Source organism: Pithys albifrons, chromosome 7 (assembly GCF_047495875.1).
Source record: "Pithys albifrons albifrons isolate INPA30051 chromosome 7, PitAlb_v1, whole genome shotgun sequence".
NCBI lineage: Eukaryota > Metazoa > Chordata > Aves > Passeriformes > Thamnophilidae > Pithys > Pithys albifrons.
Window position 1 is genome coordinate 28,907,398 of NC_092464.1, and position 576,716 is coordinate 29,484,113.

The following is a 576,716-nucleotide window of genomic DNA, read 5'->3' on the forward strand; positions in this document are numbered from 1 at the left end:
GGTCCAGGCAGCAGAGATTCCAAATGATGAAAAGATTCTGAGCAGGGAATTCTTTGCAGGGAATTTCTGGAGAAAACAATGGTTTATGTCCTAGTTTCTCCTAGTTTTCCCCTTAGAGAATCCCACTGTACGTAAAGCAGGCAGATTTGGTCTGACAAGCATATGAAATTTGCACTTTCAGTAAATGAAATGTTAAGATTTGTACTGTAGCTGGTGCATGAGCGAGGTAGACCGCTGTAACCTCATAGAGAAAAGGCTTAGGCTCTTTGTCATGAAGTCATATTGCTAAAGCAAAACTTTTGCACTGTCCTAAACCTGTAATCTCAACTCTCTCAAATGGACGGAGAGGATCTGCCAAGTCCTTATCTAATTTCATCTCTGTTCAGTTTTCGATGCAAGTGAACTGTCAAGGCAGATGAAACCTGAGCCCTTTCAGCCATACCACTGTCTTGCAGTGATGCCTCCCGACTTTCCTTCACCACAGAATTACCGTGAGCTGCTCAGCTGCTCTAGCCAGCAAGAAGATACACAAGCAAACATGCATAAGCTCTCTCTGTAACAGCTCCTACTAAAGAGGTGAAGCCTGTGTTTTCCTTCCACTTGAGGCACAGCCTGAAAACAAGCTTTTTTTCTGTTTGCTTTTCGTTACACTTTGCAGGAAGGTAATCTAGGCACTGGGAACAGACCCTCCTCTTCCCTTCCAAAAGGATAACCTTACTGCAGGGGCCTCTCCAGTCTACATGTTTAGGAATCCAGTACACAACAATCTTGCCGAAATCAGCTGCCAGATTTATTATTCTACCTGAAAACCTCAAACAAACAAAATAAACAAAAAAAATCCCAACCCCAAACAAACAAAAAACTGGAATAAAAATAGACTTTAAATAAACCTCTTAGGCACATTTTAAAAATGGTTAATCAGTTCAGTGAAAAGACTTTTTTATCTCCTGATGAGAAATTATGTAATGTTGCTTTGACTGCATGTTTTGTTCAGTGAGTCACTACCATATACAGGTATATAAATATATTTCTTCTTAAATATTATATATTTGATGAATTTTTATCTTTTTTTCTCTATTTTTGTCCAACCCCTTTCCCAAATACCCACATCCTGTCACAAGCAAGAGGCGCTCCGTGCTGACATTAAAGAAGCAAAACCAAACCAAGTACTTTTCATCAAAGCATGTTTCATTTGAACCTTATTTCAATGGAAACCACATTTTTTGAACAATATTATCCAACCTTTTCCTCTTCTGTTTAGCTAGTTCTGCAATTTTAGATTTCTTCTTCTTATGGGTTGATCACCAAGTATTTAAGTGCCATTGAGACTTATGGTGACAGAATTACGTGATATATTAAGGCATATATACACTCTCATAAAATATGTTGTCTTATGGATCTGAGTAAATTAAATACCTGCCCAAATGTTTTTTAAGCACCTGTGGTTTATAGTGACCACTGCTTCTTTACTTTTGATTAACTGCATATTAAAATATTCAGAACTTAGGCAGTGTCTTAACTGATAAAGAAGATTAACCCACCACGAAGGATTGGTCTTTTAAATCCATCCATTTTGATGAAAATTATTCTTGTTGGTTTATGATTATGTATTCATTTTTCTCTCACATCTTGGCAATATAAGAAAATTAGGTACTTCATATAACACTTATTTAAATTTCACTGGGCAAAAAAAGAAATCCAGATCTTACCCCCTCTCCCTTCCTTCAAACTACACATTATTGTATTTCAGAAAAGGTGCTCATAAATATTTAAAACTTTTGGGGTTTTGTCAAGGCTTTTTTTGTTTGTTTTACACACAGAATAGCAGGTGTGGCTTTTGTCCAAGATCACCCCTTGCAAAAAATAAAACAATTTGAAAAAACAACAAAACAACAAAAAAACCCTCAAAATTTAAATTCTCTTCCAAGTATATCTGATCACATTTACATTTAGTGTCCAAAACAAATTGATTGGTAACACCAGTGCCAGCACTACAACGTCATACAGCAACTTCATGGTATTCTTTGACAGTTCATCTCCATTCCACCAAAATTACAAAAGGTTCTGCAGAGCTTTCCTTAGCAAGCGGAAGCTTACTAGTCATTTGTGGATGCGCATAAAAGCTGCTTATAGCACAGCTATGGCGTAAGCTATTTTCTAAGCAATAAATGGTTCAAGTCATCTATTTTGTCCTGAAATGCTACCTGTAGTTACAGCATTGCTTATAAATGGTCATAGTAAATTCAGCATCAAAGAGAATATTACAGAAAAAGACAGCAGCAGAAGCATTAGCATTATCTAGTATTTATATATGTTATCAACATAACACAGCAGTAAAAGGTTTAAATGCATATTAATGGGTACCGTGTCTAAAAATTACTAAAGTACCTATTTAGTGTATTGGATATTTTTCTCAAGGAGTGCTTGCTGTGTCTAAACAGCATAATTAGATATGTGACTTAGTACAGTTAATTCCTATTGATTAAATAACTTATTTATGTACCAAAGGAAATGGAAGGATACAAAATGTTTTCTCCCTCCTGCTCATGATCCTGTATTTAATGCTGACATGATCATCAGAAAGCCTACCACGTGTAATTACTACCCTCAAATGGATCTTGAAAAATCTGAGCCATAGCATGAACCATATACGTATAGCAATGTGGCACCAGTTACAGCATGCAGCCTGCAGTCTGAAGTCAGGGATTTTGCTGCTTGGTTACTGTTATGGACAGTCTGTCACTGCACAGGATTCTATTTTGAGGTCACACAAAAAACCAAACCAAACCAAACCAAACAAAAAAACCCCAAACAAACAGAAGAAAAACCCCTTTTGAGATATCTGGTTGTTCTCAGAGGCAAGGTACAAGATCTGCCACTGCAAGCTTCTAAATTAAATGCTGTAGTATATGCTTTGCTTTACTTTTATCACTGCAGAAAGACAATTAAGAATGGCAAGAACCAAATGCCCTGGGCATGCTGTGCTGATATCATCTTCAAGTGGTTATTTTGCACAATGAGAATTAACTGTACTACGGATACCCAGCGAAAATGTACAATATCTTATGCTGATATGAAACAAAACAGACATGATATAGCTTTTGTACTTAAAACCTGTATGTTCCCTTCCCAAACTTAAGTAAAAAGCAAACCCACCCTTTTCCTCCTTTTACACAGAATAACGTTTAAGTTCCAACCCACCCCTTTCCAATAAAGTGCGCTGTCCATGGCAGACCATAGGAGTAATGCAACAGGAAAAGCCCCCTTTAGTGTACTATTTAAAAAACAAACTGAAGTCGATTCAGCTTTCCTCTGGGTCTTGGGAAAGAGGATAAGCTTAAGGGAGAGGGGAAAATATCCCCTTCACTGTCACTGTTGTTAATAGACATAGCCTTCGTTGTAGGGGTGGGTATTGCAGCAGCCACCGTCCTGCATGTAGACCATGCTCTCATCAAAGTGGGACAGAGGCACAGTGTCCTCCTCATTGATGTGGCGCTCCATGTCAGTTTTCAGTAAGGGGCGCTGGTTGTCCGGAAAAGCCATGGAGAAAAGCGCTTCAGGGTCACAAACAAACTTGTAGACGTATCTTTCTCCAGCCACCTTAAGAAAAAAGAAGGGAAAAAAGAAGCAGCGTAAGCCTCATGCTTGCAACTCCAAGTTCAACAGTCTTGTGAAGAACTCATCTTTGTTACACAATTAATAATGTGACAGCAGAACTGGTAAGACAACGATCTAGCAAAAGCAAGAGGGACCTGCCAAAGCAGACTGTGCAGAACGACCTTGATTTTGCCACATGTGACATCCTGTTGGAAGATGGACCATGTATTCTACATCTAAACATTGGTTTGCCATCGCTTCCTGTGCTTAACCACAAATGGAACTGTTCTTACTGGAAAATGTAAACAAATCGTCACTACAGTGGCAAAATAAAATTACACACTTGGTGTTGTGAAGTGAAAAAAAGAATCACATTGTGTGATAGAGATCTGGATTTCACTTTACACAGATTGATTCATACTTACGTACAAAAGCACTCTAGTTATGGTGTATGCTGATTGTACAGGGACAGCGTAAGCAAATACGTAGGCTAATATGTACTTAGCAATTGCTCATGTAAAGCTGGGACATTTAGATTTGCTTATGGAGGGGCAATTTGTCCAGAGATCCTGAAGTTTTCCCTTAATCGGAAAACAGCACCACATGCCAGTGTTTCAACTTCCTAAAAGCTAAGGAATGATAAAAACAACACAGAATTGTTGTCTTATTAAAAAAACCCCAAACAACAAACAGAAGTCAATATAGTGTCCTCTCACACACCTTATTTAAAAAACTGCACTTAAAAACATGAACCATGTTGTATGCTCACAATTTATTAAAATTATTTTAAAATGAAGATCATATTGTCTTGCTTCTTGCAACTCCAGTTACCACGGCACTGAAGTGAGTGAATGAAGATGGCAAAAATGTTGCAAACTTAACAACTCCATTCTTATGGGTGCAAAATAGTTTGAAGTACCTCCTTAAAATTTCAGCTTATTTTTTCTAAAAATAGAATTTTATAGAGGCTACATCTGCAGTAGAATTTTTTATGTCAAATGAATACCAGCAAGTTCGACAGGCTGCATTCAGAAATCAAGCTTTTGCATAACTTGCTATCTTTGCTTAATTTAACACAAAGGAGGGAAAATGTATATACAAACTTTGCAGTAAAGAAACCTGCTACGAATCTACAACCTCCATTAGTTTTTAACATACATAAACTGGCCAGATCGTGATCCCAGGGACAAGCCTCAAACATTGCTACGTCAAAAAAATAAACACACAAGGTAGCTTTCAGTATGTGTGCTAAATATATTTTTGTAGGTAATAAAGTAGTAGCTTCAAATATAGCAAGCTACATGTCAGAAGTACTTGTAAACTTTCCATATCAAATGGATGTGTGTGTTGAGGCAGCATTATCAGCCTTCTGGTATTTCCAACCCCACCTTTTCAACTTGCTTTACTCTGCTCCTTTTTTACGCCTCTCTGCAGCCTTTGAATTGCACTGGCAGCACACTTGCCTATGCAGCTGAGCTGTAACCTGCCATAAGGAACTTCTCTGCTTGAAGCACCAACCTGCAAAACCAAGCATTTCTGCTTCTCCCCAAGACAACCCAGTTTCCAGTCCACTTTACAAAGACTCAAGCTACAGTTACGTGACACACAAAAATGAATGAGGTGCTGGACTACTGAAGAACTGTAAGCCATTACTAGCCAGGATTGTTGTTCAGGTTGAATCCTGGAGAGTGAAAAAGCTGTGCACTGCAACAATCCCATAATCTAAGCAAGAGATCTTGTAAGAGCTCACAAAACCTACTGGAAAAGCTGCCCATTAACCTGAGCTGGCAGGTCTGTTGCCATTCATTGAATTGGCAAATGGTAGGTTTAAACATGTTAATCATCACAGGTCACAAAACTAATGTGAAAAGACATGGAATAAGTATTACAGCACAAGGTGTTCGTTACAATCTTTGATCACACCTGCCAGTTTTGTAGATAAAGCAGACAGGTCTCTCCTATTGATTCCTCAGTCACTCTACAAAGTACAACATAGGAACATTTAAAAATATACATGTAAATCAGTAAGCCCCAATAGAAGAATGGATTGAATACTGTCAGCAAGACCAGCCTGTAATATAAAAATTATTGTTAAATATTTTTTCTAATTCAGTCTATTCAAAATACTAAATTTCAATTTAAAACAGTATTATTACAACACTATTGGTAAAATTATTAAAGTATTTGCTATGTTAATAGGTATAATTTTTCTCCCCTATCTTGCTCTTAACAAGTACCCAAGCACTGGGCAGCTAATTTAGATCTGCAAAAAATTAATCTAACTGTACTCTACTATATGCCTTTCCCAGCTTCCAGAAAGCTCTTTTAGATATCTTTGAATGTTACATCTTAATGCATATGCTGGACCTAATAGGTCAAAAAGTATTTGCTTAAATAGCTGAAAAAGCTACCTAACCCAAGCAGTTAAAAGTACTCCTTCTAAACTGACTTATGGATTAACACGCAAGACTCTGGGGAAATGTAATACATAACTAGTTACTCACCTTTTGCATGATTCCCTTTTCATAATAATAGCGAAGTGATCGGCTAAGTTTATCATAGTTCATAGCTGGCCTATTTTTCTGAATCCCCCAGCGACGTGCCACCTGCCACAAAAATGGAATAGCACTGATTTGTTAAATGCATTCAACAAGCAGATCTTATCATTAGATACTTTATTTGGGGATGCAGGAGGGGGAACCCTGAAGGTGCAACAAATAAAGAGAAAAGGTTGCCATGACCTGAATTTCCCATTGCTACAACAATTTTTAAGCAGACACACATCACCATTAAACTTGAAACAGGCTTATTTGCAAAAGTGATGGAGGGTTAGGGTTTTTTCTTTGCTTTTTAATAAGGAAAAAACAAGGAAAAAATAAAGCCATGCAAAGGTAGGAAAAAAAAAACCATTTAGCAAGTTTCACCAGAAAATTTTCACTAAAGATGAAAACTACCTTTAGTTTGATACTCTGGATAATTGTACTATTCCTGTCTTTTCCTTGCTTAGAAAACTAAGTTATATTAAATACACATGTATATACATGAACACTTAGTTCATGAACTAATACAGACTGTACTTGGAATGACAGTAAAGTTAGGAGATTAGGCAAAAAAAAAAGAATTATCTGAGCAGGCAGACCAATTGTTTTTAAGAACTACATGGTGGCATTAAGAACAGAACAGAAATTTCACAGTTGCAGTTGTATAATTTCCCTTAAAAATAACAATAAAAAGTGAATTGCAAACAACTCATGAAACCATCCCATAGAGAGCAACATGCCTTCTGCTCCAGCTTATGACTTCTACTTGCCTTTCTGCTTCCTGTTTTATTGCTAAAGATAGTTCTGGAGAAAGAGAGCCTTGTTTAAGGAGCTTAATTTCTTCTCTCCACCTGAAATTACAACTGGCTGTTGGTCATATTTAAATTACTGTCTGTAAAATGACTATCATGTCACCAGAAGGAAAAAACAGTCAGAACTGATGAAATCTTTAAAGGACATTTTATAAAAATGTTTGAAAGATGCATGTGCTCTGGAAAAATGAAAGAGTAGCCAAAAGGCTTCTTTGCAGGCTGCTCTATGAAACTTTCCCACAGGTGTCTGGAGCATTTTGAGGCAAGTCATAGGCAACATGCAGCACTGAGATTTGAAGGGGACTAAACAACAGCAAAATCCACGATTTCGATCTCCACCTGGACAGTAAGTTCAGAAATTTCATTGAAATCATTCACCATTCCAGTGGTGCAGCCTTTCAGGCTTATGTAAATTATCGGGGCTCTGCTAACTTCAGCTATGTTTTAGCTGTATCGAAACACACCTCCAATCATGTCAATTTATTCCAGCTGCAAACTTGACCTAAATGCATAACCTTGGTTCACCTATTCATCTTTGTAACACATGCCCACGTCACTCTGTCTATTCCTTCCAAGATTTTTTCTGCATGAATCAGAGTCCTGAATGTCTCCAAAATAACAGGCTTGTAAAATAAATAAACACACAGCAGAGATAACTACAACAAAGGGTTAAGAATATGCTATACTGTGTGGTATTTTGACACTCCTGAACAAGCAAGCTAGGTCCAGAAGTAGTCTTGGTAAGCAACTCTTCCTGTCCCTGAACTGCACAGTCTTTACTTAGTCTTGCTCTCTGGAAGGGATTCACGCTTCTACCCTTCCATCCCACCTTCCTGCTGAAGTTTGCCATCCCTGTGACAAGGTGGCATAAATGGACCTATGCCCAATTCTCAGCCTCCATAGCTCACTGTTACTTACTTTCTGAATGAACTATGGCACTGCAGGAGCTGATACATACTCATTTCTGTTGTCACCCTTTCTACAAGGGTATAAACCTCCAGCAAGGAATGGGACGAAAAGGTCATGTTATTGACATCCTAACCTGCCACAGCAGAACCAAAAAGCTCTTTGATTTCCCTTCAATTTACACTTGGCAAGCAATGGAATTGTGCAACTTCCTATAGGCTAGTCTTATTTTAATCAACAGATTCATGACATTCATATGAAAACAACTTAGGCTCCTTTGTACTCCCTAAGAAACCACATGAATGAGACAAGTTTCAAGTATCCTGCCTCCTCCAGATCTTGGATGCCACACTGTTCATAAACAGAGCAACTTCTACATAGCCCAACAAGCAGATGATCTGTTTAACATAAATTAGAATACCTTTGGGGAATTGCACAATAAGGAAACACTAGGGTTTGGTTTTGCTACTTGTCTTTTCTTAGCTAATAAAATCTATAAAGTTTTTGCACCATCTGCTGGAAACCATTTCTCAATAAAATTCTTCAAGCTTGAAAAAATTTGGACACATCTTAAAGACAAGAAAAAATACAGAGGGTAAATACAGAGACTGGGGATGGGAGGGAAATTAGAAACCTTATTCATACAAAGCAAAGTCTTTCCAAAGACTTTGTTCTGGGACAGGTCCCACAACTAAGAAATTCATGTAGCCTGCTAAGGCTGCTGACTTGCAAGTTTCAGAATCAAATCAACCAAGACTGTTGTGAGGTCAAATCCTCAGATGCACAATGCCAGGATCTGCCTTGGTGACTATCACTAGTGTGGGGATGCTCAGACACACTAGAGCCAGCATGGGGTCCTTGCAGCAACCTGCTCCTCAGCCAGACCAGGTCACGAAGGAAAGGGACATCAGTCTTGTGGGGGGACATCCATCCCCAAGTACTCTATCATCCCCACAGATCTGCTAGCAATGTAACCAAAATGCAAGAAAGCTTTCAGATTGCTTATACCAGCAGATGGATGGTAAACAGCAGAAACAGCTGGTGGAATGTAGAAGCAGCCATCCACCCTCGATCATTCCTACTCTGCTCTCATGTCAGAAAATTTGCTATGGTCTCTCCCCTATATACCAAACCCTATTCAAGAGGCAAAAAAGTAAAGCAGAATGATACTGTTTTTTGACAACCCTAATTAAATCCTTCACATCAATTTTGCAGTAAAATTCATATATACCTGCTCTTCCAAGTTTATGTGACTGTTTAGAATGCAGGATAGGTTACATAATGTTACGTAGTCCAAAACTTTTCATGTAATAAACACATTCAATTTATTCCTTTTTATCACACAAGTGAACTAACTCATGCTTCAGTAATTGTTCATGAATACAAGTAATTTTACCTATTCTATAAGTCCTTCATGGTTCAGGAAAGCTGTGCATGTGCATGAATGTTTACAAGCCCAGGATCGAAGTATGCACTAAACAATCTACTGACACAGATAAGCAGGAAGATTCTGGAGAAAACCATAAAGAGAAGGAAGTTTATATAATTTTGGTGGGATTTTATTGCCAAACAATCTTAACCTCCTCCTTTGGCACCTGTCAGGCTTGGGGTACTTCACACTACAGCCTAAAAGCTCCAAGTTCCCACATCTTCACACTGAAGAATATTTGGTGTTCAAAAACTATTAAGTGATAAGTTTTCAAAGGATTTTGGAACACAGCTGTACCCATAAAGTGGTTCTAAAAAATTTGGGACTCACAACTAATGTGAAGTATTTTTTAACTCTAGTGTTGCAATACTTTTATTAATTTGTGGGACTAGGAGTCAAGCCTATGCTTAACCACATCTGTCCGAGCTGAAGCACTTCCCTTGCCATTCCTTTCTGTCACCCTTCTAAAGTGCTACTGAAACAAAATACTGAAGGAAAATAAGGCCTAAGTCCATAGGAACAAAATTAAATTTGCAGGATGGTGCAGTGGATGAGAGGGCATGCTGTCTGTCTAACCCACCTCCTCTGGCTCAATCAGCTTGAATTCCATGCCTCGGCCAGTCCACGCTATGAAATGCGAGTTTGATGGGTCATCAAGAAGAGCTACCAAGAACTGCCACAGCTGAAGTGAGCCTCGCCGTTGGTATGTGGGTCCTTCACGGTACATGCCTGGCTCCTGTTTGACATCACCTGCACAGAACAACAGCGTTAGAGGAGCATTGCGCAAAAAGCATCATTGCTTGGTTTGCCAGATAAACTAGCAAAGCCGTCATTAGGGTTAATAAAACAGAGGGAAGAATCCACCACCCACAAATGCAGCATTTCCCTGTTTGTTGGCAGCTTACAGTAACATACTAATATACTCAAAAGCACCTATATTCATTCATGAATGTAGGAAGCACATACATTCATTTACTAAGCCTCTTCCCATGTACTTTTGCTACATGTAAATCTTGCTTACGAACCATTTTGTAGTATCCCCTGTCATAAAGAGCATAAACTACCTTTGAAGCAACTCTCATATGTGAAGAACAGTGTTTGTGTGCTATACTTTGCAGAGGCCCCAGTTTTAGTAATGTAAGGTATGCTTCATAACGCTGCAAAACCCTATTGTGTGAAACTTCTTTTGCATGCAAATGATTTCAAGGAAAATTTGACAAAGTACTTGACTTGGACTTAAACAGCATATGCTTTATGTAAAGGCATGTAAATCCTGCACAGTTCCTCTGTGGCATACTAAACTTGCATATAAGAACAAATTACTTTAACTGATATCTACATATTAAATTAGTACTCCCTCAAAAAGCAGTAAGCTATTTTTTCTAAATTCTAAGTCCAGAGGAAAATTTCAAAAACCAACAGTAACATTCTACTAGCTGTTCCAAAAACTGTCAATGAAAAAACCATCCTGCTACATCTATACTGTCTTGTTTTTAAATCATATTCACACTAACCAACTCATGCAAACAACAACAGTGGAAAAGTCTAATACTGAAGCAGACTATTTTTTTCTCCACACAATGACTGCAATCCTTGATATACTGGTAAAATTCCTTATTTCAACTACCAGAACAGTATTACTCTCCAATAAACAGTGTGACCCATTTACCACAGAAAGCCAGGAATTTACATTTGACCACAACATTAGGATGCTCTGATGGCCATTACAGAATGGCGCCGTGTAGCGAAAGGCAGAATAATAATATTCAAAATGGAGCACTTCCTTTTGTAATACGGGAAGAAAATTGAGTAAATAGTTGTGGAAAACAAATAAATCAACACAAGGCTTTTTGGTTTATGTGAGGTTCCAAGTTCCAGCCTTGAAAGTCCTTCTTTTTCAAGGACATGTTTTTTTTCTTTTAATGACAGCTGAGCAATGCATGAACAGCAAGTGCAGTATTACAGAGGATCAGATTCTTTGCCTGTGCCAATCTCTGATTTCAAACGAAGCAGCTGAGAATCTACTTCTCAAACATCAAGGCTAGTCCTGGACTTATCCAACTTTTGCTTTACTGGCCAGAATATGATGACACATCTGCTATTTTTTTCCTCAAAAGCCATCGCACTACAAGTATAAACACACATATTTGCATCATGACATCAATCTTGTAGAGTACAAGGTGTTCTCTCACTTGACAGTCATAGAAACTAGGAGCAAACTGCTTGCTTTGCAAGCGCACAAATATTTCCCAACATTCATTTCTTTTACTTTATTTGTATTTCTTTTTTATTCTCATTCCTCTCCCTGTACAAAAGCCAGACAAACAAAAAGAATATTCAAGGAAGACATAGATAAATGCTACTTCCACAGAGTTTTAACAAGTAATACAGGGTCTGATCCCCATTCCCATAAATGTAAATACAAGTTTGCCAGTGGTACTCGAAACAGATCAGACCCACAATTGCTTCTGGGGACAGAAAAGTCCCTCATACAATGTGCTTTTAAAGAAAACAAACAAACAACACCCGCAAAAAAAAAAAAGGGAAAAAAAACCCAAAACAACAACAAAAAAAGCCCAAGCTCACATTACAAACCCAGGATATAAAGTAGACTTTCAATAAATCATCCTTTCAGTGAATGTGTCGATGCAGTGACAACGCAATACTGGCTTGAGCAATTTTCAGTTAGGCCTAATATTGTTTAAAAGTATCTATTTCTTACTAACCCCACAATACATATGATACTATGTTTGAAGAATGTGTAATTTTTTGGGTTACTTTCATTTCAGAGTCTAAGTCTTCAGCAAACACAAATCCTGCTAGACATGCAACTGTTTTCGCAATCCATAAGTGATTCTCAGAGGAAAACAAACAAAATAAAGCAGAAGAAAAATGTCGATTCTCCAGCTCTACTTCTAGCTAAGGTCAGAGAGTTGTTCACAAGTTTATCAGGAAGTACCTAATGTTTTCCTGCTGAAATAAATAGTAAAATAAAAAAATAGTAAAATAAATAAATACACTAACACAAAAGCTATAACAACACTACAGTAACATACATACACTAACATAAAGCCACTTCAGCAAATTTATGTAACTGGCCTCCAAATTACTTCCCAAAGTTGCAGACTAAGAGTCATTGGCAAGAAATACTGTGTCCATCTACTTTGCTTATAATCAAATAAATCTGAAATCAACTGAGTTACATCAGGAAACTGATTTTACATCAGAGTAACTGAGGATAATTTGGACCAATTCATTGTAATTGACCTCAGAATTACTCTTAAAAAAAATCTGTTATAATTGGTAGTGTTGTAAAAGAGCATTGATTTGTTATCAATCCCACTGAGAAATAAACCACTAGCACATTTAACCTAATGCAAATACATTGACACAAACACAAAAATGCCCTATACATTCACTCCCCGCTATTCATCACTCCATAGACAGCAAGACAAGAGGCTTAATCCTCAGTAAAACCAAAGTTGCTCCTTTCTCCATCGTTTTGGTAATTATAAGAGCTTTCACCAAATCTCAAACAACAAGTGCAATATGATCATCAGTGCAATAAAAATCCTCCTCTTACTTTTTTAACAGTACAAGAACTGAGCTCCTCTACCACAACTCTGGATACAGCATCTTTTGCTGGCAAAAGTCAAATGACATCCTGTTGAAGAGGAGACTTTGGTTTCAAGAGACAAAGGTCAGCTTTGGTTTGGCACACAGTAAATGGTGTGTTAAGGAATCCTAAACTGGAACATTACTGGGCTTTTTTGATCAGCAACAGAGAAAAGTCCCTCACCTCTTTCTTTTTCATCTCCCTACACATGAAAAAGAGTTAAGTCATACATACCGTCAAACTTCTCTGGAACAACACAAGTGTCATCATAGAACTGCCTAGGTCCCTTTTCAAACATACAGCCTGTAAATTAAAAAGAGAGAGGTGTTTATATAAAAGATGCATGGAGAAAGAAGGGATCATAGGCTTAATGCCAGAGGGAACACTAAGTCATACAGGAATCAGATTATCCCACCTCCTTTACACACCGCCCAATCACAGTATTTTGTCCTCAGTACAGGGATGTTTAATTAATGTGTGCATTCCCAAAAGACTGTTAATGTCCACCTGCAAAAATGAAAACACACCCATTTTTCCTCTATGATTTGTTCTGAAATGTTTCTCTCATTTCCTGTTTGAAGTAGTATTGCTTTGACTTTTAACCATTAGTTCCTGCAGGTCTTCAACCTGTGACACTAAAGTACTACTTGATATTTCCTCCCTGCACTCACAGAAGTCACTACCACACACAGGCCTTGATGTTCCTTCCAATTAAGGTAATTTTGTAATTTTTTTTTTTCATTAAAAGGCACTTTACTTTCTGTGACCCAGCAGCTTTCTAGAACTCTTCTGTACACATTACTACTATTCCCTATTATGTTTATGTTTTGCTTAACCAGAACTGTATTGCATACCCGTACTGGCCTCAAGGGTGCTACTTAGTGAGTCAAAACATCTCCTCCTCTCCTGCCACCCTCTGACTCTCCCTTTGACTGTGTAGGTATTACAGAAGGATTTTTTGCCATAAGGTTGAACGAAGTGTTCGGTTGGGCTGGTTTACCACTGTGAAGTGGAGAAGGAGGAGGTCCATTTCAAAATCATTTTTTCTAATATACTGCTTCTCGGTTCCACAGGTCTGGTCTACATTCACATATTAAAAAAACATTTTGTTTAATGTGCCCAGATAACTAAACAATTCAAAATGCTTTGTGTGACTGCCCTGTCCTGCCAGTTTCTTACCACTCTTTGTGCTATAAAGTTATCTATTAACTTTGTTCCATGTCTTTACTGAAAATGTTGAATAGCAACACTTCTGATATCAATTCCTATAGAATTATAATAGAAACAATCCATTCAGAGATGATTGCTCAGTGACAGCCACTTTTAGATCTGTCAGTTGGCCAGGTCTTAATGTATTTAATGTGTACTTTATTGATATTGCTTTGCACTAACTTCTTAATCAGAATGTAATGCAGAGGCAAATTGAATGCCATAAAAAGTCTAACTATAAGATACAAGCATCTTTATCAATCAAACTTTTAATCTCAGCAAAGAATAGAATCAGATTTGACATGACCTTTATTCCATAAAATCATGTTGACTAATTTCCAAATGCAGAAAACAAATATTTAGCAGACATCACTGATTTTTCTATGTCATTCATTTTGCCACCTCCAACCTCTTAAAAGTGCATAACACAGCTAAGACTGGGTTTCCCCTATCTGTGCTGTGATTCAAACAGAAAATGGGTTGCCATTAGCCCTGTAGTGTGTGGATTTTTCCCTGATGTCTTTCACCTCCCTTATCAAGCTTCCATACGTCATATAATTTCAAATACCAAGACTTAGAAATTTCCATCTCCTGTTTCACCTTTCATGCTAAACACTATCTTCTGGGTTTTTTTCCTGTCTTTATCTGACCCCAGAAGCAGCAGGGCTTTTAGTCAGGTGAGTTATCTTTCCAGTTGTGTCTTTTCACTAGTGAATGAAGTCTTACTAGAAGACTTTGATTCACACATCTATCTGGATTCTCATCAATCTCAAAACCAATTTTCTCATGTTTGTGAAATTTGCCTCTTGGAAGAAAATCAAATCCTTAAAAAAACAAGCAAAAAATAATATATTGACAAGATAGACAGACCAAAACAAGACAGTGGAAGTTATAACTTCTCTTTCACTAGTCTTAGTTCTATTTGCCTTCTTACTTTTAATACATATAAAGTTCTTGAACTCAGAATTATTAATTTTTACAATTACCTAAGCTCTGCCCTACTGAAATTGCTGGGAGTTTTGGTACTGATCTCAACTTTAGGCTTAAGATGCAACAAAACATTGCAAAAATAGTAACAAAAGAAAAAAACCTTCACTGAATTTAAAGTATAAAATGGATTACTTAAGACGGTTAACTGAGCCTGTCATAATACCAGGAGTCTGGAAAATATCACTTCAGCAAAATGGCTGAAATGGAAATTTTTAAGAGTCTCTCTCTTTCAACTGCTAGAGACCTTAAAAAAAAAGCAGAATGAGCTAAGTTCATAATATGATTGCTTCTATTCTGATCAAGCCATGGCATTGAGAGAACCTACAAAAAATTCAGTGCATCAGAAACTCAATACTGGAAAGGGAAAGAAAGATGACTTGAGTCTTCCCAGCAGCAGAATTATAGCAGTGAACCCCAAATCCCTCCAGGCTTATTTTTTACATTTCTGTCATTAAAAAAAAATGATACATAATAGAAAACTTAACTTCTGTTCTGTTTGGGTGAGCCAGGAAGCCTTCTTGCCTCATGTAAATGGAATGGCAGCTAGGCACTTCTGAAAGGAGAAGACGACAATGCAAGTCAAAAGACTGTCTGGAACTAAAAGCGTGCAGGTTATCAGTGAGACAGGCTACAGGCAGAAGAGCAAAGAAAAGGATGCAAGTCACAGTGAGAAGGAACCTGTCAACAAACAGTCAGCACTTCAGAACAGCATGAACAAGGCATGGCGAAGGAGAAAATCATGATATGAGGATTCCAGATCTAACATAGGCACTTGAACTCAAACCCTTTTTCAATAAACTTGCTAAAAGCTGACTCCCACAGTAATTACACTTTAGACCATTCATGGACGAAAAAATCCACACCACAGACCGTATTTTAAACCCTGCGCTAATTCAACCCCACATTTTTAATCAATTACACTGAAAGGCCTGCCAATTACACTTGAGACTTATAAACTCAACCTTACACAAGGAATGTCAAAGTGAACTCACAATAGGATATTGCTTTTTAGACCCTACTAAAGGTTTTTAAGGGTTAATGAAATTTTCCCAGATCACTATTTTATCTACACATTTAGATGTATCTATGACACAGGGTCCACTTGCACATCCTTAAACAAAAATGACAACTTTCCCAAAAAAATTACTATGCATATTCTAAGTAGTACCGATATTTATTTGCTATTCGCCACCTCTACTCAAATCTGCAATAATGAGAACAAGCCAAGAGAACTAATGAAAATGGTGTTCTTTAAACGTCTTTCTTTTTCTTCCCCAAGCCTTGCACTGTCCCCAAGAAGCCGCATGGGCTTGCCAACAGAAATACACTATAAATGTTTGCCCTTCTAGACCATGTTTAACCCAATTCTTGCATATCAGAAGTCTTGCTTAACCAAGTCTATTTGATCTAGTGATAAACTCCTACCCTAAGCTATGCAATCTGTTACCAGTAACTTGTAATTCTTTTAGAGATGCAAACAAAAGGTCGAAAGAGCAGACATTATTTTTCCAACACCGCCTACAGACTCTTTCAGACTGTGATTCCAAATTTCACTGTTCACTGACTAGTGATGAGTATCAAAGATCTGGCAGGATAAGAAAATGAGGTTTTACACTGACTTCACAAAACAAGTAAAACACAGGGCAGCAATAATAAATTTCCTCTAACAGTCCACCGTCTCTCTTGCACATCTGTGCCGAACTCCTCATTACCTCCTCTGTCGATGAAACACTGAGTGCCTGCCTTCTCAGGCTTTGACAATCTCCAATGCCTCAGGCAGCTATACTGAGCAACCACAGGAATCGGTGACTCAGTGATCACCCAAGTCAAGTATAACTCTACAGACTAGAAGTCAAGGCTATAAGCAGTGGTTCACCTGCAAGGAATCATTCATGTTACCAAGTAGATTGAATTTTAAGGAGAATGGAAAAATCTACGCAAAATAGAGGAAGTTGTAGAACTGAAACAGATGCTATTTTCTATTTTAGGTAAAAAATTTCTAGTATTGGCAGCAAAGCCCTTTTTGACTCATGAACTCCACTCTTGCAAAGCGATACAGCAGAGTATATAGAATAAAAATTATGCACGCGTTCAAGAAGTTGTCATCTTAGCCAATTAGAGGTTTCATCTCTCATGCTTTAAGTCAAGTATAATTAACATCTGGAGTCTCTTTAAGGCAAGCATTGTTTGTACCAGCACTACTTAATCTTCTGGTTAGCTTGTGCTTAAACAGTCCACAGAGGACCGAAAAATACAGCAAGGAAGAGTTTATTTCTCGTAAAGTAACTAGAGTCTTGTTATCCTAAAGTGCTATCAGTTAATTTATGACTATCAGAGTGGGTCAGACTCTAATCAAATTGTAGAAACATTTCCAAAGTGATTATTCAATCAAATGACTAACATGGTTAATTAGGAGCCATAAACATTGCTCTGAAGTTCATCAAAGTAATGACTTGCCCAGAAAAATTACTGCTAATTAAATTGCCTGCTGCTTTCATTTCTACCTTATCTAATAAAAAGTCCAACCAATGAAATTTAGTATTACAGTTTAAAATTGTACTAAATGCTTGACTAAAACCCAGAAGTATTTTTACAAGCTAAGCGGAGCTACTTCAAAAGAAAACATTTTAGTGCAGAAATTACAGAGCAATTATATGTTTTCTTCTCCTTACGCCATTGTTTCAAGACAACAAATAAGACAAAATCAGGCATGAAATACTTCCAAGGCAAGATCCAAGTGTTTGAGGTGACTGATTTAGGACCTTTTACCAATTTTCAGTCCTTGAAGAAAAAAGTACCTGGATTTACGACACACAACAAGGTCATTTCAGACTGTTAATGAAGTAATTCACATTGTAAGGTTGCATCAGCTCAAGAATAGCAGAATCCCTTCAAAAAAAGCCAACCCAAAACTAACTAAAAATAGGGAAAGGTACAAAAATGATAGATCTATTATTATTAATTTGAGTACTTAGAGGTCCTTCATTGCTCCTCTTATTAACAGAAACTTAGCAGTCAACTTAAAACAATGAATATACCATGAAGCCATTTTTTCCCTATAGATGCTGTTTTAAAATTACATGTAATCTAAACACTGCAAAAATTCCTTCTCATCTGGGACTCTCACAGAGAAAAACACTGGAAATAAGCTCTGCTGTGCCTGCATCAAAATACATCTAAACAGAAAGAGTCTGAACAGACTTTGTCAGGACAAAAAAAAATCTGCTATTGAATTAAGCAGCCACAGGTTCTAAGTTTCATTATCAAGTAAGACACTTGAGTGGTCCCTTGATAAGGTAGTATTTCATATTAATTGTGTCAGAATTTAAAAGGCTTCGTTGTCTCAGCCCTGTATAACTCAAAGCAGGTAAGGAACCCTTAAATTCTCTTTTCTGATTGTTTTTCACAGATAAGGACCAGATTTCAGACCCACAGTCTCACCTAGTACAGAAAAAAACAGAATTTCAGCCTGTGTCTTAGCCAGGCTAGACACAGGGAAGATGGAGCTTCTGCAAGCAAAGGAATGAAGTAACTGACTGTCTTCTACAGGATGACGTGACTTCTGAATGAAGCAGAGCAAAGCAGGAACTGAAACCTGAACCAGGATTTATTCTTCAGCCATTCCTGTTTCTGACCTTACACAGCCTTCCTAACTGAAAGACAGGCTGTTATGTAACACTAACTATGAAATACTTTTTAGTTCTCTTTTATCAACATCACCTGAAGATTTAGAGGCCCAGGGCACCATGCACGTGCATGTGATAAAGCACAGTGTGATGCAGCAGTATTGCATTACATACATGTGCAGAAGGAGAAATACAGAGATGGAGGCTTGGAAAGCATGTGCCATCTGAAACAGGGTGGATGAAGTTATTACCTGCCTGGTCTCACTCTCCATGTGACAGCTCAGGTAAACACTATGGTGCACTGGTGAGCTGCTGCCTTAGGGAGCTTGTTGACAAGTCACTCCAGTTCACCAAACACCACAATTCATATGTGAAACATGCCTGCTTCCTTGCAGGATTAGAACAAAGTGATGACACTAAAACTGTAACCATCTTAGTGTTTTCCTGCCTATTTTTCCCATTTATACTTTATTACCAATTAAGTTATATTAAAAGCAATTCCCAGTAGAAACTTCCCAAAGGAGCTGTTCCCTAAAACTCAAGTGTTTCCACTGGCAGTCCTGCAATTTAACTTACACCTCGTCCCTCTTGTTTTGTTTTTTTAATCTGAAAAGTAATTATGTGAATTTTGCCTCCTATTTCAGCAATTTAGAGTTTGTATATCTATACAGATAGACTTAAATGTGTCACTTGTGTTCCCACAGACAAGAAATGCAACACATGCAGATTCTTTCTCTTTGTGCTGTTGGGTATAGAAGGGCAACCGCAAGCCCCTCAGGCAGCTGGGAGTAACCTGCCTCCCAGGTGTCACTCACACATGTCAACCTGACCCTGTGATACACATGCTGCGACACTCCAGACAACCCTTCGCTGTCTTACAGAGCTTCACAAAGTGCTTACTTGAGCAATACAAGCACTTCTCTGGTACGTAGAGAGGTAGTTTGTACAGTGGGAGAGATTTTTACCAAGTGCAGAGAGGAAAGTAGCCTTTTAAAAATAAAGTGTTCAAGCTAGAACACATCATACTTTTGGCATCAGACTTCAAACATCACAATCCCACTGCAAATAACTTTTCTGTTCGTGGATTTCCAAGAGCACTGACAAACTGTTTACAAAGGAGTGCTTCATCCACCACTGAAACACATTTAGCCTCCTGGTGGAAAGCAGCTGTTTCCCCCATCACTGAGAAGCTCTAACTAGCTCTAGGGTGAAAAGTAATACTGAAATCACCAGAAAACAGGACCTTTTTAGGTAAGAAAGGCAATTTCTCAAGTGCATCAATTGGTTAAGGCAGCACCAGGCATCACTAAGAAAAATACATGATATGGATCTTGCAGGGAGAAGTACCAAATCATTCTTTTGGATCATGAAAATTGTAATTTTTTAAACTGGCAGAACACATTTAGATTGAAACTCAAATGACTCCCCAAAAGGAGGCATGTAGGTAAAATTACTGGAACTAATTACAATCTCCTTATATAAGAATTGCTTGAATGTATTTTACCACTCAAATGCTGATAGATCAAGTTTTAATTCAAGCACTTTTAAAAGCACTATCCCCTCAGAAGCTACGTAATGACAGATTCCTACGAATTAGTAAATCGGTAAAATCCTGGCAATACACAAGTCAGTATTCTTTTTTCCGTAGCAGGTTCAGCATGCAAAATTAAGCAATCTTTTCCAAAATTATTATGTAATTTAAAAACATTCAGAATGGAAGGTTATTCACCATTTTCTCTGTCATAAGCCTTTGCACCAGCTATTGGGGGGAAAAAAACCCTACAAGTATGTGCACTCATAGACATACACTTCCTTCTAAAAAATAGCTACCTAAACTTTGTTAAGTGAATTTCTTATACCTCCCTTGACAAAAAATCTGTATCAGAGAATCAGATTTGGTTCCATCAGGTCATGTCTAAGTGTAATTAGTATAAACATACAGAAAAAAACCCTTATGCAAACAGCTTCCTTTCCACAACTTCGGGTTTTAGATCTAAAAACATCTAATGCATTTTGTGAGACCAGATGTCAACAGCCTGTCTAGGCGATGTGTAACTTTTTATACAGCAGAACAGGAAAACAAAGGCTCATACATTCAGCTCTCAATTGAAATTCCACATGGAGCTGATCTTTTGAGCATACTTTAAAATCATGTATTTGCTTTTATTAACCTCAGTAACTGAAAAATGTATCTTCAACATCACTCTCCTTTGAATTCAACAAAAGACAGCAGTACTTTCTCTCCCCCTCGCTCCTTTTGTTGGTAATCTTACTGCAAAAATGTCTGTGTTGCTTTTTCTCCCCCACCCCACCCCACCCCCTGCCTGTAAAATCGAAGTTGGACAAACACTGCACGGCTGAAGTGACATATTTGAATGGAATTCAGACCAACCAGTTCCTGTTTATGTTTCTGATTTGAGAAAGTAGCCTTCTCATTCACTATACATTAGAAACACACCAAGGCCATAAATGGTGTCAGGTTGCAGGCAGGCAGGGCCAAGCAGCATTAATCATTACTTTAAGGCAACTGGCAAAAGCAGCAGCTGAGGGAACACTACACCCTTCAGCTCCGCATAAATGGACATTCCAGGGTTTGGCGTGTGTGGGTTGGCTTTTCTTTTTTTTTTCCCTTCAGCATCCATTTTATGAATGAAACTTCAGGCTGCACAGAGTCCATTCATATAAAAGCTGTACTCACAGGGCTCAGTCTCTTGGGATCAATCGGTCTTGGACAAGGCTGATATGATTGGTTTAGGGCAGGCTTCAGCCTTCCATTACTGATTTAAAATGCAGCCTGTGTCCATTTGACCTGTGTTAATGCACAAAGAGTAAATCCAGACTGTGCTCTCAATCCTCAAATCAAATCATTAGCCAGTGCCACTTACTGTAACTGTAGATTTACAGGATATTTATCCATCTCTTTGAAAAACAGGCACTGCAGGACAATTTTTCAGATCGTATTGTCTGCTTTGAAAGTAAAAATATATGTATGGTCTCCTGAATATATATAGTCACATTAACTTGGTATTCAGGTTTTCCTTTTTTCATGAAGATAACAATACAAAATTAATTCCATTCTAACTACAGATTTATTTCAGACAGAATTAGTGAATAGAGGAAATCAGTTAAATTGGAAGCAAGTGAAAAGTTAAAATTCTGCCTTTCATAGCAATCTTCCAGGTTTCCCAAGTTTCTCCCTCAGATGCTCTTATTGTCTACTGTCCTACCGTTTAACAGTGGATGTGTGTTTGTGTTTTAAGAACAAGTGCGAAGTGCAGTGCAATTTAACTGCTGAACAAAATCCATACTCATTCACTGAAGTAACACAGCAAAGGCAAGCTCCCAAAACATTGTACTGTACTGTAAACCATGGGGAAAACTGCAAAACCAAAAATGAGGAGGAGAGACTTCTTAAACCTACTAACTCAAGAGCAAAGTCCGATCCCTTCTCCCCTCCTGCTTTTACACCATCCGAATTTTCATTCAGAACAATTCTACCTCGGTCTAAAAGAATTTTTAAGGCCATAAGGAGATGCAGTTTTCAGATATGTATAGTGAAGCACTATTTCCAAGAAAAGGATGGAGTCACTTCTGTTTCACAAAGCATTTTGTAAAACTGTGTTCAAAAATATTGCAAATAGTTGCAGCCTGACACAAAACAAAGGAAAAAAAAGGCAAAAGAAAGGAAACCTAGAGAGAATATGAGGAAAAGATTATGCAGTTGGATGATTTATGAAGCAAGATCCAAGATCTCCATGAGTCACACTGACAGCATCCACACAAACCATCTACAGAGATTTAGAGGTAGTACATTAATACCAAGAAATTGTTTACGACGAGGTGTAGGTACGAGAATGGAACTGATCAAAGAGAAAACTAAGGCTTATGATCAAGAAACATTTCTTCACTGTGAAGTCTATTTGTCTGTGAAATAATCTCCCAGGGGAAAAACTGGAGTAATAATAACCATTCTCACAGCACTTTACGTTTTCAGAGCACTATACAAAAATTAACCGGTATAATCAAAGTCAGTAGTAGAAGCACCATAAGTTGTATCACTTTAAATGCTGCACTGGTCAATGCACCAGAGAGTATCCTGAAGAAAGCAAACATGCACTTACTCTGACAGCTAAGATTTTCCTTTTCTCTACATACTAGCATCTCCAAATGTCTAAAATTTGCCTTCAGAAGAACAATATCCAATTGCTGTTTAAAAAAGAAATGGGGGGAAAAAAGTAATCAGCACATAAATATTCTTTGAAGAAATAATTTTTTTGCCTTGAAATTTTAATTCAACACTTTCCCTTGTGCTGTTCTGCAAACTCCTAAAATTAAGAACATGTAAGCTGATGCCTAGGAAAGAGTATGCTACTACGGACCTTTTTCCACATGATTATGCATTGACTTGCTGTTTAAAAAACACCACATCAGGTATGTGAAAGGACTCATGCATTTTATTCTGTTCCTGGTCATTAGGTAAATCCACATTTATAACATGGATGGCAGAATACTAACACCATTCCACATAAGAGCAAACCTAGGAGGTTAATAAGTGTCATAATTAACAACTTCCTGCACAAACTTGATACAATTCTTTTGATGCAAATGAATTATGATACAGACTCTTGCTTCGGCACTGTTGTCTCAAGTGTCCAAGTCAAAACTGCTTGCCGGAGGGAGAGCCATACTGTAAATGGCTTTGCAGGTGGAAGCCCTGCTTAATTTGTTACAGGGGCTGGAAGCTGTATACTTTAATAAGGCAGAAGTTTTCAAGAAAGGAAAAGATAATACAGCTGAATAGTCTGAACAAAGCCCAGTGAGGTTTTCCAAAGTAGCCATGTTGCTTCTGCCAGACTTTTTGGTATTATGCATTTCTTATTTTTACAGTGCCTACACTGAGACCCTAATCTGATGTTCCCATACTTCTTCATCTAGAAATACAAAAAAAGTCCCCAGCAGCTATGCTTTGAACATATGTGGTACGTAATGTTCTTTAAAAATTATCCATGTCTAACTGGGTACCTAAAATGAACAGGTATATATATGTATCTTATGTGTCTCTCTGCCTCTGCTCATCTCTCTTAACAGAGGGGCAGTTTTTCATCCATTCTTATATGTCAACACAAGGCATTTATTGCTTGTGAGGGCTCTAGGAATTAAAGGGATGAGCTATTCAGAAAGCAACACATGGAGGCTAATAATTTTGTCTGTAGAGTTCATTTTTAAGTGATGTGACTAATAAATAACTTGGAAGAAAATTTGGAAGTGACAAGGAGAGAATCCAAATTTTCTAAGATACATTCAACCATGAGGCTACCTTGAAATGAAACTGTGAGAATAGCTCTGCTAATGCCTCTAACCTGCTCAGAAAATATTGAATCTATGCAGATTTCAACTGAGAAATTCCTGGCAATCAGTAAGAAGTATGTGCAAGCAAAAATTCCTCCTCTACTTATCTCTAGCACCATTGTGTGATAAATTTCTGTTTCCAAAGGCATGGTCACAAAAACTTCTCAACCAAAAGAACTATTTCAATTGGGTAAAACAAAATAGAAGGTTTGAAATTAATAATTTAAGATGTCATTTTAAAACTTTATTTTTTAGTATTGATACACTCATTGATAGAGTCATACCTTTGTATATTTGCAAACATACTAAATTACGTAGGAAGGATCAAGCCTCTGAAGGTCCTGCTTGAAAATAAAGCCCAGAATTTATGAGGTGTATCAAATTTGGCCTTTTTGTTTGAGTACCTGAATAAATTACTGAATTCTAGAAGGGCTAACTATACAGCAATGCCCACTTTGAGGCCTTGTAAACAAAGGTCTTGGGAAACCTTTTGGAGTATGTTCATTAATGATGCCAAATCTCAAAGCTCTGTATGTCCTTGGCTGCATCTTTGTGCCTAAAGTTGCTAGACATACTATCAAGTACTAAATATATCCAATTGTCAGCCATGAAAAAAAAAAACCTGTGGCAGAAAATGTCTGATTAAACATATATGATGCACTGTGACTTGTACAATTGTGGATGAAAAGCCTCTACTCTGTTGACATTTTTCTTTTTCCATTATCTCACATTCTGCAGTAGAAATTGCATACCTGCAATTACAATTACAACTAATTGATCTGCCATTTTCCATGTCATAATTAATGTCATGTTTTAATAGAGTTATAATCATTCTATAATAATGTTTCCCATTCACCAGCTTCCCTCAAAGTGTAAGAGAGTAGTGCACAAAAAACAATGAACTTCCATGAGGTTCTTTTTAAAACATCCCAAAAGGAACATCTCAGTGCACTACAATGAGCTTTTTAAATATGTTTCTATATTTTTATCTGAGCTGCAATAAAATACCCTGCAAAAAAGACTTTTCACCCTGGCATTCCTCCTTCCCTGAACATCCATAGGTGAAAAATTATTCAGTGACAAATACATTATGTTTCCTAAGGGGTTACTTAATGTACTCTTAGAAAGGATGGAAAATGATGGTTTCTAGAGAACAGATGGTAACAACACAAAATACCAACAAACCACAGTTGTTGACTGCAATTTATAGAGCATACAGATGTGTCAACTTAAATGCAGTGATTCTTAGGCCAATAAAAATACTTCCTGATACCAACAGATTAATTTTTCATGACCACTGGTTACACACTATTACATTTTTAAAAACTAATCATTCATCTACAAAGGAAACAATAATTTTGCTTGAACATCATTACTATAAAGTGGAATGTTGTTCTTACCGGCACAAAAAAAATTGGCAAGACAGGACTGGACAAAATTTTGTACATCCTTTCAGAATAAAATTTCCTGCCTTTTTCCATAAAGAATCTTGTAAAGAAAGATGAATTCTAGCAGCTAACTTAGACTGAAAAGTAATAGCATGCCATAAAGAGATTCCACTTCTGAGCCAAATATGAAGCATGTTTACAAAAGGGCCTTTTTTTGGCCTTTAATTTAGCAGAACAAGTTACAGGGCTTGTGAAGGTTGCAACCAACTGGCAGTGCCTGAAACTCCAGTCTACCATTTTTTATCCACTGCCACATTAACTACACAGTCTCTCCCATTCCGCTCTGTAAGATTAGAGATACCCAACTGCCAAAGTCACGTATCTCAGGACCTTCATCAATGAATGAGCTGAGTTTTAGATCTGATCCTTGTAATGTGAACTCCTTTTCATCTTGTCTTATATTTAAACTTGAAGAAATATTTTACCCTTAGTCCCTTTCCTAGGGACTGGTTCTTCACTTGTGAAGAACAAGAAAGAAAAAATCATCTCTACTTTCCAAATTCCCCTATTCTAACATTGAGATCAACTCTGTAACAAGCACTTTAATGATATCACAAAATGCCCCACTAAACAGACAATGTTAAGTTAGCTACAGAAAGACAATAAAAACCAGTTCTACACTGTATCAAATTGCAAGACAGTTTGTCATGAGCTACAATTTCAAAGGACATTTCAACTCAGCTGCTGTGTAGACTTTGGGAAATAAACTGCAAAAGCACATAACCAGAGACTGAATCTGCAAGAGAGCCCTGGGGGCACAGCAGCAGCCAGAAGAAGAGGGAGTCAGACTGAAGTCAGAAAGGGCCACCCATTCCCCTTGCCCAACTCAGCAGACGTGTACAAAAGCAACCTATCCTTCTCCAGAAACATCATTGGGACCCACCGAAATTCTTCCCTTTCAACCGTGTGGCATACATGAAGCAGGACAGAGGCAGAAACCAAAGAGGAGCTGCAGAAATCACACTAAAAGTGAGAAACATGTTTTGATTGTATTTTCTTGGCTCCAAACCAATCAACTGTTTACTCCACCTAGCCCAGTCCATGTGTTTTAATCTCTTCATACTACTTTTCCAGCTTGCTTCTCCATGTTACTTGGTACTCACACTAAACTCCTTTTTTGTATCCTTAAATCTCTCTCTCTTTTGCCAAGTTTAATATAAATATTATGTTTAAGTCATGTCAAACATTTACAATGTTATTCCCTTGACTTATTTTTCTATCTTTCTATTGCTTATCTTCTCTATTTTGAACATTGAGAGCAGGCTCTGCTGCCACCTCCTCTATTTTGTACTGTCCGTACAGCAATAAGGCTCCATTCCAGTTGCCCAATAAGCACAATCATAATAAACATTATTAACAGCAACAGCGTATTCTCTACATCAGCAACCTGGCATCACAGATTATGTACCTCCACAAAACACAGCAGTATGTGCAAACAGAGAAGCTGACACCAATTTGGCTGATTCTTCTCCCTCATTGGTTTTATAGCTGTATAAACCGCACTTCAGTGCAGTTACTCCTGATTTAAAGTAACACAAGCAAGAGGAGAGAGAGTCCTCTGTTTCTGGCAGACAAATGAAAGAGCTCGCAAAATGAAACACACAAATTCAGAGGTCAGAGATGAGCTAGTACAGAACAAGTTCCATCTTAAAAAAGCTCAGTTTTGTACTCATGACTTTCTTCCCCAGCTTCTTAATCTGTGCACTTTCTGGACACAGAGTTCTAGAAAATTAAATCCTTTAAAGAGCAAGCAATGGTGGCACAAGTCACACTGTATTATGCAGCAACCTTACTACTTTGCAAGCTATCTCAGACATAATTTGTGAGATTTAAGTATCAAAAAGAGCAAGTTTCAATTCATACAAGCAGAACATGAATAGCACTGTCTGGAACTCATTTATCCCTTTACTATGTAGAACTCAAGGAGATTCTCACCTACCTGAATCATATGCAAAATCCCTAGGTTCCTGTTTAATCATCAGAGGAGGTGGGAAATTTTGACTGGCTGCACTGCCAACCATAGCGTTGTGTTCATAAACTGGATCGTGGTACTCCTGCTTAAAACCTTGAGGTGGGAAAGGGATGTTTGGTTCAGACATCTGGCGCTGATATACTGGACGTCCTTCCCTTGGCATTGCAGGCAAAGGTGGGAAAGAATTGCAAGGTTCAGAGAGCTGGCGGCGAAATCTAGGACACAAGTCAGAGATGTAACGTAAAGGACTCGAGCTACATTCTGTTTCCCAAATGGTCATTATTAGTGGTTGTATCACTTTCTCAGTAACAAAAACTTTGTTTATAGTTATGCCAAGTGCTCCCATCAGGATCACCTGTGTTGTAGAACAGCAACAAGAAAAGAAACAGAATTCCCACCTACTAATACCAGCTCTAAGACCTGTCCCCACCACATCCTCTTTGTTTTCATTATCTTCTCCCAACAGAAGAGGCAAACAGGAAATGCATGAGCTTCAAAACAGTAGACAGTACCATAGTAACACAAAGGGGTGTAGGTAGAGTTCTCTGCTCTTTCACAAGTGTTAGCAACATACTGCTTTCACTCTAATTTATTCTTACCCATTTTACTGTTACACGAAAACCATTCTGACCACAATAAAAACATTTTGAATAGAGTACTGTCTGCTCTAACATTTGGAAACATTCCAGGGTAAAAGTCCACTGTTTTGTCCTCTCAGGGATAGTGCCACGAGAGACCTATCTGTGTAAGGCTGGCACTCCACTCCAGCTGTAATGGGATGGGAATGTCAGCAGCCCACTAGAAGGAGAGGGTACATATTTTTGCTAAAAGAAACAATGCTTAAGAAAGAGTGTCGATCTGCTGGAAGGCAGGAGGGCTCTGTAGAGGGATCTGGATAGACTTGACAGATGAGCTGATTCCAATGGGATGAAGTTCAATAAGGCCAAACGCCGGGTCCTGCACTTTGGCCACAACAACCCCCTGCAGCGCTACAGGCTGGGCACAGAGTGGCTGGAGAGCAGCCAGGCAGAAAGGAACCTTGGAGTACTAATTGACAGGAAGCTCAACATGAGCCAACAGTGTGCCCAGGTGGCCAAGAAGGCCAATGGGATCCTGTCCTGTATCAAAAATAGCGTGGCCAGCAGGACCAGGGAAGTGATCCTTCCCCTGTACTCTGCATTGGTGAGGCCACACCTTGAGTGCTGTGTTCAGTTCTGGGCCCCTCAGTTCAGAAAGGATATTGAGGTGCTGGAGCAGGTCCAGAGAAGAGCTACAAGGCTGGTGAAGGGACTGGAGCATAGGTCCTATGGGGAGAGGCTGAGGGAGCTGGGGTTGTTTAGCCTGGAGAAGAGGAGGCTCAGAGGTGACCTCATCACTGTCTATAACTACCTGAAGGGAAGTTATAGCCAGGTGGGGGTTGGTCTCTTCTCCCAGGCACTCAGCAATAGGACAAGGGGGCACGGGCTTAAGCTCTGCCAGGGGAAATTTAAGTTGGATATCAGAAAAACATTCTTTACAGAGAGAGTAATCAGGCATTGGAATGGGCTGCCCAGAGAGGTGGTGGATTCACCATCCCTGGAGATTTTTAAACTGAGATTGGACATGGCACTGAGTGCCATGATCTGGTAAATGGAGTGGAGTTGGACCAAGGGTTGGACTTGATGATCTCGAAGGTCTTTTCCAACCCAATCGATTCTATGATTCTATGAAATAACCTCCTGCCTTAACTTTTTCCCTTAGTCATTTCTGCATGAAGTCAGGAATACATACAAGCCACACTGCCATTCGCTACTCCCAAATGCTCTTCAGGAGGCATAAAATCAGAGAATTCAGTTTTAAATGACATTGATTTACATGCAATGCTAATAAAGAACCTATGCTTGTTGTTTCTTCCCTAAAACCTACATAACCTGACCTAAAAGTCCTAAATGTAATTACTTGGACCTCTGCAGGTCCAGAAGCATACAGAAGAATGCAAGGACGCTATTTTCTCCACCATGCCCTGATCAACAGCACAAAGTCTTCCTTTATCTCCTTCAGATTTATCACAGTAGTTAACTACCATGGTAATAATATTGTGTCTGTGCTAATCAACAGCAGATGTAACATTCTTGCAATAAACTACTTACTAGTCCTGTTATCACTTATAAACAAGATACACTTTTTTTCATAAAAAGGGGAAAAAATGTAACCTGTGTCTTTCTCTGGAAGCTTCTCACTGACACACTCAAAAAAATGAAGACCTAATCTAGTAATTCATGAGTTTCCTGTACTTTGAACCTAAATCAACTTTTGCTCATGCAAGCAAAACCAGACTTCTAGAAAAACTATGTGAGTGACGAACAATGAATGCAGGGTCTTCATTGCAAAAGCAATACAGCTCTTGGCTATCAATTCATAGGTAGTACATATTTCTAAAACAATTTAAACTCTACTACAATCTGTCAGAATACTGCTCTAACTTGGCCTGATAAATATTTACTATCATAGTTTAATTACAAGTACTGTGGAAACTGGAGACAGAAACTACTACAATGTAGTAGTGGAGACAAAATTAATTTTCTTAATGCTGCTATAAATACTATCGCTTTTGCAGTAGAAAGAGTACTGCACTGTAACACTGGGTTTTGCAATTCCACCTACACCTGCAGAAAATAAACTTAGAAACTCAAATGTATTACGAAACAGTTAGGCTGACTGGCACTGCATTCATTTCCCTCTTTTCCTTTTTTCATTAGCCAAAAAAAGAAGCAGAAATTATCATTAAGAACTGTCAAGGAGTGAATCAGAAAATTGCAACTTGAAGATAAAATAAGAAACAGGCTCACTCACAAAGCCTCAAAGGAAGTTAATATTACTTGTTGTACTGGAAGCTTTGTATGGAATCAAGCCATTTGTTTATACAAGTGGATTTGTTTCCTGTTGGTACTTGTTAGGACCACTTATCGTTCATGCCCTGTGTGAAGATGTATGGGCTGTATGTACCAGATACCAATGCCATCTTATGCCACCAGTACTTGTTCCAAAGGAATGTACCCTGAGTTATAGATTCACATATGAACCCACAGAGATAAGTTATTTGTTGAAATGACATTTTCTAAATACACTCATTGTAGTAGCATATCACCTTGTAAATCAGGAAATTTGAACTTCACCAAAATATGAAGTACACATTTGCTTCAAACACAAGATTCAGAATAAATAAGAAAATGGGAGAAAATATCTTCTATTACAACTACACTTTTAAAAGGGAGAAAAATGAGATTCTTTTTTTGCTTGAGTCAGCAGTTTTGGACTTCACTAGACAACATGATGATCTATTACAGAAGGGAAGCATGAGTGCAAAATGCCCCAAAGAACATGAATATCAAAGACTGGGGGAGAGAAAGCAGAAATCATTTAAAGAGCCTACAAAGCTTGTGCAGGGTAAGTGTTACGGGCATAGACTAAACTAAGGTGCACACAAATCTCTCTAAGTACTCAAATGAGGACTGACATACAGGTTCAGTACTCTCTTTACAAACTACTTTAAAACAAAAGATTTTTGTCATCTGAAAAATCTTACTACTGCTCTCTGCACATAACCTATTCGGCTTCTGGAGATTTCAGTCTCCTGACAGCTTGACTGACTCTGGTGTGTATATACAGGAACACATTTTTCCACCATCCTGTAATCAAAACTGCTGCCTGGCTTCACTAGGGGCCTGCGTGGTTAGACCACAGTCCACAGCCAGAGAGAAGATGGTGAAGTGTTTCTTTGCTGCCAGAAGGACTTCTAGAGAACCTTGGGTGGTACTTAAAGCTAGCCCAGCAGAGCACAGAACAGCAATATTAACCTTAGCAACCTCCTTCAGAAGGGATCTTTTCAAATATCTGGAGATAACAACCCTTATTAGAGCAGACGTATGCAAATCACACTCCCAACATTTTCTCTTCATGTCTTTCTTAATTTGATAAAGTTTAAGGGGTAAATTGAGTTTATGAACACATATATATGTATCTTTACACACCATTGGAATTTTAAATGTTCAAGAGCAATCATACAACAGAGCAGACAAAAACAGGATCATGCAATATGGGTTAGGATAAATTGTATCCAAAAACAAGGGTTTGGACTCAAAAAACAGTCCTTTATCACTTGCTATAAACAAGATACACTTGAAAAAAAAAAGAAAAAGGAGAAAGTAACCTGTATCTTTCTCTGGAAGCTTCACACTTTCATGCAGAAAAACAAACACAATCATTCTTGAGCTTCCTGTACTTTGAATCTGAACCAACTTTGGTTCATACACGCAACAGCAGACTTTTCAGAAGCCACTAAGCATATATGTAGCAAAACTGAGCTAAGAAAGGTAACTGTTTGAGGATTTCTAACATATCAAAACAAAACGGGGTGACTTAAGGACAGTTTAAGCTTTAATTCTAGTCTCTAGATCTTGTGGCTTTTATTCAGATTAATGTTATTTAAGCACAGTTTATGTTGGCATTTTAGTTTGTTTGAAACGCTGCATTACAAAAGGGTTTGGAAAAATGGCCCACCCTTCCAAACAACATTCTGAAGCAGGAACCCTGTAACATGGCCACTTATCTTTCATATAGGTGAACTGCTTAGCAAGAGGCCAGATACTTATAGCCAGGAAAATGCTTGTGAGTGACTTCATCACCTGGTAGGGCTTTGTGAGTGACTTCATCACCTGGTAGGGCTTTCTGGCCTCAAGTGAATCAGAGAACCATAGAACAGGGCAGGTTGGAAGGGACATTGAAAGAACATCTGGTCCAACCTTTTGTGGGAAAGGGAGCCCAGATGAAATTAGCCAGCAACTATAATCATCCTCACAACACAGAAGCAGCAGGTCATTAAAATTCTGTCACTGCCAATATGAATTCCTACAGTAGTGCACCAAGCCAGGTGCCAGCCTTTCATAAAACCCACATATTTCCGACACTGTGAAGCTTGCTATTTTTCACCTTGGTCCCTCAACCTAAAAGGGAATAGTTGTGAGCAGGAAGCCAGTACTATCCTCTGTAAGAGATTTATATAAAGGATCCTTCTGCATGGGTCCCTCACATCTTTCATGTTTTACCTGTGGTCCATAGGAAAGCTGTTGTCTTGAATGGACTGGGATGGAGGGAGATGGGTAGGGAAAACTCGGTCAGGTTTAGGAGTCTGAGATGAGTTTGGAGAGGCATGGTGCAGTGGTGACACAGGAGTGCTGGATGGCGTCGGTGGGTTGGAGGGCCTCATTCCCACTTGTGGTTTCTGATCATAGGCACTATTAGTAAGGCAAGGGAAAAGCTAGTCAGGTTACTTCTTCTGAAGAAAGAAAAAAAAAAACAACATAGCATCTATATCCAGAAAATATCACCCCAAGTGTCACATTTATAAGCTTTTTATTATAGCTAACTTATTAACAAGTTTGGGGCAGAGGAGTTCTCTACACTGAGAAGAGCACAGAACAAATCATGCTAGAGGCAAGTGTTTCGACACAGCATTTTCTTCTCTGGGGCATAGAAATGTATTTTTAAAGGACACAGTCTTACAATGACATTCTAACAGGAGGTATACAAAATACATAAAAGTAGAAGCACCTGGACTAGAGCACAAAGAGCTGGCACTGTCTGTCAAGACTCCTTTTTTTTAAAGCTTGTACAAACTACAAAATGAGACAGTAAAACAATACAGCTAGAGGGAAGGGATTTGACCTAGAAAAACAATGGTATGTTGGCTTAGCTACCCACACTAGGATGTCAGCAGCCTCTACCAACAGGGTTTTTTTACTCCTCTCTCTCAACAACAAAGTGCTGGTCCTAAAAATACATAGATCCTGTTTTCAAAGGTGTCGCAAATCAGGAAAGGACTTGAGAATACTTTGATCATCCCTTTTTCCAAACAGGAAAAATGCAGACACTAAGCATATAGCAAGCACAAGCTTGCATCATTTCCTATGTCAGGTTCCCTAGCACCCATCAAATCCATCCATGGAATACTTTGAATTTGAAACCAAATTACAACTTTATGACTACTACTTTATGAAAGGTACCAGTCATCTTCTTTTTTTTCCCTCTTCATGTCCAAAATGTTAAACGCTTTAAGTGCTAACAGTTTTGGTAGCACATTTACGAGAATAAAAATTCACAAGATAGGTAAAAGTTTCTAAAATAGACTGAAATGTCACTAAGAAATCTTTCGCTGCTGACACTAAAGGAAGGAGTGACATGTAAATGCAACCAAAAGAAAGTCAATAAAGTCCACCACCCACAATTAAAAAAAGCTTTTATTATCATGCCTGTAAAAAGACAATTTGCTTTTGAATAAATACCAAATATGCATAGCCTAATGAAACACTGTTCCAAATTGTGTGTGTGGCTCAGCTTCGCGAACGAAGATTTGGGAAGGGCTCTCCCCACGTAGGTGTGCCCTTCCAGCCTGCGCAGTGCATTTTAGGTGAGGCTCAGCGTGCGCAGAACTGGCTCCACTGTTTAAGTCCTGAGGTTCATCTGCCACGGCCGAGCGAGCTTGGACGGTGACAGTGAAGTCCTCAGGACTAGAACCTACAGGATCCGGCATTTCCCAGGAGGTCTCCCATCCAAGTACAAGGCTGACCCTGCTTAGCTTCTGAGCTCTGACGGGATCGGATGTCAGGGAGGCATTTAACTGCCATTCCAAGTTGTAATCACTCACAAATATACATATACAACATCTGCAAAACTTAACTAATACCTAATGTGTTGCTCAGACCTGCCAATCTCTTGCTGGTTACACAGATCTCTCTTTCCTAAGGTGTGTAATGCATTTTGAAAGTACTTGCACAAAACAACACACTTCTTCCTTCTATTTCATGCTTGCACCCTGGGTTTTTAAGCTCTGGCCATCTCCTGTGGAGGACGAATGGAGAATATGCATTTTGATGAAAAACACTACTTTAAAATGATTATGTGTTTGATACAACTGTAAACAAATCCATCAGTGTTCATCAGCTAAATGCATTATCTCATTAGTCTGTTATCTGCTGAAGAGGTAACTTTTGTAAGATCTCTATTATGGTTTTATTACTCTTTAGTCATTCCTCATTTAAAACAGCAGTTCTCACTGCAAACATGCTCCTGATTGCTTTACCTGACATTGTACAGGCACTTTTCCCCATAACTGAACTTAAATGGCTGCTCTTGACTGCAAGCAGAGCCAAGTTCCGAACATGGGCTATGGGGTTCCTTCTTGATTTTCACAGAGAGACCATGAAAAGCCACTGGAAAGAGAAAAAAAGTGTAATTAAAACCCAAGTACAATATTAACAATTAGCTTTCTCAAGTAAGCTAGACACTCTTAATTAAACACATGATTAATTAAACCATTGTAATGCTAAAAACAGTATAGGAAATTAACATTTCAAATATTTCTTTGGGTGTCAGCTGAAAAATAGACACCAGAGATGCTCTGCATTGGCTATTTGTTTAATAGAATGATGGCCAGCATCCCATCTCATTAGCAGGAAAATAACAGCCCACTTATATTTGGCTTAACTACTGTAAATGTTGTCAGAGGCAAAATACTTCTCAGGCACCAAATGTTCCTAAGTAATACCAGTGAGGTAGCTTTTAGCTGTAAATGCAATAGTAGTTCACTTCAAAGAGTGCCACACAAATGACTACAAAATAAATTCTCATAATCAGCCTGAAGTATATGATCAGTTATTTTTTTTGTCCCACAGAATGTTTTAAAATTTGCAGTGAAACTCCTGAAAGTGGACAATTACATGTGCTTTTAATTATAAGTAACATCAGAGATTCAGAAGAAATGGCTTCAGTAATTTTTCTTGAAAATATACAATGTAAAATCCTGGCTTTACCAAAGTAAATAGTAAATGTGATATAGACACAAACTGGAAAAAAAATCATACTTTTAAAAGCTAAAAAACACTCAGAGGAGGTGTGACAAAAATGCCGCATTAACTAGAAGCACAAGTTGGTCTGTATCAAGAAAAAGGCCAAAGGTAAAGAGGAGGTTAACCAGCAAATTAGTTTAAGTCAGAAAACTTCCCTTATCTCATATCCAACCTTAACCAAAATTAAAGCGGAAGAAAATTCAAAGTTCATCTGACACTGACAAACCTAAGTGGTGAGGAGGACAAAGGACTAAAAGACAAGTATGTAACAGTTTGAAAACACACCTGTCAAGTTTTAAATGAAATGAGGCTGTAAATAGATTTTTGAACTCTCAGATGCCTAGAATTCAGAGATCAATTTTATCACTGATTTTTGATGTTGTCACCAAAACACCATAGTTTGAACATCACATTCTAACCTGACACAGACATTGTGTCTCCGTGAAAATCCACATCCACGCAGCATTTCCTGTTAGAGAATTTCAGCACAAAATCATGTCATTATTATATATCATCAAGTAGCATCTTGCCCCTTCTCTTGCAGCTGAAGTTAGGAAAGACAATTTGTTACAGACTATGTATTTCCTGATACCAATGCACCTGCACACACATGCCTGTGTCTGGCAGGGGGGATGAATGAAACACTGTATGAGAAGTGAGGATCAGAACCAATACTCTGGCACCTGTAAGATCTGGATTCCAGACTCGTGCCATGGGTTTTCTCATGGTTGGGCAACGTTCACAGAACTCTTTCACAAATAGATCTCCTGTACGGTATTACATGGCAGCTTCTACTACTGCCTTTGAGCTATCTGCAACATAACATTATGTTATTTTGACACGTATTTTCACAAAAACTCTCAAGAATTATCTCTAAAGCTGCTATTCAACTACTATATTCAGTGGATAGTAGTTATGTGGAAAGATTAGAAAGGAGAAGCAGACATTGAAACAGCTACACAAACGCATACACACAGCACAGTAACTTAAGAAACAGAGATGAGAAGTGGTGAACAACATGCAACACAAAAAGCATTCTCCTTGAATAACACTGTCTGAACTAGCACTAAAATAAAAACAGTACATGGAGTTCTTGAAAAAAGGCTTTCAAATTAAATAATATGGCAAAATTCAGTCCAATCGGCTTTCCGCTGTAATCACAAAGCAGGCTGACATCCAGTAGTATGTTTCAGGATGTTGCTAGTGAACTTTTACTGCGCACCTTCCTTTGCACATCTTGGTCAAATAACGCATGCCACACATTTAATGCATATGATGGGCCCCACAACTCTGGGACAGTGGCAATGACACAAAGGTAGGCAATCTCTTTCACTTGAATCAGAGAATTAAAACACAACTGCAGCAAGACTACTTTTTAAGGCCAGTATCGCGTATTTGCACAAAGGCCACATGCTGCTCTCTATTTTCTTTTTTTTAATTTTTATTTTGCTACTTCCTCAGAGTTAATCTGTTATGAAAAATTACTTCCCTTATTTATTTTTAAATAACGGGAGTATAGAGACTCCCACACCACAGCCCTGTGCGGAGAACTGGCTGGATATTTCATCACAGCGCTGAGAGCCTGAACGTCTGCTAACAGGCAGTTTTCCAGCTCACTGGCACAGGCACAAGTGAAAGCAGCACATTCATTTTGTGCAATTTGCTTTACCTTCCCACATGGAGTTGGTGCATGTAAAAGGCTGTTAAGTACTAAATTATTCCTTATCAAATCACTATCATCTGGAGTCATGATCAACACTAATTAAATTACTTTCACTGAACACGGCTCCAGCCTGCTGCCTCCACTGCGAGGTACATTTTATTTTGCTTACTGTACAGTCCTAGCAAGGTACAGGGCACAGTGCTAGAAGGCATCTGTGCTGTAGTTTTAATTAAAGTCAACCTCACCTTCCTCCCAGCTTTATAAGTGAGGGTAAAGTGTATCAAATCAAGTAGGTTAACACCTTCATTTCATTTAGTTAAAGCATTACAGTCCAAAGTCATTTTATATTAGATCTTTATCTTAACTATGGCCAGAAAGATAATGTAGCTGTAAAATTTAAAGCCTTCCTCAGGCAGTCCCCTGCCACAGTCACCATCCCAAGCTTTATCAGTAACTCCTTAAGTGCACACTCTTAGAGGCAAAAAGGAAAAAAGCCTGATAAAAATACTTACTCCATTTTCGGGGTCTTTCTTGAAGGCTGCTTACCCTTTCAAACAGTATCTTAAGTGTGGTTGAAGATGACAACTTATTCCAACAATAAAATTTCAAACTCTCAAAGCAGTTCACCTATCATCACTGAAACCCTCCACCTGTCACTGTTCATTCTAGTGTGACACTCATTTTATAGTACACCTATTAAAGCAGATTTTAAACATACACCGTTTTGCTAAACTGGATTTTGTATTATGTTTTCAATCTGCTTTCTTTAGAGAAGAACAGTGTTGCTTAGTTATACAATCTAATTTTAGTGCAGCCTACCAAGCTACCAACACATTCAAATTAACAAAATGACATTTTAAACAACCACTTCTTTATTCCTGATGGCGAATTCATTTTACTTGACCTCAGAATGCAACCTCAACCGTATTAAAGTATAGGGCACTCTGCCTTAATAATGATGTTATTAAGAAGTAACCAAGAGCCAAGATTTCTTCCTCAGTGATTAATTACAGATAACTATTTCCAAACTTGAAAGGCAAACAATCTTACAACTTGTATTTAGATGAATAGCTTCAACACCTCATCTCAGCTACTGGGGAAAGTTAGGCTTATCACTATCAGAAGGACTCAATCCACAGACCCTGTCCAGAGCTTCTCTGAAGCCAAAACACAAATATAAGGCAAGCAGAAGGACTGCCACCATCTGTAGCATCTTGATGAAGGTGTAACACATTACTGTACGCATGTTGTCTGTGCATAAATATATCTATCTATATCTGCAGAGTAAAAGGTCTTTCATATTATACATAATGTGCTGTTGTACAGATCTATATTTTATACAAAGCAATAATTACTTCATCATGATGTAAACTTACACAGAATGTGAAAAAACACAGGGTGCAACCTACTACTCACCCTTCCTTTAGCAGTGGTGTTCTCCTTTGCTATGTCAACAGCCTAATCCCCAAACGTTTTGTTCATAACAACACCCAGTCTAAGACTCAAATGAAGAATAATTTTACTAAGAACTCTGAAATTAAAGCAGGAATCTGTTTGTCTCAGAGGAGTCTGATATGTGTACTTTCTAGCCTGAGAAACAACAAATGTACCCCTTCTGTACAGATAGAAATGAGTATTTTACATGAAACTGCAAGCCATTTCTCCTTTCAAAAGTTGTAACTTTTGAACTTCAGATTCCTGCCCAGAACACAAAATAAAATCTGATTTTATTTTCTGAAGAAGAAGAATGAATTTAAACATATTTTAAAAAGCCATGAAGTATTACTGATAATTCAATGACATTGGCTAATGGTAGGCAGTGTTGACTTGACTGACCGAAGCGCCAAAAATGTCCTATTATCAATACTTACAGGTAAACAGCATTTACTATATGGTATAAAATCAATTGACAGCAGTTGATTTTATACCACACCTTGCTCATGCTACTGAACTCTGATATCTCCTAAGTAATATTACGTTCACATATATGAGGTTGAGGACTTTGGGTACCTGCAGAGAAAAGAAAGTAACTGGGAAGTCACAGTAAGTCATAGCCTAAACATGCTGTTTCTGAAATGCTTTTCACATTTATTCTCAAATCACCTTCTAAACCCAAGTTTGTAAATAAACTCACTCATTTTTATCATCGACTGGCATGTTACTATATAATTTAAGTTTTGAGACATTTTTTGAACACATTTGAATATAGGCGATTTGATTTTCTCAACAGCAAGATGAAAAGCCAGGAGATATAAAAATACTTAAGCAAATACCACTATAGCTCCAGGTGCTAGACTGATTGAGGTGACCCAACATAGTACTTAGTAAAATTTCAAAAGCAGGAAAATAAGGCCCCTGCACTGATAAAACCAACATTGTCACACTTTAAATCTCTCTCTCAATACACACAGAAATGCAGCAGGCACTTCAGATACATCAGTCTCTCCAAGATTCTTTTCCAGTACATTTACCTCTGCCAAGCCCTCCCCTTCCCCCAATGCACAAAAATCCATTACTAAAGGGTCTAATCTCAGCTATCAGCACAGAGTGCCTTTTATGGAGCCATTAAACCATTTCTCTTGTTTACAGTGCCTGAAGAAAGATGTGAATTATGTCTGTGACAAAACAGGCGATAACATTTCTAAACTGCTATCAAAATGCAAACTGAAACACACTTAAGGACAGGGACCGTAATTCGTGTTTTTGCCATTTTCCTCACTCCCTCTAACTTAACAGCACTCACCTGATGATTCAACCAAATTATTTACGCTGTAAGTACAACAGGTAGGCATTAATAAGAAAAAAATATACTTTCAAACGAACAGTTTATTGAGTGGTTCATCAAGGAGTGTAAAATGCTAGTTACCTCTTTGGTGATAGTAATGACCCAGGCGCTCTTGTCAGTAGACTCTCTCAAAAAACCGAAACACAACATTGTGGGTTCATATGAGGACTTAAATGCTCTATTTTTGCAACACTTACTTATATGCGTATTTGTGTATCTGATGCAATGAGCTATGAAACTAAATACCTTTTAGATAACCTTCTAGGTGGAAATGCCAGGCTTTACATCTATTTTTGAAGACATTTCAAAAATGTGCATCTGACGTATGAAACAATAGCCATCTGTATTTATTATTTATTTCTAGATGATTATTATTTGAGTTTTAGACCTTTGTAGGCAGCTGCACTATGAATTTCAACAACTATTTAATAGGTATCTGATTGAAGACATCAGAATGCCAAAGTAGGCTGCTCTTTCCATTTAATTCCACTGTACATTATAACGAAAAATTTTACTAGTAACTTTGACATGCTCAGAAAAAATTAGCAGAAGCAGGTACTTGACGCAGCTGACCATTTGTTCATATTCTGGAGGTTATTGCAGCTGAATTGGCATACAGCCTAGTATATTAACAAAACCTGAAATAAAAACATCAAGCTGGAGATGAAGAGAAGGTAACAGATGAAGAGAGATAATAGGATGGTAAGATAGTAAAGCTGATAACCAAGTTTCTTTAGCTAAACTGTTCCCAGTGACTTGGATTAAAAGCCTACACATACAGATGGACTATAACAGCTAAAGACAGAAGTAAGGATACTGCAGGCATAGTGCAAGCATGAATGGCTGAGGCAGGATCTGCAATTCTTTTCACTGTAGAGAATCTCTTGCCTGGACAACTGCAAAAAACCTTTTGTTTCTGACCACTGCCAACAGCTGCAAAAATGAGCAAGACTTGAAGACTGTGAAGTGATTTAGAAGTGGCTGAACAGATTACATCTACACAGACTTCACCAAGTTCGTCAACCATTTGATCTATCAAAGTCAGCTCTATCAGATCTTAGCTGATCACCAGTCAACTGGATTTCATTTAGGTCCTGCTCTCTGCCAGGTATCCGAAGAAGCTGGTGACAAATTGAACATCTGACACATAGATATGTATCATCACTGTGGTTTCACAGACTATTCTGGCAGTTTATATAAAAACTAACACAGACAAGAGACCTGAGCTTTCATTACCTAACAAATGAAAGCTGCTAGAAAGGGAAGGGGGACCAGGAAGGGGGGGCATCTTAGTATCCCTGTCAAGTACCTTTGTGAAGAAGTGCATGACCTTTATATCATTCTCCACTAGAACTCCTTCAAGATGCAGAATTCAACCCTAAGGACAACTGGTCGACATCTAGACTCACCAAGTGGTGACCATCCACCTGAAACAGTGTGTGTTTGGGTATCTGTGTGTGTGCAGACAGAGCCAAATGAAAGTAAGCATACTGAATGTCCAAGCATGCCTCTGCAACAATACATTATGTTGGTCAAAATATGTGTAATACTGTAATTAAGTGCAGAAAGCTTTTTCCTCTTCAAGTAGATATGTATAACTGGGGAGAAACTGGAGAAGCAGCATGCAAAAGAAAGGAAAGGAACAACACATAAATGTGTGAAAATGCATGCAATAAAAAGCTAGTTCTTTCTAGCAGCCTGACTCTAAATCCAGAGAAGGAAATCTCAAGATAGCCCTTATCACAGAGAATGCTCTGCCATCCCTTGCATCTCAGTGCTCTTTCCCAGAAAGCAGAACTTCATGACTGGGCAGTACTTGGCAAACCCATTATATATGATTCCATCAATTCAGTCTTTGCCTTGGCTTCAGATCAGATCCTTTCAGCCCCCACCAGCTCAATAGATAGAAACAGCATGGGACCTCATTTTTTGGAAGCTAGTTCTGAACGATGAGCCCAAGCACCAGCTTTCAAAGCCAACTGGCAAGAATAGAATACGTGGGCAAGATAGATCTATTTGAGAACTTTGTTTAACAAAAAGAAAATACCAGCATTGAAGTAATCTGTCACCTTTACTGGAAAATATGCAACTACAAATGCACTTTAATAACAGTTAGAGCTCATGCCGCAAAATGAAGCAAATTGCTTATTTTCTCTTCCAGACTAAAGCATACAATATTGTGCATGTCAATTAATGGTCTACTTGAATATTTCATCACGCAAATGCTACGTAATAGTACAGCCTTTACAATTCTTCAGGTGTAGGGAGGGATGGGGGGCGGGGGTGAAGAACAAGGCAGCCCGAAATTGTGGGATTTTGTCTTCAAAGTCTACACAAACTACTCTCAAGTGACGCATTATGAGAATAGGAAAAACAAGTATTGATTCTGAATATGAATTAGGAAAAAGAAGCAAGCAGGTGAAAATTAACTGCAGCAAAAGCAAAATTTATTATTTTTTACTGTCACAGAGTTTCAAGATAGAAAATAACAGCACATTTTCCTACAACCGATATTGGGAAATTTTGGACCTTAAGATGTACAGTAATGCATCCATCATAACGAGCACTGTTTGTCAAAACAACTGTCTCTTGCTTTGGAGCAAGACACATTCTTTTCTTTCCTATTTTTTTAAGCATTATAGACTAATAAGTATTAATGAAAATCAATTTTAAATTAATTGAATCACCTGTTCAATCTCTAGATTATGTCAATTCTATATATTCACCATCATTTTTCCCTATCTTTAATATGATCTGGCATTATCATAAAGACTTTGAGAATAGCAGCTGAGGTCAAAAACACAAGGTTGAAGTAAAAGAGAGAAGGGTTCATTGTACCTACAGCACATCAAAGCTGCATCACTATCCATAAAGCATGTTTATATGAGGGCATTTGTACATGGGGAAAAGGTGACCATTAAAATCCTCAATATACTGAAAGTTATGTAATTTCCTTAAAGGACAGCTTATTTGACTCTTAAACACGATGCTCCTGCACCTGTTCAGTAAAGAAATTCTTCTAGATGCTTCTTCATAAAGAAAATAAATGCTACTCTTTAATTGAAATGTGTTTTTCTAAAGCTTATGTGCTAAGACACGAAACAATTTTGCCAGTATAGCTATTTCAGGGCAGCTAAGCCAAGACTCCCCTGCCATGACAGATGCAGCCTCCCTGAGAGGTGGAGGGGTTCCCAGTCAGTGTGGGAGAGGAAGTACAGTATTAGAGGTTGCCCCCATACAGCTTAATAAACCAAATTGGTTCGTTGCTATATATTTCCATTTTTAGTGCAAGATATCATTGATTTGCTTTTCTGTGCAGTTGCAATTTCTGAAATGCTCATTAAAGTTACTGAGGGTACACCTGCAGCTTTCTGACACTGGAAGTGCTGAAGGCACCACTGAAATAATTCAGATATTTGTAGCCACTTGCTTTCTCATTTAAAAAAGACCATGCTGGTTGAAAATTGAAATCTGTGAGTACATTCAGTATAGAAAAATTAAGACGTCCACCCAAAAGGGTAAGCCACCTGACTGGGGGGGTTGGAAGGAGTAATTTTCAGTAAATATCAATAAAAGATAATCTAGTCACTAAACCCAAAGATTGAGCAATTCCAAGGCAAACTTGTCTAGAAGCTGCTGGTAAACACCTAGTAAGACACTATAGGTCCTTTGGCCTAAATTGACACTATTTGGGCAGCTAACTGGCTGAACGGTCGTATGGTATTGGCAGACTGTCTCTACTTTTATACCCCCAAGTAAAAACATTTGGGCACTATTTTGGTTTCATTAGCTGATTCCTCTTCACCTCCACTCTCAAAAGATTTCCACTTTCCAGTTGAGAACTGTCTAGAAGGTATTTTCATAGAGCAAGAGCTATAGTTACTGACAGTTTCTTAGCCTCCAAAAGCAGCAATATCACAGAAATGCCGTCACAGGCATTGTTTTATTCCAATTTATGTCCCCTTCCTGCAATGCTCTCCTTCCTTTCCAGTTACCTATCCAGCTGTAAGAGACTCACAGCTGAAGGCAGTCGAGTGGAAAGTGCTGCCAGAGGGTCTCTGTCTCCCAGCAAGTACCTTTAGGGCAAAAGTGAATCTGCTGACAAATACTAAGGACACTGGATAACTCTGGGAAGAATATAAGAAAATTCAGGAAATTCGCAGAATGCTGGTGGGAGACAGAAAAGAAGGATTAAGCTAGAAGGAGCGAACTGGCTCACTTTGATGCCTGAGGAAAGTAGGTGAGGCAGGATGAAGAACTCTCCCTCTCCCCCTACCCCCAAAATAAACAGAGGCCTTAGGGCTCTCTAGAGGAGGAAGCGGTAACCTAATAAAATTAAACCAGCTGAGTTCTGCAGCAACTGAACTAAAACACATGAATAGCTGAAGATAATTACACAGAGGGAAGGAAAAAAAGATCTCTAAAGTAAATTTTCTTCTATACTGGATTGGCAACCTCCAAGGACCTCATAGAGAAACAGGGCTACTCTTCACCTGCATTAGCTTTCCGTGCTAAAATCCTGAGAGCAGATCAGGGCATTTGTTTCTACAGTTACTGATAATGTATCTGGCTCCAAAGGCTCCTAGGCAGGGTGCAAGGAGAGGCAATCCACCTTTAGAGTTCCTGCTAAAGAGAAAGATCTTAATGCAAAAGCAAGCCTGGGAGAAAACTTAAATCGTATTCCTACTTGGAAATTATCAATAAAGTTAAATGCAAAGAGAAGAGCTGACCACTAAATCAGGGTCTGTGTGCTTTTCTGAGGACAGGATTTCCATTTGCAGCAATTTCCAAAATTTAATTTAAATTCTAAGAGGTAATGGCTAAGGACTACATAGCTTCCATTACTAAAATATCCAATAATATCCCAGCATTTTACACACACACACACACACACACACACACACACACACACACACACTCTTACACACTTACACACTTTCCACTTCAGGTAAATCTGCAAATCTGCAGTTTGAGTGGTTTGGGTCTGGATTTTATTAGAGTTTGTAGAAACAGAATTATGAAGAAAACTTTGGAAATTACAACAATTACTTTTGCCAGAAGTAATGAACTTTAAGATAAACCATTTTGTATTTTTTCTATTTATTCTTTTAAAGGTATTGTCAACCTAATATTTAGAGAACATTGCCCATGGCAGAAAACAAGCAGGAACTGATTCTGCCTCATTTACTCTCTTATGGAAAAGTTTCAAGTTACATCAATCTAATTATTATATTTTTGTTGCTCTTTTCTGATGTATTCACGCACACAGCTAGCAGCCAGCTATACAGTAGAAGGTTACTCATCTTATACTTGCAGATGGACAAAATGTGAAAGAAACTAGATTTAATCGCTAGTTCTGCCATGTTAGTTCTGGTGCCAGAAGGTGGATTCTAGTTTGAAGAAACTCAGAAGCTCAGTTTGCATCCCTATAAAAATAGGAATACAGTCAGTAATAAAAGAGCATAATAAAAGATTATTCTTAAGGATAATCATGCCTGTCTGTCAGCTACTCAAGAATATGCAAAAGTATGAGAAGTCAATAAATAATGAAATGTACTACACACTGAGCGCTCTAGCATGAATTACACAACTAATTTAAAAGATTATTTACAATTTGTTTTTATTTTAGCAACTCTCAATGATAGGCACAAAAAGGAACAAAAATGCATTTTGAGATGATTTTTTAATTTTATTTTGTCTTTAACAATAAAAATATGTATGCATTCATAAAACAAGTATACACTAACTCAGGACACCTAATGGGATGTTTTTTTACTTTTTGTGAAGAGAGACACTGTCATCACTTGAAATATATGTGTCCTTCATGCTTCAATGTTCAATTTTCACTAATGCTCACCAGTAAGGCAACCCTAACAGATCGAGTTTACAGATCATTAAAGCAAGGCTGAAATCTAAATCTTTAGTTCACTACCAAAAACCACTGCAAAAGCTGCAGTCTCCACTGGAAAAGGTGCGGGCCATTGAAATAAGTAAACAGTAAAATTCAGCTCACAACTTTTATCACTGATTCAACAGGGAAACAAAGAAGCCATTGTCAGAAGTGGTTACTCTGGGAACATAAAGTCAGGACATATTTAAGTAGGCCTATTTTCACAGACTTAGCAAAGTGCTCTTTCTGCAGCTGGTTGTCAGCATAGATATTTAAGGCTTCTGCTGCTACTTAAACCATTCTTGTCGTATATGAGACTTGCAACTGAATGTACATTACCCAAACACATTCTGCACATGTTTTCTGAAGTCAAGTGTTCCTGAAGTTTTACGATTATTTTACATGTGTATACAATCAGTAAGACTGGCAATTACATGGTGAGTGTATTTTCTATATACATGTATGCATATGTATACATACACATATATACAGAATATGTATATACACACATTGAGTATGCACTGCGTATATAAACTTGTACTAAATCAATGACCAAATTCTAATCCCAAATGCTTGAAACTCTTTGTCTTTACTGAATACTGACAGTTTAAAAAGTCCCTGTTGTGTCTATTTCCCTTAGTGCTTTGGTCATGTGAAATTTTAATAATAGATCATTAATAAGGAAGCATTGCATTCAGTTTCAGAATGAAGACAGAGTATTAAAAAGGAATTAAACTGTTTATCTTTTTTAGGTATACATTAGAAGCAGAAAGGAAACAACATTTGAGCAAAGAGGATCAAATTTGCAAGACTGGGAATTGGTTTTGCATATGTAATTTTTCAAATGTCCTTAATGACTTCTCATAATATATAAATTTAAAGACAAAAACTTGGCCAGTCAGTAACCTTCCTATTCAGTAACTGCAGGACTCGGCAGTAAATGTCACTACTAAAAAATATTTCACTACATTACCTTACTGGCAACCACATTTGCTGAATAAGTTCATAGACAGAAAAAGACAACCAGAAATAAAGCTGCTAATGATTCACTCTTTTCTAACATGCATAATCCTCAGTTTATAGAACAAATAGATACATAAGAATAAAGATACTCTTTACCAGAACAGTTCACTTCTCTGTTTACCTCATCAAGGTCAAACTATAATCCAGGAACAGGTAAGAGTATTACATCAAAGACAAGGAGAATGGAGAATAAGTGAAAGAAAAAAAAGAGAATCCTTCTTAGGGAAAAGACGAGTGCATGTCTTGAAAAAGCAATCAGTCTTCCATTTACCAGTTTAGACTAGGTTTAGATCATTCATAGAAAAAACACTGATGACTTCTAAAACTCCAAAAAGTTAAAATAACCATTTGTGCATATTTATCGGCTTATAAATGGCTTCACTGTAATTACTTCCTAGTACAGAAAAGCACATGACCAAATGAAAAGCATTTAGAACCTGAAACAAGGGCTATTTTTAACTCTATGCTTACAGAGGGCAACAATATTGGTCCTACAGGGCACAAAGATGTGACAGACTCCTCAATGCTTAAGTGACGTTTTGAGGACTGCCACTCTCTCCTGTTTTTTTTTACCGCTATACCCCTTGAAAACTTCATGGCACTCTGTGGGAGAGCCTGATTTCTATCTTCAGTTGCTGAGGCAGCAAGCAGAAGACAAAAAAATTATACAGACTGTAAAAACATTTCAATTGAAGAAACATGTAATAAATAGAAGTTGATAGACTCAGCTTGCAGACTGCCTTCTTATTTTACACCATTACAGAGCTTATGGATTTTCAAATCATTATTTAGACTACTCCTGAAATACAAAACTCATTTTGCAAAAAGGTTGCATGGGAAGGAGTTTTAGGAGAATAACAGTTTTGTATCAAAATAGAATCACAAAGACCCTTCAGTCTGCCGTTTGGTTTCTGTGTGAAAATACAGCTGAATGAAATTTCTGCATACTTTAATTAATACAACTGGAACTGAAAAGATGCTCTAATACATAAACATATTCCTGATGAAATTAACTCAAAAACTATCTGTTTAAAAACCAAAATAACTAGTGTTAAGAAAACACTGCAGTGATCGCAAGTTACAATGTGAGGATTGCCTGTATTTCCACAGATGGGATCACCACAGAAGGAAGGAGGGGTGCCTTCCTCAGAGAAGAAGGCGGCTTTTTCAAAACTGAAATTTCAACATTTTGAATAAAAAATATTTAATGTTTTTGTTTTTATGTAAACAGACCTTAGAAAGTGATCTGACAGACTTAGGAAATTACCATTTGAAAGAAAAAATGTCTACATCTTTGATCTAAGAGACAGATTTGTCACAGGACAGGATGACTGAAGTTTATTCATTAGCTGATAACCTCCACATGCAACCCAAACCTTTAATCGGCAATAAAGCAGCAAACAACGATGGGGCTCTGAGGAAAGGAAACTAAGTCAGCTTGCCTGAGCAGTGAAACGGTAGTGGAAGGCCAGGGGGGAGACAGGGGGACAAAATCCCACAAGAAGACCCTGTCCAGCCAGGTTCCTCCATGACCCAAATTGCTGGAGACTGTCCAGGTTCACAGTGGTCCCTGACGTCTGTGTAAGGTCTCTGCTGTCTTTGCAGATGCCCAGAGGTACCTTTCCATTAGCAGCAACATTCACATCATTGCAGTCTGGGCACTCTGAAAGAAAGCTTCCACTTGGTAAGTTATAAAAATCAAAAGCTATCTACTTGATGGGCTCTTCTAACTTGTTTCACAGTGCTATTGTCACCACCAGTATTTACATAATATGTGAGCCACTACCATTATTCCAATCCAGGAGAAAGGGGAACCTAAAGTCCTTACACCTTCAAAGCTAGAAAGAAAAGCAGAAAAGCCAATAAACAGAAACGGCTTACTAAAATCACAGCAAACCCACAAATTCTCTCTTATTAAGTTAGAGGCATCACGGTGGGCACTCTGCCTCTTGGTAAAAGTTTTTCAAGAATTAAATCTCGCAGTTATGGAAAAGGATGCAACTAAGGTAGATTTAAATATTTCCTCTAGAGGAAAAAGGAGGAAAAAAAATCCCTATTAACACAGGCTAATGCCCAGCGATAAACCAGAAAATGAGCCCACAAAGTTCTCTGAAGCACAACAATTCCTAATTTCTTTTGAATGTGAATTAAAAAAAAAAAGAAAGATAAAAGAAAGTTAACAGCTGATAACAGTTTCAGTCCTGTTTTAAACAAAGGAAACAAGTGCTAAGGGACACAATGAAAGGATCGAGGCTATCTAAGGCAACTAGGAAGGGAGATAAGGTGGTCAGCATCGACTCCTCAGTCTGACCTCTCCAGCTCTTACAACAGCAATTGCACCGGACTGTCTTTGTAAAATGCTTTTGAGATCTCTAGATAAGTGATCATTAAGAAAGCTGTGTATCTCACAGCACAGCGATACATGCATTTCTGTACCTACTTCAAACCAGAAACAAAGATGTTAAGCAACAAGCCCAAGGTCATGCAAAGCTAAAGGCAGGAACAAATCACAAGCTTGGGACTCTCACAGCCCTTAAGAAAGAATCCATCACAGTCAGGCAGGCACTAAAATAAATAAGTAAATGTATCTGTATTTGACAACATCTGACCTATGGAAGGAAGTAGTTTCAAGACAAGTGGCAAGAAACAAAACACAGCTGCAGCAGAAAGCCCTACCAGGGAACAGCTCAGCACTAAGAAGTAACACCACCTTGTAGGGTATTTATCAGATTGCCTGCTGCAGCACCACACTTGTAGAGCTACACTTGAAGGTGATTCCAGACACAGAGACTCGAAAAAAAGGGAAATTAGGAAAAAAAAAGAAAGAATAGAAAACAACCTGAAAACACACTGGTATGTGCAACTTGCCACACAGACAACCAAACTGCTACCAACTGCAATTTCTAGGACATTGTGCACTACCAAGACATAACTACCAGCTGCCTATGTAGTGAATCATCACATTTAAAAATGTCATTTTTTTTTGTCCACTAGAATTTTTTCTAGAAGCTGCAAAATTAAACTATTCTGCATCAAAACCAAAACCAAGTCCAGTAAATAGATCTCCTTTTGACTTCAGCAGGCCTGTCAGAACTTATACTATTATGGTGTTTTCTACTTAGTTTTAATTGTGTGGGCTTTTTCCTCTAAAATATGTAAAAATAAATGAAAATTAACCTCTATCAATTGCTCACCAGCTCTTGATATACTGAAGCAAACAGGAAAAGCTCTTCTAGATCTGAAATTCACTTTTGAAATTTAAATCACAGAAAGACAGTAAAACAAAGCATTTTTCACCTGATAGTGCAAAAAAAATCATTATATTTTTACGCTGCAAACATATAAGTAAATATTAAAGCATTTCCTCATTTAAACTGCATTTGGAATATCCTACACCATTAGTTAAAATGACAGAAGAATAGAGCTACCTGAAGCCTACGTAAAGAACCTCTCCTTAACAGGCTTTTAAAGATTGCAAGCCAGAGCATCTAAAAAGCAAATCCCTGAATAATTTAAGGCTCCTGGCATCTATACTGAAAGATCTCCTTTGCTAAACCTGAAGGAACAAAAAGAGAGGTAAGAGAAAGAATAAAGGTCATGAAAGATCAGTGACAAAATCACTACTAAAGAAGTATTTTTCCTATCTTAAAGTTTAATCAGACACGGATTTTACAGCCAGCCATTTACTGTCAACAGCTGTGGTCTAACACTAACATTTACCCCTTGGCAGTGTTAAGTTAAGGCTGTGACGATCTGGAAAACAACACAGGAACAAAATGAAAGAGAAGGAAACCGATCAAGAAGGTGAAGCACAAGACAAATCCTCATTAACAGAAATTCAGTAACAAACAAAAAGCCAAAAACTAGGGTTTATCGTTAATTTTAAATATGTAGCTGACATTTCAGGGCAAAAGAAGAAAAAGAATAGCAAAACAATAGATTAGTGCAAATACGTATTATTAAAATATGATTATGCTATGAAGACATCAAGCAATCTGTTTTGGTGCAGGGTAATCCCCATTTACAATCAATTGTACCAAGGTTGAATTACAATTCTGGCTATTGTTGACAATACCAAGTTTTCTTTGCCAACTACATCCTTTAAACATCAGCAAATCCTACCTACTTCCTCTTGTGTCTGTCACAGAAACCATCCAAACAATAGGAGCAAGCAATCTTCACCTCAACAGCTATTGACTTCAAGCAAACTGAACACTATTCATTTTTACTCTTGGATTGGAAAGTCCTTGCTGTTCTACAGTATCTGAAAGCCTCGCCACTGATTACAACCAGTTCAGGATCTGGCTCCTCCTCAGCATATGAAAACAGACTGGAAACAATAGGAAACTTTATCTGAGGAAGTTAACACAGGTCACCCTTCTCCACATGTGAATAGTGACTTTATACTGACAGAAAAACAGCTTAAAGTTTATGAATTAGATAAGAATTCAGACAAAAGTGTCAGATATAAAATGTTGATAAAAAACATCTTTCTAGAGAAAACAGATTTTGCATATTTGCTTTACACAACTTTTCAAATAATTGTTAAAAGGGAGTCATTAGGATGTCACCTGAATATTTAGCGAAGAGGTGAACTGAACTGTAAAAGCAGATTCACAATGAGAAAAAAAACAACCTGCTTAACACAAAATGTTTAAGTAAATGCCTTTAAAAGTGACTCCTCACTTTTTCTGTGGACTTTTTATTTCTTATGAGAATGGAAATGAAAAAGTAAGAAAAATACTATTTATTATGCAATTCATTACTTTTCCAGGACAAATTCAAACAAAAAAAAATCTTTTGCATATACATTTTTCTCCCTTAGAACTCTAGAAATTATCCCAGAAAGCAGGTTACAAGAAACTAAACTGTGTTCCATTTTTCAAATTTCATCCAAACAAGATAGTTGTTTTTTACTGCAGATTTCCCTAACACTAATCAAAACTACAACAACATTCATTGTGATAGGTATGCAAAGTTAAAAAAAAAATTTAATAAGAAAATAAGAGATGGGGCCTTGATGACTAAAAAGCAAGGTTTAAAAAAGTGCAGGCATTTCTAAGATTCTTATGGTAGAAAGGACCTCTTTCCAGAAGACATAAACGATTAACAAAATAAATTCTACTTTAAACAGGTAAACTGAAACTTAAAGCACTAAGGTGAAGTTTGACATGCTGGATCCTTAGCTAATAGAAATATGTGTAATTCCAATAACGTCAATAATACCCCATGAAGTTATGCTAGCTGTTGATCTCATAATATCTAAAGCCCACACCTAACTATAAATACACATATTATGTTTGCTTTTTGAAAACTGATTGAAGTTTAATAGCAACTCATAACTGAAATATTCATGGTCCCAAGCTAGCTTTGAAGTTAAATCCCTGAGTGGATAAAGTGGACTGTATATCTAATCTAAACTAAATGTTTCCCTTAGTTACTAATACCAGTGCAATTTCACTAGTTAAAACCATTATTACAGGAAAGAAATGTAAAACCCACTGCTACCTTCCACATCTTGCTCCAAGAGCTGACTTCTTCAAATAACCAAGCTCCTGTTTTCCAGCCAAGAAACTTTTAACCACAGCCTTCCAGTACTGCTACTGCTACCAAAGATTCTTAAGTCTTCTTTTAATGTCACAAGTTTCAATTTAGTTTGTATCTGGACTGCAGACTGCAACTGTGTCACTGAAGCACTTCAGTTTTCTTTACATACTCTGCACATCACACCCTTCCCTCCCACCCCTTAATTCAGCTCCGTAAGTAAAATTTCTGCAGCAAACCACAGTTGAGCTGCCTTTGAACTGAAGTAGCTGCGACCCCCTTCACCAGTTTACACTTCTTTCATAATTTTTTGGCTCAATTAAGCGTATGAAACAATCTATGAAAGCTTGTCCATCGTCTTCCATGTATAAAATAAAAATTAACATAAAAATAAATAATAAAAAAAAGCCAAGTGCTTCTGCCAGACTGCTGCCAGTAACAGGGTGAGTACTGTACAGGGTTATAGATTATAGCAAGTCATTATAATGGAGTTTGAAGACAGGTTTGGATACTAAAGAAAACAGTCACAATTGTGCTACTTCTGCAGCAGTAATTTCCCTATGGCTTTGGTTATGTTGCTCTCCATTCCTGTTTTGCAGAGCCCACAGCTACCTACATTATATCCAAGTATGTCTGAAACTCCATAACCTTTGCCAGAGTAACTCACCAGGAAACTCTCCTGACCTTTACTAAAGATAAAGAAACCAACTGAAACAAAGAAATAAATGTTCCTTTGATAATACTGTGTAAGCTGTGGCTAAGGAACTTTGAAATAGAACAGCATTAATAAAATACCCATATTAGGAGTATTTCTTTATCACCAACAGCAGTGACCAGCTTCAATGGGGCTTTTCATTCACAGTTCACAAATTATTTTCCAAGAATCATTGACTTGTTGTGTAACGATAATTGTGGGTTAATAGAAGCCCCAGCTGAACTTTGCACTCTTACAAAGGATATATGCATGAATGACTATATTTGGACTCAGCTCCCTATGTAAAATAACCTATCTGATTTTCAATTTATAGATTGTTTTGGCCTTCGTATTATAATTTTAAAAAAGCCTTGTAAGACAGACGTAGGAAAAAAACCCTTGTTATAAAGGGCAACTTTAAAAGTGACCATGATTGTTGGTTGGTTGGTATACATACAGGAACTTTGAAAGAAAAACAAAAACAAATTGTTGCTGTGTGAGGATACTATCCTGCACAGCAACAACTCCAGGGGATGAAAAAAAAAGTGTGGGATGTTTTTTTCCCTCACAAAATGCTTTATGAATACTCTCAATAAATTCTTCTTAGAATAGTTTCTAAATAACTGGAAAAATATTCAAAAAGATTTCTAGGAAAACTCAGGTCTGAATTTGGTTTTGGGCTAAAGACTATTTGAATGCAATTCTTCCTAATCTCTCTAATATTAATGTTTCAGTACGTGAATGCTGTATTTAACAGCTATCTGGTTTAGTACACTGCAGTAATTCACTCGGATAGGAAAAATTATTTAAGGTATCTAGCAAAGAAAAGCTACCATGAGATCTGCTGCAATCAGCAGACACTGCTCAGAAGTGACCTCTGATGATGAAGAGAAGCGTTGCCATGAGGAAGAAAAACGCATAAAAAAGCTCCAAGAAGCCTGTGACTTTGTCAGATGTTTCTCATGCTATGCCCTTGCAACCATCCAAAACCACAGAACAGCAGGTACAGCAAAGCGGAGCTAGCACTTAAAAGAATAGTAGCATTTTAGCTGGTAAAGGCAAGACTTGAGGGGTATAGGCTGATAAAAATAAGTTTAGGCTCTTGTTAAGTAAAGCAGCAAACAATGTAAAGCATCCAGCTTAATTTAATTACTGCTTCGTCCCATTAATTCAAAGGGAAATTTTGTTTAAGCAACAAAATACCACATTCTAAGACAATTTAAAATGCTTCAGCAGTGGCTGTATTTGATTGATTATGTGGAGAATTTTATTTCTTTATTGATATACAAAACATGCTGAGTCGGCTGATTTCTGCTTAGCAGAGATGCTTCCTATGTCCCACAGTATCAGATCTGTACCGGCTCAAAACGCTCCCCTGTTCACTCTACAGACAAAGAAACTCCTTCCACCTCCACCACGTGAGTTATTCCATGCTTGAGGGTGGGAATGATAGGAGAGGGCCCCAGCTAAAGGTTATACCTTCAGCCCAAACAACAACTTTTGGGCGCACATCAAAATGCCACTCCTTTTATCTACTCATCACACTGATGTCACTGACCAGCAAAAGGAGCCATCACATGGCTGCAGATGACACAATAAATAACACAAATGAAGACCCAAATATAAATATACAAATACATATTTTTAAGAAAGTGATGATTCATACTATACTTACAACTTTCAGCCTGATAGTCTGGCACAAACTGCTCGTCATTGTCAGGTACCTGAGCTGAAGAAAGGAAAACAAAAAACAAAAACAAACAAACAAAAAAAAACAAAAACAAGAATTAAAAGAAGCCATTATAACATAAATAGACACTTATGCTTAATTCAAAGCACTGCCAAGTTGAAATGTGAGATTTTTTTTATTGTAGAGTATGAAAATCAAGCAAGTGAATCACTTTAATAACAGATAAACCCTGGGGTGAAGCTGTGCAGAGCACTGGGAACAGCAGGATGTGATGGCTGACTTGCCCTCCTCACTCCCTGCACGAGCCTCTGGACCTACCATGACACTAGTAAAACTCATCAGTGCTCATTTCCAAAATATCTGAACATAAAGTCTACCCTAGTGATTAACACTTACGCTTCTTTAACTCCACCCTACCACATCTTCGGCTTTCTTAACAGAGATTCCAATTGTTCATGGCAGTCAGCCAACACAGTAGGAATTTTCTGTTATTGTTTTAAATATTCAAAACCACAGAATTCCTGGTTCAATGACAACATTTCCAATATAAAAAAAAATTACTTAAAGAAAAAATCATGATTAATATCTAGTCACCTTATGTAAGATCATCTTTGGTTTCAGGAAACTTTCGGCACAAACCTTAACTATAACATACAATCATTTCCTGGTCTGTTGATAGATAATTTTGCTCTTGTGGTACCACAGTTCCCGTTCATTGTATATATAAGACATTAGCCATGTCTCAAACTGTGTTGTAAACTCATAGAAATCATTTAAATTATTTAAGCTGAAATACCACTAAATGTATATTATAGATTAATGCCTTCAAATAACTGCAGAACAGTACACTGAGAAACGGCATCCTCGAAGCAAGACTGCTTCTGGGTACATCCTCAGAGGGATCCAGCTTATCTCCTTACTTTGTCATCTTTTCCTCAACACACACACTAACTGGAATCACCACAGCAAAGCTGCATAAAATTATCGGTTTAAAAATACTTTAATTTACACAGTTCTTGTGTAAAGACAAGCAAATAATTAATTTGATCTTAATTAAAAGTTAACATCTGCCATGATCTGGTTACCCAACAAGACATGAGGGGTAAATGCTGCTTTATATAATCATTTCTCGGAACTGTGACTATCAAACTATTAAATACATTAAATGATAAAATATAACTTTAATGCTCTTCACAGCACTTTCTAGTTTAGGAAGCGCATATTTCCCATCATGTATGTGCAATTGCTACCAGTTTCAATATAACTTGTTTGAATTAAAAATATGCATTTACTATAATTACTCACAATTATTTTGAATGTGCACCGCAGTACTCTTCATGGAACATATCTCCACTCCTTACTCAGGAAATATTTCCAACGACTTAACTGGTATTTTTTTCCCGGTTAAGTGTTCAGAATCACGCTCATTATACTGCAAAATTATTTGCTTTGGGTTTTAAAATAAATTTAAAATCCTACTGTCTTAATTGAAGCAAATACCCCTGAAGGACATATGACCCTGGGAAATGTGCAAACACAGATTTCAAAATAAGTGTGAGTAAGATAAATATACTAAGTGTAATTAGCCTTACTATGAAAAAAAGCATAGCTACTGTTGCCTTGTTGTTTTGGTTTTTAAAGAAAGAAAACAACATTACAGTAAACCACCCGTTCAGGATAAACTCATGCCTCTGTGGACATGTTGGCTCCTCAAAAGTTTGAAGCTGTCTAAAAAACACTTACTCTACCAACCCAAATATTCCAAGTATTCTTCATGCATTACATTTCCCTTTCTTCCAAAGAAGAGACAAAACTTTTACCAAAAATGAACTCAGAGACAGGATCGGCCCAAATACTAACAATGCAATTTCTAATATTTTATGTAATCGACTGCATGTAAATGCTTGGCATTTTCCTTACAAAAATGCCAACTATTTGTCTACAACAGAAAAATCCAATTATGAAATCAATGTCTTCTACCTAAAAATCAGTTCCTAAGGGATTTCTTTTATTTCCAATTGTTTTTCAAGGGTTTGTGAGTACATTCAGATTTAAAGTAATTGTATCAAGTAATTTCTTATTTACAGAAGACACATCCCATACAGTTTTCTTAAGCCAGCTATCATATTCAAGTGAAGCAAGGAGGCCAGCAGCACTCTTAATTTTTTTAACACACACCTGCAGTTTAAGATAGATAGATAGATAGACAGATACATACATACACATAAAAAATTGTGAATTTAGGTTATCTGAAAAAGCCTCAAAGAAAACAAAATCCCTCCTGTTTAAATAGAGAGGCTACATTTAGTGATTGCAGCACTGGGACAGCAAGCTCATGTAACTTCTCACAGGGTGTACTCTGCACAGCAGACACTTTCAGCAGTGCTTTAGGCTGGTTTTTGTAAGTTTAATATGACTTAGTGTAGCTCACATATTTTGCAGAGATTTATGTATATATGTGTATAGATATACATATATATATGTATGTGTGTGTGTGTGTGTGTGTATATATATATATCTCACTAAGTAAGGTCCTTTTCATTTTTTCCCAGCTATAGAGTAAGCAAAAAATATTTATCTGGTTGAATATTTATGGAAATCACTATATTACTGCCATTACCCCTGATTTGATCCTGTTTATGGAGTTAACAAGAAAAATGTACTTCATTCATGGATCCCCAAAATTTATGAAAGCATATCTAATAGAGATCAAAGCACATCAGTACTCCAGAAACAGGTGGAGACTGCACTGTCAAAATCTAAATACAATATTAACAGTTTTAAAAGCCTCTGCAGAGAAAGGAACACAGCAAGTTAAGAAGTATTTAAAACCCTGCCAAGTATAAACAACAACATCCAAAATGTTAACTCAGGAACATGCATTTCCTACTGGAATCTAATTTTAGCAGCAACAGAACCTTAGAAAAAGAGTTAAAAAACCTATAGAGAGGAATTCAAAGGACCTCAAACTGGTGGAAATGAGAACTTAAATTACTCCTTCATTTAATCTGACATTATTTTTAAAGCAGCAGAACTGAAACTTGCACATGATCATACTGCTGAAATGCAAGCAATCATCATCATCATATATAAAAACTCCTTCCACAAGCTTGCTGTGAGAGGGCAAATCATTTGGATACACCATCCCATTACTCAAGAAGAGGATTTTTGTACCTGGAGTTTGAATAATTACAGGCAGACTTTGTAGAAAATTAAATAGATTGGTAAAGACACTTCAACATGAATGCCCCAAAAGGAAAACCTAATTTGCAGTGTTGCAACTGTCTGCACATTTATTTATATATGCCATTCATTTCCCCTTATTCACAAATACTGCAAGGTTGTCATAAAATCTCTACTAGTCTTCTGTTAACGTACACAAGACACAATGCATAAATCACCAGAACTTTTTTTTTTTACTTTGGCATTCAGAGGAAAATTGGAAATGATATCTGAAAAGATCACCTAACTGAATGAGAATATTTCCTTTAGCTACTTAATTATGAGGGTCTGAGATGGCAAGTGTATTCCAAAAGACTAATAAAAGGTTTTGAAGGATATTAAGCACGTAGCTTTTATTGCTAATAGCAGAAGCAGCTACATTAGTTCATCCCACATTCAGAGCCATCAAGTCTCAGACTCCTAAAGCAGACAACATCTGCAGCATAAACTATCTAGCTCAGCCTAGAATATTACCAGAAGTTTTCTTTTTCTTCTGATTATGCTATAAAGGTCTCAAGAGGATTTGGAAAGTGTACTGAAATGTTAATGATAATCTTGAAGATGTTATCAGATTAGGTTTTACAGTTTCCCTACCTACTAAGTTAACATCAGTTTGCAAACAAAAACATTCACAGCACAAAAATACTTCATTCTTGTTTGTAGTTTTTAGTGCTTTAAACAGTCTTTGAAATGCTGAACTGACGGCTCATTTTGTAAACAGAAAGCAATTGGGGAATAAAAAATGTTTAGAACTAGGACCCGTTAGCTTGCTTTCATTGCAAGTAAAAAATCCCTATTAACAAGCATCCAGGACAAAAGGAGTTAATATTTAATTAAAACCAGCTCTATCCACTGTAACAATGACCTGAAGCCAAACAAGGCAGAAGATGTATGAGTCATTCTTTCTGCCAGTGAATGAGACAGCTGATCTCCGAAGCAATTCCTCAAGACAAGCAGTCAGAACTGGAGTTCTGCCTCCATTCACAAAAACACAGTCCAGCATGAACCATGTGGCCCCAACCACAAGCTTTTCATGTCACACCCTTCCAGAAAGCTACAGCAAAGTAAACTTGAACTTTAGGCATAAACACACTGATTTCACTGCTTTGTCTCAAGATGCAGCACAGACCTGCCGAGGAACATTATTTAATAAATGAAAAGTTAAGCAAACTATAAAGGGCTTAAATTTAACTCTTCCTTCTCCCGGTCACAAACTGCTTCCAAAAGCTCAGCTGCACTCCAGGGAAAGGTGTTCTGTTAGAAAAGAAAACGGAAACGTTCCAGAAAAACAAGAAGCTGCAAATGCTTCCCTTAAAACTTTATTTTGGGTAGCAGAACACTTCCTGCGGTACTGTGTGCTCTGACCTCATGCTTCACTTTTAGAGCTAACAGCAATTAGTTTTAAAATATCCATCAGTTATTCAAAGTGGTAAAAGAAATTGAATTGTCAGGAAATTCTATATGAACAGTAGTATTTTGGCTTCAGCTAAAATAAGACTTCAGGCCTCAACAGTAATGGGTCTATTGAGTTTTCTTTGATTCATTGTCACTTCTGAGTATCTGGAAGATTGGCTAAATTGTAAGTATTCCTGAAAGAACTGGAGGGTGGGGGGGTGTTGGTTGATGGTTGTGCTTTTTCCACAGGAACAAGTCTTTCTAACAAAGAAGCATTCAGAAGACAAAATAGTGACAAATATCAAGATGATAAAAAATGTTATTTCCCATAAGCACCGGATTTGCTGTCAAAATAACTGAAACCTCTTTTTACATAATGTGAGACGTTCTGACTAATAAACTTAAATGCAGTTCAAAACTAGCTCCAGAACTCAAAATTCTTCCTTATGTGAATAATCCCGAGGAATATGAAGATGGGTTTGCAGAATCTGCTCTTCATTTGCTGCTATACTAAAAATGAGAAAAAAAGCTAGCTTAAAAGGAGCACTCACATTTAACTTTTTGCTACACGCCTCATGGTTAGCTAACTCCACTACGCCTTTGAAAATTATTATTTTCAGCAAAAGTTATTTACTTTGCCAGCATACAAGAAAAACATGAAAAATTTTATTACTACTTTCAAACTATTACTTATAGACTTTCAGACTTGTAGATTTTTGGTGAACTTATTTCTTTGTGGGTTTTTTTAAATAGTATCCCCTCACGTTTTGCCTGATCTAATCTTCTCTCCTTTTTTTGTGCAGATATTTAAGATAATGAGAAATGAGTATTAGAAAAGCGCTAGAATCCACCAAAAGAAGAAAAGGAAGAGAGAAGACATTCTGTGTATTACAAACTGACAATCTTTCCAGCTGTTTGTCCCCATTTCAGCCATGGAGCCATTAACTTATCATTTCTTGGCTATCATTGCAACTATTAAAATGTGGATAGTTTTGAATATGGCTCCATAGCATTTGCCATACAGTCGATAAATTTTACATTTTTGTCAGAAAAGACTAGTTAGCTGGATTAAACAAAGCCACTCTAACTAGAGTACTATTAGAAGACCTAGTACTTTTAATAAAAATAATCCTTTGAGAACTAGAAGCTACTTATTTTCATCCCTTCTCATTTACGAAATAAACTAGAGGTCAACACTCAGACATCACTATGACACTGATGGGACCTTCAGGTTAGGAAAGTAGAGGGCAGAAACTTTTTTTTCTAAAGTTAATTCCTAAGTTGGGTATTAATTTTTTGAGAGAAATTACTTACTGAATACTAGAAGCCTGTAGAAGCCATCCACTTGATTTGGCTGAGCTGCAGTAGAGGCATGAACCCGTTACCTGCAGCTATTATTTCAAACCACTCAATATTCACTTCATATTTGCATGTTTTTTCAAATCTTCAAAAGAACATTCTATTTTATTTTTTCAGTATATTACCATCTGACAAGCTTATTACCTATTGCTCTAAGAGGCAGATCTAGTGCATTTATTATTCGTCTTGCTTGGGATGCCTTTTGTGTATCTTTAACAAGAAGGAGGAGAAATTAGTATATGAGTAATCTTAAGTAAAAATCTGGGTTTTGTTAATCTATTATTCCCCCAAACCATGTCTTCTCCCCACAGAAGGAGACACCCAATCACTTAAGTATTTGTTCTCTCTTTGTTTTATTTCATGAAAAGATAGAGCTAACATGATGCAATAATATCCGATTTATATTTGAACCATTTTTTTCAAGTCACCAAACAACTGTTAATCTGTCAGAACCAATCTGATTTCAAATATATAGAATGGAGTCATTTTATACAGTATCATGAAAAAATGTTGCTACTGAGTTATTTAAATAAACAAAAGATAATACCTGAACAAAAGATAATACCTGAATAATATTTGTCTTGGCTAACAATAGGCAATTTTAACTATTTCAAGGTTGAATATTGAAAAAATTATTAAAGGTTTCCCATTTTCAATTTCTGACATCAGAAAACAGTTATGCTCTACCTTCCTTCTCACCTAACTATTGACATGAGAGAACCTTATTCAGACTGTTTTACATCAAAATAATTTAGATTCTTTTTTACATATATACTACTACACAGAGTAAAAACTAAAAGTCATTTCCGTAAAAATCTAGTATGCAGCTAGTGGAATACATTTGTAAGCTTTCTGTAAGTAGTGTTCAGCTTCTTAATTATGTAATAATAAAATATTAAAGGGGTTACTGAATTGTTTACATTTGGATTAATTCTTTAATACATACGAACCACCCACCGTTTCCAACACAAAAAGAATACATTTCTTTTCTGTTTACTTTTTACCACCAACTTGTCACAGGTGACACTAACTGTAAAAATCTTCAGGCTAAAATGTGTGATGTAGTAAGGCCAGATTAAGGAAGAGCAAAACAAAAAAAATCCACAAGTATTATTTTTGTGTATCATAAAATGCAACTCACTGTCTTCTAACTAATAAGTAGATTTTTGACCTGGTTGCTCCCCAGTGGGGATCTGAACTCGTGGGAGAAACCTGGTCAGCTGCCACTGCTTTTCTTAAAAAGGGTCAAGATCTTTTAAAATTTCATGGTCATTTCCCTGGCTCCAGAGCTTTATGAAAAGAAATATGTAAACACTGCTGATGCCGCCAAATTGGCAGACTCCTAGCCTGTGGAGGTCCAGAAGAACATAAATGGACACATCTAGCAAAGGGTAAACAAGGCTGATTTCAAAATCTGTTTCCTGGCTAAGCCCTTACATGTAGACATTTGAGCACAGCTATAATATCCTCTAACACTAGTATATTATAAAGAGTACCAAAAGTGTTTAGGGTGGGGTTGCTTTAATAAAACTTTGGGATCAAGTTAATAGCTCAATATTTGATTTCTCAACTTTTCATTTCAGTTTTAGTTTAGACTTCAGAAAAGCTGTGCAGTTTGTGTTTTATGAAGCAGTTAAAACCATGCATTGGCCCGAAACAGAGACTTCTTAGGGTATTACTAAAACATTGAAAAATCTGTAATATTCAATTGTAACATAATGTAGACAAATAGTATTAATTAGCTTTATGATCCTCTGCTAAGTGAAAAATCAACCTTTTTTTTTCACTTTAAAATATTTACCGGATCATTTTATCTACCTTTAAAAAGGTTCCTCAACCCAGGTAACACAGGACTAGATACCTTTTTCTCTTAAAAACTACCTAAATTTATTCAATGAAATACACTCTGACAAAGAGATAAGAAGTCTCAAACAATTCTTTCTAGTCTAAAATAAGAAATGTCTCCATAATAAAAACTGCCATTACATTAATATATGTACCTACAGGTATGATTAAATTAGTTTTAATTTCTGTATTACTTTTCAAATTTCCCATATTATCTGCAGATGCATTATGAATATGCCTGTATTTTTCTGACCTATGAGAAAGAAATTTAATCTTTTTTTTCAATGAAAAAATCAAAGTTATGCTCTCCAGAGAAAAAACAGTATCTTTTGAGCAGTACTTTAACATACTTCTGGCTTGCTAGAATAAATGAGATCATACAACATAGAGAGTTCCTTAGGAAAATCACCACAGGGATACAGCTACAGCTGTATCTGACCATTATATTACAAAAATTGTCTTGTACAGGACATCCTGTTTTCAATTATTAGGAAAGCATCATATTAATTCATAAAAATAAATCCTCTGTTCCATTAACTTAAGGAGGGCTTTTTTATTATATACAAAATAACCATATACTAGAAATAATGCTAGGAGAATAAGAATGGCATCAAAATAAACAATATCCCACAACTAACTTATAGGTAAAGAACTTGACTAATTACATACAAAAGCTGATAAAATATAATCAGTATGCAGACAAGTAGTCATCAGCAAGATTTTCCTCTTTCTATGAAAACCAAGAGCAAGCATTTCACCCCAACTTCCCTCCTTTCAAAAAAAAAAGAAAAACCAACAAAACCAGATCATCTCTTCTATAAACAGCTGTGCACAGTCCTGTGCATGATAAAAATTAAAACATATGTGAATACTCACATTATTTAAATCAGGATAAATTTGGAGAGATTATTTTAACTTTCATCAAATTCATGTCTATTTCGGATGCAGAAGTATATATAAAAATGTCCAGCCAAAATATTAAGAACAGGGAATGCACAAAAATATTTATGCTTCAAATAAGCAGTATTCTAAATGTCAAAGGAAAAAAAAATCAGGAGATATTGCTCAAAAGAACAGACTTCAACAGAAAGCTACCTTGCAACTTGTTAAAGTTCTGCAGCAGCACATTTTTGTTACTGTTAAATGCATCTCTCAACAATTACTCTACATTCAGATTTGTACATTATTGTTCTTAAACCTTCTCTCTTCACTGAAATGTACTCTGCAAGCTTATTTGAATACTTAAAAGAACATGCATGTGTAAAATAGACCAATGATAGTTTTCTAATCACCCAGTACACAATCTCACAACTACAAACACGAAGACAAAAATAACATGCAAAATAGTTAAAGGTTTCTAGGAGAAAAAAAAAGGCAAAAAGTACTGCTTAAGTATTTTATACACACCTAATGCTCTGTGTTGTGAACAAGGTGGAAAGAAGACACTTGCACTTAAATCTTGAAGCATCCCGTCCCGATGAACCCAGAGACACTAATTTCTGCCATCAGAAAAGTACTCCACCAGAACACCAAATAATTATATGTGCTGCTGAAAAGGAAACAGCAAGCCCAGTTCTGGCTGTATGTAGTCTCTCGAGGTACAATAATATAAACCTGATCAATTGCAATTAAAATCTGAACAGAGGCTTAGAACTTGAAGTCTTGGTGCATTAGTTCTTGCCAAAAGCAGATGTGATTGTGAGCTGGAAGCAATTTCTCCTGGTAATTTGTGATGACACTGGGTAGAGCAGCCCCAGAGTCCCCAAAGACAAACTCATCAGAGGCTCTAATGTATGCATGACACATGAGGTGGCTCTTTTAGAGCTCAATTAATTGGGCTGAACATTAAGACAGCAAGTTCAGGACTTTTTTTTCCCCTCCAGAGTTGTTTTTCCTCTTTTTACAAGCAGCTTTTTCCCTTACCTTCAGCAAGCCATGTCTCCTGTAATTGGCTCAGATCTTGAAAGAGTTCTGCAAAAAGATAAAGACACACATAAAAGACTCACACCTTTAATCTTTTCATAACATAAAAACATATTTGAAAATATATTTTTCCCTAAGAACAATACACATGAATTCTATTTTGGCAGTCATATGTACAGACAAAGTATTTGGGGGCATCAGTTAATGATTTTTCTATACCTATTAATTAAAACACCAAGCACTCACTGTATTATCAACTCTTGAAATAATAACCAGAACCTTAACAAAGGTCTGTAGCATATAATACTCATTCAGCAATACACAGAAAAGTTTAAAATTTTAATCTTTGTTACAGGTGAGCTATTTCTCCTTATACAATTCAGGCCTCCTCCTGCAATATCTGCCCCAGACAAAGCCTGCTTGGATTTCAACAGTCCTGCCTGAGCAATATGTGAGTATTTTTAACAGGAGGGTTGTATCTACCATATAAAAATTCTGAAGCCAGGACCTGAGATGCTGCAAAAGTAAACAGAAATGGGAAATCTTTTGCACTTCCCCTTAGTTTTACTTTGAACAAGAAAATCACCACTATTTCCTCTGTCCTGTACCCATTGTACTTCTTTTGAGTTAAAACTCTTTCTTCATGGACTGAGTTTTGCAGCAGCTTATTTTCTCTTGAAATTCACTGAAATTAGTTGCTTATAATGGGTGTAAACCAGAGCAGCATTCAGCTTACTTGGAAACCTCGGAAACTCAACTACAAAAATTCTGTTTACTAAGTAGGATATTTGAACTAACAAATATTTTATTCTTAATTTATTGTATTTTGAGAGAGACTTCATCTCTCATGAATGCTGACTTATAGATAACTATTTACATACACTTAAATGACAGAGGCTATTCATTTTTCCTGTGCACTGATATCTCATGTTCACACTGAGAAATGATATCACTGAAAATCAGAAAGTTTCTTTCTTTTCAATCTACTTTTCCAGACAAGTAGGGATTTTGAAAAGAGTATCAATGTGTCCTCATCCTGATAAGATTTATACAAGGGTAAGTTATAGATCCCTACAGGCCTTCCTGTATGCCTTACATACTTACAAGGGTGTAGGAGTAGCATATATACAGACCTTGTAACCTAAAGAAGTCTAAACAGCTATTACTAGCCTACAGTTCTCAAGCTACAAACAGAAGTGGCTACTGGTGGGACTAAGTTGCACATCTTTGGCCCTCCAAAACCTTCTCCATTTTAAGCTTTGTTAACCAAAGTTCCCTGGATTTTTAACCCTAACAGTGTTACACAGCAGAAAACAGCCCAGTGGACACCAGAAGCATGACTACTAGCTTCTACAGTAAGAGGGAAAATCAAGTCTCCAAATCCATGTTCTCTCACTCCTGCTACCAACAGTGAACACATTGAAAGATGGGAGGAATGAAAATAGCCTTAAATCTCAAGAGGTTTGATGGTGAAAAATCCAGGTGCCATGACTTGTGTCAGATGCTGCAAAGGCTTGGCCTCAGTGCATGACATGCGTGTGCCATATGTGCACAAAACTCAACAGCGTAAGTCAAGGAAAGAGTATCAACTTTATTAATTTATTGCCTTTGCCAGTTTGTTTTGCAGTAGTAAAAACAGTTTTCTTGTCCAGTTTATTCAGACTGATTTAGATATATTTATCTCAAAAATAAATAAATAAATAGCTCTCAAAAAGCTTCTCTGCATTAGTAAGAAAGGGAAGGGGGGGGGAGGGGGGAAGCCGACAAGCCCTCACCTTCTGAATCATGAGCCAGGTCTCTGTTAATGAATTTTCTTTTCCTGACATTTGCTGGTCTCTCATTACAGTTTCTCCCACGCGGATTCTATAAACAGGAAAGATCAGTTACTTTAGAAAACTAAGGTTTGGGTTTTGGTTCATTTTCTGTTGTTTTTTTTTTTATTAATCAAGAATAGTCAAAGTTGACATAAATTCTTTACATTTTCAAACAGGGAAATGATTGTTTTGCAGCCTTCAATTTCTAACAAAAGATACTGCTGCTGAGCACCTAACATCCCCCAAAAGACTCCTTTGACTAAACGCAACACATTTTTATCTATCAATGTGGACATCTATTTGTACAGATACATATATAATGTGCTCAAGCTGCAACACTATACTAATCATGTATTTTTAGCATCTAAATTATACAAACCTACACAATAGTCCATAAATCCCCTCTGCATAAGCTATGCAGAACCTAGATATGAAATTATAATCGACTGCTTTGTTTCCCTGCATTACTTATAAAATTGTTTGCTAAGTCCTAAAAGAGAAGGAGAATAAAAGATTGTTCGCCTCAACTTCATTCTTCTGAACGTTGCAGTCAAATTCAGCCAGAAACTTTGAATGCAGCTGCTGCTGCTCTCGCCTCTCTCATCCACTAATCATGTGTGTGATTTTTTAATCATCCCAAAACTGTCTTTAAAAGAACATGATGCTTTATTGCAATAACTAAGAAGACAGGCTCATCTTGCAGGCAAAGCTCCCAGATGAAGAGTCCCTACAGCGGTAACAAAGCAGAGACTGTGTCTGTAAAACTCCCCCACAGAATTAAGTCGGAGTCAAGTTTGTAAACACCAACTTTGAACTGATCACTCACATTGGTGACCATGTAAGGCACTTGCTGGTCATAAAATCCATCCATTCTGTAGTTCTTCCACGAGTCTTAGCTCAGTGTTTTATTTACTGGGCATTTGATCTGGAGACTTCCTCGCGATCTGGATTCCAATTAGCCTAGAGGAGAACACAAGATGGCTTTTAGATTTAAAAAAAAAAGGCATATGAATGAACTGCTTGCATTTGCATAGCTAATTACCCACAAAGAGTCCCATTCATAAAAACAACACTCCCTTCTCTGGCTTCACCTGGGTTACGCGCTCCTGCCAGCAAAACGCGGAGCAAAAGCTCTCCGCGGCGGAGGCGGCGAGCGGGGCAGGGTCTGTGCGCACCCCCCGCCGCACCCGCGGGCGATCCGCGGCCCCGGCGCTCGCCCGTGTGCTCAGCGCGTAATGGCGAACGCGGGCTCACCTCGCGGCGGCGGCCGCGGCCACGCACACACACACAGACACACACCCCCCGCACACACCCCCGCCCCCGCACAGAGCCACCTTCTCCCCCAGGATCGCGCCCGCAGCCCACGGCCGCGCAGCCCTGCGGGGCGGCGAGCAAAGTTGTGGGGGAAGAACCCACCTGAAGGCCACGCGCGGCGATCGGGTGCAAAAAATTCCCTCCAAATTTAATAAAAACATTAATTATTCCCCGGCACTTCCCCCTCGGAAGCCGCGAGCGCCACTGACAGAGCTCAATCCCGTGGTTTTTCCTCTCCTCCTCCTCCAGGGGCCCCCGAGCCGCGCCGGCGGATCCCGCCGCCCATTGGCTCCCCGCGCCCCCCGCCGGATCGCCGCGCGCCCGCCCCGGCCCGGCCCGGCCCCGCCAGCGCGGGGGCCGCTCCGCACCCCTCGCGGACCCTCCGCCGGCGCCGGGGAGGGCTTGCCAAACCGCGCTCGGATGCCCTGCGGTGTCCCGGGATCCTGCCGCGGGCACGCCCCCTCCCCGACACCCCCCGGGTGGCGAGGCAACTCCTCCATTCACAAAAATTTAAAAAAGTTTCGCCTTTGTGACTCCATAAAACAAAACACACCCCCGCGCATACGCGCGCCCTGCTCTGATGGCAGCGCTGCCCCGCAAAGCGCCGCGGGCACCCGGAGCTGAGGAGGAGATGAGCGCGGCGAGAGGGACTTCGCACCGCTCAGCCTGGACCTGGTGGCATCCCAGGGCTCCTGGGTGCTCTGGGCTTGCTTTTTGTTGGGGGTTTTTGGTTAGCGGTTTTTATTTTGTTCTGGGTTTGGGTTTTTTGTTTGTTTTGGTTTTGTTGGGGGTTTTGTGTGTGTGTGTGGTTTTGGGATTTTTTTAGTTGAATCATAGAAAGCGATTTTTGTTTCCACAAGGATGACATAATTTCTAGGTTTTGTGGACAGAATTTGGCAGCACCCAGACATCAGATCTAGGAGACTTTTTGGTGCAATAGTGCCAGGACTATCAAGTTTAGGATTTATAAAGACTAGTCTAAGAAACTGGCCTTTCTGTTCTTCAGACAGAGTTGCTGTTGATGGGCTGTGTCCAAACCTTTCCCCTTCTGAACTGCCAAAATGCACCTAAACAGATTGTGTGGGTTTGTAAGAGCTATATTTGTCCTTTCTTTGAGGAGTGAATTCCAGGTATCACAGGAATCAGATGGTAAATTTATGTATTCATGACACTGTCTTGCCATGAGATACCAAGTTTCAGATTTCTATGATCTGATGTAAGTCCAACAATTAACAAGATGAGCCCCAAGTTGACAAGTCCTAATTCACCTTCAGCATTTTCTGAGGGCTCTTTTTAGAGCTAAGGGTATAAAGGCAACTAAAGAAACTGGCTTTTACATAATTTGCCTGTGGTGGTTTTGACAATATTCAGTTACTTCCTCTGCACTACTTTGTTTTGAAAATGAAGTTGTTCCATTACACTCTATTCTGGAGCATATTACTTTCTGCCACAAAGTTTTGATTCTCCTCCTTTCTGATCTCTCTATTCATACTCACTTGACACTTGTCCTGTCCAGCCAAGGAAGAGAGAAGCACCATGTTCTCACTGCTACTCTCCTTCCCATACTGCCTTCTCAGGGAAAATGTCCACCACCAGCAGCTTGGGTTTTTGTTTTATTGTTCCTTCTATTTTCAAACATCCATCCCAGCACACCTGGAATGACAAGAGAGTAATGATATTCTAAATGTTGTATAAACCTATAATAATCTTACTGTGTTCTTAGCCAAGTCTCTAAGTTGCTGTTCCTGTAAGCCATTTTTGTGATAAAATAGGAAGATTAAATTGTACCAAATAGTTCAGTATAAATGATGTTTCCTGGATAATCATAGAATGGTTTGGGCTGGAAGGGACCTTAAAGATCATCTAATTCCATCCCTCCAGCCATGGGCATCTCTCACTAGACCAGATTGCTCAAAGCCCCATCCAGCTTGGCCTTGAACACTGCCAGGGATGGGGCATCCACAGCTTCTCTAATGAGACCATGATTTTCTTACTTATACCCATGTGCAGACTAGAGCAGCTGCTGAGCCTGTGGCTACAAATGTGACCCCTCTTGTTGTTTATCCCATCCTGCTGGATGGATGTCTGAGCCACCCATCAAACAGCTCCCACAGCACTGAAGGTTACCACATATCAGTGAACCATCACTAAACCAAAATAAGTGATGAGTTTTCTTATCTTTAAACAGTGCATTAAAAATTGTTGTTGTGTCAGTCAGACAAGCTAATTTAACCAATATCAACTGGAGTCTTCAAAGTTACCTCAGGGTCATCACATATTAGGTATCACCTGTGAAATTTGCACTGCTGGATCCCATCTTGCACTTCTCTACACCACAACCTGCACCTCACAAAGTCTGGCACAGCACCGTGGCTACCTTCCAGCAACCCCCCCACCCCCTTCATGTGCACAGGTTTGGCATCCTGCTTTATGGGGCTGTAAGAGGGCAGCACTCTGCACAAGCCATGCTCTCTGTGGTCCCGGTTGGGCTGTAATTCCAAGAGGAGCTGTGCAATAAATGCATCCTGGCAAGAGAAGCACTGTATTGCTTGCTGTTCCTCTTTATGCCACACACCTCTTCCTTGCCTCCTCCCTCTCACTGGGCCTGTCACATGCTGAGGAGGAAAGAAAGGGTAAGCTGTTTTAAAGCCCTCTTTATCCTCATCTTTGTTCATCCACTGTGCTGAGTGTCGCTCAGGAAAACTTCCTTAACTATTAAGAGGAAGATGCTGTAGATGTCGTTCTGTGTGCTGAACTGCAGTCTTGTGCCATTTTACATGTAAACTGGTAGGGCCTTAATAATTATTTCATAATTTTGCATGTTTGTTCAAAATTCTTGCAGCTTTTTTAGTGAAATTTTCATATTTTAACTACTCTTTTTAGAAAACAGTAGTCTTAAATACCTTCTTTTTTAAAAAATAATCCTTCTAGGAAATTGAAAATTAACCTCAAAATTGCTGTAACTTTTACTTCAAAAGATGTTTTTTGGGTTTTTTAATTACCAAATTGAAGATATCCTGAAAAATTGTGCTGAATTGGTTTTACTATAAAAACTTGCTTTTAAAAATCAACTTTTCTATGATACTGCTTTATAAGCAAGATACTTTTCTCATTTTAAAAACAGAAATGTTCAAGTATGCTATAAAGCTTCACTATATATTGAAAATTATATATTATTTCCATTTCTTAATGACAGTATATACTTCACACACTTATCTGAAAGAAGACAATGAATATATATATTTCTTTCTCAATTTCACACACACTGGAGCTACTAATAATTGCTGTAACATAAAAAATAAAAGTAAATTCAGGCAAAACAAAGAGAAAATTTGATAAACACCAGATTACTTCTGGAAAATGTGAAAAGAATGTAACCACATTTTCAAATAAAGAAGTAAATGATCATAATCCAGTATGATAAAATCTATGTTCAATATGAAAAAAAAGAATAAAAACCAAGGAATATGAAATTATTTGATAACAAGAGAACGAAATACACTCAAAAATCCTTTATGCTGAAAAAATAAACCTTTTGGATACCTTCATAAAATTATGCTTATCCCAAAGAAAGTCCTTCAGAAAAAGGATAGTCACAATTGAAATATAATAGGCAAGTAAATTTCAAAACATTAAGTTAAAAAAATTGTAGTTGTTTTTCTGAAGTAGTTTAGGTTAGCCATTTTTCCGGGTGTTTCCCCAGAAAAATTTGATCTACTTGTGGGCCTGATAGACAACAAAAGGAATGCCCTCCATCCAAGCAACTTTTGAACAATAACTTTGAAAACACAGTCTATAGCAGACTCAATAAAATAACAACTAAATATATGGCTGACTACAGCAAAACCATGAAAACCTAATGAGATTTCTGTCTGGTAAATTAACCCTTGACCACATTTTAACCTTCTGATGCTGACTCTTTCAGCAGGTTAACAGTGCTTATTTTATCATGATGCTAGTGGCATAGAACAAAGTAGTAGGATATAAAAGCTTCTCCAGGGACACTCCCTTGTCACAGGGGAGAAGCTTGCATGCCCTCATGTGGTTGTGTGCTATGTTGTTGGTGGTTTGTGCCTCCAGAAGGGTCTCCCATGCCTGACAGGTCTCAGCTGAAGGGTCAGACAAAGTGTGTCCACAGGCAGGATGGGCTTGCTAGCCCCCTGGCAACCATCCTAGGAGAAGGACAACTATAACTCCAAAACCCCAGCAGATGGAGCTTGCTTAGCCCTGTAAGGCCCTCCATCCAGGAGAAGAATAATCTAACTAAACCTACATCCTGAGATATTCGCTCTCACTGTCCAAGCTCGCTCAGCCATGGCAAATGAACCTTAGGAGTAAAGGGTGGGACCAGTTCCACGCACACTGTTCCTTGCCTAAAACATCCATTGCACAGGCTCGAAGGGTTCACTCATATTGCAAAGCTCTGTAGCAACAGGCAAGGGTTGAAACAGCAGGTGATAGGAAGCAGCAGAAGCTGCAGACCCAACCCTGCCGGTTGGTTCAGAATATTGGTTGCTCGAGACTGACCCTAGAGATGACAGTCTCATGAGGCAGCATCCTGAATGATTAAGCAGCCTTTTTTTAAGACTGCTTGCTCCACACAGAGAGGGGCCTAGAAAAGGTAGCCTAACCAAAGCTCATCTCCACCCCTCACCCAGTTGGCTAACCCCAGACAACAGGCACCTTCTGATGTGGTCAAACAAAGACAAAGAGACAAAGGCATACGCCTGCCTCCAAAGGTGTGTTCAATTGACACTTGCATGTTGGAACATCAGAACCATGCTTGATACTATGGATAGTGGATATTCTGAGCATCATTCTTCTCTAATTGCCCACAAACTGTCACGACTCAACATCAGCATTGCTGCTCTCAGTGAAGTTCATCTTCATGAGGAAGGCAGCCTTAAAGAACATGGTGCCATCTACACACTCTACTGGTGATCAATCAAACCCAAAAGTGAAAGTCACCTTTCAGGAGCTGGCTTCATGATTAAAAACTTTATTGCCTCCAACCTTGAAAATTTGCCAACAGGTCTTTCCAATCACATTATGTCCTTACACCTCCTACTACACAACAAGCAACATGTTCTTTTTAGTGTATATGCCCCAACTCTCCAAGCTGACCCGGCGGAAAAAGACAAATTCTACACTGACCTGTGCCACCTCACCCAAAAGGTTCATACAGATGATAAGATCATAATCCTTGGTGACTTCAATGCCAGAGTAGGTAAGAACTCTGAAGCCTGGAAGGGAGTACTGGGCAAGCATGTTGTTGAAAACTGCAATGACAACGGATGCCTCCTGCTAGAGTTTTGTGCAGAACAGCAGCTCACCATCACCAACACTATCTTTCAGCAGAAAGACAGCCTGAAGACAACTTGGATGCATCCTCAATCCAAGCACTGGCACCTCATTGACTATGTCTTAGTGCAACAGGGAAATGTTCATGATGTCCGTCATACTCGAGTGATGCCGAGTGCAGAATGTCAAACAGACCACCACCTTGTGCATTGCAAACTTAACCTCCACTTTAAGCCCAGGCCTAAGAGGGGCGGCATTCCAAGGAGGAGGCTCCAAGTTAACAATCTTCAAACAGCTACAAATGAGAGACAGCTTCTAGGTAAACCTTCAAACTAGACTTAAAGATAATCCCATAAACCCCTCTCCTGAAGCACTTTGGTAACTTATTAAAAACAGCACCCTGCAGTCCTCTGAAGAGTCCCTAGGGTTCTCCTCCAAGAAAAACAAAGACTGGTTTGATGGAAACAAACAAGAGATCCAGAAACTGTTGAAGAAGAAGAGAACTGCTCACCAAGCACACCTCACTCAGCCATCTTGCTATGTAAGAAAAGCCGCCTTTTATCTTGCATGCAGTAAGCTCCAACAGAAACTTCGAGACATCGAGAACAAATGGTGGTTCAACCTAGCAGAAAAGACGCAACTATGCGCAGATTTGGGTGACCACAGAGGATTCTATAGGGCCCTGAAATGAGTGTACAGACCCACACACCCGGTTCAAAGCCCCCTACTCAGTGCAGATAGCCAAATGCTTCTCACAGATAAAGCTCCATCCTGAACCGATAGTCTGAACATTTTCAGACTTTCTTCAGTGCCAACCGTGTAGTCCAAAGCTCAGCAATTCTGCACATTACACAACAACCAGTGAAAAGCGAATTGGATACAGCCCCTACTATGGGAGAGACAGTTAAGGCCATACAGCAGGTGGAAACTGGCAAGGCAGCTGGGGTTGATGGAATTCCTCCCGAAATCTGGAGGCATGGAGGTCAAGCACTCCATGCTAAATTTCACAAGCTTGTTGTTCCTTGCTGGGAATAAGGCGAATTACCACCAGATCTCCGTGATGCAATCTTCACTATTGTTTGTGGAGATACTGGCTGCCTCTAGCTCCTTGGATTGTGAGTCTTATTTCCTTCTGAACGTTTGAAGGGCAAAAATCATGCTACAAATATGTATTAACCTCAATGACAGTTGGTACAAAGCAGGAGTGAATCAGCTAGAACTGTGAATCCATGATCAGGAAGAATGCTCAGCTCTGCATACCATCACAACCAAAGCTGTAAGGAGTCTCTACCACAAAGTACCAGAGAACAAGTTAAATGACTGTTTGATTGATTTGTATCAATAATCTTTATCCCATCACAACAGTTCTCATTTCCTGACCAACTGAGCAAATCAAAATAAAATAAAATTTATAGTAGTTTAGGACCTAATATAGCAACATATGAGTCACTGGAAGAACAAATCAAGTTAAAACATGTAAATGTAAATTGTAATAGGTTCTTACAGGTTCAATGAAGTTTCCAACTTGCACTCCTTGCAATTACATTCATGAAATGGCCAGCCATGATTAAGCGATAATGAAGTAGCCTGAAAGTCACCTGAATGTGAAAGAATTTTTTGCATAACCCCTAATCTCACAGATGGTTTTCATTTGCATGTCTTCCTGTATGGATACACTTCAGAATCCTTCACATACTTTATGTGAGATTTCTGCCTTACTGTACTTCATAGAGGTTGTAGAAAACTTCGAATCTTCTGATGCAGTTATAATCAAAGGCAAACAGGAAGGAAAAGGAAGAGAAATGCATAGTATTTACTAAGTTTGCTGGAAAATCTGTCCTTTAGAAGTTGTGCAGTACACATTAAATGGCTTTGGTCATAATTTAAGCCATCTTGAAACTCAGAAGACACAATGATGACACAACGTGCCCTTTCAGAATTACAGACTCTCACTCAAGATCACTAAGGGACATGCTCAGAGCTTGAGCACAGACATTAACATAACAGCAAGAGGTCTGTAGGAAGAAGCAATGCCATTTATTAAACAAGTGGCTATAATGACAAGAAACCAAACAAGACTCTGGAGTCAAAGGGCCTTGAGCTTTTCTGCTCTGTTTTTTAGCAGCTGCATCAACTGGGCTAGTAAAAAGTATGATCTCTTTCTCCAATTGTTCATTTATGAATTTTGGCAGTTACGGCAATAATCAAAACTACTACTATTAGCAGGCAATGACTATATTGATATTACATTATATATGCACATGTGATCATAAACATGTATAACCATTGGGACTTTCTACTTGTCTACCATCCTTAAATCCAAATGTCTGCATACATCACTCGAGTATTTCAAGACAAAAAAATGCTAGAGTCAAAGAAAGAGGACAAAATCTAAGCACAGCTCCATGCATATAAAATACCAAGATACTGAAAAGCACATAAAGATTACTTAGAGAAAGAAAAAAATAAAACAGTGAATAGTATTTCTTAGGGTGGTTGTTAACTAGTAAAGACCTAGTAAAAACAAATAAATATGCCTAGATAAACCAAGACATTCATTGAAGAGCACATTGTTGTAAATGCTGTTTCAGAGACAACTTCTTCCCCAGTCTCCAGTTAATTAGGAAGCAGCTTTGCTGTGAAGAGGGTGAGAGGTATGTGCTGCCATTTGTGTTCAGGTGAGGAATTAATTTTTTTTGTCTCCATTTGCAGTGAGGAGCATATATTTTGTTATAGAGTAGTTAATGTGGGAGAAACAGACTATGTTAACTGCTGTGAGGATAACGATATCACATGCATTTTGTTCTCAGTTTTGCCATATCTAATATATTCTTTATTTGCTGAAAATGCCAGCCTTACAGTAAGACTTTGTTGTGCATGAGAAGGTAGTGAATAAAGATGGTGGTCTCTGCCCTAGAGAGCATAGCTGTTTGTTCATCAAAACAGAAATTAAATTTTTTCTCCCTTCCACACCAAATCAGTGTCCTTGAGAGTAAGAGGTAACAAAATAGACAGTAGGCAGGTATGGCTTCTATCTGTGCCAAACCAGAGTAATTTTAAATTAGAGGTTTTAAGGCAGCATTTGAAAGAACACACTGTATGAGGTTTCTGAGCTTTCAGTGGGAACTTTTCACATACAAAGCAAAAAGTAAGTAGAAAATATGGGGCACTGCAGGCTGTTGTTACTGCTTTCATGGCTAGTACAACTATTAGACAGCTACCTAGAGCAGGCAGTATCCCAGTTAGGTTTAACTGTATTGCAAAGAGCCAAAGACAGGGTGCGTCTATGAAAGGTGATTGAGAAGAGCATAGAAATAAGAGAGGATTGCAGTACAGACAGGGAGAGATGCCTAAAGAAAATGTGAAGTTCAGATAGGAGAAAATTGTAGGTAAGCAGTGACTAGGAAATGCTAATGTTTGCAAGATTTAAATTGAGGACTAAACAACTATATTAAATCACACAGTAAGTAAATTCCTCATTGGGAGGAAGTTTCAGGTTGGAAGAAATCAACTAAAAATGGAGACTGAAATGATATGTACAGAAGAAATAGGATGAACAAGAACTACAGGCCAGAGTCCCCCAAACGAATGGTGCAAGTCTTCACAGAAATAATAAGTGCCACAAAGGATATACCAACACAGTAACATTTGAACCCTTAGAATTATAAAACACAGAAGATTTAGAAGCAGGAAAAGATATTTTCATTCAGTGAGTTTAATGGACTTAAAAACTTTCATTTGCACCTCCCAAAATCTGTTCTCAAGATCGGAAAGAATATTTATACCTGTTTCTCAAAAAAGGAAAATTGGACTCTTGCAAGTATACCAAGAATTAATAAGAAGGACGAATATTGCATGCTGGGAGGATTTCAGTAATATTCAAGGACTTCATTGCTTCTTTGACCTAGTTATATTGGGTCACCAAACTCAGCTCTGATGTTAGAGGCTTCTTCCACATAGAGTGCACAAGGTTACTATCATTCACAACTTTGCAATTCATTAGCTTTCAGTATTTGAAAAAGAGAGGAGAAGGGAAGAACACACAATCTTTGAATGTTAGGATTTTCATTTTTCAAAGTATCATGTTTAATAGGGCATTAATATGGTCTCATTCCACCTGCAACTGCTGCTGTTACAACTACAGGTTCACCACAGGGAAGCAAACATGACAGGATGACTGCAGGTTAAAGGAAGCTGCCCAGCTCTTGCACTGAAATATATTGCCGTGAATTCTCTTCAGGTCTGTACAATCATAGAATTTGTGACTTTCCATTATTATATATTAAAAAATTGGTTCTAAAACTAAAATATTGCATCTTCTGAGAACTGTCTGCTGCCTTAATTAAGCGAAGAGCTTGTGTACTGTCCAGAAAGAGCAAGAAGGACTCTTGTAGCATAGTGACATTTCGTAGTCTTATGTTTCATTATAACACATTTTTTAGTGTGTTTCTTAGCAGGCTGAAGAAATTACTCTACTGCAAATGTGAAAACATTTTTATGCAAGGAAACCCTCATAAGCCATTTGGCTCAGTCTTTTTCCTTGTGCCTATTATTCTACCTAGTAATTTTTATCACAAAAAGAGTGTAAAAGAGTAGTAGAACTGAGATTTTGAAGGCAAAGTCTGTACAATCTATTTTGTTTTAAAGGATGAGAAGGGCTAGAAATGTCAACAAATCTTCCTCTGAACTTGTTTACCCTTTCCTGTAGCTTTTTATTTAGTCTCTGTATTTCTTAGGTTGGCATAATATTAAATTAGGTGGCACCTACTCTACACAGAAGTTTGGAAATACAATAGGCCAAGAATTAAAAGGAACTGAAGGTTTATTTGTGAGAGGTTTTCATAGTGTCTGCAGTAAAAAATGTACTATTTTGAAAAAAATCCACAGTTGCTCTTAAAACGTCATGCATAGGCCCAGCAAGGGTTGCACAAAGTTTCCACTATTTTTGAAAAAATAAAACAACAATTACTGTTGTTAATAATAATACCAACAACAACAACAATAATCTTTTGGGTTTTTTTAAAGACCACTTCAACAAATGCCAGTCAGTCTGAATGGAAATTTTCAGTTTGGCAAAATTTCAAAAACGGAGTGGCAGAACAGAGGCAGAAGGATTTGACATTTATTTGCTTGTGTTTCGAAATCACATCTTGGTTGAGAAAGAGGGAAGCAGAAGAAATAAACATCTCTAAGAAATACAGCACTATAAAAGGTACAGTTTATGTTTGATAGGACTCAGATTATCTTATTTCATTATACCACTCTTAACCTAAGAATTAAAATATAGAAGTCATATTTGGCTCTTGAACATAACAGGCTTGACTGCCATTCATTTTTCCAATTTTGGTTTGGGTTCATCTTTATTTATTGTTATTTTAGTTTCAAGTGCTAATTTTAGCTCTCTTTCAGTGTTAATTGCTATGTTTATTTTTCTTTTTAATTTTAGCGGCCTGCAGTACAGTTTGAGCTGGAGATTAATTAAATCCCTAGTAAATAACATTTTAACAGGACATGTTGGAATCACATTCTGAACAAGGCCGGGATCTATTAAAAAAAAAGCAAAAAACAAAAAACAAAACAAACAAACAAAAAAACTAACAAAACCCCAACTCATTCAGTTAGAATCCAGTGGAGGTTAGAACAGAAGCTCAGAACAGTAGAAGTCTTCAGATTGTAGATTTGCCTCTGAAAAAACATAAGGACATAAGATTTCTTATATCTAAGCTTACAATCTCTGCAATCTAGTGCTTTATTTCTGATGTAACTGTTGCAAACTGTTGATTCTTTCCATTATCATCACTGTGGTTTTGATGATAGTGTAAGGCAGAAAGCTGTTTTCTATTCACATCTTAGAAAGAAAGCTCAAATTTCCTAAGCATAGTCCTCTGAGTCACTGCCATGTTTTTTTTTTCTCTCCACACAAGATAGATACAAAGGAAAACATATCTGAACTACGGAACTTTCTTGCTTGCTTTCTCCTAATGTTGCTTTGTTTTCTCAACTCCGATTACTAAATTTAATTTTGTAAATGCAATTGATGGTAAAAACATATCCCAAGTTTTTGGGGGCTAGCAGTAGACTACAAGTCGAAGCAAACCGTCCAAGAAGGACTTTCAGCCTTCTAAGCTGATGTAATAGTTTTGTTGCCATATTGTCTGGGCTGGATACAGTTCTTTACTGTCAAGTTCTCTTCACAGGTTGTCAAAATATTGATTTTAAAAACTAAAAGATACAGGATGAAAATTACCTTTGCCAGAGAAGTTCATGTCATGACCATAAAGATGCTGTCTTTGGCACACTTTTCTTGGATGACACAGATACAAAAGAACAGCAATATAAACAAAGAAGCATCTACCTATACACACAGACATACATAAAATTATTCAAGAGCTAAATATTCCATTCACAGTTCTACCCTTAGAATAGTAAAAAATTATGTACTTGACATATACTGGTTAACTTGTTAGGATATTCTTGGACAACACTCAAAAGCTTGAGCCAGCAACTAAATTGTTAGAGCCACGCATAAAGCAACTCAAACTTTTAACCACAAGGATGCCAGGGTTATATACATAAAGTCAAATTAGTTAAAAATGCCATCAACAAATTACAGTCATAAAATGACAAAATATTCAAGTATTTTGCCTGAATCATGCAGTAAAAATATGGATGTCCATAAAGTACATATCTGTATTGTAGAGTTAAATATTGAATCCACACCAGCACATGCAGAGATAGAATAAACTAAGCCTTGAAGCAGAGGGTTTGAAAAATTAAAGAAAGTGAAATTAGAAATTATTTTTTTCTGAAATAGAAAGTGTCACCTCTCAAAGACAATCAATGTCAGAAAAATGTTTTTTACAAAAGCAGGGTAGAATGCTCCCTTCCCTCCCTCATTTAACATCTTCCCACATTTATTCATACAAATGCATTAAGAGCTTTTTATTATTCAATGGAACTGAAAGTTTCTCATAAAGAACTAGAATAAATGTATCTGCAATTAAGATTTCCTGATTTGTACTTTATACATCTTCACAGAATAAAAGAGGGTAAAGAAGACCAACCTAAGAAAACAGGGAAGCAAATGTTTGGAATGTTTCTATGTACCATAGAAAATTAAAAAAACAAAAAAAACAAAACCAAAAACGAGAGACACACCAATCTGTTGTTTAGACTCAAGAGAACAAATTCCATAGATTCTATCATTTCAGACATGAAAACACTTTGTTGCCTTTGTTCCCTCAAAGACTGATCACTCAGCAACCTTGCAATACATGCCGTGAGATTTATTTGTTAGATTCTTTAAAAGCAATTTTTGAACTTTCCAAGGTCTGCTTCTAAAGCCCATAATTAAAAGGATTCTTTTCTCCTGTTTTTCCCCACAATCCCACAAAGCTATGGCAAGATATTTGTGAGAGTTATCATGATTCACTATGAGGTCATTCAAATCCTATATTTATAACTTACATAATTTATTCTGATCAAAGCATCTTCTCTTGCCTCAATCAAAACCAAGATGAATCCACACTGTGCCAAAAGTCCATTTTTGAATAAGTCAAAAATATCTTCATCATACACAGAGTAATTTTTACTCAGCTAGGTATTGCTAACTAAGCACCAGCTCAGAGTCCTCTTCAAAGAAACTTCCACTATAGAAACCTTTACACATCAAATCAAATGTTTTCTATTCACCTACTTGCTATCTCCTAGGCACCTGAGATTGTGCTTGTTTTCACTGACATGGCTATAATTTTGTCTAAAGTCCCTTGCACCTGCTGATTAAAACCACATTTCCTCTCAGAGTAGAAAATGGTTCATGTTGGTCTATTGGAATAATCATTCTATGCATATAGTCTTTTTTGTAGGGAAGTTTGACTAGATTGCTTTCAGAGTTATGATTCCTAACTCATCTTGAAGACTGAACAGAAACTTTACTTCTCCAAAGAAATGAGAGATTTAAAACTGAAGTTCAAAAAGACATTTATAAAAAAAGTTACTACTTTAAAAGGACTATATCAGGATCCTAGGAGAACATCTCGAGTTTAAAAGGGGGATTATAAATCCTTCCCTTCCTATTGTTTTGTACCAGTGCATAGAAGCCAGATTTGCCAAGGCATTCTCACTGCTCCTTTATTAGGATTATGCAAATAAAGTCTAATTTCTTCCTCTAGAGTAAATAAGAAAAATATTGTTGGGGGGGATGGGGGGGGGGGAAGATATGGCAAATTGAGAAATCAGTGACTGCTTTTTATTTTCTCCCTTTTCTAACATTAAAAAAAAAAAGGCATTTGGAACTTTTCACAGGTAACTTCCCAGATATGTAAGGATACTTTGTTAACAAACGTTGCAAATTTCCTAAAGCTTTAATGTTGTGGTGCTAGCTCATTTTTCTAGTTCTATTCTCATCTCTAGCCTTTTGCTTCTGATAGATCAAGGAAGAAGTGGTGTTTGGTTTCCTACTGTGGATACCTCCTCATCAGAGCACGTTAAAAGGTCTGGAGAATTGCCTGCAGACCATTTACTTGGCCCTGGATTTTACCAGTTACTGAAAAAAGTTGGATAGTTTATCTAAGTGTGATGTCAAACATTGAGAAATGTGCCTCTATCTCATTTGCTTTAATAGCTTCAATAGGACTGTTTGGCATCTCTAATCCTGCATTGTTTTATTTGTTGGATAAGGGGCAACTCCTTAGCATGAACTTGAAATGTGTTTGAGACTATGGCCCATACAGACCACTTCTATTACTGCTTTAGTCTGGTTTTTATTAGTGCAATTTTTTCTCTGTATCACTGCATATTTTATACTCTTGACAACTGGGGACCATTACAGCTACTCAGTCCATGGACTCTAAGTATGATCCTCTCTCTTTTCTAATAGTAATTAATCTGAAATTCTCATAGTTATAATCACACCTTTAAAAACCTTTAACTCATCTCTCACAAAATTGTATATTTCCTGTATGCTGTCACATATTTTATAATAAGTAAACCAATGGAAACTGTTGGATGGATGATTGAGATGGTAGATTGTGTATTTCACCTAGCAGACATTCTGGTGCTTTCCACATCAAGTTTTTCTAGTTGCACCAGAAGTATTTTGCTATAATGGTTCTTAGTTAAATTTATTAGCTGTTTGTTTAGGGTTTATTTTGTTTTTCAGACAAGAATTCCAGTTTCAGGTATAGCAAAATGTGTCTCTGTTGTTCAAATATTTGCAAATTTCTGCCCAGTAAAAAAAACCCTAAACAAACAAAGCCAATAAGGAGCAAAAGAAACACACCACCCTAATCTGAACAAATCAAACCAGTTTTTATTTGACACTTAAAAAAATACTAGGCTTCTTTAGATATGTCTTTGACACGTTTTAAATGTTTAAAAACAGTAGGTAGAAGTATTTCATGTTACCTTAAAGGAGGGAGTTAAAATTTATAGATATTTTTGATGGCTGAGTTTAACAAAAAAAAAAAAAAAGAAAAAAAAAAAAAGAAAAAAAAAAAGCTGTTCTGAAACAGATTTGTCTTTCAAATTTTTGTAATGGCCACAAGAAAAGTCCATTATTCACTTAGTTTTAACATGGAATGACCAGTGACTACAAAGTAAGAGTGATGCTGACCTAATTTCTAGTAGGATTACTGAACTAGTGCTTCTCTAATTGTTTTAGCTTTTCCCTTACTAGAAAAGAGCAGTTGTAGGCTGCACTGATTTTTTTAGAGCTCAGGTCATAAAAAATAATGAGCCAGTGTTTGTAAAATTCCTTTGACAGTTTTAGAAAAAGGATGTGATTTCACTATTTTTCAACTAATGGTTGTTTCCTAGAGGCTTTTGATTCTCCAAAAGGCACCTGACAATACAGAAGTATTTTCTGCATAAACTAGCTTAGATCCTTCAACGGTCTTTCCATGCCATTTTGCTACAACAGCATAGTGAGTCAAGACTATTAGGGATAATTTATTATAACTTCTAAAGGTTTCTAATTTATTCTGTGGCTCTTTCTAGCAATAGGCCTTTTATTGCATATGATGCAGTCAGCTAAATGTAGCTTACAGGGTTGTGCAGTTTATAAAATTTTGCAAGCTCACTCAGAAACCCTTATCAGAGCTTAAATTCAGAGTTTTCTCCTGAAAGCACAGGCACTCCCATGATCAGAGCTAAGAAAGACCAAACACTTCTGGCATTTACTTAAAAAAAATCTCCAAACCTCCAAACAAATGAAAACACATCATCTTGTAGGGAACTGAGCACTTTGGGAAAATGTTGGAATGGCAACTTGAAGAAGTATCCACACTGTGCATTTAAAAAGTAGCAGTTTATGTTAGGTTTAATATAGCAAAGAAATCTGTGCTGCCAGTACTGTCTGACAAACATCCCTCAGCTTTTCCAAGGGGAACACGTCTATGGCAAAGAGGGCAGTTGAGTCTTGATGAGCATTTAAGCTTAGGCTTCTGAGCAAACACTGTCAACTTGAAAAATATTCTCACCAACTGTAGTGGTGCTTTTGCAAGACCACTAAACACAATTTTTCAGTCTGAATATAGCATTTCTTATATTTTGCATGCTTTCCATATGGATATCATCTGCTGTTCTGAATGTTTAATGGTGCAATATAAGTATACAGAAACATGTTCAGAAGCTGTTTCTTATCTGTACAAATAACTCCAGAAGCAATTCTTGCAAAAATACTACACACTACTGTAGAGTGAAATGCTAAACATAACTCACCTCATTGTGAATACAAAATGATGTTCACCTATTTATCACTGTTAAGGTAAATTAAATATTAGTATTTATTAAAAAAGTTATTACTTAAAAAATAGCAAATTAAAAATTAGTAAATATTGGAATTACAAGAAGGAAAAAAAATGGAGCTTGCTTACTAAGACTGATGATGTCATATGCTGTTTATTAATATCAGGGGTTTTTTTGAAACAGTGGAATAGTAACTGTTACAGTAAAAGAGAAAGCTATCATAAGTGTTAAATTTCAAATAAGCTGCATCTAGCAGCCCTGAACATAAGATATGGGAAACTGCAAGAGCTGACCTAGTCATCAGCTGAGTGATTTTTGACATGACCTGGGAGGATGGCTTCAATTACATTTTTTCTTTTTTTTTTTTCCTTTTTTTTTAACATAAATTAATTTTAAGAGATTTTTAAGAAATTCAGAATTTAAGGGAAAAGAAAAGCCTAAAGAACCTTGATCAAATTTTGTGAGTTACTCTTGGAGCAGACCTCATTTCACTCTTTCTAAATCAAAATTTACCTTATCAATACAAATTTTAAACAGAAGTTCCTGTTTTCATTTTAGTTATTGATACTTGTCTGATTTTCTAGCCTAACTCATATTAATTTTCTTGTTCTGACTAAAATTTCCATAGAGATGGCAATTATGCAGAATGAGGTCAGGACTATTTTGTCTGGTTTGATAGCTAAAGAGCTGTCCTGGGTAATGGCCAGTGCAATTAATACTAGTAAAGTCTAGAGGTCTTAATATAGGACTAGGAAAGCATATACTGTTCATATGCAATTATTTCATTTTGTACCAAGAGATGGAAGGCAAAGCTTTACACTATCTACAGACTATGTTCACTAAAACTGGGAAAAACAAGGGAGATGTAGAATATCACCTGAGAAGTCTTATTTACAGGAATCACATAATTTTTCCCCCCCAAGGGAGATGGGGAAAAACAAAGAGCATATGCAGTAAAAAATAAAATCATCACATCAATACCAGGCAAACAGAAGGAGTGGGCATAGAGGAATAGCAGGCAACTGACATTTTTACAACCAGAAATTTTAAGACTTTTCATACAGACTCCATAATTTCAGTGAAAAGTTTCGTAAAATGTTGATGGAGATGTTAGGAAAACTTATTCTCATATTTTAAATCAAAATTAATTTTGTTGTCAGATCTCAATTCACACAGCACACACTACTGACAGGGTGGTAGCAATGACTATTTAGATTTGGGAGCAGTTTGGCCTGGTAAGCTGTGTTAATTCTAAGTTCCAGTTCACCTACTTTATCTGGTATTTCATGTAAATGAAGTCCTTACAGAGAATGTAATTCAAATATTTGTGAAGTTTTTATGTGATATTGTGTACTTTGCTTTTACTGTAGTTGAACAGAACAAGTGTATGTTAAGAAACAAAGAGACAAAAAGCAGCAGGTTGCATTGTATTCTTCTTTTGATCATATCAAACTAAATCTACTCCCAGAATTTCTCCATGCTTCTCAGAAACATCAACCCCCACAAGGAACATAGCCCAGCATGCTGAGGGACTGATGCTGGGATCTCATCCCTGCAAGTAAGAGTCTTCATAGATTCACAGTTTAAGTGCTTCTGAGAACATAGTTTAGCTCTTTGGTGTACCACAAGTATGCAGCCATTTTGTTAAAAAGTCCCAGCTGTATAGTAATCAGCACACATTTTTAATCCAACCATTCTCTGCTATGAAATGGCAATAGTGCATAATAATGACTTTTAACAACCATCCACTTTATTCAGCTATAATCTTCACTTGAACTAGTATTTCATTTTTGTAGATGATAAACCAGTACATCACACACATCCAAGTCTTGGATCTCTAATACAGACTAGAGAGAGATTTACTGGGACAGATGACATAGAAATAGGAGGGTGATAAGGATGTCACCTATGCCCAATAATACTATTCAGAATTGTACATTTTCCTTGTCACAAAATAAGACAACAGTTGGGATGCTACATAGCATACCTCCCTCTGCTTTCCAGCACTGAAGCCATGTTCATTCCTAAAAGCAGATATCAATCCTTGGTAGCATCATACAGATATTCAGTCTGTGTCCGTTGCAACTGAATGTGTGGAGGGATTGCTGGTGGGGGTTTTTTTGGTTTTGGTCTGTTGGCTTTATAGCTGTTTGGGTTTTTTTTTTTAATCAATAGGAAAACTTAGGAAAATCCTTCAGTAAGATATATATTTTTGAAGTCACGTAACAAGCACTTTTTCAGGATGGAGGATCACTGCCTCCCTAAGATTGTGCTCTATGCTGCGCACACCACCCGCTGCCATGAGAGGAGCCCCAAAGAAGAGATACAGGGACTCCCTGAAACAATACCTCAGCTTTGGCCATATTGACTCCTATCAATGGTCCACTCTGGCCTCCAATCAAGAGACATGGAGAGACACCATACACAACACTGCTGCTTTCTTTGAGAACCACCTGCAGACTCAGTCTCGAGGAGAGAAGACAGCACAGAAAGAACCATTCCTTGCCAGTATCGCCTAAGGAGACTTTCCACTGTGCCTTTTGTGACTGGACTTGCCTACCCCACATTGGCCTTTTTAACCACCAGCACGCTTGCAGCAAGCATGGGGAGTGCCCTACCGAAATCTTAGTTCACGAAGCCTTAGTTCACGGTGATGAATATCCTTAAGCAGTAGAACAACTTTTTAAAGTGCAGCCAGCTGTAAAATGGTATATGACAAAATAATCTGTTATTTATCTGCACAGTGACATCCCAACTTTGCTAATATCTTAAGGGGAACTTTCTGCAACTTCTCATTGAAGTGCTTTTCCTTTCTCATCTTTGAAAATGAAAAGCTTCACATTTCTAAAGATAGGGATTTTTGGAATAAGTAATACTTAAAGTGAGCACCTCAGATACTACTCCATGCTGCACCCCATAAAGTTTGGCCAAATAGACATGATCCCTTGCTTCTGGGAAAGGACTAATCTCCCCTTTCACATGGGAGATTTCCCCGCCCTGTATACATCAGTCATGCCAAAGCACAAGAGGATCCCTTTTCCAAACTACATGGCTTTTAGAAGGCTGCAACATGGAGACTGCAACATAGATACTACAGAGAAACAAGGCAGATAAAGAGCCTTCTAGGGAAATTTCCCAGTCATGAAATCACACATATGACCAATTTTTTCCTCCCTTGAAATCTCAGAAGAGATATTCAGTTTTATACATATAGGGGTAAATGGACTGTTGTGTCTGGACATGTAAAATCAGATTATTTATCTTTCAGCCATACTCTTTGTTCACCTGGATATACTAGGCAGCCAATTCTCTGCCTAAAAGAATGTAAAAATAATTATGTATTAAAATATTTTTAAAACTTTAGTGTAATTCATTGATGAAAACTGACAGTTGGGACTTTGAAAAATTTCTAACAGAAGTAGTATATTTTATACTAATAATAATTATCTTAAAGTTAGTCCATGAATTTTGTTTTATAGAAATCTGCAGAACTGTTTGCATACTTTTAAAATTTTCATTAATCATAAAAGTAAAATATTTCACTTCAGTCCTGTGATTCTAACATCAAAAACTGCACCTAGCTGTATTTAAAATTCATTTAGGGACTAGATTGTTGACAAATACAAAATTATTAAAATATTTTGGAAAGCATGTTACAAGCAGAAATTGGAAATAATATTAATAAGTACACCTTATGCATTGCCATATAAATGACAGATTTTTAAAATTTTGTCACAAAATAGAAATTATTGTAAGTTTATCTTCCTATAGTCTCTAAATTTCAGTCTAAAAATTAAGCTGAGTATAATTTATTTAGAGCTGTATTTACTTATGAAAAATAAATTTTTGGTTTAGAGCATTCATTCTTATAATTCATTAACAAAATTATTTAATCCTGATATTTTTGAAAGGAAAAAAATTTCTATTCAGAGAGTTAAAACTAAGATTTTGACAGATATAAAGGTGTCAAAAGATAGATAAGTAGCTCCTAACCCATACTGAAGTCAACAGGGACTACACATTACTAACATATTCAGAAGCCTAAAGACAAATATAAATCTAGTATTACATGTCAACAATTTGGAAGAAAACTTTATTATCAATATATGTGAATGAGATTGTGTTTGTTCCCTGTTTGGGAAATTTAATCCATGTTTCCTCAAGTATGTAAAAAGTGGGCTTCCTATAGATTTTCCAAGAGATCACCTATGAACCTCATTAAAACTGCTATGACCTACTTGAAAAAGTTCCTTAGTGCAAGGAAAAAAAAACAACTAAAAACACCCCCAACCTAATAAAACAATATCAACACTGAAAACACTTCACAGTATACTACATGCTAAACACCATTTGCTGTTTAGACATCTGTCTACATGGATGACTTAAAGGGAATTTTCTGCCAACATTTCTAAACATTTTGAGAAATATTTTAAGTAAGAAATTAAATGGAAAGAAAAGTACCATTTCTGCTTCATATTGTCATGGCTATTGGGTTTTAAAGACTGGAATTTCTAGATACTGTTAATTATTGCTACAGCTTTTCACTTTTTTCCTATTCTTTTGATTTAACTGCACTTCAGCTATAAGTGTACTTCCTTGGGAGGTCATGTGTGACATACAACCATAAATATCTGGCATCTTTTTCAAAGCATGAGCTGTGGTGCATCTTCTAAACTATACAAGCATATAAACTGCATCTTGAGAATCTTAAAAGTGCTTAAAAATCAATAATGGAGTGTTTTGCATGAGCACCATCAACTCCCTAGTGATGGCTTAAGAGGACTCTGAAAAAAGGTCATTGTGTAATACTTGAGAAAGTGTAGCTCCTCTCACCTTCAGCATTAAAACACTTCTTAAAAATAATTGCATAATAATGGCATATGAAGCAGATAGTCTACTTTCACATATACATAGTGCATACCAATAATGTTCATTGCAGGATAACTAAAACTGCATTGTAGCTACAAGGTACACAGACATGGAAAATGTTGGCATATGGCTTTTGTAAACATCTATATCAAGTCTAATTTTATAAAAGGCTAGAGTGCTCAGAGACTAGTGCAATTCAGTACTGTAGTTAACGACTTTCAAATACATGGAAGATGGTGCGCTTCAGCCCATTTTAATTTGTTTTAGTCTTAAGAAGGTTTACTAAACTGTTTGCATGGTGCTTCTTGGCAGAACAGCATAACTGACGGACGAAAGTTAAGCTTTGTTGCACAGTCCCTCTTCAGCTGCTCTGCCCTTTCAATTCAACACATTCACCTATACCTAAATTCAAGGTAACTTCAAAAGGAGAAAGAAAAAATATGCCTATTCTGCTGATTTCCTCCAGAGTAAAGAAGTAGGAACTGGTAATTTTCAACTTTGGCAACAAATCTACTTATACTTACTTTAAGTTACTAAGTTGTTTATTTGATCTGTCCCTTGGACTGTACGTAAATCTGTATTAAGTTTGCGAAAACATTTCTGTTAACTTCAGAAGAGTTTGACAACAATACATTGATTTTTTTTTCATCCTTCAACTACATCTTTTCTAAAGAATATTGTCACTCATAAAAAGATGTGAAATAATTAGAGTAAAACTTGCCTCCATAAGCAAATTTTAATTTTGTAGTATTGTGCCGGTAAAGGTGGGGAGCTGCTTGTTTTAAACTTAATTGAAACAGGAGCTTTATTCCCTGAGAATATTTGGCATTAACAGTATATTAGCAAAATAAGTTACACACTGTGTTACTTGTGTTTTGTCCCATCATGCCCAAAATCTAAAAAAAACCCATAAGTCAAAGAAAGGCACATAAGCATTAGCTTGGAATATTCAACTGCCTGGGCTTTTTCCATATAATACACATGCTTCCAGTAATTCATAATGCTTCATATAAACTAGTCACAATAAGAATCCAGTTTACTACTGTTGCCCTGGAGTACAGGTCTAAAACGAAGGTACATCAGGCAATTTTGAGAAGTTTTGAGCAAATCACAGGATCTGAGGCACCTGAAGGAGTTAAGCATCTCAAGATGCTCTACCTCAAAATGGCTTCAAAGCCTTATTGACCCTCTGTTTCACTGGACACGTTCATGATAAATTGCTGATAATATGCAGAGGAAAAGTGAATTGGCTTCTGCTGCAAAAAAAATGTGGTATCATGAAAACTGCCTAAATATTGTAGACACATGTTCTTATCCTGGGGGTGTATTCAGGATGTTGCAAACTAACAAACACTACACGTTATACTATGTCAATACACTTAATTGCAAATTTCAGTACCTCTGCTCTCAACGTTCCATTTTTCTGCTTTGCAACAGTTATTCCTCAGGAATGCCTTCAGAAAAATATAATGTAGTGGCACCCGAGTTGTCACGTGAAAGGGGGAGGGGCAGAAATACAAAGATTTCTAGTCCCACCTGTATTAATATAAAATTAGTAGCTATAAGCATCTTCAGAACAATCAAAACTTTATGAACCCAGCACTGCCTGTCGAACTATGGACAGAACACAGGCTGGAAAGATTTTTGACCTTCCTGTGAGGACCACACTTAAGCCAGGGAGAACTTAATAGCTATAAGCATCTCCAGAAATTCAGAGCACACAGGTTGGAAGGGTTTCTGACCTCTGCTATGAGGCCACACTTAATAGCAAGAAATGAACATTCCCTACAACAGCTCCCGAAATAACATTTATTAATACAAGTATGTGACAGTTATTATGGGTTTTGTCTTGCCAGTGATAACATTTAGCTGCAGGATTGTATTTAATTGATGAGAAAAGACCCCAAAATAAAGCACTACAAGACACATTCTACAGAGATAAGCATACCAAACTTAAGTTTCAATAGAGCAGTGTACCTCCCTCCAACAACAGAAAGAAACTAACAACAGAAAACTACCAACCAGAAACACAACAACCTAGACAACTAGAAACACAATAACAAATCTAGACACTCCCCCTGGGTAACAGAACAACAAAATAACTTGCACACCACCTTCTCTGTAACACAAAGTAAAATGAAAGAATAGAGCTGTTTCCCATTAAAACATATGTTGAAAAGGAACTGCACAATGTAAAGAAACACAACAAGTAATATAAAGTAAGGTATATAAGGTAAAAGTAGAAGCATAAGATATAAGATAGAATGTATAGAGTAATAAGCTTTGTAAGAGAGTAAAATATAAGATACAAAATATAATGTATAGAGAGCACATGGTTTCTCATGCCTACATTGTCAGAAGAGGTGGGAGGAGACAGGACAGCTTCTCTCAGCTAGCACCCCACAGAGACAATGACATTTCTCCTCAGGTTTTTGCTCATGCCTAATCTCTTTTTATACCCTTTTATCCTTTAGGTAGATTTAGTGACTATAGTCAATATTTTGGGGGTCATAGATGCCTGAGGGCTGGCTTCTTGGGTCTCTACAGGGTGCCGCAGGGTGCAGCGAAGAAAGGCCATGTCATTTCCATAATACTCCATTCTTTGGTAACCCTATCAATATGACTTAAGCACTTTCAGGGAGACACTGGAGTCTCTTTGTCCCCTGACAATGGTACCTGCAAGCATCCCTCCAGGGGGTTGAGGTGTTCCCCTCAACTCATATCAGGGTTATCACCCCACACAAGTAAATGAAATGGAGTGAATTGTTGTATAGCTATCATGCACAGTACTGAATGGCTTTATAGAAATGTGCCACAGTAATTTTTAAATCTAAACTGCTTTATTAGTTAACATATGAACCTTCAGTAATTCAATTCCAAAGAACAAGTTTTTGGGGAAGGTTGTACTGTATTAGAACAATCAAACACCGGTAAAATACCCGTTTAATGTAATCAGACTCATTAATAGTAAATAACAAATCCACAAGAATTTCTTTCATTCTTTACGGGATCTGTAATAGGATGCACTCAGTTCTCAAGTCCATTGCTGGCTGATGGTAATGTTGAGCTTCTAAAGTAAAATCTTAACCACTAAAATTTTGTTGCTAATGCAAATTACATACTGCTATTGTGAAGTGCAAGGAGTGCCTACTTTAGGGAAAAACTTAATATACATATGATTTTCTAATGGGACAAACACATAACTTAATGTTTCACAACTGAAAGTGCCAGAAGGGATACTCAAACTGTAAGAGACAAGAAGAACAAAGAATGCCAAAATAAAATAATGTTATAAAATTCTCATAAGTTTTTATTCAGTTGTCTTTCAAAATATGTTTTCTTTTTCAGAACAGAATTTTCTACCATCATTTTTAGTGTAAAATACTTATTACAGCCTCCAAGTAGAAAAAACCTGATGAAGGATCCTTAGGGAATGTTCTTCAAATCAATGATTTATAAAACCTAAAGCAGATTTCAGTTGAGATTTTTCTTCTATTTTCAAGTTTTTGTAGCTAGCTGAGACAAATTGTCCCTATCTTTCTCCCTTTACATTTTCATAGTATTACTCTATAATATTTCTGGTTTTAAGACATTTATATTAACATTACAGATAGCAAATGTTTGTGTGATGTGTCCCTGTAAAAAGGAGTAAAACTTGTGATATTGTAGGGGCTTCAAAGGCAGCTAAAAGAAAACACTTCCTCCCAGAGATGGTGCAGGTCACGTAGCTCCTGTCGAGGCTGTTTAACCCCAGCTGCTGGCACAAGGCCTCCATAGAGTGAGACCTGAGAGGCTGCTCAGGCCAGCAAAACAGAATGGACTACATCACTGAAAATGCTGAATGCATTCAACATAAAAACAACAATGGAACGGGACATGTTGCAGGTGTTGGTTACCTTCTCTTGTTGCTCTGTGAACAGAGGAAGATGACTAATTTCTTTTCTTAAACAGTCAGATTCACATAACAAAAGAATCAATATATAAACACTTAGGAGAGAACCAGACAGTGAATGATGAAAAGGATCAATATAATAAAATCTGTCAGGTCACAATAAACCTAAGCCAACTCTGAAAAAATTAAAAGAGATGGTTTGCTGGGTAAAGTGATTGTAATTGTTTTAATAGATTTTCAGTGAAGATTTTCATTTAGTCTGTCCTGGAAGCTTTATAGAAAAAATGACAAAGTAGTGCTGGAATACACTTCAGGAGGCCATCTCATTCATCCTCAGATCCAAGTCACAAGTGGTACAAACGCCACACCTGACACATTTGTCTAACCAGTTCCTAAAAACCTCCAGCAACAGAGACTCCACAGTCTCCCCTAGGCAAACTATCCCAGAGCTTAACTGTCCCTTGCAGCAAGATTGTTGTTCATGAGGGTCAGACTAATCCCATCATATCTTGCCCTATCCTGAGACAAAAGGCTTATTCTCTCTCTTTTAGGATCAACTTTTTTACATATAGAAGCCCTAACATTTACCTTGAACTTTCTGCTTTCTGTAATAAACTACCTCAATTCTTTCATCTTTGCTCAAAACTCACCCTCTACCTCAAAGATTAAAGGTAACTGGATAGAACATGAGGGGACATACTGCAGATAGAAAGATAAAATAGTACTAATTCCAATATTAATATGAGCATGCTACAGTCATGTATTGAGAATAATAATGAAAGGAGACCAAAGTTATCTAGTCAGAGGTTCTTCCATGAAGGGAAATGCAAACTAACAGTAGCCTTTTTTTCATATATAAGTGTTTATATCTATCTGCATTCAAATGAAGATCAGCTTTAATTGCATATGGGATTTAAAAAAGTAGCACATAGATAAAAGTATGTAATTAGACATCCCAGGGGATTTTTGTGTTGTCAGCATTACCTTCATCATCTTCTATAGAGATTTTTGGTTTTCTACATGGCAGTTACTTTAAATTCCAAGAATCCAAAATCTGACATGAAAATTGTTGACCAAAAATAGATTTTTCTTCTAATTACAATTGTTTTCTACTGATAATTTTCCAACTATGGAGATGTCAAATGCAGTATTAAACTTATTTTGAGCTATCTTAAAATATGTAATAAAATGTCACATTTTCTTTCCTCACTTCATTTATTGATCTTTTAGACATTCAGACTAACTGCTCATTACTGTCCTTGGGATTTGATCTTCGCAATGTCAGTAGATTTACTTTTGTGAATAGTCTAGTTACAGTCCACAGCATTTCTTAAGGTAAAGTTCTGTAACAGGTACAAAACACATATATTGTAAAAAGTGAGTATTTCAAAGAAAGACAATGTGTATGCACTGTAGACATTTTTGTGGCCTTTTATAAATTTTATGATCTAATTGTCAAAGGCATGCAAAAATTATTTTAAATGACACTGGTCCAAGTCTATCTATAGATTTATTCCATATGTGTCAATGAATGTGTATTGTACTTCTGAAAAGTGACTTTTGAACTTCCCCTGAATATGCCAATCGGAGAGTTTGTTCATCTCCACTGATATTATAAATATAGCTATGTCCTACAATTCCTTTGACTTCTTAACCATTATGATGCTAATGGAAAGTCTGTGCATCATTTGCCTATTGAAAAGAAAGGAAATGGGCAACATTTTTTACAACTTCCAAATTTAAAATGGAAATATCTGGCATATTTAGATAGGCTATTTTACTAGCATCGAGTTGTTGTACAAACTCTTTGCAAATGATGTAAATTTACTTTGTTCCAAGAAAAAGAAATTCTACTTAAGGCACAGACATATTCAAGACTTTTACTATACCCAAGACCAAGCTGGCCATAACGTATTTTGTGGAAGAGCAGCAGATTACCTTTGAAATAATGAAATACCATTTGGCAAATTAACTCTGAAACTCTTCACTTTTCCTTGGCTTAAGTGAGACCTTTAATTTAACTTTACTTCAGGGTGCTTTGCTAGTGAATTAAATGCAATGTGGGAATGCAGAGCCCAATGCAGAACTTTTGTAAATGCTATTCTTCAGACAGAGCACCTGCCTCTTAGATGTTAATAACTCTTCAGTATGCAGCAGTCTCCAGCATGTGAGGGTGGTGTGACAACATACATGGAGACAGAGGTATGACTGTAACCTTAACTTTGGTCTAGATCTGTCTGCTTCCTACCTTATCACTAGTTTTCATGTCTCCTCACTGCATGTTGTATCTCACTTGACTTTTACTTTCTTTATATTGATGGAGACTTTGAAAGCCATAAACCGCAGTCAGGGCAGGAAATGCAAAGTGTGGTCACTTTCTGCAACCTATTATAAAATAAAATTGTTCAGTATCCTTTGTGGAACATGAGGCTTCATGTATTGATTCAGAGTACCATCATTATACCAGAAAATTGTGTAATATATTGCTACCTTTCAGCAACACAAAGTGGGGGAGGGGAAGAGAGGAAAAGAAGAGAAAGAGAGAAATGCCAAACATCCTCGTTTTCTATAAAAGACTGTAAAAGTCTTATCTGCCCCACATAGGATACATCTGCACCTGCAAATAACCAGGAACTTCTCTTTATCAAGCAAGCATAATCATCCTGTGGAAAGGCTCCAAAATGATACTTCTAGCAAGTTCATAATTTTTTATAATAGAATCATAAAATGGTTTGGTTTGGACTAGACCTCAAAGATAATCTGGTTCCAAGAGATACCTTCCACTAGACCAGTTGCTCAAAGGTCCATGCAACCTGGCCTTGAATGCTTCCAGGGACAGGGTATCCACAATTCTTCTGAGCAAACTGTTCCAGTGTCTCACCAATCTCACAATAAAGAATTTCTTCCAAATATCTAGACCTACTCTCTTTCAGTTTGAAGCATATTGACCTATATACTACATATTCTTGTAAAAAAATCCTTCAGCAGCTCTTTTGTAGGCCATCTTCAGGTACTGAAAGGCTGCAATAAGGTCTCCCTTGGAACCTTCTCCAGGTTGCACAGTTTCAATTTTCTCAGCCTTTATCATAGAAGAGGTGCTCTATCCTGTGCTGAGAACCCCAAAGCTGGACACAGTACTCTAGATAGGTTGCCATGAGTGAAGTAGAGGGGCAGAATCACCTCTCTTGACCTGCTGGCCACGTTTCTTTTGATTCAGCCCACAATATGGTTGCCTCATGTCCAGCTAGCTCATGACCAGCCTCTCATCCCTCAAGACCTTCTTGGCAGGGCTGCTCTTAATCCATTCATGCCCCAGACTGTATTGTTAGTGGCGGTTGCCCCTTGCATTTTGCTTTGTTGAGCTTACCTTGGGCTCTCTTCTCAAACTTGTCCAGGTCCCTCTTTTTGTTACCCTAGTCCCCATCTTGCAGTCTATCCACTCAAGAGATGTGGAAAGAGAGGTTGCCACTGAAGACTGAGGCAAAAATGCTGTTGAGCATCTCAGCCGTCTCCTCATGCATTGTTGCCAGTTTGTCAGCCTTGCTCACTGAGGCGGTAAGCTTTCTTTGACCTCCCTTTTCTGGCTGACATACCTGTTAAGAAACCCCTCTTATTATTCTTTGCATCTCTTGCCATGTGCAGCTCCAACTTCACCTTTGCTCTGCCTTTAAGTGCTGGAATATGGCCATTTCTGTGTTTCCTACACAATTATTTGGGTAGATACCTCTGCCTGTATCTTCGCAAAATATAGTCACATTCAAGAAAATGAATATGAATATATTTCAGTGAATGGTCTCTAGGCCCAAGTAAAAATAAGGTACATAAAAACCCCATTGACAATGGCTGATAATGACATGCAAAACAGATAAAAGCTACCTCATCACATTCTTAAATGGCCCATTCCAAATAGTGGACATACTTGCTGTTTAACAGAACAGTTACCTTCTCTCTAAATTATCTTTCTCTCTAGGCTTTCTCCCTGCCAAAAGACCCTTTAAATCCCCTGAATATATGCAAGCAGAGAATGGCAACAAATAGGATTCCCTTTCTTTTTATATTTATGAAGACATGAGTAATTAATGACTAAATTATATTTGGATATTCTAATTATATAGGTTCAGGAAATGTTCTAGCACACTCCTGTCCTACTAAAAACAAACAAACAAACAAACAAACAACAAGACAAAAAATACAAAAAAGGGAGTATGTGTATGTTTCCCCCCACTATTCCCAGGAATGATAGAATATCTTATGGATCCCAGTGCCTGTCAGTCAAGAGTCAGTATAATTATTAATGAACAAGGCAATCATAAAGAACTTTACAATGCGGATTTGAGTTATATGTTTTACAGGACCTGAGTTAAAGTTTTATCTTAGTGCTGGTGTACAAGCAGCCTCCAAGACCTTTCTACACTTGAAAATACTATTTACACAAGTAATTCACACCTTTGTGATGGAACCATAAAGGGCACCAGTCAAGAAGGCTGCTCAGGCACAAACCAACACTAATTCATATTGTCCAGAATTTGCTGTGACGGAAGACAAAACAGGTGAACAATAAGAAGTTTCTGAAAACATTTCAGAGATGGACTGAAAGGCTGCTCTGCAGTAGATTTGTTATGTTGCTAACTTTCCAGGAGAAACTTAAATCAGCTCTAGACAGTGTTAGGGTTATTCTGCTATTATGCTACTTTCTTATTTACTAGGTTCACAATCTGTTAAAGCATAGCTTGGCATATATATATCTAGCTGTAAGGTACCATGTGTAACATTTGGAATTTTTAAAGAAACTTTCTCTGGAGCAAGGTGTAACTCATTATGAGTGTCTAAGAAACAGACATCTTTTTTGCTTTTAAATGAGACTAAGTAAAATTGTACATAGACCCAAGGAAGAATCCTTAGGACAAGATAATGCTGCTGACATAACTGTTCTTTGACATTGGTAATACTAAAATCCCACTTAAGTTTCCCAAAGGGGTAAGAAGATATTCTGTTTTCCAGTGAATTACTTGTCTCTAATCTCTACAGAATGTTTAAAACCCTTCTGTTTAGCCTTGTGAGTTTTCTGTTGCCTTTACCATCAACCTAAATTTATGCAGACATTCATTGTAGCCTTACCTAATAGTCAACCCTTATTGATTGTGTCTCTGAGGTTTTATTGATGAACAGTATTTATTCACTAAAAAGTATGGTGTTGAAGCAATAGTTATGAACCTCTGCAAGTTCTGTTCCTGCATCTAGAAGAGGGAAAAGGCATGTAGATGTTTCTATAAAAAACCTCAAGCTTTATTCATTGTCACATCAGTAATAGGAGAAAAAAACCAAAAAAGAATAACTTTGAAAGCAACTGCTCTTGTTTTCAAAGCTGAGTATACTGTCATCATTCACATAGTTCAAATAGCAATTCAAAGAGTATGACTCCTGAGCTTGTTAATTGAACTGCACACCTAATTTGCCCTACCTCCTTTCCCCAACGTGCAGAGAATGAGATTACTGTATTGTGCAGATCTGTCCTGATTTAAGCATAAATTGTGTATAGATATTAAATAAAAATTTCAACTTTGTTAATATAATACACCCTTTGAAAGGAGTAAAGTGAAAAAGGCAAAGCACCAGCAGAAAACAAGACAACAGGTTTAACTCTGTTATAAAAAAATAAAATTAAAAAAGACAATAAAAGTAACTGAGCAGCAAAGCCAAGAAGTTATTTCCACCTGGATGGTACTGAATGTTAGGTCAGTTGTCTTTTTCTAAGCAGAGGGCATTTGACTCTTTCAGTCAATAGAGTTCACTAAATTGCTTCCTGTTTCAGAATCTGTGAAACCACAGGGTGAACATCCTCAAGAAACCTGTGTATGTTGACTATGACCAAAGTGGATGCTTCAGGAGCTTCTTGTACTAGCGGAAACTTGATTTGCAACAGGGTAAAGGTTGAAAGCTCAAAGGTCATGAAATACAGACAAAATAACAGTACAATGACTCTTCTGCTTTTGCAAACTCCGTGTGAACAAGAAAGGTACCTGGATTCCTCTTCCGTATAACAGTGAAAAAAGAGGGTCAAGTCAAAAATGTTTACTTTTGAACTGAAAAAAACATTAAATAAAAAAGCAAAAAGTTGTCATGCTAGCTTGTTGCTAAGTTTCTAACTCAATAAAATAAATCTTACATAAGCAGTGAAATAAGCTGTATGTGCACAAGGGGTAAGGTTTGAAAGGTAAAGAAGAAAAAAAAAATCACAGGTGTTTTTGAACCAGAAGTTTCATATAGCACATAATTCTGGTATTTGAGCATTTTCTATCTCTGTTTTGAGGTATCAAATGTTGACCATTAGGTGATAATAATGGAAACATTTGCGGAGTTCGCAAAAATGGAGTTGAAGTTATATGTCACAGTCTGACGGTAAGCAAATAAAGTTTGCTTTTAAGGCATGCTTTCTCATTGCTACTAGAGGACACATCCTCCAGTCCTGTACTGCCATCCCACTGCTGAATAGTGCCCAACTTCACAAAAATATTGAAAACATATAAAAGCCTTGCAGACAGACACACAGAGTTGTCAGGTATTCTAATTTCATTTAAAGGTAAAATACTTAAATCCTTTTATCAGTGTTGTCATCAACTTATTATTCACCATTAACTCCAGGGTAAAGCTGCTGGCTGCCTTCTCTTAGAGTTTCTTACTGCTTCCTCGACTAACATAGTAGGTTGCACTGTTATCTATCTGGGTGCATATATTGGAGTGCAATAAACACATATCAACATTTCTCTCTATTTCTCTAGTAAAACACAGGAAAAATGTATAAAACCTAAACTCCCAAAAGCCCAATCTGCCACCACTACAATATTCATAGGAGAACTAGAAACAGTTTTTGGAATACAAAAAAAAAATGCTAAGGTGGAAATTATTAGAAGTAGCACAACAGGCAATTTTTATACAACTGATAATTAGCGATCTTTTCTGGAACTGCTGAGTGAATTTACACCAGATGAATTTGCATCAGTTGGTTGGCATGGAAAAAAAACCCCAACTCCAAACCAACCAAACAAAACCACAAAACATCACAAACCCCCCCCCCAAAAAACCCCACAAACAAACAAACAAACAAAAAAAAATCAAAAGTCCTCTTGACAGGTAAGATTTTATTATGAAGATTAGTCAAATACATTTGTTTGCCGCAGTAAAAGCAGCCATCATTTGTAAATCTGATGTCTGCAAGCAATATATCAAGAGAAAACCTTAGAAATGCCCCAACAATTACTTCTTAAATGGTATGCAATAGAATGATGAGGATTTCTGGTTTTGCTTATGGAGTATGCTTTATGGATTGCCAAAAACCTTCACTTTCACAGGATGATCTGGTTTATCACTTTTCACAAGCCCTAAATGCATACACAGAAGATGATAGAAAACAAATACTATTACAATATGAAGGCATGATGAAGTCATGAGAACAAAAAATACCACTTACGGACAGAGTAATAAAAACTAAAAACCCCTACAACAACAACAAATACCAACAAAAACCTCAATGCCAAACAAACAAAAACAGAACAGAAATAAAAAGAGAACAAAACATTCTCTTTTGTTTTTAACATTCTCATTTTCCTAAACCAAAAAAGGAACAAATCAAGATCAAAAGTACACTGTGTTCTAAATTAAGATAGAGATGAATAAAAAAGTTTTTTTCTTGTGTGCTAAATGTGTTGAAGGAAAATTTTGAGAAAGAATGGAGGTCAGATAAGGAAAGTGAAAATTCAATAATAGATGTTGGATTAGACTGAATAACAACATGTCTGAAGCATTGACGTATTAAAAACCCAACCAAGAGAAGTGTAATACAAATTTATTTGCTACTCACAATATAATGTAAGTTGAACAGATAAGCCTATTCTGCTGGAATGCCAGAAAACAGGTTAGTAAGCGCTACCTGGCTGAGCATATCTGTGTCTGTTATCACAGCCACACTGTGACTGTAGCAGTGACTGCTGCTCCTGCAGCACCTGTCCCTGTTCTCTTCCCAAGCCCAGGATGTGAACACTAGAGCTGCTAATTATTTACTGAGACGAAAGCTGTCTTTATAATTCTTCCCCTTAAAAAAACCTCCAACCTCCCCACACACACAGACATGCCACACAAACACAAACACACTTCAAAGTAAAAAGCATGAGTGTATGAGTATCTCGAATAACAAATAGTAAACAGAGTATATTTTTTATTGCGCTTCCTACTGAAGTACTCCCATTTATTCTCCTGAGCTGACAGAAGCTCAGGGCAAACCCCAAGTTCTTTGTTTTCACTGGGGCTTTTACTATCCTTCCCAAGACCACTGACTTTTTGTTACAGAGGGGAAGATTGTCACTGCTTTTGCAAGGTTATCCAGGGAAATAGTTGTCCCCTCTCTCAGCAGCATTCAGTTTATGACTCCAGTAACAAAAAGCTGGGAAAGAAACGAAGGAAAGGAAAGGAATGACTTTGGCTTCACTTCTCACTGCCTTGAGTAGTAAGCCAAGTAAATCAGAGAGAAACCTGCTTCTGCATCACAAGATGTGATGTAATGTTTTCTTTCCTCATGACTGGGGTAGTAGGAAGAAAAATGATGTGCTCCACCTTGTCTAATTTGTTATGACCTAAGATGCTCCTTATGCTGGTCAAATTGCAACTTGTATCTAGAAAAGTGATTTAAAAAAAAACACATACCAACCAAACAAAATACCCCACAAAAATCCTCACCCGACCTTATACTGAAGAGAATCAAATCCCAGAGAACCTCAATCTATTCTACACCAGAAGTCCATCAGTTACCTTAGATCCTTTTAGGATCTGTGTTCTGTTTGTGGAGCATGTAGCGTACAAAATGGCAAGACAGCAGCTGGACTGCACTACAAGGTCATCCAGTGACCAAAGAAAACTGCTAAAATTCAGAGCAGAAACAATACTGAGTCATATAATAAACATCCTAATCAACAGAGTTCTTAAAAATTTGCTTGAGAAAAAGAGTAATCTGCAGCTGATTCTGAAACAAAAGGGTTGAAAAAAGTAACAGATAATTCTAATGATGAATGTTCTTATTCGGTAGTGTAGTGTAAGGCTCAATTAAAAGTAGAGAATATACATGTCCCCATTTCCAAAATTGTAATACTTTTATTTTAAAGGATTGTTACATTTTTAAAGATACATATATTGGGTCAAACGCTTCCCAAAAATCTTTTTTTTTTCTTATTAGAAAACAGCTTAATCACTTTGTAATTTTTCCAGATTTATATTCTCAAATAATTTTAACTCCTTTGAAATGGTAAGGTTTCATATATTAATCAGTAAAAAATTAAATAATGCTCTAAAGAAACATAAAGTATGATTCATTTTTCTAGTTCCAAATAAACTCATACAGTTTTGTATGAAGAAGAGAGAGATTTTTGATGAAAAAAAATAGTTAAATGCTACCACCAGTCAATTGGGGGTGAGAGATGAAATGAACATTTTTACATAGGAACAAAATTAGTGAGGTGCACTCCTTCCAGACATATATTCTCAGCCTGAGCAGCGAAGATTAGAACACCTGGAATTCATTTGCAGGGATTAAATATCTGTATTGTTACACAAAAGTGAAATCCAATTCCATGAACTTTTCCAAAACAATTCAAAAAGCCCTAGATTTATTCTTTTTAAGACAAGGAAGCAGAGTGCTCAAAGACTTAGCAACTGAAAGTGATGAAAACATGAAAGGTAATCTCTAAGTTTTATTGCCAGATGTTTGTGAATTAAAGGGTTCCAGACAGTACACCAGACAAGCAGCTACCAAAATGAGACCAAGAATAGTCAAGTAGTTTGCTCCTATCCTTATGAAGTCTAAGCCTCAGTTTCCTCCATGATCTTTGCCTTATTGCTCTGGTAGATTGCTTGTTCAATTTTTTAATGATATGAGCTTCCAAATGGGCTTCTCTTCTGGTTTTCTCACTATTGAATTTTGCTTCAGTTTCAGAAATTTAGAAAAGGCCTCAGCAATACATAATCAAAAATTTGCTGGCTATTGCCTGCATTTCTGATTGAATTAACATGCATTCCAGTTAAAGTCAGAAATAGGCTGGAATGACTCATAACTTCCATAGAAGAGGTAGTAAATGGAAGACCTATGTCAAAGACATAGCATTGAGGAAAGAACATTAAATTCCTCTAACGATTAACTTACACAAACACACACTCTCCACAGTTGTTTATCAACATATAAACATCCTGGCTTCCAGCTTCATTTGACTGATGCTGGATGAATTGAACCCATCTTTCCTATTTGTGTCTATGAACCCATTTGATCTCCCTTAACGGAAGTTAACTCCTTTGCTCAGCTGGTTAATGTGTGTTCCTACTTATGCTGAGTACCAAATCCATGTTGATGAAAGTGAGAAGAACAGAAAAAAGGTGGTTGTTTTGTCTCGGTTAAATTTCAAGAAAAATTATTTCCAAACAAAGCTCTCAGAGAGCCTTTTAAATCTGTAAAATTTGAGACAAAATTAACCTGAGTGACAATTCACAATCTGTAAGTCCTAGACATTAAAAATTAGTTTGAGACATTCATAAAGAAGAACCATTAGATGATGATAATGAAGTTCACTAGACTCACTATCTTGAATGGATCTAACCTCTATATAGATGATAACTACTCTGTCATACATACAAGCAAGCAAATAAAAATAGCTAATTGAGCTATTTCCTCCACAGAAGAGGAAGAAAGAATTATTGCTATTTTTAACTGTAGTAGCTGAGTACCTACTGATTACTTACAAAAATTTGGGTCACAAAATTTATCTAAAAAGAAGAACCCCATTACAGAAAAATACCTGAAGAAATAATGAACTTTAAGAATGTTGAGAGATCTATTATCTTTAAAGAAATCGTTCTCGTACATAAATCATCTTTTTAAATCCCCTACCAAGCTACCATTTCCATAGCTAGCAACCAGATTGCACTAATTTTAGCAAGATCAGGAAGTATTTAACATTTTATTTGAAGTATTTAAGAGAAGAGAGAATCCCGAAAAGGCGAGTGACTCAAAAAGAACCAGAATTTTCCACTCAGTGCAGGGAAGTGGCAAGGACACTTGCAATGTCAGGACTGTTTCCTGAGTCCAAAGTTCTACTGGAAATACCATATATTATATACCATATATACAAAGTCCGTATATTTAGAGACTCACAAGCAAAACTTAGAGTCATTAAGATTTGCAGTCTCAGCTCTTGCCCTTAGATTGGTGCTGGTCTTTGAAATGTAATTGAGTAACTAATTTTTTCTAGACCAAGAGATCACTCAATTTTTTTCCAGATGTTCAGCATCTTCTGGGTGAAATCTTTCAGCAATCGAATAGGTAAGAGGAATATAAACACTGGATTTTTAAAACACCATTTGTTAGTTTCTTAAAAGTTTGTTTATTCTGCTGTGCATGGATGTATGAATCTCATTTTGTTCCTTCAAGGCAGAACCAACAATTTGGTCTCATTCTGTTTTGTGAATCTTAACCTCAAGTAAGTTTTTTTTCTTTCACCATGATGATAAAGAAAAAATTTCAGCAAATCAAAATAATGTCTTGACAACTTATGTTTTCATGACATAAGACAGGGTATGATCTTTAAAGACAGACTATAATCATACCTTATAAAACACAAAAGATTTACCTGCATAGCATGATTTGTTGACTGGAAACTCAGATAGTACTGGCTACGTTGCTGCAAGAGCCCAACTGCAATTTCATATCCTTGTTTCCATATTGTCATTGTCCCTGTGTTTCCTGGTGAATGTTGGGCATCTTGTGTCTCTCCAGGATAAGATGTATTCTTTCACAGTCTCATACTAATTGCATATAGGTCTTTTTGGTGAAAAACTAGAGATTCACTGAAGAATTATCAATGTTAAGAAAATTTAGACTGCATTCTGTGAGACATGAGAAAGTCAAATAACCAAGTCAAACTTATAGGTAGAATCACATGGATAACTGCCTTGAAGAACAAAGAGGCTTAGGAGAGCTGGTGGACCTTCAACAACAGTCTCTTCAAAGTACAAGACCGGACCATTCCAGTGTGCAAATAGCCAAGAACAGGAAGCCAACTTGGCTGAATGGGAAACTCCTAACTGAGATCAAATGCTAAAAGGAATTGCACAGGAACTGAAAGCAATATTTGGCTAACCAAAAACACTATAAAAACATTTCCTAGGCATTCAGTAGTAAAATAAGAAAAACTAAAGCTCAAATGGAAAGAGATAAAAAACCCAAAACAAACTCCAAACAAACAAAAAACCAGTAAGAACTTAATCTTATCTTGGAAGAAACAGAAAAACAAGTGTAGACTCATTGCTGAATGGGACAGAGAAGTTAATTACAGAAGATAAGGTGGAGAAGCACGATGTCTGCTTTGCTTTTCTATAACTTGCAAAGACTTCTTTCAGGTCTGCCTCTAAATCTTGGGGAACAATACTGGGACATATATTGCTTGTGTTAATATGAAGTGTGAAAGACTCAAAGCAAATTTGACGTGAAAATCCATTGGACTAGACTGAATGATCTTTAGAGGCTGCTGAGGGAGCTAGCAAGATTCATTGAGAACACCCTTCTGCATTCTGTGAACAGATGGGTGTGTGGGAGCTTTCACACCTGCTTTCAGGAGGGGCAGATCTAGGGAACTGCAGTGTGATCAGTTCAACCCATGTAGCAGAGAAGAGGCAACAGACATAATTTTGCAGGAAGGGAATTTCCAGTTAGAAACTAGGAAGAGATCTTCCCCAAGAAGGTGGGTAGATACTGCAGCAGAGACATAGTAGAATCTCTACCCTTGGAGATACTCAAAACTCAACTAGATAAGTCCTTTATATAACCTCAGAAATATTAGGCCTGCAGGATTGTTTTTAAGCAAGAGGCAAAGACTCAACAATCCTGAGAATTATTTTGTGTTATTTTGTGATTCTAATTTGTGATTTTGAACAAAACTATTTCAAAAAAATTGGCAAGAACTAATTCCTAATTAGTAATGCACTTACTAATAAAGATGAAAATGGAAGCTTCCCATGAAAACCTTTGCAATAAGCAATTTCTTTTGAAGAAGATCAGAAGTCCTAAAAATATAAAGTGGGAAACTTTTTCAATAAGATTAATAGATTTTAAGACAAGAAAACATCAAAGTATGGTGCTACCACCTTTTAAAAAAATTGTATGTCTTCCCGATGTTGCAGTACAATTCTCATGGTATTCCACATGTTGGTGAACCAAAAAACATGTCAGTAAACAAGAATAACCAAATCTCTCAGAAAGTAAGGACACTCCACTCTTTTCCTTTAAGAAGTCAGTAATTGGTGGCTTTCAGCAATTTGTATATCTAGGAAAAAACATATGTGGAGCTCTCAAGTAATATGAAATTTGGATGCCAGCTCTTTTGGGTGCCTTTGAAAATGTGGCTGATTTTTCAAATTCTTTTTCCTTTCTTTTTTCTTTTTTTTTCCTGTTGTTTGGTTAGCTTGGGAATTTTTTTTTGACAGTATCAAAGGGTATTTCACAATGGGGGGAAAAAAGTGTCCCTAATTCTGTAGCCAAACTGTTGTGAGTGAGTGCTTCATCTGTCATTTGCTCTCTCAGTTGGCATTCCTACAGATAAAAGAAGTTTTAGTGCCATGAAATGAGTAAGAAATTGGGTCCAATATAGTATGCTAGCAGACTGATTTTTCTCTCTCACACGCCTTCATATTGAGTGGGATGTAATTGCCAAATGAAATCCAGAAGAAACAGTGGATTTGAATGTTAGCAGAGATGGAGGGTTGGGGGGCAATTAGCCACATTGAAGATGCCTGAAGTTCTAACTACATTGCAGATTTTGAATATACAGTTCAAGGACTTCCGGCATTTTACATTGTCCCTCTCCTCTTTTGCGGAAAGTTTTTCTGCTTTTTTTCTGTCTTGTTGTTGTATTTGTGTGTGTGTGTGTGTGTGTGTGTGTGTGTGTGTGTGTGTGTGTGTGTGATTTGTCGCTCTTGTTGTCATGGTGGTGGTGGGGGAGTGTTGTTTTTGTTTTTATGACAAATTCTTTGCATCCTTAGCTCTGAAGACAATATCTACACAGTAAAGATTAATTTGAAGTGAGGAAAAATTGGATTTAAAGACCAAAACCATATCTCTATTCATTGAAACTGTACCTCTTAATGAGTTGTTACATTTAACTTGTAACTGCTACATCTGTAGCAGTTTTCGGTTTATATATATGCATATATAAGTGTAACTGTATATATTTATTTCATAAATCATTATTCTTAATGCTGTTAGCTGGAACAAGGACCAGATTCAATAATCTGCAAGTCTCTTGTGAAATGCTGATGAATGACTCATTTCATAAGCAATACTTGCCTACTTCACACACTGTGGTTTCTATTATTAAACTAAGGTATAATGAAGGACAATGACATCAAATACACTTGAGAAAAATTAAGATGTATCAATAGCTACATGTAATATACTACTTAAGAATCTCATTCTGTGCACTAGGGTACTTGAACTAAGGGTGAGCACTTGCAATCTAGGTCTCCAATGTGCCATAGCCAGTTTGCTCCTCTCCTGTGCCTCTTTGGCAATTCTGCCAGAAATGGAGGGCCCTGGGAGTTAAAGTTGGAGTTTTGGTACAAAATACCTTCTTAGCCTGTCACAAAATTTCCTCATCTCTTCAGTTGTCAAATACAACTTCACTGAAACCCCATCATTCAGAGAAAAAAACCAAGTCCTTGCCCTGAGGTATTTATTCCCCATGAAAGACAGTCTATTCCTTCCCAAAAAACCACCCCCTAGGATTGCTCCAAAGTACAATTAAAGTGCAATTTTGAGAGGAAAGGATACCTTCCACTTCAGTATGCTGGGCCTCATGATAGAGAGTTCTCTTAGAACCTGGAGGATTAGGGCACAAGTCTCTTAATGCAGACAGGGTTTGAGGCTGGCACTCCCCATGGAAGTGCCCTTAGCTCCATCTCACTTGTTAAAAAGGTTGCATAAGACACCCTGTCCTTATGGTTTCATGTATCAAAAATTCTGGCATTTGTTGGGATTTTTTGAGCTTTTTGTTTTATTTTGTTTTATTTTCCTTTCCCCCTCCCTTTCTCTGGTTGTATTCTACCTCCAAATTTGCAAATCGTTTCAGGCTTCAGAAAACAAACCACTTGCCAAATCACATAGACGTACAAAACATCCACTGAGGCCCATTCAAAAGGCCCAATCCATTGGTATTCACCAAGAATAGCACATGTCCTTTCTCAGGGACTGGGACATTGTCAGTCTAGTGCTGGTCTTCCAGCTGGTAATAAATCAACTCCACTGACTCTTATGAAACTACTCCTATTTACCTCAACTAAGAGCCTGTCCCCAGTCCTGAAATGTTGATCTGATGAATTAGTATCTATTTACGTAAAATTTCTTCCGGACATTGACTGTTTCCCGTTTCCCCCTTCCCCCTTTACTGTGTGAAGTTGTTAGGAAACATTAAACATTGGAGACTAATTTTAACTGTGAATTTAGAAATCGTTTTTATTAGCTTTGGTAGGCAAAATAACTGTTGGTCGTTCAGATGGAAAGCTGGTTTATAAATAATGATAGGTAATAAATACATCTGATGGACCAAGGTATTCATCAATCAGTGTGAGCAATACTAAGACTACTTTGTTAGATTAAGTTGAATACAGACAGAACCTTAACATCTTCCCTATCTTTATAAAAATTCTGCAGATATTTGATCTGTTTTGGTCAATACTTGAGACTATAGTATCAAAATTGTACCAGATTCCAAATATTGGATATAATTTTCAGATATAGCTTATCTCTTACTCCACCTGAACTATGATGTCCATTAGAGTGATTTGTTTGTTCTGCATATATGGGATAGAATTTATATTTATCTTTTTACCAGAAAACAAGGGGTGGGATTTGATCACCTTCAGCAAATCTTCCAATGAGGTCAGTTATCTTGAAATGGGATAATTACAATACAGACAAGTTCAATTTTTTAAAGAGTAAGTTTTTTTTAGTTCTGTTTAAGTTTCACTTTTTGCCCCAAGATTAATGGCTGGTTTGTTTTTGTTTGTCTGGGGTTTTTGGTGGGGGATTTTTGTTTGTTTTTTTTGTTTGTTTTTGTTTTTTTTTTGTTTGTTTTTTGTTTTTTTTTTTTTGTCTTCTGTCTTTGTTTTGCCAGTATCATTTTGCATCTTCACCTTCAAAAAGAACTAGGCATTATAAAATAAAGACTTGCATGTTTTAGGTAAAACAGTAGAATTGTTCAACTAGTCAGTGCTTATACAAGTTCCCTTAACTTGGCTTAGACTGTATGAAAATAACAAGAAAGAAAGAGTTGTTTAAAGTTGATGAGCATAACTGTGTATCAGTGACAAACATTTTGATTTCTCTGGCTCTTTTTTTCTTCAATATTTGCTATTATGATTTCATTTTGCAAGTCATGTGTGCTAATTCTACCTGTTACAAACAAGTCACAATATGTCCAAATAAAATTAAATCATTCTCTAGGGTTAGCTTTCAGAGTTACTTCCACTGTTCAGCTCCTCAAAGCAATAAAACAATACACATGTGAGATAAAAAGTTTTACATTCTAAAAGTTTAACCTTCATGTCCTTTGACAGGTAAAATTCCCTGTGCTTGGAGTTTGAATTTTACTATAGTACTGCAAGACTGAACAATAGATGCCTCCCCTTTACCTACTGTTGTAAGAGCCCTTTGGAGTCTCTGTGCTAATCTAGTAGCTCTTTTGTTAAAGGGTAGAATGGTGAGAGGAGGGGGTTTATGCTTTGTGTTATAATGTGAAAACATTAGCAAATGAAATAAATGTGAATTTGGCTTTTTAGCACTCAGAAGTATTCACTTTGAACTGTAAATTATTTATGGTTCTCAAAGAGATACTTTGTAAATAACAGGAAAGCATCAGAAATAAAATGCAGATTGTGGTAGTCTTGTCTTGCCATCATTAACCATTTCAATGCCACAACATGTTCAATAAATCAAGCACATCTTTTAGATATCTCTCCTAAAGGAATTAGAAATCAGCAGAAATAAATGAAGCTGTCTACAAGTGACAGCTAACAAAGGGAAACCCAGAGAAGGAGGGGCGGGGGGAAAGGTGCTTCTGTGAGCAGATGATAAAGCAGATGCTGTAAAACAACAGGGGGATTGTACAATTTCTTCTCCAGAACTGACGATCATTTGATAAACTGCTATAATGCTCCTGGAAAACCCTGTCCATCAGTGCATATCAGTACAAATTAATGATGACAAGTCCTGATTAAACTTGCTGTGCTGTGAAATGCAATGCATTATCTGCATGGCAGTAAGTGAACAAATGCTCACAGTGAGTAAAACAACATGCAAAGACACACATCTCAGGTTAGGTCCCAAATCGTAGCTGCCTGTGGTGAAGTAGGTGTTTAATTGACAAAATGAGGCTTGTCTTATGGGTTTTGCAGGCTATAGCTTTTTGTTCCATTCACGGAAAGGAGTTGTCTTGATAATGCTTTTTCTATAAAACTATAAGTCAATTTTCAAAATCTTGTCAAGTTTTTGAATCTCTTCTGCAAGCAAAACTTAAATAAGCCTCCAACCTCTGTACACTAACAAAAAGTCTCTCTTTGAAATAAACTGAATACTACAACCCTAGTAGTGGTGAAATCACATCATCATCCAACATGGACCGAGTAAGAGCTAAGCAAATTCTCAATGAGAATTGGAGAGATGTCCTAAAAGTTCATTTCCCATTGTAAAAGGCAATCAATTTCATAATATCAAGGTAAATAAAATTAAAAAAAAAGAGAAGAAACAAAAGGAAAAATGCTGCTTGAATTTATTTTAGAGACTAACTCTACAAGTTCAATTTGGATTTCTCTTCTCCAATACACAAGATGGAAACCTTTTTTTTGTAAGAGCTAGCTATTTATTTTACAAAATGCAAGCCATGCATTTAACACCATTTCACTTTACTAAAGCACTTCTGACATAACTGATAAATAATTCTCTATAGAGTTGAAAAAGTTTTGAGCCCTAAGGACAGGTTCACTGAACGAAAGATCTCTTCTAAAACAGGTAGGTTCCCTTGGGGATGGGAACCAGACTTTGCAATTCATTCTGCTGCTGAAAGGAAGGACCACTCAAGGCAGTAAGAACACCACAGCCAGTACAGCTAGCAGAACCTGGAATTTCTTTTCATCTCTGCAAAACACATTGATGGCTGTACACTCAATCCAGATGGCTAGATACAGTCTGAAATGCTTTTCAGAACAATCCCTTATCCTGATTTTACTTCAGCTAATCTTCCAAATCAGGTTCTAGTGTAATGTAAAATCTAAAAAAAAAAAAAAAAAAAAAAATTAGCTGATTGCTATGCTCTAAAACAGCAATAGAGAGATTTCCTCTATACTTTGATTCAGGGAACAGAATGCAACAACCCCCCCTACCCCCCTTAGGAATCTTGTGAGAAATAAAATTTTTAATCCTTTTAGTACTAAGCTTACTCTGCACATTCTACCTGGCCAGCAAATGAGGGGAAGGTGAAACATATCCATTTCCCTGCCAAAAATATATATCGTAAAGATATACTGTACGGTAAATTATTCTCTGAAATTTTATTTCTTATGTTAAGAAGGTAAGAGGGTCTAGAAGAAGAATTAGCTGTACAGGAAAACATAGAAGCAAGGACTGCATCTACATATAGTGATGCAAAACACACTGAAAGGATTTGTCCGAGAAGGCACAAAATACCAAGAGCAACCATTCAACTACTTTTAAATACTTTTCCTAAATTTTATTTAAAGGTGTCAGGCCAGTAAAGCACGTTGGAGAGAGTCACCACTACTATGTTGATTTCAGACAGTGCTTTCTTCATGAAGCAGACTGAGAAAGTTGCAGAAACCCAGGCTATTATTGGGGAAGCCAATTCAGGAGGCCATATACAGCCAGTGTTCCCTGCACCTGGCTGCAGAACCAGTGACAAACTGGGCACAGCCTGGCAAAGAGTGCCTTCAGCTTGCAGGCAGCCTCTAAAACATAAAAATGCAAGACAATGCAACTTTCCCCCCCTTTTTCTTTCATGTGGACTTCAACCTATTTCTTTTATTTCTGAAGTAGAAGTTTTAATTAAAGTTACCTCCTATACAATGCACTGCACTTCAGCTCTGTTGCAAATAACACATTAATTTCCCCTGACTCCTAGTAATCCTACTTTCTCTCTTTTATCCCTGAACTGGCAAACACCAAAGGGAAATAACAGGGGGAGGGCAACAAAACTGAAGTGGCTTACTGAAGTTACAACAAACTGCATTTTGTTATTTCTCTTCATTTTTAATATATATTTCTTTATTCTTGCAACTTCCCCCACTAAAGTTATGGAATGAGCTTTAGCGATGCAGTGTTTCACTGGAGGAATGGAAAGCATACGAACCACAGAACGTAGCAGATGAAGTAAATAAAGCATATCAGAAAAGAGGAGTATGTGATCTATTTCCTCTCTACTGTGCCACCCTGTAGGCTCTAGGGAGGCACTTTAAGCCAGGAATCTCTCTTTGTGATCTCAGGTAGTAATATTTAGCCTTCAAGCTCTAATCTTGCATGCCCATGTCACAGTTAGGGTATTTTACTGGAAATTTCAAATCAAAATCCAGACTGTAAGACTTTTTTGCATCTTTCTTTTCAATCATGGGTCAGGTCACCGGCAAATCAATTAAATGTTAAAAACTTCAAAAGGCCAGCTTCCCTGGGGTATGTAGGAGAGAAAGGAAGGATGTGAACTTGGTCTTTCCAGTCTCTTTCTAAAAAGCCTCCAAAGTTGCTGGATCTGGGATTGCACATCCCCCACCTCAACTTTTTTTTTTTTTTTTTTTTTTGGCAGGGGGCTGTTTGGGGTTTTAAAGAAGCACACCCACAGGGCCTTTGTGGGACAAAGATCTTACAATCTCTTCTAGTCGTTGTCACATTTGTTGTTTTGACAAACATAAGAAAGAATGAATGAGTTTCAGAAAAGTAGAAAAACCACAAACAAACAAAAAAACCAAACCAAACACCCAACCAACTAAAACCCAAAACCGTGACAGAGTCAATCATCTGGCTGGGTTCATGTTCCCTGAAGATCATATACAGATGGGATATGCAACATAATTGTCAGTGGGCTATAAATCCATCTGCCAACATAAAATTACATAGATATATCTCTGTTGGCCTAGCATTTAAATGATGCAGTTGTGGATCAGAACTCTATTGTGCTACATGCTCTAACACCATAGAACACAGATTTCCCTTTCCCTCATTCCTAAAAGAAAGCTTGTTATTTAAAAATGTTAAGTATGGACAGGGGGGAATATGAAAGCAAACAGGTTCCGATTTCTGTGGTAATAGCTACAACATGGTCTTTTTGTAGATAGTTCAAGGAAGGATTTGAAAGTAGGTTTTTAGATGTTTCCATAGGAATTTTAATCAGATATAAAATATGCTAAAACTCCCCAAATATTTGTTTTAAAATCTAAAACTACTGGCTACAGAATGTCATCATGGCTTGATTGGATGCTGATCATACAAATAAACATTTGCCTTTGTAGCAAACAGATTGTACATAATGAGAGCTCTCAACATGAAACTATTTTAGGCATAGACACAAAAATGTCTTTTGTTAAGGTAGACATAAGCCACTAAAGGCCTCAAGGTAAAGACAAATAACCTATGCCTAATGTAACCAGAAGGAAAGGGGGGTGGGGGCAGGGTGTCAGGTAAGGAAACATTCTCAGAATGGTTCCTTAGAGAAGATAAGACTGTGAACTGAAAGACCAGGAATCCTTTAGAGGCGAACTCTGAATGAATCTGAATAGCAAAGAAAATTTACAAGGGCTGTGACTGAGATCAAAATAACAAGTACCTTAATCAGAAGTGTATGAACAAAGCAAAGGAAGCAAACTAGGAGATGGAAAATAAAGTGATGGGAAAACAAATAAAAACTTCAAAGACTGAGGGGAATTAAGACAATCAGTTATTATTTTTTCACTGAAGGTAAAGATACAACAATGATGAGTCAGAGGTCAGAGAACTGCAAAGTAGCAGTCCAGCCTAATGGCATGCATGGGAATATCTGAATGAAACTAGGATATAATGAAAATCAAATAAATAAGGAAAAGAACCTTGTACCTTCTCTACATTCCATATTGTCATATGATAATTAAATGATTACTTCAAATAAGTAGTCTCAATCCTCCTTTACCACTGGATTAGAGCAATGAGTTAACTTAAAATATCTTTATAATTCTATGTGCAACATTTTTCTAATGAATACGACTAGTAATTGCTTTTTTATTTTTAATTATGAAGAAAAAGTGCCACAAAATATATTTAGTTTTTATGTTTTACTATGGTGCTTTATGCTAACTGTTGATTAGGAATCTAATAACACTGAAACTAATCAGCTATGAGATAGGCTTTATACATTAGAACTGTAAAAACTTGAAGGTGTGGAATAAGTGGCAGAAATGACAAAACAGCAGTGAGAGTAAACAGTCATTAGATGATACTGCCAACAAGAAGCTATACGTAAGTGCAGGAGATTGAAAATGTACACTTTGTACATCATTTGCATATCTCGGACCTATGACATCCTAATCAACGCTTACACACATGCAAGCTTTTAGAAAAAAGATTTAAATGTTTTAATATAGCACCTAGCACTGGATATTTAAGCACTGGCAAAGGCCTGACTCACTAGTGCGTCACTCCTGTTTTAAACATAAAAGACAAGAAATCCAACAGCAGCAGCTACTTTAGGCAGAAATAATTAGGAGTGGGTTGTGTTATGCTGTACACAGACATGGTTTTGCAGTACTGTGTCAGGGCCTCTTAAGGCAACAGCACACAATTTGTTACCAAGTCAATATTCTGTTGAAGTCCTAAAAGCTAGGTTCAAAGCGACTATTTATTTGTACTCAAGTTTGGTGTTACATTACCCCAGCAGGGTGATTGAAACACTAATGGTAGACTTTTGAGGCTCTGAATAGTTAAAGAAGAGGCACAGTTTCACACAGAATCCAGAAAATTTACATGTGAATTGGCAAAGGCAAAATAAAACAGTGTTGTGTGAACTCCACATAGTTGGAGTTTGAAAATTCTCATGCCTTTGAGATTCAGATGGTGGAGTTTAAGACAGGTCCTTAACTAAGCAGATCTCAATTGTAACACTGGTTATAGAACTTACGGGTTTTGCCAGGAGCCTTTGATTTACTCCTTAATGTGAGAAATTTCAGATTTACATTTCTCAGTCTAACTACCAACCACTAGAACTGTGAAGGTGAAAACATATTCTAATTGAAGATAATGTTTTTGAAGACAGAAATACAGGACTGTGAAGGACATAGAAGAGTGTGAAAGAAAAAAAACACATGACTACTCTGCTAAAGGGAAGAGACCTGGTGACCTGGTTTCCAGGCCAACAGTGTGGGGAAACTGCAGGTGCAACCATTCAGTAGGTTTTTACAGAGATGTAAATGCACAGAACTTCTCAATCTCTTACCTGAACTTCCTTGCAGTTATTTTAATTGGGGCAGAAAAGGTGTTCTGAGCCCTACCACAAGACAGCAGGAATAAACCCCAGGCTCTGTGGCTACAATGGCAAACCAATGATTTCAGTGGAGTTGGGATTTCACATCCACATCCTTCACTATAAATTGTCTTAAAATAGGAGATTATATTTTAATCATAATCTCCAAGGATATGGCTTTGCGTCATGTACTACATTAGGACTTAAAATGCTCTCAAGGGGATCCCCATTGGTGTAGAAGAAATAGCACGGCACACAAATTATCTATATTGCATACTGCCACCTCCTATACAAGTTACCTTCAGTATTGATTACTCTTGCCAAAAAATATTCACAATAGTCATTGCAGAACTGCAATTATCAAAAAGAGAAAAAATATTTTAACACCTTAGAAGTAATTATACAAATAGTTACCACTTCTGTAGCTCACAAGCAGGCCGCTTCTAATCAAGGAAAATTTACAGAAGAGGTCTTGTATGCAAGGGGAACTGTATCTGCCAAAATATTCTCAATCCTCCTTTATGTGGTTGTGGCTGTATATTCTGATGAGGTTCATATCATAGCAACTCTCCAAATTCATTTATGAACAAGTTAGGAAAAAAACTATAAATGACATTGTAATTTGGCCAGAAGTCCTTCTCTTGCAAACTTCTACTGAGAAGAGATGGAATTGTTATTATGTGATATTTTTTTCCTCATTTTCTGTCCTGTGATATTGTATCAGAGGGCATCTTGGGTTCCTTAAAACACGTTTTATTGCACATAGTAAAATCTGCTTTTATACATTATACTATCTCACTGTGGTTTGTGGAGGAAGCACATAGTAAAAATAGTTAAAAATTACCATTTTTTGCTACATCTGAGATAAGAAAATAGTGCAAATATTGCACAGACATGAGTGTTAGCAGTGGCAAGTTACAACCATATTTAATACCTACTTGTACTCCTATATTTTTAGACAGAAGTCACCCTAGAAACGAGTAAAAGAAGTTTAACTCTTTTTCTGAAACATTTCAGATTCTGCCTGTGTGAGTCTGACTCCAGCAATTCAGCTCTGCTCTAGGGTGTCAGGACAACTGCTCTGGTTGCATTTGAATGATTTTACTAGCTCTTGTGGTAGTACATACTTCTACACACATATCAAAATGGAACAATTGGCATAAGCCATAACATTTATTTTTTTGTCCAAGATTCAGCAGGCAAGCCAAGAAAAAACTATCAATCTTTTCACACAGACTAACATCTCAACTCTTTGGCAGAGAAAGCTGTTATATCTTATAAAGTGACAAGATTCCCATCAGAAGAAGGGAACCTTATCTTGCGCCAAAGAAACATAGCATTAACCCCATTAACCACAAGTGAGTCCACTCACCTCTTGTTCCAATATCATAAAAATAAGACTGATGATTGTCACAGCAAGGATTTTAACATAGTATCAAATGGGTTAAACATTCTAATAGTACTTATTGATAAATGTACAATGATCACAAAGAGGGTAACAAACCTTCAGAAAGCATATATGTTTTGGGTAACTGTGAGGTAAAAAGTGTTCACAGATTAGCTACCACACAGGATTAGCTGATAATTCATCCAAAAGATTGAGAGACACATTAAGGACTGCAGGATTTTGAGAATCACAGTGACTCACAAATGCCTTATAACGTGATTGTACATTTCTTTTAAATTGAGTTAGTGTATTCTGTACCTTAGGAGAAACACAAACCTTGTATCTGCCTTGTCAATAATTTATTTCACAATGTCTAGTCTAAGATATTCTTCTGTTATTTGCTTCTTTGTAATAATCAGGATAACTTAAAAAAGGAATTTCCCTTCTTTAGCTATCTGTCCATTCTATTTTTAGTGAAAATCAGAGTCCACTGATCTTTTCTGAGAGAACTATCAAGACATTTAATAAACCTTTAATCTATGTGAAATAATTTTTTGCTTAACATGATCCTGTTATTTCTGCTTTTATTTTGTGACAAGGTAGACTTGTACTGACAAATTAATCTGAAAAGGAAGGTACTATGAAAATCAACTCCTTGAAGATAACTCATGGGAGTTATGCATCTATTGGAATAATAAAAAAGAATTTGTTGTGCAAGCTTTTAGTCTTGTGTAAACTACAGCAGTGCAGAGGTTGAAAATACCATTTTAGGATCTTGAACACATCCAAGAATTTAGAAATTCTTCTAAAGGAAATAAGAATTATGTTCATACTGAATTAATAATATCATCATTTTTTCACTTTTTGCTTTTTAGACTGAAAAGTCAGGTATACTACAATGTTAATCACTACATTAAGGAAACAGAACTAATGAATGAAACAAATTAAAACTTTCCTTTTTCTTCTAACATTCAACCACAATGTATTTTGACATGTAAAGAAGTCTGATTTTGATCTGAAATGGGAATCCAGCTGAATCCTATTTGAAAAAAAACCCAACAATTAAGGAAGGTAGGTTCCTCCTCACAATTTTGTGTATTTTGATGGAACAAAGGCTAAGAAATTTTTGACTGGTATTACTGACAGAGTATGAAGGCCTGAATTCACATTTCAGTCCAAGCCTTGGCTTTGTAAATCAGGCAGTTGGATCAAGTCTTTCAAAACTTCTTGTGAACTAATTATATTGAACCATAAAAAGAGAGATTTAGCTGGTTAAAAAAAAAAAAAGAAAACAATTGTTCATATTTAGTCACAGAAAACAGTGATTGATGTAAATGAGGCAAAAGTTCCATCATCTGTATGTATATATTGTTGTAAAAAGGTGATATTCCAAGGAGAAAAAAAACCCCACCACACCCGTTTTCTCCCCAAAGTTTCCTGAGCTACCTAAATTAGCAAGTTTTTGATTTTTTACCCTGAGTAGTAGGGCTAAATTGAAACACATGGAAGCAAAGTTCAGCTTATATGGAATAGATCTTCCTGCATTTGCTTGCTTACTTATGGGTATACCATAACCTTTTGTATCTGCCTGAAACAAAGTTCTAGTTCTTATCAGTCTGGGATAAAAGAGATGTTTAGAACTCACTCATATTTACTAAAAAACCTCTACGAAACAACTCATCAGACTCAAAACCCTGCATCACACCCTTTGCAACAGCCAACCTCATGACTGGGCAGAAATCATAGTTTCAAGGTGTTGGGCAGTTTCACATAGTGGAAGTCAATTGTCATAGAGAAGTTTCTCTTCTTCAGTGGTATTTGTAAAATAAAGAGAACCTGATAATGGGAATGCTCGATCCCACACACACACACAACTCGGAACAGAAAGGTTCAACCTCCTTATTTTAAAATCAACTGCAAATCCATAGTCTGAGCAAAAATGAGGAATAAGAGCCAGCAGGCTTTCCAGGGCACAAGCCCAGATTGGGCAGACACCAGGAAACCTTGACAGACTGAGGACAGCTTTTAAACCAGACATTGCAGCACAGCACACCCTCAGAGCCTCACATGCCTCACTGATTTTAACCTAGAATCATAGAATCATAGAATCGATTGGGTTGGAAAAGACCTCCAAGATCATCGAGTCCAACCCTTGGTCCAACTCTAGTCCATTTACTAGATCATGGCACTCAGTGCCACGTCCAATCTGCGTTTAAAAATCTCTAGGGATGGTGAATCCACCATCTCTCTGGGCAGCCCATTCCAATGTCTGATTACTCTGTCTGTAAAGATTTTTTTTCTGATATCCAACTTAAATTTCCCTTGGCAGAGCTTGAGCCCGTGCCCCCTTGTCCTATTGCTGAGTGCCTGGGAGAAGAGACCAGCCCCCGCCTGGCTAGAACTTCCCTTCAGGTAGTTCTAGACAGTGATGAGGTCACCTCTGAGCCTCCTCTTCTCCAGGCTAAACAACCCAGCTCCCTCAGCCTCTCCTCATAGGGCTTGTGCTCCAGTCCCTTCACCAGCCTTGTTGCTCTTCTCTGGACTCGCTCCAGCACCTCAATATCCTTTCTTAACTGAGGGGCCCAGAACTGAACACAGTACTCAAGGTGTGGCCTCACCAACGCAGAGTAGAGGGGAAGGATCACTTCCCTGGTCCTGCTGGCCACGCTATTTTTGATACAGGCCAGGATCCCATTGGCCTTCTTGGCCATCTGGGCACACTGTTGGCTCATGTTGAGCTTCCTGTCAATTAGTACTCCAAGGTCCCTTTCTGCCTGGCTGCTCTCCAGCCACTCTGTGCCCAGCCTGTAGCACTGCAGGGGGTTGTTGTGGCCAAAGTGCAGGACCCGGCACTTGGCCTTATTGAACTTCATCCCATTGGAATCAGCCCATCTCTCAAGTCTATCCAGATCCCTCTACAGAGCCCTCCTGCCTTCCAGCAGGTCGACACTCCCTCCCAGCTTGGTGTCATCAGCAAATTTGCTGATGATGGACTCAATCCCCTCATTTAAATCATCAATAAAGATGTTAAACAGGACTGGACCCAATACAGACCCCTGGGGAACACCACTGGTGACTGGCCGCCAGCTGGATGCAGCTCCATTCACCAGCACTCTCTGGGCCCGACCCTCCAGCCAGCTCCTAATCCAGGAGAGGGTACACTTGTCCAGGCCATGGGCTACCAGCTTTTCCAGGAGTATATTATGGGAGACAGTGTCAAAGGCCTTGCTGAAGTCCAGATAGACCACATCCACAGCCTCCCCCTCATCCACCAGGTGGGTCACCTGATTGTAAAAAGAGATCAGGTTGGTCAGACAGGACCTGCCCCTCCTAAACTCATGCTGGCTGGGTCTAATCCCTTGTCCACCCTGAAGGTGCTGTGTGATTGCACTCAGGATGAACTGCTCCATAACCCTGCCAGGCACGGAGGTCAGGCTGACAGGCCTGGAATTGCCAGGGTCCTGCTTGCAGACCTTTTTGTGGATTGGGGTGACATTGGCCAACCTCCAATCATCTGGGACCTCCCCAGAGAGCCAGGACTGTTGGAAGATGATGGAGAGCGCTTTGGCAAGCTCTTCTGCCAGCTCCTTCATCACCCTGGGATGGATCCTGTCTGGTCCCATAGACTTGTTAGGATCCAGCTGGCTCAGTAAGTCAGTAACTATATCCTCCTGGAATACAGGAGGGCTATTCAGCTCCCTCTCCCTGTCTACCAGCTCCAGAGGCCAGTTGTCTTGAGGGCCACCTGTCTTACTGGTGAAAACTGAGGCAAAGTAGATGTTAAGTACCTCAGCCTTCTCCTCATCTTCCTTAACTATATTTCCCTCCAAGTCCAACAGAACCTATTACTTTATATCTCATTAACAGCTTTCAGATCTTACCCATGTTTTATTCATTTTCCAGCCAGGGATACAGTAAGGCTTTTACTCACCTCACCAGGACCACAGGAAGCTTCCTTCCTTATGGACAGAGAAAACAGGACCCGATGGAGCTGGAGACGAGCAGCAATTAGCTGTCAAGAGGCTGACATGTTCTTCACCACTCTTCATAAAACATTGAGCACTGCTTCTCTGGCCCATCTCAGTTTTCTATATTTATTTATTTATTTTCAGGTTAACTGCTTAGTAGCTCAGCAAACTGCTGTTTTGCAAGGACAAATTTTGTTTTCAGGGTATGAAAGTACTCAGAAATAAATAACGCTCTGACAAGTCCTTTACTGTTTGTTCTTTAATGACTGTCTGTCACTCTCCTTTTCTTGCAAGTCCTCCTCACTTCACATGAAGGGCTCACTTGTATTCGCTGCTTGAGTTCAACTTCTCTCAGTCTTTCTCCCCACAAAACAAGAAAAGACTGCTTTCAGCCTTAAAGGGAAGGGGTCTCAAGATAAATCTAATTTATCCCCTTCCCTACCTCATCACTGCTCATCAGCCCTGACTGTATTCACCTGGCTTTCCAGACTGCCTTGGAGCAACCCACACCATCACGTTTTACTTTGAGCATCTGTTTTGTCATTCCCTAGCAGAGTTTTCTGCTCTTCTTCTGCATACTTCTCTAGAGATAATCCTTCCTGATTTTTTCCCCCAGTTTTGCAGCCATTCTTTCTAGCTACTCCTCCAAAGAGGTGAAGCACATTTCTCTGAGTGTCTACTTCCAAGGAAGTCTTGAACTTGCTGTGGTCTTCCTCAGAAATACAAGCCCCAGAACCACTTGAAGGCAGTAACTTACAGAATATCAGTAGTACCCTAAGTCACTAGTAATCACTGAACAACTATAATCTCAGCAAACAAATATTAACCTTTACATTTAAAAAAAAAGATGAAAAAGGCCTTTTTCTCCCTTTCCTACCATAATTGACTATATTAGTTCTTACACTAATATTTTGAAAGATGTTGAAGTCTCTAACTTTATTTGCCTGAAATAATTTTGGATATTGTTATGATGTACATGCAACACTACAAAGTTGATAAGAGTGAGCAAATATTGTATACTTCTGTTTTCAGAAACCAAGTGCTTCCTAGTTTACCAAATCCCGAGCTTATCAGCATGTCACCTGTTCTAGCCTGCGCATACATGTATGCACACTAGTAAGCCTAAATCATGAGGTCTCACGCCCTAGCTTTAAATAATCCTGACAAGATACGTAGAAATATCTTACAAGTATTGAAGACAGAAATTCACTATTTGTCTCTGCAAGAAGTACAATTTCCACTTCTTTTTAAAAGGAACTCATGTGAAGTGAGACACTGACCAATTTCAGTTTTTTCCTGATACGTCATGTTTTTTCCTTAGCACGTGGGCCAGCTGACACGCTTTAGCAGGGAGATGAAAAATTTGCAAATCCAGTGTCACATTTAATTCCTACAAATTTGTAACTGCCATTTACATTGCAAATGTCATTAATGAAGCCTTACAGAATGCTTCATTTTAAAGAGTAGAAAGTTTACAGATACCCTTCTTCAGTCAATGTAGGAACAGTGCATCTATTTCAGCTGTAGGAATATAAATGCATATATTCTTTGCTTTGCTTCTTACACCAGTGAACCATTTCATGATGTTAAGTTCTGTGCATACTGAAGTGAAAAAGATACCCTTCTGAAGTTCTCTTTCATAAAATCAACCATTTTCTTTTCATACTATATTTTATGTACTCTAAGATTTTCTCTTCTCCATCAATACTTTCAACCTAAACATGGTTTTAAATGACTAGAGGCCATATTAAAAAATCCCCAAACAACCAAGAGTAATAGAAAGACAGTCACTGCTATGATAATTTTCAACATATCATAGCTGCTCTCTTGTACTTTGTTACAGGGAGAATTTGATACATACTGACCAACTGATCTCATCTGATTTACCTTTATATGTCTAACCAGAATTGTATGTAATTGGGATTACATGAATTCATCTGTCCTTCTTTACATGAAATAGTGTGTTGTGAACAACTTGCTATCACAGACTGGCACATTTAAAATTGCACACATTTTTAAATAATACCTTATGTATAATTTTATTTGTTTTCAGAGTTACAATGTTCATGAGATAATAATAGAGAACACATTATATATTAATGTTAAACACATTTTTGCCACAAAAAGTTGACAGCATTGGTAGAAAATCCTATGTCAAGTTATGTGAAAATATTTATCACCTGTAACCATAATTTCATAAAATCAATATAACTTTATGTAACATTATGTCAGCAAATTACTTCTTTTTACAAATAATTTTTGCACTATATTTATGTGTGTTCATCGTTAAGTGCATCAAATGCATCTGTGTGTGTGTGTGTGTGTGTGTGTGTGTGTGTGTTTGCAATGCACAGGAAAAATACTACTTTACTCCTATACTAATTGTAATTGTCAACACCATTGGACCCAAGAAGGCTGAATTACAAGATCTTAATTTTAGCTAATAATTACCTTCATATTTTTCTACCTAACGCTGAACATAACATTAGTTGGTATTTACCTCTTAATGTTTACAGAACACAGACTGTATATTTCAAAGACACAATCCTTACCAGCTATATAGTGACTTTTATCTCAGTGTCTATTATTTAAATTAGGACTCTGTTGAATTCTTATACTGAGGAACAAATGATAGCAACTTTATTAAATACATGCACAGTACCGTGCACTACAGCATGATGAAGTATTATTTTTAAAATGGATGAATGAATCAATAGAAAAATAGATTTAATAAACCATTAACATTTTTAAGTCTGGATAAAAGTGGAAAATCATGCATTTCAAGCACAGTTTTATTTTCTCCTTGTTTTTTTTATGAAATCTCTGAGAACTTAAGACATGCAGAGCCGATAAGCAGCTCACTATGAACATAAGACAATGTTAAGATTACACAAAAAGTTTTGATTGATATTCTTTATATGCAGGACTGAAAAAAGTTGCCATTCTTGGACTTCCCTTCAACATTAGACAGTGCTGTGCAAACCTCAGACAAGTCCCTGTACTATGATTTCTAAGCTGTTAGGAAGTCTCTCAGAGGGCTAAGAAAGTTAAAACCTGAGCAACTGCCTCACCAAAACCTATGACAAGAAACGTTTTGATTCCAGACAGCAGACGACAAAAGGGGAATATGTAACAGTTTATCCTTTCCTTAAGAGACCAACTTAGGGGATCAGTAAATTAGGGAGGGCATACATTTATAAATAATTATGGCAAAAATTAGATATTCATTTCCTAATGTTTATAGTTCATTTTGATGTCTCAATATTTAGAGTATGTGACTATGTCTATCAACTTATGAAACAAATGAAAAGTGAGTATTTACTTGCAATTACTTTAGTATTTTTTTTCCTACCCTAACATTTGTGTGGACATTGTCAATGTAATCAAAAGAACTGTGTATTTTCAGAAGTGAGTCTACTCCAGTGAGTTTGATTAATTATGCATTAACCCATTTCTCTGAAGCATCCTTAACTAAATCTTTGGTGGGAAATGCAGTTTAATTACTCATGAGCTTTGGTTATTTGTGTGCATATGCACTATGCTATTGGTCAATATGCAGAATGATATTTAACATTTGCCATGTTACAGAGATGTATTCCTCACGAAAATAATTCTAGTGCTTCAATAAACAGCACTGATGGCTACTTTTGCAAGTGCTAGTATCTTCACTCAGTATGATTGCCTTAGCCTTATAGTTTTTGCTAAAACTTGCATTGGCTTCCAATCTTAACAAAAAATTACACAAGAGTAATCATGATAATTTGAATACTGCACATATTGTTAGATCTTTTCAGCAGGTACTGTTACTCATATACATAGGAGTTATTGGAAAAAGATACAAGATTTTAATACTTAGTTTAAAAATATTCTCAGGGTAGAAAGAAATGGTAGACTAAAAGCACAGGTTAATGAGACCTGTAATAAACTTTACTCTGAAACAGGTCAAATTGGCTGTTGATGTGAAGATGTTTGATTCAAGAGATACTATTGAACCTATGGCATATGATTACTGTTGTAGAAACAGTTAAAAAAAATCAAATTACCCATGACATTCTTTTCGCATATTCCATGGCAGAATTAGCCCATAGATTAGTAAATGGCAATGCATGCAACAAAAAATATGCTGTATCACTTTATGTAAATATCTGCTTTCATCATGCAAAATGCCTACAAAACTGTGACAACATTTTTTCTAGTAGCATAGTTTTACATTAGCTTAGTTACAGAAACAGTTAAACCAAAATCCATTATTTTGCAAGTAGAAGATATTCTAAAATTTTTGAAAGACTTCCAGCATAAATATTCCAAAGCCTGACAAAGCTAATTGTTTTTCTGAAAACTAAACTACATAGGCTTATTCCTTGCTATGGTTCCTTGTTCTTTTGAGGATAGAGGAGAAAAGACTGGTTTTTGGAGGAGGTCCCATCAACATGGGGGCTTGGTTCTTGTGAGTAATTTTTATCTGGAAGGAGAAAGGAGAAAAACAGAATTATTCCTTCAACTAGTTCAATTGAAAGTATCTGAGATGCCTTAATTATCTTTATGTGACTTCCAAACCTTCTTCATTTAATCTAAGAGGAAAGGAAAATATCTTAGTTGTTTTAAGAATGTTATGTGTGCAGTAAACCAATCTATGTGTAATCATTCTTTCCACAAATAATTTAACTTATACACACAATAAATATTAAAAATCATGTGCAATAAAATACATGGCAATATGTAATCTAACTTTCTGAGTGTGGGATTTATTGCTTGCTGTTGAGGAAGAATTTAAAAGTTAGAAAGAATATACATGCTGGCAAATCAAGCTGTTGCCTATTATTAAGATATAAGTGATGTCTTCATATGGTTTATTTATACATCTAATCAGGCTATACTTCTCTTTTACCACAGGACAGTGCTTAATTTCAAAATAACCATTATGAACAAAAGTATAAAGTTAATACACAATAAAGGTCAAAAAATATGAACTTGCATTCTAAATTGTTAATTAATTGTTAATGGAATAGACTCAAATATTGAAAAGACTATTTAAAACACTTTGTAATACTGCTTTAAAGCCACCCGTTTTGATTTCTTTGATATAAAACTACGAATCACCTTAAATGAGACAACCTTAAAGTAGATTATGTCTGCAATTTTCTCTAATTCAAGTCTAAATTAGAGAAGACATTTTATGAATGTATGCTATGCTCAAAGCTAATTGAAAGCAATTATCAAAGTGGCATTTTGTCTGTGACTTTAAGATACATTGTAAGATAATAAATGGTTCTCATTATGTAATAAAAAGGTCACATCTTGCCTTTGGGCTAGTGACGTTAAGAGTTTTTCAAAAGCAATCCGAGACATTTTCTTTAGTGAACTACGACTAATACAAGAACCATCACTTATTAAATATCAGTTGTCACCTGCATAGTACCCACATCAGAGATGGGTATTTTTTTCAAAAAGAAACACCACCTCATTAAAAACTGGAAAAATATATCTCTTAAAGTACATACCTGACATTTTCAAGTTAAAATGAATATCCTTCACTTGTCATTCACTAATAGTAATGAAACAAAAAATGTATGCCATGTGGAGAGGCTCATTAAAATATAGACCAGGACATTTCTTGGGGTGGAGATTTACTTTACAATATAAGACAGAAACATAAAAGTCTCAACAGAGTGAGTGGCTTGCTTTAACTCTATCAGAGTCTTTACTTTACTCTCCAAATGCTCATTTCCATGACACCTCAGTTCATTAGTCTTAAATTTCACGCGTGACCTCTTTTTGTCAACACTGTTCATTAGTAAGAAATTTAGGAAACAGGGTTTTTTTGGCAACCTAGATTAATTTCACATGGATAATAACACTTGCTTTGAAAGACTGGCACCAACATATTTTCTCACAAGAATTTCTGCTTCAGGCACCACTTTAGAAACCAAATCTGTAGCTGGGGTAAACTGGCATTATTCCATTGATATCTCATAGTACCAGCTGATGATCTGGTCCTGGAAAATTGCCTCAAAGATTTTTCTAACTTTCACATGCTTTGTAAGACATATTTTGGGGCTCAGGAACAGTGATGACATCGTGAGGATCAATACATGAAATAATCTGCAGCTGGGGTTAGTGAATTTTTCAAGTCATAAGGGTTCAGCTTATTGCAAGATTTGTCCATGATGTGGCAGTAGGAATGCCTTCAGAGTTTCCTTTCAGAGGTAAATCATAGTATAAATAAAAGAATGAATAAAAGAGGAAATAAAAAAAAAAGAGGAAATATGAATAAAACAGGAAAGCTTAAAAGTGGCTTTAGTATTAAGATGTGAGATAATCCTGAGATCTCATAGAGATTGCATGTTGGGTTGGGGCTGCTCAATGCTGCTCAGGATGAATCCACTTACATATTCATGTTTATCATTCGTAATGTTCTTTTCTGGCTTGAGCCATCTGTTTAAGAGACCATGACCTCTTCAGTATGTTGCTTCCTATCAGCTGAGATCAGCTAAGATGCCTGAACATGATTAACCACTCACGTGCATGGGGATGAGTCCCATATGCATCTCTCCAAGATGTATTTTCAACTGTTAAATTGGCATAAAATATATTTTACATTCTGAAAACACAAAAATAAAGTGTAAATTTAAAGTACGTTGTTTTACTTTTACATGGTACTGTCTGTTAATATTGCATTGGTTAACAATGATTACCATCGATTCCTTACTTTCCTTCTGTAATTAAAAAAAAATGAAACTGACAAAAAGAGATCAGTATGTTTGCAAAACATTGCACTGTTTCGCTTGAGGTGGGCTAATTTTGTCTTTCTCAAGGTTCTCAGGCACTGCACTTCTGCCCTGGACTCTCACTTCTGCTTCTGTTCTCATACTGGCAGCACTACCACAGTTGGAGCTGTGAGTTTGGGTGCCAAGTGACAGTGCACATTTTGAGATGGGAAGAAGCACTGAGGAACTTGGACAGAGAAACAGTGTTGTAGGTCAAAGTGGAACTGAATATTTTAAGCACTTTATGGGATGACAAAAAAAAAAAAAGAGAGAAATCTTTACTTACAAGAAAATAAGAGTTAAGTTAAAAATTCCTACTTACAGCTGTATATAGATTTTCTCTGTGTGCATATGGACAGTCTAAAGACTAACTTTTACCATTCAGGTTCTCTATCATTCAGCAAGCAACTTCATGTCTTTTTAGTAGAAACACAATTACAAAAACTTTAAATAATATTATTTTGATTTTTATTTTTAATTTTTCCTAGATTTATCTGTGAATCACACAAACAAGCACACACACACAAATGAGAAAAAAAAGATACCTCAGAAAAAAATCCAGAAAGCTAGACTCTTAACCTAATACAGTTTTAGGAACTGACAAACATACTCATACAAATTACTATGGAATTCTGGAAAACAGTTTTTGAGACCACTTACTCAATTTTATTGACAATATATAACACTTTGAATAAAATACGGAAGACATTTTAAACATACATTAAGGGCAGTGCCTGATGTGCTTCTAAAAAAAAAGTTATTTGGTGTACGTTTATATTCAAAAATAGGCAAAATTAGGAAATAACAAAATTCCATTTGGTGGGTAAGCAAGTAGCCACATGACTTGCTACGATACCATAGATTTTTCTTGTAAACCCATTACACAATTTTCTAGGATAAACTCAAATTGTTAAAGCCAATGACAAACCTTTCATTCACTAACTGAAGCCAAGATTTCAGCCCATGAGGGTTGGTATATCTAGTAAATAGGTTTAGCAGAAAAATATTGCATTTGCAATTTTGAAATCACCTTTCCAATATTAGAAAGTGTGTTTAATGACATATTCATAGGAAGGAACATCAGATCTAATTAAAAGAGCATAGTTTTCAAAAGAAGAGAAGATAATTTCTCCTTATTTGTCCATAGAAAATTTTCTGATAAAGGAGAAGCCTGAATTTTTGATACTAAAGATATTTATAAATGCACAAACCAGGCATTTATTTTTTTCAGGACCAGGTCACAGTTTCAAAACATGCATTGAAGCCACATTAATACAATGCATCCACTAAATGAAATGCAATGAGCATCAGTAAGTTTAGTGTAATAATGATATCTTACATCAGTCAGTTTTGCTTTCATGTGCCTTTTTCTACAATATGTGCTGGTTACCTTCATGCTCCTGACTTCACAGAATGACTATTTACTGTTTCAGAGAACATGATGCTATAAATACAGGTAGTAAAGTGATGTGCTAACTGACAAGAGAAAACTGGAAACAGAGATAATCGTCTCTGCCTATAATGTTTCAGTTAAAGGACATATTACTACTCTATTTTAAGGACAGAGGGAAAAAAACTAAGACAAAAAACTTATCCAGTTGGATCTTTTAGTTTATGATCCCTTTTTTCCATGTTATCAGCAGGGTTCAGATGTTGGCTTTTATGAGGTTATGAGGGTTTCCTCACAGTCAAGATGCCTAAATGCTGCTCTCCTTACAGGAAATGGAGGGATGCAACACCTCAATATCATGGGAGTACAAAATACTTTCATCTACCTGTAGGTGATCAAGAGTTGCAAGCAGTATCATGGTATGAATAAGTCCTCTACAATGTAGGCAGTGCTGAACAAAATTAACCTGTGACTTGCACTATGTGGTACTTTGGACAAAATCTCTTAGATCTAGACTAGTTGTTTTAAATACAGCGTTATGCAACACATCATAAATAAATTTCTAAACAATATTATTGTGCAAAGTGCAATCAAATCTAATCAGTTTGGCATTAATTAAGCTCTAATAATATACTCTAGTCTCTCTCCTAAGTAGTGTGATCCGTTTCCCCTTCACACAGGTAGATTGGAAAACATTATGGTGTCATCATAATTTTTAAACATACTGAGAAAATGACAGAGCTGCAAAATTAAAATAAATGATTAATGGCATTTTTTTCGTGTTTTGTACTAATAGGTATCACTGAGGTTTGAAATTAATAGAGCTGTCAGCTCAGGGTTGTTACAGATCCAGTGCAGAACTAAAATGGAAATTATGTATTCCACAGATACCTAAAGATGACACTTTGGAATATTTTAAATTTTAATTAGTAGGTGCAATTGTTTTTTCCCCCCTCCTCCCTAAAGCCACTGCAAATTAATATGCAATTAGTCACTACTAATTCTTTTCTTAACACTCTGAACTGGAAAGAAAGGCGCATTACATGTTAGAGTCTTTGTCTGGGGTGCAGAAAGCACACATGCAGTAAATTGCTTTGTCAATTACAAAAAACTACTGTTGTGAAATTAAGAAAAAAATATGCACAGGTAAACAAAACCAATTAAAGTACAGTGTACCTGTGACCACAAAAAATAATGCCCAGCTGCAAAATAAAATGTAAGGAACTACATAAATCAGTCTGGCCTTGAAACAATGTGGTAGTTTTGGCTTTAGTTTTAACTAGGCCTCAAATTAGCAGGCTCAGAGAATCTACCTAGATGAGGAGAGACAGGTATCACCTGACTCAAGTAACCAAAGAAATATTTCATACCAGATGACGCAAACCTGAGATATGAACACAGGAGCAGGAGGTGTTCACTCAGTTCCATCATAGCCTAAGTAGAGGCAAGACATGCAGCTGCTGCCCTGCTGTCTGGGCCAAGCTGCTGCTGCTGCTGCCGCTATTTGCATTTTGTTTGAGTTCAGGGAAGTAGAAACATTTTGTTGTTATACTTTCTGTTTCTTGCTGCGTGTCTTTTGGGGTGCTTATAGATCTAGAGTGATGTAATCTGTTTTCGGTAGGAGGTAGAAAATTGTTATATCTAACTTGTATAAGTGTGTGCTATATTACAATTTTCTTTTAATTTTCTCTTTTCTATATAAATATATATAGGTAGTTTTAAGTTTAACCTGTTTTGAAGTTTTTTTTTCCTTTCTCCCTTTTCTTGGCAGAGGGAGGGAGGCTTTAACACTCTGTGTTGGGCAGTTGGCATTTTGCCAGCTCAACCCAAGACAAATAAAAAAATGCATACACACTGCTGCTTGAAAGGGAAAACCACACCATTTTACTGTAACACCAAAACCCTTTTCTAGGGACAGACTTCCATTTATAGGTTATTATGTAGTTATTGGCTAGTATTCTCTTGAAATCAGCCACCACAACTACGTCCCAGATCCTCTTTGTTCCAAAGCAGAAGACACAGAAGTTTAAATTCTCCCATTATAATCAACTGATAAGAAAATATTAATACAGCCAGAGTCATGGAAAAAAAAATACTTTACAGATGGAGTCTAGAATACAGCTGCAGCTTTTTCGTAGGATCTGTAGGGTGTTGGAGCCAATGGATCTACACAAAATAAAATCTGTGACTTTTAGTTTTCTCACCTATCTTTAGTACATAGCAATTATTAATAAAAGCTTGTTTGGTTTATTTTGGTCTAAGTTCTTGTTCCTCCCTATAGGATGGTAGGTTCTCTGTGCTCTGGCTCATCACATCTCTAGGGACTAAATGAAGAACTAGAAAGAAACCATTCATTCAAAATTTACTTTTAAGGTGCATTTAAATGATAATACTTTGAAATGCTAATTCTGAGTTTTATTATTAAATGACTTACTCCAAGAATTTCTATCAGTAAACAATTCTAAAGATATTACATGTTTCAGATGTCTATGAAACTATATTTCTGGCAATCCATTAGGTGAGTTCTGACTATGGATTTTCAATTTTGTTTCTTAATTTAGGCAATATTCTTGCATCTTCTATAGACATTTCTGTCTTCTATTTTTAATCTAGTGTTTCTAGCAGCTTGACACTCTTTCAGATAAAATGCCAAGCACGTCAGGAATAGATGAAAGAACTTAAAATTAAGATGGAACATTCTTATGGATTTTTTCAAAATAATGCTAATAATTTATGGAGCTAAATTGAAAGATTACTTTTCTTAAAAAAACCTGATGGCTAAAGCTAGAAGTTTATTGAATTAACCTGAGAGTCTTTGAAGTTTCATTACTATTAATGACATGTTTGGAGACCAGGTGAAAACACAGATATCTTTCATGTTGCTATATTTGTTTGGGAGAGCTCTGATACAATTTTTTCTTCAGCTAATCAGACAAAATGTTTAACATAACATTATCACCTTTCTTTCTCCCAAAGATTCCTCTATTAAAAAAACTCAGTGAAAATGATACAATTTGATGCTCAGATACTGTATCTTATTATACCAGAGCAGAGTGACTTTGGTAGACACTGCAGTCTGTTTCAACATACCGAGTAATTTTAGATGAAAAATAATTAACCCAAGACACTCACATTTTTAAGTATGCCCAGAACCTATGGGAATGCCTTCCCATGCTCATCTAGGGATGCTAGGTGCATGAGCAATAGAAGATCATAAAAAAGTCATTAAAAGAAGCAGACAACATTTTCTTTAGTACTAAAACTGATGACAGGAAGGAAAAAAAAATTCACAGATCACAGCTTCTGGGGAATCACTGTATTATCTATCACATCCCATGGGAGAGCACGGTCTCTATATGCATGAGAAGGGACAGCTGTCAGCAAGGCATGCTATGCGTATAAACTTTTTTTCCAGTCAGAATGGAGAACCAGCAAAGATAAACTTCTGGATTCCTTCAACACGAAGTACATTTCCAAGCCTGCATATGAGGCTGCATCCCATATATAACACAGATTTGATGCAGAACTTGTTTACTTTAATAGGCATTATGAGAAAGCAGGAGAATTTTGATCAGGTTCAACTTGATTTCTTGAAAAGTCATTTGCAAAATACTCTGAAGAAAACCAGAAAGGGCTTCTGAGCTTAAACACTTGCAGCCTGAGTGAGGGTTGATTCTATATATGCTGATTCTATGAATTTCTTTCTCTTAGTCTCTGTAATACAGGACAGACTACTACAACTGAACTTAGATGATTCTGAAGTTGCTAAGATGCTGAAAGAAAAACCTGAGTGAGGCTCAGCTGCTGTGTCTCACTGATGCACGTGATCTGTGCAACTGAACAAGGTGCAAGACTCTCTCCCCTGGAAATTTTGGGAGAACACTGCAATTTTTTCTCTAGAGAACACAAAACCCAATAATCTTATATTGGCTTCCCTATGTTGCTTTCTGAAATTTGAGCTCTAGGAGGTTCAAATTCCTGACTATGTAGTTTGCTACACGTAAAGATGTGGTTTGATTTTATGGTTTTTTTTCATACTCTGGTTTGGATATACATCACAGATTTCACCCTGATATTTATGTGATCAGGTACACTTTGGTTTCCAAACAAAGACCCCCATGAAGCACAAACTTAGAAATCAAATCTTAAGCTTCAGATGAGAGAAAGCTAATATTGACCTTTGTCATTGTCTCAAGCGTGATTCCCAGCTACTTTGCAGAGAACTTCAAGTAAAACCTCTACTGTAGTTAGAATTCATTGGAGGGGAAGAGGTTGAACCATACATGTTTTTTCCTTTTCAATATGTAGAAAACAGAGTGTGGTACATGGACGATAATGCAAGGAGCAATTGCCATAAATAATTAAGCTCCTCAGCAGAGAAAAAAACTTCTGAAAAATAAATATAACATAAAATAATATTTTTATATCTAAATTCACAGAGGTGCCTCAGTATAGCCAAATAGTTCATGTATTTTCTTCTCAGAAAAAAAAAGTACATTCAACAGCATTGTTTTCTTACACAATTGTATATTCTCTTAACAACGGTCTAGTAAAAAGAATGGGTTCCACAGAAAAGTATATGCCATTTCTATCCCCTTTAAAACAGTACTTCAACTGGACAGCAGTAATTACCAGTTATAATTTACTGTTTCCTGAGGGCAGTAATTGAAATGTGAGAACTGTCTCTTTTTCCAGGTTTGTCCTCAGTTGTGCAGGCAGCTTTTGCTAGGATTATCAATCAGATAGCAGGGATTTTGCACAGAGCAAGCAATCAAGACAAAAAAAGCTTGTTATTGCCAGCATCCCTCTGTAAATTCTCTTCTGTAATCTGGCAACTGAAAAATTACATGTCTTTTTCTTGAACAAGTAACTGCTGGATTCAGTACTGTTGCTCTGCACTGAACCATTGCTGTAGAAGAGGTAGAGATAATATCTCTTAACTCCAAAAGGTTTCCTGCAATAAAATCCCCACTGTTTTCCTTCCACATGGTATGTGTTCTTATGGTTCTCCTCACATTGCAAAATCTGACCACTTCTATAGAGAATGAGAGTTCAGGCATTCTTCACACTGTTCAGCTGTACACTATGGTGTATCTGGTAAACATAAACAATCATGACCCTCTTCTGTCATCCTAATCTGTTTATTTTGAGCTGCATGCCCATTAGCATCTTACTGAAGATCCTCCCTTTAATTCTACTACAGACATAAAGCTTATGAAAGTGATCCAGTATCCCTTTTGGAGAATTACTCCCAACTGTATTGGGATTTTTCCTCTTCACATTGCTGTTTTGTCATACTTACAACATGCAAAGCTACAGCAATTGATCTACTTAAAAACATGTCTTTTTTAGGGAAACAAAATTAGTAGGACTGTATATTAAAACATGTTATTACATTATACACAACAGTGAAGAGCTTGGATTTCTTCAACATCTCCAAATGCTTGGTTAGCCTCTATAATTTACTGGAGAGAGATGAAAATGGAGAGTTCTTTCAGATACAACTTTTTTTGTGTTGTCTGTAAACAGTTACTCACAGAACCTTTTCTGAGCAAGTTTCTACCCTATCCCATCATTTCCTAAGCTATCCAGATGGATATTTACCTGCCCTCACTTTCTATGTGTGGGCATTGCAACAAGAAATGAATTAAGTTCCTTTATTTTGCCTTTAAACTGCAAGGAATTAAAAAAAATTAGTTCTATTGTATAATTTAATCAGCATGGTTTGAATTCAGATTTAAATAAAATTTTCTTGATATGAGCTTTTAAAATCACCAGAAAATCTTCCTAAATTTTTAAGAAGATACTTTACACATTTTAGCATCAAAAAACCTATAGAATTTTCCTCAGCAATAGGGATTCTAAATCTGGTCCATCATCATAAATAAATGATTACATTAGGTAAAGGGATGCTGAGGCTGCACCCTTCAAGTATTTTCCAAACTCTAACCTGTGGTTAAAACCAGAACAATAAAGTGAAAATGCAAGGAGTATTGAAGTACATAAAAGCAGTGTGTGAAGATGTTAAGTAAATTGAGTTAATGCTGATGAAAATGGTTGTCTTTTAAACAAACAAACAAACAAAAAAGTAAATTCTGTCACTGAAAAAGAAGAGAAATTAAAAAACGTTGCCATTACCATGCAAGGGGTTTGCATCCAAGGTTCCCCATCTATCTGCATAGGGAGAGACTTGTTGGTCCTAAAGGGACAAATTACATAATATAAGACAAAGAAACAAGACAAAAGTGATAAATGAATTTATTAAAAAGGGATATTTGCAATAGTGTACAGATGTAATCCCAATGTACTCCTCAACTCTTATGTAATTTCCAGTATGATCCAACATGCTTACAAAAGTAACATAATTAACTTAGTAGGCTTACTCTGATTTTCAACACACAAAGCAAAATCATGGCAAACGTTCACACACGTTGCTAGTAATACACTATTCTTTCATGGGAGAAGAGTCTAATTTGTGAAAGAGTGAATTACACAAGAATTTCAGGAATAAACCTTATTAACTGAAAAGATAAAGGAATTTCTACTATTTTTATAATTTAGACTATACTATGAGTTAGAACACACACACACAGAGAATGAAGGCTGTACTATATTCAGAGTCTATACCATGCTATAAATTTAAATTCTTAGTAAAGTGACACTGGTTTTAACATAAAGATACAGATAGTATTCTTTCTCTAGTTCTGGATGCCACATTAAGAAAAATATAGACAAATGAGAACAAAAAAAAAAGTACTTGGTCTTTTTTAACCCTGTATTTCTGCATTATAAAAGGTTGCATACAAGACTATTAGAAGTAACATGGAGTGCATAAATATAATGATGGAAAAATGTGTCAACTGAGCACTCATGTTGGCCAATGGAAATTCTGGTTTGGACGCCACATGAAAACAACTAACAGTTCATGGATTTAGCCACTGTCATCCTTGGCCATAAATGAAGGGAGCAAAGAATGTTTAATGAGGTCTCACTTCATAGTTCTGGAAGGCTTTGAATCTTTTGCAGTTGTGGTCCTGATGATGTGGGATTATAAACATTACCTTTTGGTATCTAGAGAAGAATATGGAATGCCTCCGTGATCTTATTTCTCTTCCACATACATATGAGAGAGTACTTTTGAAGTCAATACTACTCAGTCCTTGAGGAGAGTCTCAAAAATATGCCAGGTACTTTGGCAAATCCTACTTATTTTCTTAAAGTTTTTACTGTTGCTCTTCTGTTTTATGCTCATTTTAGGCTTATAATTGTAGAGCCTATGGCTTTAATAAATTTTGGAAAATTTTCCCTGAATAATTTTCAGTGAGAAAGAATTGACTACCTGTCTCTTTTCCAGTCCTTATTTAATGCAAAAGTTAGAATAATTATTCTTTTGCTTTGTGCCCTAAGCCAAGTTTACTCTCTTTTGAATTTTCTGGCCACTTTTAGATCAGAAATAATAAAGCACAATGAAATGAGCGTACTCCACCATCAGTGGCTCACACATACCAATACATTTAATAATACCTGATGACAACAGATGAGCACTGGGCAAGCCGTCTTCCTGCACTTTTCAGACCTGTGTATATCTGTCCCATCTCCATGGCTCCTTCCAGACCAACCACTTCCATAAGTTGGTCACTCAGATCTGCAAAAGTTGAAAAATCCCACACATTTCATCTAGACAGCATTTTGACAGCAGTCATATTGACTAGCAAGAACTCTCAGAAGACAAGTTGATAATAAAAGGTATGGAGAACAGAACTGGCAAAAATGATTACTCCTAAGAAGTGATTGCAGCTTTAAGGTTGGACACAACTGGGCCTGTTGTCACACCATTCTAAAATATCCTGACCAGAAGGATTCTAATATACAATAATTATATCCATGGTTTATTTTAATGCATAAATACTGATCAAACAACCTCATTATATGAGAAAATAGGAGAGGTTTTGTAATTTTGTTTACCTGACATGACATGCTTGCAGTTCAGAAATCCATACTGTTCATTCTTTCAACAGATATTTAAAATCTCTAAGAAAACATCAGTGCTCCAGACTCTTTTGAATACTCTTATGTACAGTACATTCCAGATAATGTGTACAAGTCTAATTCAGCCTTTGTGTGTAGGCATTAATATTATGAGACCAACTATTATTTTTTATTGGATCATTGTTTTATTTAGTGCACAGATGCAATGCAAAAAAGGAGAAAAGCAGCTCATAGCAGTAACTATCCACCTAACCTTTCTGAACTTTGTAGTGCTTGTTTGCACTCAGTTATATTTTTTTGTTTCACACTGCTTTTTGTCTCTGTAGCATTTTGGCATTAAACTTCAAAAAACTATTAAAATAAATAGTTTATTGGGCAAAATAAATATTAGTTTGTTTGACTTCAAGGAGCAAGGACAAATACTGTCTAGAATTTCAGGTATAAACAGAAGCTTAAAAAGTAATATAACAGTCTGGTTTGAGACACAATCAAGTAAGGTAATGAAATATTATCCAGAATCAACGAGGGTGTTTTGTATGAAATGTTTTATATGCTCCTGTGTAAATACATGGTGCCAAGACCAAATGAACAAGAAAGAGAAACATTTCTTTTTTAGCAGTATAATATGTGCGTTTTATAAACTGGCCATTAATATTCATGTTTCTGAAAAGTACATCATTCGGTGAAGCACAGCAATGAGGTAAAATGTTAGTCTATCATCACATTGAAAAAAAAACAATAAAGGGGAGCACATTAGTCTGCATATTTTCAACCCTTCCACCTTCAATGAAGGTAGAATTTCATGCTAACAATCATATCTATGAGGCTATTGCAAAGTTTCAATGGGAGTCTTTTCTGTTCATTTTTGGGGCTTTCAGTGAAGGAAATAACTGAAAGAAGTACTGTGATGGGGGTAAATATTAAAAGCAAATAGGATTTATGGTCTGGATTATTCTGCTTCCAACCAGAAAATCTGATACTATCCAAAGCCTTCCTTTTTCTTCTTACACTTTCTTAATATTCTCTGCTATTTTCATTTTCCAATCACAGTAAAACCAGTTCCATATAAAATTGGTAAAGAAAAGAATAAACATTATTCTTTCCTATTAAGGGAAAACAATAAGATAGACAAAAGATTAAAACATACAATATGATTAATTCTAAATATAAGGCTTTATAGTTTGCATCCCTGTAACACATGTACCCTCAATTTTGTATATCTGGCTTTCTTTTTACTTGAAATGTTTTCTTGAATTTAATCACTTTTAAACTTAACTGAGATTAAAAAAAAAAAATCAGCTTTTCTTGGTAGCCACAGGGATTTAAATGGGAAGGTCCTATTCATTTTCAAAAGCTACTATACTATTAAAAGCACACAGAACTTTATAGATGTACTAAATAATTAAAATGTTTCCAGCCAAAGAAAACATCAAATTCATATTCACTGGGTTATTAGAAAATTAGTATTTTTTAAATAGGAGAATAATTAAGAACAGATTTTATTACTGACAGCTCAGGCAACATATGCAAGATTCCGAATAGTGACATTTGCAGTGATTTAAATTTGATGCATCATTTTTCAGTAGCTGTGAGATTAGCGCCAGTAACAGAAGGTAACTAAGGGCCAAATTCTGCTCTTTGATCTATGCCACACTTCTCAAAAAATACGGTATATTAAATGCTGAAAGATGGAACTGAACAATACTCTCATCTACCAAAAAAGTAAAGCCTTTTCAAAAACTTCACATTTGAAGTGGCACATTCCAAAAGTGGAGCTATTTCAGGCCAAATATGAATATTTTTAGAACTGAGCTTAAATTAGACATAACTTTCCTTCAGAAGCAGTAAAATCTAAAGCAAATGTAACATGCAGTTATAGACTGCATAAGTTCATACTCCTGCCCTTGCTAATCTATTTGACCTGATGCTTTTCGATAGCTATATCCATTTCAACAAATCTTTGAGATACATTGACTTTGATCAGAACCCAGAGCGAACAAAAGTGGAATAGAGAGGGTGTCTATTTTAGTCCCACTCTTCAATGATGTTATATGCCTATAGGTATAGGTACACTGGTTGAACATAAGGAGTCAAAGCATCAATGAACAAATGACATTTGTTCTTAAAAGGTCTCCACAAAGACTCTAAAAGAGACTAAGTTCTATTAACGGAGATCTGATCTTGTATGAAATTAAAAGATAGGAAAGGGGAAGTCATTCTTTATTCTGGTGGAAGTTTATCACCACTTTCTTGGAAATACCTGGGCTGGCCTCTGTACTGCTCAACATATACTCCTAAATAATCAGGAAATAGAAGTAGATAGTGAGTTACTGAGGGTTGAACAGAAGGATGACAAAACGCAATTATAAAAAAAAGCTTAAAAATTTTACAGTACTTGGTAATGGGGCTATACAAAGACAGAAAGTTCAATATATGTAACTTAATGCTCATGAGGGGAAACAGAGATAACTACAAATACGTAGAACATTACATACATATATATAACTTTTGGAAATACATATGGTATGCGTGTCCACGTGTATATATTTGTATATGTTTATTTGCTGAACTACAATTGATACCGTCATGCAGTAATTAACATTGTGGAGTTACTGTGGCTAGCTCTATGAAAACATCAGCACAATGCTTAACTTAAGATCATCAAATATTACAAGGGGTACACCCATAAGGTATAAGTTTGTAGTTTCAGTCCACTCAGTAGTGCAGAGGAGGATATAAAATAACTGGAAATGACAAATCAAAAAAACATTATAACAATTATGGAGCAACTTCTGTATGAAAATAAATTAGACTAGTAGCCTTCAGAAAGTAAAGAGATGAATGGAGGAAAGATGAGAAAATCATAAGTGCCATGGAGTAGGTGAAGATAGTTCTATAATTCAGTATTTTGCAAAATGCAAGAACCAAAGAGCTTCATAGCATTTCTAGACAAGCAGAAAATCCTTTTTTACATAATACTTTATTATGCCATCCTAGACTTTGAAATATCTTAAATAAAAAATGATACATATCTGGTAGGATATCTTAATAGAAAATTCACTGTAAATTTGTGCATAGAAATACCTTATTTCTATTACAGGTTGATATTAGAGGTCAGATACTGAGTTACACAAACTTGTGGGTTTATCTATTATCTCTATTCTTGTTGACTTCTTATACATCCTTTAAAATTTAGAGGAGAATAACAAATGCTGCTATTCACTAAACACCATTCATCACTTCAAACAGCTTATAGTGTGGACCTTCCATGATATGTAGCCCTACTGTGTTTGAGACCTAATTGAGAAAGTCACTTTTTTCAATCCTCAAATTATATCCTAAAGTTACACACTCATGTGTGTATCTGGGTCTCTTAACAAATATAAAGCCAAAAAGGTATTGCTTTTTAGAGATGTTGCATTCCTCTGCATCCTAAATTTTATTCTAAAGGGAAATAATTGGTGATTGTATTGATGAAACTCTCCAGTGCATGCTTCACCTCTTATAAGTAGTTTTAGAAAGTTTGGCTTTAGGAAACTGAGGGTTAGATTTTCAAGAATTTGGCACCTAACAGTGAACAAAAGCAACTATCAGCTACTGAGCAGTTTTTCATTCTAGCCAAGTCATTTAATTGCCTAAGTGAGAGCTGAAGGTTCATAGGTAAGCTATCACGGAGAGCACCTCAGTATTAGTACATCAGTAAAGTGCTTTTTTGACTAGTGGCTTGGGGTTCCCGAGTCCGTTTGTTCTACTTTGAGCTCTGTGTAAGAGCTGAATGCTCTCCCTTGTTTTCTGTGTGAACGAGCCATTAGAGTGTGTGGGAATGTTTTCACAGCACCATGCCTCTCCTGCTCTCTTCCACAAACCAAAGTACTTCACGTGTCTCCTCATATTAGCCCTGTCACTAAACAAAGCCAGCTCTCCCAGGAGAGCACTGCTGTTAGCAGACGGTGACTAGCATGCAGAGGGGCATCTGACCCCTTGCACTCATTCCTGATGAGGAGATAAAGGCACTAGGGAGCTGACTGCCCATTTCTTCCCAACAGGCATCAGGAGAAAGAGAAATTCAAAGAGAAACTTGCACAAGTGGCAGACAAAACACTGTATGTGAATATAAGCCTTTTATAGCCCTTCCCCTAGACATAAAGAGACACACTTGGAGTATTTAAAGTTTTGTAGTGAGAAGTTTACGTTATCCATTAGCTGAATGCTTCCATATTCAAAGTGAACACACAAGAGAAAAACATATTTGGAATTCATCTATGAAGATAAAGCAAGGAAAACAAAATGGGGTAGGGGGTGGGAAGAATCATGGTGTAATTAGAAATACTGATTTACATAGAGAACTTTCCCTCCGTAATGGAACTGGTTTTGATATCCAATTTATCTTTGCAATGTATAAATATTGCTGTCCTGGCAAGAGATTGAATGACTCTATTATAACTTGGGGTTACGGCACTCACTCAAGCACATTTGCATAAAAACACTGTTGGTCAGTGGTAAATCTGTCTCTGGCTGCAGTTTGTCTTCAAAGAGAAGGGGCTCCATAGCTTACTAGATGTAATCAAATCCTAGTAATCATCATGCTGGAAATTTTTTGGTTCCAGTTAAAATACTGGACAAGAATTTGAAAGCTGGTATGATGCCAGAATATCCTTGAAAAACTCCCAAGCTCAATGCTCTGCACAACATGAATGCTTCAATATCTTCCTAGGACACAGCATGTGTTAAATCTCCAGTTACCTCTTATGCAGGAATGTGAGGTTGCTTCCATAGGCAAGGACAGGGACTACTGTTGCAAAAAATGCTAAAAATGTGTTTAATGTCACACTATTTCCCTGTTTTTAAATGAACAGCTTCTTCTAAATTCCTGGCAAAACATCAGTCAATCATGTGGAATCTGTGCATCCTGGTTTTTGTTATGTTTTCCTTTAGAGAAGCTACCTGAAGTAACATATGTCTCAGCATCTATAATTGTTTATTTCAGAATTGTACAAGGTCCAGATGAAGTCAAGGCTCTGTTTTCTTACCGATTCACAGACATATACAAAAGACAGCTCCCCTATCCAAGAATTTATAGACAAATAAAACAGACAAAGCATTGGGGAAAAAATAATGTTTTATGTCCATTTTACAAAGTGAAAATTGTACACAGACATGTTTAGCTCATCCAAAATATTTGTTCTCATATTTAGCTGTATATATTTTGTGTAGATCCACAGAGTCATAATATTATTTCCACCACATAAAGTTAAGCACATGAGTTTGCAGAACTGACCTGGCCAAGAGCATATGTGAAATTTGTAGCAGAGACAGGAAATAAATCAGCAAATTCTGAATTTGAGGAAGTCTGTTTTCCCTCTTAATGTCGAGTTAAAGGATATACATCAAGTTCTATATCTAGAATATTTGACCCAGTTTTGAGTATTTTGCATTGCTGAGTTTGCTTGTAAACAGTAAAAATCTCAGGTGGATCCATACATCTATTTCATTCCAGTATCAATTCTCTAGCTTTATTCTTTTCTTTCTGTTTCCTGTTTTTAAAACAAAACAAAAGAGACTAAGCCTGCCTCTCAGCCTGAAGGAAAGTATATCACTGCTGTAATTCCCACCCTGGAGAGATACTCAGATATGGTGATAATAAATTAAGCAGATATTTTATATACCTAAACACACAGAAAAAGGTATAAACATGTTATACCTCTGTGGACATAGACACATATGAATATATACCCATATTATCTGAGAAATTCCACCATCAGAATTGACAATGGACTAAATAGCTCTAATGGGGTAAGAATGCAAAGGTGCTAGTTTTGACACTTAAAATGAATGCAATCAATAAAATCATATCTCTGCTAATTCAGTGGCATAACTCTTACTGATTTCAGTGGAACCCAAACTTCACCCAGTATCTTGTGTCTTGCATCAGTCCAGCACAGAGACTCTACCCTCAGATGGAATCATTTAACAGATACAATTCAGCCTACTACTGTGTAATGGATTTTTTCTGTGTACATAATCATCTCCTGACTTTCATTAATCATAGAATGACAGTTTTTCCCCCAAAAAACCAGGAGGACAAACAAGAAAGAATCAGTCCTTCTAATTAAATATTTTATGAACCTTTTTAATCTGCACAGAAGGCCTTTGTAAAACGTTTCCTTAAGTGAATTTCCCGCCCCCAGCTTAGCAGGGGGAAGGACAGAAGAGTTTTTCATAGAAAGTTTTTTGATTAATGGTAAAAGAAGCTAAAAAAACCCCGAACAAACCAACAACCAAAACCAAACCACCCCAGAGCATTCAAATTAAATAACTTCCACCTAAAAAACTACTCCCAAATACCAATGTTTAGATGTTCAAAATTTGAAACAAGAGAATTCATCTTCCAGTTTGGGAGAGTATTATGTATAAGCCTTTTATGGTAAAGCTTGGTGGATAGAATGTGTTCATTTTTAATGGATTTATTTTTTAATAGTTTAAGGTACAATTGCATTGAACATGCTGCTGCACCAAAAAGCCTCCTATTATTTTAATCTGTATTCTTTTAAAAATTATTTGTTCAAAAGGATTTCACTGTTACTCTTATACCCTCTTCATCCAACAGAACAAAAGCTGTTCTATGAAAGGAGTCTAAACTTGGACAAACCATTAAAAAAAAAAAGCAGCAAAGTTCCTCTCTGTTTTTATCAAATTTGATTGCTGCAGCTGTTCCCAGTTTCTGTATTTTAAAAATAGCCTTATTCAGTGCCTTGTTGGCTAAAGGCCAGAGTACCATTAGAACATGCTGTACGGAAAACCTCTATTCAGTTACAGATACAGAAATATATTTAAGATCAGTGGGGGTCATCTGCAGCAAACACTTGTATGGGGGAAAATGGAATTTTAATGTGCTTGGACTGCTCACCACTTTTAACAGATATTTAAGAACTTCAAACCGGATATCTTTCTATTTGTATCAGTATTATCATATTACTAAGCATCAGGTACAATACAATATGAGCAAGTCAAGATCATTTCAACTAACAAAAATAGCTCTAATTCTCAAATTACTCCTTAGTAGTTCTGGCATTCACTTTAAATGGCTCCTAGTAATATTGGGTATTTGATTAGCCTATAAAAATGCCACAGTCTAGAAAAGAAAAATACAGTAATATTGATGGAAATGTAGAAATCTGATCAATGAAAACCAGCTTTGATTTGTACATTTCTAGGAGGACTAGTACTAATAAAGGATAAATGTTCCCTTTCTGCAGGGTAGCAAACTCCAATAATGGTATTATCCCTATATTTATCCACCAAAGAGTTTTTTAGTTATGTGCCAGGAAGAAATGTTCATTCCATTTACACAAGTATTAAAACTCCTTCTGATTTAAGTAGTAGGGATTTTAGTCCAGGAGTTCAGAAACCCTCAAAGATGATCTTCATTTCTCTTCCTCTTTATGGGAACCATTTCTTTCCTCTACCATGGTAGTATTCCATGGTGTTTCGAGCTCACATTATGCAGAATGGATACTGGTTTGAACAACAGCAATATTTACATACTAATCAAGAACCTAACTCAGGAAAAGTATTCTGAACAACAATGAGATGTCTCATAGATTACTTCTAATAATTTATGATTGTGTAAAATGCCTGTGTGAAAGCATTAAAATTTATTTATTTCTACTGCAGCTGAGGAAGGAGTCTTCAGCATGATAAAGATGTCCAAGGTGGTTATTTGGATAGGTACTAACAGGAAAGAAAACATAGCAGCTCAATACAGTCTTCCTACACTTCCTTCAGGAAGTGAAATTAAAGAAGCTTTTATTTCATTTCCCATTTCGTGTTGTCTGAGGTGGCCTAGGACTTCCAGGACATTACCAACAGACTGACAAGCCTGACAACCAAGAACAGAAGAGGCAGATGAAAGGATGGTATCTTGAGAGGAGCTCTAATGGTGATAGGAACTTACACAAGGAGAATTAAAGAAAACTTTGAGTTTTCTCCTGGCAGTGATTCAGAGAAAGTGTTTGAGAGACCTGGTTTTCTGGAAAAGCATATTTTTGTGCTGTCACCAGAAAGAATCTTGGAAGTCCAGTTAGCATGCTTGGTCAGCCTAGGAGTTCTGCTAAATCTACCACTCAAAGTTAACATGTGTTAGCTTCTTTGTGGAGGCTAAGGCCTGCAGAAGTGACACAACTTTTACTCATTTATTGTTTGGTGGGTGACAAGTTTGTTTGTTACCTCCAGGACTGAGCTCCAAGTATGTCAGCAGATCTTCCCAGGTCTTATGACCCTTGCATTTCTTCTGTTCTCATCAGTTGTAATTGGGGGTTTTGGTCTCTGCTATCTAATCTTGCTATATACAGATAATTTCACATATTTTTCTTTCTATTTGAACTGCACACATTGCTAAATATTCCATATTTTTGTACTATTACTGGTTTATAGAAAGACAGATCCAGGATATGCTGAAATCTTTTTTACTGGAAACCAAAGGGGAAAGTTACCTTTAATAGCACTGCAAGAAAACATCTTTGATGTGCTTTACATGGAACAACATTTCAAAGGAATGCAAAGAAAGCAAAAATAAATTTCTTGTTATACCTTTCAATATTTTAAATATTAATGACTGACACCAAGATATTTTTCAATACCTTTTCTGAACAGTTATTTACAACACATATAGGAAGAAAAGGTACTTCCATAACTGTGGTCAAGTACAGAACAGTTCCAAATTTCTTCTCGAGGACAAAAAGACCAGAGTCAGCCACAAGTATCACAGTAGCAAGACAAGTTATATTTAGTGATCTAGTCCTGAGCAGTATCACATAGAAAAAACAAACTTTATTTCATTCCAAACAAGAAAAGACTGCTTCCAAACAAAACTGGATCTGATCACAATTTATTTTTACAATATATTGCCATGAAAGGAAAGCCACAATCTTTCACTAAAAATGACCTGAACACACATTACTCAGCCATAATACCACTCACAATGTTTCAGGTATGTGAGAAATACAGAAGCAAAGTCCTTGCCCACAGCTAACTGTTCCCATGATCCTGTGCGGAAAATCTATATTGAAATGTGAAGACTTACTGAATTTGCCTTTTGAGAGATTTGACATGGTAAGAAAAATATATTCCCAAGGATTTTAATGCAAAGTAGGACACCTACAAAACTAAGGAGATTATCTATCCTCATCTTATTTTCATTCTCATTTTTCACTCTTTTTTTTTGGAAGAATGGAGAGTAAGAGAATGTACAGAAAAAACAGATAATGAGATCAGAGTTATGTGAAAACATAGGCATTTTAGTTTTTTTCAGACTGGACTGGACTGTGCTACACATGAATATGGCAATCCAACTCCAAATAGCAATCCTTGTATCTGAGTTTCTGAAAGTGGTTCTGCTGTAATTCCCAACCTGATATGTTCAGACATATCCAGAAGGTGGACAAGCCTCACAGTTACTTACTGGCATTGTGATGTTCATTGACATCTTCAAGAAATTATCTTTGCTTTCTAACTTCCCTAATTCACGTTTATTATGTATTTTTGTTAAAATTTATTTTCTAGGCATCAAGGCCCAAATTTAAATGGTATGTATAGGATTACTCTTTCAGTTCAGACACATATGAACTTGAGAAGCTACATACTGGAAAGTAATGGTGGGAGGCTTGTTTTTCGATTGCATATGGAAATTCATATGGAAGGACAGATTTTTCATGAGTACTTTCACAATTTTCACGAGTATTTTCACAATTTTCACTTTCTAGGCTACTTTCAATAAAAGTCTGAGGCAAATTTTTAAAGGACCCTAATTTTCACCTCTTCCCAACAAATCGTTTAAGAATTAATACTGAGTGATATCAAAAGGATTCCATGCATGTTTCACGCACGACTGTTACGTGCTCTGTTTATACAGGCCTATCGCTATGGTAACTACTTCATGGTACATGCTTTCAGAATACTAATTATAAAGCAACCTAAATAAAGTTGTGTTCAACAAGCAAGCTCCAATTTACATATTAGAGACATCTGAAAAGTCAGCCTTACTTGTATAATACAATGTGTGATTGATTTTGAAAAATATTTTTCATCATTGTAATGCTAGCTGCATTTCTTTCCCATGACATTACTTTGCACTAGGACCAGCAGCACAAGAGGAATGCAATATACTAAGGGAATTAAAGAAAGCAGAAGATGCAGGTGCACTAATAAATGGGTGGCCTTTGGAGTACAGTATTTATGTGTGCTATGCCAAGCTAAACAGAAACCTAAATGTTACACACAAGAAGTGGTACAACAAGAACATCTGTCTGTGTTGGGGACTGAACTGGGGGACTGGCATAGCTAACACCTCCAGTGCCAGGTGCAAAGGACATTTCAGTACAGCTTGAGTGGTTTTGACTGCTAACATCTGTATACATCAGATTATCTCTTCTTTTACCTTTATTTTCCACTAGAGTATTTGTATTATACATCTGGCTTAAGATTTAAGTATACCAAAAGACAGGTTGCAATCTTTCAATTCCTGGATCTTAGCCAGAAGGGGTTTTTTCATTTGGGTCTTGCTTTTCATAGAAGCATAAAGCCAGAGTCACTAGTAATTTCTAAATGTATCGTTTAGAAAAATGAGCATTTTTGCCCAGGAAAAAAAGAACCATTAAAGCAAGAACAGTACCTTTGATCTATTTAAAGTTGACCAAATACCTGTAGAGAAAGTTTTCCTCTCTAAAAAGTTGGACTAAAACTTCACATTTCTCTAAGAATACCCATTCTTCTGGGAGATTCTAGATTTTTATGTAAAGTCACTTTTTAAAGTCAATCTTCAAAATAAAATGAAAATTTGTATTTCAAGTTCAATTGACATACCTGGTTCACAGAAATATTGATATTTGGTAGAAAACTTAAAATACGTGAATGAATGAGACAGCTGTTCTGAAATGATTGGTAGGGAATGCAAAGCCAATCACTTGTGATGTACTCAGTGAAGTCTAAACCTAATAATCTCTTAAAATATTTGAGATTCCCACAGAGTCCATTGAGACCATGATCTACTGTATTAAGTGGCTCAGGATTAATCTTTTATTTCCTAATTGGGCAAAAATTTCAGGAATCAATTGTTGTTTAAAGCTGAAAACTTATAAAATCCAGCAGTGGCAATGTCAGTTCAAGAAGTCAGTGGTCTGTTCACTGCTACCATGACACCAACAAAAGTTGAGACTGTTCCAAGAAAGGACTGTAAAGAGAGGGGAAAAAAAGAAAAAAAAAAGCCAAAAAAATAAGAATAGTTCTTGTATTCTGTGATAATGAAATCTACTTGTATTGATGCACTATTAATGAGTCTGAACCACAGCTCTCCAAGTTTTATTTGTTCAGCACTTTCTAACAAGATCTAAATTTCTGTTCAAGACAGGAACAAAACATTGCCAATAGTAAAACAGGACATAATGGGCTTTGAAGGAATTTCTTCAAAAAACTCCTTATTTTTCCTGGCAATTCCAAATCACCACCTTCCATCGCCAGCCACTGATAAAATCTCTTGAATACACCTATTAAATAATCTAAAAAAGGAAAGGACAAATTTTTTAAGTCTACACTTCTCTGGGAATTAGGCATTTGTTTCACCACATTGTAAATTATGTTTCCTAACTTTTAATAAGGCGTGATAAAAATGAAGTAAATACAATCAAATCCACAGGGAAGAGACTCCAAAAACATTACAAGAGCTCGATTTAAGGGGGGAGGGGGGGAACCCCTATAAAATTTTAAATCTCTAGTCACTCATCTTTTCTTGTTACTTCAGTTCTAACGCCAAATTCCTTCATTATTTTTTGACCTGCTATGAAACACCATCTGGCAAAAGTATGTTGCAATTCTAAATAAATGAAATAATTGGATGGTTGCTTTAAAATATCTTTCATAAATCAGTATTATTATTATACATTAGCAAAACTCACTTCATTCATTTTTGAGCTCTGATGCTGCGCTGTGATTTTTTTTTTCTGTGTGCAGGACCTGGGATTCCCAAACAGTCTCGCATCTAGTGTTAAGACTGCCATGAGCCTGATGAGCTTCCACAGTCACAGTGTATCAGATGCATTTGTCCATATGTTCCATTTGTATTTCTTCTATGCATTATTATTATTATTATTGCTACTGCTGTGAGACAAGGGTAACACTACAGACTCATCAGAATCAATGCCCTGAGAAGGAGATCACAGCCTGAGGGTCCTGACAGATCTGCAGCAACAGATTCCAAACCATATGGCTGATGGTTAAAATGGCAGATTCCAAACCAAATGGCTGTGGTTATTCAGGAGCAATTTCAAAAGTGGATCAGATGTCCCTGTTATGAGACATCTCAGTCCCAATTCAAAAAGTCTTCAGAATAACTTTGACCAGCCAATTACTTTCAATCTCCTACCACAAATGTGTCAAGGTCTGAGGAGATCATCCTGTTGCTGGAGTCCTACAAATGTATATTTTTTTTGTATGCACAGACTTATTTGCTAGTCTGGGGGATCTTCTGCAGGGTGCATACCTCCCTAGGCATACATCATGGGAGGAATCAGGTCAGAAGAGACAAAGAAGTCACTGATTAATGGGATGCATGTTAAAACATTGCTCCTCAACAAGATATGACAAGCGTGGAGTAATAATGAAAAATAAAATATTTGTTAGTGATGAAAAGTGGTGTACAAAACAGCAGTTGGTCATGAGCAAACATTTTGCAGCTATAAAGACCCAGCTGCTTTGGTTGACTAAAATGAAAAGGAACAATGCTTTAGGGGTTGTAAAAGAACACCTCTCAACTAATGGATTATATAGGAAAAATAAAAAGGCTTCTGTGTAAAGCATTAGTAGTTATAGCTCTCTTTCAGAAGATACCTTATTTCTTTGATTGGAGAATCCTAGCTGAGTATGCCATGCACTAAATGAAAAACCTGTTCACAGCTGTTGAAATTAGTTTATTCTGTATGCCTGTTTTGTCTTTCATTAAATATTCATTTATTGATATTAGACTTATGAAAAATTTAGCATAATTTTAATCCTCCCCTATATGAATAGGAGAAATTAAAGAAAAAGAATGTTCATCCAGGTTTATAGGTATGTGTGATATAAATTGTGATATTTCCAGAAAATTACAACAATATCAGGAATTCATGAGAAAAAATGTCTTGTGCATCACCTAAATATTTAACTACAATATCACTTATGTTAATCATATTTCTGGAGCTGGGTTAAATATCTTGCAATTTTTCCATCAAATCACATGAATCAAACCTTTATTTAATAACTGTAAAAGCTGCCATTTGCTACTTTTAAGATATCTAATTTCTCACGGCTGATAATGGTCACTAGAGTTACAAAATGCTAAAAATACCAATGTTCTTGAGTATATTGTTTGAAGCTGAAACATCTGTAGCAGCATGGCAGTTACCAGCTTTTTGTAATTTCTGGCAACGTTCAGTTAAAAAGGCTTTAAAAGTACAAGTAAAAACATTAATTGTTTTGACTACTTGTAAGAAACTGGTATGTATACAATTAATATAAAGGGAACTGCCAAGTCAATCTGAGCTTAAAATTTGAATATTTTATTTCTTTTTGATTTTGTAAAAAAAACTCCCAAGCTGTTGCAAAACCTAATACTAATTGAACATTCCAGGTATTTTACTTTAATTAGTAGAAACATACTGTTAAACTCAACAGATACAGAAAATAATAAACAAGCAAGAGCAGAAGCATCCTTATACAGTTAATATGTAAAGAAAACCCCAAGATTCCTCATCCTGTTTTATGTGAGAAAAAATCAAACAAAAGTAAACTCTAAGAACAAATATTTTCTCAATAGCAAGCACAGAGAAAGTTCAACAAAAGTTTGACTCAGCTTATATTCAGATATAATGAGACCTGGACTGAGTTCTAAACATATTGAATAAATGGAAAAGCATCCTCTCAGAATATAATAAAATTAATTAATGCTATTTTGATTATAGCATGAAAATCAAACAAAAACAAAGAGGAAGATAAAAGGAGAGCAGTGAGGGAAAACAGAGGTAATAGCTAAGTTTTGAGAATTTTTTTTTCAATCCTATGTTTTTTTTCCAAAATATCCTGGAATACAACATTGCCAATGCTAATTCCCAGTGCTAAACCATTCTTTATATCATCAAAGTACAGTTTACACACTGAAGATCATAGTACCATGGAAAATACAATGTACAACACTATATGAAGTCCAGAAAACTATGGTCTTTGTAAGATCACTGAATTAAAGTTTGACTGTCTGCATATTGGCACTTTCTATGTTTTGAGGTCTAACTCTGTAGCCTTCAGATTGTTCTTTTATCTTACTTTTTATGTTCAGCGTAAATAAAACATAAAACTAAAGTAAATTTATGGAATTTTCCATTTACAATAAATATGCATTTACACTAAGCATTTCATACAAATTTTCATATAAATTTTCTGTTTATCTAATTCCACTACTTTTAAATACTTTTCAATTAGATTTTTAATCTTTAATTGGCAAAAACTTTTGGTTAAAAATTTATCTAAAGCTTTATCAAACCGAAATTACATTTTGCTGAGCCCTCATCACACAGATTTTCTTGCTGCAATATTTCAGTTGTAAAGGCTAAGACAAATATTGCCTATTGCTTTTTTGTTTCACAAAGCAGCACCATATTTTGAGGTTGTATCATAGGAATTGTGACTACTGCTAATAATACAAAGTATAGATCTTTATTTGGGATATAGATTTGGTAGTCCTGTGGGAATAAAATAAGCACTATGTATTTTGTATCTTAACTTCCCTAAATTGATGCAATATCAGGTAAGTTGTGTAAAAATATTACTGCTTAAACACTTTCATTTTGTTTGTATCTATATATTAATACAGAGTGACAAAGACAGAGAGAGAGAAATCAAGGATTTTGAATTCCATTCAGCTTATCCATATAACTGGCATATAACTTAAGGAAAGCCATCATATCTCATTTACAACCCTGGTCCAATTGTATGTATTGAATTAAAAGAACTATATTTAGAGTTGCTATAGGTCTGGATTCTTCTGGATCTCACGGAAATGGAAAAAGCTTAATTTGCACACATTCTTACAAAATTTTTCATACTCTGTTTCACATGTGAAATCAATGATCAGTCATGATCATCAACAAAACACCAAAGCTCTACAGGGCATGGATCACTTTTTTTGTTTGTGCAGTACTCTGTCCCCTGTAACTCCACTGTCTGATTAGGCTCCTTAGGAGGTACTGGAATATACATAAATAATAAGCAAGAGGAGACAATTAAAAAAAATGCTACTATAAATCTATGAGGTTAAGATGTAAACTATGCACTTTGCATTGCATTGCTGACTCCCAAGGGAGGTTTGGCAAAGAGTGTATGCACTAGGCAGTGTCACTGAGCAGTGCTCCCTCCCCAGTTCAGCAGAAATTCCACCCCAGCACAGACTGATGATTAAGTTTTCATTTTCCTTGGCTGAGTTAAGAAGTGTTCCTCACTTCAGCTCAGTCACTCAGCCCTTTTGCAAATGCCAGCTTACTGTTCACAACTATTTTTCCATCCCCAGGGATTTTAATAGGCATGAATGAGGACAGTTATGAAAGAAATTCAGTCAAGTAAAACCTTGAAATTCAGTTATTATTTGGGCATTTGGACTTCGCATCTTTTTCAAGCTGACTAGCCCTTGATCATTTGAACAATGCCAATGATCTCTTTTTAGGCTGACCATCATAAAGCCACTTGTATACAGTAGCATGGCTTTTCCCTGAGCTTGTGAATGCGTCTGCAGCTCAATAGGAATATTCACATGAACAGATGTTACTCAATGTGAACACTGGTTGCAGAATTAAGCCTGTCCTTGCTCTTCCTCTTGATACAAACATCAGCTGCTCAGACATCCAGGCTCTTTTATGGCTTTATGTCATATGCAAAGAATGAAAAATGCCTTTCATAATTAAAAAAAAAAGAAAGTAAAACTCCCTCTGTATTCCACTGGCACTTATATAAGTTAATGTTTATATACTCTTTCATATAGTTTCCTGTATAGATGGTAAGAAATTCAAAGTCTGTTTAGCTGTTAGGTGTAGTATTTTGTGGCTTTCACAGATAAATAAAAACCTCTGTCTGGTCATTTTAAAGTATATACTTGGATAGATACAGAAGTATGTTGGACAAACACTGAATTTTGTTTTCATACTATGCAATAAGAACCGATAAGTTTACAGATTATGTTTGGATTGATACAATTTTTTTTTCATCCCAACAAAATTTTTTCCATACCAAATTAAATATAACTTTTAGAGGTATGTAAAACAGTCTTGACCACTGGAAAAAACGCTGAGAATTACTGGACAGACACTTAACTGTAATGTTTCTAAAATTTTTACATTAAATATTTCATAATATTTCTTTATCTAAATACCCTCCTCAGTTTTAACCAAATTATGACTGTTACAACCTCAATTCACATTTAGTGTAAGATACTCCAACTGAAATGATGAGTGCTAACACTTGTAGAAATAAATTACATATAGTATTTGAAAATGAACAGTAATATACCTCCCGTACATATTGCCTTCTTTTTTGAAAACTGAAGGCATTTTCTCCAGCTTTTTGCTTTTGGGTGATGGCCAACAGTGATCATTGGTATTACTGTCTTTTTGACCATTTATATTTTTAAATCTCTCCAAACTGATTCTGTGCTGAAAGCACAGCTGAGGCTCACAAATAAATTAGAAAAGGTATAAAAAGATCCTTTGAAAATGAAAAAGAAAAATACCTGAAGAGAGCAAGGTTCACAAGTAGCACCTATACAGTGAGGTTTAAAGACTCAGTCTTGTAGGGTTGTTTTTGTTTGTGCATTCTTTCCTTTCCTGTGTTATATAAAAATCTTCAGTTTTTTCTCTTTGTTGCAAACTATGAACCCAGTAGCCTAGGAATAAAGATCTGGGGTGGAAACTTTAAGGGAAATACATTTCAGATACAGTTGGACCAGGTGGTCCAATCTGCCAGTTTACAACTAATTGGCAAACCATTTGCTCTTCTTCAGACCCCTGGTATATCGCCTGTTCTAATGATTTGTCAGAATTAAAGCAAGTGGATACACAATCTATTCTGACAGTTATTTAAGAACCCTTGACTGAACATCATCTGCCCCCACTGATTTTTGTATATATTTTGTTTTTTTAGGTATTCTTTTACTTCCTTATTACTCATTTCAAATGATTTCCATTAAGCATTAACTCGTTGTACTTATACGTTTACATACTGAAAAAAACAAACCTGAAGACAAGGTGAGGAAACAAAACCTTCTAACCTTTCAAAACAAATCTTGATGAGTATTTCCAAAAAACTGCAGGTTCCCTGCTATTTGGTGAGTACCAACATATGCTAAATGGATGTACATCCATGGTTATGCCATCTAACAGAGAAAAGTGATCCTGTTTAGCTGGTACAGCCACATTTGCCAACAAATGAGGGAATTTGAAACACTTGCTATCCCATTCTCTTCTCTGTCCATGCCCATAAATTACTTTAAAAGAAAATAATATGAATAGTACCAATACTTTCCTAAGTATCAGACATGTAAACGTAGGCATAATTTACACAGGGAAAAAAACAGACTAAAAAGATTCAGAATGACCAAACAACTTTTCCCAGCTCAAATCCCTTAATACCAATGACCATTTTCTACACTAAAGCATACATTACCTTTTTATAGTCTTCTATTTGGTTCAGACTTCTTATATCAACATCTTTGCCTTCTTCTGGCAAGTCCAAGTATTTTCTGGCCTAGTATTTTCCATTAGCAAAATTCATAACATATACTAAGGAGTCTTTTCCTTGTTTTCTTATTTCTTGCTAATTCCTTCATTTTCTCAGCTTACAGAGAACCATGCCGGTACTCCTAGTACCGGAACAGCCATCTGTTGTGCCTTTATTATTTTATCATTCATTTTATGCCATCTTCCATGTCCTGCCACCTCTTACTAACACTGCTTACTGGATACTGGCACGCTGATTCTTTTAATGTCACAGTATCACCTTTTAAAACACAGTATATTTTACTTCTGTTTAAACATAACTGGTTTATTCATTATTATCACAGATTGCAATCCAATGCATCTAAATGCTAGCCCCCCCGCCTCCGTGCAGGGGATGCTGAAGGAGGAAGATATAGAGTCCATCCAACCCTTCTACAGACAGATACCCAAGTTTCCCCTCTGATCAACAGAGAGTTACCTCCATTGAGTCTCTCTTCATTGGCTGCATAGCGAAGAAGCAAGTGTCAAACACTCCTTTTCTCTTAGGATCTGATCCTTTAGCCACATTACAAGATAGGCACTGATTAATGAAGGTTTCCTTTAGTTAGAAAAGAGAATTACAGCTACAGCAGCAGTACTGACTGATTAGCTTGTGGTAGGTGTTTTAAGCCCTACAGAAGACTCCCTACCAGTTTTCACAGCATGTTGGGGAACCACCAATGTGTAAAAACAACTATAATTTTCATGGGATTAGGAGGAAAGCCAAAGAAAAGCATTTCTGAAGACAGGAACATGGATTCATGCAGAGAGAGAGTGTAGTATTCAGACACCTTTCTTGTTTGAAGCCACTAACTGGCAGTCCACAGCAAAAACGTAAAGGACTAGAAAGAGTTACCTGTGCTCCTGACTAGTATGGCATTCCACTGAGTCACAACAGAGCTTGATGTAGGAAGTACATTTCTCTCTCCCCAGATTAATGCTAGAAGTCACAACTGTTATCAGTATACAACCAAGCAGGCAGCTTCAGGCAACTAAGCAGTGCCTAAAGCATTTTAGTGCCTGGAAGGTTTAGACAGTGCTAGAAATTGAAAGTATTAGATCTTTGTCTGTGGTTCAGATGGATTTCAGGCACTTCAATCACAAGTTGTATATAGATTCATGGGATCTCATCTATTTATTAATACTAACATTTTGATATTAAAATTGATTTGATAGAACTGATAGGATCATTTTCTCCTGCTGATCTTATCAAATTCCACAATGCATAGTGAGGCAATATGCTACATACCAATTGATTACAATGCCCCAAGCCCAAGTACTATGCCTTTAACTTCTTGAGAGTTAAAGTTTATCTTGAAAATTAAACAGTTTCTAAATGAAATACTATTAAATTATCAAAATGTGATACGTGCTTATTACTTTTGCAAATTGAACAGTAGGATGAGATTAAAACATATTTTTTGTTCTTCAAACTCCTGAGTGTCATATTTTGTTCTAGCAAATTTCGGTAGCTAGATTATAACCTCATGATAGAGTAAGGAAAACATTGAATTGGGACACTATAATACCCTAATGATCTGAAAGAACACTGCATCTCATGGTGGAAAAAAACCCAGACCTTCATCAAATAGTGAATGAAAACAACAAAATATATTAATCCAAGGAACACAAAAGAATAATGCTCAAACCCACTATGTCCTGGTAGCAGGCAGCAAACCAGGTTTTATGCAAATTCAAAGTAGTAACATAAAACTGACAAGATTTATGCTGTGACTGTCTAATATGAACTGTTTACTAATACTGTCCGTTGGGGCCAGTGAGGACTAAAAAAGTTCTACCACAGTACATGCTATGCTAGTATTAAGTTTTTCTTTCCCCAAATTCATCTGCGTCATGAAATCAGTAGAAAAACCATGTGTAAATCCATATAAAAAATACCTAGAATAAATAATTAAATAAATAATAAAATCAATAACACACAATAATATATTCCAAACTACAGTGTACAGACCTCTGTTTTTAAAGAACGGGCATTTTATAGGGATGGAAACCAGGTCAAAGGAAGATTTTGTAGCAGAGTATATAGTTTAACAAGAGAAAGAATTAGAGAAATTGTCCCCTGAAGAAAAGTAATATAAAAGAGGGGCAGAGAAGAAGTAAAAGCACAAATAGTCATGCTACCCTTGCATAAAGAAAAACATTTGAGAAAAAGAAATAAACAAGCTCTGATCTCTTGACTAATCTAGGGAAACAATTCAATTAAAATAATCAACATGCCAGATCTCCCTTCCTGATTTGCTTAAGTAAGCTTGCTTTTGCAATTGTAGAATTAGATTGTGCATATATATGTGCATGCTCCTGTCCACCTCTTCTCCCCCAGGGAAAAATCAAACTTACTTTAGCAAACATCATGAGGGATTAAAGGGCCTCAATTCCCACAATTTTGGCTCCACTGAGATTTGTATACATTAAAAGAAGAATCAATCTCAGATTTAACTCAGATTTAACTATTGCTTTGCTAGCTTGGCTAACCAAACTTCAGTTGGGTCATGTGTGGCTTAGGTCAGAAACTCCACATTTGCTCAACAGTGGTTTTAATTTTTATTAGTTTCTACCCAAACAAAAAATTTGAAACAGGCATTTTTATTGTATCACCTTTTGAAATACGTTCACAATTCAGATTAATATAACTTAACCAACAAACAAAAAACCCACCGAACCCCAAACAAACTGGATAGAATAATAACATATGGCCTGTTGCCATCTTTACCACTTTGAAAAATAAATCTCCAACATAAGTCAAATATTTTTGAAAGAGTGATAAAGTGTTAAAGGTCTGTAACACAACCAAAGGTTATTCTTTGTAGTTCACACTTTTCTGAAAATATTGGGAAATCTGTTCCTCTTCACATCTATTGCAACTTAATATTTGAAATAATTCCTCTCAATTATCTAGATTTCATAATAGAGTATTATAATTTCTATAAAGTTTTCAATAGATTATTTATTATTGATTTGTAATGATATTTTCACTACTTTTGTGCCCTCAAAGAAAAAGATCTTTTCCTAAAACCTTCTTTATATTAAGGGAACATAATTCAAACTAAAAAAAAAAAAAAAAAAAAAAAAGAGAAAGAAAAAAGTTACTTTAACTATAGCTACTTAGATACTATTTTCTATCCCATTTTTCACACAATAATAGCATTCAGAAATATTTGGCCTTTATACTGAGGATTTCCAACTTCAATATTTGAATAAATATTAAGTGAATCATAGTAAATTATATCACAAACCTTCACATAATTTTTTTTTATTTTTAACAATTTCTGATTTTAGATTGCTTCTAACGTATGAAACCATGCTGCAGTAACAAGAAAAGATATTAGCAAAAAACAAACGATTAAAACTCAGTATGAAATATATCAGTCAAAAATAAATTCACAGTTTGTAAATGCATTGCAACAGTCACTGGCAGTAACTAGTTGCAAATACTGTTAGTTCTACATGGAAAAAAATGTCACTGGATTTTCACTTTCAGATCTCTGAAAATAATTTTTAAGAGGTGAATATTGCCATTTAATCTGCTATCTCTTTACTTAATAGAAGATCAGGTAACAGCAGAGTTCATGTGGTTTAACTTTGTACAGGCAGTGGTGGGATTCATAGCTCCCCTCCTGGTACAGATCTAAGATTCCTGAGTACTTTTACAGAGCATTGCTGGGAGATAGGAGTGCATTTAAAACAGCTTTTATGGCACAGATTTCTCTGTTCTCTCTTTCAGAGAAGCATATCATAAATGACCATGAAAGCTCTGGCAGAAGAAAAACAAGGCATGCAATTCAGATTTCTTGGATTTAGGTATGCTATTGATAATTTCTTTACAATACTATCCTAATGAAGGATCAAGTTTTTAATTTTAGAAGGCAGTCTATGTCAGACTGAATTGTTTGAAGAAACAAATTAAATGGAAGAGAGTTTATATTTAGCACAAGGGGAATGAGCATATTCTCTCTCATGAAACTACTTTAATGAAGATATATAGGCCATCAATTTACTTCTTCAGTCTGCCAAACTGAACTACACCTTAACGTCTAGGGAATCCTGGCTACCTCTTTGCCTCTATTGAAAGTCCTGGGAAGCTCCATAAAAACCTATTCCTCTACTACCCTTTAGTATTATAACCAGGAAGTAGTCCTTTTTATGATTAAGCTCTTAAGTATAGTGCTTCACCTTCTAGGTGAGCAGCACAACATTAGAAAGAAAAAAATCACCAAGTCTCAAAAATTAATTTGAATATATTAAAAGAATGTAAGTGGTTCCATGTTAGCATAATTAACAGTGAGGTTATAGAACTTGGAACTTAGAACTATTCATATCTGACCAGAAGAGGTGGATAACTACATCTGCATGCATATATGATTTAAGGCACAGTGACTTCATTCTAGAATGGTCCAGAATATGGATCCTGTCATGCAACTTTGCTTTGGAAGTCTTTATTTGGAACCCCAAAATCCAAATAATTCCCCTTTATACATCATCAATATCTGTAGATATTCATTTGAAGTTTGAAAAAATAAACCCACCAAACAAGGAACAACAAAAGAAAACAAAAAAGCCCATTCAAACAAACTTTCAAATGTTATGTACATTAGCTTGATAGAGCACAAACACGTAAATTATGGGTATGTGTATTCCTATGTGGGTATATGTGCATTTGCATGAAGGGAGAAAGAAGGTAGAGAGGTATAAAGACTTACCTAGCTCTCATTGCAGAATTTCTAGTTTAAAAAGCTTAGAGACTGTATTATGTCATAAGCCTCTGGGCTTCACTAATTCCATGACTGCAGGCTTCTTTGTGATCTTGATTTTGCGATTGAAACTGATTGGCTGGCAGACAAAAGGACAGAAACAGCTGCAGCTGGTATTATTGATTATTTCCTGAATTTAAAGGAAGTAAATGAGGAGGCTAACAACATTGAAGGACAAAGGCTAAGTTGTTGTTCTACAGCTCTGGCAAAGCCAGTCCCTGTCTACTGCCACATGATCTGAACTAATCCATAAAATGCAGCTATTATCATTTTAATACCATAGATTGCTGTGGAAGTCATAGGGACCTGCCTGTCATGACAGTGAATTTTAATCTCATTTTTTAGTAAAAATTGAAATCTCTAATATGAAAGACACTAAATCTAACATAAACATTCTGGAAACTGCTTTTGGGCTATGATTAGTAACACGAATAACTTTCTAGAAATACACTGAGCTTATAATAGTTTATGCCTACCCTGAGAGGTCCTGTCCTCTGAATGAGAATTGTGACTTCCTAAAGAAAACAGAAGAAAACTCCTGAAAACCAGAAGCTACATGAGCTATACACAATGGAAAAAATATAATCAAATTAGACCAGGAAATGTGTAAATGTAGGAAGCAAATGATACACATATTATTTGTGTTGCCCCTCTTTTTTGCCCCCTTCAGTGCATTGACTTGACATTAGTCATTCTTTTCTTATGCAGCGCTTCAGTTGGAGGGAAGCAAAACAGACTTGACTAGAGCCTATTGCCATTAAAGAAATGTATGTTTCTGTAGATGGATGGTATAAACAAGAGCATGCATATACCCTCTTGGTGTGAAATTAGGTTTGTCTCCACACAGCTTCCACTGGTGAGGTACTGGATGGGGTCTCCTTAGGTAGCAGGCACTGCACTGTTTTAAGATTCAGTTTTTGAGCAACAGCAGCAGGAGGAATCTGATGCTCCCTTGCAACAACACTTTTACAACAAATCTTAAAAATTATCAATACAGATGTCTGTAAAGACCTACAGACAAAAAAAAATCCCAAAAAACCACAAAAAAACCCCAGACAATTGCAGGAGCTTCTATGTCTCAGTCATTCTCACAGACTTGCTCTGACAAATCCTCCCCCATCTCCCCAGGAAGCCTATTCTACCTCCTCATTCCCATTACTACTACCAAGTTTTTCTAGTCTATCTGAATCTCTTGATAAAATTTAATCCCATTACTCGTTGTTCTGTTCTCCATGTACATAGAAAACAGATGATCCCCTTCTGCTGTAAGGAATTGGAAGCTGTCCTCATATTTGTTTTTAGGTTTTCCAAACTGTGCAAGGATCTGTTGAAATGCCCTCTAGGATCTGAGGCCCTGCTTAAGTGATCATAAAGACACTGGATCTGTGCATTACTGGATCATCCGAGAATAAATATTATCTGCACAAGTAGATCTCAACATTTCTGTTGAGAACACGCAGTATGATGCCTCCTCCTACACCCATGGATCAACTGCCTGTGTTCCGCTTACCCTCCTCTTGCCTTCCAGTCAAAGTATTCTGTCTGTAATGCTAAACTAAACAAGGTCAGGTTTTCTAGCCCTGAGGCTAACTGGCACAGAATGACTGCCTTCCATACAGTTGAATCTTTTGTCCCAGATAACAGTATAGCTTTGTCAGTACTGCCTAATGGGAACAGTCCCTGGCCAGAATCCAGAGATTATCTAGGAAAGTTAGTTTCCACCAGGCAGTAGTCTTCATAATACGCATGTGCTAGGGCTTGAAGCTTTTCTCTGTTTAATTTACAGCCATAAATTTAGCCAAGGATGTTACCCTATCATGTTAGAGGGCTTTATGGTCACTAACCCTTTGGTATATGGTGTTCACTTACTGAGATTAACTACTACCTTAGAAACAAACCTCCAGAAAAAGCCCTTATTTCACTTCCAGGCTGCTAGTTTTACTTTGTAAATATTACACCACCAGACTATTTACATCTCTCCACTTCCTAGGTATCATTTTTAGGGTAGCCTAAGTAGAAAGCTGTATATGGGTGTATTACTATGCAAAGTTCCCTTCTTATACACACTATGAGAAAATGTGAATCCTTTGCTCAGATGCTGAGAGGCCTTCATAAACCACAGCCAAGCAGCTGTAAAATTACCTCATGAAATTCATGAGGGTAAAGTACAGAGTCCTGCACTTGGGGAGGAACAACCACAGGCACCAGGACATGTGGGGGCCACCCAGCTGAAAGCAGCTTGGCAGAAAAGCACCTGGGGTTCATCACCAGGTTGAAGTTTAGCCAGCAATGTGCGCTTGCTGTGAAGGTGGCCAATGGTATTCTGGGCTTCATTGGACACAATAGTTCCAGAAGATGCAGAGAGGTGATCTGTAGGGAAAGGGTTAGTTCTTTACAGGATTATTGTCACTTGGGAGGATGGGAACTGAAGTCTGCATCATGTCTGTGAAGTGAGTGCTTGATTGCACATGGCCATTGGATGGGCTCGAGAGTGATCGGTGGGGAATGTCACGTGTTCTAGGCTAATGAAATTGCCCCCACTGAAGCGTATAAAAACCACATGCACAACCATTAATAAACTGATTTGCCGTTGTTCTCTGACTCATTGGGTTGGTGCAGTCATTGCCACAATAAACCTTATCCTGTATTCAGCACTGGCAAGGCTGTGCCTGGAGTCCTGGGTCCAGTCTAGGCCTCCTCAGTGTAAGAGACATGGACACGCTGGAGAGGCTCCAGTGCATGGCCATTGAGATGATTAAGTAACTGGAATATCTCTTCTATAAGGAAAGACTGAGAGAGCTGAAACTGTGTAGCTTGGGGAAGACAATGCGCCAGGCGCTCTTATTAATGGGCACAAATGCTTGAAGGGAGGGTGCAAAGAACATGGAGCCAGGCTCTTTCCAGACACTGAATGCATCTTTGTTCAAATTTCTTTTTCCAATGCACAAAACAAATCACACTGTCAAACTGTGAATCCAGAAAACACTAATTATTTAGGTACTATGAACTGACCCATTTGCCATCCTTTTTTTTCTCACTCTGGGGGAACAATTTTGGAAATATATGAAAAACTTGAGAATACAAACCTTTTTTTCCTTTCCAGTTGAAAAATTCTCAGCAAGTCAGATCACAAAACCAGATTCTGAATAGTGTCCTTTATCTGTCTGCATAATTCACTATGGCAGCACTTTGCTTTTCTCTTTCACTCCACAATATTTCAGAATTTTTATGCCACTGTAAAAGAGCTGTATAATCTCTACAATAAGAAAAATTGTATAATTACCAGAAAATATTAAGAGAGCAAAATATGCCTGGGGAATTTCTGATTCAGATTTTGTAATTTGTTTGTAATCCCAAGAGATAATTTTTGTGTTTAAGAAAAAATAATCAAAGAAACTGTCTGAAAGAGATCACAGAACTACTGAGCAGTTAGCAGGAAAGGGAAAGAAAGGCATTAAACTTACCTCTATAACAAAATACTGGCATGTTGGGCAGCTGAAGCTTCAGTGCTCCCTTCTAATGCCTCTGAATTGGCAGCATGCTCAAAGTAGACTGGGAAGTAGGATGTGTGTTCAAAAATTTGTAGTTAAAACTTCTCTACTGGCTCATTAAGAAAGTTGAAGAAAATTATTGAAATCGGAAATTTATTCACTTAGTATTCATGGGCAGACCCAAGACGGTAAAAATCAGAGTTTGCCTGAAAACAGATTTAATATTAGTCTGCTTAGTTTATCTAAGTTCTGTGAATCTCCACTGTTGAAATGTCGAACCTGCGGACAGCGCAAGGCTGCAACTTGCTGTGCTTTGTTAGTCTGGGGTTTTATATGATCATGCAGGAATTATGCAGCTAGGCTAAGACAGGTCAGCTAGTGAGCCATGTTCTACTAATTTTTTTGAGGAGAAAACAGTGATCCCAAAGACCATGTTATTCAGAATTCATGAGAAAATTTCTGAAGATTCATGAGGGCTGTGCCATACAAGTAGCTAGAGACAAGCTATGCTGACATAAGGTGAGAGATTGTTGCAAAGAGGAAACCAGATGGAGAACTGGTAAGAGGCATCAAGGCACCCAGTAGCAATTGACAGCCTGGTTACTGCAGCACCCACTCCCCAAATTCTTCCATGTAGGCAAGTTTCATATCCAAAGGGTAGGAAGACTTGCAGAAACCCTAATGTTGATTTAGGCAGCAGCAGTAATGCTGTCCTTGCACTTTAGTTTATGTAAGTACATACTGTGTTCATGAAAACTTGCATACTGGCATAATCACCCCTTTGAGACATGGGAAGCAAACTAGGTTTAATGAAAATAACTTTTGGTCACTTGCTAAATAGAAATGGTATGAGTAAATGTTTTCTGAAAACACTACAAAACTCTGTAGCTTGCACCACCCTGTATGAATCTCTTACTAGGAACAGTCTAAATTAAAAGGCACACGAGTCATGTTTATGCCGTAAGTTCTCAAAAGTGTGCACAGCCTCTTTGAAAGCACATGTAATGGTGCAATAGGACAGACCACAGAAGATGTTCTACCAGCTCATACAGAGACTAAAGGAGAGGCCAGAAGACTGATAGGTTTACTGTGACCAGCTGACTGCACATGTTCTCCTGCTGCTCTCTCTATGCCACCTGAAAGGAGTGGGAGAGCCCCGCTCAGCACTGACTCATCCTCAGGCTTCATGGACATCTTACCATTTTGTATTCTTCTTACAAGTAAGAAGCTCCATAACAAGATAAAACAGAATCACTGAAGTATTTATTTAGATTGTAGTTCTGATTCAGTACCTACTTCAGAAAACAGGAAAATCTCCACTGGAGATTCAACCGGAACAGAATGGGAAGGATACATGCACACATGCCTGCAGATTCCTTTGTCTAATGCTGCTTTCACCTCTTATGAGAAGACCTAATCTGTTCTTGCATACTTAAAGAGGTGTTTATTAATTTTAACTTCCTGTAGATAATTTGACTGCTCTATGCAGCCATAAAATTTTATGACAGCAAACATGAGGGATGTGCCTAAATTGCACAGAAATGTTTCTAGACTGCCTGTTTTATTTTTCTTTAATAGTGTCAATCCCATTAAATTTACATTGGTGCTAATTTTATAAAAACTTGGTGTCAAAATTATTAAGGTGACAAATATGCTGAGTCAATTAATTTTAGCTATGGCTCCTGAATCACCGTGCACTGTACTTCTCAGACTGAAATGTACATATGTGGAAACACTACAGCAAATGCTGCTATGCTTATCCAACTCCAATGATGACAGTGAGAGATCATTAAAATGCGATTTTAATTGTTTAAATCTCAACATGCCCATCAGAGCACAATTCTTTCAAAATAATAAGAGCTTATTTCTTAACATTGTGAAAAATCTACCGTGATAGTAAAAGAGAAATATACAGTTATTAAATAATATAATTTATTATAAAAAATAGCTGAATATTATACTGCTGAGGGCAGATTTGTCAATCAGCTGATAGATCTTCCAAGTATGAAAGCAGAGTATTCATGAGATTTACAGAAAGAGCTACAAACTATTCCAGAATAATACAGCAGAGATTTCTATAGACTGGAGAGAAGATTACGATTACGAAGAATAGATACACAACAGTATATCTTTTGATGAGGGACTATTTCTAAGGTCATGCTCTTTGCCTGCTTAAATCAACTTTCCCAGCCTGGAAGTCCTTAGCTGCAAGAAACAATTCAAGGCTTAAAAGTTTTAGCAGTTCAAACCACTTTTTCCTTACAATGAAATTACTTAAAACAACGTATTTCTTCGTGCTCCATGTTATCCTTGTGTTAGGGGTTAGTATGACTTTCAATCCTCCCTGCCTGAGATAGTCACAAAATGGCATTCAGGTCAACAGCTTAACATCTCCTGAGTCCTATGTAACTCAAACACTGCAAGTGAGCCCTATCAGTTTTCTTTATAGTTAACATGAACAAAGCTAGCATGATAGAAGTAACACAAACCTCAGTTCTTCAATGCCAGAATGTTATTTTTCTGCATATTTTCTCTGTAAGTACTTTTCCTTTGTCTGCCTTCTCTTTCTGTGTCTTCCCTCTGTTTTCTTTCAGGTTATATAATGGTACTAAATTTGAATTAAACAATGTTTTAGTTATGAAAACATAAGAATGGTTTTCACTTTCACTACAGACATGTTTCCTGTAAGATATTTTTATTTGTCAGAGTTCACAAAGCAGAACCTTGTTTGGTCTAGTAATAACCTAGAACTACATATCTGATCAATAGTTGATTTTGAATTCTCACCAAAAAAAAGTTTAGTAAGTGCATATGTAGACTTTACCCTTTTTTTTTTTAATAAAAAATATGCCCAAAGGAGAAAGATATTTCTGAAATTCTGTTTGACTGTACCACGGGGATCTCCCATGCCATTGGCATATTTTCCCAGAAAAATGGTAAATTATTCCCAATTCCTATTTTCCTTACTTTTCTTTTGGTTTGCTTCCCTTCATCCATTTTGCATTCATCTATTCATCTTTGGCTTGCATCTGTTCACATACTAGTCTATTATTCATCTACAGCATAACAGTGCAGCAGCCACTGCATCCTTTTCATATAATTTTTGCAGCTTCTGCTTCCAACTTACTGGGTTTTTTAAACTTATGTAAGCAATCAAGTCAAGAAAAAGGGTATGAGAACATAAAATAAAATGTAGCTTGAACCCCAAGCTTTTACAGCTTTGGTTATTGCTGATGCCAGAGAAAAGTGTTCAGAATTGTCAGCTAGAAAGTTTTAGGCTCAAAGGCATGATAAATGAGAAATGCCTGGGATCCAACATGCAGGAATCATAACAGATTCCTGATGTCAAGGAATATGAAATACTTTACAGGGTATCTGGCTTTTCTCTATAAAGGCAACAAAACAGAGCTCTTCCAAACAGGACAACAAACTCGCTGAGCATCACCTTACAAAGGCTGTCCGTTTTTACCTACAAGTTTCCATGTAAAAAAGTGGTTTAAAGGAAGTTTACGTAAATATCACTAAGCCCAAAAGAGATGTGTCAGCTTCTCCACTATCTTTTCATAAGTTGTTTCTTAAAGATTTATTTCACATTTTAATTCATCAGTGGGTCTGGAAATCTGGGGAAATTGGTATGAACATCAGCATAATTTCATCCTATTTTCTCTGTCATCATCAGTTCTCATCTTAGCTTTTCCTCCAAATACAGGAATTCACAGCTTTCTAACTAGGCCGATGCACTGCTTTATAACAAAAGAAAATGAAAGCACTCAAAGATAACTAAAACAAGATATAATTAAAAATAACTTTAAAAAAGCACAAGCTTCCTAGTGAAATAAACTGTTGAACCCACAGCAGAAAATGTTATGGGAGAAGTGAGTCAATGAGGATTCTGAAACATATTGAAATAAGTAAGATATCTAATATTAATTGAGCTATGAGTACAGTTTGAGGGGCAATACAGCCTTTGTGCCTCAAGACATATAAAGCAACCATAATTTGCTTGAGGTAAGGAACTTCCTTTCAGGTATTCGTCCTTATCTTGTGCAAATTCTTGTCATCTCTGTTAAGCTGTGTAGTAGTTTACACCTCAATTTTAGTAGAGTCTGATAGTGTTACGTAGATTAGGAGGAACAGGTGTCACCTGACTTAAGCAACCAAAGCAATATTTCATACCAGATGATGCAAACAGGGATATAAATACAGTGGAGGAGGAGGAGGTTGCTCCTTCCCCTGATGGCTGTGGTGTAGGGGGATGTGCTCTGTGCTGCTCTGCTGGTTTGGCCCAGCACCACCTCACCACTATGTTATCTACAGGAAAGGAAAACGTTTATTCTTAGTCTTCTCTCTGCTTGGGTCTGTCCCTCAGGGGATTGAGTTCTCTTGGGTGATTTGCAGCTAGAATGGTGGGATTTGTGTTCAGTGGGGAGTGGGGAGCTATTCTTTGTTATTTCCAGCTTTTGTGGGTGTGTGTTATATTGTAGTCTACTTTTAATTTTCCCTTTTTTGGTGTAAATATATATTTCAGTTTCTGTTTCAAGCTTAAATGTCCACATTTTCCCCTCCTTTTCTTGGCCAAGGGGAGAAAGGAGCCTTTGTCGCTCTGGTTTATACTTGGAATTTTGCCAAAGTATTCAAACCAAAACAAGCTGCCAGCATAGCTATTCAGAGAAAGAAGAATTGGATCAATAAGTGACATCTTTTGATTATATAGCAGTTATTCTTCTTGGATTCTTGTGCTTTCCATCTTAAAAAAAAATCACTACTTTGGTCTTAAAATATTCTTACAAAAATATTTTTGAGCTGAATATGCTTATATTTAATTATTGAATTGGAAATCCTATTGCAAAAGCCAATTCTCTGGTCTCAGAAAATGTTAAAGGAAAAATAAATTCACTAATTGTCTGAGAAAATGACCGCATGGCATCACACACATAAAAAGCTTACAAAGGATGAGAAGTCTAAAGCATATATTTAAGAAGGAGAGTGTCTAACACTCTTCTTCAAGAGCACTATAAAAAAGTAAGCAGAAAAAAGAAATAAAAATAAAATACTGCGTGGCAGGGTATTGTCCTAGTAGCAGCTGTAATACAACAAGACAGAAATATATAACAAATTGCAACAGATTATTGAACTTTTGTAATTTGTAACTTTCTGCACATATTTACATAAAAGCCCAAGTGCAAGGTAAATCTACATTCTCCAGTTCAGAATAGGCAAAAAACGAAATAGATTTCATTTAACTCAGTCAATGACCTGCCTGACATAATTTTCCCTCACTATTATTAGTCTCTGGTGGATACAAATTTTGACTCCATCTTCTACAAATGATATTTCTGTAAATTACCCAGCAATCCTGAGTTGGACATTAGACTAAATAAATCACACAAGCCAAAACAACTGTAAGAAATAGTTCTTATGCTGCCCTAGCAGTAATCTGCAGACCACGTTAGAGGAGAGAGAGAATTTGGGCTACATGCTCAATATGTTCATCCTTCCACAGTACAGATTATTGGCTGCAACATCTGGCTGCATTTGTTAAGTCGGATGCTATCCACTCAAGAACCAAGAGTGAAATCTACAATGCCCAGGATTTCTATTTAGGAGTGGGGTATTATTTCAAAAAAGGCAGAGACCTATCAAGCTTTCATGCCAGGCAATCTGGGTCAGGATTCCCCCAAAATTCCAGACCCACTGATGTCTTAAAATGAGACATAAATATTTAAGAAATAACTCAGATCACTAACAGAACAGAGGAAAACTATTCTCCATAAAGTGTAATCGGTGACCTTATAAGAGTGCTAATACCTAAAATATAACTACTTCTCTTATGACTTCCCAAATCAATAATAATAGTGTTTGAATCTGAAGTTAGATCTTCTAAATTCAATGGAAATGTCAGTGACAGTAAATTTTAAGGAGATCTCACACCCAAAGACATGAAAGCTCTTCAATAAACAGAAGAAAAAGAGAAAGTCTTCTGGCTCCATCCCAAGAACACCTAATGTATCTTCAGTGGAGAACACACATCCTCAGTTGTTCAAGAAATCATCCATCTGCCCCCTCAAAATGACACTTTCTTAAAACCACAAACATGCAGCTTGGAAGAAGGGCCCTTTAATTCTGATGAAGAAAATATTTCCAAGTATTTCTTTGTATTCACGGAGGCTAAAAATGTTCTTTCATGTTTCAGAGCCCTTTTTTTTGTTGTTTTTTTTTTTTTTTTAAATAAATGAAGGAAGTTCTTACTGTGTCACATGATTCCACGGTTTGGGGACTGAAGAAAAACACCAAATGTCTTGAGAGCTGGCAGATCCAAGAGTGCTACAAAACAAGCCCCTGAGCCAACTAGACTGAGAGATGTTGGCCTCGCACAGTTGCTATAGTGTAATGATAAATGTTTAAGTTATATGCCTATATAGCACTGGGAAGCTGCATCTGACTTTATGTTTATGTAGGTACTTGATTAGGATAATCCCAGATGCCACTGTACACAGAGCTGCCATGAGAAAACACACTCCATGGTTCCCCCAAAGCAGACATGGCCAAGGTCTGACTCTGCTGGCCCACAGCCCTCTGCATCAGCCAGCAGCATCTATGGGCAAGCATGGAAGTGAAGGCAGAAGGCATGTGTTATCCTGACAAATATGTAGTAACACAGGTGCACAAAGTTCTGCTGCTATCTAAGGAGACTAGGCTTGAATTCAGTTGGGGTGGAGCAGCTCTCTTCCCATCTAAATAATGTACTGAATCTCTGCAACCATGATGCATGTCATACTGAATTTTGTTTAAGTGGTTGCTACATCTATCACATGGAATCATTTCTTAAAATGCAAATTGCAAATCTCTTTCCTCACCAATTTTGTTTCTGCTCTAGAGGAATGGGCAGGATAATGAAATAACAAAGATCAAAATGGCTTAAATAAAAGCTATTTAATTGCTGTGCTTGCTGGCTTGTCTTTGTTACTCATTGAAGAGTTGTCCTGAAATAAGTAAAACTACTCACACCCATGAACAGAAAAGAATTTGGGTCATTCTCTCAATTACATGATCTAAAAGATTACTCTGCTGTGCAAAGATGGTCTCAAAGCATGTTAGCAAAGATAAAAAAACACATAACTGTCAGCTGAAATAAATATGAATTTTACCTGTCTAGTCCAAATCCAAAAGAAGAAGAGACTGAAAAGCCAGTAATCAGCTTATAATTCCATCATGTAGGTAAGAATGTTTCCAGTGCATTTGGAATAATACTTGAAAATGTTGAAATTTTCTTAAAATTTGTTAAAAAAATTATTCAAAACTAATTTTGCTTTAATAACATTGAAACATTTTATTTTGCTTCTGGCACATGTGTAAGTATCATATAAATAAAAACACTTAAAAAATTGTATTATAAATACCATAAATAAATTTCAAAATTATTGGAGTAAGAGAGTAAATATCATTGTATTGATTTTTCCCATTGAAAATATTATTTTAATAATTTTTATAATATGTATTTAAATTTTCATATTTTATGTTCATAATATATCTCTAACTACAAAGCTTATACAACATTTAAATTACATTAATGAATAGATGGAATCTCACAACCTGAAAAAATGACGAAAATATTTAAGAGAACATTTAGTACCTGTGCAAATCCAGTGAACATAAATTGAAAATAATGCAACAGTGGAATGTTCTTAAAGCTAAGGACAGACACGATTAACCAAAACAAGACCCACATAGGGCTGAATCTGGTTTGAAATTGAAATCACATCAAAAAGGCTTTTATTTTTAAAAATGTATTTGCTTGGAAAAAATAATTTTAAAAGTACTTCAAGAACTTAGAGAAAAACAGCTCTGAGTAATTATTTAAAACAACATATATACACTATTTGAGGAAATAAAACCTGTCAAAGTAGAGGGGATGGAGAGAGGGCAGGTGGGCAGAAGAAAGTTCACCTTCATTTCACTCAGTTTTAGGCACTGAATGGCTGAAGTCAGTTTGTCACTCCAGGTCCTCTCTATAACGAATGGAGAGAAATGGGAAGTCCCAGATGGTGACCCTGTATGAGTCTCAAAGTGCTTAAATACTTAGGAGGTCTCACTTCCCAAGCCTTCCCTTAATGATCCTGAAAACACAAGGTGTCTGCAAACACAGAAAACTCATCACACCACGTGACCAAATATGCAATTAGTATAAACAAAGTGCTCATCGCACCTCAGTTCAACTTTTGTACTGATACAGAAGAGGAAAGAAATAAGACAGCTCCTAGTATTAATTTAAACAGGATTTATGAAGAAACCACTGCTAAGGGGCACATAGATTCTGGAAGCTGGTGATGAGGAAACACGTATTGCCAGTCCAAAAGGAATTTTTACTGAACTGTGTTTCCAGCATAATCCCTGATCCCTCTGCATGCTGTAATTAGCAGCAGTGACAGAAACATCTATAGGATAGAATCATAGGATCATAGAATCGATTGGGTTGGAAAAGACCTCCAAGATCGAGTCCAATCCTTGGTCCAACTCTAGTCCATTTACTAGATCATGGCACTCAGCACCACGTCCAATCTGTGTTTAAAAATCTCTAGGGATGGTGAATCCACCATCTCTCTGGGCAGCCCATTCCAATGTCTGATTACTCTCTCTGGAAAGAATTTTTTTCTGATATCCAACTTAAATTTCCCCTGGCAGAGCTTGAGCCTGTGCCCCCTTGTCCTATTGCTGAGTGCCTGGGAGAAGAGACCAGCCCCCACCTGGCTAGAACTTCCCTTCAGGTAGTTCTAGACAGTGATGAGGTCACCTCTGAGCCTCCTCTTCTCCAGGCTAAACAACCCCAGCTCCCTCAGCCTCTCCTCATAGGGCTTGTGCTCCAGTCCCTTCACCAGCCTTGTTGCTCTTCTCTGGACCTGCTCCAGCACCTCAATATCCTTTCTGAACTGAGGGGCCCAGAACTGAACACAGTACTCAAGGTGTGGCCTCACCAATGCAGAGTACAGGGGAAGGATCACTTCCCTGGTCCTGCTGGCCACGCTATTTTTGATACAGGCCAGGATCCCATTGGCCTTCTTGGCCACCTGGGCACACTGTTGGCTCATGTTGAGCTTCCTGTCAATTAGTACTCCAAGGTCCCTTTCTGCCTGGCTGCTCTCCAGCCACTCTGTGCCCAGCCTGTAGCGCTGCAGGGGGTTGTTGTGGCCAAAGTGCAGGACCCGGCACTTGGCCTTATTGAACTTCATCCCATTGGAATCAGCCCATCTCTCAAGTCTATCCAGATCCCTCTACAGAGCCCTCCTGCCTTCCAGCAGGTCGACACTCCCTCCCAGCTTGGTGTCATCAGCAAATTTGCTGATGATGGACTCAATCCCCTCACCTAAATCATCAATAAAGATGTTAAACAGGACTGGACCCAACACAGACCCCTGGGGAACACCACTGGTGACTGGCCGCCAGCTGGATGCAGCTCCGTTCACCAGCACTCTCTGGGCCCGAAACACTTAGTAAACACTTAGTAAACACTTCTCATTAATCCAGTAAAAGAACAGCAAAATAATAGCAATTGAGAGACTAACTTTAGTAAGGACAGGAAATGGTTGGAGACAGAATGTGACAGGACACTGAATGATGGGTCCAAAGCTCTAATGGAAACAAGGTATGTAATAAGGATGATTTTTAAAAGTAGTTATAAATAAGTGTCAATTCCTAGCAAATAGGGGTTTTTTTGAAAAAGAAAATAAAGACAAGGCTAGCGTACTATTTGTTCACAAGGAGCAGTGGGCTATTGAATAGAAAAAAAAGCGTTTGTTGATTCATGATTCAAAGGCAAAATTGAAACTATGCAGATGGAGGTCACTGGGAATTGTTCTAATTAGCAAAGCGCAACAAGATATATCATCTGTTTCTGCTTCCTCTCCCGAGTGTCCAAATATATCTCATCAAGAACAGCTGCCAATAACTAAATAAATAAATAACTAAATAACTAACTAACTAAATAAATAAATAAACGTGAGCTAGAAGTGTCATGAAAACTATCAAGTGCCAGCCATTGTTTCTTTAGGATCTGGAGCTGCACTTTGCTATGAATTCCTACAAAAGAAGGAGTCATCAACATACTTCTGTTTCAATATAAATGCATATTGGAAGTGTATTCCTAGTTTTACTCTAGCTTGTGTTAAATTAATCATCCAACCTACTCAGATATATCCTCTCATTAAGCTTGTAGAGACTTATGTAAGCAACATACTTCTCCAAGGCATTGTGATAGACTTACAATAGCAGCGCCACCATTGCCTTACTGTTTACCTGAAATAAATTCTACTTGAAGCCAAAAATGCCCCTTAAAAGCAGTGTAATTTGACATCTTAAAAAATATGCTTCCACAGAAAAAAAACTACTCTCCACTACCTTTATGATGTAATCCTAAGTAAAACACCTCACGTTGTCTATGTCACCATTATGAAGGTATTGATTTTGAAAGTTCACATAACACAATACATGGTTTATTATGAAAGAGAAAAGGGAAAATGTAGAGTTTACTCAGAGAAAAACTTCTAAATAAATAATTCATAATTGGATGAACTGAATTCTAGTCTTTTAGAAGGTGCCAACAGATGGTTTACATTTATAGAAAGTGCACTTGCTGACTTTTAAAACAGATTAAAATTCATAAACTATATCATTAGTTCCCCTTTGAAGTACATTTTATTTATGAGCAAGATTTGAATTTTCCCAGGTGAAGAGCCTTTAATTATAATTTTGCTACAAAAAAAGTGCAACAAGTTACTTTTTAGCTCTGTTTTATATTTGTAGGTTGAAAGTTAATCTAATGATCAGTCAAAGGATAAACAGAAACGTGGAATCTGAACTAAGCTGATGTTTGCAGCTATTAAAAATTTCAAAGCAGTTGTAGAGTTTTTCCATTCCTTAAATGAAGGGCCTGTATAGTCAGTCCTCATGTGGTATGGGCTCATAAACTGATTTTGGTTTATAATTTTCCTGCTTACATTTAACACTGTATCCACCACAAAAAGCAGTGACCTTGCAGCTCATGTAAAAATGGGCATGGAGTTCTTTTCATCTAAGTTGATTAATTCCCCAGCGTAAAGACAACCAATATAATATCCTAGTATTATTGAAACACTTCATTTTTGTTAAAACTAAATGTTAGCACTTACCAGGGTTATGATTAAGGCTTACTTTACACCTATAAAATATACAGCGATTAGCTTCCATTAGGTATTTTCATGCAGCTTTTTCCTTGCTCCACAGCTGATTTACAGATCAATATCTATTTTGTGATGAAGCAGAATAATACTAAAAGGTGTGGAAGAATCTCAGTAGATGGGTGAGGAGTTTGTTTTCACAGGGTAATGATTAGGACAAAGGAATTCTCTTTTTCAGACTATTAAATTTAAAACAAAATTTTCAAAACAAAGTTGTCAAAATAAGAACTATTAAGGAAAGACTGTCTGCATATTTAGTCCACACTCAAATGCCTTTATGCTTTTGGTAGCATAATATATCAAATCATCATGATGCACCAGAACAGCCACCTGGGAGCTGTGGGCAGATATGAACAGGCTTCCCACAGTTAGGCATCTAAATGGAGTATCTAAATGAGGAGATATGTGTCCTTATGATCAACTTTTCAAAAAATTAGTTACATGCAGGAGGCAATAAGCTGTGCACAGCAGCCTACATCACTACCTAAGTTAGACAGTGTTCCTAGAAAACATCTCCAAAGAGTTCTGAAATCTAATGTTTTACATAACACTTAGTCACCTCTTAATTCTACACTCAGGTAAACAAAGTTTAATATTCTTTACACCAAATTTGAAAGAATATTAATTGTGGTTATTTCTCATCTAATACCATGGCCACAGAATGCTATTCAGAGCCTGGGCAGGGGGTAGGCTAGGCACTATACAAACAGGAGCAAATGCTTGTTCTTGCCACTTCCTCATGTGGTCAGACTGTGTTTTTGTGTTTCATGAATGTGTACCTTGTTTAGAGAGAAAATTCTAAAGGGCAGACAGTGTTTTTCATAGTCCTTCTCACTGGTAATCCTGGTCTAGTCAGCCTAATGAAAGCATTTCTCATCAGACAATATATAACCTGAAAATTCTTGGTACCCTTAAGTAAAACAAATGAATGTTTTAAGTATTTTCCATATAACAAAGCCCACCATATCACCTATAAAACTGGGTAGATTCTCTTTCAAATGCCCATAGTATGGATCAATCTCAAAAACCTTTCTTATTTTCTGCATAAGACAAAGGAGAAGCTAGTGCTGAAGGAGAAAAAAAAAACAAAACCAACCAATGAACCAAGAAAAACACCAAGAACTTGACGAAATCTGGGATTTTGAAGAATTTTAGCTTTCTCCAGAAGGCATAAAATCTACTAACAAAACTTACCTCCCTTTCACATGCAGTAGATCTTTATAGCTTTTTCTTCACACTGTATCACTGGCAAAGTGAGGTGATCAGCATATTGACTCAAACATACTAAAAATCTAAATATTTTATTTATTCACTACATTACTCATGTTTGGTGCAGAGGTATAGACAGTGGAAAAGCCAACTTGATTGCTACTTTAGTTTTTTCCTCATATCCAACAAACTTAGAAAATATTCTTAAAAATCTTGTTTACTAATATAGAAGACTACTAGGGATGCAAAAGCCAGGAAAATGTCTGTCTAAATTGTTGAAGAATGCATAAAAGAATAAAGTCTTACGAGTAACTTGCCTTTAAATTTCCTGACACTCATATTCTACACATTCTTCAATGCTCTCCTTCCCCCTAATATCTATCAGATATCCCATCATATCAAATCAGATGGAAAATGTTGTTTGGAGATGAAAAGGAAGAGAGATTCCTGAGCAGCATCCTAACAAAAACAGGGAATGGTCACCACCTCTAGTTCACTGCCTGTTATTTACGTGGGAGAAATCAAACAAGACTCAGGATTAGAATTCTGTCAATTATTCAGATTGTTTGGATATATGGAGAATCATTGCGGTTATTGCTGAACTTGATGCAGTTAAATCAGACTGGTATGGAGGCACAGTGTGTAATACAGACTAAAGAGGTAAATAGGTCATCAGTGCCTTATGAATTAATTTTAATGGGAAAAGTGTAAGTGCTTTGTGGCAGAACAGTTTTTCATCTGAGAGCATGAAACACGACTGATTCTGTCAAAGTGCAATTTTGCTAGTTCATATAATCATGCTATATTTACCTTCAGTAACAAGGCCCAGGAGACCACTAGGTATTACACTTAGATCTGAATCTAGTCTTTTACTCTCCATTCTCCCATGCACTATTCAAACAAACACATTTTCCCCAAAAGCTTTCTTCTTATTCTGGAGAAGGAATATAGCTTTTATAAACTGAGAATTAGGGGGTTTATGACTTGGACATCAACAGACAAAAATTATCATTGCTTTTAATGTAAATTGCTAAGATGTGAAAGAAAGCTACTTTATATGACCAGCTTAGAGATTGGTGAAAGTGAAGTATAGCCTGCAGGAAAACAGTTTTCTTAAGACTTCTTTAGGTACCCAAAGCTAAAGGTAATAAGTATTTTATAACTACTACTAAAGTCAAGCCTGATATCACACCCTTGGGGGTTTTATGCACTGGAGTATTTGTAAACTAATAAAAATGAGATGCTATTAAAAAAATGAGAATGGGCCGTGGCCCTTGATATGAAATAATGGAGAAACTTGCAATTCAAATAGTTTGATACAGAAGTTCATTCACAAGGCCTTCAGGAAAACATTTTTTTTGGTATTATTCTATAAATATCTTCCATGACTATTAAAACACACAACACTAATTGTATATACAATACTGTTTTGGTTACCTGTTCAGTTTAGATGGTTCTCAAGTAAATGTTTTGCACAGAAAGAGCCCTCTCCACTTGTCCTCCGTCTCAGACATACTGGTCTGAAAACACTTGGAAAGTTACCTGCCTTGCCTTAGTTACAGTCAGATGTGCAAAGAGTTTACTTTGGGGGATACCTCAAATATTAGGCTGCCATGTGCAGGCTGTCCTGTACATAATTGACTCAGCTGGACTGTTTGCCTGGTGACATAAGCTGTTTCTCTCCTATTTAGCTCAGAATGTGAATACTTTCAAAGCTCTGGAGTATTTCACTGGGTTAGATTCAGGTCCATTATTAATATCTAATTTCCTGACTGATATTAGAAGCCTCATTAATACTCTGAAATTTGACCATTAATATCACATATTGGTTGTTAAAGAGCTGGAAGTTTCTGATCCCATAAAATATTTTTTTTCCTTAAAGTTGAAGATGTATACTTATATGTTTGGCATCTAAGTTTCCTGGGACTAAAAAAAAAAAAAGTACACTAAACAAAACAGCCTATTCATTGTTTGCTCATACAGAGGCTTATTCAAAAGAAGAGATACTTTGATTAGGTTTCTTGAAGAACACCTGTAAATCACTGTGTTGGAAATCTGCCTGTTACTAAAAAGGTTATGAATAGCATAAATAATTTCATGTATGATCTGTAGCTGCTTATTATGCTTTATACTTTTGCACTTAATAATGGAACAAAATAATAAATGCTGTTGAACTACCAAAACCTCATAGACATTACCAAGGAGATATGCAGCATACTGATCCACTATACAGTGAAGGCATGAGCCGAATTTCTGCTCGGTCTGGCTACCCCAGCTACAGTTGCTTTGGTCCCCACCTGTTTCTTGTGGCCTGTCTTCAGTGTAGGGGTGCATATACACAGCTGTGAGGGCAGAAATTTCTGGGATAGCGGCTAGAAAAGTCTGCATTCGTCATGGACTGATTCAACTGTCTCTCACTTGGTTTGGGTCATATTGACTCCCACACAAAGAAGTAACTCAGGGATTTTAGCATCTGGAGGCTTTATTAGCATTCCCTTCAGAGCATGGTCACACAAATGTATACAAAATATTGGCAAATTAAGGAAACTGTTAGACAGTAGGAAGAAGGATTACCACAGCAAAACTCTCCAGTTTATCTTGTGCCTCTTTTAGACTATCCTATCACAGCTGCATTGGTGAGTGGGCTATTGGGACAGCTTTTTTTCATCAAAAACGGGATAGCAAATATTTCTGAAGGCAATATTCCTGTGAATACTTAATTCCAATTATCCATTACTATAACTGAGTTTGAATAACAGACACGACTATAATCTGATTGACCTGATCTACTTCAAACACCTACGTCAGGAGCACAAGAGGATCCATGTCCTGGTTAGGCAGACAGCTATGGTGCAGCTACTGTTGAAAGGTAAGTGTATGAACACGAGGGCTGATTTCTATGCCAAGGTTTGCAAGACCTAAAGTGTACAATAAAAATAGTCTATTTGTCTTCTTCAGTTCGCACTGTTGCCTTTTTACGGTATTTCTCTACCTAGGTCTTATTCAGAACATGAAGTGTAATTAGGAATAGATCTTTGCTTGCTCTTGAAGACAGGTGGCAGGAAAGAACTGTCAATCACATATAACAAAGTAGTTAAGTATTTTCTATGCGCTTTCTCAAAGAACTATATGGTATTCACTATAAAAATGAATGGAAATATATGGGGTTTGAATTTGTTTCTAAAAAGAAGGCATGCAGTCATAAAGGAGTACCATTAGTGCAAATTAAGAGCTGTTCCTTTTATGTACGTTCTTTAGAATCTATTTCATTTTTCTTTTCTCAATCATATAATAATTTGATTCATACACATTTAAGCATACACATACAGATCACGTTCTGTCTTCAAACATCAGTATCTATTTCTGTACAAAGAGGGGATGATTTCAGAAATTTCCAGTAATGAATTAAAGAATTTTTGTAATAGTTAACATTAACCTGACATCATATCTTAATTTTGGGTCAAACTATTAAAGAAATTTTAATAAGTCTTTCAAAGCTCATCAACAAACTAATTGTAAGTGGACTGTGCATTTGTTTAATCCCACAGGCAGTCAGTAATCCAACAGAAATTAAGAAGGCTACATAAAGCTGAACAACTCCTTAGACTTACTGAGGCTAAACTTAAAATAGAACTGAAAAATTATTAAAAACCTCAATCAAGTTTATCTTTACTTTTGTCAAAATGAGAAATAATGAGAAATAATACAGAATTTTGCCCATATGAACTAGTGTACTGTTGTAGACACTATCAGAAATGAAAGTTTGTTTCAAGACTGCTTCTAAAACATCTTAGAAACTTGAGGTTCTAAGATCTTTCTAAAAAAAGGTTTGTTTTTTTTAAGAATTGTCTGTAAGCAGTTTCAGCTCTTTCAGATATATATGCATAGTTTTCTGAGAAAACTGCCTGTGTTTCAAACAGTTGTTCAGAGACCTCTTTGCAGTTACCAGCAAGATTGGCTCTTACCACTGTCATTCCCTTAACTATGTCTACTGACATTCCACTTTTGTCTTCAAACCAGATGTCATCCATTACAAAGAACATTCTCTCCACAGGTGCATTAGTGTCTCTGCATGCCAAAACAAATTCAACAAGGAGCAGGAGATTTTAGAATGTATGGTATTTTTTTTAATTATTTACAATTTTCACCCATCTTTCAGTGAGCTTTCTGCACCCAAAACCCCTTGACTGAGGGAAGAGGAGAAACCTCCAGCTGAAGGCAGCCTTTTACTTCAGAATCCATAAAGGTTCCATTATTTAAAAGTAAAATAAAAATGAATTTACCCCTCCTGTGTTTTGGGGACTAAGTTCTGGATGCTAGTAAGATAGAGGATTTTGGTTTAGGAAGAAACTCAGATTTGAATACCAATGACCTAGTTGCAACAAACGTTGCAGAGATGTGTTTAGCACTGAAAGGGAACAATACACTTTTGAAAAACAGGCTTACATAAAACTAGGTTAGTCCAAACAACTTGTGATACTAGACTTGCAACATTCTTCAATGTAGAGGACTTAAGCCTCCATTAGAGTAACTGAGGCTGCACTGCCAATCAGAAATGAGTCCACTGAAGCACTCATACCAGTGCCTTGACACTGGGCTATCTCCTTAACAAAAATAACCTGTTCCTAACTGTATGAAAGGGAATGGGACTGGAACCAACATTTTCATGTCAAATGAGACTTGCTGCTGCATTATACTGTTCCTATGTCTTTCACCTTCAGTCTTCCACTAACTCTGGTCTTGTCTTCTTGGGGAGGTCATCACATAGTAATCTGGGATCTAGACTTAAACAGCAACTCCTTTTTAGACACTTGTAGTTTATACTAAAAATGCTATTGTGTGGGATAGTGTAGGAGCACTTCAAGTGCTGTGAAATCACACATTCAGCAATTCTTCCTGAGTAGAGGCCTATATATTCAGTGCTAATTGCTGCTGACACTGCATGGATGCAGTTGCTGATGGCTCTGATATTAGTGTAAACAGAGTCTGTAATTAAAAGACCATGACTTTTCCTATACAAACATTTCTTCCTGAGTAGCTCATGCAGTGGCACAGATTTCAAAATCTACTCAGCATGTCAGGGAAAAATTGAAGGAACAAGCTCAGGTAAAAGCATACGACTTTTAGATATTCTAAACTTTCAATTACCACAGTACTTCTAACTTCTGAGTTTACAAAATTTTAATTTAGTGCTTCTCTTACAAATACCTAAATTCTGGTTTTGCTATTTTTTCTTATAATGGCAAAAATTGACAGTGCCATTAGTTTCAGGCAGTTAGAACTTATGAGTAATATCCCCTAATCATGAGATTTTTTTTTTTTTAACTCAAAAGAAATATAATTCTTCATTTTTTTTCTTCTAGTTTTTTAGTCTTTAAGTTTCAATCAGGTAATCCAAGCTTTGCAAAAGACCTCAAGATCTTAGTGCAGACTACATGTGGGGCAAAATAAATTAGGTCTTCTGTGAAGTGGGGCGGAGGGACAGCAAGTACTTCACCTACTAATTCCAGGTGACTTCTGTCTCTGGACGAGGCAGAAATCATGTAAAAAGTTGCAGGAATGTACTTGTTTCTCAGTGAGGGGAAAAGGTGACAGTGCTCTGAGAGCCTTTCCTGCTCACTATCTATTAGGTTGGAGGGTTATTACTCTTTGAGCCAGGGGATGTGGACATCTGTCTGCTTCCTTCCCTAACATGTGCAACAACTGTGTGTGGTCCTCTAAATGAAACTATAAGGTATGCAGTTCTCTATTCATGTACCAACTCTGAGTGGGCTGAAATTGTGCCAAATAGAAAGTATGTAAATACCATAATAAAGTAAACAATTGCTTTAAAATAATACTTTTTCTTAACTATCTCTCCAAATTTTAAATTTATTAATTTAAAATGAAAGTCTACCCTAAATTAACTTGTCTATTTTGAAAGTGTAAGCTTTTATTACAGCAGCACACTCCACTAGATGATAATCACTCTACGAACAGCTGCCGTGGGAGGTCAGGGAAGTCAAAGAAGAGAAAAAGTAGCCACTGGCATATGAAGTCGGTGATCTCCAGCTGGAATTGGTTCAATACACAAAATCTACATTACTAAGAAGACTGCACTAATAGAGACTATTGGGAACCAATGTTTAAATTTAAAAGGTGTTACACACATAAGGATAGGCCACTATACTCATTACTAAGTATCCTGTGACTGCACAGGTGTTTACTAAATACTTGGGAAATTTTCAGTTGATGCACAACAAACACACATATGCTTTCTTAACACTGAATTAAGAGATTTACTTTGTTTACTGGTTTAATTAACATTTCAGATTAGGGGCAGCCTTCAAGATTACATTGGAAACAGAGCCACTGTAAACACACATACTTTAGCGCATAAATCCTGCAGGAGCACTATCAGAATGCACAGCCATCACAACAGCAATGTCTAAGCTGTATGTAATGCCTTTTTGGGGTCTTAACATACAGCAGGAAGCATTTTCTGTTAAGGAGCAGAAATACACACTTGTCTGACTTCATATTCCTGCCAAGATAACCCAGCTATGCAACTTCACATGCTCTGCAACCTTTTGTTGTTAGATATGTAACAGTGTCATCTACCATGCTGTAGGAGTAATATATGTTAGTTAAATGGATTTTTCTTTTCAATTATCTGGCAACATTTTGTCAATTATCTCGCAGCTCACATTGGCAAGACTTGTCATAAACTTCATAGGTCTGTCAGATTCCTATAATGATGGAACATATGTTAAGAAGACCCCCAAATCCCTTTTAAAAAAATCAAACATGTAGCCTAGACCAAAAGATATTTAATGCATGTACAATGAAAGGAATCTAGTGATTTTTTGAATTCACTGGTCACAATGTCACTCTTTCTTTCAAGTTCTTGCAAGTAGTTCCTCCACTTTTAAAGCTAAAAGGCCATCTTCTCTTCTATTAGCTTTTGTTTTAACACAGTCCTTTTATTTCCCCCGCAGAACAAATCTTTTTCCATGAGCCAACTGCCAAGAGAAATTTTCTTTAACTACCTCTCTCAAAGCCACCCAAAGCCTTGATATTGCCCTCAAGAAATGTCTGACAATTTAGGGAATTTTTTCAGATTTTTACAAGACATACTATTCAACACATTTTTCAAGTTATTCAAAATGGATTTTAAAAAAATATTCTAGCTAGCTTGAAAAGAAATAACATCTGAACTCTAAGATACTAAATAGATATATCACCAATTTCGTATAGGCAGTCTTGGTAGAGGTTGTTTCAAACAGACAATATGCCATTAAGGATACCTTTCCCCTTATTAGTTTTATAAAATATCTCGTTTTCTACTTTGTCAATAATAAAAATCAGAGTCATACTCAGAAATGTGATCTATAGAAAGAAAAAAAAGAATTTTTATAGTATTAGTTTTATAGAAGTGATACCTTTGACTTTGGCTGAGTCAAAGTAATGTAAAAGGGAACTTTTAAATTCAATCATTCAAATAAACAATTGCTACAAAACTTCTGCTACACAAAATTAAATGAAACCTTACCTAGATAACCATGGTCAAAGCCCTTCTGATCTGTGGCTCTTCTGGTACAGCCAACAAATTGCCATGAATTTTCTGACTAATGACTACCTCATAACTCAACATAGAATACAAGACACAACATGTGAAAATAATTTAGCAAAGCAGACAAGGCTTCATAAAGGTGGACTCCTGAGTAGGAATTATTACTGGATCAATGCAGTTATGTAGATGATGTCAAATGTTCATACTCAGAATACAGGTAGTAAGAACATGCCTGAAGAAAGACCGGCAATGTTCTGTTTGTTACACAGATCCTGGCAACCAGCCTTATTAGCTCAGAGAAGAGAGCCAATAAAAGCTTCTTTAGACTCCTTTCCCAAGGAGTTTTAGTGTCACCAAAGAGAGATGTCCAGTTGAGAAAGTCTGTCATTCATTCATCTGCATTCTCTATGAGGTGAACAAAATTAAAGAAATTTAAGAGCAGTTTTCTAGCTGAGATAAAATATTTGGGATTTTCACACAATGTACTGCAAACTTTTTTGCTTGTTTGTTTTTATTAAACTGATACAGGAATCATAACTCTGAGACAATGCTGTAGCAACACAATGAACTGCTGTAGTAGGGGTCACCACTCAACACAATAATCAGCAGATGATGTTAATTTCAATCACTGTAAATACATATGTTTTAAAATTATTATCACTGCAAACAATGTTAGATTTGATGTTCAGTGTTCTTTCCTTTAAAAGGAGAAATTATTTCATTGAGGTCTAATCAAAATGACCTCTTCATTTTTTATATTCAAACAATTCCTTTGATACAATATATGCCCAAAATTCATACACAGAAGAAATGAAAAATATATATTTGCAGGTACATACCATGATTTTCTCCCTCTAGTATTTATAACTCTGTAATGTAGAAATTTTTCCTGGTTTTTCTCCTTTTTTTTTTTTATGTTAGTATTAGCTTGACTCTTGAAAATATGACACTGCAAAGTTACTTAGTAGTATGCAGTGTTGCACCCAGATAGTATAAACAAACAGTGGCCTCATCACAGTGATATTTGAACTAAGTCTTTGTGTCTCGCTATAAAGAAAGACCTGTAAGCTGAAAATATTAAAACTAAATCTTATTTATCTCCATAGTAATTGATACCTAAATAACTATCTCTATGTACTTTGATAATTGAGTTGCAATTTTACATTGTCACTATATATGGGAATAACCATACAGATTTTTAGTTGTAGAAAATGATAGTTTAATAAATTGGCTCAGACAGAACTCGATTAATCAACTCCATTGCCCCAATTAATTATACAGCAATTATTCTCTGATGTTTTAAATGTCTTCTGATTACATCTTACTCAGGAATTCTCAAAGTGTCTTAATATTATTTCCGATGTTCTAACAAAAATTGCTGATTGTTTCTTACTAACACAACTTTTTCATGCTCTAAAGACTTAATAATCCATTTTATTGGTTCTTTGGTAATGGTTCTAAACATTCCCAAACTGGCAAAGCACAACTGAGATTAGCCCAGCTGGTTAGAACATGGTGCTAATAATGACAGGGTCATGGGTTTGATCCCCATAGAGGCCATTCACTTAAGAGTTGGACTCCGTGATCCTCATGGGTCCCTTAGAAATCAGAATACTCTGTGACTTGGATTTTTAACTGGATACATTTAATAACTTGGGTCATGAATAATTTTTTCCAGACAGAATAGATAAATGGCCACATAAGAGAAACTTTTTACTATCTGTAGAAGGTCATACAAATATGAAGCAATTTGCACTCCAGGAAGCTTTTTACCATTATTTTTACAGATCTATAAGTCTTTTGGGATCCAGAGGTCCTAAACTTTCAACTACTTTCTCACAAGAAAATAGAACTGGAATAAAAAGAAACACAATGTAGCAGGTCAACAAGGAGACATTAAATACTTTAGAAGGAAAATTATATTCTCAACCATATCTAGAGTCCCAGAAAATGGAGGTGAGGCTTTCTAGAAGATATTATGGGTTTAGGAACTCACCTAAGTTCAATTGGCTCCGAATGGTTTTAAATGCAAACTTAAACTTGTGCCTTCACACTGACCACAATGGGTTAACTAGGTTTGTAAGGAACTGATGGACATACTGGGACTCCACTTGAAGCAGGTAAAAAGGGTCATTTACAAACTTTATATGAAATGAAAAGGCAGGGAATACTGATCAGAAAAAAGAAATGAGAGGATCAATTCCAGTCCACTATTTTCCACTAGGGGTTACAATTCCTCTGTGGTATCACATGACAGTGCTGGCTTTGCTCACAACTGGGTATTTTGAGGCTCTTTTCAAAGGGCAAGTCTCCAGCAGAGAACTCTTATTTCTCATAAAGAAGTAGAAGCCCCCAGGATAGCACTGTTTGGTCAGCCAAGTCTATGATCAAGTGAGTAAGAAAGATGAAAATAAAATAAATCACATACTGCCACATACATGCAGTATGAAATCAGACTTCTTAACCTTGCATTCAACAACCAAACATTTAAAGTTTAGCAAATGAACTTTAGACCACAAATCCTTAGACTTTTTAGAGTGTAAGTTCTAGACAAGCCCTTGAGCAAACTGATTCAATTAGACCTGCGTTGAGCAGAGAGGGTTGGTCTAGATGACGTGTGGAGGTCCCTTCCAACCTAAATTATCCGTTGGGTCTCTGATTCTTCAAGCAGGAAATGTCAATTTGATCTGTGTTTATAAAACTTCTACTGTCCAAGACCTTTGGGTGTTATCACAGAAAAAAATAAATAATAATCACTAACTGCCAATTTGTTCATACGCTTGATATAAAGTACTACAAGGAATGGTTTGGTAAGGCTCAGATTGTTTACTGGACTCAGAAATTACTTTTTTTTTTTTTTTTGGTAAGGATATCACTTATTTTCCTGAATTCAAGAGTATATTAAACTCACAAGAAACTAAAACAAAAAGGTACACAATTATAATCTGTAATCTATTGCAAACCCATGGGTTAACAGTTGGCAGCTGAAGTCACTGAACAACATAAGGAATTATTTCTGACAAAATGAAGGTATTTAACTAGTAACCAGAGTATTCATTATGAAATAACACACATACAAGGTAATTACAAGTTCCATTGAGGCTGTGCAAACCAGTAAAAGAAAATATAGCTCAAGCCAATAATTTCACTATTTCTGCAGTGCTAACAACCATTGAAGATTATTATAAATGTAAAGACGTGTGTCTGAATACTGATATGGATTATGACGGGACAACCCCTGAGCCTTGCACAATGCACCTTTAAAATTGTTCAATTAGCCTCGTACAGATTTCTACAGCATGGAGCGCCATTCCAAGAGGGCAACAAAGCAAACACAGTGGCTTTAAGATTTGCCTTCTCAATATCAGGGAAAGAAGCACAGTCAGATAATGTATAGCCTGCAGGAACCACCTACTGGTACTATAGATAGGTAGCACGATTTAGTGCTATCAGAAATCACAAGATATACAATAAATGGCAAAATCTGTGCCTACTTGCTTTTACAATTAACTATATACCTCTGCTTTACTGCTCTTTTTCTTATGTCAAATTTCAAGGTCTTCTGATGATAATAAAAAACCCTCCCACTGACATATATGAAAGATAAGCAGTGTGTTTGTGACCCTGTTGCCTGGAAAGAGTAGGTCCAGAAATAGTTGGCACTAAACTTTAAATAAAATTATAGAACTCTTTTAACCTTTCTACTCTCACTGTGTACATGTGAAAGTATTGTAAATCTTGTTGACAGTTATTGCCATATCTATTGGCACACACTCAGCAGCAGTTTGAAAGTGTTGTGCGGCATAGGTAGTGCCCATTACCTGTCTCCCTATATTTTCTTACAATTTATTTTCACCCCAGCAGGCAGCACCTCACAATTCCATTAATTTGTTGGGCAGCCCATCCTTTCCAAGACAAACTACTTTACAATGTGCTCTTATAAACAACCTGGTGGTTTACTGGCAATGTTTAAGAGTGTCAGGAGGGAAGCTACAATTTAAAGGCAGCAGGTAAAAAGTGAAGCAGGTCACAGAGATTACATGGTTTGACCAAAGCTCCTCTCTTTTAGTTTTAGTATCATCAGCACAAGTGCTCCAAATCACCAGACTTACACTTGGTCTCTGTAAATATGTGACTTAAACAATGCTTTTATCAAACAGTGCTTTTTGTTGGTGTGGTAGGACACATGCTTTTGCTACACAATATTCTGCTAATAGCATATTTGCTAGCAGGCCATAGGTGCAAGAAGACAAATGGAGAAAGAGGGAAAAAAAAATCTTTAAATTGACTGTAACAGTAAGTAAGAAAAAAACCCCACTCAAAAACCTCTCTTCTTGCAGAGTAATTAGGCAACAGTAAAATACTTGCATGACTCTAGTATGTATTGATAGCTACACATACTTGACTGCTTTGGTTAATACCAGTCTTCACAGAGTATAGGAAAAAAGCCACCAACAGCAGAAAAAAAATTGTCTTTTTTAATAGAACAAACTGAATCTTTCTTTTTTTATTTTATGCTTTTTGTCCACATCTTCCTTTTTCATACAAAACCACTAAATTTCTCTTGTAGATTCTACGTCTATCTCTAGTAAGTAATGCAAACGTATATATACACAACCTGAGGTCTTAACAGGTTCTTCACATCATCAATATTTTTAGAATATTTTATATATTTTTTATCAGTAATACTAATGTGTGCACTAACTGAAACTGTCTATCCTGTTGTTACTAAAAATTAAATTGCTGTCAATCTGACACCTTTTGCAGACAGTCAAGGAACTTGAAATTTTCTATTAACAAGTAATAGAAAACTAGAATGGATCAGAGAATATGGTTATGTGTTACAGCAGCCAAAAATGATCTGCTAGGCTATTCTATTTTTATTTCTGTATCTGTAATCTAAAGATGCCAGCACCGAGGGCAGGGTTAAATGAGCAAACAATCTGAGTAATATGCTATCAGTATTCCTAGAGAATACTTGTTTGCCAGTACACGAATTGAATATTGTGAAATGGTGATTGCAGCTTTTTGTACAAAGGTCAAAATATAAAAACATATGTTTATCATCAATAAAAATGTTACTGTAAATGTAAGCCATATATGCAGACATCAACTCATTCACATGTAAAGAGAGCCTGAAGGGCTGTCTCAGCCTTAAATTCATCCAACCTTTCTACTTAAACTTACATATTTTCCATGTGCTTGCAATGTATTCTAATAGCAGGCCAATTCCTTAACTGCCATAAAAATCTAAATTACAATAATCACATGTATTCCTTTCCCCAAGAAAGTTGTTAGTTGGTTAATTATAGAGCTTTTTGTAAACTTTTTGAAGAAAAGTAACATCTACAAATAATTTATGTCTGAAAAACTTCAGAAGCAGAGAAACGTGAGTTTTAAAACTGGTGAAACTCAAAAACTCTGTTGTTATAGTAACAGGTGTCTGTACTTTGGTAACTAAAGAAAAACTGTATCAAATTTCCATAATAGGATATGGTTACTTTATAAACTGAGATAAGACTACTTTCTGTTCTGTTTCACTTCTGCAATAATTGTTACTCATGCCACTACACAGTAGTAGGAAATAAAAACTAAGCCACACAAAAACGTGAGAATGAATGTATTTGTACTTAAATCAATATACAGTGTAGGATATAGATCCAATGAGTCATTTTAAAAAAAATCATTTATTTGTTTCTATTGAATTCTTGGTGAAGTAGAGAAAAAAAGCATGCATTTATTTGATTACAAACCCCAAAATGTCAATTACACCTCTCTTTTAAAAAATACACAATTTTCATCATCATCATAATTTTAATCTGAGACTTATTAATTTTTTCCAGCCACATTTTAATATATAAAAAATGTGAAATTTTGCCCTAAGCTATGGTACTTTATTATTCACATTAATCTTGTCGTTTTAGCAGAACTGCCCTCAAAAGCAGTTTTATGCCCTGTGTTAATGCTCTTGTTCAAATACCTATATTGGATTCATAGCATGGTAAATTTTAAATAACAACTACTCATCTACTATATCTGCTGTCGTGCCACTAAGCTGGATATGGTAGTTGAAACATGGTAGCAAAGGTATAGTCAGAGCAAGACCAATTTAAAGACTCAAGGAAAGAGTTCAGGAAAGCCAAACTAATGTCTCGTCATGTATAAATGAGACGGTTATTATAGAGCTTCACATCCTGCAAGGTGTATTTTCAAACAAAAATCAAGTCTTTACACAGATAATAGAAGCAAAACTGCTGCCTTTCAGTACTAAAAATGCAAAAGAAAAAAATTAAGAACAGGGGGGAAAAATCCTGGGTAAGCTGATCAGTTTTGTTACAACAGAAAATAGTATTTACTACTAATTCAGTAGTGAGTAGGGGGGGAAAAATCAAAATATCTGGGTATTGCATTCACATTCCTTATATTTTAGATCTTAACTAATGGCTGTGATACAGATAAGTGTTCATTTACATGGGTTAATGAGGTGGAAGATATGTAGGGCTCCCAGCAAAGTCAAATTAAGCACTGAGAGTACTTTGAAATAGGTCATATGAGCCTTGTGAGACACCTGTGCTGAGGTATGTGCCATAGGCTCTGCACAAGGTGTACATTGGGGCATATCCCTTGTTCCAGGTCAGCCACACCTAGGCTAAATTTGCCTTGAATGCTGAGGAGGAGCCTAAGCTGTTCTGAGTAGCTGGTGGAATGCAAGGTGATGTTTCCACTACTTAGGAGTCAAAGTGAGCCTGAGCAGAATATTGCAGTAATGCTGTTGGCACAGAATTTGGTGTGATTATTTTGATGCTACATTGTAGGTGTACACTGAAACAATAAGTAACTTCCTACTTCTTGTTGCTACTTAACGTGCCATCCCTCCCACCCTCACCTCTCTGTACAAACCAATTTACTGAGACTTTTTTTTTATACAATAGCTAGAGTTAATTTCACCTACTTCATTTAATGTCATAGGAGTTATACATGTAAATCTCTGTACTTAGAGATAAGATAGTCCTTTATGCCATTTTAATCAATCTTTGTCATGAGTATGTTACTTAATAGCTCTGTCTTCCTATAGAAAATGAGGAACTTAAGGGAAATGAAACTTTTCAAAGATACATTTTCCTTCTGGCAGACTGTGAAATACACCATAATTATCCTCTTTCAATGAATAAGATTTGAAAGAAAATGAACATTCTGTGCACCAAAAGGTATAATACAATGACAATCTCAACTGCCTTGTAAATAAAAGGAAATTGTTTTTCTACTATGATCTATATTGCACAGAAACATATATACATGCTTTATAAATATAAAACCAAATCAGACTATGAAGTCATTTTTCAAGGTCCTACTACTTTCTTATAAAAATAAACTCAGTATATCACAGATGAAAGGAATTGTATTTGTATTTTTAAAAGATTCAAACTGTGTCATGAATTAGGGACTCCATCTTGCATGCTGATGGAACTACCTGTATGAGTAAGGCTTGGGCTAAACACAGCATCTCTAAAAGATAAGAGAGAAAAAGATAAAGGCACCCCAAAACTTTACTGCTGGGGATGGGGGGGATGAAGGGTGGTGGGAGTAAAAGAGAAGGCAGGAAAAGACCTTTTTAATAGCATAATCAAATCATGACATTCCAGCTCACATGCTCCTATTATGAAATCTGCAATATCTTTACCATCTTGGTAAAGTAAATGTTTGAACACAGATTTTAAAACTAATGATGCAGTGCATAATTTAAATAAATGGTTAGAACAAAGTGCCATTTAGCCCCTTTTGATATCTGAATGTGTCATTCCAGCAAATACGAGCATGCAGCAAAAGGGGCCAAGGCTATACAATCTTCCAGAAGAAACAACAAAAACCTGGAAACTAATAAATATCAGTAGAAGGAACTTCTTGGTTGCATCCTGCCTTACACAAGTTTGGAATTGCAAGAACAGGTGCTTCTACTAGGAGAAATCAGCAAGGCTTCCTTGCCCTTGTTGAATCTGCAACCTCAGCAAAGCCAGAGATCAACACCTCCCACACTGATGAGTTACACCATGCAGCTGCCCCCCGTGAGGCTGCAGCTCCCACTGCCTCATGAGTTCTTTCTTGAGACAGTGGCCAGTCACTACTGTCCAGCAGATAGAAGAGGCCAGTGTACAACAGCTGGGTGCTGCAATACAAATGCACACAGGGGAAATGGGATACTCAGCATGTTATCCAGATGTTTAAAAGGTGACAAAATAATGCAGTCCAAACTAAAGACAAGGCAGAATATGTATGTATGGCTGGGCTTCATGAACAAAGATGGGAAGGGCTCTCCCCACATGGGTGTGTCCTTCGAGGCTGTGCAGTGAATTTTTTAGCTGAGGCATAGCATGCACAGAACTGGCCCCACCCTTTAACTCCTGAGGTTCATCTGCCAGGGCCAAGTGAGCTTGGATGGTGACAGTGAAGTCCTCAGGACTAGAACCTACGGCACCCGGTACTGCCAGGAGGTCTCCCATCCAAGTACTAACCAGGTCTGATGCTGCTGAGCTTCCAAGATCTGATGGGATCAGGTGTCAGGGTGGCATTTAACTGGCACAATATAACACCACTGAATATTACCCTATTTCCCAACACTGCCTATACTATAATAGCCCAAAGAGGGGTTCCCCTACTCTAGTCCCCAGCACTTGGAAACTACACTCCAAGCAGGGTTTGCACACACTGGAAAGAGAGATCCTCTGTCGAGGTCCTTTCTGCTCAGTAGGTTGGTAACTACAGAGCTCATAAAAGACATGGGACACATGAGCACCACATCTACAGAAGAGAGCAAAGTTCAGCCTAAGAAGTCATAGATGGCAGAGTGATGCCCAATTCCATTCCTGCTCCAAGGACTGCTCCACTATTTGATGAGCTGTCACCACATCCAGAACATACAAAAATTCATCTTGCCATCTAGCTAGCAGGAAGTGAGGTGTCTTACCTAAATTATTCCTTATGTTCCACTTAAAATAACTGGAGACAGAGTCAGCTCCAGTGAGCATTTTATACTTCTGCCTTAGATGCTTATTTGAATTTAGGATAAACACTTTTGCTGAGATGACTATCTACTGGCTATAGGGTTCATTTTTAGACAGTGAAGTTAATGTCACCCTAACTTTAACTGCCTTCAACAGGATTTCATTTACTCTAAACAACACACACTCACATAATTGCCAAAAAACCCCCCATTCCCCCCCAAAAAAAAATCTATACAGAAATATGTGACCTGTAGATTAAAGCTTCATTTTATGCTGCTAGATGTTCAGAATAGCTATGACACATACTTTGACAAGAAAAAAAATGTTTGAATAAAGTTAGAAAATTACTAGTTAAAAGTTAAATGCCTTAACATAAACTATCTCAGAAATAGGTCTGATTGGCTATTTTTCTCTGTGGTAATGTGTTAATGTCTACGTTGTTGAAAGCCATCTAAACAAGATACAAAATAAGGGCTATTACCTTATCTAGCCATGGCATTATCATTTATAAAAATACTATTATAGAGAGTTTACTACACATGCCTGGAAGGATGTCAAAAATAACCTCAAGTCTACCAGTAGTGAATATACACTGTGTTTATTTAGTGTATATAATACATACACTGTGCATACAGAATAGACTTTCTAACTTTTTAAACAAGGAAAGGTCACCTGGCCAGAGTGCAGTGAAAATTGAATTAGCCTGCTAGCCCAAAATAACTTGTAGGTTGTTTAGAGAACATGTCAGGAATCCCCTTGCTATAGGGAAACTTCTCCTTCCTGTAGAATGGAATTTGATACCTAATAAGAAAGGTATATTCTCTTAACATATTTCAAAATGTTTTAAGACCTTCACAGTCTCTGCATGTTTTTAACTGCTATTAACTGCAGTGAACTGCCTGTGTACACATTATTCTACTTCCAAAACTTCTGCATTTCCATTCAGACAGTCATAATGCAGTTATTAACAGAGATTTCCACACAGACTTACTGAACCGCATTAGTAAGCTTGGTTTATGCCTAGGTGCTGTGACATGAATGCACACTGTCTTGAACTAGTCTAGTAGTCTCTCATATCAAGGAGTGACAGCTCACTGCAGCTCTTAAAAAGATGCACAAGATCAACGTGGTTAATACTTGGTTAAGTATCAGTGTGCCTGGTGACGTACAAAATAAATATGATGAAAGTATTGCACTGAAATATTCTAGTTTAAAGGTTTCACCCATTAATAGTTCATAGATATTGTCTTCAGGAATGAATCCACTGAAGTGAGTGGAACTACTTGTGCAAAAATGAATTATGTATAAATTTGCAATAAAGTTTTAAGAGACTATAAAAGAGATACCATTTCAGGACAAGGGTCTAACTGAACTTCAGCAATGAAAGCGAATCAAAGTAACAACCTCCACCCCAAAGGAATCCTACTTCATTTAGCAAAACGTTTACCAGAGAGACTTTGAGAAAAATTATTTCCTTTTTGTCAAAAAGTTTTTGAAAATTTTATCTAGTATCTCTGTGAGGAAGAAAAACTGTTGAACACTTTATGTAAGTGGTATATATATTTCAAGTAAGATATGTTATCATGATTCAACTTATGTTTTGGATGCAATTTCCAAACAAGTAGCTCAGTTATTTGCACTTGTTTCTCAACTCATAATTTGGTTTCTACACAGTATGTTCATCTTTTTGAAGCACTGATTTTTGGCATTTACCAATATCTGTGTATATGCAAACGAAAGTCCTATCTAAATAATGTTCAAGGATAGTTCACAGCAACATCTAAACCTGAAAATGGGTTGTGGGTAGATATATCATAGCTGCATACATACTAGAAGTTTTTTAAACAAAACAGCAAATGGAAACATTGCAAGTATCAGATTCATGAACTCAAAATACTAATTAAGTCATCTGCTTCCACAAATTGTCACATATATCTATAGTTAAATCTTTTCCAAATGTATTGACATTATGCAATAGAAACTGTACTAATAAATTAGAAATTAAAATTAAATTAAATAATTAAAAAACCCACTCAATTTTTACCCTAATTACATTTGATGAAAGACCTTCTCTACTTCTGCACAGGAGCCAAAATGAAACCTGTAGTATTTTTTTCCATTAACACTACAAGTAAACATGTTTTGGTTTTGGGTTTTGTTTGGTTGGTTTTTTTTTTCAATTAGCTCTAAGCTATTCAGAGAAATATATTTTCATACATGTTTTATATGAAAATATCAAAGCCAGTTACTAGTTAAGTAGAAATACAGTACACAGACACACACACTTTTATGCTATAAGTGCCTCATGTTGTCCTTTAGCATATATGCACAAATTTCTAATGAGATAAGCAGGCAATGTATTTAAATAGTTCACATTGTAAATTGCTACATTTTAATATATTGTTTTTCAGACTACCTGCACATAATCAGATTGTTTTCCAAGCAGATGTCCATTTGATTACTTAAAGTGCAAATTGTGGTTTGGCTATTGAGTGTGTAGAGGTGGGTAATGGAAAGGGCAAAGAAAATAGAAGCCTTTTTGCATCAAGTAAATAGGAAAAGTATAAAAAGAAAGAGCGTAGTAGGCTCAGAGGAATATATCTTCCCTGCAGTATATAGATATACAAGAAAGCAAAAAGATGTGGCAATTAACATGCTGTCATGTGCATGGTTTCTTAGGTGACATGCACAAGAGGGGAAGGACAGCAGCAGGACCTCACTTCTCCGAGGCTTTTTTGGAAGTTTGTCAAGTCCTTTTGGGGCTGTTCTGAGATGAGCAATGCAATATTCTCAGGGGCAACAAACTATCCAGCCTGAGGTGACAGCTTCCATGTAAGTCCCCCATTCAAGGACTCAGAGTACTAAGCTTCAATTTATTAAAAAAAGTTTAAAACTAAATGTGCATGCCACTCAGAAGTCCCATAAAAATTGATTAAAAAAAAAACAAAAAACTCCCCACAAAATCCAGCATCAAAACCTGATGTACCTATATAAATATTTATCCATAGGAAAACATGATATTTGAATTACTGTCTCCTAGAAAGTGCAGTGTTTCATCCCCAAGTGACTAAATGTTTTATTTGAACACAAAATGAACTGCAAGGATATTTGTTCCAAAAAAGTTAATAAACAAACAGAAGTTAACAGGCAGGTATGTATTTATCATAGTTCTCAATACAGCAATACTTTTTCCTGCACCATGCACTAATAGTTTGTAAAATGGTTTTTTCCAACTAAAAAGTACAATGTGCCAAAAGTGCAATATGGCTAAGAAAAACAATCAGTCAGTAAAGAAATCATAACACTTTAGAAGTGACAGTCAGTTATTTCCACAGTGAGTAGATTCAGATTTATCAAAACTATTTGAGAAGTCTAGATATTAAATTGGTTGAATTCCATTATTTAGCAATAATCTTGAAGTCTGAGATTAAGAAGCACATTCAGCCTGAGAACCTACCACAGCTACCTGAATTAAGTGACTGGTCTTTGCAGCGCAAAATGGCAGTAGGATCCATAGAGCAAAATAGTTCATTCTCAAATGTTCACACCACATTAATTTTGGAGCTTTACTTCCAGTCAGAACATGCATACCCCAAGTCCATGCCTCATTTAAAAGGAATCCAGTTTGCATGCTCAAGATTGCTCAATGTTGCAAACTGGGACACAATAAATGTGAACGACTCAGAAATCCAAGAAGCATACTCCTTTCAGCACTAAAATGCTACTGTAGGTGCAACCAATAATGGTATCCATGTACTTAGTGATGAGAAAGGTACTCTAGTTCATGATATTGAGAAGTCAATCTCTTCCTTAAGATTGCTTTTTGGATGAAGCTACTTCCATATCCACAGTGGATACAGTGACTGGAAACAAAGTCATGAGAGTAGTTTTTCTAAACTAAGGTGCTTAGTATCTGCATAATGAACATTTCGACAGATAACATAGGAACTCCTGTTCACTCTTTAATATTTTTATTATAATTTTATTTTATCCCATCCAGGAAAATGGAAATTGAATATAGCAATGCCCTTGTAATACATCAAATATTGTCAGTACATGGAAATCACTGTTATGTACGTATCAAAGGCTTACATAACTTCAATACTTGAAGTGATAGCATCTGTTTCACTACTATCAAAAAGATAAATGTCCTGTCTCCCTATGCTTCGAAGTAAAACCAAAATGAAAAATCTTGGTGAGCCCTTTACCCAACAGCCTGTGTCCATCTCTTGAACATCAGGACATAATACAGACATTGCAGTGTACGCAGAAGCTTAGCACCTGATAAGACTTCCGCCGACAGACTGTATTGGTAAGTCACATTGATATAATGAGAACATATACCAAATTGCTAAAACACACAGAAATTGAGTCCTAGTATTTATTACAGCCTCTAAGCCATAAAAACCCCTACCTTATTCCTCAACTTCTGTCATCCAGATAATTTAGCTGAACTAAAACTACAACACATATCAATGAACTAAGATATAAATAGTGACTTAAAAATTATTCCTGACAAAAAGTAAAAATAGGATATTCAAAATTAGTAAAAGTATCACAATAGTATAAGACAGTTAAAATCCTGATCTTTATTCTGTCTAAATAAGGAGAAGCAGGAAGATACTCTGAAGCAAAAGATAATATTTTCTGTAGAATAAAAATAGGAAAAGCAAACAAACAAACTCCTCAAACATTTTCAAACTCTGGTCTGTTCATCTCTTTGCTGTGAAGAAAGTGATGGTTTATAATTACTAGAACTTGTGATATGCAGGAATGTGTTGCAATGCACAGCATTCAGATTCTCAAAGTAGAATAGAAATTACTATTTATTATAGGCTTTGTGAAGAGTAATCACCAGGAAAGTGTATAAGCCCTGAAAGAACAGATCAAGCCTGTGCAAGCCAACTACAGCTTATGTATTCAAGGATTGCATACAGCATCATGGTGTAGAAACATAAAACGTATAGACAGCTTGCTCTTGTTACAATGAAGTAGTTTCCCATTGCCTGTAGCCAAACCTTGCCAGAAATAGGCCATGATTATCCCCAAGCTTCACATACACTGATATTAAGAAGCATTATAAATGCTCAGGAAGCATTTTCTGACTGAAATCTCCAGGCACTTCTAGACTCAATGTCACAGTAGCAAACAGTGCCACATGGTGTGTATAGTCTGTTTAACAGGTAACATCTGAGGCAAGTTTGCAGCTATATAGACTGTAATGATTAGCACATCTTTGTTTATGCCTTTTTGCCAGTGCTTCCCATCAGAAAAGTTAAATGCACAAGAAAATAAATATCTAAGACCTTCTATTCTTTTTCCTGACAAGAGGCAATACAAGGTCAATTATACAACTGAATTGACTGATGGAGCCAGATAGCCTATATCAATCTGTAAGCTTACCTTGGCACACAAACTTCAATTCCTTGGCATCTATAACAGTGGTCCTTTTATCGGACCTCTTCTTTTCTGTCCGACGATGGCTACGTCTTCTTTTTGTCTCTCCCCAAAGATTCGATCCACCATGCATGCTTGGGATGTTCAGAATGGCAATTCCTTCCAGAGATATATTGATTAAGTCTAGTTGAATTCCATCACACTGATTAGAGAGAAAAAAAGGGCAAAAAAAAAAAAAAAGAGAGAGAAAGCAGTGAGAGAAAGAAAAGTCTTAATGTTCTACCTATTAGATATTTTTCAATGTTTATATCTAAGATACATACTTATATCTGAAAAGGAGGTATGAAATAAGATGAAATCCTCATTCAGAAGGTTTTGGTTGCTTAAATGTGGGGCTATTTGAAGACTTGTTTTCTGACACCTATTCACTCACCCAAGTGAAATATATTTCTAACTTCAATACAGCTAGTAACAGAAAACCATTTTTACTACCAAAATTTGTATATCAATAACTGGAGGGGTTTTGTTGCCTGTTCCAGCTAAATTGCCTGTCTGATGACTTTGCAATGATACTTGTCACTGTAACAACTGAGTCCCTTCCACATGAAACTGAATACAGAATTCCTGGCATGAAGAGAATACAACGCCTCATGGAAAAGGGTCTAAGCAACAGAACACCACACAGGTATTAACTTCAATCTGAAGGCAAAACAAGCATATCAGCATAGGACCGTGCCTGACTTATAACTCCTACTAGGAGATAGGATAAGTAGAGCTGGGTACAGCAAATGCTGATGCAGCTGCAGCATGTCTTATCCCAGAACCTCCATCAGCCAGTTCTCTGAAACGTGCACCATTGCCAAAGGGAAACATAAGTTATTGAGCTAAAGAAGAGGTATCAGTGACCTAAAATCCTTCCAAGACACACAGAAGTACTGTTTTGGAGATAGTTCCTTCAGTGATGGAATCATAACTGTAGGGCATCCTGTATCACTAGTGCGTATTTCTCCTGCTTCCTATAGCAAAGGTGGACTTTGAGGCACTTGATTGAGGTACATTACTTTGCTAAATCTGGCTTTCCATATATCTTGTCGAGGAACCGTATTTTTCACTTCTGGAGAATGGTTCAGGGATCTTAAGTTATCAGCTTTTTCTCTGGTGTCTGAAGCCTATGCCATTTGCAAATACAGTTCACCTGAGATATATTGGATAAGATGCACCCTAGCTTGATAGGATACACCTACCCTTCACTGGCTATAATGCATTCAAGCTGTGTCCTCCTCTCCACTAACATTGGTTTAGGATGACAGGAAACTCCTAACTCATAAAAAAAATTGTAGCAAAATACTGAAGAATCTCCACAGAAGAAAAAAGGACACAAATTCGTATTACTACAGTGGAACCTGCACGTGGAAGGCAAAGCATTCAGTCCTACTCATTAATTCACTGAACCAGCCAAAGTTCCCTTTGATTCATATACATGTACCTTGGTTACAGTTAGAGTAGCTACATTCCTCATAACATATGTAGAGTATATAGATATCCTGGCAAGTTATGCACACCACAGTGTATGGCGGCATATTTTTTAAAACATTATATCCTACTCCTGCAATGTTCTGCAAGCTAGTAGGGGATCCAGTCATCCACTGAAAACTGATTAAGAGTATTATTTTGTAATTCCAATATACAATAATCAGGAAGAAAACTGGAAAAATAATTAACCATGCTTCAGTAATAGTCCACTAACATCTTGCAGCTTGCTGCTCCATGGGTCACTGGCACTTCTTCCCCTCTGCCTAAACCTTTATCTCAGCTTTGAAATAGCAAAGTACAACTCAAAAATAACTGTGAATAATTATTTGTTTACTCTGAAACTTTCTGAGATCACAAAACAGAACTGTATTATAATGCACACACACCTTCTTAATTCTTCTCAGAAGGGCATAAATCTGGAGAGAGAACAATTTTAACACTAAGATTTCCATTTCATATCTGCTCTTCAAGAATTAAATTTTAAACCTGTGGATTATATTCATACAGAGAAACCTTTGAAGTCAAAAGACATATCTGAAAGTGAGTTAGCGGTTGTGGCAACTACTGTCATTGAAATTTGCTTCTTACAAGCAAAAAGATATAGGACTTCACTGTGATTTCTGGAAGCAAATTTGTGGTTATCCCTTATATTTTATATGTATTAAATAGTAAGATGATTTATTTTGCTAAAAATTCTGCTCATGTGTATGCTCACTTAGTGCTATACGTTCCAGATAAACAGATATTAATTTCATAATTAAAAGTAATCTTGTGTAAATACCCTGCAGGCCTCAATGAATCAAACACATACTGTGTGTCAGGCCTCCCACTGTCTTCAAGTGGAATGTACTGGCTGGATAATTAGATAGTACATATTTTTTAACCTTATTTGCATGCATATTATATCTTTTGCACACTGACAAGCAGCAGTAACAACAAAAGTCGGATTACCACAGGGAATTCCCACAAAGAAGTCTTCATTTCTTATAATTTGCAGCCTAAATTAAAATAATTTGATCTTTGACAAGGATGAAATGTCAAGCAGAAGGGGGTCCTCTACAAGCCACGGCCTGTGGCTTCTGAAATCTGCCTAATTTATGTCAGTCACTTCTTAATACATATTTAAGTATTACACGAGAAAGATGATAAATATGCAATCTGACACCTTTGGTATTTCCCTGCTGTTAATTTATAAAGGTCTGGCATCCCCCAAACTGACTGGAATTATTTAAATAAAAGAAAAATTGTGAAATAGGATGGCGAGGGGTCTAGCTTCCATTTTCACTCAATATTGAGCACAGCAGGTAGTACACTAAGACAATTATGTGATGAGGCCTCAGAGTCCCACAGTGATGAGCAACTTTCTGAATTAGGAAAGGAGCCTTTCTTTTGTTCATACACAGGTGAGAAGTTTGCACTACAGGTAGCTCTGTGTTGTCCTAACACATTCATATACTAAAACAACAAAACACATATGTGTTCTGCTCCTTTTCTTTCTTTCTTTTCTTTCTTCCTTTCCTTTTCTTTCTTTCTTTCTTTCTTCCTTTTCTTTCTTTCTTTCTTTCTTTCTTTCTTTCTTTCTTTCTTTCTTTCTTTCTTTCTTTCTTTCTTTCTTTCTTTCTTTCTTTCTTTCCTTCTTTCTTTCCTTCTTTCTTTCCTTCTTTCTTTCCTTCTTTCTTTCCTTCTTTCCTTTTCATTTCAAATCATGCAATGATGACATTAAAAATAAAAGCATGCTTTTAAAATATAGAGCATTCTTACCTAGATCAGAAAGAAAATCTCTTTTAGTTCTTTTTTTGTCTTCTTTCCTGGCCTCAGTCACTTTTTGAGTATTCATACTTTATGTATTATATTGTATATTTTCAAATCATCTCTAAGTTGAAAACAAAAGTATCTATGCCCAAAAAGGGCTGACATTAGGGCTTTGCTGTGTAACCAAGGGCAATAAAACACAAGAGTATGTGAATGTTTTAAACTCCATTCCCTCACCCATCAATCCTAGGTGGTATAGAAGGTGTACACTGACCTGACAATGCTTTTACGGTGTTGCAAGTATGGTCCATGCCATCTCCACTTACACTTCATCTCTACCTACTCTTATTAAATACTCTTCACATACCTTTCTTTCTTACTGAATTGGAAATAAAGTCCAAGTTTTTTAAACTGTAAAATCTTCAGCCTTGTTTAATGACATATTATTATTAAAATAAATATTTTATTTTGTCCTAGTTTTGTTTGGGTTTTTGTTTGTTTCTTTTTTTCATTTAGGTTTCTTTCTTTCCCTTTAGAACATATTTTTCTCTCTTCAACTTCTTGGATCCCAATTTGGAAACAAAAACACACCTTATTCTGGATAACATAAGAACTGTGTCCAACTTTGTTCTGCATTTAACACTCACACAGAAGAAAACATACAGAACATGAGTCAAGAATGTATAACAGGAAAACCAAGCTTAATTAGGTTAGAAATCAAATATAAGGTTGAACAAATATTTGCCCACAGAATGTTTGCTTACTGTCTCAAAAGTCAGAGGTGCAGATCCTTAATCTTTCCAGGCCCTGTTAATTCAAAATTTGGCTGTAGAGCGAACATGTTCTTTGGGTATTTTACGAGGAGTGAAATATGGTCTCATACATCAAGCTCTCATTTACAGTGACATCCTCAAGTAAAGGGCAGCCGGTTAAAAATTAGATTAAAACAGTGCTACTCCCAAATGTTTAGAATGCTCAAACAAGTATAGTGGCAAACATTGTAATTTACTTATTGTAAATAAATCTGCAAAAAACTACCTTCTAACACTCTCTGTAAACTTTTGGAAACTATGATTTTTTTTCCTTATTCTATGACTAATGACAATGACCAAGATAGATGAAGTGACTGTTAACAAACATGTCTCATATACTGGCAGTGTAATACTATATTGGTAATAATAGTTATTGCAAACTTGTACACCCACTTGTTTGCTTTGGGATGTCACCATTTAATCACCCTTTCAATGGTTACAATTATATGATTTAAGTTCACATCTTAGTATGTATCAGGATATATATGATTTTCACCAGATATTAGTATTTTGTTGTGAAAGTCTGCTCTTCAATTTCTATTTAATCAAAAGGTTAAATTACAGTATATTCAAATCTAATCAGGTAAGGATTTCTTCCAATAACTAATAAAATATTTTTCACACTACATTGCCATAAACCATGTGTGTGAAGCACTGTCTTGGCAAGCATGGGGGATTTTTTGTTAATATTCTTTTTTCTGTTTTTTTTTTTTTTTCTTTTGTTAGTATTTTGGTTTGGTTTTATCATGTTTTAATCCAACATGTGAGGAGCATGTTTCCACTTTAAAAGGAAACATAACAGCATAACAGGCAAGTCTGGCACTGCAGGTCTTACAATTTCAGTCGCAGTACTCTTTGCTACTGTTCCGCTACCAGCTGCATGGTCCCTTCAGATCATTTCAGACTTTCAGGAGGCTTTGATCAGACTCCATTTGACCAGCTCTCACCATACCTCTCCAAATGCCTCATGCTACTATTCAAATACTCCATTAACTGTTCCTCATTACTATTGGAATGGAAAAGCACCATAATCCTCTTGAGAAATTATTTCATTGTTTTACTTAAATTCTCAAGTTTGTACCTTTATGCATTTCACATTCTTCATATACTTATTTATAAACATCAGCCCCCCCCCCCCCCAAACTGTTTATGTAATGCAGCCACTTACTCTATCAGCCATCAAAGTGGCAGTGGCACATTATTTTAAATTCCTATTTTGTCTGTAACTATCTTGTGTCTTTTCAGCTGATGTTCAGTGTATAAGGGAAAGATGACCCCTTGTACAGAGAGGAAAGCTATTTAATGAAGGGGAATGATTAAAAAACATACATATATTCTTTAACCTTTTTTCAGGAAAGTAAGTACAATTTTAGGGAATTGAGGTTTAAAGGTTATAAAATCTTGGGACCTGGAAATAATAAGATTTTTTTTATTTTATTTTAATCCTGCAGCAGCTCTCACTCCCTCCAACAGTCTTTCATTTTTCCACCTGACCTAGCCACACTCCCTATTGATTTCTAATGCTATACTTCACCTCATGACCTTGTCTACTGTATTAAGACTTCACTAATCATCAAACTGAACTTTGTTCCAGTGTTCAGGGCTACACTACAAATAGACATGATAAAAATAATATTTTGGAATATAGGGTCGAAGGGATGTGCACTGCTTTGCCTTGTTGGATTCAGGCACTCTGCACTCTTGTTCCCTGCATTTCAGCCAAACTAGTGACATTTCAAGGATAAAGGCAACAATTAGTTTCTTACTTCTATTTCTACAGATTCATGAAGCTTCTTACAGGTGGCTGAGAAAGTTTCCGAAGTGCCAAATTCAAAATACCAAAATTTGTTCTTCATTCTGAAACAAGAAAAAAAAAGTAAAGAGAAGAAAAAGAAAGATTTTATTCACTATCAATATGTGACAAAAGTGATCATCCTGTCTTCCATTATAAGTAATGGCAAAGGCTTGTGAACATGTGACATCCCATTTGAAATAGATGAGCTCATAATTTTCAAAGCTTAAATGTTGGTGTCAAGTTGTATGATATTCCCTAAAGGGATAACAGGAATGTGTTGAACTGACAGGTTCAAATGTACCTTTGACTTTTCTTTTTCAGTGACTATCAGAATATTTTTTGTCACTTAACCAGTGACATGCCTCAGAAAAATGTATCGATTTTATTTTATGTCTTACACCTACTATACAATTTCTGATTCGCATTTAACATCTCTATCTCACAGGGTAGTGGAATGTACAAACAGCAAACCCATCATGAAGAAATGCTAAGACAAAAATATAGCTTGCCTTAAGTTAGATAAGAGTAAAGGCAAATACTGGTTGTGTGTGATGACGCATGAGTTATTAGAAGAAAATAAAAATTCCAGATCTAACAATCTTTAGATATTTTGCAGTAGCAGAGCTGTGCTACCAGGTAATTTGCTCATAGAGACATTTTAAATGGGCAATGAGACCTGCATCTTGAAGTTCATTAACGGGTTCTACAGCAAAATAAAACTGGATTTAATGCTAGTAAATATCTTAGTTTATCATGACAGGAGGCAGAATTTTCTTCCTAAATACATAAAGTCTGCACTTCTGTTTTACTGGATTTATTGCATACTGTTAAATACAATCAGGATGCCAAAAGCACCATTTCAAATACATATGCGTACTTTTTTTGAACTCTCATGAGTAACAATTATTCTGTAACAAGAAAAAAAAAGAAGCTAAACAACAACAACAAAAGACACTGAATTAGAATTCATTATTCACAGTTAGGAATCTGATATGAAAACAGTTCCTCCAATTGTATAAACTGTTCTCTGGCACAGACACAGCACAGTGTGCTTGTAACTAGAAAACGATTAAGTCTCCATGACCTAAAGTGGAGAAAAGTGAAACATAGATGTAGATGACTGTAAAATAAGTCATCAAAAGTATAAATTCTACCTAGTACTTATTTCAAATTATACATAAAAGTCTACTTAGTGGTTCTTAGTGGTGACTTTTAGAATTACACAGTGAGAGGAGGCATTACTGTACTGACCAGTTCCATAAACCTGCTGGCACAAGAGCCAGCAATTCCTGATGCAGTATGAGAGGGGTGTAAGGATGTCCAACCTGGCAGCCTACACAAAGTGGCAAAGAATAATAAGGATGTGACACATTTATGATGAAAAAGTTACAGGAATTTCCAAAGGTTTTTATGCAGAAAATCCAAAAATATTTGGAAACAATTTTTGAGAACCTGCTCTGGGATAAATGGCATATTCTCAAAGGAGCTCCAACAACCAGAAATGTTCAGGCCAGATTCAGCATTCAGATTTCACGAGTGTGTGAATGGAAATGATCTGGTGTATGTTCCTTCTATACCTGCAGTTCAGTTAGCACTCTGACATACAGACCTGGGATCAAGTGCTCTATTTATGCCAATGTATATGAAAAAATTTAGAATCCTTTATTTTTCCAAACAAATGTGAACAAAGTCCTGATTTTCCATTGGGTCCCTTTGGAAAATCTAGATGCAGCTATTTTTCTCCTACTTTCTACACAGGGACAATGAATAATGAAAAATTATCCATGGAACAAATGTATTTCTTGTGATTGTAATGTAGCCTACGCCACCCTGATGCCCGATCCTGTCAGATCTCGGAAGCTAAGCAGGGCCAGCCCTGGTTAGTACTTGGACAGAAGACCTCCTGGGAATACCAAGGGCTGTAGGTTCTAGTCCTGAGGACTTCACTGGCACTGTCCAAGCTCGCTCGGCCATGGCAGATGAACCTTGGGAGTTAAAGGGTGGGGCCAGTTCTGCGCATGCTGTGCCTCAACTAAAAAATCCACTGCGCAGGCTCAAAGAGCACGCCCACGTGGGGAGAGCCCTTCCCAAACCTTCATTCACGAAGCCAAGCCATGACTGACCATATAGGCTACAACATTCTATTAGGCCAAAAAATGTAGTCTTGTGTTCCTGTGAGGGCAGGGACATTCTTCAGTTGACTACATCTCTGGTTTTACGCATAGAAAGACAACTTATTTGACAGTTTTTCAAGTAAAAAGATAGATGAAGATACAAATAATTTTACTCTTCATTTTCAAAAGTATTTATCAACTTCCTTTAAAAGCCATGAAATAGATTAGATTCCATGTTTTTATTCAAATGCCCTGTTTCTTCTATTGAACAGAACGTTGTAACAGAACTTTTCTTATAGACAGAAAACAGAGTTGAATAAAGAAATTATACCAAAGTTTTCCCTAAGACAAATCTTATTATTCTAGTAAATACTGTATTTTTTTCTAATAATGAAAACCCCTCTCTAAATCCGTGTCTTCCACTTGCATTCCTCTTTCAAACAGGTGAAGCTCATCTGCTTATCAAGACAGCAGCAAAGAGCAGAAGAACCCATTTAGAAGATTAATGAACTACTCTCATGGCCATAATAATTTATTTCACAACAGTATAAGTAAATTTTAGATTGGTAAACAAATACATATTTAATGACAATTTTGCCACATTAAAACTGTAAGAAATTGAATCACAGGCTGCTGTCATGTATATTTTCTCTCTCTCCTAGAGGAGCTTATGATTACTTCTTCCAGCTTTTAATAAGACATGACCAAAAAAAATTACAGTCTCTTTCAGTTAAAAAAATAAAAAAGTGTTACACAGTAGCACTTTTCTTTACAACATTGGTTTTGTTGGAAAAGGAAACAGATTATTTTACAGGAAAGGAGGGTTTTTTCCCATATGCTTCAAAGTGCATAGCTCAATTCTTAACTTTGTGTTTATTAATCACGATTAAAGGCTGTTATCTACTCTTGCTATTGTATTAAAGTATGTCAAAATATAAAGCCTATGGATGTAGAAATGACAAAATAAAACTGTACTTCGAGAACCTAAACACCTTTTATGCTTGCAGTGTTCCACACCTTCAAATATTGGTCAATTTTCTGATAAGTGGAATGATCTTCTTTAACAGGAACGAACCAAATTTGCAAGACAGTATAGAAAGGCTAACATTACAATTTTTTACAACATTTCTATACTGTGAATAAATATCAGACTTAGAAACTTGGATAAGTTTCTTGAAAAAGTTCAGACTAATATTTGGTAATCAAGGCAAAATAATCAAAATAGTCTGTGATATGGCTTTGCTCCATTATCAGTTAATCAGAAACCCCCCTACTGCTAAAACTATTTTATATAACCTTTCTGATTAAGCAATTACAAGGCATATAATTGAAAAATTGTCCTGTATCTAAATATGGAAATAGTAAATACTTTATTCAACACCTGAAAAGCATCTATACTTCACTGCAGTATACACACTGTCAAAACATGCATAACAATAGACCAGTTATAAGCTGCTAAGAAAAGGTCATGACAATAAAAAGAGGAGCACCTTTAATTCATCTTCTAACATTAAGGGTCTACATTTTGTGCACAAGCTTACTGCTACAATTGTAAGCTTGACACACTTTCTCCTACAGCTTATTTACACTTCTTATATTTACTATATTTTTCCACTTCAACTGTGAAGTGTCAAGCTTCAACAACTTCAGCTAAAAAATTCTACATCAGAAAACTTCTGACTGTAATTTTTGTAAAATTTCAGCTGAAATACTTTGATCATTTTTGAAAATGTCTGGGGCAAAACAACTAAATTTGGTGATATTAAGTGTGCTTGATAACATACACTTTGAACAGTTTTAATACAGCTGCACTTTCTGAGCAGAGAATTTAAATTTAGCACAAGAATGGTGTTGCATCAAGAATATGTCTCTATAGCCATCTGATTGAAAATACATACAGATTTTAACTATATTATGACCCCTTGAAAATAGACTTTGGGAAGGCTTTATTTTCAATACTCTCATATGGCAGTGAAACAACAAGGTTTTTTTTTTCTAGTTCTGTCAAGTTTTATCCCTTAACCTATACTAAATATAGAGAGTTTTTATCATGAAAGTACTAGAATTCTTTATTCTCCCAAGGTAAATTCCTTGAAATGTCCACTGCCAGGAAGCTATTTCTACCACAAATCTGTGCAAGAATGTCTGCTCATGGACAAGCAGAATTTGAATTCCTCCAGAAAGTATACTATTTCCCAAAATATAATCTCTAAGCACTGCCTTCTGAAAATATTTTTTACAGCTATTCCAATTTTGTTGCAGAAGTATGGTTTCTCTATGAGTGTCAAGAGTTGATCTCAATCTGTATTATAAACTCATAGCTCCCATTCTATGAGCAGCAAAATGAATTTAAAAAAAAGAAAATAATTCTATGTCAGGAAAAAAAAAGACTAGGTAAGAAGCCATATAGAGTGGGTGCATATAATTTCATACACCACATATCTGGAAGGTGCTCAGAGCCACAGATTCAGGCTATGCACTTAAAAGGAAGAGATCTCTACCTCTCTTTTCACTCTTGTTCACTATTTTGTCTTCTGTTCCAAGCAAATGCGGTATAATAACATGTAGAACCATCTCTGCAGGGAACCAAAAATATCACAAAATTGTGCTGCAATGAAGGTGCATTTCCACAGAGGAGAAACTGTGAGCAGTACAAGAGGAAAAAGGGGCTGACAAGTAAATGTGAAAAAAGAGGAGATCATCATCAGGGAAAATAGAGGAATCAAGAAAGAGAAAAATGAAGTAAGATAGGAACCTAATTTCAAAATGCATTGCAGTCTTGCAACACTGAAAAAAGTAGGATGATAAAATAGAGAAGGGAAGAAAAATAAAATAATACTAAAGGCAGACCCAAGTAAAAACACGTATTTCTTAAGTCTGAAAATACAGATAATAAGGTATAAAATGAAACTAGGAATACAGGAAATGCCACGCTGGGCAAAAAAGCTGAACATCTGTTCCAGTGTTCTGTCACTGATAGTAGTTAGTACCAGAGACTTTGGAGATTGGTGTAAAACTCCATATAATATACCACTGGGAATAATCTAGATCTATGGAAGGCTTATCATTATTTATGATTCTATCAAATTTAAAGAGGTTACATTTAGAGGACTCATAAAGAAGAAATCTTTTACAATGAGGGTGGTGAGACACTAGAACAGGATGCATAAAGAGGCTGTGGATGCCCCATTCCTGGAAGTGTTCAAGGCCAGGTTGGATGAAGCTTTCAGCAACCTGGTCTAATGAAAGATGTCCCTGATCATGCCAGCTGGATTGAAACTAGATGATATTTAAAGGTCCCTTTCAAACCAAACCATTCTATGATATTAATTTAGTCACTTTGTGGCCACTTACGTCATAAAGCAATATGAAAATGGTATGTATAGGGAAAATTGTCTGATTAAAAAAATTTTACTAAAGTGTGCCTGAAGTTTCTGCTTGTGGTTTAATGAGTCCCAGCCTGTAAGACATATATTCAAGGGCAAGTGATGGGTGCATTCTTTGCTGGATTAAGAACTCTCTGGATGGCCACGTCCAGAGAGTGGTGCTGAATGGTGCCGCATCCACAAATGACACCACCGGTCATTAGAGGTGTTCTCAGGGATCAGTGTTGGGCCCTGTCCTGTTTCATATCTTTACTGATGATCTGCATGAGGGGACTGAGTTCACCATTAGCAAATCTGAAGATGACATCAAACTGGCTCGCAGTGTTAGTCTGCTGGAGGGCTCTGCAGAGGAGCCTGAACAGGCTGGAAAGATGGGCCAAATCCAATGGTATGAGGTTAAACAAGACCAAGTGCCGGGTCCTGCCCTTTGGCCGGAACAACCCCATGCAATGCTATAGGCTGGGGACAGAGTGGCTGGAAAGCAGCCCAGTGGAAAAAGGCCTGGAGGCACTGGTCAACAGCCAGCTGTCCATGAGCCAGCAGTGTGGCCAGGTGGCCAAGAAGACCAATGGCATCCAGGCCTGTATCAGCAATAGCGTGGCCAGCAGGACCAGGGAAGTGATTCTTCCCCTGTACTTGGCACTGGTGAGACCATACCTTGAATGCTGTGTCCAGTTCTGGTCCCCTCAGTTCAGGAAGGATGTTGAGGTGCTGAAGCATGTCCAGAGAAGGGCAGTGAAGGTGATGAAGGGTCTGAAGTGTGTGTCCTATGGGGAGAGGCTGAGGGTGCTGGGGTTGTTTGGCCTGGAGAGGAGGAGGCTCATAGGCGACCTTATCACACTCTACAACTACCTGAAAGGAATTTGCAGCCAGGTGGGGCTTCGAGGCAACCAGAGACAGGACATGGGGATAAAGTCTTAAACTGCACCAGGGAGGTTTAGGTTGGACATTAGGAAGAATTTCTTCATAGAAAGGGTGATTAGATATTGTAGTGGGCTGCCCAGAAAGGTGGTGGAGTCACCATCTCTGAAGGTGTTTAAGGAATGACTGGACGTGACATAGTGCCATGGTCTAGTTGACAAGGTGCTGTTCAGTTATAGCCTGGACTCGATAATTTCAGAGGTCTTTTCCAACCTAATCTATTCTGTGATTCTGTGAAGTACAAATTTCCAGCATATTATATGTCAGAGAGATTGTATTTCTGGTAACAAAAAAATGGGTGGATACATTGCATATTATCTAATTAAATAAATACTCATTAACTGACAAAAAATAAAACTTCATAAATATTTTAATGCTTTGTACATTCAATATAAAGAATATTTTTAGCAAGTCTCTCACAGAAGTTTTCAACAGACAACATATTTTTCATCTTTTCTTACAGTTCATAAATCTATTATCTAGGTAATTTTATACTTAGGTAAAATGATTTCATTGCAGCACATAATATATATTAATAAGAATGTATGACTTTTTCTAATGTTCTTCTTTTCTTTCTACTTCTGTCTTAACAATCATATAATTCCTGTTCTGCTTTATAATGAATCATACGCAAAAGTAAGGAAATAGCCAGTGGAGATGCACATCCATAAGAGATTTATGTTTGACTGGCATGATTGTAATAGAGACACCTTTGCAAATTTTTTTCTTTTTTTTTTTTCTGGCAAATCTAGGTGTTAATCTCCTATGTAACAAAGCTTGTGGGTTTGATCTCCATAGGGGCAATTCAGTTATGAGTTGGACTTGATGATCTTTGTGGGTCCCTTCAAACTCAGACCGTTCTGTGATTCTGTGATTGCAAAGCATAAGCAGAGATCATATAGTGAAGAAGTTAAAATACTGATAGAACAGTTCCAGCTTTACACAATAAATAAAATTTTCACATTATAAAATGATATTGCCCATAGTTGAAAAGCTACCCAATAAATGCTTATACCACTAAGTATCATTCTCTCTGACATTTATTAGTTCTACTGCTGCAACACTGCATTTGACTCCATTTTCTCTGAAGCTTTATAGCACTGATTTGCACTGTTGCTCAGTAAAAGTGTATGCAGCTGGGCTGCAAACCCCACTGCCTGTCTGCCTGCCTGGCCCTCCTCTCCAGATGTCTGCCCAATTTTCCCAAAACTGCCTGCAGTTCATTCCATCTGTATCTCCCCTCTTTCCCTCTTGCCCATTCAGTTCTAGTCCTGCCTTCAGCTGTGCTCCCACATCTGGCCAAGAATCCACTCCTGGATACCTGGCTCACTCTGACCACTTTCAGTAATAAACACAATTCATGAAGAGTTGCAAAAGGGGCTCAAAGTACTTATTGACTGGGGTATAAAAATGTAGATGACATTTAATGTGGAGAAATTTAAAGTGATGCATAGAGGAAAATAAAAATAATTCTAATTTTACGAACAGCAATTAGTTCTCAAGAACAAAGTTGTGGGCTTGCAGATAGCTGAATGAAGCTTTCCTCTCCTGGAAGAGAATAATGTGGAGGGGGAGAGAGGAAACCACTTCTTATCTTAGACTCAAACTATCCATTTGGATTAAAATATTTGCAGAGACAGTCCAGCTATCAATACCAGTCAGTTCAGACACGTACTGATGCTCCCAAACATCATCTGTTGTTTGTATATTTGCAGACAAAAGGTGCAAAAAGGTGCAATGAATTCCACTGGAAGTGCTCCCTTTGCAAGGGCTGCCAGGAAAAAATCTCAAGAACAACACCAGGTTAATAATCATATTCATAGGTCACAATCATCATTTATTAGCTATAAAACCTGTTCTTATTAGATTAACCATGATGCGTCTTTTGCCCTCTCCTTACTTTACAGATTCCAACAGAAAGAAGCCTACTACTACTATTTTACTCTAAAATAAAAGTAAAAATGCTCATATTGAAATATAAAGAACATACCCCCAAAATTTTAAGATCTTTGGAGTACATGCTAGGTGCTGTAATGCAGTAAGAACTCATGACTTTTGAGATGTACCTCAAGTTGCTTCTGTTTTGTGCCAAATGAAACAGGATGTTCAAGAGACAAAATTAAAAAAAAAGGTATTACTCTAGAGTTACAGAATAGTGGTATAATCAACTGAGACAAATTAGAGGTTAACCTAGCACCTGATATAAAACCTAGCTATTATATGATACCTGACTGACATAGTTTACAAGATATTCCTCCATATAAGAGGGTACTGTTTCTAATCTTTGATAGTAATTTGTTTAAAATAAGGAATTCTGATGACTGCTTTTGAATACATTCTGTTTTAAGAAAGTTATTTGTAAGACCAAAAAAACCAGTTTAATTTCTCAAAATATTTACTTAAAAAGTGTCTTCATTATATATGATTTAATCTTTCATTTTGCTCCACTAAATGAACATCTATGTTGCAGTTCTTAAATCCTCTGTGTCCATTCATCATAATGAAGATTTCTGCTCTTAACATTTTACTTATTTTTATCCTCACATTTCTCCTTGGTTTCTTTCTCAAATTCCCCAGTCTTGGGAGCAGATGCTGAGGCACCAATGACTCATTAATCTCAAGAGGTTTTTTTATCATGAACAAAAATAAAGTCTATAAACAGTTTCACATTTACCAGCCTCAGTCATACTAGAGAACCAACGAAGGTCTTTAAAAAAAAAAAAGAAAAAAAGCTCTCTCCATATATGTTATGATAGACCTCCTATCTCAGAGCAAGGACACAGAACAGCTTTTCATCTTTAAATTATGTCAGACAAATAAAAATAATTTCCTTCCCATTACCCTCTAATATGGATATGTAATAGGAGACATGACACTCAGTAGTACTTATATTATTGAGATCTCTATTAAGATAGTTCAGAGGTTCAGGGACAGGTTCGAAGGAGCAACTTATTGGCTGCTTCGCATGCACAACTGTAGCCTTGTTTTAGAAAACAAACAAAGAAACAAACAAATAAACCAGTATTGTTCATCTGTAAAGTAGGTGATGATATGTAATTAAATAACCTTTTTCTCTATCTGGTATTTTAACTCTCACTGAAAAACTAAAGTATCTCAATACTGCTATTCAATTCTTGCTAAATAAATACTCTCATTCCCTTGCAATGCTTGAAACACTATGGTTTATAACATTCCCATGATGGAAACAATGAGAAGATTAAGTGAAAATAAAAAGAAGAAGAAAAAAGAAAGAAGTAAGCAATCAAATGCTGTCAGGCAAACAATGAGAAACTCTTCCATGAACACATAGCAGAAACATCAGACTCTGTGTAGGAGAAAATCTTTGACTAAATCTTTTTTCCTTAGTATCCCTACAGAAATACTGAAACCTGACAGAACTGGGAACAGACTCTTCCCGTCTGACTGCGATTCAGACAACTTTAAATTTTCTTTTTCTACTGAACGAGCTGGTTTATGAGTTTAGGAAGCCTCACACTTTTGAAGTTTCATTGTCTCCTGATTTTACCCCTACGAGAAGACCACTTTTAAGAACGAGGTGTCTTGCCTGGGATTTAGTTTAACAGCACACTTCACCCTGTCCATTCACTTGTCCACCTGTGACATATACAGGTGTATTCCTATTAAAGACAAAAGACATCTACTTAATGGGACTGAAGGTATGATTTACCAGGCCTGAGTAAGCAGAATTGCTCTCCAGGTTCCTTGAGAGAAATAAATGGCTCTCCACTGACTACACAGAAAATACTAACATCTAGTTCATATGTATGCAGACAATTTTGAGTCCTACATTAGCTGCCTAATCTGAAACTGAAAACATGTCTTGTTTCAAAACACTTCACCAAGACAGAAGGCTGTCCTTCCCCTAACTCTTTCAAGATAAATTAAGTGTCATTATTTCTCATTTTACTTACTAAAAAAGAATATACAAAACATATCCTTGAAATTATTTTGGTAGTACAAGGCATCTAAGCATCCTTATACCTAAGGCTTTTAGTAACTTACCACAGAAGAATCCAAGACCTGAACTCAGTCCACCTGTGTTCCTTGTTGCACCTTAAATGCAAAAGGCAACACAAGCTGTTCTGCCTCTCTCATCTCATCTTCTAGGAATTTTAAATAGGCATTTAACCTATCATCCTCTTGAGGAAATGCATGGACACTCTGCTACCTGCTTTCCCACAGGAGGGTTATGGAACAGCTTCCAGCTCTCAGGTGCAGATCATTCAGGAGAGAACAGGCAGGTGAAACATGGGCCAAGCTTCATTCTCTTTGTGAAATGAAATTTCATAGTTATTAAACAGAAGTACATTCCTTTCTATTTTGTAGAGTAGGATGAGAAGAGTGTTGCTTTTAAAAGGCCACTGATTTTTTAAACACCTGAAAATATGACAATTAATGCTCTATTTGTGAGTCTATATTTTTAGGCAACTTTTTCCCCCTGAAGATTGAACGCAGTCATCAGCTGTGGTTAAAAAGGCTGTTCTGTAAATGTGCAGAGACTTCAGAATGCATTTTTAGTGTGACAGAAGGCCTTTACTTAGTAGAAATCAGTACTTACCATTGAAAATGCACATGGTAGCTGTATAAATAATAAATTCTACTACTATAATTACTTTCCATCTTACCCTTCAAAATAAAAATTTAGAAGAGTAAAGTTAGGAAAAGTATCATGGTTTTGCTCCTATGTACAAAGCTATGTGGACAAGGATCATCCCTCCAAAAATCTTGTTGGATTATCAGCAAATAACAGTTACCTACCCAGCGTGTCATTATTTCACTTATAAGAGTGCTGTAGTGAGAGCACTTTCTCTTTAATCCCTGTCCTCCATTAAAATTCAAATACAATCAAACAAGAAGAAGTCGATCAATTTTTCAGAAACATACTTAAAATAAACCTATAAAATGGTTCCCTATATACCTTTTATGGAATATGCTTGTGATTATTATATACATTTCACTTTGGAGAGGCCCTATTTGACAGGAATATATGTAAAGATCACTTTAAGAAATCTGCCTTTTTAATTTTTGATAAATATATGCTACAGGAATTGTAAATGTAGTGCCAATGTCTGGTAAGATTCTTTTCTGCAGCCAGAGAATTGGTGAGGAATCAACCTTTATGGGTGATAATTCTAAGCCATCAAGCCTAGTAATTAGACCTGTGCTTCTGCCTAAATTATATTTGTCTAGTTCAGTGCCTTCAGTTTTACTTCTTACACTGCAGCTACATATTGCATTTCTAATCATTACTTCACCCCAGCTTTTTAAAAGCTTTCACAGCTCCATGCTACCAGCTGTTGTTTTCTTTCTTAATGCATTTCACTAGCAAGGAAAAAAAAAACAACAAACCAACAAACAATCCCAACAAAAAGCACTGAACACCACCACTCCGCCTTCCCCCCCAGATTTAGATTTCTTTGAACCTCATCCATATTCACTGCAGTTCAGCTCCTGAAATTAATGGAAACAATTATTCTTTGCTTTAAAGTCAGCAATACTTTAGGACTTAAATTTCATAAGGAAATCAAACATGGTGAATCAGGATACTGTAATTTGGAAGCATTGATCTGATTTCTTGAAGTTTGCAGAATTTGGACTCTCAGTATAAAAACTTCATACTTGTAGGTGATGTAATGCTTTTCTAAATGATTTAAACTAAGCCGAATTAACCAACTCTTCAATTATAGTTAAAATACATCTAATTCATAATTTGTTCCAATGCAATTATTCTATAAATTTAAAAAGTAACAACAACAGAAAAAACTGTCAAAACAAACAGACAAAGCCGGCAATTTTCTTTTTTTTTTTTTTTTTTTTAATTTGTGTGTGTGTGTGTGTCTTCATGTTATTTGACATGCAGAAAATAACAGCTGCACAGCTTTCATTTAACATACATGCACAGATGAACTGTGAATACTTGGTACAGAAATACAAATTCTCAGCACATAAAATGCTGCATCACAGCATTTGCCATAGTTGCATGAGAACTGCAGGCAACACTTCTAGTGACACTTGCATAAAGCTCACAGAGGTTACCTTGCAGGCTTGACTTTCTTTTAAAAAAACCAAATCTTAAGAGCGTATTAAAGTGTATAAGGCTAGCATCTAAAACAGGTCTGTAAAATGTATTTGGCCATAAACTTTCTAAGGCTGTAGAAAAGTAATAAGAACCATAAAATATAGGTCTACAATATACATCTGAGAAAGGGCAAATAACCTTTTTCAAACCTAAACAAACAACCAACGACAAAAAAAACTGCTTAGAGAAACCACGTATGAAACAATCTGTAAAATTTTCTGCTGGGACTTCACAAAAGCAAGTACTACATTCTTAAGTTAAAGCTTATTGTTCTGACTACAAAAGACATACTTTAAAAAAACCAAACCAAACCAAAAAAAACCCAAAACCAAAAAACACCATGGTGTACGAATTATTTTACAGTTTTTCAATGGAGTACATATATTAATTCACCATTTTTCATTTTAATGTAAATTGCAGAACTAGAATGAAGTATACACTAAAATTTTAGCTTCTCTGTAGTTCCTGTGCATCAGTCCACAAGCTCAAAGGGGCAGTAAAAATTATTATCATTGTACAATTTATAACAAAGTTCTAATGAGTGTTACCTCACAGTAATGCAAGTTTTTGTTGTTTAAGGTCTTTCCCAGAGAATGGGAAGGTACTTGAAAATTTCTTCTTCCCATCAGTTTTCACTTATGTAGCATGGTGCTGAGGCTGAACGAAATGTCTCAGTGGGGGATTTAAGGATTTAGCTGGTAGGAGAAGTGACATAAGACACATGTACGATTTGAAATATAATTTTCAGATTTAAAAGATGCATATTTGCACATTCTTGTGAGATCCCTAGAGCTGAGTGTAATTCTAGTTTTAAGGTAATAAATACAGGTTTCTCTGTTAAGATATAAGCAACATATTAACCAAGTCTAAATGCCTTCAGAGAAGGGGTTCGGGAGGAGGGAAAAAGTCAAGCCTGTTTAGAGAAAACAGTGATGTTTTCTATTTTGTTAAGGCAGAACTGTGCAACACTTTCTGAGAAGGGGGTCTTATCTTTGCCAGTGGACTTCAAAAAGATATTCTTGCAGAATTTTCCTAAGTAGTAATTATAGACTATGTGTTGGTAATTGTGTAAAATTGTGGCTTCATCTCTGAGTAGGAATATTATTAACATACCAGCTCTACTCTTCTAAGTCCCATGAGAACATGCCAAACAATGATTTTGTCAACACATTTTTTTCTAGACAGGCTATCTCTAGGAAAGAACAGTCATAGCTTTATTTTTCTTAGCTGTATCTCAATATGTGGCAGTATGCTGAGGAACATTTCTTAAAGCTTGCCTAATTTTGAAAATACTATGTTCCAGCATCTTAGATTGCTTTTTCTCTGAGTTGTTCCTTAGAGCTAGATATTGCTATGAGCATGAAGTATCATGGGCAATTGTCACATGATAAATTACTGTTTTCATCCATCAAATATTAAAGCTGCTCACTACTGACCTTGAGCACCACTTACACTCCCAGAGCCACAGCCCTTTTCTAAGTCAGCAAGGTACAGCTGGCACAAATTCAGCCGAGCAATCAGATTCATACCCATGCACAAAAGTTAAGTCTCTTAAAAGCGCTGTGTCTCACAGAGTACAACCAGAGCCTTGACCACTCTTAAGAAAGGTGTCCAACACCTGACTATTCCTACCAAGGAGTATTACCTGCTCATATTGATTTGCAGCAAAGTATTTCTCAGTAAGCATTTCCACTTAACATCTACTCTCATGGAACCTGTGTAGTGGGAGATATTTACGAGTTGCTTTCAGCTTAAAAATAAATCACCTCTAATTCCTCTAAGCGAAATCAATCAAAAGTCTGTAAAAAATGGACTGGTTGTTTGGTCGATTCTGGCAGAAAAGTAAACAGCACTTCAGCTTTCTCCACCATTAAGGTCTAAATGGCCTAGAAAGTAAATCAATACCTCCAGTCAGCCTTCTGGCTATTGTTTAGCCAGTAGATATGGATTTTCTCTAGCTTACTGCACTCCTTTGGGACTAACCTGTAATCCTCAGAGAGTAATAATAAGTTCATTATCTAGTTCAGCTCTCTGTTGTACATTTAAATGGACCACATCCATCAGCAGCACTTGTTAAAGTTAAAGGACAATGACATCCCATTCAACCTATTTCACAATGAAATACTTGCAATACCTGATGGAGAAAATTATTGTAAAAAACCTATTTGCTGTCAGGTTATTAAAAATGAAATATCACAAATGAGGTAAACAGTAAATAAGGATTTTTCCTTATGTAACATTGTTTCTTTGTTAATGAGTTAAATTGTGGTGAAGTTTATTTCTGTCATACATCATGAAATCCTTCATTATTCATATCAATCTGTTTCAAATATTTCTGGTTAAATACCACTACAAAGCAGGCAGCTGTCAGAACCAATCAGTACTTTGTTTTCATTCCTGAGCTACCAGATGTTTGCTGGACTAAAATGATTTCTCTTCCTCCTGCCTAGAAGTGCTCAAGAAAGCTCTGTTTTTAAACACTGAAGTTTTAAAAGGCTCTACTCTCAGATCACAGAACCTCCGCTCTGCTATCAGCCAGGAAGAGTTACAGTCTCTGATCTGAGCACTCTGTTTTACTGGGTACACACATTTTCTCTGATAAAGGTATAGTCTATCACAGCATGACAAATAAAACATTAATTTTACAGCTTTTATAATGAAAATTAAAAAAATACAAACTAGCAACTATTCTCTAGATGATCTGAGTATTAAGAAAAACCACTTACTACTTACTAGTGGCTGTGACTAGATCCATACTGTAAATTATGCACATGAGGACTGCTGCCTGCTGGGGAATGTGCTGCATTTTAGCTACAGCCTCATACTCAGCCCTCAGATGGTTATACAAACATACATAAGAGCCACAGACACAACTGCCACACCCCCACAGCTTCTTTTCCCTAATTCAAGAAGTATTAGGAAGAACGGAACAGGAAAAGGATGGGGGCTATGGCTCTAGTTCCTATAATAAGTAACTTTTTTTTTTCTATCAGAATTGCCTACCCAGATAACAATCACATTTAGTTGAGTGACAGTCTTCAATTCAAAAGGAGAGCTGACATAGTCCTAAATAAAGATTAAGGAACCGGTCCTTAAAATGGATCTTCTAAATTCAGAGGTAAAGTCCAAACAGCAATGTTGTACGAAAGGACAAATAGAAATTTATGACAGTGGCAATTCCCAAAAGGCAGCTTTAGTGAGCTGCTGTTGGTACTGAGATCACCACTAGGTGACAGCTGGAGAGCACCTGAATTCCCCCACTATGTTCTCTCTATCAACTCTGATCTGTTCTAAAGTAATTCACTTGGTAAAGGTTTTTTTGGATCACTTCACACAGCACTGTAATGAAAATCAATAGAACTTACGTTCCTAAGTACATCTCACTTTAAAAGTATCTATTAATATTGTGTGAAATAATGCTTATACACCCTAAAAAGGGAGTCTTAAGGTCTTCTGAATGTCACTAACCTTTGGAAGAGAGTAAGGTCTGGTGGAACAACAAGTCAATGAGATCAAAGCCATGGAATGAAGTGCCTAAAAAAAGCATTCCAAAAGGTGTCCTTACAAAATTCTTCACAAATGTTGGTTCTTCTCCTTACTCTTTTAGTATGCAAGATTTAAATTAAAAAAAAGTATCTCCTCTACTTTTTCAAAGGAGCTAGGGGTTCACATTATCCCCAAGTGGTGCAATTGATGTTCTAGGAGGGGATATTTGTTTGCTTTTGGTATTGTTCTTGAGGGATTCTGTTCCCTTCATTATGTTTGGACTCATGAAACTGTAGTGGCACCGACTTGTGAAACAATTCTTTCACCAGCTCATTATGGCTACTGATGAGTACTTGTATTCTTTATTCCTAGATCAAATCTACCTACTTGCAGCTTTTGTACCTTTTAATGTCATCTAGTATACTCAACAATCTTTTTCAGTTTTAAAAAATAAGTAACATCCCATGCTTGCTATGATCAATTAATAATTTAATCTTCTGCTTTTTATGATGAATTATTAAGATTCAACTGTTTGGTAGCTTTTTTCCAACTTTTTACAATTTTTGCAGCTATTTCAGGAACCTTTGCAAATTTCAATATTCTTTTTGAAGACTGGACACTAGAATTGAGTAAACATCACAGCAGTGTTCTCATGACCACCACATGAATTTTAAAGAATGACCCTTCTACATGTCTGATTCTCATGCTCATAAAGCCAATGACCTTATCTCCTCTTCAAGCCACAGAATCACTCTCAAAAAGTTCCTGTTCAGCTCATTATCAGGCATGACTATCCAGTCCTCTCCAGAATCAGTGTTGTCTAAAATAAAAGTTCGTCATTCTCCACACATGACTTATATTTGTATTTTCCAGATATTTGAACCTCTATTTTAAGAACAATTCATCCAGATAAATGTTATTGACATTTTTAAGTATTATTAAGCACTTTTCCAATTTTTATAAGACAAAAACTTTGCTCTCAATGTTTTCTTACAGCTCCCTGACAAAGAAATAATTGCTTATGTCTGTACAAATATATTGGACATAAAATATATATAATAGTAATTATATTTATGGATTAGCCTGTGTAGACTGTATACTTACTTTGCATAACATACTTATGAAAAAAGTACTAGAAACAAAATATACTTAAAATTAATTTTGGCTTTCATGTAGCATATTATAGATTCCTTCCAGGCAATATCCTTTTAATCTCCTGTTACATTAAAAAGTGCTGAAACCTAGGTGCTGTTAAAGAAACAAAATCTTTAAGATACTTCTTTGATATAGTATCTTCTGTGTTTAGTTTTGTATCCTTATCTCCTTCCTATATAGTACTAGTTTTGTACAGGAACTAAATCCTCTTCAATCTGTATAATCTGATAATTATTTTAAGCATTTGTAATACTTTTATATCCTAATAGTTAGTAAGGTAACTTACACTCTAACATCTTGTATCTAGAATGAAATCTAATCCTGCTAATTCAAAAATAAAATTCACATGTTTCAACAAAGTTAGGATTTCAGTCTTTCAAGGCATTAGCATAATGCTCTCTTGGAAGTCTGATTTTAGCATTGGTCTTTCCTTTGTATACTGCGCATTCGTAAAACAGTGATTATGTTAAGAAAAGGAGGTCTATATAAAAATTCTCTTATTTCTTCTCTTACCTGCTCCTGCTGTATCTCAGGTCTACAGCAGAGTGTTTTACCTAAATGCTAGGACTCAGGAAGGCAAGTTCTTTACAGAGCTTTGCTGATACCAAAAGTTGCCCATAGCTAAGGGTTTAAGAAAATGATTGAATGTTAACAGCTGATCACCATTCTCGGTTGATCCATATATGAGTGGAAGTTCTGTGAGACAGCTAAAAGTGAAATCCAGGAGTCTCACCAATGTACAAAGCAACATGGCATCAAAGGTACCAAAGCGTTAGAAGCACTAAAAGTTACCAGAAGCAGTCACAACTGATGAAAATTTTTTAGAAGTGGAGGAAAATAGACTTTCCCTAGTGCAAAGACCTCATAGATAGCCCAGCTTCAAGATGCACCTGCTTTTCTTTGCTGCCCTTAGAGAATGTGAGAATGGAATTTATTCTATGAGATAAGCAGTGTGCCCCTGGGTGCTGGCAGGACAGTTACCTCTCCAGCTAGACTTGCACAACACATCTTGACAGCCTTAAGGCACTGAGGGAGATGTAGTCAGGAGAAGTGAATTTAACGATGGGGGAAAATGGGACAAAAGCACCTAATCTGCAACTCCTTTGAGATATTCTTCACTTGGGAGCAGGCAGACAGCTGTTGAACTGAAGAGACTTAATTTATTAACATTGCTCTTTTGAGAAAACTTCTCAATTAGATGACATGACCTTGGAAATAAAGTGCTTGTGCAGGTCACATGGCAGGTTTTTGCATAGTTTACATAGCTTGGAATATGACTTAGCCTGGTTTCCTTTGGCATTAAGGCCTCTGCTGAATGCAATGCAGTATCCTGTCCTCATGCTCCCTCTGGGAGACTATGTGTCAAGTTCAATTAGCCATGGGCTTCTGGCACAAGGAGTTCTGCTTTATGTCACTTTTCTGAAGTCTAATCAAAGTACACATAAAGACCTGGTAAGGAGCAATGAGAGGCAGAGGATTCAAGTAACCTCATCAGTGAAGAACAGAGCACAGCAGACCTAACATCAATGGAGAAGAAGTCTGGGACATCCAGGAGAGGCCACCAAGGTGGCTGGGGCTGGTGCATTTGTCTTGTGTGAGGAGAGGCTGAGGGAACTGGACTTGGTTTACCTTGGAGAGGAGGCAGAGGAAGAAATAACAGACTGCTGGTGCCCATAGGACTGAGCCAGGCTCTTCACAATGGTGTATGACAGAAAGAAACAGAGGTCATAAATTGAAATAGATCTGATAGGACATAGGAATTTTCTTTCAAGAGACAGCTGAAGGAACAAGAATAGTTTGTCTAGAAAGGTTGTGCAGTCTCCATCCTGTCCTCTCAGACTTCCAAGGCCAAACTGCATAAAGACTTGAGCAACCTGGTTGCCTCATAGCTGACCCTAGGATCTGGGCATGGACATGGGAGAGAACTGAACTCCAGGATAATATTCAGTGGCTCTGTGACTATTAACAGAATTGTGAATCAAGAGGGTGTGTGTGGCTCAGCTTCGTGAACGAAGATTTGGGAAGGGCTGTCCCCACGTGGGTGTGCCCTTCCAGCCTGCGCAGTGGATTTTAGGTGAGGCTCAGCGTGCGCAGAACTGGCCCCCACCGTTTAAGTCCTGAGGTTCATCTGCCACGGCCGAGCGAGCTTGGACAGTGCCAGTGAAGTCCTCAGGACTACAACCTATAGCACCCGGCATTTCCCAGGAGGTCTCTCATCCAAGTACTAATCCGGGACTGACCCTGCTGAGCTTCCGAGATCTGACGGGATCGGATGTCAGGGAGGCATTTAACTGCCTTATCAAGAGGGTAAGGGCCTGTGTATATTCCACTAAAAATGTACACATACGCCTAAGAGAATCCATCAGTGTTAGACAAGAGTATAACCAACTATTTAGGGAAAACAAAATTACCAGGAGGTATCAATGACCTTCAACCTCTACAAGTCTTCCAACAGGGAAAGCAAACAACACAAGAAAAATCCAGTATTACAGAAAACAATCTGCTAATCAACATGTTATTGATCCCTTGTTTTTGTCAAGGTCATTTAGTGTTTTAAAAAATGATCTCACACTAAATCTTTAAAGAAAAAATGGGCTAATTTGATTTACAAAGTAAAGTGCTATTAATTATGGAAGACAGTCAATAAAAAAGCTGATTCCTCTAAACTCAAGGCAGATCTTATGGTCTATGATTTATGATGATGATTATGATGGCAAAATATTTGTAGTTCTCACTATCATGTAACTTTTATTAGCTGAAACAAAAGATTCAAAGAAGATATAATCAAGTATCAATACAAAGAGCATTAGGAGAAAAATAACCTTTAGAGCAGTAAGCTTCTAGATTAAGAACAATATACAAAAAGAAAAGCATGATCTCTTGCTTTTTTTTTCTGATGCAGAGCACATAAACCTCTCTTTTTTTAATATCAGAGCTAGACTTCTGTCTTGCTGCTGATGTTTCCTTTTGCATTACAGTCCCTAAATGTCTAAGTTACATAACCAGACATCTCAAGGGAGCACAGCACTCATCTAAAAGGATGCACTCATTGCAAATTTTCCCATTTGGGATTATTAGTATGTCAATAAAACTTGGCAGTTTCTCTTACAACTAAGGCAAGCCTTAGATTTTACTAAAAACACCTCATGGGACATAAAATCAGAAATAAAAATATACAAGATAGGCCTGGAAAAAAGAATAAGAACAAAAACGTTATTTAAAGAAGGAAATAAATTTTAAAGAGTAGAAAAATAAAGAAATTGGAAAATTCATATGAACGTTTCATAATACATGCAGTTTTCCTTTCACATTGTTTTTAGTTTGCAAAGTGTTAATTGAATAATTCACACTTCTTAGAATAATTGTTTCAAGTTGCCAACAAAGAGAGAACAGTATTGGTTATGCCAGGTCATATTTTCCAACTTTTTCTCGCAACCACAAGATTTGAAGTGTGTTTCCGTCACTGACGTAATCAAAGGGCTTCAAAAGTCAACATGCATAACTTATGCTTTAAGTGTATGTCTTAATTCAACCTGGATTTTACATAGTTATTTATCCTACAGAACTTAGAGAGAAGAAAAGCCAATTTTGCGCAAACATCAAAATTCAGCCTACCAAAATAATCTTCCCATATGTACAAGCAGTTGTTTGAAGAAAGTATCATAAATGTATAGTTGCAAGGCACTAGCAAAACAGTCTTAACTAAACGTATGCCTGTCACTAAAAGCTTTCATTGTGTTTGCTTTGTTTTCATGTGAACAATATGGCACTTAATTTTGACAATCTGTCATTTTTCTAGCATGTTCCGAGAGCGGTCAGACAGAGCAGTACTTTTATGTTTTCCATCAAAAGCCTTACGATGCAGAACTGCTTGTCTTCTATTAGAGTCCTTGTCAAGCTCAGTGAGCTGTTCAGGCTGAGGGAGGACTATGTCATATTGTTTCAAGCTCACATGTCAGCAAAGAGAGATATAGATCTAGTGATTTCTATCAGCATTACTGCTTGCTTGTGCATTCATATAGAGCAGATATCTTTGTTTGCAAGTTGCAGTTGGATAGTGTTGTAGTGCTAATATGAGCAATCCATAAAAGCCTAAGATAGGAAGGGGCTGCATGCCCTTCACCAGGCTGCTCTCCTGAAGTAGCTGTCTAATCCTGCAAAAACACAGGGGCAAACATGGGGTAAAATACTGACAACTCCAAGAACTGTAAGTTGATATAGATTTGGCAAATCACTTGCATGATGTTATTCATCAGCTCTCATTTTTAAGTCCAGTGGAAAATTGTATTTTTCTGCAGATTTAATTTTCTTTTCACTCTTGAGTATCAAATAATTTCTGAGAACTTTCTCAAAAATGTATAAGTTGATTCCAGTTTTATAAAGTTGTAATCCTAAAATAAAGTCTTTCCTTAGAGAAATCACTTTCTAAATCTCTCTTGAAGTAAAAAAAAAATCAAACAAGCAAAACAAAAAGAAAATTCCTGAACAAAGAGTACACTTCAATTTTTCATAAGAAAAAATGTATAAAAATTCACTCATTCTAAGCCTGAGAAAAAGAGGGAGCCATGACACCCACAAACATTATAATTACCAAGAAACCTAAAAGTATGTAATAATTTTGAATTACTTACATACATAAATACAAAAAAGTTATTTTCTGGCAAATATGTAACCTCTTTTGGCTCTCTACCAGAAATAACATTAATTTGAAATTTGTGCATCATTCTTTCTGTTGTTAAACCTCTGCACAGATGATACTTTAAGCTAACTTAAAAACAGAAAAATGATATAATATCTCAATTTAAATATCTGTCATCTGTCATTCTAAAGATACCTACCATTCTTTGATGTCTTCTTCAAGTGCAAAATAAACAATTTAATTATACAAAATTACAAAAGATATCATGTTTACAATGAATTGATGTTAATTACATCAATCAAACTGCCATATGTTCCTAAGATCTAAATAACTTCTAACTGCACAATAGTCTGAGGTTACATCAATAGCATCTCTTGTGTATGAGCTCAATCCCATTCTCAAGCCTAGATTTGCCTTGTTTCCAGACTGTTGTACACCGGTGAGAGAGTTCAAGGGAAAGCTGTGGCTGTTTCATGTTTCTGGACTCACAGATGAGTCACCCAGATGCCTTCTCAGAAGGCTTGAGATTTGACTGAATGTACAGGACTACAGAGCAGTAGTAGTATCCATACAGCACACAGTATAATCAAGCCTGTGGCAGGATCTGGGCTTTACAAAGTACAACATGTATTGCACACTATAGCCTGAGATGTGCCAGTACACATCAGTTCCTTAGGAGTGGATGGTAAAGCTGCACACACATTAAGGTTGTCTGACACATCATTTGGTCTGTTACTGTGTCCTCAAATCATAACAGAAGTTTGAAGTCCTATTCAGACTGGAGCTCTGCTCAGCTGTGCTGTGCATCCCACAGGCTGAAAACACTTTCCTAACTACATAAATATACACTTTCCAAAAAAATGCTTTGACTTTCAAGAGAGCAGTCTTACAGAGATCAGGTACTCCAAGTAGGCTTATTTAAGCTGTTTATGAGCATAATTTTAAGAACTTACTCTCCAAAATCAAGTGCAACTGACTAGATAGTCATAACAGCTAATTTTTTTTATTATAACATTTTTGTTGTTATTCTTATTATTCATACCACAATAAGAAAAGTCTGTCATGGAAGAGGACACAATTGTGTCACAAACACAAAACAAGAGGATGGTCTGTGAATCAGAAAACCATTACATTTAATGGAAAATGTAGGGTTTAGAGGGTTTTCCACATTATTGATCAGATAAGAGGCTTCTTTTCTCTGAAAGGATAGAAGATTTCCAAGAGAATGCCAATGTCATTATTTCTTATATAATGGTGTTTTCCTATTTGGAACAGCAATATTGTCAACTTTAATATTAAAATATCTTTGCATTGGGCCTTAAAAAGCATGGCATTGGAAAAAAACGTATTTGGGTATTTTATACTTGTCTTTTGCTACTTTGCCTAAAGGAGCATTCAAACCATAACATTAAAATGTTCTCTACAAAAATAAACACAAAAAAACCCCACATTTGCAACTGAAAGTAAGCTTTTCTGATAAGGAATTTAGGACTGAGACAAAAAAATATTCAAACACACCAACATTTTTAATTACAAAAATCAATACTATTTGCCAACAGTGGAAACAAAAAGCCTATATTCCATGAGTCACTTGTAACTCAAGAACAGTCTCATAAAGTCCTTGGGTAAGACTTCCTATTTGCAGAGGGAGCTCTTGCAGGGAGCAGGCCAAGATTCATACAAAAAAAAAAGGGAAGAACACCAAGGACTAAGAATGAGACCAATATTATTATGTGTTACTGAAGATAGTAGCACTCTCCTCCAATTTTCATTTATTTAATATTTATTCCTCAGTTTATTTTTAAATTGTTAGAGATTATTGTCTGACTGAACATGCTGTTTAGAAAGAAGATTTAGGAAGCTGTGGTGAAAGAGGCACTGGAAGATTAGAAAAAGTGAAGATGTGGCATCTGGACAGATTCAAACTACATCTGCAGGGATAAAACTCCAGTCGAGTACTACCGTGACAAAGAGGTGGTATTTTCTTTTTACTGTTAGAGATTAGGTAACAACATAGCAAGTCAAGACAAAGGCCAATATTAGTTTTCTGTGCCTCATGCCTAGGAAAACAGTGGAATGTGTTTCATTTGTCGAAATTACCCAAGAAAAATAACAACCTACAGTGCTTTAACATCAATGCCAAATGCCCCAGAGAGGGTACACACCCAGGATTGTCAACCAAACAACCCAGCATTTTAGCCAAAAAATGATCCGTGGTCACAAGCATCCAAGGTTGGAGAGAAGGAAGGAGGACAGGAAGAAAGGAGGGAAGGAAGGAAGGCTGGAGGGGGAGGGGAGGAGGGGAAAGGATGAAGGTGAGAATTTTGATTTGTTGAACCAGCTTCAAAAAACAGTCAGCTTTTGAAAACACAATACATGAGACTGAGCTCCATTAGATACTTCTGAATGTTTTGATTTGATGTACAGTTTCTTTGACGGAAAAAAATAACAGTATCAGACTACAGCGAGGATTTACAGCAAGAATCTGTGGCTGAAAATAAGAAGAGATCCAACAACTCCACTGAAAAGAGAAAAAGAAGCATGTTATGATGTTATGCCACATGCACTGCCTGGCATTCATTCAGCTCACTATAGCTGAAAAATAGCTGTAAGCATCTATGTTCCATTAACACTATGCTAATTATTATCATTGTCTCATCAGTAGTTTATTTACGACAGCTCTGGGTGACAAGGATACTGAGAAGCTCTGTCAAAGCCATCACCTGATGAGATTTTTATTGGCATAAGATCTCTTTCTCCCTTAGTCTGCTACATTACAAAAATCACTGTTTCATTAAATGCAAATACTATTGCCTGCCTTTGGCTTTCTATAATAACTCTGATCTGGCACTGCATTAACTGGTTTCTCTTGTAAGTGAGGATAAGATAATCTATATCTCTTCTGAAAAAATTCACATTTTAAGAGTAAAACATCAAATGGACACATCAAAGCTTTCTTAATAATCTTTTATTTCTGACTCTTCCACGTAAAAAAGAAATAAAAAGAAATGCTATTCTCTAACTAAAAGCAAATTCCATAGAAAGGTTAGCGCTAAAAGAGAGCAAATGTTTAATTACTCTTCATAAAGGACACTTACTTACAGTCGCATTACTGAACCTTAGGCATTCATTGCAGATTAAGCTTTGCTTATGAAAATATTCTAGAGCTTTTTCCTACTTTCCTTCCTTAACTGTCCATGGTAACAACCCTTCCAAAAAACCTGTGTTCTAGCAAGGTAAATAATCCATAGCTGAATGTATCCGGGGGACTAATTTTATGGTTTTGCTGGATGTAGTAAGTGTCATGGATATTACTGAGATTTCTGATATTTACCTAAAATCTACTTAAGCAGATCTTAGACATGCTAATTTAAGGATTCAGAGCACCTGCCATGAATTACTGGACACTGTATACTTAAACATTGAGACAAATGTACTGTAGTTAGCCTGATTCTACTATCTTTAGCTTCACTTTTCCTCTTTGGCAGATACACACTATGATAGATATAAAATAATTGCTCTTTCTTCCTTCTTCTCCCACAATTTTTTTGAAGTTAGAAATTTGGTATCTTTAGTAAAAATTAATTCAATTAGTATTTGAGGTTGTGAATAACAACATGAACAAATGCTGCTTCAGTATATTTTATTGTACTAACTACTGGGCTATTTCCATATTTATTATATTTTATATTTATTTGACAGTTTTTCTTCTAGCAATTTTAATTATCTTTGTCATTAAATAGTTACATTATGTAATGCTGAATGGGAAAAACATCATCTCACTAAGAAAACTCCTTCATCAAGGATAAAGTGTTGGCTGTCTTCATAGAATCACTTAAGTTGAAAAAGAACTTTAAGATCATTGAATCCAATCATTAACCCAGCACTGCCAAGCCCATCACATATTTTAAATACCTCCAGGAATGGTGACTCAGCCACTTCCCTGCACAGCCTGTTCCAACACTTGACAACTCTTTCAACAAAGAGACTTTTCTAATATCCCATCTAAGCCTTCTCTGATGCAACTTGAGGCCATTTCCTTTTGTCCTGTGACTAGTAGTTTGAAGGAAGAGACCAATGCGCACCTTGTTATAAAATCATTTCACGTAGATGTAAAGAGTAATAAAATCCCTCCTGGGCCTCCTTTACTCCAGACTAAATAATCCCAGATCCCTCAGCTGTTCCTCATAATACCTGTGTTCCAGATGCTTCACTAACTTTGCTGCCCTTCTCTGTACATGTTCAAGCACCTCCATGTCTTTCTTATAGTGAGGGGCTCAAAACCGAACACATGATCCAAGATGCGGCCTCACCAGTGCTGACCACAGAGGGACAATCAGTGCCCTAGTCCTGCTGGCCACAGTATTTCTGACACAAGCCAGGATGCTATTGGCTTTCTTGGCCACCTGGGCACACTGGGCTCGTGTTAAGCCAAGTACTTTTGTACTGGCGGGCTTTCCAGCCACTCTTCCCCAGTCCTGTACTGTTGCATAAGGTTGTTGTGATCCAAGTGCAGGATTTGGCACTTAACTTTGTTGAACCTCATAATGTTCACATCAGCTCATCTATCCAGCCTGTCCAGATCACTTCGCAGAACCTTTCTACCCTTCCAGCAGAGCAACAGTCCTGCCCACCTCCCTGTCTGTAAACTGACTGAGGTGCACTCACTCCTCTCCTCCAGACCATTATCATTCTTCTACTCTGTTACTAATTAGAGACATAGCTATAGGAAGGAAAAGCCACATTCTGATTCTGGTATGAACCTAATTTTAACAGTGCTTAGCTATTAAGTTAAATCATCATTTTTCATCATTGAGCCAAACATGTGATTCCTTTCATATCTCTTTGGCTGGCATTTCAAATGTGCATAATGTCAACCCAGTCTATCTGAAGCTATAACTGATAGTGTTGCTTATCATCACCATAAAGTTAGGCTCAACAAGTCTTTCCATAGTGGAACTGTTTGAGAAACCACTTAAGAGATTAAACAATAATCCCCTTTGTATCAAACAGTTGTCTCCCTTCTACCTACCTTTCTAATGATCATGCACGATTCACATCAAATAAAATTCCCATATTAATTACTGCAGAAAGCTTATTTTTGAAAATGCACTGGGAATATCAGGTCAGTCCTTACCACATCGTCATAAGCAGATCAGCCATCGTAAACAAAAGTATCGTAAAAAGAAGTTTGAGACTACCAGGTTCTGTTTCAAGCAACAGATTTTAATATGCCTTAATCACAGAATATCCTTTAAATGGTCATGGAAATAACTAAGAAAAAATAAGTAAAAAAAAATACAAAGAGTAATAATGTTTAAAATTTTATACTTTAAAATCATGAGTGAAGATAAGGAGTAATTACATATAAAGAAAAAGAAAAGAAAGGAGGCACAGCCCAATAAAGTGGAATTTATAATTGAACTACTTGCCTTCTCTACATGCATATTTCCAGACACTGGACTTTGAGACTAACAGAACTCATGTCAACCATTTAGATAGCAGGAGACAGGTAAGCACCATATTGTATATATTACTCTTTTTGCTCACATTAAGGATGTTTCAAATTTCATCATTATTTAGTTCTAAGTGATCTGTCTCCATATGATCTATGTAATTTGGCAACTGAATATGAAAAAAATATTTCAGACCATGGCCTCAAGGACTTTTGTCACAACTTATTTATGGCTAAACATAATCAAATTATTCAGTAGTTGATTCAGTGAATGCAATATCACACCTAAGGAAAACAATTCATGTAAAACTAGCTGGTGATTTCTTAAAGAATTCATGAAGGCTTGAAATTAGCCTTAATTTTTCACTTTTGCGTGCAGAAGAAAAAGAAGCAAAAAAATGACAAAGAAATTTTTTATCTAAACATTCCAGGGAGTGTGCTGCCTATGCTGCCATTTGGTACATAAAAAACCTTATCATCATAATTTTCCTCAGCTGGGTTATAAGGCTTTTCTGTTATGAGCATGTATTTTTGCTTGTTTACTTTTGCAAATAGTAATGCAGATACTAAGACTCTAGGTTTTAATGAAATCCATATAACTGTGACTTTTAATGAGCTAGAACTAGGAATGAAGAAAGAAAGTGACATGCAAGGTTTGAATATCCGTTGGGCTACGATTCTGCCCTAGAATTGATGGAGTTCTGGGAGAAGTCTTATGATATCCAGGTTTCCTCTGCTGATGGTGCCAGAATCTCATCGTTCACTCCCCTTGAGCTTTCCCTCTTTACCTTGGGATTGAATTGGAAAAGTATCTCCTGAATCCATAAGTACATTTCTAAAAGAAGAAATTTGGCTTAGCTTTGAACTATGATTAAAGGGTACAAGTCAAATGGACAATGGGGTGAGATTTTGTGTGTTTCAGTGTGCTTGTACTAAAAACACACCTTTCCATCATCCTTTAATCTATTTATTACTTACCCAAAGGACTTTCCTAGCCTTTTATGATGTCAAATTTCAGCAAGGAATGACTTTTTATGACCCTATTATAAACCCATAAAAATGAAGGGTTACAATGGAAAAACTAACAGATGTTTATTTCTAGCTTTAAAAGAAGGAACTTTGGACTCCAGAGAGAACATTGCTTTTATTTTAAAATAGTCTTCACAACTATTTAGCATTTGTCTTGGAACTCTATACGCTATTTCCTACAGTTTCTTCAGCTAGATCTATCACTCTTACAATAAATTATGTCCAGGTACACTACAATCTGCCTTTCCCTTATCAATAAAGTCTTATTCTTATCTCTTGAAAATATGTTCTACATTTAAATTTGTCATTAAAAGTTGAGTTAGGAATGAAGTTGTTTACAAAGTTTAATAATGCAAAATGCGTATCAATAAAATGCAGGAATGAATGACTTAAAGCTTAAAAATTGATTTTTTAATGGGTTTTTAGAGGAAAAAAAATTAATTGATTTTTTATTTTTGTAAAAAACCAAAACAGAACAAGTCCCATGTTAAAAATAGTTCAGTGTTTTCAATGACAATTACATAAAATAATCTGTAGGAATACTTAGTCCCTCCATTGCATTAATGAGTTAGTGCCTAGGGAAAAAACAGTTGAGAGATCATCTTACTGTGAAAGTGAGCAACATTATTCCTATCTAATATAGAAAAAAAATTAATTCTTAACTAAATCCTTAATTTGGTTGAATTTGCAGGAATTAACAAGATAAAGTAAACAACATACACAATCCTATAAAGTCAGTACTTTTCCCAACAAGTCAAGTTCAAAACACATGCCTTGAATTCTGGTTATATGATGCTGTGATGGCTGGTAATAACAGAACACCTTTAAGACTTGAAAAGATCACACATAAATGCACAGTGTAGCATGTCTGGTGTATACAACACCAGGAAAATTGATGGGGTACTGCAGCACAAGCCCAGCATTACTCATTTGCAGATGTATTTTAAACAGTCATTTCCTATAATCTTTCTGTATTTCCTCCTCTGCTTTTGCTGACTTTCCCTATAATGAGTAGATTAAAAGGAATGTCTTTTGTCAACAGCAAAGAAAATGGGCCTAATTCATTCTCTACAAATGCAAAATCTTCTTACAATTTTGTAAAAGCCTTTTTCTATAGATTTTTCTCGATACACTGTAAAATACCTCCACAACAAGAATCTGAAATTATTATGGCTGCTTAAAATAGAATGATTAGGCCTAATCACAATTATGAAACTTCACACAAAAAACAATCATAGTTTTTCTATTGTTCAACCCTGATGTAGAGTGTCTGATGTGTCTATTCTGTTAAATTAGTATTATTCAGAGTTTGGGTTCTCTAGTATAAGCTTTCTCAGAATGGAGTCTATACAATTTTGGTGCTACTCTCTTGAAAATCTGAAATCCTATCCATATCTCTCTACTGAAATGTACTGAAAGAAAACATTATATAAAGGAGTATACATATAATGAGGAAAACAAAATATTACAGATTAGATTACATGAAATACAACCCAAACAAAACTTTTTGATAGCCATTATCACTGTCATCAGAAATTTCCTAAGTTTAGTGAATATTTGAATTTTCAAAGTATGAAATAAAATTTTAAGTTCTCTTACTGCACCAGTGCATGTACTCATATTGTTATATATATATCTAATTCATATGCATTACTACAGATTAAATAAAGAGCACAAAATAATATCACTGAAACAGAAATTTTTTAGGGCAGCACAGAATTTATTCAGTTAGGTTTTATCAAACAAGTTGATAATATGAGGCACCCACTTTTGATCAAAGGATAAAAGGACACAAATTCCTTACAATGACAAATGTCAAAGGAAACAAGGAATAACTTAGGAAATCACTGGAATCTTTCAGTTAGGACATTAAATATACTTAGGAGGAAAAGAGGTATGTCATAAGATAGTGTCTTATAAAACGGTTAGTAAATTAAATTAGGACTAAATCCAATTAAATTGACAAAATTCTATTTTTATCGTAGGATGTTAGGATTATTTCTTCCTTCTCTTTCAGGCAATGCTATTTCCTATTTAATGTACCCATGAATCTGCTTATTTCATAAAAGTTTCAAGAGCCCCCATGTTCAGGAAAGTACTTCAGGTTAAATACACACTATATAGATGTTCTTATGTGCTCATGTGTGAGGTTCAATAGGTATGTTTGTATAAGGAAGCCCTGCAAGGAACACACAGTTCACAAATAGATGTACATCAATATAGACATGTAGGACTATTGGCAAAGAGAAAATGAGGGCTTAACAAGGTAATGAACAAAACCCCTAGAATGAGATGTTGCTTGCCCAATTTTTTTATTAATCAATCATGATCCACACTAGGTGAATGATTCATTGATGAAGTTTATTTCTTCAAATGATTTATTAAAAACTAAGAAATTCATAGATCAACTTAAATGGCATAACACCAAAAATTTCTTGTAGGGGGTTGGGAAATAACCTGCATTGTGCCCTCTCCATCCAAAGGTTACCCTAAGGGCATTTGTAGATGCCAGTCTCCTGGAAGGAACAAAAATGGTAAGATAAATGCTGAATCCCAAGCTGGACTGAGAGGAAAGGAGAGATGGCAGAACTTCAGTAGTTGAGATAAGGGGGAGTACGGACAATAAAATTATGAAACACTGGAAACAGTCACTCCCATGCAGCCACGCACATACAAGGTAGCTTAGTGAGAGGGATGGTGTTAGCAGTCAGAGACAAGACAACATTGGGATAAATGTCATGCATAGTGAAAGAAATAGATCTGAAACATAAACATCCTGATTTTTTTTTCTATACAATTATCAGTTGCAATTACACATCAAAAGAAACAAATCTACCCCCAGTTGCGATGGATGAACATCTGCACTTTCCAGACGTTCTTTTCCACAGGATTTCTTTGCAACAGCATAGAACAACCAATCAGTCACTTAATGACAGCATTATAACCCATTATGTTCAAGAGTCAATTACTCTAAGACCTTACAGTTTTAGCACATACAATATGTCTAAATTGGATGCAATACTGTGGATCAATCAAATTCAAAATTTTATTTGAATCTGATTGTATAAAGCTACAAATGATTCATACTTTGAGGGAGTGGAGAGGAGGAAGAAGAGTCAAAATTACAAAACATCAAATAGGCAATGAGCCCCTAAAGAATCAACTACTTCTTTTATTGATACATGGCCTGTACACAAACAAGATAATTGCAGTTTAACGAAAGTGTCTGGCACTTTTTTCATTTGTAACAAAGCCGAGAAATCAGCAAATACTGATTGGTTAATAAGAAACACATAGCACAGAGCAGCATGTGGAACTAAGACCATATGTGAAAATGGGATTGTCACAGCAAGGACACTAAGGGTCACATGACATACATCTGTAGGAAATCAGTCTTCATTAGTTCAGCTGCTTATGGATCAGTTTCTTAGTATTACGTTCATCTGTGGATGTGCAACCATTAATAAAATGGAGCTGTAAGTTACTTTTCAGAAATGAAATATAATATATATGTAGTCTGCCCAAAGAATGAAGGAATCACTAGAAACACACATCAGATGTATTATTTAAAAATGTTATATTTTGCAGCATCTTGACATTTGCCTGTTTGTAAAGGCTATGGCTGATATATCTCAGTGGACAATTCTTGTACCACTGGAAGAGTGGCTGTTTCAACTGATGGTCAAAATAGTTCCAAATTCATTACTGGAAAATAAGATCTTCACTGTCTGTAAGCAAGTATTACTCCATCAAAATCAATACTGTTGACTGACTGTAACAGGGCAAGTGTCAGAAATATGTATCAAAACCTCTATATAGTTTTCTTTTTTAGTTTTTTAATGATAACTGATACATCCAATCACTTTTCAAAATTAGCTCTGTGTGTCTTGAATAGGAAAATCTGGAATTTAATCAAATTATATCCAAGTAGGCATTAATTAAAACAGAGGCCAAAAGATGGATCAAAGTGCATACATTTAGTTTCTATTTGTGATAGAGAGGTGCTGTAAACAGCACCAGAGAATGGGAAAGGCTACTTGAATATTTAAACAGCATGAAAGAAGTTGACAGTGACTATCAGATGAGTTTATAAACATGTGATCAGATCTGAAAAGCCATTTGTGTTAGGGAAGTTAATGGTATGACACCAAATGCAGGGCAGTTCTAGCTACAGATAAATTATACAAATTCAAAAACCACAGGTGATATTCTTGGTCTATCATTAGGTAAGTTAGGGTTCTAGAAACTGGATGCTGACAAAATATATACAGAAATTAAATGGAATAGAATTCAGTTATGGTTCTATTTAATAGCAGCTAATGAGTGCATGCTGCCTTTCTCTTATCATGAAGAGTTGTCTACTGCCTTCAGTTTTGAATGTGTCATCACTTAACAAAATAAACTACTTCAATAAAAGACTCCTTCAAGTATCTTCAGGAAAACGCCACTTCTACCATTAGAGCGAAATGTCTACATTAGATCAAAGTAACAGGACAGATGGAACTTTGATTTGACTTAGAAATTAAAAAGTTAACTTTAAAATGCAGTTATCTGTGATATCTTTCAGGTATGTTTAACAAATTCCTAGGTTTCTTCTTTTCTGAAACTTTTTTTCTTTTTGATATATATGTAACCCTTCTCAGATGAAGAGTTTCTTCTTCCCTTTCTTTTTCTAACTAAAAATTATACAGTATATTATTATTTCTATCTATGGCTATAGATCAATAAAGATTTAGGTTAGATGTTTGCCAGCACTCTAGATACCACTAAGTCACTTGAAGTGCCAGTCTTGTTCACATTATCAAAAGTTAAATCATTTGCCCACCTGGGAGTTTTTACTCCAGGCCAGCTGTGGTTTTCTTGCTATTTTAGCAGCATAGATCGGGGTCTGCCTTCTGCGTTTACTTGGAAGGGTTTGGATTTCTTATACTTAGTTTTGATTGTGTTGTTTGTTTTTTAGGTTTGTTGGTTTTTTTGGTTTGGTTTTTTTTTTAATTCCTCATATTGCAGGTATAGGACTGCTGGCATCTGTGATCACATCTTCATTCTTTCCACAATATGATTTTGCATGTCTCATTATTAATGTTAATTTCTCATAGCAGGCAGAGAAGTATGTAACAGTATCGGAGATTTGATGATCCATGGACATTTTTGCGTAATTTTATTGCACTGTTGTCTGTGACAGCAATGAATTCAATTTGATGCCCCAGATGTTTAGTTCCCATCTTTACAGATAAGAAAAACAAAGAGCAACGGTCCCCTCTGCTTTCTGGGCATCAGTAATTCAGAGACTTTCTGTACTGGAAACTAGACTATAATGTTTAACAGCTCTTGATCTCCATCTTCCATCTGTTTGCTTAAATGCTATGTCATTCTATGGATTGGCAATTCTAAGTCAGGAGGGTTTGAAATATTCCCTCAGGTTATTCTTTCTGTCTATTTTATTAAAAAATATGTTTTCATTACTACAGTAAAAAGAAATTGAAAGCTAATAGATTTGACTCTTCTATCCACAATAAACCTCTGGATGGGTACTTAATGAGAATGTGTATACCTGGGATAATCAAACAAAGCAGATTCCTAACCAGCATAGGTTAGCGACACAGGAAATCCTACATTTCTTACTTAGACAAAGTTTCCATAAAAGTAAAAGAAGTTTTTGTTAATAATCTAGTCAACTCACATTATCTATCAAAAATTACAAGATGCACACTCTTTCTGACTCAGTATGATCAAATCTCTCCTCTCCACTTGCAGTATCAAAGATATTGAAAGACAGCATTCTTACTCTGTTTACAATGAATTAGGTTTCTGTGGCCAAATCAGTAAAAAATTTTGCTGACAATGTTATTAGGAAAGTAGGGTAACCCACTGCAGATCTGTCTGACATCAAAATAGTGCATATTCTAAATTGCCACTTAAAGTAAATGGGATGAGATGGTCAATGAGAGTATTTTAAAAATCACTCAACACTCAAGTCACAAATTACCATATTTAAAAAGGAAAAAAATCCCTTCAAAGCAGGTCCTACAACAGAATATTTAGTGTATGCACATGGCTTTTCTGGTACAGCTACAAATATTTGCTGGGAAATTCATGGCAAATTAGTTTTATTCATGACATTTTTAACTCCTTTATGACTCCCTGTAAGGCATAAAGGAACAGACTGACACCCATTTAGAAAGCACAGTCACAGCAGCACTGCCATACAGTATGCAGATATAAAGGAATGTTCCTGTCTCTGTGACTGACTGGGAGCTACTATGAAGATTCTTTGCCTGCTTTACCTTTATCTGAAAATAAACTGCTGTGGGGTTAATCACAATAATTATGTACTTTCTCACTGTCTAAGAAGCATTTGCTCTACATCTCAGAATGGGGACTGTGAAGAACAAAGTTGAGCTTGTACATCTGCTCTTTGCTGAGTGTTGACTTAATCCCCCATCCTGCTGTCCCACATAATTACTTTGTGGAGTGTGGGTGAAGAGAAAGACTTGGATATCATGCATTGCTGTTTCCTTCTCCAGACATGTTTTACACCATTTCTGGAACTGCTGTCTTTTTATCTCCTACTTTGCCACACAGCCCAAAGAAACATTCACCTTTACAATGGCATAAAAGTATGTACAGACCAAATTAAAAATTGCTAAGCAAACCTTGTCAGGTTTCTCATTAGAAAATATGTTTTATTTACTAAATGTGATTGCACATACAAGCTGTATTTAACTAGTTTATTATTTTGATTGCATACCTCCCAAATATGTTTTCCACTAACGTAATTGTGTTAATTTGCATCTTGAAAGGGCATCTTTTCAAAACTGAGCATTTTGTCAAGGTTATTCCTGCTGAATCAAAAGAAATTCACACACAGTGTTGTAAGATTACCTTCAATGTTTAGCACTGACTAGGGAAAAAGAAAACAAAAAACATTCAAATCTTCTAACCTTAATACCAGGCACTGAAGTGAGACTGACAGGCCTGTAGCTTCTGGGGTCCTCCTTGCCCTTCTTGAAAATCAGGACAACATTTGCCATCTTCCAGTCAGCTGGGACCTCTCTGTACTCTCAAGACCATTCAAAAATCATCAAGAGAAGTTTTGCAATGATATCAGCTAGCTCTTTGAGGATTCAGGGATAAATCCTATCATGCCTCATAGATTTGTAGGGATCCAGTTAGAGCAGCAGATCCTGCACAATTTCAGGGTTGCTGGGGAATTGATCATTCTCACAGTCATGGTCCTCCAGTTCAGGAGGTCCCTTGGTCCATCATTCATGTGGAAGACAGAGGCAAAGAAAGTGTTAAACACCTCTGCCTTGCCTCTGTCCCAGTTTGTGAGGTCACCATTCTCATCCTGAAATGGGCCAATGATATTTGTATACTGCCTATTGCTATTACTATATTTGAAAAAAACTCTTTTTATTGTCCCACATTTCTGGCCAGCTTCAACTCCAGTTGAGCTTTGGTCACATGGATTTTCTCCCTGCAATGGCAAGCAACATCTCTGTGTTCTTCCCATGTCATCTGACCTTGCTTTTACTGGGCATACACCTTCCTTTTCTGGCTTATTTTCAAGAAAAGATTCCTGATCAGCCAAGTCAGCCTTCTGCCTTGCCTGCTTGACTTCCAACACTTGAGAACTGCCTGCTCCTGTGCCTTTAGGAGGTGATGTTTGAAAAGTGACCAGCACTGATGGACTCCAGCCCCTACAAAAATACATTTTCCCAAGGGACCTTACTAATTTCCTGAGCAGTCTGAAGTCTGCTCTCCTAATGTCTGGAGTTGAGGGTTTGCTGACACTTTTCCTCCTGTCAACAAAGATTTTTAAACTCCATCACTTCGTGTTCGCTGTGGCCAAGAGGCCACCAATCTCCACTTCAGTCATGAGATCCACTCTGTTGACAAGCAGCAGATCAAGGAAAGCATTACATAGCTCTTGCCTTCATTTTATTCACAGGTGATTTTGCACCCTTTTATTTAAACCAGTGGCCAAGCCTGTATTTGTTAATTTTTTCCAAGAGGTTTATGTTTTTGTTTTTTGTTTTTTGTTTTTTTTTTTAAATCAGTACATAAAGGCGTCTTTTGTTTCAATGGAAATGCACTTAATGCAATTGTAATTTTTTTTTTCAATTAGGACATACTACATCAAGGTAAACAGAATTTTTCATCTGAAAAATGCAAATTTTAGATCATTGAAATTAGTAGAAAACAAACAGTTAAATTCAAGAGGCTTTTGAATCTACATAACTCTAAAAGACTTCTGATTAGTGCCTACTGCCAGCTAGACCACTATCCACAAACTTGTTCCCTCTGAACTTCATGCACTGATAAAAAGAGCAAATGTCACTTAGTATGCATGTGTGTACTACCCCTTCTGAGGTGGTATGCCTCTGTGCAAGAGAATCACAGTGCTTACTCTCTATTTTGGGCCTCTACATTCTGCAAAACTGAGGCAGGAGAAGAACGTGGTGTAAGCAATAATACTGGTTTCTCACCACATTGGCCACTACAGATGAGAGGTGGCTTCCTTAATCTAGAAATAATAGTGTATGCAATCCTGCAATAATACACACATTAAATAATTTGTTATACACAAAACTAGAATGAAATATCCAGATGAGCTACATAAAAAGATCCCTTTGGCTATACTCACAGGTGACTAGTTTAATTATGTCAAATCTCATAAATTAATTACATTATTCCAAACCTGATGAGTTGTGTCACAGTAACAGCTAAGATACAGCTAAGTTTATAAAAATGGAGATGTAACAGTCTACCTTGTTATCACTGCATATGTTGTCTCAGCTTCTCAGTGAACTGTGACTGAGATGTATTAGCAGGTCAAAAGGGCAAAGCTCTTCAATTTTTTAGAGTTCTAGAAAATGGATGACATTCGAAGAAAAGCTTACTCCTAGCAGGGGACCAAACAAAGTGGTATTTTTTTATATATATTCTTAAAGGGGGAAAAAGAAAACAAACAAATGCAGGCACTGCTATTAAAAGGCTCTACTTCATGCCAGGCTTCTTCTATATGTTTATTGTGTACAATTTACTGTTTAAACCCCCTATCAAGCTCACACAATGATTTGGATAAAGCCAGAAAAAAAAAGTGCTATGCATCTTGCTTCCTGCAGTGGCAGAGGTTGGGCCAGAGGTGAGATTTCAATGAATTACACTCATAAGTGCCTATTAATTATTGATAACAGTATAGTTAGACACATTATTTTACCTCAAATTAGGACCATGCAATTGGGTATTCACAGGAGCTCTCTCCAGCAGCTTTATGCAAGTGTTGGCAGCTGAATGTGGTTGGACCTGACTACATCTACTTTAAAGAAATAGATGATTAAGTATCTTCCAATCACCTGGCCTCTTCTTTTTTGCTTTTTTTCCCCCTCTCCTTTTCAAAAGGTTAACACTTAAATGCTTTAAAACCTGAGTAATAAGAAAAAGATGGGATGACTTGCTAAACTTTCTAACCTTTATTACTCTCGAAGATATTTTTAACATCTAAATTTCCACAATAATTTTGCTAATGCTTAATATTTTTCCATTTAGGAAAGCACATTCTGCTTTCCCTCTGTGGCATGATGAAGGCTCAGGTGAGCAATGTAATCAATAGAGGAAACACTGCAATAACTAGTAAGATTAGAAAGTTTGTTGCAAATGGGTTAAGGGAGAAAGCTCAATACATATTTCTATTTCATCAACTCATTTCTCAAATTACATCACTTTTTTTGCTAGTGAATGTCTTTGTAGCATACATAAAAAGGATGAAGTATCCTTGGATAATCAATGCCTTGGGTTGAATTTCAGAGGATATCAATTCAGTCCTAGACTCCCTGGAAAATCATTTACATCTTTACATACCTGTTTCACTACCCTTGAAGACTTCATCTTACACATTCATGGACTGTGAGAGAGAAATTATAAACACACATAGAGCTAATGATGTAAATATAACTGAAATTTACATTCTCTTTCTTAATTTTGTAGTTTTCTAGGGTGTTTAAGCACAAATTATTATTTGAAAGACAAAGCCAAGCCTCTAAAGGAAACATTAAAACTAGAGATGGGGCAGGACAACATGATTCAGTAAGCAGTTTTTCTTTCAATTTCCTACTGCCCAGAAATGCTTTTGATTGAAGGTGGATCTCTATAAACCATCTGCTTTCAACATGGCAACATAAGGAAAGCCAGTACGAGCAGTTTTACAAAGCGCCATAACAGGATTTCTGCACTTACTTGCACCTGTAAGTGTGTCTTCTAAAGTGTGAAGAGCTTAGTATATCTAGAAAGGTTTGCAGACTGCAAGTTGATGAGAGACCATCAAGCTTCTTCAGTAACATTTCAGTTATGGTATTTTACTTGTGTTAGGAATCCGTTAGACAGGATTTGACAGGAAAATCCTGCTGCCTTTACACTCCTCACTTACCTCTGAAAGTCAAAAGTTCTAAGAGAAAACTTTGGCATACACCTTATCAGGCTTGGGACACTGGAAGCAAAGGTTGAAAATGTATCCTCAGAATCTATATTACCTTTTCCTGCAACATAAAGAGAGGACTTGCACCTAATAACTGCTATCCCAAGGAGTTATGTAGTTCAGAGATACTTTCAGAAATGCCTTTTTTTCTGAATGCCTTATGAGTGTGTCTTGTTCAACCAAAAATATCTAGAATTATTACATGAAGTACCATTCAAAGTAGCTGTTTACCATGATGATTGTTGTGAGTGATCTATTTAGAAAGGGAAAAGTGTGATCAATTTTTTCTAAATTGCTGATCTACAGGCTTATAGAGCCATTATTGGTCAATTTCTGGGTAAGAGTGCAGGCTAATCTTTGTCATTTGATTTACCTTAAATGATAAGAAAATTTTGTTAATATCCAAGGATTATTTAAAAAAAACCTCCTTGAAAATATTAAAAGTATATTTTATAAATCCCTTCATAGCTCACTCTATAATATTAATTTACTGCTGTTAAATCAGTCAGTATTGCATCCCCTTCTGTAAATGACTGGATATTTGTCCTTTTCTGTGTGTATATTTAGCACACTAGAAGAAATATTCTTTCACTTCTTTCATAATGGTAATAAAAAGAAACTGATTATTTTTCACTTGTTCATAAAAAATGTCTGCACAGCAACATGAATTTGATTAGGCTGGTATATCAAATATATATATGGAACTGTGCACACAAAGTAACGTTACAGGAATGTGTATACAAATGAGATGATTGCAATATTTAATAACTCAGTGAACCTTTGCTAATATAACACTATTTTTCTGCATTTGTTTATTTGAAATTGAAGCAATTTCTAGCCAGAATATGCTGGGGTTTTTTAGTGTTTCAGTCAGCCCTCCTTAATCAACACAATGATCATAACTGCTGCAATGAAGTATCTCAGATCTTGAAAGTTTGGGTCTACTGATGAAAAACTAAGATATGTTTGTGAAAACAGTTTTTATTCTTTAGTGTAAGACTAATTTCAAGTCTGCTGCAAACAAAACCCAAAATACTAAACAATACCCCTTCCCTTTTCCCTAGAATAAGACTTCACTGAACTACAGAAAAAAAAATCTCAATCTTATTAAAAGTGATGGAATTGGAACACTTAAAAACACTTTAAATGATCTTAGGCTTCACACTTTCCACCTTGGGTTTAGTTCAGGAAGTTATTTTAAAGAAATATTTAATTCTGCATGAATCCTTAGCAAAGGAAATTGGCTTCAATGTCTTAAAATATAAGGTCAGTGGATATTGCCCTGATTCAGTGTGATAGACACAAGGCCTGATTGTTTAGATGTGAACTACTCATTTCGCATTCATTGCTATTTCTCTACTGCCTTTACTTGAGTCTAGAGTCACCAAAAAGCCAACTCTGTGTAGACAGTACCTCAAGAGAAACTGCACTTAGTTTTGTTTAAAATATAGAATTAATCATTGCCAGGGTATTTCTTTTTCTCTGACAGTGCTTCAAGTTTGCAGCAAAATTAGAAAATGATTGTTAATTTACACATACAAGATAATTCTATGTGACTTAAGAAAGATTAAATGGAACAATCAGGAGTGACAGTGGAAGAAATTAAATCAGGATATGAATGAGCGCTGTTTTATACTGTAGGTGTTCCTGCAAAACGTAAGGCTAATACTTAAACTCATCAGTTAATCACTTCCCATATTCTTTTTCAAATATTAACCTTTTAAAAAGTTGAATTAGCTGAAGAATAACTTGATATATTATTAGGATTCATTTAAAAAGTCCATGTTGAAAAAGAATGGTTCTCTTTTTAAACAGTTTTTAATAATTATGAGGCTTATATGAAGAGGAAAATATATTTTAACAAGCATCCACACAAGTGGTCTGATTATGTTATTCTAATCTGCAAACCTAATTATCACCTTCTTATGGAGTACAAGGAACAGCTTTAGAAGAAAATTAATGTATCCTATCAGTGGGACAGTTTGTCACTTTATTAAATAATCATCTTCGCAAATAAAATCCTTAGAAGCTTCATTGTATTAAGGAAAAAATAAAACCCCTCACACCATTACATATTAAAATTAACTTCCCACCGTTTCTTTAATGGTCTATTAAGCCTTCACTGTGGTGGATTATGAAGTACAAATGAGGAGATCAACTGTTTCTAAAATTGTAAGAAACAAATATAGTCTATGTGCATTTTTTATTACAGTGAGCTACAATTTAGCAAACATTAAACTATTTTCACTAGTTTCCAGTGTACAAAGTGTATATTAAATCCAAAGTAGATAATTTAATGTTTCTTCCCTCTTTTTGATCTAAAACATAAGCTGTGGGACAAAACTAACATCTCTCTATGTCTAGGTCTTCTGTAACACTGACAATTAGTATTCTATATTTCACCATGGAAGACAAAACCAATCCAAACAAAATCTAAAGTGCTTCTAGAGATGCCCCTGGAATAAATTTTTAGACTGATTCACTGCACAAAAAGTAGAAATCTTGACAGAAAAACTTAATACATAATTATTCAAAATATCATTCTGCCTAAGGCTAAAATTTGACTTCCATATCATCCATCATCGTAACTGACTTTTTGTAAAGTAACTGAGGAATGTCACAGCTTGTGAACGCATACAGGAATCTAGCTTGCAAATAAAGACAGGGTCATATTGTCTGCACTGTAATGAAGAATTCCAGTTGGGTTCACCAGTAACTAAAGATTTCCTTTCACTGGTCATTGGAGTGAAAGATTATGGTGCAAGTTGCTACCTTTGCTTTTCTCACTCTTGCAGGATACATATTATGACTTCTATGTAGAGCTAACCTGCATTAATTTTAGCTATCTGTGATTAGGCTATATTACACAGTGAAAACAAATAACCTACATATAATGAAGTCAATTTTAATGGACTTTTCATCTAGAAAGAGTTGTTAAGTAACAGATGGAATATCAGCTTAAAGCTACATATAAAATCATCCTTAGCTATGCGTTATTAACTATCTCTGGTGAGTCAACATATATCACCTGGGATTTAGGAAACACATTTTCTGTATACCATATTTGCACTAAAGATTTAAACTTAATAGCCAACATCTCAGGCAAGTGCTCTTACCTTTGCAATTCTAGACACGGTTTTCGTAGTTACCTGCTGGAGTTGTCACCCAGGCAGGAGGATTAATCGCATAATCATCATCCAAGTCTCTTTGATGAACCTATACCGTATCCATCAGTCCCAAGCTGTTCAGGTACTCTCCTTCATACAAATAAACATCCACTATTTAACAAACAAAGAAACAAAACCCTAGGCCTTTTCTCACAAAGCAACTTAAGAAGCAAAGAGGGAGAAGTTGAGTCTTAATCAGGGGTTGCAGCTGGGACTTTGATTTCAAGTAAGCACTGCAGCTCTCAGTGTAGCAGCAACTGGGAGAGGTGAAGTTCCCTTTCTGTCACTGAAGCAGGTTCTGAGTTTTTTTATCTGAATTAGCTTTCTCTTTAAATAGGAAAAATGTTCTCACATCAGGGAAACTATTTCCTTCCAAGCACTATCTCCAAGGAAGCTTTACTAACTACGTATTTTTTCCTCCTTCCAGGAAGCAGGTTACTTTGCCCTCACAGGCAATCTAGAATTTCATAAGGTAAAAAACTAAAAAGATACTGTTTATCCCTAAGTATTATCTGACACAGTTAAAAGTTCACCTCCTGTGTCTTGTGGGTAATATATATCCAGCCATAAAAATTGTTCAATATTCTGTGATACACAGGACATTACCAGTAGTCTGTAAAATAAAACTATAGGTCTGAAATATTGGAGGGTTACTTAACTTTAATGTACATGGCAGTAACTGAGTTAATGAAATAATGAAAAAAGTCATTGTTTTTTGTGATAAACTCTACCACTCTGCATTTTTTAACTTACAAATGTGAAGATCAAAAGCATGTCTTCTGACAAAAGCTGAAAAATAGAAAAGCTCAGATAGACCAGGATTTCAGTGATCCACTGTCTGACACTGTCAGACAACAGATCTGTACTTTTTTGCCAAATCTAAATTCTTGGAGAAGAGAGTAAGAAAATATTCACAATTAGGTATTACAGAACACTGTTACAAAAGCATAAAAGTAATTCTAGAAAAATAGGATAGCAGTATATAGTCTGCAGAGGTATTGATACTTTCCTTCACGTTTCTGAACTGGCTTCAGTGAGGAAATATCACTTCCCTAAATCTTAGCATCATTTTTCCATTTTTTCAGCATGCACTGGGCTTTCATTCCTATATGCTCTCAAAAGGGATTGCATCTCCAGAAACGCTCACACAACTTCTCACTGTGCATCAGAGTCTTGGCACGGAAACTGAATATAACCTTTTTCAAGCTACAGGTATTAGTGTGCTATTAGTTCAGAGCACTAAATGGCCACACTTATGGTTTTATTACTGAACTTTACATTGTCGAGGAATTTTGTTGTAGAAATGTACACCACATGCAGCTTTACACCACTTCATTTCACAAAGAAAAGTGTTATGAAAAAGATAGACATTATACAATAAAGGCTTCAGAAAAAAATAATAAATAGACCGAATAAAGCAACACTTAAGACTTCAAGTAAGAGACATAGTTGAAAAGCACTTTTCTCCTGCCCTGTCAGCTTCTCCTTTTCCTTTTTTATTAAAACACTAAACCATGAGCATTAAGTAGTTCTTAATTTAGCTTTATAATAAAAATTGAAATCCTTCTTAACCTATCATTTTTTTGAAATCTGTATCCTTGATTATTTTATAAGGTGAATGAACAAAGAAAGGCAAACAAAAAGGGAGTCAAATCAGAAAGAAAAACAAGTCTTAAGATGCCATAGGAAAGAAAACATATGCATGCCCTGTAGCAAGAAAAAAAAAATCAAATAAAATTTAGTCTCAAAGACTTCCTTAAGACAACTAAACCACATTTGGTAAAGACTAAGAAGTTGGTATAATGTCAGAGACTAGGGACCACTAGCTTGTAATCCAGTGTACTCAACCACACATTTTATCCAAGGCTTCAGCTGTACCTCAACCTTGTAATGGAGCACGCTTCCAGGATGGCAAAGCTCATGCCAACTGAGATGGCTCTAGAAAGATAGTCATAGCAGTATTAACTTGTCCTTTAGTCACTAAATCTACTCTAAAGCTCAGAAGAACACGCAGTCTTGTGCTTCATGCAGACCTTGCAGTGCCATTCAGCCTAGAAGTAGTTCATTACACAGCAGGTCAGCTGTGAGTGCCCATGAATCATTTTGAGAAACTGTCAAGAGTCAGTGAAGGTTCAGAGTAGCCTTGACAGGCATCTTTCTTCTGTAACTCTAAGTGGATTTCTCTTTGGCAGTGTTTGCTATGTCTAATAGGTCTCTCTGATAGGGACTGTTCTGCCCCATGCCTATATTCCCTTATTCTACAATTTTAGTGTCTTTAGGCATTGTATGTGTTAAGGAAACTATCCAATCTGACCATTCTCAAGACTCTCTGTCAGTCACACTCCCAGTGCCAGAGACTTTAACTAGTGGGACTGAGGCCCCTTCAGAGCAGGCAACTTCAGTGAGCCTGGCGCGTGCCCCACTCGACTCTCTACACATCCCACATATACACAGTCAGACCAGGTTTTCTTACTGGTTTGACTCTAGGTTTCACACAGCAGATTCTCAGATGTCTAGTTTCATAAAGCAATCTATCCATGGTGCAATAATAGAGAAACAGGTCAAGCTGGATATCTCTGAGAAGGGATCCCCTATTAAGGGACCCTTGGGCTTTTATACCCTCACAGTCCAAGCACATGCATGTCTCACTCTTCCTCCTGAGTCTTTGGCTCCTGCTGTGTCTCCCAGTGTCCACTCACCTGGCTGATGCCACCAGTCTTCATGCCCTTTGTTATAAAAAGAGTTGGCAGTTAATGGCCTCTTGTCTCAGTCTCCCACTCAGAATTCAATCCGCAACTCGCCCTGCAGACTGCAAACTGAGCTCCCTGCACTAGATGTATTCCTCAACAAGGTGATAGCAAAGGAGCTTTGACAGACAGAAGGAAAACAACTGTGTAAACTTATGAAATATGCCAGACTGCAAATACTTTGAATTAGTGTCTGTGTTTTCCTGTTCTAGATTTAACAAAAGCAGTTAGGAATCTCTCATTTGTATGCAGATACTACTATACTACACATAAACCATCCTTTGCGGCAGGTGTGTTGAGGTTCCATGATACTTATTTTGCTTATGTGACTAAAGTAGTGGATAAATATTGTTAGTAATTTAAATAACATAATTAAAAACTTAGTTTTCATTAGACTTTCAATAGTACAAAACTGCCTCTTCACCTGGCAACCTGGTGACAGAGTCGAATTCCCACCTGCTTACTTCTTTTCTGTGTTTCTGCTGTAGTTGTGAAATATGGCATTGGTATTTGAATTGTAGACCAGCTACTATTTTGTTGTTTAGTGGTTAAAATACTTTCCAAGTAAAGGAGCGTGTCTCGTTACTCCTTATCAGAAGGGGGACCTGAACTCCAAGCTCCGTCTTCCTGGCTGAGTGCCCTTACTATTATGCCAGTGTAAAAATACTCCCATGGCTGCAGCATCCTGGCTGCTGTGCAGCTTTCCTACCGCAAGCTTTTCTTGAATAAGCCCTACTTAGTTAGGTAAATTCACTCAGGTTTAATTTTTAAAAGGCCATAACAATTTGTCAATTAAATTTGACTTCCCAAATCACTTTCACTGAAGATTTACACTGCAGTTCTCTATGAAATCAAAGCGGCTAAGCAGTAGTCATTTGCCTCATACCAGCAAGAAGAACATATTTCTTTTATTCTTTTTTCTTTCTTTGAACATCAACAAAATCTTGATAAAACCCCTACAATGACAGCTTAACACAGCCTTCCAGGCTTTACTATCAAAATTCAAATCACTTAAGAAGATTCTGCTACTTCTGCTCCTACTATAGTTATTAATATATCATCATAGCTAAAAAAAATAAAATCCAAGAAGTATCTTAGTTTATTAAAAAAAAATTAATGTTGCTGTTTTATATATTTTGTGAGCACAAATACAGTAATCACAGGAAAGTTCTTCACTTGGCCATTATAATCCCAAATCACAAGTTATAGTTCCAAAGAGCATTCAGTGCCTTTAGACATCTTCATAATTGGCTCAGAAATAGCTTGCTGCAAGAAAGGTTAACAGACCTTGCTGTTCCTCATCTGGACAAATCTTTATTAAAAACAGCATAACCAAAAGTTTCTCAAGAATCAGGAAACCATATTACTTGCTGTTCCCTAAGTCTAATTTGAACCAAAAAAGGGTAAATATAACGGACAGCTTCTTCCTCTGATTAGTAAATCAAAATCCCGAGTAGCTTTTACCACATCTACCTATGTCATGTGGATTCAAATGGTATTCTGAATTTTAGCACAGCAGGAAAAAAAAAAAAGAATGTAAATTCAATATGACACCATATTAATCTATATTAATCTATTAAGGAACGATATTAAGTTTTGCCATTTCTAAGTTGACTTACAGGGATTGAAACGGGATAGAATCAACTGCATAGAATCTGAAAACTCTCCAAACTTAATAAATTCCAAGTAATTACTAGGTAACAGTTTTTTGTGCTTTTCTACTTTCTCTATTGTGATCCATTTCATGCCATGGCATGCAAACATAGCAGAAACATCAAGCTCATTCTCCCAATCCCGGACCCATAAATGAATTCAGAATTCTGTAACTATAGTTCATTAAAACTTTCAGGGGAAAAAAATGAAATTACATTGTTCGCCACATGTTTCTTTTCCTATTTTGTACCCTGTTGACAGTTTCCCTAGAGAGTAGTCCCGTGGTGTAAAGGAGAGCATGTGGACTCTGAATCCCAAGGACCTGAGTCAAATGCCTCCCTGCCATCCCATCCTGTCAGATCTTGGATGCTGAGCAGGGTTAGCCCCGGTTAGTACCGTCTGCTGTGACAGTCCCGAGGACTTCACTGTCACCATCCAAGCTTGCTCAGCCGTGGCAGATGGACCTCAGGAGTTAAAGGGTGGGGCCAGTTCTGCGCACGCTGTGCCTCACCTAAAAAATCCAATGCACAGGCTGGAAGGGCACACCCACGTGGGGAGAGTCCTTCCCAAATCTTCGTTTGTGAAGTCTGGCCATACATACATACACCAGGACATTTTGAGCTGGAGTGAGTCAGGGTTATACTGAAATCACTCCAGACAGGTAACATAAATACAATATGCATTTCCTGAAGTGCACAGTAGAGTCCTGAATAAACATAAACAATTTTTGTTTGAGCAAGTTAGCAGAATTTTTTTAATTCCCATAATTTCTCTGTCTGAAAAAGAGAAAAATATCCTAGGATCCTAGTGCCCTGGTGACTAGTGCCCTAGTGCACTGGTGAGACAGCAAATGAACATCTGATAATCTTCCACTTCAGACACGGATGTAGATTAATTGTCACCAATCGTTCAGCAATAGAATTATAAAAGACGGCAGAGAGGTATTCTTTCAGTGCCATGCCAGCACACAGGAATATGCTAAACTAAGAATAGCCTAAGCCTGTCATAGGAAGTACAGGAACGTAAGAAATTATATGACTTAGTCTCAAAGGCATAAATGACCAATACAGCATTCCCAAAACACATCAGAACTTCTGTTAGGCACACAAGGAAGTGCCATAAGGGAAAGATAAACGAGGTGATATTTTTTGGTTTGTAATTTTTTCTCATAATGTATTTAATAATGTGTTCTAAAAACACCCCACAGACACACAGAGATACTGAAAAAAAGAATATTTTGGATATCATTATTTAATTAAAAAATAGAAAAAGAAAACATAAAGAGAAAATAATAGAAAATAAATTTTGGTTATATCAACACTAAAGAGATACTTTAATTTTAAGAAAAATACTTCTCAACTTCAATTATATACTTATGTTCTTATTAGGTGAAATAAAAAGAAGCAGTAGTTACCATTTAACAAGTAAAACCAAAATGTAAAATTATTCTAAAGGCAATGTTAGCACCAATGCAGTTATAACAATAGATACCATCCTACAGCTGCATCTATCATTCAATTTTCATACAGATCCATTACATGCATTGCTATATATTATTAAAAACAAGCATTTTCAAAATATTTTCTTTGGAAAAATATATCCTATTTTTGTCAAATGAAGATATGCATGGGAAGTAAATAAGAATTTTACCTGAAGAATATCCACTAGATTGATCTTATTTTGTAAGATATACAAATTATACTTTAGTGTGTACTGTAAGTTTGGAAATCCTTCAAGCTATGCATATTTCTTAGAAAGGGTTATGTAACCTATTGCAATAAAAATAAGGGACTTGAAATCGGAACAGAAAGCAGTCAAATTACTTACATGAAAACACACAGACATGAGCCAGGCAAACCACATTCAAATGCGATAAAGAGGCAAAAGGAAAATGTTATCTGAAGTGATGGAGATGGAGACAGAAGCTCTTTATTTGATACATTAAGTACTTAAAATCACTTCAGTTATATTAGCAAAGATAAAAACTATAGGTTATTTAATCAGGGGCTGACATATTGGTTGAAAGCATTACTTTTCTGGCATTCTATTTAAAAATTAATTTTGAACGGTAGTACTAACACAGGTTTAGGAGGACTGAGTAAATTCTTTGAAATGTCCATTCCAATTATCTAAGTTTCTCTAATACGATACAAACCAATTTGCAATTTCAAAGTGTAGAGCTGGAAGCCTGGAGTATACAAGTTGCAAAAATCAGGACATGAAGCAAATCTAGGACACAATTTCTGGTGAGTTAAAGAATAAGGCAAGTAAAAGCACATGCTGCATCTTATGTCAGTCTGTGCTGTACTGAAGGAGTATTTGGGGTCTCATTATCTATAGGTACTGTAGTAGGGGCTTAATTACTGGAATTAAAGGATTAAAAAAAAAGCCCCATAAAGCACCCACAGTTCAGAGTAAAGGTTTTAATGCTGTGATTAAATTTTAATTTCTTTGTACTAAAGAGTAATGTGTTTATGTTTATTAAATAGGAAGTGTAAAATTTACCCCTTAACAATTCATTTAATTGCTTTTAATGGCATGGATATTGTCAATAACATTATATGTAAGTGCGCTGTGGCCACTTAACAACCTTGACTGGATTTTGAAAGAAGGTTTTGTTGGTTTTGCAATATATATTAGAAAGGGCTGCTGCTTAACTGTTTATCTAGCCTAGCATCTGTTGTAAACACGAAATATAGCCACATCACATTTATGTAAAGATTTGCCATTTATTTCTGAGAGCTGAAGATAAATTCATCCAAAATTAAGTTTGAAGCTTCAAATTTAGATGTTAGTATCAATTAGTTCTGATTATAATTCCTCTCCAAAACCCCCAATATTTGATGAAAACCAACTTTATGGCAATATGCTTTATTCAGTGTCTTCACAGAAAAACAAGGAAAATAACCTTATTCATCTGTACAGAAATACTTGACCATACTTTATCAACAAGTAACAAATACCAAGTTGTATTTTAGCAGTTTTGTTACAGTATTTCCCATATCTGCTATAGAGTCCTTTCACTTCTGAATTTACTACAAATGAAAGAATTCAGAAACCTTTTTCTATCATTGTGTTATTGCTCTTTCAAATGGTGTGACTATACAGTGGAAGAGACCAAGATTTAATTCCTATAGAGTTATGTTTGCCTTTAACGTATTGTAATAAAAAGCAGTAGTTTTAATTCACTAAAGAATCTGTAATACATCCACTAGGCACTTCAATCCATAGAAAAGGTTCAGTGACCTGCTCTGAGTAATGAAACATCATCTGCAATAAATTCCTTTACCAGCCTGGTACCAGTTGAAGAAAATTAGATTCTATTGACCTTGGCCTATAGCACATGGATAGACCTTTAGTGAATCAACAGTTTGTTACTTGTGCAGTGCATGCTGAGCCAATCCCTCTATACGATTGTGCACCATAAACAGTCCTTTCTCCCAGAAATTCACCTTTTAACATTAATCCTGATATATTTTACTTGACAATTTCTAAAGCAACTATTTCTTTTAAAACTGGGTATTACTTATCTTATAAACACTTAACTTGCCTTAAAGAAAAAGCCCAACATTTCTGTATCTTAACAATAGTAATAGTACATATTTCAGTCACTTGTTTGTTTTCAGAAGTTCAGAAAAGCAGGTGTTACACAACAACCCCCACTCTAACAGCACTAAACCTGACCCCAGTTTAGTCCTGAAATAGTGAATTTGACAGCTGAGGACTCTGAGAAACATAAATTCACTGCTCTCCTTATGGCCGGATGCAGCACACTGCTTTCAGAGATGTACTCTGAAATCACAGGGAATGCTCAGGTCTTTGGGATTCCTGTTTAATATACATTTTACACAGCACACTGCCTCTAGTCCTCATGAATCTGAACCTAAGGGTACCCCAACCACACCAGCCTCCCAGGCAGCCACTACAGATTAATGTTTAAGAAAAAAGTCTCTCAAGCATAGGGCCTTAGCCCATTAACAGATTCTAGAGAAATGATAAAAACATGAAATCTTGTAACAGAGAGAGGTGCAGATACTGCAGATGCAAACTGCTATGATTCTGCTCTGTAGACAACAGTCATAAGCAGGCTGTATCACCTTTACACTGCAGCTATCTTCCTTTATCCCAACTCAAGCACACAGTATGTGCTCTGACAAGACTACATGCTGGTTGGGGTTTTTTATTTCTTTCTCTCCATAAACATTATAATCAAGAACTAGGTAGAGTATATTGTTTAAGTACAAGCAATTTTTTGCTCATGGGAAAACACTTCACACTCTATCAGAAATATTTTTACCTTGCTTTACTTCTCATGACTACTGTCACAGTAATCCTGCCTGAGTTTAGAGGTAGTGTTCACTGGAGTCTTATCCTTTAATAAAAAGGAACCTGTGAGTTCAATGGGACAGGTAACAGATGTCTGTTGTCTCTATGGGGTGATTGTCTTCTTTTTAAGCATTTTCATATCAGTCACAACCAGGAAGGGAGAAGTTGAAGGAAAGAGACTGAAATGTCTGCAGTTCAAGTTAGGAATTTTATGTAGATGCTTAGTATATTCACTGCAAATATATATAGTTGTGATTCAACCCAAGAAACTCCATCCATCACTTCAACTGAAAAACTGGAAGAACAATGAAAATATCAAAATAGTTTTGTTCTATTAAAAATGAAACATTTTGACTGTTCAATTCAAAGTGAAAATAAGGTAACTTTAAAACAAAGACTGACCACATCCGAGAATGAAGCATTTGATGAATGAAGCATGGCAACTGATTTTGCTTTTAAACTGATCTTATTTACTCTTAGTCACAAAATTGGAATTTGCTTTCAACTCCAATAGTCAAGTGGAATAACTGTGTTCTGGTTTCTTTGCTGCCATGCAGGACTAGGTATCTTTTATTACACAGCTTTTGAATTCAGTAACAGTGTATTAATGACATAATTTTTTCCTTTTTTCTTTTTTTTGACGTGAGTCAAGATATGATGCTAGATAACAACATTGTATAGTTCACTCAGTTGCTAAAGCTTCATTTACCTGCCATTTCTCCAAACTGTTCTTATTGTGACCTTTCTTTATTCTCTTGGAGAAGACTTTCACAATCCTTTCTATTACTAAAAAACTTCCTTAGAGATTAAATGGCACAAAGAAAAAAAAAGGCACATAATTAAGCAAGTTGAAAGGGAATCTCAAAAGTACTTGGTCAGGAACATGATACAAATCAAGTTATTAGGAACTTTTTCTGCTGTAGGATTTGTCCATGAAATATGGCCATAGATTCATGTTTGAAAACCTAAAAGACAATGTACTTAAGACTGTAAGTGCAATTTATGAATTCTACTTTAGTTTACTGAGACTAAGAAATATCTTTTATGCTACAGGATGCTAGAGAATCAAACTACTATGTGTAATTGAACAGATTATTATTTCAGAGTTGTTAATATCAAATTGAATTCTTTTTTGTTGAAGTATTCTTTCTTTCCCTGTGTGTATTCCAGTCACATAACTCAGACGTCTGTTATTCCCAACATCAAGCCTACAATGTTTACACAGATTCCTGTAGGGCATTTTGGCCTAACTGAATCATTATTTCAACAGTATGTCCTAGTTTAATGACACTACTACTTCAAGTACTGTTTTTGAAAGTTTTCTCCCCCTTGGCGTAAACTCAGCCCTTCCACACTTAAATCTGAAAATGTGACCCTACACCTAAGCAGGAGATGCTAGGAAGGAAACTGTTTCCTCAAGCACAGGGTTGTCAGCACTTCAGACCCACAGAGTGGGCAATGTGACAGCTCAGATTTTGTGGTTTAGAACACATTTAAATCTCAACGCAATGCCAATCCTGATTTCTGAGGATGTATGCTAACGATCCAAAGATACAATTACTTAAAATTGTATATTAAGATTCACTCTTTTGACAGAGGTGGGGGTGTTAGTACTGTATTCTCACTTTCATTGAAAATTAGGCTTCTGAACACAGAAGACCCTTTTGATAAAGGGATTTGATTTCAATTTATTCAGAAGCTCAATTTATTAACAAGCTCAAATAAACAGGTGCTTCATTGCAAACTGATAATGTCGATTTTTAGTTCACGAGTATTTACACATACTTAAACTTAGATTTTCCACTGAATTAAATGTCTATTTCTAGCCAATTTAGAAACCTACACCTTAATTTATTTCTCTTTATTTTATTAAGTCACAAATACTTAGTCTTTAAGTCCACTGCAGAGTTTCAAAATGTGTCACAGTTCCCAGGAATTAGCCACATGGTTCCAAAGAATGACACGAAATTGGCTAGTAGTCATTAAAAAAGCTTTTCTAAGTCTTGCAATATTCTCTCACTTTCATTTTGTGAATGTAAACAAATACAGAAAGATTCTGCTTCCACTCAAGAACAAGGTGCCAGAAGTTTCCCTATTTGAATGCTCTAATTATACATGAACCTTGAGATGGGAGTGCAAGGAATGCCCTCAGGAATTTGAGGATCATTACCAGTGTTTAATTCAAAAGATTCTCCTACCTCCATTAGCCTAACTTACTTCACTGAAGTAAGTAACACCCATGGATTTCAAAAGATCTCTGTATATGTATGTATGTATGGCCAAACTTTGCGAATGAAGATTTGGGAAGGGCTCTCCCCAGGTGGGGGTGTGCTCTTCCAGCCTGCGCAGTGGATTTTTTAGGTGAGGCACAGCGTGCGCAGAACTGGCCCCACCATTTAAGTCCTGAGGTCCATCTGCCACGGCCGAGCGAGCTTGGACAGTGACAGTGAAGTCCTCGGGACTGTCACAGCACCCGGTACTAACCGGGGCTGACCCTGCTTGGCATCCGAGATCTGACAGGATGGGATGGCAGGGAGGCATTGAACTGCCCGGTACAGTCTCCACTGAGACTCAAACTCACGACCTTGTGATCAGAGTCCGGAGTGCTCACCATTACACCACAGGACCGCCCAAAAGATCTCTGTATACCATATAAATTTAACGTTTCTCTTCAGTCAGAAAAGTTTTTGCATGTCCACTTTTCAGAGTAGAACGCTAGAGCAAGGACCTGCTCTGAAAAACTGAATGATAGCTTTGAAAGCCAAATATGATGAAACTAACATAAAAGCAAAAGAACAGCTTTTTTTTTAATATTACAAGAGATATGTACATATGACAGTGTTAGATTTTCAAATGAGTAATGTATGATTTTCAAAGGAGCAGGTGCTGTTAACTCCGGAGCCCACTATGAATCAGACTTGAGCTGGACTTGCTGATGCTGAATCATTTAGATTACACAGAAAATTCCACATTGTGGTGAATTAAATCTTGTGGCTTAGCGGACATCTAAAAAGGGGTTTTATTTTCACATACTGCAGGAAAAAGCTGCTGCAAGATATTATGGAGTGTTGCCACATGCAAATAAGTGTTAGTGGAACAAAGTATTTGTGAACTAACATCATCTGGAAAATTCTGTTCAAGAAAAATAGAAATCTACATTTTTTTCTCACTACATTAAAAAACCACCCATTTTAAAGTATCACTTTCTAGTATAATACTTTGCTCAAGGCTTTATATTCTTTTTAGAAAGACATAAACTTTCTAAATAGTCTTTCAATACCTAGAGAATCATTGCTATTTTCAAGTTCTTTCAATATCACAGTACCAAAGTATGTAGGGACTGGGACTATATATTTTTGTAATTAATTTCCTTAAGATAATGTTAGAAACCTCAGGTTCCTTAAAATATAAATGAATTTCAAGGTGAGTCTGCTAGCAGATGTTATTAATGGCATATGATTTATTGTGGCATGAAATCTGATCTGAGATTCATGTTATTAGCTGAGCGTTTTATAAATTATAATTGCCAACTGCTGAAAATATGCAGAAAGACCACTGATAAAACTAGCTTCATCTTCAGGGCCTAGAATACCTGAATTTGCTATAAGTTTGGCATCTCTAGTCCTGCTGACAGGGTACAATACATCGGGATGCATAGATCAGGCTGGAGTCCAGACTTTCTCACAGTATAATTCTTTCAGAAGGAGAAGCCTCAGAGCTAGGGAAAGGAGATGGTAGGAAACAAATATGTACTGTGGGACTTAAAACCCCCCAAACACTTGAGTTCATAGTAAGACACCGCACAGATACTAAGCAGATTGAGTATTTGAGAAAAAGGACCCACCTCTAAATGTTAGATGTAAAATATATACTTTTAATGTGAAAAAAGTAACAAGTAAGAAAATATTAAAACATAGTCTAACATCATTCCATAGAGCACTAAGATATTTTATCATCCTAAAGTATATGAAGATTGGCAACTACCCAAGACTTTCCAGGTCACCCACTGAACTAAAAAAAAGCCTAAAGTCTATGGTTAGGCTTAGAGTGACAAAACATTTATGTTAATAATTATTTCTAGACATCCTCTGTTTATTCCAAATAACATTGTAGCTTACTTTCCTCTTCACTTGTGTCTTTAAATGCTAATTAAAGTTTCTGAAATGTTGCTTTTACCCATCACAACTTATGTGCTAAATTACCTAAATAAGAAGAGACAAACATAAACATTGCATTATGAATGTTATCTACTGAACAAACTAGATATTGAAAGAGGATGAATTTACAGTAAATGTCATACATTTTTAATCTCCATAAAAGCTCTGCGATAATAGTGAAAATTCAAAAAAGCAAGACAGGAAACAGATGCAAGGTCTCATTCCTGACTTTTTTTATAAATAGAGTTGTTTAAAGACAAAAGCATTTATGCGTAAAATGGCATTCACTTGCTTTTACTAAGAGTATATGTGGAAGAAATCCCTGTCAATGCACCAGTGTGTGTGTGGGGGACTGAAACATAAGGATCACCATCTGCAGCTCTCTAAGAAGTGTTCTTCAGTGCCTAATGGCAAAGTGTCAGTTAAGGGATCCTCACAACCACAATGCATCATCTTGCCCATGCTAGTCTGATAAGCATTTCACCTGTGAGAAGTTTATTTACAATGCCTTTCATTACAACTGAAATACCAGATAAGAAACAGTTACCCTGCAAGTGGTCTGGAAGCATATACTTAATATAAAATGAACCAATTTTATCTCTTTTATAAGAATCAATATTTTAAAAGATGTCCAAATCCTAACACCTTACAGAAAATACCTTAAAACATGGAAAAAATATTTTTATATGCATGCATATTTAGATTCTTACCTACTGTTGAACTTCTCTGGATGTTTTTCTCTCATGATGTGGAATCTGTGGGCAATTGAAGCATCCTAACAGGAAAAAAAATGCCACCATAAATCTCTTGTAACAGGAAAATAGAAAAACAGACGATGAAAACTGTAAACAAGGCATACTTTTTGTAAGGTGTTTTGTGAACTGTTATTTTCAACAACAGAAATACTCTTATCACTTAGAAAGCTTACAGGTACACTGCTCTCAGAATGGGATATATCTGAACTCAATAATTTCCTATTCTTGCAGTCTGCATCATTCCTTTTTACAAATTAGACACCACAGTTACATTGACTGAAAGTGTCTTCAAATTTCATACAGCAAATAACATCCAGATGTGGTGAAGGTTTACAATATTGATACAGTTCTGCCTAGTATAAATACTAAATAAAGTATTTGAACTCTGTTTCTTTAATAGAGGGGAGCGACAGATTCAGCAAAGTTACTTTATATGCATATAAGGTGATATTTGCATATGGCCATTCAATAGCTTTCTCTAAAATTTGGTACAAAACAGGAATAAATGTCAGGAGATTTCCCATTTGATATATGTCAGGGTGGGAAATCATGAGGGGGGGAAATGGTTTAATATAAAAAAGAGATTTGTTAATTAAATTAAATGTATTTTATAAAAATATTTTAACTATAAGTAAATTATGCTAGTAATATAATTATATAACCTGTACATGAAACTAAATAGCTGTATTAAATACTTATATATTTACAGGTTGTGAATGAGAATCAAATCACTGTGCTGGTGGTAGTTGTTGAAAATAGAGTATTTGGAATTGATGGGCTAGAATCAGTTTTCAAAGCATTTTTGTATCTTCTTTGCAGGTATGAAGTAAATGTTTTCCTCAGACCAGACCATGTAATATTTATTTCTCATACTAATTATTAAAACTTTATAAACTGAGAATTATTTTTTTCATCTTTTAATGTATGTATTAAATGAAGTGTGAGAGTATGAAAACTACCAACTCTTGAGTATTGCAGAGGATAGTAAACATAGAATAATCCATTTGGATCATGTCTTTATAACTACATCTTATAATTCTGGATATATAAGAACATAAGAAGAGTTAGTTCAGTTAGTAAGAAAATTAAATGAATATCAGTTTCCATGTACATAGCATTTGAGAAAAAGTACAAATAAAACTGTCATTATAACCAACCATGACATGTATGAACCTCCTCCTCCCTCCCCCAGCCTCCTTTTCTTACAAATTTAAAAGATTATGGAAATATAAAATTCAGTATTGAAAGAAATATTAAATTCAGTACAAGTCTATATCTAGCAACATTTTAAAGGATTTTCAAACAATGAAAATGAAAATTTAGAGGAAAAAATCGAAATGAAATCATACATTATTAATTATTCCATACATAACTAAGAATTGTGTTTAAAATGATTTTATTTTCATTTAAACTACTCAATGTTCATCTAAATCACAAGTGTTATTAACTCCATTGAAGTATTAAATTTTATTTTTGATCTTGTTATGTAGTTTCTAAAGATGCCCACAGCTTGTTGCTTTATGCACATCATGTGCTTATTTATGTATTTTTCTATTATATTTAAGAATTGAACTGTCATTCAACATTTTACTGTTCTACAAGGAAATTACAGCAAAATGCTCCAGTGAATGGACGGTGTTCATCAAAAAACATCTTATTGTTCTGTCCTGTCATCCAAATTGTCATCTGAAACTTTCAGTACTGTATTCTGAAACTGTACTCATTGTTACTTGAAATTTATTTTTATGTGCAATTCTATAAGGCAAATATCCACAAGTATCCAGGTGATCCCACAGTTCTGGAGATGGATGAAATAAAGCTGATAGTAAACCCTGAGACATCACACTTCTAAACAAAGCCTGCCATCTGAACTAAAATAATAACTCTGTTAACTTTAGAAAGACCCATCATTCATACTTTATCCACATTTGATGTACCAGCATTAGAAAAGTATATTTGTAAGCCAGTTTTATATGAAAAAAAGAAAGGACTACTGTTGTAGTTAACTGTTAATTTTCTACACACTGAAGCAAAAGACAGAACCAGGACAAAACGAACAAAGGAGTAGTAGCATTTCTGACAGAAACTAGGAAACACTAATCAAGAACTAACTGTCTAATGAATGAAATGAAAAGGCTAATGCGCTTACTCACGCATAACAAATGCAAGGCACAAACAAGCTAGGGATCAATGCCCACTGCAGATGGCAAACAGGCAGTTGTTTCCATGGAAGGTTGATTTCATCAAAATTTTCCCCTCCCTGAACATTTTCTGACTCCAAAACGAATCAACTAACTTAATGAGCTGAAGGTAAAGAAAGTAATACACAAAGCTAATTCTGACAGGCACGACACAATACGACAGGCATACATCAGACCATTTCTAAAAAAAAAAAAATGCTGAAGAGCTACTTTTATTAATGGAAACTGTAAACTAGAACAGTAACTACACACAGATAAGCTCAAAACTAGGAGAACTGCTAAGGCTTTGTTCAGTTTATACTGCCCAACTGTTCTTTCAAAATGTGAATCAAATCCAATGTAGAGAGGCTTTAGATTCCCTAGCACAGGGACTTCTTCCCAACCTTAACTCCATGCTACAGGAAAATCTGAAACTAGTCCATGCCGGCTGTGTATTAGCAAAACAACTCTTTTTGCTTTATGGGAAAAAAGGGGAAAAAAAAAGAACACCAAGAAACTGAATTTTCTGGTTTCCAAAGGTTTGTATTCTTTGATATGTTATGCCCATAGCATATAGAATGTCACAAATGAATGAAAAATAATGGGAAGAATGGAAAGTAAGAGGAACTTGAGAGTAGGTAGGAATGCAAGTACTGTCTCCTAAGAGCTCCTGGAATTACCAGATGCCACCTCTGAATCCTGAGGAACAAACATTAGAAGTTTGCTGGATGAGGAGAGCAGAGGGTCCTTTACTGTAAGGTGTTTTGGCTACATTTGAAACAGGACTAATTTTAGCATACTTTCTTCAGCCATTTCACATAGTGGCTTCTATTCCAACCTGTTTAGAGCATACAACTGTTGTTGGACCAATGGGGAATTAATTTATTTTTTTCTGTCACACGTCATAGTTTTTTTATATTAAAATCACCTAATATATACTGAGAAAGAGAGCAATGTTCATATATATGGAAAATCAAATGCTGTTTACATATTGTTGCCTTAACATGCTGACCTGTCCTGATACCCCATGGCCCATAAAATATGAGAAATTATTTTTGCATTTTATTATAAAACCAATACAAAAGACAAAAGGCAGTATTCAGTAAAGAAAACTCACATGCTTCGTGGTATTATCTAGCAAAGTAATAAGCGAAAAGGATTTTTTTAGAAAAGCTGTTTGACAGTCAGATACTGGTCTATAACTAATATCACCTGTGGGCATTATTTATATTTTTTAAAATAAACTGATAAGTATTGTGGCCTGAATCTAAATATTTTCCATTTTTAAAAGTAACACCACAAGTGCATGTAAACATGCCTAAAATTCACAAAAGCTTTATTATTATTAATAATTCCCTGAAGAGACACAATATTGATGTCAAGTCAAGGTGAAAAGAGGAGTCTTATAGTACCACTCTAACATGAAACTATTACCTTTCACTTCATCCATACTTCAGTCACAGAGCTCATTTTATACTTCAAGTATTGTAATATTTTTTCCAAAGCACCAGGACCAAAGCAACCAAAAATTGAGATCTTTTTCAGGAACACTTTTGCATCAAATCACAAAGTAATGCTGAATACAGAGTATTTATGGCAGAACTAAGCAACTAGACTATTTGTGTTTCTGAGACTATTATAGGAATATTTGAGTTGTATGCTACTATTTTAAAATACTGCATTTATTTTTTTGAGATATACAATATTTTTAGTTATTAACATGTCATATGACAATAGCCTAGATGATAATTTCACTTAAATTTCATAATATCTGTCTAATCTGAAAAACACTACCACACTGTGTGCTCTTTTGCATGCCTTTCTCATTTATATAGTGTCCACCCTCTCTCATTTATATGGTTCCCACCAGCTACTGTAGCATTTTAAAAGCAGAGATGAAAGAACAGGCACTTGAAGAACAGAAAAAGCAGTTTATCTGAATTTAAATTCTATGAAATTGTACACAAACCCTTAAAAATGAACCTCTACATTGCAAAAATATTCAACCTGTATGCACATGTGATGAACGTGCAGACAAATACACATATATGCACCCTTACATTTGAACCTGTTCAGTGTTTGACATAGCTGGACTATTGTTATATCTCACTCAGGTTTGTTTCAAATCCTGACAGTGAAGATAAGATAGAGAACAGACAGAGCATATCTGAATCCACTGCTAGGAAATGGAAAAAATATTTTAATTGAACTAGGACATTTCTCAAAGTGACCTGCCAAGAAGAAAAGAAGCTTAAGTTGCTACACCTCTTTAATACCTTATGATTGACTTACACATATATATATTCATCTTTTTAATGGGTATTAGTATTACCGGAAAGCAATCTGAAGCAGTCTTTTCAGAGGAGTAACCTTATACATTGTGAATAACCTTATAGAAAGATTAACACATTTAATATATATCTATCTATAAGCTTGCTGTGATTAAAATTTCCATTAAATAATAATTTTCAAGCTGGTGAACAAACAAATGACCAGTGTGCATCTTCTTTGGATATAAATGATCTGATTATTTTTTTTTCCTAAGATGCTTTTTTAATTAAGACTTAATGGATCCACAAGGCTAGGAAGCTTAAGGGATAATTCAGCAACCTGAAATCTTTGGATCAGAATGCAAATCTAACCCGAATAACCAGTTAGCTCACATCAGTTATGAGTGTGGAATAGTACAGATGTACAAAAAATATCACTGAAAATAGATTAAGAAAGTTCACTGTAGTTGCTTAAGACTAAAAGTTATTTTCAAGATAAATAAACATCCTTACGACTATGCATTCTACTTTCTGAACATATACACAAAGCACAAAAAATACAGGTACATCCTTTGTTTTAGTATTTAGTATTTTAGTATTTTAGTATTTAGTATTTCCCATCCCATAAACAAATTGCATTGAACCATTGAATGACCAAGCCTAAAAAAAAAGCAGTCAAGAAGCTTCAAGTCCTGCCTTGTTTGAATCCAGCTGCCACTTCACATTAAACTACAAGGTTTTTGATTATATTATATGAATTAACCTGAGAGAGGAAGAGATTAAAAAAAAAAACAAACAAAAACCAAAAAATCAATACATTACTTTTTGGTGAAAAGCTGGTTGCTATAGTTGTCTTCGTTCCTTATAATATTATGAGCCAGTATATCTGAGAAAGATACAGTTTGAGAACAACACAGAGACAAGAGATTTCAAGTGTTTTTTAAAACAGCTTTACTAAAAGATAATGACCATCTACTTTCTTAAGAAAAAATTTGGAGAACAAAACTTTGAGAAACTTGTGTTCCTGGCTTTCAAAGAAAAACACAGAAACTCAAAATAATGCTACGCATTTTGCCAGTGATATTCTTCTCAGTCCTCTGATGGTCATGTTTAAATACATTTCAAAGGCATATGTATTATTAAGTCAAGTGACAGTTCATATTTTAAATACATAATATCTCAAAACCCCAGGATGAAACATCAGTAGCCACAGTATTTCTAAATGATAGACAAAAGACCAGAGGATGGTATATCTGTAAATGGTAACAAAAAAAAAATTGGAACAGGACTTCAAATGTAAGCCTATTTCATCTCCCTTTTCATTTGAAGTCAAATCTTTGTTGAGTTTTTGACACTATTTACGCACAATTTGGTTCTGGAATTGTTTCACACAAACACAGAAGGGAATCCATCTTGCAGGAAAAGATGTTTATGTGGGAAAAAAAACCAACAACCCCTATGTTCTACTTATGTACAAATGCGGACACCAACAGAAAGTAACTATCTTTATTATCCATCAGTTCATACAGGGTGACCACATGTCTCACTCTGTATGTACCAATACAGGGACCAGTCCTGCAAGACAAGCCTTTGTACCAGTAACTCAAGGACTTTATTTGAGGTGCTATTGCAGGTTTTAGAAACTGACAGGCCATTTCTATGTATCTATATTTTTAAGTCATTAATCAAATTCAAGGATCATCAAAGAAGACTGGCAGGTAAGGCAGTCAGGCTATTATTAGACCAAATGTGTCATGTGCCCCATGACTCAATGCCCTGCAGAGGACATGTACCCTGTAAGATGATCCCTGCTGAGGATACACTGTGTTAGTGAGCACATCTTCCTTTCTTTATATTTGGTCCCCCTAAATTTATTGTAACTAGAGAAGGGTTCTTCTAGGTCCATGATGAGTGTTTATGTGGTCACTAAAAAGAGAAGAAGAAAAGTGATCACATGGCAATTAGCCAGCATAGCCATATAGACAGTGTATTAAATATCTTGTATATTAAAAAAAAACAAATCTGTGGTAAACCTGTAGTAGCATTTCTGATAACTGCTGATCGAGAACTATGTAGAAATGGTCCCAAATTATCCTGCACAGTGAGTTTCAGCATAACACAATCAAAGACACAGCTCAAACTGAAAGTCTTTACAAGCAATGCAATGCAATTTGTTGCTGTAGCTGTTGTTCAGAAACACATAAAAATGGCCCCCAGATATGTTCACGAAAAAGCACAGAAACAAAGTTTACATTACAAGCTGTCTGGCTTGAAACGAACACCTAGACTTTCCTGTCAGCATTTTTGCAGTTCTAAGGAGACAGAAGTGAGTAATTTGCTCAAGTACTAAGCTTGCCTTTTTTTTTTTTTAAATACTAATTAGTGCCATTGCATCAAAGCTTCAAGAAAAAGACAAACTTAGGATAGGGAATAATTGCTTCTATCCTGTCTTAAAAGATTTTTCTGAACTTGTATGTGGTTTTCAAATCATGTATAAGAAAAAACCATGTATAAGAAAAAAACAACTCCTCCCACAAAAAACCTTCAACAAAAACAAAAAAATCAAACCCCCAAAGCAACACAAATCCTTTTAAATATTTTCATTTTGAACCCTGTTTAAGTTTTCATTAGAGTAGTACTATCAGGGGCTGAATGTAGGCCCTAATTCAGGTGTTTAAACTGTCAGGATATTTTCTCTATCCTTCCAGTATGCTCAACAGGAAGAAGCTTTAAAAAGGCTCTTCCAAAAGGCACATTGACAAGTTTCTGCTGTGAATTGCCATTTCAAAACCTTTTGTTATTATTCATATATGAAACTGAGCCCAACTAGCTTCTTAAGTTTATGAGGTTATGCCTGAAATGCAAAAGTTTGTGCAGTCCTTTGAAATCTTCACTGGGGTCCAAGCCAAATCTTGTATCACCACCCATTGTATACGCTCATTTGCTTGATAGGGATCAAATAATAAATGTTCACCTGACTTCTCCTTAGCAACTTTCCATAACTTATTAGTCAAAACCTTGGCAACAGTCTTATAATTTTAATACATATTTATGTTATTCATTTGTTGCCATAGCAGGTATTTATTTTTATAAGAAATATGCAAACCACTGAAACATCTCTCATTGATTTACACTCTGAAAGAATATTTTTCTCTTAATTGAAAAAGGTCACTGTTTTCCTCATTCATTATGTTTTCTATTTGAAATTTAAATTTTTTGCATTACAATATTATTTATTATCTTCCCTATTGGATAAAGAAATATTAATTTATTAAAAGCCCCAACATACTCATAAATTAGGGCTAGATGCTGGATTATTTAGCTACAGATGCTCTCTCCCTCTCTCTTCACTGATTTATGACAAACTTTTTAAGATTCCCTCCCTTATATCTTTCATATAGCCTGTTTGTTCTTTCTCATAGGCCCTGAAGCAACTTTCTTGACTTTTGCTCAGTATCTGCATTCATCCATGTGTTGCTTCAATTAAAGTATTTTCTGAACCCTTCTACTTTATTTTCTTGGTAAGGTGTAAAAGGTTTCTGATTCCCACTTCTGTGGAGGTTCTATCAAGCTTACTCCCTCCTTTCTCCTCTACTGATGTTGGCCACCTCCTTGTACCAGTAAGAATTTGAGATCCAGTTCAGACCTTAAGGGCCTGTCAAAGCATGACACAGCTTTGGGAAGGCAACAATAGCAACTGGAGAGCATGCTTGTAGGCCCTAGGTACGTTGCCTTTGTGGGGGAAGAGTGAGAGGTATCTGACTCTTTTCAGGTAAATATTTGTACAGTCCATGAGGGCTCCCAGGTTCTGAAGAGGTAGAGGAAGACTCTAATGCAAGTACCTACACATAGCCTGGTCCTCCACAGTGCTTACAGCTAACTTAAAAGAGCCAGACTGCCTTACAGCAGGGTGAGGACATAGGGAAAATGGCAGAAGAGTTTTGAATTAAACTGAGAGAAACCTATTGAACAGCAAGTGTGAAAATGACTGAGCAAGTAAGAAGCCTCCAAGAGCAGGCTACATTCACATGAGCTACTCATGCCCAAGTGGTTTCTCTGAGTATCTGAAAGGGTACTGCAGAAATAAAATGAAATTAAACTGTTCATAACAGTATTAGATAGAAGAGATGACACCTTAGCAGATAATTTAGATAACACATTGGTTTTACTGCCAGTATTAATCAAATTTGTAACTTAAAAGGTGAATGAATACTTGTCTTCATACATAGTGTAAGTAAGTGGTCAGACTTCTTTCAGGAGTGCAAAACCCAACCACATACTACATGGCAATGACAAATATTTCCAAGAAAAATAAGGGGTTAATATTCTCTAAAACATGTTTACTAACCAAATAATGTAATTAGTTCATATAATGTGTTTGATATCCATTGATCTCAAGGTAAATAAAGCCTGGGCTCTGCTGTAAAAGCTATCTGAAACACAAAATAGACTAAAAAATGGAACTAGATGTCATATTACTGAGCACTTAGGTGCTGAAAAATATATTCTCTATGAATAATAGGATCCCGTACTAAAAAACCACCAACATAAAACATTCTATGGCTTAGAGAAAAAAAAAAAAGTCTTTTCTGTACTTTATATTTGGATACATGGAAAAGTGTTCAAATATGTCCTAATATGAACATGTGTAGTCAAATTCTACAAAATTAACTCACATAGATTTTCCTCCCAAAACAAATCAAGCTTTTTCTATAGCTGCTTTGAATAAATAATTTAGATATGCAAAATACTTTACAGTGCTGATCTACCCAGCATACGATATACAGAGCTTAGGCAGTACCTATTTTTGTAGACTCTGGACATTAAAAGGATTTGAGGTTAAACATATTTATTTACTCTGCAGAGAGATTTTATTATGTGATATAAAGGAAATAAGTCACAGGTTATTATCGGAGTGTTGATACTTCAGGACAACAAAAAAATTGAGGCCTTCTTGTACTGAAGTCTCTAATAACTATGAACTGTAAACTTTCTTTTAACAAAATCAGCATGGAGTTATAAATGGTTTCAGATTAAAAGGGAAAAACAGTAACTTCAGAAACTAGCAGTTCTGTATTTCACTACTGGTTTATGCAATACTGTTTCAGTATTAAACAATCTCACAGCAAAAGAAAAAAATACAGTTCTTGACATAGTCAGAAACCCTGGAAACTGCACTAAAGCCCTTTGTTATGATTTATCATGTACAAAAATTTGAACCCAAAAAACAGAAATGTCCAAATTGCTTTAGAAGTGCTGAATTAATCCTTCAGAAAGGGTCAAAGAAATGCTTCAGCTGTCTTTTCACATCTCAAGGATTCAAAGTTGCAGAAGACAGGTGAAAATGTCTAGGCAAGTGTTGTGGAATTGATAACTTCCTTAAATTTTCTAGGAAAAATGTTCTCCCTCCCAAGAGTGCACTTGCATAACACTTTTTGCCTAACCATCTGGACAGACTCAGTGCGTCATGGTTGTTTAGCAACTTACCACTTTCGTGGTAGCTTTGAATATATTATGCCAGTATCCTATTCTCAGCCTTCTGTATCTGCATAAAAAACTCATTTCATAAGTTACACTTACTCAGGATTTCCAACACACACAAGGTTTTCTAGAAGGCTAAGCTGTTTACACTAAATACTAGCATATAATTCTCCAAAGTTTACAAAGTCACTCTTCAAATGATCAAACTAAGGGTGAATCCAGTCAGAGTGCAGAGCCAGGAAACGCAGAGAGAGTTTAGGAGACAAGTAAAGCACATGGTCAAAGTTAGGTCCATAAATTTTCACTGCAAACAACATGAACAGGACAGTTTCACGGAACTCTAGGCCAGACGATGCTATACACGTAATTTTTTTAATAACAATAAATCAATTGGCTTCATGAGACAGAACATCTATTTATCTTAACAACAATACAGCAGGCTGAAAGCTGCTCCTAGATTTTTATAAATTTGCAAATCAAAGAGCACCTGCTTGTAAAGTGCTGCTTTGCTCAACTACTTAAATAATGTAATCAATACTAAATGACAAGCTAGAATTCCCAAATTTGCTGCACAGTAAGCAGATGCTTGTCTAGCTGATGTTTGTAATAAGTAATCATTATAATGACAGCCAAGAAAAATGTTGTTAGTATTAACTTTTACTCAAGCATAAATATCACAGCCATATGACTTTAGAAATTATCTCAGAATAAGATTATCTTAATGGTTGCAACTATTTTGTATAATACTAGCATTAATAAGGGCAACGTAAATCAGTTAAATTCTAATTTTACTAATGGAGGTTTTTTTGCTAATGAACAATCAAAACCTACAAAAACATATGCAATTGTGCAAACAAAATATTTCCAAACTTTTGGAAAAGCCAGAAACCATGATTTTTTTTTTGTTTCTATTATGTACATTGTATTCAAAACCATTTCCTAGCCAGAAGAAAAATACTATTGAGACACTGTTTTAAGGACAACAGACACAACAGACATTTCCTTCTGACAAAATGAAAGCTGCCGTTCAAGAAGCCATGACTTTCCAAATAAATTAATCTATTTCAACCTTCCCCAAAGGGGCATTTTATAATGGCCTTCATGTGTACATTATTTGTGACAAAAATACTGTTTCTAGAATAAGAAGCACTTGTGCCCTTAGTTTTCTTTCCATAAAAATACTTACACTGTTCAAAATTACTCAAGTATCATCTACAGCAATTTCAATGTTATTGCATAAATTGTAAATTATGCTTTCAGAATTATGGATGAAATTTCCAAAGGCTTCAATTTTTATAGTCTTTTGAAAGGACAATGAATTTATAAAAAAACCCAAGATTACAATTTCAGCATTTAAAATCTACACAAAGTAATTCAAACAAATGTTATGACAGTTAAGATAATGAAACCCTTCATTTATGCCAGTTTATCCTACTTCACATATAAAGAGTCAGAACAGATGTCCAAATATTGTAGTGCCAGAGTAAAGTTAGGGCATATCTTGATTAATACTCTTAGAGCAGTCCATGGTGTCTCTTTAAAACTGGCATGAGTTACTTCAAAATATCTATTCAAAATCCATTCTAGGAAACACAGCTAGACAAAGTGTTCCCAAGACAAAAGGAAAACAATAAAGCTTTGTATAACCCTTTTAGCAATGTAAGCTGCACATTATCGACAGACCATTCATTGCAATCAACAAGTGATTAATTGCAAATTTGTTGCTAAATTGACCACGAAAAAGACAAGCTTCAGGGTACTGTTAAAGAGGAAGAACTTATGTTAAAAATTATTGGAGACTTTTTTGTAGTGAATTAATTCTAATCAATACGCTTGTTGACTAAACAGTGGAATAATGACTTCCTTAAATAGCATATGTACACATTATTGTAGACATTCAAATTAATATTTAAACTAATGCTTTGCTTTTTTTTTTTCCTATTGAAACAGCATTTTTCTAATTCCATCTTTAAGAACAACAGACTTATCAACCAATTTTTTGCAATGTCTAATATCAATCATCTTGGGAGGCATAACATACACGTAACAAAAAGTATGAATACAAAAGTAATGATGCTTATTTAGACATGAAAATCTTCTTTTTAATTATCATTGGCATGGATGTCTTGAATCATATCTACCTTACAAACTTTGGAACACCTGTGCAATCTTTTAGCTTTGTGCAAAGGTGTGATTTCAGAGTTTCCTGGCTGTACTCTTTTCCTCCTATTGTAAGTGCAGTCATAAAACTAAAACTTAACTTTTTAATGATAAATTTGTTCCTATGCACTACTGAAAAATAGATAGCATTAGTGAGGGGTATTTTTGTCAAACCAATATTATCTTGAAAAGTGTTTTACTTCTTGCATTTGACCAAGAGTCTAGTTCTCAAATTTTCGTTCAAAAAATGGATTCCCACTAAGTTACAAACATTGTAATTGATAAAGAACTAATTTAATAATTAAAATCAACATGGCTAGGCTTCACAAATGAGGATTTGGGAAGGGCTCTACCCAGTGAGTGTGTCTTTTGAGCCTGCGCAGTGGATTTTTTAGGCAAGGCACAGCATGCACAGAAGTGGTCCTACCCTTTAAGTCCTAAGGTTCATCTGCCACCTCTGAGCGAGCTTGGACGGTGATAGTGAAGTCCTCAGGACTAGAACCTACAGCCCCCGGTACTGCCAGGAGGTCTCCCATCCAAATACTAACCAGGCCTGACCCTGCTTAGCTTGCCAGATCTGACAGGATCGGGAGTCAGGGTGGCATTTAACTGCCTCAATAATTAAAATACATTCATAACCAAGGCCAAACTTACAGTTTTGACAGTGAATGGACTGATACATGTGTTTAAATGTCTCTCATTAATGAAATTTTTTTAGGAAGCCGGTTTCTTATAAATAGGTTTAGGTATGCATAGTTACAATATATATACTCTTTTATATTTCTTTATCTTAATATTACAGAAACATTTTGTTGAAATAAGCTATTGTATAGGTTATACTATGGCTTGTGGATTGGGTTTTTTTGAGGTGTTTTGTGGGGCTTTTTGGGTGGAGGGGTAGAAGAGGGAGGAAGTGGGAAGGTATTATTTTCAGTAATTAGAAATTTTTCTACTATTTCACAATTATTCTTGTCTTGTGTATGTCCTAGTTCAGCAGGTGGGACCAGTTGATCACTATATGGGTGTGACCAAAGCTGTGTATTCTACAACCTGTATTCATTTCCCACAAACTGTTAACAATGGACCATTTGCAGAAGCTGCCCAGGGCACACCTGATCCCTCAGGGTGTGAGCTGGGTGTGAAAGACACCTGTGAGATAAGAGCTGTGATAACTCCATTCCAGGAAGTCATTAGCACCTCCACATCCAGCCTCAGGTGTCATGTCTGCTAATGGGCCATCAATGATTCCAAAATATCCCATGACTCACAGAGTGAGATTACTCATTGTGTAATTCCCCACCCTGGGGGAGGTACTGGGAGGTCCCATGTGGACCTGAGGGGATATAACCTTGGGGGTTTGGGAACTTGGGGACCCCACTTATAGGATCCAGAGCAGGACCAGAACCTCGACAGGAAGAGACCACCACTCTCGACAGGTGACTTTATTGCTGTCTACAGGTACCTGATGAAGAAAAGACTGATGGACTCCTGTCAGAGGTGCACAGTGACAGGATGAAAGGCAACAAGACACAAGTCAAACAGTGCCCAGATTGATTGTGGAATCTCCATTCTTGGATATTTTCAAGCGCCTAAGTGAAGTGACCTGATCAGACTTGCTACAAGTAGGATTTTCGTCTAGAGTATCAGCAGAGGATCCTTCTATACTGAAATATTCTCCAAGACCAAAGGTCTCTGTTGAATAGTTCTTACCAAATATCCCTTATGTGAATTCCACAATCTCTTGATCCAATGCACTACAAGCATCTTTGGAGTTCTGCAGTTTATTTACATGCTGTATAGAGAAATGCTTTCTTTCATTTACCTTGAAGCTTGAATCCAGTAGCTTTATTTGTTGCCTTTTGTTTCTATACTGGAAGAAATAGCAAACATAAATTCACCACCCATCATCTCCTTCTAACTCATGCTCATGCTTATATAGACCCTTTCATCTTTGCTGTGTTTTCTATAGCAATTTTAGCCTACATAACTGTTCTGATGGAAGCTATTTCACATCTTTGATAAATCCACTTGACTTTCATTGTCTTTTTCCATTTTGACATTTGTGGACTGAGAGGACCAAAACTGCACACACTAATTCAACAGATAGACACACCTCATGTGTATTTTAGTGCTTTTCCTCTATTTTGTCTTTTTTTTTTTCCTAATAAGACAACAGTGCTGCTCCTTTAACCTTTTATACAGTAAGCTAGAGTCTGAAACAGTCACCCAGGAAAGAGAAGGCCCAGTTTCAGTAACATGCTCTGATATTTATGGATAAAACACACATTTTCATTGTCAACAGCAGCATATCAACAGCCTAAATTGTTTCCTTTATTTTTACAGGGAAAGTCATGCTTTTCTGAAGGCTGGATAAAAGATTTACTGAGAAAGAATACAGAAGATGAGAAAAAGAAAGCAGATATGACTGCACATGTATATGATGCTGGTTCATGCAAGGAACAGAGCAGACTGATGTAGGGGATTAATGAAACAGTAATTCATTCAGAAAGTCCTTCCTGTGTTATGCTCCATTTTATATGGATTAATTTTATATTACATGGGAAAAAACCATCAAATATGAAGTAGCAATAATATTTCTTGGCTAACAAGATGGGTCTTTACACATTCTGTTTCCACAGGGATATTTTCCCCATGTTTCAAGCATATAATTATATCCTCTTCATTTGCTTGAATATAATAGATTTATTAATAAAATTTAGACACAAAAATTTAGACACAAGCTTAGAAAAATAGTTCCTGGGACTATGAAGAATAGAATAGAACACAACAGTTGGAAGTCACCTACAATGGCCACCTAGTCCAACTGCCTGACCCCTTAAGGACTGAGCAAAAGTTAAAGTGTATTATTATGGCATTTGTCCAAATGCCTCTTAAAACACTGACAAGCACAGGGATTCAACCATCTATCTCTCTAGGAAGCCTGCTCCAGGGTTTGATGGCTCTTTCCTTAAACAAATGTTTCTTAATATTCAGTTTAATGCTCCTGTAACTCAGCTTTGCATCATTTCCATGCATCCTATCATGGGATACCAGGGAGGTCAGCACCTCTCTTGCCACTTCTCTGTCAAAAAGCTATAGAGAAGAATGAGGTTGCTTCTTACTCTCTTTTTCTCAAACCAAGACAAACTCAGCGTCCTTAGCTGATCCTCACAGAACACACCTTCCAACCTTTCCACCAGTTTTGTTGCCCTTCTGGTGCATGCAAGTACCTAAACATCCTTCTTAATTTGTGGGGCCCAGAACTGTCCACAGTACTCGTGTGAGCCTGCACCAATCTAAAAGCAGTTCTGTAGTTTCATAGGTCTTCCTTCATGACATTTTTGTAAATTACAGTCTGCTCCCCTCGTGTTTTTTTAAAGAAGATTATTGTGTGCTGTGTTTACAAATCAGTGATAAGATCTCTATATTCACCATTCACACTCTGTACCATTCTATGCTTTAAAAATATCCACAGCCAGCAGCAGAATCATTCCTCAGTGATATTGCCTCTAGCAGTTAAATACTATTCACTACAACAGTTACTGGGTGTTTTTCGCAAACCTGTATTGTCAAAGAGCAGCAGGCTTTGTTCCCTGCTAACAGTAAGCAAAACTAAAAATGTGTTCTCAAAATATTAATACAAAAGACAATATTTTTTTTCTTAACTAACTAATGAGGAGTTACAGGATAGGGCTCTGTTTATAAACAGAAGTGAAAATGTTATGTCTAATTTTCATTAGATATAAACAGCTATAACATAGAACAAAAAATCCTCAACATCCATATGACAAAGTAGCCTCCTTTTGTTGTAATAATGCTTTTAAACTTTTTAAAATATATCCTCATAAAGAATCTTGTTTGTAGGTTATTTTTGTTTGTTTGTTTTTAATAGGAGTAATTTGTAATTCTGATATGTAAACCAAAAAACTGACATGCTATATGAATTCAGTTGTCTCTTTGGATTCCAGCTGGCTTGGCTGTATGCCTTTCTAATGGTAATGAAGTCACACAGCTGCTAGGACAATCAGCTGGAGTTCAGATCATCACTAGCTAAATGGATATCCACTGACTGGCTTCTTATCAGGACTCATTAAAGTTCAGTGTTAACAAACTGTAGGGTTACATAGGTTTACATGGTTACAGCAAAGTGCCTTTTAAAAATGAACTTGTTGGAGCTGAAAAAATCTCTCCTTTTACTGCCTATAAAAGTTACTTTGTGCTGGTCAACTCAGGAAATGTTCAACCCTACTCCTAGTGAAGTGAAAGGAAAATTTCCATTCATTTGCATAGAAGTAAAACAAATCAGTTCTCAATGTTTCAGGGATTTTTGAAGAATACTGCTATTCAAATTACTTCAGAATGCCTCAACTAAAGGGTCACTCAGCATTCAGCGATGTCCAATTTTCAGCTTAGAAGGCAGTACACACTGGACCTGTAAGAGTTTACCAGCTTTTACTTTGCCCAAACTGCTATCATGTTTATGCCACATAAAAGAGTGATGTTTCACCTTTCCCACAAGAAGAAAATTTTCTACTAAGAAAACACAAGCAGATGTAAAATATTGCTGTTTAGCCTAATGGTACTAATGCAGTGTACAGGTATGTGCTGCCAGTTCTGTGGTTTATTCCAAGATCACAGTGTAGACTGAGACAGAGGGGTGGGGGACAGTTGACTAGAGATTTCAGTATGGTTTTTGTAATCTGTTCTTATTGAATAAAATTTCAATTATTAACCCTTATTAGAACATGGAACATGCAATGCTACTTGCTTGACATACTAAGACGGGATAAAAGGATGTGTCAGTCTAGTGTGAATGCACAGGGACAGATCTAAAGCATCCTCTACATTCTTCAAAAGTGATATAGTCCTTAGGCAAAATTCCAGCTGTTATGAGTAACGGAAACAAATGGTTTAAATCATGGGAACAAGTATCAATTGTTCTATGAGTGAAAATTTCACTGAGAAATAACAATTTAGCCTTTTCTAAATTAATGAGAAATTTTCTAACAGATATTTAGTTGGTCAGGATTCTGGTCATCAGCTTTATGAATTACCTTACAAATCAGGAGCTGCACAATATAAAATCTGTAATGAATTTAAATGTACTTTATAAGGTCTTCTATATTAAGACCTTATCTTAGCTTTACCGTATCTATATAGCGATTTGTGAAAATAGGAAAATACCCACCCAAATTACAAGCAAACTACATCCTGTTCTCCAAACAATTCTTTTGATCTCATTGCTTTCCTTTTTAAGGTTTATCCAGCTCATTCCCATTGGGTTTCCTCTAGGAATTGAACCCTAGTCAGTATTACTTATGTGAAACTCAGATGAAGGGCTTTGGCAACATTTCCAGATTATAATCAGCAAAATATCACATCTCCCACTAACAAATATATGGAAACTCACCCACATAAATGATATCATCCTGATTCATCTAAGCATGCTCAAAGTGAGCAGTGACATTCATGCACAGGGAGAAGTCCACAGAAAGAAAATAACAATACTCCTACAATTAATTATACTCAAAGACCAAAAGGCAGATAATTTACACTTGCACATACTCTGAATTCCACATTGTAGCTCTTGCAAGTAATAAAAATATCATTTTAGTTTAGATTTTAAAATTATTTTAGTGGCCATGAAAACTGGCAAGATGACAGCATTTTCTACATCAAGTCCTATATTTATCCACTGAACTTAGGTTTCCTTGCCAATATCCTTTGGCTTTTACCTACAGGAGCTGCTTCTGCTGGCAAGCAGTAAGTTCACTTCCATGGTTCACAGTTGAGACTGTCAACAAATGTGCCAATTGTATGACATGGATATCTATTCAATAGAGAAGAGTCAGCAGAATTATTCTATAGGTTGTATAAATGTCACTTGGTGATAACTTTTGGTTACTGTATACCTCAGCTGAATTTAATTCTGTAATCTGTTACGCGCCTCAGAAACTTATTACAGAAAGTAATTAATCAACAAACCACAGGTAGCAATTGGCCGTTGACTTGACTTTGTTCACTAGCAAGCACACAATTTTATCTCTAAGTTACAACTCTACAATAATATCAGTGCAAATATTCCTATTAACTACAGTGAGCTTTTCATTAGCTTTTAACAGCTCGTAATGAATAAATACTTTTCAGATGGAAAATAAAGAGAAACACCTTTAACTCAAATGATATGCATTTTGTTTTCCCCTCTCAGGATTTAGAAAAGATAGCTTCACTAGTAAAAGAGAGTTAGATGAGCACATGATTTTTTATTATGTCCAATCACTGCAGTATACAGGTATGTCCACAGGATATAACAAAGTGTTAAAGTGGTGTCCAAAAGAGAGAGTCTTTGTACAAAATAGGAACCACTTGCAGTGTTTTGCAGTGTAACCATCTAGAGCAATTCCTCTTGGCACAGGTCTAACCAATTTACGAGCAGGCAAAATGCCATCTGAACAGATGGCATGAGGTACATAGCCAAATAGCCATGTATGTGCATCGGCTGTGGGTAGTAATGGCATGATTCCCAGCCATGAAGGTCTAAACAGTTGTCCATCCTGATCTTAAATGCCCATGTTCATAGAGAATTGTCATCAATAATCCAGCTCTGTACTAAATTATTTTTTAAATAAAAAAATATTCTTGGAGATGAAAATGGCAGATAGTTAAGTTTCAGGATAACTCCTCAAACTCCTGTGTTCATTTCCATTCTACTTGTTGCTTGCTGCTGTCTTGACACTGTGCAGCCGGAGATCTTGATCTGACCTGTGCTGCAAAACTGCACATGGATTGTATCTTGTATCAACATCTTCCTCTTTCTTCTTGTTTCCAGATTACACAATTGGCCCACGAGATAAAAAACTCAAAATGTTCTTCTACTATGGTGGTTCACGGGAATTACTCAAAGCTTTATGAACACATCCACGGATAGGTACAAACCTCATCTGTTCATAATCATGGAACTACAAAAGAGCTGTAGTTCAACTTTGCTGACAGCTTTACAAACAGTGTGCCTCAGCTATGTCTAAAGATCCAAAGCAATGATCTTGCCTAAGAAAATTTCACTTAAATTCTTCAGTACTCTAGTGCCGCTAATAATTATTAACTACCTATTTTTTCCAAAAAAATAATTTTCTGCTTAGAGGCTGCCCAAAACAGATTAAGATACCCTTGTACTCCGTACTTGAGTTGATTTTCCATGTGATTTCAGTGATTTATTCCTATCCTTAAATCTCCACAGATTTTCATTATGTATGTTTAGCAGCTAGAGCTCAGTTGGTTTGTTGATTGTACACAAAGGTTACAATGACAATGTTTTTGTACTCTGTTTGGATGAACAGAAATTCTACAATCAGGATTTTGATGCAAACATCTGTAATTTAAAGTTCCAAATGAAAACTTGAATATAAATACATTTTGTTTCTCTTAACATGCTCCCTTACTAGTAAATGTACATCCATGCAACACAAACATTACTTTGCTGGTTTACTTATCATTTTTATCTTTCTGAATGTTGGGATAAAAAACCACAAAAGACAGACACCATTCTGTAAACATAATTGACTATCTGAAAAAAAAACAAAAAACAAACATGTTCACTTATTTTTAAAAAATTTAATCTTATTGTACAGCCTAAACTTTATTTTCAAGCAACAGTATTGAACTCTGTATTAGCACCCATCCAATGCTCCAAGATCTTTTTATTCACCGCACGCAATAGTATCAATTTTTAGAGAAAATGTTGCTAGCTGCAATTTAACGAGTTTTACTAAATGATCCTTCCCTACAATTTCACCACTATAGATGAATTGTGGATAACTTGGGCTGATTCAATAGTGTACCTACCACTGTTCGATACAATGCACAAAAGACCATCAGCTATAGTCTTTTAAGATGGATGCCTTTAGTACATGCCAAATAATCTGCGAAGCAAGAAGACAAATTTGGTGCCCTTGAAACAACAACAAAAAAAAGTGTACTACAGATTTCAATAAGTTCAGGAAAAAGCCTTTAACATACTACAGATCCCAGATTATCAATATTTATATATAAGGACTCACAGAGAATTGTAGGAATATTTGTAGTGGAAAAGCTGTGTTACCTTTAGCAGTTGTCTGTTGTTTGACTTGTGCAAGGAACTGACCTAAAGAGAGCAGTTTGCTTGAAATAGAAAATGAAATTCGGGGGAGAAGAACCACGTAATCCCTAAACAAGGTGTAATTGTCAAGAACCTGCTAAATCAGCTCTTACTTTGCTTTTGCAGTATGTCTTGAACATATTGAATATTTCAACCTTACAGAGAGAACTTGTCAAATCTCAAAAGGATTTAGCAATACAACTAGATGTAAAATAAGCTAGCAGAGATGAAGTCTACATGAGCAAAATGTATTTTTGTCCACAGAACTGAAAGTTTCAAGTAGTTTTCAGAAAATGATAAATGTACAATTGGTTAGCACGATACTTTGAAGAACAAGTTTGGCTCAGTTAAGTGGCATCAGAAACATAAATATTGCCTGGATTGTTAAACTGATCAGGTACACAGAGGAGAATAAATTACATATACATGCAGATGACAGGTATGTTGCAAGTTGAGCAGAGGGATAAATATTTGGTGATGGCATCCATCTGTCCCCTACAATACCTATCATAGCTGGGGAAGTAAAAGCCTTTCACATTTCCTGTTTGTACAGGGCAGCTGTAACAAGAGCAGATAACATAAATGGTTCAGTAATTTAAAAGAATTTCTCCTAAATTTGCCCAATTTAGACATGAAACCCATGATGGATTTGACATTATGAGATGAAAATTCAATGTTTGTCCTATGTAGAAGGATAGTGAAAAAACCCTAAACAGATTAATGAATGACACCCATCTTTTCAGGCTCACCAAGGAAGACCTGCAAACAACAGCACTGATCAAAATGGGAAAGAAAAATTCAGAGTGAGGACTCACAAGAAACCTCCGAATGACAGCTACTTGTATCTGAAGACCAAAAATTTAGGACAAAAAGCTAGGACTATTCAAAAAGACACAGATAGTTTAGGATCAAGTGATCAAGAATGCAAACTATGAAGATATCAAGAAAGAACTTAAACAGCCAATGCTGCACTAAAGCTGGGAAGAACATACTAAAATAAAAAACAAAAGCACTGTTTATAGAAGCGTATTATGTCAACGTCAAAAAAAAAAGAAAAAATATGAATAAATAAACTTTGAGAAACTGCTTTTCAAGCAGCAGAACTAAAGAAAACTCATTTTTTACTGTTCTGTCTCTCTGTTATGTTGACATGCCAGTCTGTTATACTTACACATCTCTAACTTCCAAGACAACTGTGATGGCCAAGAAACTGTTCCATCTTATAGCTATTTCAAAAATAAATGTATAATAGTTAATGCACTATTGCTATGAATTAAGATTTACAGTTAAATTCTATCTGCTTTTCTTTCAAAAACTGCCTCTGACCTACACCAGCTACTGATTTTCACAAATTACGGATATCTCAACATCTCTTTCACGTCACTCAAGAATCAGCCTGAGGCTCACACAAATATACAATATGCTCATGTACGTTTTATTTCATTAGGGAACATGTTGAAAATCAATGAAGCTGCAAAGATGGCTGAGGACAGAAAAGAGGGAAGGAGTGAAGAAGTTGTTTTTCAGAGGAGTATCTCTTGAGCTTATGCAAGGTAGAGAATAATGTTGGGCACTATTGTTTTTCCAGTGGTGAATGTAAATGTGGATAAAACTATAAAGACTTAGAACTCATAATCCAGGAAAAAAAATTCAGTCTTCCTATAATTATAAGGAACCTATCTAACTTTCATATTTTAGTATGGCACTGGGCAAAATCCCATTCCTAATAAGACTCAAAACGAAAGCAGTAGCTTCTACAGGAAGTGGGTCATAAATTTCTATGCTGAAATCCAAGATGTGCCTACAGTAAAGGGCAGGGTGGATTTTGGTCAATTAGCACCTTCTGGTAGTTAGAAAGTACTAGTGTGTCTTTGTGACCTTGCTAAAGTCACTTACAGGGAAACTGTCAACGAAAAAAATCAATTCATACACCTCTGCCTCAAAATGACTTAGCTTCTGTTATTAGGATTCGCATAAATCTCTACCATTACGACATATATGAAAAATAATGTTCTCCATTTTCCATTTTGCTAATATAATGAACTTTAGAAGTATTTCTCTGTATTTTTGTATTTACACATGCAATTTCTGTTCTTAAGTATGAATGTGTGTACCTGTCCAGCAATGGAGGTTAGTAAAATTAAATAAATATCTAAAAAAATGGAAAATGTTTATCTTCCACAATGCTTAAAAACTCCTGTAGGAGATTTAGAGGTTGAGTCATAATGATTGAGACCACATTAACATCAGTATTTCAAATTGCCCAGATTTGGATTTAACTGCACACTTTTTCTATTCTGAATCTAACCAGGGGACAATTACATACTTACCTCAAAGAGGTATAATAAGACTTAATGTTAAATGATTTAACACCACAGAGAGAAAGGCAGAAAAAATACTCTACTGTTACAGTCCCTACATACAGACAAAAATGTTTATGTAGTCTAAAGAGCAGAACATCATTTCATCTCTGTTGCATAGTGACATATTTTACTTAAGCGAACCAGGCAATTTTACAGTAACTAGTGTTCAGTTCACACTCAGAAAGTAATGTGTCAACTCCAGTTCCTCCATGAAAAACGTGGCAGTACATTGCATCCTCAAGTGATTAGAAAAACAATTTAAATAAAAAAGGGATCTCTTGCAGGACTAAAAGCCATCACATTCCTACAGACCTTGGTCATTACTAGGCAAAATGGGTTTGTGAAATAGATCCAAATTGGAATCTAGTATTTGAATTAACAGAAAATATAATTAGAGAAGTCCTCGACACCACAGCCAAGGCATAACATGTTGGGTTTTTTTATAATACACCTCACTGACCCTGCTTATACTCCTTTTGGAAACACATGGGCAAAACATGGCAATATATGGGTTAATCAAGAACCTTAAGCATCTGCTTTTGTGATTAGTATTTGAAAGGAGATGAGTGCTTCACTTGCAAGGCACAAAATGACATGGATTATAACAGGTACTGTTAATGACAGTATATTAATGTTTAATAATGCAGAGTGATTAAGACTGGGTCTGTACTTTATTATTCTATCTGTTACATATGTCAGAGTGGCTTGAATACCTTTTGGCATGATATTTAATTAAAAGTAAAAGTTAATTTTTCTCATTCACATCAGATATAAGAATTATTACTTATGATTATGCTGGGTTTTCCACAATGACTTTCTTTCTTTAATTGATTGCTTACAGTTGGAATTAATACAATTTTATTTTAAGTTCTTTGTTTTGCCTACAAAAATGTACATCATACTAATTAACTGAATACTGTTTAGCATAAATAAATGAGTGGTGGGGATTTTTTTCCTAACAGGGTTGCTAGACAAAGAACTCAATTTGCAAAAATTCATAAGTGATTTAAGAACATATCACTCGTACATTTTTCAATGGATGTGGGCATCACAAAATGACTTTAAGACCTTTCATTCTGAAAACTCTCTGAAAAATTACAGAAGATATATTTTATCCCTTTAATAGAAAAACAAAACACAGAATACTCCACATAAAAAATCCCCTCATGAAATGAAATATTTTGTCCATAAATATCACACCCAACAAAACTGACAGTAGCAAAGCTGTAAAAGAAACTTAATATATGTCTTAACATATTTTAGATCAGTTCAGAGAATCTCCCACTAATCACATCCTGTCATGTTCATAAAACTATCTTGCTAAATGTACCAAATAGGAGCAGAGAGAAAACAACCAGTCTGATTTCAAGTCACTCTTTGAACTCAGAATGACTGACACAGATTGGTATTAGCCTTCTGTATTTGCAGAATTCCCTAGTAGCACAACACTCTCTAAAAAGAGTAAAATTAGATACATAACTTTAAATGTTTTTGCATAACACCAACAAAACTAAAAATAAAAAAGTTTTTTTCTAGATCATCTCTTAATGTAACTCATGCTTCTTCATGCAAATTCACTACAGAACATGATTTGCTGGAGATTTAGGTGCTTTTAAATTCTTCTTCTCAGGCTCTGGGTTCTGCAAAATGGGAAAACTGTTTTCTTATATCGAACCTCACTGTGAAATTACTTTAATTTGCAACCATTTCTACAGCAAAGAGAGCCATATAAAAGTCTATAAATAAACAACACTGTAAATCCAATTTATTCAGTGAATAATTGCCCACACTAGTTTGCAACTCTGCTTTAAAAAATATGTTTGGAAGCTCAAGGGATAAAAGCCCATATGTTTGTCTCCTGTATAAGAATGTGAAGAGAGGAATAAATTACTTTAAGACATTCAAAATGGTTCAAGGATTTAACTGATGTATAGATCTTATGTATAGTCCCCCTGATCTATGTAGATGAAGGTGATGCAGTATGGGTAGATCCAAGTAAAGAAAAAAAAAAAGCTACAAATCCTTGCCAGGTATCTGCAAAATTTTAATCTGCTGTGTGTGTGACTTATCTTCTGCTATCTTTGAGGCTTAAGTAGGATGTCTTTCCTAGGTATTGTGACATTCTATATCTGTGCTTTCCTTCATATGTGTATATGTACGTGTGTGTGTGTCTCTGTGTGTGTCTCTGTGCATGTTTATTTATTTATTTATTTTGTATTTGTGGGTTTGTTTTGTTCTAATAAACCTTCTTATGTTTCTCAGGTATTCTCTGCTCCCATCTACTCACTTGTTCCTGCTTTTTTCTCAAGCTCTCTCTATGCACCCAGATTCCTAAGACTATGACATGGACAAGGCAGTCAATTCTGCCTTTAGGAACACTATGAAGAAATACAGGAGTGAAAAATCATGAGAATGAACAACAAAACAAGAGAACTGATGGAATGTTCATTTGCTTTCCACCATTCATGACATTTTTTATTTTTGCAGGTCTCTTTCTAGCACCAAGCCCAATGTGGCTGAGCAGAGATTATAAAACTCTGTTGAAAGTCACCTTGCCTGAGTACTGCTACTGAATTTAAAAGAAATTGCTACTGACATATGTTAATCATTTGACTCTTCACTTGCTGTTCAAATAAACACAGCATCTTCACTAAGAAGTTGATTTTAGCACTTTTCCTTTTCTTGAAAAAATAATTTGCCATAATACCAATGGGTTTGCACATAGAGTTTCAGCAAGGCTATATTTTACAATTTTCAAGGAAAAGGAAAAGAACTGAAGAAGAGTTGAAGTTCTTACAGTACTTAGAAAATTTAGAAATATGGGTTATTATTTTACAGATTTGCTAGCAATTCATCTTCAGTTGAAGTTTTAATGTAGCATAACATAGGACTATAAAGAAATGCAATCTTACTACATTACTGTTTTCATAAAGAAACCAGTTGCTAGAGTTATCATTTTCATTACAGTTTAATGTTGTTTCTTCATTTGCCCACAACAGCCCAAACAGATTCTGATCCCTGACCTCATGCAAACCAATACTACTAAACCATATCATGCCAACACTTCTACTTCGTAACTGTAGAATATCATTACAATTTCTAATTGAAACTTTTATAAAATTCACAGTACTTAAGACAGAAACATAAACTTCAAAGAGGAGAAGAAAGATAGGTAGTTACATTTCTTAATAACTTATTAAGAGAAAAGTTTTGTTTTTACCATAATGTCTCCTTTCTACTTTAAAATCTGAAGCAGGTGAAAAACTCCAGATCAATATGGTTAAAATAATATTACTTAATAGCAAACAGTACTCAGACAGTCCCCAGGGACATAGATTACTTTTCTTTCAGCACTGCCTCTAGACACGGCTAAACTCTTCTAGTAGACCTGTGAAAAAGCAAATATTGATGTAGACTTTCACCAATCCTTCCCTCCACCACTTCCCCACTGCCCGCCCCCCTCAAAAAAAAAATAAAAGGCACTAAAGAACTGTCCCCCACCAATCTGAGCAGTATCTATAAGCAGATTTTTATAAAACTTCCATAGTAATCTTTTATTTTAAATGTCACTTTGTTTGCCCAGTGTAGGAAATGGGCATGAGTGAAACAAGGGAGTGGGTACAGCTGCATGTTTGCTATATAGTAATTGTTAATCTGTTCAGTAGCTAACTCATAAAAGTAAAGGTTTGATTCCTCTGGCCAGAAAGGAAGCATGAATTATAAAGAATTTAATTTTTTAAAAAACAAAGCACATTTCATAAGTGCTAAATACCTCACAGAATATTTAGAACAGATAAGTAAATACATATTAAACAGAAATTTCAGCTGAAAAATCAGGAAATCTAATGATCATAATTGTCAAAAAAACCCTGCAGAACTGCAGGCACTTGGACACTGCAGCACCATGAAGTTAATGCTACTGTAGGCATCCATCGGACTGCAACCACCGAGAATGCAAATATCCAATTTCACCTGCTTTGTTCCTACTGCCCACAACTTACACCTATGCTGCTTCTCAAGGCATCCTTATCTTGTGGAACCCAATAGAGACACCCAACAGATAATCACTACATTCAACTATTTCACCCAATTGGAACATTCTCATTTCCAAAAACATTTTATAATGAGTTTATACCATGCTGACATTTATATACAAATTATAGTGTTTCCATGTATCATAACCCTTATAATCATGAACAGCTTTAGTAGAATTCTCTGTGGAAGACAGCTTTGATAGAAAATCATTTCTGTACTCCCAGTTAATTACTGATTTTTTTCCACCAATTAGAAATTTGAACTCAATCCCACAGATTTATAATTTACAATCAGTAGCCAATGCATACAAATTACTCTTGCTACTCTTTTAAACATGACTAAAAGTTCAATTTATTAAATGCTAAATCTTATGAAATATCCACAGTAAAATGCTGTGTAGTTAAACCTTCTCTGGCTACTGGACATCACAGAATAGTTATTTATGTTAACTAATCAATCTTAAAAGCTACTAAAGGCTTTTCTACACTCAGCATATGTGTTTGCACTCTAACCTACTGGATTAGTATAGCCAATTTAGACTCTTAATCATTTTAAATATATATATTTAAAAGCACTAGGATAAATAATACAGGTAAAACAGAACATGTAGATTGAAACAGGATGATTAACCTGCTAAAAAACCCCTCAGCCAGCAAGGCAAAGAGAAAAACATTAATTTAGACTTCCTGCTCTAGTAATTCAGTGATTGAATCATAGTAGATAGAGGTTTCAAAATTTACCTCAGTTACAAGGAAACTGCACTTCAGTGCATTTATTTCATTCCTTCACTCCCCTTCCCACTTAACTCTCCAGCTGTATGAGAGGCTTCATACTGAATTATTTGAAAATAAGTAAATAGGGACAAACTATCTTTACTTGCCGCTCTGTTCACAGAGACAGACCAAACCCAGAAGCATGTTCCCAAAGTTCAACAATGCTAATGAGTATAGAATTCACATATCTTCCTGAAAACCTCTTCAGCAAAGGTTATGAAAACCTGTATCAACAGATGTTTCAAATGTTATTGATGGAGTCTCTTTTCTGATGAACACATCAGAGAGTGGAGCTAAAAAGACCAGGCAAAACTGACTTCTTAACAGCCAGCTTAGAACAATCACATGTAGAGCATGTCAGTAGCTTGCTTTTTTGCCAACTAGTAACACTATAAGATATAATGAATAAAGATGTTTTTAAAACTATTGATTAAATTATTAGAGTGCCTTCAAGCAATTGCCAAGTGAAGAAACATGAGACAACACATAGGGGAAGTATCTTACATTTCATTGAAAAAATACTGCAAGACATAACAAGAATAAAATGAACTTTAGCTCTTCATATTACAGATTCATCCTCTAAGCTGCCAAGAAATAGAGGGCTAACTTATCTAACAGTTAAAAAGAAACATCTAGTTATGTAACTTCAACCTATGTGACTTAGACTAACAGGGTTTTAGGGCTAACAATTAGAGGCAAAGTTCTTAGTTACAAATATAATTCTTTTTTGCCCGCATTCTTTTTACAATGAAGACCACCCTAGAATATCTGACTAACAAATTGAGAGCGGCAATATTTTCAATAATTAAGTTACTGCAATGCTTTCCTCACCTTGCCTGGAGAAAAGCTATTCACTTTTCTACTTCAGGCTATCACCAGTAATATGGAAGAAGGTGCTCTTAAGAATCAAATTAAGACTTACTAAAAATATTCATATCCAATTGATTACTAGAACACTTTTTCTTATCCTTACAAAGAAATTTCCTCTACTTAGTTTTCTGTTTTCAATTACACTAGATTGTGATTGTAACAAAAGCTTAGTTTATCTTCAGAACAATTTTAAGGAGAAAATTCTTTTCATTGTGAAGCAAAACAGCAGATTGTAAAAGCTTTCACAGTGATAAAAGTACTGTGAGCACAAACACCCATCTTTACTTCAATAAACATAATGCAATTTGGAAGCCATGGTTGTGAAAACCATCTTTATGTACATCAGGTGTGTTAGATGTCTATTTTCAGAAGAATTCTTTTACTCCAAAACATATGCATTCAGTCCTTAAAAACAAAAGCAGTAAAGTTTAAGAAATCTCTTTAAAGCATTTTCTAATGATCTTCCTGTATCTTTCTGACTACACAAATGTTTAAAGTGTAATTCATTTGAAGCCTAATCTGCTCTCTATATTTGTTTTTTTTTAAATATACAACATTTAATACTGGTGGAATTAATGATCAAAAATCCCTATGCATTAAGTAAATAGTAATTTTATCCCTTCAATAATAATAAGTCTTCATTCCACTGAAATTCTGTTTGTGACATGAATTAATCATAATATACATCTCTTATCATACATTCACACTTTTTCTTATTTTTTTCTTTAACATGTTTGAAAGAAGTATTTTTCACCCCATCATTAGAAAACAGACATTCAATTCTGAGGCTGCACTGAATAAAGGAACATATTATGATCTAGATAGCCTCATATTAACATGCTTAATGCAGCAAGAATTCAGAAGAATTATTTTGTACATAACAACTTCCATTTACAAATAATCAATACTGTTAAATGTCTATTACTGCTAAAAAGAGACACAGATTCTCTTGAACTATTGATAATATTTGTTGTTGCTGTTTCATTTTTAAATGACTTCTTTAAGGTTATATGCTATTTGCTTTTTTCCACCCCTTCATCAGGACTTTACTACCATAGGAAACCATCAGAAATATAAATGAGTCTGTAAATAGTCAAAATTCGAACTCAGATGTGTTTACTAAATGGTGTTTGTTGTTTCTGTTTGATTATTTTTTAATAAAACAGTAATAATGGTAACAGGAGCACTAATGGATTTCTGGACCAATCCTTTTACCTAAAAACTCAAAGGGTGTGTGTGGATTCTATTAAAGTCTACAGGAACACTCTCTTTGACTTTAATAGTGCTAAACTGCATTATAGCATTTCGTATTAGACTTCTGTTCTCACAGGGGGACTTGGTACACTGAGCAGTGTCTTAAAGTTGCCCAGTGTTTTTCTTCATAATTCTATTACCTTGAACTCAGCTTCAATGCTATTCACACAGTTTGACTGCATTTTGGCTTGCTCCTGGTCTCAGATGAAGGAAGTCAGCAGTGAATTTTGTGAGGCAGATGAAGGGCTGGCTTGAATTTGAAACCTTCTCCATAACCATTATACAAAACTGGCTTCAGCTGGTTAAGTCCCAGTCTGCCAAAAAAATCCCCAGTAACTAGACAGATGCCCCTACAGTTTTATTCTTTTATGCCTATGTTTACTCTCAGCTATCTGATGTCATCCCGCTGAAAAAAAAATGGAATCTGCATGGTACAGATGTGTCAAAGAGGGGGAATTACATACACAGCAAATTTGACAAGCTGTATAGATGAAGCTGAAGTGACCTACATGTGAAGGAAATAGCAGAGAGGGGAGCAAACTCCTCGGTCTCACTGGTAATACTACCAACACATGTACCTCCTATAAGTCAAAACCAGAACAAGCAAGAGTACCATGGACTCAACTCACAACCAAGGGCAGACTCTTCTGGGGGATTGAAAACACAGTTTCATAAATCCAGCTAAGGCACCCTTACTGGATAAATTAAACAAAGAAAACCAAACCAAACCAAAACCCAAACCTTCCTATGACATAGTGGCAGATAACACACCCACTTTTTCTCAGTGAAACAGAATTTCTTGAGCTATGGAAAACTATAACTGTAGAGAGAGCACAGCCAAACCAATCACAGGAGGAAGCATACAGAGTTGTTTCTCAATAATTCACAGTGCACAAGGAACTAAGAGGGAAATGCAAGTTTAAAGTCACTTTCATGTTGTTACTCTTCATTGCTATGCAGAGGAAGTCAGCACTAAAATTCATTGCTGATATTTGCAGGTCAATTTTACATTAAACCAGCCAATTCATTCTCCTATCATCACACTGACTTTTTAATATGTTTTTTTGTAACACTGGTGTAAAGTTTCTATTATACTCTTCCCCTTGAAACTAGTCAGAGCTCAGTTACCAAAACACAATTATACAAGTCAAATTCAATAGTTCAGAATCCCTGACCATAGATTAGAAGTACTTCTAAAGTGAGATTTCAATATTCAACACTTCTCTATAAAAGTACCGTCTTCGATTCATTAACCACTATTAGTGTCAGCCTGATACACAGTCATTTTCTGATGGACATAATCATTTATATTCACAATAATCATTGATAATGATAATTATTGATAATAATATCTTGCTGCCATGGTTTCCAAACAGTGAGGGTTTAACTGCTCAATGATAGAACCATAAAATTTGCAGATATATGTTATTCCAAGTGTAAAACCCTGAGGAAAGCAGGGACACTAGAGTCCCCAGGCTTCTGAATCTAATTGTGTAGAGATTAATTAAAAAAAAGATTCATTCTATTTGATTAGAAATTTTGGTGTGAACAGAGAAAGTAGTATTACTTGTCCTGTAAAAATACTGCCTTCTGTAGCCAAAAATATTGCCATTGACTCCCAAAAGTTCTTCTTCTTGCCCTGTGCCAGGCAACATTTATTATTTGTATTAACACAGCATTTAAGAACTGTTGTCATGATCCCCAGGGCAAAGAAGAACTACACAAACACAGAATAAAAGGTCAGTTCTTGTCATGAGTGTCTTGGAGGAAAGAAAAGCTTTATTTGAAACATCATTTCCTTGGATTTATTAGCCCTGATTAATTCTGGCATTTGACATTTATTTACGTCACAGTTCACACTAAATACTAAATAAGCTCAAACATGAAAAAAAAATCTAGCAAAAAAGAGCAAGTTCTTGATTTTAAAATTCAGAAGTCATTATGAGAGTTGAATATGACATAATAAAATAACAACAAAAGACTTCTAAAGACTAGTTTTAGTAATAAATATCTTTCCCAACTGCTATACTATCTTTTCTGACTAAGGAAACTATTCCACACCTAAACCTCGGGAATGAATAAGCCTTGAGGTTACATTTACCTCTGTTCCTTTTTTTTAAGGGTCACACATCCATTTTCATCTCAATCTGGCTTATATTACTATTCAGTGTAGATGTGTCAAGAAAGTTATATCCCACTTCCATCCTTCGAGTAAACCTAGTCACAGAGCACAGGTCTACCACAGATGTTTAAATCATGAACTGTAAAAAATTATCACTACTAATACATCTTCTCAAATTCACAATCTTTAGTTTATCTTCATTGAGACCAGAGACAGCTTATTAATTGCAGAGTTCCAAACTTGGCATTTTGAGTGCTCTCACCCTTCCTTCACAGCACTTGTCTGTTTTGGGCTCTTGCCATCACCACCATACTATAGAAAATCAGTAAGTCAGAATTCATTATGTGATTCAATCAGTTTTCCAAGTGCCTAATTTACCCAAGAAGAATTTTATGGCCTCTAAAATTATTTTCATAATCCTTTTTAGCCCATGTTTCCTGTTCTACATCTTCTGTAATAAAACACAGCCTTTTGAAACAAACCTAGAGATGTTCCTCAGATACATAAGGTATTTCCCAATCCTGCCAATGAAACAAAAAACTTTTGATTTTACACGAGACCTTTAGTAAAATTTATGGGCAGCGTATTATCTGAGATCAGCTGTGATTATTTGTCTTCTCCTTCAGCATGAAACACATCCAAAAATCTACTGAAAATACAGTTTTACTTCCATAAGATTTATGAAGATTTCTTCATATCTCATAACTTTGATTTTTATATTTTTCCATCTACATCAGCATGTACATCCCACAATCAGAGTTAATCACATGCAGATTCACTCAGTGCTGTTCAATGCACTTAACAAATAAACAAGCTCTTATTTAAAACAACAAGAGTTGCATTGTATTTGGTGGCTGCTGCTTTTTGCTGTTTCTCCTAATAGCTAATACCAGACAGTTCTACACTGATGTGAATCAGTGAGGCCCCAATTCTGCACTTTGACAATTATCCTTTTTCCACTTTAAAATTGCCATGCATGTCTTTACTGCAAGAGTTAATGTTGGTGTCAAACCATGGTACATGATACAGCCAAATCAGAAAAAGACTGAGATTTCTTGATCATTTGGGCTCTGTTGGTGCGTGCCAGCATCAGTAGCTACAGAGATCCCTTAAGGTTAGCATGAAATGCTAAACATACATACATATATCTGGCCTAGTCATAGGAGCTTTCATGCATATGGCTGAGTCTTTTTTCTTTTTTGCATTGTTTGAATCTCCTGAGGTTATGGGAACTAACCTGACAGTGTTTAAAAGCAGCTCATGTCAGTCAATCAGTTTATCCCAAGAGACAGCTGTGAAACTTGATTTGGATTCAACAAATATTGTATGCCATGTGGATAGATGCCTAAAAACCAGTTAGAATAGGCTACTTAATTAAAGCCATATGTTCCCTTCAGTTACACACTGCACACGGAAGCAGCTGGTCACAAGTTATACAACTTACATGCAAAGTGCTAGTAAACTCTTTATGTGGGAAATTCATGTCTAAATGACATACTGACAGTGCTGGGTAGTACATTTTGATACTTGGATGTACATCATCCAGGTTCAATAATGTACTGTACTTAGATGATTGCAAAAATATTATTTAAAACTTGATCTAGTGCAAGAACAAAACAGTCGGTCTCAGGTTTGGTTTTTTTCATTTTCTTTGGTTGGTTAGTTGGGGATTTTTATGTAATGCAGTATAATTTGCAAAATAATATTTCAATAGCACTAACAGCTACAATTACCTGCAGTGTTTAATCAATGGTTAGATTGATGACCGGAACAACTGTAATTTAAACACATGATTTCCTTAAGCTTTCTATGTGCCTGTGTGTTTTTATCAGGCTCTGAAATTAGTAAACCCTTGATCATGTCCCTCAAAACTTCACAATCAAATCCCTGTATCCAGAAAAAAAACACTGACTGAAGACTATGGTAGTGATTATGCCTTGGTGGTGACTGCTAATTAGTTAATGTTATAATTCCTATTGGTAGGTACTTGCCAATGGTAATGAAAAAAGATAGACCAGTTTTACTTGTAGTGGGGCTCTTTGTAATTCAGTATACAAGATGGCTTATGTCACTGAAAATTTAAAAGCACAGTTAAAAGAACTTTAGCCAGGTAATGGCACAAGCCTTTAGTTCACTAGAAAGCCTGGGTGGAAAATAAATTTCTCTGTTTTTATCAGGAAACATTGACTTCATCTGGCTGGCTTTACAAGAGCTAAATATAGGTACACCAAAGAAAACAGAACTGTATTAATATGTTTTTAGGTTTTGTTTTCCACAAAATATATACAATCTGGCTGAAAGAATTGTGAAAAACCCTTAAAAACCAAAGGAAGGTTTGTATGATCCTCAAAGAAATATATTTGCAAGGAGTAGCTTATAAAGAGCACAACAGTGCAAATCTACAGGCAAGTTTCATAGTGAAATTATAAGGTATCTTACCGTTTGTGGCCTAAAAATCTCAATTTCCAGAGGGGGTGAAGTTTAACTTGAGAGAACAAACACCAGTTCTCATTTCTACAAAGCTTTTGGGCCACTCATTTTCAAGAATGGTAATGACTGCACAAAGCAGAACATAAGGATTCAACAAACTGGCTAGAAAAGCAGTTTGGAGAGGAACATACTAACTCTCTCCAGTATCTGAAGGGGCCATTCCAGTCCTTTAGCCTACATATGGTATAAATAATATTGTGTAATTATGTTATCCTTGTCAAGTGTGATACTGCTGTTATGTATTCAAGAGAGGAAAAAACTCATTCCTGTTCTAAATCAGGACAAACTAAGGTACAACTTCATCATCAGTTTTTACATATATAAAGACTGTGCCTTCATAGTCCAATATTTCTGATATTAAATTTGTTGAATACCAGCAAGGTTAAGATATGTATAGCTCTGGGTACTACACTGGGAATAAAAGGGCTATCAACCATTAACCCTATTAACCACTTCACTAAATTTACACTGATATAAGACATCTTTATAAACTGGTTGAATTACAAAGAGCCTTATTGCAAGTAAACTATAACCTATTTTTTTCCATCATTGCCATTGCCATGCATTCTGCATCCATTTGAGACACTAGCTGTCAGTTTGATCTTGGAGTCTTGTAGCTGTTACAGTACTTCAACTAACAGTACCAATGTTTGTTTCTGTTACTGAGACCTAAATCAGGAATGGAAGTGCAATACAACTTTCCAAAAGATAAGGCTCCTAAATCCACTTAGCATTCATAACTGGTTAGCTGCTCAATATATATGCTTGTATATGTGTATCCAAGTTAGCAGAAAATGCAGATTTTTGCAGCCATCCAGGGGGTGGTTATATTCTTCTCACAAGGAATAAATATCTATACATTTTCAAAAGAATATAGGGCCCAGTATGAAATCTAGTTTGACCTGACTAGGAAGACTATGCAATACATCCTGGAGCTACAGATTCCTCAGAAGCACTTTCATAACACTTTGCAGTCTGCATATGAAACTTTATGCAAATTAACGGCAGGCAGGGGCTTCCAGAAAGTCACCTCCTGGTCTTCTTTTATCACCCAAATACAAGAATTCCGTGTTGTTTTACATACATTTTACATTTAGTAACCTTAATTTTTTTGGTGTAACATGAAAAAACATTTTAACTGCAAGACGTAGTTTTTCTTGGCAGTTGACCATAAATTATCAGAACAAGGCAATCAATAAATATACATGTTAAAACTCAATGACTGTAGCCACCAAACCAGACATTGGAATATTTATATTCTATGAAACAAGGGAATTATAGATGCTGTCACTGTTTTTGACTGAAAAAAAGACACCATACATGCTGTTTAACTTCAATCACAGTTAAAATTAAACGGTACACAAAACAACACAGATCCGCACAGTTTAAGCAATGAGCCAAGGGTGAGAAAGACCTTATAATTATTCAGTGCTACTTTTCCACTGCATTTTACATATGTACATGCTCTTTTTCTGCAGCATTTTAAATTATTTTTTCTGTGAACTACAAAATCGTTCTTGCCATAAACTCCACTTTAAAACTGTCATACAAATCAACTGGGTCCTTTAAATTCAGTAGCCTTTAAATAGCTTCAGTGAAGCCTCACACGACACATATCTACTGCAGTAACTTTTTTGAGATTTTAAACAGAAGAGGGAGTAAAGGCTGAAGAGATTGACTGAGAAGATGTGATGAAGGAGGACATTTAAAGAATGGAATATTTTTTAAGTAAAGTACTTGCTTTGGCAATACTTTGAGAACATTATGAACCATCCTATGAAGAAATATGTAATATGGTTCAAATCAAGTAGGCCAGCTGGTTAAACAACAAACTGCTACATATATTAGCTTTGCAAGAAATGAGAAACTTGCCCACCTTGGCTACACATTTTCCCTTACATAAAATATTCCTTCTAATGATAACCAGCAGATAAGAAATCCACAGTGTTACCTATCATAGAAAAGGTTCCTCAGAAAGTACTGTGGTCACTGCGATTCTATAATCATACTATTGTATCTATTTTATGTTATGATACCCCTAAATCTCATTACTTAATTTTTGCATTATTTTACAACTCTGTTGCTTTCAAAAGATTATGCCTCCTTTATTTGTATGTCTACTTTGACATTTAAAATTTCTTTTGCCACACATGTGCAGCAGTATAGCATTAAGTACGCTGGAGTGGCAAACAACCATAGACAGGCACAGAAGCTGAGCAGACACAGGAGTTGCAGGAAGCTGGAATGGGAAAGACTGTCTCCAGCAACCCCAGTAACAGCCCACCTACGTGTTGCTGCTTCCTCTCGTTCTTTCCTTTGAAGTGGGAATTCCTGGTATAAATGAAATATGTGGGAAACGTCCCACTGACCATGCATACACCACATACACAGAGTTCATTATGATTCCTGTCTAAATAGAAAATAACACTGCTATTTCTAAATAAACACCAGTTCTTCCTGAGCTATGTAATTTGTGTTCCAGAAATGGCAGTCTTGAACTGAAAGCTCAAGTGATGAAAGTAAGCGGATTATTATCTCCCCGATTAATTTGCTTAGTTTTTAAGTTTCAGTGACTCATGTCCAATCTTGATTTGTCTAGTTTCAGGTTATATGTTGAGGATCTTTCCTATCATAATAGACTGCTGTCTGCCACGTATTTTCTTCACAATTAGTTGCATTTATATTGACCAAGTTGTCTCTCACTGTCTTTTGCAATAAAGCTCGTAAACATTCTGAACCATCTTGTCACACTTTTCTAAATTTCCTCAAATCTTTCAGCATCCTTTTTGAAATATCAATGTCACAGCTGGATAAAGTTACCAGGACTGCATAAAGAACATGTTATGTTTACTCAGCATTACCCTCAGAAGAAATTCAAAGATCATATTTGCCTTTCTAGAAAGAACTTATATTCAAGTGATTACTGAACATGGACAATCAGTGCTTCAAAGGTGCTGCTTTGTTGTATGCAATCTTTTAACTGCAAGCCCTGTCCTTCATTTCATTTCTAGACAACTGGCTGTCTTAAAAGAGAAACCCCTTAATATGAACAGCTATTATCACCCAGAAATGAGAGAAGAGGAAAGACTGAGGTTGACCCAGACAACGTACTTGTTAAGTAATGTATTCTTTGAGATTTACCCTTGCTATTTCTAATATTTGGTATCTGAGAAATCTTTCTAATTCTTCTGACAGGCTGAAGTGTACACTAATCAATGAAAGTGAATTTAATCTCCAAGAATACATTCTGTGCCCTAGTACTGAGTTAATCACAGTGTTGTGCAATGAAACAGAGTTTGTCTAAACTGTTATTTCTATTCTGAAATTTTGTATTTTGCAGTCTGTTAACCTGAAACTATTTTCAGAGCTATTCCAGCCTGCTCTGGAAATTAGAATACTGGATTAAAAAGAATATGTCTGAGACTCTGTTATCCGGTGAGAAAGCATGTGAAAAAGGATTCGAAGGGATTACAGATTTGAAATGTGCTGATTTTAGACAAAATTGATGTACTTATTTGTGTGGTTGCTTTTAAAGTGGCTAAAGAGTGGTCAGAATTGATTTAGTTTAATTGGGTTAAGCTAAACTGTTTTAGCTTTAACTGTGAAACTGCTTCAATGTCCACACAAAGCAGTTGAACCTACTTAGCTAAATGGAATTAGAAACTGATTTTGATAAGCAGAAACAATTCCTATCACACAAAAGTGATAGATAAGTGACAGAGTTAAAAAGAGAATCATGAAGATGAGGCCTTAATGAATGGGCATTACAGGATGAATGAATGAACCATGAAGAGGGGAAAAAGAGTGAAGGGTTGAATACAAATGAGGATAGAATATAGATATATGGAGAAAGTAGAAAAGAAGATGGAAAATACAGTGGAGAAAGAAGAGCAATTTGACTTTGAAATTCCTAGAGAGCAAATAAGAACAGAGATATAGTTCAGACAAAATAAGGATTTTATAAATTATGCTTCTAAGAACAACCATCTATGTCTTGGTCTGGCAAAGCCGCTAATGATTTTTGCCTGAGTAGAGACTGAGCCTCTAATTTGGCTCCAAGAGTGGAAATTTGTTCATTCTTGCCATGTACCATCTCAATAAACTATTGTAAGAGAACATGGTTATTATCTTTTGCTAAGATGCCAGGTGGTAGCACTTAAAACCTCTTGCTACAGGAGTAGAAAGGGGATTTATTTTCATTATTCATGAGAGCCATTTTTAAGGGATAACTAGTAACATGAAGGTAGTTGAGAATCAAATGACATCAAGTGTACTTACTTCTGGGGTTACAAAATGAAATGAGGTGAGGTAGTTACTTAAATTCTTGACAATTACTTATGAAATGAAGGTATAATGTGGTGAAAAAAGTTACAAGAACCCAATTTCATTAGCCCTATGACTTTTTAATGTTTTGTTTGCATACACACATGTTGGTGCCATATAGGCAAAACTGATATCTAATATTATGCACACAAGATTAAGTGCTCCTTTACATTGTAAGCTTCATTTTGGTATCTGATCTGAGAATTCAGAAATATTAATCCTCATGACTATGTTCCTGTCAGTTTCTGGCATGGACATATTTTTCCCCCTGAAATTCTGCAAATAAAATTAAACAAACCCCAAACAAATCAACAAAACAAGTGTTTTAAAAATATAACCACAATGCATTTCCTACCTCTTCATTTTATCTCCAAAAGCTTTATAAGTTAGAAAATGAAAATCTCCAAATACAATATTCCTTCTTTCCTCATCAAGAGATAGTTTAAGAATTTTTTTTTTCTTCAGATTTTGAAGACATTTTGTGACTAGAAGGATTATATGGCTGTATATTATATAACCAAGTAAATTAAGTTTTAGGTCTAAGGTTGTAATTATGAGACATTTTCAAACACTGAGACTTTGCCTAATTTACCTAAACAAAGAACCATATTAAACCATATGTCAGTTAATCTATACACACAGAACAAAAAGATGCAATGAAGAAAAAGAAGACTGATGCTGTAACTCAGCATCCCTAAGCTATCTCTGACCTGATCTGGTATGTGCACACAGAACAGTATTACATGAGGGAGGCTGTTCTGATTCTGGGCTCATGCTCAGGCACCATGATGTATATCTTTACCCACATAATGGAAAATCCCACAGCACAGATTACTTGCAGATGAACAAAAGTACAAGAATAGCACCACTATTTTATCTGTGCTTAATAGTATAAATTCAAAACATGCCAAAAAATTTATGGGATTCCCCATGGATGCCCCATCTCTGAAAGTGTTCAAGGTCAGGTTGGATGGATTTTGGGCATCCTGATTTTTTTATAGGTTTTTTGCCCTCTGAAGCCACAACAAAATGTAAGAGCCTGTGATTTTGTCTAGTAAAACAAACTTTCCCAACAGAAATCATTAGCAATAACTAAAGTCTGAAACAGGAATTTTTGTGATCTATCTACTGATCTGCATATTTCTTTCATAGCTAACATACATTGTACATAAATTTTGCCTTGTTTTTAAACTGAGACACCTGATCTTTTTTTTCTTTAATTTTTAATGAGAAGAGAAATCACCATAAACTCAAACATTACGGAGATCACGTGTTGAACAAAGAAGGAAATTTCAGTATTCTTTTCTATGCATTTTATCTGAGCAATAGATTAAGTTAAATTGCAAGATTCAGCTTTAAACGTTAACTTACACAATTAGCCAGACACAATTAGAAAATCAAGTGAAAGAGTATTAGTTGTCATTCACTGAGTTTTTTCATCTTATGACCTGTACAGATTTTCATAAGGTGAAGGCCAAAATGGACCACAGAATTTTTATTTGACTAGCATTTATGAATTCATGTATCATTATATAAATATTACCTTTGATTGAGATCTCATTAAAGGTCTCTCTGTCTCATATCAAAATGTCAATAACACTCCTAAGAAGGGAAATGTCATTTAAATAAGGCTGTGCTTATTAATCTACTAACTTAAAAAATGATCATAGAAAATTACTTTTTTCTCATTAGACTCCCATTGTTAGTTTTCTTCTTCAATTTTTTTTCTATCTTCAGAGATATTTTGCAATGAAAGGAGAAAATAGTTAGTATTTTAACTTGTATTTATATTCCTGAACTGAAGAACTATCAAGGATCCCTCCTGCCACTACGCCTCTTTTTGGCTTAACAAGGCATTTTTTCTAAACACTGGCAGAGCTTTTCCTTCTCTCAATTTCATAACATACTCAGTATAAAAGCAATAGAACAAAATAAATAGGATCACCACAGGGAAACTCTCACTGAAATCAAGCAAAGCAAATAGAAACCCAGAGTGTAAAGACATTTTTAATATGACCCAACTTCTACTTAGGCATCAATCCTTATGACTGGCTATATTCACTTCCACTGCAGTTTGGAAACTAGGGGTTCTTTCTTCCTTGTAACCCTAGCAAAAGTGAATGTGGTTGGATATTTCAGGTAGATTATAAATCCGTTTCATGTGTCAGATCACAGACAAACAGGGAAACACATCAGTGAACATCTGACATCATCCCTTTGACATGGAGTTTGTCCAAGGTAGAAGAAGGGCAACAGAAGTTCTCTCTCAGTTACCAGATATGGGATTTTGAAGATGCAAGGCAGCAGATCTTTTCCCTGGTACTCTAGAAGAGAATCAAAATGCTGCAGTAATTTAGACAAGCCCTGTATGGATTAGAACTGGCTTCCCAACCCATGTATTTTACTGACTTTTTTTTTCTCTTTTGATGAAGATCACCAAGGTTGGATCTATATAATCTCTGCATCTTCCTGTTCCTAAGTACTAGTTGTATAAAAGTCCAGAGGATCCCAATTTGCATCTGTTTCTCCAGACAATACTAAGACTTCTATGTATTTCCTTTAGCATTCTGTGTTATCTGATTTGATTGAATTCAAGCATACACCAAAGAAATAAGTAATACAAAAAGATGCAATACTTACAGATTAATTACTTTTTAAATATGGGATAAACATGACAAATAATTTTTAGGATAACAGCTCTAGACCAGAACTGCACATGGCTAATACCATGATCCGTTCTGAAGTGACTGGTGCCAGTTTTGATGCTGTTCTTGTCTCATAGAATCCTCTAGGTTGAAAAAGACCTCTAAGACCATCAAGTCCAACCCTTGACCTAGAACTGCCATATTCACCCCTAATCTATGTCGCTAAAAGTGCCACATCCACACGTTTATTGAACACTTCCAGGGATGGTGATTCGACCACTTCCCTAGGCAGCCTGTTCCAATGCCTGACCACTCTTTCAGTGAAGAAATTTCTCCTAATATCTAGTCTAAAACTCTGGTACAACGCGAGATATAAGGTATAACAACATGAGTTATAGAGTACAGTGAAAAGGAAAACATGAAAAGCCAGAGCAGAAAAGTAAGGAAAGCATACGCGAACAGCGTAGACACTTGGCAGCTGAAGAGCTTCTTTTTGTCAGTGTAGGGACTTGAATGGTTGAGTGAACAGCTTCCATTACAGCAGCACTGTTTGTAATACCAAGGACAGTCCTCTAGGCAGATACCTCATTACCAGGATGGTACCACAGGCTGCCATGGAAAGAGTGCTCTGTCTACATTACACAGTTATTGAACAGTGTGTATGTGGCTTGGTGGTGCTAAACCAAGGTGCAGGTGCAAGTGGGTGCATACACACACAAACTGTGCTGTATGTGTCAATGTGCTTCCTGAGACCCTGCTGGGAGCATCCTCTGTGGTAAAGGTGCAGGATGCACTGGAAAGCAGTGACTAAAATGTGCGGCCCTATGAGTTTTACTCCAGTGTGCCACACCGGCCCATTCAGCCTTGGTGACATCATCAACAACATAAAATGACAGTACAAGAGCAACAACTTTGACCCATTCTTTGGCATTTTATAAGCTTAAGTAGTCTTGAGATTGTCTTAGAAATAAGGAATATGCTATTTTATATGCTCAGAGCTCTAGTTTAAATGAAGAAACTGTAAAATTACAAACAGTGAATAGAGAGTTCCTTGGCTATGTGTCTGTAGAGGCTCTTTAGTACAAATTGTTCCAGTAAAGACATGGAATAACTTATGTTCAGTAATTTGCTTCTAGCTGCACCTGGTTCAGATGGTAACATAAGACTAAGTGTTTCTTGGCTAAATCCACCCACTTTCAGTTTAGTTAAATCATGCTCCTTTTGGGACTTTGCCATCAAAATGTAGAAAACATGCAGATCTGGAGATATAAAGAATATTTTTGTACCATGGGAATATCAATTAAGCTATCAACTCTCTAGATGTGTAAATAATGCTAAATGGCAGACAACTCTAGGTCTCTGAGGTTTTTAGATATTTCCCCCCTTGTAACACACACACACTACTATAAATTCCATAGTGCCCATAATTTAAATGTCTGATATACTATTATCATTATTTTAATATATTTTGTGACATGAGCTCTTCTCAGATATATGCAAGTCTCTCAGAACTAAAAACTACTTCCTAAACAATGTTTGTTGAATATTTTAAAGAAGAATCTCTATATGGCCTCTAGGTTATCTGCAGATATGTACTGTATATGTGATTGCATGGTGGATGCCAAAATAACAATTCCCTGTGCCTATTTAACATCCAATTCACACATCAAATTTCTCCTTTAAATCTACAGAGGTGCCCACCTTAAATCTCAGAATTCTATATTTGATTATTTGTCCTCTTCATCCCCGTGTCTGTGTTCAGACTGCATTTCTTACTCTTTTTTGACTTATCTTTCGGCTTTTAAGAACATGACAGTTATGACTACATAAAACACACGAAAATAGCATCCTACCCTATTCATTATGCACCCAAAGGATCAATATCTCAAATCAATTTTCCAGTGCTAACAGCAACTTTGAATGTAGTCAACAGGTGGACTGTTCTTCTAAATTAAGACAAGCAGAATTAGAAGGCAGAGGAAAATAATTCCATTGGCTAATTTTCTAACCAATAAGTAAATCTAAGCAATTAATTATGAATTTCTTTCTTAAATGTATATAATTAAATATCTATAAATTTAATTTTATCTAAATTGCCTATAAAATGGATCTCCCTCTTTGTTACCTGTAATAGATTGGGTTTATACTGTGTTCTCAGAAATAACTGTACTTCATGTCCTCAAAGGGCACTTGAGTGAGCATGATTCTGATTTCTTTGGTCCCTCTCAGCTACAGGCAGTTTGAAAAGACTCAGTAAGGCTCTGGCAGACCTGTGAAAATAAAGTTCTGAGACAGGATCTTTAATGGCATGGGAAAAAGGTAAATGATGCTGTCAGGGAGAAGTTGGTAGAGTAACTAATTTACATAAACGCGTTTACACATATCAGGATTAACTCACATGAAAGCAGAAAGATTACAATTGAGCTATTTTTCATATTGTTTTACAAGTGTATACAGAGACATATGTCTTGCAGCTTAGCCAGGTGAAAGTATCAGTGTACAAACAGCTCCCCTTACGTACTGTACAGCTTGCACATTTCATAAACCTTTTCCAGATCCACCTTATCTCCACTGCTAGACTCACATGTCTTCAAAATCTCAACCTTTTTTCAAGAAATTTTCTCAGTCCTCTAAGCTTCTTCCTACCTTAAGCTCAGAATGAGTCTTATGACCAACCTTGAACCTTATTCATCTTACTCTTGACTTCAGTATAAAGTCTTGTTGCCTTCTATCTTTCCTTGATACCTTCCTGTCATCACTAAAAGGAGAATTAGAAAATCTAGACAAGGACTAAAGTTTCAATGTCATTTGAATACAGATGCTTCTCAGTCTGTAGGGAAAAAACCCCCACATCGTATTTCCTGACATCCTTGACATTTCTTTTAAGAACAACTAGGAATAACAGCATTAAAAAGATGAACATACATCACAATTATATTATTATAATATGAATAAAATCCTATAATGAACTCTTAATCATTATTTAGTATATTACAAATTTCATACGGAAAAAATAATAACTTACATATATAATGAATAATATTGTACTAGGTCTAATATAGTTGCAAGTTAATTACACACTGGGTAGCTGATTTAGTTGCATTTAGCTAAGGAGCTGTTCTGAGTGCACTGCAGATTAATTATGTCTTTAGGCATATACTCTCATTTATTACTGTCACTTGCAACAGTAGCTGTTGACTAGGCTACTTTGTAGATCCCCCTTTATAAAAAGAAATGCAACACACTCCCAAAACAACAACAACAACAACAACCAACAACAATGAAACAAAAAAACAAACAAACCCAGCAAAATCCTTGAACACACAAGACTCAAAATCTCTACTGGCTAGGGTATTCAATGACAAAACAGCAGAGGACTGCAAGTTTCATTTTACTGCACCTCTCGAAAAATACCCTTTTTAGTATCTGTTCAGTAGGTTTATAGTGCCTCTTTGCATTTCATTTAATATAACCAGCTTTCCCAAACAGGAAATTTAACATACATCTTCCCAACTGTAGAAATTACACAATTTTACTAATCCCTTAGAAAATAAAGAGAAGGATATAGGTAACTGCCTAAGATTCTCCTCAGGATTCTTCTTAAAGTTTTTACTGACTACAGGAAACAAGTCACTTTCCACAACAGAAGAATAATTTTACAACAGGAATGGGTAGTAAGTGACAGCAAGTGCATGAACTACTCATAAAACTTAAACAAGGGAGCTTTTCTTAGTTCAAGGAATTCATCATTGTTCTCAGCTCAACACAAGAAGTTAAATGAGATTTAAATATCTAAATTGACAAAAGTCTACATGGGAAAACACAAGGGGTATATGGTAGGGCAAAGTTGGATACACTGTACTCCTACATGAGGTCTCAGGTTTATTGTAAAAGTGTTGGAGCAGCAATTAAATTTTAAAGCAATTCTCTTAATCATTCCCATTTCCTGCGACTATTTTGAAGCTAAGCTGGATCTCAACTAGATATCTTTGGAAGACAACACATACAGTGTGGCCAGTGTGCTCCTCCCATTATATTGGGACACACAAGCCAAACCAATGATAGCCATTTAGGTCACTTTAGGACAAGCATGTTTAGGAGAGTTCATAGCAGGGGAACATGCTACATCCAGTTTGAATTAAGACTCCCAAACTGCATGCTTTGCAGACAGAAGAGTCTCAGCATCAATTGTTACATTCCTACTGAGTGCGACTTTAAATATAGCCCACAGAACTCTTTTCACCAGACCTGACAAAACCTATAGAAAATTCAGCACAAACCTCAGTATTCTTACTGCTCTGCAAGGGATATTACACACACAAATCTTAATAAATGTATTTTGCATACATACGTATTTCCAGAAAGTTCCAGGACAGACTGCCATACCTCCACACTTTGGCATTAAAATTAAAATAGATTATTCTTCCTGTTTGCTTGTTTATTTAAGTTCTTTGAATTTCTTTATGCTTATATAAAATACAACAAATGGTAACTCTGGAAATCATCTTTTTTGTAGTAGTAGTAAGACTAATTATGTAGTAGAGTAAGCTAGGAAACTTTAGTTCTCTCTATAAAAGTACCTTACATATTGCATGCACTACATTGCAACCACCTTGCCAGGGTACCCTGCTACACTTTATGAATGGCAGAAGGCTATGGTGGCAAGAGGGATTTAGAAGGTAAACTAAATCCATAGTGGTAGAAGGAAACTAGCTAACAGGAAACACCACCAGCAGTGTTGCAGTACAGATATTAGCAACTCTAAGGCTAGGTAGTCATGTTCTAGCTATTGAAGTCACATTCTCCATGTCCAGGGAAATATCGCAGCATTAGTGAGAAAAAAAAACGTTCAGAGAGGCTTCTACTGCTTCATATTTATAAATTATTCTGCAGATCCACCTTAATATATATGCATTATATGCTTGGGGATTTCTGCTATATGAAAAAAATAACCACCTGCAACAAAAACCCTACATCATCATATTTCCCATGTCCGAAATTTCTGCAGAAGGATTTCAATATCAGTAAAGCTGAAAACACGAAAAAATACTCAAACACACAAGTAGCAAAAACCTGTAAGAACAACTAATATATAGAAATTATCAATATAAAGAAATTAAACAAGATAATGACACATTGAATTATATTCTCAATATGACAGTATTTTAAATCTGGGATTGAAGTTGTTCTGAACACAATCCTTCTGAAAGAGAGGACAATTCTCTCCACAGATAGAAAAAACATTTTTACACGTTTGGCTACTAGACTGAGGCTATGACATACCCAGTATCAATGTGGATCTTTTAATATTACATCTGCATTCACACATGGATGAATTGTTCATTTTCTTAACCTTTTTTTTCAGGAAAAAAGAAGTGATTTGGATTACAAAGCAATAATACTGTTTATTACGAAGTGTTCTTTCCCTCTCTGGCACAGAAATAATGAAATATATCACAGCATTCCATTAGCACATTCAAAGCGATGATTAGGATTCACAAAATCACTTAGGCATGTGTTTATGTTCGTATTAGTTCAGCAAACCAATAAACATGACTTTTAGCTATGTATACCTACAAACTTAACTTCAATAATTAATTAGCTACGACCAAATGCCCAGAATTTAATTTGTGCATTTGTCCAGTCATATTAATGAAATTACAGAAGATGCTTAAAAAGGTAACCAAGTATTTAACTGCTTCATTAGATCAGGAAATTTAAAATACATACTTAAATGTCACATTGAATTACTGTTAGAATGTCTATGTGTTTAAATTCTGCACTGAATTAGCAAATACCTTTATGGTATTTTCCTACGAGGGGAAAAAAAATTCGTTTCAACCACCATGAACACCAAAGATCTATGAGGCTTTGAAATTTCAAAATATGGGGCAACCATAACACTAAAATTCATTCTCAGTTGTAAATATTACATACCATAATAAACTCTTTTTTCTTGTAGTAATAAATACACCCTAAAATAGCATAGGTAATAAAATAACATAGAAAATAAAAAATTAGGGGATCACATAGTCAGTTAAAGGGACAAACCTTCTCAAGACTCCTGCATGAGAGACTAAAAATTCTCATAGTCAAAGTTCCTATCAATACTAATGAAATGTTCTTTCTCAAGAAAAGCCAAAAAACGGTTTCTGTGTAAGGTTTTTCTTATTTTTTTTCCCCAGTTTTGAAAAAAAAGAAAACAAAAACCAAACAAAATTAAGGAGATGTAATGGAAGTGGAGGTTGATGACTTAAGAATATAGTTATGGGGACTCGTAACAAGTTCAAATTTAAAAATTAGCTAATTAAGAAATCATATTTTTCTCTACTAGCAGGATAAGATGCTCCTAGTGATTGTTTAAGACTGAGGGATATTAAGTCATGACTATGCAAGCATCTATTAGATAATGTATTTGGATAGTAACATATAGGTGTCACAAAAGTACAGTTGTCTTTGTCGTAGACCTTTACTACTTTGCGATAATAGTTCTTCAGAGAACACATCCTGATTGTAGTCCTACTTACTATTATTAAAGAAGTTTCCCCTCAACCCAAATAACTGTTGGGTTTTTTTTCTATTAAACCAGCATACAGTACCGACTTTTCTCAAAGAACTTACAGAATGTTTCCAGGCACTTTCAGATATCTTTACTGTCTTAACTAAAAAAACACTTGCAAAAAATATTTTTGTTGTAGATCATCCAAGTGAGAATATCACCATATTGCTATGAAATCAATTACCACATGTTGCAAAGACAGAATAAATGACTGAGGTGTTCTACTTCCATAAGTTCTGCTTTGGCATTAAAATGCTCTACCTATTGATGTTAGAAGTCATTCATAATAATGCAAGTTTCTGAATTGCCATGTACAAGTTAATAAAATGGACAAAAACAACAGATGGAACAGGAATCTGGATATCCCAGTTCTCTTCCAGGTTACTGTCTTAATTACTGTCCTAGAGCATTCCATTCCTTTTTTTCCCTCCAATATGTTCTTGTGTATGTGTTTGCACACGTATTCAAATTTTTTAGCTGAAGGGAGGCTGGGAGATTCTTATTTAAATCCTGCCTCAGTAGGTAGACAGATAAGATGTTTTCCACATCTTAAGTGCCTCATGAAAATGAAATAGTTTGAATGAGATCAGCTATAACTTTGAGCTTTCTATGGAGCTTGATTTTGCTCACAATGACTCTTTAGGGTATGTAGGTAAAAGAGCAGCAATAGCAAAGATCCCAAGTAGGCTTACCCTAACGCATGCATTCAGGTGATCAGTCTAAGACAAGGGCGAACCAATTCGGTATCTACAAAGAATGTAAGCCTCTAAGGGACTCTGCTGTTTTCCTAAGAGACAACAACCCTTGCAGTCCTCCTGAAGAGAACATTAGGCAGTCCACCTAAGTGTGAACACAGAGAATATGTATATTCTTTACATATATAACAGCTACATAATGTGGTCAAAAATGTTAGTTTAAAATTTTAATGGAATCTCTCCCAAAAGGAAGAAACTAGAGACAAAAACCAGTTACCTCATCAGTCATTTATACAGAACATTACTAGTTAACACAAGGATATACAACAATTGCTAGTATAATCTTTAGAGCTGCCCCCTGTAAATAGCAATCAGAAATATGGCACTTGGTTTCCTCTTATAGCTTGAATACTGCCTTGACACCAGTGAGACTTGCTTTTATTTTAGAATGATATCTGCTGTTTTAGCATAGGGAAGGTTATGCCATACCACATTTTATCTAGGATAAATCGCCTTAAAATCTACCTCAGTAATATTTCTTTCCATACAAATCTGTACTAAAAGGCAATGCAGTTGTTTGCAAGCTCAGTTTACGATGCTCTGACACTCTAATTACAGATCTGCAAGAGGCTCAGCAGCAGCGTATGCTCTGTAACACCCTATGCAGTTACAAAAATTAAAATCTGTTAAACAGTTTCCTATAAACATCAGATAAATTTATGATTTATTTAAAAGGTAAAACAATGACAGAAAACAGAAAGAAAATGTTTAGGGCTAAAGGTCTTCAGTACTGATTCATGTCAACATAATTTTGGCTCCATAAAGGCTAAACTCAAGCTAATTCAGTGGCAGAACAGTAAATTCAAAATTATGCTTGTATTAGGGAAAGCTACTTTAGGACTCTCATCTTAACATCTATTCATAGTTTCTTTCAGCATTATTATCCACAAAATAGAAAACGGTATCAAGTGCTATTAGTAACTATAAAGGAAGTCAATGGGAAATAGACCAATTGTCTGGTTTAAAAAAAAATTAGTCTTTTCTGAGATAAGCCATTATTTGTGTACAATAATTGTTTTTATATTACATTTTCAAGTTGCCTGCATAATAAGTGTAAAAAATCAGGGTCTAGGAAAATTGGCTGCTGCAGAATGATGCTTGGTTCTCAGTTGACTAACATTGTGCCTCTGGTTGGGCCTGTAGCTATTTGCTCCAGTCAAGCAGAAACCTCTGAAAAACTCACCTATCATTAGGAATAAGAATTATTAATTATGAGATATCAAATAGTAATGGGGTATTTTTTAAAGAACTTAATTGTAGTTTTTTGCCTGATTTCTCTAGGGGTTTTATTTGGTTTTGTTTGAGTTTTTTTAATCTTCCATAAATGTGGGACAATTACAATACTGCTAGTATGCCCACACTAAGAAAATAAGGACATTTTGAGCAATTTTCCAGGTACTTCTATTGATTAATCCAAGTAGAATTAAGTTACAAAAAAGGATTTTAAAAAAGAGCGAGTGAAGAGACTTTGCCTAGATCATGGTATATCATAACTTTCAATGAACTAATACAAATCTTCAACCTTCACTATGATTTTCCTACGCAACTCTGTCTCTATCAAGCATCCTACATGTCTGGGGCCTGTTCCTAGGACCCTGTGGTTCTCCTGTCCCTCTCAATTATTAGAAGGCAGCTCAGGTAGACAGAAACACTGAATTATTTCTCTTGAGTATCCACCTTGAAGAGAAAGCACAGAAAGCAGAGATATTTTGCTCTCTCACATATTTTTCCTGTCCCTAAGTATATAAGATGGCTTCTTCCACCTTCAACATGCTCTTTTCAACCAGGCATTTAGTGAAAGTCAAGGTTCCTAATGTTTAATCATAGTGGAACATTATTTAATGAGGCATTCTTGGTGTTTTCAAAACACTCATTTTTTTCTCACTTTGAGACAATCATTTGAGAAGCACTAAAAATAGGTATTATACCTTCCCTACATATTTGACATACTTTAGTAATTTCCCAATAAGAGATGAACACCTTTGAGAGTCATTCCATTTTAAGTGATTATTATCTAACTAAAACTGCTCGACAACTAAGCCTCTTATCCCCAGGCTTAAAAAGAACTGTTTCTTCACATCTTAGCAGTATATAAAATTTTTGACTCTGACATTATGGGGTTTGCTAACAGCATAGATGGAAGTCGTCCTCAATGTTACAATGTCTTCCTGGTTCTTAGTTTTATGTGAGTTTGCCTCACTGTCTGTTGGTTATTCATTTTCCATGGCTGCTGCTCAGGTCTCAATCATCAAATGATTATTTCACCATCTCCTTTGTTTATTGTGAATTTCATGGAATATATTGTTAATTTCATTGCATGTATTGTGAATTTCATAAGATACAGGCCCATTGATTTTATCACAGAATGAACTAGGTTGGAAAAGACCTCTGAGACCATCAAGTCCAATATATGACTGAACACCACCATGTCAGGTAGATTATGGCACTAAGTGCCACATCTAGTCTTTCCTTAAATGCCGCCAGGGACGATGACTCCACCACTCCCCTAGATTAGATTCCAATATCTAAATACCCTTTCTGTGAAGAAACTCTTTCTAATGTCCAATCTCAACCTGCCTTTGTTCAGCTTGATGCCACATCCTCTTGCCCTGTCACTAGTTGCCTGGGAGAAGAGGCTATTTCCCACTTGGCTACAATCTCCTTACAGGTAATTGTAGAGGGTGATAAGGTTACCCCTGAGCCTTTTTTTTTTCTCCAGGCTATGCAGCCATTCCTCATAGGTCATGCTCTACAAATATATCAGAGAATCACAGAATATGTTGAGTTGGAAGGGACCCACAAGGATCATCGAGTCCAACTCCTATCCCCACACAGATCATCGCCAAGAGTCACACCATGAGCCTGAGAGTATTGTCCAAACATCTCTTGAACTCTGTCAGGCTTGGTGCTGTGTCCACTTCCCTGAGGGTCCTGTTCCAATGCTCAACCACCCTCTGGGTGAAGAACCTTTTTCCTAATATCCAACCTAAACTTTCCCTGACACAATTTCAGGACATTCCCTCAAGTCCTCTCACTAGTCACCACAAAGAGATCAGTGCCTGCCCCTCCTCTTCCCCTCACCAGGAAGTTGAACTACAAAGGGGTCTCTTCTCAGTCTCCTCTTGACCAGGTTGAACAGATCGAGTGCCCTCAGCTGCTCCTCATGTGGCTTCCCCTCAAGGCCCGTCACCATTTTCATTGCCCTCCTTTGGACACTCTCTAATAGTTTAATATATTTTATATGTATAATTAACAATGCACATCTGTGCTTTGCTATGAGTGCATAGTGGAAGAAAATGGCTCAGTCCTGGCAAGATCAAAGGGTAGACTTGTGAGCAACTGTTTTCAAAAATAGCAGTTTTTTGTGGGTATATATATCTCCTTTTTTCCTCTTATTTTTTAAGTAATGATGGCATGCAGTCATGAGAATATGGAGATTTGGTTTGATGATTCTTTTGTTTTCTTGGGGGTTTTGTGCTTGTTTTTTGAGGGGTTCATTTGAAGTATTGAAATGAAGAGTTACTGCTTAATTTTTTGAAAATAATTTTTCTATTCATAGAATCATAGAATCATAGCGTGCCGTATAATTGAGTAGGGAAGTGTTTGCTTTTTGGTTGAGTTTTGTTTTTACAGACCTGAGACATAGATACTGAAAACAACTAGGATAAAATAAACCAGATGTACAGAGGTATTACAGCACACAGGCCTATTGGAAGCAACTGTCCACATATACATGTTGAGCCACCATTAATGTTAAGCACCTGAGTGCTTGAAGAAAGCAGCAAAAGTGATACTGTTTTATCCATAGGGAAAAGGCTAACCATGACAACTACTATGGGCAGTGACATACTCTATCTATACACACATACTCTCTCTGATAGTTTATAACAACAGCAAGTTGGCCAAATGAAGGAACATGACTGAAATTCCATTACTAAGGCGACTGTAGAAAACAATAGCCTAAGAATACAATCTGTGATAACACAACAACACTAACATTACTGAACTCTGCCTCTGATGATCACTGGATAGTATCAACTTAGTGCATGAATATTAAAGCTGGCCATGTAGATTATGGGGAAATTAACTTTTTAGTTTTATCCAAAATAAAGCAGTAATTGAACTTCCCCCTGTAGGACAGGTGGCCTAATGTTTCCTGTCTCTATCATGCCTGCTTATTTGTACTCTAATATTACCAGCTGTGTTTGGCCAGCTCACCAAATCTATGACTTTCCAAGACAAGTTTCCATTTCCAGATGACCCTAATATATTCTTGAAGAATTTTTTTTGTTTGGTTTAGTTTTCTTGGGGGTGCTGGTTTTGTTTTTTAAAGCAAATATGATTTGACTACTTTAATTCACATTTTTATTGGATATTTAGTTTGTTTCAGTTACTCCAGTATTACTAGGAAGCAGATGGAACTTCTCTCCTGGTATCTTGCCATCCTGACAGAATGATGGATGTGAGCACTTGAAAAATCTTTATCTTATTCTACATTGCTCTTAGATGTTTTCTAGCTTCTGCTTTGAAACTGACACACAGCTTGGCTTACACTTTTTATGGTCGTTCTGTGCCTTGTGTTTTCATCAGGTTGAACATTTACACATAGTCATTCACCTACTACATCTCAGTCTGTTTCTTACTTTTTTTCTCGGTACTTAGGGGAAAAGTAAGTACTTGTACAGTACTTATGAACATATCAGAGCTTTGAGGTTGCTATATTAAAAAAAAAGGCCTCGTTTGGCTTGAACACAGTAATCAAACTTTTCCCATACATATGCTACTGTCTCCAACATTCCTTTTCAACCTAGTGTATCATTTTCCTTCAAAGAGGTAAATTAAATTCTGATTGCTGCCTATGTTGAAAATATCTAGACTTGTAGAAGAGAAAGCAATGGATGTCATGCTCCACTTCAGCAAGGTTTTGAACACTGTCTACACCAGCGTTCTTGTATCCAAGTTGGTTCATTGTGGTCTTGATTACTGAAAAAAGATTAAAGATAATAGACTGGCTGGATAAGGTGGTGACAAGATGAAGCTTCAGGGAGATCTAGTAGCAGCCTGCAAGTACCTATAAGGTTATTAAGATGACAAACTCAGACTCTTCACAATGCCACATAATGGGAGGATGTGAGACAGACCATTTATGTTGAAACAAGAGATCCAGATAGGATATTGGAAAAAAGTCTTCATCATAAGGACAGTCAAGCACCACAACAGGTTGCCCAGAGACATTGTGCCATCTCCATCCTTAGAGGCTTTTAAGACTTAAATGGATAATGCCTGAGCAATGTGATCAGCTCTCATAGCTGACCCTGCATAGAACTAATGACTTCCTTCCCACCTCACTTATGGTCTTAAAGCACTAAGAGCTCCATGTGAAGCACAGTTTTATTCAGTTTTACTCTCCTGGCCTTTCTAAGCATACATTTAGATTGTTTGTTATTAAATACAATTTCTGCCCTACTATTACAAAATTCATACAGCAGGTTCTATTCATGTTGGATTAGAGACTGTGCTTATTATTTGGCAGGAATCTGTGAAGCAATGTGAGGTATGTTGTAGGTCACCATTAATTTTCACAATGCCTTGGAGAAACAGTAAAAATTAAAAGAGTGTGTAATTCAATTGAGTGGAAGTTTCTGCACGTAGGCAGGAAGAATCACCTACGAAAAACCCAAATGAGATATGAAGTAGTGGTTCTTCAGAGTAGTATTTGAAATTAACAACAAATCACAAGCCCAATATGGATAAAGAAATTCATGGTAATATTAAGAAATGTGGTTAGTACTTGTAGCAGCAAACCATAGAGAAGCATAAACCAGAGATGTACTTCCTCAGACATGAAGAGCTGCTTAAGCCCCTTGCCTTCCTAATTTATTCAAGCTGTGAATATCACCATAAATAAGAACTAAGAAGACACTTGTGGGGTGCATTTCTTTTATTTTCTTTCTTTTTTTTTAAATTATTATTTAATTGTATTATTTAAAACTGTCCCGAAGAAACAAAGAATGCAACTGGTCTTTTTAAAAGTTTGGACTATGTGAATACTAATGGAATAGGTTGCTTTGAGTTCTTATTAAGTGATTAGGTTTTCCTTTATATTTCTATAGGACCTTCAAAATGACAATATAAATTTATTGCTATGGCTGCTCATAAACTGTTAAGAGAACAATACAAATATCTTCCTTATAAATGGAAGGTAGACAGTCCTGAAAAATAGTTCTGGTTTGAATGCAAGGAAGTAAATTTATGCAAATTGCTGTCAGTCATCTATGTATTCATTTCACTAGCAAAACAACATTATAAATGATCTGTAGCCAACAGTTCTTCATTTTAAAAACAAGTGATGCAAATATTTATTCAAAACAGAAAAACTAAAACATGTAATGATAAGTGTAAGTCTTACCACACCAATAGAAAAGTAGTTATTGATGATGTTGTAAGGCACTGGGTCTCCTTTCTCATCTTTATCATTGGGCATTACTTCAAATTTCCACCTGTCCAGTAAAATCTCTGAGCTATTCTCAATGTCTTTTAAGATCGTCATCAAATTCTCACCTTCATAACCTAGCAAAACATAAAACCAGTTATTTAATCAAGCATAATAAAGTTGCATTGCATTGTCTTTCTCTTTCTAGATGACTGGTTGGACAGGGCTCTGACCAACCTGATTTGATTGAAGATGCCCCTGCTTGTTGCAGGGGAGTGGGGGCCGGAGTAGATAACAAACCTTTAAAAGTCCTTCCAACACAAATTTTCTGTGATTCTATGACTAGAAAAATGAAAACTATGCATATACTGAGAAGCAGAATTGTACTTGAAGGATCAACAATTTTCCAGCCCTTGCCATTAAAAGGAATAAAAAAACAGAGCTAATTTCTGCATGCAAACTTAGACTAATTCTACAGATTTCACTGGACATCCAATTTGTGATAGAGAAAATAATTAGATCTTCAAAATTTGCCAATCTCTTCAGTTTTCCAAAGGACCCAAAAAGCTAAGATTATACTTTGCAAAATGTTCTTGCTATTAAAATAGTCAATATTTAAATTCCTTTGCTTTCAAAATTTATGTAAAAGAGATATATAGTAGGCTTGTCTGATGAAAGCCTGACAAGACACTGTAAAGTTAAAAGCTATCTTCTATTTTTATGGACTGTTTTAATGTGGTCTAACATAATAAATCCAAAATTTCAAATCCATGACTGATGACTTATCAGCAAAAATAACATTTTTCCATATTTGAACAACTTCTTCATGAGCCTCATCCTGCTCTGTAAAGAGATCTTACCCTTACTTGCCAAGAATTACTCACATGTAATTCACTAGTAGCAGTAGTTTACTGCATTGTATACTAAACTGAGTAGAAAACTTGTTTGCACACTAATGAGTACACACAACATGCACATGTGTACATGCATAAAAGCTGTGAGAATGTTACTAAGTGACAAGCAACTCTGACAACTATTCAGAACAAATGACTTCATAATGGATAACTAAGATCTGTGGATTCACTCCTTCCTCAAATAAGAAAAAATTTCATATTCAATAAATATGTACTTCCTGGGTCATTAACAGCTTTATCAGGCAAAGCCATTGAAAGCCTCCTTGCTCAAAACCCATTGCTGATGCATTTCTTTATGGTCGCATAGTGCACTTTTGCTAGTTACTGCTAGCCACTGCATAACAGCAACATGCACAATTCCATCTGTCTGCATTCTTGAGATCACTCATCAGCAATTTAATTTTTCTGGAAGTCCTGTCTTCTCTCCTATCCATGGTACTTCCAGAACAACTGTATTCTGGTATTGTTTACCAGAACCAACTGGGTAGAATTATGAAAGCCAGAATATTTTCATACTGTCTTTTTCTACTTTAGTCCAAATGGAATCACTTAAAACAGAACATCCTGACTAATGTAATCAAATGCTCTCATAGCTGACCCTGCTTAGAACAGGAGATTGGACTAGGCAACCTGATTTTCTGTGACTAGACTATGAACCATTGAGAAAGTGAAGTGAGGCTGATTTGATGGGGGTTTGGCTTGTTTGTTTTCCTTTTTTTTCCCCTCTAAGATTCTGAGAATGTAAACAATCAAGAGTCATGACAAAGAAAATAAAGGAGGCCCTCAAATGATTTGCAGAACATTATGGTTAACAGAGAAGCTTTATAGCATGGAAACTACTGAGAATTTGCTAAAGACAATCTGGTAACAAGGCAGACATTTGGAAAGGAAACTTTGATGAGACAGAAGAAGAAAGATATCTGCAAGGCTGAGAAGTTCCAAATACAAAATATTTCGACTGAAACAAGCAAGACCTGAAATAGACCTGGCTATGAGCCCATAAAACAACATGCTTTCACCACAGATTCAGTCTTGTCTTTCTTCCTTGTGTCTCCTTCAAGTTATCCTGTAATGCAAATTCTGAATGGAAATAAGTTATTGGAGGAGCTCAGAGTAAAGCTCCATACATCCAGAAAAGGATGTAAAGGGTATTAATGGTTTGACTGTATATATATTCTTGTTTCAGCATTTTTTGCCTTCTCATTTCCTGATAAATAGCACCACAGCACTTACTGTCTGGAATCTTCTGTAGCAGAACAGAAAGAGAGTCGACCAAGGGAACTAGTCCTAGACTGAGGCACATTTTTCATTTAAAATTTTTAAATATTAAAAAAGATGAAACCACCCAAACCCCATTATTAGCTGTTTTCAGAAACCTTGTCAGAACAGTCCCAATAAAAATCCATTTAAGACTACTGCCTTTACAAGGTATTGATCAAAGCAGTAACTGCAATACAGATGGTAAAAAGCCAACAAAACAGCTATCCACTACTCTCTTGGAGCCTTTTTTTGGTTTCAGGAGAACCTACAAAGAAGGTATGAAGCGTGATTACAACATTTAATATGTTATATCTCTATACAATATTTACAAACAGCTAATTCCAAAAAGAGGAAAGGTGATAACGGTTCTATACATACATCAGAAAAAAAATTTAAATGTCGACTTGGATGCAAAAGTTATTTTTTTCCCTTTAATTCCATAATACATTGTATTTTAATTTGTATTTACCTCCTCCCCATCTTAGACACCTTGCTAAATCATTGCCAGTCCCAAGAGGCAGTATAGCAACTGGAGGATGCTTAATCAAGTTCGCCTTCTCTGTGAATAAAGATGGAAAAACATAACTAAGGAACAAAAAAGATCTAATTGTATGGTACTGACATAGTAACTGTGTTAGGTTTTGTTTCAGTGAAATACATGTTTTGTATATGAAATTATGCTGCCTACTCAGCAGTGAGCATTTCATCAAGCCAGTCCATTATGCAGCCCCTTCTCCAGTCAATATTCAATCCTTAATTCTAATTTGCCTGATTGTTACCATAAGGATTTTTGTAACCCATAGATATGATAAACACTCATAAGCAATGATACTCAAGGTCTTTCCAGGACTGAATATGGTGTGTTCTCTCTTGTTCTCAGCTCTGCCATTCACAGCTATAAATGCAAAAGCGTAATAGTTAAGGGCATGAATATTGAGGTGAACATTGTACTTTTTCATCCACATGACCAAATTTGTGCTTAACCATGCATTTACCAGGATTTGTGTCTACATGAGCACCATTACCAAGGAGTCCTTCAAACTAACACCAGGGCTTCACTGGGTTTGCCCATAGAGAATTAAACCTGCTATTTGAAATGACCACTGATCTATCTGATCAGGTCTATTTTATATTTAATAAGCTATATTTTGAAATGCATAAATTTACAGCACCTTTTCAGTTGTTACTAGTACTTTGTAGCATTTTAAGCCCAAGTATCTCTGTTCAAAATCCAATGGAAAAACGATTGATAAGAAATGGAAATTTCTTTTCTGAAAAGCTGGAATTAGGGGAGCTATTCCCCAGGTATAATATTTCAATTACAGATATTTTTTTAACAAATAGCATGTCTAGTGTAAAAGTTATATTTTATTAATCAAATTATCAGTTATTTTGTTCATAGACTTATGCAAAATTATCAGCAATAGTCAACAGGATTTTACCTATACAATGGATGTAGCAAGGACATTCATACTATCAATGTACTGAAAATCTGTAAGTAAAATAAATATTTAATAGAATAAAAGATGTTTTAAACCCTCAAATTGATCAGAATTATTTTTCCATTTGTTTATTTATTTATTTATTTATTTATTTGTTTTCCTTCTTTATTTCCTCTTTTTTACTCTCAGCTAAGACTCCTTGTATATCAGGAGATCTGGGAAGACCAGATTAGAAAGGATCTAGAAACAGATGTTTTCTTAAACTTCATTTGCCAAAGTGCTTTTTCTCCCTAAAAGGCAGCATGAAAATCTATTTTCTGCTCCTATGAAACAAATGAATCCTGGATCCCTCAAGTAATTTCTTAATTGTATAACACAAAAATTGCTGCAGAACATAGTAAGTTGCAATAAAAAAAGAGTCTTTTTTTTTCCAATAATGCACCTGGAAGTAACTGCATAACATTTTAGACCTCATGAAAAAGGTTATGACACAATTAAGAGCTGCAAAGCTTCACTCCTTTCAAATTTAGGCAGTACACCTGATGTTTATGTGATTTATAACTGTGAAAGCTATTTGAGAGTTATAATCGGTGGCTTTCATTTGCAAAAAGATTTTTTTTCAACCAAGATTAGAAATATGGCTTTGCTGTCATTCTTTCATGACATCAATTTTACTTTTCAGTGAACTTCTAAAAGGTGTTCTGGTCCCTCCCCTATACACACACTTTTAAACACTCTAGATAAACTTTCAATTCCGTCTTTCAACCTCTCTTCATTCCCTTCCTAATTTCCATTGTTACACATGCCAATTCTGTTCCTCTGTAGCATCTCTGTAGCCAAATAAATTATGTGAAAGACATTCTCCCTAATAAGTTTTCAGAAGTTTAAGTCTGTAATACCTTGACTTCTGGGCCTTCCTAATATTGGCCTACAACACTTCACAGGCAACTGACTGAAAGAACTCAAAAACTGAAGCATCTCTTACTACATTATCTCCATTCTGAGATAAGGGAATACAAAAAAATATTTGGTAAGTGGAAAAGCAAGTGAGCTGAGGTAAACTGACTTAAAGTAACAACTTAGATTTCATTCAGTTGTGGAATAGACCTTGAACAGAAATTAAAATAGAGTAAAATCTCTTGCCTTCAGAAAAATCTAGACCACTACGAACACTGAACTTCTGGAGATTTGAATGTCTTTTGAAATTTTAATATCCTTAAAAAAATCATGTTCCAAAATAATACATTTCAAACATTTAAATGAACAAGCTTTTATACACTGGTATATAAGGAAGAGCATTAAAATTAAAAATGTGATTCAAGCAGATCTATGTAAATGCTAGAGATTACCTATGCAATCCAAAATCCAGCCTACTGTTCCATCTCCTCCACATGCTAGGACTCTGAACTCAGCAACATCGCGGAAAAAATTTAACCTAAAAACAGTAAATGAAGATACCCAATTAAGATAAATATATTGTGCATTATGCAAACGTTTTATGGCTTAAGACATTTCATTTAATAGTAAATGGCAAGTGAACACTTGAAATAATAATGACTTCTACTCCTGTATTTTAAATTTTTAGACAAATACAATCCAACATTGCATTATCTGAAAAATTTCAAACAAAATTGTTAATTCGAGGGTTATTATAGGACACTAATACTAAAAACCATTTGGACCTGATGGTTAATCCAAATATTTGTCTCAGTTCTAATTCTGTTTGAAACTATTGACAGAAAATATTATCTGTTCACCTAGTTTTAAATTAAAGGTAGTCTCTCAAGACAGAAAATTTTAAGTTGTCTAACTGTATTAGTCATAACATGTCCTTGTGAAGTTCTATCTATAGAACTACATAAAATTCTAAAAAATTCTAAAAATTCTATTAGGCCTTGATCAAATCAAGAACACATGAAAAACCACAGAGTAAAAGAGCGTGCATGGGAGAAGGAAATGAAAAGTACAGTGACCAAAAAACTACATAATACGTAGAAGATGAGAGGACAACTTCTTGTTCTATTAGTTTTAGAACAGAATTTTAAGGTTAGCAAAACGACAAAGAATTAAGCCCATCACATGTCCCGTTCCTTCCAATTTTCTCCGCAAATTCAAGTGTCAAGTACAATGTCTGAAGGATGCTTGCTTTGCCCTGCTCACCTCTTATGTTCCACTTCACACATCTCTAGGAAAAGTGCTATAGGATCTCTTCTGATCCAAGATGTCGTGTGCCAAATCTGACTGGGTACATTTGGGGAACGTATCTTCTAAAAAGCACATGTGCTGAAAGACCCTCTGCTGGAAGTCACCTCCTACTGCTGTAGGAGTAGGCACTGAGATAAGCCCTGGCCCATAGGTGTGCATCTCCATCACTTCAAGAGACCTGGCACAGAGACAAATGTCTCCTGTCACCAGCATTACCTCTTCGACCCAATGTGCTGGGTCTGTACAAAGTTACCAGGTTTAATTACATTGCTTCCAGTACTTAGGGTATTTCAGCTTAATTTAAAATCAAATTATAGCCCAGAGGTGATGGCAGGCTACCAACGTCTACAAATATTTAAGCATTTCTACCTCATTTAAAGATTTCCAAAAGAAAGTCCAGGAAAAAACAAACAAACAAACAGAACGACACCAAAAGTCCAGGGTTGATCGAGCATTAGTCCAGATCAGCAGAACACTGACCTAAACCTCTGTCTCTTTTTACAAACAAGCTGCTTCATCATATGGCTGCCAAACTCTTTTTTATTTTGACTGCATTTTTCATCTACATCAAAAAGGTATGATTTCCCAAAAAAGTGGGGTCAGAAGAATCTGGCAAAACAACATTGTTAAAAACATTTTCAATAAGCTTCATTTTTTTTTCCCTGGGACCATTTTATATTCACAGGCAGTGAATTTTCCAAGCAAAGTACAGTATTAAGTTCACATATCTTTTTTTTTTTGTAAATTTAAATATAAAATGATGCATACATTATATAAAAATCTAACACACAAAATATATAAAAACTATGCATAATATTCCTTACATTGTATATTTGCATATATAAATACAGTGTATATAAATACACTATAGCAAATATAAATATTTATAAAATCAAATTACTTTATAAAATTAAATACAGTTATATAATTATATATGTAAATAAATCTCATTCATTGAATTAGAATGTGCAGCATACATTAATAGTTGGGAAGGGAACATGGTTTTCCATTTTATACAGTTTCATTCAAACTCTCTAAGTGTTACAGGTGTAAAGAAAGACCTTGAAAGCTTTCTTTATAGACCTTCAGGGAGAAAGTAAGTATTGCTTACAAAAAAAAGTTGTACTCAATGAGTATTTTAATAGAACCTTTTACTTTTTATCTGCAGAGCATTTTGGATGCGATTTGAAAAGAAAAAGAAATTGTTGAAGAAAAACTTGTTAAAAGTGGTTTAAAGTGAAACTGAAAAAAAATTGGAAGTAATTGTAAAGGGTTTATGCACTGTCAGATTAAATTAAAGGATCAGAACAGAAAACTTAGTCCTATTTTCCTGAAAAAAAAATTAAACACTGAAGGTGTCTGATACCAGCCTATTTTTATTTTATTTTACCAGAAACAAGGATCCACACAGAGGCAATTACTGAGTTTCTGTTGATAAATCAGTAATTTCCACCTGAAACGGGGCAACTGTTTAAAATACCTATATTAGTCTGATTCAGTTTTTCATAATCACCTCATAAAATACATAGAAATGCAGGAAAACTATGAATAAAATATCAGTACTAGAAGCTATAACTATTTGCTGTTGAATCATGCCATTTATTGATTTATGCACAGATAGCACACACACACATTCTTGTATGGTCAAACTTCGCGAACGAAGATTTGAGAAGGGCTCTCCCCCCGTGGCAGAGGCCTTCCAGCCTGCACAGTGGATTTTTTAGGTGAGGCACAGCATGCCCAGAACTGGCCCCACCCTTTAACTCCTAAGGTCCATCTGCCATGGCCGAGAGAGCTTGGACAGTGACAGTGAAGTCCTCGGGACTGTCACAGCACCCAGTACTAACTGGGGCTGACCCTGCTGAGCATCCAGGATGGGATGGCAGGGAGGCATTGAACTGCCAGGGGACGGTCTCCACCAAGACTCGAACTCACGACCTTGGGATTCAGCGTCCAGAGTGCTCTCCATTACACCACGGGACCACCCCCGCACACATTCTTATAGAACTGTTAAAGGAAATCCCGTCCCACTCACAAGTAAAACTATTTGAAAACCTAAATTGCAGTATTTTCCACTTGGATACCTGCACATGACCTCTTCTCCTATGCCCAGAAGCAGTGCACTGTGCAGAATTTCAGATGCTCAGCCACACAAGCTGGTATAAGAACAGGAATGTGTGAAATCATTCAGCTAGTCATCTTCACTCACAGTAGAAGAAAAACTTAGAACTGTCAATAGTCCAAGCAAAGAATAATCCTCTGAAAGTTGTATCTCAGGATAAGTATCAGATGTCAACACAACTGATGTCACAGAAGCAAAAATACTGTTAAACAGCTGTTCAAAATATATCTCTAAACTCAGGATTTAAGTTTCCTATGTGAAGACTTGGTGAGTTTTAAGCACTACTGATTTATGATGTACAACAGTAATTTTTATCATTAGAGTGCAAGGAAACCACCATTGCTGTCTTTCTCATTCTTTGGCAAAAATGTAATTCTTCAAAGGAAATATGGACCAGATTCAAGATTTTGTTCAGAAGAAAATAACTACGCAGTTATTATCCTCTAAAAATATTCCTGGTGTGTATATCTTCCAGAATACTCTGGGTATTCCAAATGTCCAACAGCAAAGAAATGCTCTAGCAATCAATTCAAATAATCAAGAAAAATAGTGTAATTTTCAAAACAGGCCTATTGCTTTGTGAAGTTACAAAGACCCAGGTGTTGTAGATTCCAAACTAAATTACAGCGTAAGTTGTAGGGATTCAGTTTTGCTGTCTTGAGCATCTTCTAAGTGGGCAGAATTTAAGATGTAAAAAGGCCTGTTGAGGTAAAATTGCAGACAGAATTTAAAAAATACATGCTCTCCAAATTAAATGCTTAAGGAAGTTACAAAGAAATACAACTTTTGTGGATATAATTTCTATTATTGAGCATAAAAATAACATAAATTAGACAATTTAAATAATAGACTTTAGGGAACAGGGGCCTTTTCAGAGGGACAAAGCCTTTATGAAAGGCTGACCTCTCTACAGAGTCCTGTGGCTCTGTGGCTCAACTGCTATTCATCCCACTATTATTTACCTCTCTATGAGGTGAACAATAACTGAATTTCAGATTCTTCAAGATCATTAAATCCACAGTAACAGTTGTTGTCAGAAGTAGAAGACTCCTATTGAGATATAACAACCAAACAGGGAAACTCTTTTCATGGCTAAAAACACAGGTGCAAGGCACAAATTACACAATGCATCAGCCCAGCAATTTTCACGTCACTGTGTTAACTGTGGCAGTCTGTAACTGTGTGTTAACTGTAACTGTGGAGTATTTTTTATGCTTGTGTTCAGCTGCAGAGCTTATATGGTTTCTCCAGCTCACTTGTATCTCTATACTTCAAATTAAACAAATGTGTAAGCCATTAATTATTATACACATGTTTAAAGTGTACTGTTGCCCTTTGGATTACAGTTCCTTGATTTTCAGGTCTTGAAGAAGGTCGGTTTCCATTGCCGAAATGGAATCAATGCCAGAGTCACTGTTGTTAGGTTTATTTGCATTATGTACATATTCTTATATAGACTATGTACATGAATCTTGACACAAAGTGCTCCAAAGACCTTAGCTTAGGTGTGCAAAGAACCTACAAGAAATGTCTTTGTTAGTGTTCCTGCATTTCTGCCACATCTATTACACTATTACAATAGCAGGCATCACACCAACTTCAGAAATTGCACATTCAGATAGTGATACTAAAATTAACTGTCAACTTGTTCAAAATATTTTTGTGTTGACCTATTACACGCCAGCATATTTATTAAAAAACACACAATAACTGGGCATGGTGGCCATGTTTTTTGCTTGGGTTTTGGGGGGACTTTCCTTTTTTGTTTCTTGTGTGGGATTTTGGAGCCCTTTATTCCACCACATTTCCATGAAAGAACATGGTTTTCCCAATGAAGAGGAAGAACAACAGACACAGCAATTGGGCTGCTGATTGTTCAGAAAAAAAAACCATAAACAAAAAAAAACATGAACAAAACATATAAACAACTCCTCCAAAAAAACACAAACAAAAACCCTCAGCAGTTTCACAGTCCCCCTAGGATTTACATTTTTATTAGACTCTTAGTTCTCTTGTCTTTCTCATTGCTTTTGAAAGAGGAGATACTTAGATTTTTGACAGAAATTAACTGTAAATATCAACTCTTGTTAGCCACAGATGTTTGGAACTCAAGTTAGAAAACTTGTAAATGTTATCTTATAGGTTGAAGTCAGCAGCCCATGAGAAAAATACCATCAAAAATTAAAAACACTAACTTCTGGGTTAAAGCAGACAGTCTGGCTCTACTAAAAGAATGTAAATTCTTCCCTAATATTATAAAAATTCTACAGGTTGAGTAAATATGTCTGAAAGTAATATTTAAATGGGAAAAAAAATCTCAAAATAGACTCAATTAAAATTATTAAAATAATCATAAATGCTTTAAAATAAACATACATTATGTTTATCCCTTTCTACTAAATAACTGAGATGAGAAATACACTTCTGTTTTTCTCTGTGCTATACAATATTCAAATCTGTTCCATTTTGATCTAAATTACATATATGACAACACTAAATAAATGTAATATTTTGAATGACAATCCACTGTAACTGGCATTATAGAGATGGATGAGTGACTGAACAGATGGATGGATGGGCAGGTTTTATTAGGCCATCCAGCCCTCACAGAAAATGAAACAAGTACTGGTATGTAAAATGCCAGAGTACACTCAACTTCTCACATAAGGGACAAATTATATGCCGCCTACATAGTATTGCCAGGGGCAAGAAGTGATGGCAGGAGACAAACTGCAAATTTAGGATTATTCATTTCTGTGGAATGAATAAAAAAAATACCAAAAGAAGCAATGTCTCTTTAAAATTAATTAGAAATTTCTTCAAAGTGACTCTGAAGTAAAACTATTTCGATTCCTAATAGGAAGATAAATTGAAAATATGTTCTAAAAAACACTTTCCTGGTTCAAAAAACCAATGCTTAAATTGCTTCAGTGCAGGGTTTCAGCCTGCACTTAACACTGCCCTCTTGTGCCTCTGCATTAAAATGTATTTTTCTTCACATGGGAAAATGCATGAAAATGAGTCAATAATGCAGCCAGATTTTTTTTTAAGTTCAATGAAACAAAATAAATTTGAACAAAAATATTTCAGTTTTAAAAATCATCATCTCAATCTTTAGCATGGCATTTCTATTATACTGTACGTAAAATAATATTGATTACTATTTTTGTCTTAACTAATTCTTCACGTCTACTTATTCTTTGGACTAAGACTACTTACATTTTTTATGTGTCAAGACAAGCATAAGAACAAATACGAGTTGATTAATAAAAACAGCCCTGGCATTCAGGTACAAGAAATCATGCATGTCATTATTTCCATTTTTTGAGCTGCTTTTGCACCATTCAGCAGGTTGCACTACATCACCAGGATTATGTAACTGATAAGGAGTGTTCAGTCACTGTAAAAACAACAATCCATATCTGACATATATAAGAATATAAATATATATATATATATACACACACACACACACACACACACACATCTATACACACACACACCCCATGTATATATATATTATAGACACATAGTATGTTCCCATATGTGTTTATGGAAAAGAAATAGGCATCCTGCAGGTCAGTCTTTGCGGTCACTTTGTATTTATAATATAGAAGTAACTCCCACAGGAACTCAGCTTGCTAAGGTAAGAGAAAAAGCTGCATATAGAATGAAATTTATGCCACAGTTCTTATAGACTTCTGCACAGTTTTCAGTAAAATGCATGAGATGTAGCTTTTTTGTACATGTAAACAGATAATACCTATATATTTATGCAACCATACAGAGATCTGCAGTGTTGATACATTCCAAACATGCTATATGTACTTCAGTCAGTTCATTTGATTATGTAGCATTTTATTAAATGAGTTCCTGGTAATAATATTAACTGTAGACTTACCCTGGCATTGGTCCACTTCCAGAAAGACTATAAACTTGACGAGGATTTAAAAGGTACTGAAATTTTCTATAAATTCTGAGGAGGTAAAAGAGACAAGGAGAAAATATTTACTTACATATTTGGATTATTTTTCTAAACCTATCAAAAGAAAGAAAGAAGTTAAGATATACTACAATTATTTGAACTGCAGGATCTGATTTATACAAAAATAATCAAATAGTTGAAAACAGCAATTGTAACTCATACACAGAGTGTATTTTGGGGCATAAAAGTGAGACACAAGTGTTACAAGCTATCTACAAATCAAATGCTGTGTATACACAGAAAAAATAGGATAAGGAGGTATAACGAAACAAGAAAAGGTGAATCAAATAAGCACTTCAAAAAGCATATTGATTCCTATTAAAGTAACTCCATGGAACAGGAGAAATTTCTTCCTGAAATTTATTGCTAACACAAAATTACAAGTGTAATTAACTGCAAAAACAAATAGGCTTTGCCACCCACCAGAAGTGTCCCCATAGGCTGAACAACATTCTGAGAAAGCAAGTCTATGGCCAACTACATTTCCACAGTATTACATTTAAACGGAAAGAAAAATAAAAAAGATCGGAAACCACTGTTTTATTTAAACTACACATTTTAAAATTATCTGCATAATAGGAAGCAATTTATTGATACAGCACGAAAAGCATCATCCTATGCCATAGAGCACCCTATTTCCTGTCCCACTCTCAGCAAATATTTCTTCAAAACTGTAATTTTAGAAATTTAAGGTTACTTGTCCTGAAAGTATGACAGACTTTTTTTTTCTTCATTATAAATATTAGACATGTCATTTCCTACATTGACTATAATGTGATAGCTGATTCATTTCTTATACAGAAAGAAGTAAGCACACAAGAGCTGGAGCTCAGAATGAATAAATAAATACCTGGGATATATAGCAATAGATTAAATTATAAATCTCTATGTCTTGCTTTTAATTTTAATGTTTCTGTTCTTAAGCTAATTAATATTTTAATGTTTTTAAGAAAGCATTTCTTTTCCCACTGAAATATTTCTTACTTTTCATTTAATGGCTTAGATAAAATAGAAGCATAATAAGAGCTGAATTCTAGGTTAAAATATCCACATTTTCAAACACAACATAATAAAACTGTCTAGACACAATCTATGTGCACATTGAGGGACTTTTTTAATATTGTTTTCTTAATAGCAATACATAATTTATCAGGATAGGTGGAAGACAAGTGTGTAAAAATACTGAATACAAACAAATTCATAATTATCTCTAAAATTGCCAAGTTGGAACATTTTCTTAACTTCTCAATTATTTAGTGCTATCAACTTCTTCAAAAATCATTTTATTCAAGTACATTCACACGATCTATTCCTGACAGAAAAAGTCATTATGAAATGACTACTTTCACTTTGCAAGTATGCACATCATTGTCAATGGCTGTGATGATGATTAAATCAGACTTCTGACAATGGATTTAGAAAACTAAACATATATATTTCTATTTGCAATACTTTACCAATGTAAAAGGAAAGTTTTCTAGTTAGTACATGTAATTTGCTTTTCAGAGACATATAGGATTTAACCTGGTCAAAGATGCTGCTAATTTAACTTGTGCAGCTGACCATAAGTTCATGAACAGTATTGGTATGAAGTCCTAAAGGTTGTTATTTTCCTCAAGTTTGGTGGTACAAAACATACTAGCTAGTACCTACACTCACAATACTGCTGTCAGGTAACAGTGAAATGCTGTGAAAGCTTCCTTATAAAGAGGGAGCTAGGTTTCTACACCCCAAACCCAGCAGTTCAACTGTAACAATGAAGAGATTATGCTGAATCATACTTGACTCAGCACATACCATTCATAGGTACTAGTTGAACATCAATACCAGCTAATCACTCTGTAATGACTCGCTGTAAATGACACATCAAGCTTTATTACAATGCATTTATGTATTCCAGTCTGTCTAAAATTAATAAATTTATGGTTCATTTCCATTCATACATTTTACCAGAAAAAGACAAAGAAACTGTCTATAAATGTTTGCCTTCACTCTAAACTGTAACTAGATCTAACAGGGTGACATGCAAGCCAAGGAAATGGACAGTAATTCAGCCAAGTTTTACATCTACAGTACCAAACAACCTACTGAAACGGACATACCTCTCAATGTCTTGTTCCACATGTAAGGAGGGAATTGGATGTGGTTTCCTTGTGACTGGAGATTTGTGCTGACAAAGCCATGAGGCAGTGTGATGGGAAATGTCCCAAAAAACATTTTTGTGATGGAGTGTAATTTCTTTAACAAAGCCAGTTCATGAAATTACCTCTTGTCAACAAACAGTTGTGCTTCTGTCACCATTTTTGGGGTTATTCTGTCATCTGGAAAACTAGACATTCAATCTAAAAAACAAATTCTCAGAAAAGTTTCTTCACTGACATTTTTCCCTTCACTAAAATCATGCCCATGATCTCATATAAACCTGAATATACTCCAGTAGCCTAAGTGAGGAGGCAGAAAATTACATCAGGAGTGGCTAAAGCGGTTGGGATCATCTTTTAACATCCCTGGTGCTGGAGAAAATACTCTTGAGCATACCTTGGGCCAAGTTAGACTCAGCTGTCTTCTGAAGTGATATGATCATTTCTTTAGAGAGAGAAAATAAATGGACAGAAACTTCAAAACTGATAGTAAAGTTGACTACACTGTGGAAAATGCTGGCCAGAGCAATAACTTGTGCCACAACTGGGGGCTTCATCTCCAGTCATTTAGTGGCTGACTACTTGAGATGTGGTCAATATAGGCTTAATTTAACCCTACTGTTAGAGAAGAAAGAAGCCAAGGAATCCTTCTCAGAATTAAAAGAACGCTAGTGATCTTCTCTCCCAGGCATACAATATTTGAAAAAGATAATTTGAAATTGCTTTTACATTTTGTCTCAATGCTAAATGAAAGCTCAGAAAGCCAGATGAGTCACAGGGTTGGAGGGAAAAGCTACTATGAACCAAAGTTAAAAACAGCAAAGGTTACAGTAATCATCAACCTGTACTGCACAGACAGTGAATGTGGAGTCAGCAGGAAACATCAGTGTACGGAAGCTGATCTACAGTGCATCCAACCACACATTTGTCAAGCAAACAATTGTTTAAAATCACCTGCTGGTCAGGCAAATAAACTGGAAAAGTGGTAAGTGGAAATCAAAGTAATGAGCATAGCAAAACAACAGCATGATTTAGTAGGATTCTTATGAGAGAAAAATTACCCTTAACAGCCTTTACATGCTCTTTGTAGATTTCTTCTGTTGAAAGAAACTATTTTGTTAGTGATGTACTAAATATATACATTCTATTCATAGATTATTCACTGTTGCCTTGATTAGTCAGATCACAAATGCAGACATCGCAGACTGATAGCCCTGGGATTAAATGCATGTCCTGCAACTTTCCTCATGCACAATCACTGAAAATATGTTACAGTCTGATGCAGCCTAAGGAACACACTTGACTGGGTTTGATGAACTCCTATCCAATCTCATGCTCAGCTAAAATCTATTTCTGCTAAATGAAAGGCTTAAACTCATCAATTTAAATTGTGTTTTTCTATTTTCTTCATAATAAACATTGACTTGTATTTTTTATATTATAAATACATGTATTGTCTATTGAACAAAATCATTGCAGTCCAAATAACTGTAAATAAATATGTGTTTCCCATGATGGGCAACATATATTAACCTCTTAATCATGAAGAAGTGGGTTATTGTGATAGTTCTCTATTTTGCAAATATATCTGAAAGTCATAGAATTGGTCTTTAAAATAGAAACCTATTCAGGAAAAACATGTCATTAATCACTCCACATTCTGCAAAAAAAGAGAATGTATTTTTGTGTTCTAAATGCACTTTTTACACAAATCCCTTTGTTTCCCACCAACCCTCTGTTTCAATTTTGAAAAACTAAAGATAAAGGACCTAACTTTTTTTAACTTAAAGTGATCCTCAGTTCTTTGAATTTGAGAGATTTGGAAAAAATTTAAAAATACAAGAGGAAATTATAGAGTATTACTGGGAGAATGCATTTACTCAACTGGTTATCAGATGGATGCATACACTCTTTCCAAGTCTAAGGGCAATAAAATGGGCTAGGTTACCATATGGCAAGGCATAAAATCTCATATGGGGAACTGTGGGAACACTGGAGTCTTGACAATCTGCAATAACCTTTCTGTCCTCAATGAAAGTCAATTAGAAATCATAACTTCATTCATCATGACCACTCAAATAGAGAGAATCCCAAGTAAAGACTGAAAAATATCTTTCAGTAAAAGATTGCCTTAATCTGAATGAGTCAAGATAATTAAATTCTCATCTACAAAAATCAGAAGGTTGTGGGTTGGTTTTGTTTTCTCTTTTCCCCCCACTCACTGCTGTGGAAATCTGATTTCTGTTATAGCCTATCCCCTACTCCCAGTCTCTTAATACCTGACTGGTTTACAAAATTGCTATAATCAAAAAGCCTGAATTTAATCATCATAACTCTGCATTTTGCAAAATAATGTATGTCTTCAAATGTCCTGTGATTTCACTTTCCACAGCATGTAACTGGCACAAAATTGAAGGGTAGGGAAAATATGGGATTCCTCTCTTTCTGGTTATTGACTGTAAACTAGACAGGTAAAACTCAAGAAAGGCAAAAGAAGTTAAATATTATTGTTCCCTGAGAAAGTTTTCACCCCTTAGATTAAATATTCAAACTAATATGCACTCCTGACATCCTTATTTTATAATTTTGTTACTGGTATGGATATAAAACATTAACACCTATAAGACAGAAGGGAAACCCCTTCTCACCAAATAGTCCATAAGTGGACTTTTTTAACCTTTTTGAATCTGGCTTAGATTTAACCATGAGATACTGTCTTCTGCTGCTGAATGACCTGAGAAATGTTTACATGACTATGCAGTTGACCTTTTCATGTGCTTCTCTTAACACAGAAATGTTGAATGTGACCTTGACACATTAGTATGCAACTTAACATTTTGTGTGTGTGTGTGATGAAAGCCACTTTAGGAGGTTGTTATATTTCACTATATTCAGCTGCTGGTGCCTGCCCTCATTCTATACACTTCATTGTGTAATGACACTTCTAGATAATGGTGTTAGTGAATGAAGTGTGTATAAGGCATTCATTTTTAAAATTCAAATCATTCCTGTGATCTGTTTGGCCTCAGTAAGAGTTTCATTGACATGAACCTAGAAGTGTCACTCTGTAATATGTGAATGGGAATCGGAGCTTGGGATGGAGATGAGGTTTTAAACTTCCTTTCGCCCTAGAGAATATCTAACATCCCTGGTGCACTAAGCCCATTCAGATAGTAACACTTGAGACCAATTATGAGCTAGGAACTGAAAGCTGTGAAACAGAATTTCATTAAATTGTTTCTAGGCTATACCTAAGTATCTAAGTGTAGCTCTCTAACCTGCCTCTCACCTACATAATTGCAGACTGGATTTCTGATCTACTCACTTCGTATCAGTGCTATAAGAGAGTCAAGCTGAGTACTAGTGCAGATTACCTTCTCTAACACCCCTGACTGCAAAGCAGATCAGGGCCACCTGACACTGCTATTTGTGTCTGGAACACAAATTCTAAAGACATCTCACTGTTTTGTTCTGATTACAAAGGCATGCTCTGGAAACTGTTTAGAATTAATCTTTTTCATCATTAACTGCCTTTGGCACATCTATCTAATATCTAGGTATACCAATTCAGGGATTACATAGTCAGCTACCAAATGATAACCTGTTCTCTCAGAAGCCTTCGAATACAGCTTTGGTTAAATGCTCTTCAGCTCTGAGAACTACCCGAACATCTATGCTGCAGGATTTTGTGCCTTTTGATAGTTTAATTTTAGGGCTTCTAATGGAGGGATAAGGGAGGGAAAGACAACTAACTGTAGTTTAGGATCCCACTGGATCTCTCCTTTTGTGCTTCTGGTTACCCATGTCTCCTGGTATCCACAGGTGTCACCTTTAGCTGTAATCTTTTCAAGACTTGAAAGTTACAGCACTGTCATTTTAGGCTAGGCTATAAAAAATTTTGAATTTCTGTGATGCTTAAAAATAGTCATATTGTTAGCATTTGTAATTCTGAAATACATTTAGGAAAATCTGTTTAGGGGTAACTAATTCAGTATTCCTGCATAAGTTTGATGGACTGAGTGAGTAGGAGAATGCTCCTTAACTCTGCCTTGTCATGCCTCTGATACATTAACACTTAAACTAATAAACGTAGACATTTTGAATTTAAATCAATGTAATTACTGATACATGTAAAATTAGTATGTCTCTTAAGTTCGTGTGATTGGACTTGAACTGGATTGTTAGAATGCTTTCCTGCTATCAAAATAAAAAAAAAATTCTTTGTAGAAAATCTTATGGAGAGGCTTGAGAGCCTCTATTACTAAGGGTTTAAAATACAAGTCATAGATTAGAAAATGGAATATGGTTTCTAATTTAAATGACTGGCCTGTCTGTATAAACATCAGATAGATTAAAAGAAAACTGTAAGCACTTCAAAGTTTTACTGCAAAATATAGCAACTCACACCTTCATGCAAACCACACAACACCATGCACTAAATATATCTACATTTTTGGATTTGAAACAAAACTGCTCTATAGACCTAATTCTAGTTTTTAACTGCAGAATTTATAACTGCAGGGATATAGGATGTTTAAATGTGAGGCACAACAGTGTAAAATGTTGGAATTTTTTTCTCAAATACAAACTTTTAAAATTCATTTTTAAACATCCCACAGAGATCTAATAAAGAGAGGGAAAAAAAAAAAAGAAGTAAAAACCCCCTTACCTTTCTCCTTGCTTCCCACCACTTTTAGGATTGACAAAAACTAAAAGTGGATGAGTACCTGGAACTGGAGTGATCTAAAAGAAGGGAATAACACAGCCACTCATTAATGCTGTGTGTTGCATTCATTTTTCCTATAGTAGACAGAAAACAAAAAGCTTAATAGAAACTCTATGTTACACTATGTAATCCAGATGGAAGCAATACCAACGTTTGCAATAACTCTCACTAAATTAATTTGCCAGAAATTGCAAGTGACTTCTTTTTTAATGCTGTCTGTTTTGCAGCTGTGGTACCATTTTAACCTATAATCGCATTGTAATTTATACATATACACACATGTACAGCTATGCCTGTATGTTACATCCATGAATAAAGAAGAAAACTTTTAATGCAAGACAAACATGACTTATTCTGACAGTAATTTCCTATTGAAAAAAAGCAATGGAGAAATTGTATTTTCTAGTGAGAAATGACACTATACTATGTCAAATACTATACTAGGTCAAATATAGCTATGTGGAATTTTAAACTTGACAGAATAATTTATTTTTTTTTAATTACAGACATCTGCAATATTTTATAAGATATGAAATCACATACTTATTAAAATGTGACAGTCATAACAATAAAGAGTTCCTCTAAATACCTGAGAAAGCTGGTAAACTTAGAGAAGTAGAGGAGAACACATGTGGAAGAAGGGCAAGCCTGAGGAAAAGAATGTTGAGGGGGATACACTGAAGGAAACAATGCCTTTACTAATTTTTTTAAATTCTTTTGTGCAGAGAAAGTTTTACATGTTCCCATTAACATTCAGCTATACATATTAACTCCTTCCTTCTTAGTGTTATTCTGTATTTTCAGATAATCTGATATGTGTTCACTGCCTTTGCTCCACAGAAGTGAACAGAAAAAAAATTAAGATGAAGATCTCTAATACCTGTTTTTAAACCATGCAACTAGACTATTCATATTTAAAACTATCACTTCGAGACATATATTAATTCCAGAACGTTTGAAAGTATATTAAAAGTTCAAAGTCAACATCTGCAAAGTCATGCACTAACAACTTCAGGGATGAAGCTTAGATCATTACTGTTTCAAAATGATACATTGAAAAGCCTTGCTCCAAATCCTTATTCATAATTCCTGAAATAACAAAATCTCTTCAGCTGAACATTTCATAAAATGTAATTTAAGACAGAACCTGAGAAATCTTATAGCTAAGGAGTCTTACAGGAATCCTACAGACATAGGCATATAATCCTATAGGCATGTAAAACCACTTTTCTTCTAGTAGGAATTGTTAAGCACTAATGTGTCAACTCCATTCATGATTTCACAAACAGTAGAATCAAATCTGTTCCAATACATTAAAAAAAATAAATTGAAAACTCCACAAACTGAGTGGAATTAAACTTAGCATAAAACGAACTCAGTATCGCCTTCTGGCACAGTAAAGTGCTGCATGTTGAAACATACATTAAATTGCAGAATACAGTGAAGTTTGTCATATATTTAATTTTTATCTATTCTTTTAATCAATTTTAGTTATTTAGCCAATTCCCATGATGTTTGTTCCTGTGAACTAAGTGTAAACCAATGGTGCTCATTGTGACAGAGATGGAAGACCTACTAAAATCCCCTAGGACGCAGGTTAATTAATGAGACTCATCCTAAGGTTATACATGATCTATTACTTCCTCTAATTAGAAATAATAATCCTGATCATTATGCTGGTTAGCTAGAAAGAAGCAAGATGAATGTGCTTAACTATGATTAATTGTTTTTTAGTTGTGCAGACCTCCACTGCCACTAAGTTATCTCCTCACTGCTGTCTGATGGAAGGAAGGTAAGTTTGGTCTTGATACTTTTTTCAATAAAAGCTAAATGATGGACTTCTTTCTGTTTTATTTATTTCAAGACTAAACCATATTATTACAACTAAAAGGTTTTGAATCATCAAAAAACCCCCAAAAATATCTAATAACTAATCTGTATTCCATTTCATTCCAAAATAAATTTAAAGACAATCTCCATGAAGTTATAGGACAAGTGACTTAAAGTGAAAATTAAAAAAAAAAAAGACTATTTATAAGTAATTTCTACCATATTGAAAACAGAGGTCTAACAGGAGCGGTATGAAGATCTTTGCTGTTACCTTGGGAACTTAAATCAAAACCAAATGCAATTAACACATTGATTAAGTTCTGTGAAAAACATCCTTGCTTACTAAAGATCATACTGAAATTAGACCATACCAGCAGAATCAGAGTATTAGACTAGCATGCAAGATATGGGAGACTTAGAGTAGTATACTTTGATCAGAGACAAAATTTGTTTCTCCAGACCACCTTTAGGCAAAATGCTAACATTAATTGCCAGTCAGACTTATGGCATCTTGTATCTTTGTGAAAATATTTGCAAAATTATACAATCTGAGAGTGAAAGAAACCCTAACATTCTCATTGATCCCATTCTTTCTCTATGGTATCCTTCAAGATGCTCTCAGCTCTCACATTTACTAGGTTATCATCATAAATACCAATCAAAAATTTAATATTTGATGCTAAGATGGATTCCTGTTACTCAAAACCAATTTAATCCAACAGAGAAAAACAAAGACCATGGTGTAAAGAGCAAAGCAGGGCCACCACTAATTATTTACATAATTATTCCTAATGTTATCACCATTATTACCAGTATTGTATTATGTCCTACATTACAAATGTCTCATTACAGAACAATACCAAGCACTTCAAAAAACACCTCAAATCCATTTGATGATAATTCTACCATCTTAGCCCCCACTCTTTTTCTCCATCTCAAGCAATAAATGAAAGCAATGATGAATCCTAGACATTAGATCTATCATGGAAAGAGAAGATAAAACATCCTTTTGTATCACCCTAACAAACTTATAGAAAACTTGTGCCCTAATCACCTAAAAGCAGACAATCTAATAATTTAAGGTTATGTGTGCAAGAGTCAGTCATGCTAGGAGTTTCTATTTTGAAAAGACCAAGTACTATATCCCAGTTACTGTATCACATGAGTGGAAAATAGACTTGACAAATAGCTGAAAATAAACTATAAATAAAGATGTTCTTCTATCCAGAACAGTTTGGCTTACTGGAAGTGAGTGGGTATCACCCAAAAGTCAGAAAACTCAAGGCACTTCCTTTAACACCAATTTATTTGTCAAACTGGCCTGATTGGACAGAACTTGAGCTTTCTGTCAATTAATACTCTGGTCTTTTTGCTCCATGTTTTGCCACAAACAATATGGATAGCGATGAAGTCTGTGAGAATGGTAAGTGCAGAAGAGAATCTTGAAAGCAATGGATAATGATTGCTTTAATGTCCTACTACAACATAAATGGAGCAGCCATGCGACTGCATAGGTTTCAGGATTTGGCTTTTTGGGTTTGGGTTTTTTTTCCTTTCTTTAGGTTGTCATAACAAGGTTTCACTAATCTAAAAAAAAAGGAATAATTTAATAACCTTTCCTATGCTGACACAATAAGGTACATAATGAAATAATTATGAGGCATAAAGTTATGGATATATGGAAATGGAAGCTTTTAATTAAAGCCCAACATATCAAAAGACAGAACAAACAGACATACATGTATATTAAATGATTATCACATTTTTATCAGGATGATAATTTAACTCCTGAGGAAATAAATAAGCAGCAGCATGCATGTGAACATTGATTTCACTCAAAACTACTCGTATCTCAAGGGAAAGAAGTCAACAGTTTAGGCAGAACTGCTGGCATGCCCCTAAGTCACTGCCCTAAAATAACATTATCTCATCGCACACACAAGTTTTTCCTTCAAGAAGAAAACCTTCCATTTTTACTATAGATATCAATAACAATGAAAACATGTTGCTTCTCTTCACTATAATTGTCAATATGTCAAGTACCCTACTTAGAAATACCTGGACAAATAACACCCTTGAAGTTTACTCCATTCATTAATTAACAGGTCCAAACGAGAATAGTGAACAGTTATCAAGACATAGACTCAGATCTATACAGTAGATTTGACAGATAACAAAATAAACTAGTTTAGCTTCATCCCACAATAAAAGTATTTTGGAACTAATCTTTCCTCCACCTTAATTTCTTAGGAGATTCTAACAATCACATGAGAAGCAGATTCCCAAACCAATGGAGGAAATTACCTACCGCATTTCTAAAATACGTATAAGTGAAATACTACAAGAGTAAATATATATTTCACTTTAGACTTCTCAGTCTATCACTGGCTTTATAGCTACAAGAATCTGCTTAAAATGAAAATAACAATAATCACACCTGAAGACCTTGTCCATCTACAGTGACAGAATTTGCTCTTTGCATTTTGTTCCGTTCTCCCAGTTTGTTCATTTGCTGCGGGCAAGTCTTTTCTTTTTTCACTGTTGCCTGTCTTTCCTTGAAAAAAAAAAGAAGAAAAAAGGAGAAAATTGAACAATTTAGCACATTATATAATACTATACAACTGTAACTGAGACTGTGCCTTCACACAGTTGTTTTCTGACTAGTGAGTAATGTCAGATTTTGCTTTAATGAAAGTGAGATTTCAGTCAAGTTAATACACAATGTCTGGCCACTTGACATAACATCTATCTATATGCCTGGACATTCCAGAATGACTAGGCAACAGATGGATGAAAAGTGTGCAGTCACAACACAAACTAATGCAGTGATGTGAAAAAATAATCTGACATTACCAGGATGGCATTCTGAAACTTGAAAGCAAACAAAAAAATATAATTGATAAGAAATCAGTAATTTATCAAAATTTCATCCTAACTGCTAGCAAAGGTTGGATGCTTCAGAGTACTCTACCACTTTGGCAAAATATACCTGGTTTAAATGTACCATAATCATTTGGCTGAGTGGCTTTTTACAAAACATGTATTTTGTATCAGAAGGAAAACAGAATCCTCATCAGATTCTAAACTGTTTGCAACTTTTGCTGCTGATGCACAGCACAATGAGATGGTTATTGAGGAAAGTTCAGAATTATGTTGCTGTAATCACATTTTCAGCTCTTTATAAGGCCATATCAGAAAACCCTGAATAGAAACAAACAAACAAACAACTGTGCTCTTTGTATTTCATTTATTCTATTTATAAACTGTACCTAGCATGTCTCCTTCTGGATTGTCCAAAAATGCAGCATAAATTAAGACAGCAAATGTTTATCAAATAGAATCAATGGCCCCAATCCAACTGCACTCCAGCCATTTTCCTCACTTCACAAGGGTGAAGAGGCTTTAAACTAGTCCAGGGAATGGGCTGGCACAAAGCTGCTGCATCAGAAAGGAGCATCAAGGACACTGTTGCACCCCTTGCAACTGCATTCAATAAGCAACTGCATTCATTAAATGTTACCACTTATATTCCATACCAGGCCAAACCCATCTCCATGGTACCTCCAATAAAGCCTTGAGGATTGCAGTACCAATTAATCAGTGAAACTCCTTCTGGTAAGAAACACTGACGCAGATTCTTGGACAGGAAAGGAGTAACAACCTAATACAGTGCCCTCTAACACAGATGTGAACCATGAACGTTTTAATATCCTCTTCAGTTTCTTTAAGTTTGTAGACTGAAACAGTCTCAGTCTAAGTCCTGATGCAAATAGGGGTGGCCCAGGTCATCCCAGACTGCTCTGGGAACTGTGGCAACCTGATCACATTTTGTATAAAAGGACGGACAAACCCATGTTACAGGAAAAAACAAACCAGGGGAGTTTACACAATTTCCTGTATGCAGTGAGATCTCTAGGAGGTTAGTTAACTGAACTCTTGAGTAACCTGACCATCAGTTCAAGAGGAGGTCCAAGAGTCTAGACTAGAACAGGATTCATTGCTTTGAAGAGAAAACACTAGAAGCTGTTAGAGCTATTCATGTCAGCCCAAACCTTCAAAACACAAACACTGTATATCACTGCCTAAGATATCATCAACTCTGCATTTGAGATTTGATGATTTTTTAGTAAGTAGAACTAGGATGAGACACCCAAACACAGAATCATTTTTAAACTAACACAAATTATTGCATTATTGCACAGTAGTACTGGTTAGTGCCAAGGACAGCAGGTAAGATACTTTAGCACGAAGGAACCTTTTCACTTCATTACATATTTAAGAAGCTGCTTTGGGGTTTTAAACAACTTTGTGAATAATTATCCTTAAAAGTCACTACCTGTAATAAATATTAATCTTACTGTGTTAAATAGGATTTTATATTGTGGACAAATCTGGCTCATGAATAATGCAACATCTTAAAAAATCAAATCAGATACTAGTAAAGAAGAGAAACAGCTACTAAAAAATTCTAATTTCTAACAAAGATCACAGATAGGGAGCAAATTTTAAAAAGTTTAGGAAAACCTCAAGATAAAGAATATATTTGTGTTAATTCAAAGGAAATGGTTACAGAAAGGCAACAGATCCAGCACATTGAATTTGTGCATTTAAACAGGCTAAAAGAAAACATTGTTTGAAAGAGGTCTACTTAAAAAATGTAGCACTAAAACTCTTCTTGCATATATCATGCTATTTATTTTGTTCCACCATGATGCAAATAGCAGCAAATATCCTCAGCTGGCTTGGTCCTATGACTGCTTCATTAGCAACATTCCTTCTCCAATTTATATTTCCTGTCCCATAAGCAAAACTATTATATGACTCACAGACAAAGACAACACAAGACTAGGTCACGAACCTTACACAACATAAAGGAAAAAGTATATTCATGATACAGAATAATCTAGATTATAGATGGATATAATAATAATTAAAAATGGATATCTGACTTGATTATAATTGACACTCTGCTTTCTTCTCTGATGACTTTTTGAAAAAAGTACTAATAATGTATTTTGTATTACTCATATGAATATACCATGATGAATGTCACCATCTCTACCAACAGTATTCTCTGAAACATTTCTGAAGAAGCTGAAAGGAGATACTAGATTTCCTACAGTTATATATCCTATAATTTTTTGATATGCATCATACTAACAAGGAGCTGACTTACAGCTTGTATGACATACTATAACAATATGTATCAGAATTCTAATGAATAAATCTATTAATTGAACATGAAAAGATTTACCACTTCATTAAAAAAATCTCTTTTAAATACTCTTGCACAGACCCTTTGTTTAATATATAAAATAGAAAACTGAGTATCTTTCTTTTGGGAACTATAACATTACTGTGACACTACTAAGCTATCAGAGAGTGTCAAGAACTAAACAATATAATTTCTAAAAGAGAAAAGAACAACTCTATAAAATCATCTGTGGATAACAGCCTGCAAATTCTATCAAGGTTAAGAACAAATTGACATGCATTGATAAAATGGTTTTATAAAATGCAAAAATTTGTCTTTTAAGGGAAGAAATGTTTCAAAACCAGTTGTGCTGTATTTAGTATCTTGCTAAATAAAGCATAAAAATGATCAATGTATCTGTGAATCATTTTGTTTAGTGGACATGAATGACAGAGATAACGAATATAGCATTTTAGATGTTATTGTGCATTTTAATGGCTCAAAGAATCAAGTTTTTCTGTTCTTTGGATATGTGCCAGAGCATATACCTTTCAGAACTGTACTTACCTCAACTAAAATTTTTTTCCACCTATTTGTGCACATCTCATTCCTTATTTTCTCCCCTTGAATTCCCACTCTGAAGTCAATGTCCATTACCTGGAGCTTCTACCATTCAGGATTGCTTCAGAGAGATTACTGCCAGATAAGAGCTACTCAATTGTGTCTATCCCATATTCATCCAAATAAGAAAATAATTCATAAATAAGACACAGTCTTTCAAATAACAACACAGAATATCACCTCTAGATTTTTAGTTCAGCCCCAAAATGCACATCATAGCAAAAAAAAAGTACAGTATCATGATGTGTTAGTACTAGTGTGTTCATGGATGCCTCCCCATTACGCACCTCAGGGAGCAAACCTCCTAAAGTGGGAAGCGTCTGTTGGAAAAAGAGAATGTTAGGCTGCAACACTGAACAGCTGGGATGGTAAAGAGAATGGATAGTGTGTTCACAAGAAATATTACCTTGCAGCAGTTGTACTTAGCAACAAACCAACATGGTGCTTTTTGCACATTTGAACAGGCATACTTCCCTGATGTTTTGGCTGCCATATTATATAATTTACATTCTGAAAAGTATTTGTGGGATCATTTTAGCACCAGTTAAAATATTAGAAAACCTGAGGACTTTATTTGCTTTTGAACAGCAAAAAGAGATACTTGATACCTGGGAAGTTATTTTTATTTTCCAAGTCTTTGAATTCTCATCCAAATCAAGGCAACTTGTTTAAAAAGTCTTCTGCTACAACTGACAAGCCATGCATCATTAATTCTCAAGAACTGTTTCTACTCTTTCTTTATATAGAAGTAGAGTCTTTTCCTTTACACAAAACACTATCATACTCTACCATAGCTGTTAGAATAAAACAGATGAATAGTAACTAAAGGCTTATTAAATATTTACCTCTTTACATTTTAACTGCTGACACAGAATCAAGGGCCAGTGCAGCAAAAATTGCTTTTTATCACCTTGTCTTTTAATCAATAACTGCAAATTATTTCTGGATTATTTCCTACACAGCTGGTATTATTCAAAAACATTTATTTCATAACATGAAAAAACAATTTACTTATACATTAAATAGGACTGCAAAGTCATTAGTGAGTGGTTAATACCATTACACAGTTTGTCAGGTAACTACTGAAAACTTGAGATTACTTCTAAATGATAATGACTTCTTTTATAATATATACCATCAGATGGAGCATATACTCTACTTGGGAATGGGAGTGCACAAGGAGAGAACCAAATTTGATGTTAATATGCATAAACTGAAACAGTTATTAAAAAAAATCTTATTTTAAAACTTCAATACTTGAACTTGAAAGATTTTTATTAGGAGACTTTGTTCATAGATCAGATGGAATGAACAGAACACCATGTAAAGATACCCTCAAATGTTTGCAGAATGAAAGTGATTAAAGATTAAATATGTGACTGGAATATCAAACTGAGACTTTGGGATTTTTTTAAGAAACTTGGAGGAAGGTTGCTCCATGATTCCTTGAAGCCTTTTTGTTTAATGACATGGAAATCTACAAGGATATAATAATAGATTAATAATAGAATAATGATAATATCATAAATACTCCTAGACTGTAATTTTGCAAACTTGTATGGCATTCAAGTCCTTCCTTAGAAAAATCTCATTACATGCAATAGTTACACAATAACCAAAAACTAAAAAAAAAAAACAACCATACTACCACTGCCCATAAACCACAGGGAGCAATCTATCTGTAATATCTATTAGAACCATATCCAAGTAACTGTGATTCAGATGTGCTAAATTATTTTGAAAATTCACTTCATAAATTCTCCAAATTTCAAGTTCTAACCCTGTGCACAGGCTAATTAAAAGGTCAATATTAGGATATCACACTATGCTGCCTTAAGAGCTCACAGAGCTGTAGCACAACACCCAACACTACATCCATAGGCAGAACCTAAAAGTTATCCTGTGGACAAGATTATCAACTAATTCTCTAGCAAGAATACTGTCCAGTGAGCTGCACATGACTGTTCTATAAGGGAAAATCAGGCTTCTAATTGAGAGCTGTTTTGATAGAAACATTTGCAGCTAAGAAAAAAAATCAAATTACCTCAATCAGAAGGAGGCATTTTGTCACACATAATACTAGTACCCATAATACATGCAAAAAGACAAGGCTAGAATGGAGTTTATTCTATTTTAGAACACTTTCTAAAACTGCTGAGTGCAAGACTTGTTCATTGTTCTGAACAAGAAATGTGATGACTTTATATATATACACACTGTGTTGCTTGTTTAGTTTGTGTAAATAGATGTAAAGAATTACACATCAAATCACAATCAAGTCTTTCATTTAGCATGTTGGCCTTACTTCATTCAATTGTCTAAAGACAACTTGCCTTATATCTGGTGCCTTTTCAATATATGCATCAGCATGTAACAGCAGGGTCCAAGACTTTCAACTTGATTTGCAACTCAAATATACTTGGGCAATAGCAGCTGATCATATACACTGATGAAGAAAGACAACAGTTTTGGAACAGAATTTTGAAAATAAAACTATGTTAAACTCCACTGGGAGAGGACGTAAGGAATAAACTTAGGGACAAACAGTAGTGATGAGCTGTGGGCAGGCAACTAGATATAACTTAAAATGATTGAATGCCTGCCATTTCAGTTTATCAGCATCTTATTATTTTAAGATTGAACTGTGTTTGCCGAACAGATAATTAGTTAGGAAGATACATTTTCCTCCAGGGCAATTATTAATTTCCTTCTGACTTCAAAGAAATGAAAAAGCTCTTAGTGTAGATAAGCACACCATTATATTTCAAGTCTGATTTAGATTCTCAGAGAACTGACATTGCAATATGGTACACAATTGAAAAGGAAAAAAGTGTTTTGTTTTGTTCTTTAAACTGTTTCAATTGTTGTGTCATTACTTAATATTCAACAAGCAGATTTAAATGCAACTATCCTCCACCGCAAGCATATATATCAAAAAAACTGTGGGGTTTTTATAGTATCTTTGTTCAGAAACCCAGAATAAGGTTAGTACTCAACTTCAAAGAATTGAGTTGCTCATAAAGATGCTTTCTGCACTCCATGTTGAGTTTGGATTCAACTGAACTAAAACTGATCTCTACTATTATAAAAACAGAAGACTCATTTTAGGATTAAAAACAGAGAAAGGGATTAAGAAAGCTCATTCTTCAACCAGATGCTGCTATTCCTTTTTTCTCTCTCTACAACTGCTTTCCTATGTGAGTAGCGCTTACATACCTCACAGGAAAACAGTAAAACATATTACCAGATCTGGCAAAAATATCTACTGAACAATGTGGCAATTATAACATAGCCATTAGCTGTTCTAGTCTCTCTAAATACCAATAGCCCAAAAAAATTCTTAAACAGTAATTTCAACTTTAATTCTGCATTACTTTTTGCCAGCATGTCCACACACTTGCTATATTTACACAAAAGTTTGAAGCTACAGATTATAACGTATATGATTTAGCTGCATAAGGCATATTTCCTAGGTAAAACATTTATAATCTGTTGTATATATTGGTTTACCTGCCTAAATAGAAATAGTTATAAACAAAAGATTTTTGAACATTTATGTTTTTGTACAATAAAATGCCAAACAAAACCAAATGGGAATCTGATAGACCTATTTTCTCCACCAAAATATATAGCTATTTATATTTTAAAATAAGAGGTCACATGACATATGACGGTATTTTATATTAGTGTATATGAACAGAGTGATGCACAAAAATTCTATATATTTTATGTATACCAATTTATCCTCTATAGATATTCTATATTTACATAAATTGAATTTATGCTTAAACGATTTTGTCCTAAAAAGTTCTAACATCTTCACTACACAAAAAAAATCAAATTCATTCACAAGAGAAAAGAAACAAGAGGAGTTGTTTCAAACTTATCATGATGACCCATTTTCCTCAGAATGCAAACAATAAGGCTGAAAAGTAAAACATAAGGAAGTGGATTTAATTTTAAATTTTATTTCATTTCTTTCCTTCAATATTATACCAGAGGCTCTACCTTTAAAATAAATTGGTTACTACAGACACAGGGATAATTGACACATAGTAATGCTCACATTGCAAGCAGAGTACTTTATGTTTTCCAATGTGTACTATAATTTTCTTTTTATTCTAAAATTAAAAATTTTAATCATAGTTTTCCAAACCAATGTTAGAAATTAAGTGAAAAACAGTTCATTGTCAAACTCACATAAGCAACAGAAGAATCAAAATCATCATACATCATGAAATAAAAACACACCTATTAAATAGTAATTTTTCATTGGTTGCTTTGTAACTATTCAAGGCTATATCTATTTTGGTGGGAAATTGAAAATCTAATTATGTTTCTACAAACATAAATATGAATTAGAACATCCTACAGGTTCATCAATATATGAAGCAAAGTAAAGGAAGGCATGAAATGAAAAAGCCAGAATGTATGCTAGCATTTTTCCCTTTCTGCCTCATAAGGGGGGTAGAGGAGAGAACCTGTATCATGAACAGAGACCAATCTTTTTTTCTTTACTACTTACTCATCTCAGTCCAGTACCCAGCTTTTAACCTGGTTATGATCTAATTCTGTACTCTTGGTAAACTAGGATTCAATTGAGTTAAAGATTTTTAAACTCACTGCCAGTCAACCTTATCATGAACTTTCATTATGTGCATGTAATTAATTGGGTCCAATGAACAATATCAGCACTGAGTTATAGACTTTCCCCCCCCACCATATAATTAGAATATAATTACCCACAGGATATCAGAATGATGCAAAACCTTTCCTCTAAATGTGCCCTCATTAGGAAACAAGTCTCAGTGTACATTTATTCAATCAGTATGAATTAATTAAAATGTTACTGAAATAAAAGAGAGTAACATTAAAGTGTATCTGACATCTATTAAAAGACTATCACTTGAGATCTGCACACACGGTTTATAACAAAACTCATTTAACTTGAACAAAAAAACTTCATTGTACAACAAGCCTTAGATATAGTAAAAACAAAAGCAAAACATTAGTTTTTCAGTTGACAGACTACATTTTACTAAAATATTTAAAATTACTGCAGTGAGATATTAAAAACCTTTGGAAGACATGGAATCTAGACAGAAATGTCATCCTTTCATGATGCACACAGTATCAACTGCGTGAGTTTACCTACCCCATTGTTTCTTTTTCAGGTGACGATGTAGCTTATCATACTTAGGAATAACGTTTGACAAGTTCTACTTTGTGCAGTTTTGAAGATAGGAGCCCTTGCCTTTACCATCAAACTTTCAGATGACCAAGCATTTCGATTCTCTCTCCAACCATTAGGAGTCACCCTAGAGAAATCTTTCCTATGTCTAAAGAGATTCTAAATTACTAGTTTAGAACAGACACCTGAACTCAGACGGCCGTGTAAGGGAAGTCTCACCCTTTGTGATATTACAATCTGGAATGGTAATTTTTTAATCTATTTTTCACAGTTGAAATAGAAATTTTGGACATCAATGGATAACTTGGGAATTGGAAAAACTGAGATAATATAGACCAGAACAACAAACTGCAGCTGAAAAATTAGTTTGGAGCACTGATATAATACATGGTGCTGTGAAATGCAATTTAAGAAAAAAGAGGTAACAGTATGAATGTCCTCAGTTCCACAAAAGAGAAAAGATGAGAAGGGATTTATGCTGTTCTCCTGAAGGAAAACATATGAGAGAAGGCATCTTCGTCTGGGATGAACTCTTCAGTTTTCTGGAAGAAATATGGACTTCCTAAGTTATAGGTGGTAGGGAGGGCCAACATTTTTAGGAGATCAAAGATACAAGATTTTTCATCTTACTGTTTTCCCACAACTCCTATAAATTGTTCTGTAGGAGAATAAACTACATTCTTCTCTGACACTTCAAAATATTCAAGGGTAAGTCTGGTACAGCAAGCACTATGGTTATCTGCTTTTATTTACCTTCCATTTATATACAGCATTGTAAGAATATTATTGCTCAGTTTATCATTGAAGCTTAATCTGTGTCCTAGGTGAAAGACCCTTACACTGCCAAGTATATCAGATTTGATGTGTCTGAACACATAACTGTTATTAATAAATTGTTATTATTGTATCTTTAGATTATTTTGACAAAGATACAATAACTGCTTTTGCTGTCATTATTGAGAGTGCTGGTTTCACATACATTGAGGTATTACCTTTCTCAAAAGGAATCCCCGTTAACAGGAAATGGGAGAAACTAATAAAAATTACTTGCACAAATAACTTCTACACAACAACCAATCACTTTCAGAAGGCCACTGAGGTATTATTTGTAACATACGTATACTCAAGATTTTAATGCATTTTTGGAAGAAACTACTGGATGAACAAATATACTACAAAATTATTAAGTCCCTGTTAAATCACAGTAAAATACATTTTCCATTCCTAACAACATACATTGTGCTGAAATACATGTCTTGTGTTACACTGTTAGTAACATGATTCTGATACAGGAAAACATATTTACTTCTGCTTATGTCTTCAAAATTTGGAGATAAAACAAACCTCTTCAAGGGTGCTTTGACTCTAGAGTGGTTTTACATATCCTCTAAACAACTTAACTAAACCACAATTGTGGAATAAAAATCTTAATTCCTCTATTCCTCTTCCTCTCCTGAAAAGAAAATGGAGTTACACCAACATAATTGAAGATGAAATTTCATGCTGAGGTTTTATTTCATTTAAAACAATGGCAAGTCATAAATAACATTAAAATAAAAACAGCCCAATAACAAAATTGTAATCTCCAGATGCTGACTTTTAAAGTATGACCTAAGTTCCTGAAAATGAAATAATGTAATGCAGAATGAAATAATCCAACAAACTTAATATTTTACAATTATTAATCAGAATTTGTCCAGATGTTATCAAAATATCATACAGACAAACTACAAGACTACTCTTACGACTTTTAAAAATTATTTTTAAGTACTTCATAAATACTAAAGCCAGGTTTTCACTGCTTTACCTTCATTGAGAGCAATTGAATAATCCTAGACTAGGCAAGTAGAGGGTCAAAGTCTAGCACCTATTCCTTTGTAGATTTATAAACAGCCAAAAAGATTAATCAGAAAATAAGTAATTTACAATAGGCATGAATATTATTGTTGCTAGTGATCAGAAACTGGTTTAAGAGTAGGAGGTATATTTTCTTGGTTTTGTTCCCAGCCATAAATTATCCTTTCTTAAGTTCAAGAATTTCTTACTCTTACTTAAAGAGGACCACTCATCTGTTCTCTTATGAACAGGATGATGCTATGACTTTCATCAACATAAAATATCCAATTTAATATATGAATACAAAAATTAATTCTCAAGCTTTTTTTAATGATAAAATGGTCAGCTCTTTTCTATACAATCTACACATAGCATGCATTTTTATTTTCATTGAATTGAGTTATTGTTTTTGTGGACAGAGAAATTTACCGTCCACGACTGCAGAATAAAATATACCATAATATTGATGCATAGCTTACTGCAAGACCAGTGTCATCATTCTAGGTAACCTCCGGCTTAGATCAGAGACCTCAGCATTGCAGATATACAATATGCATCCCAAGCAAAAACTGCTCATAAGAATAACTTCATTATTCTGGGAAGTTGGATCTATAAAAGATGTAAAATGCAGAAGTGTTCTGCCTACACAGTTTCTGGTAAGTACAGTCTGAATAAGTGATAAAACCTGAGTCAGCTTCAGTTATAATATGCCCTACAGAAAATTCATTCTCACATGAAGGAAAATGCAATAGGCAGAGGGTAAAGCATGCTTATGCCTATAAACTCATCAGCCAGGATTACAAATTTCATTTAAGGTTCACATCGTCCTGTGAATGTAACAAATACCTGGCAGTCAGTCTCAGCATTGTTTTAATGCTATGTATGAGAGGGGATTACATCTGAAATAAACATGACAACTCACCAATACTACTGGGCAGATTGATGTGGGTGGCAAAATATGGTCCTTCAATGGTCCACAGTCACATTCAGGTTTCAGATGAGACGCACACTTGTTATGCAACTGCAGTAAGACAGAAAATGAAGATTCAACTTAAATCTTTTATGGTGTAAGTAAATGGGCATCCTATAGTGGGGTGAATTTTACTAACCTAATTAGTACTAGAGTACTAGATGGAAAATGAAACACTGCAGTCTCCTAGGATTGATCAAACCACTGAATTTATATTGAAGCAAAGAACAGTGGATTAAAGTATTTTCCAGTTTTGAAATTGAATGTATGGATCAGCACACACAAAAAGACCTGTATGGCAATACAATAACAGCACAGTGTTATCAGCAATCACAACCTTCATTTCAGAAGACAGCTTCCTGCACTGAGCCAGGAAGGAACTTCTACTATTAGTGAGTAGTAATTCAAGGCAGCCTTTGGTGCAACTCAGTTTCCTACTTGAACCTGATAGTCACTAGTGATTCAAATATAAGAGAATAACATATGAAAATCTAAGAACTTTAATCGGCATTGAGTAAAGTTTGGACTGGATAGATTTAATCTTCAGGCTTCCACTGACTGCTGAGGAACCTGAATTACTCTACTTTTTCCTAATTTATTCTTAGCTTTCATCCACGTTTCCTTGAAAGCAATGACAAGAGTTCTACTCTGAAAACATGAAAAGAATATCCTCAGGTCTGCTGACTGAAAAGAGCCTTGGCTTACTTCTGTATTGCTACAGAAGCAGCAATACAGTAATGATAAAACAAGTAATGATAAATTTATTGAAACATTTTGCATTAGCAATCATGAGTTCTTGTTGATAATTTAAAATTTAACTCAATTCAAATATCTCTAATATCCAGCCACAAAGGCACAGTTGTGTGCTTGGATCATGCAAAACATTCAAATTTAATTGTTATATTTCTCAACATCATTAGAGATAGTCAGAATAAAATAAACTTCATATTGTGAAATTTTGTGAAAGTTTCTGTCTTGGACTTGATGATCTTTAAGGTCTTTTCCAACCTAAACTATTCTGTTTCTTCATTCAGCAAACTGTGATTCAGTAAACTGTGCATTAAGGTCTTCAGGTAACACCCATTTCCCATAGAGATGAATAGTTTTGAGAAGATATGTATATTTAGAATAAAGAAAAATAATCAGGCTAATAAATATCAGAAAATGTAAAGTAAAAATCTTATTAACAAGTGATTTAACTAGTATAATAGGTAGCATACAGCATTAGTTCAACAGGTTCAATTGCTGTTACAAAATCTGCAGTTCAGTGTCTGCATCTGTAAATCACATTTTTCCAATGACTGATTCATTTGCCCTTAGACAATTTAATTTGCATGAACTCTATTAAAGTTAAAATAACATTGCACCAATTGTTGATTTATATAAATACCTGTAATATGGTCTTCATAAAGTTATCTGGTGCAGTTAATGTTGGTATAACATTTTTGAATTTTGAACTGAATGGCGCCTAATATTAGCCTTGCCCATATTCATTTATAGTGCAGAGTTACCTTTTTAGGCAGTTACTTAGCAACAGAAAATAAAAGTCTAACAAGTTTTGATTTACTCTGAGCATTAAAGCCTTATTGTGAGGGTATTTTGGGAGCCCTGTAATATAAATCATTTGTCATGCTAATTCTCTGCCTCAGTGGTAAGGCTACTTGTACCATAATTAATGCACACCAGGCCACGTTACATCAAATGAAAGTATCTTCACACATTCAGTGGTAATTAGCAGCTTTGCTACTCAGTGGCATGCAAACTTATCTATGGAAAAATAGCTTAATCTTCTTATTAGTCTCTGCTGATCTCTGAACAGAATTGGCACATAAAAGACAACAGAAATGGTAGAAGATATGTAGTTTTAATAAAAGTAACATGATGAAGTAAAATAATATGCATCTCTTCTCAAAAAAAAAAAATGTTTTAGCAGGTTTTAAATACATTTCCCAAAAATCTCTTTACTCTAATTATGGATCCCGTAGAAATATCATATCCCTCAGAAGCCTGCAAATTAAGAAAAAATGTATTTGCCAGAAATAAAATAAGGGAAAAAATATTTACATGACCATGGTAGATAAGATAACTACAGAGTGTATGGAAGAAGGATCATGGGCTTAGCTGAGAAGTTAGTATAGCAAGCCTCCTTAGTGAAAAACACCTCTGGATTTCAGGACTCGACTCAGTTATTTGACATCAACAGTGACCCCACTAAGTTCTAAGGAGAGATATTTAAAATGCATGATAGAGGCTAAGAATTAGTAGTTGTGTAATAGCCAGCATCCTCTTAGATTACAAGCTGTAACTGTGTGGTACAAGGAGTTGAAAATCTATGAAGGATGTGATGATAATTATGTAACTTCAGAATATCCATTCAAAAATCATGCCTCCGATAGAAATTTAAATCACATTTTTTCTGTAATAAAGCTATTTCTATTACAAAAGGCTATTGCAATAGAATATATCAAATACAAAGCATTGAAAAGAAAGTGAATTGGAGCAATTTGCAGCATTTAAAAATACTCATTCTTCATTTATGTGCCTATAAAAATTAAATAAAAATATTAATAAAGTTATTTTTAAATAAACATTACTTTTTAAAAAAATAAATATCTTTAAATTACTGATAGAAATACAATTACAAAATTTTAAACCTCAGTGTCAAAATTGTCAGTTTTGGCTGCCAAAAAACATTGTTATTTGGAATTTTGATATTTAGATATTTAGGCATTTAAATATTCACAGAAGCACTTAAGATATTTTCAAAAGAATCTATCTTCTTCCTTTCCTTTACAGTGATTTCAATTATAAATAACGCCTCAGTACTTGTGAATAACAGTTCTTATGAAAATCCTCTGAATCTTGACATTCATCTTGAAAGAGTAAAAAACCTTTACAAATCTGGTCCAGATTCACATTACATAATGGGAAAATAATTTCTACTGAGGAGATACAGAATTTGAAACTTTCTTTGAATTTAAGAGGGAGCCTTGCACAATACATATTTTTTTAATTATATACACATGCTACACAGAAGTAAAAACTTCCATATAGGGAGCAGAACGCTTTTATTTGCCTCGTTAAACACATATAGCCATTGCCTAAATTTAATTATCTGCATGCAAAATTTTTTGGATTGGTGTTTTATTCACTACATAAATTATGCAAATTTTGACAGCAATCTGGACTACAGATTTGCTTTATTCTAAAACATTGGGTTTTAAATAATCATAACAGCTTATCACTGAAAGTATCCTGGATCTATTTTCTTTTATGATGTTTCATATTTTGTATTCTTATGTTAAGAAAATATGTCATAAAACATCCTAACTTGCATGTTGAAAACAAACATTCACTAATGCCTCTGTCTCATATTAGTATTTGAAGTACTGAACAAACAACTGCTGTTCTATAATAACAACAATAATAATAATATAACATCAGCAAAAACAACAAAAAAACCAAGAAGAAGGCTGAATCTCTCACCATTTAGATTTAAATCCTGCCCTGGCTAGAAACAGAAATACTGCCATTGCTTCTTCTAGCATGAAGATCCCACTTATAAGGGCAGTGTTCCCTGAATGTCTTTAGTTCCAGTTATTGGTTCATGCTGAATAAGGAGTGCACAAAAGTTGTATATATTGGCCTTGGTGCACAGATTGGTATATTATCAACATGCCTCTGTTATTGCTCCCCAACATTTGGAATCACCGTATCCTACCAGATGTCCTCAATTTTACTTGCCTGTCAGTGCACCACAAATTAGGATTTTGCCCTAGTGTCACAGTGACCTTGATTTTCCCTCATACTGAAAAATCTTCCGTAATCTTTCTGTAGCGTAGTTTTGGAATTCTGCTCTTTAGAGTGGCACATACTATTTTCACCTGGATATTGTCATGAAACAAAACATACCTTTAAGCATATTTGCTTGCCACAATTAAGGAGTCCTAAGACTATTCTGCATTAACCATTGCTAATGACAAAACTGAATGAGACCTTTCAAATTATGAGGATATAGAAAGATATTCTATGATTTTATCTCTCTCACTTGTGCTAAAGTTTTTACTATAGTATACTCACTGTGATCTGACACCAAACACAGTGAAGTCCAGTCAAACCTTGGTAACATTTTATAGTTTTGTGACACTTATCACATTTTGTTGGACAGTTCCCTTCGACCCAGAAATGGTGCATTACCTGAAAAAGAAGAATTTGGATATACACAGTTACTAAATTAATAGGTACATAGCCAAGTCAATGCTACCCTGAACTTACTTCAGTATTCTTTTTAGACTTCACATATGTTTTGATGCAAGACGCAGGAGCTCTTGAGACACAGCGTTCATGGACTGTATACTTGCAAACTGAAAAAAAGAAACACAGTGATAGATGTTGAGGCAATGGTGTTTCTGACTGCATTTCTGTGAAACAAGTAACATTACCAGCATGCCATCTCTGAATAATCAATCCAATCAGTCAATGAAAACTCAAACTAGACTGCTTTTTCCATGGAATACAAAAGGCCAATTAGAACAGGAAATATTATGCAAGTGAGAAATCCAAGAATGCACTATCATTGCATAACAGGAAATGCTTAATTAAATCATAGATTGCTAAAGTTTTTCACAATAATTTCCAAATGATAAAAAAATATTAAAGACAAACTGATGACTGCCAAATGGTGTCTTTTTGCCAGTAGGGAGAAATCTATATTTTACAAACTATAGGCATGAGAGCAGCTGGTAAGCACAAAAATAAAAGCCAACGAATTTATGCTGTTCCTTCTATTGATCTGTAAATCTTAAATGGCTGATTAGTCCATTTTCAAATAGCAATTGTTTTCATACATTCCACGTAACCACCTAACTTTAACTACTTTAACTCTTATTTTCTGAAACACCACCTCCTGATAAGTGGGTTTTTGTTTTTTTTATCTCTAAACCCTTCACACCAGCTTTAGGTAACTACTATAGTTGATGGGGTCTGTAAAGATCACACTGGCTGCATATGGAAAATATACAAATGTCAGGAAACACTGCAAAGCAATCTCGACTTCAACAATATAACTGTGCAAAATGAGGAAACAATGCTACAGCTCATGCCTGCATTCAATAGAGTCAACTATTAAAAAATGAGAATGAATTTCTCCTGGCACAGTACATGTCTCATGCTTTTGACCCCAAGAGCAATTAAGCACAAAGTACTTCTAAACACCTTGCTTGCACCTATTACACAAACTCAGTGGGAGGCGTAGCCATTAATCAGACAAGCAGCAGGGAGTAACATTGTTGATTGGACCATGGAGGGATGGTGAGGCCCCCTACGATTCCCTCCTGGTTTTTTTTCCTCCCACACAATCTAAAATGCAAATAATTAAATATATAGCAAGCTTTGAAAATATATCGAATAAAAAGCTTAGTGAGATAAGGAAATCATGAAATATTTTTTAGGTAGACTCATGCCTCTTGCTGCATGAAGTAACTGAAAGGAGCACGTGGATGTTCCTCAGGTACTTTAAGACCATTATTCTCACCAAATAAAGGCCAAGCATAATAATAAATACATTCTAAAAATTTACACTGCAGCAGAAAAAAAATTACAGCTCTTGCAAGGCTGGTCTTTTTGGGACAGTTTACATAACTTGTCTACATATTTCTGGTAACTACTGAAGAATGTGATCTACATTGTTTGCTCAGTAGAGCTTTCTTTTTCAAACATATATAGGTCTTATATTTCTTTACAAGAATTAATATCAGCCTGAAATAAAAGAATATAAAAAAACCATAACATTTCAAGATCTAATAGTCAAATCATTTTATATATATATATATATATTTTCTATTTACTCTCACCAGCGGTTAATAACCTGAAGTTATGCAATTTCTATTTGTTTGTTCTAATAAATGTATCTCTCTCATTTCAAAGTATTGTGAATGAAATTATATGATGTGAAAATACGAGGATTTACATCCAAATTATGTTTTAAAGAGATCTGTGTCCCACAGAGGAACCAGTCAATTTAAGACCCTCATTCATTCACACTAATCTCAAATTAAATCAATAGAACTGTACAAGCAGAAAGGTCCTGATCTGCTGTGAGGGGCTATCTTTCATACAAAAAAGGTAGAAAGTAAGTTTCACTATGAAACTGATTAATTTACCCAAAAGAACAATGAAAGGTGACTTGGTACCATCCTTAAAATACAGTGGGTACTAAAGATCTCATTAATCTAATGGAGCAGGGCATAACAGGAACCAATCATTGGAACCATCTACAAGACATAATCAAATCATGAAATAGGTCTTAAAAAAAGATGATTAATCATGGAAACACACCACAAAAGAAAGATACGATACGGATCATCCATCTCTTGAAACATTCAAATGGAGATAAGGTATGTTTCAGGAAGCCTTGGTTTTTCAAGATACAGGTTATGAGCTGGTCAAACACAAATTATTAGGAGATACATAGATAAAACTCAAGGAAGTAAACCTAGTAATTCCACCTAATAATCTAAAGAAGGTCAAATCAGAATGGAGTAGATTTTCTGTGTTCCTTTACCTAAAAATCTCTAATAAGTTAATATGTGAATTGAGATTTATGATTCCAAACCAAGTAACCATACAAAACTTTTTAAACTGTTACAGAAGGCTGATTTCGGGGAAATTGGGATTTTGACCTTCAAAATTAACAAAATAATAATTCTGTGTAAAATTTGAATCAACAGATGTGAGACTTAGATGTTTGTCAAACTGATACCTATTAAAGAATATGTATAATTATCAATAAGAACAAAAGAGGAATAACAAAACTTTAAGTCTGTAAGTTGATATTCGCTAATAAAAATTAAAAAAATAAAAAAAGAAAAAAAACAAGAACTAAGAAAAAAAAAGTGGCAGACTCCACAGAGAACAGTGATAACTCTCATAAAACAGAAAACTCCCACAAACAACAAATTTAAAAGCCAAATATCCTGAAAAATTTAAAAAGCAACCTTGAGTGCCCAAGCATAGAAGACAAGAAGGAGATACTACCGTGCTGGCCATGGCTTAGTACTGGGAATGTACTAGTTTTTTGCTATGTAGCAAGAAAAACATTTCTAGGAATAGACGTGTATGCAAATGGACACTGAAATGCTTATACTCACAAGAACAGCAGAGACCTTGCTTGCCTACTCCGATTAGCATATTCAAACAAAGATTACAGTAGGCAGGCTTGTTAAAGTGTTTCAATCTCCATACATGCTGCCCATCGTCTTTCACATTCTGCACAGGACATAAAAGAAACAGATTTCACTTAATAAACAATGAAATATATGTGCCAATAAAAACTGGAGATTGACTCAAGAACGTAAAAGACAAGCTGTTACTTCATTTAATACTCTGCACCAGATCACAGCATAATCATTCTAAATACACAGGCAATGATATAACAAAAAAATTCTTCAGAAGTTCATGGACGTCCATGTGTTTCAAAAATAACTCAGACAAAACCACCAGGCTGCTGTCACCACTGCAACACATTTCTATCAATATTATCTAGGCTGATATTAGATTACAGCTATTATTAAAAATAAAATTTGTTCTGGACTAATCTAACAATAAAGGTGCTGCAGATTAGAAGATAAAACTTCCCTAAACAAACCACAGAAAGGGTTTCTTAAAACTACAAAGATATTGTCAATGAGTCTTATAATTGGCAACATATATCAACCTACATGAAGCAGGAAAACTAACCACACCTCAAAAACTATTGCCAGTTTTAATTTATGTTACTTTCTACTGCCACTAATCCATCAAATCCCACATATTTAAGGGTGAGATTTACATCCCAAAAATGGAACTCCTTACTGTTAAGACCACATTTTTCAGTCACCTGTAGCACTACACTCAAATCTTCCATGAATAAAATTGATCAACTGACTGACACTGACAATTTAGGGGCCCACTGTAACTTACACAAATCACTAAAATATTAGCAAATCATTTATATTTATGCAAATATGCTTTCTGTTGAATGATACTCCTCTTCCTTCTTAATCGAATTATTCTGAGACCTCAATGTTATTTGAAGGTTTATAAAAAGACATGCACCTGGTACAGATGTTAAATTAATTCTCTAAATTCCTGTCTTTTTGGCAAGCCTGGCCATCAGGCTTTTTCCTTTTTTTAATCATCTGAGGTTTTGATTTTTTTTTTTTTTGAAAAACAGATTAAGCTAATGTAATATCACATGTCTTTTTAAAATATGTATTTATTTTTTACCAAATATAACATCCAGTGGAATAAAGGCAGTTTACGTCTATCACCTGGAAACAGGCTGCAGTAGTTTGATGCTTCATTGTGTATTGCTGAAACTCTATAGTCCTCTTGGTCATGTCATTCACAAAAAGAAATTGTCACATAGCTAAAGAAAGTCACACCAATCATTGTTTCTCAGAAACAATGACAACAGCCAGTTCTTAACCAGTTGATGATTTCTCACATCAAACCACTACTACTATTACTTGCCCTCATGTATATACAATATTCCTGACTAGATTTTCAATAATATGATGGTTTTTACTGATAAGGACAGTCAATGTAAGTCAGTGGGCATAAATTTTAATAAAAATTCAGTTTTGTCCTATATTAAAATATACTGTACAAGTTATGTCCTTAAAAATCAATATTGCTCTGTTCTAAGAGTTAGCTGTTACCAGTCAAATACAATGAAGACTTCTTCATCCTTGTGGGCAAAAAGAAAATAAATAGTGCAGGAAAACAAGAACTCTAAAAAATTTAGAATGTTTAGTTCAAACCTAGGCCTAAACCAGAACACAATTTTAATATTTCCTGTAAATTACTTAGAAACAAAAGGAACTGAAGTCAGTTGAAATATTTTTTTCTCTAGTGAGATATCAGGATCAGAGCCTAAGTGGAGCTCCCTCAATATTATCAGCAGGAGTTCAAATGCCATCTCTGACAGCTGGGCAATGTCAGGGTACCCTTTCTGCACAAAAAGCACAGCAGATGCCTAATGTTGGATTCTCAGGCTGGCAAAGAGTGTGGAAGATTTCCAATTTCCCCTGAAGAAGCAGAAATAGATTCTGCAGCTGTGAAGCACTAGAAGCCTGTCAAGCTCTTCATGACTGGCAGCTGAAGAGGATGTATTGCATTAAATGGAGTTCTGTAACTTTTTTTTTCCCCATCTTACTACCCTATTCACCACATATTTTTAAAGTACTGTTAAACTACAATATAATATGAAAGTTTCAAGTCTTCTTAAAGTAAAAAAAAAAAGACGATGTAAATTCTTCTGAGAAAAAACAGCAAATGTACACTTTAACATTACTCAGGTCATCAACAGATACAGGCAGAAACCACAAACACTTAAAATGTGAGCTGATCAGTCTTCCTTAGCAAAATACTTGCTGTTTATGAAAATTAATAGCAATTCATATTTATGCATAAACTTACCCCTCTTCATTATTTTTTGTTACTTTTTCATTTTAATTTTCTTTTTAAAGAATGACCATTACTTGTGAATATGCCACTTCTTATTTGAACAGAACATATGGTCTAACTTAGCTGGCATTTTCCTTATCAGAAAAACAAACAAGTCTTGATGTGGGTGTTCTGCTAATTAAAACACTTAACTGTGTTACAGACTGCAACTGATGCAAATCCATTACATAAACACAATGCACTTTTGGAAAAGAGCAAATTAAATTTTTGCTCTTGTGCGCTGCCAAAAATAAGCAATAAAGTGCTGCGTATGATTATGCATCCACATAACTTTTTAAAACACTGCCCAGGAAAAAAAAAAGATATAATACAAAATAAAGCCCCTTTAATGCAAGTCTTTAAGTATGAATAAAATCCACAATTCTGACACATCAGTGCATTTACTGACATTAAGTCATTTTGCTTCCATATCCTGAGAGTTTAAAACCAAATAGACGTGAAGAAGATTCCAAAGCAGAGCAGGTACAGTAAAAATCTCTTCCTCACTTCATTATACACATCACTGAAAATCAAACCTCCATATGTCCTACACAGACTTTAACACATAATGACAATAGTAACATTTATTTTGTTAACAACGGCTCTCTTAACGTATGATCCTGACCCGTCTACCATGGATTTGACTGCCAAAATGACCTGATCTTAAAAAGCAAGTCAACCATAAAAGAGCCAGTTTAGAATTAGTGGAAAATTTTATGATGCCACAGAATTCAGCTACACATTCCTAATCTGGTTTAACATTAACTTACTTCAGCTTTTTAGATATTTGCAGAGAAAAACAGCCAAAGTGATCTTCAGGTTTCGAGCACAAAATTCAAGATTTTGAGACTTGAAAAAGGTAATGAAATCAGTGACAAATTTTGATCCTAGCAAACATGCCCTCTTAAAACAGCTACAGTGTGTAATACCAGCTTGCTCAGTCTTTTCTGTGAGACGAGTCAGTAACAAGTATTTAAATAAGAAGGATGTTATTGAGTAGCTGTTATTCTTTCCCTGCCTGATATTTTGCTTCCATTTATTTTAAAATTATATTTAAATTTATTTACATGACTTCTTCAAGACAATTTTATGACTGATCTTTCGGTATTATTCAGTCAGTGGGAAAGTGAGAATACTGTCCATTAAACTGTGCAGCATCTCCTTGTAATGCAAATGCAGGTATGTTCTATATGCTTTTGGTTGGCTTAGCAAAGAATTCTTATCAGGTTTTGTTTCATTTAATTCATTTTGAGAAGAGAGAGTTTTAAGTTCTGGTTCAGTTGGGGAGGGAGTAATCTCATTCAAGAGATATCCCATTTGGGACGGCTCCTCACTTCTAATTTCTGAGATATTTTGTGTGTATGTTGGAAAAAGCAAAACAAAACAAAACAAAATACTTACACAGCCTTCATCCACACACTCATCCAGAAATAAAAAAGAGAGCACTAGATGGAAAATTGCTTTACAAAGCTTCATAAATAGCCAAAGTATGAAGTTTCCCTGTCCCAAAATTTTTAGCCATCTATCATCTGAAAATACTCCAGTGCTGCAGAAATTAATTTGTAAATAATAGTAAATTTGAATAGCTGCATAAAATACTATTTATTTTACACCTTATACACAGAACAGGTTAGTTACACATGACTTTTCCTGGGCTTCTATCGACCTGAAGACAAAAGGAAAAGCGGGAGTAAGTCATTTGCAAACTTCCTGCAAGGAAGTGGGAGCAAGTATAGGTAAGTCGGCAGCACTGACAAGAAAAGAGAGGAGCACGTTCTTTAGAAGCGCCTGCTGCCGAAGTCTCACAAAGCGTTAACACTGTGTCCTCTGCTGGCAATACTATGAAATGACACCGGTAAAACAGCTCCCCTTTTTCCTTAAGGGGAATCTGCGTCCAGCTGGGAAGGAGCTGGCACAAAGTAGGTGAGCTACAGCTTCTAGCAACGGCTTGAGTTTACCCTCTGTATGTATGGACATAGCATATGGTGCATCAATACTCCAGCCTTTTAGAAAAGTCACCTGCCATACTTCACACAGGACTTAGAGAGATGTCACTCGGGGCAATAAAAGGCCAGATCGCTCTCCTTCCTCACTGAACAAAACCCAAGTCCATAAAACTGCCCAGTAGTAATTTCAAACTTCAGTCTGAGAGGGATTACTCATAGTACTACAGATCCCATTCCAGACTTGAAAATGTTTCCAGTTTGGTTCCACTTTAATGTATTCAGAGGTCAAATAGTAAGGCAATAATAATGTAAAATACAATGCAAGAAGCAGTATTTCCCAAGTGTGAAGTCACATTCAAGTATTCTACCCCATATTTAATAAAAATGTTTTAAAATTATGCTTCATAAATTATTTGAGAGCAATCATGTAGTATTTGCTGCTTGAGCATCCAAAATAAAGTTGTAGGAGTATTTTCTTACGATTTAATTGAAGTATTGCCACAATTTAACACAAATGTTTGTCCCATTGAAACTTACCTTGATTTAAAAGGTGAATTGGGTTGAAAATTACAATCAGGGACTTAAAGAAAGGCATATTGGTCTGATTACACATCATTGATGACTTTATGAAGCACTTACTGTTCCTCTCTCACCTTAAGGAAGCTTTTCAGCAACTGTACAGTACCCGGCACGGTGCAACCATGACATCTAGTGGCCAGCGGAGAGGAAATAAAATACTTTCATAAAACGTGATTTTTTTGAAATCTAGCACTTACGAACTTGCATTTTATACCTACTTCTCGTACAATCACTGACAGAGGTGTTAGTAATGATCCATTACAGGAGAAATGAGACCAAAATATCTGGCATGGGATTACCTTACAAGAGAAATCAAGTGCTTTTACTATATCAGGGAGGAATAATATTGTGCAACTGAGAAACTCCTATCAAAGAGCAGAGTACAATGCATATGGCTCACAAAACCTGTCATTAAGAGGCTTTTTGTGCTCAGATTATAAAGGAGATTTCAATGCTAGGAGCATCAACAGAGTAAACTCTCCATCTTCACTTACAATGTTAATCTAAAATTAATGCAGAATGAGATAAAAAGGTCAGAAACTGAATGTTTCTAATGTGGAGAAGTAAAATAAATAGCCTACTGGTCATTAATGTGCAGTAGGCCATTTCCTAAAAGTGTAATTATGAACCAGGAGTGCTGCAGGGACATCTTTTTCTAACTTGTGTTTGGATGGGAGACAACCTAACTGTTGCCTTAAAATGCAAAAATAAATTCAGAAAGTTGATGAGGATTTTGAAAATTGCAGACTGAAGTCTGAAACTCAGAAAAACTCTCCCTCATACACCTATTATTAAAAATTACACCACACAGGTAACCATTTACAGTTAACATTTTCTTCAAGGAATTCCCATTTTACATGAGAGAATTTCTAGAAAAAAATCCATGAAACTGGAACAACTAAAACTCAGTGTAAGAATTATGGGTCCTAACAACAAAGATTTCAGTAGATTCTGCACAGAACAGATTCAGCCACTTCTATTGGAAAAAGGATAGTCATACAAGTACAAATGGTTTACACAAGCAAACAATCCCAAGGTCTTTTCTTCTAAAACAAATTGCCAAATAGTATGTGTATCACAGAAAACTTACAGAAAAATTATAGAACCAATTTCTTATTTAAATTCCTTATGTTTCACCCGAATTGTTTTGTTTAGCGCACCAATTGCCTTGTAAAGGACCAAAATTCAAGTACATTGTTTTTATTCTGGAACATTTTCAGAGATAAAACTCTCTATTTCTAAATTCTACCTTCACAGCACCTCCAAAATCAAATCCTAGGAGGAAATAGAGCATAAGACCCAGAAAGATGAAACCAACTGGATATTTAGGTTGATTTCATAGGGAAACGAGAATTTTCTATGGTCTTTGTCCCTTTATCTCCCTGACTGTAAACTGCGCCAGCAACTTCGAAATTAGTTTAGGAATCTCAAAGAAATTTGAAAGGACACTAGAGATGTCATGAACGTCTAAGAAAAAAAGGGGGAGGGGGGTGTGTGGGGTGGTAAGAAAGAAAGAAAGATTGAGAGAGAGACACAGAGACAGACAGAGTGAGAGAGAGAGAGAGAGAGAGAGAGAGAGAGAGAGAGAGAGAGAGAGAGAGAGAGAGAGAGAGAGAGAACATACAAAAGGGAAATCAGGCAGATTTCCTTATTACTTTTTTTTACTTGCTAACAGGTGGCTAGCTAATACTTGTAGTAACAGCCTAATATTATCCTTATATATATGGGGATTACTGCTGAGGTCAGAGGGCAAAGACCACAAAACTGTGAGATATTAGGCTATCTCAACACCACTGTTCATAAACACTACCTTGTTTATTTTTTTATTTTTTATATATTATAGTTCCATATTTCACTTTAATGGTCCTTTTTTCAGTTATTGCAACGAAATCATCTAATACAGTAGGTAATAAAAACTGATTGAAAGGCTTTAAATGCAATATAGAACTTTTATAATATCTGACCTTTCTAGATAGCTATTAAAGGAAATCAAGGACTAAGTAGAAGCAATGTAGCCGAATTCTGAAGGTACTATGATAAATCAGCAGCTGAAATAAATTATCATAGCTTCACTGGTATTAGCATAACAAATTATAGCAGCTGACAATCTTGTATTCTTTGTACAAGCCCTATACAAGAGATAAGTATATTTTACAGTGTTAATGGACCCCAATCCAAAACAAATTAAGGAATTCATTGGTATCATAATTTATTTAAATAAACTACAGTGGCAATTCTTTGTCATCATACTAGACAAACTCTGAAATTGTTCTTATGGATTTAAAAGTTTGTTCTTGCAGAGTTCCGCAGAGAACCAAAGAATACTTGGCCAAAGGTAAAAGAAGGTGGCAGAATTGTTTTGTTGGTTTTGGTTTCTTGATGGACTTTTTGTTTGGGTTTTTTTTTGTTGTTTTGTTTTGTCTTGTTTTTTTAGAGGGGGTTGTTTGCTTCGTTCAGTTGATTTTGTTGCTTTTCTTGTGTTTCTGGTTTTGTTTGTTTTGTTTTTGTGGGTTTTTTGGGGTTTTGTGTTTTTTTTTTGTTGTTGTTGTTTTTGGGGGTTTTGTTTGTTTGTTTGTTTGTTTTGTGTGGGTTTGCTTTGATTTGGTTTTGTCTCTTATTTTGAAAATATGAAGACTACCTGGGCATGTCTAAGCAGGATAAGCCAGTAGGTTATGCCCCTTATTTTCACGTATCAGCTTGAGGAAAACTTTAATAGTTGATTAATAAGTCCAAAGTCTTATCTTACTTTGTATTACCATACCTAAAAGGACAGAGAAAGACAGCAGAAAAAAAGCAGTGTCCTGGGAAGCTATGTTTGCAAAATCTAACATCATGTAAAATGAAACGACAGCATCCCACTAATGGAAATGATACATTGGAATGCTCATTCAGATGCTCTAAACCCATCAAAACCATACTATCAGTTTACACAAAATAATGACAGACAGATATCAGAATTTGAACTTTATCGATTTCACTTTTCAGTGTCCTAAAACACACTTTGATTTGATCATTTAGAACTGTGTACAAGCCGAAGTAGTAAATTTTTGCTGGTCTAATAAAAAATTTTAAAATTTTCCTTTTCTCTACATATTATGCAAATAGTTTAAAAAATTAAGTGTTTAAAAATCAAAAGAAAAATGGGAGCCCTTTTAAAGGGTGGCATCATATCCCAGTGAATCATTAGCAAATGACCAGCAAATTAGCTTGTACGTAGGTAATGGACTTCACTCACAGTAAAGCAGAACATTAAAAAAAGCATTAGAAAATAAACTATGCTTATTGATCAAAAATATATTTTGTATGCCATTATAATATTTTTCTACAACTGTGCATTTATGTCTGCTAAATGCATCAACTACTAGGAATAGTCTTGAATAACACTGACCCATTCTGATATCAGGCTATAGATTTTTGATTGCTGTTTATGTATCATTAGAATTTCCATAGTAAGGCTACACATGGCAAAATAAAGACCTATTAACTCGTAAAATACTCAAAAGGATAAACTGCCTGGTAACATAGCTTCCAACAGTGTTCAGTTTATTATGAAAATAAACCTCTACAGAAGGAGCTGCAACAATTTTAGGACTTTCAAATTTAAAAAGAATGAAATGTAAGCTCTGAAAAATACTCCCAGAACATCTATGTTACCTGTCACAAAAGAAAAAAGCTGTACTGAAAATGACTATCAGTTATCCACTATACTGATTCCTTGCCACCATTTCCTGCTCTTTATTTAGAGTAATTCCACAGAAAAAAATGGAATTCAGCCTGAAAAGTTACCTGTTTGATGACAGGGAAGTAGTTTAACAATTTTTTACTCAGTTTCACATATAGAATTAGGGAATTAGCACTTGCAGTAATCCAAACATACTGAAAATTATCTTCAATTCAGATACTTTGCTTGTCATTTGATTATTAAGATTTTGCAAGACTTACAGATTTTCGTTTAACAGTTTGTTACATATTTCCCTACACAAAGTCTCAGTCTGACAATTCTTAGTGCAAATACAATACCATAGAGCAACTACGGCAGTCCAGATTTAGTTCAAGCCATAGAGCTATATGGAGAAAATAAATATTATTAATTATTTCACCTCAATATCTGAAAATTATTTAAGAAAACATGAAAAAAATGTTTCCTTTCAAATAACAGAAAAGCATTTCAAACATATGCTTAGATACATGTATTCAAAATTAGCTCAGATACAGGGCAGCAGGTGGCACTGGCAACATGCCAGTCTTAAAACAGCTGCATTTAACTGGCACAAAATTGATCATATTACATCTGTATTACACTTAATGTGAAGTTGAACAGAAGTTCACGTTTCATACCACTCTATGCTTTGGTGTAAGTGTTCCCTTTGATATTGCTACTTAGTATAGTTTGTTGAAGTAGTTACAGAGACTGAGTTATCTTCTCAGGGAGGTATCATGACAGGACAAGAGCCAAGAAGCAATAATTACTGCAGAAGAAATTCCATCTGCACATAAGAACAAAAGCTGTCTCTCTTGAGAACAATTAACACACAAAGTTTGCCCACAGAACTGGTGGAATCCAACTCACTGGAATTATTCAGGCTTGACAGGGCCTTGGATAACTCAATCTGTGACCCTGCCTTTAATAAGAGACTGGACTAGAAGATATCCAGAAGTTCTTCTAACCTAGACTGTTCTGTAACTCAGTACAGTTTGGTCCCAGATACTACAGCTAGGAATTAACAACATGCTGTTAGTGGGGCAAATTATTCAGCTTTTTACAGCTTCCAGCTCCAGAGCTAGATCATTCCATCTGCCTTCAAACATGCTAGTGTAACTCTGCCTTTAAAGATGCACTTTTGTTCTTTGCATGTCATTCAGCCATACCAAAGAAAAGTAAAGTCTTTACTATACAAGCCAAAGAGAAACTGAGGGCCACAGCTTACATGCAAGCAGAGACTTGACACTGTTATTTAATACTTACATTCTCTAACCCAAGGAGGACCAAGAGTGGGATTGTTGTCATTCCTCCTTGTATCCACTCTTCTAGAGAGACAGTGCCATCATGATCATAGTCAATTTCTTCCATCATTTCATGAAGAATCTACATGGTTTAATGAAAAAAAACTCATAAATTCTAATTTATTATTATTTTTATATTCTAATATAGCAACTTCTTCTTAGAATATGTGTGCAGGTCTCCAATTCCCTCATCCACATGCAAAAAGTAAGGGAAATAATATTTGTATGGCAGCTGTAGTAAAAACAGTATGGACAGTTCAGAAAATGAAGTGACATATTCCTATTTACATTTTATTATCTCCTAAAGGTCCCAAAACAAGTTGAGTTCCTAGTGTAATTTCTTGCATTTACTTTCAAGAAATTTTCAGAAACAAAACAGTTGTATTATTAAAGTTAATTACTACATGCATTGAAAAACCCCTTAATTTGTAACAGGAATGTTTCACAAATTGGGTTCAATCAGCAAAATATTAATAAAAGTGCTAATTGTCGGTATCATAGTGGAACACAGACTATTCTTATTTCTATCTTACTAACATATAGAATCCCATGTTAACATGCAATATCACAAAATGCTGTCTCTAGCAACATTTAAAAATTGTGATAAAATGCATACTTACTGGACTGAGTTCAGTAACATCCCATTCAAGGTATTCTGCAACATGCATCATTTGAGCAATGATATTTTCTAGCTCCTACAGATGAATAAAAAGTATGATATTTAATGCAATATTATAAAGAAAAATTCTACTGCAAAGCAACTTATAATTCAACCATATTGTACTCAGTGACACTGTTTTATCAAGGTTGCTAACAAAATGTCCTTTACATAGAAAGCTGTCCACTACGGTGAATTTGCTTCATGAGCAAAACATCAGGCATGGACTGCAAAGCATTCAGGGACGTGAAATACAGCCCCACAAGCAAAGTAACTGGAAGTAATCATAGATTTTTTTCTTAGTAGTTCTCTTTCAAGCACTGTTTTTACTCTCTGATGTCCTCATTGTGATATAAGGGTCTTTAAATTCCAGCACTCTAACAAACTATTTTTCAGGCAGCCACTGAATAATTCAAAACTCTCTAACAGAAATAAGGCATAAATTGGATACTATAAATGAATACTGAGGCATTTTCTTATCATTACAGTGTTGCAATATTCCTTGATCATGTATCATTAGTGTATTTCTATACTCATATATACAATATTGGTTTGTAAACATTCTCCTATATTTATCAATGCTTAACTCTGAATTCTCATGTTGTCTTGGTTCCAAGCCAGGTCAAGGCTAATTTTTGCAGTAGCCAGGAGAGGCATGACCAGGACCTGGAGGTTATTCTATGCCACCTCATGTCATTGCTGAGGGCAAAGGAAAGGGAGTTTCTTCTGGGGAGAAAGGGTTCCTTCTGGTCGAGTAAACATGGCTGAAGGAGCAGTTAGGTAATGCCAGTTCCCGGATGGAGAGAGCAGTATGGCTGTGGTCAGGCTCTGCTGTGAGCACTTTTGCATGTAACTTAGTCTCTTCTCTTTTGTACACCTTTGTTACTAATACTGTCACTGGTACTGTTTGTTTTCTTATCTCATTGCTGTTTCCAGTAAATTTTTCTTATCTCAATCTATGATCTTTACCTTTTGTGCCTAACCCTAACCCTGTAACAGCAGTGTCAACATCTGAAAATTTATACAGTAGTAGAAGCAGCAGCTAACTGGAAAAGAAAACTCAAGATTTACTTTTCAAAGGAATGACTTTTTATCAACTATAGTTTATACTGCTTCTAATAATTCAGGATAAATATGAACTTGATTTGGATTAATGTAGTTTTGTACAGATATGCCATTATGACATACACTTACAATGCACTAAAATACACAAATAACATTACCGAACTATCCAAGTATCCATTCCCATCTGTATCATATAAGCGAAACATAACTGAAAAGAAAACAAAGAGAGGAGGCTTGGTTAGAAAACTTAGTAAGTACTTTTTTTTTTCATAAAAAAACAACTCCAAGAAACAAAACAACTAAATCTGAGTTTCAAAGAAAGGACAAATATTAACATTTTCTTTTAACGATCACACTAACTGTAGGCCCACCAAACAAGCTGTATTATGTGAGAGGTTCACTCAGCAACTACTCTGCCACAGTGCTTCCGATGAGACATATTAGCCAGACAATGTAATTGCACCTTTTCCATTTAATCACTCCAACAACTAATTTGGTCTGAGAATTTAATTTTATTTCCCTCAAAAGATGATCAGTATTCATGGTGAGTACCACCAAAAGGCCCTTCTCTGTCATCTCACCAAACACTGGATAACATACAATTGGTCAAGCAAATGTTGATAAATCTGCTAAGTTTTAACAATGTTGTCTATTCCTTTGGTTGCAGCCATCACTAGTCAACAGCGATTCTGCTTTAGAAATTATTTTCTGACCAACTAAATGAAACAGCAGATTAATATTTTAAGTATCTAATTATTCAAAGTCAACATTCCTCAGAAACTGCCAGCATTGCTCCTCCCAGGACCAAACTGGCTTCATCAACTTAAAAATGTATTCCCAACATTTTGGGGAGTCATCCAGACAAGAAGATGCATTTTGACAATATCCAGAAAATGTATACTTTCAAGATTGTACCATGACTTGATTCCAGCCCCAACAATGGCTAAGTTCACCATTACCAAAATATTTGAAAGCAGCTTCCTCAGCTGATCATATATTGCATCAGATTGCAAAGCAGAAAGAAGCCTCAAGCTTTGATAGAAATGCTGTTAAAAGACTAAACATGAAATCCAAAAGTCTGTATATACCTCACTTGTCTCTACTTTCTAAGACAGTTTTTCAGAGGTCTGAAATATAAACACCCCCCACCCCCTTCAAAAGTGCTAATTTTTTTTACTCTTAGACCTATTTTTTAGGGACAAAGTCAATCCAGGTAGAGGTGGTTCCAGGATACTGACATCAAAAATTTGCTTACAAACTGTCTTATCAGATGTCTTCAGAAACATATGACCTATTTAACAGTGAAGAATCCCAGCACATTGGATCCACAGCAAATGCTGTTACAGTCCAATAAATTCTGCAAGCAAAGTTTATCATAGTGTATTGGGTTTCTGTAGCCAGGTTTTGGTAGCAGGGAAGCTACAGCAGTGGCTTCTGTTAGAAGCTGCCAGAAGCTTCTCCTGTGCCTGATGGAGCCAGTGCCAGCCAGCTTCAGCATGGGCTTCCTGCCACTGGCCAAGGCTGAACTAATCAGGCATGATAGTGATGCCTCCATTGATAACATAGTTAAGAAGGGAAAGAAAGTTTTTGCACAGATGAAAATTGCATCCAGGGAAGAGCAGAGGGAGAACACATGAACAGCAATGTAGACACCAAGGTCAGTGCAGAAGGAGGGGCAGGAGATGCTCCAGGCAGCAGAGCTGAGGTTCCCCTGCAGCCTGTGGTGCAGACCATGGTGGAGCAGCTGTGCCTCTGCAGCCCATGGAGGACCATTAGGGTGCAGAGATCCACCTGCAGCCTGTGGTGGAGCACACGCCAGAGTGGGTAGATGCCCAAAGGAAGCTGTTACCCCATGGGAGGCCCATGTTGGAGCAGGGTTCTGGCAAGGACTTGCAGCCCATGGAGAGAGGAGCCCATGCTGGAGCAGGTTTCCCTGGTAGGACTTGTGACCCTGTGGGCGACCCACACTGGAGCATCTTGTTTGTGAAAGACTGCACCCCATGGAGAGGTGACCCACAGGACAGCAGTTTTGTGAAGAACTGTTACCCATGGGATGGACTAACACCAGAGAGGTTCATGAAGAACTGTCTCCTGTGGGAGGGACCCCATAGAACGCAGGGGAAGGACTCCATTCTCTGAGCGGCAGCAGAAACAAAAACTGACTATAACCCCAAATCCCTCTCTCCCTGCACCACTGGTGGAGGGGAGGCAGAACTTGGTAGGAAGGAGGGGTGGGTGAAGGTGTTTTTAAGATTATTTTACTTCTCATTATTTTGCTCTGAATCTGTCAGTAATAAATTTAATTAATATCCCCACTTTGAGAATGTTTTGTCTGTAAACTGTAAGTGACCTCTCCCAGCTCTTATCTCAACTCATGAATCCTTTGTTATATTTTCTCTCCTCTGTCCAGTTGCAGAGGGGAGGGAGAAAGTGGCTTTAGTAGGTACCTGGCATCCAGCCATGGCTAATGCACTACACATAGTTTTCAGGAAACACTATAATGAGAAGTGAGAGGAAATTCATAGCAATTAGAAAGTAAAGTATTGAAAGAATTTGATTATTTTTGGACTTACAGCAAAACATATTTAACTGTTATATGGATTGGCTTTCTTCCCTAATATCCTCCATTTTGGGAATAAGTTGTTCCATCTAACTTTGTGGAAAAAGGTAAGTACTATACTGCTCTACCACTTCAGCAATTTTTGCCACTACACTGCACTTAAGAGATGGGTAATATTTACTGTAGTACATTGTTTCAAGCCACAAAGGTCCATTATTCATTAGTTACAAGCTAAGAAACCTATAAAAGTCTCTTTCTTTGCCTAGAGTTATACAGCAGAAATGTTTCAGTGTAAAACAGTTAATGCCAAAAGTTGCCAGAGACTGGTGCTGTCCCTGCTAATAGGCCTTCTACCAAAGCTTATCAGAGCTTGACAGCTGATTCTATCTGACAATGCTGCCACTAAGCATTCACAGTTTCCATAGGGATGAATCACTGAAACACTGAGTGATAAAGGTCCTCCTCCTCCTCCTTCGTGATTCTAATACACTGGTTAAAAGAACGTTTTACAGTTATCACAAAAGCAAGTTTCAGCATTTTCATGATCTTTACCTACTCCAGATAAGTAGTGCTTATAGCATTTTTTTTCCCTTAATATGAATTGGTAGTTCTAATCAGTCACTTAGAACTAGACATTAGCATAATTATAACTGTTTCACCCTTGTAGCAAACAAAGTCTTTCCAATTACATATGTACTTGGTAGTGAAAAGGCTCAATCTGTGCTCTTGGCTAGACTCTGAAAAACTATTCTACTGGTCTGGCATGCAATCTCTTTTCTATTCAGACCCTGCTAAATATTCATGTTACTGATGATTTACAGACTCTAGGAGAAAAAAACAGCAACAAAATGATAAAAACAACTGAACAGAAGCCCAGATACGAAACAACAGAGTCCAAGTATATCTTTAATGTTTCTTCTCCCATCCCCTTACCTGATAGCACTGACTGGCCACTATTACTAGGCAGAACTATCATCTTAAAAAGATAATGTTTATTCTTCCAATGTATCTCAGTGAGGAATGTTTGGGATTTTCTTTATTTTCAGGCCATTCATAGATTATAAATATGGTGAGCATGTCAAACAGGTGAGGTTTGCACTACTTAAGACCTCTAGAAATACACTGTTAAAAGGTTAGAAAATCCATTTAACTGATTGATATTTGTAAATCTAAGAAAATCTGTGGATCATATAGACCCAAAACCTAGACATTATTTCCTCTTAGTGTATTTTATCATCCAGCTTATATCAGATTTTATTTGAAAGCACCAGTTTCATTTTATGCTTGTGCTAAGTTACGAAACACTCAGCTATGACTCATTTTTTCCAATTTTTGTCAACAATAAAAAAGTCTTAATTAGAGATTAGTATTCATATTAATGTTGGCAACTCCAGAATTAGCCTCTTTTCTTTATTTCACTTCATTGCTTCAAATTTGTAATTTACCTTACAGCCACAGGATCTATTTCAGAGTTAAATTATAACATTAATTTATAAGAAAATTCAACTAAAACCAATAGGATACTCTGCATACTAATGGTACAGTATAAGCCAAAATTTAGATACTAAAAACTGACAATACATAGTATATTTCAAGTATGTATGACAAAATAGAAAATAAACTTTTAAAATAACCATGCCCATAATTACATGTAGTAAATGCAAATGGTCTTGAATATACAGATATTTAAGTACTATACATCTATTAGATCATGCTCTCACTCCTAAATCATATAGAACACAGTCTTTTGCACATGCATTTCCTATTGTAGGAAGTTCATAGAAAATCTTCAACACTATAATTACCACCATCTCCTCTGTCTTTCCTCTCTCCTCCTTTTCATTGTACAAATTCTCGACACCAGGGGAGGCAACTGATCTCCATTTTATGTTATGGCTTGTGCATTGACCTGTTCAGAGCACTGATAAGGCTTGTGCAACTTGCTACCATAAAACACTGCTTACACTGTAAGCTAAATGCAATCTTAGGCACTTAGTTTTTCTGTGCTTCTGTTCTGAATGCACATTCACACATACATTCTCATATCCTAATCATGTGATACCAACCTGGTATTAAAAAAACGGGGGATAGCTTCTTATAATCTTTCTTGAGGCAAAGGTATCAATGATCTTACAGCACAAAGTTGCCATTGTAAGCTAACTACAGATAATAGAACATCAAGATACTTGAACAACATTAGTCATGCAACCATATAATGAATTTCTTACTGTAAGAGAAGCAACCTACTGTTTGCATGTCCTATCATACCAAATATTTACTTTCCATATTACAGCCTGATCCCACAGATCTTCTAAAGACAGACCAGTGTTGCATATATTGAAGTATATTTTATATATTTCATCTCAATAAGGAGTATATGATTGGACTTGCTGTTTGTCCATATTAAAAAATGGCTTCTAAAATTCCACAATAGGGAAATATATTTTCTTCTTTTTTTCTACAATTCACAGATCAAACTCCCTGGTAATTTTTTAATAGGTAGAGGTGTGTTTTAATGACTCAGCACCTAATTAAAAAAAAAACCAACAAAAAACCAAGTAATTTCTAAATTCCCATGTCAAATACTCCCCAACAGCCATGCAAACTTGGATCATTCTTGGCTTTTCAGTGTTCACTGAAATAGTCCACAGGCTATATTAACAACTATTCTTTGTTCGAATTAGCTTCTTTGGTAGAGATGATTCACCCCACCTATATATCTTTAAGTAGCCTCAGGATATTGCATTTTTCACAGGTCTGATACTAATCAAGGGATGACAGCATAGAAAAGATTACACTCCAGAATTTACAATAATTACTCACCATCTTAGTGAGCATTAGATAGAACAATTTTAGTGAACATCTCATCAAATTAATAATATCAGAAAAAATAAAAAATCATTTCTGCAATAACAGTAACCTAGAACCATATTTTTATAATGCAGCTGCTCAAAACTGGTTCTTAAAGTCAGAAACAGAGTATTTGATGACTTTTGGAAATAAATATATAAAGTTAACTTTAAAAAAGAACATACATTCTAGCTTGTCTTCTGGCCTTCCTCTTTCTAGCAGTGACAAATAGCAAACAATATCTTTCAGCTGGATCATGTCTGGTAAATGTAAATTGGCAGGAGTAGGAGGTCTGGATGTAGAGGTACCTTTGTTAAGTCTCAGACCTGGAAATAATGAATATTCTTTGTTAGTCTTAACATATGATAAAAGCAGAAAATGAAAACATTACTCTTGCATACATGCATCTTTGTTTTATGTGAGTGTCAGATTACTTCTTAATCCAAAGTTCTAAATAATCTGTGCTCATAGTTTATCCAGCAAAAGTAGAATTTAAATGATAGTTAGGTTTTAAAGCATTGTATGAATAATGCAAACTATCAAAAAACCACCCCACTTATGGGAATGGCATCATTTGGTGAATAATTTTATTCAACTACATTACATTTTAAGTACTAAAACAATCCCTGCCCAACTCTGCATCCCCTTCCTTGTGCTCGTAGAAGTTTCATCTAATTTACAGATTGACACCAACTACTAATTAAGGATGTTTTAGTGTCAAACTCTGTTAATACCCAAGTGTATCATTATCCCAAAAACATAGCCAGATGTGTGTCAGTGCACTACGTATTTAAAACATGGAAGCCTCAGTGACAGACTACTGAGAAAATAAACAGCATTTAAATAATTGCTCAGACATCATGATTAATAGCAGTTCCAGTGCACCACTTGAAATAGAACTTTCAAAATTACCAAACTTTTTTTTTGTTTCAGGATAACCTTAGTATTATCAGTCCAGGTGATACTACCCATAGGACCAAAATGGGAATGACCACAGAACAGAAGGCAGTAATGAAACTTTCTTTACAAGTATATTACATTTTTCACTGATTTTAGTGATGTCACAGATGAAACTTTGCAAAAGGGTATACAGTTCTTAAATATTTTCTGTAATTCAGAACAGATTCATCATAGCACCCATAACCTGCATACATAATTTCACTCATCCATTTGTCTTGAACAAGTTAATTACCATAGCAAATGGAAATACAATTTTGGTGTGCTTTTTCCCTGCCCCTATTTTTATCTTGAAATGTTTCATTGCAATCTGAAGAGATCTTTGCAAGTCACATGTTAAAAGGTAGGTCTACATGTTACAATGTATACAGATTAAAACCATAAAATTTGGTAAATAAGAGCAGACTGCCACACAGAAAATGTATCTTGGAATCAAGTTCATGTTCCTGCTTTCAGGCAAATAATAAACACTAAAAGTAAGTATTTCGATGAATAAAAATAATTACTAGGGCAGTGTTCTATTTAATGACCTTGCATGTCAGTTGTGTCATTAAGATATTATAAAATGTTATTCAATTAAGATGTTAGCTTTAATCACACAATTTACACAAACAGTTCACATTCTAGTCATCTGAATCTTATTCACAGAATAAAAAGTATTTTAAAATTTGGGATAACTCTTCTCAAATATATACAGTCCTCAAATCCAAATGAAAAGAAATACAATTTGGAAGGTATCTTTTAAATTATTATCAGCTGCAAGGTACAGGGTAAATTATTACTTCTTAATCAAGAGTTGGGAGGGGTTGGCTGCAATGTGCTGACTTACAGATGACTTGCAGTGCTGCTGCTTACCTGGCATCTGTTTCCATCTGTCTTCAGTCACCTTAACTGAAAACATAATTTATATATACAAACATGAATGGACCAAAAGACAGTAAACGAAAAACACATACGAGAGAGACTGATGAACCCTACTACTTTCCTTATCATCTTCTCTAGCTCTCATGTACCTTTCCATTATCCAGAATGTCAAATGTTTCTGACAAATTTATTTTGCAGTTCAGTCATGTCTTTTTTTCACTATTGGTAACACTTAAAAATTACTACATAGCATAAAACAAAGGTTCCCATAATTCCATTTGCATCTCAAAATGTACTAATACACAGGTTTTTTTCTTTAAATGCTACAAATTATGAAGATGTAACATTTAGTTTAAATCTCATACAATAGAATGTTTTCAAGCACAAATAACACTTTCATGAGGTGAACTGCATTGCCTCTCTGAACATGTTTAAGATATACCTATTTATGAAACAGGCCTTCTACTATTACACTAAATACATATGGATGAGTCCTAAGCCAGTATGTCATATTATTTCTAAAGTCCTTAGTAACAGAAAAAGATGAGAACTAACTACAAACTGGGAAAAGATAGTGCAGGAGGAAAAAATTTTAGGAGATAGCATTACAGTAAGAAAATTAGCACAGAGTTTAAACAGCAGCAATGAAAATAACTTTAAAAATGGTTTTATAAAAATTATTATTATTATAATTTTACCACACATAAGGATAAAATATGTCTGAGAGAATGATAATGAAGGTGGAGAAAGTTGAGTATGGCCTATACTGGGCATAATTTACCTGTAAAACTGGCAATAACCTAAAAACAGTTGCTTTCATTTCTTATATGAATTGTCAAAATCATAGAAATACAACACCAGAATGATAAAAGATGATTTTTTTTAAAACAGTAGTAGTTAGAAAACACATGTGAAAACACAGCATAATAAATAAATAAATATGCACTATTAAATGGCAGTTGCTATTGGAGATACCACTCAAAAACTCCAAATTTTGGTGGCTGGTACAGTACACGTTTATTGCTGAAGCTGCTCATTGATGAAATCATGATGAAAACATCAAGGAAAAGTCAAAAGTAATGAAAGTTGAAATGAAATTATGTTGCTAAGACTCCAGAGGTAACAGAATTCAGAGCTGAAAAAATGCAATGCTGAGATTTTAAGACATTTAAAATACATGTGGCTGTATACAATAAATAATACATCTAGACATGCTCTTAGGGATTCCATTGCAAAGCATCTTTTAGGGCAAGGGATTAAATTACTGGTCTAAATGACTTGCCTAAACCCATGAGTCATTATGAGGCAATAAAATCTTTGAACACTCCACACAACTGATGACACCATTGTCTATTAAGCCTGCTCTTCTGCACATGAAACTGGTCTAGATAACTAACAAGAAAAGCCCAAGAAGTGGGAAATCTACACAGCAGATATTTGTGAAAGGAGACGTGTCCATGGCAGTTCTGATTAGAAAGGATAAAAAAAAGGTACCTGAAGAATTCAATTCAAAATAAATATACATATATATATATGAAGAACCATACCGTTAAAGTGGTAAGCAAGTTTTGCTAGTATAAAAAAAAAGTTTTTTTCCAGTGAAGTCTAAATTCAGTTAATGATCATTATAATAGAAGATGATACTGTTTCTGGTTGGTTGGTGTTTTTTGTCAGGAAATATAAAGCCAAGAAGTGGAAGTAAAAGATACTGTAAATTTAAATAAATTAAAAAAAACACCAAAAAACTGAATCCCATCTATCTAACACAGTTGAGAATGGCAAACACTGAAAGAAAAAAAACAAGTCAGACTCAAAGATATCTGAAAGACTATAATTAGTTTTGTGCACCGAGACATCTAGGGAAAGCTGGCACTTGGTATCTGCAAGAAAAGGTAACAATTCAGCTAGTAGTACTTGTACCAAATTCACAATTTCTGGATGAGCTGCAATTTGAAGGCACCTCACCTTCATATAAAGAATTTAAGCAATTAATACCCATCAAACCATTGGGTACCTTGCTCTAAGAGACTGAGATTATTTTAGTAAATTACTCTAGCTTCTGCTTTTAGCTACTGGATTTTGATTGCGTTCTCAAGTTAATGAAGTGCTAAACCAAGTACTTCAAGTTAGGAAGGTAACATTAAATTTCATCAGCAAAGTTTTGTAAAATTTTTAGGTTGACAGTTTTTAACACTACTTTGCATGCTGTGTTCTCTGAACTCAAAATCACTTGCAGAGAAATATTGATAACACTTATATAAATACTTAAAATACTAGTATCTGCTAAGTATGTAGAATTACTAACAACAGCATCACATCTAGACAGCTAAGAGAAACAGCATTAACTGGACACAGAAAGAATAAATCAACAGCAGAAGCCTCATGCATGAAGCCCTGATGGTTTCTACACATTTATACAGTAGAGTAGGCAGCAAGATCATGTAACCATAGCATTCTGATTAACGTTAACATGACAAAGACTGTCCACTTGGTGTCTCAGCTGCATCATTACACTGAATTAAGAAGATAAAACCATTTAATTTCCACCTCTTTTCACAGTATTTCTTATCATGGTTGAGTTAGTTTATCTAATCTCAAAAATAACAAAACAACCCCACCCCTCTTCCAACATATAGCTTAGAATTCCATATATTTATAGCTATTAGAACAGCAGAGTGAGGGAACCTTTAGCTTTTATATTACTGTGATTTTATTACTTACCTCCAGAAAGGTGCTGTGGTTTGTTTTTTATTAATGGACTGCAGTGAGATATTTTGTTGCTAAATGATGTAAAAAGATGCTCAACAAAATCATCTGGTAACTCTGCCTCCAGAAAAGTCTTCATGAACAGCTTGAATCCCTCTAAATCAATTGTCTAGAGTGAGGGGGAGAAAAAAAAATGAATGTTTTCTAAAAGATTTCATACTAATGCATTAAATAAGAGTCTGTCAACAGACTTGGTGCCATGACCACTTCCCTGGGAAGCGTCTTCCACTGACTGATCACCCTCTATCAGTGAAGAACCTTTTCCTAGTATCTAATTTCTCCTGACACAACTTCATTCCACTTCTTTATGTCCTGTTGCTGCTTACCAGGGAGAGATCAGCACCTTCCCCTTGAGGAAGGTGTGGAATGCAAAGGGGGTCACAGCAACATAAAGCATTATGATCCCATTTTATCTTGCTAATAGAGAACTATTAAAAATAAAGGTATCAGTGATGGGTTTGCTCCATGACTTCCTCAGTAACTAGATGTAACTAAGGAAGTAGACGTTACAAAGTATTCCACACGTGTTTTCCACGTAAGGGTAGGAGGAGGAGAGATAGGAAGGGGTGGTAGCCTTCCTTCTTCCGGGAGCTGGGAGTAGGAGAAGACTGTACGGTCTGTTCTGTTTCTGTTGGTTTTCCTAGTCCGGGACATGGTGAGATTATTTCATGCTTGTTCTCCTTTCTTGAAGTCTTTAATTGTATTTGTCTGTTTCATCTGTTTTGGTTTGGTTTCTCCCTATTTCTGGTTAACGAGTCCTCTTTTTCCCTCTTCCCTTCTCCCCTGGGGGTGAGACCCCACTTAGTGTGTACAGATTGCATATGTGCTTGCAAATGTTAGAAAATATAATTTCTTTTTAATTCAGTTCAGTTTCTTTTAAGTTCTTTTCTTTTCAGCTTTTTTTTTCCTTGCCGGGAAGACTGGGGGGAGGGAGGAGGCAGTCCAGGGTTGGTAAAAAAACTAGGCCAACCTGAGACAGTATCCTGAAATATATTGACACTACTGCATGCTTATCAATGATACTACTCATTACCTATACGGTTTTAAAACAGCTTATCATTAATGTGTAAAATACATTGTTACTTTCCTTGTTTCGAGATAAAACAGAACAGTACCTTGTCATCATTAAATAATTAAGGGTTAAGTCATGTTATACCACAAAAATGACTCAGAAAGTTCCCCATGATTCACAAGACTCCATTTCTCCACAGAAAACTCTAGTGCAACTCCTTTATTTCAGCACAGTGAATGTGGAAGGAGGATAAATAATGATGCCAAAGAGGTTTTTGATTTTTCAATTTTCATATTTTGTAGATTTTAGGAACACAGTAGATGTAGCACTGTAGAATTTAGTGGGTTAATACTAACAGTTTAAGATTAAGGTCTTTCTATCTCTATCCCTGCTCCAGAACAGGCAGCCAAGATCTGCCAGCTATTTAGTCTCTTTCTCAAGGTACAAGATTGGAGGATATCAGAAGGAAAAATAAACACAGACCAGAGTGATCCGAAGCACTGGAAAGCGTCCAGGAGACCTTTGTGTGCTGAAGAAGAAGAGGTGGATGAAGACAGAGGGTCCTGATGACCCCAGCCTCAAATTTGGGGAGGTGGAGACTGGGAGGGGACAGAGGTGGAACTGGACATGTGTAAAGTAGTGATTGGATAGATTATACTATAAAAGCTATGGAAATCAAAGCTTACACTGGCGCGTGTCTATGTATTCCTGGATGAGCGGGATTGTTCATTAAAGTAACTACCCTTTATCTTATCTCCTACAAAAACTTGGCTTGGAGTCTTTTTACCGACTTTTATGGCAACAATAGTAACAAGAATCATCTTGAAACCATGCCAGAAAAAAAAAATCAAAACTGAATTTTTAAAACACTTTATAAACTTGACATTTGAATCACAGTATAAATAATTTTTACAATTATTTTAACATAATTTTAACATTTTGCAGCATGTATTTATCTTCCCCTGACTTGACTTTTTATTTTTTTATGTATTTATGAGAGGTGCAAATCTTATGCCTGCATGAAATAAGGTGTTTCCAATTAAGACCAAGGCCCAACTGCCCCAGGGTAATGTTTTAAACGTGTATCAATATCCTTTTGAGGGATCACCAAGACAGATTGCAAAATTTGACTGCTCTTGTGCAAGTCATTATCACAAGCTTGGCAAGAGAGGAACTATGCTGAGCTTCCCATACAGAACACTTCATTTGAGAAAGAACTTCAGTGAAACCAACAAAACTCTCACCTCTTGAAGATGAAAATAGTAGGGAGTAAAAAAATTGCATCCACAAAGCTCAAGCTGGGTGGTAAATGGAAATAATCAACTTGGACATGGACTCATTATCTTCATCTCATCATATGAGTTTCAGCCACTCCCTTCCTTCTGCAAATCATACACTGTTTCATTCACGCTACAAACTTTATTTTTTCTAATAGTTACTGACATTTAATTCACTGTTTATAAACTATCAAACCACAATGGTGAAAGGATTTGTATCAGCATCCAGGTAAATCGGTAATTAGTCTACACTATGTAAATGTATTTTTTAACATCAAGCATAACAAATGAATTAATCACTAAATCAACTGACATTAACAATGTGAAATGGCTTTGTTAGATTGCATTAATGAAATCTGTCTTAGCTATTTCACTAAATCATATACACAAAAAAGAATAGCTAAGTGAAAAAGAAAAACAAAACCAAATTATAATCCCATTTAAATTAAGATTTATTGATGGACATGTAAAATATCTCTGTATAATATTATATTTTTCCTTATTTACTTTGTCTATGGATTTTATGTATATTTTGCAAAAAACATGCTTTGAATTTTGAGCAATCTTAGATTTCTAAACTGGTGCCTGAGTGACACTGGTCCTCAAGCTGCCAGCTGTAACTTAATCCCTCATGCTACATTTTTTCCACTTTTGGGTTCAGAATTATGCCAGGGTAGATATTTGGATAAAAAAATAAGGTTAAAATTTTTCTTCTTCCTCAAGTCTCGCTTTCTCAAAGACGTTCAAACTTTTCAATATTTTGTAACAATGATCAAACTATAATTTATGCAAGTGTCCTCCAAAATGTGTTTTCCAAACTGCCTCATGTTTTCTGGCCAGAAAATATAAGAGATACCAAAGAAACACATGACTTGGCTGCCATGCCCATTTATTATATTTGATATCCTGACTGCCACCAATCAGGGTGCTTAGCAAAGGACAAAGGAAAGTGGTTGGTTGTTCTACAGACAGATTTTTCATTTGAAAGTGCTTTATCCTGTTATATCATGCACTGTGACCTGCAGTCCTCCAGGGAAGCAACAACATCCATACAACTAGAGTTCAGATACTGCACATCAAATAGCTGTCAATTTATGCTGGAAGTTAATTAGGGGCTGGTAAGTGATTTGAATACACATCAGAAATGTTTAGAATTTGCCAAAGTTCAAATGCAAGGCCACATGCTGTATGTAATGAATGGGAAAAACTTGTCCTGCCCTAGGAAGATCTATGTGTAGAGCCCTGTGATAAGGTTCTTGCCTAAAACCACAAAATCCATGATTCTAACACTCCACAGCTGAAAAACATTGTAGAGGACCTAACATAATCAGTGTAGATTATCCTATTAGCTCTCTAAAGCAGTACAGTCATTTCTGGATATAGGTTTTTGCAAATATATATACAGTCAATAATAGAACTAAGCTAGACTACAGCAGTGAAAAAGGGATGAGCTTTCAAAAAAAAAGGCTCACTTTTAAATTGCTTTCAGTGCTTTCTCTATCATCTCTCTCTCATTGTAATATACATAACCTATTACATGACTGTAGAAAAAAGGAATAATTTCTTAAAAGAAATCCTGTGAGGACCACTGTAGAAGACACTGAGAAGTGAGAGAGTATTCTCACCAAGCACAGGTTTTAGTATTGAGTATGGTTCATTTAGAAGAGAACACTTAAAGATACAAAATATTTGCTCAGCTTAATTTAAAATAACTTTCACAGGAGAGAGAATCACATCCAATAATATAAGTGTTTCTCTATTCTGCAATTATACACTATTTTTCTTTTTCCTCATGGAACTTTACCCTTCTGAAAAATAGAAATGCTGCAGCAAGTAGATGCCCTTCCTTTAATTGCAGTAGTTTCCCCCAACTGCAACCAGTTTTCAAAGGTACTGCACAATGTTCTGGTAAGCAAGACAACAAAAAAGGGAAAGCAGAGGACAGTAATTTTCAATCTGAACATCCATCATGCTCAATATGCTATGTAAAACACAGTATCTTCTTTTTAAATCTCACTGTTATTATGAGAATTTCTCAGATAAAAAGTTCATTAAATTTTGGTATAGTTTGAAAATAATTTATTTCTGTTAATGAATTCTAAAACATTAATTAAACAGTTCAGATCAATAATACCAGAATAATACATAAGCCATAATGGTGGATGTTGTTTTCTTAAGCATGCAAGCTAATTGCTTAATTTTCAACAGTTGCTTGCCTTCTAGAAGCTCCAGCTGAATTTAAATGAACCTGTGAAAGAAGGATTTAGCATTTCAGAAGGCATTTTCCATGATGTTTCCCAAGCGAGGGGATGAGAGCGTTAGAGGATGTACCAAACTGCCAACAATTAGCCTGGCACATGAATTAATTCATTTCATTTCACAAGAGACTATCAGGGCATAGGGAGATTATGATCACAAGTTTAGGGATCTCAGGAAAATTTTCAGAATTAACAGGGAGATAAAATAGGTGAATCAGTGAAATATGAAAGAACTTTCAAATAACTTGTCCTAAACCTTCTGAGGAGGGGAGTGAAAAGGAAGAAAAAAATCTCTGCAGTTTTAGCTTTGACTCTAATAAAAAGGCTACCAAAATCCTTGCTGGTAGGTCACAGAAAGCTATGCTTTTTTATACTAATCATATGTAACTGAATTCTTATTTTTATATATAAACATCTGATTGACCACATTTATTGGAGCTCCTTTTCTTATGTCTTACAAAAAGAAACTTTACAAAATAAGACTTCACAAATCTTTATAATCTTCTGTACTACCTGGTAAGAAAACTTCACTTGGTAATGAAACATTTTGATATAAGTCCAAAGAAGTACACACCCAAAACCACCAATGAGTTTCATCTAATTTAAACCATAACATCCATATAAAATTATTTGTTAATATTTTGGAAGTACTTATCAGTTCCTATTTATCGATTTTGTCAATGATTCCACTTACCTGAAATTAAAAAAAAAGTTACACATCCACCTTGGAGAAAAGGAATGGAGAAGGGACAGAAGGCATAAGCAACACTGCATAATTTTAAATTTAAAATTATTTTTAGCAAATAAAACGTGTAAACCAATAAACAATTTTCATGTTTTCTGAAAGCAACATGAAACTGGACTCATTATGACTTGATGCATAGGGAAATTTAAAATGTGCATCTTCTCCTACATGATAAATTGTCAGGAAAAATCCATAGCATTTAACCCTCCACAAAACCTCAAAATTAATCCAGGCCCTAAACTACCAACAAACATTTAATCCATAAGTACTGTTTTTTTCCCTGTAAGCTCCCTCCAAACTAATAGAGGAGAAACAGATCAAGGTTTATAATGAGGTCTAAGTCAATGACCGTCCACAGAAAAAAAGGGTTTCACTATACATTCACAAAAAGTAAAAGGCATCTACAAAAAGAAAAAAAAAATTTAAAAAGGTGCTGTGCGTCAAGTGCAACTGAGACTATCATTTTCTTCAGAAAGCATCGAAAAAGTGACAGATTTTCCCACTTGTTTGAAAAAAATCTCCTGCTGGACACCTCACTAGTGGAAGTTACCTTGGCCAATTTCCTCTGTTTGCCTGAGGAAATTCAAACTTATGTTTCTAAAGAACATCCAAATATCGGGAAAGAGCTGAAGATTCACTGAGGGACAAAAAGAGGTTTCTGTAATGTCTATGCCAACAAAATTATTAAATATTAATTTGTAAAAATGTAACCAAACTAATTACCAAAATAGTCCTTTGGACGAGGAGGTGGTCTGAATATGTTTAAGAGCTCAGACTACTACAAGAGAGGTATCAAAACAGATGAATCAACAGAGATGCCAAAAACACATGGAAAAATTTAAGATGCCTATGTAAATTTTACAGAAAATAACTGAGACAAGTTTTTTTTAATTTTGTTTCTTTTTTAAGTTGCCATACCAGAGTTGGGTGCTACCTCCATTCAGACTGGAAATAACCCATTTTCGGTTCTATGCCTATGCTAAAAATCCCAGAACAAATAAATGTATTGCACATAGACAAATAACTACTCATTTATACATACTATTATATACAGCATTAAGCAGCAAACAGCAATTGTAAATGGCTCAGAGAGGCAATTCAGTGCCCCTAGTACTGTAACATATCATCTCATAGCCTACATATATTTCACAATCAAATTTTGACAAATACGCATTAGTCCAAAACACCTAACATTTGTGGGTATTTTAATGTCATGAACAGATTACAGTCAAAAAGTTCCTTAAGTGAAAACAACTCACTGTTACTTCCATACGTTTAAAAACCGCAGAAGCAGTTTTCATAACAGCAAAACAAAGCATACTAAATCTGTCATATTTCCAGATACTATGAGAACATTCCTGCTGCAGTGTCTGACTAAGCAAATATAGACAGATTTGCCCGGACCTTCAGTTTCGACTGAATTCTACTTGTTGAAGAATGCATATCCAACCAATATGTTGTGGTGGAAATTTTTCTGAAGCTTATGGCTTATGGCATCCTTCACTTTACAAGAAAGCTTAAAACAATTAGGAGTTGCTCTGCCAACTCCCATTACTTTGAAGAAAATTCCTTCCCTCAAATAGTCCTTTAAGAACCAGGATAAAATAAAAATAATTAGGCCAAGAATTATCCTCATAATAATATTTTTAGAATAATATAATAAAAAACAGTTTCTCAAGAAACTCAGTTACAATACCTTATGCATTTTGCAAAATATAAGGCTATAAAACTAAAGAAACACTACTTATATGGATATAAAAAGTGGCAGCTGCAAAAGGTAATACCATATAGCACCTACTTTGTCTAAAATAAAAATCTGTAAAGAGAGAGAGAGAGAAAGACGATGCCATCTGTGGACAGCCTGGATTATGTGGGGAGGTAACATCTGGGCCAGTCAGGAATAGGGAGAAACAGGAGTACCTATCAATCCTTCTCCCAGATTTGTTAGCACCCCTGTCTCCACTGCACCTCTGCTGTTAAGGAGGCATCACTGTCTAGGTGTACATGCCCTGGGGAGGAAGGCTGGAACTGAGATACAGATCCCAGATTTGGCCTCTTGAGAGATTTCAACCACATCTAAAGATTAACCTACTTTGAGAAGCTGCCTGACGCTATTGAGGGAATTGGTGATGGAGCAGACAAAAGGAGGTTTTTTTCAAGTTATAAAGAACAATCTGCACTCAATGGAAAAACTGAGGTAAGATCTAAAAGTACTTCCACAGAACACTGTATTCCCTGAAATGTTTTACCTATTTTTCTATACTAATACATTTTAAAAGCCTGGGCTTTTATTGCCCCTCTCCATCTTAGGAAACCTCTCATGTGAACACAGGCTGCAGAAGAGAAGGCTTTGGGGAGGTCTTATAGCACCTTCTAATACCTAAAAGTGGCTTACAAGAAAGCCGGGTAGGGACTTGTTACAAGGGTAGGCAGACATAGGACAAGGTGTAATGGCTTTAAACTGAACAAGGATAGCTTCATATTAGGTATTAGAGAGAAGTTCTATATAGTGAGCATGGTGAGCCCCTGTAACAGGTTGCCCACAGAAGCTGTGGATCCATGCCTGAAGCGTTCAAGGCCAGGCTGAATGGGGCTCTGAGCAACATGGTCTAGTGGAAGCTTTCCTTGGCCATGGAAGATGATCTTTCCACTCAAACCATTAGATGATACTGTTTTCCTGAATCTGAACACTAGCTTATCTTTCTTAACATTCCAGAGAAAATCCTATGACAGAACAGCAAGCACACATAAAAAGACACATTTGAACAAATGACAATCATTGAACTAGGAAAAAAAGTTACTAGGAATCTTAACTGCAAAGCGTTGGAAGCCACAAAAAGATTAAAGATCTGGCAACTGATTAAATAAATTAGTTTTCAGGAAAAACTACATTTTTCAAGAGAGTTTTCAGGATGACACTGATTATTTTACCTAAAGGATTAACAGTTATGAAGAAGCCAAAACATTAAAATTAGTTTTGAATTTTTAGGGGCACTAAAAATCTCACTTTATTCATAGTTAACAGAGTAGTCTGGAATTTTATTCTTCTGTTACAGCACAGAATACTACAAAACTGACAATAAAGCAACTACTATTTTTCATAGCATTATCATGACCATGGGTGGATTTCTTTGCAATTACCCAGTGTATCACACAGATATCTGTGATTTAACACCACTAAAGAATGCATATATATTACTTCTCTTTCTACTGTACACCAATGGCATAAAGCAAAGCTCTTGCTTCCCACTCTACAGTTTCTTTTGAATCCCAGATTCTTAGAATATGAAGGGGAAAAAAAAAGGGACATCAGTCTGTGCTCCATATGCTTTTAAAAATCTCCAATGACTATGATAAGAGTTCTGTTTCTTCTCAAGCACTCATTGATAAGTGCATTACACTAATCTAGTGCTAGTTCATATAGGGTGAGTCTTTCAGTCTCAGTAAAAAAAATGAATTGAAGGGCTGGTTTCCGAGTAGCAGTTAGGACTATGCTTGGCAAAAAAGCAGGCAATTTCTGGTGTCTTCTAATTTTGTATCACACATATACAGACCAACACTAAACTAAAACCACAGGTCTTCCTCAGGTCTCTATCTTCTGATTATGGCTATGATGATGTCTGTGCCAACATACAGAACTCTACGTGGCATGGACATCACAAGTTGTTATATCCTGATACTGAGAATACACAAAACATGGCTCCTCAGTGAGAAACAGGATGTATACAAGTAAAGCAAAGTTTTGCATTCTTTATTTTATTATAAAGAAAACTAGATAGAAGTCTTAACTATGCTACATAGTATTTTAACTTCTACCATACTAAAACATTTGAAGAGAACCAATAATTTGGTAAGAAAATGGCAGCTTTTGACTCAAGATCCACCCTAACAAACTGCAACAGAAGAGTTGTTAACTGTCTCCTATATTTTCCTAGCTGGTATAAACACAACAACCAGTTCCACTGGATGAGATATAGAAAGGAGGAAAAGAAGCTGTATCACTCCACTTTCTTTCTCCTCACAAGACACCAAAAAAGCAACTTATTACTAATGTCCTGACAAAAGATTTGACATTGTGGATGGGGTAGGGCAAGGATGGGTAGAATAATAACTCATTTTATTCCTCCTCACCACACTGGTCACATAAATGCAAACAAGACATGATCTAGTCTTTGAAAAGAATCTCCACCCATAAATTCTTTTAAAATACCACATTCTCTTTGGTCTTTTCTTCTTTTAGATTTGAACAAAGTATTTCAACATAAGCCACTGTTTTCATTATCCTGAAAAACAGAATGGAAGGAAGAAGAAAGAAAATGAAAAAGAAAAAAGGATAAATCATTCACTTCAAGACACTTCCATGAAATATGGTTTTTACTTATTAAAGTGAAAAATTCAGAGATAATGGAAAGAGAATTATGTTGAAATGTAATTTTCAATTAATTGCTTTTTTAATTATTTTGCCTGATCTCAAAATGGTACCACAAATGTAGAGCTTGTATCTACTGACAGTAATAGCTCTGAGTTATTCTTTGGGTTTGGGTAAGTTCCCTTAACCCATTATTTCTTTTTAAACAACTTATATTGACCCAAAGTTTGAAAAAAGAGCTATTGAAAAAAGGAGTATATGTTACAAGGTCTCAGTTCACATATATTACTATGACAACAATTGCATACACTAATGTTAGTGCATTAATATTTAGCTCTGAAAAGCAATACTAAACCATCACCATAAAAGTCAAAGTCTTGAAGATTCATTTATTTTGATATTTCAAAACCTGGCTTTTGCCAAAATATGTGGGGAAAAAATTAGCAGAGACCAGATAGAGAGGGTTAATAAGCTAAAACCCATGAATTACATAAGAATGCATAAGTTTTTGGTCTTTAAAATTTATTTCTAACTTTCATAGGGTAGAAATTCAAATAAAATTTAGAATTCCTCATGAAGATTGGCTTTGTGCAACAGGGCAAATTTTGATTTAAATTAAAAGTCCTTAGCATTTTTTGATCTAAGCACTAGATTTAATACAATTTTTATATAATTAATTCTGAAAATTCTGGTAACCAAATAAAACTATTTCTTAGTTAAAGCCACCTCCAAATTCTCATCTACTGTTATGAATGTTTACAGACAAAAAAAGAAAAAAAATCACATGCTCTAACAGGTTGCTCCTACTAAATACTCCATACAGCCAAATAATATTTGGATATTACCAATACACAGACATATATTACTGCCAAAATTTTCCCTCAGTTCTTCAAAGAATCAAATTCAACAAAACATCAGAAATGGAGATGGGAAAATTTTTATGTAATAACTAGATTTTTAGGCATAACCTTGTACTACATCCTTATGTTATTAAAACAAATTGATTCTAATTACTGAAATAGATATGGAATGTATACACCAACCACTGCAGTCTTGCCCCAGTCTTACATACAGGTTAAAAAAACCAAACCCTTTTATTACCAGCAGTTTTTCTTTGTACATGACTCTATATGTGCGTAAGTTTGTATATCCATAAATACTACTACACACCTTTTACTAAATATGCTATGTTTACTATACAAAGGCATTGGGCTTTATTTTAAGAAGAGTGTTAAGGCACATACTTAGAAGGATCTTGTAGGAGATTACCATCCAGGGTCCATTTAAAAATTACAATTACTACAGAAGTCAGGAAAAATGGAGTAGGTGGCATGGCTAAGACTAAAACCAAATAATATAACAATGTGAATGGACCCCTGAAAAACGTCAGTTATGACAAAAAGTTGTGGTTGAAACACAATCTTCTGCTTGTGAAGATTGTGTAAAAACCTACTTACAAATATATCTGAATTGTCTTTTCATAATGTGGCTAAAATTAAGAAAAATAATTTTTCCATACAACTTCTATATCAGTAGTTTCCTTACATATTTTACCTGTAACAAACTTCTATGCCCATTGCAAACTTTTGTGGAGGTTATTTCGGCTACATTTATTAAAACTAATTGCTATGACACCTTTAATAAGAAACCAGACATTGTCCATCCCTGCCTCTTTAAACTTTTGAAGCATACAAATTGACAAACTTTCACTTCACAAATGAACAGTTAGCTGATATTTAACACAATCTGAGCCTAACCAAATGGAACCTGCACTTGGAATAATCACTTATACCAACAGAAAAAGGTTTAAAACGTCCCATTCCATTTGTCAGAGTTACATCCACTTTACACTGAGTAAATTTACAGATTTTAATAGAAGAGGAGCTATGCTAATTAAACTAAGCTTCAGTTTCTTCTCATCAGAATTTAAAAGTATCGCTTAAAAAGAGGTAAAGATATGAGCAGTGGCATCTGCTCAGTTATATAAGCATATATTCATATATATCAATACCTACACTGCACAAGAGGACTTCAAGACATTCCCATTTTTAATTCCTGCAATAAATTATGATTAAAACTATTCTGCATTTTGTTGCTCTATGTAGTTTCATAAATATTATCTAGATGCCACCATGCAGGTGAATCAATTGTAACTGAGCCATCAGCATAAAAACCAACCTGCAAGACAACATATTGCTCTTCAGAATTAAAACGATTTAAAAAATCCACCAAACCCCAAGGACGAATAACAAGAAAAGCCCAGTAACAACTAAATACTCTGTGCAAAATTCTTTAAACTCTCTTTCCTAACACAACATGTAAATGAAAGCAGTACGAGGCTCATAAAACTTAAACATAAGGTACTGTGCAATAAAAGATAAAAAGCAGAGGAAAAAAAAGAGAAAGCTAAGATAGATATCAAGGAGGGAGATTAGCACTGTTAGTATAGACTAAGAAAAGAAGACAGAGAGATCACTAAAGATCATAAATAATGTTCAAAACTGAATAGTTCTGCAGCAGGAATTGACTATCTGAAACATTTTACACCTTGATGCCCTCAACGCACTCTGCAGAAAACAGGCTCACAGCATCTTTGCCTGGCAGGCTTCTCAGCTGTCTAGGTATCCAGGAAGCTTTCTCTAGAAATTTTGTCCAGAGCACCAGAAAAACACTGAGTTCCCAGTGTCTGAAACACAGAGTTCTCCCTGTGATACTCACAAGATACTACATTTTTCTCTTTTGTACTTAGAAAGATATAACTCCAGCTCCTTAAATGTGAGAGACAGGCTTTTCCTTTTTAATACATATGCTATAATTCTGCACATCCTACTGACCCTTCTGTAAATTAGTTCCAGTTTGAGTTCACTTTGTCCCATAACTTGTACTAAAGCAGAAAGATGTGGGTTTTGAAGCACCTTTTTTATAGAAAATTAAATCTTCCTACCTGTAGTATAAAGACTTCACTTTGTATATTATAATAAGCAAGGTCTTTACAGTAATTTAGTATTTTCTGTCACATCAAAGAATATAGCTGAGGGAATGAGCATAAAAAGTCCTTTCAAATTATATTTCTCTGTGCTTGAAATTTTAACTAGTTCTCCACTTATGCCAATGGGCCTAAGACACTACCCTTTTTTACAAATTTTGTCCTGTTCTCAGCCCACCATGGCCACAGGAACACTATTATAACACCCCAGTAACATATTTCTCCTCTTCATAACCAAACCACAATGATGCATTCATCTCAGGATCAACTACATACACATCAATTTATCTAAAAGTGCCACTCATGTCAGAGTGCACCACACTGCACTCCGTGTGAGTGCATTTCATTCCATTTACTATAGCACATAACATCATCAAGCTTCCCAGGGTAGTATCCAGAATTTCTTAATTTTAGCAACAATTTCCAAATTTGGTTTAGTGTTTTAATCCTGTTAGTATTCATCTACTCAGCTGACAAAGTTATTAGCTAAATATTGATGAGCTTAGTCTCAAGACTGGTAATAGACACTCTGCTTTAACCTGAAAACCATCTCTTTCAAGATCCACTCAAGTCACTCTGTAAGCATACTAAAAAGAAATAACTTTGGTTATCTGAAGAAAACTGAGTTCTTTTGTGAATGGGGAGGGAGTACTGCTCTTAGTAATACACCTCCAAAAGATAAACTGGCCTCCTGACCCCAGAAAGTGAAGGTTTCCTACAAAAATAATCCTTTCATTCTCTTGACTTTTTTACTGATCTCAGGTTCTGGCTGCCTCTTTCCAGAACAGCAAAGCAGAGGGACTTTATACCACCTCCATACTACAAAGAAAGAATAACGAGGTCACAAAAAAACTTGCTAATTTGATTAGTCCTTTCTCCCTAGCCTTTATTTTTTTTTTTCATTTTACCTTTATACCTGGTTTTAGGCTACTGAAGCTTCTCAGGAGTAGACTCTTAGGTTGATGATCAGGTCTTTAACGATTTCTCTTGCAATTGCTGTGAAGTCACATTTACTGTAAAGTCACAGTCGCTTAAAGCACACTATAAGCCTTATTCAAATTATTATATCTGCAATTTTAAGCCTGCTACATTTAAATGGTATTATATGGTTATAGGATTTGTATTTAAATTTTTTCCCCTAAGATTCTTCTTGTTATTTCAGAATAATAAAAAATATTACAAGATCTCACAGTAAGCATAAATTTCTATGACAAGTATGGAACAAGTCAATTACTTGCTTCTAATTCTCATATTCGCCTTAATTATTGTTAGCAAAATTGTGTACTGTGAATGATAAAAATGAAATTCATCCAGTGAAAAAGTCTGCCACCAGGAGTGCACTCTGCTCTCAGCTTTAAATATTGATCTTACAGAATAGCCACATGCAGTATTTATTAACAAATCTATTTCAATGAAAGCCTGCAAAATAAAAGATACAGAACTATTCATTAAAAAAATCAAATTAGGATTACTTACTTGGTTAAGTATATCTTGTTTCTGTAAGGCATGCAAGGAAAGAAAGAACACACATACATTAGCGCAGTGTCGTAACACTGAAACTCTTTTTATAAAAGAAATATTTTTGGTGAAAGGTTAGTGATTTAGATGAACAGGTTTAAGACATTAGATAAAATATCCCTTTCTTTTGTATTAGCACATAAGTAAAGAAAATGGATTGAAGTCAGTACGCTAGTCTTAATTAGACAGTACAAGCAATTTATTTTTAAACATGCAGTGACAGATAACCAAAGGGGAGGGGGGGGGGGAAGTAAATATGTTTGTCTTTCATACCTATGTTCTTAAAACAAATAAACAAACAAACAAAAAAACTTAAAAAATTGTTACCAAGAAGAGCTGTTCGTGAAAAACCTTATCAAAAGTGAACACAAGGCTAAACTCCATAAATTTCATAACAAAAAAAGAAGACAATAGAGAAAGTGGTGACATCCAGGAGGTTCTGGAGAAGCTTAAGAATGGGTCCACAACAACATAATGAGGTTCAGCAAGTCCAAGTACAAGGAGCTACCCGTGGGTCAGGACAATCCCAAATATGAATGTAGACTGAGAGAGTTCACTGACAGCAGCTGCGTGGAGAAGGACCAGGGAGTTCTGGAGTAGGAAAAGCTGGACATGAGCCATCACTATGTGCTTGCAGCCCTGAAGGCCAGCTGCATCCTTGGCTGCATCCACAGAGGCATAGCCAGTAGGCTGAGGCAGGTGATTCTGTCCCTTTACTCTGTCCTTGCAAGATCCCACATGAAAGTGATGGATCCCACTCTGGAGTCAGCACAGGAAAGGCATGGATCTACTACAGTGGGTCCAGAGGAGGCCATGAAGATGATCAGAGGAATGGAACACCTCTTCTAAGATGACAGGCTGAGAGAGTTGGGGTTGTTCAGCCTGGAGAAGGCTCCAGGGAGATGTCATTATCGTCTTTCAGTACCTAAAGTGGACTTATAAAAAAGAGTGAGAGGGACTTTTTACATGGGCAAATAGTGATAGGACAAGGAGAAACAGATATAAATTAAAATAGGAGAGATTTAGATTAGCTGTTAGGAAGGAATTCTTTACTCAGAAGGTATTGAGGCACTGAAACAGGCTGCCCAGAGAAGTTGTGGATGTCTCATCCCTGGAAGTGTTCTAGGACAGGTTGGATGGGGTCTTGAGCAACCTGCTCTAGTAAGTGGCATCCCTGCTAATGGTGAGGGTGTTGGAACTAGACGATCTTCAAGGTCCCTTCCAATTCAACTTAGCCCATTCTGTGATTCTAAGACAAAAGCATTAGCAACAAAAAGAGGGCTAAGGAGACTCTCCAACCTTTACTGGATGCCAGGGGAATCATGTCAATAAAATATGAGAAAAAGGCAGAGGTACTTAATGACTTCTTGTCTTGGTCTTTTATAGTAAACCCAGTTGTTCTTGTGGTACCAAGAGCTAGAAGATAGGGATGGGGAGCAGAACAAATCCTCCATAATCCAAAGTGAAATTGTTCTCCATGTCACTTAAGACGTGTGAGTTTATAGTCAGTCAGACAGGATCCACCCAAGAGCACTGAGATCTGGTGCAAGGGCTTACTGAGCCACTTTCCATCATTTACTAGCAGTTCTTGTTAACTAGGGAGGAACCGTTTGACTGGAGGTTGGCAAATGTGACATCCATCTATAGAAGGGCTCGAAAGAGGATTCAGGTAATTCCAGACCCATCGTCCTGACCTCACTGCCATGGAAGGTCATGAAAGCAGTTCATCTTCAGTGCCATCACAAGGCACATACAGGAGAACCAGGGGAACAGGCTAGCATAGGTTTTGGAAAGGCAGGCCCTGCTTGACCAACCTAAACTCCTTCTGTAACAAAGTGACCTGCTTAGTAGATGAGGGAAAGGCTTTGGATGTTGTCTGCTTGGATTTCCATAGAATCTTTATCAATAAGGTTTAAAAGGCCTCTAAAGTCTTTAGTATGACCTTTGGCACTGTAGTCTTCTGGACAAACTGTCTGCTCGTGGCTTGGTCAGGTGCACTCTTTGCTGGGTAACAAACTGGTCAGATGGCTGCGCCCAGAGAGTGGTGGTCAATATAGTTATATCCAGTTGGTGGCCAGTTAAGAGGAATGTTTTCCATGACTTGGTGTAGATGCCTGTCCTGTTTAATACCTTTATCAATGATCTGGACATGGGTATGAAGTGCATCTCAGTCAGTCTGAAGATGATGTCCAACTGGGCAGGAGTTTTCATTTCCTACTTGTGGGTGGGAAGGCTCTGCAGAGGTATCTGGACAGGATGGATCAATGGGCCAAGAACAAAGGTATAAGGTTCAACAAAGCCAAGTGCCAGGTCCTCAACTGAGTCACAACAAACCCACGCATGCAGCACTACAGGCTTGGGGGAGGTGGCTAGAAAGCTTCCCAGTGGAAAAGGGCCTTGGGTTGCTGGACGACAGCAACTGAACATGAGCCAGCATGTGCCCAGGTGGCTAAGAATGCCAGCAGCATCTCTGGTAAACAAATTATGATGCACTCAAAGAGGATGACAACACTAGAACTACAAGCACACAATGTTCTGTACTTACTGACCATTTAGATACCATCTTTAGTTCTGTCTGCTTTCCTAATTCTTTTTAACCTATTCAATGCTTCCCTCAAAGTGAAATGGCTGAAATTAATTAATACAAATAAATCTCGAATGATGAAAAAAATATTTGTATGTCACAGCTTTCCAACACACTGGTCTTAACCTACCTATGCATCTTATATCAGGCATAAAATCCACTCTTAATTCCCTATTTGATATTGACTTAGGCAAGAAGGTGAAAGTGAATAGGTTCAGTAGCATTTGCAGAAATTTTAGTCATCTCTCTTACATTGAAAGCAGAGAGTAAAAGCCCCATAAATAAACTCCCTGTAACAGACATTTTCTGATATTCAGGTACATCATTTGCCCTAAGCCCAAAATCCACTCCCTTGACAAGACATAAAATGTAAAAAATCCCACAGATTACTTCAGGCAACAAGCTTCAAATACCAATAGCTTTTCTTTCACTATTTTCACCCCAGTAGATCAGTTTTGATAAAAATCTGCAGTATAGAAGCAATGGAGTGAAATAAATTCCTGAACCCTTTAAACAGAGAGGTGCTTGAATCAGGAAGTTCCTAAGGCTTTTTCTTAAGTACATAAATATATTGCTCTGCTGAATTTGCCATAGCTTTCTGTCCCATGTTTATTGGTAAAAAACTGGCATGATCCTTTGGTAGAACAAGACTTAACACACCCCCCACCCCCCCCACTTAAGAGTGCTTATAAAATAAAAGTCTAGGAGACTAATCTATGAGGCAAAATGGAAATATGATGCCATCCTCTACAAAACACAACAATAAAATAGAAGTGCTGTCTATAATATGTGGAAATAAATAGCTGCACTACAACTGATCTCATCTGGATCAGTCATTTTTTGTCATCTCATTTACAGATAGGAATTAATTATTTACTTCCAACCCATGGAGTCCACATCCAACCACATAAAATCAACTTGCAAATCATTCTGTAGAGAGTTTATCCACACAGCAGGTTGAATGCATGCCAAAAATACAGACTCACCTGTGTAGAGACAGTTCTCTTTTCTGAACAGAATATTCAGCCATTGGCAGAGGAAATTTGAGTCACTTTGCTTCCAATTCAGCAGCTTATGGCATGAAACTTGAGCTAACAAATCCTACTAGATCCAAAGTAGCTTTGTTGCTAGCTGTGTTTTCCTTATGTTGCACTCCCTGACGTCTAAGTGCTAAGCGGCAAAGTATAAAAGCTGTCAGGCTTAGCCTAGGTCCAACATTGACCCAGTAGTGGCGAATAGCTTGATCCCGGATGAAGACAATGAAGTCACCACATGGAGCCTGACTTGCATTCCTTCCTCCCCTTCCTTCTATCTTGCTTACTGCCGTGAGTGTTCTTCTGCTCTATAGTCCCTGGATGTTTCAATACACTGGTAGGATTCTGCAAATGATCAGCTGTGAAATGAAGACCTGGGAAACACCATGCAGAGCCACAGACTCATCTCAAGACCAACTGTGTTGATTAATTTCAGCTTTGCAAAAATTTTGCCAATTCACCTGGCTTCAAGTCATAGCAGTTGTCCTGGGTGCCCACACTGACCACATTTAGCCATGATTCGACAACCACACACCCTCAAACTGGAAGAATGACTTTTTTAAAAGAGACTAATTTTATCACTTTAAATAATTATGTTTATATGCAATGGATAATTTGAAAACATGTTACCTACATCCAACATACCATTTAAATATGCATAAAATGCACAGTTATTTTTCACTTTAAGAGAGAACACTTCACAAAACTGAAAACATTGTATGATGACTGAAAGTAAGTGAAGAATCAGAAGAAAAAACATGAATAATATATAAAGACCATTCTATCACATAGACTAAAAGCACAAAGAAAATTGCAGAAGCTAAAAGAAAAATAATAATAATAATAATTATTAAAAAGCAAGCATGGAGTTTGTAAATCAGCAGTTCACGTTTTCCTTGGAAAAAAAAGAAAAAGAACAAACCCAAATTGTGCCTACATTCTAATAAAAACAATTAGAGAGATCCTAAAGCCTTTTACATTGGAGAGTACAGTAGATAATCACAGCATTCCCACCCATTTATATTCTATGATTCTATTGAAATAAAACATGGAAATTTAAGGTAATTATTTACAGGATCAACTTATATTCTGCTACTGAATTCCATTTTTTTTTTCCTCAGAAATGGACTAAAGGGATGAACATTATGCTTTGTCAAGTTCAAAGTGTCAAATAATTTTTCAATACTTAATGAGTTTCAACTATCTTAGTTGACAATAATTCTTGTCTTTTATAACTTGAAATGTAGGATCAAATAATCTTCATAATGGTTGGCACATTTTTCTATCCTGAATTTCACATAATGAGAGCACAGTTTAGAAACATTACTTTAGAAACATAACTGAAACAGGTTTTTATTTAGTTACATTCTGAATCGTGCTATTAGGATGTGCCAAGCAAATATAAACTTCAAATGAGGATAAGAAAGGAAAACAGTCTGGCTTTTTCTACCAGCCAAACCAGGATACTTTGTCTAGTGGAGAATCTACATGCACACACACTTTTTCTCTTCAGCTCAGTTCTTTGTTTCATAATATCAGAAAATCCCACTACCAGAAACAACATGAGAGAAACAGAATTATAAAGAAATCTTAACAGATTTTACTTTTCTACCTTTTGAAATTATATCTAACATTTCAAGTCTTTAAAAAGATTTGAAAAGCATATTAATCTTATCATAAGGGGGGGGGGGTGTTTTGGGTTTGGTTGGTTTGTTTCAGGAGGGAGCAGGTCTGTGTGCTGATTTTGGCTGAGATGGTTAATTTCCTTCACAGTAGCTTGTATGGGGCTATGTTTTGGATTTGTACTGAAAAGAGTGTTGGTAATACAGAGATGTTTTAGTGTTCTGCTCCTTACCCCGCCCACCAATGAAGTGGCAGGGGGTACACCACAAGTTGGGATGGGGCACAACTGAGACAGCTGACCCCAACTGGCTAAAGGGATGTTCCATATCATATGGCATCCTGGTCACTACATAAAGCTGGGAGAAGGAGAAAGAAGGGGGAACCACTCAGGGTGATGTTGTTTGTCTTCCCAAGGTATCATTACTTGTGAAAGCCCTGCTTTACTTTACAAGGCTGAACACTTGCCTGCACATGGGAAATGGTGAATGAATTTCTTTCTTTGCCTGTGTGCACAGATTTTGCTTTGCCTATTAGACCATTTATTTTGATTTTCTACCCACTCCACTGGGGAGGAGGGAGTGAGCAAGTGGCTATGTGGAGCTTAGCTGGGTCAAACCACAGACAGTTTGTTTATTTGTTTAAATCTTAGGGAAAAAAAAAAGAAAGGTGGCTTTATGTAAATTATTAAGCTGGTCTGTCTAATGTGATATCCACACATTTGCAGTTCTTAAAAATACTCATATGTTTTTCAAACAGTTTCAAACAGCCCAAACAGCCAATTTATAAATCATTTTCTATTTCAAATGCTTAGATTGGCTGCATTTGCAAATTCTCCCCACCATTTATGATCATTAAGAAAGAAAAAGAATTACCCCTTCAGGATTATATTTTGCTAACACACCACTGCCATGGAATTCTTCTAAGACATCCTTAATTTTCTTGGTGGAATCTGGATGAAGAATAAAGAGAGAGAAAATGAAAATGCAGAAAACTGATTTACATAATATGAACTGTAATTAAAGAATCAGCAATCAAAACTGCTAATAGCTTTTCTCAATGCACATTAGTAATTTTCTTTAGCTGTATGAGCGAGTTGTGAGCACAAAGAAAATGAGAACACTCTTTGATCCAATCCTTAACTAGGATATTTCTAAATGAGTTGTTTGCAGGAGTATTTCAAGTCACTTTTCTTGTCCTTGAAACCTGAATCACCTACAAAACATGGTTATTCACATCAGTGCTACTAAATCTCCGTTGGCAGAGCTGCCAGTGAGTACAGAAACTGTCAGAGGAGCCAGACAACATCAAGAGAAAGAACGCTGCAGAAAAAAAAATCTTCACTGGTTATATCACAGAAAACAAATGTTGCTTTATAAGACTCAATTTTTGCAGACGTCTAAGATATTCTAACTGTTAGCCACATAAATGTTAGGACCTTACCTCCCTTTTGTTAATTATATAAATAAAATATAGCATTGTAATAGTTCTTAGACTTTAAAGAAATCCAGCACCTTAAAGTTGACTTTAAATATACATTTAGTAAATTGTGTGACTGGAAGGAGACAATGTAGTGCAAAGGATTTGAAAAGTAGACATGTAACAGTTCATAACATCTATAAAAAGGACATAACACTAAAATTCAGTTTTAAGAACTGCTGGAAGAGTTGTTTCCCTCCCACTCACATACATAGTTTAGGCAGTAATAAAAATGGCTTTTCCCAATGTTTGTCATTTATCAAATTTTCTCAAATAAAAACACCTGAGACTATGTGTGGCCTCAATTTTCACTAACTGGATGCATTTCAGTGTTACTGTCAACTGTAAGCAATGGAGTTTAGTGGGACTCATGGGCAGTCACAGTAAATATTTATTTGATAAAGCCATCTATAGTCTTACTGCTGTGTCATTTGAAATATGGCAAATAATTATAACTTTATGTGAAAAAGACTAAGGAACTACAGAAGAAATAAATGACTTAAGAAATAAAATTCATTATGAGCTGGTGCATTAGACACTGATTCAGACAAGCATACAAACTGATGACTGACAAAAATTTAAGTTTTATTTGGTTTCGAGTCCTTTAATGTGTTTTCCAGTATTCATACACCCAGTTATATGTAAAAATCACTGCCCCTTATGATAATGAAGTCAGTAACTGTGAAAACAGCAGTGTGAGATGAGCAGATGTATGACAGAAGTGACTGAACTTCGTCTTAAAAAAAGGATTTTTCTGAACTTTGGAGGAAAGAGGTTAAACACACATCAAGTAAAAAGCAAGGTCTCACATACTTCATTATACAAAGGAAAATAACAAAACAAAACATGAATAAAATAAAAATGGACCACTATTCCAGGGGTTTTAAAACAGTGGTTTGAGGTTTTCTTCCAGCAATGGCCATGCTTCTTTCATTTCATATTTTGGAAGATAGTCTATTCATATTTAAGTCAGTATTATGTCTATGCAACCATAATTAAAAGGAAAACCTGTGTGATCCTACTTATTGATAAGAAATTAAATTCATGCTTTCTATTTTTTCATACTTTCCTTAGTCAAGTACCAAGATAGCCAATATGCTTTATCACAGGACAAGACTACTAATAATCTTTGTCATGCATGAGCTTAGAACAGTCATATCCAAAAAGCACAGCTAGTTTCATGTTTGAAATAACTCTCAAGAAAAGAAAACTCTATGGATATAAATTCTGCTTTAGTTGTCCAGTAAAACTTTTCAAGAGACTTCCACATTCTGGTCAGAGGCTGTAATTATTTTGAGTATACAGCCAAGCAGAATCATTTTTTTTTCAATCTTTTGTTCACAGTCATTCAATCATTTTTTCAGTTCATGTGAAAACATCCAAGATAGAATAGAGATCTTTCAAAAGGCTCAAAATGACACATCGATATTTTAAGTCAAACGCCAACACACAATCTTCTGCATGTGTACTCTTCAACAGTGCTGACAATCCTCAGAAAAATTAAATCTCCTTCCTCACCCTCAACAGGCAAACTAGTACTAGGAATATGTTTTATCTTTTATAAGCTGATTTAGAAACATGAAGAATAGCATAATTTTCAAGTTTCACTCTTATTTGGAGTTTAAAAAAGAAAAAAACAAACAAACAAACAAACAAAAAAACAAGTGACAGTGTCTTAGAAAGCTCTATCCAGTAGAAATAAGAAACTCAAAAAAAAGTCATCGAGCCTAGTTTAAAAAGTCAAGTACATGCTTTCCATCAAAAAATAAACAAAAAATTCCAGAAAATATACACAGATGTAACTAGAAATTTTGCTAAGGATTTTTTTTTCTAAATAGGAAACAATAATAATGCTTTGGAGTCCATTATAGTTTTGTCTGATCCAAATCATCTACATAATCACTGGAAAAGGGTGATGTAAACACAACCATCACACCAGAACCTTTGTTAGCTAAAAGTACAAATGTTCTGCATAACTTAACCCTTCAGAGCAATCTCAGCAAATTCATAATCACCACTCATATTAGAACACTGTTAGGGTCCTAAATTCTGTTGGATTACTCTTACCTGTTTTTTAAATAGAGAACAAATTCTGTCTTTGTCTAAGTCTGTATTCCAAGGTCTCCTCAAGTGAGATAATTTCTAAATACCTACAGATATAGTATATAGCCTGTCATGGCAGTGCTTAAATTCCACATTATCTGCTGGCACAGTACAAATTCCATATAGCTTTAAATGTAAAGTTTGTTTCATGAAGAATTTGTCTTTTCTTTATTTTCAGTTTTGTTATTTTTTACAACCCATTAAGGCAGGGCTTTAGCCATTCAATCAAAATACAGAAGACCTTCAATTCTCTCCCCTGCCTGAAAGGATTTAAACTCTTACTGTTCAATCCATCTTCTGTTGCAATTTTCATTTAGTCAAGAAGGTGGAAGAAAAGAAAAAGGGAAACTGTGGCCCAGGAATCAGAGTTTGCCTTGGATAGGGAGAGGTGTCATTTTCTACCTGATGCTTCAGGGAGGCACAAAGTGGAAGACTGCTAACTGAAAAGCAATTACTAGTCCATGGGAGAAAAGTACCTGGATTCTACACAGTGCTGCAGGAATTCTATTTTAAAATAAAGGCTCCAAAGCAATAGAGATATAGATGAAACTTGGCAAATGCATTGTTTTAGAATAAAGGCAAAACAATTAAAGAAATTACACTAGAAATAGGAAACCTGCATATATAACAGTGAAAGTAGCAAAGTATCTTATTTTTCCTTAACTATCTTTCAGCCCTAAGATACTTTTTATAACTGAAGACAAATTTACATACTAAGTTAAAAACCGCTTGAGATTCAGCCCACATTAAAAATTATTATTCATTTATTAAAGTGACTCAACTTCAAATGAAGAGAATTGAGCACTCAGTTTACTGAAATTTGGTGCACCATTTCTCCCATAATCAGAAAACACAGAACAGAAGGAAAGCTTTCCCAGATCACACATTTTGTCTACATTTCCTCCGCATCATCCCATAAAAATCCTTAAAAAGGATTTTTTTCTTTAAAAAAGCTAAAAACTTGACAACTTACATAAAACTCAGTATAAATCACATGTACATGCACAGAACTGTTTTCCAATTTAAAGGGAAATAAGCACTAAAATCCAATTGTATTATGAATAATTCCCTTATTCTCAACAGCAGTGCATAACAACCTGTACATTTATTGGACCATATCTAATTTTTACACCTACAATAAAAAGTAAAGTAATAACCACTTTCTACCTTTATATTCCTTTTGAAAAACTGAATACAATATGAAAAATATCACAGGCATATACAATCCTACCATGGTCAAGTTCAGAATCTATATAGAAAAGCTCCACAGAAATTTTCTATGTATCTTATTAAGACTTAGGAAAACAAAAGGTCCAACCCTCTATACTGGATTTTCTGCACAGCGACAAAACCTAGCTAAAACTCAAAAGGTCTGCTTGACAAACAAGCCAGAGAAGCATTGGGAGAAGTCCAGCAATCAGTTGGCATTCCTATTTTTATACAGGTTCTTATTGTAAGGACTTTTCTTTTTTTTTTTGTGGATGAAACCTACAGTAATGTGTATATATAAATTTATACATGTTGCTTTTTTTATTTTCTTTTTTTCCCTCTTGCATAGTTCATTTTATTGAGAGAACTGGATAATGCTTTTACTCAAGTTATAGCTATGCTTAATCTAAAGCTTTGTTGGTCTAGAAGTGGCAGGATGTTGAAAAGTCTATGCCTGTCAACAAACCGGTATGCAGCAGCACAGAGAAAAACTGTTCACCTTTCAACAAAAAGGTTGTTTCAGTAGACATGGCTCATCTAGTATGACTGACCCTTGCAGTATATCTGTGTTTGTAAGAGAAGCCTGATGGTTGCTCATCATCACGTCTAGGCTTCACGAACAAAGGTTTGGGAAGGGCTCTACCCATATGGGTGTGCCCTTCCAGCCTGCACAGTGGATTTTTTAGGTGAGGCACAGCATGTGCAGAACTGGCCCCACCCTTTAACTCTTCAGGTTCATCTGCCACAGCCAAGCGAGCTTGGGCAGTGACAGTGAAGTCCCCAGGACTAGAACCTACAGCTCCCGGTATTCCCAAGAGGTCTCCCATCCAAGTACTAACTGGGCTTGCCCCTGCTTAGCTTCCGAAATCTGATGGGATTGGGCATCAGGGTGGCACTTAAGAAGGCAATAGCTTACATGTCCTGTGCTTCCCATATATATGGCTGCAGGGTCACTAGCAAAGCTCTTTTAATATAGGTCACTACTCGGGTTTGGTTTGTGAGTTTTAAGTGGTCTTTGTATGCAAATTTCACAAAAAGCCCAAACATTTCAAACCTTTAGTGGGATAAACACTCAATTTTGTGTTTCTTGTAAGTGAGAATTTAATGCCTATTGTGGCCTCAAAAAGAATGGTCAGGCAGAAGATACTACCAATGGTTTGGGTAACACTCCTTGATCAGAAGAACTTGATTCCACTGTCCAGCAAACTACATTCTCATTGAATTCTGTGACACTGCATACATACAAACAATGTTGCCAAGCCCTTGCATTCTGATTTATACATACATGCACATATCTGTAATATGCTTAATTTGGTGAATTCAGATCACTTTTTGCAAGCAGTAAGGTATTACCTGATCTAATCTACCAAATTGCCATAAAAATTAGCAGAAGGTAGCCAAATACAATATGAGGAAGCAAACCAGAACATGTCTCCTTTACATTCTATACATCTTTGGACATCATAAGCAGATTTGGCCTCTTGGAAGATTACACAATATTCCATATTGTTAAAACTGTGTTCCAGTTTATGCAATAAGAAAATGCTTGAAGGTTCATGATTCAATATTCCCAACTAAAAAAAAAATACAAACCCCACATCATTATTGCTTATATAAAGTCTTGCCAATTTGTATTTCCTTTGTAGAACATTTTTAAGTTTGCGTGTGTTGAAAGTGTTGACATTGCAAGAGCAGTTGTCATTTATCACTGTTTCTGATGAGAATCTTGCCATACTTCCATTTTGAGTACAATGTTTTAGTACTTACAGTATTACAGGCATTGAGCCTGTGGAAACATTAACATAGAAAGTTTAAAGTTAGTCATTGGAAAAATAACAGTTTTGTTGTCCATAGGAATGAGCTGCTAGCAGACATCTGCCTACAAAGCACAGCCTCCCAACCACTGCTTAATTACAAAGGCATGGTATGATGCAGAGATTGTTTCCACTGCAGTATTTACACATCCAGCTACCTTATAAGGCTACTGGAAAAGCTTACTGCTAAATAGCTAGAATTAAAAAATGAAAGTGAAGGAAAAAAGGCTACAGACCGAGCAGTAAAAATTGAAAGTCTCAGTTCCATTACAAGACCTAACATTTGGGAAACTATTCTTCTCCTCAATCCTGGGAACTTGAAGTTTAATGAAAAAAATAACAGGTGAGAGGCTACAAGCATTTCTCAAATGTTAAGAAGATTTTGAGTTTTCCTATTTTCATCACTACAGCAAAGCAGCTCAGTATTTATATTATACCTTCACATATTAACTAAGGCTAATATGCTCATTTATCTTAACAATTGCCATTGCAAAACTATCCTGGGAAGTCTGCTTTATGTCCATTGCTTTGAGAAACAAATGTTTCAAGTAATACTTTCAGACATCTTCTAACTATGGAGTTCCAAATTTTTAAAATTCTGTTTCCATTTAAGCCAACTGTGTCCAAGTTTGGTATTGTTACACACTTTTTTTACAGCATTGCTACATCAAATCTTTATTTTGTTAGCATTAAATATTTTCTCCTATTAATTAACTGCTTTATCTCATTAATTTCTTATGGGATTTTATGGACAATTTGGACTATAGAGACAATACTTGAGAAAGAGAGAGTACAGGAGAGAGGTATGCCTGTACATCAAGGAAAGGAAAGCTCATAAAATCAGTTTACACTCGCGGAGACCTGTGTGCTATTGATCCTTGCTTGATTATCTTCAGTTCTTTCCCTTTCTCTACAAATATGTTAGACCTGAACTTTGTATCTGCCTTACTTCAAAGGGATTTCATCTACTACCTTTCCAATTTAATATCAAAGCTGGAACTGGATAATTCTTGGCTCATTCCATGATTCTAAAGAGACAAGAAGCAAGAATACACTTTATAATTTAGTATATTGACAAAGATGGCATTAAATCCTACTACAATGACTACTTGTGACTTTATTGCATGATATATTCTGTCACACTGATGATGAACTGTTGGATAAATATACTTGAGTAGATATCTAGCTGACCCTGCCTTGCTGGGGTGGTTGGACTAGATGATCCCCACAGGTCCCTTCCAACCCTAACTATTTTGTGACTTATAAAAGATGTAATTTTAAAGGCATCATATGAAAAGGGTGGAAGTCAAGTGCCTCCTACTGAACTACAAAAGCTTAGTCACGGAGTGTATATGACAGATATACATTATGACATCATGAAATAAATCCATCACCCAACAAACTAAAACCTCCATCAAATAAACCAGAGAAAATGCAGTTTATACTACAAATGCATATAATTTAACAAATGGGTTAAACAAAGTTCTATGAATTCTGAATACATACACTGTAAGGATGCTTGTTACCCACAAGAATGCCAAGAATCATGACAAATAATATAATGATCTTGTTAAACAAGTACAAATCTTTCAAAGTTAAGTTGTATTAATTTGGGTTTAATTCCTAATATTTCCAAGACAGTAAATCATCTTAAATGCATTTTTAACATTCACAAGGGTTTTTTTAAAGAGGATGATGGGAAATAAATTCACTTAAAAAACTGGGGAACAGACTAGCTGTGAGGGATGTTCCAAGTAACAGAAGAGCAAAACAACTGTGAACATTCTGACTCAACTGCTTGTGGAGATGAAACTTAATCAGAGTAGCTTGCCTTGGTTCAGGAGAAACTGAGACAAGGAAGGTTGGTTTATTCAGTGCAAAGAAAAACAAAACTAGACTTCAGAGGTTTGCCAATGGATAGTAAAGGAAAGAATTTAGACTTTCCCCTTGCTTTTCAAGATGGCCTTTTCCTTTCCTCTTTTGTATCCTGTTTCAGAATTAGAAAAAGGAAAACATTTGAATAACTCTGTTGTAAAAACACTGTCCTAAAACATTTTAACCCAAGGAATCTGTTCCTGAAAAAAAGACAGTGAAAGTCCTGGAGCCTGCCAGGCATGCAGTAAGTCAATACACAGTAGACAAGATCTTATGAAAAGATCTAAGACATTTAATCTCAAGGGAAGATAAACTCTAATGTCTATGGGGAGTATGGCTTTCCTTAAATAATTGTACTATGGTACTATGCTTTATTGGAGCCTATCATAAAACTGTAAAACCAGAATTTACTGAATGCTACTTAGCAGGTAACAGGCTTCCCTAACAAGCACAACAATAAATACAGGATATGCCATTTTTTCTTGTTGCCTAGGATAATTCAAGGTCACCCTTTCCACTCCTCCTGCAGACCCATATGTTCTTGTTTATTCTCTTACAAGGTAAATTTTTAACCTTGGATGTGGCCTTTAATTAGGCATAGACAATTGTCACCATATTCATGCTCAAGTTTCTCACAGAGCAAAGACTTGGTTTTGTTCTAAAGCTAATCTCAGACTGTGCATTAAAAAAGATGTCAGAGAATAAATGACATACTAGCTCTCAATATGTATGGGATCATGGCTTCAAGATAATTCTTATAATAGTCAGTCTCCTGAAAGTAGTGACGCACAGTCCTCTGCACCACTATGAAATATGCCAGACCCCTGTCAGAATATTTCAAGCTTACAGTCACTCACAAATAGCAAACCAGAGGATATACTCACAGAAGTCTATGATTTACCTCATTTTTCTATGTTTCTTAACAAATTCTAAATCTGAATAAAACCAACACAAAAACATGAATATAAATAAAATAGCTAGACAGAAGGATAACTCAATTTAGGCAACAAAGTAAAGGTTGAAATTGTTGAGATTGCCTTCACAAACCTGACCACCCAAATCAAAATTCTAAAACAATACAGAAATCTCTCTTTAAATATTTCACTTTTATTTCAATGTTAAATTGAATTTAAAGCTGTGGAAATTATTTGCTTTTGTCCCATCAAAACAACTGGAAAAATTTCACTAGAAATTTCCTTTGCTGAAAAGAAAAACAAATGCTTCAGTAGATAACATGTTCCAATAAACCTGATATTAATATTCAAATAACCATAGAATGGCCTGGTATCTTAGGTTTATCTGGCAAAATGCCAACTGCCTGATACAGAGTCAGAACCCCAAGGGAAAAGCAGGGGAAAAAACCCTAGATGTAAAGCTTAAAATGGCAAGGGTTTTATATTTACACAGAAGAGACAAACTACAATATAGCACATATATACGATTGTAAACTCCACATGAGCCACTCACCCAGTGATACCGATTTAACCACCTCAGCCAAGAAACACTTGGCAGGAGAGGAGAAAAAACTAATGGCAAAAAAAAATGTTTACTTCTTGAACCAAACAGCTCTGAAGCAGTGGCAAGGCCCAACACTTCCAGTAGAGTGATAGAAGGTCTACTCAACATCCGGCCATGAAGGGGAAAGAAAGCTAGGCATTTCTTACACCTCCTTTTAAACATGCTGTGACATCAGGATATGGTATGGAATACCATTGGCCAGTAGAATTCAGCTGCCAGCTGGCCTGACTCAGCTGGAGTCAGCTGATACTCTGAAGCCTGCTCTACAAATCAAAGCCTAAATTTAGGCCTATCTAAACTCATAACACCTGGTTTGGAAGTGACTTTAAGGATCATCTAGTTCCAACACCCCTGCTGTGGGCAGGGACACCTTTCACTAGGCCAGGTTGCTCCATCCAACTTGGTCTTAAACACTTCCAGGGATGGATCCTCCACAACTTCTCCGGACAACCTCTTCCAGTGCCTATTCTTCCTAATATCTAATCTAAACCTACTCTAAGTTTTAAACCATTCTCCCTTGGCTAGGCCTTCTCTTTTCCAGGCTGAACAAATCCAGTTCTCTCAGCTTTTCCTCATAGGAGAGCTTCTCCATTCCTCTAGTAAGCTGGTGGTCCTCCTTTGGACTTGCTCAAATAGGTCAGTGTCCTTCCTGTGCTGGGACCCCAGAGCTGGGTTTCACAAGAGCATAGTAGAGGAGCAGAATCACCTCTCCCAACCTGCTGGCCACACTTCTGATGCAGCCCAGGACATGTTCCTTGACAATTAGATTTCACTTTATTTCACCCTCACCCCTGCCCAAGTAAAATAACTAAAATATTCAATTCTCTAAGCATCCAAATGTTTCAAAAGGAACACCTCAGTGCTTAGTTTGAAAAAAAATGTGTTATTCTATGTGCCTACAAATGGCACTATTATGTAAAGAGATGTGATTAGCTTAAATCAGGCACTAGAGGAATTCTAGAGCTCCTGAAATAAGCTGAAAATAGACTCCAGCTGTGCTGGTGCTCCACTCGATTGCTCATTTCTAGCTTTGTAATCTCACACTCCACTGCGAAGTACAGCACAAGCATGTTGCTTCTCTAGGAATTCCCAAGCATAATGGGCTTTTACTCTTGTCAGAAGGTCCAACTCGGCATCCACATCATAGGTACACACACAGAGCCCCTTTCAGTTCTGCGCAGGTTCTCGGTTCCACGCATGAGCATTCATTCCCTTGCTGAACACTGTTGTAAGGATGAGCTGCTTTTGTGGGGACTGGACATGGCACTGCTGCAAAAAGATGGTGGAGAGATGAAGGGAGGACATGAATCCCAAGCGGGAAGGGGTGGGAATGGGGACACACATCTGAAATGGGTAAGGGGGACAGTTGCTAACTGCTTCTGAGAGCACAGCTAAAGAGGAAGACAGCCTGAAGAGCACCAGAGCTTCCCAAAAGATCAACAAAGAGCCTGGCTACCGATGCTGGACTCACACTGCACACAGAAAGTACACCATTTTCCTGCTATTAGAATTCAAGTCACTCCCTGGGAACTCTAATCACTAATACAACAAGGTACATCATATGGAGTTAATTGTAACCACAAAAAAGTTGGAAAATTAGAATGAAGGCTTCTCATTCAGCCTGCTGTGTGTTCTGTGAAGGCATTGAGCATTTTATAAAGAACAAGAATTGACTTCTAATTTTTTTAAGAGAACAGCTATAATTCAAGTTGTTTAAAAGCTTGCATTAAATTCAGTAGATAAACTGAATACAGAAAAACAAATATATTTTTAGTATTTCATCATCCTAACCCTTCTGAAAACACAATGGAATTCCTCCACTCTATAACTCACTTTCCACTGCTGTAGTTTCTCTCTTTATTCTAACGCTCACATAAACGCTTGATCATTTCATGCTTACTACCGTGCTTCCCATTAAACTTTCTTTTATTTTCATTCCATTTTATCCAAAATTTCTCTGATCTTAATTGCTACTGCTTTTTTCACCTGTGCCTCAACTATTTATCTTTTTTTATCTGATGATTACGTACTAGCATTCCTTTAATCAAAGTAACTTATAAAAAAAGACCTTATTTTCCTCCTTCACTCTTTCCATGTTTATACTTGATCTGCATTTTTTTTTAAGACAAATGATTAATGTAATTTTGAAAATCTATTATCTTCTGACTATGGTTAAAAATAGAAAAAGCCTGATAAATTGAAATGGAATAGTCTTTTCAGAACAAATGCTGATAATGAATTACTTTCATAGAAAACACTGATGCATACCTTGTGCAAACTGCAAGTGCTAAAATAAAAAAAAAAAACATGGTCAGGAAGATTTAAAATTGATTTAAGTTTTTTCAAAGCTCCAAAAACAGACTGCTAAAGAACGCATGGAAGTTTTAACATGCCATTTGAACTTCCAGACCTGCAAGTGGAAACACAGCAGAATATTCTACATTCCTTTAAAATGACTATTAGAATTACTAGTTCAACAGCATTACTGCATAAAATGTCAAAATGCAGCTGGATGCCAACCAAAAAAGCAGTTTAAAAAATCTCAGATCTGACAGCAATCTCCTCGTGGTCATTTGGCAAGGGCTGGCCAATTTCTGGCAAATTTTACAGAGCTCCATTAGTCACTGAAGTTATGCATAAGCTGCTAGACTTTTATCTGAGACTAAATATATAAAATGGGAGAGAAAACACACAACTCTATAATATCTATGCAAAGAAAATATTTTTTCCAGAATTATACGGAAAACTATTACTTACACTAAATTAAAAGTCTGTATCAATAAAAGTCGGAATGTCTTTGTGTGAAGTGTTGTTTCACAAAAGATCAGGACAAGACTAATATTTTGTGTAACTATTACCACTGAAAACTAATTATGAAAAAATATATAGTGAAAATAATAAAAATCTGCTATTATAAAGGACTGTGTTCTCCTTCTTTGTGAAAGGGATGAAAATGTTTCCCATTTCTTCCATCTGTTTCATTTTTGCACAACAATTATTATTGGTTTGTAATAACTGAAGAGGTAGGAGCAATGGGAAGCATTTTCAATGCTTTCACAAAAGGAGAAAGAAAATGAGGTAGAATCCACTTAAAAAAAACAGAATAGGGCATTGAGACACTGCTTATGAAAAGACTGAACACAGGCACATAGTGAAACAAGGCAGAAACCAAATCCCCAGAGATGCTTCACAATGTTTAAAACAAAGCAGATGATAAACACTTCCAAGCTAAAACTATTTGACAGCTATGGTATGTGTTGAGGGTTTTTTTTTTCTTATTATCATTGTTTGTTTTTGAAAGATAGTGGCAAGAGTATGAGGTCTACAAGAAGCTTGGTATAAAAAAACCTAGAATGCTTCTAGAGACAAATTTGTAGGGATGTATCAGTGGTCTAAATAAGAGAAGAACTTATAGAAACTCACCTGATGCTAAATACAGGACCGATCACAATTGAAAACCCTAACAGTTGGCCTTAATCATCACCTCTGAACCATACACATACTATTCTTTGGCACTATATATGTAGCACTCAGTAGCAAGAGAACACAACTTTTCTGGCAGTATGAAGCGCAAATCTGTATGAAAAGAGCTCTTGCATACTTCTGAGTGTCAAACTCCTGAGGGGGAAAAATAGGACACGACAAATTACTTCTGCATGGGATAGAATAACTTTCTGTACATACAACCTATCAGGTGGCCATTCCTATTGAAGAAAGGTATGTAATTTCTTACCTTAAATAACATTTTTAAAGATAAAACCAGAAGTACACATCAACTGGCAAGTTTAATACAACAGGCTATACCAGTGTGCCGAAAGGCCAGCCAGAGGGGAAGATGGCCAGCTTGGTTAAATAGGAAGATTCTGAAAGAAATCAGGGATAAAAAGAAAGTTTACAGACTATGGAAAAAAGGGCTGGCTACTTACGAAGAATTTACAGATAGAGCTAGATCATGCAGGAAAAAAATTAGGGAAAGAAAAGTGGAATTGAAGTAAATTTGGCTATTTCAGTTAGGGATAACAAAAAGTCCTTTTATAAATACATTAATAACAAAAGGAGGGGCAGGGAAAACCTCCATTCTCTGTTGGACTTGGAGGGAAATATAGTTAAGGAAGATGAGGAGAAGGCTGAGGTACTTAACACCTACTTTACCTCAGTTTTCACCAGTAAGACAGGTGGCCCTCAAGACAACTGGCCTCTGGAGCTGGTAGACAGGGAGAGGGAGCTGAATAGCCCTCCTGTATTCCAGGAGGATATAGTTACTGACTTACTGAGCCAGCTGGATCCTAACAAGTCTATGGGACCAGACAAGATCCATCCCAGGGTGATGAAGGAGCTGGCAGAAGAGCTTGCCAAACCACTCTCCATCATCTTCCAACAGTCCTGGCTCTCTTGGGAGGTCCCAGATGATTGGAGGTTGGCCAATGTCACCCCAATCCACAAAAAGGGCTGCAAGCAGGACCCTGGCAATTCCAGGCCTGTCAGCCTGACCTCCGTGCCTGGCAGGGTTATGGAGCAGTTCATCCTGAGTGCAATCACACAGCACCTTCAGGGTGGACAAGGGATTAGACCCAGCCAGCATGGGTTTAGGAGGGGCAGGTCCTGTCTGACCAACCTGATCTCTTTTTACAATCAGGTGACCCGCCTGGTGGATGAGGGGAAGGCTGTGGATGTGGTCTATCTGGACTTCAGCAAGGCCTTTGACACTGTCTCCCATAATATACTCCTGGAAAAGCTGGTAGCCCATGGCCTGGACAAGTGTACCCTCTCCTGGATTAAGAGCTGGCTGGAGGGTCGGGCCCAGAGAGTGCTGGTGAACGGAGCTGCATCCAGCTGGCGGCCAGTCACCAGTGGTGTTCCCCAGGGGTCTGTGTTGGGTCCAGTCTTGTTTAACATCTTTATTGATGATTTAGATGAGTACTGTGTTCAGTTCTGGGCCCCTCAGTTCAGAAAGGATATTGATGTGCTGGAGCGAGTCCAGAGAAGAGCAACAAGGCTGGTGAAGGGACTGGAGCACAAGCCCTATGGGGAGAGGCTGAGGGAGCTGGGGTTGTTTAGCCTGGAGAAGAGGAGGCTCAGAGGTGACCTCATCACTGTCTAGAACTACCTGAAGGGAAGTTCTAGCCAGGTGGGGGCTGGTCTCTTCTCCCAGGCACTCAGCAATAGGACAAGGGGGCATGGGCTTAAGCTCTGCCAGGGGAAATTTAAGTTGGATATCAGAAAAACATTCTTTACAGAGAGAGTAATCAGGCATTGGAATGGGCTGCCCAGAGAGGTGGTGGATTCACCATCCCTAGAGATTTTTAAACACAGATTGGACATGGCGCTGAGTGCCATGATCTAGTAAATGAACTAGAGTTGGACCAAGGGTTGGACTTGATGATCTTGGAGGTCTTTTTCAACCCAATCGATTCTATGATTCTAAATATGTAGCAACATGATACATTCCTTATTGATTAAGCCAAGTTATTTAGAGCAGCTTATGAAGCTTTATTCACTAGATAGAACACAACACTTAATGAGATCTGACTCAGTTTCAAGCCAAAGACTTTCATTAGTACAGAGACCATATTGCTAGTTTCCATTAAAATAATTAAATGGAGATGTGATTGTAACCCATTGTGAATAATTATGCAAAATTTAGTATTGCTTTTTATGTCAGATAGACCCTGAATAAAGATAAACATATTTTTGCCTGGAACCCTTACCAAACTTTTGAGGTACATGCCTCCCAGGGACAGGATACTAAGCTGTAGAGATGACTGGATTTCTTTGGGAGCTTTTCCTTTGTTTTGTTTTGATAGGGATTTGGGAGAGGAAAAGGTATCAAAAGTCAATGATTCCACACAGATTTTGTGGATAGATAACAAAATGGGATTGAAAAAGTTAGAACAGGTGAAAAAAAAAAAGAAACTCGGGTTCTTCTAAAATATGTTAACGTTAGGAAACCATGAAATTCAAAGTAAACTTAGGTTTAATCAGGTTACTTTTAAAAATACGAGATTGGATAACTTTAAGATCCAATGTCTACGCAGAGCTGCAAAGTATTTACCTTAAGAATAGAGTCTGTTTTGAAGAGTTTGTAACCTGAAGAGCAGTTTAGTAGTCCTCACAGTCAGTCATTACATTTCTAGAACACTATTGGAAGGAAGCGCAACCTCTGAAACCTGACCCAGAAAAACTTCAGTGCATGTTCTAATTTAAACACATAGTTGCACCGGGAAATACTTCAGAATGTGCTTTTTTACCATTTGGGACAACTTAACCTTCTTTCTGTGGATCCCATAAACACCCAGCATTGTCTTAAAGTACAGATCATTTAAATCATATATGGATCATGATATCATATACTGTTCGGAGACAGCATGGCCTTCTTTGAAGGTATCACGTGTTAAACCATAGATAAAACAATGAGCTTGGACTTGACAAGCAATGTGACAAGGGTTATTGTATCTGAAAATATAAAAATATGGTTCTATGCTTAAAACGAATATGAAATCAATCAATACCCTTCTACGTATTAGCTAATTCCTAATTAACCAACTCCTTATCTACTAAAGTATTCTGAATGAATAACCTTTCTGATTTATTCTAGAATAAGAGCACCTTCAAAGGGACTGTAAGTGGCTTTTTACAAATTCCAGTTTGAGTATTTTCCTGGACTTACCTAAAACAAAATTAGTTAAATAAGTATCACAGAACTGCAGAATATGCTGAGTTGGAAGCAACTCTTTGGAATCAAAAATAGTAGAGCTTGTGTCTATCTTCACAGATTTTAATAATAAAGAATTTACAGAAAAACTTCTAGAGGACTCTCTACAGAAGACAAAATAGCATAAAATAATTTAAATCATTGTTACATGATAAAATTTGGCTAGACACTAAGGTCCTATGTGAATTCTTTTCTTTTTGCTACAGGCCATTTCTATCAATCTCACAATTGTTTTTTATTCATAACTAAACACCAAATGTCAAATCAGAATTTCCTAAACTTAACCTTTAGGTACTGAGTTCTATTGTGGTTCATGTCTGCTGTTCGTGCTCTCTAAAAGCCAAATTTGATTTTGTCCTAATAACATATTTCTAACATCTGTTCTGTGTTTCCTTAAATCACTCGTAGCACTACACATAGGTTGTAAAAATAGGATCGGTCTATGAATTTTGATCTAACAAAAGTTCATAGACTCCACCTACATTTGAAGCCATTTGTTTCGTTTTGTTTTCTCATGGCTTAATTTTCACTTATTTTAATATGTTTTCTCTTTCAGGATTTTCATATTTTTTACCCCAGGAACTCTGACTCTCCTATATTTTTGCTGCTAAAATGGTACAGTCATCATCTATTTGTAAACCTTAGTTCAAAACCAGAGTAATATACTTATGTTGTCAATCACTTTGAACTCTTCAATCTTCTTTCATCACGTCTAGTAAAATTTCAGTCATTTCTCCAACTCTTAAAACCTATCCAGTACTGAAGTGCCCCTGTTCAATAAAGAACTCAGACATGTACTTAGTATATAAATCCTCTTCCCATCATCCTCTCATAAACATCTAAAATTTTCAGTTTCCTTCTATTCATTTAAACTGCTACAATATACAGGCTCTTAAACAATACACAGCCTATGCTTTCGTCCAAAGCAGTTGTCTCTAATGATAGCCACGGTCTTTATTTTGATACAGGTATGGATGACAGAGTATGTCTCGTCTCTGCAGTAAATTTCAAACATAAATATCATATTAAAAGTAGAAATAGCCCTCTAATAAAAAAAAACAAACAACAAACAAAACCAAAAACAACAACAAAGAAGCAACAGTTAATAAAGCATCTTAGAGCTACTCCGTATGCCTTCATGAAAAAAAAATCTATTACTGGGCCAGCTAATTCTAGGAAATACATTCTCCAAAGCAAACTCATTAGCACCATAATTACTGCTACAATTCCTTTGAGAATCTCAATAACAGAGCGGAAGGGACCTCTGGAGATCATCTAGTCTAACCCTCTTGCCAAGGCAGGGTCACCTGCAAAAACTCAAATTATTTGTAACTTTTTATTTCTAAAATAAAATCAGAAATTTATATTTTCAGAATCTATACAAGAAAATGGTTATACTGGAATTTAATCACAAGTTCTTTTCTCCATATTCTATAGTAGTTTTAATAAAATTATGACCCATACAAAATCTGATAGTTCTAAAGATAAATTTAGCAAGAAGTAACGCCCTCAAGAAGGTATTAGATTTTGCAATGCAGCCAACAAAACTATGCAGTGACACTTCATAGCATCCACTAAAAATCTTCAAGAGCCACAAAAAAAGCCATGTATTTTTAGCACGTAAAACCAGAACGAAAACATATGTAACTATAATCACATTTTAGTTTTTTGCTTCTTTTAATTGGCAGAAAACAATGGAGAGGAATGCAAACCAGTGCCCTTCAACTCCAACTAATGACAGAAGGAAGGAGGCCTTCTGACACTATCAGGCAGCCCTAAGTCCACTCTTTTTCAAACAGAGACCTCTGATTCTTGATTTAAGCCATCAAGAGCAACCTATTTTCTGTTCTCATGAGGAACAAGGAAGGCAGCTTTGGCTCCTTCTTCAAAAGCCCAGGAGAGGCAGAACAGTGTAAGCAGTGATGTTAATAGCAAAGTATATTTTTTCAGTGGATGACCTGAAGAAGCACCTTTGCCCTTCTCTCTTCAGGGATATGAAGGGGCTGAGGGGACCTACCATAGGGTACTGGTTCACTGAGTTTGAATCCCATAAAAGAAAAGTAGGATCATCCTTTCTCTCAGAAGCATGTTTTTTGCAGTTTGCCTCATGAGTCATGGATTGTCACTATTTGAATTACACTTTCCAATTCTGTATAGAAACACAAGGACTAAAAATACATACTTTTAATGGCAGCTGAGATTCTGCTACAGTCACATGGCTTCCCAATTAAGTCATTCTGCCTTCATTTTGTTTCTTCAAGGCTTGGTAAACTGTAATTCTCTGTTTGTGACATCAGGCTCATTTCCACAGCAACTAACTGAATTATCCCCAAAATCTTTGTAATAAGAATAAGCAACAGGAACAGATGATCTCTTAAGAAACAAAAGCTTTTTACTGTTTACATGCAAATGTCCATAGAAACAGCCAAACAATAAAGGAAAAGAAATATGGAAGATACATAGAAACACAGGAAATATAACAAAAGGCATAATCAATGTTTATACATTTTACAGCATATAAATACACATTCAGTAATTTGATGACCATATGCCAGATTTGTAACAGCCACAATGTATGTTCAACCCCAGTTAACAGCTGATGCTGCAACACCAGGTGTTAATGATTGTCAGCATGTACCTGCACAGCTTTAACTCTAGAAAGAAATAATTATTTCTGACCAAGGAAAAAGAAAGTAAGGTGACATGATATCATTTGACTTTCAGAATTCGAAGATCACCTACCAGCTACCGCACACCAGGAACCCCTCAGCCACAGAAACTTGAGAACATCTCTCTTACTAGCAAAGACTGAGAGAACTGGGCCTGTTCAACCTCAAGAAGAGATGACTGACGGGGAACCTTATCAATGTCTCTAAGTATCTGAAGGAAAGGTATCAGGAGGATGAAGCCAGGCTCTTCTTAGTGATACCAAGCAATAGAACAAGAGGCAATGGCAAAAAGTGATACACCTAACTGAGGAGTTCCACCTAAATATGAGGAAGAGCTTCTTTACTATACAGATGACCACACACTGACACAGATTGCCCAGAGAGGCTGTGGAGTCTCTCCCACCGGAGATATTCGAAAGCCACCTGGAAACAATTCCATGCAATGTGCTCTTGATGATGAGACAGTGTCCTCCACCTCATACAGCAAGCATTTCCAGTGCCTCTCTATGGTCAAATGATGAGTTTGTACTAATGACAGTCTTATTTCCTCTCCGGATTCTGGGATCAATGCAACCCGGTACTATTGACCAGGCTGAATTATTTTTTTTCCCTTTTCCAATTCCTCTAACATTTCTTCCATATGAGATCTAAATAGGTACAAAATTTTGGCACTTCTACTAACTCTCCTAAAGTGGACAAATAAAGAATGTTAGCACAACAGAGACAATTTGCTTCATAATACTTTTGTTACTCCTAAATGAAAGTTATCATTTTCTGAGCCATAATATTTTTGACCCTGACAACAAATTATTCAGGAACCTGGGGCAGCTCTTCAAGATAGAATTGAAGCTGAAAAACAGCTGAATTGAACTGATCCAACACTGGACAAATTTGTCAACATCTTCAAAAATTTTGAATTACAAGTTTACTCTAAAGGGCTATTGCCTTCTGTGCTTTTAACAAATAGACTAAAACTCTTAATGTTATTAAATATGACCTCTTTTAGCAGCCTCCAGTCAACAGTACACAGCAGCAACAGTAGTCTTGCATTTTGCTGACTATAATTTCTTTATATCAGAACTCCTTAATAAGTCAGATATTTCAGAGCGAATCTTCTGTTCTGCAGAGGAATAGGGTCTTTTTCCAACCTTCACAATTCTGTGATTCTGTGGGATCTTATAAACAGCAGATTTGTCCCAATTCTGCTAGCTGATAGTAACAAACAAATATAAATTCACTATTTTCTGCTCTTAAAACCTGTCTCCTGGCAGCTGACCTATAAAGTTTCTTGCAGTCAGAACACAGGGGAGGATCCCTATAATTAGCTAAGACATGAACATAACACTGTAATAAAATACTCCAAAAGTCACCTTGTGACTTCACTTTTCACCATTACTACATACAATTCAAATAAGATTCTATGAAATACAATAGTTCCTAAAAGAATGCTTCATATTAGAATATCAACATATTTATCAGCTTTTTTCATCAGAAATGCTTGGCTCATCATTCCTATCTTACATTCTTTTCAAGATCTAGCACAGAAATCCTCATTAGATTGAGGAAAGAAATCCACTAATACTTCTGCAGCTGATATTGGTGCCCAGTTGTCAATCTCCCACAACAACTTCATCTATGATACAATCTTCAGAGGCCAAGACTCAACTATGGCTGGTTAAATGACAACTAAACCCACAACTTTGTATCTCTGTATCCTGGATTTCAGTCTAACACTAGTCAAAAAGTCAGATCTAATATCCTCATTAGTACAGACTGTATGTAACACCCTTCCTTTGAACATAGTTCAGGTTTTTTAAGAGTAAATCTGATTAGCCCCTTGTCTCGGTTTGAGGGGAAAAACCAAAATGTTTTACCCACAAGCAGGGGAGGGGCCTCCTCCTCAATAATCACACCACTCTTTATCAAATTTAAGAAAAGGAATTTTAATACAAGAAGGATAACTGCTATATATATATATATATATATATATGTAAACAGACTAGTGCAACCCACTTCCCCAACACCATAAGAGGAAAAAAAAAAAAAACAACAACAACAAAACCCAGCAGGTTTTCCTCCGGGAGAAAAGGTTATACTTAAGTGTCCTTGTCACAGCTCGGCTGGCTGCAGAGTGAGTTTCAGTCCCTCTCCAGCGAAACAGACGAGCAGTGGGCTTTCAGATGGACTCAGTCTCTTTCCCCTGTGTTCCCCGTCCAAGAAGCAGACAGGTACGAGCGACCAGCAGCAAATCCAAGGCAGGTAGCAGCACGGCAGGAAAAAGTAATCCGAAGTAGGCAGCGGCAAGACAGCCAGGGAAAACCCCAGCAGTAACCAGCAGGGCAGCCTGCCTCCTTGGAGCCCCCACTCCCCCGTTCCGCCGAGCCAAGACTGAGGAGAATATCCAAAAAAAACCAAAAGAGACAAACCTGCCCCCACCCCAGCGATCACAGTTAACTACTTCTTTTGTTAACCGCTGGCCTGGGCAGTTAAGTGGCAGGGGAGAGAATTTACATAATAATCCCAAACTACAACATTATCCACCCCTAAATTCTCTTCCATGCCGATACTCTACATTAAACTTAAATTTTCTTTCAAATAATTAAGTGTTTACAAATACAGTAATATGAGTCGTTTACCCAGAGATAAGTTCCCCTTGAGGTACACATCGTGTCTCTCCATCTTCCTGCATCACCCACCAGGTGGAACCAGATCCTTGAGCAAAGACAACCCCACGAATGGGTTTGCCTTTGCCTGAGGCAGGGTTGATCCAGACTGTTTTCCCTAGCATACCTCTCAGGTGTATTACAGGGACTTTGTCTCCATCTACAGTGTGAAGGGGTTCTGATTGGGCAGGGCCGGCTCGATTGACAGAGCCTCTAGTGTTGACTAGCCATGTAGCCTTTGCTAAGTGTTGATCCCAGTGTTTGAAAGTCCCTCCACCCAACGCCTTCAAAGTGGTTTTCAACAGTCCATTACACCGCTCAACTTTCCCGGCAGCTGGTGCATGGTAGGGGATATGATACACCCACTCAATGCCATGTTCTCTCGCCCAGGTAGCAACTAAGCTGTTTTTGAAATGAGTTCCATTATCTGACTCAATTCGTTCTGGGGTGCCATGTCGCCACAGCACTTGTTTTTCCAGGCCTAGGATGGTGTTCCGAGCAGTGGCGTGAGGCACTGGGTGTGTCTCCAGCCACCCTGTGGTTGCTTCCACCATGGTGAGCACATAGCGCTTGCCTTGGCGGGTCTGTGGCAGTGTGATGTAGTCAACCTGCCAGGCCTCCCCGTACTTATACTTATCCCAGCGTCCACCATACCACAGGGGCTTCACTCTCTTAGCCTGCTTAATGGCAGCACATGTCTCACAGTCGTGGATAACCTGAGAGATAATGTCCATGGTTAAATCCACCCCTCGGTCTCGTGCCCATTTATAAGTGGCATCTCTGCCCTGATGGCCCGAGGCATCATGGGCCCATCGAGCCAAGAACAGCTCTCCCTTGTGCTGCCAGTCCAGATCTGTCTGTGATACTTTCACTTGCGCAGCTCGGTCTGCCTGTTGGTTGTTGAGATGTTCCTCATTGGCCCGATTTTTGGGCACGTGTGCGTCTACGTGGCGGACTCTCACAATCAGCTTCTCTACTCGGGTGGCAATATCTTGCCATATATCGGCAGCCCAGATGGGTTTCCCTCTGCGTTTCCAATTGGTTTTCTTCCATCGGTCTAACCATCCCCAGAGAGCATTGGCCACCATCCATGAGTCGGTGTAGAGGTAAAGCTTTGGCCATTTCTCTCGTTCAGCAATGTCCAGGGCCAACTGCACGGCTTTAAGCTCTGCAAACTGACTCGACCCACCTTCTCCTTCAGTAGCTTCTGCAACTTGTCGTGTGGGACTCCATACAGCTGCTTTCCATTTGCGATTAGTCCCTACAATGCGACAGGAGCCATCGGTGAAGAGGGCGTAGCGTATTTCCTCTTTAGGCAATTGATTGTATGGTGGAGCTTCTTCCGCACGTGTCACCTGCTCTTCCTCTTCATCTGCTAGACCAAAATTTTCACCTTCAGGCCAGTTTGTGATGATTTCCAGGATCCCAGGGCGATTTGATTTTCCTATACGGGCGCGCTGCGTAATCAGGGCAATCCACTTGCTCCAGGTAGCATCAGTGGCGTGATGTGTAGAGGCAGCCTGTCCTGACAACATCCACTTCAGCACTGGTAGTCGAGGTGCCAGAAACAGCTGTGCTTCTGTGCCAATCACCTCTGAGGCGGCTTGGACTCCTTCATAGGCGGCTAGGATCTCTTTCTCTGTGGGGGTATAGTTGGCTTCAGATCCTCTGTAGCCTCGGCTCCAGAATCCAAGTGGTCGGCCTCGAGTCTCACCAGGCACCTTCTGCCAAAGGCTCCAAGACAGGCCATTATTCCCGGCGGCGGAGTAGAGCATGTTCTGTACGTCTGGTCCTGTCCTGACTGGTCCAAGGGCTACAGCCTGAGCAATCTCATGCTTAATCTGGTCAAAGGCTTGTTGCTGCTCAGGGCCCCAGTGGAAATCATTCTTCTTACGGGTTACCAAGTAGAGAGGGCTTACGATCTGACTGTATGCTGGGATATGCATCCTCCAGAACCCTATGGCACCCAGGAAGGCTTGTGTTTCCTTTTTGCTGGTAGGTGGAGACATTGCTGTGATCTTATTGATGACTTCTGTTGGAATCTGACGGCGTCCATCCTGCCACTTCACTCCCAGGAACTGGATCTCTTGGGCTGGTCCCTTAACCTTACTCCGTTTGATGGCAAAGCCAGCTCCCAAAAGGATCTGGATGATTTTCTCTCCTTTCTGAAAAACCTCTTCTGCTGTGTCCCCCCACACAATGATGTCATCAATGTATTGCAGGTGTTCTGGAGCCTCACCCTTCTCCAGTGCAGTCTGGATCAGTCCATGACAGATGGTGGGACTGTGTTTCCACCCCTGGGGTAGTCGGTTCCAGGTGTACTGCACGCCCCTCCAGGTGAAAGCAAACTGTGGCCTGCACTCTGGTGCCAGAGGAATGGAGAAGAACGCATTAGCAATGTCAATAGTGGCATACCACTTTGCTGCCCTGGACTCCAGTTCATACTGGAGCTCCAGCATGTCCGGCACAGCGGCACTCAGCGGTGGGGTAACTTCATTCAAGCCACGATAGTCCACAGTCAATCTCCATTCTCCATCAGACTTATGCACAGGCCAGATGGGGCTGTTGAAGGGTGAGTGGGTTTTGCTGACCACCCCTTGGCTCTCCAGTTCACGGATCATCTTATGGATGGGGATCACAGCATCACGGTTCGTTCGGTATTGCCGACGGTGCACTGTCGTGGTGGCAATTGGCACTTGCTGTTCCTCAACTTTCAACAGTCCAACAGCAGAAGGACTTTCTGAGAGACCTGGCAATGAGTTCAATTGTTCAATCCCTTCTGTCTGTACAGTGGCTATTCCAAAAGCCCATCTATGCCCCTTTGGGTCCTTAAAATATCCATTCCTGAGGTAGTCAATGCCCAGGATACATGGGGCGGCTGGACCAGTCACAATGGGGTGTTTCTGCCAATCTCTCCCTGTCAAGCTCACTTCAGCTTCTAGCACAGTCAACTCTTGAGATCCCCCTGTCACCCCAGAAATAGAAATAGTTTCTGAGCCCACATGTCCTGATGGCATTAATGTGCATTGAGCGCCAGTATCAACCAAAGCCTTATACTTTTGTGGGTCTGATGTACCAGGCCATCGAATCCACACAGTCCAATAGACACGGTTGTCCCGTGCCTCTACCTGGCTAGAGGCAGGGCCCCTCTAACACTGATCCTGGTCATAGCGGTCAGAACCTTTTCTCGATGAGTACACCTGGGAGGTGCCCTCCTGTGGGTCAGATTCTTGCCCGTGGGAAACTGGGACTGCACTTACTCTCACTGACCTTCTTCCATTCTCCTTCAGTTCTTGTACTCGGGCTGCAAGGGCACGGGTGGGTTTCCCATCCCACCGTCCCATGTCTTCTCCATGTTTGGCCAGGAAGTACCACATCTCAGTTCGTGAGGTCTGTCCACTTCCTCTGGCTGGGGGGCGTCTGGCTCTGACTTCAGAGGTTCTCATTCGCACTGGTGCCACTTGGAGACTTTCCCTAATTTCCTCTCTGATCGCTTTTACCTCTGCAGGCAGCGTCTTGAGACTCTCAACCAATGTCTCTACAGCAGAAATACGGGCCTGCATTGGGCTGTGGGTCATGCTTTCATATATCCGGAGCTTATTTGCTACTGGACCCACTGTTTCATGGTTCTCTTCCCTATACATGGATGCCAGGAAATCGGTGTATTCAGCTGGCCCCGAGCGTGAAAGGTCCCACCACATATGTGGTGTGCATCTGACCTTGTCAGGGTCATTATTGGCTTGCCCACCTCTTCCAAAAAGCACGTCCATCATTGCCATCTCCCTCAGACGTAAAATTCCTTCTTCCATCGTCTTCCAAGTCTTCCTAATATGATGTTCCTGCAGGATTTCTCTATAAACAAACTTCTCTCTTACACTCGTTAGAAGTCGTGCCCAGAGTGAAAGGGGCTTTGATTCCCTCACTAACACCTGTTCAATAGCCACGTCCTGGGCCAGAGCCCCCAAAAACCTGGCTTCAGCACCATCCAGTTGTAAGGTTTCACCCATAAGGTCCCAAACTCGGATCAACCAAGTCAGGATGGGCTCACCCGGGTGTCGAGCAATGTCTTTCCGCAAACTACGGAGATTATCAAATGACAATGACTCAGTGATAATCTCAGGCTCTGGGTCTGCTTGCTGTGGAGGTGCAGCAGCCCCCTCATCGTCTGCTGGATGGTCTAATTTGGTCTTATATTTCCTTTTCTGAATAGGGGCAACTTCCATAGGCTTGGCCTGTCCTCCTGGTTTAGCCTCATCCTTTTCTCCCTTCACTGTGGCATCAGGGGTTTTATTCTCTCGCTTTTCCCCCTTCACTGGGCTAGGTTTCTGAATGCATTCTGGAAAAACCCTGGCCCTACCTTCAAACATTCTGTAAGCTGCAGGGATACAACCCTGCAGAAAAACCATAAAGAGCAAGATATCTCTGGCATCCAGGGAGAATTTAAACATCTCAAAAGCTGTTGTAGCAGACTTGAATGGGGAATGGACAAAGGGTTGGGAGAAGAGATTCCCCTTTGTTCCTTCCCAAGGGTCCGTACTATTATCACTGAATCCCCAGAGGTAGCAGCTTAGGTTGCGGCAGGAAAACAGCCTGGAGAGCACCACCCACATGACATCCAAAGGCATCGAATTCATGGCACCATAAATCCAGAGTAAGAACTCAATAATAATTGCGGCTATTTGAGTTTTGCTCATTGATTTGTTGATAAGACTTAAACCTGCCGCTCCTTTTGGCATGAATTTGTACCAACAAAAAGCCAATATATTATACAGGATGGTCCTGATGAACTCTAAGCTCAAGACCCACATGGTGCCACAAAATAGCAGTTATCCTTCTTTGTTTACAAGCCCCACACGTTGGGCGCCAAGAAATGTCTCGGTTTGAGGGGAAAAACCAAAATGTTTTACCCACAAGCAGGGGAGGGGCCTCCTCCTCAATAATCACACCACTCTTTATCAAATTTAAGAAAAGGAATTTTAATACAAGAAGGATAACTGCTATATATATATATATATATATGTAAACAGACTAGTGCAACCCACTTCCCCAACACCATAAGAGGAAAAAAAAAAAAAACAACAACAACAAAACCCAGCAGGTTTTCCTCCGGGAGAAAAGGTTATACTTAAGTGTCCTTGTCACAGCTCGGCTGGCTGCAGAGTGAGTTTCAGTCCCTCTCCAGCGAAACAGACGAGCAGTGGGCTTTCAGATGGACTCAGTCTCTTTCCCCTGTGTTCCCCGTCCAAGAAGCAGACAGGTACGAGCAACCAGCAGCAAATCCAAGGCAGGTAGCAGCACGGCAGGAAAAAGTAATCCGAAGTAGGCAGCGGCAAGACAGCCAGGGAAAACCCCAGCAGTAACCAGCAGGGCAGCCTGCCTCCTTGGAGCCCCCACTCCCCCGTTCCGCCGAGCCAAGACTGAGGAGAATATCCAAAAAAAACCAAAAGAGACAAACCTGCCCCCACCCCAGCGATCACAGTTAACTACTTCTTTTGTTAACCGCTGGCCTGGGCAGTTAAGTGGCAGGGGAGAGAATTTACATAATAATCCCAAACTACAACACCCCTAAACATATATAACATTTCTATCACATTTTCTCTAACTTGGTACAACACAGGAATGTGCACAAGTGATTTAAATTCACAGATGTGAAGAAAAAATTACAGTGTTATAAGTATAGTTCATAGTTCACCTCTCAGGAGAACTAAAGCAAGTGGCCCACCAAAACCTTGTGTGAGACTCTATCTTAGTCAGGTTTTTAGTTCCCAGTCATAGACTCAAAATAAGGATTCAGACTTCACAACTTATCAACTGGTCCCTTTTTCTGGCCACTCCAACTCCAACAGACCTTCCACATGAAGAGTGGATCTCGCACTAGACCCAGTATTCCTCTCCATGAAGTCCTCCCAAGCACACAGGATATGGTACAGGCACTGCTGCCAGACTCCACCTTTCAGCCCATCTGACTGGTTCTGACAAAACTTTTTCAGAACCTCATTTTCTCCACTTTTACCAACAGCAGCAGAAACACCATAATCCTAAAATACAATATCGGGGTAAAATTATTCTCAGTAATCACCAATAATTTTCTCTCACCACTTTCCACACAGTAAAAAACAGCTGGTTTTGGCAATCTGTATTTGATGAGGTCCATTCCCTCATCAGAATTAGGACACTTCCATGTGGCACTAGAAGCCTGGGACACTCTGAGGGATTGTGTAATGACCCATAACTGCTGGTGACCAGCTGTCACATATATGAACTTCTCCCCAGGTTATCATTTATACCCATTGTAAAAGAAAATATTTTCCGTCTGTGAGTACCACAGGAAAAAAACCCTTCAGGAGTTTCTGGCAACTTAATTTTGAACCAAAATTCTGCTGACTTTTCTTCAGTGATCTTTTCACAAGTTCCTCCTTCCTGCTCCCCTATAAAATTGTTACAGTTTAGTTCTTGCAGTAGCTATTGATGTTACATCAAAAGACACTGCAGCTGCTGATGCTGTTTCTGTTCTCACAGTCATTTCAGTAGCACTCCAGCATCTATTTCTATCTTCAGGCTGTGACAGACTGCCCAAGTTCTCCTCCACCAGCCTGGGAAAAAATCACTGCCAAAAGTTTTGCAAAAAGGTTTTTTCAGGCTTTTTCCTCAGGGCACATTTTGTTGACAAACTCAAAAGGACAACACAAAACCAAGCTATTTCCCCAGAGAGCACATGCTGCCAGAGCTCAGAGGTCTTTTTCCCCGCCTTCTGAGGGAAAGGCAGAACTTCTTTTTTTTTCTTTTTTTTTCCGCTTTTTTTTTCCTGCCTAGCTGACTCATGAAATAGTCTTGCTTTAACTGTTTCCAATCACTTCAATATTTCTTCACTTGCTTTTGGAGCAGGATACTTTAAATTTCCCTTAACATATAATTTGGACTACAACAGCCATAAAAATTCGTCATATGTCTTACAAATATATACTTAGTACTATCGAATTTAGAAGAAACTGTTTCTGCCTGAAGAGTCCTGTAAATACCTTACCCTATGCAGGGCCATTTTTATGCAGAAAAATCCCTACATCTTTTCTTTCCCACAACTAGTATTGATCATGAAATCTAAGGGAGGTAAAAAAAAAAAGGAATTTTCTTCTCTTAAGTGCATATATTTTCCCAAAATTTTCAGGATTCGGTGTAGGCTACATTATTGTTGTTGTCATTATTATCACGATTCTACAATAAGTACACCAGTTATCTCGGTTGTTTTACTTTTCACAAATTCTAATGAGGCAATTTTAAACCAGGCAAAGATCTAATTCAAAATATTTTCTACTATTCCTTTTTTGGAACAAGACAAGAGAGGAGATTTTTAATTTGACTGGTAAGAAGGACACAGAGGAACTGTCTTTGGAAATAAATATTCTTCTAAAACCATATATATGCATCTCAACTGCAAAGAGCCAAGCATTAGGAATATGTTACTTGAACTTCAGAAATATTTTCTTTAGTAATATTTAAATTGTTCCAAAAAATTCACTGAAGCCCAAAAGTATTTAATTATGGAAGGCAGATGAAGAAAGGGCTTAAATTGAAAGTATAAGACTGCCTTGAATTGAGCTCAAAAATAATTCAGTAAGACAAAATTACAAGTACTTCTTAGATTAATTTACTGAAAGGTACTCACTTCCTATGAAGTTCTAAGTGTTGCTTAGAGGGAAAAGCTTTGTGATTAGGAACAACTGGTGGAAAACTCATTCTCCTTTGCTGTCCAGTTACATTTACAGAAATTGAGAAAAGCTAGTATGTATTCAAGAAAGAAATTTTACATTCAGGGTTAGTGTTCAGTAAACAATACAGCTGAATAGAGCAGCAAACCACACTATAAATACTTGAGGAAGAAAAAAGGCAAACAAGATGTGGTAAGAATTTCTCTAAAGTGATACCAAGGGCTAGGGAGCAGGCCTTGTTCAACCGTACTTGCCAGAACAGACAGGCTATCATCAAGCTCAGAGAAGATCAATCAAAAGCAGAACTATACTGAACTAGAGCAAAGTGTCTTTCAGTTAGAAAGTGGAAAGGATATGTCCCTCTCAGAGCACGTGAGTAGTTTAATGGGCTTTATACAGTGAAAGATCCATACACCTACTCTGGTGACTAAAAAAGGGATTTAAGCTAAATTCAGACCTTTACGCCCAAGACAGTTGGATCCATAAGATCCACACTCAATCAGCTGCAGTTGTGCACATATAATTCTCTGCTTTGGATGTACTTTAAGCTTATTATCTGTGCAGTCTGTATCTCAGTACAGTTTGCAAATTTCTTTACAAGACTGAAATCACTTGATGCTGAAGAGAAGCAGCTCATCAAGGTGCCTCCTGAGTTCTGTTTCAGCATAAAGCCAGGAAGAGGCACTAAATTTGTTTACTAAAACCTGGGTGAACCCATTCCTCTGTTCTCAGAGACTGTAACACTTGCAGATGGGACTGATTTCAGCAAAGTCTGGCAGCAAGTTTTCTTCATAAAATAGGCAGAAGTGAGAGAGACTTGTCTTCTGGATAGGGGAAAGATAAAGGATATGGTTTCAAACTGAGCTTCAACCTCAAACTCCCTCACTCCTACAAGTGTGCCCTGCCTCTGGAATAACACAAGCAAGATGGTGTGAGGCAGGGCAGTGGAGCTGTTGTGTAGCAGCAGGCAGAAAGGAATGAGAGAAGAAACCCTTCAGACCCCAAGGTCAGTGAAGGAGACGCTCAGCCAACAGAGCAGACATTCCCCCCAGTCTGTGATGCAGTCCATGGTGAGGTAGGGTGTTCCCTGTGGAGGTCCACAGTGGAGCATATACCCACTTCCAGCCCATGAAAGTCCTCACACCAGAGCAGGTAGATGCTTGAAGGAGACTCTGACCCTATGGGAAGTCTGCACTGGAGCAGGCTCTTGCCAAGACCTGTGGAACCATAGAGAGAGAGAAGCCCTTACTGGAGCAGGTTTGCTGGTGGGAATTGTTACCCCACAGAGGAAACACACAGGAGCAGCCTGCTCTTGAGGGACTGCAACCTGTGGAAGGGACAAAAGCTAGAACAGTTCATAAAGAACTACAGCCCATGGTAAGGGCCCACATTGGAGAAGTTTGTGGACTGTCTCCCATGGAAGGGACTCCATGCTGGAATATGGGAAGAGAGTAAGGAGTGATAGAGCAGATTGGTGGGCAACTGGCATCTAGGAAAAGTCAACCCACTACAGGTGTATGAAATAAATTCTGATTTCCAGTGATCTCATTAAGTAGATGTGACCCTGTGCCAAGAAGAGTATGGCACAAGCCACTGATATCCAGCCTTGATAGGTTTTTGGTAGACTATACTCCCTGTTCCAGTACTCACATCTGATTCTAACTAAAACAGGGTTTATAAATATTTTTGAATTTAAGAAAATGTATATGTTAAAAATTTCCATAGTTAAAATGTTGTAATTTAGGTAAGATTCACAAAGTAAAGCTTCTACACCAAACTCAATGAAAGGCAAAGCAAATGACAACCTCACATAACAGCAGGTGAGCAGAAAACAAATCACTGCTCTATTCCAAAGTCCTCCAGTGAAATCCAGTGTTCCGCACAGGGCAAGGCTGGGGCCTCATCCCCAGCTCTTGTTTGCAGGCAACTGCCACAAAGTCAAACCTCCCTACAGTGTTACCTTCTGCCACAGGGATCAGCCCTCCATCCTGATGGAGACCCATGGTACATCAAGTCCCATGTTGGCCAAAATGAGCAATGCCTTTTTTTTTTTGATTGTTTGAGGGCCTTTGTTGGATCATCAATATAAAATTTTGATGTACTCTTTCAAAGCTCCATGTAATTCAACCTTGTTTCCCTTATTTATTGTTTCTATGTGTCACATACAAATAAAAGAATGACTAAAAACTATGGATAATTTAATTTCTCAGACTCACAATTGATTTTTAAAGCCTTCTTTTAAATAGAAACTTCCAACCAATTAAATACTAGAAAATACAATGTTTTATATTTCACTATGAAATGAGAAACAAAATAGCTCTTTGCTCGGTAACATCATCGAAAATTTAAAGCAGTATATGATGCAAATTTCCTTCAATTCTATAGCTTATCCTTTGAGATGAGAATTTGACATGAGGAGGAAACACTTTAAGGAATAGAATATTTTGAACTGTACAGAAACTGCTATGCTAAACTGTGAAACTCAAATACACTTGTTTCAGAAAATGTAACTTAAATATTTCTACCTGATGGTTTTTGTTGTTGTTGTTATTCAGTGACATTGCATTTTATAAAGTATAATTCATGGTTTAACTTGATAACAAGAAAATATTATGAATCTCAATCACATTCCAGTGGAATGTACTATTCGATCCATTATTAATTCTAATTATCATTTTCTAATTATTCTGTTAGATTACTACACTTAAATACTATTAAGGATATGCTACGATGTCTTAGGCACAAAAACCTGAACACAATCACCCATCTTCCTTTTAGCTTATAAGCATATGTTTCCCTTAGTAATAAATCAATAACATTCATGAATCGTAAGATGTTCTCCATTTTTAAAAACAGAAATTTAGATTCCCTATTATACAGGAGAACTTCCTAAATATTCTTCAACCTTTTCACTTCTGTTCTTACCAGGCTTCATTAACCATCTCCTAAATCTGTCTTTCATGTCCAGCATCTGCTTTCCAAGCATATTATTCTGAGCCATTTAATCAGCTCAAGCAACTGAAAGGAAGTTTTGCCTGAGTAATAACCTAAAGAACTGTATGCTTCAGCTTAGAGAGATTTTTGTTTCTTGCTCTTTAACAGGACACTCCTTTGCATTGCTTACAGTATTAGAAATATATTCATGTTGGACACTTAGATGTGTTTCTCCTGGAATCTCTATGCTTTCTCCATGACTGAGCAAGCCTCCTTTTTAACTACAACCCCAGCCTAGTGGCCTACTCATTTTTTATGACAAATTGAGGCAAATTAAGCCAAAGCCTTAAAAATATGTTCTCCAAATACAGTGATATAACTTGTAGTCAGTCTACATGGTATCATACTGGAAATTAAATTTGCAGAAAAAATGTTCCTTGTAATCTTTCAGATTAAAAAATAAACACAAACCATAATTTAACTTCTTACTTGAGAGTGAATGACATCAATAACAGTTTTATATTCTGCATTCAAAATACTCCTAATTTTTAATTAGCCATAAACCAAAATATTTTAAAAATTACTTACATTCTGCATATTTTTGAAGCTGAGAGAATTCTCCAGGGCTAAGGTTAACCCACTTCTCCTGGCTCGTCATATTGGCAGTAAGGGTCCTTGTTATATATCAGAAGGATATTCCCTTTGACTCGGGTGATGTAAACTCCATAAAGATTTGTAGCTTCAGTTCACAGTGTTTGGCAAGTGTAGAAATGGCATCAATCTATGTGGATGAAGATTTTGGTGCTATAAACTGTTCCAAATGCGTCGGTTCAGTGGCACATTACAACACTGTTAAAAGATCAAACAGAAGAATAAATATGTCTTCCTATGAAAATAATTGTAACCAATAAATATTTTCTCATACACATTCTTGCTCAAAATCTTTCCATACAGTATTTGTCCAGAAATAGTTTCATATGTATTTCCAATTTTTTTTAATTGCAAATGCTTTTGTGTAGGTTTGCTAATCAAAAATTATCAATTGTTCATGATCAAATGCATCTGGACACATTGTGTAGGGATGTTTCTGATTTAGTAACAACCACTGCAATAGTAGATAATATCTATCCGTTAACTTTGTTCCTTATGATTTTAAAATTTTATTGACATTAACTGGGTTTGTACCCAATTATGCTGTACTACAACATTTTGTGGCCGTGTCAGAAATGCTCTGAAACTTATAACTCTCCACGACAAAAATGAAATGGATTCTGCAGTTTGGTGAGAGCACATTAGAGCTGTACAAATATTAATGCTTCCACCAAAATAATAGGGGTTTGAACGTCACAGCATTGATTATCACTAATAAAAAATCAAATATAACTGTTGGAACGATTACATATCGCTTCAGAGAAAAACAAACAAACAACAAAAAAAGAAACTGTGGGTGCCTTCTCATCCCAATTTAATGCACTTTCTGCCTCTGTAGGACAGAGCTTAGGAAAACTATGCTTTACCAATACCACTCTGGGAACAACAGGTAGGCTACTTTTCATGTAATTTTAGCCATCTGAATGTCATTCAAAATTGTCATCTCAAGCACTCCCTTTAATCATCAGAAAGAGACAGGTGGCCCAAACAGCAATTAATCCCTCCAGTTTCAACATAATCTTAAATGTGATGAATTGCCTTCTTGTGGTATTTATCTTTTATTGATTACAGAGGTTGCCTAGAAGACAAATTTAGATTGGAAAGCTAATTTTAGACTGCAAGTGGAACCTCTTCATATACCTAGCAAGGTAGCATTTATAAGGATCAAATTACAAAAAGAGCAAAGAAAAAATTCAGACCAGAAGAGATTAACACAGTAATGGAAAGAGTGCTAAGGAGGAAGACATGGGTAGCATAAAAAAACTTCACACTAATCTAAGTAGACAACACCTTTTTTTTTTTTTTTTTTTTTTAAGAAAGTCATGCAGGAAGACCCCTTAGTCACAGAGAATGTTTTCACTGCTCTCAGGCCCTTCCTGGTGAATGGTAAATGCATGGACTATACTATGAGCAAGTAAGGCTACCTAAATACAATAAAAACTGCTTTGTCTGTTAAAAATTTGTACCAGAAGAGATTCCTATGCTTTTCATCTCCTCAAGTTAGAATAAAATATAGTAATAAGTTGTTAAGAACTGAAAATATTGATTGACTAAATAACAAAAACTAATAGGAGCATGGAAATTGGGACTGCAAAAAGCAACATTAAAGTGGATAATGTTGGCCAAGTGCAAGGCACATTAGGCCTCAAATATCAGTGAATCAACATCAGACCCAGAAAAAGGGCAGCAACTACAAAGCTAAAAGTGATATTCAGTAAGAAAAACCAGCATTCTGTCTTGGGAACCTCAATCTCTTAGGGTCAACAGGGCCATTTTAATCAAATTAGAGATGTTTCATTTCTGGCAGTTGATTAGATTATATTGAAGACAGTTTTATTTCTTCAAATAGGTATATATTTCTTATATTCTTGACTACTAATTAGATTTTACTGATTTTTTTTTATATTTGCATAAGTGATTTAATATAATCAAAATTTTCTACCACAATTTCCTCCAGTTTTACTATTTGCTTCCTTAACTACATTTAGCTTCATTCTCTGCAAAATATCACTGCTGAAGGCTGTTCAGTTTGAGATTATCTTAATTATTTAATATGAGCATTTGATAAGCAGTTTGCCATTAGAATTACTATAACTAGCAAGGTGTCCTAGTTACAGGGGCTGGGACCAGTTTATGACTTTGTGGGTGTCACCAAAACTGTGTATTTGACACCCTCTATGTCATTTCTGATGGACTGTTAGCAATGGATCATTTGCAGCAGCTGCCCAGGGCACACCTGACACCTCAGGCTACAAGCTGGGCGTTAAAGAACTCTGTGAGACAAGGGAGTATTTCTGTCTTCACACCAATGACTCAGCTGTGATAATTCCCCTCCAGGGAGTCATTAGCACCTTCACACCCAGGCTGAGGGGTCATGTCTGCTAATGGGCCATCAAAGATTCCATAAATACCCCATGATTCACAATGTAAATCACCCATTGTGAAACTCCCTGCCCTGGGGGAGATACTGGGCATTCCCACCCAAACCTGAGCATGTATAATCTTGGGGTTTGGGGACTTCTGGTACCACTAGTTGGATCGAGAGGAGGACAGGAACCTCAACAGGATTGCGACTGCCCCTCTTGACCAGACTGTGACCATCATCCTCACCAACAGGCTTTCCTTTCCTTTTACTTTGCACTCAGGGGGGCAACATGGCGCTTGGCACAGGGGCTGACAGACACCTTACTGTCCATGCCCCAGAGTTTTGGATTATACATCTGTTTTGTGTGGGCTAAAACCAGTTTTTCTTGTATCATTGTATTTATTGTAATCTTTTTAGTAAACCGTAACTCTGACTTGTAATCTCTCTTGAGATGGGTTCATTTCTCCTACCGGTTTACCTTGAAACCAGCACACAAGGTAATAACTGTTGTGTGCTCTAATGGGTTTAATCTATTCATATGCAATACCTTTAGCTGACCACTGCCTATAAAGCTCATTGTACACATAGTATTTGGCCAGTGAAAACAGATGTTTCTCCATTGAATTTCTTTTCTCCAGCTTCAGATCTAAATTCTGATATTCTTTCCCTTTTACCAGACAATTAGCCTCTACTGTTTAGAAGCAGTGTTGCAAGAAAAGGTATGTGACCTGAATGAGATGACAGCAATGGAAAAAGTTAATATGGGTACAGTAGCTCATGGGAAAGATGTAGTTTGTGTGTAAGACAAGAGTTATCATGGAATATACGACAGAACTTAGGGCTACATTTTTATGTTGGAAAACTCTCTAAATGCAATTTCTGTCCTTTGAAAGAGAGGGCTGTGGGGGATGTAAGGCAGCTAATTTGACAAATGTATCTGGGAACAGGAACAGGGAGGTAGGCAGTTCCCTGAGGGTAGCTAGCAGGTCTTTGGACTGTAGCCAGGTCCTGTAGACCACCTGTGTGTGCAGTGCAGGAATATACAAAAACATAATTAGGAAGATCTCGACAAAAGGAACTTTATAGGGGCTTTCTTTTTTCAGTGTCCTGTTAAGTTCTGCTGCAACAGAGTCCTAAATAAGGAAAAATACCTGCATCCTTTAGTTTTTCACAATTAAACTATTTACAGTGGTATCTTCCCATTCTATATAGATAATATTGTAGCTATAAGAAATCAAGCACCGTATGCAGATGCTGAGGACACAAGCCATCAATGCATATTTGTTTTCTATGATGTGTACCATTTGTTAACGTAAACACTGGAAGACCACCTATACACTATACAAATATCCTAACTTCTGTAGAAGAAAATATTAATTTATATAATCTTTTCCAGTACAGTTTAATATAAATGCATTCCTTTATACTTTATTTTAGTGCTCTTTAAGTACTCTAGGAAGGTCATGCAGTGAGAAACCTAAGTACATGAAGAAAAAGTAGTAACAAGGATAATACTATCACATAGGAAAAACAGAATGTTTAACTATTACATTAATTAAATGTGCATGCTGGCAGGCAAAAAAAGATCAGCAGGTCTAAACAGACACACACAGTGTTTTGACATGTTCATGCAGAAATAATTTTGAAAAACACAATACAGCACACAGTTAAGACACATAGGATGTCAGGCAGTGAGCTTTCCAGCAATCCTCTGAGTTTGACCTATTCTGGAAAAGTCAGATCTCTGCATACATTTTCCTAGTATACACTCAAGCAAGATTCACTTAGGCAAGCCCTCTCACCCAGACACAAAGTAGGCCTTACAAATTAGAGAGTTTAGAAATACTACATTAGTAAACCATTCATTTTTTTACAAAAAGAATTATAAAAAAATCTTCGTCCTCTGACTATAGTAAGTCTTAGAATTCCAGTCTCCTTTTTATAACATTTTCCTTTCAGGATTTGAAAGTTTAAGTGTTCTGTTGGAATTCCTACCAGACCACATACCCAAACTAGGAAGCAAAGCTTTATTAAAAACTTTACAAATCTAATTACCTAGCATTCAGCCAACAATGCTAACAAAACAGATATCCTGGAATTACCATGCCACTGAAATCCTCAGCTGCTCTGCAGAAGCCAGGCTGAGGAGAGAAAAGGAAGAATATGCAGTGGAGGAAAAAAAAACAAACATAGAGGCATAGCCCCTAAATGCCAACCTCACGATTCAAATCATCTCATTCCACCTCACACAGTCCTCAATGCAAGGAAAGATGAGTTTTCAGAAACTATGGGGAAAAAAATATTACATCAGTCCTACAGAACCAATCAACAACACTGGTATCAGCTTTGAACTTCAGCCCACGGAAATACATCCAGCTTCTGAACCAAACCACCCAACTCTCTCTGTTTCCTCCTGAAAGGCAGGAGAGCTTCTTCTGAGGTCCATCCTTACTGCCAGGGCAGCTATAGCAAGTTTCCTTCAGGAACAATACAGTTTACCTCAACAGGACTGATAAGTGATCTTGCCTGAATAACAGGAATAAATAACACAATATTTTATTCCTTTATTGGTAAGAAGGCTGAATTAATTATGCCTTTCAAGTATTTTTTTATACAGATTGTACTTGGTAATTCTTTCAGTTGGGTCCTACACTTTGACCATGGTTAACTAGATCCTGTGGTTTCAGTGTGGGTGACATCACAGATTTCGTAAAGGAGAATTTTTATATATCAGACAACACAGGCTTCCACATGTGCTTGAAACATTTTCCTCTGTTCTCCCAACAAAAACAAGCTAGCAATCTCTAATTTCTTAGAAATGCAGGAATTATGTGCAGATATACAGGACATGTGTAGGTGTTCCTGCAACTCATTTTATACTTTGTAGAGAACAATGTCTCTAATGTCAGAAATACTCAAAATTTGCAGTTGAAAGTTTAGTATGAAGAGTTTGATGGGTAAGAAATCCAAAGTATCTGCTAATCACAATTCTGGAGTCTTTAATCTTAAATACAGAAGTAGTGTAATTAATTGCTGCTAGATTAATGGCATGGATAAAAAAATGAGGCCCCATAACAAAACAACACTGCTTTTTCCTACATAAATTCCCTATTTTACATAACAACATCCCTTGTCTTTTTAGTAATACAGTTGGGCTTTTTTTCAGTTTAGCAAAGGATGTTTATTGATGTAAAGTAACATAATCCTGAAATATAAACCATAAACATTGATATAATAAAATTGGTGACTATTTGCTTACCAAGCTGAAAGTCTCTCCCCTTAAAGTAGTGACCAGCACAACTCAAAATCACACTTGTTTTCCTGACTATTCCCAGGTGTCTCAGTCTGGGACACGTAAAACCATCTATTTAAATTTTAATACAAAGATATGGACTGTATTCCTCAGAGAAGCAATTATTCAAATTTACTTCCTCGAATTATTTATATGGAATATATCAGTGAACACTGGGAACACATGCAACACAAACCCCATTGTGGCATGATAAACAAAATACTTGAATCTTTGAGAAAACATTTCACCAATACTATAGTTTGTGACAGTGAAAAATATTAGCAACAAAATATGAGATCCACTAAAAACTGATCGGAATGCAAGACAGCAATATCGCTGAATGTAGTTACTTACATTTAAAATAGAGGGATACATTTTTGATTATAATTTTTACTTTACTCTGTTATAGTTTAGCCCCAGTTGGCAACTAAGTACTACGCAGCCACTCACTCACTTATACCATGCCCCCATGGGATGGGTTGGAGAATCAGGAATTAAAAAAAAGAAAAAAAAGAAAAAAAGGTAAATCTCATAGACTAAGATAAGAGCAGCTTAATAATTGAAGAAAGTTTTTAAGAATAAAAGTGTTAATGAAAAGGGAGATACAAAGAGAGAGGGGATAAAATGCAAGAAATACAATTGCTCACCTGAGCAGCAATCAGCCATCCCTGGCCAACTCATCTCTGAGCAGTAATTATCCAATACCTCCTAGTTTATAACAGAGCATGTATGACATTCCATGCTATGGAATATCCTTTCGGCCAGCTGCCCTGGCTAAGCTCCCTCCCTGCTTCTTGTGCAGCTCCTCACTGGCAGAGCATGGGAACTGAAAAGTCCTTGACTTAGGGTAAGCACTACTTAGCAACAGCTAAACAGTGTGTTATCAGCATAATTCACATACTAAATCCAAAACACAGCACTGTACCAGCGACTAAAAAGAAACCTAACTCTATCCTAGCCGAAACCAGGACACTCTTCCTGTACCTTAACTTCATCACATGATTTCTTTAAAAACAACTTCTGATAGATCTTAAATTTTCCAGCTCCAAGGCTTGCTATTTCCAAGTAGCTACACTAATTACCTTTCAATTCAGAAGAAATACATTCAAATTTCCCAATGTTTTCTTCACTAAAAGAAATATTGAAATAAAACCTAGCAAGAATCTGTGTCAAGGAAATACCACAATACATATATGCTGATGCATCATAAGTTTATAGAGGCTTTTTTCTTGCTTTAAATAGTATGACTGAGTATATTAAAAAAACCCTGACACCTTTTCTAACTGGAATTTAATTTATGCTTACAAGAGAAATAGTACATAAGTCAAAAATCTCCAAGTGAGAGTCATGGAGCTGTTCCTCATGTAAAAAACTTCTCAGTAACAGTTTTAGTAAAACAGATTTAAAAAGTGAAAATTTAAAAAAAAAAAAAAGAAATTTGAAAAGATAGTCATCCTTCTTATTATTCTACATCAATGAATAAACACAAAAATTTGTCCAGAGGGCCACTAAAATTTGGTACCCTTTTTCATGACTAAATGATCACATTGTACTGAAACCAGGAGAGAGAGGGAGAAAAAAAAAAAAGGGGGAGAGAGAAAAAAAATCCAACCCCACCAAAAAATAGAAAATAAACTGTTCAGATAGAAAGATTTCTAGACAGCTGTCAGTATTTTGAAATTTGTGAATTTAAAAAAAATATACACTATTTGAATATTAAAGGCTTTAAAGAAAGGTTGAATAACTAATGCTTAGGACTGATATTCTTTAATATATAGAGCAAAGAAATCTGGGACAGAAAGCACTGGATTTGATAGGTATGTAACGATGAAATGTCTAGTAAGTTCTCTGTAACACAGCACATTAGCCTGTCCACTGGATAAACCACTCTGATGAGAGGATTAATCAATCTCTCAAACAACTCTTTCAATGTTACCCACTACTGTTTTTATATATCTACCAATTTCCTCCAAAATCTAGAGCATCACAGAATAAACATCTTAGGGACAAACTGAATTCCAAAGTATGAATCTGCCACCTTCTCCAGGAAAGCCAGCTCCAGAAGTGCATCCCTAGGTGTGAGCTCTACATAGACCCCGTTCCCTGCTGCCTCCCCCTCTCCCCGCCCCACCCTGCAACTGGCACCACAAGTATCTGAACCATGTGTTCTTCCTGTTTCATTTCCCCCTCATGGGGCAACCTGTAAATGCTGCCTAACAATTAACCTTTGTTGGCAATAAGCTATAGGGATTTTTTTTGTTTAATTGTTGGGTTTAATTAATCTCTCCATATTTACGTGCTCTAAGGGTGATTATGTTAGAGGAAAGCAAAGCTGAAAAGTGTAATTTACAACTGGGGAAGAATTTCCTGGGGCAGAAATTCCTACTTCATGCTCTGAAATAAGCCTTTGAAGAGATGTGCTTTAGTCTTGTGACAAAAATGTTCCACAGCGCTTGAGGAAAAGATTTGTTAACTGCTGTCCTAATTCAAATGCTTTATGCACTTCTAAAATACACTGGGAACAGGGTGCTGAAGTTCCTTTTAAATAAATTATGAACCTGATTTAATCAACAGGAAATCTGTACGGATAATAGAGATCAGGTTAGCAGGTAGGTTAAAGGATTTCATAGCAGAAGTTTATGTTAGATGGTTTTCTACTAGGTGAGGGTATTTAGGCTTAGTTTGGTTTGGTTTATTTTTTCTTTTTTTTCCCCTATATAGGGAGATGCATGGAGAAGTTGATTAAATTATTGCAGTCCTAGGGTATGAATAGCTGACACTACGTCACTGCCCTCTGGGATAGTGTGGAGCCTTCTAGACAACTACAAATGGTTTTATATTTATTCATTGGCATTACTGTAAAAGAATTCAGTGATAGTGAGATACCAAACAGGATTTACTTCTGAATCATAAACATTGTCCCTTAATCATTTTCTGTGCATTTTTACCATAGCCTTAAAAAGCAAAATATAAGTAAGGTTTTATACACTTTGTTTGGGTTTTTTTTCCAAATAAATAAACAAATACATATAGAAAGGAAAGAAAAAACCTTAGTCTGTTTTGAATATATTCTTAAGCCTTACATCAAAAAAACCTTATATATCAGAATACGATAACTAATGAAAAGCCAGAATTCAAAGAGGGCGATAACGTGAGGAATGTAGAATACATAAACATAAAGATAAACTCAACAATTCATTGTTCCTTCTGTATTTAAACTGCTGGAAATTTCCTATTCAATGACAAAAAAAAAAGTAATAAAATGGATGGTCACTGGGTAACACTACATTTGTTCTTCTGTAAGTGGAATAATTATATGATTCAATCTTCTGGACTCCACTCCCACACAGAACCAAGGTATCAGATAAGAGCACTACCACTCCTGGTAATACTAATTAGAGATGTACTGGTTCCATGAATTTATATTCTTAACTAGAAAAGCAACAGCATTAATTACAAACAATTGCAAACCTCTATCTATTACACTATTTCACAGCTATAGAAGCTGAAGGCTATAGAAGCTTTCAGTCTGCAATCAGGTCTATTGGTTTTGTTAATTTCTTAGCTAATGCATGATGCACACACTGCTTTTGATGCACTGCAAGTCAGAAGCTCAGGTCCTTCTCAGTTGTTTCCTTTGCTTCGAACTTTATAATCCTACAACTAACATTTAGAACACGCCTGCATAACTATCTTAAGCCAACTGAAGGACTACTCACTGAAATAAAGGTGTCTCAAACAGAAATGTTTAAAATTTGTTTTACACTGATAACTAAACGAATGAAAATAGCCCTGTAGAACTTCCACATGATCTTGAAAATTCTTCCTATACCTGCAAGTGGCAAAATTACTGACAAATTTATGTCCAACATTCTATTACTAAGGAGAAAGTATGACGAAAAAACTTGTTAGTTATTAGCAGACACAAGCTTATTGTCACAATTTAACTTTCAACATTTTAATCCTATAATTTCTTTATATAGCTCAGTCTGCACTTAGCAACTACTGCACAAGTTCTTCTTCCATCTACTTGCACAAGTCATCACTAAAGGTCTAGATGTTTTATGAAAAGAATACTTATATTACAGAGCTAGAATTTAGTTGAAATCTTGTAAGACGGACTATAAAGGCCAGGGGGTGGGGGGGAGGGGGACACCCAAACAAACCAACCAACCAAAACAAACAAACAAAAAAAACCACAAAAGCCCCTACAAATCCAAAAGAAAACCCCACAGGCAGATTTTTTAGGGTTAAGAATTATTCTCTATTGTACCATTCTGAATTGATACACGAAAGCTTTCAAATGAAGAGATTTTTCAAAGTCCTTTGTGTGGTCTACTCTTACCAACAGGCACAGGATGTACATGCATAACACTCTTGCCAGGAGTGACTCGTGTAAAACTCACTTTCATCAATTGGAGACGATGTGAATTTTAAAAATGGTTATGTTAATAGAAATCACAGAATTATAGAATGGTCTGGATTTTAAGGGCTCTTAAATATCATCTAATCCCAAGCCTCCTCCCATAGGCAGGGACACCTTTTCCCTAGACCAGGTTGCTCAGAGCCCCATCCAAGCTCCCCTTGAACACTTCCAGGGATGGGGTATCCACAAGTTTTCTGGGCAACCTGTTCCAGTGCCTCACCACTCTCACAGTTAAGAATGTTAAAATTTTAATTAAAAGGACCAGAAAATAAGAAAAAGATATATCCCAATTTACAGAAAGGAAGAACTGAAATTCGTAAAAATCAGTAGAGACCTAGTCACATTAAAAAGTGACTAGATATCAGCTGGTCTTAATTATTACATTTCAAATTCACTAGACACACTGAAACATTTATTCTTAAACAATCTGCTCGCTATCACACAGGAAGCATGTGTGGAAAAGTTGAAAACAGAACTGAGATTTTTAATTGAATATATTTAAACACATCAACAGTGCTAATTTATGCAAATGATTAAAACAGTTCCACTTCTTAACAGCTTTATTTTTGTCTATTCTATCAAGTTGGAATTGGTAAAATTAAGTCTAAATATCTAAAAATGTATTTCATATCTTAAAATAAATCTATAAATGATAAAAATTATCTAATTACCCAAGCCACAGAATTTTATTAAAATTCCCTGTCTCTCATGTACAGTTAGCTTTAGTTAATAAACTATTAATTGAAACAAGAAGTAGTTCAGAGGAAGTAGATACTGCTGATGAAACCTTGTCACTTACGGATTTAACTACATACACACAGTAATACCACTATTCCAGAAATGTGAGGCTCTTTTTAAGATTACTTAAGATTTGTACTGTGGTTTGCCTCAGAGTACTGGTTTTCCAGTCACCCATGCTGGTTAGAAAATGGCATGGCCCCCATCCAGTTCCAGTAGCTCCTAGAGCCTGAGACCAGATGCCAAGGACCAGAAGCACTGCCACTGTATCCAATTCTTTGTCCCAGTAAAAGAAGCCTAAGTAAAACAAAGATGAAGATTCTGAGCAATGTGCCAAAACCAAACACAGACCAGCTTGTCTTGATTCTGAATTGCTGTGTCATCTTTCCCCTTAAGGGGAGAAAAGGTGTGTACCTGAAGAAGAGTAAAGAGAAATTATGAAGAAGATGCTGCAACTTGGAATATAAAATACTGAATGCCAAATTCTCTGCTTTCTAAAGAAAGTGAGAATTCAGTGTATTTAGCCTTTTTTAGACTCTGGCCTTCTCAGATACCCAAAACAAAAGATTATTCAAGAGATTATTATCAACATCTAATGTTTGCCAGCAGTTTCCAGTCCTCAAAGTTCTCAGGCACAAATTGCATCAATAGATTTAGCTTATGTTTCTTAAATTGGCACAACTAAAATAAGAAATTTATTTCTTTTGGCACCTTAGAAGAACTAAAAACACAGCTCTAATATACCTAAAAAATTCACTATAAAACAGCCTGTTGTAAATAATGCACAACATATTTTTATGTTTCCTATTTCCATTTTTCTTCAAGTATACCAAACATAACTGCTATCCTACCTTGTTAGTATTTTAGACACCTACCTATGATATCAGCGAAATTATGAGCGTACATATTTCTGTATATACTACCTCAGAATATTTGATTAAAATAAATAAAATCTCATATTCTTTTGCATATTTCTCCCCTATTTTATTATTCACAAAATTTGCTTAGCCCTTTAAATAACAGGTATCACTGATAATGGCAGTAGACCTCATACAGTAGTGTTGCTTAAATAATTACCAGGTCAAATATTCACAGATAATAGATGAGATAAATACTTCCACTGATTATTTGTGCACCAAAAATCTGAAGTATCTCTATTTTGCTATCTAAGCATTGTTTTTTATGGCCTTAAAATCTATACATATAAACTAAAAAGTTCCAGTAAGTATTATTAACAAAAAATGTATATTCTTTTTCTAGTAAAAGTTCAAGAGGAGAGAGATCTAACATGTCTTCTTGAAAATCATAATTCCAGATAATACCGTATTTATTGATGTTTAAAATTTTAGTTGTATAAACTTTTCCTAAATAGTCAAAACAGTTACTGTACTAGCAATTTCAAAACACTCCAACAGCCCCAAAATACTTTACTGAAAATAGCAGGCTTGTTTGCTTGGCAGAGTTGTGCATATTTTTCAGATCTATCAAATGTTGCAAAAACACATGTCTTCTCTTTTATGGGACATCACAATTGCTCCATTTGTGGTAAATTTGCCCTGGGACACAGCATTTTACAAAGAAAATTGCATTACAATGCCCCGCATCATCCCATCTGTTTTAAGAACTCTCCAGTGAGTTCTATGGAGAATAGTCTTAAAAAAATAAATGGAACAACATGTCCCAAAGTACTTTTTTACCTAGCTTACATACTCTTCATGAAAAGTATTTTGAAAAATTTAGAAAGCTGTACCATTACCACTAAGTCATCCCCTTGATCTTCATTTATTTCCAAATGAATGAGAAAGATTCACAGACTGACAGTAACACTTGTGAAACAGCTCCATAGCTGCAGAACAGATAACGATCCCTATGATGCAGGGCTTGCGTGGGGAGTCCCAGCTTATCCAGGAGACAAGTCCTGCTGGCTCCCCTCCCTTCCACTCACACCTCCATCAGTAACACCCTGTGCCACAGGTACCAGGAAATGCTGTGGCAACAGTAGAAGAGCCACAGCATCATCCACGTCAGAAAAGTATGCAGGCACGGGAGCAAGGACCTAGAGAGGCCAGAGGGCCACGAGCAAAAAGTTTGGGATCTGACAGTCTAACATGTCTCTCACATTTGACGGTCATCTCAATCGTTACACAGGATACACTGCAAGCAATGCAGATGCCACAGCCATACAAAGGACCACAGGCTGGGGGAGGGAGCTGGACCTTTCTTTTAGTCTGTCAGCACTGTGAGCAAATTTAGTCATGCCAAATACTTTAGATGCACTTCACCTGTTCTACAGAATATCAAGAATGGAAAAAAATATTGTCATGTCTTGTTATTGTCTACTTTCTTTTAATACCATTTCTCTGACACAAAGTGCAACTATAAATTTTAATGCTACAAAAACACCAAGACTTTCCTTGTTTACTTAGTTTTAAAAACAAGATCTCGATAAATTAGCAAAGTAAGCATAAAGTCCTGATTTAATTCCAAAACAAATACTTTATATTAAGCATAGTATCCTTATTTACACTGAACCGCAGCTGTTATTTTACAGCAGACACACAAAGGAACATTCCCAGAAATTCCCTGGTGAAGTCATCTGAAACTCCTTTCAAAAGAACAATAACCACCTGCATCAGTACAGCTTCATATTATCTCATGTCTGACTTAAAATTATGACCAAAGCTTCTATAAACTTCATTAAATTGCTATTACCTAAGAATTCCAGTGTGTTCATAGCATAAGCAATGCTCTTAGATTGTTAGTATTCGTTAGTCAAATTTTATAGATATAAATAGCAATTCTAAAAAAACCCTAAAGGCGTATTGAATCTAATCCCCACCCTCCACACAGCGCACACAGATGTCACTGGTTTTGCAGTATCACTTCACATAAGTGATCTGGCTTTGGGACTGATTGGTTTGGGTTTGTTTGAACATGAATGATGTAAGGAAGCATTTTTTTTCATATTCAGAATTACTTTAGTCATGCAGATAACGCACCTGTAAAAATAGGTCCAAAGTGGAAGAGCAGCAATTAAAAAAAAAAAAATGAAGACGTCTTTCTTTCTTTACCAAAGAACCTTTTATTCCCTTGACACCTCCCAGACATCAGAGCCTCCAACTTATCCTTGATCCCAGTGTGCTTCTTCTGAGCACCATTTCACATCTCTTAATCTGGACGTTGCGCTCACTCACATTTATTTGTTCCTCTTGGGATCTGGAATTCACCAAGGGCTTAGTTTATGTCATCAAATGTAAAATTTCTTACTCTATCCATTCCAAAGCCACAGCACGCTGCCCTGCTAAAAGCATGTGAGCTGTCCTGGCTCCTCTCAGCCTTCAGAGGGTATATGCTGTTATGGGTTTAGCCAGGTGGGCCTAAACTTAGGTTTTAAAGTTCAGCTAGGCCTAGGATTGTCAGCTGATTTGAGCTGGGCTGAGCTAGCTAACACCTGACTCCTTCTAGCCAATAATATTGTATTCCATACCATATTGCATCATCTCAAAAGGGGTAAGAGCTGGTGTGTGGGTTGGCTTAGTTGAGTTGCTTCACAGCTGTGGTGCCAGCAAGACACTCTGCTGTCCCAGGAGGGATGGGGAGGCCCAAGACCAGAGCACCGGCTTAACATCATGTTATCTGAGGGAAGTAAAATGTCTGTTCTTAGCTTTTCTCTCTGCTTAAGTCTGTCTCTGAAGAACCAACTTCTCTAAAATGATTTGTAGTTAAAATGGTAGAATTTGTGTTTACTGGGAAGTGGGAAGTTATTTCTTGTTATATATGTAACTTGTGTAAGTGTGTGTTATATTGTAGTATCCTCTTAATTTTCTCTTCTCTGTATAAATACAAGTAGTCAGTTTCAGCATAGACCTGGCTTTAGAAGTTTTTTTTCCTCTCTCCCTCTTCTTTTCCCCTTAGCTGGTTGGGGGGAGGAGGAACCCTTTTCACCCTGTCCTGGACAGTTGGCGTTTTGCCAGCTCAACCCAGGACAGATAATTGGTGCGTTGGCCGGGAAACGAAGGACACTAGTAAGTGTCCCAGAAGGTTGGCGGGGTTCCCAGGAGCTTTGTTATAGAAACATTCCTTGATATCTGCATTGCTTGAGTACATCTAATATAAACAATGGTCTCTTGCTACTGGATACTCGTCTCATCCCTTGTACTAACTGTTTTTGTGAGTTCAGACAGCTCAACTCGTAGCTGCTGTGAATGCAGCCACTGCAAGGAGAAGCCTTACAGCCAAGGCAAGCTGTCTGTCTCTCCTGCCTCACCTCAACAGAGAGCAAACCCCAAGCGTGAGTCACATGGTGACCTGTCATCCTTCCTGTGTGATCAAGGGAAAGGCATGAGGAGGTGGGACAGTGCATCTACTTCTGTGCTTGAAGTCCAAGTATGGAAATCAAAACGTAAGAAAGCTGGTAAAAAGCTGTCCACATGTTGAAGCAGAGATCCCAGAACAGAGCCAAAAACCGCAATTAAGCCACCCTGCCTCCAGCCGAGAGAAGGAGGAGAACGACCAAGTCTACTGGACATTGCTGAACCAGAAAACTAGCCAAGAGTGTACCTCTACACTGACTTGTAGATGACAGCCAGTGCCCCTCTGTGGGTGGCTGGACCAATTAAAAAAAGATTATTTGAAGCATAGAGAGGCCCATGTGGGCTGTTGGTGTGTGGCAGGACACTGCTGCTTGAGTAGAATCTGCAGAGATTCATCACGTGGATGCTCATGTGCCCAAAGGCTAAGCTAATGAAGGAACAACACACCTGGACTAGCATAAGGGAGAGTTGTTCCTGGCTCAATGGGCCCATGATGCCTCAGCCCACCTGCAGGTGGACAAGGCCGAGGGGTGGATTTAACCATGGACATTATTTCCCAGGTTATCCGCTATTGTGAAACCCCTGAGAAGGGGATAGAGACCCCAGTGTGGGGATAGAAACCCCTAAGAAGGGGATGGAGACCCCAGTGTGGGGATGGTGACCCTAATGAAGGTATAGTGACCCCTGAGAAGGGGATGGGATGATCCCAGTGTGTGCCTCAAGGACATTTAACCTTGAGGGAAAAAAAAAAAAGGTAACTTGCATTTCGAGTTCTGTGTTGCAGGACATGAACCATCAGATGAAGAAGACCTGAGCTGAACTGGTGTTGGTGTCCAATGATGAACTGTTTTTTCCTGCCTAAAGTACCTACCCCATCCTAATGGACTATTGCCTACAATATAGAGGGGTAGAAGATGGCCCTGGAAAGAGCAAAGACTGTTTAAGCGTGGGAATAGATAGATCTAAGATATGAGTGATGTAATATGGTATGGAATAAGGGGTAGAATATGTTATGGGTTTAGCCAGGTGGGCCTAAACTTAGGTTTTAAAGTTCAGCTAGGCCTAGGATTGTCAGCTGATTTGAGCTGGGCTGAGCTAGCTAACACCTGACTCCTTCTAGCCAATAATATTGTATTCCATACCATATTGCATCATCTCAAAAGGGGTAAGAGCTGGTGTGTGGGTTGGCTTAGTTGAGTTGCTTCACAGCTGTGGTGCCAGCAAGACACTCTGCTGTCCCAGGAGGGATGGGGAGGCCCAAGACCAGAGCACCGGCTTAACATCATGTTATCTGAGGGAAGTAAAATGTCTGTTCTTAGCTTTTCTCTCTGCTTAAGTCTGTCTCTGAAGAACCAACTTCTCTAAAATGATTTGTAGTTAAAATGGTAGAATTTGTGTTTACTGGGAAGTGGGAAGTTATTTCTTGTTATATATGTAACTTGTGTAAGTGTGTGTTATATTGTAGTATCCTCTTAATTTTCTCTTCTCTGTATAAATACAAGTAGTCAGTTTCAGCATAGACCTGGCTTTAGAAGTTTTTTTTCCTCTCTCCCTCTTCTTTTCCCCTTAGCTGGTTGGGGGGAGGAGGAACCCTTTTCACCCTGTCCTGGACAGTTGGCGTTTTGCCAGCTCAACCCAGGACATATGCCTATCTGGAATCTTCCACCTCCCATTCTCACACTCCCGTGCCTCAAGAGGACCTATTAAGCACAAGAGGACCTATCACCACCTGCACTTTTTCTGCTCTGTCTGAACAGGATATGGTCACCAGGTTTCCACTAAAGGTGATAGGTTGTCTTAAAAAACACAACAGCATTTCCAGAGAATCTCTCAGACACACACAACCATTTACCACTGTGTTTTTACCTACCAGGAAAATGATTCTAAATATTTTTTTCACACATACACACACAAAAGGGGGATGTGAGGGTGGGGAGGGGAAAGCAGACAGTGACAGGTTTTATTTGATTCTGTCTGGTTGTCCCTACCAACTTTTACTTTAGCTTTACTCTGGCAGTCAATCTGTTACCTGCTCTCACAAACCATCCTTAGCAGCTGCACTTTGGCTCCCTGAAGAAGAAATCCTCAGAGTGCAATTTATACAAATAAATTCCTTCATTTGAAAAGCAAAGACTCATTCAACTCTGAGCATCCTTGCCTACGACCTGCTCATTTTACACAATGTAAATTTTAGCCACAGCACTCAGTAAGTAGGAGAACAGACTGACTTTTCACATGATTACTGCTGTAATCATCACAAGCAGAAAAGTAAATATTTTGATACGAAAATACACCAAATCCACTCTGAAAGAAAATGCAAATCAAGTGTGACTGTGCATATGACGATCCGTCAGTGTCTGCCCACTGGTAACAGAATACCAGCAAACTGTCTACCCCCTATATCTTGTCTGTAGGAGCCAAACCAGAAGTCTATAGAAACTGAAAGAAAAAATACACAAGTCAAACACATGAAAGCATTCTCATTTTTACTGGAATTCCACTTCGGGAGGTGGAGGTGGTGGGGGTAGGGAGGGAGATCTCACCTTCTCTTCATGGCAGTATTTGAAGGAAAACTGGAAATATACTTTGTCTTTTTCCCTTTCATTTCCTGGACACACCAGTTCTCCCCAGCAGTCCCCAGTTTTTGGGACTTGAAAGTATGGACACACACACAACACAACACAAACAAATCAACCCCTCCCAAACCAAACAACAACAGTGAAAAAACTAAACAAATGAAAAAGCAAACCAACTCCAACCAAACCCCACAAAACTGCTGACTTGTGGAGTAGAAATTCAGTTCCTCCCTGCTGCAGTTGCCTCCCCTGTAGCCATCACTAACAGTGCCTTATTATCATTTGAGGTCAGCCCAAGCAGGTCCCACCTTTACAGTTCCTAATCCTTAGAGTGCATTATCGACATCCAGTGGAAAAGAAAAACAGGAACAGCTCAAGGACACAGGAAGTCAAGGAGCAGCAGCAGAGATGTGAAAAAACAGGGCTGAAGGGGCAGTCAGAGGATGTTAAGATGGAGTATAAGACTGACATGATTAAAACTTTCCTCAGCTGTTCTTCTGGTGGTCTGTTATAGGAAATGTAACAGGATTTTTTTTCCAAAATGCTGTAAAAAAGAGTGAGCAATAAGAGGAGTAACTAAGCTGAGTTCACTTGTGATGCATATTTCATTGACTCTATGATTCTATGGTGTAGGAAGAGGTTTGCACATACACATTAACATTTTTATTTTACAAGTACTATATATGACTTAAAACATATTTCTATATAGTAAAATAAGTATTTAATTGTTACTAAAGAATTCCCTGGATTATATTCATATGTTTACATATTTCTAAGACACTTACCAACATGGCATCTACACAACTGAACAAAAAACTACTGTACATAGCACAGCTGAATAGCAATATAGAGCAGAATAGAGAAACAAAAGTGACCTAGGAGAGAGGGCTGTATCTGCAGACTGATGACTGTAATTTTAATTGTATAAAAATTAGTGTATATATTTTACAAATTTCTAGAAAGCATGATTAAAACCAATGTTTCAATATAGCAAGGTCCAGACAAGCAGAAGTAATAAAAAATGTTCAGGTATATATTTCTTGTATTAAAGTAAAAAGAGTTTGTATTATATCTACATCTGCACATCCATTTTCTTCTATGTGTTAGTCCATTATGAGAAAAATCACTGATCTGAAGGTTACAAGACTAATCAAATACACGATCCACCCATATTCACTCATTTTTGAGAACCGAAACTAGATGTCATGACTGCAGTGGGGCAGTTCAAATACGTCTCACTACAAATGCCCAGGTTACTAATCATAAATTGCTCAACCAAAGCCTCTCTCCAGGACCAGATGCCTTGATCTGCACATGAGTGAAATTCCAACCTATGTCAGCAGGAGCTCCACACACAAAACAAAGGTCACTGACAGTTCCAGAAGCATGAATTCATCACAGGCTAATGTAACTCCCTCAGTGTATGAGGAGGTCAGAAGCTGTCTGCATATGTTTTCCATGCATCTGCTATGAGGACCATGACACAAATACAGCTTAGAGAAACATACAGAAAATAAACTCACAATACCAAAGGTCACACCTCAATAGTAACCATTATGATGCATTAATTTTAATCTATACATCACATTTTCATCAAAACTTCAAAGTTTAAGAAACATTGCTCAAACTTTAAAAGGAGTAGTGACAGCAGTCTGACAGCATCAGCCTTCCTCATGTACCATTTCCTTGCTTTACCATATTCACCTTTTAAAGTTCAAATCTACAGATTAACATAGTAATTTGATAGCATTCAGTATTCATTAATTTTGCTAGCACAGAATATTTCAGTGGTTATTACTAAATACATACCTTCCTAAGTTAAAATTGCGTGAATTTCTTTGCAATGTAAATTCTTTTACTGTACACCTAACAGAGGGCACCAGTCTGTCTTATTAGTTCAGATGAGCTGTGAAATAACAGACAATATTTCTCTTAGATTCAAATAACATCACAGAACTGTAACTCCTACTAAAAGGATTACAGAAACAATGCAATGTCACAGTATATACTTTATTAATTATAAGCATTATTATTTACAAGCATTATAAAAAAGTCATGAGTAGTTCATACAGAATAATTTGTGGGAAATACATTTCTTTCAATTAAGAGTGATCACCAAATTCATAGAAGTACAATTCTTGGAAGCAGACTACTAGTGTGAATAGTCACACAAATTAAGATGATGTAATATTGTTCAGAACTTCTTCCATATTTATATTTAAAATACCAGGCCTTCAGAAATTATGACAGTAACTGCTTTGCCTAAATATCTTCACAGATGAGTACAGAAGACACAGAAACATGACCAAAGTATTACATTTTATTCTAAACTAAAATTATTGCAGTATTATTTTCCTGTTTCTTCTTACAGCATTATTGTTTTAATGACTTAAATCTTGTATTATAAACCTTAAATTCTGTTTTAGACTGCATGGAGACATTCTATGGCTTCTGGTAGGGATGTGCAAAACTGATGTTCAGTAAATCCCAATCTGCATGAAGCATTTAATGACATGATTCCTCAGGCTGTGAATGACTAGACACAATGGTCTACATGACCCATTCCAGCTCCATGTTCCCATTCCTAAAAGATGTTGATGTTGATTTTTTTAAATAACAGCAATAATATTGTAATAAAATCAATTATTTAGTAATACATGCAAACACCAGTTACTTACTAAGTTTGCTTCTGTTGGACATATGACATTTCTGTCATGTTTGGGACTTCATTCAGATCTAATGTGATGCCAGCTAGGATCAGACACTTGGTTAGGAACTGTTCCTCTAACTACCACCAGTAACAGACCTTCTGACAACTACAAATTTGAATATGTTCATAACAGCAACTAATATTTGCTGGCATATTTGATATGTAGTCAATATAAATTTATGTATAAGGTATGCATCCTTAAATATACCCACATGTTGTAAATTAACAAAGTCCAGTATTTATGCTAAGCAGCAGAGTATTTTTATTAGGTTATTGTTAGAAGACTAGTAAACACAGAAAAACAAAAAGAATCTAAACATTTCAAAAATATTTTTAAACATTTGTGTTTCTAATAATTCTTCTAATGAGTAAATTTGTGCAAGAGGTGTGGTTCTTTAAACCGTTATGAAGTGTACCTTTTAAGTAATTTTAAGTTCACTATGTATTTTATTCACAAAGAAAAACAACCCTTTCACAATGGATCATCAAGTCATTATTCTATGTTAAATCCATACCAATTAAATATTTAACGCCGACACCATAATGTTTCTAAGGATAGATACAGGAAAGATAAAGACAGTTGAAACAGAATTTAGGTATAATATAGGTATTAAATCCCCTAATAGCCTGACTCCCCTTCTTTCTCTTGCACACTAATGCTATTCACCACTTCCCACTGGAATAGTTTCACAGACCTCAGCATTGATGAATTCAAAGTAATGCACACAGGGAAAAAAAAATCCTAGCAATATACTTAAAAGTGATGAGCAGTGAGCTCATCAGAGATGAATTATTACTCAGAAATAAAATAAAAATTTGGGATTATAATTCGAAAACATCATATTAGTGCTCCACATCATTTATAAACAAAAGTATTCAGAAAGAAACAGAGAATGAAACTATTTATTCCACTATACAGAGCTCTGATACACTTCCATTCCAAAAAACAGAGGAAGGGTTTTTTTTATTTTCAAATTGATTACAGTAGAATGAGAAAAAGAGGACAAAAAAACCAAACAAAAACAACAAACAAAACCAGTTAAGTGCTACAATGGTTACCATACACTGTAGTGTGAGTGTTTATTTGCCACATATATGACACATATTTCCTATGAACAAAAGGGACATGAAAACAAAGTATTTTACTGGCACTATATATTGTTTTCAAAAACAACTAGATAATAAGTAATGGAAACATCCCTTATAGAAGGGATGAGTGTTCAGTATATTTTTCTGTCTTGTATTGAACAGTATACCAGTGTGGTGATTTCTACGTATCTCAGTTGATGTTGAGAAAAATAGTCTTGATAGATGATCCAGTACTTATCTAGTGGCTTCTCCAATGAACTCTTCAAAACAATCCATCTCCTGTGCACAAGATTCCTCTCCATGATAAACTTCATGGCAATATTTAAGGTCTTCAACATGCTGTTTACATCAGTTTAAAGGTATTTAAGAGTATTACAGGGTATTTAAAGTATTGAGACAGAAAGGTTATGCTGTCATGAACTATCTTTCTTTCCCATTCCTGCTTGAATTCCATTAGCCTAACTTAAACAAAGAAATATTCAGTCAAATTTGTGTTAAACCTGCAGAAACAATCACATCATTGAAGACAAGATAAGACTAAGTATTATCTTCTCTTCTACAACACCCACAGGTTGAAAATTATCACCACATCTGTTCTGCCTTTAGCTGCTTGATGTTTGAACAGTCTAAAATCTCACCAAAGTCTGTGCTTTGCAGTAGGAACTTTTCTTTAAACAACCTCACTGTTTCTTGCATATCCCTAAAACACTTAAAAGGATGTAGTAGATACCAGAATTAAGTGTTTGAGACTTAGGTTCTATAAAAAAGTAGACATGCAGGTTCAATACACCTATAGAGGTGTCAACCTGTCACTCAAAAATAGAATTGAATGAAAATCAATTTTGATATCACCATATAATACTGATACACACATGTGATTCATATTCATATGTTAATATGAAACACAGTTATCAACACACATTTGGATATATGAAAGCACAGGGTTCAGCCCCAAGATCTTTATATTGGCATACATGCATCAAGTTGCCTGGGGAAAAACATCATTTTTTTCCTTCATGGGTTAATAATCTGTTCATAATTTAAAAGAGATAGCACCTGCTCTGTCAAAGACATATTTGCATTTCCAAAGAATGAGAGCAGTAAACAAGACAAGGGGAGGAGTAATGAAACTTTTCCTGAATAAATTAAAGAACTCTACACAAGGAAGGGATGAAACATTTGAATCTGAATGAAAACTGCAGAACATGCCAAGAAATTTATTCAAGATTTGGCAAACTTTTCCTACTTGTGATGCTCTCCAGTGCAAGCTAGCCAACAATGGAAATAATGCAAGACAAATCAGAGCTTGACCTTACAGCAAACATAAGGAGTTGCACCTTGCCAGAATACATACAAGATTTTGATCTGATTTTCATACAAATAAACAAAGCAAGAACATCTTTAAGTTCTACAACTGCTGTCATTATAAGCCCATGTTCCACAATAGTTTATTTTGGATTTTGAAAACAATGCTTTTATTTAATTTTACTTTAAGATGGCAGATGAATTAAGGATGAATTACAGAAGTGTTCAAGGTTTCCTGATGGTCAAAGCATTACTCCACCCCCATAGCAGTGGTTATGCTTTCATTAGTCCTGGACTAATCATGCAGAATTCACTGTCTCAATACATCAGCATATTAGGATACTGAAAGGGTAAGAGGTCATTTTTTCCCTTTACCTAGACAACATTTTAACACTTGCTAATGTAGGATCTGAAATGAAAAAGCTTCACTGAGTGACCAGAGTTGATCAGGCACATGCCCTGAACTGAAATAAGGTCAGAGGGAGTACGGTCCAAACGCTGAAGGAGTGCTCTTAAAAGTATCAGATCTTTTCTATCTCATATTTTCTTACTAGTTTCCTCTACAGCTATCTGTTCCTTTAACTACACTGGAATACAATTGAATATGTTCCTATTAGTTGGAAAAGTGTATTTTTGAGATTCTACAGATTCTTCTGTCCAAGAGGTGACCTGCTCTGACCTCATCAGCTCATCAGACCTGAATAAGAACACACAAAAATCCTTAATATAGACTTGAACTTCCTCTTGTTCATTGGAGAAGCCACTAGATAAGTACTGGATCACCTATCAAGACTATTTTTCTCAACATCAACTGAGATATGTAAAAATCACCACACTGGTATACTGTTCAATACAAAACAGAAAAATATACTGAACACTCATATAAGATGGCATTGTAGTTCCTAGGTGCCTATTTAGAGGAAACAGTCTGTGACAGAATACAAAGTTTTTCTACAAGTCACTATTTTGAATTCACATAGGCAAAAGATTTCATAACTGAGTATGATATTTTACTATGTGAAGGACACAAAGTAACCACTTGGTATTTTAAATTTAAAGAGGAAGTAAAAGAATATTCTCATCAGAATGATGCTTTTAATAATCTTCAAAGCTGGGAGTTTCCCCAGGATTCCTACAGCAATTCTACTTTTATGAAGTAACAGTTGTGTTAACACCACTAAGCCTAACAAAGAGCAACACAGTTTTATATCTCTGTTATATAAAACGTTATACCATTTAGGTGGTTTGAATTCTTTGACATAGAAATTTGTCAGCTTGTTTCAACACAAATATTTTCCTTAGTGCTTTTAAAGTGAAAATAGGTAGAATGACCCACTGCCCTCCTGAGCAGAAGTCACTGCTGTGCTATACAATTTTAAAAATTATAACATCATATGAAGACAAACTTGGTCACAGATATAATTGTTTCTCAATGTATGTGTCATATAGAACAAAGCAAACCTAAATGTCTGAGTAAGGATTCATAGTTTCAAAGCAAACACACATTTTTTACAAAATTCTGTAATTTTCTATTAAAAAGTGTTACAGGAATATTTTACATCCATAAAGAATTAGGACTGAGACTTTTTGATAAAAACATACCAGAGTCCTGTTTTGGGGACATGAAGAAAAATAGAAATGCTCCAGAGTACTTGTTTATTTAGATACATTTAAAATTAGGTCCTTTGATATTTCACTTCTGGTATGTGGCCCATTCTAATGCACTACTGTTTTAAGGCTATTTTGCATTATGTTTGTATTCAGTAATGCATGGAGAAGATTTGATACATTCTTAGGAGTTCAATTCTTCCTTACACTTCTAGTGGAGAAAATACCCAAGGGTATAATTTATCTCACATAAAACAGGATGCCTTAAAATTGGACTTTAAACTGTGAAAGAGTCATCCCAGCCAGGTGCCCTTTGTAATGAACTGAGAGAGCTGGATACATCCAGAATGTACTTCAACTGACCTATAAAGGATGCTCATCTTCAAATGAAAGTTTCCCCCAGCAGGTGCTTTTGACTTTCCATTAGCAATAACAGAAGAGACAGAAGGTAACCAGATGGTATTTAGATATTGAATAGGACAGAGATTATACCCATTAATGTATATTTTTAACATTTTCAAAACTTTTAACTAAATGATGACTAAATTAACAAAATACAAAGAAACAAAGCAAAGGTATCAAGTAAAGAATTCCAGGAGTGTAAAGCAGCATCATGCTTACATAAAAGAGATTAGTCTGAGTTTTACATTTCTAATCCTAAAACCTTTTTCACAGAATTCACTAGCTCACGTTCTTTTAAATTTTAGAAAAAAGGCTTTCATTTAAGACTAACCTTGGAAAATAACAATACATAAATAAATAACAAAACCAACCCCAAAATATAATGGTAAGCATTCAGTTTCCTTTTGCTTGCTTAATTCATTCCTCTCTGTAATCACATATTTTTCAGTTTTCATCTACTTCAGTATGATTTTTTGCTATTAAATGTTCGGGGGTTTTTTCTCCTTTTCCTCTTTTTTTCTTTCCTCCCTTCTCAAAACCTATTTCTGACATAACATTACTTTCCATTCAGTTGATTAATTCATAAGTTCACGTAGGAAAAATGAGAAAATCCACAATTAAAGAGACAAAAGATGCCACAGGAAAAAAACTCTTTGAGTTTTGGGATGCAATTGTTCATGCTGCTTATGTCTAGGCCATAATCTCTATACTCTAGATTTACAAGAAAACAATACTTTTCCTTCCGGAAGACAAGACAAGAAATCTTACTGACTTCACACCATCTGTGATTCTTTCCAAGGCTGATACAGATGCTTTACTATTTGCCATTCCTCTCTTTGACTTAAATTTACCTTGTCAATTCTCTAAGACCACAAACATAAAAATCTGTAACAGATGAAAAAGCCATGTATACTTCAAAAGTGTTCAACAGTGATTTCAGGTAATTTCGAAACTCAAACCAGTGTAAACATCAGAAGTGTCCACCAGGTAACAAACTTACTCCAAAGAGAATCCATAATTTTACTTTACACAATGTGCTTTAAAAGACAAAGGAAAAGAGAATCAAGTTTCTATTAACTGTGTGAGTTCTCCACATTTCCTCACTAAATCACCACTACATTTGAATGCTTCATAATATTTCACAAGGCAACCTAAAACAGAGGTAAAGCACCATGTCATAGCAGAAGGCTCACAGAGTTTGATGCACATAGTGCAACATAAACTTCTGTGAAAAGTCTCATTAAAAAATAAATCACAATTTGAAACCAAGTAATCAAAGTGTAGCTGAAAATCAAACTAAAAATGGTATTAAATAATTCATGGCATTTGTACTAAGAAAATATTTCTGCCAGCATAAAAAAGGTCCATTCCTAACATCCTTAGCAGACAAGCAAAAAGTGTCTAGATGTCGTTTTGGTTATGGTTTACTGTGGCAAACAACAAACATTATCTAAAACTAAACAGCTAATCAGTCCCCACAACTGGAAGTCTAATTAATAACACTGAACTGACAAACATGTCTACAACTTTGCTGGTCTTTGTTTTATTTACTTTTTAAAAAATTGTTTAAAGCAAAACAACAGCATCAGAGTTGTACATTTACATTCCAAACTCATATTAAGGGGTTGGACAAGAAATAATTACGCAGCCTCCAAACACATTTGTTAAATTTTTAAACTTGTAGCAAACTAACCATATTCCCTCAGGGCTAGACTGCTGCAAACATTATTCAGAGAAATTGACTATTTTCTTCTGAAACAATTAAAAAAAAAAGTGTTCTACATTGCATAATGCTGTTTTACAGGGTGTTTGGGTGCAGTTATTCATCTCACTTCCAACTAACTAAATAAATATTTATTTCTCAACTTCCTAAATTAGCCTAAATACCTTACCTTTATCAGATAATTTCTCTCCATAGTAAGTCCATTATTAGTGTCATGAAAACTAGGTCAGGTTGAAAAACTGAAGATATCAGTTTCAAATTTATAACTTTTTTCATTCTTTTTGACAAGTGTTAAAAATAACTACAAACATCAAACTCTTTTCAGTGAGGCCCAAAATGTCACTTCTTCAGCTTTCCTGCAGTACTGTGAATTTGCCAGTTTAGCTATAAAAGTAGTTGCCAAAGAAAAAATTATTAATAAAATACTGTAATGAAAAACTAAAATTCTAGACAAGCAAGTCCCCCAAGTATAGTATTACTGTTACTAATTATTTTCTAAGTGCCACAGGAAACAATGGACTGACTGAAGAAACTCAACTGAAAGTCAAGAAATCCTTTATGTGGAATTTTTGTCATAGAAAGACTTTTTTAACCTTTTATACCATATCGTATTGACTAAACCAGCCATGAAATGCTAAAGTTCCTTCAGAAAAAGACCTAGAACTCACTCTGCACAAGTTTAAAAAAATTGAGAATGACATCCAGAGCAAGGCCCAGCACATTTTATTGATTTATTTTGTACTTTAGACAGTAGTGCAAATCTCAGTTGGGAACTCCTGAAGTAGATTGCAAACTCTACTTGATAGTAACAAGAAGTAGGGAGATGGAATAATGCTTTCAGGAGGCCAGCATTCTGTTCTTCATCTGCACTCTGCAGATGTCTCCCAGATTTCACTGGAAGAACTCTATTATCTATAAAATAAACATAAATATCTTTCACAAGTACCTTCTCCTTTCCACGGGTAAAAGTCTGGCTGAAATTCTTTTGCTCCAGCTCACCAAATCAAAAGACCTGTTGTTTCTGTAACCCACATATTTCTGATTGTTGCCACTCTTTAATAATTCCAGACAATGGTTCATCATATACTTTTTACATGGATCCACAACTCCCACCATAACACAAGATGAGAAGATACACTGTGAATATAGATATAATCTAAAGTGCTCTTTGCAACAAAGTTAACATTAATCAAGGAAATATCAGAAATATTCAAGGTTTAAAAAGACTTGTTAAACTTGTATGCAGAAGGCTTAATTTAGCCATGATCTAATAAAGGTTATAACAATTCAAAGAGAATGAAACATATCACCTATATTCGAGGAGCATCTGGATCATGTTCTTAGTCACAGAGTTTAGTTTTAGGTAGTCATGTGAGGAGCAGAGAGTTGGACTCTATGATCTTTATGGATTGTTGGGGAGGTTTGGCCTGATCCCACCTGCACAACACACTGGCCAGAGAGCTGACAGGCCAGGCAAGGTCAGTGTAACCTTGAGGCAGCCTGAAGAAGAGGTAAACAACTTCAGACCCAGGTAAACACAGCCTCGCTGGTGCCAGGGGGTCCTGGCTGCCTCGTGAACACCAGTCTTTCCACCAATCAGAGCAGACCACTGTGGTGTGGACAGCAACCCTCACCCTATCAAAACTTGTTGTCCTCGTGTTCTGCCCAAAAACCTATATAACCGGTTTACCCCCCAATAAAGTTTGAACGTTCCTGCTTTTAACCTCAGCACATAGCTCTATCTCTATGAGAATACGCACATGCGACTAGAAGCCCAAACCCAGGGTACCGTGCGGGGTGGGCCGGCAAGGGCAAGAAGAACCCGCTCGCAACGCACCTTCCCCAACAATGGATCACTTAAAACTTGAGATATTCCATGATTCTATACTATATGCTGTTAATTTTTATTACATTTAATATAAAGCATGACTTCAAAACACTATCTTTTATTCTATATGTACCGTTCACAAGAACTGAGTGCTGCTGTCATACACACGCAAAGCAAAAGAAGTCCAGGCCAGTTATCCAGTCAAATGACTGAAGTTTTCCAGTATTAACCTATTAGTTTTAGTCCCAAGTGTGCTATTTACACTTAGCTTTATCAAAATGCTGCTCTAACAGGTTTCCTGCAACTCTCTTATCTTTCTCTTCATTTCTGTTTCAGTGATCTCATTCCATTGGTAAAAGGTAGCAAGACCCGTACCGCAAAGTGACACCTGAATGACACTTAGTTCCAGCGCAGAAATGATTCAGAACCCCCTTGTAAGGAAAAGAAAAGAAAAGAAAAGAAAAGAAAAGAAAAGAAAAGAAAAGAAAAGAAAAGAAAAGAAAAGAAAAGAAAAGAAAAGAAAAGAAAAGAAAAGAAAAGAAAAGAAAAGAAAAGAAAAGAAAAGAAAAAGTGATGTCTAGTGCTCTTCAAAACCATTATTAACATTATTATTTTGAAACTGCAACGACTCTTCAAAAATATTTGTCCAGTCACGCATTGCTACTGAACACTATTCCTTGAATGTTCAAGATACCTCTAGGTGTTTGGAAAACATTATTTCAGCTTGTAACAATTCATACATTACTTCTTCTTAAAGAAAGCATATTTTTTTCTAAACCTGCTAAACAGCAGCAACTTCTATTGTTTGCAGGCACCTAAACTAGATTAACACAACTGGACCCAAATATTATAAATTCATGGCATAAAACATGTAATTCCAAAAACATTTCAGACTGGCAAATAATTGTTCCAGGCCTTCCCTGCCATGATAAACAACAGAGTCCTTCTAGCTTGACAAATGGAGAGACAACATAAGCCCCTGGAGGAAAGTGCTGCTTCGTGATGCCCCATGTTTCTTGATGCTTATTTTCTTCCTGTACCAGATAAGCATTTCAGGCTCTGAGCAATACCAGATTACCACTTTGGGGAGAAACAAGGGACTTATTTCCTGTCATTTTGTCCATAATGCATAGCACAAGTCCAGTCATTCAGGAATGCCTATTAGATTCTTGGTATGGATTTTTTTTGGGTGTATAATGACTTTCTAAATATGTGCATCATACCATTCAAGTGCAAAGAACAACTATTATCTTGCTACTTTAGGACATTTGACCTAACTGGGAGTACAAAATGTTGAGTGGCTTTCATAAAAACTTTTTTAAAAATACTTCTTTTCTGCTACAATTGCTGGTTTTTCCCATCCTGTTGCACTGCCTTTTTTTTTATAGGATTTTATAAGCTTTTCATCTTCTTTCTAAAATTACATCAACCAGATAAAACTGCTTTTGAAAATTAATAAACTTCTCACTAAATTTGTAAAAAAACAGAAAAAAATGAAGACCCTACAATCTGCTTGTTCGGCTAGAGAGAAAAAAAACCCTATGATACAGGAATCTGCTGAAAAACCCTTTTCCATTTCCAAAACAGTATAGTCACAATGCACTTACATGTACTCCTGATAAATAAAATTGTTTTCAAAAAAATTAATCAGAACGCAGCCACAAAAACAAAACAAAAAAAACCCAAACAAACAAACAAACAAAAAACCAAAAAACAAACCCACGCTTGTCACATCAACACATAAAGTTTAAGAAGACCAGCCCTTAAAGCATAAGTTTGCAGTTGCATCTTTTGTTTCCTGCATTCGCTGAGTTCACGTTCACACTGGATGCCTTCACCGTTTTGAACCCGGCTATCAGGGGCAGCATCAGGACATTGGCTGGGGTTGAGCAAAGTGATGTAGGTCGACGAGCCAAATTGGCAGCAACTAGAAACCTCAGCGACACGTCGTGACAAATTCAATACAGCACGGTTAGCTACAACTTTCAGCCTAGCCCCTTCACTGTTCCCAGACACACACCCGTGCATCATGACCCCCCAGTTCCGCGCCTGCGACCACTTCGGCCGCCCAACGACTCGCGAACTTACTGCAGTGCGATGCGGGCGGAGGGAACGCGCGGCCCTGGGATGCGAGGGAGCCCAGTGTCCTGGGCAGCCCCGGGACCGGCCATCCAGCCGGGCCACCGCCAGCGACGGCGGCGACACCGCCGCCAGCCCGCCCGCCCCGCCCCGCTGCCGGCTGCCGCAGCCCAGCGTTCCCAGCCCGGCCCCGCGGGGTCACCGCCGCCCTCTGCCCCGCTTCTCGCCGCCCTCCGCGGCACAGCGCGGACCCGACAGCCACCCTCCGCCCAGGAGCGGGCAGCCGCCTGTGGGCCGCGCGGTTTTAAGCACCGGTGCGCCAGCACATCTCCCACCCCCTTCCCGGCACGGGGGAGGGGAGAAGCGACACACACACTTACACACAGAGACAATCCTCCTGCCCCCCACGCAGCTGCGGTACCTGTTGTCCAGAGCCTGCACCCCCCGGGCGCCGACCGCCGACCCAGCGCCCGCTCCGCGCCGGGGCGGCGATGCGGCAAGAGCAGCGCACGGCTCCGCAAAGCTCCGCTCCCCTTCTCCACCCTCTGCACGCCGCCGAGAGGAGCTACGCCCGCGCAACACTTACCCAAAGTTTATCGGGTGTCGCTGCCGGTCGCCCTCCTGCCCGCTGCCAAGCAGCGGGGCTGTGGCCGCGGGCGCACCCGCGCAGCCGCGGGGGCACGGAGGGGCCGGGCGCGGCCGGCCCTGCGCACCTGCACGGCGGCCCCGCGAGTACCTGCGCCCGGCGGGCGCTGCCGCGGGGCGGCGGGAGGGGCGGCGGCCTCGGAGCGGCTCCCACGCAGGTGTGCGGGAGCTGCGCCGCCGGAGCCAGCGGCTCGACCGGCCCCGGGAGAGGCTGCGCCTTCGCTGCCGCGGCTCCCGCAGGTCCCCAGCAGCCTCCGTCCCCCGCCAAGGCCAGCCCAGTGCCCGGCTCTGCGCTCAACAGCCACTTCAGCAGTTGCCCGCTGTTCCCGGCTCGCCAGCCTCTCTCCTGCCGTCCCCGCCGAGGGACCCTCGTGAATCTCCAGCTGGGAATGCTGCCCTGTGCTCCCGCTTTTCTCCAGCACCTGTTTAGGAACCTCTTTATGGGCAGCAAGCAATACAGTAGATTTACTCGGAAAAGCAAAAGAGGAACCGGAGTAGCAATGGCATGGAAATTGATGGGTTTGTGCCAGTGCCTCCCACTTAGCAAGACACAGAACAAGGAAGCTGATCAAACTTTCACTGGCAGGTTCCCACTATGTTTAACGGCAATTTGTCTTGACCAAAAGAAATTCCTCTGAAACACTGGCAGATTTCTAAGCAGTACTAACACTGTCAAACTTCCATCTTCAGAGTCTTGAGTGGCCGGATTAGCCTCAGAACATCAGATGGGAATCTGATGGTTTGGTTAATGATAATGACCATTAATTCCGATTTAAATTCACTTCGATGATATATGGCACTAAAATACTTCAGCTTTGAAAGGTGTTTCAGGCAATCTAGATGAGACTTGGCAAACTGCTAATAATTTTATGTAATAAATCCATAGACGTTTGAAAATACAAAACATTTGCCAGTGGGTTTTTTTTTCTTTTTTACCTGTATCCCGTTTTCCTTGCAATTTTATATTATGTAATGCAATAAATACGTATTTATAACATATAAAGGCACGCAGAACTAAAATTTCAGTTTGTTATTGTTTTGATGGTCTCTAATAAGCCCTCTAATAATCTGTTTTAAAAAAAATCCATTAAATTCTCTTCATATGCACACAAAACCAAGAGAACCAATAAATTCTCTGTAACTTTGGAATAATGTGTTCTCAGAGGTGTAGTGTCACACACATTAGTCTTTAAATTTACATCCAGTACTTGGCCTTATAAATATCTTTCCAAACAGCAGCTCCATCGTAGCACATGTTGAGTACTTGGCTTTAGTCCCCTGTGTTTAATATATTACTTTCCCTATAAACATTGATTTCAAGAGGTTCTTTTCTTTCAGGAAAGTAGTCAGTCCCAGTATATTTGAGCCTCAAGTTACTAAATATGGATCATAACACTAAAATACAGCGAGTAGATACTTAATTGTGATAAATCATTCCAGTAAAACACAGAGTTTTTACAGGCCTTGCAATAAAGTATTTGATCTAGTGGTTTGGCAAAGAGCGTGCTGGTTTTGAATGACCCTATTGCCTTAAAAATTGCATTCAAGCACTCTCAGTTACACAAGGTCATATAAAAATGAAATTCCTACAAAAATTGTGTTTATATTTAAAAATACATTTTTTATGTTGTGCATAACTTCCGTATACTCACTTCAACTGGGCCTTTACTGTTCTGTTCTGCTGCATAGTAGAACATGTCCAACTTCAGTTTCTATTGAAATGGAAAAGGTCCTTCAAGTTCATGTACAGTATGGAATGACAACTTCAATGACATTTTTAGCTTTAAAACTCCAAAGTTAGGTTTGAAGGTCTTGTGACTCAAGAAGGAAAATTAACCCCTTCATTAAGCATTTTGTTTGGCTTAGAAAAGCAGAAACCTTCACACAGGCCAAAGCAAACTCAGTACAGCTGAGCTGTGAAAGATCAATGAAAAAGATGTCAAACTGAAGGACTCTACCATTGAGCGGTTTTTTCCACTGGAAAATACTTAGGAGATTGCTCCACATGCCTAGCTTTAGAAATGTTGTATTATGTGCAGTTTTGAGAATAGGTCGAGGATGGGGATAGATGGATTATGGCTAATGTCTAAGAGCTTCCTCAGCACAGAGCTCAATGGCAGTGTTTGTGAGTAGCAGATTCGTGTAAGCAGCTTTGTTCTGGTTTCAATACAGACATTCATCATCCTGTTCCAGAAACAGGATGCTGCCCAAACTGTATGTGCTCCTGTCCTCTCCTCCTTTAATCAAGCTCCTACCATAAGCAGATTAAAATATGCAAAAAGTTTGTCTCGTAACAGCTCACTCCTTCACAGCAAAGAAAATAACAGATGTCTAGAAACCACAGCCAGAATTTTAAATATTAAATTTATTATACTATATACTTAGATCTGTGTTTAGATATTTAAATGAATTTTGTTGCTAAGCATGACTTTAGGTTGCTTATTTAATAAAACTATGATGAACTTGGGGTCCTAAATTTTTATACGATTCATGAAACAAAAAAGCACTTAACTCAAGAACCTTAACAGCAAAAATAATTTTCAGTCTCCAATATTTTTTTTTTTTGCTTTTAAGACATTGCAACAATATCAGTCATCTGCAGTTACTGTATGTTAGTGGTTTTGAAAGAAACAAGGTTTGGGCTTACAAATCTGACTTTGCTTGTGGCATGACTGCACAAAGTCACAGGTACAAACTGCTGAAGAGTAGTCTGACTTCATGTGAAATAAGCTGAGGTAACAGCAAGCTCTATATAAAGAAAACATGTTTCAGAATATATGGTTATCAGAAATAAATGTAGTTCACCGTTTTTTTAAAGAAAAAAATAGTCTCAAAACTTGATTCATCTAACTTAGAATATTTTTATACTACATGAAGGCTTTTATGGATAAATGGAATATAGCAAAAAAATCTTTCTTCACAGTAATTATATCCTTCACGTATTATCATCAGAAAATGTCAATATACAGTAAAACATTACTCCCTTCCAGAATCAGCAAATTCACAAGGATTTTGTCAGAAATAAGACCTCTCATAGATCATGCTTACATCATTTTAAATTAATTATTGTAGTGATAAGGGTATAGCATAGAACTGTATATATAGTACACTTGACACATACAGTAACATACTTACTTGCATAATTCAAGACATAAAAAAATTCGTCTGAAATACCCAGAGGCATTTACATGTTGCTACCAGTCATGCTACTGACATTCAATATACTTGTATATAAGATCCATGGTAGTTAAAGAAAAATGTGCCACAGAACCTATATTTGTACTTGAGAAAACCAAGGACTGTTGGTAAACCAGAGGAAATTACCTTAATCAGCTAAACTATTGTTTGTGGGCTTGTTTTCCAGTACACCAGATACGCCAGCCAAATCCTTAACTATCCTTTCATTAATGTAATCAAGATGTAAAACTGAAAGCATCTGAATTCACACCTATTGAATTAAGACTGATATACAAGTATATTTGCTTGATTATCTAACTGCTACAGATCAATCAGTTGCTCTTCTGTCCCTGAGAGAATCCTGGGCTGAGTCCTTTTTGAACAAATTTTGAGTCATATGAAAGACAACGGAGTGCATGGGGAAAATCTACATGAATTTACTAAGAGTTGTGTTGGGTTTGCATGGCCAGGTTTTGGTAGCAGGGAGGCTACAGGGTTGGCTTCTGTGAGAAGCTGCCAGTAGCTCCCTGCATGTCCAGCAAAGCCAATGCCAGGTGGCTTCAAGGCAGACATGCCACTGGCCAAGGTCAAGGCAATCAGGAATGATAGCAACGCTTCTGTGGTAACATATTTAGAAAGAAAAAAAACAGTTATTGAGCAGATATAATTGCGGCCAGAGAAGGGCAGAGTAAGAATATGTGAGAGGAACAACTCTGCAGACACCAAGGTCAGTGGAGAAGGAGGGGCAGGAAGTGCTCCGGAAAGCAAAGCTGAGATTCCCCTGCATGGTCTGCAGCCCATGGTGCAGACCATGGTGGAGCAGCTGTGCCCCTGCAGTCCACAGAGGACAACAGGTGTGAAGAGATCCACCTGCAGCCTGTGAAGGAGACCCATGCCAGACCAGGGGGATGCCTGAAAGAAGGCTGTGAATCCATAGGAAGCCCATGCTGGAGCAGACTTCTGGCAGGAACGTGCAGACATGTGGAGAGAAGAGTGCACACTGGAGCAACCTTCCTGGTAGGGCTTGTGACCCTATGGGCGACACACAGTGGAGCAGGCTGTGCCTGAAGGACTGCACCCTGTAGAAAAGTGACCCATATTGGGGCAGTTTGTGGAGAACTGTTTTCTGTGGGATAGACTCACACTGAAGAAGCTCACGGAGGATTGTCTCTCGTGGGAGGAACTCCACACTGGAGCAAGAAAATAACTTCTGCCTGAGCAGCAGCAGGAACAACACATGATGAGCTGACCATAATCCCCATTCACTGTCTCCCTCTGCTGCTGAGAAGGGAGGAGTTGGACCTCGGGAGGGAGGGAGTGGCAGAGGAAAGATGTTTTTAAGACTTATGTTACTTCTCATTATCCTGTTCTGGTTTTTTTTGGCAATAAATTAATATGCCCAAGCTGAGTCTGTTATGCCTGTGACAGTTTTCAGTGAGTCATCTCTCTTGGTCCTTAACTCATGAACCTTCATTATATTTCCACCCCTCTGACCACTTGTGGAGGGGAATGAGAGAGTGGCTTTCATGGATGCCTAGCATCAAGCCAGGGTCAACCCACTATAAGATAAATCTAGTCAGATCAATCTGACTGTCCTCAGTGATAAACTGACTGAATATATGGATGACAGAACAGTGGATAATATTTATCTTGGCTTTTGCAAGGCTTTCTATGCTTTCTCCGAAAACATACTTCTGATCAAGCTGGGATGTAACAGACTGAAAAGGTGGAAACTAGATAGGTGTGCAACTGGTTGGATAGTTGGGCTAAGAGGATGGTGGTTAATGGTCTGTACTCTGTGTAAATGCCAACAGCAAGTGTAATTACCCAGGGATATATCTTTATAACTTTAAGGATAAAGGATCTGTCCTTACATCTTTACCAGTGACCTGGAGAACACACAGGAGTACTCATTCTTCAAGTCTGCAGGTAGGAGGACTCACTGACATGCTAAGGGCAGGACTGACATCCAAAGGGACCTAGGCATGCTGGAGGAAAGGTCATTCAGGAACCTTATGAATTTAACAAGAACAAATGCAAAACCCTGCATTAGGCAAGGTAATGATGGTCCATCAGTGATGGGGCCAGGCTGGGCACTGCCTGGCTCAGGAGCAACTCTGTTGAAAAAACCTTGGGGGTTTTGTCAGACATCAAAATGAGCATGAGACTGCATTGAGTCCTGGCAGCAAAGCAAGCTAATGCCATCCTGGACAATAACAACGGGTGCTATTAGGTGCCTACGAGTGTGTGTTTCTTGTAGCCTCATTCATGCTGTATGCTGAAGGAAATCTACAATGATATGGTGCTTCTCCTGGTTCTGGATTATTAGTCCATTAACCTAGAAGTGTGTGCTCTCTGCTAACTCCGACAGCGTGGTCACTGAGAGCCCCCGAGACAGGACACACAGGGACCACCACTCAGGACAGGAACAAAGAGGAAGTTTATTCAGGGGAACAGGTTTATATGGACTTTGGAGGGATACAAACTCACCAATAAGGGACAAGGGGGGAGTCTGGCTTTGGGCCAATAGGAGTAAGGGGATTTACATTCAATGGGAAAGGGTTTCAGGTAACATGAGGTCCCAATCTTTCTCCCAGCCCCCTGGCCTGGCAGGGTATTCTGGGAAGAAGAAGCAATGACAATGCAGTTTTTACATTTAGTACATTCAAACCACATTAAAAACATCAGTTATTAACACATTCTCAGTGGCTGGTGGGTTTTCTTCATCAGCCCATTTTTGACACAACATCCTCCACGCCATTTATCGAGAATGCATTGCCACAGGTGCCTCCCTCCAGTATTTTTTAGATCACACCTTGAAAATTGGATCATAGAATAATTCTGGCTGAAAAGACTCTCAGAACATCTCTAGTAAGCATCAAATCTGAGACCAGAGTAAGGTTTTATTCAAAGGATGGAGATAGCATAACTTCTGTGGGCAACCTGATCTAGTGCTGGAATATCCTCATGGTGAAGAAGTTTTTCCATATATCAAGTCTAAACCTGTCATTTCCACTTATGCCCATAATCTTATGTCTTTCCACTATACATAACTATGAAGAACATGTCTCTGTCTTCTTGATAGAATTCTCATGAGTTTAAGTCCATGGGCTCCTGTTGGGTGTCTCCAAAGCCTTCCTTTTGCCAGGCTGGACAATCCTACGTAGATTGTTGTATAACAATGATTGAATTACTGAAGGTACTCAGGTTTCATAATATCATCAACTAGTGCTTTAAAGGAAAGAATGACAAGTATAAAAGGAGAAAAGACAAAGGCAGGATAGTAGAGCACCTTTCAGTGAATTAATTTTTTTTTCTTACAACTTACTTTCATTTTTATCTTCCATGTACATATGCAGGGTTTTTTTCCCCTGTGTTATTCCAATTTCAAAGATGGACCTGGGACAAACCATCTTAAGTCAGTGGGAGGGTTTTCAGAGATACAAGTGGGCAGTGGGTTGACAAGTTAATAAAATCTGCATGAAAGATACTATTAGTTATAACTGGATGCAGGAATGATCACTTAGTCATACTAAATGAGAAATGTTTGTTCAATCTGAAAAGACACTATTTAGTTAAAGATTACTCAAGAAGAAGGTGTCTAACAGCTCACTCATTCTGGAACTCTGTAGTATAAAGACCACTAAACTCTATACAAATTTTTACCGGAGCAGGAGGTAAGGGGCAGAATGTGTTTACTGTCTATTTCTGGATGTAGCATTGTAACGGTAATATGAATAATTTTTTTCATTACATTTCACTATTTTTGAATATATGTATATGTATATGTATATATGTGTGTATATATGTATATGGCCAAACTTCGCAAATGAAGATTTGGGAAGGGCTCTCCCCACGTGGGTGTGCTCTTCAAGCCTGTGCAGTGGATTTTTTTAGGTGAGGCACAGCGTGCGCAGAACTGGCCCCACCGTTTAAGTCCTAAGGTTCATCTGCCATGGCCAAGCGAGCTTGGACAGTGACAGTGAAGTCCTTCGGACTTTCACAGCACCTGGTACTAACCGGGGCTGACCCTGCTTAGGCATCCGAGATCTGATGGGATCGGATGGCAGGGAGGCATTTAACTGCCAGGGGACAGTCCCCACAGAGACTCAACCTCACGACCTTGGGATTCAGAGTCTAGAGTGCTTTCCATTACACCACAGGACCGCCCTGTGTGTATTTATCTATATATATATGTGTATATATGTGTGTGTGTGTGTATATATGTGTGTGTATATATATATATGTACACGTATATATGCGGGATATCAAAAACAAGTGTATGGCTAGCAGACCTTAAAAAAGCGATGCATTTATAAGAAATATTTCAAATATGGCTTTACATTTTAACATATGGTTTTAATATATTAATTACCATATGTATGTTTACTGAACTGTCTCAACTGTGTAAAAAATATGTCATGTCCTTAAACATTAGTTTAATTTTAACAGATATTGCAGAATTACTATTTAACATTCAACAACCTATGTAATTTGTTACAAGAAGGCTTTCTCTTATTTTTCAAACTTTGTTCAAGAGCAATTGAAGTATAATATGTTCTCTGGTCAATTTTAAATGTTAAAAAACTAGTGGACTAAATTATTAAACTTAGATGCTTTTAGTTTACTCACTGTAATCATCTGGTGCTCTGTTTTCCAAATTCCTTCTAAATTTTGCTTTGGTCATGTTGCTTATGTCTAACATCATGCCTGCACATGTGCTTCCTGCAGGTAGATCAATCAAAGGGCAACAGTAAGATGTCACGTCCAAAAAAATAAATACACAGGAGATATTTCTAGGAATCACCTCCCTACATTATTTCTGATGAGAGAAACAAAACAGAACAGAAGTGAGAATAGCTGCTTTTCCATAGATTTATGAGTTGATAGAGGTAAAATAGAACAGAATGTGTGTCTGCCACAGACATGGTCATAAAATGGCTTACAACCAAGAACAAAAATGCAAAACTTAGAAAGATGGGAGAGAAAGACACAGTTGACTACATAACTAACAAAATCAATAATGAAGACAAAAACAGGGGAAAGATTCATGGGTTTAATTTAATCTAGGAATTTCCATGGAAGTACTATCAATGTAAACCATAAAGAAAATGGTAACATTTTCCTGGTTGATACAGCACAAGGAAGCAGAGAGCAAAAGGAAAACACAGAGAACTAATAGTGTTACAATTTTCCTTAGTTTGTAAAACCAAAGTATAGAAAGTGAGCAGGAAAAGGATAAGGAATTATTTTAAAGTATGGTTGAAATTAAAAACTACACATATGCCTGTCACTCACTATATTGGAGTATAACTTGTCATAGAACAATCAAGTAATTTAAAACAATTCAAAACTTGCATTTCTAACTAGTTAGATCTAACTAAATAATTAGCCTTAGTTCGTTTGCATTTTCATTAAATGTGTTCAGGAGAAAAAGTTTTTGGAAAGACAATACAGTGAAGAAGATATACTATGCTAGTAAGCTAGAGATATGTATCAAACTATTTTAACTTGAGTATATCTAACTGCTGAAAATCATTAACGGCACAATCAGCATCTAGACTTAGGGTTTGCATACCTTTATGATACATCTTCAAGGGGTATGTGTATTATTATCACTGGAAGCGAACAGAACTTAAAAGCAAGACAGAGCATTTAGATTTGGAAAGCTGAAAGAAATTAGAAATAGTTAAGAAGACTTATCTGTTAAAGGAAACTGAAAGAAAATAATAAGAAGAGAAGAACTAATTACATTTAATTACTTTGAAAGAAAGGTTTTCCAGAGGGCGATGGAATGAAAGGAAAGAAGAACATGTCTCAAAATGGTTTGTATCAGTGAAAATTAAGTAAGGAAAGCAGAAAAGGGGGGGGGGGGGTGGTAAAAAGAACTTTTCTTCAAGTTAGTAACAATGAAGCCACCTTCAGTCTTCAAAAAGAAACTTTAATTGGATTCAAGAGAATCAGAGAAAGAAAAGAAATCAATAATCAAAAATACTGGCTAGCTAGCACCTATTCTATTTATAGCCCTTAAATCTCAGATTCTTGTATATGATTTATGATTTTTTTTTCTTTATCTGAGTTTTGTTCTGTTGTAAGGTCAGGAATCTATTTAAATCAGATTGAGAAATGTATTTTTTAACACTGTAATAAAGGATATTTTGTTATATCTTAAATACAGTAAATCCCTAAAGAAACATACATTTTACTTTTATGTACCTTCTACTGCTGTTTTGGTCACTGATACATTTAAAAGTATTCACATTTAAAATGCACATCAGTGTTACACTGCAGATACTAAGTCATTTTTATATACATGTTGTTAAAAGTTAATTTTTTTATTTTTCATACTTCCTACTATCATTAAAATCTTAATATCTTTTACAGTTTTTAACATGTTACAAAAAAAATATTCCGCTCATTTCTTTGGGAACAGATTCAAATACAGATTTCCAGGTGGGACCATCCAGTACCTCCCTCAGGGTGGGAAGTTCCACAATGGGAGATCTAACTCTGTGAGTCATGGGATATTTTTGGAATCACTGATCACCCATTAGCAGACATGACACCTCAGGCTGGGTGTGGAGATGCTAACAACTTGCTGGAATGGAGTTATCACAGCTCTTATTTCACAGGTGTCTTTCACACCCAGCTCACATCCTAAGGGGCCAGGTGTGCCCTGGGCAGCTACTGCAAATAGTACATTGTTAACAGTTCATGGGAAATGAATAGAGGGTGTAGAATACATAGCTTTGGTCCTACCCATACAGTGATCAACCGGTCCCACCTGCTGAACTAGGTCATCTAGATAATCAAATCATCATTTGTACTACTTTTCCAGCAAGACTTTTAACTATTTATATATGTTTTACTTCTCTAGACTGAAATTATCTGGAGCAAAGAGGCTGTGTATATTCATCCAGCTTATATAAACTCCAAACTTATAGCTATGTGGCAAAGAAAATGTTTGTTTCTAAAAGCTAAATGAAACAAAAGACAGGTAACCAAACAATAAATACAGTGCATGCATTTGCTACTACCTTAGTCTCACCTTTTAGACTGATTATTTTACACTCAGATTTTGAGTATAGCAGCCAGTTGAATGCTTCTTCTGTTTTCTGTAGTTATTTTAACAGTTGTTATTATATTTTAGTGTTAATAGTTTTGCAATGCTGAGTCCGTTCTAATGTATAACAAATACTTTGATTAGTCCTTATTTTCAAGATTAGTCTCTTTGTCTTGAATGGAATTACTTTTGTCTGTCTGCTAATATGAATACACATGCACAGCCTCTCTCAGAACAAAAACGAGTCCTGATGCTGAAAATTTTGCTAATTTCTATCAGTTATATATTCAGGCTTATTATCTGGAAACTATCTCCTTGATATTGTACATTTGCATATGTATGAATAGTTATCCACCTGCATACAGTTATTTTTGGTGCAGTGTTTTAGCACTTGTGAGTAGGCATTTGAGATATTATGCACCACTTTTTATTGATTGATCCCTGATTTTTCCGTAGAGCTTCACCTGACATAGATACTGAGGGAAGTGGGCCTGGTGGAGAGGAAAGGGAGATATCCTGCTCAACAATTCCAAATAGTGTTCCAACCATGAGAGCTGCTATGATGTATGGGACTCAAGGGTAAGACATACATAGGATCTTCTCCAGCTCCTCATCTGAACCACCTTCAGAAAATGTAAATGCTGCTTGCAATTGCCAAAGTTCAACAATCTCCTGTTTTATTTTATTTGGTTGGTTTTGATACTGAAGGACGCCTACAAGGAAACTGGAGAGGGACTGTTCATCAGGAACTGTAATGATAGGACAAGGAGTAATGAGTACAAAGGGAAACAGGGGGAATTTAGATTAGATATTAGGAAGAATTAGATATTAGAAAAGAAAGAGAAATAAAAGAAAGAGAAAGAAGAAAGAAAAGAGAGAAAGAAAAGGCAGAGGATAAAGTACAAAAAGCACTTTTGTTGGTCTGCAGTAGGGACTCCTTGTTGTACTCTTTAGCATGTAAAGGGTTATCTGGATTCTAAGGAATTTAAAAAGTTGTTTTGAACAGAGTTTTCCTCCATACAGAGAACCCCAAGCAGGATGGTTCCTCAGGAATTATTTGAAAGAACAATATAGATGCAGCTGTTACTTATATCCACTCACAATTCAGCTACCAGAATCATAATATATTGCAGTCTAAACAGTGATACACAGCGTGGAATCCAGCAGTGATACAGGTAGCAAGTGTAGAAATCAGACACCAGGAATAATAAAGAAAGTACTCTAGCTAGGTACAGAAAAATAAGTGGGTCACCTGGTCAGACCAGGAAGTAGGCCATACCTGCCTTGATATATTATAATTTTTAAAAATATTCAAGATCACTTTTGAAAGAGAAATAATACTGTATAGCATTAAGTAGTGCAGAGTGGTACACTTGACAAAAGGAACTGATGGACTAATTGAAGCTGGAAATATTCTCTTAAATAAAATAGCAATTAGCAAAATGTGTTCTTCATAAATAAGACTCTTCAAAAGTCAACATATGTCCTAATAACTTAACTAGGGAGAGTTTTGGTTTAGCTTGTCTTTAACCAGGTTCAGGTTTCTTAAAAAAAAAAAAAAAGAAGAAGAAAAAAAGAAAAGGTTTATGTCTTCCTAATCCTGTTTCTGTCTTTCAGCAATATTTTATGCAGTAGTCAGTTTCAACTAAATTTGACAAATAGTTACAAAGAATAGAAGGGCAGAAATCTCAGGGATGATAAAATCTTGTAAATTTTATGAAAGCCAATGAGGAAGCAGATAAAAGAAACTCAGTTTAGCAACCTAACTGGGAGAAAGGTTTCAGCATAAGTGAAGCTGTTACCTGTTCTCTTTGGTCTGTGAGCTGACCCACATGCACACAGTGGGAAGCAGAGACCATGTTGACTAACTTCCACATAAGAATAAGGATTCCAATTTACAAAGACCCGGTGCAAGGTGTGTTAGAGACTGTAAGTACTTGGCATGAAGCATTTGGAAATGGACAGGAGAGAAGAATTTGTGAGACTAATGGTGTACAAACATTCTGCCCCTGTAAGGATTCAGTACAGTATTGTACAGTTACAGTACAGCCCTTCCCAAGACTCAGATTTTTTTCAAGATTTTCAAGATACCACTAAGGACTTGTGGCAAAGTTGGCCATGCAGTGACACATTTCCATTTTAAATAGAAATGTTGCAGCAAAACAATTTTAATATGCAGATACAACCATTAATTGCTCAAAGCTACTTCTTAAATAACTGAACTACTTTCTCAGCCCAAGGGATCAATCTAGTTCCATCACGGTCAAATTTACAAATTTTATTAGAAGTGAAAGTATACAAGAGCTGCTTCTCCTTTTCTTAAAGAAAAAGTGTCCTGCATTTAGGAGAAATGATGAGCTTTGGCTTGACTGAAAACCACAGCAAATTAAAAGACCTCAATTATAGTTACACTGTTTTAAAGTTTTAATTAGATGTCACAACTTTAATCAATTAGAAGTTATTAAATTATACCATTCAGGATACACCGTGAGGAATTAGTCCATATTAGTGAATATTCATGAAGAAGGTTGGTGTGATTTTCTTTTTCTATATAGGCTACAAATAGGATCCTACATACATGAAAATGGAGAGATCCTTGTTAGTTAGTATTGTATAAATACACTCTATTCTTATTTTTTGGGGAAAAAAAAAAGGTAAGCTATAAACTGTATGCAAAGAGTAGAAAGACAACCTTAAATAAAGACATCAGAGGAGAAGCTGATCGATGCAAACAGATGAAATCATAGAATGGCTTCGGTTGAAAGGGACCTTAAAGATCATATAGTTTCAACACCCTGTCATGGGCAGGGACACTTTCCACTAGACCAGGTTGCTCAAAACCCCATCCAAACTGGCCTTGAACACATCCAAATATTAATCCATATTAACTTTCCATATTTTTAAGAAACTAAATAATGACAAAGAAGAAACAGAAAAAATATCCTGAAAACATAAGAGAAATAGAAAGTTTGTTTAATGAGCTATACATTCAGAAGAATTGTGAGATTTATACACACATAAATATATATATAACATATATATTTATATATATATATAAAAGGAAGATAAGAACAAAATGAAATTCACCACACTATAATGCTCTCAGCCTGCAGTCCTTTTTTTCTAATAATCACATCTCAGCTAGAAAAAAAATGTACCAGTGGGCTAGATATTAGTTTTAAATATCTGTAAACGTTATGCTGTCTTAGTAATATGTGACATTAGATGCAGAAAAACAACTAAAATTGATGATACACAGTTTTCAGGAAGCAGACAGCAAGATGTTACTGATCCTGAGATAAACAGTGATGAAAAGTTAGGTACAGTAACTAGTTAAAATAATAGATACTAAATCTACTAATTCTTAAAAAAAAAGTATTTGAAAAACACCTTCTTAATAAAATGCTTTCAGAATAATTGTAAAGGCTATGAAACAGGCATAGTAAGTGATGCTGCAGTTAGAAACATTCCAGCTTCCCAGCTGAACTGATTTAATAGATTAAATATTCAAGAAGATGAGTAATTCACAGAAGAACAAAATCATTAGCAGTCACTGTAAAAACACTTGCAAAGAAGCAATGCTTTGCTTTGCTGATTCCCTAGTCCCATATTGCTTTTTAATGGCACTATGAGCTGGCAATTGAGATTAACTCCCTTGAAAAGGATTTTTGTTGAATTAAGGTTCATAATAAAGGTAACTGCTTTTCTAATTCCCCACTAGGCTACTAAAATATAATCCAGTATGAACTAGATAAAAAGTGGAGTCTCAATCACTTCAACTGATATCTGGACTGGAACCATGGCATCAGAACCAAAGCTTTGGCCTTGGCAAAATAATATATAATCAAGAATGGGACTGACTATGTTGCAGAAAAAAGGTAGAATCAAGTGTTTCATAATTTTAACTCAGAAAAAAAATTCATTTTTTAATTACATTTAGGCTCCCTTAAATTGATATATTTTCAAAAGCAAAGAAAACACAGGAAAAAAGAAGAGCAGCAGCCTTCCATTGCAATAGATAGATCAGACAGCTAAGGTCAATTGTATTCTACTAAAAGAAAAGCATATGAAAGCAACTTTAATGAATGGTCTTACTGAAATCTTGAGATTTGGGTTCATGTAATAGCCAGCCCTTCCTGAAATTTACACTTTGTAAAAGAGATTTTGTATGGAGAAAGACTTCCCTGAATGTATAGCAGGTTTTATAAGTGTATCATTTGCAAATTTGGTGCTATGCAACGACAGCTAAAAGATTCCACCCCCTCCTCCATTTATGGAACTAGTAGAGTTCATCTGCACAGCAGATAATCAATTGATTTCTGTGGAGAAAACATCTCATGGGAAAAGCAAATTGGACACATTAATACTGCGAGTTATGGAATATTTGTTTCTTTCCCCAGCCCCTCCAAGCTGACCAAAGATATGTAGATACTTAGTTTCTGTGGAACAACCAGATACTGCATTAAAAATGAAAAATACATAGGTTGCAAAACAAATGGAACCTTTCAAGGTGTTTCTTTAACTAAATTAGTTATTCATTTTTATAAAGAGTCACAAAGATTTTATGATCTAAACTCTAAGATATTACTGTGAGAATTGGGAGATCCTTTCCCTTCCCCATTCTGATGCTGACTTGCAGAATAACTCTGAGATTCCCGTTTCTGTTACTTGAGTTTTGCTTTTGCACTCATTTGTCTTATGCAAATGTGAATTAGGTAGAACTGCTTATTTCTGTATAGCCCCTAGCATACAAGAAGCACAATTCCCTATAGGCTTATGACATTTTGCTGAGACAGCAGAGAGATATTTTGGAAATAGCAGTTAAATAATGAAAAACCAATCTTTTAGAAGTGTATACCTTCACAGAAGCCAGAGAAGATAGTCTCTAAGTTCTTCCTGGCTTTCTCTTTACAAAGGCAGAAACACTGAAAATGGTGATTATGAAACCACATACTTAATTAGCTGACCATCTATACCCATTAACTAAATTTCCATTAGATTCTAGTGAAATTTCCTTCTACAGAATCATTACAAAGAGTTAATTGAACAAACTACTCAAAAATACAGTAAGATCTTCGTCTATGTCGGGTTTGGGATTTTGTTGTTGTTATTTCTTTGTTTCTAACAGGCTGCCTTTAATATTTCCATTTTGCCCTAATTTTTAATATTTAGAAATCATATCTGTTTCAGTATAGCTTATAAGTAATGAGTAGATTTTCTGCATTAAGCCAATCATCACACAGAAACAAAGACAGAGAAAAAGTGAATCATACCTGAATTGAGTAAAGGACCGTTCCTTCCTTGGATAGTATAAAGAACACTTCCTTTAGTTGTCCTACTTGTTAGTACATTTTAGCTGTAAACAACTCAGTAGAATACTAAGCTCATGCAGAAGTTTAAGTAAAGGCTTCTAACTCAAGATTTGCAAGGACTGTTTGTTTAGCTGCTCAGAATTCAATCAATAAAATTGCTTCAGACAAGTGAACGTAAAGTCACTTGTATATAAGATGGATACATCACAGGACATTCCATAACCATGCTGCCTTGTTAGCTATGCCAAAATAATTTGTATCTTGTGAAATGAATCCTCAGCCTTGAAAAATCAAGAAAGTCCAGTTTTATTGTTCATGAATTAACAGTAAAAAATGGTTTGTAGCTACAGGAAATAATGTTCACCTTATTTTAAAAGTGATTTCAAACACTAATTTTAAATGTTCATGTCTGCATACAAAGTGTCTGTTATATCACCTGATTCATACGTCAGAAGTGCTACACACAATATGAACAGAAACAGGCTGTGAGATACAGACATAAATTTCTCCTACTTTACTGTATGTACAGCCTGATCTTAAAGAAACACTCCCTGCACTATTGGTAGTTAACATTCTTCTGAATACCAGTCAGTATATCTCTTTATTTTTAAAAAAAAATTGTTTCTAAAGAGGGAGATTCTTACTGAAGGATTCCTTTAATATCTTCTATGGGTTTCATTCCATTTCTGTATATTCTCACTGGAACTCAACTGAGAATAAATATTTTGTACTTTATATGTAAAAAAGGTACTAAATTAAACTGCTGCAGTCTGTGAAGTTACATTACTTAGAGACATTAAGATAATTGCACACTGTTCAAGAACTACCCTCAGTTCAAAATTTCATGATTCGCATATCCATTTACCCCTAAAAGTCCAAGCAGATATTCTTCTGTTTTTTATTCTTCAGCCAAAAAATTAAAATACAATACAGAACATCATCATTGTGCACCAAATTTATAGTAAGCACTGTAGTAAACACTGGATTGGGTACTCAAGTTGGAGAACAGGTTTTTTCATACCCCACAATATCATAGAAAGTATGTTTAGAAGCCCACAACAAACCTGTAACATAAACCCTAAGGGTTCTTTAAGTAGAAATTAACTCAAAGTTTAAGATGACTGGTTTACCATTGCAGGCAGTTAAAATACAATAAGTTTAGTGCATAGAACCTAGAGACACTCAGCAGCTCCAGTGCAGGTGTTGACTTTGAAGTGAGTTGTCTAGGCTGTATCAAAGAGATCCTTACAAACTACAAAGGGTGTATGTATTTTCCACCTGGACACCCATATATGGGCATTTACATTCCACCACTACAACTTGCAAGATGAATTTTGTTGCTGTCACTAAGCAAGTCTTTAAAATTGTGTTTAAGAAGGAGGGAAAGTAAGAGGTTAGGGTTTTTTTCTTATTTCAGAGAACTATTTGATCTTCATTTTTAAAATAATACTGAGAGTGCACTTAATTAAAATGGAGTATGCAGCTTTCACCTTCCTGTAATTAACTCTTCTTTTCTTTTTTCTTTTTTTTTTTCCAATCAGTAGCAGTTCCTTTTAAATCAATAAGATTGTTCTGCCTCTGTGGAAACACCACAAAACTTCCAGTTTAAAAACCTGTACCAGGACAATAGCCCTTTTGCCAGTCCAGCTTTTACAAACAGTATGTGTTTTTCCAGATGTCATGGCTACACAATTCTCTGACCTGAGAGATCACAGCAGGGCCCTGATGCTTGGATGTCTTATGGATTTGGTATTTTATATCAATGCTTTTCTTACAGCCAAGCAGTTTGGTCTGACTTCAGAACACCAACTGAGGCCAACAACCTTTGGGACAAGCAACAGAGCCCTTGCAGGATCATTTCAGATCCCCTCTGCCCTTAGGTGAAAAAGAACAGCACGCATAGATCAAGTGCCACAGTCAGATGGGACAAGTTTGAAGTTTCTATGGCATGGTCTGAACCATGAGACTCTCATAAGCCCATGAGAAATATTCACTGCTGTGTTTCACAGATGCGGCAACGAGTTTTCCAGATAATAATAAGTATTTGGGGTTGGTGGAAAATGTACCCTTTATAGCCTTTTCAGGAGCTTGTTCCTACACAGCAGTATAGAGACAGAAGCTTGCCTCTTGCTGGAGCTGCATCAGTTAGGGAATGAGTTGTTATAAATTTATTATATTAACAAAAAAGACAACGTATTTTCATAAAATGTAAACCAGGTTGTTAAAAACAGTATGATGCAGGGAATTATCAATTCTGTTCTTTTATCAAGTACCTGATTTACCATGTGTTCTGATTTAACATGGTCCTCCAAACAAGAGCACTCAACAGCAATAATACTACCATGGGCTACTGTTTATTCCAAACATGCTTGCCACCTGTGGCTCTGCATTCTTCTATTCATTTAAAACTGTGAAACATCAGGATGAGAACAAAACAATTTGATAACCCGACAGATCTGAGATGGGTAGCAAATATTTTCAAAACCTGTCTTTGCTTTTGAATTCAGTTTCCTTTAATCTGAAAGTTAGAATTGAAATACATTTACAGCTGAAGTATAAGACTAAATAATAGTAAAACAATTGTACGCTTGTTAAAGACCCCACACTTTTAGTAATAGTGTAGTTCTATTAAAATCAAAGTATTTGCATCACTGAATGAGTATTTTCATCAACAAAGTAATTTTGCTTTTTAAGACTGCATTTCTGGGGGCAGTTCTAAGCTAAAAAAAGAAAAATCAGCCTTGCATTGTAATAACCAAGATTTATGGAATTAGTACTCTAGACTAGCTGTGAAACAGATAGAATTGTGCAAACTATAGGAAACTGAACCACCGTGAGGTTACAGTAAACAGCTAAATCAGTTGGTATGTGGTGGAAGAGTACAGAAAAATCAGAGATGACACTTTATGCTGTCCCACATATACTCTGATATTGCTGCTGAAATCAGTCTTTGCAAATAAGGTGCATTTTGCAAATGTTATTCATATGTGCTTTGTGTTCAAACCCATATTGAACAGCTAAGGAATGGCACAAAATACCCCAATTTTGTTGTTCTACCAGTAACACTTTTGCAGTTTACACATCTGAAAATGGCTTTGCCTGCATCTTCAATAGTGTGTACTACCTCAGATCAGCAGTTTTCCATTCACGCTTTAACCAAAAAAATACACAGAGCATTCACATGGGGCATTAGGTAAGCCTTTTGCTGGAAGCTGACACAGAATCTCCCCATGCATTCAAATATTTCTGGAAAATTCATTTTAACTAAACGTACACATTTTTCCTGCTCAATTAGAAAGTTTATTCTCTGAAGGTATACTTGCTGCAAGAGTGCAAAGCTTTGTTTAAATAGCTAACTGCAGCAGAAAAGAAACAGAAAAAAGCACAAAAAGATCAGAGAGAAGTTATTTTTCTGTAGGGATAAATGTGTTTTACTGATGTTATCAAAACATATTTCCTAACAATTCACTTACATTTTATTCCTTTTCACTTTATACGTCTTTGGTCAAAAGATTTATCAAATGTACCCAGAAGAACTAAAAATTGAGTTTACTTAAAGAACTAATAAAAATTTACTTTTATAAGAATGATCTGTAACTCTTCATCATTTTACATGCTACTTCTAAGCATATAGGAGATTTGTTTTAGAAAATGTTTAAGGTTATCAGTGGCATGGGAAATTATTGAACTTCCATACACAACATGAATAATATTGACATCAAAAATATATTCTCTTGGTATCAGCACTGTGATTTACCTTTTAGAGCAACTTTAGGATTACATTATTTTTCACTATCTAAGAATTATAGCTTGATGATAAAAAATTAAAAAAGTAAGAGCAAAAAAATCTTACATTTTGACTAAAAATAGTCATTTGGAACTGAGAAAATCCAGGGTCGTGCATGGAAAACTCTCAAATTAGCAAACCCCATTATGATTTTCATAGCAAAAGAAAAAGCAACTTATACCCAGCATGCCACACTAAAACTGTGGCTCTGCAGTTAAACTTTGGCAAACAGCTACTGAAATGGTCTATAATAAATACTAATTTCTGCAGGAATATATCAAACTATATTTAATAAAAACAGTGAAAATTGAAGTTTTATGTAGCATGAGGAATGACAATTTTTGTTGTCTTCTCCCAGTATTTTGAATGAAGAGGAGTATTCACTTACAGGGCAAAAGAGAATATATGAGCCATTAGAGATTTCAGACATGAATTACATGGGAAACGTGAGTTACGTTTCAAATTATTACTCCTTGTTGTTTGCAGGTTGGATTTTTTGGGGGTTTATGTTTGTTTGTTTGTTCGTTTTAAAGTAATGAAATAATATCACTTTATACCATTAGCACTGTGTTTATCCCCAGCTGTAAATTTACAGGATCAATCAGATGAAAGATAACAGCATCTCAAGAAAGGGCATGATTTTTTTTCCAGGCTATTTAAAATAGCAAAGTTAATACATTTTACAACAATAGAAAGAAACCCAAACCTTGGACTGCTGAAAGGACAGTTTGAATCTCAGAGCAATAATTATATTAGGACAGTGTGTTGGAGAACATATAAGGTGTGAAAAGCCCTACTTCAGCAAGTAGATTACAAAAGAAAGTAGTCCTCAGATCAGCTGTGCTATGAATGTACAAGTTCATCCTCTTCACTGACTTAGGCACGTGTTCAGCACTATTACAAATGCTTACAGATACGTCTATTGAGACTTAGCACTCTTAAAGCTCCATATGGTGAAGTAGGTGGCAGGATAAATTTCTTGAGCAGAAGTCTGTATGATGAGAAGGGGATTTATTTTTAAGTTAAGGTTTACATAATGGAATAAAACACTTTCTGGCATGTTTTTATTTCAGAATATATTTTGGTTTATATATTTTTATACAGGTATACAGAAGCTATTTCTTAATTTATTTTCAAAATGAAAGAAATATACTTAATAAATTGATGAAAAATTAAAAAAAAAATACCCCAAATTTTCAACACTTTTGCTAAGAGGACTTGGACACTCAATAAAAAAGTTAGGATTTTACTTTTGTTCCTCAAAACAAGCTCCTATCAAAATTTAGTTTCAACAAGACTTTTAGGATCTGATCTTTAGAGAACAAATAAGCCTCAGGGTAACATAAGTGTAGTGTATATTCAACGTTTACCGTCCACCTTTAATTTACACCTTATCTTCTTCCCACATCTCCTCTCAACCTTGCCTGTTGTATCCTTCACCTAGAAATCAACTCCCCAGCATTTCAATGGAAAGAACAGTGCCAGCAAAGTTGAGCTGCGGCTGCACGGAATCTGCCTGAATGTCTATAGAGGCATAACACAATTAACCTGTAACTGGAAAAACCTGCACAGACATAATTGACAACAACCTCACTTGTGGATTAAGTGCAAACAATGTATTCAAAGTCCAATTGCTGCAAAAAGCAGAAGGGTTATGTTTAGCTCCTTAGTCTTTTAAATCTTGATTCATAGTTGCTGTAGAAATCTCTCCTTAGTGTAACCCACTTAAGCTCAGCATAACCCATTTAAGGACAGATCATCTAGATATTAAAAGCATTCTGGGACTGTAGTTTGCAGCTTCAAAAGGAAAATGAAATTGGCAGTATAAAATAAAGAAAAAACACTTAGAATATATACTCATCTGTAAATAGGCTGTTTGATGGTGCTATTTGATTTCTATTTGGAGGACAAACACCACAATACTGGCTACAGTATCAGTTCTCTATACATAAATATTGGCTTCAGAAGCTAGGTTTCAATTTTTTTGTGGCCCAAAACTAATATGACATCTGCTATTTAGCAAGTAAAAGAACGGAAGATTTGGGAAGGGCTCTCCCCACACGGGTGTGTCCTTCAAGCCTGCACAGTGGATTTTTTAGGTGAGACACCGTGCACAGAACTGGCCCCACCCTTTAACTCCTGGAGTTCATCTGCCACAGCCAAGTAAGCTTGGATGGTGACAGTGAAGTACTCAGGACTAGAACCTACAGCCCCCGGTACTGCCAGGAGGTCTCCCATCCAAGTACTAACTGGGGCTGACCCTGCTTGGCTTCCGAGATCTGACAGGATCAGGTGTCAGGGAGGCATTTAACTGCCCTTCGTCAGCTGTAAACAGGAAATATATAGCCAAAGAAAAGTTCAAACAACCCCTTAACATTAAGCTTTATTCACAGAGAAAAATAAATAAAGAAAAATAATGTAAAACAAATCCCTGTATGTTCCTGAAGAATTTTGCTACCATGAAATAAGGGTGAGACTGATGTATTTCTCTTATGGTAGCCTATATGACATTGTTCTCCACAGGACTTTTTTGACTTACTTTGAGACTTAAGGTTATTTTTAAAATGAATATGTTGAAATTAATGAAGTAATTTTTTTAACTTTATTTATTGAAAAATAGATTATCTGTATGCATTACCACTCAGAGTGTATGTTCTGCTAACAGAATTTTGGTAGATATCATTTCACATCATTTCCATAGCTAAAGTTGAACTTGAGAGCAGTGGAACAGATTTTGGCATTATTGTAAAGCATTTGTAAATGGGGAGTCTGCCAAAGTAATTGGAGTTTTATTTTCATGGGTGAGTCATTACTTAGCTGAAAACAGCTTGGGTAGCAAACAACATTTTCCAAAATTTCAACTGAGAATATCAAAAATTATTTTTTCAGGCATGTTTAAAATTCTTTGTTCTCACAGGTACTTTTGTAAGTAATATTAAGTAGTTAGATCAGATGTTAAAAGTCAACTCATTTTAACAATTACTGAACTTCTTCAGACTTCCTAAAAGGCAAAAGGCTTATAATGATAATTTTGTATGATGCCAAACATCATAAAAACTACATGTGGCAGAGCTAAAACATTTAAGAGACTTGTAATCTTGTTTATAAATGTTTCAGATGTATTTCTGAATACTTTTTAAAATCAAAAACTATGATGAAAGCAGAGGAGTTTATCTATAATCACTTATTTCATAATTCTCTTGCCTTCTACATGGTTGCAGCTAGATTTCTTTAATGTGAATCTAAAGTAAAGCAAAGCAAAAGAAAGAAAATACCACCTGACCATATCTGAAGAAAAAATTGCCTTCAGCAAAAACCAAGTATAATGGTCTACTCCCTCTGAGGCCAAAGCTAAGGTAAAACATTTCTAACTAGAAAGTAATATACTGCTTCTTATCAAAACCTATCCTTTCATTCAACCAAAATTTAGCCTAATAAAATTCAGGCTCTGTTCATACCAGCTTTCAAAATAAAAAGGTGTCTTTGGATTGCTAAGACATCTTAAACAGCTTGAAGCCCATCTCTCTTCTGTTTAAACTTGATTTGGTAAGTTACTGTAAAATTAAAATATTTCTTAGTCTACCAATAATTAATTATATCATATACTCTTTAAACATGAATTTTTAGTTCCCTCAGAAATTGCTGTATTATATACCAATGAAATAAACATTTTTCAAGTATGTTTATCAAGAAAATCTGTCTTGATATTTTCTTGGACTGTTTTGCTCTTAAGCCTGATGTACAGTGTCTAATGTTTAAGAAAATGCAGTCCCAGTGTATTTTCACAAGCTCTAAACTTAGCCTGAGATTTCAAGGATTTTTTTTTCTCACTCCTTTCTATATTTTCTAGAGACTGTAAAGGTTTCTAATTTATTGCACGTTGTTTTAATCAAGATATGTCATTTAGTGGTTGAAGAACTCTTAAATTAAATTCTATTTCCTGTTCCCTGAATGATGAAAACAAACTATACTTTGCAAATGCATTTGTTAATACATATGTCAGTACCCAAAATTATTTAATTTTCGTCCCACTAAACTTCATGCAGGTTCTGCTATCCCTTAAAACATGAACAGATTTAGGTAATTTTTGCTGCAAATTTCTCCCTGTGTTTTACACAGTCACTTTACTGAGGCTGAGCCAGGAATGCCTCAAATACTGCACAGACAGATAATACTACAGACAAACAAGCAATACATCTTAGCAACCTGAAGTCTTTTGTACCTCAACCACTGACCTACTCAGTACTTGTGGGCACATTACTAGCATAAAATACTAATTTTAATTTTAATAAAATAGGAAAGAAGTCTTGGCATCTTCTTAAAATTCTCATAGAATCATGAAGTCATAGAATGTATTGAGTTGAAAGGGACTTTAAAGAACATCTAGTTCCACCTCCCTGCCCTTGACAGGTACATCTCCCACTAGACCAGGTTAGTCAAAGCCCCATCCAACCTGGCCTCTAACACTTCCAGGAGTGGAGTATCCACAATTCCTTTGGGCAATCTGTTACAGTGTCTCTGCATCCTCACAGTAAAGAATTTCCTCCTAATATTTAATCTAAATTTACTCTTCTTCAGCTTAAGGTCATTCTGCCTTGTCCTACCACTACATATCCTTGTGAAAAGTCCCTCTCTCACTTTATTGTAGGCTCCCTTCAGGTTCTATAATACTGTTCTAAACTCTCCCTGGAACCTTCTCCAGGTTGAAGAACCCCAACTGTCTCAGCCGCTCTTCATAGGAGAGGTTCTCCAGCCCTCTGGTCATTAAAGATCATCATACAAAGGAACAATATGAACAATTAAAAAACCCAATAAAACTAAAATTAAGAAAAGTAGGGTTGGCTTAAAAAAAAAAGTGTATGAATTCAAGAAGGAATTTCACAAAGAGTGGAAACTAATTCATAATAATAAAAATGAGAACTCACGAATACGCCAGATATATGGAGCTACTATTTAAGGCAAAAAATAAAGGAGAGCTTGCAATCAGAAATCCATAAAAATATTCTTAAGAATTTTCATAAAAGACTTAACAGTAAGGTGACAAAGCTGTTGGTGACAATAAATTAGTAATGTCTGTAAAGTGAAAAAAATATTATCATGAATTGCAAAAGTACAATACAGTAATGAATTGAAATAATTTTAGCATTTATTTTTCCACTGAGAATATGGAGGACAGTAGGATCAAAAGATGTAAACAGATGTGCTTAACTTTGAAAAAATGGAATAAGAGGATCCAGAAATAACTAATTCTCACAAAAATGATGGAATAGCTGTTTTTTGGATAAAGACTAGAGAAAATCTAGAGTGAATATCCATTTTGCAAGAGAAAATATCAATCCCATCTACTTTCTCCCTGTAACTAGTAATAGGCCTTACTGATAGGTGGAAGTAGTAGATGTAACATATATTCATTGCTTCAAAGCATTGGCTGTTCTTATGTGCCATACTCATAAATAAACCAAGAATTAAGTAATCCAGATTACACTCTTGTAACTGCATGTGCCATAAACATGAAGCTATACTTAGTGCAGTTACCAGCTGTCAAGCTGGAAGGAAACAGAGTGGGATTTCACAGGACCTATCCTGGATCCAGTATTATTCAATATTTTCATTAAGGACCTGGATGATGGAATAGAGAGTACATTTATTGAATTTGCAGACAATACTAAGCTGAAAGCCTCTGCAAGCACTTTAGTGAATAGGATTTGAATTGAAAGTAACCTTGGCAAATTGAAAAAGTGATCCAGAAAAAAAAAAAAAAAGAGAAAAAGATGCAATTCAATAAAGAAAAGTACAAAGTAGCACATGTAGGAATAATCCCCAGCTGGAAAAATACAAGAGGAGGAACAATTGAATATGCATCAAATTTAAAGATAGTAACAGAGATGCTAAGAGTCAAAAACATTATACTGTATACGCCGGGCTATTTTATATAGGAAGCATGAACTAATCTTATTTGATACACCTGCAGCTCAATCTCAACAATTATGGTCAAAGCAGCATGTTTAGATAAAGCAATGCACGCATTTTAGTTACATCAGAAATAATGAATGGGGAAAAATAAAGGATATATTTCTTGCCTTTTGGACTGCTTGAAAAATTAGAAACAGGATTTGCCTCACAATATGCAGAATTTGAAGCACGGCATCCTTTGCTGCGACAATGTTCTGTTCCAATTGATTTAAAGTTACAGAACAGCTTTATCTTCAGTTATGAGAAGTATACAAACTGAATTGAAGGTGTTGAGTATTACCCGCAACACAGTTGGCCACAAAGATTACAGTTTTTGATTAAGTGTGAAGCACTGTGGGAAACACCGTACCAAAAAAGTTATAAACAAAGGACATGTCTGAATAATGGAAGTTACCTTCCAATTTTGCTAGGAAAGTGGGTTTTTTTGTGTTTTCCCAGAAATGCATCTGCATCCACAGTATGTGTTTTTAATGTTATGTGTATTATAACTCACACAACCTCCACACATTGTAAATATTTATGGATTCATAGGAACAATAGTCTTCCTTTACTATTATCTTTTGCATAATATAACTTCAGCAGATATCTTTCATCTACAAGATGAGGAATAAACAGCTATGTTGGAAATTCAGAAATAATAAATTCTTAAGAGATCATGAATGAAAAATGACATACTATTTCAACTATTGCAGTATGTAACCAGAATTTATGTAGGACACATAGAGCAATTATTCCTTGCAGTATTCACCAACATTTTTCACCGTCATCACTGTTTCTGCTTTCACAAGTGCATGAAATACATTCATGAAAGATAGGACAGTCATGTCTCCAAATCTTGATATCTGACTGATCAGAAATTATCTTCACTGGAAAAAAATAATAAATTTTCAGAAAATTCCTAAATGCCTGGGTATTTTTATATATCCTCTAAAGAGCTGTTGAAATAATTAGAACAAACAAAATCTCTTTACTTCCCTAGCATTAGGATTATTAAAATAGCCTTTACCCCCACTATCTAAACTATTTATTTCTACTTCATCCTGCTTTGACAATGAAATTAGAAAAAATAAATACACACTTATGAATCAACTATTTGTGATGTGCAACCTATGCTGTGGAATGTGAGGAAGCATATAGCTCATTCCAGCAGTTATGTGTTATCATGTATAATGAGTAATGGAAGACATGTTCCAGTAAGTGTCATAAGTATTAAAACTGGATGAATTCACTCCTTTAATCCAACTGATTTGGAATCCATTATAGTTGTCATTCCAAATTAATTACACCATATATGCTTGTATGACTAAAAAAAATCTTTTCCTTACTTTTTGCTACCTATGAAATAATGGATTTCAGTCAAAATGCCACAAAAAAGTGTTGAGCAAATACTTTGTTGTTCTTAAAAACAGAAAAACATGCATAGTACCGATAAATAATTCTAGTTACCTTTAGACAAATGTGATGCTTTTAATGGAATGGGTCCAGGAATAAAATAACAGCTCTGTATGAAAATATCTGAATTCATTTTAAATTATAATCATAACAATTAAAAGGGGTAAAGGAAGTGGCTTAAATTCTCAAAAGCTTCTGTTGATTTTACTCATAACAGTAAATCAAATTTTGTTTTGCCTTTCTGAGCTTCCTGTCTAGTAGAAAATATGTTGAGAGATAGCAATCTTGCCAAAACACTTAACTGTTGTCATTTCTCTAGTAGGGAAATATAATTTTCTTTAACTTATTTAAACACACTGGTTAAAATATTACATGTTCAGTATATTTACATTTTTATAAAAATAAATACACATCACCTGCTATAGTGGGACACTGTAGCAAATTCTATTATTCACACTCATTTAATAAAATAAATTAAAGGAAATTAGTGGCACATTCTATGAAGTACTGCTTTAACCTTCTAAAACTGCTGTCGGGATGAGGCATGGTGATGCTAAAACTAATTTTATGCATGCTAAGAAAAACAGAAAAGGTCACCAGAGTCTGTGTAATTGTACAGAAACAATTTTGTTTCTGCTGTTCTCTTGAGATCCAGACTGCAAAAGGTTTAAAAGAGAAGATACGGGACAACCAGGTCTTTTTGACAGTTATTCATACAGGTAGTGGGAAATTTCTCTTCAGCTTTCTACCAGACTTCAAAGACCTGCAATATTTAATTGTTATTAATAAATGAGATGCAAATAAGTGTTATGCCAACTTGTCTTGGAAGTAGGGAAATACAGGGAAGTCATAATAAGCCAGTACATATCACACATATTATGCACTATTAGAGTGGAAGGATTTCTTTTCTAAGGCCTAAGAACTGATATTAATGACTTTTTTAAGGATTTACCATTTTCAAGTAGTATTTGATATTCTTCTGGAGTATTTTATTCAAAGTATGCACAGCAAAGGACACTGGTTTAAAAAGAAAAACAAACAAAACAAAAAATCCAAATCTTAGTGTACAAGTCCTATAAAGGAACTCAGATGTAGGATAAGAGACATTCTTACTTCAGTTGATTTCTGAATCACATGATTGTAGACATCTTCCTACATAAAAGATGTAGAAAGTTAAATCAGGAGGGATAAAATGTAGACTTTTACTTGCAGTGGAGTTCTATCTAAAACCCTTCTCATTCTGAACTAACTTAACTTCAGCCTTGTTGTTCTTCCATGATGATTTACCCTCAAGACATTCCAGGATAGTGGATTACCTGGAACATGATATATTTCTAATGTGGGCAATGAGCATACTCTGATAGCTGACCTTTACTTATCAATGCGTTAAATTTCCCTTAGTCATGACAGTGCCTACAATGAAAATTATTCTTCTGTATGTAAATGAACTGAAGTAAATGCACCTCCTAAATTTCTGCCCTGATGTTAGCATGGTAAAATCTTTCATTTATTCATGGCAACAGTTATTTTTAGAATAGGCAAATAAGATTGCAATGATTCCAAGTCACGATCAAATTCTCATATTTCCTCTATTTTTGTTTTCCTTTTTAAAAGTTACAATTGATACAACCCACTCACTGCCATTTACCATCATTAATGATTCCAGAAACAGTGAATAATTAAAAATTATCCCCAAGCCAAAAGCAGCTGCCAAGGCTCAAACACACTGAAAATTATTTCACTACAACTTTTATGCCTAAACATGGATATCAAACTTTCCCTGTAGACAACCAAGTGTGAGGGTCTTGCTGGCTGCCAAACTGTCTGTATCAGTCAAAATGGATTGGTATTTGATATGCTAGTACATATAGGAACTGGGAACACATTTTAGAGCATTTATCCGCATTTTTACTGCCCTATCTTGCAATACAGATAGGCTTCACAATGGAGCATGTGCTTGCCCACACTGTACAGTATGGTGTGGTCATACTTAATGTTTCCCCCTCCCCCCAGCAGCAATATAGCATCTGGAAACTGCCTCTTGGAAATGGTAATATCAAAAAATTTCTAAGTATTTACAGAAAAAGGGGAATGGAACTGAAATCAGTCTTGGTACAATTTCCTTCCAGCACAATTGTACTACTGTAAAGCCACTGAACCTGGTGTCATGAAAAGAAAATGTCACGTACTCTCAAAAGCAAAGGACAGACAATTCTAAAGATTATTGGATCATGTCCTATTTATAGAAATCTAACCTTTTCAGCCCCAAAGAAAAGCAAACACAAAAGTGGAGTTGTGTCATAGATCCAAGCCCCAAATTACAGTAATTTTTTATTGTTATTGTATTTTGTTAATCACAGAGACTCAGCAAAACGCTAAATGAGTCACCATCAGTATGAGCAATATTTTGTTGTCAGTAAATAAAACCGCCATAGTTAAATATCCCTGAAAAAATAGCAAATGAAAATCTGAAAAGCTTTTTCCCTTGTATGTAGTTTTTAATCTTGTTTTGTACATGGACAAATTTTTTCAAAGTAACTGTTTAAAAAACAAGCTACACTTATGATAATTACTGGGGGGGTGGGGGGGTGGGAAGGGAAGAGATCAATTTTCAATTCCAAAATCAACCAATCATAATAGTAAATTCATGTCCTAATTTACTACTAATTTAGAAAAAAAAATCACAGGCAAAACACAAAGCGCAAGATAAATAATTGTAGGCCCAGGAACACAGTCAATCTGTATTGCATATGAGTGAAAATGGAGCCAGGTTTTGCATAAGAACAAAAAAATCCAGAAGCAAAAGCTTTTGCAATGCTATCCTGATTGCAGTGGGCAGCAAAAACTCTACAAAATCTTTCCATACTTTGACCTAACATTGATGGCTCGCAGTATCAGTTGAAACAGAAGTAAACTGATTTCAGTTCTGGATTCTTTCCAAGGCTTCATAAAGAAAAATTGTGCTACAGGATCTCTTTTTAATTACCCTTCCAAAGCATAGAATGAAGTATTCTGAACCTCAGAACAACAATCTCCTTTAAGTGAAAAACTAACCATTAATTGTTCATCTCCATTATATACTTAATCTTCATAATCTTGATAAAAGTTCTTTAATTTAGCATTTTGCCTCTCTTAAAATAAAATAGTAGGAATAGTTGATAGCTTCCACTCCCAAACTGAGTGCAGATTGCCACATGTCTGTTATTGCAAACATCTCACTGCTAATTCAAACACTGAGAATTGCTTTTGAAATTCAGTCACTCCTACATTCCAGCATATTATTCAAACTATCACCATCTTCAATGGGCTAACAGCTATACTCCTTTTATAGCAAATATAGGTGTCTTTAAATGAGTGCCCAAGACTCACCCCATATATTGAATGATATCACTCTGTAAGGATAGTGCCAACCATTCCTAAACTTTATGTGGAAAGGGTTTAACTATATGAAATTATCAACTCATGACATGAGTTTCTTTCCAATAGTCTCACTAAGCTAGAACTGGGCTAAGGAAAAATATGCATTTGTTCTCAGTTGAGAACTAAATGTGTATATATATTGCTTTCCATTTTAACAATTTACTGTTCATTTAATTCAGTGATGTTGACTTCAAATAAAGATGTCATTTATTGGTTTTCTGAACAGAAATTTTCCCATCTGCAGGTCAGCATTATGATTTCCTGGCCTGCTTGGCAGGAAAGATAGCATATGTGAGATAATGTATCAGGTGCTGCAGCTGTTATGCCATGGGACACCAGAGAGGGTTTCCAGCCCTAGTTTCTTAAGAAAAGTGAGAATTTTACAAATGCAAAATATTTTTCAAGAAACTTATGATCTTCAAATATTAAGTAACAAACAGTTAGGATATCAGTACAGTCTCAGTGTGGTCTGATTTCAAAACTACCTTGGAAATTTCTTGTGTGGATTACTTATGTGAGTTAACAATGCTAAATAAAAAATGTATGGGTTCTTGATCTCCACAATATCAGAAATATCAGAAGCTAAATCACAGTCAAGAGGAATTTACACCGTCATCAAGCTGTGAAAAATTGATGCATTCACTTCACTAAACCTTGGTTTTGACTTGAAGACTGAACAGTCCAGTTTTTCACATGGTGAAACATGTTTATGTGAGGAATTCCAGTGACATCAGTGAAACAGCTCACATGGGAAAGTTCTTATCTGTGTCAGTAAGTTTTGAACAAAGTAGCTTTTGGCAAATTTGTAACCCTCCAAGCTATTATTACAAACCAACCAAAAAGGCTTTGATTTTTGGCTTGAAAAAAACCTCACAACAACAGGGTTGTCAATATTTTTAAGCATTGTTTAAACAGCCAGATTATATAAATAAGTACAATACCAATCTGGCTGTCAGAAATATTTTTCATCGCTTATCTGCTTGACACTTGTGATTTTCCTCACAGTCCAAACTGCTTGTTTAACTTACTTGTTCAGTCATTTAGGTTTCTACACACTGGGATAGCATTTAACTGATCTGAAATAAAATACACTATCATGTGTAAGTTTAAACTGTTGAAATAAGCATTTTAAAAATCTGCTAACCTTCTTCCACAGTTAATGGTAAAATATAGTCAATGGAAGAGGGTGAAATCATCTGTTCTCATTCAGGATGATATGAGCTGTTGTCATGGGTTGCATTTCTGTGTTGGTTGAACACAAGGGAGGCTGTGATACTGTGTACTGAACACCTAACTTTTGAACATGTTATGTAAATTATGGGAATATAGCTACAGTGAAAAGTGGAGGGGGGAGGGAGGAGAGGGAGGGGAAGGAGAAGAGGAAGGGGGAGGAGGAGTATGGCACGATCTCAGATGGTCATAAATGAACCTTCTGCAACTGTTCATTACAAGATTTCATCTAGAGGTCGACTTTAACTTATAATAACACTATATCCTGCAGATGGTTATAGAAGTCAGAAACATAAGAGTTTAAACCTGATGCTGAAATTAAGTAACATTACAGGAAAAGTATGATTAATTATATTTGAAATTTTTTTCAGTTTTTCCCAAAAGAATATTCAAAGTCATATGAACGTACTTTACTCTGGTTTTATGCAATAGTTAAAATAATATTTTTATTGCATTTTTAAGCAGTTCAGGTTTGAATGCAAGATATAACATATCATAGAACTTTAAGTAGTATTTAGGTCTGTCTGTGCCTTGAAACCTTTTGTAATTGTTAATACAATATGAGAAACAAGTATATCAGCTTGTTTTTTGTGAACTCCAGCTGACTACCTGTAATCCAACTATTTTCTTACAGCAGTGAAAAATACCTTTATGCCAGGATTAATTTGATGACTCATGTACCATGCAATTATTTTAAAGACAGTTGTTTCTGCAGTTATAAGGGATGTCATAGTAAATATGCTAAAAACCCTTTCTATAACACATTATCCCTAATTAAAGATATAAATAAACTAAAATAGTAATATGTCCTTTTGTTTAATGTAAACATTGATGCAGTAAGAGCAAATGCTTATATATATATATCTTCCAGCAAGTTTCAAACACACAGTAAGTTTTTTGCAAGCACTGCTGTAGTGCTGGGTAAAAGTAACTGTCAAAATAAAGATCAGAGAATCAATTAATCCAAAACTTCTAAGGGGAAACAACTCACTGGAGTCTTCTCCACTATTCTCTCTTGGAATAGAATTTACATATTATATCTATACCAGGTGCTGATATAACCAGACAATTCTTTTTTAGGTCAGGAATTCAAACTCATGAATGGAAATGATAATTCTGTTACTTGTCTTCATTTGACACGGTTCATCCATATTTTACACAATCCCCTCAGTCAAACCTCTTTTAAAATCCTCTATAATTTTGACAGAAAGAAAGAAGCCATGTAGAAAGAATGGTATATCTATAATTGCAGTCAACAAAGCTGACTCTACTGTTTGTCAGACAAGGCAAAACTGGCATTCATTTTTCATCTCATAGAGTTCCCTAGTACTTAACAAATAAAAAACATTGCTGTATAACTATATTTCATGGTGTAGATGTGGAGAAGTTTCAAAAATAATTGGAGCCAGGGTTAGGGTAGTATTGACACATAACTTATTTATTTTCCTTCCTTCCTCCTCTAATTTTGGGTTTCTCCACACATACCATAGTTACGGTGCTGAGGCAAAACAGTTTACATAATCCTATAAAAAGCACAAGGAAAGAAACCATGTGTAATACCTAAAAACCCCATACCACCCCCCACCCCCAAAAACATTTTTCCCAAAACTGAGGGTAAATAAAGAAATGTTCCAAGAATTTATAGTTCTCAAGAAATCAGCTTCTGAAAGCTGAAGCAATTAAGTATCACAATTAAGGTTCTTCAGGATTGAGTTTGTTTCCTATACCTACCGTTATTGGTGTACTTTATAACCAGTTAGCTAACATTCAACAACTTTTTGTCTACAAAAGTCTGTTGAGAGTGTCAAAACCACCAACTAAGGGATGCTCCCAAAAGAATTCTTGTTAGCTCTTCAGCATAACATTTGGACACAGAATAACACTGGGACACAGAAGCAGCTTTGGAAGCTTTCAAAAAACATTTAATGCTATCAACCACAAACTTCATCTATTAAAAAAAATCTAACTATCTTTATTTAGATAAAGAAAAGAGAAATATTTAGTTTTATGTGAATGCCACCAGGCACTGAACAGCAAACTACCATACAGGTTCAGAAATTTGGAGAAAACATGAAGTTCATTTATGCAAAGAAAGCATTAGTATTCCATTGATAGTGTTTTCCTTCATTTCAGTGGTTTTGTCTGACAAGGTTTCAGACAGAATATGTCTCTCAGACCTGTCAACCCTGAAAAGCAACTCCACCGACAGGAGTCTTCAAAAACTGACTTTTCAATTGTATGAGGACTTTCTTTTCTCACTTTGACTGCAGTAGTTTTGTACCTGTATAATTTTAAACAGAATTTACTACATAACACGCTTTTTGTGCTGTTTAGAACATAGGATTCAGCTTTTTCTTTTACAAGGTGTATCTCTTGAATGACAATATAAATTTCTTGCTGGGAGAACATGGCCTAAGACAGAGTGCCTGCCAACATTAAAATCAAGGTGCTATGATGCTTTCTTTGTGGCCTTTGAGCTGCTCTGCAGTGCTTTGTTACTCCTTTTCTTGTTTCTCCAGCTTTCTAATCTCTTTTGCCCTACACGTTTTATCCTTTAGTATTTCTCAAAGTGAAGGTTGCATTGAGTATAAAATATTAAGTACAGCAGCAAGATTAAAGTTCTTAAAACAAAACAAGATGTTAGAGAGAGGTACTGTTTCTTTATTCTGAGACCCAGAGGCAAGAGCCAGCTGAGGAAAATTCATAGAGCGAAGGAAACACAGTGCTGCATTTGTTTTGAACATTTCTTCCCCTTCACAAAACCAGTAAATGTTACAACTTTTCCCAACCTTTATCATTCTGTTCCTCATTGCAATAGGTGTTCAGGAATCTCATTCTCCAGTGCCAACAGCATCAACACTGCAATGTGCAACTAAACAGCCTGTGCTCACCATGTCCGTCTTTTGCTGCCAAAGATCTGTGAAGAGGAAAGTTTATCCTCCTGCCTAATGTCTCAAGTACAGGGTGGTGGCTGTTTAAGACCTTCTGAAATGACCCTCTGTATGCACAGGTCATATTTTGTGTGGACACACAATGAACTCATCCAAAAAGCAACCCTGTTTGGGGAATAGCAACTCTCTACCCTATATATGAAACATTTGAGGAAATCCTTTTGTTTGACTCTGCTTATACTTACAGGGACATGTAGCTGCTATAAACAGCCAAATTATTTTGAGTAACAATTTCTAGAGAAAAAAAAAATCATGTTATGATTTTCTCTATTGCAAGAATTGTTTAGATTTTCCTCCCGTGCTTCTAATGGATATGTATTTGGAATGTTTCACATTTTCCCAGGGACTACTTAATTTATTCCAGAGAATGATGCACTAAACAAAAATTCACAACCAGAAAAATAACTGGTTTTACCACACTGAATTCAGCAACAGACATCTTAAATTCCATACACCGAAGGAACTCAAATGAACACTCAAATCTTCATTTTCAATAGCATATTTAAGTCTAAAAGAAAAGCATCTTTTTTTACTTAATATCTATTTAGTGCTAAGTACATCCAATCTCCTCTGTATGCCAGAAACAGTGATGTCATCTTCGTTTATTTGGAGTATGCATACGTACACATAAATGTATAGGTTTAAAAAGTCCTGGGCACATTCAAAACAAACTATTAATTGCTGACTGATAATAGCTTAAAAACATATTTCCAGAGGGCAGAAGAGCCTGCTCCTTTATTATACTATTTTATCTCTCAGCTGCAGATGGATTGCAGGACCAGGGAGCTGTGTTTAGATTTAGAGCCTTTTAATTTTCTCTCATCAATATTTGGAGAAAAGTGGAATGCAGTACCATGTGAGGATGAATAGTGAATCTAATTTCAGTTTGCCTTTCATAGCTCTTTGTCTTTAATCAAATAGTTCACTTGTTAAAGATACTGATGCACCAACACTTGCAAATCTATCTGTTTTGTTTGCTCTGTTTGTGAAAAACCTTTAAAACCTAAGGGAATATTGATGAATCTTGTCTAATTTATCTAGTTTAGGTATGAATGTGCTATAAAAATATTGAACTTGTTCCAATTAATTAGCAATATCCTTTCTGGAAATTAACACTCTTCAAAAATAAAGCTATTACATCCTGTAGTTTTTGAGGATACATTTTAGCATGTTTCTAGAGGTTTTTTTTAATTGAAATACTGTAAGAAAATTTTGTAGATAATGTTTGGTATCTGTTTTAAGGTACTAATACATCTATGCTTTGAAGAAGAATAAAACATTTAAAATAATCTCTAAATATGACTAAGATTCTATATCTTTCTTCCTGTACCTTTTTTTCTCCTGTTTTCTAATTTACAGAATTTCTCTTTGAACAAATGTACTAATTAAAATTTCTCAAGCATGTGATTGACACCTAAAATACCACTTTTCATAGCACTGTTATAGATCTGAATTCATGTTAGAAAGTGTTTCTTACTCTTTATATATGGTTAAATTTGCAATTGTGTATACTCTGAGAGCATAAGGGAACCCAAAATCCCAAAACAGGATGACTCAGACACCTCTGGAGACATCCAGACACCCCTGAAGATCATCTAGCTCAACATCCTGTTCAAACCTCAGTACGCTACAGCAGATTGCTCAAGGCTATGCCTGGCAGGGTTTTGGCTATCTGTGAAGATAGAGACTCCACAAACTTCCCAGTCAAGCCATATAATTTTTGACAACCCTCACAGGAAAGACCTTTCTTAGACTGAATTTCTATTATTTTAGTCGCGTGCATTGCACCTTCCCATAGAAGAAGTTAGGAGGGTTGTGTCCATAAGTACTTCAAGTCATATTACTGCCTTTTTGGAGCTTATTATCTCCATTGGCATCAGCCTGAAGCTCTTTAGGATCTAAACACTGCACAGTTAAGCCCCTTAGAGATGTACTGAGCATGGTCTGGCCTTGATGACATTACTTTATAACACTCAGCTAAGAAAATATATAAGGAGAGTTTAACTCTTCAATCCTTCACTGCAGCTTAGCATTAAGAGAACTAACTTTCCTAAGAAAGAAAAGACTATAAAAACCAGCTTGGCTGAAGGCAGTCCACCTGCTATGCTGCCATTAGACAATTCTTTGCAAAAGTCCATTTTTTAACTGGATCACAGTGCCACAAAAATAGGTAAGCATTTTCAGTTCTTTCCCAAGAGACAGATGCACTAAGCATCACCATAACCTTGCTTAAACATGGGGCACTTTGGTTCTTTTTTTTCTCTTTTGTACTGTTGGACATTTAATATATTCACAGTGCCTACTGGTTAAACTTCTAGGTAGCAGGCCTAGAACATCAGCAAGATTTACAAACTGAACTCTGTGCAGAATCCAGGCTGTTTACACCAATCCATATATTTTGTCATAATGAAATAAATATCAATGCAAAACATATGAAGGAAAACAACTGACTGGATCTGACAGCAGTGCCAATGATAAACACTGTTTTCTCAAGTTCACTCAAGTTTTGCTTTAATTTTTCCATGCTTCATAACTTTAGCTGTCAAGATGTTAACTGTTAATGTTGGCAGACAGCATCACCTGAAAATATTTCAAAAATCAGTTGTGAAGGAGAATGTTGCATGTTTTTCTTTCTCTGTTAATTAAAGGACTTTTTTGAGATTTATTTTTACTATTATTCATCCCAATGCTATTTGATCAACATAAGCTCCTAAATACATATCAAATAAAGCAAGCATAACCATCCTTTTAATAATTTTATAAAACAAAACCCCTCAAAACTTTAGCCATTTCTAAAATATAATCTTATATAAATCAAAAATATTTTTTTTTACTTTTTTGCTGTAGATGATTGACATTTTGACAATGTTATTCACCTTTAAAATCCTATATTTATTGAAGAGCCCATATATTGTCTCAAGGTATTTTAATTTTTGTGCCTATGCTTTACAATCAGAAGTCATCAAATTGAAGTATTTATATTTTCATGAACTTCATGACCTTGTCCAGTCTTTATAATTACTTAAGTTTCAGAGATTCCTACAACATTCCTTTATCACCATCACTCCAACAGAAAAATAAAGATTTCTTTAAGTCTAATGAGAAAAAACAGGTTTCTAAAATGATTGAACTATTCATTACTTCTAAAAATTATCACAGAACTGGAATATCCTTCTGTGGTAAGTATCCTCAAGGAATTTAATGTACATCTAAAATTTGTATGCATACTCTTAAGATTTTAACAATTGTCAGGGCAAAGGTAGAAATAAAAATATACAGTAATACCTAGGGCACATGTTTCTAGCAGCTTTCTCCCAGAAGCCGCATCTGTAACCCCCTCCTATGAAAACCTGGCCATGTAGACCCAATACTGCAGGTTCTTATCTAGTTAAAATTTCCACTGTATTTAGAATTTTTGCTATTTGAGTGTCAGCCATTAATTATTTCTTTCTTTTTTTAATATCAGGGTTAATGCAACCTCATGAGTCTCATTCTCAAATATCTGAAAAAGATTTGTTTTTTCCTTTGATGTTCTTACCTCTGATATTACTTTTACACTTTTATTTTTTTTTAAATTCTGTGCACAAGAAATTGCAAAGAAACTTCACAGAAAACTTTTACACTATTTTGGGGAAATTAACATCTCAATTTCCTTTAACCTTTACTTTTGAGCCTTCAAAATGAAATGCCATGAAGCATTTGTTCAATATCTGAGCCTTTTTTTTTCCATGTCTCAGAGCATCAGGCAAGTCCTAGGTCTTCCTTTTACTAACAAAATAATGAAAATTATATCTATGTTATCATATGTTCCACATCTTATGCTATACCTTGTCTTTGTGTATTCTTATAATCTGCAACAACAAACTTGGTCTTCTTTCTACCCAAGCTGTGGTTCAAACCTTCCCCTTTATTTTCACTTTGCTGCTGGGAATTTTGTCTAACACTGCAGAGTTCTCATTACAGTTTTAGAAAAGACATATTGACCATGTCACGGGGCAGCCCAAATCTTTGAGGTTTATTTTTCCTCTTTCTAACTGAAAGGATATTTACTCATGTCCATACAACAATAATTTCTACTTTAAAACTCCCTTCAAGTTTTTATGGACGACTTCATATTTTTTAGATACTTTAAAACCTTTCACCTTGAAGTCAAGATTATTTATTCAGTGCTTTAGCAGTGTATTTTTTTCTTTTCAGAGTTGAAAAATACTTTTTCCTAACAGAGGTCTTTTGATCAGCTTACTTAACTCAGCTGCATACCTTCACTCAGTTTTTGATATTTTACTTTAATCTCTAAACATTTACATTCTTCTGTCACTAAGAATGTATTACATGCCACATTAATACACATTCAACCCAATAATATTCTCTCTGCTTTTCTAGCAGAAGAGAGAAGCTCAGAACTTTTTGAAAGATGCCTGTCACTTCAGATAAGTCATACTCCAATCAAGCCTCCTATCTCAAAATAGGTTTTCCTATAAAATTATTCTTTTTATTTCTCTGAAATGTCATTAAATAATGTTGTGCAAAGAGAACAAGATATAGAGATCATTGGTATCTCATAATTGTTTCTTGATCCTTGCTTTTCCAGAGGTCTGCTTGAAACAAGCTCTGTATGTACACCCAAGCAGTGCAACAAAGCTGCTCCCATGCACTGCATGTCACTGCAGGCCTCTGTTCAGCGAGGCAGGACAACGCAGCTGATATCTGAAGGGACTGGATACTTTCTGAACATAGTACAGTTCTCCAAGGAGACTTTATTCCATGTGGTACCAGCCTAAAAGGTCGGGAAACCTTGCAGCAGTAATCCCCACAGCAAGCAGGGAGACAAGAAGTTACCAGTATTTACATGTTCCAAGTAAAGACTTTAATGTATTCACTATATTTTGTAACTTCTTTGCCCACAGATTACATGCAGGATAAAATTACACCATTTTGTCAGAGGAGGTATTGTGATGAACTACTTTGTTACAACAAAGACAGACTGGACCACAACATAATTCAAGTCTTACGGGAAAAAGGCAGATTAACTCTTCTCAGTATTTTCATACATCCTGTCATTAAACATAGGAAATACTGGAAATATTTAGCATGTCATTCTTAGACACCTGCTTTAAGAATGCAGGTGTTTATTTAGTATGGCATTTAAATGCTAATATTAAATGAATGCACATATATGTGTAAGATAATTGAATGTACTCCAACATGATTTTCACATGGTGGGAAAGACTAAGACTATGCTCCTGCGAGAGGGCAAGGACATGCCATGGGTAAGGCATGTTGCAACCTCATGGATCGAGGACTGGGTCATTCATTATTGATCACAGTGTGGATACCCCTAGTTCCTAATATAGTATGTTTAATATAGAATGCAAACAAAATGTGCTCATAATAAATCTGCTGTTAGCAATGAGGTAATTTAATAATTTACTTGTGCATTGTTCAGCTATGTCCAGATTATTGATTTTAGATAACTAAGCTGAAATCTAGCACAAATGTATTCTATGTAGCAAAATTTTAGAAAGAAAAACAACAAAAATTCAAGCTGAAAGAGGCTTTTTATTAACAGTAAAAAAACCCACCAAACAGACAAAAAAACTGAAACAAAAACAACAACAAAGAACACCAAACCCCAACTTTGTTAAATTATGGCTTATTTCTGCAACAACTCTGTGAGACTGTTTACACAGATGAAAAAACATGTAGCTTATGTTATAAAGAATTCTCCTTAACAATTCACATAAATTGATAAAAATAAAGAGGACTGAACTTGGGACAAGTTCTAGCAGTCTACCTGGCTAGCAAGCTCATCTTTAAGCAAAAAAAAAAAAAATCCCTCAACGTTTATTCATAAAATTAATCAAAAAATCAATTCACATTTACAGCAATTAGGGTATCCAAAGGCCTTTGTATCTACTTGAGAACAGAATCTGATAGATAGTATGCCAAACATAGTCTCTTATTATTTATTTATTATCAAAATATGTCACTGATGAAACTGGTAAAAATACAGTATTTCAATAAGCAGAAAAAACCCATCAAAATTACCCAAATAAAAAACTTGCATCACTGAAAATATAGAATACATTATAATGTTCCTTTAAAAATAACATTTTCTAGCATGAATGCTAAATATTTTATACCTATTCCTACTTTAATTCCTTTATAGTGAGACTATAATCAAAATTTCAATCTATGAGTCAGCTCACCCTATATGGCTGGTGATAGCTTTGGGAGCATATTTCCTAAAATCTTATCTGGAATGTTTCACATCTGCTGTGGGCCTTTTACTACATTGTTAATTTTTGCTCTCCAAGTTTTCCAGCTCATAAAATTGGTGTAATGTTTAGCTAAAAGCTAGAGGTGAAAAATTAATTAGTGCTTACATAGGGCTTTAAACATACAAAGCACCATATACATTTTAAATTGTCAGAGATTTTCAAAACACAATCTCCTTCAAAATACATTTTTCATCACTATTATTCAAAAATTATATCAGTCTCACAACTTTCTTTAAAGTGGGATATATACTTTATAAGTACATATCTCTAATAGGACAACAGTATCAAGAAGCCAGTGTTGGCAGGACTGAGTTGCAGAAAGGCTCTTTATCAGATTCTGACCTATGTCATGTCTGAGTATATGTGGCGGGTTTTGCACTGATCCATCAGTAACAATATAGCATACATCAAACACTATTTTCTAGATTTGGAGGAGATGTAAATATTTGGGAAAAGCTGCTGCCTTTATGCACTGAGATGAGAGGAACAAGAAGATTATTCAAACCACTACAGGTTTCTTTGTATTCTTTGTTTTATTTATGATTGCCTTTATATCTATTGTCAGTATTACTGATGTTACCTCTATCTTTCCTCTGAATAAAGAAGATTGTGTGTTGTGATTTATAAGCAAAAATACTGTGCTACAGAAATAATTGTTCAAATCTGACTGAGAACCTTTTTCACACCCTTCACAAGAAGTGCTGGCAAGAAAACCACCAAGTTACCCACATTCTGGATGAGGCTGTACACAGGTGGATGCTACCACATCAAAGGGCTGAGGTACAGATACACAGTGAAAGTGTTCAACATTATTTCAAACCTTAACTAATCCTTGTAATGACAATACTTCACAGGCTTTGAGACAGAATCAATAAATGAAGGTTCTGCACAAAGCAGAGAAGCAGCAGTTCACCAATATTGCATATTTGTTCTCAGATGTTCCAGTAATTACTAATGCATCAATACATGGAATAATTATTCTTCTCTTATAAGGAAAAAAATTGTAACAGTAATATGTATTTGCATTCTGATTAAGTGCAAAGTTCATTGGGATCCTTTATTTTTTCCCACCTGTATGTCCTTCCCAGTGTGCAGTAGCAGTCTCAATATTCCTGCTGCACCCAAAGCATAGAATGTTTACATCACCAAGGCCTTTTTTTTGGTAACCAGAGCAACAGAAAATTTATCCATTATTTCTGATTTTACAGGTTTTCCATTGCACATTGCATAGATTTCATTGAAACATGATATTCATAATAAAAATGCTCAGTTTTATTTGACTCCATCCCATCACAGAGATGTCAAATAAAAAAAAAATTACTAACACAAGGAAAAACTCCTTTCCCTTTTTAGCAACTCAACTGTTTTGGAAGACAAGAACACTGCCTTGTGTAAAAGAAACGTGGTCAAATTCCTTCCTCAACAGCTTATCTGAAAAGGTGCAGATTTGTATGATGTATCCAACATATTAAAAGAATTTACTCCAGCGCTGTGTGGGAAATTCAAATACAGGATCATTTTCCGATTTATTTTTGAAGAGGCAATCATGGAAGAGTATTAAAAGCAATCTGAAAGGGAACTTGCAATTCCCTCTTTATGAATGATTGTTACATGGGGATTGATCTGAGCTAATACCAAGATGTGATTAATTTAAGACTGCAGTTGCTACTGTAAAAAAAATAAACTCTTTAAAAATATAGCTGTTATTCTAAATAATCCCTCAGCATCAGTAAGTATAAAAATAGCCAAATAAGGAAAAGTACTTAGATACATAATTCACAGTCAGCAGGGTACATATGACATGAAAGTTTAAATATTCCAAGCTCCTCAACAAAAAAACCCCCAAACCCACTAAACAAGCAAACAAAAAAACAACCAACACCCAAAACATCAAAAGAAAACTCCCACTTACTAAGTATCCATAGAAAGAGAAGGCTTACAGAGTCAATTCCCATTTGCATAATTAATGTCCCTGGCTGTACGGAAGCAGAATTTTAAATGCTGGAAAATTTCCATTCTTATTACATTTTTATAGTTTTTAAAGCAAGATATTTATTATTGTAATTCACATGTTGGGTTTCCTCTTCTTTTTGTTGCTGTTGTTTCATTTGGGGTTTTAGTTGTTGTTTAGTTGAGGGGTTTTGGTTTGTTTTTTTTTTTTGGTTGGTTGGTTTTTCATTATTATTATTATTATGCCTGATGTATACCTCTAGTCAAGAGATGCTCAGACTGATTTCTTCATAACATGAGTATCACAGCTTCCAACAGTACCTACAGAATCTGTATGATGTCCTTGCTTAAAAACTTTGCTATTTAGTGGTTTTGCATATATTCAGCAATTTGCTAATTCCCCTGAAGAGTTAAAGAAATAACAGAATCAGCTTCATGTGTGTTCACTTACGTGATTAAAAGCAGTAAATCGTCTGTTCTGAGTGGAACACAAACTACCACTTAGAATACACTCAGCAGGTAAAAAGGCACCAGTCTTACAGTGGTGCTGTTCAGAATTATGCTGTCTTACAGATTTATACCTCTTAATATGATTTCTAAAAGATGCAACTAAACCTATGTTTGAGCTAAATGTTTTACAAACTCTGTCTCCCATAGCAGCTAGTGGTCTAGCACAAATTCCCAATGAGAGACTCTACATTTCCAGCTTTTTGTCCTAAGACTTCAGAAGTTTTTGTAATACCTTTCTTTGTTGCATATTTTGTCTCATAATGAAAGAAGCATTTGATCACCATGATATTTAAATAATAATCTTTATTTTACAGAAGAGTGTTAAATACTTTCTTGAAATTTTCATGATCAGTTAAATTTTTTAAACCTATCATGCTTCTTGCTCTGCTAGGGATTCCAGTTTGGGTTTCTGAAAAGAATGTGGTAGTTATACACTAGATATTCTCATGTAGGGCTCATAATGCTTTTGCAAAACTTGAGAAATTTTTAAAAAGTTTACTGAAATTAAAATGGCAGTATTCCAAAAGTTTTTGAAGATTCCATGCAGAACAATTTTTTTTTAAAAAAGCCCTGAAATCTCAGCTCTGAGTTTATAGCTTAAAGTTAAAAAACTATATATTTAATGGCTGTGATTTTACTTGTCAAAAACACTGCAGAAAGACATCCCTGAAAGAACTGAGGAAATGGAGAATAACTTTTATTCTAGACAATCCAAAATTAGGTTAATTTGAAACACTAATGAAGGAATAAGTTTCACATTTGGGTTATAGTCTAAAACCACATAACAGCTAATATAAATTAGTCCGATTATTAATCCTCTCTATGTTTTTTATGGAATATTTTTCATTAACAGAGTATACAATATAACCATAAAATAAATCAGAGTGCTGACTACAACTTGTTTTTACATTTTGTGAATCAGGTTACTGCTTACTCTGCTATAAATTAATAGGTTTATTTAGTTAAACCTGGGTCTGAAAGTGCTGTGTTCTTCTTCTTTTCCTATATTTTTATTGTTTTAATATTTAAAAATATATATTCTTTTTTAAAGTACTGAGGATTCCAATGTATAATGAAAATATTGTATGCTCTAATTGAATTTAAAACACATACATAATCTGAGATGCACATTCATATAATACAGTCATTTCAGTAATGTAACTATTTCTCTAAATTAAAAAAAAATCAGAATTTATACTTGCACCAAAAATACATTATTTTCTCATATTTATTGATCTTGACAAAGTTGTCTTTTTAGTGGTCAGATAATGAAGCAAGTTTAAAAAAGCACTTAAATTTAATAATAATCCTACTGCTTGGCTTCAGCAACCAGATGTGATTTGTCAAACTTTATATCATAAAGCAACATTACAGTTAAATTAACCTCTATTAAAAGTAAAATCACAGTGTGACAGAAGGAGCTCTGGGTTTCTCAACAATATGGTCAAAACTAAATTGTTTTGACCAAAGGACACAAGGCTGAGACTTGAACAGGGCTGAAAAGGAACCAGCTGTAGCTAGGATGGACCTTTTGGAAGACAGCAAGGAAGCACAGAGAAGGTTGCAACTTGTATCAGAGGGAGCAGTCTCTCTGACCTTGTCAATGTGCTGTCCAACGTCTCTGGCTGCAGCAGGGTTTTCACACTATCACAAAATCATTTAGAGTGAAAGAGACCTCTAAGATCGTTGAGTCCAGCCTTTGACTGATCACCACCTTGTGTCAGGTAGACCTATGGGGCACTAAATACCATGTCCAGTCATTTCCAGAACACTTCCAGGGATAGTACTCAAGGTGTGGCTTAACCAGTGCCGAGGACAGAGGGAAAATCACTCCCCTGGTCCTGCTGACCATCCTGATAAAGGCCAGGATGCCATTGGCCCTCTTGACCACCTGGGCACACTGCTGGCTCATGACACTGTTGACCAGCAGCCTCAGGTCCTTTTCCACTGGGCTGCTTTCCAACCTATAGCACTGCATGAGGTGATTGTTACCCAGCTGCAGAATCTGGCTCTTGGCCTTGAACCTCACACAACTGGCCTCACTCCATGAATCCAGCTGATCCAAATCCCTCTGGAGAGCCTTCCTACCTTCCAGCAGATCAACACTCCTACCCAACTTATTGTCAACTGAGAACTTACTGACAGTGTACTTAAGCCCCTCATCCAGATCATCAATAGATATCAAGCCCAATACCGAGCCCTGGGAAGTGCCACTAGTGATCATCTGTCAACTGGATGTGGCACCATTCACCACCACTCTGTGGGCCCTGCCATCCAACCAGCTTTTAACCCAGGTTCCTCTATGGAAAAAGCCATTTTTCTGCAGTCTAATGCCCTAGTACCTTTCTACCTCGCCTATGCCTAGGATTTATCTACAGAACAACTACACCCCCTCTGCTCTTAAGGGTAAGATCTTTCCGCTAAAGCTGAGCATTGAGTGCATTTGGGAAGAGAAGAAGGAAGAGGTTTTTTAAACCTCACTTCTAGATAGACACAAAGCATCTTTAGAGTGATCTGACATGGTACAGAGTGAAAGAGAGTCATATACCTTGGTTGTTGCTACTTGCTCCCTTTGTACAAAGGTTGTATGTTCATATGAATTCATTTAATTTGTAATTGAAATTCTGTTATTAAAATTTACAGTTCTTCAACCTGCATGTACAATAGAAATTTGATTCAAGGTTAAAATGTTTTTAAAGTAAGTGATCTAACACATTATGAAGGAGAAAAATTAAATGCAATTAAATGACTGGGAAGAAAGCAGCTAACCTACTCAGGACCTCACCTTTTTTGACAGGGGTACAGGAGGGAAATTTTTGTTAGATTGGTTGGGTTTGTTTGTTTTTTGGTATTTTTTAAGATAATGTGTATTAGGCTTCATACCATAACAGAAACTTTTCAAGCCTGTATTTGGATGAGATAGAATTTGTTCTGATTTTTTGATCACAGTACTGATGGTGCCATGACTACTGCTGTTACTCTGATTTTTTCCCCTGAGATGGGATTGTTTTTCATTTCCAGACTACTTATGCCTGTCCTGAAACACTCTATGCAGAAGTCTTGCCTCAATATTGTAAATTTTAGTTATGTCTCAGCAACATAAATTAGCTAAATAGTAACTTTTTGCTTCATCCAGTTTTTCAATTAAATTAGTCTCATTAGGTGAATAATTGAAGAATAGAACAATGTGTTAATGTAAAGAGGAAACTCATAATGTCATCATTCTTCTTATTAATATCTGAGTGCTGTATTTGATAAATTACTAAAAATCCCTTTTGAAGTAATGATCACTTTAAGATAAATAAGTTTGACATGTTTAGCAATCAACACCAGTTAAATTTTTTAACTGAAATCAAGTTTAAGAGAGCCAGAGCTTAACAAATCTCATCACTTAGACTTGCAAAGTTAGAAGACAGCAAAGCAAACATGCAACAGATTCCCCTTAGGAGCTTTTGGTCCACTTAGGATTTACTAGGAATTCAAATACCTCTGGGAAAAAATTATCTAGGTGTATTTGCATGCTGATATCATATTGGAACTCTGTGTTTCTAAATAAATAATAATAAAAAAAGACCAAAAAACCCAAACACCCCTTCCCCCCAGAGTTATTTAATAGATTTTCAAAAAAGAAGGTAACATGTAGATCATGTAGATTACCAAACACAGAAAATATTTTTACTATTGTGGCATTTATAGAAACTGCAATTTTCTGAAGTTGTTATGTTGATACCAGTGCAGTACCTCTGATGTGGCAAAACACAAATATTAAAATCTACAGATAGTAAAATATGGTTAAAAAGAAAAAAGAGGGAAAAAAGTGCAGTATGGCTTAATTGAAATAACAGATAACCAGAAATACATAAAGATGGAGAGATTGTTTTAAATTAAAAGGGCATAAAGAAACACATATGGAAAAAAAACTCCACCGTCCTTTTAAAGGTTACATCACACACTCCACTTCCAAATGTTTCTTCCTCCTCAGATATAAAATCCTGCAAAACTCTTGAGAACTGTATGGAAACAATCATTTTCTGCATACAAATATTTGTGTTTCAGAGAATGCAAATGTTCTTTTCCTTGTTTTTACTAGTTGAAAAGTAAAAGCATATTGTATTTGAATGTGTTGTTCTTGCCTGTATTGAAAAGGTAGCTTGCCAGTTGTTCACGAAACTTTGATTTGATGCCTATAACAAATTATCTAAGTCTAAATAAAACCCTGTGCTAGGGAAGAGGTTCTCATTTCTGTTACTTTTTATACAAAAAAAAAATAGATTTCAGATCCTTTTACAAGGTAGCCTAGTGTGTCTCCTTCTTGTCATAATGTTGTCATAGTGACAGTGACATCAATATACTTCATGACAATCAGGACAGCAATTTTTCCAGAGAAGACACCAGCGTTGATTCCTGAGTGCATTTTTTATTGATTTCCTTTTAAAGTCTCAATAGATTAATTTCATTTTTTTGCACTATTTTTAATTCAAATGTGACTGCACTAACTCCTTTGATTGTAAGCAGCCTTGTTAAATGAAAAAAGAAAACAAACCAAACCCACTGAAACTAATGTAAACAAAAAAAATTGACTGTAAAATTTTGTTACAGAAATTAAAATCTCTGTTATTTGTTAGTATAACAGAGACCTTCTAGATCTGATTCTGCACTCAATCATTTTTTCAGACAAAGTTTGCTTACAGTATTAAGTACTATACACACAGTAAAAGGGGAAGAAAATGGTTCCCTAGGAAAAGGTGATTTATTCTCAGTCTCAAGTATATTCTACTGTGAAAATATGGTATGTACATTAAAATCCTGATGCTTCATCATTCTCCACATCATTATAGCATCCATCTTAAACCCACAACTTATCACCTTCCTGGAACTTTGCACATTTTCCTTCCGTAGTTGCTGCATGACATACAATCATAAAAGTTCCCAAGACAGAAAGTGTATATTCCACATTTCTGTCACTAAAAGTATATGACCTGCAGTTCACCTCTTATTGACTTAATCTTTGTGCTGTATGAAATCTACCAAGGAAACAAATTAGTGCTAATTTCAGTGTTCTCTACTGATAATAGAAATAATTTTCAGATAAAAATTGATAAAAGTTGGTGTCAAAAGTTTCCTTCAAATGCTATGACTTTTAAAAAATGGTTTTTGTTATAAACACTCACAAAAGACTGGCAATAGCTTAGATCCTGAACCAGACCACCTGTTTTTTCCTGTTTATTTAACACATTAAGTGGAAATTAACCCAATACACCAGTCTAGTTTCTAAGCAAAAAGGAAATATCATTGTACCAGTGTACAAACCTACTATGTTCCTACATCTTGAACATTTCATGTGTTTGTAATTGTAAGTAATTTAAATGATAGCCACAGCTGAATAAAGAAAAATACAGAAGTGGGATAACTTCTTAGAAACTACTTTAGTTTCCTATCACTTAATATTAGACACATCAGGTCTGCAATTCAAGTTAGTCATCTATACATCACACAACCTGCCAAAGCAATTCACTCTGCTATGTGAACACTCTTGTTACTGCCATCACTTATCCACCAAAGGTGCCTGTCTCTCCCATCCATCAACTACCATCTATGCTACTTATGTTTAGCATAATCTATAGTTATTTCAAACTAGAGACATTGCTTAGCCTGGGTCTCTTAAAAGGCTCATCCTGTCATACATAAATACGAATTCATATATGCTACATCCAATCAAATGATCAGGGAGTAGATCAAAGTGCAAAAAGTTGCTACTATCTCTAATTAGCCAAATATCTGTAATCAAAGACTTCATAATCAGAGAAAGCTTTTGAAACTCAGAATATAAGCTGGTTCACAAAGGATCAAGGTTCATCAATGCATGTTCTCAAATGGTCAAACTGCAGCCTTTTTCTCAGGATGTCCCTGAATAAATATATACAGAACAATTTCACTTGGAGCGCTTAGGTTGTTTTGAGATTATACTCAGCAGAAAGGCTACTTTTTATTTTGAAATGCAATTACTGCACTATTTTGATAAACAAGACTTAGGCTTTTTGCTATCAGCAGCAGTTAATGGGAGCCCTGACTGCCTCTGGCATTTTATGACTATCCCTAAATGATTATATTACAGGCTTTGAAAAGTTCGACCAAAACTCTATTATAAAGGATGAGCAAGAGATGGGAGAGTCTTTTGTCCTGTGATTTGGTACTTGGCACTAAGTCAGGTGTATTTATATCATAGTATAAATATATATATATATATTTAAGTAGAAAACATCTTTACTGAGTTAACCACACAAATGGGGAATAAGTACTCTAGTCTACAGTGTATTAACAACTGAAAACAGAGCAAGCGTGTTTTAGTTCCTTATAAAGTAAACTTAAGGAAGAAAAAAACATCATTTAACATATTTTAAATTACTAAGTTGCAAAATATCATTGATTATTAGTATTCTATTAGTAATTAGTATTCTAAATATTGGAGTATTTTTGTAGGTATTTTTAAAGTTGTTTTTCATATCTGTTACCTTTATTAGTGGATTACTCATTCAAAAGACCAACAGAGAGATAACATCTACCAGCTGTTCCTCTTTATCATCTGACTTAGAATTCTTCATTATTTTCACTATATAACATATTTTGCCTTTATAGAACAATACAAGGCAGAGGCTCAGTACTGAGCTGAAATAATTCTCTGATTGGCTGTTTTAAAAAGTCAAATGATCCTATTTAAACACCATGGTGATATTTGAAACAATTTTTCTTCAAAGTAATAATGGTGAAAACAAAAGAAAGCTTAAAAATTCAAGGAAACTGAAGCCAGAAGTTCCCTGAGTTTTAACTGTTACATTACTATTTAAATCTTTAGTATGTCTTCCTCATTGAAACCACTTACTTTCTATATAACAAGGACACCTAAAGGAATTTTGTTCAGAATTAATCTCATTAGTGAAAACACAAGAAAGTTTTATTTCAAGAATACCTAGAAACAGCAGACAGCAAGTCTTCTAACTGACCAATGCAGAAAAACCCCCAAACACTTTGAAAACCGTTGTTGCAACTTAGTGTAGCATTCATGTTAGTTAAGCAAGGTGTTTGTTACAGCAAAAAAATCTAGCAGCTAAGAAATGCATGTGGCATCTTTCATTAGACTAAAACCACAAGTGCCTAAGTTTTCTTCACAGGGGATGTTTCAGTTCTTTCTGTCCATATGATTAATTTGGGTATCACTATTGTAAATGAAGATGATAGTGAAGTTTTAATAGAAAAACAAATGTGATGGAACAGATTTCCTGTTCTGAATTTAATCATAGTGCAGTCCTTCTGCCAGTTCTGTTTTGGGATACTCTTAATTATCTTTTGGGATAAAGAAAAAGTATTCATCTCAGGTTTATGAACTCTAATTATAAATCACTAAGATGTCAATATCTGAAAAAATCTACTTGAAGATCACTCATGCGCTGCAGTTTTGCAATAAATAAATGTGTGATGAGAATTACATCATTTTAGTTTGCTTGAGTTAAAAAATGACAAAAGAAAATAGATCTTCACATTAAAAAGTGCATTAAGGCTTCTTTTGTGTTATTAATTCAACTTTGGTTTAATTTAATGGTTTTGCATGATGACATTTGTGAATGGGTATATATTTTGGTTATGTAAAAGCGACTGTATTTGCAAATAATCAAGTTAGAACACTTCTTAAGTGATATATAATGAACTTACAGAATAGATTTTGTAACATGGAATAATGAATAAGGGCAGAGGATGTACCTGCTCTCCTAGACACTCACAATCTCTATAAATAAAGGACTGACAGAGGACATGAAGCTTTTTCCTCATGGCCTTTTATTGAGTGAAAATCCCTTCACTTCATGACCCTATAACTTTTATGAAATATTAGTAATAAAACATAATATAAAAGCCACTTACAAAAAGCTGGTATTATTGCAGATGTTAGGGCTCAAATAATTGGATTAAAAAAGGTTCAGCTAAGAAATCTCAGTGGGCAGAAAGAAATGACAAAGAAAAATAAATAGAGAAGTCACAGTAGTAGTCTGTTCTGTTTCACTAACATTTCCCCATTAATCTGATATCATTGCATATCATTGATTCCTAGGAATGTGAATTTATAGTCATCTTATACTGGAAATTGATACTATGCATCAATTTGCATCCACAGACTTTGAATATAACTATTTTTAAAATTATTATTATTATTTTACATTGTAGTTATAAACCTGCTATGCTACACTGTGGGCAGTGTACTGTAGAAGAGAAGCTATCTGTCAAGGGTTTTTAATAGCTATCAGGGACTGGTTTCTTTGTGTTTTTAAAGGTGAAATTGCTCTTGTTTACTTGCTCACTGCAAAACACTTCAGTAAAGAAATAAAGTGTTTACTGTACTGTAGTTTATTTCAACAGTGAGAGCATATTCAGGACAGCCAGAATTAATTTATCTTAGAGAAACTCCTTAAAAACCCATGGCAAATTAGTTCACATATGGTAGTCTGCACTACTGTTGTTGATAAGGGTTCTAAGCAGCATCTCTCAGAAGCTGCTCAAGATACCATACTATAACAAATACTTACAGGGTCAATATATCTTCTTTAATCACAGCTAATGCACTACTATTTATATATGTTAGGTACATAACCTGATTAGATTGTTCCATATAGTGAATTTTTGTCCACAACATTGCATAACAAATATGGCTGACTTACAGGTAGTTTTTAAAACACATTATCTCTTCCTGAAGCTCAGTGAAGATGCACAGGTGTCTTCAAAAACCTGTTACCTTCCAGAGGGCTCTTACTCCAATCAGCTAACTTGTACATGAATGCAACATCTCTCCTATACATTTGGTTTTGTACATAGTAAGAGGGAATTCTCTAGTCAGATGATGAACTAAAGATAACTACAGAGAAAGTAGATAATATATAGAAAAACTTAAAGGGGTAAAAGATGAGTCTACGGGAATCTTACACTAAATATATCCAGCTGTTTATGTTAACTATAGGTTTGAAGCAGACTACTCCTAGTCTCTTAAAAGCACTAAATGCTCTTAGTTATCATCTAAAGTATCTCCATTACTGACGTTGCTGCTGGATTACTAGACTTTTCCCACTGTTTATGGTTTATTTAGTACCCCCATCTGAAGTGAGGAATTTATTCTAAGCTAACATATTTTTAGTTGTGATTCAATTTAAATGATAATCTGGACATGACTGAGCTTGTCAGGTTCTTGTTGCTGGGTTGCAATAAAATAACATTGACAAACAGTGATTCCTTGCAGCCCTAGTACTTTTGGATTGGTTTTATTTGTTCTATACTGCTTTTAGTGCTCACAGTCTTTACTGTTTCTAGACCAAGTGAAAGATCAAAGTAACTAATACTCTAGTACATGAAGACACACTGCTTCATAGTTCTTTAACTGAGATCATGGTTCCTTCCCTTCATGAATCATGGAATACACTTCCAAGAACTCATATAAACTACATGAGACTTCAGGACAGGTGTCTCAGACTATAAAGATCATCCTAGCAATGGCTCATGCTGACAAAACACGGTGCATGGAGGGAGCTTGAGAAACTAGAGACAGGACTGACAAGCAGCATATAACAAGATAGCAACCTGAAGAATCATCTACACTCGGGACTGTCAGCCAGATCCTTTTGCTCAGTCAGATCTGCCACCCTGACCTGCCAACATTCAGAATGACAATCAAGCATATATTTCCTACTGAAAACTTGTATGCAGCATACTTGAGTACATCTACAGTGTTTCCCTACTGTTTTATTAAAGCTTGAAGTGTGAACACACGTACAAATCACAGTGGTGACTGCTTTTCCTGCTGTAAGCACCAATTCTAACCCATTACTCAATCCTTTCAATTATACTCTAGTACATATCACATGACAGCTTCACCTCCAACTCCAGCCTTAATCATGCTCTTTGTGATGCAGGCATTAACACAAGTGGAACTAAATTTAAATTCTCCTTCTTTTTTATTTTCAGATGACCTTCAGCTATCTCAGGAGTTGTTTTCTTTGCCATGTATGTAGAAATTTATTTATTTTAATAAACTAAATCCTTACATTTGGATCTAAATTATTTTTATCATGTTAAGGCTTCTATTCTCAGTACTTGTTTTATTCACATTCATAGTAATAAAAATTTAGGTTATGATTGCTCTCTTCCTCCCAGTGTATTTCACCAGAGAGTTAGCCTTTATTCTCTTACAGCACAATAGTGACCGGGACAAAAACAGTATTTCTAACAACATGGACGTGGGAAAGTAGGATATGAATAAACTGGTGAAAGTGGTTCAAAGTGGGAGCCACTTCATGAGTAATGCTACCCACCACTGCAGTCAGAGACAGAAGCTGGCCTGTGTACAATAACAGTGACTCATCATATATTAATATTCAATATTAATATAATTAGAAGAGCTAAACTGTCCTATTTTTCTCAAGGATGAAGGTTTTTGTGCCCTTCTAATCATGCAGACGTTTCAAAATGAACCAAACCAGGAATATTAGGAAATTCATCTAGACGCTAAAAAAATTATTTATTCAAGCCAACAGAAAATCAAAGAGGCTGTTAGAAAAAAAAAACAACCAAACCAAACCAAAACAACAACAACAACAAAAACAAACAAAAAACCACCCCAAAAAAACAACAAATAAAATCAAGAATCTGTAGAGAGCCTGAGCCTAACTAGGTAATTTGGTCAGAATGCATATACTGCCCCAAAAGCTATTGACCATCAAAGTCAAGCAGGACCAGAGTTAAATATCTTAAACAACTACACAACTGTAAGTGATGGAGATATTTAGACACAAAACTCAACTTAGTATTTTACGGTGAGCATGACGACAAGCTAGATATTAAGATATAAGTTGTGGAACAAGAAATAAAACAGAGATTAATATGTTAGTAAATGGTGTAATATTCAGTCCGCCTTATAGCATATTTGTGTGGCTTAACTTTCAACAAATATCCTAAAAAAATATTTCAGCTAGATTTCAATTATTTAGTAAAGTGGAAAGAGTAACCTTTCACAACAAAAAAGTACTAAATATATTTGGACTATTTATTGGAGAAAGTTGATACATAACAGAAGATAGACAAAATAAAATTGTACAAAGAAGATCAAAAGCTGTTTTTTACTGGCGTGTAAAGAGAATAGGTGCTTAAAAGATACAAAAAGGAGAAGTGATGATTCCTCTTCACCTAAGGTTTGAAGTGGAATACATTGCTGCAATATGTGACTTCAGGGAAGAACTTGAAAAAGAAAAAAGAAAAAACCCATTGATATATATAATAAGAGAAAGCATGTTTTCCTAGCTAAAATAAAAATTCAAAAGGAAACTGAAATGTATGTTCAACTGCTAGTTACTTGAAGCAATTTTTCTATTTTAGAGTACCTTGTGCTTACTTTTTAAGTAGCCAGTACTGTAAATAATGAAATGCATTTGTCTTTGAGCTTCTTGAGTATGACAAGGCTTCAGCTACTATAGCTACTCAGTTAACAAGCATGGTTCCAACCCGCATTAAGTAGCACTAATTCAATGAGAGCACAGTCCAGACATATGAATTTAACTAAAGACTCTCTCAGAAAGCAGTTTGTTATCAGTTTGCTTTTGAGAGGTTATATGTTTGTTTGAAGACTGCCTCATTTTGTGTTCCGCCTCACCACTGTGCTGATAAAACCATCATAGTAAAGATATTGCAGAACAAAGCTATAATTAGCTATTTTTCTCTGCCAAACAATGAATATGCAAAGAGGATACTCCTGCTGAGAAGCCAGCATATTCCGTTCTGTTTGGTAGAGAATATTTGAGGAAACATTTGTAAAATTCAGTACAGAGAGATGGACCTGTTTTTACAGTAAAAGAATCTAGATTAACTCAGTGGTCGCTTAGCCAAACTTAAAGCAAGATGACCTTGATTGGAAAGTAAACAGACCATATACTGGAATGCACACTACTCCTAAAACAACTCTGATGGTGAATGGATTACTAGTACTCTCCTGACTTTACAAGAAAGCATACATAAGGATACACAGCCATCTAGTGAGTGCTGAAGGATGCTTACGAATGGCTTTCAACCATATTTGTTAACTAGGAGATAAAAGCAAAGTTAAATAGGGCTAAGCAAAACAGTATTCAAAACAATTCATTGTAGAACTGAAGGCTCAGAAAAACCATTTCTGACTGCTTACAAGTGCTATTCTGCCTCATCAAACTGAAGGTAAAATGACTCATCTACAGAACAAGGTGACAGGCTCATAGCCTATACACATAGCAAATTACTACAGCTCAGCTAGTGGTTTATTTACTGAACTGTGCTTAATCATTGAGATTCCTGAGAACTTCCCTACCCATGGCTGTATTTGAATTGATTGTAATCTCTGTTTTGAAGATGCATCTATGTACTTAGGCAAATGCAGTCTAGTCTGGATGAATTTAATTGGTAATAACTGATTGGGAGAGTATCAGGATCATTTTTTAAGCTGAAAAGCTTTGTTGAATCAAATTTCTTACAGATATGTCCTGGCTTTCACTGTGCTTGATATTTTTACAGACAATATTCCATAGTGACAAGAATTCATCATCACTAAATGTTTTGGTTAATAGAGTAGAAAAATCCCTTTTCTTTGCAGACAACGCCATGCTAGGAAAGGCTTAAGACTTCCTGTAGAATGATTTTAAGACTACAGAAAAAGAGTCACAAAAAATTTGAACAAGCTGTCTAAAAGAACATAATCAGCTTAAGACTCCACATGCATATATTTCTGTCCAGGCAGAAAGAACTGGTAATGTAATTGTATATTTCAACAGCTGTGGTATTGACTGGGTAAAGCAGAGGGTTGAACTAACAGGAAAGCAATTTGCAGAACAGCAACATGAAATACTCTAGAAATAGGCCTCCAAGCTATAGCTTAAGGTAACCATGTTTACCTTTGTTTACTTTTAAGTTTGATTTATATAAAGTTTACCTTCTTTAAATTGCTAATTGTATCATGAACCACAATAGTAAATTTACTCACTCTTTTCTTTTTTAGATTCATCTCTATCAAGGCAATGGGAAAAGCACTATGAAGTATCTCAAGCAGGAACAAAAACTGTCTCACGACAGCCTTTCGCTCCTCTGAAAAGCAGATGCTTAAATGGAATTTTCCTGTAAAGGTATATTCATCTCAACTAAGCAGCCATCCCTTCAGAAAAAGTTCATCTAGGGAACAGCCAATTTAATTCAGCAAAAGCTATTGTGACCTTTAATTGCATATTAACACCTCTGATTTGAGCTGATGACCATTTCCTGGCTATGCTTCCAAGACACAGTGCTAGCAATGAGTAATTCCTGACCTTTAGCCATTCAATTAACACATCTAATTGTAAACGAGAGACCAGTTAGACCAAAACTCTTTCTAAAATCAAGTAGCTTATATGACTGGTTTTTGGCTAGTCTACTACAGAATATCAATTCCCTTAGATATTGTGAAGGAAATTTTTTTTTCCCTGAGGCTTTTCTAATTTATATCCCACAGTTGTTCTGAATGTATGTGCTTTAGACAACTGTAGTTGGAAAGCTTAGGTCTATGCTATTTCTTGCCTGCTGAAAGACTGGTAATTTGTCAGTGCTACTTGAATTTGTTGCTACTTAGCAAGCTTCTTTGTGTGTCTCCTGTTGCCAAGTCTCAGCCTGTATCCAAACCACATTAGGCTGTGGTCTTCATTTCTCATAGAATAAGCAAGTTTAGGCTGGCAAATTCATATATGGCAGAGCTGAGAGACAGTAGTATTGCATGGACAGAATTTTCTACTTTCTTGAAAGATTTCTGTCTTATTCACTCATGCAGATCTGTAAATTTAATCTTGAAGCTACAGAGAAAATATGTAAAATACCATCCCTATGACCTGAGACTCCTGCTGACTCATTCAAAGATCAAATGGTGTGTTTATGGGCATTTTCTTAAAGGCTTATGTCTCTCTTGTATAATGATATTGCAATTTTGTAGAATTGCCTAGGAATGCACAGTTAGTGGAACTGGAAATATCAAAATCTTTTGTCTCAAGGACAACTAGAAAAAGGTGTTGCAACATTTCTCATTTCCAATTTAACAGAAATTTTTATCATCTTTCCTAGAAATGTAAAATACTGTTTTGATAATGTCTCTTTCTATCTGTCATAGGTTTCTACAGGCTAAATCCTACTAGTTTTCTCTTCCAGAAACTCTTTCTAGGCTTGTTCAGCTACTGCTAGGGTTTTTTTTACCCCTCCTCCAGATGAAAACCTCGAGGCAAATCCATTTCCCCCATAGGAATTATAAATGCTACCACATTCATCAAAAAATGAGTCCACTTCTTACAAGCTTAAGTTACAGTAATAAACTCATAACTGCATTTAAAGAAAACCACAAATCTATTAATACTAAAGGACTTCTTAAAATAAAAGTAGAAAGCACTTTTGGAATTTTAGTAATAATCTGTTGTTTTGGAAAAAGAAAAAAAATATATGTGAACTGGTGAACTCTGAAAAGAAAGTACTGGCCCCTGCCTTCCACATGCAGCTGTTGGGCTGCAATATCCACACCTCAGGGGTATTTGGAACTACTGAACTAGTATGCTTAGCATATAGCATGAAAAAAGAAAAAGCTGCTAGCTAGCCTGGCTAACATAACTGGGGGGTTGCTGCCTTAAGACCAATACAACAAATTGCTGCCTTTTTTTTTTAATTCCTTCCTACCTTTTAGCATAGGGTGAGGTTTTCAAATTCATTTATTTTAAAATCACCATTTTAGGTAACCAGTTTTAGTAACTGTACTCAGCCCAGACATGCTAAGAAAATGAGGCACTTAGTCCAGCTAAATTCTTACTAAATTTTCTTATGCTGGAATTTCCAGGTAAGAAAACAAATGAGCAATGCCAGCTGAATCTGTTCATTATGAGAATTGAATTACCTAGAGGCTGCAAACAGGTATGAGTTGGTTATTTTTGTTGGTATGCTGGAAGATAAAGATGAAGTTAACAGAAATTAACATGATTATGACATTATTCAAAAATAAACACCAGATTCTTTTTCAAAAACGATACCTTCAGTATGTTCTGTTGAACAAATATTCCATTCAAAGCAGCGTAATTGTGTTAATAATAAAAGACGTCTCTTAGAAGTGCAGAAAGCTGAAATATAGAGATGAAAGGAAAACAAAGGCTCAGAAGACTTGATGTCAGTCAAAATATTTTATACATCACTCAAAAGTCACAGCAAGAAACAGTCCCAGATGTACTGAAGTTTTCCTCTGCTAAGAATTGAAATACTAAGGTCTAGCTGCATGCACTAATAGCTAAAAAGCTATTTTGTAGAATATGAATAGCCTCAAAGAAAATCACATAAAGACAATAAAATTACCTACAGGAACAAGACTTTAAAGTCAGAGAGTAGAAACTTAATTGGCTTCTGTTGTGAGTACAGAAATATGCGCAGTTGTTAACAACTAGTGATTTTTATTCACTTTATTTGTGATGTATATATAGATATGCACGTGTGTCAGAAATTGTAATTGAAACAATCGCTTCATTGGTATTTCAGTCTAGATAAAGACCCTTGCAGTCAAATTAGTTATTATGCCTGTAGGCTCTAAACCCCTAGGATGCTTTGTGGACTTGTTAATGACCTGCCCACAGTTCCATAGAGAACAAAGCACAGTTTTTGCTTCTCACAGAGCAGATTGGGTCCTACCACTACCTCTTCCTGCTTTTTCACTGGCAAGTGAAGCACAGAGGTATCAAAACTCAAGCTACAGAAATTATTGCTTACATCAAAATATATTTAGAATCTACGCAGACAGGAAAAGAGGTAACTGCAAATTCAAGCCAGTTATAGCAATTATGAAAACTATCCTATAGTAAACCTCATTTTCGGCCCTCTTATTCACAAGATCTAGGATCTGAGAGCTTATTAAAATGACACAGGAAACAAAACAGGCCTGGTTTATGCTCCCTTTCCATCCTCTTTTCCTCAATGTCAGCACAATTTTCAAATGTTTTCTGTCAGCTTTTTCCCTTCATATCTGTTCTCCACTTCCACCACGCACTTTGTTTTCATCAGTCTCTCTGCCCTTGTCTGACTGTAGTAACTAGATTTCTCCAGCTCTGGTGTTCTATTAATGACGTGTCCAAAATACTTATGATGTTTGTTTGCCTGTACTTGTGAAGCACTGACAGTGTACTGGTTTCATGCCCAGATCATCCGCTGTAGATTTTCCAGGCACTTTCTCAGCTTCCTAGCTAAAATCATCAATACCTTGTTTCTGGCTATAAAAAGTGGAAGGTGAATCCTGTTTTATTTGAATAGGATATGAAGGCACTCCTTAACTGCACTTACTCTAGACTCCAAAGCCTTAAGAGAAAATAGGGCAGAATTGCTGTCATCTTTCAGCCTTCAATAAGCTTAGTCCAGGAGCTGCTTCTATGTATGTGCTCAGCAAGGCTGCACGTTGTTAATCTGGTTGAAGTGTTAAAAACTTGTGAGCAGCTACAGAGACAACAGAGATGTGGGGATTGAAGCCTTCCTTTGTGCTCCATCAGTGGAACCTTGCCTTCATGCTGAATGCTTTTCTTTCCCTCCTTGGCCCCCAACAATGCTGTCAATAGCAATGAAATATCTTTACTTTCAGTAAGTTAATTCCAAAAAAGCACTGATAAAATAAAAGGGTATTACAGAACTAGAAAAAACCCTCAGCTGGATTCTGCACTAGGCCTGAGGAGTAGGGCACTAACCTCAAAGCAGACCCAGTTTATATCTGAAAAGTGTCAATTTGTCAATAAAGGAAGATGTAAAATGTAGTTGAGGACCTTTTATTAACTGTGGCCCCTATTCACTTAATTCATTTTGTCTACAGCTCAGTCCACAGTTTGCTATTGCCTGACCTCTACAATGCATGAATTTTATCATCAAAACATGCTAACACAAACATGTTTAACCCAGTTTCTAAAGAAAGTGAGGTTTGTACAGTAAGGCAAAAATACACATAGGTTTTTCTTTTACTCCCAGCTGAATATATGGTTTGATTTCCACCAATTTTGCAAAGCATTGTATGTGTAAAAGATTTGTGAAATTCATGGTGGGTTGGAAGAAACGCCCACTAATGCCATCCACTGACCTCAATTTTCATTAGAAAACAGGAGTGTGAAAACTCCAACCATGGGGCAGGGGCAGGGACAGACACCCTTTAATGCTAGTTTTCAATTTATTATGTGTGAGAGAATTCAACCAAGAGACAGGTTTTTTTATGAAACCTTGCTTAATTCATTTTGCTGCCAACAGAACTCCTGTTGATGTCTCTGTGCTGTGTCACTCAGCTCTGAAAAATGCTTCTGTCACAATGAAGGGCTCTTTAGCATGTCTCAGGCTTTCTGACAAATATTGTTCTCACAATGCAAATACTTTCATATTCATCTCTTTGAAATCAAATTTCAGGGAAAGAATCACTCCAGAGGAAAGAGAAAGCTGAATGCAAGAACTTTGGTGAATAGAAATAGGAAGATTAAAAAAAAAGAGCTAAAAAAAGAAAACAGTAGGCAATAAACTGTAATTCAGAATAATATTTTCCTTCACTTTAGAAAACTTAACATGAAGAAAAAAGTTTGATACTCTTTAGAGGCTATTAAAAAGAAAATATAATTAAGCCAACCATTTTTGTTTTGCTAATTTAGTAACAAAAGCCTCAATGTCACTATTTATTGGTGAGATACTCTTCTTTCTTGCATACTTGTTGGATCTGACCTTACAGTCTAACTGAAAATACATAAAACAAATAATCTCCCAGGAAAGTTCAGAAATTTATTAAGGTCAGGGAATTTAATAAATAAACTAGGATTCTACTTTTATAACATTTTCACTTGAAGATTTGCACACACTTCAAATTACTTCTATAGTCCAACAATATGTGTGGACTAGTAAACAAAATGTTGCCTCTACCTAATGCATTACAACACTTTCAGTAAACCTTTATACAGTTTGTTCGGATTTTAAACTCTTAAAAGTGTTGTTTCAAAACTCATTTAAAAGTGGACCAGAAAATATTGGTGTTATTTCATTTAGGCTAATTCCTAATTCTTCAATACCAATTTCTGTTTGGTGCTCTATTCAAAACATCTATTTTAACTGGCTTTGTCATCTTGTATATCAATGTGTTCCACTTCCAAGAAGAATAGGTGTTAAACTTTATTTCATTAAATTTGCCATATAAGTGATTCAAATGCATACTGCAACTTTCACCCTGAAATTTTATTTCTGTGTACATCTTGTTTCCCTCATGTTTTCATGATAAGCTTCTTATTTATCTGACTAGGTGTGAGTCATGCTAATATACTTTTTAGTACTCTAGAGTTTATGAAGCATTTGCCTGTGCAGATGTCTGAACATATTGCTGTACACACCCAATATGAGTTTCAGAGTTATAACGATATGGTACTGAGTTATTCTGAATTTTTAAAATAATAGCTGCCTGTTCAGCATATTATGTAACTGATAGAAATTACTTATACTCAGTGCTGACATACAAAAGAAATCTGTGGCTATATTATGACTCTAACAGTATGTAATTAGTGTTACTTATACTGAATAGATCCATAAATTCATACTGGTTCATATAATGGAAGAGGAGAAAAAGCAATATAAAGAAGGAAGCAAAAGTAGAAGAAAATTAAATGAGCTTATAGCAATGAAGGAGGAGGAAAGAGTGGAAAAGGAGACAAAAAATTAAACAAGTATAGCCAGGGAAATAGAATTTTCTATAACATTTTATATGTATGTCTATACATACATGCACAAATTTATTAGCAAACCCCTAAAGCATCTGACATTTGAAATAAGAATTTAGAAATTCACAAGTTTGTCTGAATACATTTTGGTCCAAAAATTTTCAATGGGTGCAAATGCTGACCCTCTCAATAAATCATTTATTTAAGTGTGCATATATTGGCTGAGATATATTGATTAGTAGTGTTAGGCTAATGCTTGGCATGCTAAGCTTTAGTCTTTTATGTGCATGTGGCTTTTATTGCTATTATTTTACCCCAAAATGGACAAACCACTCTAGCATCAGTTCTTTGTGAATTATATTCATCACACTTTATGCAGTGTCAATGGAAAAACAACCATACACAGAGTACTGCAAACACATAGTTCAAGAAAGAGCATACAAAAAATATTAATTTAGTGGTGTGTCCAGTTAGGATTTGAAGAAACAGGTAAAATGGGTTGTGTTGCCTTGTCAGACCAAAACAGAAAGCCTGGCAGACTGGAGGTAGGGATACCAGTGAGAAACTCGTGTGAACCTGGGAATGTCAAAGCTACTTGGCATGCTACATACAACTTCAAGCTTGGTGTAACCATAGAAAACAGGTACAGGACTCGCCAGAAATTTTGACTGGGTGATTTGGAATGCATTTATAGCAGGATGTGAACTGATACTACTTCTAGGGACTCTCATAGAGAAAGGGATAGAATAGTGGAAAAGCCTAGAATAGAACAAGAAACAACTTTTATGAAAATACAGGAAATCTATGACAGAAAAGAATTATGATGAAAAAAAAGTTTCACAGTATATTCTGAGTTGGAAGGGGCCCACAAGGAACACTGAGTCCAACTCTTAAGTGAATGGCCCACAAAGGGATTGAAATCACAACCTTGGTGTTACTAGCACCATGCTCTAACCAACTGAGTTAATCTCAGGATCAAAATGTCACTGGATATAAAGTATAGATAGCTAAAGGACAGATACTGAGGAAGAAAAGAAATGAACAGTCACAGAAAGAAGAGGATAATTGATTTTTAAGAGAAAAACATACTTACTGATCATGGGATTACTCATCATTCCCAGGCTAGGACAGGTCTCTAGTTCCTCTAGACTCCATATACAGCTTTCTGTATTAGCCTTTACAGACTTCCACTCCTCTCCCCTTTCATGCATCAAGCAAATTTTCTGCATAGAAAACATTGTATGTGATGCCAGCATTCTCATTTTTAACAGGAACATAGGCTAGATAAAACAAACCCTGCAAGGATACTGAGCCATGTAAAACCTTAAATCCTAACCAAGAACAATAAACGGCTTGATTTTCAAAGCTCTTCAGATTACATGTACTTTAATGGGCTGTCTTTCTACTTTCCATACATAACTCCTGACCCTACAGTGTTTTGGATGACTCTGTAATTTATATATCTGACTCCACTGTTTCACTTCTTTAGTCTGCCTTGTATTATATGAGCTGCAATAGAATTACTCATGTTTAATCATGATTTAAAGACCTTGTATAATAGTCTATTATATACCTGGCAAATTATTTTTAAATACTTATTTATACTGATTATACAGAAAAATGTTACCACTTCTAAGAGTTTATCTTCATGCAATTGCCTTTTAAATATCTTTGCCTTCAAACAGAAATCTTCTAGGTATATCATCTCCTGAATCACTACATCTATTCCCTTCAATACATAATAATGCCTTAGGGAAAGCAAAATTGGTTTTTGATAAACTTTGTGCCGGATTTTAATAAAAGGAATACAGTAAAAGGGATGTGATATTCTTTGGTAACAGTGCAAGTTTTAGAGGGAATTGTGTTTGTCTTACACAGCATTCTTAAGCCTTGTAAACCTTTCAACAAAATAGGCACCCATCCAAATAATTTCTCATTAGTGTCAAGCATTATCTTTTGGAGAACCTCAGTGGCAGCATTAAAAGCAGACCATTGCTGGCATGAGATACTGATGTGCTTCTTAACTAAAGGAAAAAGTCTGGTTTGGGGGTGGGTGGGGGGTGGGTAGGTGGGATGTGTTTGTTTATTTGTTGTTGTTGGTTTTGTTTGGAGTTTTTTGTTTGTTTGCTTGCTTGCTGTTATTTCTGAAGAACTGAATGTAGTACCTATGAAAACAAAGGTCAGGAGTGTCTGCTTCACAAAAAAACTCTCAGAACCACAGACCCACAGAAAAACATTCTTGCTAATCTGGATTTTATTGTGAGGGGGTTGTTTGGGTTTTTTGATTGGTTGGTTTTCTTTATTGTTACCTTTTGTTTGGGGTTTTTGTTTGGTTTGGGGTTTTGGTTTTTTTTATTTTCATTTTGTTTGGGGGCCTTTTGTCTTTTTTTATTTTTTTCCCCATGAACTACACATTGTACCACTCAAATAATGTTTACTTTTCTTCTAAAGCACATGCAGACACTGAGAGCACCTAATGAATAAGGATAAATACCACTGTTGCTATTATAATCCACGGATATTTGATGAGCACTGGCTCTCTGGTGCTGTGGACCAGGTCTGGCTGACATGGAGTTCATTTGCCCATGGCAGCCTCACAGTGCCGTGCTTTGCACTGGTAGCCAGAAATGTGTTCAAAACACACCAGTGTTTTGGCTACTGCTGATCAGTACTGACACAACATAACCGCTGTCTTAACATTCCTCCCCACCCAACTGAGAACAAGATCCTGGGACAGGACACAACCAGACCAGATGACCCAAACTAACTCAAGGGATATTCCACAGCATATGATATCAGCTCAGACATAAAAGGTAAAGAAAGGAGGAGGAGACCTGAGGGCATTCATTATTATAGTGTTTGCCTTCTGAGCAACCAGTATGTGTGCTTTCCAGGAAGTGGCTGGACATCGCTCACTAATGGGAAATATGAAATAAGCATTATTATTTTTCTTTTTGCTTGTCCATTTGCAAACTTTCACATTTGATTCATTGAACTGTCTTAACCTACAAGTCATTTTCCATCTTATTCTCTCTCCTCTGTCTGTCTGGGAAGAGGAATAACAGAGCTGCTTGGTGGGCACCTGGCTCTAGCCAATGTCAACCCACTACATGATGCTACAGCCAAATTGTGTGTGTAGATAGTAATGGTGAAGTGGAAGCTATGGAAGTAAAGCACATTACTTTTAAAGATTTACATTGCCTGACAAACAGAGAGAACAGTCACTGGTGCTTCAGCTTGCAAAAAGTAAATGAACGTACATATCCTTCCATCCCCAACACAGACTTGTTTCTATTGACATGCCAGCATCCACGAATTTACCACAGCTAAGCTTCACTGGAACAGTGGAGAGACTGACTCTAAAAGGGAAAAAGAACTAACATGCACAGGAATAGGCAATGTATTAAGTAATTAATTCATTCAATATGAAACTATAAAAAGAATTGTGAAGCCTAATTGTCCTGCATCATCAAATGGCTAAACATGAGCCAGCAGAGTGCTCAGGTGGCCAAGAAGGCCAACAGCATCCTGTCTTGTATCAAAAATAATGTGGCCAGCAGGACCAGGGGAGTGATTTTCCCTCTGTACTCAGCACTGGTGAGGCCACACCTTGAGTAGTGTGACCAGTTCTGGGACCTTAAGTTCAAGAAAGACAAGAAGTTGCTGGAGTGAGTCCAGATAAGGGCAATGAAGCTGGTGAAGGCTGTAGAGGGCAAGTCTTATGAGGAGCAGCCGAGGGAGTTGGAGTTGTTTAGCCTGGAGAAAAGGAGTCTCTGGGGAGACTTAGGAGAGACTGCCTGAAAGGAGGTTGTAGCAAGGTGAGCAGCTAGTGACAGGACAAGGGGGCACAGCCTCAAGCTGCACCAGGAGCAATTCAGACTGGACATTGGGAGGAATTTCTTCATGGAAAGGGTTGTTAAACATTGGAATGGACTGCCCAGAAAGATGGTGGATTCTCCATTCCTGGAAATGTTCAAGAAATGACTGGATGTGACACTTAGTGCCACATAGGTCTACCTGACACAAGGTGTTGATCAGTAAAAGGTTGGGCTCTTAGAGGTCTTTTCCAACTTAAATGATTCTCTGATTCACATACAGCTTGGACAATATAAGCATGAATGTGACAAGCCACTTTCCTGACTCCTTAATGTTAAACTTCCCAGCTAATTTGGCATGCGATATTTATGTATGTAAGCAATTCAAAAGGCAGAAATATAAAATGCAATTAGAAACAATAAAAGGATTATTTAACATCCACTTAAAACCCCTCTTGTCAATTTCATAAATGATAAACTACTTATCTCTAAGCAGCAAGACCACTCACAAAAAAAATGGAAAAAAAATTAATCTAGTGTCATTTTAGGAAGAGAAAATCATAAAGGAATTTTAGACATGAATTTTCTTTTACATCATCACTGTCCTATGTCGTTTGAGAAACAGACTTATTCACCTAAATTTCCATTCAGGTGACTCAAACATGACTCACTCATACCTTTGAGGCATAAAATACATTGCTGGTAAATATTTGATAACGGCAACTTATGATAATGGCAAGTTATATCCCTTTCCTTCCCCTGGCATTTGTAGGAGAAAATATCTTGACCTGTTAAAACAACATCAGTCTCAATACATATTTTGCATGCAAAGGGCTGTAGGCTAAAGACTTTAACAAGAAATAGTCTTCAATTCTAAGCTGTACTTGCAGCCTTTAAACTCATCTCTTTCACATCCCAGACTTCTTTTATTATCCAGCCTTCGGCATATTCTTAATAAAAGCAACCTTTTCCTTTTTTCAGTTGAAGCTGATCTTCTGTTTTCTAAGAATACAGAAGGCAAAGCAAGTTTGTTTCTAATGCAATTTTGATTTCTGATTATGCTGGAGTACAAAAAGTTTTTGCATTTCACTTTTGAGTCAGAATGGGGTAGGAAGAAAAAAAAATCAATAACCTCCCCACAAATATAAAAAACCAGAAGAAAACTTGGCCTGAAATTGTAGTTCAGAGAAATGCTGTAGTAGAAAGGAAATTGTTTGCTTTACCACTAAGCCAAATAAATTCACATGCCTTGCTGGACTGCCTCTTAGCCTCAACAGGAAAAAAGAACAAAACTACACCTAATCCCGCCTCCTGACTCAGGCAGCTCTTTTGCTACAGAATCTCTAGGTTCAAGACCCGTGAGGTTAGGCACATATAGAATGATAGCTTTTATTTCTTGAATGTCACAATACAAGGTTATTGCATAAAAAGCAACAGGTATTTCCTCCTCTGTTGCATTTGAAGAAGATAGCTCCATATTTGAATTCAAGCAAAGAGGGTTGGAAAGGGAAGCTTTGAGAGATACTCACTAAGGCATGCTTTTACAATTACTGTTCTCTGTTTCATGTCTTTAGCATGCTTCCCTTCTGGAGACAAAAAGTAATATTGCAGGAGTAGTTCTGTTGGTTTGGTTGGTTGTTTTTTTTGATTCATTTGGGGGCTTTTTTGTTGTTTTTGTAGGGGTTTTTTATGTAACAGGAGCATGGCAACCTATTTTTGTCATCGAAAACCTCTCTCCATTACTTCATGATGAATCTATTTTCTTAACTTCAGTTCACAGCTTACCAGGCAATTAATCAGCTTAATCTTTGATCAGTTTTAAGAATGACTGCTGTTAAATCTGCAACATTTCCTTCACCCAAGTGATCAGGAAAGGTTGTAAGATGAATTGGATATATCTCACTGGGGCTGAAAGGCAATATTCATCAGTTTCTAAATTATATTTATTTGATCTGGTTTTATTTATTTTGAAGTTTGTTCCCTGAACTTTCTCAGTGTTTAGTCAGGTTGGTAACCATGTAGTTTTGTGGATGACATTTTGGATTTATGATCTTAATATATTAAGGTATCACAGAATGAGTAAGTTTGGATGGGACCACAGCAGGTCATCTGGTCCAACCTCCCTGCTCAGGCAGGGTCATCCTAGAGCACGTTGCACAAGATTGTGTCCAGACAGTTCTTCAATATATCCAGTAAAGGAGATTCCAAAATCTCTCTAGGCAATCTGATTATTTATAAATTTTAGTTCTCAAATTACTCCATCTATTACTTTCTGCCACATTCTGAAGAGATCTTCAAGTGAGGGAGGTAGGTGAAAAAATCAGATTCTGGTTCCTTGTGCCCAGCTCATGCACAATCACGTTCCCACCTGCAACTCAATATTATCATCCTTAACTGAATCTTAAAGTAAGTCAATTGACTACGCTGAGATGGTTTAACATATATGCTTGCTCACTTTGGTTAAAAAGTACAACATAGATGTTTGTCAGTCATGGCTATTTTAATATACTAAGTGTATCAGTAGTCACTTGAGATTAAAAATTTAATAGCTTTAACAATTATTGAAGATACAGTAACAGAAACCCCAGAGAATCTGCCAAAGAATAGTTGTCTCTCATTTCACGCATTTTAATCTGAGACTTCACTGCCAAATCATATTAGAGGCACTGAGCCACATGCTTTATTTTCTCCTTATCATCAGGCTTCCTCTGAATATTCATAGTTCTTAACAGACAGATTATTCCGCACCATGTCATCTTACATCATTGATCTCTCTCTGAAACAAATGAAAACAGAATATCTAGCACTTCTCAGAATGTGGTCTTCTGATCTGTAAATTTAAAATGGAATCAAAAATTAATTTTGAAGACTGTCTTTTTACCAGATAATTTCTTTTTTTTGCTTTTAAAACGAAATTTCTGTGGAGTTTATGGAATAAATCCTGCAAAAGTTTCTTTTCAAGAGTAAAACAGCTTTAGCTGGATCAGATTTTTTTTATATAGGCTTAGTCCCAAACCAGAAAACCATAACATTGCAGCACAAAGGGCAGACTTGAAGATCCAAACTGTCAGTATTACATTTCGCTAGTACCCTGAAAATGGCCCCAAGTGGGACTATAACACAATTAGCTGCCTATGAATAAAAAAAATAAATTCCTAAAACAACAACAAAAAGTCAGATTCAATGGAAAAGGACATAGTGTAAATCTATCTTGAATTAGGTAACATAATATATATATATATATATATATATATACATATAGTAAAAAGCCATCAGCATGCAGCTGTCTGAACAGTTTCTTAATATTCAGTATTTGCAGCGGAAATTCTGCACACCTTTTCTCAACCATCTAATAAGTTTTGGAACATTGAGAACCTGCTGGACTGCTTGACTAACATCTCTATGCTGGATTCTCCAGAACCACCTACTATTACAGTTCATAGGTGTCCTGGTGGCTCAAGGAAACAAGAGCTGCAGAAAATCAAACAGACAATTTGAGAGATCAGTAAAGATTATAACTAAAATTGGTAAATGTACAGACTTTTATTCCTGATACAAACTCATTTTTTTACATTACCACCTTCCTAAACCCTAGATAGATAAAGATCTGCTACACACTTTTCATGGTGGTACTTCTGCCAATATTAATCTTTAAGCACATAGGAGATTCTGTATTAAAAAGTAGAGTCTAAATTTTACTCAGGACTGAGCTATGAGGGAATTAAAACAAAAAAGCATGGAGCAAAAAAGTTCTTTATGTGAATGGAGGTGAGAAGCAATAAATATATTAAGAACATGTTATAATAGCACTTTAGCACTTGAGCTTATATTTTTAGTACACTACTTGCTAAACTGGAACCATAAACTTCCATCTTGGGCACGTTGTCTGTGAATAAGTTATTTCCAAATGGGATTTAAAGAGAGTCAGTAAGAAATAATGAAAAAACTTCCACACAAATACCTACATCCTCCTTGGGTCATATTTGCTCTATTTAACTACAAAGAGATACCCTTGTCTTTCAGGAATAGCACAGATGAGGAAACCAGAGGAAAACAGAACCTTAAATTTGGGAACAGGGAAGAAAAAATTATTAAGTCAGGAGATGTGTCCATGTTGATAAATAGGTAGGTATATCCTGAAATTAGTAGACAGTTACAATGAAGAACAAAATATACAGCCAGAAACAACTAAAAATATTTCAGCAAGCAGTTAACTAATTGTTAATGCATTAACCAATTAACATTAGGGAACATTAACCAATCAACATTGGATAAGCCTAACTATTGTTAAACTGGAAAAATAAATCAAAATATGTCAGTGTTTTTTAATACATGAACTCCTACTCTTCACTTCTAAAAAGCAAACAATAACTTGAATTTGATTTGCGTTTTCATGACAGAGAAAATTCTCTTCTCTCAGAAAGGAACATTACCTCTATACTAACAAAAGCAATGAACAATAAGTGCATGGGAGTAAATTCCCTGCAGCATAAAGTCATTAGAGTGAGTCTCCTCTTGAGGGAACAGAATTAGAGAAATATTTAGACAGTACTACCACTGATAAATTTATAATCAAATGACAGTGAAGGTGGACTGACTGCAGCAGGAGCAACAATTTGTTTTGGTTGGTGGCTTAGAGCCTATTGAGAAAATTTGGAAATTGAATTAAGAGATGAAAGTCTTTGGAAGAGGAATCTTGTAACCACTTTGAAAGAAAAATGAGCTTTATTTCCAATAAAGCAAGTCAGTTTAATGAAAAAACCCACACACACAATTCCATTCTTCCATGACTAAAGACTAAAAATATAACCCTTGTCTCCATTCAACATTTATCAGTTGTTTTAGCAACTTTCATATGTTAAAAGTGTTCTATTATGGTTGCATCAGAAGCAAGATAATAAGTTGGACTTAGAAGATATGAAAGACCAAAAAAGTGAAGGTATTTGTCTGGCTGCACTTTGGATTGGGCTTGACATATTAATGTCCAGTCAAGTGAAAAAATTTAATTGTTATGATGGAGATTTTTTAGTAAGGAGTTGCCCCAAGTCTTTGGCAGGCCATGAAATAGTAGAAAGAAAAAAACCTTAGTCTGCTTTCTTTGTTATGGGAGTGAAGACTTCCTTAAAAATATAGAAAAACATCCTTGCTGTTTTATTCTTTATTGATGTAGTGAATGACCCACAGTTAATTTTAAATTATAAGGAATTTTAAAAAATAGATGATTATGTCCACATATGAATCAATAATTCCTTTGAAGACTACATTTCACAAGAAGTTGTGGCCTAATATAACAATTAAAATATGTAATAATGCCCATCGTCATTGGTTAAGAGAAACATTACCACAGCAGTCAAAAAGAAGAGTTCCCACAACAGTCAGTGAAAACTCCTTATCAAATTATGTATCCCACATGGCCCAAATAATAGGATTCTTTACACTATATAAATACAAGTGTTAGTAAATCCAAAGACAAAGCAATAAACTTCTACATTTAAGGAATATTTTTCCCCCAGTAAATCCTCTTTCTTTTTCACAAATAAAATGGATGCCAGTTACTTTCATATTTTTTAACCATAATTACATTACTGGTGAAAGAAGGCATATATTTAACCTGTACTAGCATTTAAAAAAATGCCCAAACTTACTTGATTTATTTTATATTTCTTTTTCTTATTCAAGGTCAGAACTTTCACTAATCTTGCTGCATAATAAGCTGGACAACATCACAAGGATATGGAAATAATCAGACTTGAGTTAAACAAAGGAACAGGCAGCTGATGGGGGCAAGAAATGTCAGCAATACTTTTCGTTGGGATTCCATAGCAACTACAGTTAGCTTATAGAAGAAACTACAGTGAATTTTAAAGTTACCTATTTCTGCATCGAACCCTCAAATTTTAGCAGCAGTGCAACATGACAAATGGTCATGGTGTCAGTCCTAGGAAGGCATCTCAAATGTCACACACACCTGAAATTCAATCATGTTTCCTTTGGATAGTTCCTTCATATACTTGGCAAGCAGGATCAGCAAACCTCAGATAAACTAGTATCCAGGTAAGGGAACATATATATCTTTTTCATGCCAATTCCATTGTTGTGTTTTGTTTTGTTTTTTCTTGTTAGATTCTGCCATGAATATTTTCAGTGAAGGTAGGAGCTTTTTCATAAAGGCTTATCACCATATTTTTACAGTAGAAGGCAGCTGTCATTCCCATATCTGCATGCACCATGGTTAAAGTCACAGGCATTTCTTTTGGTTTGAGCAAAGGCCAAGGTAGCTGCTGTTACACACTGCAGTCCAGAATTCCTCATGGCTTTGTTGTCCATTATATGAAGACACTAAAATGCTAATTTCCCACATCACACCACAATTTTATTCCAGTCTTCTATGAACCCATAAGGTTTTCAAAATAACGTTAAAGATAACACACTACCCTGTCTGTAACAATGTACTTCCAATAAATTCTGACTCTTCTTCTGAGCCTAATGGAAATAATTTGTGAAAATAATCAAGGAAGTAATGAGATTAAAGTTTATTAGTTATCTTCATCTGATGATACGAAGTTTTAAAGAGAAGGAAAATTTTGTATACCATTCTTGAATTTAACCCAGTTGTAGTTTGTCTGATTGCTTTGAACTCTGCCATGACTGTACACTGAATTACCTGGAACCTACCAGCTATTGCATTCATAAAGGAGAACTGAGTGCTGTGACTTCATGAATAACAATTCCTTCATATCTTCCATTCTTTCTAGGATGAAATAGACTGTTTTCAGCATTCATTATTTCTACATTCTGCTTCAGTAAGATATTTGCACTGTATTACAACAGTTTATATCGGCATACTATTTATATGGCAAAAATTTTAAATAGCTCTTCCAGTCTTCAGGTACTTGAACAGTTTGAGGAAAAGATGTTTGTATTAATAGCTCTTATTAAAACAGTTAATACAAAACTTCTCTTTTATGAATTTCTTTAGTTGCTTTCTAAAGTAACATAGTTTTCATCATCCATAGTACTCAAGATATAAATCTATCATTCAATCCATAGGTCAAGGCATTAATGGAAGCACAGGTATAACTGCTGCTGGTACTTGTGGTGGCAGGGACAAGAAAAATAAAGCACAGTTGGATGACTGTGTAGCCTCCTCTTTTCAGGTAATTTAGTGCATATTTAGGCATACAGAGTCACTTTAAAATCTTCAGAATAAAAAAAAAAGATGTCTGCTTCAGGTCTTATTAACTATGATTACGACTGTTTAACAGTACATAAATATTTCCAGTTTAAACTAATAAAACAGATACTCTGCTTGCCACTCTGAATTTTAAGTTCGTCGTCATGGACTTCCTGACCCCCAAAGTGCTTTGACTGTTTCACACAGTTTTGTACACTAAATATCTCAGTAAATCAAATTTAACATAAGTGGTATTTTTCATATTTCTCTGCCCCAGTAATTTCTGATAAACAGAATTCCCCCTTCCCACTACGCTTTCCCTCAGAAGAGTTATTGGTCACACATATTGAAAGATAAATTCTTTTCCTATTTTGTGCAATCACATGAGAGCACCACTCACAGAAGAAATTAAGCCTCAAGCTAAAGTTGTACTATTGGACCAGGAAGAAGTATTATTTGAATTGCAGTGCTATTTCTTCTGAGAGATTTATAATCTAATGAATGAAAGAAATTTTATTATTCTGCAGCCACACATGCAATTTACGTTCTGCAGAATGATAGACCCTAATAGCAACCTCAGTAAAGCCAAACTAATTAAAAACCTCACCTTTATGCTTTACAGAAAGCAGACACTACACTAACATCTAAACAGCGACTTTAAAACTGGAGGGTAAAGGGTTTATTGTGTAATCTTCCACCAAGCTAAACACTATCTGTGCACAGCATATGATTTTTCTTCATCAAGGTTGGTGTAATTTTGCTGTGTTTTCCACTATTTTCCTTTGTAACAGTGATTAATTTCACTACACCCCAGGAGTAAGGGTTAGGGAGTAGGAGTTCAAGGAGGTGGAATAAATACAATTTTAGAAAGCAAACTGAAAATTTTTTAGTGAAAGGTTTTGGCAGCAAAGATTAAGAAACCAGATTTGCTTGTGACAAGTTGACCCCATTTTCCAACTCGAATATGACTTTATGTTAACCTCAAAATATAGTCACAGGGGGGAAAAAACATTATTACTTTTCCATAACAAAAACCAGTAACAACATCAAAAAACTTGCACACTTACGCTAGGAATAAGCACATCTTAGTAAGGGATGGTAAAAGCACAAAAATTGTTATAATTTCTGCTACATGTATTTTGCTTTACCTGGATGATAAAAGTGGGTTGCATTTTAGGAATTTATGTCTATAGCAGTTTTACAGAAATAAAGATCATAAATAAATTCTTAATGGGATCCTACTTGCACACACTTGAAGCTTTTTACATGGACAAAACAATCTGGAAAAGATTTCTAGATTCATATTTTATATCTGAACATCAATCCCCTTAGTAAATAACTTATTCCCAATGTGTTACTCCTTTTTAAAAAGTAATGCTAAAAGGATTTTCAGATTTCTTTTAAGGCTTTATTGCCACATATATCTCTTTTCCTATCAAGTCCAGCACTAATTCTGCTGTTGTTGGTATCACCTGTTTTCTGATAGAGAAGAACGAGGACGAAAAAACCAGAAACACACAAAATAATAAAAAAACCCCCAAACTCCACCCAAACCCTAAATATCCTGTTTATCCAAATATTCACTGAAATTAACAAGATCTGGAAAGTTCTCTATTTACCATGGCTAAATGATAGCAATAGAACCTGATCTTCGCAAAAGATGGACCATATATCTTCTTCACATCTGCAGCGGATGGTGACATCCAGAGGCATCAGATGTGCACAGTGACAGGTATAAATCCATAATTTCATCAGCAGCAGACACAGTACCCTGGTTTGTGGAACATCTGGGAATACCAGTATGTGAAGCAGCCACAGAGAGTCCTAGGCCACAGCTCAAACACTACTTTTAATCTCTCTTCCCTCCCAGAGAGGCAGGAAATTACAATACTATCCTCTTTAGGTTACACAGTACTCTAGGATGCCATAAGTCCCATCACCTTTGCTATTGCTTGCTGTTCAGAAGTAAACAGAATTAGTCCAGACACCTCCTCTCTGACCAAAATCTGAATTAGACATCTGGCAACCATTCTTCCCTCTTCCCTATGACCTTCCTAAGTCAAATACTCTACAAAAATCCTCTTTTCATGACTGCTCCACAACTGCTCCTCATCTCATACCAGAACATCTCCTTTTACAACAGCCGCTTCCCTGGACTCTTCATCAGAGCAGGAGATCATTAAGCTCTTCATTAACCCCAGCCAAGCTTGTCTATCCTATCCTCATTAAAGAAAGAGTCTAATGGCTTAGGAATACAATATACAACGTTTTGCAAATCCTGAGGTATCAAATTTATTTGTCATGTGTCATGTGTACTATTAAGAATTTTTTCTAAAGTTAAGATTTCGCCAGTGTGATTTAATATTTCACCTCCTGGTTAAACACTTTGTGAGACTTCAAAATAATTCTTGCAGTTGTTGTATGATTAAACTTTGTTTCCATTTTGTTAGAGGAGGTGCATCCAGATAACCTGTGAAATGTAAACAGATTTTATGCCCTTAACTACTGCTAAGGGGATTTACATATTTCTATGAAGATAAAGAAAACATTTATTGGGTGGAAAAAATTGCATAATATTTTAAAGACACATTTAAAATTATTTGCAATATATGACATGAAAAAATGTGACTTGTGTAGTACAACTTCAAGTAGATAATAATATAGCTCTGATTGAGAAGGACAACACACTAAGCAATGAAATGACACATAAACACACCTTACATCAAAAGCGGTTTGGCTTCTAGAAATTCAGTTTCCTATCCTCAAAACATTCACTGTCAATATGCAGGTTGTTGCCATACATACAATAAAGTTTTGATGACAGATTTTTCCATTCAACTTTGTGGGGTATAAATACATTAAAATCAGATCATTAAGACAGGTTCTTCTGTAGCTGTATGTTGCTTTACTATGGCCTAGTATTTATATTTATTTTCACATAATCACCTCAAAGAAATGAACTGATACACTGCTAACCTCTTGTCAATTCTGAAATAACATTCTGGAAGTAATCAGAAATCTTCGTGACCCAGCTTTCTTCAGCTTTCCTCTTTACATGTTCATGTCTTTTGTCTTCCTGTGAAGGAGTCTAAACAGGCATGAAATCATGAAACATACAAAGACAATAGTTGTTCATAAACATTTATAAACTAATTAATTCCAGATAGTACATGATTATTCATAAACAAATCATAAAGTGAATTGAAATAAATTATTCACCATTAGTTTATGTCTCCAACATCTTGAATTAATTATGACAGGTTCAATTCTTTTTGAGTCACTGTGGATAGCATCCGTCATGATTGACATGGCTAGAATGCACTGTTACACAAATCTCTGAGGTCCAGAGAGCTAGAATTGAAAGAATAATTTTCAGTTGTTTATTTATCTCTAATCACTTATATTTGTTATAAGCTAATAGTTGTTTCTACCTATCTTTCTTAAAGTAGGATTAAAATGATTTTTTTGTGGTTTTGTTTACAAGCTTCTACATAAAAAATACAGATGCCTAAATATAGTTGTATTTTATTTTCTGGTAGAAATCAGCTCATCAGTGAATGTCTTGTGTTCATATGGAATATAAAGGTTTTTTTTCTAATTACATTAAAACTCAGCTATTCTCCTGTTTGGTCTGGAGTTTTATGGTTTTATTTTTGTTTTTGTTGTTGTTTGGGTGGGGGTTTTTTGTTGTACTTTTTTTGCTTTTTTTCCCCACCATAAAATCTATCAGTTATAATTTACTTCCTACATACTTATAGAAAAGCAGGTGGATTAAAAAAGGGAGCTGAATCCTATATGCGCTACAAAGACCCACCTGAAGTGGTGTGACCAGAGGGGGGGAAAAAAACCCCAAACACCTCAGGTAATTAAGTCACTTTCTTTTGTTTTTTATTTTAAACATAAAATAAATATATTTTCTGATAAAACTTTGGGGACAGTGATGGAATATATATATATAGTACATTGTGAATCTATTTCCTCTGTTTTCTATTACTAACAATTCACTTTTCATTACAATGATCTGTCACTACCATACATACAGCAAAAGTGGCCTTTTGTTCTAGCCTTGATTTTACTTATTTATCCTATTCATGCATCCTGAACAGGGAATGGCTAAAATCCTCTTCCAAGACCCTGAATACCTTTGGATTAAAACTTCCTAGAAGTTATTCTTATTTACTGAACAAACTGTCATTTTTTTTCTTTTTTCTTTTTTTTCTTTTTTCTAACTATACCATATGATTGCTCCTTGTAAACTTACAGGACACTAGTGAAATATTTTCTTTTCTCTTTCAGGACCTACCACTTTTCTGGCCACTGCTTGGAAATATTTTAAGTTCCATGCTTAAAGCCATGTCTGGCTGTGATCTTTTCTCAATTATGTAAGTTATTTAGCATTGTATAACTTAAAGCACTCAAAAACTTCCAAGGCAGAGGTGGGAAAGGGAGACCATCTCACTACGAAGTGTCAAGAAATCCATGTGAATTGAAGCCCTGCTGTCTGAATTCTTGCCTTGCCTTGACTGGTTGTTAAAGCATAGCTGGATCTGAACCACTGCTGAGTGCATGCTTCTTTCGATCAGAAGGAAAGCCAGAGTGCACAAGAAAATAGAAGCGTGCATGTCCTATAAATTGCAATACCAAGGGATGATGACTCCAATGTACATTGTTGAAAGAATCCTTTCACTGTTGAGATAAGCCTCTCCTGTGCTTCTTATAGAAACAACTCTTATATATTTAAGATTAGAAATATATATTAGATCCTTCCAGAGATTTGACAAAGCACATTTTGAAATGGAGTTTCAAAAAATTGAAAAAAAAAGCCCATGCAAAAATGATGATGTAATAAATAAATTATAGATGTCATTGCTCTTAGATAAGGGATGAGGTTAAATACATGCAATTGCTATAACCAGAAGATTACCATTAGTAATCACCAAATATCAATAGCAATAGATAACAGGCCTGGGGCATGCAATATATTTTGATTATTGAAGCAGACATTGAAATTTTTCCTACAGATGTGCCCAGCCTAAACCAAAAGTGACATAATCTGGCTTATTATAAATACCTTACACTGAAGAGTAAGGTAAGCAAAATTACTTTCCTGTGGACTAAGCTTTCTTGCTTACTGACCAACAGTCTCTATTTCTACAAGTTGGCCTCTGTCAGAAACTCAAAACTCCAACTGTTCTTGCTTCTATTATGAACACTTAAACTTTTCTTCCGGCATCTTTCATGTTACTGAAATCTTAAAGAATTTATACATGAAACTCATGCACAGGGAAATCTAACTAGACAATTTAGGAGTATTGTTGTAGGACCTACAAATCAACATACATACAAAGAGGCAGGTGGCACAGTCGATGCAAATCCTGAAAAAAAGAACTGTGCATTTCTCACATAGGAAAAAATACAAGGGACTATTAGCATACAGGTTAAACAGGTATCAGAACTTATCTGTATGCTAAAGAGAATCCCTTAATTATCTGGAAATCTGAAGTTTTCAGGTTTCCAAGTAATTATAACTTACAGATAGTTCTGTTTCTTACATATGCAAGTTCAGCTATGAATATTTATTTTATTGTTTTGCTTATCATTCCCAGTTGTAAAGCAGGATCCCCTTAGATATCATAGATAAAAACAACCCCTGCCCCAAAGACCTCACAGGCCAATCATAAGAGAAAACAGATGGGCAGAGACAGATGGAGGAACAGAAGAAAATAATGAGGTTTCTAGGATGGATATAAGAAATGTAATTAGGTTGATCATTTACCCATGCATTGCAAAGTTTTCTATGAATATTGTGCTACAGACAGATTTGAGAGACCTTCCGCATTACAAAGCTTTTCTGTCTCCTGTTGTAACAAGGGCACTTCTACCACTCAGAACAGCATAGTTCAGGAGGAGTTACTTGCTCAGTAACTGCTTACTCATCTATATTGTGCTTAAGTGTCTCTTGAAATTTAGCCAATTTCTGAGCCCTTTCACTGCGGGAAGCTAAGGTGGAGATAGTGTTTAAGCTTTTCCTACAATCCTGTTTTGCTAATGAGACATCATCAGTTTGATAACATCCTGAGCACTGTGCTTCCTTAGAAGGAATGATAAGAGATAATAAAATCGTATTATTTACATATAAATATATTATTATTTCATAAGTAATTTTCTCCTCCCCTCATTGTTGCAGTTTTAGAAAAGGCTGAAATTCCCTCCTGACTAGCACCCTTTTAAAGGTCTTTAGATGTTCACCTATATCTGGTCATATTTGTAGCAATTCTCTTTACTAGAAACAAGATTTAACAACTTTGTTGCGTATTAAAGAAAATACATGAAGAGTGGTTATGTCACCTTTGTTTTTGAGCATGAATCAAAGTTAATCTCTGCAGAAGAAACAATGATTAAGTTAAACAAGACTAAATATATTTGTCTTCCTTGTTTATACTACATGCAAAGGACATCTGCTGAGCTAGAAAAGAGACTGCATGTTTTTTTAAGTTTAAAAAAACGCCATAGTATGCAAATGAATATATTTTGTTTTAATGTCAAGCAGGAATATATTTTTGTTGTCAAGCACAAATATATGAATACAGTGAATAAAAAAATGGTTAAGCATACGTTCTCTCTAGAATTCAGATGGGATATTACAATGTCTCTTTTACATTACAATGCATGTAAAACTCCTTGCTACCCAGAAATGCTCAAACCAACACATACACACTCAAAAATCAGTAAATCATAAAGGACATTGATCATTCAATTAAAGAGTTACTCTGCATTAAGCATCTTTGTAATCCTTTTCTAAGACTTGATATTTGAAGAATGATAAAATTTACTAATTCTTCAATTTTGAACATGAAGGAAGTCACATCAAAGGCAGAACTTTCTTAATTATGTTAAATTATGAATGAAATGCAATGCAGGACTGATGAAAATCATGTATCTGTCCATATACTGTTATGGGAGGCAACATTAAATCACTGCACAGCACAACTTCACTCTGGATAAAACAGGATAAGAAAACCTTCAGCTGGAAGATCATCTCATGTAAAGTCATAATAGTTTTTGACAGTTACCAACCACTATTTCCCATGCAAGGGAATATGGGAATGGGATAATGACACTGTCTATCTTTACATTAAAGACCTGTTACATTCAATTCCCTAGTCACTACAAAAGCAGCTGGAATTCTTCATGTTAGTTACATGTACCAGTGATTTTTTCCTTTAATACTCAAACCCCTAGTTTTGCTTCTCTGCACAAACTAAGAAAAAGGATCAATTCACAGCTAGCTCCACTAAATTGAAAGCAAAACTACTGCTGCCTTCAGAGTGAAGAGTTTTCACTTGAAAAATGTATTTTCTCCCCTTTTTTGCCTCACAGAAGTACTATCAAGTGGCAGAGAATAAAAACAATTCAGGTATTTCATATGAAGGACTTAATGTGGGGCAAATCAGGTAACATCTTAATGAGAGAAAACATTCCTCTTGAAATATGTAGTCAAGTCACATTCAGTTTTTCTTCAGCTTCAGTTGCAATTTCAGATTTGAGCTACATAGGTACACTAAAGGTTTCTGACAGTTATTATTAAAACTAATTTTCCCCTAGAATAGCCATCAAATTTCTAATTTGTTTTGTTTTGTTTCAACAATTTCCCCTCTCCCTTTTCTTTCCACATTTTTCCTTCTTATCTCCCCTGATCATACCCAGCCTTATCTGGACTGGCCAAATTCACTTTTTCTGTGATATTCCTCTCTATGTTGAAATGCCAAGCTAGTCTGCAAGCAACTTTCTATGTGTTGGGAAGGACAGCTTCATCAGGCAAGACAACTGGGAGTTTGATGATTTCAGTCTCCCTGCAGGCTACTTCGTCTGGATTCAAATACCATTTCTATTTATTCTTTTACCATTTCTAATGTTATACACAGTATTGCTTGTCACCTCTTAACCCATCCTTCTCACTGTCAGAGAGTGAATCAACAAATAGTACTGCACTTATGTTCTCCTCTGGAAACATTTGGTAAATGACTGACAGATAACATCTATGTAGGTAGTCTTCTGGATAGTGGAAAAACCCAGTATTTTCACTGAATCAACAAATAACCTTAGGAAGGAAAACGGTGTGAGAATTTGGTCCTTAATAATATTGTTGTTTTGATGAGTTTCAGCAAACCTGGTGTTCTTGGAGGTAAGTAATTGTTCTGAGAAGAAAGTGATAAAGCAAAATTAGGCATTGCTTTAACATTTTTAATATATGAAACACTCCCAAATTATGTTTCCTTGTGAGGCAAACTCCATGGTGTCCCTTGCTTTCTCAGACAATTTTTTTCAGTACATTTGCTACTGCCCCTGATGCTGTCAAATGTGTCAGGTGTGTCTGTCTTTTGAATGTCTCACAAGAATGTAAAAAGTTTAAGAGCTTTCTTTTTGTGCTTCAAGCATTGACTTGGGTACTCAGGAAACTGCCATAACTCAGAACTGGCTACCATCTGGGCTACCTAGCCTCAAAAAATGTCTAAGCACTCTCACTTTTATTTAGCAGCTTTTCTTCAAAATTAAGAGCTTTAGAAGAATAAATGGCAGGGAAAACAAAGCCTTTGTACAGTTTCTATAATGAGAACCTCTGAGACCAAACACTGCAATACAAAATGGACAATACAGTAACAAATTTTTATTAATGCCACACTTCACTGCTTGATTTATGTCACAATTACATAGTGTAAAATGCAATACAGTTCAATGGAGCATAATCCATCCACAAATTCTGAGATATTCTGCTCTCATAAGATACAATAAATACTTTTCCTTGCATTTTACAAATATTCAAATCAGTAATATATAGAAACATTTTAAAAGAATCCTAAAGATATTACTGGTGTGATTTTCAGGAAAGTCTTTAGCTTTGGTTTCCAGTAAGGAATGGTAGAAATACATTTTTCAATAATGTACTGCTTTCAAATAGGCTATTGTTCTACATGTCCTTGTAAACATTTGAAAGGTTACAAGATTTTAATAATTTAATTTTGGAGAGATAAATTTTATATCAGAATGTAATTTGCAGTATTTGCAACCATTTCCATTTATCTCCTGATTTTATAGGTACTGTGCAGCTGTGTTACGTAGGGCTCAAATGGCTTCAAGTGCTTCACAAAATCTAATAAAAATTGAACTGTTCCAAAGGAAAAGTAGATCTTATAAATGTGACATGTACCTAACCTTAAGCCTTCTAATGTTCCACATTCTGAATTGCTTTCTTCTAAAAAACTAAAAGAGAACATCATGCTAGCAAGATTTGCATCCAAAAGACATAAACCATAAAATTAGGCTAGTGGGAAAAATAAATAAGCTGTTACTCATAGTGCTCATTGATATAAGACAGTGAGGATCACAAAGGGTAAAAAATGGATTTCAGCCATCAAATCAGTAAGATATATTTTAAGAATCCAAAGTGAAATAATGATAGGTTTTAGAAAGAAAAATATACAAATGAGTAATCCCCAAAAGTCATGAACTTGTTGTAGGCTGGACAAATCAGCACAAGCTTGTACTGAAGTCTCTATCTGATTTGGTTTGGGAAAGTCTCTCAGCTGACAGGTTTGGTCTCTTTCTCACAGTGTTAGAAGAAACTCAGACATTCAGAAAAACTTATTGCAACCATCATCCTGACAAAACAAAAGAGATGGGCAGCAAGAAAGAATTCCTGAGAGCACTACATACCAGGCTCTCTGGACAACATACCCATATCACTCAGAGGTGTTTCCTTCTGAGCCTGAGCCCTCACCTGTTTCATCACCATGAGAATGGTGACTGGTGTATATAACCAACATGTCCAAACTCACTGAAAGTCTAGTGTTTACATAAGTGTAATTTTCTCCACATTTGTCACATGGCAAGAAATTCTCATGAAGAGCTAACCTGTCTTAGGGCAATAGCTGGTAGAAAAGACCAGAAAGAAAATTAAAAGGGACAAAAGTATCAACTCGAACATGGCACAGAGATGTAGTATTGGCAGGTGATATCGATGAAGAGATATTGAGATTGGTTCTACCGGGAAAAAAAAAGCAGAACAAGTAGAATGTGGCACTTAGACACAGGAGTGCACTCTCTTGTTTTCTTTGCTTTATTATACTAGAATTTCATTGTTCTGTTGTCATCTCTAGATTTTATTTTCTATTTTCTTTTCCCCTCTTTCTTATGCTTTTTCCTGTGTGTATCTCCCTCTTTTCAGTCTCCATTTACTTAACTCCCTTCCAAGTACTCATCTTTCGCCTCTTCTTGCCTTCTTCTTTTTCAGGAGGAATATACTATGTTTTATAAAGGCCATAACATTTACTAAGTCATAAACTTGGTTTTAATAGTTACCCTTTAAAGCATTCCCATTGAAAAGTTAGACATTTTCATAAAGAATTGGTTGTGAATATACAGAATTAATGCTGTGTCTGGCAGTATGCTTGAGACAAAAAGAATTAAGAGGAAGAGAACGACATATTGTGATGGGAATATATTATGTATTTGAATATCATCGTCATAATACATTCATGAAAATGAGAACAACTGTTCTTAACAGTGAAATTACCATCCTTCCAGTTGACATTCCAGCTGCTGTCCAACAGCACCATGGACAGCGATAAATAAGCCCCTGCACCAAAGTTCAGCTGTTGCCATGTTTCATCACTTTGGGCTCTTGTCAAGAGCCTGGATGATTCAGAACATACTGAGCCTTTCACTTCAAACATGATCTATCTTTTAGTTTTAAACATGTTTGAAACATTTGATTTCCACCATGAGAATATTTTAAATTTATTCTTCGTTCAGGTTTAACTTTTTCTTGCAATGATACAATATTTTATTACTTTTCTTCCTTCACACACTGGCTCTTGAAAGTCTTTCTAAAATCTATCTAGTTTTCTTCAGCTCATATTAATCTTCTATCCCCTGTTGAATCTCAGATTTCATTAAGAAAAAAAAAAAGAAAATATTCCTATATGAGATTTACAGAAACTTGATCTTTCCTAACAGTTTTCAATTAGATTAAAAAGGGGTTTTTAGAATACCATCCTTTCAGACCTTGACCAGTAACTAAATTTTGAAACAAGACCAGAATTTATTTTAAAAGAAATCTCAGAAGATGGAAGAAATTTGTTTAAAATGAAATTTGTTTAAAATTCTCAGAGGTATTTTGTGTGTAATGCTCAAAATACCATCAAACCGATGCTCTAATCTCATATCCAAACTACTATCCTAACTGGGCTGTTGGTTTTGGATACAAATGCAAAAGACTCTCTCCAATGCATTGAGAGTTAGACACCATGATTCTTGTGGGTCTTTTCCAGCTCAGAGTACTCTGCAATTCTGTGACTCTGATATTCAGTCAGACCACTAGACAGTCTGCTACTAAAAATTACAATGCTGCCAATTTAGAATCTCCCATTATAAAATGGAGTTTTATTCCATCAGTTTATCCCACATCATAAAAAAAAATATTCAGGATGCTGCTAGTCTTACCCATCAAGAGTGTTCATCAAAGACTTATATTACTGTTTATAAATTAAGTACATATTAAGACTAAAACTCATTACAGTGAAAATAATGTTTTTATATTTAGCTCTTTGGCAATAAAAGCAACACTGACATATACAATACTGCTATTTTCTCCAAAAGACTTGTGATTTTAAAATCACTCTATCATCCCACAAAATAGGCAAATGTTTTCTATAATGCTTTTTTAATCTCACATTTCAGAACACAGTAGAAATCACTGAAGTGCTTACCTTGCACGTACACTGGTGTTCATTGAAAGATTAAAAACAAATGGAACATCAAGCAAAGCAATCAAGAGTGGATTTTGCATGCTAGGAGCTAGCTGGAAACAAAAAGTCATCAAAAAATCAGCAGTGACTTTTCTGTAGTTTGACTTACAGAGCCTGGGAATGCAAATAAATATACTGTATATTCAATGCTGCATACTTTAAAAGTTGAGGCTTGTCATATTTGATTAGCTATAGATTCATAGACCATTACCCCACATCTATAGAATCTATAATTGTTATATCTGTGCTTTCAACTGTTAGCGTTTACTTTTCAAATTAGAGCTTTAAATTTACCTGCAGTTCTATTTTTTAAGGACATGACCATAATCTTGGATAAAACCCCCTAAATAAGGATTAAATAAACAAAAGCTAATGCACTTCTGCAGAATTCAGCATGAGTTTATCTTCTCCCAGGGGAAAAGGGCATCCTTAATGCCTATGAATTTTCAGCAACCGTAAGCAATCATTTAAAAAGAACTTTTCCATTTCAAAACACTTAAGTCTTAGTTTTAGAGCTTAGTTTTCTCACAGAAATTGAAAATAAGTGGAAAATAACCCAACCAAAACAGTTAATCATAGAGTTTTCTAATTTAGTTGACCCAAACAAATGCCTGTGCTTTAAACTGTGATTATCCTTTTGGGTTTTTTTTAAGGGTTTTGTTTGTTTTAAAATAGGATCAACATTCTTATGTAAAGAATTATTTCTGTATCATATTTGTTTTTTTTTTTTTCCTTTTTTATTGTACCAGACTGGACCCTTAAAAGTTCTTACTGGCAGAATAAAAACACACTGAAAGATATTTCTGAAAACAGACTTCTGTGGATATACTTGAAAATCTGTCTGAAAGCCATAAACCTGTATTTATATTGTTTCCATTAGAAACTAGGTAAATTAATTATTATTTTGTAATATTTTATGGAAGCAAAATTTCATATCCATAATCCCTTTTCTACTTTATTGGTGGCATCCCTTTCTAAGGCATTGTATCCCTATTTCAAATTTACTGATGCCTGCTATCTCAGGGAAATTCTGAAGAAAGAGTTTGCACTTCTGAGCAGAGAGTGTGTGAGAGACAAACTGGTCACATTTAACAGCTGCAGCAGAGCAATTTGTAGTCTAAAAAGGGCCAGACAGGCTTAGATGTGCAAAGAAAAAAGTGCTTGCTGAGGTGTTATCATAGCAGTAAATACAGCTATATATAACCCACACAGCTTGTGAATGAACAGTCTTGCAAAAAAACCCTTCTCCCTAAAACAGAATAATAAAAAAAGAATATTCAAAGGAAATCTCTTTTCTCAAGGGAATCTCTCTCCTTATTTGCTATTATTGAACTTTTTACCAAACCTTTCAGTTTTGTTTACCTTCATGTAGAAAGTGAGTGAATCGTGCCCTGAAACAATAGTTTCTTGTACTGTCGGATGAGTGGAGAATAATGAACTTTAATTAAAAATGGTTTATATAGTGCCTTGTGATCCACAGCTTGTGTGCAGAACCATGCCAGGTTATATTGTGCAGTGTTTAGTTCTTTCACTCCACTTGTCTCTATTGGTAGAAAATGTGAGCCTTTTGTCAGATTCCCAAATCACGCAGAAACCTGAGAGCCCAACCTTGTTTTCCCCAAAATCCATTGCGTAACATTGCCCATTTTCAGTGCTATCCTTCCCAGTTTGCTAAATTATGTTAAATAACATTCCCGTGGATAAAACAGTGCTTGAAGTTCTTGAAACCATTCGTTACCAGCCCAGAGGATTGCAAGTTTCTTAACTATGGTTAAGTATCATGTTTTAGTTACTCATTGACTCCAAAAGGCAGCAATTCCAAAGTGGAAAGAAATGTGATAAACCCCTTAGCCATTAACAAATCCAATTTTAGTACAGGTTTCTCCAAACTATCATAATGTCAGACATGAATGCCTCATTTAAAATGTTTTCATCCCACAATGCTTCATTTCCCAATGAATATCTGTTCTGTCTTTCGTGAAGGCCAGATATGTATAAGTGTAGTCACAGAGTGAGCCAAACAGGCTACATTTTTGTAAGCTTCATGTTACAACATTAACAAGCTATCATTATATATATTATGTGAGGTGTAATTATCTTCTATGACCTTTTCAGTGTATCCCTGCTTCATCTTTAACACAGACCAATTACTATTAATTATTAGTTGCTGATGCAACAGCAAAGCCATGTTAGATTACAAGTATCAAGGTAACGCAATGAGCCTTGTTACTTTGAACACGGATCCAGATGAGTCATTAAAAAGCTCCAATGAACAAAAAAGCTATAAGCAGGAATTTCTATACAAAACAGTAGAGTATTCAGAAAGCTAAACTCCGAATAATCCATGCTATCCTTAAATTCTCTGACTACATGAATCATTTTACTCAGAAACAGTGAGGGGAAAATTACATTTTACTTTTGTGAAATGACTCTATGGCAACTGAACAGAGAAGTATTTGGCTTAATTCTTCTACTGAATCTACTATTGAGAAGCACAAAAGTTATTTCATCACCCTTTCAACATTCCTAATCTCATTAGAATTGCTTAAAAAGCAGCATCATGGAACAGTTTTAAAGTGAATTTGTTCTCCCTATATAGAACATACGTGACTGAGACAGGTTATTTTATTCTATAGAGGAAAACCAATAATTTGGAGATAAAAGCAGCAGTCTTCTTTCTGCTTGATCATCTCAGAATAGCAATACAATTCTTACTGTGAATTCTGTACACTGCTATTTTGAGACTGAAGAGTTGCAGTACATTTTTTTTTTGTGACAGCTTAGTTCGCAACATTATATTTTGCCACAGAAATTTAGGACTTGAGCCAAAATGGAGGGAGTCGAAAGGTTCCCATTGACGTCAGTAAGCTTTGGATAAGGCCCCAGACGGCTAAGGATTGTTAACTTACAATTAATGTGCATCTACATTGACCCTAGAATAGTTCAAGCATAAAATTCTTCTTTTCCTTTCACAATTGGCAATAGCATCTTCTACAAATAACTTTGAGAAAGTATAAATCAAATAGGGGGAAAAGGGGGGGGAAAAGGGGGGGGAAAAGGGGGGGGAAAAGGGGGGGGAAAAGGGGGGGGAAAAGGGGGGGGAAAAGGGGGGGGAAAAGGGGGGGGAAAAGGGGGGGGAAAAGGGGGGGGAAAAGGGGGGGGAAAAGGGGGGGGAAAAGGGGGGGGAAAAGGGGGGGGAAAAGGGGGGGGAAAAGGGGGGGGAAAAGGGGGGGGAAAAGGGGGGGGAAAAGGGGGGGGAAAAGGGGGGGGAAAAGGGGGGGGAAAAGGGGGGGGAAAAGGGGGGGGAAAAGGGGGGGGAAAAGGGGGGGGAAAAGGGGGGGGAATGGGCGGGGAATGGGCGGGGGGGGGAATGGGCGGGGGGGGGAATGGGCGGGGGGGGGAATGGGCGGGGGGGGGAATGGGCGGGGGGGGGAATGGGCGGGGGGGGGGTAAGGGCGGAGGGGGAAAGGGCAGGGGGGGAACCAACTACAGATTTTCCAGGGTAGACCAGAAGCTTATATACCTGAACCTCTGTATAAGCCGTTTTTCCTTGGTCTCTAATATAACAGAATCATAACATTCAGCAATGTAATTCCAGTAGCTACAAAATTTTCATGTACAGTTAAAGACTGTTTCCTTTAAGGGTCTTTCTCATTTAAATTAAGGCATCTAAAAAGAAAGGAGTCTCAATCTAGAGACTGAATTACAGTGATGACAGTGAAGTAAATATTTCAGTTTATAAGAGAGCTGTTTCTTATGTCTTAATGTGTTTAGTACAAGTCTTTTCTGAGGGGTTGAAAAAGGTAACTAATGTAATGTGTCTGATAGAGGATCACTAGCCAATATTGCAGGGAACAGTTTCACTAAAACTATTATAGTAAACAGTGACAAAACTTATTATACTATTCCCTTTTTGCCTTTATATTCTAAGCCCTTTCCTGTTTACATAATAATGTGTTTTGGCTCTCTATTTCATAATTTGAGTTTCCATTTACTTTTTATTTATAACGTTTTGCATCACTTATGTTTAATTCTGGGGGGAAAAAAGTGCACTCATTTTTCAGTTAATTAAACATTGTATCTTTATGTGAAAGACATATTGTTTTAATGAGTTGCAACTCATAAATACGTAGTACCCATAGCAGAAATTAATCACAGTAATATGTCACAAGGCTGTGACGTATGATTAATGCCATTGCAGTGAATGACTAGTTCATTGGTTTCATTTCAATGAAAGTTTCTCACTGTTGCTGATAAGGTTTCACATTCTAGTACTTCCTCAGACACTTATGAAATTGAAACAAAAACAATCTATTAAATAAATATTGAAGGCATTGTAGGAAGGGTGATGTGATGGAACCAATTAATCAGATACATAAACAGGCTAATGAACACTGGAGCCATTTTTATGATTGTAACAGAACACTTACTTTGAAGGAATAAATTCCCTCTGTACATTGTTTACTCATTTCATATAGAAGTTAATTTTATTTTTGTGTGTTGCACAGAAAACAATACTGGTAGTCATATTCATTTCAAAGAAATATTTGGTTTGTAAAGCTTTTATTTATCCTGTGGGGGGGTAGCAATACTTTCAGGAAATGTTTTAGGCTCCTGAAGCATCTGCTGCAATGAAAATATTTTCCCTCTGAAATGCTGAACATTTAGCACTTACTCATAGGCATTTCTTGGCTGTGAGAGTAGATGATAAAAATCACAGTGTGAACTTGGGAAAAATACTTTAACTTATTGTTCTTGACTATAGAGAATTACAGTGCAAATGTAGGAAAAAAATGCATATTTCAAATTGGAATAATGTCATCATTATTTAGAAGTACATCAGTTTTCACCCATTTCAGTAATACACAATATTATGTATGTCACTGAATTCGTAATGGAGGGAAATATAGTCACTTTCATCTTTTAGTCTTTGGATGATTCACCCAACTCATTTCTAACTCTGGAAGCATAGACAGACCTGAGCAAAATCACTTGGAATTCATAGATCTTCTAAGAAGTGCAATTTCCTGAATTTGGCTATAGTTTCACCATATTCAAAGCTAAATAAAAAAGGAAGGAAAAGGGGAAAAAAAAGCCAAAACAACAAGTCAAGAAGGTGAGATCAAAATACTATTTTTTTTATTTGATCTTTACAACAGGAAGTATTTCAACTTAAATATATTTTTGTTTCTAAACTGCTTTTAGGTCCTGAAGTATATTAGAAATTACACAAATGAAAACATTCTCACTCAGCTTGAAAAGGAACCTCCAATACAACTGCAATCTTTTCCTTCTTCACCAGGCAACATTTCTGGGTCTGCCACTGAACCAAAATGTCTATTATTTGAATAGATCTTCCTTCAGGTTTCTCTAGAGACTATTGTTCTTCTCTGTCAGTGGTATGGTCATGGCCCCCATTATGAAAACCAAACTGAAATACAAAGGTAGGGACTGATGGGATATGGTCATATATCAAACAAAAAATTGTGTAACTGTTAAAACACAAATGAAGGCAGGGTGAGTGTGTTCACCTTGTTGTACTCACCATTTTCTTTGTCTCTACACTTCAGGAATTTGATTTTGTAATATCAAAGGCACAGTGCCTTTCAAATAAAATAGAAGACTATATATAAAAAAAAAAGAAAAATGAAATATGCAGAATTTCTAGAAGTATGGTTATTAAGAACCTAGTGTGCTCTGTTACTGTCCCTTATGCAGGTGAAAAACCGAAAGCTGCTAAAATACCTTTATGTGTGAGTTTACAATAGCTTGAATATAGGGACACATTTAGGGAAATTTTGAAATACAAGAACTGGACTGTATCTAGAGGACAGCAAAGTAGTTTGAAATGTCTGTTTCTAGGTGACCCAAACAACAAATCTTCCATGATGATTACTGAGCTGATAGCTTAGTGCTGCTTAAAAAATTACTGGCTATTTAATTCTTTTGAAAGAAGGCAGTTTGTATTTTTTAACGCTGAATTCATCTTATGAAATATTATTTACCTGTATAACAAATGACTCACTAAAGAAAATGAGTGGTTCAACAGTTCTGGGAGAAAATACCATGCAGTGAATATTATCATAGAAAAAAAATTGCATTAATACATAAACAATGTGATCTTAAGCTTCTCAAGAAAAGGGTAAAAATAAGAGAGAAAAACTTTTGCAGCAGGAGGATGGGAATACCAACAGCTCTCCTCTGACTACTACTGCACCAACCAGGAAAGGAAACTCCTCTTCTGTACAAGATTTAGGAAAGCTGGGAAAAGATGAACTACCTCCCAAAGCAGAAACTAAAGCACAGTATTTCTCAGCAACAGTATCTATTCAATAATCTGGGATAGGATTTGCAAGCATCCTGTTAGTTTCCAAAATCTGGTGAAGAGACACAAGTTCAATTAGATGTCCACTTTTGGACTACTGGCCATTGACTTGAGCCCTGTCTATATGAATGCAATGGTTAGATGTCTGAGAAACATCATATGTTCCATACCTAGAGTGCAAATTCAGAAAAAAAAGAATAATAATAAGTTTTAGAAACATGGGTCATGTCAATTTATTTAGAAACTTTATCTTGCTTTCTGTTAACTTTTTCAAATGAAAATTTAACTTCCATCATTAAAAACAAAGAAAAAATTAAAATAGGTTCTCCTATTCTTCACAAGACCAAATACCAGGTTATTTATAGGTATTTTAAAATAGTGAATATGCATTTTGCTAGCAGATGACTTTTAGATGCCTTGAGTAAATAATTTTTGCTGGAGACACTACTGACTTCAGCATTTGTTTTCTAATTATACTGATTTTTCAGAGTAAAACCACTGCTTATCAGCTTGAAATTCCCTTGAAAAAAAAGGGCTACAGAAAAGATTTTCATAAAGCTACTTAATGAATATTGCCTAATGGGCTCATAGCTTCTGCAGCATGGTATAGCATATTCTTGAAAATGTAAAACCCAAACTCTAAGTCTACTATTGCAAATAGTTTCTCTTTGCTGGTAAAAAAAAAAATAAAATAACTGGCTTCTTAGTAACTATAAAATTGGTGTTGACTTTGGAAAGAGCTTAAGGATACTAAACAGCAGAAAAACATATGTACTTCCTTGAAAAAAGTGTTATATCATATATGATATTTTCATGCTCAATGAAAGAGTGATTGTAGTCACTTTTTTGGAATTAAATTCATTGAGCTCTGTGAACTGACTGCTACAATGTTTGGATGTGATTCCTGCACCCCAGGAGAAAAAACAATAGCAGTACACCACACCTCAGTCAATGACTCAGGATGTGTTTTCCCATACTGTACTTTAATTTCTTTAGTAAAGGACACTAAAGCCCTGAGAGGCAATAAATTTTTATACACCAAGCAATTACATGGGATTTGGGGGAATTTTTTTCCGCATTTTTAATGTATAAAGTGAGGAAACCACCTTATATGGTCAAATCTTCAACATCTTTACAGATTTCAGTTTGTTCCCTACTAAACCTTGAACACTTTTAGTTGGATTTATTGCCTTTTCTTCTTTGGTCTCCTAGATGACATAATGATATCACTGACCAAGAATTTGCATCCACTGCAAAAGGACATTTAGGGAAGTTAAAACGAACTAACTAAAAGTGTGAACTGAACTGCATTATCCAATTCTTGTGCTGCTGTTTATTTCATACAAAGGTTTGCTGGACTACTAACTCAAGACCATGCATCTGAAAAAGAATGGCCATGCAGATGTAATGCATTGGAGCCTAACTTCACACCTTCAGCTAATTCCTCCCAATTTCCCCAGCGTTTCTGTTTCGAAAAATGTCCTGGAGGCACACTAATCTTTGAATCAGCTACACAACCTTTGACTATAATACAAAACGGGCTACATTCCTGGAACTTCTAGTCTGTGGTTTTCTCTTTCATCCAGCATTTTTTCTTCTAACATTCCAGACAAGTAAAGTCCAGATGTTTTCTGCTGTTCAAGAAGGCAAACAGAGCACCCTTAGGGATTTGGTTATTTACCTCCAAAAACTTTTGGTCCTTTGCAGTTCAAAAACATAAATACAGATTGTCTTTGGATTGCTACTCAAATAGTAATTATTGCATAGTACCTTAAGGCTTTCTAGTTCTTGCATGCCTTTAAATGGAATAAGGTTCTGAATCACTATGTTCTCCATCACTGATTGGCATTTCTGCAGCATGCATGGCTTGAAAGAGTTAAACTGTTTACCCAGCTAGTAAAATTGACTATTTGCTCTAAAAATTTTGGTGATCTCTATTACAATAAATACTGGATCCAAGTAATTATTTTCCTGAAAGTTCCTACTGTTTATAGTGATTTATCAATTACATAATTTGAAACTTGAAACATTCTTGGAAACAAAATTGAGAAAAAATATTTTAATACTTTCACAGCATTATATTCACTTCTTAACTCTCCTCCCCTAGGCATCCTCATATCTCTTCAGCTGAATCTAGATTTCTTGAGACATTTCTTGAATAAATACTGTTACCTGTCACTCCTAATGATTTATAACCCAGCCCTGTGTTTATCAGTGAAAAACAGTAGCTCTTTTGGTACCACAGAACATATTTATTAAACAGGGAGAAATTCCATTACCAGGTGTCGCTGACCATGGCCTAGAGAGGACTGCACACACCAATGTGATGTTCAAGCAAATCCCAAGTTTATTCAAAAACACAGGTATATATGACTTCAAGTGATCCCGCCCCAGGTGCGGTGGTCTGACTCGAATTGGTTGAGGCTGGAAACATGTCCTTTTAAGGTGAAAACGAAACCTGTAAGGTGGTCACTCAGGCCTACCTGAATCGGGCTGCAACAACCAGGTATGCCAGTTGCCACCATTTCCTGCATCCTTCCTCTGCAGTTTTTTCCCCTTGCTCATTTATGTATTAGCAAACAACACTTAAGGAAACTGTAGTTTATTACCAAGATTTATTATTTGTCTCTAACGTAATTTTATTTCATGCTAATTACAGTATCTCCTTTGACCTATATCTTAATCATATTTATACATTGTATCACAATGCAGTAAGAAAGTAATTTGGTGGCTTTCTGGGTCAGGACAATATCAGGAAGATGTATACCCTGGCAATATAATATTGCCTGTGGTTCAGAGATTGGTAAGGGCGAAATAGGTACTCTTTCCTCTGTTCCTTCCTTCCTCCATATTCCTTTAAAAGCCAGATGGGCTCCCAGTGCAAAGGGAGACAACTACAGAGGGTGGCAGACTTGCCACACTATGTCACCAACTGCACTCTGCCACGTTGCCAAAGAGCCCTGAGCAGCAGCCTTACACTCACCCATAGGCAGGATTCCCTCCTGTCTCCGCTGTCCAGCTGTGCCTGGGACATGCAGTTCTGACCAAGAAAGCACCACCACTGGAACCTTCTTATTGCACTTCTTGGTATCATTTTAGAAATCTCTGAAATTTCTGTCTCTATTTTTGTGCCATCATTCTAGCTTGATACAAGTATAAATGTCAGCACAGGAGAAGAGAATGTCTTGTTTCTAGGAAGTAAGTGACTTACAACACACACCTTACTACCTTGGTGATATTACTTGTTATGTACTTCTTTCACATATTCTAGTTCTTTCTCTCTGAGCAGAAACCAGGAAACTATCATACTGGTTTTCATTGTTTAATTTCCCTTAATTTTTTATGAGTAATTTCCTTAGCGGAAATGACCTTATTGCCATACCGTGTTATAACCACTGGTCATGTTTTATTTAGTTGAATTGAATCAGGAATCAGTAAAGCAAAAAGAAAAAATTTAGGAATATTTTTAAATTTTGCCAGAAAACATACAGTGATTTTATAGCTGAAAGTATTACTTTATGGCATCATTTAAAACTTTTACAGTTAAATAATTGTATGCAAAACAGATAATTCATGATTAAGTGTACAATGTCCACCAATATGATCTCTGAAAATCTCCATATTCTACAGAATCCTGCTATCACAAAGTCAATGTACTTGCATGTGTGATTAGCTTTAGGTATTTGAGTGTTATTCCAGAAGCCTAGGAACAGTCATGTAACCATGTTCTGAAGCACATGCAAAGGGAAAAAAATCCAACACATCTACTACTGAATATTGACTATATATTGAAATTAAGCAGTAAAACTAGTTCAACAGAAATAGTATTTCAAATGCTCACGATGTATTACATTACTCCTGGACTGAGAAAGAAACTGGACTGTTGAACAGCAAAAGGATGTTCAAAGACCGGAAGAATTTACAAAATCCAAAGGTGGAAACTTGATACTATATTAGAAACAGGGATATCAATACAAGATGCAGCAATGAAGTTTTCAACAATTGACCCAAGGTGATAATTAGAAACTTTTAATTAGAGATTAGGCTTTTAAAATATTATCTTTCCACTTATGGATCAGGAAAGCATAATAAATTCTTTATATGATTTCTGTACTTTTTTCAATTGATTTCTTACCAAATTTTAATGATAATTGAAATAAATACATTTTTAAACACAAGCAAGTTTTAAAATTAAAACCACAAAATAGGTAGTTTCTTCTTTTGTATTAACAACAAGAACAAAAAAGAAATTACTATCTAGCATGCTATAATGTTGTTCTTTCATTTCTTGTTCTTTCGCTATTCTAGTTCCCTAATAAAGTGCTGTTACCATTCTTGTAACATCACCACAGCAAATTACCATCTCTAATTCTTTTGGTGATGTATGCGAAAATGTAGTATTTAGGATGTATGTTGCTTTGGTGACCTTACTACTGAAATGGAGCAGATTCAGCTACAATCACATGGACTTGAATTCCTCAATAAGAGATAGGGTTGCTTCCAGGTTACTTAATGGAGAAGAAATAATCAAGTAGAATTTTTCCACTCTCTAGGATTGTCTATGTTATTCTGAAAGCAAATCCACCATACAAGAAAATCTGAAGCTAGGCTAGGTCTACAGGAAGTAAAAGTCAATATCTCCATCCCTTTTAACATTTTCCCTTACCTGCATATTGACTTCATATGTTCTACTTGATGCTTCAAGACACAAAACACATCCCATTCTCTAAGAGCACAGGTATGTTTTCTTTGAATGCAATTATTTCCATTAGAGTAAAATTTTCTGAATGACTGATTTTACCACAGAGATTTCCCCCTCCCGTCCCCTTGGATTAATTGGTGGAACTACAAGTTTCTATATTCAACTCTCCAGGAAATAAACAGCAACATGTGATAAATACTAATAAAATTCCCTAACATAACAACAAAACCCTAATAATTCTAGTTTGACTGAGTTAAGCAACAGCAAAAAGGTGTCAAGTGATTTGATCAATTTCTGCAGAAAAAAACCCCAGAAATGGCATAAAAAAACTCAGTAAGACCCTATTTAGAAACAAAATTAGACAGCAGCCCACTATTCCTCAAGAATTTATTTGTCTTCTTACTACCCCCTTTCCCAAGCCACCATCTGGGGTTGACACTTCTGTGAAACTTCTGTAGAACATGCAAACTGGGAATGTGTTGATGGAAAGCCACTGGGGAGTTCTGAAATAGATGCTCTCTTTCTTTAGCCCTCCAGAGAAACCAAAGAATCATTTGTATGAATTGGTTTAAAGCTAGTCTGTTTTGCCTTTTTTCTTCACTGAGTTTTGCTGCAGTGATGCACAATTTCCTCCTGAGCATTCACAAACTTCAGCTGGGGGATTTATAAGGATGGATTCCATGCACATACAGGCTTGCCTGTGCCCATCTGGGCTTCAGAGGATAATTACTCACTTTTTACAAATGTTTTAAAGTGCTGTCAAAAGAATAACTGAAAATAATTTTTGGCCTTAATTTGATTCTGTAATAATTTTCAGGTTGGTGTAGGTTTTGCAGTTGAATTTGTTTTATTTATATATTTCATTCAAAGAGAAAATCTTCTGACTCTTGTAAGAAAACCTTATTAGTTCACTGACACACCTATATATCATCAGCTAAAGAAGAAAGGATGAAACATGGCAGTGCATGAGCAAGCCATGTGGTAGAGAACAGATTTTTACTTCTGGTTTGTAAGTAGGCTGTTTTTTTCAGCTCTTTAGTATATATTTTTGGGACAAACAGATATTGCAATATAATTAGTTTCACAGAATTTGCTGAGATTTTTCAATGACATATTTGATGTAGTTCTATGGTTTTTTCCTTCTGCTACTTAGCTCCAAATTTTTAGAATTGTTTTCTTATTTTTATTCTCAAAGAATTGTGCAGCAATGTGGACCAAACCTTACATTATACCTATATAGTACAATGATGCTCCCAATGCATTTTACAAGTGAAGAAAGCTAGCTAGCCTACTTTTCATATGCAACAGCTATTCTATAATGAGTTCATACATTGCTACTGTAAATTCTTCATTTTATTATCTTTTTTTTTTAAAGAACCCATGTATACACTATTTCTTAAAACCTGAATCTTTGTCTCTACCATATATTCACATTTGAGTGCAAATACTGGAACAAAACTCCTAAAAAAGTAAGTTACAGCAAACGTGAGACTTTGGCAGGTGATGATAAAATATGTTGAATTTAGTTGCAATTATGATGTTACTAGAAATATTAAACTAAAAAATCACTTTGTGTCTTTGATAAAAGGCAAAAATTACAATTAGCTTTTACACACACAGTAAACAAATGCTATTTGCAATACAACAGTTGTGTATGTTTTTCTCTTTCATGACACTGAAATTTCTCAAATACATCAGATTTCATAATTACTATTCAATCAAGCAATTTTTGCTTAAACTACACTTGCTGTTTAAAATTTAAAAAAGCTACCTTCTACTGGATTTACCTTTTACTCTCTTCTGGATAGTCTTAGATAAGTAAATTCAGAAATTATGCTAAAGAGTCACGTTAATTTTTCATACAAAGTGAAATACAAAAGAAAAAAGGGGGTATAGAACACTTTAAGCATATCCAGGCCAACCTCCTGTTTAATGACAGAATTCATTATTTGTAAATTCTTTACAGTATATTTCTCCAATTGATTTAAACTATCAGTTAAACTTTTGGGTTGTTTCCATTCTTCACTGTCCCTACTGTTATACTTGATGCTTAACTAAACTGCTTAAATCTGCCCTTTTTTAATTTTGTGCTGCCTGCTATATATTCCTCCTCAGAACCAGAATGGAGTGAGTGCTGTGCTCCTTTCCTATTTGCAGATAACACCGAGATGTTGGAAGACTTCTGTCACTCTGTAGTTTTTTATTCTCCAAACTGAACAACCACTTCTTTCATCTTTTGAGCTAAGGTCATGTTTTCAAAATTTGCAATAGTTTTCACTTGTTCTTTTCTGTCAAATTTCCAATGGCATTTCTTCAGTGTGATACCCAAAAGGGGACAAATACTCCAGATGCTACTAATTCGGTAGTACTAGGTAGAATAGACACGTTACATTGAATGCATAATAAATTATGTTCCTTTATCCAATTCCTACAATGTTTTGTTTAATAGCAGTCAAGATTTTTAGTTCACATTCAGTTATAATTCACAGTAAGCAGCATCCTTTTCTCAGGAGCTAGTACTAGTTAAGAGTAATTCCACAGTGTGCATTTCCACATTTGATGATTTCTACCAAGGACATGACTTTGCACATATTTAAAGACAAAATAAAACAGAAATTTCGAAAATAACACTAATAATACTGCTGCTGCTACTACTACTACCAAATATTATTACTTCTCCAGTTTACTAAGATAATTTGAATTACTTATTTAGAATTCGCTTATACAAAAGGAGGTATTAAGGATGAATAAGCATGAAATAACTTATGATGATGTCATCTTGTTTAACTTCCCTATTATTGCTAACCCTCATTGGGACATAAAATTCACTTTAATTTGAACAGCACAGTGCATCTGTCTAGTTGGGAAATAAGTTGAAAAGCCATAAGACCTTTTTCAAACTTGATACTGATTTTAGAGGAGTAGAAGCATACCCTACCTAGATATTATCATTATTTTAACAGATTACAGAATAGCATGAGGAAAATGCACTAGTGAGAGAACATGGTGCAGAAAAGGGCTCCAAGTTACAGCTATGTCACCAGGTTGTATAAGAGAATTTTTCTGTACTATGGCTTAGAATATAACTCAAAAGATATAGTAGGGTAAGAGTATTAGATATCTTTCTAAAAATGTAAAGATCAAATCTAGTTTTCTATAGCTATTTCTTCACGTAGAAATAGCACAGCTGATACTAAAGGCTTTAAGTGAAAATAGAAGCAATCAGCTGAAATAAAGGGCAAGAAATAGCTCTGGCAAAAGTACAGATTATTTTTATCCTCTATTTTGATACTGAAGACAAGTTCTCTTCCCCAGTGCACTGCTGTTGGATAATTGAGATTACTTAAACTAAAGTAGAAATTCATGACACAGTAAGGATGGGGACACTCTGTGGGTTTTCAGAAAGCAAAGTAGCAATATCTAAACAATCCTCCTAATCCTCCTCAGTCCATTTACCTTTAAAACCTCACAAGAAGTATCATGATCCTGTTATATATTGAAATAACTTTGTGCCAGAGGGGCACTTTTGTCGATTTAAAAATTTATTTATCTTTTAAGTTTACCTCCTATATTTAAGAAACTGCACGGAAGAATAATTATGAACAGGATAATATTCATAAGCTGTCACAGCATGCATAGATATATTCACATGGAAAGTATAGAGAAGAAAGCTTTTTTATGCTGGCAGTGAGTTTTGAGTTTGAAGCACATTGCTTGTGTCTGTAGACACCATCTTGTGCGTAACAGAGCCAACACTCTGTGTTATGATACTAAGCTGTTTAAGGACAGTTCAAAAGTGTAGTAAATGTTTAAATGTAAAGTAAACTTTAAATTAAGACACTTCTTTCTTCAAGTCCTACACTGTAGGAAATAGATCACAAATACCTCTGCTTTTGAAGGACCCCTTGCTAAGGAAACCAACCACCAAAGCAGCATGGCTGAGGATTTTGAAACAAGTGTTTTGCTATGACAGAGAGCCGCAAGTGCAATCACAGTCTTCACCCACGCAGCCACTGGAGAGCAGCTCCCCATAAAGGTTTGAAAAGTTACTTCTTTCTTCTTATGCAAGCCAGTCTGCACAACCTAACCTCTGCAGTCCAGAAACCTGAACATGTACACAGAGAGACCTTTGACTGTCATGGGTTGTCTAGTATTGCTTCTCTTTTTATTTTGTTCCTGCATCAGTCTCTACTCATCTCATGTCTCTCTTTTTACTACTCAGTGCATCACTGCAGACAAGCAGAGACCTCTTTTATTCTGCAATTGTATGCTCTGCAGCATCAAGGAATCTCAGAGCTTGATTACAGCTGTAAGGTGCTGCTGTAGCTGAAATAATTATGTAGTTGAAAAGGAGAATGGGATGATCTCAGAGCTTTATCTCTGCCTAGGGCCACAGACCCAAAGTGGAGAAAACTATTCATTATGTCTGCTGAGTTATCAACTTCCAGGTCTTCTGCAAAAGGTTGGTAATTGCAACAGTTCTCACTTTATGTAGCGAAAGCTGAGGACAAAGAAGACAAAAGTATGCTGTGGAGGCTTTTTTTGCTTCGCTTAGTTTTTTTCTGGGCATGGGTTAGGCAATACTGTAATTAATTACATGTTAATAAAACAGAATACATTTTTGCAGCATTCTAACATTTTCATTGCTGTCTTAAGTTCTACTCCTGACAAATGCAAAAGATAGTAACCAAGCCTTATTACTTTGTTACCAAAATCTGAGTAAAGTGCTTTGAGGAACTTTCCCTGGCAAGATATTGATGCTAGTTAAATTAAAAACCTTTCTGATAAAGACAAGCAGATCCTATTGTTTCATATTTCCTACAGTAAATTCCATTCATTCTAAGTGAGACTACAGCAGGCATGCTGTAAGTTCATAATTCAGAATAAAAAAAATCAAGTGGGACTTTAGACCTCTCTTGCAAAACTGCCTCAGATGAATCATTTAATTCTTCACAGAGCTTTAAGCCCTTATGGGTTTTGTAAGAATCCTGAAGATAGCAGAAATGAAAAAACTCTATAAAACTTTCATGAAAAATGTTACCTGTAGAGAAATCATTCATAATAATTATTGGCTTGTTAGCATAGAGGGAAAATGCTCAGAATTTGAGTGAATCCTTCAAGTTTGAAAAACAGTTAGTGTCATTTTAAAATACAGTATAGGTGAGTCTGCCAAAATATCTTACAATTCACATTTGGTATATTTTTTACACAACTATTAATACAGAGAAAAAGTAGTACTCAGTACTTCAAATTACTAACATGCAGTGGATGCAAAAGTAAAATGCATTTTAGAATATGACATATAACCTCAGCTGATAATCTAACAAAACCACAAAGACTAAAATAAAAATTCTCAAAATGCAAATGAGACTTTCAGGAAATAAGAGAAGCCAGAAGAAAGGACAGATGCACTTCAAGAACTGCCTTCAGGGAATTAACAGCAAAATTCAAAAATAAATACATTTTTCCAGGAGATATTTGACAAGCAATATTTCTCAGTTGCCAAACTATGACTCTGGTGTAGCTCAAACAAAAGTGAACAAGTTTGCCCACAAAAATACTATTTGAGAATAAAAGAAAAACAGATAAAGAAATGATAAGGGATGAAACTGGAATAAATATGTAAGTCAAAATTATAAGGAAAACGTGCATTTTTTTATTTAACCAATAACACTAATAAAAATATGTTTCATATTAACATGGGATACATAATGTTGTACTATGCTTTTGCTGCCCATTGTTATTACAGTGGTGAAATGGTTGAAGAACCTTAGATGGACCAGAATTCATGTATTAATCTCACACTGAATGACTTCAGTGCTTTTGTACATTTTCTTATATTATCCTCTTTAAGCAATTATTATTGGGTTATGTTTATTAGAATAAAATGCTATCCAAAGGTTTATACAAGGATAGGAATATAGATTTTTCAGGTTTCTCATTTGTTTTTACCAGAGTTGTAATTTCTGCAATACTGAGCTTATGAAGTTCATTTACTTATTTATTATTAAAAGGTCCAGAGCCTGAGCCATACTAAAATTGAAATTACTGGTTCCCATATTTGGCACAAAATCTGGAATTCCAGCCAAACATGAAGAAGTGTTTTTCTGAAATGGAATTTGATCTCAATCATATGTGAGTGAATGATTCTGTATGTAAGGTGCTTGTTTCAAGGCTGTCCCCAGGTCATAAGAAAAGCATTTGGAGTTTTATGGAGATATCTCATAATTATCTCCTTCAAAGCCTCATCAACTCTGCAGGACAAATGTGTCTCAGCCAAACTGGTACTAAAAAGATGATGTTCATTTAGTCTAACTTAATCTTTTATTTCTTCACAATATAGGGCAGAAGGGCTTTTGTTTCCATAGTTACTAGGATATTTCCTTTGAACTTCTTCCAGAGTACTTTTATCTCTTCCACATGCACTGAGAGACAATCCTATGAAGTATGTATGTATGTATTTGTGAAACACTCTGCGCTTCATTACCAATTCTTTGCTGGATATAACACAGGAAATCTAGCCCATTTTTAAAGCCAAATTTCTGACTTGCTGATTTAGGTGTTTTAATATTTAGGAATGTATAAATTGACTTCAGAACATTACAAGTGAAAGATAAAACAAGAACACCAATTCTGAGAGGTTTTTGAAGTTATTATTGTGCAAAGCCAGTTTGTTATTATTAGGTATTTCAAATCAATATAGTTGCATGTTTTCTAAATTAAAGCATTGTTTTTAAAAAATTAAAATATGTGTTTTTTTTTTAAAAAAAAGTAACAATATCTGTATACTAGCAATAAGAAACTTAAGATATAGGGTGGTTGTGGTTTTTTGTGTTTGCCTTTCAGTGTTTTGTTTGGTTGCAGTAGAGTCCCTGTCACTGGAGGTTTTCAAGGTGCAGTTGGACAGGGTACTACAGCATCACATTTAGAGTCTCTTTCCTGTGAAAGGTTGGAAAAAGTGGTCTTTCAAGGTCCCTTCAATCTGGGCTGTTCAGTGATTCTTTGATTGTGTTAGTAAGTGATCTGGTACAAGATTTATAGAACTGTCTTTGCTGCATGCTATTTAACTTAACTATATATACCCAGGAGATATGTGGAGAAGTCATGAAAGTGGCATCTTCTCCAGATGCTTCTTTGCTCTGAAGTGTCATTTCATTTACGTGTGCAATGTGTCTGCATTGGCCCCAGCAGACTTCAAAACAGGACATAATTTGGCTGCAAAGACTAATTTTAAGTCCATTAGACCATTAAAACAGACCCTAGTATATCTCATTTATTAGAAGGAAGGCAATGTTTGTGAAAAATAGCTCCATATTCCCAGTTGGAGTAAAAGCTGCTCTCTGTTGTCACAGAGACATTTGGCAGCTACAACGTGATGTTGACACAGCTGCAGGCCCTGGTCTCTGAGCCAGTTTCACATGGCTCTGCTCTTCCCTTTCTCCCTCTTCAATCTAGGGAAAAGTATTGGACAATTCCTCACCTGGCCTAGTTGGTTTTGTGCTTGAGTTGTTCCAAGACTTCATCACTCTCTAACTTGATGCAGGCACATTTCACTTTTGTACTTTCAATAGGGTTATGAAGGCAACTCAACGCCTGTGCTTGAATACAAAGTTGGTTGTCAGTACAAGACTAGGTCAAGAGTTGAGTGAGTGAGAACCAATCAACTAAGACAAAACACAGATGAATTAACTCATATGGGTGGGAGTGAATCACAAAAACTAAATTCATATTGTCTGTGTTTAGTCAGGTGTCTTACTGGATCCGTTGCTCTTCCTAAATGTGAAAGCCTTTTGTGTCTAACATATCACATAACTCAAAAAGCGCTGAGAAGAAAAGGTGGAAAAGAACAAGACATTAATATTTCAACATTAAGATCCTCTAGGATTGCAAAATGTTTCTGCTTTAAATCATCAAATAATGATCCACTGCTACAATTTTGCCTGGAAAACCACCCGATGAAAAGTGGGAAACGCTAGTTTCTACCTTCCTTTTTTTTTTAATTGATGAGTAACTGTTTCGTATGGCAAGCTCATGCTGTTAAGTTACACAAAGAGACTCTGACACAGTCAGATTTGTCCCTAAAGCAAAGTTTAGTGTTCACCCACTGCTTTTTTTTTTTAAACTCCCCCAAACATTTAATATTCTTTTGGCAATTGTTTATCTTGGACGAGTTTCTAGAAGCTCCTTCAGAAAACATTTTCACTGTCATTAGATGGGGAAAAGGGCAGAGGAAAGGGAGTTTTATTCTTGCACCTTTTCAAGTTTTAAGCTGGCCCTAAACAGGAGCTACAGTGAGAAATACATGATAATTAATAGCAAGAAAATCTGTCTTCTTATTTTGAGAACTGGTTGATGAATTATCCATCTGTGAACTATTAAGGGGAAAATCCCCAATGCTTTCTATGCATTATTTTAGTGTATTTTTCCATAGAAATCTAGGCTTTAGGAATAAATTAAACTTTATGCATCAAGATTATACTGACTGCCATTTTTTAATAAGCTTATTTGGATTTTTTTTTACATCACCTTAGATTAAACTCATTTTTGCATCCTGCATTGGTAGTAAATTATCTTTTTTCCTCATATTCTTTGACAGATCTTAGGCCAACAGTTCAATTTAGCAAGACTCAGTCCAGATCCTAAAGTTTAGTCAATGATATGCTAGGTACTTTTTATAATGGATTTAAATAATAATTTTATAGACTTTAGATGATATTACTTAAGCTTCTTAATTTTATAGTTCTCCTTTATCTATAAAGCAACTTTTGCCACAAAAAAAAAATCAGCATTTCCCCATTGGCTTTTAAACTTTTATTATACAAAAAATATCCCATGTATGCTGCATTGCCAAAAGCAAATGGATGACACTTTCACAGTGCTCAGCAGCACTAGAAATCCTGGTAATTGAATATTAAAGGAGGAGAAATGCAAAAGTCCCTCTGAGATCAAGTTAACTGGACTCTCTGGTATGCCTAATGTTTTATACTCAGTAAATGAGAGTCAAATATCTTTAAAAACCTTTTAAACAAAAGTCTGTGTGACTAAATTAGGTGTGTCCTTCCTCTATTGATGGGCACAGAATTGAACCTTGACAGGCAGTTTGCTGTAAGTCACTAAGGGGCTTGTCTACATCCATGTGGCTCATTTTGCATGCAACATAACCACTCCCTCAGACTCCCCCAAAAGGCAGCAACATCTTGGTTTGTCTAAGGTGAGATTAAAACACATGAAATTGCTTGTTCAAACACTGACATTAGTTAGAGGAAAGACAACTATTTCCAGCATCTAACAATGGTCTCTAATCTAGTTTTATTCAATCAGAATAAAAGAAATTAAATTAGCAGGAAGAACATCACCTTCTACTCAATGACCAACTGAAGCCCTAAAAGGTTGATGCTTTCCAAGAAATCTAAATATTCAAACTATATCTATCTGCACAAACTTGGATTAGAACAAGCTATACATGTCTCTCTCCCTAACGAGGCACTAAGAAACCCACCCCAAAACCCTAATCAAAGACAACTCTCACAGGGACTTAAGTTGAATACCTGAGCAATTTTCATACTTTGTAGTGTTTAATGATTTTATATACAAAAGATTAACTATTTGGATTTTTGCCTGGTATATATGTTCTATGCTTGTAATTCTTAGTGCTCAAGTGGGATTTTGATAGCCTGGATCACACAATACTTGGCTCTTGATTTAAACTATACATCCAAATTGTGAAGTTAATGGGAAGTCATTGTACTTCACAGACCTCAAAAAAAGAACAGAAAGTTTGAATAACCAGTTACAGAAAATATGCATGCCATGACAATTTTTAGTTTTTGGAAGACAGAGAACAGACCAGATTTTTATTTAATAGATGGGCTTGAAAAAGCCCTAAATAAAATAAAAAAATAAGCTATTTCTTATAACTGGTTTTATTTTTGGAAGAATTTCTGTGTTTTGTCCCATGAGAACTGCAGCTCTGATGCTTCCTGAATAGATCTTGACCTTCTGCAGTGTCCTTTGCTAAATAAGTTACAATTCAGATTACATACCCCAAAAATAGTAATTCAAAGGATAATTATGAATTTTAATCCCTTTTTGATTCCTTCTCAAGGCAGTTAGTATGCTAGAGGCCTCTCTTCTTGGAGTGAAGATGTGGAGTGATGCTACCCCTAACAAAGCTTATATCTAGATAGAATGATAATCCTGCAATTTGCTGTGTCTAATGAACTGGATATAGCTTTCATTGTGCTTAAACTCAGAGCTGAGTCTGGAACTAAGACTTCTGTAAACCTTCTCCATTCCCTCAAAATGTCTTGCCTCTTCTTTGGCAGGAGCCTCACTGCTTAGCACAAGGCATAGACCACCTTCAGAGACATCATTAACAGAATACTTTATTGAAGCTATAATACAGTCCCTAAAATTTCAACAAACCCTTTGAAATTACAAACTTCATGCATCATTTGCTATATTTTTTTAATCAAGGAACAAATAACTCAGATATTAAATTAACTAAAAGAGGGACAGACTCCTTCCTTCATTCAAATGTCTGAGGAACAAGTAATATTTTTACTATTCTCTTTTCTCTGTACATACTGTTTGCACAATATGGAAGCTACTCCTTTTTCAGCATCTTCAGACAGGATCCGAGATGATTAGATGTTTTGGTTTGGTTTTGTTTCATGTGATTTGCTTAGTTTTGTGGTTTGTTTTTATTTAAAACCCACTTTTTCTGGATTTCTGACATTGTTGCCTTCTAGGTGCCCTTTGGTAACTCTAAGCCTGATATGACAGATCCAAGACATTTGTAGGCAACTGTTCAGGAACTGATGTGGCTGGAGACATACCTCTCACTGTGCTGAGATAGGTAATTCCATGGATCATAATTTTGTGGATCATAGACACCAGAGCCCTAACAGAACTAACATTTTCCTGGAAAGCATGTGAAATTTTGTTCAGTGGCTTCCAAATCCTTCCAGAGGCAGAGTTTGGTATCTAAATATGAAGTATTTAATCTGTCAAAGCTGTTGAAGCCACAGTGTCCAGGGACATGCAGTGGATCTGCCTCTTCCAATGTCTGCAGCAAACCTGTCAACAATCCAACCACTACCAAACAATTACAGTGATTTAATTGGAGGAGAAACAACCACAGATCATAGTCATTCAGCTGTCCTTAAGGTTTGGCCTGTCATGTGGGTTCCTTCTTCAGACAATATGACAACTAATAAGCATAGCCCTATGCATGGCCAAACACCATAAAGATCAACTTCTCCAAGAAACAATATAAAATATCAGAGCCACAGTTCTGTTGCATGCACAGGGAATCAGTACCTTACATGCTGACTGGTTTTTTACTGGATGTCATAAGGCAACTATTAAGACTTTTGAATTAATTTATCTGTTTTACCTATATGCTAAAAACAGTGTCATTCTAGTCTTTTATCAGAACCACATGGTCAGTTTATGACATATCTTCAAGTGTTATTTTTGGATCTTTTCCAGTCTACATGTCTTGATTTTACAATTACACTGTTGCTTTATATAGATCTCATTTAGTCCTTGATGGACTGCAGACATCCTGTTTGCTGGCCTATTATCCAGCTTTTTATCAATTCCACTCCAAACCATTATTTTGGTTGCACAACTACAGCAGACACTCTTTCTCAGACTACAGTGTTTTAATCTACTCTTTCTAAAAGGACTTGTCCCAAGTACTTGAGAAACTTTTTCTAACTAAAGAAAATAAAATACATTTTAAGACAACCCAAAAAAAAAGAAAAGGCAAATAGACTAAAAGATAATATAACAATAGTATTATCTATAACACATGAAACAGAAATATCTCTTGACTGAAGTTCAATGCCTGCACAAATTATCACACTCAAAACCAAAACTTTCAACAAAACTGAATGAAGTTCTTCTGTTTTCAAGATTTCAGAGGCACTGGAATTATTTTCTATGTGTCACCAGGACTCCAAGTGGGATCTGACCGATAACCCTGGAGCAGAAAAAAAATCTTCTTGGAAATGTGCTGGTTCAAGCAAAAGACAGGCTATAAGTTTTGTTTTCTGAAGAGACACGTTTGCCCAGATAGAAGCAAATGGTCTGTTTGCAGGCATTACGCTCTCCATTCTGCATGACAGCGGAAAGCAAATAGCAGCATTTATAGCTTTGGCATTATACTTCATGTTAAAGGCATAAACTAAGATAACTATGTTGTACTATTTTTTTTTCTTTTAAACATCCTGTTGTTCAAAAATGGCCTCTATAGGGAGCTGACCATAAGAATCATCTTATACATTTAACATAAGGCCAGATGCAATTGTTTAGTGTCAATTGCTCCCTGATAAGTACATCCACTTGGGAAAGGAACACTTGTAAAGATGCTGCTCCCACCAACCAAACCGAAGTGACCTCATCATCCTCATCAGAGGACATTGCATCACCTTAATGACACCAAGGGCTGCAATTCCCACTATTTAAAGAGGAAGTAAGGAATGAGAGTTAAACATAGCCCCATAATGACCACTCATTGTAGAACAATAGCTACTACCAAACTAGTATCAGAGTATTTTTTCCTGACAAACTTCTGGTTTTGAGAGGCATGGAGAAAACTGGGAGTCCAGGGTGGCTGCCACCTTCAGCTACCAGGTACAATTAGATAAAAAGATTCACTTTTTGATAATAATAAAAACAACAACAACAACAAAACCAGCAACCACCAACCCCTCCATGACAGCAGGAAGTTCTTGAAGCAGTCAGCAAAAAGACTGCTTTGCAATTTTCCCAGAGAAAGTAAAGGAAAAACTGCAGAATTATTTTTTGATGGTGAAAAATGTTCTTAATGGCAATCTTCAAGAATGATATCAGGGCTACCTATTCCCGCATCTAACCACCTGTAGAGAACTAATGTTCAGTTTGGCTAGCACCAAAAGAATACAGAGAAGGTACTTCAAGTACTTCAAGGTACTTCATAGTAACAGTTACTTATTTTTGCAAATCTGAACAAAGTGTCCAAGGAGTGAATCAGATAAGCAAAATAGTCTCTAAATTTTTGCAATTTCTTTCAGCAAGAATACTAAATTTGTATTTCAGTAGAAGAGAATTACAATAAGCTTTTGCCTCAGAGTTCCCAAGAGCTAAGCAGACTAGAAATGTAAAACTAATACATTTTCTGACCAAGAGTTTTGTTTTATTTTTGCTTGAAGAGGTTTGGAAGCATTTCCTAGTATTCATGAGAACTGTCAATGGTGTGAAGGCTTAGGAGTGTGGCTGCTCTTACAACGCCCAGTACCTCAGAGGTCTACAGTGTAAAGAATCTATGGACATCCTCTGTGAAGAATAAACAGTATCACCTTTAAAAAAATTTCCATCATTAAAAAGCTCCGTCTAGCAATGTCTACACTTCTACTCTTTTTCCCGTATAAAATGCTCCCTGACATGAGTGAAATGAGACAAATTAGTAATATTGCATTATTGTTTTTGAAAGAAAAAATTCAAGCTAACAGCTTCCACAGCATCACATATGGACTGAGCTTTGAGTACTGCAGTAGATGGTCCATTGGTCTGTGTCACTGTTATAATTCTCAAATATCAGATCCTACTTTCTGCTATTATGAACCAAGCACTCTTGAATTGTGCCAAAGTGTTTTTAAAACACCGTACTTTGATGTGCTATGCTGTTCCCGCTGTTTTCATTAGCTACAGCTATTGCACCAGTCTATAAACTAAATTAAGTGCAAGAAGCATAATACACAGTCCTTTTGCCCACCTCTCATGATTTTATCTTGATGGTCCATCCCAAGAATGGAAAATGGCTTTATGAAAATGATACAGTGCATTTTCTAACCAGGTGTTAATACCAAGTGTGAACATAAAAACAATGAAATATCAGAACCTATTTTTCTCCTCTTCTGTAGGATTTGCATTTTTTTTCTTTGTAGTGACTTAAAAGTGTTGTGGTGTTAGTAAAAATATAAGATTAATTGTAACTGTCTATCATCTAAATTCATAGAATTGTTTCTCGACCAAATAAATGGGGAACAGTGAAAGAAAAGCAGAGCTGAATTTTTCCACCTCATTCTTTTATTTGAGATTGAACCTGAAAGAGATACACTTTCACACTCTGGGGAAAGAAATAGAAAATTAATCTTCCATTGCTGTTATGCCCCTGTTAGCAGCAGGGTATGAGGTCACACTGCTGCCTCAATAAAGATTGCTCAGCCTCCTTCACCAAGTGCTGTGGTCCTGCAGAGTATGAACAGCTTGTCTATGAAAGAAATTCTTGATGCAGTGGCTCTATAAATACCTAGCCTGTGCTGTTAATAAGGTGTATTAGCTGGGAAAAGGTCCTGCAGATGACTAAAGGCTACTGAACAGTAGTTTTCCAGCCTTGTAAAATTGCTCTCCCACACCTTCCCCTTAGAGTTCACCCACACGCAGGCTAAATACAGACAGAACTGGAAATTCCCAGGATGCAAGGTGTAAGATATAGAAACAGTGATTTAGTGCCCACTTTTGTCTCATGCCATCATCCTGAAAAATGGAGAATACAGATGAAGAGGTAAGCGGGTGGTGCGGTGCTGGTAGTTCCATAGGGAGCTGAAAAGCAAATACTGCAGCTACTGAGTCCCTAAACAGTCTTGGAAGTGCCTGGATCATGTTAACATTACCAGTGTTTCCTCTTATGTGTCTACTCTATCAAGCTGCATTTTTGAAAGAATCTTAGAATATTCTGAGTGGGAAGAGACCCACAAGGATTATTAAGCCCAACTCTGGCCCTGCACAGGACAGCCACAAGAGCCTCAGCACATGTCCGAGAGCACTGTCCAAATGCTTCTTGAACTCTGCCAGGCTTGGTGCTGTGACAACTGCCCTGGGGGAGGCTGTTCCTGTGCCCAACCACCATCTGGGTGAAGAACCTTTTCCTAATATACAGCCTAAACTGCCCCTGACACAGCCTCATGCCATTCCCTCAGATCCTATTGTCTGTCACCAGAGAGATCACTGCCTGCCCTGCTGCACTTACCTCATGAGGAAGCTGTAGACTTTATGAGGGCACATTTCAGTCTCCTCTCCTCCAGGCTGAACAAGCCAAGTGACCTCAGCCAGACCTCAGCTTCCCCTCAAGACCCTTCACCATCCTCATAGTTCTCCTTTAGGTGTTCTCTAATAGCATTATAACCTTCTTATATTGTGGTGCCCAGAACTGCACACAGCACTTGAGGTGAAAGACTAGTACAGGGAAAGACTAAGAAAGGCCCCCAGGGAAGTCTGGGACAGCAGCTGCAACTATTTGAAATATATGCAGTTCAAGTTCCTTCTTTAAAGAGCTTACACTTACCAACCTCACCACAGAAGAAAAGAAAATGGAATAGATCAAAAAGAAGTCACCATATCTCTGTCCCCCCCATAGCCAAGAAAACAGGTATTCTGTTGCTTTTTGCAGCTCAATGCAATACAAATGCAGCTACTCTGCCTAAGGGGAAAAAGCCAATGTTAAAAGAGGAAATATAAGAACAGAGCACTTCTTAGCTTTCTATCAGACTCCAACTGATTCATTGCTTCATTTTAAACATCTCCTAAAATGCACTTTGTTTCTTTATACTAGCCACCTAAAAGCTCATAGACGAGGCATTCATTGTTAGTGCCTAATGTAAGTTTTTAGCACACACATTATTCTTTGACAAGAGACTCTAAAGAGCAGTTATACAGATTAGTTATATAAATGAAGGACCATCCCTGTTGTTTTGTCTTGAAGCTGGCTCTGACTACTTAATAGCTACTGGTTAATTTCTGCTGTTGATTTTTTGTTCCTCCTCTACCTCAGCAGAGAGCAGCAATTTTCTGCTCACATCCTGTGAGCTACTAAGGCATCACTGTCAAGTCTCCTCTCAATTGTCTTCTTACTCCCCATCTCTCAGTTGGGAACTTCAGCTCTCTGGATTTTTACTATTTGTAACAGAAGATAACTCAAACACTTGTAATTCAAAGGTGAAATTATAGTACTAAAAAATCCCCAAACAATAAACCATCCTTAAAATCCCCATCATATCAAGACCAGAATGCAGGAAATTTTAAGAAATTATGCCTATTATTTCTGCACTACTGTTGTAGCTCTTAGGAAGAATGTGATTTATTACATCTCATAGTCAGATTTACAATTGGACTTACAGTGTTTGTATGTTACAATATTTCATTATTGACTCCAACAATGATGGCAAACTATAACCCCATCTGTATGTACTGAACATTTCAGGAGAAAATGAAAAAACCCTACACCTTAATATATTAATTTACTTACAAAATGCACTCAAACTTTCCGCTTCCTTCTTTCTTGACATGATGATACAGTTTATTTACATGAACATTCAGGCTTCCCTAGCTTCATTCTCTTCTTGCTCACCAAGCTGGAGGCCAGTATAGGCTCCCCACCCTCCATCTCCGTGTCTTTCTTTTATTTGACCATGATCACAAGTCTCTAATCTTCACATACAAACATTTCACACAGTTCCTTCTCTTAGTTTGTTCACACACTCAAATCAATCTGACTCTCAGCACTTCTGCTCTAAAGTCCACAAGTGTTTTTTACCCCAAGATTCCAGGTAAATTAATGGAAGTCCCTTACATTATCAAGTTTCAAACCCTTTTTCCAGAGCTCCCAGTCTCTTGCCTAATCCTGCCATGAACACCTTTAGCATTTTATCTCTGGAGATAAACCAAGGAAGTTTTATTCCTTGGAGTCTGATCTTTAGGAAAGAGATGTTACCTTTATCGATGATTTTAAAGGATACAATTATATAAGCACAATTTAATCATTATGAGTCACTGTGGATATGGAAAGAGTAAATCATGTTAAAGAAATCTGGTTACTTTTAAAAATGAAAAATGTTATTAGCCTAGATAAACCAAGTGGCTTGACACAGCTGGGTTTTTAGAAAGGTTCAGAGGAAATTCAAAATGATGGATCATTGTTATCATTAAGAAAGTTCTGTTGTGGATGGAGTAAATCTTTATTAAAACTTCTCTCCAATATCAAGCACTAGTGATCCAGCATTCAAATCTGAAGGTCTGTATCCTGAAGTCTGCCTCTTTTCAATCCTTGATGGGTTTGAGTTTTTAAGGCACCTGGTTTTCCTGTAAAACTGCAATAAGCTCAGTTGACTCCAGTTCTGATTCACTAGCCTGCCTTCAGGGGCGAGGAGTACCAAGATGCCAATCAGTACCCAGAAAAACAGGGGATTGGATGGAAAATGGAAAGGCAGCAGCTGAGAAGTGAAGTCTCACAGGATTGTAGATTAACGCAGGTAGATTTTCATATTTTATGCAATGGTCTAGATAAAGCTGTAATAAGTCAGATCATTAAATTTGTACATGATACTAAAATAAGGACAGTATTTAAGACTCAGAGTGATGTAAGAATAATCCTGACATTAACAAAATGGGCTCAGAGGTGAAATAGGAAATTAAATGAGTATTCATTTAATGTAATGAAAATTGACACACTTCAGTAAAAATAATGTTCAGGACCCATACTGAGACACTTACAACCTAAATTATACTAGTTCATTAATATGTAAAGAGAAAGAAAGTTGTGAGCTATTCTTATATTGCCATTCATAGTTTTAAATTCTAAGATGACATGACCCTTGTCCTAAATGGATAACAGATTGGCATTGACAAAATAACACACTGTCATTTAACACATTAAGAAGGAGTGTCTTCCAGAGCAGTTCATAAAAGATAGCAACAGCCCTCTGGACCATTCCATCACTAAAAAGACTCAGAAGAATTACTGTGGCCACATTGAATTTCTACTATATTCTTCTCTACAAATTTATGTTTGATTAGAGGCTACTTCAAAACTACACAGATCATTTAAAGTAAATTGAGTAAAAGTCCTCAGGTATGGAAAGAGGAATGTTGTTATTACCAGCTATCTGAATAATAAGAAAATTAAATGCCTATTTCTAAGAAGAGACAAAAAACTCAATTAGCAAACAAAACAAAAAACCCCAAAATTCCCCAAATCCCAATCTCTAAAAGTAGGTCTCTGACCCTCACTCAAGGTTGCATAAAGAAAAAGGTCTGAGAATAAATCAAGAAGGAAGCCAGTAAGATGCAGAGGAAATGGCAGAAAAAAAATGGGAAATAACCCCCCCAAAACCAACACCAACAATAGAAGCAAGAACACAACAAAACAAACCTGCAGATAAGCTAAAGGCAAAGGTTCTTTGTTCTAGCTCACACCAGAGAAAAAAGCCAACCGAAAACCGACACTAGAAATACCATACCTCCAGAGTAGAATAACCTTTTTCATGATACTGGTGAAAAGTCTGAGGAAGATCAAAAACAAAACAAACATCTCACAACTTCCCCACTGAACTAATGCAATAATTTACGTTGAGGGCAGCAGGTCCCCCTGTTGTACTTGGTTTAGCCAAATTTCTCTATTCATAGCCCAAACTATCTACAAGCATACAACTGTAGAGACTTAGTTACACCTACTGTTTGTTACAATTCAAAGAGCAAAATTTCGAGGAAAAACAACAGCAGTGTTAACAGAGGGAAACTGCCAAGGTCATATGATTCATTTGTCTAGGAGCTTAGCAACAAAAGAGAGTTGTGAAGTACTGTAATTGCAATAAGCTGTGGATTAACACAGCATCAAGCAACATCTTCAAGGAGATCAAAGTTGTAAACAAAGTGAAATGCAGCGACAAGAATCAGAATAGGGTGTTCAGTTCTTAATGGTATGAAATAGTGAATGAACTGCAAATGACCCACACATCCTACAGCAATATAAATAGAGAGGAGGGGAAAAATGCTAGCAAAGAAAGCTTTACCTCAGTTAATATGAATTGAAATAAATTTCTATTCCTTCTTTAAGAAATATTGTGTTGGTGTCTTTCCTAAACAAATGACAAGATCTCTGATGTTTATAAATAATATTATCCTAAAATATTTTTTTACAAAGTAGAACAGTTATAGAATATAATGAAGTACTATTTAAGATTCCCATAAAACAAAATAATTCATCAAGACTACACTGCAGGGTGAAAAAAAAAAAAAACAAACCCAAAACCAAAACAGTGACTCATTCTGGTAAGCAAGCTCTCAAATTTCAGTTTAGAAAACATAGTTTGATATCTTTCTGAAAGAATCCATTACATTAAGTATATCAGTATCAGTCAAGTCAGAGGATATACATATATATAATACACTGTATCAGGAAGCATTACACTACACAAATAAAGCTCACAGTCTGTGATGTAAGTGAAATAGAATGTGTTACAATATCGCAAATTCTGAGCAGTAGAGGTAAAGCCTCTTTTTAATATAAACTTACCAGAGAATAAACCCACTGTAAATGAAAAACATGCTAGGTGTCAGGATGATGAAATCACATTCAGTAAATATGAATGCATCATCCTTCAGTAACACCTCCTTGCTGCAAGCACCGAGTTACAACTGCAAAAGATTCTACCTTGATCACATCTGCTGTTAAATATCAAGGTCTAAGCTTGTATGTGTATGTATACAAGTGATAACATTAAAAAGTCTAATTTAGCAATACTCTTTCCTACATAAACCTCTGTAATGCTTCAGATACAACAATGAATATATGGAAATTAATACTTTTTAATAGAAATTACTATAGAAGTCAGAAGACACACAAAATCTGATATGTTAATTTTCCACTACTTCCATCTTTGGTGTCTCTATTAGCACTCTCCTTGTCCCCACAAGTCACTCACCCACACAATTGAATTAAAAATTCTCTGTTGGCTCTCACTTTGGTTTGCTTTCAATATAGAATAAGACCTTCAAGGCATCTATGCTTCCACCCAGTCTGAATGAGCTTTTAGTTAGCTGAATAATTCTGCTTTTGTGTTTGCAAGAGGTGATAAGAAAGGAGCGTCTATTTAATTCCATTTCTTTCTCTCACTTTATATTGTAAGAATGCATCTATTACTCTCTTTAGGACAGGAAGGGCAAGGAACTCTGATACTACATGCAACCAGTTATATTAAGAAGCAATTCCAAAACATCTACTTTCAATTTTTTATTCTAAATTTATTGATGATTATTCTGTCTATTGTATTTTAAGGCTTCTTTGCCAAGAAGTTTACCAGCTTCTGTTTTTCTTGTTTAATCCCTGAAGACTCAAAGGTTATATGAAGATTGCCCTTTTATTCTCCCATTGTCTAATGCGCATCCTAGTTGCATTTTGACTACCTGCTGTCACATGGCAAGGCTTTTCACTCTTCTTCCCTCCCTATGACAGATGAATATCAGTCTGAAAGCAGTATTTGTTGTGTTCTCAATCAGCTACCATGCAATCTACAGACAACCTGGAAAAAAGAAATCATCCTGCCTCTTACCTTTAGTTTCATTTCTTTGAAAGATAAGTCTGTTTTCAATCTTCAAATAGCCATTTTTGCCTTCTTCTGAATATAGGTAACTGGAACTGTAACTAATATTATTGCAATATGAACAGGATCTCATCAGCATATTGCAAAAATAGCACTAGGCCATCTTAATAAGGAATTCCTCATTGCACACCACCTCCTTTCTCAATCCTTTAGAGCCCCCTGGAACTGACTAACAATCCCAGCTATTCCTTCTCAATTACTCTGACACTTGTGTTTTGAGTTAACAGCAGGTTTTTTTCATTAGCCTTTCAGTGAATGACACTGCTCTTCATATTACTAAGTTTAATTTCTGTTATTTTATTTCTTTAAGATTATAATATATCCAGATCTGTTTGTCCTGATATCTTGCAGCTTTATCAGCTAATTTTCATTTCTGCTCAAACATTCTGTGCCAAGGTAATTAGAGAAAAATTAAATAATAATAACCCCAAGACTGAGACTCCAAGAGTTCTAGTAAAAACTCCCAGGTGTTTTTTATCA

General features: G+C 36.1%; 2 protein-coding genes and 1 long non-coding RNA gene across 13 annotated transcripts; 1 reads left to right on the plus strand and 2 right to left on the minus strand.

Annotated features, from left to right (window-relative positions):
• Positions 1-1,167: 1,167 nt before the first annotated feature.
• On the minus strand, positions 1,168-67,956 carry ETV1 (ETS variant transcription factor 1). Of its 3 annotated transcripts, none has more exons than XM_071560823.1 (13): positions 67,641-67,956; positions 67,051-67,184; positions 66,186-66,273; positions 64,411-64,458; positions 54,652-54,705; positions 34,612-34,741; positions 32,579-32,767; positions 27,462-27,709; positions 15,584-15,652; positions 13,135-13,203; positions 9,865-10,034; positions 6,102-6,203; positions 1,168-3,600 (listed from the first exon to the last, which is right to left on the minus strand). In XM_071560823.1, exons 2-13 carry the CDS (start codon positions 67,093-67,095, stop codon positions 3,379-3,381), a joined length of 1,434 nt encoding a protein of 477 aa, XP_071416924.1. In that variant the 5' UTR covers positions 67,096-67,184; positions 67,641-67,956; the 3' UTR covers positions 1,168-3,378. The 3 variants fall into 3 exon arrangements, with proteins under 3 accessions (XP_071416924.1, XP_071416925.1, XP_071416926.1); XM_071560824.1 differs by lacking the exon at positions 67,641-67,956 and adding an exon at positions 67,316-67,445; XM_071560825.1 differs by lacking the exons at positions 64,411-64,458; positions 66,186-66,273; positions 67,051-67,184; positions 67,641-67,956 and adding an exon at positions 63,895-64,356.
• Positions 67,957-122,298: 54,342 nt separating this feature from the next.
• On the minus strand, positions 122,299-460,228 carry DGKB (diacylglycerol kinase beta). Of its 9 annotated transcripts, none has more exons than XM_071560827.1 (27): positions 460,128-460,228; positions 429,025-429,285; positions 396,630-396,706; positions 390,475-390,495; positions 376,307-376,460; positions 373,577-373,612; positions 371,950-372,090; positions 366,513-366,562; positions 365,252-365,326; positions 364,594-364,713; positions 354,765-354,882; positions 351,892-351,980; positions 351,697-351,813; positions 347,569-347,667; positions 339,907-339,939; positions 336,242-336,358; positions 331,918-331,991; positions 325,024-325,098; positions 318,145-318,230; positions 315,823-315,912; positions 313,156-313,316; positions 258,288-258,352; positions 202,734-202,824; positions 196,877-197,072; positions 135,957-136,077; positions 134,571-134,631; positions 122,299-124,737 (listed from the first exon to the last, which is right to left on the minus strand). In XM_071560827.1, the coding sequence occupies exons 2-27, from the start codon at positions 429,092-429,094 to the stop codon at positions 124,630-124,632; spliced, it is 2,445 nt and encodes an 814-aa protein (XP_071416928.1). In that variant the 5' UTR covers positions 429,095-429,285; positions 460,128-460,228; the 3' UTR covers positions 122,299-124,629. The 9 variants fall into 9 exon arrangements, with proteins under 9 accessions (XP_071416928.1, XP_071416929.1, XP_071416930.1 ...); XM_071560828.1 differs by lacking the exon at positions 460,128-460,228 and adding an exon at positions 459,551-459,662; XM_071560829.1 differs by lacking the exon at positions 390,475-390,495.
• LOC139674468 (uncharacterized) lies at positions 376,911-378,118 on the plus strand. The gene is made up of 3 exons (XR_011698296.1): positions 376,911-377,006; positions 377,563-377,633; positions 377,761-378,118. It is a non-coding gene; the product is annotated as an uncharacterized lncRNA (long non-coding RNA).
• Positions 460,229-576,716: the final 116,488 nt, after the last annotated feature.

Coding starts and splice junctions, on each gene's coding strand:
- ETV1 (XM_071560823.1), bottom strand. CDS start 67,095: ATGGATGGATTTTATGACCAGCAAGTGCCTTACATGGTCACCAAT. Junction 32,768..34,611: donor AAGTGCCTGTACAATGTCAG/GTAAAGCAATCA, acceptor CCTTACTAATAG/TGCCTATGATCAGAAACCAC. Junction 6,204..9,864: donor AGCTGATTGAGCCAGAGGAG/GTGGGTTAGACA, acceptor TTTTTGTGGCAG/GTGGCACGTCGCTGGGGGAT.
- DGKB (XM_071560827.1), bottom strand. CDS start 429,094: ATGACGAGCCAGGAGAAGTGGGTTAACCTTAGCCCTGGAGAATTCTCT. Junction 339,940..347,568: donor CAATCTGCCCAGTAGTATTG/GTGAGTTGTCAT, acceptor TTTTTCCAACAG/ACGCTTCCCACTTTAGGAGG. Junction 136,078..196,876: donor ATTGAAGTTTGTGTGCCAAG/GTAAGCTTACAG, acceptor CAACTTTTGCAG/ATCTGAGTGACCAACTTATG.